The 565,384-nt window shown below is 44.0% G+C and overlaps 21 protein-coding genes, 1 long non-coding RNA gene, 2 other non-coding genes and 4 pseudogenes across 53 annotated transcripts; 20 read left to right on the top strand and 8 right to left on the bottom strand.

Annotated features, from left to right (window-relative positions):
- The first annotated feature begins 13,476 nt into the window (after positions 1-13,476).
- On the top strand, positions 13,477-14,433 carry LOC110309696 (olfactory receptor 10G2-like). The gene has a single exon (XM_021182435.1). It carries the CDS (start codon positions 13,477-13,479, stop codon positions 14,431-14,433), a length of 957 nt encoding a protein of 318 aa, XP_021038094.1.
- Positions 14,434-32,743: 18,310 nt separating this feature from the next.
- On the top strand, positions 32,744-33,685 carry LOC110309749 (olfactory receptor 10G3). The gene has a single exon (XM_021182479.1). It carries the CDS (start codon positions 32,744-32,746, stop codon positions 33,683-33,685), a length of 942 nt encoding a protein of 313 aa, XP_021038138.1.
- A 12,837-nt stretch (positions 33,686-46,522) lies between these two features.
- Positions 46,523-47,464, top strand: LOC110309777 (olfactory receptor 10G3-like). Its single transcript, XM_021182515.1, has one exon. It carries the CDS (start codon positions 46,523-46,525, stop codon positions 47,462-47,464), a length of 942 nt encoding a protein of 313 aa, XP_021038174.1.
- Positions 47,465-75,222: 27,758 nt separating this feature from the next.
- On the top strand, positions 75,223-92,424 carry Sall2 (spalt like transcription factor 2). 3 transcript variants are annotated; one of them, XM_029468687.2, is made up of 3 exons: positions 75,223-75,546; positions 87,906-90,718; positions 91,140-92,424. In XM_029468687.2, the coding sequence occupies exons 1-3, from the start codon at positions 75,474-75,476 to the stop codon at positions 91,146-91,148; spliced, it is 2,895 nt and encodes a 964-aa protein (XP_029324547.1). In that variant the 5' UTR covers positions 75,223-75,473; the 3' UTR covers positions 91,149-92,424. The 3 variants fall into 3 exon arrangements, with proteins under 3 accessions (XP_029324547.1, XP_021038015.1, XP_021038017.1); XM_021182356.2 differs by having other exon boundaries at positions 87,906-92,424; XM_021182358.2 differs by lacking the exon at positions 75,223-75,546 and adding an exon at positions 87,338-87,525 and having other exon boundaries at positions 87,906-92,424.
- Positions 92,425-98,596: 6,172 nt separating this feature from the next.
- On the top strand, positions 98,597-108,814 carry Mettl3 (methyltransferase 3, N6-adenosine-methyltransferase complex catalytic subunit). Its single transcript, XM_021181946.3, has 11 exons — positions 98,597-98,983; positions 103,303-103,520; positions 103,599-104,003; positions 104,878-105,053; positions 105,612-105,828; positions 106,039-106,226; positions 106,551-106,589; positions 106,749-106,857; positions 106,944-107,009; positions 107,329-107,441; positions 108,576-108,814. The coding sequence occupies exons 1-11, from the start codon at positions 98,884-98,886 to the stop codon at positions 108,685-108,687; spliced, it is 1,743 nt and encodes a 580-aa protein (XP_021037605.1). The 5' UTR covers positions 98,597-98,883; the 3' UTR covers positions 108,688-108,814.
- Positions 108,815-109,157: 343 nt separating this feature from the next.
- On the bottom strand, positions 109,158-124,261 carry Tox4 (TOX high mobility group box family member 4). Its single transcript, XM_021181945.3, has 9 exons — positions 124,053-124,261; positions 123,820-123,888; positions 118,042-118,284; positions 116,952-117,212; positions 116,409-116,639; positions 113,169-113,249; positions 111,451-112,194; positions 110,993-111,156; positions 109,158-110,476 (listed from the first exon to the last, which is right to left on the bottom strand). Exons 1-9 carry the CDS (start codon positions 124,056-124,058, stop codon positions 110,416-110,418), a joined length of 1,860 nt encoding a protein of 619 aa, XP_021037604.1. The 5' UTR covers positions 124,059-124,261; the 3' UTR covers positions 109,158-110,415.
- Positions 124,262-124,314: 53 nt separating this feature from the next.
- Positions 124,315-143,745, top strand: Rab2b (RAB2B, member RAS oncogene family). Its single transcript, XM_021181947.2, has 8 exons — positions 124,315-124,513; positions 124,724-124,795; positions 128,622-128,689; positions 134,636-134,718; positions 134,901-134,993; positions 139,193-139,304; positions 140,686-140,754; positions 141,668-143,745. Exons 1-8 carry the CDS (start codon positions 124,468-124,470, stop codon positions 141,773-141,775), a joined length of 651 nt encoding a protein of 216 aa, XP_021037606.1. The 5' UTR covers positions 124,315-124,467; the 3' UTR covers positions 141,776-143,745.
- Positions 143,746-146,832: 3,087 nt separating this feature from the next.
- Positions 146,833-207,918, top strand: Chd8 (chromodomain helicase DNA binding protein 8). Of its 6 annotated transcripts, none has more exons than XM_021181311.3 (38): positions 146,833-146,942; positions 167,990-169,050; positions 170,149-170,526; positions 171,275-171,660; positions 172,663-172,777; positions 177,350-177,532; positions 177,736-177,804; positions 178,352-178,407; positions 178,868-178,985; positions 180,257-180,340; positions 182,363-182,500; positions 183,733-183,854; positions 184,004-184,247; positions 185,532-185,708; positions 187,295-187,438; positions 187,608-187,863; positions 189,039-189,249; positions 189,412-189,607; positions 190,160-190,327; positions 191,039-191,218; positions 191,364-191,474; positions 192,248-192,444; positions 192,675-192,874; positions 192,955-193,135; positions 193,212-193,301; positions 193,781-193,884; positions 195,076-195,205; positions 197,592-197,667; positions 198,350-198,404; positions 198,538-198,745; positions 200,131-200,339; positions 200,429-201,145; positions 201,352-201,503; positions 201,770-202,072; positions 203,277-203,390; positions 203,572-203,751; positions 204,148-204,264; positions 206,921-207,918. In XM_021181311.3, the coding sequence occupies exons 2-38, from the start codon at positions 168,208-168,210 to the stop codon at positions 207,482-207,484; spliced, it is 7,776 nt and encodes a 2,591-aa protein (XP_021036970.1). In that variant the 5' UTR covers positions 146,833-146,942; positions 167,990-168,207; the 3' UTR covers positions 207,485-207,918. The 6 variants fall into 6 exon arrangements, with proteins under 6 accessions (XP_021036970.1, XP_029325169.1, XP_029325170.1 ...); XM_029469309.2 differs by lacking the exon at positions 146,833-146,942 and adding an exon at positions 147,032-147,518; XM_029469310.2 differs by lacking the exon at positions 146,833-146,942 and adding an exon at positions 160,065-160,114.
- On the top strand, positions 195,803-195,912 carry LOC115029284 (small nucleolar RNA U6-53/MBII-28). The gene has a single exon (XR_003834860.1). It is a non-coding gene; the product is annotated as a small nucleolar RNA U6-53/MBII-28 (small nucleolar RNA).
- A 766-nt stretch (positions 207,919-208,684) lies between the features above and the next one.
- Supt16h (SPT16 homolog, facilitates chromatin remodeling subunit) lies at positions 208,685-242,831 on the top strand. Its single transcript, XM_021182687.3, has 26 exons — positions 208,685-208,961; positions 220,419-220,511; positions 221,261-221,431; positions 222,151-222,303; positions 222,778-222,924; positions 223,286-223,437; positions 224,052-224,224; positions 224,549-224,639; positions 225,826-225,899; positions 226,027-226,139; positions 227,034-227,099; positions 227,210-227,305; positions 227,528-227,643; positions 227,740-227,893; positions 228,830-228,957; positions 230,064-230,199; positions 230,298-230,424; positions 230,612-230,730; positions 231,613-231,738; positions 232,036-232,148; positions 232,873-232,948; positions 233,396-233,565; positions 238,764-238,893; positions 239,979-240,108; positions 240,529-240,606; positions 241,466-242,831. Exons 1-26 carry the CDS (start codon positions 208,896-208,898, stop codon positions 241,609-241,611), a joined length of 3,144 nt encoding a protein of 1,047 aa, XP_021038346.1. The 5' UTR covers positions 208,685-208,895; the 3' UTR covers positions 241,612-242,831.
- On the bottom strand, positions 218,921-219,027 carry LOC115029365 (U6 spliceosomal RNA). The gene has a single exon (XR_003834916.1). It is a non-coding gene; the product is annotated as a U6 spliceosomal RNA (small nuclear RNA).
- On the bottom strand, positions 242,319-293,703 carry Rpgrip1 (RPGR interacting protein 1). The gene is made up of 24 exons (XM_021182684.3): positions 293,631-293,703; positions 291,078-291,219; positions 286,533-286,771; positions 285,405-285,504; positions 284,408-284,536; positions 279,574-279,679; positions 276,614-276,637; positions 274,802-274,948; positions 272,374-272,447; positions 269,221-269,381; positions 267,359-267,522; positions 265,761-265,904; positions 265,229-265,346; positions 260,399-260,851; positions 260,000-260,151; positions 258,358-258,700; positions 256,157-256,539; positions 255,701-255,904; positions 255,112-255,247; positions 253,331-253,446; positions 247,504-247,696; positions 244,982-245,066; positions 243,794-243,924; positions 242,319-243,156 (listed from the first exon to the last, which is right to left on the bottom strand). Exons 1-24 carry the CDS (start codon positions 293,701-293,703, stop codon positions 243,044-243,046), a joined length of 3,930 nt encoding a protein of 1,309 aa, XP_021038343.1. The 3' UTR covers positions 242,319-243,043.
- On the top strand, positions 261,817-262,541 carry LOC110309613 (mRNA turnover protein 4 homolog; annotated as a pseudogene).
- An 8,492-nt stretch (positions 293,704-302,195) lies between the features above and the next one.
- On the top strand, positions 302,196-330,577 carry Hnrnpc (heterogeneous nuclear ribonucleoprotein C). 9 transcript variants are annotated; one of them, XM_085828622.1, is made up of 10 exons: positions 302,196-302,328; positions 307,364-307,592; positions 307,871-307,896; positions 320,484-320,760; positions 322,497-322,611; positions 323,086-323,133; positions 327,849-328,009; positions 329,646-329,759; positions 329,937-330,118; positions 330,213-330,577. In XM_085828622.1, exons 4-10 carry the CDS (start codon positions 320,520-320,522, stop codon positions 330,291-330,293), a joined length of 942 nt encoding a protein of 313 aa, XP_085684748.1. In that variant the 5' UTR covers positions 302,196-302,328; positions 307,364-307,592; positions 307,871-307,896; positions 320,484-320,519; the 3' UTR covers positions 330,294-330,577. The 9 variants fall into 9 exon arrangements, with proteins under 9 accessions (XP_085684748.1, XP_021036892.1, XP_021036890.1 ...); XM_021181233.3 differs by lacking the exon at positions 307,364-307,592 and having other exon boundaries at positions 322,497-322,572; positions 329,961-330,118; XM_021181231.3 differs by lacking the exon at positions 307,364-307,592 and having other exon boundaries at positions 322,497-322,572; positions 329,958-330,118.
- A 35,730-nt stretch (positions 330,578-366,307) lies between these two features.
- Positions 366,308-367,243, top strand: LOC110309716 (olfactory receptor 5AU1). The gene has a single exon (XM_021182445.3). The coding sequence runs from the start codon at positions 366,308-366,310 to the stop codon at positions 367,241-367,243; it is 936 nt and encodes a 311-aa protein (XP_021038104.2).
- Positions 367,244-381,634: 14,391 nt separating this feature from the next.
- LOC110287841 (olfactory receptor 5AU1-like) lies at positions 381,635-382,570 on the top strand. The gene has a single exon (XM_021154357.2). The coding sequence runs from the start codon at positions 381,635-381,637 to the stop codon at positions 382,568-382,570; it is 936 nt and encodes a 311-aa protein (XP_021010016.2).
- Positions 382,571-387,162: 4,592 nt separating this feature from the next.
- On the top strand, positions 387,163-393,790 carry LOC147001838 (glyceraldehyde-3-phosphate dehydrogenase-like; annotated as a pseudogene).
- A 15,997-nt stretch (positions 393,791-409,787) lies between these two features.
- Positions 409,788-410,723, top strand: LOC147001837 (olfactory receptor 5AU1-like; annotated as a pseudogene).
- Positions 410,724-425,931: 15,208 nt separating this feature from the next.
- Znf219 (zinc finger protein 219) lies at positions 425,932-440,138 on the top strand. 7 transcript variants are annotated; one of them, XM_021181249.3, is made up of 6 exons: positions 426,913-427,157; positions 431,385-431,705; positions 436,604-436,692; positions 437,009-438,443; positions 438,725-438,856; positions 439,073-440,138. In XM_021181249.3, exons 3-6 carry the CDS (start codon positions 436,687-436,689, stop codon positions 439,678-439,680), a joined length of 2,181 nt encoding a protein of 726 aa, XP_021036908.1. In that variant the 5' UTR covers positions 426,913-427,157; positions 431,385-431,705; positions 436,604-436,686; the 3' UTR covers positions 439,681-440,138. The 7 variants fall into 7 exon arrangements, with proteins under 7 accessions (XP_021036907.1, XP_021036911.1, XP_029324781.1 ...); XM_021181248.2 differs by lacking the exons at positions 426,913-427,157; positions 431,385-431,705 and adding an exon at positions 425,932-426,126; XM_029468921.2 differs by lacking the exons at positions 426,913-427,157; positions 431,385-431,705 and adding an exon at positions 426,342-426,457.
- Positions 427,366-429,598, bottom strand: Tmem253 (transmembrane protein 253). Its single transcript, XM_021181253.3, has 6 exons — positions 429,443-429,598; positions 428,778-428,888; positions 428,628-428,684; positions 427,998-428,108; positions 427,774-427,920; positions 427,366-427,446 (listed from the first exon to the last, which is right to left on the bottom strand). Exons 1-6 carry the CDS (start codon positions 429,596-429,598, stop codon positions 427,366-427,368), a joined length of 663 nt encoding a protein of 220 aa, XP_021036912.2.
- A 455-nt stretch (positions 440,139-440,593) lies between the features above and the next one.
- On the bottom strand, positions 440,594-461,556 carry Arhgef40 (Rho guanine nucleotide exchange factor 40). The gene is made up of 25 exons (XM_029468913.2): positions 461,372-461,556; positions 458,785-458,982; positions 456,449-457,685; positions 456,172-456,339; positions 455,332-455,458; positions 454,674-454,770; positions 454,479-454,559; positions 454,238-454,354; positions 452,183-452,278; positions 451,974-452,089; positions 451,328-451,454; positions 450,170-450,292; positions 449,950-450,093; positions 448,866-449,476; positions 448,505-448,739; positions 448,121-448,207; positions 446,248-446,463; positions 445,269-445,439; positions 443,769-443,946; positions 442,454-442,558; positions 442,094-442,237; positions 441,468-441,598; positions 441,311-441,331; positions 441,175-441,221; positions 440,594-441,046 (listed from the first exon to the last, which is right to left on the bottom strand). Exons 1-24 carry the CDS (start codon positions 461,372-461,374, stop codon positions 441,180-441,182), a joined length of 4,575 nt encoding a protein of 1,524 aa, XP_029324773.1. The 5' UTR covers positions 461,375-461,556; the 3' UTR covers positions 440,594-441,046; positions 441,175-441,179.
- A 60,038-nt stretch (positions 461,557-521,594) lies between these two features.
- Rnase13 (ribonuclease A family member 13 (inactive)) lies at positions 521,595-523,707 on the top strand. 2 transcript variants are annotated; one of them, XM_085828974.1, is made up of 2 exons: positions 521,595-522,211; positions 522,454-523,707. In XM_085828974.1, exon 2 carries the CDS (start codon positions 522,459-522,461, stop codon positions 522,918-522,920), a length of 462 nt encoding a protein of 153 aa, XP_085685100.1. In that variant the 5' UTR covers positions 521,595-522,211; positions 522,454-522,458; the 3' UTR covers positions 522,921-523,707. The 2 variants fall into 2 exon arrangements, with proteins under 2 accessions (XP_085685100.1, XP_021037999.1); XM_021182340.3 differs by having other exon boundaries at positions 522,451-523,707.
- Positions 523,708-524,447: 740 nt separating this feature from the next.
- Positions 524,448-526,312, bottom strand: Tppp2 (tubulin polymerization promoting protein family member 2). Its single transcript, XM_021182392.2, has 3 exons — positions 526,111-526,312; positions 525,576-525,729; positions 524,448-524,715 (listed from the first exon to the last, which is right to left on the bottom strand). Exons 1-3 carry the CDS (start codon positions 526,281-526,283, stop codon positions 524,530-524,532), a joined length of 513 nt encoding a protein of 170 aa, XP_021038051.1. The 5' UTR covers positions 526,284-526,312; the 3' UTR covers positions 524,448-524,529.
- Positions 526,313-531,031: 4,719 nt separating this feature from the next.
- Ndrg2 (NDRG family member 2) lies at positions 531,032-539,805 on the top strand. 7 transcript variants are annotated; one of them, XM_021182506.3, is made up of 16 exons: positions 531,033-531,139; positions 533,492-533,572; positions 533,901-533,942; positions 534,253-534,358; positions 534,605-534,725; positions 534,924-534,986; positions 536,127-536,187; positions 536,406-536,492; positions 536,674-536,730; positions 536,895-536,998; positions 537,430-537,474; positions 537,772-537,823; positions 538,073-538,120; positions 538,344-538,379; positions 538,522-538,573; positions 538,780-539,805. In XM_021182506.3, the coding sequence occupies exons 2-16, from the start codon at positions 533,498-533,500 to the stop codon at positions 538,944-538,946; spliced, it is 1,116 nt and encodes a 371-aa protein (XP_021038165.1). In that variant the 5' UTR covers positions 531,033-531,139; positions 533,492-533,497; the 3' UTR covers positions 538,947-539,805. The 7 variants fall into 7 exon arrangements, with proteins under 7 accessions (XP_029324898.1, XP_021038165.1, XP_021038166.1 ...); XM_021182507.2 differs by lacking the exon at positions 531,033-531,139 and adding an exon at positions 531,593-531,740; XM_021182508.3 differs by lacking the exon at positions 531,033-531,139 and adding an exon at positions 532,671-532,748.
- A 6,635-nt stretch (positions 539,806-546,440) lies between these two features.
- LOC147001836 (U7 small nuclear RNA) lies at positions 546,441-546,497 on the top strand (annotated as a pseudogene).
- A 3,177-nt stretch (positions 546,498-549,674) lies between these two features.
- Positions 549,675-552,352, bottom strand: Slc39a2 (solute carrier family 39 member 2). Its single transcript, XM_021182586.2, has 4 exons — positions 551,697-552,352; positions 551,391-551,521; positions 551,125-551,175; positions 549,675-550,740 (listed from the first exon to the last, which is right to left on the bottom strand). The coding sequence occupies exons 1-4, from the start codon at positions 551,809-551,811 to the stop codon at positions 550,108-550,110; spliced, it is 930 nt and encodes a 309-aa protein (XP_021038245.1). The 5' UTR covers positions 551,812-552,352; the 3' UTR covers positions 549,675-550,107.
- A 1,386-nt stretch (positions 552,353-553,738) lies between these two features.
- On the bottom strand, positions 553,739-560,535 carry Mettl17 (methyltransferase like 17). Of its 2 annotated transcripts, XM_021181652.2 has the most exons (14): positions 560,379-560,534; positions 560,098-560,251; positions 559,879-560,013; positions 558,439-558,520; positions 558,094-558,175; positions 557,534-557,607; positions 556,742-556,836; positions 556,361-556,431; positions 555,942-556,049; positions 555,664-555,732; positions 554,877-554,927; positions 554,408-554,500; positions 554,057-554,241; positions 553,739-553,980 (listed from the first exon to the last, which is right to left on the bottom strand). In XM_021181652.2, exons 1-14 carry the CDS (start codon positions 560,454-560,456, stop codon positions 553,872-553,874), a joined length of 1,386 nt encoding a protein of 461 aa, XP_021037311.1. In that variant the 5' UTR covers positions 560,457-560,534; the 3' UTR covers positions 553,739-553,871. The 2 variants fall into 2 exon arrangements, with proteins under 2 accessions (XP_021037311.1, XP_021037312.1); XM_021181653.3 differs by lacking the exon at positions 554,408-554,500 and having other exon boundaries at positions 560,379-560,535.
- A 138-nt stretch (positions 560,536-560,673) lies between these two features.
- On the top strand, positions 560,674-563,245 carry LOC115029217 (uncharacterized). Its single transcript, XR_003834776.2, has 3 exons — positions 560,674-560,741; positions 562,407-562,480; positions 562,788-563,245. It is a non-coding gene; the product is annotated as an uncharacterized LOC115029217 (long non-coding RNA).
- The last annotated feature ends 2,139 nt before the right edge of the window (positions 563,246-565,384 follow it).

Genomic DNA, 565,384 nt, shown 5'->3' with positions numbered 1-565,384 from the left:
GAGGAGGAGGAGGAGGAGGAGGAGGAGGAGGAGGAAGAAGAAGAAGAAGAAGAAGAAGAAGAAGAAGAAGAAGAAGAAGAAGAAGAGGAGGAGGAGGAGGAGGAGGAGGAGGAGGAGGAGGAGGAGGAGGAAGAAGAAGAGGAAGAAGAGGAAGAAGAAGAAGAGGAAGAAGAAGAAGAAGAAGAAGAAGAAAGGAAGGAAGGAAGGAAGGAACTATTTATCACAGGTGTACTTAACCTTGGTTTTTAATTGATTCCAGATGTAGTAGTCAAGTCGACAATCAAGAATAGCCAACATAGGTAATAAATCTTGGAGAAAAGAGTAAAGAGAAAGACACCATCATTGTTTGAACTTCAATTTAGAGAAAGAATAGAATAATGAATTAAACCTCTGAACTGTAAGCCAGCCCCAATTAAATGTTTTCCTTTATAAAAGTTGCTGTGGTCCCCAACGTAGGGGAATGCTAGAGCAGTGAGGCAAGAGTGGAATAGAGAGAGAGGAAAGCATCCAAGTGAGTCCATTAGAAAACTGTTCTGCTTGTTTGAGTTGAGGTGATCTAGCAGTGGTGTAGTAACTTCGGGAAGCTTCATGGCCGGCCACAGCATCAGGGAGGTATAGCTTCTCGGAAGCCAGCACAAAAATAAACCTCGGACCAACTGGATACTGGACCCAGAAATGAACCCACACTTATGTCACTTAGTTTTTGACAAAGTTGACAAAAACAGACTATTCAGGGAAATCCTCTGTAACAAATTATGCTAGGAAATCTGGATCTCAGCATGTACAGTAACAAAGCTAAACCTGTATTTTCCGCCCTGAGCACAACTGAGGCCATGATAGAAGTACCATTCAGGACATTAAATCCAGCACATAGGCAGCATCACCTAAAAAAAAAAAAAAAAAGACCTAACTCATCAAAGCACATGGTTCTGGGAAAGTCTCTAAACATACTCATCTTGCTTGCTGGCTTCTGTAGTTCTGCTTCTGTCTGTTTTTACTAATTAAAATATGTCAACACAGGATATGGTTTTGTGCTTCAAAGCTCACCCTGAGAAAAGCTTGGGACTACATTGGAATCCTGAATAATTTCCAGTGCAGTCACCAGACTTTCTGGTTTAAACCTGTGTACACACAGTCTTCCCTGGTGGAAACCACAATACTGGGAAACTGCTCAGCAGGTGTGAGCACTTGCTTTATAGCATGAGAATCTGAGTTTGAGTCACCAACAACCACATAAGAAGCCAAGCATAGCTATGCATGTCTATAATGCCAGCACTGGTGTCAGAGACAAGCTGATCCAAGCTCGCTGGACATCCAGTCTAGCCAATAATGAGATTCCAGTTCTGTGAGAGACCCTGTCCCAAGGAAAGAGAGAGAGAGAGAGAGAGAGAGAGAGAGAGAGAGAGAGAGAGAGAGACCTGTTCTGCCTTCACAAACATGATCACAGGCACACACATCTTTATACTCATGAGCATGCCTCACGCACAAATACAACACACACGAAGACACACAAATGTATACCACTCGCATACAACATACACACATACAACACACATATCAATGCCAAATGGATCAAAATTGAAAACATAGTAAAACATTTTTAAAGCCTTTACCTGGTTTGTTTTGTTTTGTTTTGTTTTGTTTTTTAAAAAACAACAAATGCTAGCAAAAATGCAGAGAGAGGGGAACCCGTATCATTGCTGGTGGAAGTGGAGATCAGCTCGGAGGTTCCTGATGGCACTAAACATAGCACTACCATTAGGGCCTAGCTATCTTACTGTTGAATATACACCTGAAAGACTGATCCTTAATCAACCATCTCTAATTGCTGCTGTATTCACAATTTTCAGGAGATATAACTGTTGTGGATTTGGTTTGTTGCTTATATTATGTTGAGTTCCCAAATTACATGGGAATTTGCATGTCTGCAGGTAAGACTCCACAGATCCCAGTACCCAGTTGGTTTTAATTGGTAAATAAAGTTGCTGGCGTCCAGTGGATGGGCAGGGAGACAGAGGAGGGACTTTAGATTTCCCAGGCAAGGGAACCACCAGAAGAAGGATTTAGAATTGCTATGATGGGGAAGCAGGAGGATCAGGGTTGAGAGCTGCAGGAAAGAAAACATACAGCAATGTAAGAGCCAGGGAAAAGTGGCCCCAGGGGTCCCTCTCCCATTTGGGTCTGGGGTAGCAAGATGTAATAAAGATCTTAGTAGTAATTCAGGAGTATCAGAGGGGAGGTGTTAGCATGTGGAAGTTTGAGATTGGCTCAACCATTGAGCCACTTAGGGCATGTTAAAAAAATAAGTCTGTGTGTGTGTGTGCATGCGCAAACAGATGAAAATGTGTGTGTGTGTCTTTCATTCAAGAATCCACAACACTGGGATGGTAGCAAGAAGCTCAAGAAGCCACCAGTGGGGAGTTTAGAGTGGCTTAACTTACTACTACTACATATAACCAGCCTGTATCCATCAAAAGATGGATATGTGAAGGCAATGTAGTGCATACACACAATGGAATTTTGTATAGCAGTAAGGAAAAATGAAAACATGACTTTATAGGAATATGACTAAAATCAAAAATTCAGGTGACAGCAGATGCTGGCGAGGATGTGGAGAAAAAGGAACACTCCTCCATTGCTGGTGGAATTGCAAGCTTGTACAACCACTCTGGAAATCAGTCTGGCAGTTCCTCAGAAAATTAGACATAGTACTACCAGAGGATCCTGCAATACCTCTCCTGGGCATATACCCAGAATATGTTCCAACTTGTAATAAGGACACATGCTCCACTATATTTATAGCAGCCTTATTTATAATAGCCAGAAGCTGGAAAGAACCCAGATGTCCCTCAACAGAGGAATGGATACAGAAAATGTGGTACATTTACACAGTGGAGTACTACTCAGCTATTAAAAACAATAAATTTATGAAATCCTTGGGCAAATGGATGTATCAGGAGGATATCATTCTGAGTAAGGTAACCCAATCACAAAAGAACTCACATGATATGCACTCACTGATAAGTGGATATTAGCCCAGAAACTTAGAATACCCAAGATACAATTTGCAAAACACATGAAACCCAAGAAGAAGGAAGACCAAAGTGTGGATACTTCATCCCTCCTTAGAATGGGGAACAAAATACCCATGGAAGGAGTTACAAAGACAAAGTTTGGAGCTGAGACGGAAGAAAGGACCATCCAGAGACTGCCCCACTTGGAGATCCACCAAATGCAGACACTATTGCATATGCCAGCAAGTTTTTGCTGAAAGGACCCTAATATAGCTCTCTCTTGTGAGGCTATGCCATGGATGCTCACAGTCATCTATTGGATGGAACACAGGGTCCCCAATGGAGGAGCTAGAGAAAGTACCAAAGGAGCTGAAGGGGTCTGTAACCCTATAGGAGGAACAACAATATGAACTAACAAGTACCCCCCAGAGCTTATGCCTCTAGCTGCATATGTAGCAGAAGATGGCCTAGTCAGCCATCATTGGGAAGAGAGGCCCTTGGTCTTGCAAAGATTATATTCCCCAGTACAGGGGAATGCCAGGGCCAGGAAGTAGGAGTGGGTGGGTTGAGGAGCAGGGTTGGGGGGAAGGTATAGGGGACTTTCAGGATAGCATTTGAAATGTAAATGAAGAAAATATCTAATAAAAAATTGTAAAAAAAAAAAAAAAAAAAAGGAATACAAGTACAAATATGAGCAGCACTGTTCACTATCCAAGATGTTGAATTAGCCAAAATGTTCAACAGCAGAATGGATGGAGAAGTTAGGTATGAGGGATGGAGATGTGGCTCAGTTGGTAGAGCGCTTGTCTAGCATGAAGAAGGCTTTGATGCCCAGCATGGTATAAACTGTATATTGTGGGAGGCACCTCTAATACCATCACTCCCAACATGGAGACAGAAGGAGCAGTTCAAGCATATCTTCATCATAACGTAACCCTAGCTCCAGGGTACTCAGTGCCTTTTTCCAGCCTCTGTGAGCACCAAGCACTCACACAGCACGAATAGAAGTATGCAGGCCATCCTTCTTCTTGAGCTTCATGTGGTCTGTGAGTTATATAGTGAGTAAATTCTGAGGTTTTTGCCTAATATCCACCAATCAGTGAGTACATACTATGTGTGTTCTTTTGTGTCTGGTTTACCTCACTCCCGATGATATTTTCTAGTTCTATCGATTTGCCTGCAAACTTCATGAAGTTGTTGTTTTTAATAGCTGAGTAGAATACCAAAGTGTGGACACTTCAGTCCTGCTTAGAAGAGGGAACAAAATAATCACTGGAAGTAGAAGGAGGGGGGGACCTGCGAGGGAGAGGGGGAGGGAAAAAGGGGGACAGGATCCCGTGTAGAAGGAGACAGGACAGGGAGAGAGAAGTACAGGGGGTCAGGAAATTGAATAGAAATATGTACTTGTTGTGGGGGAGGGGAACCACTAGAAAGTCCCAGATGCCAGGAAAGCAAGAGGTTCCCAGGAGCCAACGGGGATGGCATTAGCTGAAATATCCAACAAAGGGGAGAGAGAACCTGTAGAGATCGTATTTGGAGTTTAGGCATACACGGCCCCCAGTTGAGGGATGGGGTCACCCATCCATCTCAAAAATATTAACACAGAATTGTTCCTGTCTAAAAGAAATGCAGGGACAAAGAGTGGAACGAAAACTGAAGGATCCAGAGACTGCCCCACCTACGGATCCATCTCATCTGCAGACACCAAACCCAGGCACTATTGCTGATGCCAAGAAGCTCTTGCTGACAGGAGCCTCGTATAGCTGTCCCCCTGAGAAGCTCTGCCAGAGCCTGACCAATACAGAAGCAGATGCTCACAGCCAACCATCAGACTTAGCATGGGGACCCCAATGGAGGAGATAGGGGAAAGACTGAAGGAGCTAAAGGGGTTTGCAACCTCATAGGAAGAACAGCATTATCAACCAACCAGACCTCCCAGAGCTCCCAGGGACTAAACCACCAACCAAAGAGTACACATGGAGAGACCCATGGCTCCAGCTGCTTATGTGGCAGAGGATGGCTTTGTTGGACATCAATGGGAGGGGAGGCCCTTAGTCCTATGGAGACTCGATGCCCCAATAGGGGAATGCTAGGGTGGTGAGGCAGGAATTTGGATGGAGAGCTTCCTGATAGAAGTAGGGGGAGGGGATGGGATAGGGGACTTTCCAATGGGAAACCAGGAAGGGGGACAACATTTGTCATGTAAATAAATAAAATAACCAATAAAAAAGAAAAAAAGATATGCAGGCAAAATACTCATATTGAAACAATAAGTAAGAGAGGGTTCATGGGAAGAGGACAGGGAAAGGAAACAAAAAGGGAAGGGAATGGGAAGAAAACAGGGCAGGGAAATGAGAGGCAGGAAAGGGAAAGGTTCATATATAATGGAGTGCTATCCAGTCACTCAAAAGAATGAGAGTGTGTTATTTGCTGCAATGTGGATGAAAGTAGAAGGTACTTTGTTAAGTCAAATAAACTACACATAGAAATATGTGTCCCTGTGCTCACTCATGGGTGAAGGCTAAAAGCATTGACTTCACAAAAGTACAACAGTGATTGCTAGAGCCTGGGAAGAAGGAGAGATACACTTAGCAGGACCCGAAACAGTAGATTGGCAACTCAACAAAGCTGCTTTATTTTTAATAAAGAGAGGGCTCAGAAGTTCTCTACACAAAACAGTGTCAGAGTTTCAGAGAGGAAAACCCTGCTCTGACTGCTACATACTGTATGCATGTATGGTATTGCCACACTATGCCATATGTAAATTGTAAAATATGTAAAATTATGCATCAGTTAAAAAAGACAGGGACTGGACAGACGGCTCAGCCAATAAGAGTACCTACTGCTCTTCCAGAGGACCAGAGTTCAGTTCCCATCACCCACATCAGGCAACTCACCACCACCTGTAACTCCATCTCTAGGGCATCCAGTACCTTTGGCCTTTGAGGTCACCACTCATCTGCACATGTCCCTACATACAGGGAAATACATGAATACACATAATTGAAAATATAAAAATAATTTTTATTACTTTCATTTTTTTTACAATCCAGTCAGTCATTACCTCCCTCCCAGTGTGCCCTCCCACAATTCCTCATCCCATTCCTCCTTCCCCTTGTCTCCATGAGGGTGTCTATTGTTTTATTTGAGATTTTTTTCTCAGTGTTTAAAGGAATGGGAAGGTGAGGAAGATACTTAATTATTGAAAATGTATAAAGATGTCAATACACTCCCAAGTAACAACAAAGAAGAGGATCATGGAAACTGTAGCTCATCCAAATTGATTATATTGCTAAAGAGCAGTATAATTGTAAAGACAATTCACTTTCTAAATGTGTAGAAATTATTCTTGCTTGCTGCCAAAACAAAGAGTAATGAGGACCTGGGAGACAGTTCTCACCTGGGAAGTGTTTGGGGTGCAACTCCCGAGAGGCAGAGGGTTTGGTTTGGTTTGGGTTTTTTTTTTTTTTTTCAAATCTCTTGATGGTATTTTTTCAATAACTAACCACGTTTAGGATAGAGAGAGAAGCTGTACTCTATAACAAGCCTTCAAGAACAGGTCTCACAAGTCTTAAGTCCGGCCATTGTCTGGCCCGGAAGGTTTTAAAGAGCTTGCTGGGAGGACACTCTGAAGGCACTTTCCTCCAGGCCACCCATTCTGGAGGAGAGAGGGCCTCCTCCAAGTCTGCACTTCTGCGGACTGCTATGTCTTCGCGGATCTGAGGGAAAGGTGTTCCTAGCACCTGAACAACTCACACTAGTACCAAATTCATTCCAGGACTTAGATTTTTTTTAACAATTTGATCAAAAATAATATTTACTTTTTTAAAAGCCTCTTCTTCCTCAGTCCACTTGAAGTTAAAACATTAGGCATATTAATTTTACATTAATTTTACATGCCTACTTATTGTTTGTCTCTTTAGAGGATGATAAAGCAGTAGATGATTCCTGGTTCAGCTTCGCCGTGCAAGCACAGTAAGAGGTAAGACCCTTAGCCCTCTCTGTCCTAGTGAGACACCTTTGGCCAGAGTGTCTTCTTTCCGAAGCCTTTCCTTAAGAATTCTCTTTTTCTTTTAACTTAGAATGCAAGGACACTGGTACAGTGATCAGATGGGAATAATGTGGCGTCTGTCTCCCCACACTGGGCATGCTCACTTCAGTCTGCCTCTTCTGCCACTCAGCTCAAGCTGCTAATGGCCTGAAAGGGCTGATGTCTGAATAATGTGGCTCTAAAAGCAGACCCGAGCCAGAACATAATTCTTCATCCCACAGCCTTAAGCAGTTCATCTATTCATACAAAAGTGTCCTATGTAAAAGCAACCTCAGTGCAGACATGTTGAAAAGCCAAGCTCAGTGCAGACATGCCAAAACAAAAACAACAGCCTACTGCCTTTCATAGATCTAATTCTGTGAAAGGCAAGAAGCATTACCACACACAGGCCTCAAAGGAACTCAGCCTCCCAGCGAAGGGTCACAGAAAACAGTCCAGCCCATGGTTAAGAGGGTCCGGCTCGCCGGGTGTGGTGGTGCACACCTTTAATCCCAGCACTCGGGAGGCAGAGGCAGGCATATTTCTGAGTTCGAGGCCAGCCTGGTCTACAAAGTGAGTTCCAGGACAGCCAGGGTTATTCAGAGAAACCCTGTCTCTAAAAAAAAAAAAAAAGAGGGTAGGGCTCCCCTTATGTGGTTTGTCCTTGCTGCTCTCATTCATTACAGTGTCAGGGATCTCTACCTTAAGCTACCATGCCATAGCCCTGACCCACATTGTTTCAAATGCCTATTGTATCAGAGATGGTGCCATCTTCCTATGTGCTTTAATTATATGCTTTTAATATTAAATGACAGCTATTATATAAGATGGCATTAAACAAACTACATATTAATTTAAAACAAGAAGTTTTAGAATATGCATTTAAGAGAAGATATGTAAATTTTTATTTATTCTTCTCTCATATATTAAGACTGAAGTTGCCTCTCCCTCCTCTCCTCCAAGACCCCACAACTCCTCTGCTCACCCCAGTTCCATTTCTCCTCCATTTCTTTTTAGTAAAGAGCAGACTTCTCAGGAATATCAACCAAATATGGTTTATCAAATTGCAATAAGACTTGGCACCTCCCCTCGTATTACAGCTGGACAAGGCACATACTCATATACTTCATTTTATATGCTTTATTTCATAGAATATACTGGTTTTATTATTTTATTTTTGTGTGTGCTATGGATGTTCATGTGTGTATGTGTATGCTGAGACTAACGTCCAATGCTGAGTGTCCTTTTCAATTGCTTTCCATGAATTTTTAATTTATTATTTTATTGGATGTGTGGGTGTTTTGCATGCATGTGTGTCTCTGCACCACATGAGTGCCTGGTACCCATGGAGACCAGAAGGGGCATTGGGTCCCCCAGAACTAAAGTTACAGATACTGGCTAGCCAGTATGTGGATGCCAAGAACCGAATTTGGGTCCTCTGGTAGAACAGCCAGTGCTCTTAACTAGTGAGCCATCTCTCCCCTCACCACATTTCATTTTGAGGCAGGGTCTTTCATTGAACCTGAGCTTGTGAATTGGCTCTACAGGCTGATCAGTGAATTCTGAGGCTCTTCCTCACCTCCACCCTACTCTCACCTCACCCAGTACTGGAGTTACAAATGTGTGCCATCTTGTCCAGCTTTAGATGGGTGCTAAGAATCTAAGCACAAGTTCTTATGCTTGTATAGACGGCGCTTTACCAACTAAACAAGTTACTTCTCCCCCAATATTTAAATATCTTAAGTGATGAATCTAAGATTGCTTTTATGCCTCAGTTTCCATAGACCAAGACTACACTGCTTCACGTGATCAATATTCATTAAAAAAAAATCAATTACTCTTGGTTTTCATTTTTCCCCTAGGTTGGCTCCCTTTTGTCTGTAAAAAACAATTAAGACTCTCTTGTAGTGGTGCATCCTGCACCATGCTTTCTACCCGCAGAACGCGTCCACTTCCAAGAACTATCTTCCCCTTACCTCCCTGGTCAAATTTCTCGGGGCTCCAGTAGCACACACCCAACTGAAATCCACCATTCTGTGCTCTCTCTGTCCAGAAAAGGAGCTTGTCTCTTGGGCCCACCCACAATAAGCACCTTCCATCCCCTTCCTACCATCCGAGATCCTCAGGGTCTGACAAGAAGGAAAAGGTAAAGGGATCGCCCTCTCAACGGAAGCGCTGGGGAAAGTGCACCAGAGTTTCCTGTCTCAGGCTGAAAAAAAAAAAAAACACATGTTTTCTTTCATGCAAGGAATAAATAACCTACATTTAAGCTCATTGTCTATGATATTTAAGCAACTGTCTTCTTCATTGTTCATAATTGTAGTATGACCAAGTTTTCGCAAAACTTTTAGAAACATTTCATTTCCTGAGGTGGCATGTGCTGAAACTGTACAATCTCTTCCTCTTCCAGTCAAACGAAGAGCCAGCCATCTTTCCACAGGAAATTAAGGCACCCTCTCCTAAAAACAAGGTGAGAGAAATCTAACTTAATCTCTTTGTGGACAATCTCTGAAATTAGCACTGCTGTGAGCCCTGTAAAGTACGATACATTCAGCATTATTAATTACTAAATGTTATTGTATACTCTAATCCTTTTTCAATAGTAGTAGTATGGATAATGAGATTTGTATTTATAAAGAAGAATGTTCTAATGGTATATCTATGGATCCACCTGTTAATGCCAGGATCTCCATATAATTAACTTTTTTGTTTGTTCATTTATTTGTTTTGGTTTTAGTTGTGGTTGTGGTTTAGACAGGGACTCTGCATTATATAGCTCTGACTGTCCTAAAACTTGCTATGTATATCAGGCTGGCTTTGAACTCCCAGAGATCCATCTGCCTCTACCTTCCAAGTACAGGCATTTAAGGCATGTGCCACCACCACTGGCTTCTAGTTAACTTCTTTTAGTTTAGTCTAGAACTTGGTGGTTCCTGATTGTGATCCCTTCAGCAATGTACATATAGATGTGAACTGTTCTCTCTGCAGGAAAGGACATTGTGTGAGATAATGGGCATATTAATTTGCTGGAATACAGTGACCATTGTGTCTCATAACATCACATTGTATAGCTGAAATTTACAAAGAAAAGAAAATCTTCATTAATAAGATGTGGCACACACTGTAAATAACTCAAAAGACTTTTTGATTGATTATTGTTTGATTGATTTTGGAAAGCAATAACAGGACATGGTGGCATATTCCTGTAGCCCCAGTTATTCCAGAGACCAAACTAGGAAGACAACTTGAGCACAGGAATTTGAGACCAACCTTGACAATATAACAAGACCACACCATCCTCTCCTAAGGCAAAGGAGACAAGGGGTGTAGCTCAATGGTAGAGTACTAGCTGGACACTTACCAAGCACTTCAAAGTTCTGGGTTCAATCCACAGCACTGCAAAAGTGAATGAAGAAAGAAAAAGAGGGTCAGGTGGTGTTGGTTGCACATGGCTTTGATCCTAGCACTTCGGAGGCAGAGACAGATGAATCTCTGAGTATACATAGTGAGTTTGGGAACAGCCAAAGCTATACAGTAAGTCCCTGTTCTCAAAAATAAAAAAATAAGTAAAAGACTATTGCCATTTCCAGTTGTTCTCTGTTTCCTGCTTGCCATTTAAGATGTAAGCTCTCAGCTTGCTGCCTGCTGCCATGCCCTCATGCTATGATGGGGATGGACTCAAACCCTCTGGAACTGTGTAAGCCCAGATAAACTCTTGCTTCTATAAATTGCCTTGGTCACAGTGTTTTATCACAACACAAGAAAAGAAATTAGTACATGTCTGAAGCATGATGAATTATAATTAAATGATAGGCCAATAAACTTTTTCTTTTTGATAGAGGTGTTCTCTATGTCATCCTGGAATTCACAATGTAGACCAGGCTGGCCAAGAACCCACATAGATCTGGCTGCCTCTGCTTCCCAAGTGCTAGGATTAAAGGTATGCGCCAAACACCCAGGGAAGGAGTTACAGAGACAAAGTTCGTAGCTGTGATGAAAGGATGGACCATTTAGAGACTGCTGTATCCAGGGATCCGTCCCATAATCAGCTTCTAAACGCTGACACCATTGCATACACTAGCAAGATTTTGCTGAAAGGACCCAAATATAGCTGTCTCTTGTGAGACGATGCCGGGGCCTAGCAAACACAGGAGCGGATGTTCACAGTCAGCTATTGGATGTATCACAGGGCTCCCAATGGAGAAGCTAGAGAAAGTACCCAAGGAGCTAAAGGGATCTGCAACCCTATAGGTGGAACAACAATATGAACTAACCAGTACCCTGGAGCTCTTGTCTCTAGCTGCATATGTATCGAAAGATGGCCTAGTCGGCCATCAATGGAAAGAGAGGCCCATTGGACTTGCAAACTTTATATGCCCCAATATAGGGGAATGCCAGGGCCAAAAGAATGGGAATGGGTGGGTAGGGAAGTGGGGGGCGCTATGGGGGACTTTTGGGATAGTATTGGAAATGTAATTGAGGAAAATATGTAATAAAAATATTAAAAAAAAAATAAAATAAAATAAAGGTATGCGCCACCATGCCTGGCAAACCCCTTTTGCCAAAATTGCTGTTGCCCGAGTGTTTTATTCACAGCAACAGCAAATGTAAGTAATTCGGGTACTAAAGGTCAGCTCCTATAAAGATCCACATAATCCAAACCAATGAACTCCTTGGGTCATTTAATAAATGAATACGATATTTCTGAGCAAACAGGAAGCTTGGACTTTTCTTACATTGAACATGGATTCACATTGCTTCAAGTACTTCTCCTACGGTCTAGTCTGTAGAAGAGGCATTAGTCACATACCTGGCCAATTGGCCAACAGATATTTCTCAATTACCTTCAATTTGCCAAGCAATAGGACAGTTGCTACAGATATATCAAAGAACAAAATAGATTTGGTCCTCGCTCTGAAGTAGATTGCAGATATAATAGAAGAAAAAAGTAAACATTTAAGCAGATGATGCCTTTAAATTGTACTGCAATAATCTTTCATAATAGGAGCTCTTATTTCTTCAAAGACTGGAGAATCTCTTGCCAAAGAGATGGCAGCTAAAGTGAATGTTGAGGGAAAAGGTGTATTATAATGGATCCATCTATTCATGGGTTCAAAAGCATGATGCCCTAAGAACCCTGAAGAAACTTAGAAATACCCAGGACCACGTCAAAGAAGTCCTGGTAGAGTCCTCATAGAAAGAGACATTGTCTTATGGTTATTATTGCTACAATGAAACACCATGACCAAAAAGCAATTGGGGAGGAAAGGGTTTATTTGGCTTACAGTTCCATATCATCATTCATCATTGAAGGAAGTCAGAACAGGAATTAAAACGGGGCAGGAACCTAGAGGCAGGAGCTGATGCAGAGACCATGGAGGTGTGCTGTTTACTTATTCGTTATGACTTGCTCAGCCTGCTTTCTTGTAAAACCCAGAACCACAAGCCTATATGGTAGACACCACCCAAATGGGCTGGGCTCATCATTGGTTAAGAAAATGTCCTTCAGGCTTGCCTACAGCCATAGCTTATGGAGACATTTCTCAGTTGAGGCTTCCTCCTCTCTGATGACTCTAGCTTATGTCAAGTTGACATAAAACTATCCAATACAGACATTTTAAAGCAATTAATCTGAAATGAATAAGACAGATGGAAATTGTGGAGTAATTGTTTCACATTTCTCCAAACCACTGAAATTCATTTCTCTGTGGTTCCTCTTTGAGGCACTAACCCATTGTATGGCATCATCTAATTATTTAGCCACTCTTCTGTTACATGGTTTCCAGTAAATTTTGTGTAGTGTTTCCCGACAATGTCTAGACATCTGAAAACAAGCAAGCCTTGGAGTGTTGTCCTGCCAAACAACTTAGATGACTGATGCTATGCTGGCTAGTTTTAACTATCAACTTGACATAATCTCAAATAACCTGAAAGAGGATTTCAATTGAGTGGTTGTCTAGATCAGGTTGGCCTGGGAAGGTCTGGAAGAGATTTTCTTGATAGTTAATTGTACAGAAATACCCAGTGTGAGAGGCACCATTCCTACAAGGCCATAAACTGTATAAAAGTACAGAAAGCTAAGCTAGCAAGCAAGCAAACCTGCAACGTGGGTGCTTTTGTTTCTCTGTACTTGACAGAGGATATAATGTTCCTAGCAACTTGGGTTCCTGCCTTGACTTTCTCCATGTGATTGACTGTAACCTGGGATTGATCATAAAGGGAAAGAAACCTTCCCACCCCACCCTCCAAGTACTTGTTTTCAGGGAATTTGACACAGCAACAGAAATTGAATTAGGCAGATGGCAAATGCTTTCCTTCAAATTATAGATGGTCTCTGTTTTACTCCTAAACTCTCATTTCCAGATATAAATATTGCCTTACCTCTTCCCTATACATTCCCCTTATCTGACTTCATGGTTCATCTTAGCAGACATGAGAAGAAACAGAAACACCTCGCTGGACGCTGTGGTGACAGATTTCCTTCTCCTGGGCTTGGCTCACCCCCCAAATCTAAGAACCTTCCTCTTCCTGGTCTTCTTCCTCATTTACATCCTGACACAGCTGGGGAACCTGCTCATCCTGCTCACTGTGTGGGCTGACCCCAAGCTGCATGCCCGCCCCATGTACATTCTTCTGGGTGTGCTCTCCTTCCTGGACATGTGGCTCTCCTCAGTCATTGTTCCTCGGATTATATTAAACTTCACTCCCGCCAGCAAGGTTATCGCATTTGGTGGTTGTGCAGCTCAGCTATATTTTTTCCACTTCCTAGGCAGCACCCAGTGCTTCCTCTACACTTTGATGGCCTATGACAGGTACCTGGCAATATGCCAACCTCTTCGATACCCTGTGCTCATGAATGGGAAGTTATGCACAATTCTAGTGGCTGGAGCTTGGGTGGCTGGCTCCATCCATGGGTCTATTCAAGCCATTCTGACCTTCCGATTGCCCTACTGTGGGCCCAAGGAAGTGGACTACTTCTTCTGTGACATTCCTGCAGTGCTGAGATTGGCCTGTGCCGATACGACTATCAATGAACTGGTGACCTTTGTGGATATTGGGGTAGTGGCTGCCAGTTGCTTCATGCTGATTCTGCTCTCCTACGCCAACATAGTTCATGCCATCCTGAAGATACGCACTGCCGATGGCAGGAAGCGTGCCTTCTCCACCTGTGGCTCCCATCTCACTGTGGTCACCGTCTACTATGTCCCCTGTATTTTCATCTACCTTCGGGCAGGTTCCAAGAGTCCCTTCGATGGAGCAGTTGCTGTATTTTACACTGTTGTCACTCCATTACTGAATCCCCTCATTTACACCCTGAGAAACCAGGAAGTGAAGTCTGCCCTGAAGAGGCTAAGAGCAGGTAGAAGGGATGTGGATGGAGAGAAGTAGCCAGGAGCTCGGGGACACACACATCATCATCACTGCTGTGTTTTCAGTTACTGTTCCTGTGACAAATATTTAATACATTGATAATATTTTAAGATGAACTGAATACTGTAGTGAGAATTTTGGCTTCTTTTTTAAAACGCAAAAATATAGTAATGTCTTTTCATCTTAATCTCATGTGTGGGATAAGGGGTTGCTTCAGACTGTCCACAGCAGCTGACTGTGATCGGCTTCATGCTCTAGCAGGGGCATTTTTTGCCAGCTGCAGATAGTTTCTGTGAGTGTGTGACATATGGAATCCTGAGGACTTCCAGAGGATATATAAATGCTAGGGGCCCTAAGAGTTGGGGAACTGTAAGCAGTTTGGTGGTTGGACACTGTTGGTTGCAGTTGGTTGAGGTTGGTTGAGGTTTGTCAAGTGTGTGAAGAGAAGAAAAGAAGAAATTAGATATCCTGACAGCAAAGATCAAACTTGCCCCCGAGGAACCCCACACATATAATAATCAGGAAGTAGTCTAACACTATCACTGCCCCCTTTCTCCTCTATCATTTTTCTCTCCTATTTAGTTTTAGGGGTTTAAAAGGGTGGAAGAAAAGGGGTATAGAAAGACAGAAGAAAGAAGAACCCGCAAAATAGCCAAAAGTCTATTACAGAATGCAACTCTACTAATATAAATCCGTCTGATGATCTATAAAAATCTCAATAATTTGCCCAAATATTACACATGTTTCTGACACATTCCTCAGAAAAACACATATCTTACACTAATGTAGATGGCAAAGCGTGAATATCTAACCGGGTTTGAGGAAAACAGTGCCTTAGGACTCCATTTTCTGCTGTCTATTCGCTACAATCTAACTCCCAAGCTCTCAGAATTCAGGGTCAATTGTACAAGTCAAGGCAGATGTGTCCTCTCTGGCATTCACTTGAGATCTCTTTAGAGCATTTGTGTATCCACCCACTGTCTTCCTCTTCCCCATGCAGTAATTCACCAAGCTCAGTCTACGCTGCCCCAGAAATGTCCCTCGGGCTCATTGTCACCATAGCACTACCAGAAGCTCTTTTCTGAGAGAACTTGCATCTTTCTTCTTCTGAATATTCACTGGCTTTCTACTTATTAAGACAAAGGTGAACCTTTTAGCATGGAATTCTAAGTCCTTTGCATCTATTTCCAACATTTTTCACCTTTCAAATCACCTCTACCTCTTCATCTCTCTCATACCCATTAATGTACCTGCCATCCCCTAAACATTCTCTGTGCTTTTCCATATCTGAGACTTTGGTTTAGTCCCATATGTGAAATATGTTTCTTCCTCCTCCATGTTGGATAGCTGATAACTTAGGCTTCACTTAAGACCTGGAGAAAATTTCTGAGTCAGAAAGAAGCTTTTCCTAATGTTCCTAGCCATAACTGCTATCTTCTTCTGTGTGCCTATATAGTTTGCTAAACTCTGAAGCAGTACTGTTCTTTAGTTAGCTTGTATGATCATTTAGGTAGGAACACTGGAGAATCGAAAGCGTGTTTTACTGCTGTTCGTGTTACAGCTTTACAGAATAACTTCCCTATACACATGTGATAGAAACACTGAGAAATAAATCTGGGAAACAAAACCCACCCAAAAGATATCTTAGGGTAACTCTAGCAGAGCAGGCGAAAGGAAGACATGTATAATGAAAGCCTGCAGATACTGAAGAAGATGTCAGAAGAGGAAAGATCCTCCATGCTCAGGAATTGCTAAGGTTACTATGGTAAAAATGGCCATCTTATCAAAAGCAATCTACAAAGTCAATGCAAACCTCATCAAAATTCCAACACAATTCTTCACAGAAATTAAGAAAAAAATTTTAACTTTACATGGAAACAAAAAAAAACTCAGAATAGCAAAAAACAATCCTGAATAATAGAAGAATGAAACAGAATGGTATTGGCATAAAAACAGACATGTTGATTAATGGAATCAAATTGAAGATCCAGACATGAACCCACACATCTGTGGACACCTACATGATTATTGATAAAGAATCCAAAAACACAAACTGAGGGAGGGGAAAGTCTTCAATAAATGGTGGTAGTCAAACTGGATGTCAGCATGTGGATGAATGCAAATAGATCCATACCTGTCACCACGCACAGAACCCAACTCCAGATGGATCAAGGACCTCAACATAAGGCTAGATACACTGAACCTGATAGAAAAAAAAAAACAAAAAACATGGGGACTAGGCTTGAAATCACTGGCACAGGACATGGAAACACTTTCTGAACAGAACACCAATAGCATAGGCACTAAGACCAACGATTAATAAAAGGGGACTCAAGAAGATAAAAATCTCCTGTAAGGTAAAGAACACCATCATACGGACAAGTGGCAGCCTATAGGATGGGAAAAGATTTTTACCAACTGTACCTGTGTTAGAACAGTAATACTCAAAGTATATAAATAATGCAGAAAGCTAGATATTAAGAAAACAAATATCCCAGTTTAAAACTGGGGTACAGATCTAAACAGAATTCTCAAGACAGGAAGCTCAGATGGCTGAGAAATACTTAAAGAAACATTCAACATCCTTAGCCATCAGGGAAATGAAAATCAAAACTGCTCTGAGATTTCATCTTATACCTGTCAAAATGGCTAAGATCAATAATACTAGTGACAGCTCATGCTGGCAAGGATGTAGAGCAAAGGAAACAACTCCTTCATTGCTGGTAGAACTGTAAATGTATACAGCTACTAAGAAAATCACTGTGGTAGTTCCTCGGTAAGATGGGAATCGATCTTCCCCAAGATCCAGCTATATACCCAAAAGATTCTTCATCCTACAATAGATATTTAGTTAACCATGTTCATTGTGCCCTATTTATAATAGCCACAAACTGGAAACAACCTAGATATCTCAACAAAAGAGTGAGTTTTTAAAAATGTGGTATGTTTATACAATGGAATACTCAGCCATTTTTTAAAAAGGGGGAGAACTCATTAAACTTTCAGGTAAATGATGGAACTAGAAAATACTGTCCTGAGTGAGGTAAACCAGGCTCAGAATTATGGTAAGTATTTGCTTCTATGTGGATATTAGCTGTTAGGTCAATAATAACAAAGCTATTATCTGAGAACCATAGAGGTTAGATATAGAGTAAAAGACTAAGTGATACAGCTAGATCTCCTTAGGAAAGGGAAATAGATTAGTCATGGGTAGAGGGTGGGGACTCTAATGGAAAGGTAAATGGGGAGGAGACAAGAAGGGAGGGATAGGGAGGGAATATGGAAGACAGCTAAAATTAAGGACCATTTGAGGGGTAGTATTTCCATACTTCCATCTAAATCAGTAGAAACCTCCTAAGACATATACATATTCATATACATATATATGAAGACAATATAAATGAAATCACTAAGTAATGGGGGAGAAAAAGACACAGCTATCAATCTCTTGTCACCAATGAAGCTTCTGGTACCAGGATTGGATTACAGCTAACTAAGTTGTTGGCCAAAAGGGTCCAGTGGGAATCATCAAATAATCCAGGCTGTGCCAAGTTACTCTCCACAAACTGATGGCAAGACCCCATTGCTAAAGACACTATTTACACAACTTATTGAACATGGGAAAAATAGAGCTGATGCCTACATAGAGCCTCCATCTCTTACTTTTAGCATCTTTGGTACAGGAAGGAAGGTGCTCTGCAAGCTACCAAAAGGGAAACATAAACACCAAGCCAGCCACGAACCCTTTATCTACAGTGGTGTTTTGCCTGCAAGATATATCAGGGCAATGGTGGCACAAAGCTCATGGGAGTAACCAACCAAGATCTAGATTTGACTTAAGGCCCACTCCATGAGATGGAACCCATATTTGACCCAGCTTGGATGATCAAAATCTTAGAACTACATATTCCAGGGACCTAAGGTAAAACCTGTAGTCTCCCTTCCCCCAGCCTGGAACCTGCTTGCTCAAGGGTGGAGTTTCCTGCTCATTCGTTCTGCCACGCCCACTGCTGGACCCTGTCGCTTTGCTGCTCAGAACCACACACGTGTTCACCCTGCTACTGGACCCCGAGTTATTTGGCGGGAAATCGGGTTCCCTTCCCCTTCCTTTATAACTGGATGTCGGTACTAGTAAAATTGGGCTTTGAACAGGATGAACTTGTCTTGGCCTCATTTCTTCTTCCTCCCCGTCTAGCTTCCTCTCTTTTCAGCTCAGAGCTGCCATCTCAGTGGAACCGTTCACGTTGCGGGCTGCTGGCCGGCCCCCAACAAAAACCAAATAATACTGGTCTACAAATAAGGGGGAAAAGGATTTAGTGATAAAAATGACTCCTAATGACATTCTGCTATACCCATAGATTAGTGCCTTTCTCAGCCATTATCAGAAAAACTTCCTCCTGCTGCAGATGGGAACAAATACAGAGACCCACAGCCAGAAAGTATGCAAAGAGTGAGAGACTTTAGAACATTCAGTCCTAAATGGTATGTCTCCATAAAATTCCTACCCTCAGGGTTAAGAAAACCCCATGGAAAAGGAGGCAGAAAGGAGCCAGAGAGGGTGGAAGACACCAAGGAAACAGTATCTTCCAAACAATAAAGGACTGACATACAGAGACTGGGCCTTCAGTGGTCTGTGTGAGATGGAGTCCCAGTACTGAGATGGGGAATGGACACAAGATATCATCCCTAAACTAGAATTATTCACAAAAAAAATTAGTTTTCTCCAAAGGAGTCTCACTGGGTATACAAACCACAATAAATATTTACCCAAAAGACTTGAAGCCACCATATTACAAAAAAACATACATCAGTGTTTATTCTAGCACAATTCACAACAGCTAAGATAGGTGTGCATGATAAAGAAACTGTGATATGTGTAAACAATGGATACACAGATACAAAAAAGGAAAGTTATGCCAAATGCAGGAAAGTAGATGAGACTAAAATCATCACATTAGAGGAATTAAACCAATCTCAGAAAGACAAAGATGTTAGCGTCTCTCCTACTGGATTCTAGACTATACAAATATACAATGTGCAAACTCATGGAGATTAAACAGCTCAGTACTGAAGGATGAATGGATCAAAGAAGAAATCAAGAAATAAATTTTGAAATTCCTGGAACTAAATGATAATGAAAAAATACACAGCAAAACCTCGGGCACACATTAAAAGCAGCAGTCTTACCAGGGAAATTTATAGCTCAAACACCTACATTTAAAACTTGTTTCAACCACCCACCCAAACCCACCAAATCTAGCTCAGACCCCACATCCAGTTCCCAACCTCATCTGGCCACCCCTGCATATGCTGTAATTTTCCTCTGTGAGTCCACCAGGACCCACCCTACCTGTCACTAACACACAGGTCCCTCCTACACTACATCAACCTGTCTACTCAGCCAGATTTCCCACATCCTTCTCCAAGGTCTAGCCTAGAAATGAATGGAACTAGAAAAGATCATATTGAGTGAGGCAACCCATAGCCAGGAAAACAAAAATCATATGTTCTCTTTCATCTAAGGCTCTTGCTTCCAAATTCTCAAGAGTAAATACATATCATGAAGTAACTAAGAAACCAAGAAAGTAAAAAGGGACCACGGTCAGTGTCCTAGTTAGGATTTTACTGCTGTGAGCAGACACCATGACCAAGGCAAGTCTCATAAAGGACAACATTTAATTGAGGTTGGCGTTCAGGTTCAGAGGTTCAGTACATTATCATCAAGGCAGGAGCATGGCAGCACCCAGGCAGGCACAGAGCAGGATGAGCTGAGAGTTCAACATCTTGTTTCAAAGGTAAACAAGATGGATGAGTGAGTGGGGGAGCACCCTCATAGAGGCAGGAAGAGGGGGGATGGAATGGAGAATTTCTGAAAGGGAGACCTGGAAAGGGGAAAACACTTGAAATGTAAATAAAGAAAATATCCAATGAAGAAGAAGAAGAAGAAGAAGAAGAAGAAGAAGAAGAAGAAGAAGAAGAAGAAGAAGAAGAAGAAGAAGAAGAAGAGGAGGAGGAGGAGGAGGAGGAGGAGGAGGAGGAGGAGGAGGAGGAGGAGGAGGAGGAGGAGGAGGAGGAGGAGGAAGAAGAGGAGGAGGAGGAGGAGGAGGAGGAAGAGGAGGAGGAGGAGGAGGAGCAGGAGGAGGAGGAGGAAGAGAAGAAGACTGGCTTCCAGGTAGCAAGGACAAAGATCTTTCTTTTTTTTCTTTTTTAGTAGATATGTTCTTTATTTACATTTCAAATGTTATCCCCTTTCCTTGCTTCCCCTCCAAAAACCCCCTATCCTTTCCGCCACCCACTCCCTCTTCCTGGCCCTGACAGTCCATTATACTGGGGTATATAACCTTCACAGGACCAAGGGCCTCTCCTCCCATTGATGACCAACTAGGCCATCCTCTGTACATGTGCAGCTAGAGCCATGAGTCCCACCATGTGTTTTCTTTGGTTGGTGGTTTAGTCCCAGTGAGCTCTGGAGATACTGGTTGGTTCATATTTTTGTTCCTTCTTTGGGGCTGCAAACCCCTTCGGCCCCTTGGGTACTTTCTCTAGCTCCTTCATTAGGGACCCTGTGCTCCATCCAATGGATGGCTGTGAGCATCCACTTTTGTATTTAGGACAAAGATCTTAAAGCCCACCTCCACAATAACACATTTTCTCCAACAAGGTCACACCTACTCCAACAAGGCCACACTTCCTCATAGTGCAACTCCCTAGGCCAAGCCTATTCAAATACCACAGTCTGGAAGGAAAACTAGGAAGACTAGGAAAACACTAGAGAGTGGGATCTGATCAAGGAAGTGGGAAAGTGGGGGCTCTGATTAGGGAGTGGAGATAAAGATAAAAATGGAGGGAGGAAGTGGGAAAGTGGGGGCTCTGATTAGGGAGTGGAGATAAAGATAAAAATGGAGGGAGGAGGGTCTACAGTGGGGATGTCTGAAAAGTCATAAGAAATCATACTATTAACTACCAATTTAAAAACTATACATGTAAGTCTGTACATACATATGCATTCATAGTTTAAATAAAATTTTATCATCTGGGCTGATAATGCTTTCTCCAAGAGCCATAGAAACCCCTATCTAACAAAAACCCCATCGCTTCTCGGCCTTTTGGCTAAGATCAAGTGTAAAAAAAACCCATCATAAGATACAAGAAGCTCTCTTGAGTTGTTGGTCAGGGATGTCCAAAAGACTTTCAAAACATTACAGACAATTGCTATTGCCCATGGTTGACCCCCAGTTGTGGAAGTTAAGTCCCTATTGCCAAAGATGCCATGCATGTTGGTTACAGGATAAGAGCCCATGCAAGGTTCCAAATGAGAGAGGAAACCAATAGTCCTACCCAACCATGATACCTACAAACTACAACAACCAGAATAACACCATAACCCTAAGGATGCAGTAGTAGTGCACATGCCTTGGCAGTAACCAAAGGGTCTCTAATTGGACTTACTACTGACTTAAGAAGAGGAAAATCATGCCTGATACTTGAAACCTAGCCAACTACACAGGAGTAGTGAAGCCATGGAATTGAGAGGAGAATCTACAACTATTTTACTAAACCATCATAATCCTTAATTGCATTCTAAATGTTTCTCCTTATACTTGGAGATTAGTTTAGTCCTTGCCCTTTATCAAGGAAACTTCTCTTTGCAACAAATGGAGACCATTACAAAAAGAAAACACAACCAATCAAAATGCAGAGTTTTGGAACCTAGTTCCAGTGGATACATGTATGAAACACTCTTATACCTGAGGCTCAGGGAATACTGTAGAGAAGGGAGAAGAAATATTGGAAGAGCCAGAGAATCAGAGAGTTTGTTGTGAGATTGAAGCTCCTAAGAATGTCAGAAGCTACACCTATAGTCTGACAAACATGAGTGCTTAAATAGCTGAACAAGGACAATAGACATGCCAAAGTGAATGAAGAAAAGACCAGAAGGCCTCAGCAAAGAATTACAGGCAGCTAAGGAACGCTGTGAGCTGGAGAAATAGTCTTTCCCATGGAGGAGCACGTCAACGGGTTATCTAAAATCCCAAACAGTTAGCCCTGAAAACATACACACAAATAGCATTGTACAGACTGACCACACTCCATGTTTAGGAATATATGTGTATATAAGTGTGTGAGTGTGTGTGAGTGTATGAGACTCTGTGTGTGTGTGTGTGTGTGTGTGTGTGTGTGTGTGTGTGTGTGTGTGTGTGATGCATTTTTGAATAGGAATGACCCTATAGGCTCATATATTTGAATGCTTGTCCGTTAGGGAATGGTGCCACCTGACAGGGATTAGGAGGTGTGGCCTTATTGGAGGAAGTGTGTCAGTGGGAGTAGGCTTTGGAGTTTCAAAACCTCGAGTAAGGCCCAGTGTCTCTCTCCTTCCTTCTGTCTGTGGATCAGGATGTAGAGCTCTTGGCTCTTCCAGCACCGTGTCTGCCTGTGGGTAGAAGATTTGAAGGAATGTGGTTTTTTTATACTTGAAAATAAATAAATAAACACAAGGAAAAGAATAAATGGACTGAACCTCTGAAACTGTAAGCAAACTTCAATTAAATGTTTCCTTTATAAGAGTTGTCATGGGGCTGGTGAGATGGCTCAGTGGGTAAGAGCATCCGACTGCTCTTCCGAAGGTCCAGAGTTCAAATCCCAGCAACCACATGGTGGCTCACAACCAGTAACGAGATCTGGTGCCCTCTTCTGGAGTGTCTGAAGACAGCTACAGTGTACTTACATATAATAAATAAATAAATCTTTAAAAAAAAAAAAAAAAAAAGAATGTTCCAGCCAGGTAGATGGTGAAAAAAAAAAAAAAAAAAAAAAAAAAAAGAGTTGTCATGGTCATGGTGTCTCTTCACAGCAGTAGACCATCGACTAAAACAGCATGTACCAGTTAATGAAAAAAAGAAGCCACAGATTTGAAAGAGAGCAGTGAGTGTTATATAAGAGAGGAAAGGAAAGAGGGAGATGATATCATTACATCATAATCTCAAAAAATAAACAATGTTTTAACCTTATAGAAGTATTTTTCAACACAAGGGACACAAAGTTGGGTGGGCAAGGAGGGGGCATGGATCTGGGAAGAGCTTTGGGAGAGAGATGAATATGATCAAAACATACTGCACAAAACTAGAACCTTGGGGCTGAAGAGATGCCTCAACATGTTAAGAGCACTGACTGCTCTTCTAGATAGGTCCTGAGTTTGCTGGAGCTAGCTGGTCAATCAACATGGAAACCACAACTGGGGGAGTAAGGATGATTATAGAAAAGACAGAAAGAAGATGCAATGACAGGTATGGGAGGGCTGCTGGTTACTACCATGCCAGCAAACAAGTGTATTTTCTCAGTGTCTTTTAAAGGCAAGCAACACAAAGCATGACCAATTCCAGGAAAATAAACAATGACCACAAACCCTTATATGGTGATTTTATGGTACACAGTATCTATGTTTGACAAAGGCTGTTTCCTTCAGGCTAAGACAGTATCTCAAGGATATATGCATAAGCAGAGGGTATTAGGAATGTCTTAGTTAAAAACTAAGCCAGGGGGCTGGAGAGATGGCTCAGCGGTTAAGAGCACTCTCTGCTCTTCCAGAGGTCCTGAGTTCAATTCCCCGCAACCACAGAAGTCAGCCTAAGTTAATTCCCAAAGTGCTCTCCACATAAATTCAATTCCCAATAACCAAACGGTGGCTCACAACCATCTGTAAAGGGATTCAAAACCCCCTTTTAGTGTATCTGAAGACAGCTATAGTGTACTCATATAAATAAAATAAATAAATCTTCAAAAAAACCCTAGAACCTCTCAAATAACTCATAAAAAAATAAATGTAAGCAGGCTAATAAATAATAAAGCAAAGAAGATACTGTATGTGTGTGAAATGTAAAAGCAAATTTGTCTAGAACAAATGAGACTAGAGAGAGAGAGAGACAGAAAGGGTTGGCCGAAGACTTGAAGAAATGTGGTATTTCTTTTTTTTTTTTTTTTTTTTTTGTAAAGAAAAAGATTTTATTCACAAACTTAAAAATCAATCTGAACATCTCATTAAAATGCAAATTTGATTCAAGAGATTTTTGTAATTGAAGATGGTGAGATTTAGGAGCTTTTTCTTTTGTATCATTTGCTCGCTTCCTTTTTAATGAGTATTCACCAAAGCTCTTTCAAAAGTCTGATCATATGAAATTTGGTAGATCCTAAAATTTCATGGTTAAGATTCAAACTTAGATATTTGATACATTTATGATAGAGTCTGTGTAATTTATTAACTAAATGAGGCACTCAACTTTCCTATGCTAAATTGCCTGAAATCTGTAGACAGTGGAATATCAAATTATATGTTACATATCAGTGGTCATCCTATAACATATAATGTATACATTTATTACCTTACACATTCATAAGTTCATTTCATAATTCACTTTAGTTCTCTACCAAAAGAGCCATCAAGATCATTTTAGTGGAACTAGAATTTTTGCACTTTTATGACACTTTATTTTAAGGAAAACTTCTAAAGATCAACTACAACCTAAATATAAGTAGGAAATAAAAAGAAAGATAATTTCTACAGGTTTGTGGTTAAACTTAAAAAAAAAAAACAGTTTAAAAGTTCACCAATGTCAGACTCTTAAAATGACCTGAATATCTATCTATACCTCAAAAATCAATAGTGATAACTAAAGTAGCGATAAGTAAAATATTTCATTTTATGATTGGAAAAGAACTTTATGAAAATAACCCAGTGTGAATGAGTCATTACTTTATTTTGCCAACTCTATCCATATGTTACCTATCATGAATAGACAGGCCATTTGTTTTGAATTATATCATACATTTAGATGGATATAGAAGCTCAACTTATCTAATTCTTGCAAAATAAGTCATATCATTTTCTCATTTGCATATAAGGAAAGCTATAACAATTAGCCTTTCTTTCTCAAAAATATAAGTTTTATGGAAGAGTTGTATAGATATATCCTGTGGTACTGGGCTCCATAACACTGTATTCTGATTTTTTTTAATTAGGTATTTTCCTCATTTACATTTTCAATGCTATCCCAAAAGTCCCCCATACCCTGCCCCCCACACCCCTACCCACCCACTCCCACTTTTTGGCCGTGGCGTTCCCCTGTACTGGGGCATATAAAGTTTGCAAGTTCAATGGGCCTCTCTTTCCAGTGATGGCCGACTAGGCTATCTTTTGATACATATGCAGCTAGAGTCAAGAGCTCTGGGGTACTGGTTAGTTCATTATGTTGTTCCACCTCTAGGGTGTGGTATTTCTTTCTTGAAGAAATGTGGGATTTATATACTTGCAAAAAAAAACTTAATAAATACATACACTTAATGAAATAAAGACAGTGAATATCACAGAGAATGCTTGAGACACTGTACATGGGGACCCAGCAAGATAGCTTACAAGGTAAAGGTATTTGCCACCAAGTCTGGCAATGCAACTCTGATCCTCAGAATCCACACTGTAGAAGAAAACCCACTCTCAAAAGTTGTCCTCTGAACTAAACATGAACACCTAAATATCTGATACACATACACATACATGTACACAAACATCAAGTAGATAGATAGATAGATAGATAGATAGATAGATAGATAGATAGATGATAGATAGATAGATAGATAGATAGATAGATAGATAGATAGATAGGTAGATAGATGATAGATAGATAGATAGATAGATAGATAGATAGATAGATAGATAGATAGATAGATGCAAAAGCATATAGATACATTTCAAATGATAGATGGATTAGAAGATCTATAACAAAGCCAGAGGTGGTGACCACAACTGTAATCCTGACACCTAGGAGGTTCCAAATTAGTTTCAAAGTAGTTAAAAATTTGTTTCAACTTTATGAGACCAAGTAGCAAAAACAAAATAAAGTATAAAATAAATATTTTAAACAGCCCGTGGACCCTGAGAGTCAGGTCTTACGTTTCTGTCTATAAAGATCAATCAAAGCACCTTAGTCATTCAAAAAAGAATGTGGTATATGGATATGCTAATAAAAAATCTTCACCTTTAACAACCATGCTCCTCTCTAATCTTCATCTTCCTTTGCCCCTTCCTCCTCCTCCTTCCTTGCCCTCCACCTACAACCATACCTCACCACGTCTTCCCCCACCCCATCCCTCTTCCCTTCTCTTCTTCCTCCAATTTCATAATTGGTTTTGTGAGCAAAAGGAAACTGCAGACATGAAGTCATCAAGTCCTGATAAGCCCCACAGACATTGTCCCACCTGGAATTACAAAACTGGAGAAAGCTAGAAAGGTAGGGAAGTCTCCCAGGAGACAGATTACAGACATGAGAGCCACCTTCTCACAAGGGTGCTGTTACGACAGTCCCACACTAAAGAGCTTACACACAAAGTGCCTCTGGGAAAAACAAACCAAAAACAGACCACAGCAGGGACCACCTTCTGTAACAGCCTCAATCTTCCCCAGTCCACAAACGCATGGGAAGAGAAGATCCACAAATAATAAATCATTCAAGTTTTAGTTTCTCAGTCTGCTACGTCTTCTCCTCACAAAGGCTTGCACTGACCCTGCTGCCGCATGTAGAGCTCTCTCCAGCAACAGAGCATGCCTTCTCTCAGACCGCAACAGGACATTCTTCCGTGGATACTGGCACCTCCTGATGAGAATCACTCACCCTTCCACACCAGCCACGGTATGAGTCCCATCTTTCAAGTCATCTGGAGGCTTGATGACTATGTCCCCAAACACAGATACAGGCAAAGACCAGGGCAGAGCCATAAGGCATGTCTCCACTCTGTCACCTCTCAGTCTGCTCTTTATTTAATTATTGCCCATAAATGTATTTCTACTCTCCAACTATCTTTCTTTCTGTCCTGTTAAATCATGTGACACTACCTCTCCAGCTGTTCATTGGCTACATCTTTTCCTCTTTCTCCCAAGCTCTTCCTCATTAACAACAACAATTCACCAACTGCCTTCAGTGTGAGCCAAGTTAGGTGAGAGTGCCTTGGTGTTTGTGGTGGTTCTAACTGTGCTGCTTCTGTGTGGTCCTTGTCAGGAAGTCACTTCCCAGCTCTACCCACAATTCCAAGGTTAGATTAAGCTAGTTGGAACCTGGTTGTTGTGTCAATGGATATTTTAAAGGGATAATCCAGACCAGTTACTAAAGGCTTTATATTCTTATCATGTTTTGCTGTTTTTTGAGACAGTGTCTCTATATGTAGCCCTGCCTGGCATGTAACTCACTTTGTAGACCAGGGTGACATTAAAGTCATAGAGATCCGCCTGCCTCTGCCTCCTGAATGCTAGGTTTAAAGGCATTCGCCACCACACGACCAGCCCTAGGGCTTTATATTCTTTTTGGAATTTGTTATTCTCTTGTCTCAGATTTCAATGCAACACTTACACATGCCTATGTATTCAATTTTTTTAAGATTTGTTTATTATTTTTATGTAAGTACACTGTAGCTGTCTTTAGACACACCAGTAGAGGGCATCAGATGTCATTACAGATGGTTGTAAGCTACCATGTGGTTGCTGGGATTTGAACTCAGGACCTTCATAAAAACAGTCAGTGCTCTTAACCACTGAGCCATCATCTCTCCAGCCCCTCTATGTATTCATTTTAATGTAGTTCATCTTTACATTATTTTTGGTTAAAAACCCTTATTGTAAAGTTCAGGAAAAGGTCAAGGAGCTAAGATTTTTAAGTAAAGTTAGGATCATTACCCCCCCCATTAAAAAAATCCTTGAAAATTAAAGGATGATACAAACATACATACAAAACATATGTAAAAATGTACCAATGGTAATTGCTAGTGAGGAGGATTCAAATGCGCCACTTCAAAGTATGTTACTTTGGAGCTGTAAATGGTGGCATGCATGTGTAATCCCACTGCTTACAAGATAGAGACACGGAAACAAGAGCTCAACGCCAGACAGGGCTACATGTGACCCTGCCTCAAAAAAAAAAATTTTTAAACAAACAATTAATGCCACTTTAGGGCAAAGATTATTTTGGGCTGAGTAATTAGAACAATTAAGACACTCCAGCTTAAGCCAAGTGGTGGTGATGCCACCCTTTCATCCCAGCAGGAAGGCAGAGACAGGTGGACCTCTGAGTTTGAGGCCAGCCTGGTCTACAGAGTGTTTTCCAAGGCTACACAGAGAAACACTGTTACAAAAAAAATGTTTTTAATTAAAAAATAAGCAAACAAAAACAAAGACACTGCAGGTATAAAATGAGCTTCCTCCTTTCTCCCTTTCTCCAAAAGCACAGCTTAAGTTTCCTCTTGTAACTGTAACACAAACTTCAGTACATGAAAAATAAACTGCGATGAATATTTTCCCACATGTGACTGTTTCTATTTCCCTAACGGAGAAGAGAAGACAGCTGACCACTGTGAGCAGCATCAGCTGCAGTCTGCAGAGGCCTTGCTACCAACGGCCCATCTCCTGTTAGCTTCCCCGTGTGCTTGTCTCCTCAGTCAGTTCCCCTAGAAGCCCAAACTCCTTTCCTTTTTCCAATCACATCCCCACGACTGCCTTTTATAAAAATGATGTGTATGTTCCAGGACCAAACCTTCCTTAGGATTTCCTTATTTTCTGTGAAGTTTCATTGTGCAGGCTAAATAAACTTGCTCCCTATTTTAAAAGGTAAATAATAACAATGAAGAAAACACTCATAACAAGATAATAGGCAGTGAAAAAGCCATGGGTAACTTTGTAGATTAGCAGAAACAAACTGACTCTTTGACCAAAGAACTTGCACAAAAGCTGCGGGCGTGGCTGGGTTGGTAGAGGAACCTGTGTGAGTTTCCAGCGCTGTCTCTACACTTGGCATGGTGGGAACACACTAGTAGTGTCAGTACAACCATGGAGGCGGAAAGATCAGACTCAGCCCATGCTTGGCCACATAATGAGGCCAAGGCCAATGTAGATTACCAGACATGCCTCAAAAAGATGCAGTTCACTACATCTGTGTTTTGTATTAAAAAGGGGTTTTGCTTTTTAATTTTATTTGGCTTACATGTGTGTGTGTGTGTGTTGTGTGTTTATGTGTGGCATATATGTGATATGTGTGTGTCATGTGTGTAATTAATATATTATGAAGGTGGAGTGTGCATGTGTGTGTGGTATGGATGTGTGTGTGTGTGTGTGTGTGTGTGATATGTGTATGTTGTATGTGGAGGGGGTGAGTGTCTCTATGTGTGTGTGGTACATTTGTGAATGGTGTATGTGTGTGTATGTGTGTATGGTGTGGTGTGTGAATGGTATGCATGTGTGTGTATGATGTGTGTATGTGTGATGTATATATGTTGTATGTGGGGGGGTGGGTGCCTCTATGTGTGTGTGGTACATGTATGAATGGTGGGGGGGGTATGGTGTGTGTGGGGTGTGTGTGTGTGTGTGTGTGTGTGTGTACATGTGGAAGGCAAAGGACACTTTAGAGGAGTCAGTCCTCTCTTTCCACCTTGTTGAGGAGGGATCTCTCTTGTTTCAGCCATACTTTGTACTCCAGGCTGGCTGTCCCAGGATCTTCTGTGCCATCCTCATGTCCCCCGCTCCCAACTCACCACATATATCCACATCTATTCTCACTTCCCATCTTGATGGGTAAGGAACGCTGAGGTTACAACTGTGCACCAACATTTCTCAACCTGGTTTCTGAGAACTGAACTCAGGTCATCAGCTCACATGAATGCCAGACCTGTTCACTGAGTCATGTTGCTACCTACATCTGTGATTTGAAAGAGGATAGTAACACCAAGTCAGACTCTGACTCTTTGGGGGTTTTTTTGTTGTTTTTGTTTTGTTTTGTTTTGTTTTGTTTTGTTTTGTTTTGTTTTGTTTTGTTTTGTTTTGTTTTGTTTTGTTTCAAGACAGGGTTTCTCTGAATAGCCCTGGCTGTCCTGGAATTCACTCTGTAGACCAGGCTGGCCTCGAACTCAGAAATCTGCCTGCCTCTGACTCTGACTCTTTGACTCTTAAACTCACTATTCAAACCAATGCTTGACTAAATTATTTTGGTTTGCTATTTGTTGATGTTCAGTAAAACAAAACACTTGTGGACAGGCAACCACAAGGCTTTATTGGAAAACACACACACACTTTGTTGGATGCCACACTCCATTATGGCTGTGAGATTTCTCTGTCATTTAACCTCTGGGGATCATGAGAACTCTACCTGGATGCACATGACATTATTCATTACACTATGACCCGTTTGTTTTTAATTAGAACATTAGCGTATTTCACTCTCTCATCTCTCCAGCCACTCCCATGTCCTCCTTAGGAAGCATAGCCTCTTGCTCTTAAATTCCTCTTACATGTATAGGAAACTTTATATGTATATAAAACTTTAGTCTGTGATTTTTGCTACCACACTCCAGTGAGGGAGAGATTGCAGTGTTGTGACTGTTTCAGTGCCAGAACTGAACTCAGCCCATTGTGTACGTTACTGTCCAGTGCTCTCCATGGGCCCCACCTCCACCCAAATGAGGCTCCAACAGTGCTTGATTTCTTTCCTTTTCTGCAGTACGAATTCCTCTCTCTCCTTGGCTCTCTATTCTCCCCTCCTTCCTCCCCCCATCTCTGTCCTTAAAGGGCATTAAATTATCTCAGAACCCTGTCTAGGGAATATTAATAAATCAAAACTACATCATAGAGGATGATTGCCCTGCAGATACCAACCTTCATGCTTAAAAATGAGTGATAACGGACATGGCCCAGAGTGAACAGGGTTGACAGAGGGACAGGGAAGTTTGCCTATTGATATTTATAATTAGCCGAAGAAGAAAGAATGACAGGGAAAGTTTGTGCCTAGAATAATGAATTTGCATCAAGTAGAAATTCAGTGTTACAAGCATTCCTCCTGTTAAAACTCCCTGTCACCCGAGGATGGGCTTAAGAAATACTGTCCTTGCTGCCTCAGTGTGGGTGGACTGAAACTCACACTGAGAATGAACTACAACTCACTAGCGATGGGAACTTTCGCAAAAGAAACTACCCTTGCTGGACAGTAGAGAACATTCTCAGCTGGGGTGTAGCTCCGTGTAGACATTTGCCTCCAGTAGACTAGGGTCTAGACTCAATTTTCAGCATTGGGATTAGAAGTGGGATTGGGGATGAGGAGGAGAAGAAAGATGATGAAAAAGAAGGAAAAGAAGAACAGGTAGAGGAGAAGAAGGAAGAAGACCAGGAGAAGAAGAAAAAGGAGGAAGAAAATAAATTCCTTGACATAAACAAGAAAATAGCATGAAAAGTAGTTTAGGGATATATGTTGAGGGGAGTAATGAATAGAATCTACTCTGAGAGAGACACACTCAGGAAGAAAATGGCAATACTCTATCAATATACCCTCACTACCACCTTCAGGAAAAGACTGAATCTGCAGCAGAGGAGGAAGTGTTCTTCAAATAAAGAGCCTGCTGACCGAGCCAGACCCAACTCCCCAGAACTCACACGGCCCGGATTAAAGTGCTGAATCAAATTGCCTTTGCCCCCATTCAAAATGAAGAAATATGCATGCAATTCCTAATATGATGTCTAATAATTAGTAAGTAGGTGACACACCATTTCAGTCATAGGAATAAGCTATCTTTCTGTAACCTGATAAACTGTTTCTTTTGGTCTGCCATTCTCTTGAGTCCTCGAGTGGAACCAAATGATTTCCTAGAGACTTATCTAGGGGAAGATATGACTGACTAAGCCTTCTCACTGTAAGCAGAGCCCCAAAAAGCTAGAAGGCCAGTGACTCCCAGACCAGAGCTGTCACCTGAGCCATCAGTGCTGAAGACCTACTAAAGAATGCATTGCAGAACTCAGGCAGAAGCATGAGTCCCGTTTGGCTCCTAGAGCCTGGAAAGTGAGCGGAGGGAGCCAGAATCTACAACTCACATCTGGAAAAGAAAGATGTTCCCTTTCTGAAGTTCAGCTGTCAGCAGATGGTTTTCTTTTCTTTTTCTCAGGTACCTCAGGCTAGCCCAAACTCACTATGTACCTAAGGAGGATCTTGAATTCCTCATCTTTCTGCCTATACCACTCAAGTGCTGGAAATAACAATATCTCTCTTGGCTTTAAAATGTTTTTAGGTTTGTTTTGTTTTTTTTTTTTTTAATAAAATTCACTACCACCATTTTGTTCATTGAAGGAGAACAAAATGGAGATGGAGATATGTCTCAGCAGTAATGTGATTGCTGTCATGAATATTACAAACAAGAAAGACAGACACACTCGTCACAGCTCCACAGAACTTTCCCATCACTCTCCTTCTTCAGTCCCCACCCTCCCCCCGCCCATCTGTGCTAACCCCTGCTTGTCTGTTCTCTAGATCTCCCAAAGATGGAAAGAGTCAACTACACAGTCTTGACTGAGTTCATCCTCACAGGGGTCCCCCACCCTCCCAGGCTGAGGACATTCCTGTTTGTGTTCTTTTTGCTGATCTACATCCTGACTCAGCTGGGGAACGCGCTCATCCTGATCACCGTTTGCGCAGACACACAGCTCCATGCGCGCCCCATGTACATCTTCCTTGGTGCACTCTCCGTCATCGACATGGGCATCTCTACCATCATCGTCCCCCGCCTCATGATGAACTTCACTCCAGGCATTAAGCCCATCCCATTTGGGGGATGTGTGGCACAGCTTTATTTCTACCACTTTCTGGGAAGTTCCCAGTGTTTCCTATACACCACTATGGCCTATGACAGGTACCTGGCCATATGCCAACCCCTGCGTTACCCAGTCCTCATGTCTGCTAAGTTGAGTACCTTGCTGGTGGCTGGAGCTTGGGTGGCTGGCTCAATCCATGGAGCAATCCAAGCCATCCTAACCTTCCGCTTGCCCTACTGTGGTCCCAATCAGGTAGATTACTTCTTCTGTGACATTCCTGCAGTGCTGAAGCTAGCCTGTGCAGATACCACAGTCAATGAGTTGGTGACCTTTGTGGACATTGGAGTGGTGGTCGCCAGTTGCTTCTCTCTGATCCTTCTTTCCTACATCTATATCATTCGGGCCATCCTGAGAATCCGCACAGCTGATGGGAGACGAAGGGCCTTCTCAACATGTGGAGCTCATGTGACTATTGTTACTGTGTATTATGTGCCCTGTGCCTTCATCTACCTGCGACCTGACAGCCACAGCATCCTGGATGGGGCGGCTGCTCTCTTCCCCACAGCCATCACACCGTTCCTCAATCCCCTCATCTACACTTTGAGGAACCAGGAGGTGAAGATGGCCTTGAGGAGAATGGTAGGAAGCCAAAGCACTAAGAGTGAGGTCTGAGCATCTCTTCTCTTCTAAGGAAGAGAAACCCAGGTTTCCACTTAGTCTTGCGTTTGGGTTTCAGCGAGGCTTCCTGTTTTTTTCTCATTGGTGGAGCCTGCCACACAGATCCACACAATGAGATGGAACATAGATGAAGGGAAAGCACAACCTCCTAGCCATTCTTAGTTTCTCCTAAGACAAACAACTCCCAGCAGCCACAGAAGTAGAAGGTAACACTCCATTACCAATCAATTATGTTGGCACATTTGGCATTCTAAAAGCACCCAATGATCTCTTGGTGTCCTGGACATCCTCAGTCAAGCTCATCTTTGATAGTCTATAGGTCCCAGTTCAATACATACCTCAACATCTAGTGTTAAGCAAGGAACTATGGATGTGTGCTGGGGTTCCTACCAGGCCTGACTTGGGATTCTCTAAGGCTACCCCAGTAGGTGAATCGGTGAAGAGAGACTCTTTCTTAATAAAGGTATAAGCCTTCTTTTGAAATAGTACTTTTTGCATTAAACAACCCAGAAAAGAAAGAGTACAATAGGGTCTTTACAAATATTAACTTTCACCAGGTGGTGATGATGCACACCTTCAATCCCAGCACTCAGGAGGTAGAAGCAGGTGGATTTCTGAGTTCAAGGCCAGGCTGGTTTACAGATTCTATTCTAAGACAACCAGAGCTACACAGAGAAACCATGTTTTAAGAAACAAGTGTGTGTAGGCTGGAGAGATGGCTCAGTGGTTAAGAGCACTGACTGTTCTTCTGAAGGTCCTGAGTTCAAATCCCAGCAACCACATGGTGGCTCACAACCATCTGTAACAAGATCTGATGCCCTCTTCTGGAGTGTCTGAAGATATACAACTACAGTGTACTTACATATAATAAATAAATAAAAAGAAAAGAAAAGAAACAAGTGTGTGTGTGTGTGTGTGTGTGTGTGTGTGTGTGTGTGTGTACTATATATGTGAGGCAAAGCCCAATGTGAAATTGTACATGGAGAGAAAACCAGGCAATGGACCAGAGCACCAGCATAACTAGTCAAAATGTCAAAATGAGCACTTCATGGTTCATGTTTGTGAGATGAGCAAGCTTTCCCTGAGCTGCCAGGGCCTAAAAGTATGAGCAAATGCCATGGGAACTTTGGTTTGGGCCCATTAACACTTGCACCTCCTTTTTGTTTCTGCTGTGTCTCTCTGCTTTGTCCTCTAGAGTTTCAACTTGGATAGTGACTCTACCCATGTGCTAGGTCTCAGTGCCTACACTGCAAACTCTCTCAGGCAAGTTTGGTTCTGTGAATGTTCATTCTTAAGCGACTCACCACTAGTTTATCTAACTCTTCACAGAGATAGAAACCCACCTTCTCCCTTAGAAGAATCTGGTCCTCAGTGTTCTCCACAGGCAATCCACCAAAGATCGGGTTCCTCTTGCCACAATATTCTTTACAAAATCTCTTAGATCTTTACTACAGTGGACAAATAATAAATTATAAAAAAGAATAAGCTTACATTTGTAGCCCGTAAGGCAAAAAAGTTTATCCAAAGAATGCAAATTATAACTCTTTTTTCTTTTTTCTAGCACATCAGCATAATTGCTATTGTCACAATTAGAACTTGGGTATCACTCATCATTTTTAGTCCTAAAATCACTGTGATTTTATAATAAATCATCATTACCAGGATCTATAAACCTATAATAAAACACACATCAAAAATGGAATGATTCTGAGCATGTAGTCAGTGCTTTGGGATGGATAGATAGATAGATAGATAGATAGATAGATAGATAGATAGATAGATAGATAGATAGATGATAGATAGATAGATAGATAGATAGATAGATAGATAGATAGATAGATAGATAGATAGTTCAATTGTACAGTATTTGTTTAATATCCTGTCAGATCTGGGTTTGACTCACCAAACCTACAAAAAGAAATCCAGAAAACACCATTTTCTGCAAAGCTTTTGTTGGTAAGAGCGAACAACGGTACACAATGAAAAGCAAAGTGAAGCTTCCTCAGAGAACCACAATTAGAACTTGGGTATAACTCATCATTTTCACTCCTGTATCATCCTACCTTGCCACTCTTATGATAAAACACCAACCAGGGATGCTTGGGAAAGAAAGGGCTTGTTTGGTTGAGAAACCTTGATTACAGTTGATCATTGAGAGAAGTCAGAATAGGATCCTGGAGCAAAAACTGAAGCAAAGGCTATCAAGGAGCACTGCTTACTGACTTTATCTCTGTGGATTGCTCAGATACTTCTTATAGCTCCCAGAACCACCACGCAGGGGTGGCACTGCACCAATAAACTGGACCCTTCTTATCAATCGCCAACCAAGAAAAATGTCCCACAGTCGCGTCTACAGGCATATGTACACAGTCGAGTCTACAGGCATATGTAATGAGACATTTTCTGCAAGTGCCGGGATTGCAGGTGTGTGCTTTAATTTCTGGCTTCTCAGTTGAGGGCCCCCCTTCCCACAAGACCCAGTTTGTATGAAGTAGACAAAAAAAAAAAAAAACTAACCAGCAAACTTTACTAAAAATAAAGTCGCAAAAAGGTATGTCTTCATCTACATAGGAACATTCTTCAGAACAGCCATAAGATGGAAGCAAAAACAACTGACCATGAATAAATGAATGAATAAACAAAATGAGGGGTGGCCATACAATGAAACACTATTCAGCCTTAAGAAGTGGCAAACTCTTCATACACAAACATATCAATAAGAAATAAACATTTTAAAATACTTTTCCCATTGACGATAGATCAAAAGACCTTAATCAAACCAGAAATAGAAGCACACACCTGTATTCCTGGCATCCGCAAAAAGGAGGCTCATTACACAGGCCTGTAGACAAGTCTATGGGACATTTCTTGACTTATGATTAATGAGGAGGGTCTAGTTTATTGTGGCAGAAAAGTTAAGGGTACAAAATGAGTTTCTACAGGGTCTAGGAATATAAACAAACAAGATAATTTTTAAAAAATAAACAAGCCAACAAACAAATAAACAAGAAAATCTTAGCTCCAGATTCACGGTCCATGAACCCTCTTTGTTTCTGATCCATCTTTGCAGGATAAGTTGCTTGTACTCTTTACCAGGCTTTACCAAGTCTACTTCCCAGTCAAAGGCAGACTAGATTCTCATATCATACACACAAACCTAAGAAAGAAACCCACATACCCAGGTCAAATTGCCATAAATTTTGCCAAGGAATTTAAAGGAGACAGGAACATTTTACTGAACTCTAAGAGAATGACAATACACACTTGAATGATGTCTGAGAAACTACAGACACATGACTAGATGAAATGATGAAGATTCCTCAGGATCTGAAAACTGAAGTTAATAAAGAGATAGAAACATTGAAGATAACATATTGGAACAATAACTTGGGAAAATTTAATCTCTCCATCAGAAAATTCAGGAGGAAATCTTAAAAGTGAACTGACTGTAGCAGAAGCTAGAATGTCCAGACTCAGACAGGGAGCAGAGCACTTACACTAAATAAGCAAACAACGCTAAAAAAACAAACAAAAATTAAAGCAGAGGAGAGAAATATGAGTAAAGTATGAAATACCATCAACAAACAAAATCTTCTAACTATAGGTATTGAAGAGGAATAAGAATCCTAGGTCCCTGGGCGGCTGTGATGCACACCTTTAATTTGAGGTCAGCCTGTTCTACAGAGCAAAATATGGGGTAGCCAAGGCTACATAGAGAAACCCTGTCTTGGAAAAAAAAAAAGTAGAGAGATGGCATACTACTAACTAAACAGTGCACCTGAAAATTCTAGAATAAAAAGAACTCATACACAAAAGGTGTAGATGATAAGACACAAACTCAGGGCTGAAATAAATACAATGGAAACAACAACGAAAAGGAACCAATGAAAGGAAGAGTTGGTGCTCTGAGAAAATCAATAAGATTGACAAACCCTTATCCAAATTAACTAAAAGACAGGGAGAGAAGATCCAAATTAACAAAATTAAGTCAAAGGGGCACATGACAGCAGACACCTAGGAAATCCAGAGAATCCTAAAGACAGTCTTTTAAAAGCTGTTCTTCACCAAACTGGTAAATCTAAAGTGAAAAAGATATCCATAAAGGTGCAGCAAATGGCACTAAAATGCTGGTGGCAACCAACTCTAATTGAAAACAGTAGAGAAACCATGCCTGGGACTGGAAGCCTAGCCAACATCCCAGGAATAATGAGACTCTGGATCTTAGAGAAGAATCCACCACCGCTGCTTTGCTAGACCAGCGTAATTCCTGCCTCGTTCTAAATCCTATCCTTATACCCCCAGGGAAGTGCAGCTACCACACTTCCTCAAAGAAGCTTCTCTCACAACACATGGAAGCCATCGCAGAGAAGTGCAACTGGACCCAGGGCTAAGATCAGTGGGTTCCTAGGAGCTCAGTCCCAGTGGATAAGATATGCAGCCCAGTTATGGATCAGGCAGCATCACAGAAAAGGGGAACAAAAAGGTTGGAAGAGCCAGAATACCAGAAAGCCTACAATGAGCCTGCCTCTCTTACAGTGGGTTGCAGAGGCAAGATCTGAATAGTATCAGTAGACATGCGAAGGCAGAGGGGAGAAGATCTCCGGGGTCCCACCCCTAGCCAAAGAACTACAGGCAGCTAATGACTGCTGACAGGGAGAATTAACATCTCCAAGGGATGAGACCCAGAGACGCTATCCAATATAAAATGGTCAGTCCTGAAACATTTACACACAAACAATGAAAATGGACTCAGCATGATGGATTATATACTTGTCCATACATATATATGTGTAACAAAGTCAAAGGAAAAGAGGCTATCAGTTTGAAAATTGGGCTGGAAGGGAACATGGGAAGGTTGAAGAAAGGAAAAGGAAGCAATCAATTTATACTTTAATTAAAATGTTTAAAATAACCAGGCAGTGGTGGCGCATGCCTTTAATCCCAGCATTTGGGAGACAGAGTCAGGTGGATTTCTGACTTCAAGGCCAGCCTGGTCTATGGAGTGAGTTCCAGGACAGCCAGGGCTATACAGAGAAACCCTGTCTCAAAAAAAAAAAAAAAAATACAAATACAAAAACAAAAACAAAAAATAAATAAAATAATTAATTAATAATTCAACAAGGCTGGGTGGTGGTGGGGCACGCCTTTAATCCCAGCACTCAGGAGGCAGAGGCAGGCGGATTTCTGAGTTCGAGGCCAGTCTGGTCTACAGAGTGAGTTCCAGGACAGCCAGGGCTACACAGAGAAACCCTGTCTCAAAAAAAAAAGAAAAAGAAAAAGAAAAAAAAAATAATAATTCAACAAGGAGCTGGAGAAATAGCTGAAGGGTTAAGAGCACGGACTGTTCTTCCAGAGGTCCCAAGTTCAATTCCCAGCAACCATGTGGTGGCTCACAACCATCTGTAATGTGATCCAGTGACCTCTTCTGGTGTGTCTGAAGACAACTACAGTATATTCACATAAATAAAATAAATGAGTAAATCTAAAAAAAAGAAAAAAAATCAACAAAAAGAAATACCTTAAATATCCTGGTGACACAAATCAGGTGTGGTGGTTTGAATGCGGATGGCCCCCACTGGCTCATGTGTTTGAATACTTGGTCCTTTTAATGGAACTGTTTAGGAAGGATTAGCAAATGTGGCCTTGACAAGGGAGATGTGAATTCTGGGGATTCAGAAGACTCACGCCATCCCTAGCTTCCTCTCTGCTTTATGGCTGGCTGTGTCTCGAGATATAAGTTGTCAGCTGCTGCCTCTGTACGAAGTCTGCCTGCCTGCTGCCATTTTCCCAGCATCATGGGATCTATTACAGCATAGGAAAGTTACCAAAAAAGGGGGGGGGGGGGGGCTGGTGAGATAGCTCAGCGGTTAAGAGCACTAACTGCTCTTCCAGAGGTCCTGAGTTCAATTCCCAGCAACCCCATGGTGGCTCACAGCCATCTGTAGTAGGATTCAATGCACTCTTCTGGTGTGTCTGAAGATAGCTACAGTGGATTCATAAACATAAAATAAATATATAAATCTTTAAAAAAGAATATTAGAGTATTCTAGGGACAGTCAGGTTTATGTTTCTTTTAGTCTATGAGAAATTTGAATTTCATAATATGTAAGTGTGACAATTAATTAATTAATTAATTAACATTCTTGAACACCTGGTAATAAATGACTTAAGTCCAGCATCTGGGAGGTGGATGAAGGTGGATCTCTGGGTTTGAGAGCAGCCTGATCTACATGGGAAGTTCCAGAACAGCCAGGGATACAAAGGAAAACCATATCTCAAAACACCACAGGCAGTTTTTTAAAAGCTATCTTGACATTTAATAACTCTGCTTCTGTCGCCTCTTCCTTTGCCTCCTCCTCCTCCTCACCTTCATCCTCATCTTCATCCTTACCATCCTCTTCTTCCTCTGCCTCATCCTCTTCATCCTCACTCTTACCCTCTGACTCATCTGCCTTATCACCTCGATCATCTTCTACCAAATCTGTTTTGAGAGGAAAAGGAAACCGCAGATTCACGAAGTCATCAAGTCCTGATAAGCCCCACAGACATTGTCCCACCTGGAATTACAAAACTGGAGAAAGCTAGAAAGGTAGGGAAGTCTCCCAGGAGACAGATTACAGACATGAGAGCCGCCTTCTCACAAGGGTGCTGTTACGACAGTCCCACACTAAAGAGCTTACACACAAAGTGCCTCTGGGAAAAACAAACCAAAAACAGACCACAGCAGGGACCGCCTTCAGTAACAGCCTCAATCTTCCCCAGTCCACAAACGCATGGGAAGAGAAGATCCACAAATAATAAATCATTCAAGTTTCAGTCTGCCTTTTCTCAGACCCCAACAGGACATTCTTCCGTGGATGCTGACACCTCCTGATAAGAATCACTCACCACACACCAGCCACGGCATGAATCCCATCTTTCTTTTTTGTTGTTGTTGTTGTTTTTTGTTTGTTGGTTTGGTTTGGTTTGGTTTGGTTTGGTTTGGTTTGGTTTGGTTTGGTTTGGTTTGGTTTGGTTTGGTTTGGTTTGGTTTGGTTTTCGAGACAGGGTTTCTCCGTATATCCCTGGCTGTCCTGGAACTCACTTTGTAGACCACGCTGACCTTGAACTCAGAAATCCTCTGCCTCTGTGCATTGAATGCCTCTGCCTCCCGAGTGCTGGGATTAAAGGCATTCGCCACCACGCCCGGCGAATCCCATCTTTCAAGTCATCTGGAGGCTTGATGACTATGTCCCCAAACACAGATACAGGCAAAGACCAGGGCAGAGCTATAAGGCATGTCTCCACTCTGTCACCTCTCAGTCTGCTCTTTATTTAATTATTGTCCATAAATGTATTTCTACTCTCCAACTATCTTTCTTTCTGTCCTGTTAAATCACGTGACACTACCTCTCCAGCTGTTCATTGGCTACATCTTTTCCTCTTTCTCCCAAGCTCTTCCTCATTAACAACAATTCACCAACTGCCTTCAGTGTGAGCCAAGTTAGGTGAGAGTGCCTTGGTGTTTGTGGTGGTTCTAACTGTGCTGCTTCTGTGTGGTCCTTGTCAAGAAGTCACTTCCCAGCTCTACCCACAATTCCAAGGTTAGATTAAGCTAGTTGGAACCTGGTTGTTGTGTCAGTGGATATTTTAAAGGAATAATCCAGACTAGTTACTCAGGGCTTCATAGTCTTTGTTTTAGATTTATTTTATTTTATGTATGAGTGTTTTCCTTGCGGGTATGGCTTTGTGCCGCATGTGTGCCTGGTGTCCAAGAAGGTCAGAGGCTTTGGGTCTCTTGGAGCCGGACTTAAGCACTATTGTGAGCTGTCATATGAGATCTGGGAATTGAAACTAGGTCCTCTGTAAGAACTGCAAGTGCTCTTAACCGCTGAGCATCTCTCCAGCCCCAAGGGATTTATATATTCTTATGCTAGTTTCGTGTATCACATTTCATTACACATTTTCTGGTTATATTTTTATATACTGATTTTATTGTGGTTCATCTTTAGATTACTTTAAAAGCCTTGTAAAATTCAGGAAACGTACAAGATTATATTATTTTTCTAAATATAAAGAAAAGAAGATGTGTTTTGAGTTGATTTTCAGAAAATGGACTTTTTTAAAGGTTTCTTCATTTAGGCCAGATGTGGTGGCACATGCCTTTAATCCCAGCCCTTCGGAAGCAGAGGCTAGTGGCAAGCTGTGAGTTCCAGTTCAGCTTGGTCTACAGAGAGAGTTTCCAGAAGCCAGGGCTACATAGAGAAACCTGTCTCAAAAGTCAAAAAAAATAAAAGATTTCTTCATTTGAGAGATTTGTGACTCAAGTTAGAAACATAGTTTGGAACTAAACAAATTGGGAATTAGATGAAAGTCACCTGCTGAAATGTGTGTGAGTCTTTTGCCTCTTTAGAAAGTATCTTATACCCTTGACACTGCGAATCTCTGGACAAATATATACTACACACATAAATGCACACACTATGTATATATGTGATATATATATGACATATATGGCATGTGTGTGTGTGTGTGTGTGTATATATACATACATACAGAACTAGGGTCTTTTCTTCCATTTTTAAGACTTTATTTTATTTTTGCCAGGCATAACAGTGCATGCCTTTAATCCCAAAACTTGGAAGGCAGAGGCAGGCAGCTCTCTGTGACTTTGAGGGCAGCCTAGTAGACATAATAAGTTCCAGTTCCAGAATAGTGTGTGTCTGTGTCTCGGTGTGTGTGTGTGTGTGTGTGTGTCTGTGGATGTGTCTGTGTCTGTCTGTGTGTATTTGTGTCTGTGTGTATGTCTATGTGTGTATATGTCTATGTATGTGTCTGTGTGTGTATCTCTGTGTGTGTATCTGTGTGTATATGTCTGTGTGTATATGTCTGTGTGTCTGTCTGTGTGTCTGTCTGTGTTCATGTGTGTGCATACAAGTGCAGTGCTGGCAGAGGCCAGAAAACATCAGATCCCTGGAACTACTGTTACATGTATTTGTGAGTCACTGAACATCATATCTGGGAACCAAACTCAAATTCTATGCAAAAGCAGTATATGCTTTTTAAAAAATATTTATTAAATTAGCTGTGGTGGCACACTCCTGGAGAGGCAGAAGCAGGCAGATCTCTGTGAGTTCAAGACCAACCTGCTCTACAAAATAAGTTCCAGGACAGCCAACACTTTGAAGAAATACCCTGTCTCAAAAATCAAACAAACAAATTAATAAATAAACATTAAAATGAAATGAAAATTAAATGAAAGTATTATTTTTACTTATGATGTATGTGGGTGCCCTCAGCGGTCAGAAGAGAACATTGAATTCTCTAAAACTAGTGTTACAACTTGTTGCGAGCTGCCCGGTATGGGTGCTAGTAACCAACCCTTGGTCCTTTGAAAGAGTAGAAGTGCTCTTGCCACTGAGCCATCGCTCCAGCTGACTCCTCTACCCCTTTGTTAAGGCAGGTTCTTACAGAGATCTACTTTGTAATGGTCTGCTATACATGGTCTACTATGTAGACCAGGCTGGCCTTCAACTCAGATGTCTGCTCGCCTCTGACTCCCAAGTACTGGACTAGAGTCATGTGCCATCACACTACCAGAAGTTGTGTTCTAATGTGCACTGTCCCCCAGATGTCAGAGCAACAGAGCCCAGAAAGGGATGAATTTAATACAAACATAATTGCTTGACACTGTAAGAATCACCCTTCTTTTTTTTTTTTACATGTTATAGTTTTTTTTTCGTTTTTTATTTTTTGATTTTTTTTACGTATTTTCATCAATTACACTTCCAATGCTATCCCAAAAGTCCCCCATACCCTCCCCCACACTCCCCTACCCCCCAACTCCCACTTTTTGGCCCTGGCATTCCCCTGTACTGGGGCATATAAAGTTTGCAAGTCCAATGGGCCTCTCTTTCCAGTGATAGCCGACTAGGCCATCTTTTGATACATATGCAGCTAGAGTCAAGAGCTCCGGGGATACTGGTTAGTTCATAATGTTGTTGCACCTACAGGGTTGCAGATCTCTATAGCTCCTTGGATACTTTCTCTAGCTCCTCCATTGGGGGCCCTGTGATCCATCCAATAGCTGACTGTGAGCATCCACTTCTGTGTTTGCTAGGCCCCGGCCTAGTCTCACAAGAGAAGCTATATCTGGGTCCTTTCGGCAAAATCTTGCTAGTGTATGCAATGGAAGAATCACCCTTCTTGACAGAAAATGGGACAGGAAAAAATAGTCCAGTTTGTTTCTTAGTATCCTACAAATGTTTGTTCAACAGTTAATACATATTAGTAAACACACATGAGCCCTGGTGAAGCCAACCCAGAAGCAGTTTATACCTTCAAGCTATTTACACCGTATCTGTGTTTTCTTTCTGTTTCTGTGATGAAACACCATGATCCAAAGCAACTTGGTGAGGCTTACAAGTTACAGACCACCACTGAGTGAAGCAAAGACAGGAGCGGAAGCAGAGGCCATGGAAGAATGCTGCTTATTGACTTGCTCCCTAAACTTGCTCAGCCTGCTTCTTCTACAACCCAGAAGCACCTGTCCAGGGGTGGCACCACCCACGGTGGGCTGGACCTCCCACATCAATCATTACTCAAGAAAATGCCTCACAGAAATGCACACAGACCAATCTAATGTGGCAATGCATCAAATAGAATTCCCTCTTTCCAGATGCCTCTAGGTTTGTCAACTTGACAAAAAAAACTAAGCAGCACATGGAGGTTTAGGGATGTAGCTGGGTTGATAGAGTACCTGACTAACATGTTGGAGGTCCTGAGTTCAGTCTCCAGCACGACAATGTATTGGCACACCCCTGCAGTCCCAGAACTATGATTCGGCAACTGCAGCTAGGGTGAGGATCCCTGCTGTCACCTGGGCAGCCTGGGGTGTTCTTTTAGGGAATTCAAATTAGGTAAAACACCATTTCTGACTTCAAGACAGAAATCATTTTTGAACGATCCAAAATGAAGCAGAGTTGAGATTTGTTTTAAATGACTATTATGGAACTAAAAATATGGCTCCATGGTTTAAAACACTTGTTTTTTTTTTTTTTTTTTTTTTTTTTTTTTTTTTGCAGAGAACCCAGATTCAGTTCCCAGGACCCATGTTGCAGGTAACAACTATCTGTAACTCCAAAGGAAGCAATGCCCTTCTCTGATCGCCAAGGGCTCCAAGTATATACACATACATGCATGCAACCAAAATACTAATGAGCATAAAGTAAATAAGTAAATGCAATCATTTAAAGGTAAACAAGGGGGCTGGCGAGATGGCTCAGTGGTTAAGAGCGCCGACTGCTCTTCCGAAGGTCCAGAGTTCAAATCCCAGCAACCACATGGTGGCTCACAACCATCCGTAACGAAATCTGATGCCCTCTTCTAGAGTGTCTGAAGATATAACTACAGTGTACTTACATATAATAAATAAATCTTTAAAAAAAATAAAGATAAACAAAAAGCCGGCCAATGGTGGCGCACTCCTTTAATCCCAGCACTCGGGAGGCAGAGGCAGGCAGATTTCTGAGTTCGAGACCAGCCTGGTCTACAAACTGAATTCCAGGACAGCCAGGGCTATACAGAGAATAGGTTAACCTTGGCACATGCCTTTCATCCCAGCACTCTAGAGGCTGACACAGGCAGATCTCTGTGAGTTTAAGGCCAGCCTGCTCCACATAGTGAACTGCAAGTCAGCTAGAAACACTGTTGTTTTTTATTTTGTTTTGTTTTTGTTTGTCTGTTTTGTTTTTAATTTTATGCATGTGAATACACTGTCAGTCTCTTCAGACTCACCAGAAAACAGTTGTGAGCCACCATATGGTTGCTGGGAATTGAGCCCTGGACTTCTAGAAGAGCAGTCGGTGCTCTTAATCTCTGAGCCATCTCTCCAGCCCCAACCCTGTTCTTTCTTAAGAAAGGAAGAAATATACACAAAACTTCACTAATCTACATTTTCTTTTGTTGCTCTTTGAGGTTGTTTATAAACTGTGTGTGTGTGTGTAACACAATGTACACTGGTGTGGAAGTCAGAGGAGAGCGTTCAGGAATCAATTCTTGCCCTTCCACCTTGGTCAGGTACTGTGCTGTATGCTGGCCGAGCAGCTTTAGGCAATTCTGTTGTGGAGTGCTGTAAACACAAATGCACAGTACTGTATCCACAGTACTGTATGCATAGTACTGTACACACAGTACTTCATCGGACTTTCAAATGTCAATTCTGGGTATTAAACTCAGGTCATCAGAATTGCATCGCTCATGCTTTAATCCAAGAAGTCATCTCACCAAACTACATCTAGGTTTTGAAACAGGATAGTAACACCAATTTAGACTCTTTGAGGACTGAGAAGAAGCCCAGAGGCTAGAAAGCAGCCTCTAATATCACTGTTTACTAAGTTATATTTGTGAAAAACGAAGTTCAGTAAAACAGAAAACTGCTGGACAGGCAAGCATGAGGAGTGGTTGGAAGGCACAGTCCAGCATTCACGGAAGAGGCTACATGTCCTGAACAATAGTCGGTCATTGGTTTACAGGTTAATGGAAGTTTCCAGTGTTCAAAGCCTCGATTACAAACTTCTAAAGGTCAAGAAAGTCAACAGTGTAGATTTTGTAGGACATAGCAACTCCCTGTGACTGCTGCATCACTTTAAAGCAGCTACAAAAGAGCATGAGTGAGCACAGCTCTATGCCAGTGAGCTTTCAGAGAGCAGAGAACACAGGTCCTCCACACTGGTCACAGCTCCACAGAACTTCCCCATCACTGCCCCAGGTTTTCACAGTCTCCTTTAGTCCCCCCAACTTGCATGTCATTTATGCTAACCCCTGATTGTCTGTTCTCTAGATCTCTCAAAGATGGAAAGAGTCAACTATACAGTCTTGACTGAGTTCATCCTCACAGGGGTCCCCCACCCTCCCAGGCTGAGGACATTCCTGTTTGTGTTCTTTTTGCTGATCTACATCCTGACTCAGCTGGGGAACATGATCATCCTAATCACTGTCTGCACCGACACGCAGCTCCATGCTCGCCCCATGTACATCTTCCTTGGTGCACTCTCTGTCATCGACATGGGCATCTCTAACATCATTGTCCCCCGCCTCATGATGAACTTCACTCCAGGCATTAAGCCCATCCCATTTGGGGGATGTGTGGCACAGCTTTATTTCTACCACTTTCTGGGCAGTACTGTATGTTATCTCTATACCACTATGGCCTATGACAGGTACCTGGCCATATGCCAACCCCTGCGTTACCCAGTCCTCATGTCTGCTAAGTTGAGTACCTTGCTGGTGGCTGGAGCTTGGGTGGCTGGCTTAATCCATGGAGCAATCCAAACCATCCTAACCTTCCGCTTGCCCTACTGTGGTCCCAATCAGGTAGATTACTTCTTCTGTGACATTCCTGCAGTGCTGAAGCTAGCCTGTGCAGATACCACAATCAATGAGTTGTTCACCTTTGTGGACATTGGAGTGGTGGTCGCCAGTTGCTTCTCTCTGATCCTTCTTTCCTACATCTATATCATTCGTGCCATCCTGAGAATCCGCACAGCTGATGGGAGACGAAGGGCCTTCTCAACATGTGGAGCTCATGTAACCATGGTTACCGTGTACTATGTGCCCTGTGCCTTCACCTACCTGCGACCTGACAGCCACGGAATCCTGGATGGGGCGGCTGCTCTCTTCCCCACAGCCATCACACCGTTCCTCAATCCCCTCATCTACACCCTGAGGAACCAGGAGGTGAAGATGGCCTTGAGGAGAATGGTAGGAGGCCAAAGCACTAAGAATGGGGGCTGAGCACCTCTCCTCTTCTGAGGAGACACCTGGGTTTCCACTTAGTCTTGCGTTTGGGTTTCAGCAAGGCTTCCTGTTTTTTTTCTCATTGGTGGAGCCTGCCACACAGATCCACACAATGAGATGGAACATAGATGAAGGGAAAGCACAACCTCCTAACCATTCTTAGTTTCTCCTCAGACAAACAACTCCCAGCGGCCATAAAAAAAAGATGTTATGTGTGCTGGCTAGATTCCGTGTCAACCTGACACAAGTTAGATTCATATGGGAAGTGGGAATTTTAACTGAAAAAAATGGCTCCATCAGACTGAGCAAGCCTATGATATATCTTCATGATAGATTGTTGATGTGGGAAGACCTAGGTCACTATGGGTGGTGCTACCCTTAGGCTCTTGTTTCTAGCTTCTATAAGAAAGCAAATTGAGGGGCTGGTGAGATGGCCCAGTGGGTAAGAGCACCCGACTGTTCTTCCAAAGGTCCAGAGTTCAAATCCCAGCAACCACATGGTGGCTCACAACCATCCGTAATGAGATCTGGTGCCCTCTTCTGGAGCGTCTGAGGACAGCTACAGTGTAGTTACATATAATAAATAAATAAATCTTTAAAAAAAAAAAGAAAGAAAGAAAGAAAGCAAATTGAGAAAAAGACAGTAAGCAGCTCCCCTCCTTGGAGTCTGCACTAGCTCTTGCCTCCAGGTTTGAGTTCCTACCCTGACATGTAACAGTATGCTAAATTAAAGCTTTCCCACTCCCAAAAGTGATTTTTGTCATAGTGTTTTACCATACCAACCAAAACCTTAACTAAGGCAGAATACGTATATTCCCAGATGACCAACATTCTAAAAGCACCCAGTGATCCTTTGGTGCCCTGGCTATCATTAGTCAAGCCCTTCTATAATAGTCTACAGTTTGCATTTCAACACACACCTCAGCATCTAGTGCTACACAAGGAACTATGGATGTTTGCTGGGTTCCTAACCAGCCTAACCTCAGACTTCCTAAGGCTACTCTAGGTAGGTGAATGGGTGAAGAGGACTCTTGCCTGATAAAAGAATAAACCTTCTCTTGAAATGATGCTTTTTTTTTTTTCAAATCAAATGACCCTTAAAAAAGAGTGCAGTGGGTTCTCTTCAAATATCTCAAGAATATATTTTCAAATGCCCAAAGGCAAAGCCCAGTGTAAAATTGTACATGGAGAGAAAACCAGGCAATGGACCAGAGCACCAGCATAACTAGTCAAAATGTCAAAACGAGCACTTCATGGTCCACGTTTGTGAGATGAGCAAGTTTTCCCTGAGCTGCCAGGGCCTAAAAGTGTGAGCAAAGGTCATGGAATCTTTGGTTTGGGCCCATTAACACCTGTACCTCCTTTTTGTTTCTGCTGTGTCTCTGCTTTGTCCTCTAGAGTTTCAACTTGGATAGTAGCTCTACCCATGTGCTAAGTCTCAGAGCCTACACTGCAAACTCTCTCAGGCAAGTTTATTCCTAGATATGTTCATACCCAAGCGACTCACCGCTAGTTTATCTAACTCTTTACAGAGACAGAAACCCACCTTCTCCCTTAGAAGAATCTGGTCTTCGGTGTTTTGCTCAGAAAATAGGCAATCCACCAAGTATCAGATCCCTCTTGCCATGATTTTCCTTATAAGCACTCTTTAATATTTACTACAGTGGATGAATAATAAATTATAAAAAATAAGCTTAAGTTTGTAGCAAGTAAAAAAAAAAAGTTTACCCAAAGAATACAAGTTATACCTCTGTTTCCTCTTTTCTGATTCATCAGTGTAATTGCTATTGTTACTGTGACTTTAACAATTAATAAATCATTACACCCAGGCAATGGTGGCACATGCCTTTAATCCCAGCACTCAGGAGCCAGAGGCAGTTGGATATCTGGGATTTTTTTTAGTTTGAGTCTAGCCTGGTCTACAGAGTGAGTAGCAAGGGCTACACAGAGAAACCCTGTCTTAAAAAACAAAACAAACAAAACAAGGCCATCGTTACAGTGACAATTTGTCAAATCATTTGTCACAGAATGACTCTGTGATTCACACACACACACCACATACACCACACACACACACACACACACACACACCACTAACCGTAAATGTAGAGAGCCAGGGGTGGTGGCTCAGACCTTCAGCCTCAGCACTAACAGAGGGTGGATGAGAAAGGAGGCATGACAGTGTGTGCTTGTGATCCTAGCACTCTGAAAGCCTAGGAAGGAGCATTGTCACAAGTCCAAGAATACCCTGGAGAGCAAAGCCCTGTTGCAGAGAGAGAGTGGGCAGAGAGAAAATAGAGATCAACAGACCAATCACATTGTATTCATGAGTGGGTTAATAGACTCATTTTACAATTCACTCATGAATTCTTGAAATTTTCCCAAATGCAAAGTGGTTTTTGTTTTTTAATCTATAGTTATGAACCTCCTGGGATAAAGCTTTCTAAATAGAGGTAAAAATTAGTTAAAGGGTCCAGGCTGGAAAAGCATTTGGTGAGTGTATTAGTTACTTTTTTGTTGCTATTTATCATAGCAAAACCAAAAGCAACTTCAGAATGTGTTCATTTGACTTACAGTTCCAGAGGATTAGAGTCCCAAATGGGAGAGAAAAGAAACTAAAAGATAACTGCCATGTAGCATTCCCTCCAAGATTAAAGCCTTTTCCATCTTGGAGGGAAGCTCCTTAAACAACATGCTCTAAAGGAGTTGACGCATTCCACCCTGCAAGAAAGCTAGTTCAGCGAAGGAAGTAAACAGGTCAAGGCTCCAGAAGTCCCTGAAACTGACTATATCTACTGAGTCCCTCATCCTGAGGGTGTATAAATCGTAAGCACTACTGTGAGACACTCTGAGACAAACTGAGTTGCTGAACCAACGAATAACATCAGAGCTAATCTGAGCTGTGTGGAAGAGGCTGCTTGTGAAGAGGCTCTGAGAGATCACTGTCGCCTTTCACATGTCGCCTGGCCTCTCTGCAACCATGGAGGAAGGATATGTGATCCCCTGAATCTTGTGTCTTTCACACCTCCAAAACCAGTCCCTTACGGAACGCAGTGCTGAAAACAGCTGCCAACCTGGGATGGACCCTGGCCCTCTGGACCACATTTGTATCAGCTTTTATATCCAGCTTATTTCTAGGATCAAGAACCACCTGGGCTCTAGTTCGCAAGCTGTAGCCTTAGCTGAGTAAAGTCCTGCCCTGAGGCCACCTCTCCCGAGGTTTCAGTGCAGAGTGAAAGATTTCTCATTCATGATGCGGACATCGTTTTTAATGTAATATTTATTAGTTCTTTGTGAATTTCACATCATGCACCCTAATCCCACTCGTTTCCAAGCCCTTCCTTGTTCACCCTCCACCCTTGTAAATCCCATTCCAAAAAAAAAAAATAAAAAATTAAAATTAAAAATAGAAACCCTTGTGTGTCACACAGTGTAAAAGTATACCCTTTTGCCCAAACATCTTTACTAGCAAATGTTCATTGCAGTGAGTCATCGGTCTGTTTTGAGGCCTCTGGCTTCTGCTGCACCATCAATACTGGACCCTCACCAAGACTTCTCTCTGAAATCCTGTCATTGCCCCTTCACGTGCTCTATCAGTTCATAGATGGGATAGATATTGGGGTGGGCCAACTCAAAGCCCTAGATCTGGACCTGGGAAGTAACTGGTCAGAGCAACACTGCCGGGTCCAGCTCGCCCGGATCTCTCCCATGCTCACACCATCAGGGAGGCCATCATGATGCTAACATCTTTTAACAAAATTTTTTTTCAGCACATTACTGCAATCTTTAGCATTCTAGTGCTCTTTTCCTCTCTATATTGCATTTTTAAATTTTCTTTCTGTACTATTTGTTACTGTTTCACTGTAGGTATGCATAAAGACACTCATACATAATGATCATTTCATTTCACAAGCTCAATGTTATGCTATGTTGAAATCACTTCCATCAAAGAAATTGGTCTAGCTGGGCAGTGCTGGCCCACGCCTTTAGTCCCAGCACTTGGGAGGCAGAGGCAGGCAGATTTCTAAGTTCAAGGCCAGCCTGGTCTACAGAGTGAGTTCCAGGACAGCCAGGGCTACACAGAGAAACCATGTCTTGAAAAAAAAAAACAAAAGAAAAAGGAAGGAAGGGAGGGAGAGAGAGAGACAAAGAGAGAGAGACAGAGACAGAGACAGAGACAGAGAGAGAAACAGAGAGAGAGAGAGGAAGGAAGGAAAGAAGGAAGGAAGGAAGGAAGGAAGGAAGGAAGGAAGGAAGGAAGGAAGGAAGGAATTCGTCTATTACTTTTTTTTTAAGCCTCAAGCAAGTTCTCAGGACAGAGGCAGAAAGCAGCCATATTCTTTACCAAAATATCACATGAATAGCTTCTATCTCCATTGCTAATAGAGTCCTTATTGTTAGACTGGAACCAAGGCTCGCCCCACTACAAGTTGGGAAACTCCTTCAGTCCCCATTCTCCAAATCCCACCCGCACTGAAAAACTCCAAACAAAGGAATGGCTCCATGAGCCCAGTTCCACATTCTTGGCAGCTGTCACAACCAACTTCCCTGATGCTGCCAGACACCCTAATCCCCACCTAAGTCCTCAGTTCTTAACCATACCTGAGCACACACTCAGCTTGTGACTGGCAAGTCATCACCCTTTGCCTACAGTCTATAAAAGTTCCCCGATGTACGACTTCCTAAGCCCCATTCTTTGGGACTTATGAACCTGCCCAGGCAGCACCTGGGGGGCGGGGGGGGGGGGGGGGAACGGAGTATCATTTTAGTACCAAAACCCTGGGGAAACTGAGCCCGTGCCTGGTGGGTTGGCTCCAGGTGCTTGGAAACTGCTCCTCTCCCTCTCTTTCCGCCTCCCTACCTGACATAATCAACTTTAAATCGCCATTTCCCAGCCACAGTTTAAGAGGTATCCGGATGCCTCTTCTGAGTCCAGGAACCCCTCGGATACCCTGCCAAGAATCACAGCTGTGCTAGGGCAAGCCAGCCCTTTCTGGAACAAAGACGGTCTGTGTTCTGGGAGCCTTGGATTCGGAGATGTCCTTTCCGGAGCTATTCCACCACCACCACCACCACCACACTTTTCTACGCCAAACTATCATGTGGAACGGATGCTGCGTCATAGTCTTCGTGTCTCCCGCACAGGCTTGGAAATTGGCAAGGCTGAGTCTAAACAGAATCCTCAGTCACCCTTGGGGTGCCTGCTACAAAATTTATCCAAGTTTGGACTGTCTCAGACTTTGATCCCAAAACGCCTTTGTTCTAAGGCCTGGCTTCAGTAACTAGTCTAAATGGCCACCAGAGGGCACTCTTAACTTTAACATTCATGATCTTGAAATTTTCTGCTGACGCATAGTGATCTGAATCCCCTTCTGTCCAGGGTTTTTGTTTGGTTTGGTTTGGTTTGGTTTGGTTTGGTTTGGTTTGGTTTGGTTTGGTTTGGTTTGGGGGGGGGGGGGAGCCACAGTCACATCCCTCCCCTCTGTGCCCAATATTCTATAGCTCAGGTCCTACTAACAAGGATGGCTGAGAAGTCCAAGGACCCAGATCCCAAACCCAAGTCCCCTCCTTTGACTGAGCCCCACCTATTCCTCTACCTTCTTCACTGAACCACATCTGTTCCAGCTGCAATAGCTGCTTTGAACCAGACTGCTAATCTAACCCTCCTAAGGTATGTACAGATCATTTGTCGGCAAATTTGATTTCAGACCCTGATTCTCCAGCCCACTGTGTCCTCTACATAGCTCTGGCTCTTGCAAACCCTGCCCCCTAACACACATACACACATTCACACACACACACACACACACACACACACACAGAGAGAGAGAGAGAGAGACTTCCTTTCAGTTTGCCCGAGCTCCAACACACACTTCTGGTAATACCTCCCCACTCCTTGTACATTGGGCCAGGTCACACCTCAGCCCCACCCACTCTACACAATCCAGCCTGCTAGCCAGGCAGGGAGGCCTCAACACTCATGTCCTGAGCACATCAGTCTCTCCATCCCTCCAGGAACTACAGTTTCCTTATGCCCATGACTGCGCCACAGCAACTGTTTCTCCCTTAGGCCCATGTAAGGCTACTACCACCACCACCCAAGGCCTCTCCACCTACTCCCATGGCTTCAAAGCAGCCCCCTCTTTCCAGCCCAACTGCCTGCCACTCCTCCTCCCTTCCTAAACCTAAATTCTCCACTCTTGATAACCAAATAAGCTACAATACAATTTATGGCCTTGTGATAGCAGCCCTTTAGCCAAGGTCCTTGCCATTCTCCCAACTTATTATATCGTTTCCGTTCTGACACTGACTTCAGCTTAAACCTAACAAACACTTTTTTTTAAAGAATTATTTATTTATTGTATGTATGTGAGTACACTGTACCAGAAAAGGGCATCCGATACCGTTATGGCTGTAAGCCACCATGTGGTTGCTAGAAATTGAACTCAGGACCTCTGGAAAAGCAATCAGTGCTCTTAATCGCTGAGCCATCTCACCAGCCAGCCTCATGCAAACACTTATTATAAACTGTTAAACATAATTAAAACATACAGCTTAATTATCGACTACCTCATAAATAATCATATTCTTTAACATGTTCATAACTATACTTGTAGACATAAGGAATTACCAAAATAAGCTTTATTTGGCCTCCTATGTCTATGTTTTATATATATGAGATTCAACCCTCTCTGTATGTGTAGATAGATAGATAGATAGATAGATAGATAGATAGATAGATAGATATAGATAAATAGATAGATAGATAGATAGATAGATAGATAGATAGATAGATAGATAGAGATATGTAACTTAGATATATAGATAGATATGTAACTTGGATTCAACTCTCATTTAAAGAAACATATATCTACTAAAAACACAAATGTTTTTTTTTTTTTTTTTGGTTTTTCGAGACAGGGTTTCTCTGTATAGCTCTGGCTGTCCTGGAACTCACTTTGTAGACCAGGCTGGCCTCGAACTCAGAAATCCACCTGCCTCTGCCTCCCGAGTGCTGGGATTAAAGGCGTGCGCCACCACCGCCCGGCTCACAAATGTTTTTAAATAACAACTATATGTCTCTCCTTCATCTTGGCTGATGACAACATCGGAATGTAAGCAGCCACATATCTTAAGATGATCACAGGATATAAAGCAACAATTATAAAACTTCTTAGTTGTAATAAACTCTGTTTATTATTGTATCTCCTTTTAGACTAAGAAAACAATAACAAGTCTTAAATGTTTTAGATTGGTGTGGATTTTTGTGTGATGGTAACATTTTATGGTAATAAAGGTCTATTCAGGGGCTGGAGAGATGGCTCAGTGGTTAAGAGCACTGACTGTTCTTCTGAAGGTCCTGAGTTCAAGTCCCAGCAACCACATGGTGGCTCACAACCATCCGTAATGAGATCTGATGCCCTCTTCTGGTGTGTCTGAAGACAGTTACAGTGTACTTAGATATAATAATAATAAATAAATCTTTTTTTAAAAGGTCTATACGAATTAATAAGAGCTATTTTAAGATATATGTCTAACTACTTATGTCTTTGCTAAATGCTCAACACACAGCTAGATAATCAAGATCTATAAACTCCTAAGGTCTAAGTTCATAGTAATATCTCTCTAGCTTTTTTTGTTTTTGTTTTTGTTTTTTGGTGGGTTTTTTTTGTTTTTGTTTGTTTGTTTGTTTGTTTGTTTGTTTGTGTTTGGTTTGGTTTGGTTTGGTTTGGTTTGGTTTGGTTTGGTTTGGTTTGGTTTTCAAGACAGGGTTTCTCTGTATAGCCCTGGCTGTCCTGGAACTCACTTTGTAGACCAGGCTGTCCTCGAACTCAGAAATCCACCTGCCTCTGCCTCCCAAGTTCTAGGATTGAAGGTGTGCGCCACCACTGCCCGGGAAGACTGTTACTTTTAAGGCTCAAACTAAACAGGGAAAAAGCTGCAGAATCCTAACCTTATATAAGCTACTAACTGCTAAGGATAATTTAAGATGCAAGAGCCGGCATGGTGGCTCACGCCTTTAATCCCAGCACTCAGGAGGCAGAGGCAGGCAGATTTCTGAGTTCGAGGCCAGCCTGGTCTACAAAGTGAGTTCCAGGACAGCCAGAGCTACAGAGAAACCCTGTCTCGAAAAAAAACAAACAAACAAACAAAAAAGATGCAAGTTAATAGTCACCTTATAAATGATCATATTCTTTAATGTGCTCAGAACTGTATTTGTAGGCATGCTAAATACTAATGTAATTAATTATAAAAATAAGCCTTATTAAGTCTCTTATATACAGTTTCAAAGTAAATAACTATAAAGACAAAGTTTGTTTATTCAAATATACTTAAGATATGGCTTAGTGGTTAAGAGCACTGTCCTTCCAGAGGTCCTGAGTTCAGTCCCCAACAACCACGTATGGTATGATCTGATGCCCTCTTCTGGCACGTAGGTGTACATGCAGATAGAGCACTCATGTACATTAAATAAATAAATAAATAAATAAATAAATAAACAAACAAACAAACAAATAAATCTTTGGAAAAAAGAAAAAGGCTTTTCATGATAGAGAGAGATCAGCTCCGATCTCTAATCCCTCCATAGAAGTCGAGCACAAAGGAGCCTCCACCTGAAGCTCCCTTTCGATGTAGAAAAGCTGCACAATGGACTATAAACTTCCCTTTTACCTCAACTGCTGACAGCACACAATCCAAACTGTGGGCATGCAGGATGCTGGAGAGTTGACTGCCCCACTTTGCCTAGACAAAGTAGGACAATCCCCACTAAGTTCCGACTCCGTCTGTCAGATTTTTCTGGGAGGGATGGCTCATCGGTTAAGAGCACTGACTGCTCTTCCAGAGGACCTGGGTTCAATTCCCAGCAACCACATAGTGGCTCACAGGCATCTGTAATGAGATCGGATGCCCTCTTCTGGTGTGTCTGAAGACAGCAACAGTGTACTCATATACATAAAATAAATAATTCTTTAAAAAAAAAAGAAGAGGAAAGAAAAGAAAAGAAAAGAAAAGAAAAGAAAAGAAAAACAGATTTCAAAGAAACTTACTATTCATTTATTTAAAAGAACCAATCACTGCTTGCTTTACCGATACCACCTATGTCTCATGGTAAATGGCCAGATAAAAGATAATCATTATATTAAAAAGATATAAAGTTTATATAAGGTCAAGATATAAAAGCTTAAGCTGTGAGGAACTAAGGAAGTTGTTTTGGGGTCTAAGAAGGTAAGGTTCGTAACCGTAAGCTATGAAGGTTGGAGGATGTGAAAGCTTAAACGGTGAAGGAAGGTGATTTAAGGTATATGAAAGAAACAAAAAGAGCTTCCGATGTCTCCCCCTCACTATGCTACTGTTGTATTAAGACTTCAAAGTTCAAAGTTTTAGCATTAATCAATGAAGTTCTGATAAGTTAGTTATTAGTCTAACTCTAGAAAAGCCTTCCACTGGACAATCCACTAATATCATATAGTCACAAGCTCAAGGCTTTAAGTGTCCTTTGGTTGTTTTCTAAGTATAAACTTAAAAGGGACTTCTCATTTGGGCTAAATTTATATGCATCCAGTCTTCTGGATAGAGAGAAGTCCCCACCCCCCTTCACAGTCTGTAGTCATACTGAAAGTCAAGATCAAGTGAACTCTTGCCCCTTTTACTCCATGGAAGGTTTGTCTTCCCTGAGCTCATCTTAAAGCCTGTTCATGCTTTGAACCCAAAATCACCTCCGGAGCCTCTACAAAGACACAAAGGTGTGAGTCCACTGCCTTCTCTACAGGGTGGGTTGCTAGACAGATTACAACGATTAATGCTAACGTCTCTCACACTTATCACTCTTTATAAACTTAAAAATATTCTTATAGGGGGCTGGAGAGATGGCTCAGTGGGTAAGAGCACCCGACTGCTCTTCCAAAGGTCAGGAGTTCAAATCCCAGCAACCACATGGTGGCTCACAACCATCCGTAACAAGATCTGACTCCCTCTTCTGGAGTGTCTGAAGACAGCTACAGTGTACTTACATATAATAAATAAATAAATCTTAAAAAAAATATTCTTATAAGCTTCAATGGCCCTGCAAAACTGGAAAGCCCTTGGCCTCGTTATGACTGATAAGGGTGGTCCCTGCATGCTCCTGTGGGGAGTTGAGGGATGCTGCTACATCAACAGTCTGGCCTGATGGAGACCAAGATGGACCACTCCAGAAACAGGGGGGAAGGACCTGAAGCCATGCAAACAGTCCTCTTCCTCTCTCTTACTCTGATGGCAGTACTCCTTTTGCCTGGCTCACCCACACTGTGGGACCAACTGTTCTCGTTTGTCTATTCTTTCTTCTAGCCCTTTGCCTTCTCCTCTTCCTCTAGGAATGGATTCCCAAAGTCTCCAGGATGGTAGTTAGCCAAATGCTCCTACACCCATACCTCCCTACGAACACTTGTCCACAAACTCCTGACTCCCCACCACCACCACCACAGGCTCTTTTCAGCAGGAAATATCCAGATGTAATGAATGTCCCTATACCCAAAGAGGGCTGGAACCCCTGCTCACCCCAACACAAGCTGGGAAACCCTATCTGCCCTCCTTCCTTCAAGGCCTCCCACACTGAAAAACTCTGGACAAAGGAATGACTCTACAAGCCTAGTTCCATTCTTTTTTTTTTAAGATTTATTTATTTATTATTTGTAAGTACACTGTAGCTGTCTTCAGACACTCCAGAAGAGGGCGCCAGATCTTGTTACGGATGGTTGTGAGTCACCATGTGGTTGCTGGGATTTGAACTCTGGACCTTCGGAAGAGCAGTCGGGTGCTCTTACCCACTGAGCCATCTCACCAGCCCGCCTAGTTCCATTCTTAGCAGCTGGGTTACCCTCTTTCCCTGATGCTGCCAGCCACCCTAATCCCTACCTAAGTGCTATTGATCGTACTTGGGCCTTCATCTACAGTCTATAAAACTTCCACACTCTAGTCCAGATGTGTAATTTCCTTAGACTGGTTCTTTTGGACTGATGAACCCGCCAGGAGCCTTACCTAATAAACCTGCCTTTATCTACTTTTAATCTGGTCGAATATGGCCTATATATCTGTGTCACCAAGGGAGATCGAGAAAAGGCCTATCATTTATCCCATCTGAGACTTCACAGTCTCAGGTCGTCTAGGGCCACATAACTCTCAGCATCATGGTTCATTCAAGGGCAAACTTCCAAACTCTTGCAAAATTTTTTTAAACATGTATTTATTATATGTAAAGTACACTGTAGCTGTCTCTCATTATTGGATGGTTGTGAGCCATCATGTGGTTGCTGGGATTTGAACTCAGGACCCTTGGAAGAGCAATCGGTGCTCTTAACCACTGAGCCATCTCTCCAGCCCACAAACTTTAAAAAAAAAAAAAAAAGTAAATAAATAAATAACATGATCAGAATCACAACAGTCAACCCACCTCTGGGACCAATTTCTGTCTTAGACACTATTAGGTCCAAATCGGGTCTCAAAAATGGTGGCTCTGGTGACAATACCCTAAACAGAAGGACTCTGGTTGGGTAAACAAAAGGATTGTCGTTGGGTAAACAAAGGCTTAAACTGAGCATTCCTCAAGGATCTCTTAAGGGTTTCTGTTTACCAGGAAAAGCACTTCTTCCCTTTCCCACCCCAATGATCAACTACCTCATATGCATATAGACATATACAAGGTCTGATCCTCAACCTCAACACAGCTCTCAGAACCACTCCAGTGAGCGAGCAACAGGCATGGAAGAACCAGTTTTTGATCAAGTCGTTGATCTTGATCCTTATCACTGGGTTTGTGCCCCACCATCACATAAAAAATAAATAAATAAAATGTGCTGACACACACCTACAATCCCAGCACCCACTAAGGTAAAGGCAGGAGGATCAGAAGTTCTAAGTCGTGGCTGGCTACATAACCAGTTTAAGGCCAGTCTGGGCTATGGAATATAAAATAACAAGAAAAAATATATAAATAAATGTCATGTCTGAAGGCAGGTATGGAGGCTCACACTTGTAATCCCAGTAATCAAGAGGGGGGAAAAATATGTTTGAGACAGCCTAGATCCTGTCTAAAATAAGGTGTGTGTATGTGTGTGTGTGTGTGTGTGTGTGTGTGTGTGTGTGTGTGTATGTTTTGAAACAGGGTCTCTCTATGAAGCTATGGATATCCTGAAACTTGCTATGTAGACTATGCTGGTATCCAACTCAGAACCACGGGCTGCCTGGCCTCCCGGCCTCTGCCTCCACAATGTCAAAATGTATGAACTAACCCATTTTTCTTTCTTTTTCTTGTCTCTTTTTTTTGGAGGGGGGGGACTGCTTTTTGTTTCTTGTTTGTTTGGAGGTCTTTTTTGTTTTTTGGGGTTTTTGGTTTTGGTTTTTGGTTTTTGTCTTTCTGTTTTTGAATCAAGGTCTCACTATGTAGCCCTGAGTAGCCTCGAAGTCATTTTGTAGATCAAGAGGACTTTAAACTGACAGAGCTCCACTTGCCTCTACCTCCCACGTGCTGAGGCTAAGGTATGTACCACCTCCCCTGGCCTTGATTTATTTATTTATTTATTTATTTATTTATTTATTTATTTATTGGTTGGTTGGTTGGTTGTTGGCTGGTTGATTGGTTGGTGGTTGGTTGGTTGGTTGGTTGGTTGTTGGTTGGTTGGTTGGTTGGTTGTTGGTTGGTTGATTGGTTGGTTGGTTGGTTGGTTTGGTTGGTTGGTTGGTTGGTTGGTTGGTTGATGGGTTTGGTTGGTTGGTTGTTGGTTTGTTGGTTGGTTTGGTTGGTTGGTTGGTTGGTTGGTTGGTTGGTTGGTTGGTTGGTTGATTGGTTGTTGGTTGGTTGGTTGGTTGGTTGATTGGTTGTTGGTTGGTTGGTTGGTTGGCTGGTTGTTGGTTGGTTGGTCGTTTGGTTAGTGGTTGGTTGGTTGGTTGGTGGTTGGTTGTTAGTTGGTTGGTTGGTTGGTTGGTTGGTTTACTGTTGTATTGTTCTCCTGAAGAATGAGCTGAGGTCCTTGCATGTATCAAGCAAGCACTCTTAGAACTGCTGAGCTAAAACCCTGTTGTGTTAGTTTGTTTGATTGAGTTTTAGAAGTACAGTTGCAGCCAGGCGTGGTGGCGCACACCTTTAATCCCAGCACTCAGGAGGCAGAGGCAGGCGGATTTCTGAGTTCGAGGCCAGCCTGGTCTACAAAGTGAGTTCCAGGACAGCCAGGGTTACACAGAGAAACCCTGTCTTGAAGGAAGAAAAAAAAAAGTACAGTTGTGGTGTGTTTTGTTTTGTCAGTGGGCAAGAGGGTCAGATGTCTTCTTTGTGGCTGAGCATCCTACAAACACGTCTCTTCTAACTTTGACCACTGGTGAGTTTCCACAGCAGTCACTGTCCACTGCACAGGGAAACTTCTCTGATGAGGTCTGAGAACTGCACTAATCTGTGAGTAAAGAGAGGAATTGAGGGCACTCTGATACTGTGACTATGTAGCAAAATAATGGAAGTGTGTTGACTCCTTAGCCCATGAGCTCCCAACCACAAGGTTCTTGGCCAAAAACCTTCTCTGCTTCTAGGATTTTATGTGTTCCTAAATGTTTTTTTTTTGGGGGGGGGGTGTTTTTTTTGGTTTTGGTTTGGTTTGGTTTTGGTTTTGGGGTTTGTTAGTTTGTTGTTTTTTGGGTTTTTTTTTTTGGTTTTGGTTTTTCGGGACAGGGTTTCTCTGTGTAGCCCTGGCTGTCCTGGAACTCACTTTGTAGACCAGGCTGGCCTCGAACTCAGAAATCCACCTGCCTCTGCCTTCTGAGTGCTGGGATTAAAGGCTTGTGCCACCACACCCAGCTGTGTTCCTAAATGTTATTGTAACATTTTTGTGGCTTTGTTTTGTTTATTTATGTCTTTATGCCATGTGTAATTTATTTTTAAGATTTATTTTGGTTTTAGATGTATATGTATGTGCCTGGGTATGTATATATGCACCGGATGAGCGTGGCAGTCCACAGAAGTCAGAAGAGACATTGGATCTCCTAGAACTGGTTACAAACCAGTCATGTGGATGCTGGGAATTGAAACTAGGTCCTCTAAGAACAGTAAGTGCTTTTAACCACCAAGCCATATTAAGAACTTAAAAGCAGGGGCTGGTGAGATGGCTCAGTGGGTAAGAGCACCTGACTGCTCTTCCGAAGGTCCAGAGTTCAAATCCCAGCAACCACATGGTGGCTCACAACCATCCGTAACGAGATCTGACGCCCTCTTCTGGAGTGTCTGAAAACAGCTACAGTGTACTTACATATAATAAATAAATCTTTAAAAAAAAAAAAAAAAAGACTGATGTTTTAAAAAAAAAAAAAAGAACTTAAAAGCAGAGGGCAGAGGCATGGTGATGCACGCCTTTAATCCTAGCACTCTGGAGGCAGAGGCAGATCTCTGAGTTTGAAGCCAGTATGGTCTACTGAGGGAGTTCCAGGAAGTGAGAGCTACACAGAGGAATCCTATCTCCAAAAAAACAACCAAAAAAGGAGAGAGAGAGAGAGAGAGAGAGAGAGAGAGAGAGAGAGAGAGAGAGAGAGAAGGTTATAAGCAAAAGTGAAGAAATTGTTCAGTGATTAAAACCATTTGCTGCTCTTGTTAAGCACCTGAGTTTGGATGTCAGCACCCACACTGGGGAGCTCATAACTGCCTGTAACTCCAGCTCCATGGAGAATCAGTGCCCAATTCTGACCTTCATAAGCACACTCATGTGCACAAACCCACACACATAAACAATTGAAAATAAAACTTATTTAAAAGCCATAATAGTATGATCTGACTGTTCAGGGCTGTGGCATTACCGCAGAGCATAAAAGCCCCAATTTCTCCTCTCAGATGGATGACTAGTTAGCAGCAGTGACAACATGAACACACACTGTAAGAACCAGCATGAGAGACTGCAGGGAGAACACTAAAACCCCGGAGAAGACTGAGACTGGCCGAGGTGGAGCAGTTAGGGAGTCAAGGACAGCTTTTAGGCAGGAGGCATTGCTGTGGGGTCGAGAGGAGTAGAGAACAGAGGGAGCAGTGAGAGACCAGGCCAGTCAATAAGAGAACAACCAAAGGAATAAGATACTGCAGGAGCTCAGGACAGTAGTTTATCTGAATGGAATGGCAATTGTGGGTCACTAGGAGGTTTAGAACCAAAGAAGTCATAGTTAGTAAAAGGTTGGTAGAGGGCTATGGACATACCTCAGTTAATAGACTACTTGCCTACCATACATGACACCATGAATTTTTGTGGGGGGCGGGGGGTGTCGAGACAGGGTTTCTCTGTGTAGCCCTGGCTGTCCTGGAACTCACTCTGTAGACCAAGCTGGCCTTGAACTCAGAAATCTGCCTGCCTCCACCTCCCAAGTGCTGGGACTACAGGTGTGCGCCACCACTGCCCGGCGACACCGATGAATTTGATTCTAGCATCATATAATATCTGATGTGGTGGCACACGCCTAGCAACATGTGGGAGGTAGAGGTGGGAGGATCTACAGTTCAAGACCAGCTTCAGCAATATGAAGTTGGAGCTACTACATAAGACCCAGTCTCAAATTAACTTATGTAGCCTGAGCTACAGAAGACCTTGTCTCGAATTAACGTATTTAAGATAAATAAAATCTGATAGAAGCACAGAGTATAGCTCGTTGACATATATGTATAAGGTCCTAAATTCAATCTGCACCCTGCACCACCAGAAGTGAAAGAAAGGGAAAAGGTTACTTGCAGGCTAGAGAAGAGTGAAGGTGTGAAAGATAGTGTGGACATAAGAATAAGAGTAAGGGGGGCTGGTGAGATGGCTCAGTCGGTAAGAGCACCCGACTGCTCTTCTGAAGGTCCAGAGTTCAAATCCCAGCAACCACATGGTGGCTCACAACCATCCGTAACAAGATCTGACTCCCTCTTCTGGAGTGTCTGAAGACAGCTACAGTGTACTTACATATAATAAATAAATCTTAAAAAAAAAATTAAAAAAAAAAAGAATAAGAGTAAGGGCCTGGGATGAGCCCCTTATTGGTTGTCCAGTCCAAAGAGGTCATCCCTGAAACCATATGCACAACCACAAAAATGGCAAGGCAGCTTGTATTTGTATATGTGTGCATCTGTGCATATACAGACGTGTGTGTGTGTGTGTGTGTGTGTGTGTGTGTATGTGTGTGTGTGTAACAATAATAATCAAAAGGAGGATGTCAGTTTGAAAATGGAGATATAGAAGCGACAGGAGGGTGAGAGGACAGAGCGAGTAGCTACAGGGAGGGAAAAGAAAGGGAAAGTAATGTAATTCTGTTTTTATTAGACATAAATAAAAGTCAGGTTGTGGTAACGCACACCCATGATCCAGCACTGGGGAGGCAGAGGCAGACAGATCTCTGTGAGTTAGAAGCCAGCCTGGTCTACAGAGCAAGTTCCAGGAAAGTCAAGGCTACACAGAGAAACCCTGTGTCGATAAATGAATGAATGAATGAATGAATGAATAAATGAATGAATGAATGAATGAATGAATGAATGAATGTTTTACAATTAAAAAAATAGATTGGAGCCGGGCGTGGTGGCGCACGCCTTTAATCCCAGCACTCGGGAGGCAGAGGTAGGCAGATTTCTGAGTTCGAGGCCAGCCTGGTCTACAGCGTGAGTTCCAGGACAGCCAAGGCTACACAGAGAAACCCTGCCTCGAAAAACCAAAAAAAAAAAAAAAAAAAAAAAAAAAAAATAGATTGGTACTGAGGCTGGTACCCTGCATGACTTAGTCTGATGCTAAGGTTATACAGCATCAAGCCCACTCAGAAGAGCTCCTGGATGTAAGGACCAGAGTGTTCATGATGGAGAAAGGATATGCAAAACAGATTTGATGCTGATCTCACTAATTCAAAATCATAATACGTGACTGTAAGAGATGTAGTCATTAGTCAGTCAACTCATCCAGGGGCCAGCAAGCTTTCAGCCCTCACGGATGAACGATTATACTTAAGAAGCTCACTTGAGCCAGGGATGGTGGCACACGCCTTTAATCCCAGCACTCGGGAGGCAGAGGCAGGCGGATTCCTGAGTTCAAGGCCAGCCTGGTCTACAAAGTGAGTTCCAGGACAGCCAGGGCTACACAGAGAAACCCTGTCTCAAAAAACCAAAAAAAAAAAAAAAAAAAAAAAAAAAGAAGAAGCTCACTTGAGACGCCGGGGCCTCATTCACTCCACTGTCAGATCAGCAGCAGGAGTACCTGTGGGGACAATCATTTTTGTCCCCTAAGACCTAAGACTTGAGGTTCCTTCCCTTGAACAGTGAGAGGGAAACCTCAGGTGAGCTAGGATATAATAATTTAATAATAATAATAATAATAATAATAATAATAATAATAAATAAAATAATTTGGGGAGATGGCAGCATTGGGTAGTGAACTCGGGTCCTCAAGCAGTCCAGGCAAGAGCTCTGTGCTGAGCTCCATCCTTGAATTTTTACTTCTTCTGCGCTATTATTCCCTCCTGAAGCGTTCTGACTTTCCAATGTGGAACATCTGTCCGGGGTCCCTTGATGTATTTGCCTGGGAAGGCTAAAAAGACAGATCCACCTTTGTCTTGTCCTAGCTCCTGTAGAAAGATTGGCCACCCGTGGCAATGGCTGTGTGGGGGTGAGGATGATGGCACTGTAACCCACTGCAAAAGAAAAATCCAGCCCTGGAGGAACCAAAGAAATTACGTCTATAAGGCATCTCCCATCTGCAAGCCTGAAAAGGCTTCTTCCGAAAGAGAGGCGGAGGGAAGGCAGACAGCTGAGCTGCATGGCTCTTGCATTAATTACACTGCATGCTTAGCAGCAAGACATTCAGTTAGGCAATTCTGATGTAATGGAGGGTACAATAGCTCAGTGTGTGCATTGGAAGCATAAGGCTCTTGGTGGGATTCCCCAAAACTTTTACATATCTCCAAAAAGATCACCCCATTTTGGGATCCGAAAAGAAATCATCAATATAAGATGGTTTACTTGTGTGTTTGTGTGTGCTTGTGTGTTAGGGTACGTGTCCATGACTGGAGGTGCCGAGGAAGCTGGAGGAGCGAAGGTTACAGCCAGATGCCCAGTGAGGGTGCTAGGAACAGAATTCAGGTGCTCTGCAAGAGCAGTGCGCCATCCTAACCTCCAAGCCATCTTGCCAGCCCTTAACACAATGTTTAAATCCTAGAATAATTTATGTCGAGAAGAACACGTTAATGTATCAGCTACCCTTTGCTAGGAGAGACTCAGAAACCTCAGATCTTTGCTTTAATTAGATCTTCTCTCTTGATGGTAGTTTGACGTTTCTACCACCAGGTGGCAATGTCCTACTGCCTTCGGTCTCCACGCTGGGTACGCTGGAGACGTCAGGTTAGTCTCTTCTAAATACACATAATAGACACTTGCTTAAAAGTGAAAACAGAATTCAGGGCAAACTTGAAAAATTGAGCAGTGGCTGCCTCTTCCTCCCTTTTTTGTTTTCTCTGTCTTTGGTTTCCATAGGAATCTGTGTTTGGCCAGCAACTTGGAATCCATTTTTGCTCCTCCTGGCAACAGTAGAAATAGCAATTATTGAAAACTAGGGAGAATGTGGTAAGTTTGAACAAGGGATGCCTACAGACACAGAAGGCATGATGGGGAGGTAGGGAGGGCTAGGCTACATAGAGAGCCATGAAAGGCAGATAATGCTCTTTAGCACTAAAAAGAAAAAGAGAGGAATCAGTTGGCTTAGGTTTTTTTGTTTTTTGGGGTTTTTTGGTTTTGTTTTTGGAGAAGGAGTTGTTTTGTTTTGTTTGCTCTCATGGACTGGCCAGTCATCAAATACTTAGTAAGTAAGAGACTCTAGATCAGGCAAAAAACAAAAACAAAAATAAAACAGTTTATGGAGTACACCGAACACCCAGCATTGACTCTGCAAATCATGTATACACACATACACACAAATAACAATTAATTTCCAAATTTAACCCTGTAAAGTCATTGTGACCTGCCTTTAATCTCTTAAGCTAGAAAGAAGTGAACTTTCTTTTCTCTGAAGATGGGAAGACCCATGAAGTTAGCTATGAAATGCAGTGAGTTTGGAAGACTGCAGGGCCCCGACCAAAGGCTTGCACTGAATTCTCTAAATCTCTGCCACAATCCTGTAAAGTAAGTGCTAATAGCAATTGGCATAGGAAGAAACTAAGACCTATAGAGGTTAAGGAAACTGTCTAGGGAAATGCAGGTGGTAAGAGGAGGTGATTTAAGTTTAAGCCAATCTGCAGAATCTTCATTGTACCCTGAGCAGACTTGGTTGTAAATAAATGTGTTACAGTTTCAGTTCCATAATTTATGGCTTGTTACTTTAGGTCAATATCTATAGCATGGTACATCTCTGTAAAGAAAAAAATGAAAATAGAGGATAGAAAAAAAAAACCTTCTGTAAATGAGGAAAATACCTAATAAAAAAAATGAAAAAAAAAATCTCTATATTCCCTTATACCCTTAAAAGCAAAAAAAAAAAAAAAAAACTTCTCTTGGGGCTGGAGAGATGGCTCAGTGGTTAAGAGCACTGATTGCTCTTCCAAAGGTCCTGAGTTCCCAGCATCAGCATGGTGACTCACAACTATCTGTAATGGAATTTGATGACCTCTTCTGGTATGCAAATGTACATGCAGGCAAAATACTCATATATATAAATAAATAAATCTTTTTAAAAAACAAAACAAAACTTCTCTTGCATAACATTCCTATTTTCTCAGGGCCTCTTCTCCATCCCCTTTTCTGTCAGACTCCTACTAATTAACACAGATACACACACAACACACACTCACAACACACACTCACAACACACACACACAACACCATTACTACTACCACCACTCAACCAAAAAAAAATGGTGGAAGTTATTAAATAAAATAGAAAAAAAAATGTCCTACTAAACATCATAGACATTTGACCTGGTCATCGAGTCTCTTCCATGTCATGTCCAGTCTTTATCCCCAGATCCACTGCCCCTCTCCCCATTTCTGTCTACTTCCCCATGTCCCTGACACCCTGTCCCAAAGTATAATCACAGCCAGGCCTGTCGGCTCACTCCAGGAATCCCAGCACCTAAGAAACTGAGCTATGAAGATTGCCACTTGGTTTGAGGCCAACCTGGGCTACACAGTGAGTTCCAGGCCAGCCTGGGTTAAAGAGTCATCTATCTCCTACAAAACAATCTTCTACCAACTGTCACTGCCTCCAGAATTTCTATGGAGTCACTGGCTCCTGGCTTGTCTTGCCTGTTGGGATACCCCAAGAAGTATTCTATCCCTGCTTACAGAGAGGGTACCCCTGGTTTCTCAAAAGTATGGATGTGAGGATCATGGAAACAGCGGCTCTCACTTATGCTTGTGCTCTGCACTGCTACAATGCTACACCCACCTGATGCTAATGGGTGACCGAGGTGGTGACTGGGAGCAGGAGATTGAACTCAGGACTGTGTATATTCAGAGCACACTGCTACAATGCTGCACCCACTGAAGCTGGTCTCCTTTGATCTTACCCAGAGACCTACAAGTGATCCAGCCCTTTCTGAGATGTCTACCTGTGTTGAGGCCCCAGGGCTGGGATACTGGGATGCAGCTGGATTCACCCCACCCCCTTTCTTTTCTCTCTTTTTCTCTCCTTTTCCTTCTTTTTTTTGGAGGGGGGTGTTTTGTTTTGTTTTGTTGGTTTTTTGTTTTGTTTGTTTTCGAGACAGAGTTTCTCTGTATAGCCCTGGCTGTCCTGGAACTCACTTTGTAGACCATAGGCTGGCCTTGAACTCAGAAATCCGCCTGCCTCTGCCTCCCAAGTGCTGGGATTAAAGGCATGTGCCACCACTGCCCAGCTTTTCCTTCTTTTCTTTCTTTCTTTCTTTCTTTCTTTCTTTCTTTCTTTCTTTCTTTCTTTCTTTCTTTCTTTTTTTTAGACAGGATCTTACTGTGTAACCCTGATTGGCCTGGAACTTACCCTGTAGACCAGGCTGACCTCAAACTCACAGACATCTTCCTGCCTCTGCCTCTCTAATCTAGGATTAAAGATGTATGCCACCATACCATGCTTCAATTTTTAAATGCTTTCATTTTTTTATAGCATGGGCATTAGGGGCTGGAGATGTAGCTCAATTGGTAGGATGTTTATATAGCATTCATGAGAACCTGGGTTCAATGCCCGGTCCCCAGTAAAATCTGGAGTGGTGGTATAATTAGTGAAATCTCACCACCCAGGAGGTAGAGCAAAAGAATTCAAGTTAAAGGTCATACTTAACTACATTTCAAGGCCGGCCTGAGATCCTGTCTCAAAACTAACAACAATAATAACTATTATTATTACTTATTTTATAAGATTGTATCAATAAAAACAACAAAGAGATGCCATCAAAAGATTGAAGTCCAGCCTTAATCCCAGCACTCAGGAGGCAGAGGCAGGCAGATCTATGAGCCAATTCTAGGCCAGCCACGGCTACATCGACTCTATCCAAAACAAAAAACAAAAAACTATAAAGTCCAATTACAAAATCAATGCATAAGGCTAGAAAAGAGGCTCAATGGTAGAGTGTTTACCATACTAATAATGAGCAAGGTTCCAGGTTCCATCTGCAGCACTAGAAATGTTTAAGGACTACACACTAGTCATCCAGTGGTGGAGGCGCACGCCTTTAATCCCAGCACTCAGAAGGCAGAAGTGGGCAGATCTCTGTGAGTTTGAGACCAGCTTGGTTTACAGAGCTAGTTCAAGGACAGCCAGGACATACAGAGAAACCCTGTCACCAAAAACAAAAGAGAAAAAACATTTTTCAGTGCTTTTACACACTTCCTAGCTGCCACCACCAAAACAAAAACCCTTTACCCATGATCCTTAAGCAACCCTAATTAAACTCACTGGGACACACACTCACACATGCAAACACACATACAGAGTCATAGATGCACAGAAACACACATACACTAATACACACACATGCATACACACTAACACATAAGCACACACACACACATACACGGTTGTAGGATTAGTCTGGAAGAGAAGGATGGAGGATCAGGAGGAAGGGGGAGCACAGGAAAGGGCTGGGGTTTTTAATTGTTATTATTGAATCATTTGAAGTGGAAAGAGCAACCCTAAATCTGGATCTTTGGGGTAAGAGACCCTCCTTCTGGGGCACACCTTCTGGTCACAGCCTGTATAAAGGCTGTGGGAAAAAGGAATGCTGGCCTTTCCCTGCTTGCCCTCACTCTCACTGGCAAATTCATTCCTTCACTGTCATTAGAGCCCACTTCTGCAGAACTAAGACCATCTGAGATACCAAGCCTCGGAAACCAAACAACAGTTGGCTTCTTGGATTGGAGAGGCAGCCATTGTCAGAATAGTCAGACCACAGGCTATAAGCCACTCTACTATATCACAAATGTGTGTGTGTGTGTATACTCATTCTATCAGCTATTTTTTCTAGAGTTCTCTGATTAGTACAGGGTATAAATATGATAAAATACATTATATACATGTATAAAAATATCATAATGAGGTTATATAAAACCTGGTATATGCTAATGAGACCATCTGTTCAACTAGTGAATGTGGATGAATAGATTTTACCAAGGACATATTAAAAATATTTGCATTTACCAGGCAGTGGTGGCGCACACCTTTGATCCCAGCACTTGGGAGGCAGAGGCAGGCGGATTTCTGAGTTCGAGGCCAGCCTGGTCTACAGAGTAAGTTCCAGGACAGCCAGGGCTATACAGAGAAACCCTGTCTTGAAAAAAAAAAAATTGCATTTAAAGTATTGACAACTAGGAATTAGATACCAGCAAGAATAGTGGCACCATTCAGGAAAGGGGCATGCTTAGGGGATACTTAAAACTTCAATCTAAAGATCAATGCCCAGCACAAAAGGAGAAGGAATTTTTTTCCGTAATTAAGTTAGTCACCAAAGGCTTCCTTTCCCAGGAGGGGTCTCTAAAATGGAATGGAAATTTTTTTGTGGTGTGTGTGTGTGTGTGTGTGTGTGTGGTTTCTTCCAGACAAGGTTTCTCTGTGTAGCTCTGGCTGTTCTGGAACTCACTTTGTAGACCAGGCTGGACTCAAACTCAGAAATCCACCTGCCTCTGCCTCCCCAGTGCTGGGAATAAAGGCGTGCACCACCACTGCTAGCCTGGATCCATTCTTATCTCTCTGTATAAAGCTCAAGTCCAAGTGGATCAAGGACCTCAACATAACACTGGACACACTAAATCTGATAGAAGAGAAAGTAGGAAATAGCCTTGAATTCATTGATATAGGAGACAATGTCCTGAACAGAACACCGATGGCTCAGGCTCCAAGAACAACAATTAATAAATGGGACCTCATGAGACTAAAAAGCTTCTGTAAGGCAAGGGACACTGTCAATAGGAAAAATGGCAGCCTACAGATTGGGACAAGTAGAATCTTCACTAATCCTACACCCAATAGAGAGCCAACATCCACAGCATATGAAGAACTCCAGAAGTTAGATGCCAACAAACCAGATGATCCAAGTGTGGCCTCTGGGAGTTTGAGTTTGAGGCCTAGCCAGAGCTACAGTTAAAAAAAAAAAAAAAAAAAAAAAGGAGGAGGAGGAGGAGGAGGGCTAATGAGACCGGAGGAAATATAAAATGGTCTGGAAACCATGGTATGGGTTCTTGGTGTTCAGATCAGCCTAGAAAAGACAAGCCCAGCAGGCAGGAATGTCTGCTTACCAAGAAGCAGCAGGGGGTTTAGTCCGTGTTGTTTCAGAAAAGAAGACTGGGGAAGAAGTGACAAATAGGCACAGTGCTCCACAAAGGAGCCAGACACACCTCATTATTATTGTGTGTGTGTGTGTGTGTGCGTGTGTGTGTGTGTGTGTGTGTGTGTCTGTGTGTCTGTGTGTGTCTGTGTGTGTGTGTGTCTGTGTGTGTGTGTGTCTGTGTGTCTCTGTGTAAGATGTATATGTGTTCTGTGTATATGTGTGCATGCATACATATAAGAGTGGATTTGTCTGGTCCATGTGTATATGATGTGAGTATTGATGTACATGTATATGTGTTTGTGTGTATGATGTGTGTGTGTGTGTGTGTGTGTGAATGAAAGTGCATATATGTGTGTATGTATGATACATGTGTGAGTGTGGGTACCACAGCATGCATGTGAAGGTGAGAGAACAACTTTTGGGAGTTATTCTGTCCCACCACAGGTTTCAGGGACTGACCTGGGATCATTAGATTTATACAGTAGATGTGTTTTACCCCATGAACTATTTTTCTGGCCCCTTCATATACATTTTAGCAAATCCAGAAACAATCTTTATACACAAATGAGGGAACTGTTTTATGCTCAATCAGTCTGACTTGGGGGAACTAGCGACCTTAACAATACTATAAGCCAGTGCTATAACTCATTAGACCAATAGACAATAAGGAAACCCAAACTGGAAATGCTGATAAATATTAGAAAATATCGTATAGAATCTCAAAACTACCAGCTTCTCATCTAGAATATCCCCCAAACCTCAGGCTGCCAGGAGGATCAAACAGTGCCAGTGGTGGAAAAAGTCTCTTTTTCCTATTGTGTATCATTTCCAGTGCCCTTGAGAACCTCTTCAGGGTCTTGGAAACTAAGTCCTTAGTTACATTTTCCAAGAATTAGATCACAGATTGAAGGAGAAAGATTGCTACACTCATGTTTTCTTGTCACAGGTCTCTTCCTTTTTTCCATTTCTATCTCTCCTTTCATTCTTTCTCTCCTGTCCTTTCTTTCCTTCTCCCTCCCTCTTTCCCCTTCCCCTCCCCTCTCCACTTCACCACACACAGAAATCCCTTTTGAAAGGGGCTTTTTTTTCCAACTCAGTGAAGTAAAGTCTTTGCCCCTTTGTGGGGAAGGCTCATTAACATTCCCTCAGCAGCATCTCTTCAAGGATTCTACTTTTGTAATTCTGAAGGGAGGTCAAGAGGCCACAATGGAGAGGTAAAAAAGAGAAAAAAAAATGTGGTAAAGAGGAGGAGGTGGAAGAATGGAGAGGAGGGGAAAGAGACCTTCCTTTCATAATAAGGCCGGCAAAAAGAGGGAAAATAGGAAAAGATGAAGATGGCCGAGACTCAAAAAAAAAGACAAATACGGGTCCCCAAGTATGCCCTTTTAGATGTCACACAGATGTCTGAGAAAAGCAGAATGCTGTGTGTCTGCTCTTCCTTTTTCTTCCTCACAAAGGGAATAAACGGTGCAAACAAGAGGAAGAGGGTAACAGGACACAGTCCATTTTATTGAAAAGCTAGAATCTTTCCTGCCTCACCTACAATGGTCCACTAAAATAATGTGTTAAAATGTGAGGAACGGGACTTCCAAAAACAGAGAGTGAGGCAGCAGCTCAGGATCTGACACTAAACATCTGGTAAAATAGCAGAGATTCTGGGAACTCCACGAACGGGGAGCAAAGAGTTGCCAAATATCTCCACAAGTGGCATCTTCCTCCTCCTCAATGCTAGCATCGCTTCTAGCACCAGCTGCCTTCTTTCTCTCTTTTAGTATTTGTCACACTAGCCCGGACTTGTTGAGACAACAGAGCTTTGCATCATCAACATAAAAGGAAAAAATAATGCTTTTCTAATTGGTGTTTCAAATGTTGTCCTGCCTGAGCCAGAAGAGAAAATGTATACATGGTTAAACAAGGGAATTCGGATATTATGACTAGAGGATGACTGGGATATTCTAGACCCAATACTACTCGCCCAGGGAAGACGCCATAATTAGAAGTTAAAGAACAAAGCCGGGCGTGGTGGCTCACACCTTTAGACCCAGCACTCTGGAGGCAGAGGCAGGCAGATTTCTGAGTTTGAGGCCAGCCTGGTCTACAAAGTGAGTTCCAGGACAGCCAGGGCTACACAGAGAAACCCTGTCTTGAAAAACAAAAAACAAAAAAACGAAGAAGAAGAAGAAGAAGAAGAAGAAGAAGAAGAAGAAGAAGAAGAAGAAGAAGAAGAAGAAGAAGAAGAAGAAGAAGAAGAAGAAGAAGGAGGAGAAGAATAGGGTAGATGACTGGAGACTTGTGGCTGAGGCTGAGTGTGGTTTATGCCGATAAATACTGTGCTCTAATGGTCAAGGCAGGAGGACTGCTGTGAGTTCCAGGCCAGCTTAGATTACAGAGTGAATTCCAAGTTAGCCTGGGCTACCGAGTAAAAGTCCTATCTCAAAACAACAACAACAACAGCAACAACAACAACAACCTGTTACTGTTTTTCTGACTAAGCATCTATATGTGTAGCTGGTGCTAACCTTAAATTTAGGATCTCCTAAATTCTTGGGTATTAGGAATGCAGGTGCGCAACAGTGTGCCCAGCTGGGTGAATTCCTCCTTTTTGTTTTTCCCCTTTGGTGATGGGGATTAAACTAAAGCCATTCACTGCGCTAGGCAAATGCTCTGCTGGTAAACTGCAGCACAGCCTACCTGCCAACTTATTAAAAAAGTCTAATTTGACATCTACAAGAAGTCTTTTACACAGAATCCTTGACTGTTATTTCCTACCTGTGAAGATATTAAAGAGGACCCACGGATTCAGCACAGCCTCCTCTCAGACTTTATTCTGAAGCGCAGAAGGAAATCATCTGCTCTCCTGTCTTCTCACAAGCATCCTAGCATCCTTTCCACTGAAAGACCTGGACAGGACCAGGAGAGATAGCTGCCCACAGTGCTATTTTAAATAAAATTTCTTTTCACACGAGCTGTCTCCTGACACTCTTTCCTGCCACCATAAAATATGCCCTGGGTTTTTGGGTTTATTTATTTATTTATTATTTATTTATTTGTGTAGTCTTGGGAAGGCTATCTAACCTCCATGCACCTTCTGGTTTCTTTGTAACTGGGATCTCCCGCACAGAGCATTCTTATAAAAACCTGCTGTGGATGTTGTATGTGGTGACACACACACCTGTAATTCTAGCGCTTAGGAGGCAGAGGCAGCCAGGTCAATGTGAATTTGAGGCCAACCTGTCTGTCTATACAGTAAGTTCCAGGCCAGCCAGACCTACAAAATGTGTGTGTGTGTGTGTGTGTGTGTGTGTGTGTGTGTGTGTGTGTGTTGTGTATGGGGAGGGGGCGCTGCTGTGGGCTGGCACAAATTGTCTCAGCCCTTGCTGATCAAGTCTGACAAACTGAGTTGGATCCCCAAAACTGGGATCCAGATGTAAGGAGAAAGCCAACTCCCCACAAAGTTGTCTTTTGATTTACACGTTCCTTCATTCATGTCGGATCAGGAATGCTCATTCACACATGAATCATGCACACATACACAGTAATAACTTTTTCATTAAAAAATTTAAAAGCTACTGAGTTAATTTCAAGAATTTTAGTACTAAAATACATCATAGAAGTGGGGATCTGTATAAATTATTAAAGCTATATCTACATGATTATTATAATGTCTATTTTTACTCAGTCTACCAATCTTTACATATTCCCATTTTCATCTGGCAATAGCTGACTTCTTGGCCTGAAAAAAATCAATATATATGAGAAAGTTTGTGTTGAAGTTTCTAACCCAGAAGCTGAGCTTCGTCAAGGCACAATTATGGAAAAATCAAAAGGCTCCAAAAGGAAGATATTGGGAGAAGAGTTGGAACAGCAATCCTTGGGCAGTCCCAGTGAGGCCGGCAGAGTCCTGGCAGGGAGGAGAGGGTTAAATCCCTTCCTCTGCAGTACAAAAGAAAAGAGTGTGCGGAAAGATTAGGATTTTTGCTTTTACAATAGGAGCTGCAGGAGCGTTGGGAAGAAGCTGAAGGGGAAAAAAGGGGGCGTCTCTCCTTTAAAGACTTGGGAGATTGAGAGAGAAAGGGAGTCGGGAAAGAGTCACACTAGTCAGTCCGTCTCTGGGACGGGAGAATTCCTCTGCTTCTCAGTGATTTGCACTGGGGGACCGATACCCGTTGGCCTCAGACTAGACAGGGTGATCGGACCAGGTCACCCCATTAAAACTCAGTGCGCAGTGAGGTGCCGTCCCTCTCATACCGCTCACTACTCGGGAATGTCTCGGCGAAAGCAACGGAGACCCCAACAGTTAATCTCGGACTGTGAAGGTCCCAGCGCATCTGAGAACGGTGGGTGCTGGGGGCAGGAGGTAGCGGGGATTGGGGAGTGGGTAGGATTCAAAGCCTGCATGGTTCAGGCCAGGGCAATGGAGGGCACCTCGGCCATGAGCCAAACCTGAGCAGGACTTGGTCACTGGGGATGTGAAGGACTCTAGACTTGAGGATGAGGAGAGGGCTCGTGCAAAGGAGATACCCCCCTTGGCTGTTGTCGGGATTCATTCTGTTTGTGTTTTCCTTGCTTTTCTCCGGATGAAATGTAGTTTTCAAACTGGCTCTGTCTCTCTACCCAAGAGTTTTCTCTCCAAGTCCTTCTTTGCTCGCTGGTCTTTGTGCCGTTGCTAAGTAACGTCCTCAGACCTGAAGACCCGTCTCTTAGGGATGGGATTTCCCCCTCTTCTTTCTGGAGAGTTGGGTTGCAAGAGAATGAATTGGATAAACGTGAAGGTTCCCCTGAGGGGGGAAGAGAATAAAGTTTCTCATTGTTGCGCTGGGCTGAGAGCAGAACTCCCAGAGGAAGAAAGCTAATGTCGGTCAGAATGCAGGCTAGCTTGGGGGTGTGCTCCTCCTTATCCGAAGGGAAACTGAAAGACAGCCCTGTAAAGGGACTCAGGTTTGTGTTTTAAGGGAGGCAAAGATGGTATTTAACGTGCGAGTTAATATAACTGTTCATATACACTATCACTGTATAAGGATCTTGCTATTTATTTTTTAGTTTCTGGGACGATCTGCTTATGTTGCCCAGACTAGCTCTATAGTCACTATACAGCCCTGGTTGGCCTGGAACTTTTGGCAATTCTCCTGTCTCAGACATCTGAACAAATGTGCACCATCATGCTAAGTTGCTGTATGTTTCTTTTAATCAACACATTTCCTCTGGGAGAAGAGAACAGGCTATGGAGCTGTAACCAAGCTGGCCTTAAACTGGTGATCCTCCAGCCTCTCTGCCTTCTGTGTGCTGTGATTACAGCCATGCCCCGGCACAACAGAATGCAAATGTCTGTGCAGTCTTAGACAACTCCAGCATGTGAAAGGCCATGATAGGAAGAGGAGGATATTAGGAACTGATTGTCCGATGCCTCGGAGACAACCGAAGACATGGTCAGCGGGAAAAAAATTATGTATCTGGATGCTTATATCCCTAAGGCTGGTGATACACACTGTCTAAGGCTGAGCCAGGAATAGGTATCTATGTCTAGATGAGTCTGAGACTCAAGACAGTTTTGGATTAAGTAGTATAGCTACATGTGTGCTCACAACATGGAAGTCAGAAAGTCCAACCCTGGGGCCAGTCTTTTGCTTAGCAAACACATGGTATGACTCAAAATATATAAAATAAGGTTATGCATAAGGGTTCTGAAGCCATATTTTCAGGATTGGTTTTTTTTTTTTTTTTTTTTTGGACAAACCCAGTTCTCCCTCTATGCTAGCTATACAAGCTTGGTTTTGCTTCTCTGTGCCTCAGTTTCCTCATCTGTTAAACAGAGATGGATGAGTACAATAGTTACCTTATTAACCTGTGTAAGCTCTTTGGGGAAATGGCCAGCATAAATGACATTTCTTAGAGACATACTTACCATAAGTACTTAGTGAGAAGGAATATTGCAGTTATCACATGTGAGGGCAGTGACCACTCGGGGACCTCAGTATGCCTTTATAACACACGCAGGGCTCTGGGGGACTGTATTTGTGGCAACTAGAATGAATTATGGACTGAACTTGTTTCCACTCTACAAAAATGACTTTAGGTCGAGTCAGTGCGGCATGCACAATGAAACCTTAACAAACAAGTTAAGTTTGGGGTAGGAACCATCTTCCCCAAGCCATTGCTTGGCTGAGATCCCACTGTGCCCATATTTAGAGGTTCTATGGTGATGGCATCCTTCCCCCATGAGACACATTAAGCCTCCTTAATGCTGCTATAGGCCGGATGTTTCTTCCTGGAGCTCTATAGGAGATTTCCCCTAGAGCCTGAGAGTTGCCTCTCAGTCCTGCTCCCCTGCTGGTTCAATTGTGGAACTGTGCTGAACGCCACCCCCAACCCCCAAGAGGCATGTTCTCCTCGCCTTCCTCCCATCTGCTCACCCATTCCCCACATTGTGGCTGAGGGAAAGTTTTCTGCACAAGTCAGAGGGTATCCAGCAGCTGCCGTGGGTGGATTCTCGAGCCTTTTAGGGTACAGTGTGACTGGGAGGGCTCTGGATACCTGGAAGTGTAGTGACGCTGCTGTAAATCCATTCCTATAGAAACCAGAAAGGCTTACACAATATGAAGCAAGAAAATTTAGGTAGATAAACTTTGCATTGGTAGGAGAGGCCAAAGGTAACATAGGGATCTGCCTTAAGCAGAAGGAAAGTGCTGACTTCAGCTCTCTGTCCATGGCAGTGGTCCTCAGCCTTCCTAATGCTGCAACCCTTTAACACAGTTCCTCACGATGTGGTGGCCCCAACCATAACATTTGTGTTGCTACTGCGTAACTGTAATTTTGCTACTGTTATGAAGCATCATGTAAGTCTCTGTTTTCTGATGGTCTTAGGCGACCCTTGTGCAAGGGTCTCTAAGAGGTCGGTCGAAACACACAGGTTGAGAAACAGTTGGTCCATGGCATATGCACGCGCACATAAATACTACTACAATAATAATAAATCATAAACAAATTTTTTGTTTTGATTTTTTTGAGATGGGGTTTCTCTGTGTAGCTTTGGCTGTCCTAGAACTTGAATCTGTAGACTTGCCTAGCCTTGATTGTTGTTGGATTTTTTTGCTTGTTTGTTTGTTTGCTTGTTTTAAAGATTTGCTCTAAGGCATAAGAGCACTGATTGCTTTACCAGAGGACCCAATTTAGATTCACAGTACCAACATGGCAGCTCACAACCATCTGTAATTCTAGTGCCAGGGTACCCATTGCCCTCTTCTGGCTTCCATGGGTACCAGGCCCAAAAGTGGTGTGTATACATAGATGCATGCAAGACACTCATAACTATAAAATAGAAATAAATACATTTTTTAAAAAATATTTATTTATTTTATGTATAAGAGTATACTGTAGCTGTCTTCAAACACACCAGAGGAGGGTATCAGATCCCTTTATAGATGGTTGTGAGCCACCATGTGGTTGCTGGGAATTGAACTCAGGACCTCTGGAAGAGCAGTCAGTGCTCTTAAACCCCTGAGCCACCTATATAGCCCAATAAATAAATATTTTTTAAAAATCTACCTTAAGAACTCCTAAAGTTCTGGGCATGGTGGTACTCTAATCCCAGTGCTGAGAAGACAGAGACAGTTCGATCTCTGTGAGACCCAGACCATCAAAGAAAAGAGAAAGAAAGAAAGAGAGAGAGAGAGAGAGAGAGAGAGAGAGAGAGAGGGAGGGAGCGAGGGAACAGAAAGAACTCCTAAGGGTTTTCATATCAGAACTCCTTGGAGATTGATTTTCTTATCTAGTCTCCTTTCATGACCTGAATAGAGGCCTGTTGGTTCTCTTCTGCAATTGATATGGCTATCTAAAACTCTCTCCTTTCTTATAAGCATGTAACATATAAATTCTTGTTCTCTCCTCGTCATAGGGGTGTCTCTAAAAGGATTGGGCTATAGTGGAGAGCTAAAGAGATTGCCTTGCATTCATGGGGAGCTCTGCCTTATCATTTACACAGAATCTACTAATAACCATGCCATCATTATGTTTCTAACCTTGCCTTCCACCCCAGAGCATGGCCCAGAGTTAGACAGGAAGGATTCGGGATGTAACTCAGGGAAAGAGCGTGTGTGAGGCCCTTGGTTTTATCTACACACAAAGCAATGATTACACTAAATAAGACCTGCCTGCCATCCGTCCTTTGCTTATCTGTAAACTTGGAGTGCATTTCTATTGTGCCTTTAAGAAACGGCCCTGAGAAACCTATTTTCCCACTTTCTTCTTGCACAGCTCCCTGATGAGAACATCAAAACCTAACAGAATACTTCCCACACATAAGTGATGAGCAGGAAAGAGTCTACTTACTCAAAAACTCGGGAGAAAGAACAAGAGTCTCTCCCCCACAGAGTCTAGATATCAGAATTAGAGGGCATAAGGGACATCACTGGAGGAAATGTTAACTGGTACATCTGGGGAATGATCAGAAGCCCAGATATTTAGTGAGGAGAAACCAGGACAGCCGCCACGCAGACCTGGAGGGAGAGAAGGGAGCTGGCAAACAGCAAGAATAGCAAAGGCAAGGAAGGCAAAAATAGGGCACCTTACACATGAGAGACAGGGCTCATCTCTCAGGCTTCTGAACCCACAGAGACTTCAGTTTTAGGTACCTGCTGCAGTGGCCGTCAGAAAGAATATATCTCTAAGTGGACAGAAAGTAATTCAGGAGTCTGTGTTGTGCGTGAAGCAGGATGATCGTGAGTTCAAGGCCAGTATGAGCAACTCTAGACTGTCAAGAAATGATGGGAGACAGCAAGAGAGACTGACTGACTTAGCCTTGGCTAGAATTTGGGATAAGGAAACAGAAAACCCACTTTTTCTTTTTCTTTCTTTCTTTTTTGTTTTTTGTTTTTCTTCATTTGTTTGTTTGTCCTTGAGACAGATTTTCTCTGTTTGTTTTGCTGTCTTGGTACTCTGTAGACCAGGCTAGCCTCAAGCTCAAAGAGATCTGCTTGTCTCTGCCTCCTAAATGCTGGGATTAAAGACATGCATCACACTGCCCTTCGCCCTCCTTTGGAGAAAACTGGGTTTTCAAATTAACTGGAGCTGGGCAGTGGTGCATGCCTTTAATCCCAGCACTTGGGAGGCAGAGGCAGGTGGATTTCTGAATTCAAGGCCAGCCTGGTCTACAGAGTGAGTTCCAGGACAGCTAGGGCTACACAGAGAAACCCTGTCCCGGAAAAAAAAAAATTAAACTAGTCTGGTGCTCAAGGATATATGATATGACCTTTTAACCCTGGACAAATTCTTTCTTTCCTAAGTTTTCAAGGAAGGGAACCCCACCCACCCCACCCACCCCACCCACCCCACCCCCCACTCCTCATTTTGTTTTGTGTTTTGGTTGCTTGGTTTTGTTTTGGTGATGGCATCACTGTAGCTCAGACTGGCTCTCTGTGAACCCCTGATCCTTCTGCCTCAGCCTCCCCAGGCCTGGGATCAGAAGCTTATGCCAACATCCATACCCATGTGGATCTCAGGTGTGGGCTGCCAGACCATAGTGCTCACCAGGGACACATGCAGGGGCTGTGCTCCACAGTTCTGTTCTTGCACTTCCTTCATTTTATTCCTTCCCACTCCTCCATCATCAGCTGCCCTACACTGACTTGTTTGTTTGTTTGTTGTTTATTCTGAGACAGGGTCTCACTCACTAAGTAGCCCTAGCTGGCCTTGAACTCACAAGAGATCTGTTTGCCTCAGTCACCTGAATGCTGAGATTAAAGGCATGTGCTACCACATCTAGCTGTCTTCATTTCATTATTTTTATTATTAATGTCTTTATTTTATTTTATGTGTATGGGTGTTTTACCTGCATATATGCCAGTGTTCTACATGTGTGCTTGGTGCTTGTAGAGGCCAGAAGAGGGGGTCAGAGGGGGTCAGATCCTGTAGAACTGGAGTTACAGTCAGTTGTGAGCTCCCCTGTGGGTGCTGGGAACCAAACCTGGGTCCTCTGCAAGAACAGCAAATGCATCCATTTAATCCCAAAACTTGGAGGCAGAGGGAGGCAGATCTCTGAGTTTGAGGCCAACCTAGGTCCACAGAGCCAGTTTCAGGATAGCCAAGGCTACTCAGAAACCTTGTCTCAAAAAAAAAAAGAAAAGAAAAGAAAAGAAAAAAGAATAAGAATAAGGCATGGTGGCACACAATTACACAGTTTTAATCTTTGCACTCAGGAGAAAAAGTTAAATGAATCTCTGTGAGTTCCAGGTAGCCTGGTATACAGAATGAGTTTCAAGCCATCCAGGGCTACAGAGAGACAAGATGAAAGGAAGAAAGGAAGAGAGGAAGAGAGACAGAGAGACAGAGTCAGAGATTCTCCTCAAATTGAAAAGAGAAAAAAAAAAAAACCAACTGGGACTTTAATTTACTATTTGTGCTCAGTGAAGGGTCAGATCTCTAAAATACCTTTGAGCTTCAAGACAGTGCTTGGATTCTACACAAATGTCTTCCTCACTTGGTACCTGGTATCTGAGTCATCTTGCCTCTCATCTACCATGTGGAACAGGCTATGGGTGCATCTGTAGGTTTCAGTATAGCAGTTTGGTTTGGCAAAGAACGACGTGTATGAGCTTAGTAGAGAAGACTGAGAAAAGAGACAGTGGTACAATCTCTAAAAAGTGATCTTGGCAACATTTACAAGTCTATTTCTATTTACCGAGGCTGCCGATGAGCAGTGATTTAATTCAGGTAGCACTTGTGAGGAATAGGGGAAGGTTTGAAGAGCATAGTCCTTGAAGCTCTATTATTGGAGTACTTGCCTCTTCTTGGGTGCTGTGGGCTGGGATTATGTATGTGCTGGACACAGAACCCAAGGCCCGTGGACTGATAATACTTTGCCACTGGACAGCAGCAGCAGCAGACCATAGTTTTAACCTCATTGATATCTGTAATGTATATCAGGGTCTTACTCTATGTAGCTCAGAAATTAAATAGTGACACAGCCAGACGCTGGAGTGACAGGCACTCATGTCCACTCTGTGTGTGTGTGTGTGTGTGTGTGTGTGTGTGTGTGTGTGTGTGTGTATACATGCATGTGTTCACTTAGGATTAAACTCAAAGCCTCAATTTGTGCTAGGTAATTGCTCTTCCACTAAAAAGCTCCTTCCCAGCCTTCAGCAGTACAATGGAATACATGTGGAACTTCATAAAACACTAATGCTTAGGCTGGAGAGATGGCTCAGCGGTTAAGAGCACTGACTGCTCTTCCAGAGGTCCCGAGTTCAAATCCCAGCAACCGCATGGTGGCTCACAACCATCTGTAATGGGATCTCTCTTCTGGTGTGTCTGAAGACAGCTATGGTGTACTCATTTAAATAAAATGAATAGATAAATAAATCTTTTAAAAAACAAACAAACAGACAGACAAAAACCTAATGCTTACTGGGCAGTGGTGTCAGACACCGTTCATCTTGAGCAGTTCTATCTCTGAGTTTGAGGCCAGTCTAGCCTACATTGCAGTCTCAGACTCAAAGTTATGTAGTAAGATTTTGTTTCAGACTAATAATAATGATGATGGTTATGGTGATGGAGATGATAATGAAGATGCTTGGATCCTGCCCTTAGGGCCTTTGAATGTATTTTAGCCTTGAGATGGGTTTTTTTGTTTGTTTGGTTTGGGGTATGTGTGTGTGTGTGTGTTGTTGTTGTTGTTTCCTTTTTCTTTCTTTCTTTCTTTCTTTTTCTTTCTTTCTTTCTTTCTTTCTTTCTTTCTTTCTTTCTTTCTTTCTTTCTTTCTTTCTTTCTTTCTTTCTTTCTTTCCTTCCTTCCTTCCTTCCTTCCTCCCTCCCTCCCTCCCTCCCTCCCTCCTTTCCTCCCTCCCTCCCTCCCTCCCTCCCTTCCTTCTTCTGTTTGTGATTGAACTCAGGGACTCCTTTTGAGTTACAGTCCCATCCCAAGACATCAGAATGTCCTAAAGCTCTAAAGGCAGTCCTAACGACAGTAAAGGCTGAGAGCCACTGTTTAGATACACCACTCTGCTGCCCAGGCCCTATGTGGTTTTGACTGTGTTCTTCCTAACCATTCTCTCCCAAGCCTGAAGCAGCTTATCGGGGTACCAGGTTTTTTGCTTATTTTTCAGATAGTGTCTTATATAGTTCAGGCTAGCCACTAACTTATGTTGAAGTCAATAAGGATACCCTTGATCTTCTGATTCAGCTGCCTCCAACTCCAAAGTGCTGGGATTACAGGTGTGTGTGCCTGGTTTATGTTGGGGATTGAAACCCAGGGGTTTGTGCTTGTGCCAGGCACTCTACCTACTGAACTAGACCCCCAGCTTCTGGACACTAGGCCTAGAAGAGAAGCTACTTGGTTTTTTGTTTGTTTGTTATTTTATTTTATTTTATTTTTTTCAGCTCTTCGTAAATTTGAACAAGCATGTGCAGGTCCACATCCATCACAGACCCCTTTCCTGCTACCTAGGTGTACCGTCACCTGCTTAGCATGTCCCTGTGTTCTGTGACTTTAGCCCTGTCTGCACGAGAATCTCGCTCTCTTTTTCAGGATAGGCACTGAGTGAATAGGGGTGCCTAGGAGTGGGTGGTTCCTCTTACAGCAGCTGCTGATACATCACCTTTCACCAGGAACTAAACTTACCTTAAAGGGTGTAGATCAAATGACACATCAGAAAGCACATTTCATTACAAAGCAAGAAAGGGGACACTGTTTCCCAGGAGAAGAAGAAAAGAAAAGGATTTCTTTTCTTGTCCAAGGACTTGACAGAGCAGCAACTGGATATCAAATGTTCAGTGCTAATTAACGAACGCTCGGTAGAAAGTCTCCATCTGATTCCCTCTCTCTGACTTGAGGGCAGGGAGGAGCCACACAGGCTCCTTTCTACAGCTTTAGGATGCGCATGGGAAACTGGACAGGAGCCAGAGTGGTGACTGCTGCTCCATTGAATTACTCTGTGGACTTGGAAAAGTCGCTTAACCTCTGTGAGCTTCAGTTTCCTTATCTGTAAAACTAAAGCACACTGTCCTTAGCTGTGTCTCGGACAAACTGAAACCCTGAACTCCATCTCCGTTTGCAAGGGTCAGGTCTTAGAAAAACAGAGTTAGCTCATCCATTTCAGTGCTCTGATTCATGAGGCTTATAAGGCTAAATCTTTTCTTCTCTCTTTTTTTTTTTTTAAAGATTTATTTTATGTAAATGAGTGCTCTATCTATATATACAACTGCATGCCGGAAGAGGGCATCAGATCCCAGGGATAGATGGTTGTGTGCCCCCATGTGGTTGCTGGGAATTGAACTCAGGACCTCTGGATGCTCTTAACCACTGAGCCATTTCTCCAGCCCTGGGATTATCCAAAGTTTTAAAACATAAGATTGTGTTATTTATTTATTTATTTATTTGACCAGGGTGGTCTCAAACTCAGAGATTCATTCACTTGCCTCTGTTTGTATTGCTGGAATTAAAGACATGCGCCACAACTGCCTGGCTATTTTCAGTTTATAAATACAGTAGCTGTTTACTTTTTTTTGTTTTGTTTTGTTTTGTTTTTTTTCGAGACAGGGTTTCTCTTCTGTGTAGCCCTGGCTGTCCTGGCACTCACTTTGTAGACCAGGCTGGCCTCGAACTCAGAAATTCGCCTGCCTCTGCCTCCCGAGTGCTGGGATTAAAGGCGTGCGCCACCACGCCCGGCCCTACTTTTTTTTTTTTTTTTTAAGACAGGGTCTCACTATATAACCCAAGATGGTCTGGAGCTCCCTACGTAGACCAGGCTGGCTTTGAACTAATTGCCTCCTGAGTGCTGGGGTCAAAGGTGTGTGCCACCACTCTCAAGTATGTACTGAAATTTTGATTAGATTGGGGCACATACTCCCCTTCCTCTAAGGCTCTTTAACCTAGACATAGGCCAGTGATGCCACTGAGAAATTAACAAGATTGGGGAGCTGAAGGATGAGGCTGGTGCTCAGTAGAAGAGCTCTTGCTCTAGCATTTGTGGGATCCTAGGTTCATCCCCACAATGTTGGGATGCAGTGGACATGGTGAATCAGGTTTATAATAATCTGAGTCCATGGGTAGTAGGAGCAGGAAGAGGCTAGCCAGGCTGTGCTATGTAGTAAGTTCGAGGCCCGCCTGGTCTACAGAGTGAGTTCCAGGACAGCCAGGGGCCACACAGAGAAACCCTGTCTCGAAAAAAAAAAAAAAAAAACAACAAGCAAAAAGATATTATTTTAGTTGTATGTGTATCTTAGGTTCTCTTATTAAAATATAAATTTCCTAATCCATAATATTTAAGAATCTTCAAATTTTAAAAAGTTCCTAATTTATATTCTCTTTTGGAGGGAAAAAGTCCCACATATGTTAATACTATGCTTCAAGCATTCCCTAGTCTAGGCATACAGCTCCGTGGTGGGTCACTTGGTACAAAGTTCCATCGCCAGCACCACAAAAACAAACGGTTTGCAATTTGTCTGCTTTCAAAATATTTTTCTGATAAAGATAGTGTCTGTAAAATATTGTCTTTTTATTAAAAGGGGGATGGAGCATATTCCGTGTAACTGGCTCCAGCTTATCAACCAGGCAAAAACAGAACTGGGAAGACTGTGATTGTAGAATTTGAGGAAGGTTGGGAGTTTACCACTAGACTCAGCTATAAAGACCATGTTTCAAAAACAAACAGTACTGAGGAAGCCATAGTTGTAGCCCTAGCATTTGGGAAGCTGAGGCAGGAAGGTTGCTGACTTCAAAGTCAACTTGGGTTACACTGAACATTTCAAAAAGAAAAAAGAAAAAAGAAAGAAAAAGAAATATGAGTTTATTTATTGCTACCACCAAAACGCAAATCCAAGACCTGAGATCACTTTTTTTTTTTTTTCCACGTAAAAATACGGGATTTTGCCGGGCAGTGGTGGCGCACGCCTTTAACCCCAGCAATTGGGAGGCAGAGGCAGGCGTTTTTCTGAGTTCGAGGTCAGCCTGGTCTACAGAGTGAGTTCCAGGACAGCCAGGGTCACACAGAGAAACCTTGTCTCAAAAAAAAAAAAAGGATTTTTAGGAAGTAGGGGACCCTTTAAATTTCAGTTCAAGGAAGAAAAAGAATGCAGAATACCTGGTCTGCGGCACCTTATCCCTATTTACTCCCTCTGAATAAAAGGCAGGGCCCGATGGAGGTGAGCAGGTGTCAGTCCTGTTTAGGAATTGAAATCCGCTTGGGGCCCGATAGGAGCTTTGGATCCTGAGCTGCAGACTGTGAAAGCCCATTCCGCATCTTCCCCATTGTTTCAGAAGGAGCTCCCCTCCCCCCAGGGTTGGAGCTGGGTGGACCTCCTTAGGCCTTTGTAAGCTAATATCTTTTTTAATTGTCCGCATTAGGGACGGGGGTGGGTTGGAAAGAGGGTACCGAACCGGAGAGGAGGGCTTTTTTAAAAGTAGGAACTCTGCATTTGGTATATGGCCCGTGTGGCCTGTGGACTAGCTTGTGTTGAGCTGTAACTCTGGGGGAAGGGCTTGGTGTTCCTCAAGAAGGGGCCCTCAAATGACTCCCTTGGGAATTCTATCTTGCAACCCATCCCCCTCCCCAAACTTCTTTTGTGAAGAGAGATGAGGGTAAGATGGGAGTAGGGGTGAAGACAAAACTTGAGATCATTCTGCGGTGTGCGAGCTGGTAAGGGGTGGGTGTTTGAGGCCGCTCCTCCCATTCTTGTCCTCCGACCTCTGAGGCGAGCTGACCACCCTTTGGAATCCACGTTTTCCGAGCTCAGCAGATCCTTTATCCAAAGAAAAATTACTGAAGCCTATCGCCTTAATCTATTGAGCGGGCAATGTTTCCCACTGTGGGCTTGAGGCTGACCCAGTGGAAGCAGCTAGGATAAAGACATCTGGGGTGGGGAGCTGGCAGAGGATAGGGCACAGTGGACCCCTAAGGTGCCTCACTGACACCTGACCCAGAGCCGGAGTAAAGCTTCCTAGACTTGCCCCCGCCCCGCCCCCTCCCCCCGCACTCTCCGCTCTCGCCTCCTCCAGCTTTCGTCTCCCTCCCTGGCAGCTTCCCCCCACAAACTCTCCTCCCCCATCTCCCCACTACCAGCTTTCGCGCTCCAGCTCCTCCCCTCCTCCGCGCCTTCTCGCTTCCCTCCCCCCCTCCGCCGCTGCTCCCTGCCCCCGCCACCGCCGATCTCCTCCGCAGTCTGGGCCGCTGGGTGCAGAGACTGCCGCAGCGCCAAAGCGGCCTCCCCAGACCGGATACCCATTGTGTCCTAACCCATCCCGCCTTCCACTTCCCACGGCCATGGCGCAGGAAACCGGGAGCAGCTCTCGACTCGGGGGACCCTGCGGGGAGCCTGCGGAGCGCGGAGGTGCGGTAGGGCCAGGCTTGGGCAGAGATGGGGGCCGAGGGAACACTCGCGTGTAAGGACTTTAAGTGGGCGGATAAAATGTGTGATTCTGCACATAGGCCCCAGGTCTCACATCCATTCTCACCCTTCCTGGGCCAGAGGAGGGGGAGGGGTAACGGAGGAGGCTCGGAGAGTGCGCGCCCTATCCCCCAACCCCCGTTTTGCTGGGTGTCCAGGAACCACGATTGTCGGATCTGGTCTGAGCGCTAGCTTCCTGCAGGGTCTGACTGTAAGCTTAAATTCCGACCCTAACCGGAGGTTCCTGGGCCGCCCGTTCTTTAGAGCCTCCGTTATCCAACACTGTGGCATTACCCACACTTTTCTCCTTGTCTTCTCCCCAGGTGATGCTAGCGAGGAAGACCACCCTCAAGTCTGTGCCAAATGCTGCGCACAATTCTCTGACCCGACCGAATTCCTCGCTCACCAGAACTCATGTTGCACTGACCCACCGGTAATGGTGATAATTGGAGGCCAGGAGAATCCCAGCAACTCTTCAGCCTCCTCTGCGCCCCGACCAGAGGGCCACAGTAGGTCCCAGGTCATGGATACAGAGCACAGCAATCCCCCAGATTCTGGGTCCTCTGGGCCCCCGGATCCCACTTGGGGGCCAGAGCGGAGGGGAGAGGAATCTTCTGGGCAATTCCTGGTCGCTGCCACAGGTACAGCGGCTGGGGGAGGTGGGGGCCTGATCTTGGCCAGTCCAAAGCTGGGAGCAACCCCATTACCTCCAGAATCCACTCCTGCACCCCCTCCTCCCCCACCTCCCCCTCCCCCTCCAGGTGTAGGCAGTGGCCACTTGAACATTCCTCTGATCTTGGAAGAGTTGCGGGTGCTGCAGCAGCGCCAGATTCACCAGATGCAGATGACTGAACAAATCTGCCGCCAGGTGCTGCTACTTGGCTCCTTGGGGCAGACCGTGGGTGCCCCTGCCAGTCCCTCAGAGCTACCTGGGACAGGGGCTACCTCTTCCACCAAGCCCCTACTGCCTCTCTTCAGTCCCATCAAGCCAGCGCAAACTGGCAAGACACTGGCATCTTCCTCTTCGTCATCCTCCCCCTCTGGAGCTGAACCGCCTAAGCAGGCTTTCTTCCACCTTTACCATCCACTGGGATCACAGCATCCCTTCTCTGTAGGAGGGGTTGGGCGGAGCCACAAACCCACCCCTGCCCCTTCCCCTGCGCTGCCAGGCAGCACGGATCAGCTGATTGCTTCACCTCATCTGGCATTCCCAGGCACCACCGGACTCCTGGCAGCTCAGTGTCTTGGGGCAGCAAGGGGCCTTGAGGCTGCTGCCTCCCCAGGGCTCCTGAAGCCAAAGAACGGAAGTGGTGAACTGGGCTATGGGGAAGTGATCAGTTCCTTGGAGAAACCCGGTGGAAGGCACAAATGCCGCTTTTGTGCAAAAGTATTCGGCAGTGACAGCGCCCTACAGATCCACCTTCGTTCCCACACTGGTGAGAGGCCCTATAAGTGCAACGTCTGTGGTAACCGTTTCACTACTCGGGGCAACCTCAAAGTACATTTTCACCGGCATCGTGAGAAGTACCCACATGTGCAAATGAATCCACATCCAGTACCGGAGCACCTAGACTACGTCATCACCAGCAGTGGGCTGCCTTATGGAATGTCTGTGCCACCAGAGAAAGCAGAAGAGGAGGCAGCCACACCAGGCGGAGGTGTTGAACGCAAACCCCTAGTGGCCTCCACCACAGCACTCAGTGCCACAGAGAGCCTGACACTGCTCTCCACTGGCACAAGCACAGCAGTGGCTCCTGGGCTCCCTACTTTCAACAAGTTTGTGCTCATGAAGGCAGTGGAACCCAAGAGTAAAGCGGATGAGAACACGCCCCCAGGGAGTGAGGGCTCTGCCATCGCTGGAGTAGCAGACAGTGGCTCAGCAACCCGGATGCAGCTAAGTAAGCTGGTGACATCACTACCGAGTTGGGCACTGCTTACTAATCACTTGAAGTCAACTGGAAGTTTCCCCTTCCCTTATGTCCTAGAACCCTTGGGGGCTTCGCCTTCTGAGACCTCAAAGCTGCAGCAGCTAGTAGAAAAGATTGACCGCCAAGGAGCTGTGGCGGTGGCGTCTACTGCCTCGGGAGCTCCCACCACTTCTGCCCCTGCACCTTCCTCCTCCGCTTCTGGACCTAACCAGTGTGTCATCTGTCTTCGGGTCCTGAGTTGCCCTCGGGCTCTACGCCTGCATTATGGCCAACATGGAGGTGAGCGGCCCTTCAAGTGTAAAGTGTGTGGCCGAGCTTTCTCCACAAGGGGCAATTTGCGCGCACATTTCGTGGGTCACAAGACCAGTCCAGCTGCCCGGGCTCAGAACTCCTGCCCCATTTGTCAGAAGAAGTTCACTAATGCTGTCACTCTGCAGCAACATGTTCGGATGCACCTGGGGGGCCAGATCCCCAACGGGGGTTCCACACTTTCTGAAGGTGGGGGAGCTGCCCAGGAAAACAGCTCTGAGCAGTCTACAGCTTCTGGACCAGGGAGTTTCCCCCAGCCGCAGTCTCAGCAGCCATCTCCAGAAGAGGAGATGTCTGAGGAAGAGGAAGAGGATGAGGAAGAGGAGGAAGATGTGACAGATGAAGATTCCCTAGCAGGAAGAGGCTCTGAGAGTGGGGGAGAGAAGGCCATATCAGTACGAGGTGACTCAGAAGAGGTATCTGGGGCAGAGGAAGAAGTAGCAACATCAGTAGCAGCACCCACCACTGTGAAGGAGATGGACAGTAATGAGAAAGCCCCTCAACACACTCTGCCGCCACCTCCGCCACCACCCGACAACCTGGATCATCCCCAACCCATGGAGCAGGGAACCAGTGATGTTTCCGGAGCCACGGAGGAAGAAGCCAAACTGGAGGCAACCTCAAGCCCGATGGCAGCCCTCACCCAAGAAGGAGAGGGCACCAGCACCCCTTTGGTGGAAGAGCTGAACTTACCGGAAGCCATGAAGAAGGATCCCGGAGAGAGCAGCGGCAGGAAGGCCTGTGAAGTGTGTGGCCAGAGCTTTCCTACCCAGACAGCTCTGGAGGAGCATCAGAAGACCCATCCCAAGGATGGGCCACTCTTCACTTGTGTCTTCTGCAGGCAGGGCTTCCTCGACCGTGCTACCCTCAAGAAGCACATGCTGTTGGCTCACCACCAGGTACCGCCCTTTGCACCCCATGGCCCTCCGAATATTGCTACTCTTTCCTTGGTCCCTGGCTGTTCCTCCTCCATCCCTTCTCCAGGGCTCTCCCCATTCCCTCGAAAAGATGACCCCACCATGCCATGAGCCTGCTTCTGTACCTGGTCCTCTATGACCCAGAGAGCAGAAACCTGAGAGGCTTCATAGAGGGACCTCCAAGATTTACTCACCCTCCTCTTGTCCTTTCTCAAGTCCTGACATAATGTTTCTAGTGGCTTCTCCTCTAGTCCCTGAGCTTGCCTATTGCCTTTGAAAGAGAATGTCCCCTTAAGAAATTCTTATCACCTTTTTGTTCTGTGTAACTAAGGAAAACAAATTCCCTAAAGCTTTTACATTCTCAAGGGGGAGCTCTCTCCTCTTCTCCCTTTCCCTTTGGCAGGTATACTAGAATCCCCACCCTTGGAGTGGCAGCCTTGGTCCAAGGGGCAGGCAATTGTCCATGGAAGACCCAGCGCTGCTCCTTGGTGATCTTGACCGAGTCACCCTGCAAGACTTTCTAGGGCCGGGACCTCCTTGAGAAGCTTGTAAGGGGTGGTAGGTTTCTTTTCTTTCTGCAACCACTACCCAGTTTTCCACTGAGCCCTGGAGTTCTGGATCTACCTGCATTGCCACTTGGGGCCTAGTACCATCATTGCTGTTAAAGCCCAGGAACTGTGTTTGACAAGGTGACTCCAGTGACATGATCCAGAGAGGCAGAGGAGAACATAGCCTCCTTCCTACTTCAGCCTCCGGAAGTTGAAGCTGTGCCCAACAAGCACACTGGAAGAAAGAAGAAACTGTAACTTCTTTCTTCTCCCCCCCTGCTCCAGAGAGTGCTGGCAATGAAGATATTCTAGCAATTGGTGACCCGCCCTAGAAGGTAGGGACAAGTGAAGGACTGGGATCCTTTTTGCAGTATGTTCCTTGACTCGCCACATTGAGGCAAAGATAGTGGCTGGTCAAGATGCCAGGACTACTCCAGCTTCCCATCATGTCCTCTCAACCAACAAGCAGGTTTCCTACGAAGAGGTCTCTCATGTGATAGTTTAGGGAGTATGAAGTTCCTAACTCTAAAGAGCCTTGTTGGTGAGGATGGTTGTTTAAGCAATGATGGGGAGTTGAGGGCTGTTGCTAAAACAGGCATTCCTGGGAATCTATTTGATGAAGAACAGGACTTGATGTAAGGGGACTTCGATGTTCAGCTCTTGTGAGTATGAACGTTTTCTTTGAGCTAATGGTGACGTGGTATGCAGAGGCACCAGGGGCCATGGAGGGGGGGGGGGGCTTCCTGTCACTAGAATGTTTTTAGTTTTAGATGACTCCCTATTTTATTCCCTCACCCCTTGTATTTCCCTTGCTGTCTTCTCAAAACCCCTTTCCTCCCCCAGTTTTGCCTGACCATGGGCCAGAGCTTATGTCTTATTTTTTTTCTAGAAGTTGAGAGACAGAGCTTCAAGTGGTTTCCCCCCGTCTCTCTGTCTTGTAGTGAGATGTAGTATTTACTCTTAACATAGGATCCTGTGGAACAGGAGTTCTGAGAAGACTGAATTTTGCTGTTAGCTGATGTCAATGACGATTCTCTAAAGTAGTGGGCTCCAGAGCTCCCTAACACAGTGAAATGTGTAAGAGCCGAGAGGGGAGATATTAGAATTTTTTTCCTTCATCATTAAAGGTGTTTTGGCCAAGTTTTTGTGTGTTTCTCCTTATTTTATGACTAAATAGCCAGATGGGGTGTGATGTTGGCAATCCCTAATGTGGAGATTCTCTTCCCACCCTTTTCTCCTGCCAAAGCTGAACATATGGTGTAAAAATACCTAACTTCCTCAGTCAGCCTCATCCCCAAACAACCTCCAGTGGATGTGACTTCACTGTGAGGGGGGAAAGGCTTTTTAAAACAGATTCTGTTTTTCAAAAGATACTTGCCCAGTGTACAGGCAATGTCTAGGTATTCCTTTAGGAATTTTTTTTTCCCTAACCACTTCCTACCAAAACACAACTTGTGTGTGTGTGTTGTTTTGTTTGAGTTTGGAGGCTGTTCATCAGTCTTTCCCAGACCTCAAGCAGCCTGCTGACAACAGTGGATCTGTAGATCAAGATGATAATACTTTATGATGTTTGAGAGCCAACATTGTAATCAGAGATGGAAAAAAGGTTCTACCAATAAAGGAAGATCTGGCTATTAAGCATGCAGACAAAGGGCTAGAGAGATGGCTCAGCAGTTAAGAGCCCTGGCTCACTGGCTGCTCTTCCAGAGGACCCAGGTTCAATTCCCAGTACCCAAGTAGTGACTCATAACTATCTGCTACCTCCATTTCCAGGAGATATGATGCCCTCTTCTGGCTTCTGTGGGTACCACGCACATATGTCATACAAATACACATTCAAGCAGACACAAACATATGAAAAAAATTTTTTTTTGTTTTGTTTTGTTTTTGTTTTTCAAGACAGGGTTTCTCTGTATAGCCCTGGCTGTCCTGGAACTCACTTTGTAGACCAGGCTGGCCTCGAACTCAGAAATCTACCTGCCTCTGCCTCCCGAGTGCTGGGATTAAAGGCATGCATCACCACACCTGGCTACGAAATAAAATAACTTTTAAAGACAATAATGCAAGCTGGGTGATGGTGGTACACGTCTTTAATTCCAGCACTGGGAAGGCACAGGCAGGTGGATCTCTTCTGAGATTGAGGCTAGCCTGGTCTATAAGTAGCAGTTCCAGGACAGCCAGAGCTATATAGAAAAACATCTTCTTGAAAAATAATAATAGGGGCTGGTGAGATGGCTCAGTGGGTAAGAGCACCCGACTGCTCTTCCAAAGGTCCGAAGTTCAAATCCCAGCAACCACATGGTGGCTTACAACCACCCGTAATGAGATCTGATGCCCTCTTCTGGTGTGTCTGAAGACAGCTACAGTGTACTTACATATAATAAATAAATAAATAAATAAATAAATAAATCTATCTTAAAAAAAAGAAAAATAATAAATTAGTAATAGTGTGAAGAAAAGAGCTAGGGGTGTAGCTCTTGGTAGATTATTTTCTTAGTATGCATGAAAGAAGTCTAAGTTATGCTGTTATGTAGTGAATTAGAACCAGCTTGGGATACATGAGAACCTCTGTGTGTGTGTGCATGTGTGTGAAGAGAGAGTGATAGGGTCTCGTTAGGTAGGTCTTACTGGCCTCAAACTCACAAAAATCCACCTGCCTCTCCCTCCCAAGTGGGTTAAAGCCTTGAGCCACAATGGCCAGCAGAGAAACTTGTCTTTTTTTTTTTTTTTTCAATTGTATGTGCATTGATGTAGGTCCTGGCGTTACATATAGTTGAAAGCCATTATGTGAATTGAACCCAGAACCTTTGGAAGAGCAGAAGAGCAGTCAGTACTCTTAACCTGAGCCACCTCCAGTGTCAAGAAATGTGTCTCTAAAATTATATATACATGTGTGTGTGTGTGTGTGTGTGTGTGTGTGTGTATGAGAGGTGGTATTTAATAAATAATTTTTTTTTGTTTTGTTTCAAATTAGGGTTTCTTTTTGTAGCCCTGGCTGTCCTGGAACTACAGGGTTGCCTCAAACTCAGATCCCCCTGAGCTCTGGGGTTGAAGGTGTGTGCCACCACCACCCAGCATTTTCCCCCTTTATAAGATCATAACATCACTAAACCTTCATGCTAAAAGAACATAACTGGCTTTAAAAGATAAAGGACGCTCTTGAAGCTCTCACCTTCCTTACTCTCATCTCTAGCCCTCCTCTCCCACCCCCACCCCCCAATGCGGCCATGGATGGTCTCCCTCTTTCTACCTTCTTTTCCCTACCTTCCTACAATAAAGCTCTAAAACCAGAAAGAAAGAAAGAAAGAAAGAAAGAAAGAAAGAAAGAAAGAAAGAAAGAAAGAGAAAGAAAGAGAGAGAGAGAGAGAGAGAAAGAAAGAAAGAGAGAGAAAAAAAGATAAAAGCACAATGTCTCAGGCTCAGATTCAGACAGGCACAGTGGCTCACCTACAGCACTGGGAAACAGGCAGGAGGGTCAAGTATCTAAAGTCATCCTTGGCTGTATATAGAGTTGATGACCAACCTGGACATACATACAAACAACAACCCAAAAAGAAATTAACAACAACAACAAAAGAACCCGGGTCCAGTTGGGTGGGGTGATAGAGGATTGCATTCCTGGTATGCAGGAGTGGGAGTCACAGGAATGGAAGGCTAGCCTTGGACCACATACACTCGGTCCTGAGACTCCAGTCTTTGGTGGTGAGGTGCTGTTCTGCTACTTCTGACAGGAGGCTCCCAGAAAGACAGAGGTGAGTAAGTGTATTCTTTACTCTGATAAGAAAACAGAACTATTTGATTCTAGATGTTCCTATCAGAGGAGTGCAGGAGGCCCTCATTAGCACATGGGAATCCTGGGAAGTTGGGGGAGTTAAGAAGGGAAAATCAGCTTTTTTTTTTAAAAAAAGATTTATTTATTTCATGTATGTGAGTATACTGTCGATGCCTTCAGACACACACCAGAAGAAGAAGAGGTCATCAGATCCCATTACAGATGGTTGTGAGGCACCCATGTGGTTGCTGGGATTTGAACTCAGGACCTCTGGAAGAGCAGTCAGTGCTCTTAACCGCTGAGCCATCCTTCTAGCCCCAGCTTTTGTTTTTAATTCCTGGCAAAGCTTTGTAAATATATGTGTGTGTGTGTGTGTGTGTGTGTGTGTGTGTGTGTGTATCGCCTCAAACTCGGATCCCCCTGAGCTCTGGGATTGAAGGTGTGTGCCACCACCACCCAGCATTTTCCCCCTTTATAAGATCATAATATCACTAAACCTTCATGCTAAAAGAATATAACTGGCTTTAAAAGATAAAAGCACAATGTCTCAGGCTCAGATTCAGACAGGCGCAGTGGCTCACCTACAGCACTGGGATGTCCTGTGAGATCCTAGAGACAACTAACAAGTCCACCATAGAACTGTTCTTAAACACAATCCACTCAGCAACCTGATGCATTTTACAAACATCTGTAAGATCCATTAAATTCCCCTTGGCATACAGATGTACTGCTTTTGAGATGCCCTGTAAGAACAGATGTCTTCAAAAGCCTGATGAAGTGACAGCCTTTGGCTATCTGACTCTCTTCTACTTTTTGGCCAAAAACAAAACAAGCACAAGAAACAAGCAAACGGGCTGGAGAGATGGCTTAGAGGTTAAGAGCACCGACTGCTCTTCCAAAGGTCCTGAGTTCAAATCCCAGCAACCACATGGTGGCTCACAACCACCTGTAATGAGATCTGACGCCCTCTTCTGGCGCATCTGAAGACAGCTACAGTGTACTTACATATAATAAATAAATAAATTAAAAAAAAAAAAAAAAGAAACAAGCAAACACTCGGGACTCTAATAAGTAGTCAGTTCCCAGAGTGTCCACTGCTCTGTCAGAGCCTCAGACCTGCATCTTTCTTCTCAAGGTCTCAGCATTTGCTTTCAGAGAATTCTACCCATGTCACCCAAATTCATCCATCCATCTTTCCTCCTTTCTTCTTTCTTTCCCTTTTTCTTCCTTCCTTCTTTGCTTTGTCTTGTTTGTTTTGTTTGTTTGTTTGTTTTTCTTCAAGACATGGTTTCTCTGTGTATCCCTGGCTGTCCTGGAACTCATTCTGTAGACCAGGCTGGCCTCGAACTCAGAAATCTGCCTGCCTCTGCCTCGCAAGTGCTGGCATCAAAGGCGTGCACCACCACTGCCCGGCTTCTTTGTCATTTCTAATCCTTTAAATACTTACCTCTGTTTAAGTGTTCTGTCCATTATAGCAGCTGAACACACGTGAAGACCCAGGATCCAAGAGAGCAAATATGGGCTGCAAATCTTGGTTCTGGAACTCAGGAAATACCACTCTTGCCACATTCTGTTAGTTTACTAAATCTAGGCAGAAGCCAGTTCACACTCAAAAGGGGAAATAAAATTAATAGGAAGTGTTTGGTTTCTGGGTACCAGAATAAGGGACTGGGGTGTATATTTTACATATCAAAGCAGACCTGGCCCCCAGGTTCTCCCAGCATCCCTCCTCCCTACCTGGCATACCCTGCCCTTCCCCCAGAGGTTCCTCCCTCTATAATCCAGACATTTTGCTCTCTCTCTCTCTCTCTCTCTCTCTCTCTCTCTCTCTCTCTCTCTCTCTCTCCCCCACTTCGACCCTGCTCTCCTCTTCCCATCTCTCCTCCTCCTCCCTTGTTCGAGAACACGTTATCTTTTTCTCTTCCCCCATCCCCTTCCATGGCCACCCCCCTGGCCCCAATCCTCGGGGATAGTGAACTCACTCAAGAGCAGATTCCCAGTAAACCTGCCTTTAATATGATCTGGTCTGGCTCTAATTGGCTCATTTATCAGGAATAACAGCAAGTATATACATCCCACATAAGATGGTGAATTATGGGAGACATTGGTCCAACTGTGGACCCAACCCCCACAGCACAGGAGGCAAAGCTGAAGCGTGGAGTGCAACATCAGCTCCTCACAATCGTGTAAACCCTCTGATTTTGCTTTGCTGCCCTGGAGATCTCTGGCATACTATGCACATATTTGCCACTTAGCTATTACCCACCACCCCCGTTTATTTATTTGAGTACACACTGTAGCTGTCTTCAGACACACCAGAGGAAGGCATTGGACCCCATTACAAATGGTTGTGAACCACTATGTGGTTGCTGGGAATTGAACTCAGGACCTCTGGAAGAGCAGACAGTGCTCTTCATTGCTGAGTCATCTCTCCAGCCCCTTAACTTTTCATTATTTAGGGACTATTTTATTAGTTTCTCAATCAAACTACTGTACATAAGACCATTCAGTGCAATAATATAAATAATTTTACTTTAGTTCTTGTTTCTGGATAGGTTTGATAGCCAGCCCAGGAGATCTACTGTTCTCTGCCTTTCCAACACTGAGATAACAAGTGCCTAGTCATGGGCTGGAGATAAAGCTTAGTGGTAAAGAGCACTATTTATCATTACAGAATTTAACTCAGGTTCAAACCCTAGCACCCACATTGTACATCACAATTGCCTGTAACTCTAGTTCTTCTACTAGAAGAACTACTCCGTCTTCTGGTCTCCAGGGGAATCGAGTGTGTGTGTGTACAAACACACATATACAAACATTCAAACACAAAAATAAACCTTTTTCTAAATTAAGCTAAAACAATGTCTGCCACCCCACACAGCTTTGCCTTAAATTTATGTGGGTTCTGGAAATCTCAGAATCTCATGCTTTCACAGCAAACACTTTACTGAGCTACCTCCCCATTTCTTGCACATTTTCTTTTTTAAAAAAAAACGAACAATTTATTATATGTATATGAGTACACTGTAGCCGTCTTCAGGCACACCAGAAAGGGCAACGGATCCCAATTACAGATGGATATGAGTAACCATGTGGTTGCTGGGAATTGAACTCAGGACCCCTGGGAGAGCAGTAAGTGCTCTTACCTGCCGAGCCATCTCTCCAGCTCATCCTGAACATTTTTAAAGAGTGCTCCCTCACGCTGAAAAAGATGGTTCCCTAATTAAGATGTTTGTCTTAGAATATGCCTGAATTCCCAGAACTCGGATATTGAGGCAGGAGGATTGTGAATTGCAGAACCACATAGTGAAACTCCACTCTCCTTTCACACACTTTGTATAAAAAGAAAGAAAGAAACAAGATAATATTTAACTTAGAAAATCTGGGGCCTTAAGGGCAGAAATCTATGATACAGTGCTTGATCGCATGTACAAGGACCAGAATATACAATCAACCAGACTAACAGTCTGTTCACTCCTTCCCGTCCATCCATCTCTCCACGCATACACCCACCCGTCAAACACACACACTTGTTCTAGTCCTGCTATTTTAAATGCGTGGTCACTAACGACTTAAAGAATCAACATGGCTGGTCTGCCAGCTACCAACATGGCAAACACAGCCTCAGCGCTCCCGGAAGCACGAGAGAGAACTGCCGTGAGGATTACGTCCGGCTGGTTCGCCAACCGGAAGTGGCTTTTCATCTTGGCTCTTTATCCGGCTGGCCTTCGGGCGTCCTCGTGAGAATTAGATGTATCTTCGTTCTAGGCTGGGGAGGTGCTAGTCCGCCGCGCCTGATTCGAGCCGAGGCCGCGCTGGGAGCTAGGATGTCGGACACGTGGAGCTCTATCCAGGCTCATAAGAAACAGCTGGACTCGCTTCGCGAGAGACTGCAGCGGCGACGGAAGCAGGACTCTGGGCACTTGGGTGAGGTGCGGGGTGGTCGGGGCGGGCCTGGGCGGGGCGAGAGACTCCTGGAGAGAAAGACAGCCCCGGGCTCTGCGCCCTTTCCGGAGCAGCCCTTTATTGGACTCCTCGATTGTTGGTTACCCCATCATTCCCGAGTAGCTGAAACGCATGCCCACCTGCGGGAAAGCTTGCAGTGCCTCCTTCCGGGCGTCGGTTTTTCAAGCGTAACACCACACCAGCATGGGTCCCCACTCCTCTCCTTGGGTCCCATTCCAGTCCTGTCTAAGCAACGTTGCGTCCGTGAAGCCTCTCAGTACCCTATTCCGAGAGCCAGCAAAACCCGTTTTGTTGCTTCTGTGCCTGTTTTACCTTAGTTGTAACGTTTGCTTTGTCACTGTCTTTTCTTTCCCATGTGGGCGGGGAGCAAGGATTGCTTCTGTATATCCCCAGTGCACGGTTTAGCAGCCACAACAAGGTCTTCACTAGGACCTTGCTGAGTGAGTAGTGCAAGTGTTTACAAACGTAGCAAGAATTTGAAAACACTTGGTTTTGGTCTTTAAACGTTTTCCCCCTCTCCCTTGTATGACAAAGTTAGAAAAATTGAAGGAACTTAAGAGTACTACCCTAATATCCTTCTCCAGCACAAGCTCAATTATTTAAGGTAAACCAGTTGCAAAGCTCTGCGAGAATACGAATCCATACCACGTGTGGCTAACCTGTCAGTGCTTTGCAGTATTCACAACTCACAACAGCAGACCTTGGTGAAATTCCGTTCATGTGCTCAATTTCTGGATCTGGATGCTCTGGGAAGTTTCTCACCGTAATTTGTAAACATTTATTGCATATCTACACTACTCGTGGGTTTCGGCAAAAAGAAGACACTGCTGTTACCTTAAAGGAGCTTAAAATCTATGTGAGAATCAAAGAAAACTAGAAGAAAAAGCAGGGAGAAAACCCCAGCATGGTGGCTCGTGCTTTTAATCCCAGCACTTTGCAGGCATAAAGAAGAGGGATATCTGTGAGTTTGAGGCCAGCCTGGTATACATAGTGAGTTCCAGGACAGCCAGAACTACCTAGAGAGACCCTGCCTCAAAACAAAACAACAAAGCCAAAAAAAAAAAAAAAAAAAAAAAAAAAGGGAAAAAGAAAGAAAGAGTCACAGCTACAGTATTATATATGTAAGCTGCTAAATGAATGGGTCCACAGTCCCTACAATGACTAAGAAATGGGGCAAGCTCAGTGGGGCCATCCTACTGGAGTTGCCAGTTAAATTTGGCCTTGATTTTGAAACTGCATTAGCCAATACAAGATTTATCAGATTACATAATTTAAAAAAGATAATAGGGCATTATGAAACACAAAGTACAAAACATAGGAAAAGGGAATAATTAGAAACCAAGATTTGAGAGTTCGAAGCCAGCATGGTGTACATAGTGAGTTCCAGGATAGCCAGAGCTACATAGTAAGACCCTATCTCAAACACACCAGGAATGAAGAACAGTAACACTTTAATCAAAAAATATAACAGGCACAGCGGTTAGATACTTTGTTTTGTTTGAAATAAACCTAATAGCAAAAAGTTTGTTTAAACATAATTGGTGTTAGGTATCATTGCATATTTCAATAAAATACCAGTTTTAACTATATTTGTAGCTTGAAAAGTAGTCTATGTTTCCACATAGAATTTCAGCTAGATTACATTAAAAAGGATGTTTCTGAGACTTTAATTAGAAGTTTGAAATCATGGAAAATACTCAAGAATTTAAGACTTATTTACTTACATTTGTTTTGGTCATGGACAGCTTTCCCAAAGTATGCTCATTAAATTGGGCTAGACAAAAAAAACCCTACAAAATCAATGTATAATAAGAATTGCCATGTCGGGTGGTGGTGGCACACACACAAATCTTAGTTTGCACTTAGGAGGCAGAGTCAAGGCTAGCCTGGTCTACAGAGCAAGTTTCAGGATGGCTGGGGCTATACAGAGAAACTTTGTCTTGAAAAACAAAACAACAACAATAAAAAAGAATTGCCTGGAGAGGCCTGGAGTTTTGATTAACAAAATAAACATTTGTAGGAATAGGATTGTATTACACAGTGCTTGGCACACAAGTTTGTTTGTTTTTTGCTTGTTTGTTTTTTATGTAAGTGTTTTGCATTCACGTAATTATGTGCCCCACATGTGTGCCCAGTACCCTTCAAAGCCAGAAGAAGTCTTTGGATCCCATGAAACTGGATTACAAATAGTTGTCAGCCACCATATATGTTCTGGGGACCAAACCCCAGGTCCTCTGTAAGAACAGCAAGCACTTTAACCATTGAGCCATCTTTTCAGCCTTGGGCACATAATTGAGTATAAATGGGGAAATGGTTAATATATGACTTAAAACCATTTCAAAATCTACCTAACAAGCTAGGCATGGCATTACATGCCTATAACCCCATCAGGAGGTTAGAAATTTTTAGGTTAGCATGGGCTAAGTAGATCCTATCTCAGACAAACAAGGCCAGGTATGATAGTTCATACCTGTAATCTCAATACTTGGGAGGCTAAGGCAGCAGAGTTTGAGGCTGTGCTGGGTTACATAGTAGGTTCCAGACCAGCCTGGACTAAATAGTAAGAGCCTGTGAAAAATCAGGCATCTCCATGACAAAGTAGTGATATAATATGACTTACAACTTACCAATATTAGGATAGTTGTGGTGGTGTCTGCCTTCAGTTCCAGCACTTGGGAGGCAAAGCGAGGCAGACCTCTGGACTACATAGTGAGTTCCAGGACAGCCAGAGCTACAAAAAACAAACAACAAACAAAAAAACCTACCTATACTTTTATAGTCCCTATCAAAAAAATCCCAATTTTTTTTTTTTTTTAAGGGGAGGGGAAAATGTCTCCCCATGTACTCTGGCTGGCCTGGAACTTACTATATACACCAAGCTGACCTCAAACTCAGAGCTAACTGCCTGCCTCTGCTTACCTGGGACTAAAAGGCAATGTACTTCTCTATGCCCGGCTGCCTTTTTAAATGTATTATTTTGAGATAGGTTTGCTAAACTGTCTAGACTTAGACATGAATTTAGCTCAAAGCTTCTGTGATCCTTCCTGCCTTAGCCTCCCAAGAAGCTAGGCTTACAGTCCTGGCTTTCACAACTTATACATTAGCCCCTTTGGCATACTTTGAGTCAAGAAAACGCTTTAACACTTAACGTTTGTTGATAGAATCTGAATTCCTATTTGAAAAGAGCTCGTGTTTCCTCATTACAGTGGCTTTTATCATCGTGCATATTTGCTCATTGAAAGTAAATTTTTGGTACTTCAAATTTATAACTTCAATAAGAAAGTTCAGGATTTGCTCCTAGTATATGCCCCTGTTTTAGTTCCCATTTATTAGAGTTGAGGGATCTCTGAATTCCAAGAGTCTAGTGTCCACCAGCACAGCCCTGCTAAAGGCAAGTATTTCTCTTACACTGTTGTAAGTGTGCTATGTAGCAATTATTACTTACATTTCTTTGTATACTTTTAGCTAAGGCCAGTTATTTTAAACCATCCAAACCTTTACTGTGCTTCCATGACCTTTCAGGTGTACAGTGGTGGAGTAAGAGCATATAGTGGGAATATGCTGGGACCATCATTTGGTGATCAGGCCTTTGGCCAAGTATTCCAAAGGGCCTGATGTTTATAAGTATGAAACATATTCTCCATGGCCAATAGCGGTGTTTCATTAACATTTCAGATCCATCCCTGGGAAACATAATCACATCCCAGGTTTTTTGTTTGTTTGTTTGATTGGTTTTTGTTTTTGTTTTGTTTTTTGTTTTCTCTTTTGGTGTTTTGAGACAGGGTGTCTCTGTGTGTAGCCCTGGCTGTCCTGGAACTCACACTGTAGACCAGGCTGGCCTCGAACTCAGAAATCCGCCTGCCTCTGCCTCCCAAGTGCTGAGATCCCAGTTTTGATTATTGAAAATACTTTCTTTTTTTTTGTAAATTGTAAGTTAAAGTATGGATGTATTGTATCATTTGAGAGGAGGAAAGGGTGGCAGAGACCTCCCTGTAAATGTGTCATGCTACATTACTTCCTTTGAAGCAGTGAGGGCAGAGAATCAGGAAAAGATTGCTACCCCAACAAAGAAATGGTGAGTAGTTCTCAGGAAAATCCAGGATTATTTTGGCAAAACAGCAAATGCTGCCGTGTGAATGAAAGGTGATTTAGTGCTAACGCTGGTCAGAGAACCTGCTTGAAGTGAAAGATGTGTGTGCTAGCAATGCTGGACAGTTGAACCCCGAGGAACGTGAACACCGACTGTACTGACCCTTTCCACTTTATTTTCTTCCTTGTAGATTTAAGGAACCCAGAAGCAGCACTGTCCCCAACCTTCCGTAGTGATAGCCCCGTGCCTACTGCCCCTACCTCTAGTGGCCCTAAACCCAGCACAACGTCTGTGGTCCCTGAACTAGCTACAGACCCTGAGTTAGAGAAGAAGTTGCTACATCACCTCTCAGATCTGGCCTTAACCTTGCCCACTGATGCTGTTTCCATCCGTCTTGCCATCTCTACGGTAATCACCTGATGAAATTGGAATTTATCCCGAGTTTGCTTTTGTTTATGGTGTCTTATGATCTTCTCCTTTCTTTAGCCAGATGCACCTGCCACTCAAGATGGGGTAGAAAGCCTTCTCCAGAAATTTGCTGCCCAGGAGTTGATTGAGGTAAAGCGAGGTCTCCTCCAAGATGATGCACATCCTACTCTTGTGACTTACGCTGACCACTCCAAGCTGTCTGCCATGATGGGGGCTGTGGCAGAAAAGAAAGGTCTTGGAGAGGTAGCAGGGACCATCGCAGGGCAGAAACGGCGTGCAGAACAGGATTTGACTACAGTGACCACCTTTGCCAGCTCTTTAGCATCTGGTCTGGCCTCTTCAGCATCAGAACCAGCTAAGGAGCCGGCTAAGAAGTCCAGGAAGCACGCTGCCTCCGATGTTGATCTGGAGATAGAAAGTCTTTTGAACCAACAGTCAACGAAAGAACAGCAGAGCAAGAAGGTAGGGACCGTGCGAACACACTCACATTCCTTAGTTACAGTTCTGATTTGCTACTGTTTGCACAAGGAGTATTTCTTAGAATTGAGACGCAGAGCAGTGTTTCTCAATGGGGACGATTTCTTCTACCATTACCTCCACCCCACGTTTGGTGGTTTCTGTGTCCAGTGTTATCACAGTATGCTGTTGGCACTCAGTAGAGAGAGGATCTGGAAGGTAGGGGCTGAAACTTTTGCTAAACATGCTACAATGTATAGTAGGCCCCTCTCCACTCCTCCTTCCCCAGATGAAACTGCCTAGTCTTAAAATATCAATAATGCCATTGAGGAGGTCCTTATTTACAGAATCTGGAAGAATTCTCAAAAGAGGATTCAGAAAACAGAAATTTAAATAAGTACTCATTTGGACCAGGTTATATAAGTTGATGAAATTATCAGTACATTGGTTCTGATGTGAACTATATTGAATTCTTACTTGTTCCCAATTTCTAGTTTAGTTTTAAAAAGTTAGTTTGGTCTTTGATGATGATAACCAGAGTTGTTCTTTACAGAACTATTGAGTAGAGTGAGCTAGCTAAGCAATAGAAGACTAGTACAGTGCCTTTCTTAGTTATCTAATCAGTCCAAATTAGCTGTTTTGAGGAGAAGTTACACTCTTTTAGGGAGGTAAGATCAGCTTACTGCTTAGTTGTAGAAACCAGACTCATTTGAATTACATTCTAAATGCTTGTGAGGAGGACTGAGCCCATTACAACTCTGCTACATTGTTCATTCATATAATTCCTCATTAGACATTAAGTGATTAGACTTATGGAGGCACTCAGTTTAAGGGCTAATTTATCTACAAACCCTTAAGACCAAGGCTACTTCTGTCACAGGTCAGTCAGGAGATCCTAGAGCTATTAAATACCACAACAGCCAAGGAACAGTCCATTGTTGAAAAGTTTCGCTCTCGAGGTCGGGCCCAGGTGCAAGAATTTTGTGACTATGGGACCAAGGAAGAGTGCATGAAAGCCAGTGACGCTGATCGGCCTTGTCGCAAGCTGCACTTCAGGTCTCTTGGGAGGGAATGAGGTGGGGAGGGTTCCGCAGGAGCAGCAGTTCCTTTGCAGCATATTCTTCCTGCCTTTGGAATGGCTACTGCATGAGAAGGAATACAGGCTCACTTGCAAGTAAAAGGAAGATTTTTCTAGCCAAGCATCTGGGTCTGAGTAACAATGAAAGTTAAAGTCTGGAAGGAAGATAGTCCTAGGAGAAGTCAGGAACCTGGGCGTAGGGCCGGTGTTTACTCTGGAGTAAGGAAGGAGTCCTTCCTGGACGATATCCTTCCCTTTAGTAAGAGAAGAAAGTCTGTATTCTGTTGTCTTTGAGACAAGGTTTCAGAGCTCCGGCTGGGCACACTGAGGATGGGCTTTCTGATTTTCAGGCTCTAGTTATCAATGCTAGGATTATAGGCCTAAGCCGCAGCCCCCAGATCAAGTCTTTAGTCAGGAGAACGAAAGTTCTTTAGTTTAACAAATCAGAAAATTGGGGAGAACAAGAAATTTTGAATTGTATGATCTACTTCTGAAGTACCATCTTGATTCTGATTCCCTTTTTTTTATTTTCCCAGACGAATTATCAATAAGCACACTGATGAGTCTTTAGGTGACTGCTCTTTCCTTAACACATGTTTCCACATGGATACCTGCAAATATGTTCACTATGAAATTGATGCTTGTGTTGATTCTGAGAGTCCTGGCAGCAAGGAGCATATGCCAAGCCAGGAGCTTGCTCTTACACAGAGTGTTGGGGGTGACTCCAGTGCAGATCGCCTCTTTCCACCTCAGGTACCTACGTGTCCTCACAGCCTGGGACAACCTATTCTAAGCTATATACTTAAACTGAGTGGGGTATCCATATATGTAGAAAAATAGGGAATAATTTAGCAATCTGGCTTACTGATGGGAGCACAATGGGATGGGAGTGCTTGAGGTAGAGGGTTTGGGACTGTGAAATCTGTGAAAGAAGGAAAGATGACCAAATATTACCTCCTGCAGTGGATCTGTTGTGATATCCGCTACCTGGACGTCAGTATCTTGGGCAAATTTGCAGTTGTGATGGCTGACCCACCTTGGGATATTCACATGGAGCTACCGTACGGGACGTTAACAGATGATGAGATGCGCAGGCTCAATATACCAGTGCTACAGGACGATGGCTTTCTTTTCCTCTGGGTCACAGGAAGGTAATATAATCCAGATATGTAGGTATGGGAAACACAGCAGAGTGAAAACTGGGTAAAGTCCTGGGTTTCTCAGGCATTCGATTAAATGTCACTTAGGATGCCTGTCCCTTCTGAGGGGTTTCATGTTTTTAGCACTAATACTTGGGATTCCTGATTTTAGAAAAATGAGGTCTTTCAGATTAGATGCTGCTGCTTCATCTTTTCTTTTTACTCTTGCCCCAATGGCAATGAATGCTTCTGTTATTTATAAAACATGTGACATTTTGAAGGAAAAAAATATGAAAACGTGGGCAGATAAATTGTTTAACCCTTCCATCTTTTTAGGGCCATGGAATTGGGCAGAGAATGTCTGAACCTCTGGGGGTAAGTAGAAATTTTGCCTTTTTTAGGAGAAATGTAACTTGAACTGTAAGAGATGCATGGTCCCTTCTCTCAGTGTTCCTGCCAATCTGCCTTTGTGTCTCGTGCTGTGCCTCAGCTGTGAAGCTGGTTAAAGTTCAAGTTCTCTCCTATGCTCCACAGTTATGAACGGGTGGATGAAATCATCTGGGTGAAGACTAATCAACTGCAGCGCATCATTAGGACGGGCAGGACGGGTCACTGGTTAAACCATGGGAAGGAACACTGCTTGGTGAGTAACAGGAGGAGGGGGAGGAGCTGCTTAAGAGACTGGAAGCTGTGCTTGTGTAAAGTAACAGTGTTCTCTGTGATGAGCAGGTTGGTGTCAAAGGAAATCCTCAAGGATTCAACCAGGGTCTGGATTGTGATGTGATTGTAGCTGAGGTATGTGTCCCCTGTGCATCTAAAGCTTTCAAACTTTCAATACAATACTCCTGTCAGTCTCCATTTTTTTTCCTCATTTGGATAACACAGACCAGACTAGAATTGCAATCTTGAGTAACTTTTTAAAAATTTATTTTTATTTCATGTGTATCAGTATTTTGCCTGCATGTATGTCTTTTTGAGGGTGTCATGAGCTGTAGGTCTTGGGAGTTGAACCCAGGTCCTCTGGAAAAGCAACCAGTGCTCATAACGTGAACCATTTCTCTATCTATTAAGCAATCTTGAATAACTTAAAGTAGCTTGAGTTTTTATTTTCTAGGTTCGTTCCACCAGTCATAAACCAGATGAAATATATGGCATGATTGAGAGACTGTCCCCTGGCACCCGCAAGATTGAGTTATTTGGACGACCACACAATGTGCAGCCCAACTGGTAACAGGCTCTTGCCTCTCTACCTCCTGCCCCCGCCCCCCCAAAAAAAAACCTTTATGGCCAAAGACAGATGTCACTGAGTTGTATACATTCTGGTAGTCTACAGATGGCTTAAGCTTTACCAGAATCTACAACATTCATTAGAACCCAAAGGGCTGTTCTTAAAGCTATTAACTGCCCAAGGATCTTCAGCTATTCTGTGGGATATATTAAATCTGCCCCCTAGTGGCTACTAAGTATTTATTTAATCTGTCAGTTTTAATGTTTGACTCCAATGGTGAGCATTTTAATTATCCAAGGATTATTCACTAGCAGTGAGTGAATGAAATAGGCCTGGCTACCATCAATTACTAATCCTTAGATAGATCCAGCTGGATCTTGGGGCATGAGACTGAAGCAGGAAGATTGCAAGCTTAAGGCCTGCCAATGCTACATAATGAATCTAATTTATTTAGAGGTCTCAAAAGGGGAGGGGGCTGGTAGTGTTAGGAGTATATATGTAAGGTGCCTAGGTTCAACTCTTAGGACCACCAAAGAAATTAAAATCCAATCAGTTTTTGTATTGACACTGCCATATTATTTGCTATGATCTTTTTAAAAGGGCCAGGCGTGGTGGCACACACCTTTAATCCTAGCACTCAGGAGGCATAGGCAGGCGGATTTCTGAGTTTGAGGCCAGCCTGGTCTACAAAGTGAGTTCCAGGACAGCCAGGGCTATACAGAGAAACCCTGTCTCGAAAACCAAACCAGGGCTGGTGAGATGGCTCAGTGGGTAAGAGCATCCGACTGCTCTTCCTAAGGTCCAGAGTTCAAATCCCAGCAACCACATGGTGGCTCACAACCATCTGTAATGAGATCTGATGCCCTCTTCTGGTGTGTCTGAAGACAGCTACAGTGTACTTACATATAAAAAAAAAAAAAAAAAAAAAACCAAACCAAAAAATTGACGTGGACATAGTTGACATAGTAGAGCACACCTTTAGCCTTAGCACTTGGGAGGCAGAGGCAAGTAGATCTCTGAGTTCAAGGTTAGCCTGGTCTACATGGAGAGTTCCAGGACAGCCTGAGATGATATTTTAAGTATTAAGCCCTTACAGGATATTTGGTTTGCCTCTTCTTTCCCCCTTGTTTTAGGATTACTCTTGGAAACCAACTGGATGGGATACACCTACTAGACCCAGATGTGGTTGCCAGGTTTAAGCAAAGGTATCCGGACGGCATCATCTCTAAACCTAAGAATTTATAGAAGCACTTCCTTACCAAGCTAAGCATTCAGAGCCATGGGCTACAGGCCACACCTTAAGAGGACTGTTTATGCAATAGTGTCCCCTACTATGTATATAAATAAATAAAAGTTTGTATTATAATTGGAATTTCTGAAGTGAAATTATGGCTTTCCACTTAGTGTATGTCCTTGTGCTACTCTTTAATTAGCGTGATTCATTATAAGTAAAAGAAGAATGTTAGCTACCTAACATGTTAGAAAAGACTACACAGGTTCATAGCGCTTAGCAATTAGTACGCTATAAACAGAGTTAATTTGAATTTTACCATGCATATGGTACTCTAAACTTGTGCTTATTCTATGTACGTTTGCTGGTTTATTAGTCTGTAGCTAATTTCTAAGAAAAACAAGGTACCTTCAATTAAAATTAGAGCTTAGAATATAAAAAATTGGCCTATGCATTATGTAAATGAATGCACATTTAAAAGATGTTTCATCAAACACAGATTCTTTACTTTGTAAAACCTCTTATTAGGGGTATTGAGTTCTGCTTCTTACATGCAACACTGGGAACCAAGAAGTCAGGTAAAGAAATACTTGTAGAGAAAAAGATACTTCTGGATGATGATGTCGTTTCCCCTCTAGCCCAGTGTGCTAAGACTGAGACAAACAGAATGTGTGTGTTTTTGTCAGGGGCAGGGAGGGGAACCTTAAGATGGGATCTCACTAGGTAACCCTAGCTAACTTCAAGCTCAGAGATCCAACCTGCCTCTTGCCTCCCAAGTTCTAGGATTAAAGGGGAGTGCCACCACACCCAGTCTGTTTTTTGAGACAAAGTCTGATGTAAGTTCAGATTGGCTTTACTCAAAAATCTTCCTGCGTCTACTTCCAAAGTATTAGGATTAAAGGCACGGGCCACCATGTTCTGTAAAACATTTACCTCATGCATCTTAGACTGTTCTTCTCAAACTCACTAGTGGGCCAAGGATGACCTTGAACTCCTGATCTTCCAGCCTGGGGTCTGAACTCAGAGCTTATTGCTAAGCCATAACCCCAGGCCTTCAAACCTTCCTCCTAATAGCACTGTGTATATTAATAATAGTTCCCTTTTAAAGGGTTATCACACATTTTATTTTAAATCAGTATTTTCATTCCTCCTTCACTTGGGATTTAAACCCAGTGCACTTTACCACTGAGCTGAAGCCCTAAGCCTCTCTTCTCCCAGAGATTTTTCTGCCGAGAACAAAGCGAAGCACTCTCCCAGTGACATTCTAGGCAAGTGGTCTGACAGTTTTACTGGTATGTTTCTTCTAATGACCCCTGTGATTTGCTCCCAGCACCCTCCCTGTGCTTGCTTAGTAAGCTGGTAATTTTGCTTACAGTTGAGAGTAAAAAGCAATTCTAAATTACAGTGAATTTGCTACATAGTCTGGCCTCTGCTGAAGAAAGAAGGGAGATGGAGGCATGAAGGACTATGGGTAAAGGTCAGGCACTACAGAAGCCCAGCTTGTGTTTAAAAAACAGGCTTTTGGCTGGGCGGTGGTGGCGCACGCCTTTAATCCCAGCACTTGGGAGGCAGAGCAGGTGGATTTCTGAGTTCCAGGCCAGCCTGGTCTACAAAATGAGTTCCAGGACAGCCAGGGCTACATAGAGAAACCCTGTCTCGAAAAACCAACAAAACAAAACAAAAAACAGGCTTTTGGCCTCGTGTTCAGCAAATGACTCTTCAAGGCTTGGAGAAGACGAAGGCTACTTCACAAACACCACAGAGTTTGGATTTCTAGAGGCCACCCAGGCCAAGAATACATCCCTAAGAGAGAAAGATACATACAAACTTATTATAGCAAAACCATACCCAAATATTTCCCTACACCTCCAAAGTTTAACGTCATCAAGTAGCCTAAAAGTCAGATGTGGTAGACTGTGCCAATCCACCTTGTAGAGGACACATATGCCCTTTCATATAGGTCATTCCCTGGGACATTTTGGTAGAAGGGCAAAGTTTTCACTTACTACTCACTCTTCTCTACACGTAGCATTTACTCTGCTACTTTCCCCCTTACCTATCCCTCACCAATTTCTTTAACACTGGTAATTGAAATCAGGACCTTACCAGTACCAGGCAAGCAGTTGTCAGTTGAGCTACATCCTCCTCTCTAAGCAATTGAACATCTAGGAGCATCTCTAATCAGATACCCACCCACCCACCCATCCACACATGTCAAGTGGCTCTGCCTAATAAGGTCATGGTCACTCCACACGGGTACAAGGCTCCCCAACAGTTTCACTTCACTATCTCTTGAGTTATAAGGACTGTTAAACTCACCTGCAGTGCTTCACCACACACTCATTGCTGCAGTACTCGTTGTCCCAGTCCTTACTGATAACAGGAGGGTTCTCACAACCAGACCTCACACATCGAGGCTGAGGTGACAGTGTCACAGGGGAGCCACTCACCAATTCAACATGCATCTGAGAAGGAGACTCCACCTTAGAACAGGGAGCAATACAAGGATGGATTAGAGTGCTACTAACTAGTCGGAACATCTGCCACACCCCTTACGTAAGGATTTTCAGAGAAAGGTGATTTCTTGTTCTCATTTATAACCAAGCTTACAGCTCTAGGAAGCAGAATGAATTCTTAATATAACTTTATAAAGTGAAGCTGACATGCAGAGGCAGGAGAATCAGGTTCAAGGCTATCTTTGGCTACATAGTGAGTCCATATGTCCTGGCCAACATAAGACCCTATCTCAAAAAACAAACAACAAAAAAAGGCTTTACCTCAGGAACTACATCTGCGATCATTTCACAGATTGTCTCAGGAGAGGTGGCCTCTACTGTGTGGGCCTCGGGGCTGCTGTTCATAGGCTGCTCAGGACTGCTTTCTACAGTTGGAGGGACCACAGTAGTCTGTATTTTCAGAGTGGGTGGAGGCACAATCTTGCTCTGCAGAGGAGGTGGCTGCTGCTGTAAGTTGATTCTAACTTTCTGAGGTGGAGGTTGCTGCATGGCCTGAAGTGGAGGGGGTTGCTGTAGAATGGTGACTTGCTGTTGAGTTGGGGGCTGAGGCATCTGTTGCAACGGAGGAGGCTGTAGTCGGGGTGGAGGCAGTTGCATGGAAGCAGCAGCAGCTGCTGCTGCCTGCAACACTGACCGGGTGACAATCTGGGCCTGCTGGCTTGGCTGAATAGTAGCTGTACTTGTTTGGCCTACCTGGAGCCCACGGGAGGTAACCACTGTGGCTGGGATAACAGTAACCATTCCTCCTTGGGACATGGTGATAGAAGAAGGCAACATCTGTTTGGTAATAATCAACTTGGTAATATTGGGCTGACCTCCAGGCCCAGAAGACGCCTGGTTTGCCACGTAAGATGAAAGCGTGGAATTCACTATGATGCAAGGGGGCAAAGCAGGAGACTCCGTTGAGGCTGGTGCTGGAGATGCTGGGTCAGCAGTAGTCACAGGAGGTGGGGAAGGAGTCTGTGACTGTGGCACAGGATCTAATTCCACTGTTTCCACAGTAGCCTAAAAACAAAGACCAAAACAAAAAGGCGACAAGTAATTTACTCTCTACTGTAGCACACATTCATTTTCATTACAGCAAAAAAAAAAAAAAGTCATAGAAAGATAAGGACTTTCTTAAGTAAACACTGGAAGTAGTGGATAAACTAAAAGACTTATTTACAGAGCTTATGATTGAAATACTGGGTGAGGAAGCTCTAAAATTTAACACTATACAATAATAGGTTATACAGGTTTATTTTTTATGTGTATGTGTATGTGTAGTATTTTTTGGGTGGGGAGGTTCAAGACAGGGTTTCTCTGTATTGCCCTGGCTGTCCTGGTATGTGTAGTATTTACCTGCACATATGTGCACCATATGTATGCTTCAGGAGGTCATAAGAGGTCACTGGATCTTAAGGAAATAGAGTTACAGATAGTCCTAAGTCAACATGTTGAGTATTGGGTACAGAATTAATATCCTTCCCAAAAACAGCAGTGCTTTTTTTTTTTTTTTAAAGATTTATTTATTTATTATATGGAAGTACACTGTAGTTGTCTTCAGACACTCCAGAAGAGGGCGCCAGATCTTGTTACGGATGGTTGTGAGCCACCATGTGGTTGCTGGGATTTGAACTCCGGACCTTTGGAAGAGCAGTCGGGTGCTCTTACCCACTGAGCCATCTCACCAGCCCAACAGCAGTGCTTTTAACTGCTGAACCAACTCTCACAGCCTTTCCACGATTTTGGTTTCCTGGCTGTGTGTGTGTGTGTGTGTGTGTGTGTGTGTGTGTGTGTGTGATTTACCTATAACGACTGGGAAAAGAAAAATGATTTAAGGCATCTATTTACAGCCTTTCCACGATTTTGGTTTCCTGGCTCTGTGTGTGTGTGTGTGTGTGTGTGTGTGTGTGTGTGTGTGTGTGTGTGTGTGTGATTTACCTATAACGATTGGGAAAAGAAAAATGATTTAAGGCATCTATTTATTGTAACCGTACCTGGCATTCCTGGTTGTCTTTATAAGCAGCTAGTGCCTTGAGATACTCTTTCTTGGCAGCCTCAGTCTTCCGCTTGTACACCTACAGGAAAGACAGTGTTTGTTTCAAATGAACCACTGGTAAGTACTGTCCATCAGAACTCAGTTCAACCACTCACAGAGGTGAACAGCTCCATGTCCACTGCCATATAAAGCATAAAACCATTTGCAAATTGTAAGATCAGTAATATACTTAGCTCAATACTGCCCAACTCAGAAAGGTTTCCCTTAGGAAATGTGTAAGTTGTCAAAGATGACCTCAAGAGTCCTTTCCTCTTGCATGTCCCTTCTGACACCAAAAGCTGAAGCCTATTTTCTTTTACTGAATCTGGGCTACCTCTGTGACTTGTTTGATCATTAGAATATAACACACTATTTAAAACACAAGAGGCAATAGATCTCTATGAATTTGCATCCAGACTGGTCTACAAAGTCAGTTCCAGGACAGCCAGGACTACACAAGAAACCTTGTCTTAAAAAACAAAGCAAACAACCCCAAAAACCACATGAAAGGCTACAAGGAATAACAACACAGCAACAAGTAACTGCCAGCTACAGCCAGCCATACTCCACCATTTGGTTAAAACAAATTCAGCTTTTTGTTTTAGGTACTGAGGACTTGCTTTGACAGAAGATACAGGCACATAGGGTAATGATAATTACAGCTATCTTCAGTTTACATGACTTGATGATTCATACCCCCACCAACACACACATTCCATAAGCTAGCCTTGAAACTCATGATCCTCTCTCTGCCTCTGCCTCATAAATGCTAAGAACCACAGTAGTATGCTTCCATGTCAGTTTCTTTTTCCTAAAGAGATGGTGTATGTGTGTCTCAGTATGTTGTTGATCCCAAATCGCTGGGGCCAAGGTGTTTTCTACCCTGCCTTCCCCTCCCCAGTATAACTGGGACTACACACACGTCATTATTACCAGTTCATTTTTTTTTAAATTCTGTTTAAATTTAGGGAGAATATATGTATATTCTATATACTCACTCTCTCTCTCTCTCTCTCTCTAGAGAGAGAGAGAACTATATATATATATATAGTTCTCTCTCTCTCTATATATATATATATAGTTCTATAACTATATATATATAGTTCTCTCTCTAAATATAATTTATAAATTTTTATATTATTTATAAATAACTATATATATATATATATATATATATATATATATAGTTTTCAACTGTACCTGAAACTTTGAGGGATAGTTTCAACATGCAACTTACCAAGAAATACCTTAACTTTACAATTAGAAAAAACATGAGGCTCGGGAAAGTTAACCTAAAAACTAAACAGTTAAAGACAAAAGAGGGATTAGGCACTATTGGATGGTACATGGAATTTCCAGGCTTTGAAAAGCTAAACTAAAGAGCTGAAGACACAAGGGATAAGCAACAATTGTTCACTGTCACATGAAATTTCAAGTTAAGGGAACAAGCCTGCCCAACCCTATCATTTAAAAGCTGTATGACCTTAACTGAGTGGGGAACCCCATAGTCCATCTTTAGACCTTTTCTTTCTTTTCTCTCTCTTGTTTTTTTTTTTTTTTTTTGAAACAGGGTTTCTCTGTGTGGCCCTGGCTGTCCTGGAACTCACTCTGTAGACCAGGCTGGCCTCGAACTCAGAAATACACCTGCCTCTGCCTCCCAAGTGCTGGGATCAAAGGAGTGGGCCCCACACCTGCCAGAATTCACCATTAGTAAAAGGAAAATGATGGTTATTTTACAGATTAGGGAAGATACAGTCTTTTTATTATGAAAGTTTATTAATGATTCTGTGTGCACATGTGTATGTTTTTTGGGTGTGCATGTAGAGGTCAGAGGACAAGTTGATTCTTCCCTGTCACCATGAAGAATGTTGGGTTCAAGGTCATCAGAAGCCTTCACCCAATGAGCACCAATTTGCAGTCCCACTTATAGTTTGGCAATGGGATTTTAGGTTAGAGATTTAGCTCAGTAGGAGAGTAAACATTTAGCAAGTATAAAGCCTTGGGTTTGCTACCCAGCACAACAACAATAACTAAATTAAAATGATTTTTTTCCCTGAAACTTCTAAGATAAAGAATATGTGAGCCAAGCAGTGGTGGCTCACACCTTGAATCCCAGCACTCAGGAGGTAGAGGCAGGTGGATCTCTGTGAGTTTGAGGCCAGCCTGGTCTACAGAGTGAGTTCCAGGATAGCCATGGCTGTTACACAGAGAATCCCTATATGGAAAGCAAATGTATTAAAACCATTAACAAAGAGCTCTATGACAGGGAAAGATGTGTGGTGATTTGAATTAAGAATGGCCCTCATGGGCTGCAGAGATGACTTAGCAGTTAAGAGCATTGACTGCTCTTCCAGAGATCCTGAGTTCAATTCCCAGCAACCACATTGTGGCTCACAGCATCTGGAATAGAGTCCGATGCTCTCTTCTGGTGTGTCTGCTGAAGACAGCGACAGTGTACTCACATACATAGAAACTCTGTCTCGAAAACAAACAAACAAACAAAAAACAAAAACAAAACAAATATATATATGTGTGTGTGTGTGTGTACATATATATATGTAAATAATTTAATAAATAAAATCTTACCCAAAAAATAAAAATAAAAAATAAAAAGGAATCTTTCCCCCTCCCTACCCCCAGCCATTTAAATGCTTAGTCACCAGAGAGTAGCACTACTTGAGGAAGATTAGTAAGTGTGGCCTTGTTAGAGGGAGTATGTCACTGGAAGTGGGCAGAGGTTCTAAAAGCCAAGCTGGGCCCAGTGTCCCTGTTTCTGCTGCCAGCAGATCTGGATGTAGCACTCTCAGCCACTTCTCTAACACCATGTCTGCCTACATGCTGCATGCTCCTTGATAAGAATGTACTAAACCTCTGAAACCATAAGCAAGCCCCAATTAACTGCTGTCTTTTACATGAATTTCCTTGTGGGCTGGAGAGACAGCTCAGTGGTATCGAGCACTGGTTGCTCTTCCAGAGGTCCTGAGTTCAATTTCCAGCAACCACATGGTGGCTCACAACCATCTGTGATGGGATCTGATGCCCTCTTCTGGCACCCAGGTGTATATGCAGATAGAACAACTCACATAAAATAATTAAATCTTAAAAAAAAAAAAAAAATGCCTTGCTCATGATGTCTCACACCAACAGAGCCCGGACTAAGGCTCTGTCCCTTTAAAAGTGTTCGCTACCCACTCTTCACCTGCTTCTGTTCTTCTCCAAGGCTGTCCCACATGGAAGCCACAATCTTCGAGACCTCCCCAAAGGTTGCGTTCGGGTTTTGTCCCTTGATGGCAGCCTGCGTATCTCGAAAGAACAATGCATACGCAGAGACTGGCTTCTGAGGTTCATTTGGGTCTTTCTTTTTTCTCTTCTTGGGAGCTTTTTGCTTTTTCCCTGTTTCCACTACCACTGTCTTCTGGGCGGGAAGTTGCTGTCAGGGAGAAAAATGGAGAGAATTAAAAGATGGCAGAAGGGAAGTACTGGGCCTGGAGAACTTTAAGAAAAGGGTTTGATAGGGGCAAACCAGGCTGGAAAGATGGCTTAGCAGTGAGGGAGGGAAAGCAGCCATAGCCGTGGCATTTAAGCTAAAACTGGAAGCAATGGTTTTGAGAGTCTTATTTGAGGATCACTGAGAACAGTGATTGAGGCAAGAGCCCAGAATCAAGTGAAGATGGACTAGCCTTTATACGACAAGCATTCTACCCTAGGGTAACAGAATTGACTTTGGCAGGGAATGCCTCACCCTCCGGAAATCATCAACACCATCCTCATGAAGTGAATTGGTAGGTGAAGGAGTAGTTGAAAGACGATCCTCAGGTGACTGGGCAGGTGGCAAGATGGTGCCACCTCCTAAACTCAAACCAAGTTGAGAACTCAGTTCTGACTGATCAATAGTGGTCAACTGGCTGTGTCCCATTAAGCCAGAAGTCATGTCTGTCATTGGTACATCAATTGTAACAGGTGGGTTGGCACTATACTGAGTTCCTATAGAATGGTCCAGGTCCTGAGAGAAGCAGAAAAACTAATCAAACACTAAATATTAAAATACCATGTCCCCTTCCTTATAAACTCCTGGGCTTCCATAGACTCCCATCATTTAAATCCTACAGAACATTAGATAATCTGTCTGCATAAAAACCATGTTAGGAGGCCAGGCATGATTACCTGCCCTGAATTCCAACACTCAGGAGATAAGAGGCAGATGGTGAAATCTCTGAGTTTGAAGCTAGCCTGATCTACCTATGTGAATTCTAAGTCAGTTAGGGCTACATAGTGAGAACCTATCTCAAAAACAGAAAAGGACAATTCGTTCCCTACAATCCGTGGGACTATACAGCATACAAGCTACACCCACTTGTATTTCTAGAATACGTTTTTAAAGTTGCAATGCATGGGCAATGAGAGCAGAGAAGCTGAAGTGCAGACAGATAGATGTCTGTCATCAAACACACGACATGGAGATGTGATACCGACAAAGTGCTGGAAACCCTAAACGTTTATGGTATCAGTCTACAATTACTATAGTTGGCCCAGCCCATTTTTTTAATAAATCACGCAATGTGACACTTATACATTAGAATTCCAGAATATGAAGGTTATTACAAAAAACAAGACCCTTTTTAAAACTATAAATAATTTTCACAAAATACTGGATATTTTACAGTTTAAAATTATTTTTTCAAGAAAATCTCATTCAGGCACAATGAAGTCTTTGTTGGTCAGTCCTTGAGGAAACAAGTACGACCCAAGTTTAGCAGGCAATAGGGACTAACTTTGTCCTCCTTAAAGCATTCCTATGAGCTTGGCAAGCCTACCACTGTGTTGCTTCTTACCATAGTCAAGCCCCCACTCAGGAGCCCTCCGCCCTGCTCCATCAAGCCATGGGTCATGCCCACAGGCATGTCCAATGTCTGGACCCCGTATTGAGCTGAAAAGCTGCCATCCTGTGAAGAGGAGGGGTCTGCCAGGTCATCAAAGTGGCCAACCACATCTGAGACAGCCAGCGAGGGATCAGAGTCCAAGGAGATAGGTGGAATTTCAAATTCCTCATCGCCCAAGCTTGGTGTATGGAATGTCTGTATGGAAAAATGGGAAAAGAATTAGTAGGAAGAGTAACAAGATTCCATAGAACTCGGTTTACAAATAAACCTCTTTTTAACCTTTAAATCTGTAGCCATGTGACATGCCTAAGAATCCAACCCCACTCACAATGGTCATTTATCTTTTCTTTTCAACCTTTACTATCTTTGTCTTAAATTATTTCTCCTGCTCTAGTCAAGTCTTTCAACACAAATAAGGAAATAGTCTATGATGCTTAATCTCCACCACAGATACTAGTTGACACCAGTTATTTCACAGTGGTTACGTCTGAATCTTTAGACCACAGAATTCGCTGTTCACCAACCAATCACACATTGTTGTTTTAGGTTCATCTGGAGCAAATCCTAAAAGATAATGCCATGGAAAACATACCTACCTCTAAAATATTTACAGTGAAGTTTCTTAGGACCTCACCATTTCAGAAATTTCAGTGTTAGTGACACAATTTTTAGGGTACATGATCTGGGGACCCAATAATAAAAAAAGAATGGATGATAACTACAAAGTTGAGGCCAGTAGCCTCACACAGCAAGACTAAAAAGTAAACCAAGGAGGAAAGATTAGTACACCATTCGGTCCTTTCTAGGTTTTGGGTTTGTTCCACACCCTACGTCCTTTTTCTCTCCTCTCTCTCCTCTTTTTTTCTTTCTTTCACTTATTTATTTATTATTATTATTTTGTTTTTGTTTTTTGAGACAAGGTTTCTTGGCTATCTCAAAACTCTTTGTACACTAGGCTGTCCTCAAACTCAGAGATCCCCCAGCCTCTGCCTCCCCAGTGCTGGAATTAAAAGCGTGTGCCATCGCACCCGGCTTCTTTTAAAGACCTTGTCTCAAATGACAAGTTTCTTGACTGCTAGGATTATAATCACACCCAACTTCACTCCTATTCCGAGCGGGGTCACTATTCACAGAACTAACAGCATATCTAAGCAAAAGTATATTTGACAGTTTCCTCGGGGCACTAAAAACCTAAGATAGAAGCATCTAGAACAAAAAGTGTTCTAAGTAATAAGCAAGAGGCTTTGTAGAAAGAGCTGTGGCTCCTCTCAGCTCAAGGCCTGGAGCAGGTTTCCCTTGTCTATAGAAATGGAGATTATGGCCTGAACAACGGTGCACACTCATCTCAGCAGCAAGAGACTGAGCCAGGAAGGTGGGTGAGTTGCAGTCCAGGCTGCCATCCCGTGAAATACCCTATCTCAAGAAAACAAAAACAAGCTGAGTGTTGTAAGCAGCACATACCTTTAGTCTAGCCTTCTAGAGGCAATGCACTTAGTCTAAATGTTCCCAGACTCTAGGCTTTGAAGGAAAAGCCAGTTTGAGGATTACGTTTATAAGAAAGGATACCAAGGAGCTAGTGAGATGGCTCACTGGGTAAGGTGCATGCTACCAAGCCTACCAACCTAAGTTCAATCCCTGGCCCCTCAAGGGAGAGGGAGAAAAGGGGGTAAAGAAAGAGAGAGAGGGGGAGAGAAGGAAGGAGGGGAAGAAGGGAGGGAGGGAGGGAGAGAGAAGAGAGGAGAGGAGGGGTGCTAGTTGTCATGGTTTGTGTGTCTGTGTGCAGGCAGAGGACTTTTTGCACACACCGCGCGCGCGCACACACACACACACATGAGAGCAAGCTCACCTGCTCGCCACCTCTCACGTTCCCTTTAGGATATGTGAACATAGTCAGTAAATAAAATAAAATGCAATTGAAAATAAAAATAAAGATTGCTTAGATACTGATTGAAGGAGAGGCAGAAGAGATGACTCAGCAGTTAAGAACATTTGCTGCTCTCGAAAAGGACACAGGCTCAGTTTTCAGCATCCACTCTGCTCACAACTATCTTTAACTCTAGCTCCAGGGATCAAATGCCTTCTGTCCTCTGCCTGCACACAGACACACAACCATGACAGCTAGCATCCCTCCTCTCCTCTCTCCTCATCTCCCTGTGCTTTCTATCCTCTTCCCTCTGTCCAGAGGTCCAATCAGAAGCTCCCACACACTAAGCAAAAACTCTAAAAATGACCTATATACCAGCCATCCAGTATTTAGAAAAACAGCTTTATCAGTGCTGGAGAGATGCCTCAGTGGTTTAGAGCATGTGCTGCTCTTCCAGAGAACCTATGTTCCATTCCCAGCACCCACATGGTGGCTCACAAACGTGTATAATGCAGACCCAGAGGAATCTCTTGCCCTCTTCTGACCTCCACAGGCACCTGACATGTGGTGCACAGACATAGATAGAAACAGGCACAACACCCATACACACACACACACAAAAAAATCTCTCCAGCCCCTATAATGATGTATTTGATATAAAGAAGTTCTTAACTTGAACACAGTCCATTTTTTCTATTAATTTATGGCTAATACTCCATAAGGGCAGCTATTTTCTTTTTGACAATAAAAAAAAAAAATAAAAAAAAATAAAAACCAAGCAAACTTGAAAAATGACTGTTCTTCAAAAAGAATTGCTTTAAAAAGATCACCTATTTTTAAGTTATCTGTGATGGCTTACAATAAGGCAGGAAACAACAAGACCCATACATTCACTAACATGAAGGTTAAAAGCCAGGCATGGTGGCATATATTTTAATCCCAGAACTCAGGAAGCAGAGGCAAATGAAGGCCAGCCTAGTCGCATAGCAAGTTTGTTGTCAGCCAAGACTACACAGTGAAATGATTCCTCTCAAACAAAACAAAGACATAAAGTTTAAAAATTCACTGAGAGGCAGGAACAAGTAGGTGCACAGGTTGTAAGTAACAAGGACAGAGTCAGGCCTAAAGGAAGCTACTGAAACGGAGGAGCTTAAAGCTTAGCTGAATGTTCCCTCCTCTCGACAGCAACATCAGGAGCCAGAACAGAACAGAAACAAAGGGCAGAAGCACGCCTTGAGAGGCCTCCCTTTTTCTGTCAATGCTGGGTCAAGGGTCCAGCACACAGTAGGCCAGTGCTTCACTACCTAGTCCCTGCATGTTTTGTTTTTTTTAAAATTTATTTATTATTATACATAAGTACACTGTAGCTGTCTTCAGACACTCCAGAAGAGGGGGGTCAGGTCTCATTAGATGGTTGTGAGTCACCATGTGGTTGCTGGGACTTGAACTCAGGACCGTCAGAAGAGCAGTCAGTGCTCTTAACTGCTGAGCCATCTCACCAGCCCCGTCCCTGCATGTTTTAAAGGGCCATCCCTCATGCAGTTAGCTTTTGATCAATGTCAGACTGGTAGGAAAAATTGAAAGCTGTATTTACCTTTTTTTTCTTTCCTTTTTTGGAGACATGGTCTCTCTATATAATTTTGGAATTTAAGATACACATGGGGTGGGGGTGGGGGGGACTGGAGAGATGGCTCAGCGGTTAAGAGCACTGACTACTCTTCCAGAGGTCCTGAGTTCAATCCCCAGCAACCACGCGGTGGCTCACAACCATCTGCAATGAGATCTGACGCCCTTTTCTTGTGTGTCTGAAGAGATCAACAGTGTACTGGAATAAATAAATAAATCTTTAAAAAAAAAAAAAGACACACAACTCTGTCTCCCAAATGTTGGAATTAAGATTAAAGATGTGTACCACTACACCCAGTCTTGTGTTTACTTTTTTTTTTTTTTCTCGTTTTTTTGAGAGAGGATTTCTCTGTGTAGCCCTGGCTGTCCTGGAACTCTGTAGACCAGGCTGGCCTTAAACTCAGAAATCCACCTGCCTCTGCCTCTGGAGTGCTGAGATTAAAGGCGTGGGCCACCACGCCCAGCCGTGTTTACTTTTAAAATGCACTTTCCTATAAATAAGGACAATGTGACTTACTGCACTCCAAACAATGAAATCAGACCATGGAGACCTTTTGGATGGAACTCGGAATAAAATCACCAAGTGCAAGACTTTGTTTCCTTCCTAATTTTGCCACTCATTTGAGTCATACCTCCCTTTGCTTAGGAGAATATTCAATAATATTAAGTTAAACAATAAATCAGCAGCCAGGAGTGCTAGAGTATGCCTTTAATCACAGGAAAGAGTTCTGTTCTGAATGGGAAGAACTCTTTACTGGAAAGGCAGAGGCAAGTGGATATCTTTGAGTTTGAGATCAGCCTGGTCTACATTGTGAGTTCCAGGACAGCCAGAGCTATGTGAGACTGTTTTTTATTTAAACAAACAAAGAAAGAAAGAAAGAAAGAAAGAAAAGAAAAAAACACCAAAAGAAACAAAAACAAAAAACTAAAAAGCAAACGCAAACTAGCAATCACTCACTGTCAATCATCTCTCAACCATAACTATGTTCCCACAGATGCTGGACGTGGTGACGCACGCCTTTAATCCCAGCACTCGGGAGGCAGAGGCAGGCGGATTTCTGAGTTCGAGGATAGCCTGGTCTACAGAGTGAGTTCCAGGACAGCCAGGGCTACACAGAGAAACTCTGCCTCGAGAAACAAAAAAAAAAAAAATAAAACAAAACAATGTTCCCACAGGATAAACCGACACAACAGCAATGGACAACTACTTTTGGTGCAAACAACCGTGCAAATGAATTCACAGCACTTTGGGAGGTAGTATATAATCCTCAAAAGATGGACCAAGGCTCAAGTTCTCAAAAAAATGGTAAAATTTCATACACTGCACCTTTGACTTTCGCTTGCCCAAGTAAGTGTTATGCTTTCTAATAGGAAAATCTGTCAACCGAAAGTTTTCCTGAATATCTTAAAGCAGTGGCTGTCAATGTTCCTAATGCTGCATGGACCCTTTATTATAGTTCCTCATATTATGGTGACCCCCAACCATAAAATTATTTTTGCTGCTATTTCTCAAATACAAGTTTGCGACTGTTATGAATCGCAAAGTATCTGTTTTCCCATGGTCTTAGGTGACCCTTGTGGAAGGCCTTAGAACATCCAACAACCATTACTTCTACTTCACGCCATCTTTAAAAAGCAAAACAAAACAAACCCTATTATTATAGTCATTTGACAACTGGAATCCAAAGGTGACATAGTCAGTCTGTGATCACTGGGTAACAGGTGCACTCTACCCCTTTTGTGTTCTCTGGCAGCTATTTCTTTCCCTCTGTCGTTCTTTAGCCAAGCAAACAGAAGCCACGTCAGTAAGATGAACCACTTTTATCACAGAAGACATTTCAAATAAAAGAGACCCCTATAGAATTCAAGGAATAACAACTGTCCGAAGTTAATCCCTGCTGGATAAACAACTTTCTTTATCTCGATTTCTTTACTGAAAAAAAAAATTTTCTTTCTTGCTGTCTCCCAAGATTGTTAGTTATTTCACCCCCAACCAAAGTACAATTCCTTTCGTTCTTCCTATTCAGAACAGAAACTCTTAAACAGGCCGTCTCTTCAACATCCTGGTTTCCTCCTGACAGCCGCTTTCGGTTCTTCCCCCCTCCACAGTCCTTAGAGGTGCTCGAAGCCTCGGCCACTGTCCCCTCCAGCTCCCGCCAGCCCCCGCGCTCACCCCCACCGTCCTTCCCCAACCGCTGCCTAGGCCCTCCGGCGCCCCAGCATCAGCAGCTTTTGCTCACCTCGGCCCCTGACAGGAAAGGGTGCGAGGGCCCAGTGATCGTCAGGTAATTGTCATTTCCTCCGGGAAACTGTAAACCAAAAGAAAGCCGCGGTGGGTAAGTGAGCGGAGCCGAGGCGTGCTGAGACCCCAGCTCTCCCGAGCCCCCCTGGCTCCTCGCTGCCCTGCATTCCCGCTTCCGCTTCCCCTAGTCGGCCGCGAACCCTCATCAGCCCTCAAAGACTCGGCACCCACCTCCATCTTCACAGCACCACTACCAGCGACTCAGCGTCTCCGCGTCCGCATCGCTCCCACCGCCCCCACTAGGTTCCGAGCGCGTCACTTCCTCAAGGAGAAAGCGTCGCTCGCCGATGATTGGACCGAGTCAGGGACGCAACCAGTCGCGATCCCAGCTGCCCGAAGGGTCGCTGTCGCCCCCTGGAGCTTGGTGGGATAATGGCATGTAGAAGAGCACGGGGTGGCCCTAGAGGCGGCGTCCGGTACAGCCGATCCAGCGAAGATTTCTGGGGGAGAGCAATAGAGACGCAGCTTGAGCTAGAAGGGCTGGAGCGGAGGCAAATAAGGAGACCCGTAGATTGAGTGGCTAGAGAGGTCGGAGGTAAGTGGCTGTAGAAATCGGGAGGACCCGGAACCCAGACGCCTCGGGACCATGACTTACGCTTATCTCTTCAAGTACATCATCATCGGAGACACAGGTAACCCTCCGACGGACCGCCTTCGGGGTTGGGGCGGGGATCCTACCTCCAAAATCGGCTTGGGGGCGGGGCGGGGTGAGCGGAGTTGCGCGGAGGGGGCGGGGCGAGGTCCGGGGGCGGGGCTCTGCCCCTGCCTTAGACCCTGTGCCCGGCTTGGGAGCCTGCGGCTTCCCGGGTGACGTGCGTCTAGTGAACACTGTTCTTTCGCAGGTGTGGGGAAGTCATGTCTCCTCCTTCAGTTTACCGACAAGCGGTTCCAGCCCGTGCACGACCTCACAATAGGTAAGCTTATCCCCTCGTTCCAGAACAGCTAAAAGCTAGCTGCCAGAACTGCTAAAGGAGAAAGTTAACAGTCTCAGTATTCTAAATAAAAAGTTACTTCTCGCTACCTTAGTCTGAAGCCATGGTATATGAAAAATGATAAAAGCTGGTAAGTGGAGGATAAATGATTGAAAGGTAACTTTAGCCGGGCGTGGTGGCGCACGCCTTTAATCCCAGCACTTGGGAGGCAGAGGCAGGCGGATTTCTGAGTTCGAGGCCAGCCTGGTCTACAAAGTGAGTTCCAGGACAGCCAGGGCTACACAGAGAAACCCTGTCTCGAAAAACCAAAAAAAAAAAAAAAAAAAAAAGAAAGGTAACTTTAGAGATGGATGTAAGATACTAGTTGCCGCAGGATTTTTTTTCTTCAAATGCAACTTGTATGTTTATGGAAAAATCCCACGGAAACGTGACTGCTTATTAAACATCTCATCAGTATTTTGTTATTAAATACCAGCTTCACATGTTTTTCAAAGTGCACACCAACATAGGATTCTTTTAAGTCTGGAGAGGTAAAAGCCAATGTACGGACATTGCAGTTCTTCCTGCACGGACACCTCCTCTAACCTCTTCACCTTCTATTCTTTTAGAAGCAAATAGCCTCAGATTCACTATATAACCCACACTGAACACAAACTCCCAGAGATCCTCCTGCATTAGACTCCCCCCGCTCCCCTCGGGACAGGGTTTCTCTGTGTAGCCCTGGATGTCCTGGAACTCACTCTGTCTACCAGGCTGGCCTCAAAAATCAGAAATCCGCCTGCCTCTGCCTCCCAAGTGCTGGGATTAAAGGCGTGGGACAGACAGCCGGGCGTGGTGGCGCACGCCTTTAATCCCAGCACTCGGGAGGCAGAGGCAGGCGGATTTCTGAGTTCGAGGCCAGCCTGGTCTACAAAGTGAGTGCCAGGACAGCCAGGGCTACACAGAGAAACCCTGTCTCGAAAAACCAAAAAAAAAATAAAGGCGTGGGACACCACTCCCAGCCTCACGGGCTTTCTTAATAAATTTGTTTTTGCGCAGAGACCGGCTTTGAACTTCCTGGGTAACCTGACCATGATTTTGACTTGATCTTCCTAAATGCTGTGATTAGATATGCACCACTATACTCAGCCTGTTTAGTTTCTTACTCATTAAAATTACATTCATATTGTTCTGAGAGAAAAAAAAATTGACAGTGATTTTTTTTTTCCAAAAAAATATCTTTTTGATTTTTGTTAAGGTAATAGGTATTCAGAACAGGTATTTCATATAGCACCTTAAAGTAAAAATATTTATATAGAGAATATGAATTCCTCATGCTGTGTACAAAATACTATTTTGAAAATAGGAAAGGGGATGAATTGTCTGCTTATGTTGCAGTGGGGTTTTTTGTTTTTTTGAAATATTGTCCTTGAAAGAGATGAATTTTGCCTTGAAATAGTAAAGTGCCAAAAGCTCTATCAGTTCGTCAGCTTCCATACTGCTTTAAGAGAGGCTATTACCAATGTACTCTGGGGATTATTGGTGATTGGAGGTATTTTGTCCTTGAAGACCTGTTCCTTAGGCAGCTTCTTTAATTGTAAGTGAAAACAGTTTTAGAATTGTAGTTTAAGAAGTGCTGCTTCATACACAGAACTAGTCAGTATTCCAAGACACGTCACGAAATGCTTTCAATGGGCTGGAGAGCTGACTCAGCAGTTAAGAGCACCGACTGCTCTCCCAAGAACAAGGGCTCAATTCCCAGCACCCATCATCCTCTGTCACTCAAGTTCCTTTGGGTTCTTCTGGCCTCCACAGGTACCAGCCACATATGTCACACATACTTAACATGCAGGCAAAACACATTTATAAAATTAAATAAGTCTTAAAAAATACTTTCAAACAATTCAGAAGTTCTTTGAGCCTGACAGTGGTGGCACATGACTTTAATCCCAGCACTCGGGAGGCAGAGAGGCAGGTGGATTTCTGAGTTTGAAGCCAGCCTGGTCTACAGAATGAGTTCCAGGACAGCCAGGGCTACACAGAGAAACCCTGTCTCGAAAAACCAAAAACCAACCAACCAACCAAGCAAACAAAGAAATTCTTTGAAAAAAATTGCAGAATTAAATATTACCTAGTCAGATTTCAGTGTAAGCTAACATTCCTAAGTATTTATTCATCTCTTTTAGTTTTATTTGTCCTAGAATTGTTATGTTCATTTTCTAGAAATTTTTTTCTATGAATTGTAGCTTTGCAGTTTATTTTATGAAAAACTTTCCTGTAGTGGCTATTTTTTTTTTTTTTTTTTGAGACAAGAGTTTTTCTGTATAGCCCTAGCTGTCCTAGAACTTGCTTTGTAGCAAGTACACATTCTTCAGATGTTATTTGCAAATCGTTACAGTAACTGCAGTGCCACTTTTGTTAAGGCTAATTCTTAAGAAGATCTAGGGCTGGTGAGATGGCTCAGTGGGTAAGAGCACCCGACTGCTCTTCCGAAGGTCCAGAGTTCAATTCCCAGCAACCACATGGTGGCTCACAACCATCTGTAACAAGATCTGGCGCCCTCTTCTGGAGTGTCTGAAGACAACTACAGTGTACTTACATATAATAAATAAATAAATCTTAAAAAAAAAAAAAAAAAAAAAAAGAAGATCTAGATAGAGTCTCCATCATTATAAGGCCTTAAAACAAATCAACTGGTTATATAATAAATCAAACTTAGTTTATTACTAGAATTTATAAAACCAGATCTAGGGAAAGAACTAACTCTGGCAACACATATGTGGGTTTTTCCCCCTCAGATCTTAAAAAAAAATTTTTTTTTGTATATATGTGTGTTTGTATTTGCACATGTGTGTACAGGTGCCTACAAGGGCTAGAGATCGTTGACCCCTCTGCAGCAGGAGTTACAGGTAGTTGTGAGCCACTGGACAAGGGTGTTGGGAATCAAACTCCGTTCTGCTCCAAGACCAAGTGCTCTCAACCACTGACCATATCTCCAGCCCCCAGGCCCCTATGGTCTTAATATAGCAAGTGTCATCCTGACTATAAAATCAAAACAGTGAGACTACGTGTATTTATTTTATCTGAATTAGCTTTGTTCCCTTATCTACATCTGAGTTATTCTTAAGTCATTATCACTTAGAATCCACTTGTTTCTTTTTCATGAAAGGGATTAAACCTAGTGAGTTATGTTCTAAGCAGTTACACTATCGCTGAGTTATACCTCTAGCTGTAGGGTAACCTCAGGCCAACCCTGAACTTGCTCTGTAAGTAATGATGACCTTGAACTTCTGATCCTAGGGCTCCTACTGCCTTTACCTCGTGAGACCTGGAATTACATCACTGCCATGCCCAGTTAAGGGGTTCTGGGGCATGGGTGTGGACGTGCACGTGCATGAGTGTGCAGGTGCCCATAGGGCCCAGAACAGGGTATTGGAGTCCTTGAAGTTGGGGTTACAGGCAGTTATGAACTATCTGATAAGGGTGTTAGAGACCCAATTCCAGTCCAAGAAGCACATACATGCTTTGCTTTAGTGCTGAGCCATCTCTCTAGTCCTGTGTCCAGTTTTATGTAGTTCTGGGGATTGAATCCAGAGCTAGGCAAGTCCTGTATCAAGTGAGCTACATGTCCAGTTTTTGGGTTTTTAATTCTAGACAAGAAACTAAAAGGAACACAAATTCAATTGGAGCAATAACCACTATTGGGCTGAATGTCAGTGAGTGACGACAAAGGACTCGTCATTATAACACTGGGGAAAAGTATGAGGCTCTAGATGGACGTGTATGTGTTCATTACAGTCATATTCATTCTCTTGACTTTCACCGACAGGTGTGGAGTTTGGAGCACGTATGGTCAACATCGATGGAAAACAAATCAAACTGCAAATCTGGGATACGGTAAGAGGGGGCAAAACAGTTTAGTACCAGACCGAGGCCCAGTTATAACCGTAAAAGCTAATGCAGCCTTGTGGAATGCTAGACACCTGTAGTTTTAAAACTGTAGGATGAGGCAAAAAGCCCAAGAAAGGTAAAGCCAAGAGGGAATACATACTGAGATATTCAGGTCAAAAACAAAGCATCATACCTTTTTTATTTGAAATGATTTGACTCTCAGGTGGAGGATGTTTAAGACCAGCCTGGTCTACAAAGTGAGTTCCAGGACAGCCCATGCTATACAGAGAAACCCAGTCTTGAAAAAACATAGCAAACTAAAAAAGACTCAACTAATACAGTAAAAAAAAAACTTATAAAAGTTTATGTAGACAAAAGTGACCATCCTCTTACATAAGGCCCTTTTCTGTGTCACATTGTTGATGTTCTGCCAGAAGAACCCACTGTTAATGATTCAGTGTGTATTCTTTCAGACTTCTGTGCACTGAAATCCCTAAAGAATAGAATTTGTCAGCCAGGCAGTGGTGGCACATGCCTTTAATCCCAGAACTGGGGAGGCAGAGGCAGACATATATCTGTGGTTTTTTTCTTCTTTTTTTTTTGTAGGCCAGATTAGCCTACAAAGTGAGTTCCAGGCCAGCCAGGCTATAGAGTAAGACCTGTCTAGATTAAGTAAAATGAATAAATAAATAGGTAGATATAGATGGATAGATAGGTAGGTAGGTAGATAGGTAGGTAGATGGGTAGATATGTAGACAGACAGATGCAAGTTAATGGTAGAGGTTTTTGTTGTTGTTGTTGCTATTGTTGTTAATTTAAATAATGTATGTATTGCCTGTATGTTTGACAGTAAGTGCATGTGACCTGGTGCAAGTGGAAGTCAGTTTTGTGCAGTGGTTCTCTTTCCATCTTTTAAAGAAAGGTTCCCAAGGACCAAGCTCAGGTTGTCAGGTTTGCATGACAAGTTCTTTGCTTACCGAGACATCTTGCCAGCCCAAGATTTTTGTCTTCATTAATATTAATATGTATAGAATTGTGACAAGAGTCGACATAGCTGTGTTGTTTATATAGTAGTTTTGATATTTTGGAGACGTTTTCTATCAGTAAATACAGATTTGACTCACTCGTTTTAACAACTGCATAGTCACGGAATGTACGTACCATATATTTATTTTAGCCGGCCTCCATTGCATTGATGGACATTAGTTTTGTTTTTAGTTTTCAACCATTGTACAGCTTCTTTAAACATTTCTAATTTATTACAATTTCATACAAATGTTTGAGAATTTCTGTGGACTATTTGCCCAGAGATGAGAACTGAAGGTAAAAGTTGTCTGTGTTGTAAATTTTAATCAATGAAGTTTGGCACGATGTAGTGAAGCTTTGCCTAATCTCAATATATTGCTTTTGTGTGCGATATTTCATGGCCATGTTGCTGGCTTTTTCTTGTTGTGCTTAAGTGCTGACATGAGCAATGGTGGGATCATGAAGAAAGTTTAGAGATGTGGCTGTATGAGTCTGTGGATAGGATCCTTAAGACCTGGATGGCAAGCCTGGTAAGGGGATGCATGCCATCCCAGCGCTCAGGAGACAGGCAGGTGGGTCCCTGCAAGTTCAGGGTCAGCCTGGTCTACATAGATTTCTAAGCCAGTCAAGACAGTGAGAGGTTTCTCAAAAAAACAAAAACAAAAAAAACCTCTGTAACCCCCCCTAAAAAAATACTAAGCAAAAAAACCCCATCAGCTACAAAAGACCAACAACAGAACCAGTATCTGACTTATAGCTGATATTTCAAACTGTGTATCTTACTCTCACGTGGGAGAAATTACAAAGCTTCATTGAATTCCATGTTCAACTTGGTGTGGTGGCTTGCCTACCCCCATGCCTTAGTGATTGTCTGTTGTGTGAGCAGACATTAGGACTAAGACTACTCTTATGAAAGAAACTTAATTAGGGGCTTCCTTACAGTTTGGGGGGTTATTCAGTGATCATCATGGCAGGAAGCAGACCGACATGACACTGGAGCTGAGAGCTTTACATCTTGATCTGCAGGCCAAAACATTCAAGCCCTAGTGACACATTTCCTCCATCAAGGCCATACCCCTAGACCTTCCCAAACAGTCCTACTTAACTGAGGCCAAGCGGTTGAACAAATGAGCCTGGGAGGGGGGCATTCTCATTCAAACAGCCCATAGGTCAGGGCTTAAAAGGCAGAGGGAGGAGCAATGTGAATTCAAGGCTGGCCTGAGCTTCACCTCGAGGCTACAGAATTGTACAAAATGAAACCAAACAAGAAAACTCCATGTTAGCTATTTGCTGCTTTAGACATTTTTTTAGCTGACGCAAGGACAAGGACGCTTGAGATTGATACGATCTTACTTAAGTTGAACTAGACAGTCTTTCCAGCCAGCACACTGGCTCCAAAGTGCTCATGAACATGGCTGACAGGAAAACATGGAGTATTTTTAAACAAAATCTCAGTGTTGTGCTTTTACCAGTGAAGAGCTCAGGGGCTCAGGGTGAAAACCTGCTTAGCTCAGAGAGGCAGGGGAAGCGTCCACGTGACCTTCTCCTCAGCCCAGGGCCCTCTGTCAAAAAACTTTCTTCAAACTGAATGTCCCTCCTTTCCACTTCCTGTGCATCTTGCTCTTCGTCCCCGACTCCCTCTTACTCTCTGTGGTTATTTCTTAATAATCCTTTGTTCACTCCCTGTCAACTGTTTAAATCTTGTTTACAATATTCACGCAGAAAGCTCTTGGATTAAAGGTGTGTGCTAAGGCTGAGCCACACCGCAACTAAAAACAGGTTTTTCCAGTAAACAACACAATTTCTTTCGGTTCATAAGGTGGTCAAATACCCTGTAACAATAGAGATTTGATGTTAAGAAGTTTCCTGGTTGTCAGCTGGAAGCCATCTTATGTCTGTCTTTCTGAATGTTATAACCACCCCCCCTCGACTTCCCACCCTTGCCTAGATTTTTTTGGGAACTATCTCACTGAGTAGCTTAGGCTGGCTAGGCAGTCTCCTTTTTTCTGTCTCAGCTTCTTAAGTACTGGGATACCAGTGTCATCTCACCCCATAAGGAGGATGGAGGAGATGTTAGAGTAGAGCAGAAAAGAACAAAAAGTAAGAAGTAAAAGCAGAATCAGGACCCCAGAAGAGCTGGGTGTGCTATGACAGAGCAGATATAAAGTTCTACAGAGTTCTTAGTGGACAAAGGTGCTTTTCAAACCTTAAACATGTTTCTAGAACTACCAGAATTACTAATTTCTAGAGATGTCCAGAATTTCTAGTAATTGTAGAACTATCAGGACCCTAACGGGCTAAGGAGTTGTATGACGCCAACAGAGGTGGGTGGGGGTGGGAGTGGGGGTGGGGGAGATAAAGTCACTGTACATTAGTCACATTTATATCCCAGTTTAGAGGTTTCTGTGCTATGACGCACTAAGGCCCTGCATTTACATTACAGCTCTGTTGTGTGCTTTTTGGTCAGTTATTGAACTTGCCCCTTTAAGCTTTTTAATTTTTCCATTCTTGAAGGAGAATAATATTAGTCTACTTTAGGGCCACTAAGAGAATTAAATGAGACAATATATGTGATTGTCTCTTATGGTTCATGATCCACTGCTAGGGGAAAAAAATTAGTTTAAAGTGTAATTGTAGAGGCTGGAGAGATGGCTCGGTGCTTATGAGCACTTGTTCCTCTTACGGAGGACCTGTGTTTGATCCCCAGGACCCATATGGTGGCTCATGACCATCCATTTCTTCAGTTCCAGGGGATCCAATGCTACCTTCTGAGTGCCTTAGGTACCAGACATACACATGGTGTTCATCAAGCATGCAGGCAAAACACTCATGCGCATGAGATAAAATTCAAACAAGCATTGTGATGTTACTGTAGTGTCGGCGCTCTTACCAGTTGGTGTTATACTATAAAAACCCATTTATGTTCCCATGTGGCTATTGTAGTTTTCCTGGCTATAGAATAAGGATGAGTTTCGTTTCCTGGGTTTTATGAGGAGAAATTACTCCAAAAATGTGAAAACTTTTCTAACAGGATGATTAAACACACAAAGTATTTTGTGGCTTTCTGTTTTGTTTTTGTTTTTGTTGTTTTGTTTTGTTTTCAGACAGGGTCTTCCTCTGTAACCCAGGCTGGTGTCAAACTTGGAGTTCTTTGGCTTCAGTGTCCTGTGTACCAGGATGCTAGATGAGTACTAGTGGTAGAAGCTGGCACCAGCATACCAGGCTGTGACTCTGTGTGTGTGTGTGTGTGTGTGTGTGTGTGTGTGTGTGTGTGTGTGTGTGTGTGAGGTGCCCACATAGGCCACAAAAGTGCATTGGATCCCATGGACCTGGAGTTACACGCATTTGTGAAGTGCCCAGTGTCGGTACTAGGGTTTGATCGTCCATCCTCTGGTAGAGCAGTAAGCACTCATAACACCTGAGCCATCTTATCAGCCCCGTGTTTTTATTTAAATAACACCCGGGGTTCCATTAAACAAAAATAAAATAAAGGAACTATTATGTTAAGAAAACAAAAGTAGAGACTAGAGAGATGGCTCAGTGGTTAAGAGCACTGACTGCTCATCCAGAGGTCCTGAGTTCAAATCCCAGCAAACACATGGTGGCTCATGACCTTCTGTAATGGGATCTGATGCCCTCTTCTGGTGTGTGTGAAGATAGCTACAATGTACTTGTATAAATAAAAAAAAAAATCTTAGCCGGGCGTGGTGGCGCACGCCTTTAATCCCAGCACTCGGGAGGCAGAGGCAGGCGGATTTCTGAGTTCGAGGCCAGCCTGGTCTACAAAGTGAGTGCCAGGACAGCCAGGGCTACACAGAGAAACCCTGTCTCGAAAAAACCAAAAAAAAAAAAAAAATCTTTAAAAAGAGAGGAAGAAAGAATAAGAGAAAGAAAGAATAAAAGAAAGAGGATCTAGTGTATGGGGGAATCAATTGCTCAGTTATACATAAAGCAATATTTTGGTTCCATCAGAAATGAGATAAGATTGTGAACAAATTTCTTTTTCATCTTTCTTTCTTTCTTTCTTTTTTTTTTTTCTTTTTCTTCTTTTGGTTTTTCAAGACAAGTTTCTCTGTGTAGTCCTGGCTCTCTTGGAACTCATTCTGTACACCAACCTGGCCTCAAACTCAGAGATGTGCCTGCCTCTGCCTCCTGAGTGCTGGGATTAAAGTGTGCACCACCACCACCTGGCTGAACAAGATTCTTTTAGGGAGAACTATTTTAGGTCCTGGACTAGAATTTCCTATTCTATTTTTTACTATTCCTTATTTTTACTTCCCACCATAGGATTTCAGCAAGGAATGTCCAGATATTCTTGCTGTTACCAGAGAAATGCCAGGGGTTCCTCAGCATAAGCTTGCTTATATCTGGTTTTCCACATTGTTGTTTTGGAATGCACCTTCCATTGGATAGGGTATTGGCATTCTGAAATAATTTTCCTTTTTTACAGATAAATAAGAATAGAAAAAATAATGTAGTGTATTTGGTATCATATTTGGGGATAAGTTTCCAGCCCTGTTTCCCATTTTAGGGGTATTGGGAAATAAATGTGTATGAAGGTTGTAGGTATCATGTTATTGGCATTGGGTGTCTGGGACCTAAGGATCATGAAGATCTAACAGTCTGATGCACCATCTCATGAGAAGTAGTAATTGACCCACTTGAACTCTCAGTCATGTTCTTACTGAAAACTAGTCTACCTGTGCTCCTCCCTGGACAGGCACTTTCTTTTCCTTAGATGAGGATGATAATGATGGTGATGATGGTGGTGGTGGTGGTGGTGGTGGTGGTGATGATTTTTTTTAATTCTAGCACAAGTTCTTTCTTTAGTTAAATTCTTTGTTTTAGGGTGGCATGTGAGCAAGTCACTTCTCTGGAAATAACCTAGTTTTACTGGGATTTTTTGTTGCCATGTTGATGGTAAAGGCTGGGCAAGAGTCCTTCCGTTCTATCACCCGTTCCTACTACAGGGGAGCAGCTGGAGCCCTGCTGGTGTATGACATCACGAGGTGAGCTGGCTGGCACGTGGGAGGGTTCTTGCTCGACTTCCCTGAAGCTGTCCTCTGCCAGGGACACGGAGTAGGGCAGCTGCTTCTTTGCACACATGTAACCGCCCTTTCTCATGCATTTGGAGCAACTGTGGCTCTTTGAACCCGGCTCCTGACCAGTATTCTAAATTGTTGTGCTGCAGACGCGAAACCTTCAACCACCTGACCTCATGGTTAGAGGACGCCCGCCAGCACTCCAGCTCCAACATGGTTATAATGCTGATTGGGAATAAGAGGTAAAGTCTGTCTTTATAAAGGCTGCTTACCAGGAGGCAGCGAACTTCCTCTGTACACACGGAGTTTCTTTTCTTTCTGTTCTGGTTTGTTTAGTTTTGGAGACCAGGTCTCTCCGAAGTAGCCTTGGAGGGCCTGGAACTCACTTTGTAGGCCAGGCTAGCCTAGAACATGCTGCCATCCTCCTGTCTCTACCTCTCAAAGGTTGGAATTGTAGACATGTGCCATCTAATTGCCACTGAATTTCTTTTTCTTTTTTCGAGACAGGGTTTCTCTGTGTAGCCTTGGCTGTCCTGGAACTCACTCTGTAGACCAGGCCAGCCTCGATCTCAAAAATCTGCCTGCCTCTGCCTCCCAAGTGCTGGGATTAAAGGCGTGCGCCATCACTGCCCGGTAACATTGAATTTCTTAACACCCACTTCCTTAATATATCAAGAAAATGTTAGTGTGGTAAGATATATATAAAATTTACAATTTTAAATACTTCCTAGAGTATTCTGTAGGCCTAAACAGAATGGTTCTGCAAACCTCACCATTATCCATCTTAACAACTTTTCATTTCCTCAGACTTTAGAACCATTGAATTCTGTCCTCTATCCTGCCCTCAGGGTCTTTCTCAGCTTCTCTCTCTCTCTCTCTCTCTCTCTCTCCCTCCCTCCTCTTTCTTGCTGTCGTTGTTTTTGGAACAGGGCCTTGTGTAGCTCAGGCTGGCCTTGGTCTCCCCACCCAGCCTCACTAGAGCACTGGGTTACAGGAGTGCACCTCCACATTCCAGCCCTTACATACTTTCCTTATAAATCCCTCATGTGAGCAGAGTTGTGTGACACTCGTGCTGTTATGAGAGCTTAGCTTACTTTATCTGGCACCGTGTCTCAGAGCGTGTCCATGTTGCAGCATGTTTTAAGACTTGCCTTTTCAGGATTGTGGTGTGCACTGTCACCACATTTCATTCTTGTCTCTATGTGGACGCTCGGGCTGCTGCCAGTTTGTAGCTACAGTGACTGATATTGTCATGAACACGGGAATAAAGCCATGTCTGTTCCGTTCTTGCCTTCGAGTTCCTTTGACTACATCAGCAGCAGGGTTACCGGATCACATGAACACTGTGTGTTTCATTTTTGAGGAACCACTGCAGTGTTTTGCACTGCAACAATAAGGACCATTGCTGCGCTCCTCCCAGCAGTTCACAAGGGCTCCACTTTACAGTTTTGGCAACACTTTGTAGTTCTAGTTTTCAGAAAAAAAAAAATGTATTTATAGGACAAAAGAAAGTCCTGGCTTAGATTTAATGCAGTGGTACATATCTGCACTGTGGGGCAGAGGTAGGAGGTTCACAAGTTTGAGACTAGCCTGGGTTATCTAGTGAGTTCTAAGCCAGATTGCCCTATATATGAAAACCCTGTCAGGGTCAGTGAGAGGGTTTGGTGAGTAGAGGGGCCTGCCACCAACCATGACAACCTGAGTTCAGTCCCTCGGCCCTGCATGATAAAAGCAGAGAACTGGCTGCCAAGGGTTGTCCTATGATCTCCACATGTACGCCATGACACAGATGACATGCATGTGTGGAGGGAGGGAGGGAGAGAGAGAAAGAGAGAGAGAGAAACACATAATTTAATCCTATCACTTGGGGGCAGAAGCAGGCAGATTTCTGAGTTTAAGGCCAGCCTGGTCTACAGAGTGAGTTCCAGGACAGCCAGGGCTACACAGAGAAACCCTGTCTAAAAAAAAAAAAAAAAAAAAAAAAAAATCAAATCATTAAGCCAGACATCACCATGTAATCCCAAGAGTTGGGAGGTGGAGGCAGATGGATCAGGGTTTTAAAGCCATCTTTGGATACATAGAGAGATGGGGGTTAGCCTGGGCTAGATGAACCCAAAACCAGGCTGGAGAGATGGCTCATGGGGTGAAGATTTCTTTATCCTCTTCCTGAGGATCTCAGTTCTGTCCCAGCATCCTTGCCAGATGAGTCACCATCGCCTGATCTCCACCCTCTTCTGGCTTCTTTGTGGGTATCCACACAAGTGGCATACATAAACAAATACATACACATACTTTTTAGAAACACCTTAAAGATGAAATAATTAGAGCTGAGTAACATAGTGTGGGTTGTTGAGATAGTTCAGTAGGTAATGGCGCTTGCTGCCAAGCTTGGTGACATAAAGTTTGACCTGGAACATATATAGTAGAGAGAACCAACCTTGCCACATGTTGCCTTTTAACCTCTACATATATGCCAAGACACACATATACTCACACAGGTAACACATACACATACAACAAACAAAACAAGTAAATAATTAATCAATAAAATGTATTGAAACTATCAGGCGGGGGGGGGGCGACTATCAGGCTTCTTTGGACACAGTCTCGGGTGTTGCAGGCTTGAACACACTAGCTGAGGGTAGCCTGGGTCTTCTAATCCTTCTGCTTTTATCTTCTAAGTGCTAGGATTATTAAGGGCAAGCTCCACACACCTGGTCCTGAGACTCTGGTCCTGAGACTGAAGCCCGTTCTTTGTGAGTGTTAGTCAAGCTGAGATTAAAGGCATGCTCCACCACACCTGGCGTGGGACATTTTAATGATTGATGGGGGAGGGCCCAGTCCTTTGTGGATGGTCCTAGGTTCTATAACACAGCAGTCTGAAGAAGCCCTGAGGAGCAAGCCAGTAAGCCTCACCCTTCCATGGCCTGTGCATGAGCTCCTGCCTCCAGGCTCCTGCCTTGTTTAAGGGGCCCTAACTTCCTTCGATGGACTGTGATGTGGAAGCTTAAGTGGGGCTGGAGAGATGATGGGTCAGCGGTTGAGAGCACTGATTGCTCTTCCTAAGGTCCTGAGTAAAACTCCCAGCAACCACATGGTGGTTCACAACCTTCTGTAAGAGATCTGATGCCCTCTTCTGGTGTCTGAAGACAGCCACAGTGTACTCATACATGAAATAAATAAATAAACCTTTCTTCCCCAAATTGCTTTTGGTCATAGTATTTCATCACAGCATAGTAACTCTGACACACTAAACACAATAAACAACAACACAATAAACAACAACACAATAAACAACAACAACTGCTGCTGCTGCTGATACACTACTTTCTTCCTCTTTCTTCTAAATGATTGAAAGGCTAGAATCTTCTGTGCAGGGGTTCCCAGTACTCAGGAGGTAGAGGCAGGTGGATCCCTGAGTGTGAAGTCAACTTAGTGTATAGTGTAAGTTCCAGGACAGCCAGGTCTATACAAAGAGACTAACTCAACAAAACAAAACAAAACAAAACACAAAAATCCCACTTGAAAATAAAAGCCAGGGAGCTGGAGAGATGGTTTAGTGGCTAAATGCACTGGCTGCTCTTCCAGAGATCCTGAGTTCAGTTTCCAGCAACCACATGGTGGCTCACAACCATCTGTAATGGGATCTGATGCCCTCTTCAGGTATGTCTAAAGAGATCGACAGTGTACTCATATATATTAAATAATTTTTTTTTTTTTTTTTTTTTGGGTTTTGGCTTTTCTAGACAAGGTTTCTCTATGTAGCCCTGGCTGTCCTGGAACTCACTCTGTAGACCAGGCTGGCATCAAACTCAGAAATCCACCTGCCCCTGCCTCCCAAGTGCTGGGATTAAAGGCATGCACCACCACTGCCTGGCTAATAAATAAGTCTTTTTTTTTTTTCTTAAGATTTATTTATTTATTATATGTAAGTACACTGTAGCTGTCTTCAGACACACCACAAGAGGGAGTCAGATCTTGTTACGGATGGTCGTGAGCCACCATGTGGTTGCTGGGATTTGAACTAAGGACCTTTGGAAGAGCAGTCGGGTGCTCTTACCTGCTGAGCCATCTCACCAGCCCCAATAAATAAGTCTTAAAAGAAAAGAAAGGGCAGGTAAATCTTATGGTTTTCACCGTTTTGTTTTGTTTTTGTAAATTCTCTTTTGTATAGCTTCACCCCAGTACCCCCTCTGTAGAGCTCTCAGTCCCCACCACCACCACTCCATCCACTCCTCTGCTTCTCTTCAGAGTGCAGGTCTCCTGTGGATATCCACTAAGCTTGCCATATCCAGCTAAAAGACTAAGACAAGAGAGTGTCATGTAGGATCTACGTTTCAAGGACCAATTGGCTGTTTTAAACTTGTGAGATCCTTTTAGAACTATGGTTACGGCCTTCTCTTGAACCTTTAAAGTTTCTTCCCTAATTAATCTCTTACAGTGATCTAGAATCTCGAAGGGATGTGAAGAGAGAGGAAGGAGAGGCCTTTGCTCGTGAGCACGGCCTTATATTCATGGAAACATCGGCCAAGACAGCCTGCAATGTTGAAGAGGTATTGTTACAGAAGTGGGGAGTGTCTCAGAGGTGACGCTGTTCCTGTCCTGCTCTGTAGAACCAAGAATGTATTGTGGTCAAAGTGAACCTCCTGAGGGAATTGTCCCATTCTCTTTCACCCCAATTCCAAGGTTTTACCTTTGCCTTGGATAAAATTAGTTGGTACATATGGATTAGACCCCACTGTTATTTACACATCACTTTACTTGGGAATCTGACAAAACTATCCTCAGTGTGATAGCAGGTGTTGACTGTATTGTCCGGCTGAGTGTGTTTGTTTGATTTGCATGGTTGCTAACAATGACCTAGGAGTATCAGCCTCTGTAACCATAGGATCCCCCCTTTCTAACGGTACTCAGTGTGTTTCATTGTGGTGGTGGGTTTGTTTCTTCACATATGGTTATGCTCTGTAGCTCAGTCGACCCCAGAACTTGCTGTGTAGGGCAAGCTGGCCTCAAACTTGCAATACTCCTGCTTTAGTCCCTGGAGTATTGGGACGGCAGGTATGCATCACCATATCTATTCAATGGCTTCTATAAGTACATTTGTAGAAATAACTTTGTGGGGGGCATGGGGAGGGGCTGTTGACACAGGGTTTCTCTGTGTAGCCCTGGCTGTCCTGGAACTCAACTCTGTAGACCAGACTGGCCTTGAACTCAGAGATCCACCTGCCTCTACCTCCCCTGTACTGAGGTTAAAGGGGTAGACCACCACCACCTGGCTGAGATTATCTTTTTTGGGTTGTTTTTTGTTGTTGCTGTTGTTGTTTTTATTATGGATTTTACTATGTAACCTTGGTTGGACTGTAGACCAGGCTGGTCTTGAACTCAGAGAGCCACTCACCTCTACCTCCCTAGTGCTGGGATTAAAGGCATGTTCCACCACCATTTCTAGCTGGAATTCTCTGTATCGCTCCCTTCTACTGTTTATTAATTATTCTCAGGTTTTATTTAGTCAGTTTGAGATAGAGTGTTTCTGGGTAGCCCTGGCTGGTCTGGAATTCACTGTGTAGACCAGGCTGGCCTCAGGCCTGTGATCTCCTTACCTCTGCCTCCTCAGTGTTGAGGTCACAGGATTGGGACTACCACATCCAGATTCTTAATTCACCTTAGGAATCCAATTAAAAATATTTGTATTTCGGGCTGGCGAGATGGCTCAGCGGGTAAGAGCACTGACTGCTCTTCTGAAGGTCCTGAGTTCAACTCCCAGCAACCACATGGTGGCTCACAACCAACCGTAATGAAATCTGACGTCTTCTTCTGGTGGGTCTGTAGACAGCAACAGTCAACAGTGTATTTAATCTATAGTAATAAATCTTTAAAAACATATCATCTCTCTATGTAAATTTAAGACTGATAAATGATTTCTGTCTCCTCCAGGCCTACATTAATACAGCCAAAGAAATATACAGGAAGATCCAGCAAGGTTTATTTGATGTCCACAATGAGGTGAGAAAAGCCTGGGGTTAGAACCGGCAGCTATTTGATAGATGTTCTCTAGAATGTCAGCGTTCCTGCCTGATGCCACACTGATCACAGGTGTTTTTTAAGTGCGGGTATCTAAGAACCCACATTACCTTCTGTTTTCTCTCAGTCTGAACCCCATACATATTGTTGAAAGAGATATGTCAGTGGTTTACAGACTTACATAATATGAGCGTTTTTTTCCTTGACCTCAGTTTTTTACTATTATAGAATGAGAGAGAGAGAGAGAGAGAGAGAGAGAGAGGATTTTTAATTTCTTAGGAGACAAAACAAAGAATCATATGCTAATTTGTTTGCCACTTCTACTCGCTTGCTTTGCTTACTCTTTAAAAAAAAGAATTTTTTTCTTATGTATGTTGTATGTGATGAGCATGTATGTGATGAGCATGTATGTGATGAGCATGTTTACATATGTGTTGGCAAAAATGTGGGTGTTCATCTGGAGGCAACAGGTGTCTTTTATCACTGTTCACCTTACACACTGAGGCAGGTTTGCTCTGGGGACTCCCTGTATCTTTGCTTCCAAGGACTGGGATTGTAGGTGAGCTGCCATGCCCGTCTGGCTCCTGTCTGGTTTCTAGGTATCTAATTGTGGTTGTCATGCTTATGTGGCAAGTATTTCCCCTGCCGAGCACCCCCTCTGTCACACCTGAATTCTATAGACAGCTATGAAATCTGTGTGCAGCAGTCACCTTGAAACAAGCCAACTCCACCCTCACCAACTGGTTCTCCTCATAACCAGTCATCTCACTCTTTCAACAGTTTGGCTAGAGGACACAATTCTTAGAATTTAACTAAAGGGTTCTCCTGTATCTCTGTCCTTCCTTCGAATTCTCTTCAGCTCTGATGCAGGAATTGCTGCCTTTCTCCTTTACAGGCAAATGGCATCAAGATTGGGCCCCAGCAGTCAATTACCTCCTCAGTAGGACCGTGCTCGCCTCAGCAGAGCGCTTCTGACATAGGGCCTGACTCTGGCTGCTGCTGAACACCAGGCCTGAGTGAGCGCTTTGTCTTTCCTCTCCAGGAGCAGCTTCAGGTCAGCCAGCGCCACGAAGGAGTTCCTCGTTGCTTAGGCTGAGACAGCCTCTTTTCAGTGTGCGATGTTTCACCCTTCCACTTAAAACATGAGGAGAAATTTGGGCCCTTTCCGACCTGTCCTCCTTTAGGGACATGAGCATTCCGCGTAGATTACGGCTCTTTCACCCTCTAGTTTCTAAAATGTTAGAATCAAAGTTGATTGTCACAGTAGTTAAAAGGCAAACAACTTGCTGTCAACATCTATTTGCTAGGTGTTATGGCACATACCCATAATTCCAGCACTCAGGACTTTTGGCAAAAGGATTGCCAGGAGTTTTGGAGTCAGTCTGGGCTACATAAGTTTCCCTAGGCCATCTGTCTAAAAAAGCCAAAAAGGAAAGAGAGAAAGGAATAAATACACATGTCTGTTCCTCACCCAATTTTTAGTAGCTAAGGTGAAGGATATTCTGATGTAACATTTAGAATTAAGGATCTGAGTAGCCTTTGGATATAGATCTATACATAGTGATTTCATTGCGTGTGTTTCCTTGCCTTGGAAACCTGCGTGTCATATGATAAGAGTTCCTATAGAAGCTGAGTGCCTCTGCACTGTCTCGTTGCCAGTTCCTTTTTATTTATTGTGTGTGTACAACCTTGCGCATCATTCCTTAGGAGCCCTGCACTTGGGCCCCACATCTCTAGAGTGCCATGCTTAGGCAAGGCTTGCTGCCTTTTTTATTGCTAGTTCTTTTCCTTAACTACAGAACGTAGAGAGCAGTGGAGTGGGTACCGGACCTGTCGCCACACACCCATACCTAAGAAAACATAAGTTGTTCATTTTGCTTAAAGGACCAGTTCTAGCATTACATTTTCTTTTACCAAATTGTTCTCTCTACTGTTACACACACACACACACACACACACACACACACACACACACACACATAGGCACACATGCGAGCCCGTGCACATGCCCTGGAGATTAAGCTAGGTTCTTAAACATGCTAGGTAAGTGCTGAACCTGAGCTGTGCCCTCAGGAGCCTTCTCTTATACTTTTTGTTTTGAGACGAGTTGCTGAGGCTGGCCTTGAACTTTCAGGCCTTAAACTTGGGATCCTGAGGCTTCAGACTCCCAGGTGGCTGTGCATTCTCTCTAACCAGCTCTATTAGAAGTTTCCTCTTAATCAAGCTAATTGGTTACTGAAATGACATATTTATCCCAACTTCTGTACCTTTGCACAAATTCTACCCTCTGATCCTCCACTACCATCATACTGACACTCTGTTCCTTTAGGAAACCCTCACTGACTGACCTAGGGAGCCCTCCGCAGTTGTTAACACAGTACTTCTTAGCATTCCTATGTTATCCATATGTATATTTATTTGTATGTGTTTCACGTTATAAATGTTTTGTAGTGAACCCAGGGTGGGTGAGGGAGAAGCATCTGTCTCACATAGGCTGTAAGCTCTCTGAGAGCAGGCCCCTGTCATCCCAGTCCATCCCACCATTCCCTTACTGTACTCTGTGCAACTCACCATCTGGAATTAAGTGACATGCTTTAAAACTTAAGACTTGAGAAGAAACAAAAGGCCTTAGAGTCATCTCTATGTAATTGTATCCTGGTTTCCCCATCTCCTTATCCTGATTTCTCATTGCTCTTCTGTCCTGCCTCACTGTAACTGTCTCCATTCTGTGCAGCCTACAGTAAGAATGCCTGCTACCAAGACTCATATACATAGGAACTTTTTTACCCGTTCCGTAGACTCTGTAACTGTCAGCCCAGTTTGCCTCTGCTGACTCCTGGCATCACCTCCTGGGACACTTGCTGTCTTTTTTACTTGTCTCATTTTCTTTCACAGCACTGAGGTCTCACCAAATTTTCTAATTTTTATTGTTAATGACCGTTTTACTATTAAATATATGCATGATCCAAGCTACTTTTATTTCATGTGTCATTTCTGATTATACCCTGAGTGTAAATGGATACCATCCTCCTAGAATATTGCATCAAAGATAATTCCTTCTTAGAATTGATTTTATTCTGAATTCTGTTCCTTATAGTAGCAGTAAAGTTAACATTGTACCATAGGAAATGAGAAGGCATCTGGGCATTGAGCTGATTATGCTTCTGGTCTTTGAATTTTAACCCGACCTCATTCCACAAAGGTTTAGTGGTTGTTGAATTTATATTCAGCCTGGTTTTGTTTTGTTTTGTTTTGTTTTAACCAGGCACAAAACTGAGTATATAATTTAGTACTTTCCATTTTTCCTTCATCCCTCCCTCTTTTCTTTTCTCTCTTCCTTTCTTTTTAAGTCTGGTGAGGTAGCTCAGGCTATCCTAGAACTCCTGATCTTCCCGTGTTAGCCTCCTGAGTACTGAATGTGCCAATGCACCCATCAATGTTATAGTTTCTGTTGAAAAGTTCTTTACTGTTCCGATTTTCCTAGCAATTCACAAGCATTAGAGAATTGGCTGAAGATAGTATTTTACCTACAGCTGTTACTCTTGGAGTGATGAATGAAAGGGAAGCATCCTGACTTTTTTTTTTTTTTTTTGGAACGTAAAAACCTAATTCTTACATCTAGTATTATATTTTATAACCTTCCATACTTGATATTTTTGTCATTCAAATTGAAAAGAAACAAAAAACTGTGGCTATAAATTCATGACCTGAGTCAAGTGATCGTGAATTAATACAGAAACATCTCCCACCCCATGTGCTGAATGGTAATTATGAGATATTTTGAGTGTGAGTTGGCTTTTGAAATCATGAACACTGAAAATCATATCATTTATAGCAACACATCAGTGTAGTTAGCAGAAACCACTGGACCAGACACTCCCCCCTCCTACAATGCTTATAGTGACTTCCTTTGTTGGTGGGTCTTATATTCTGTACCAGAAACTAACCAGAAGGATAATAGCCTCTTATTATAGAAACCATTAATAATTAAGATTATATCTCTTTGCATTTATACATAAACACATTAACAAATTTATACAGTGGTATTTAGAGCTAGGGAAGAATTTGACCAACAGATTTTGTTCAGTATAAGTCATAGCTCCTCATAAAATAGTGACACAACACCCCTCCCCTTTGGTTTTGTTGCTCTTTTCTTTCTTTCTTTCTTTCTTTCTTTCTTTCTTTCTTTCTTTTTTTTTTTTTTAAGGGCTGTCCTGGAACTCACTTTGTAGGCCAGGCTGGCCTCAAACTCAGAAATCCACCTGTCTCTGCCTTCCAAGTGCTGCAATTAAAGGCATGCGCCACCACTCCCAGCCTGCTGTTTTGTTTTTCAAGACAGGATTTCTCTGTGTAGGCCTGGCTGTCCTGGAACTTGCTTATAGAAGACCAGGCTGGCCTCGAACTCAGAGATCTACCTCCCTCTGGCTCCCTACTACTGGAATTAAAGGTGTGGACACAATTATGTTACTGCTTGAAAAATTATTTATCATTGAAATGATTCTTTAAAAAAATGTATTTTAAAGATGTTTGAGCGGTGAGAGAGAGGGATTAGGAGCTGAGCATGAACTGGTCATGCAGAGAACCAGAGTTAAGTTCCTTGCCACACATGTGGGCCGGCTCATAGTCCACTGTAACTCCAGTCCCAAGGGGAATCCACACTCTGCTCTCTGGCCCTTCCCGTGCTCATGCACATACATATACACAAAATTAAAAGTATAATAGAAAAACTGTTTTCTTTGTGTAGTCCTGACTGTCCTGGAACTAGTTCTGTAGATCAGAGCTCAGAGATCGGCCTGCATCTGCCTCCCTAAAGGCTTGCCTTGCAATAAATCTCTTTTAAAACAAATTTTGCAGATTTTGCTGTATTGCTCAAGCTTCCTTCGGTTTTTGTTTTTGTTTTTTTTTTTTTTTGGGGGGGGGGGCGTTAGTTAGAGACAGGGTTTCTCTGTGTAACTGTGGCTGTCCTGAACTCTGTAGACCAGGCTGGCCTCGAACTCAGAAATCCGCCTGCCTCTGCCTCCCGAGTGCTGGGATTAAAGGCGTGCCAGTTTTCTAATACAGGTATTTAAACAAACAACAAAAAACCCTTCTTGTATGGAAATGTAGTCGGCAGAACTTTAGAAAATGCAGGAACACCTTTCTCAGTGCAGTTTGACCTACAGTGAAATTTTGCTTCTTTCCAGAATAAATGACTCTCGTCAGTGTCCCTCTGCTAAGTCTTGTTTGCCCAGTGTGTATTCGTGCGTAGTTTGGAACTATTGGTAAATTTAAGGTCCTTTGCTTTTTAAGTGAAATTCCTCACTCCCGATATTACTAAATGACTCGGTATTTTGGGTTGCTAAAATCAGAACACCGGGCTAGGGCGTGGTAGTTCATGCCTCAAATACCATATCTCTGTGTTTAACGCCAGCCTGATATATTGAGACCCTGTCTCAAAAAAACAAAAACAAAAACAAAAAACCCTAATACTGGAAAATCTGAAACGTGCATAGATAGGCAAGTAGAATGGCTATATAACCCGTGTGGATTATGTGTTGATAATCCTGCTTGTCAAGGATCACCCTAGAAGTGGCATTCGGAAAAACTGATCGTTGGCTTCTTTGATAAACCAGCATCATTCCTACGTTTAATGGGGCTTGTTTCCAGTCACGTTCAACATTTTTCCAGAGTCCCTCCCCGTGACTGACAGGTATCCTGAGTACACGAGAGAAGGGCATGTAGGGGCTGGACCAAAACGGACCAACAGAACTCCAAAAAGGCCTGCACATTCCTATAAGTAATCGTGGGAGATCACCAAGCCAGTCGACCCAAGATGGCCTCCCGAGACAGGTAGCAGGTGCTGTCCGGGTTTGCAGCGCCCCCAGCGGCGGGGGTCAGAGGCCGGGCCTGCCAGCCCGCCGCCCGCTCCGATTTCCAAGCAGGCATATCTGCGGTTGCCTACGTACCCTTCCCAGCCTCAGGCCCTCCCAGCCTTCGGAGACTTCCTGGATGGCGCCCGGCTCCGGCCACGCCATTGGTAGATGGAGGGCGGTGGGCGGGCCCAGGCGCATGGAGGACTAGCAAGCTTGCTTGCGGCGAGGGCTGGCCGTGCTCCGCCGGAAGGCGCCTTGTTCTCCCGGACGGTGGGTTGCAACTCTTGCCCGGGGAAGGAAGCCGCAGGACTGGCTCAGGTAAGCCTGCGGCACGCGCGGCTCCACCAAGCCTCGTCGGAGCCTGGGCGGGTAGTGGGTGGGGTAACAACGTCCTCGCTGGCTCGCTTGCTCGCACCCATGCGGGTGTAGCGCCGAGCGGTGATCAGGTGCGGGATGCTCGGGGCTGAACCACTCTCCTTTGTGAGAGGCAGGCGCTGGGGACCGGACGGGCCGCGGGGCCGTGCTGGGACTGGCCGCGAGGGAGCTGCTAGGGCCAGCGTGGAGTTTTGGAGCTTGTCATGGCACTGCTGGGCGAGGCGCACATTCGAGACAGTTGCCTTTTTCTTCTTCCTCCTTTCCCAAGAAGAAAAACTCCCCTGCTCGGTTAGGTTACTCCATACGTTGGAGTCAGAAGTGTGAGGCCAGGGTTTTAGTTTGTTTTGGCTGGATTCTTTTCCCCTCTCCTCTCTTATCTTTAATGTTTTTAGTAAATGTGGGTAGGGAAGCCTGGGGTGAACGTGTTCGGATTTATTATGTACCCAATTTCTGCGGGGCTGTTGCAAAGTAGAGGTGACGAGGAAACGAACAGCTCAAGTCTTGTGTCTTCCTTGACAGGTCTGCAGAGCTCTTTGGTTTTCTGACACATTATGTAAACTCTTCACCAGAGGAGGACTGCCTCTTGGCGAATATTATTTAAAATTTGTTTTGTGTGTGTGTGTGTGTGTGTGTCTTAATTTACCTGTTTCTAGTCGGCTTGCCTTTGCTGCAGCTGTGCATACGCAGCAGCGCCTCTTTAAGGGGCAGTCCTGACGTCGTTAAAGGCTTCCTAGAAGAGGTATGTAGTGAACTAGTCTTCGCAGTGAGTGAGCAAAGTGAGCCAGAAGTCGGCTTTTAAACACTACCTAATTTTTTTTCAAACGATAGACACAGTGAGACATCTCAGACACAAGTGAGGACGTTGCTTTTGCGATTTTGCTGCATTCTGCCATCACATCGATGTCCACGGCATCTCTGTTCTGAGTTTGTTAACTCAGAGACCGGCTTAGTGCCAACTGAGGTCGTTTTTTGGGGGGGCACATCAGATTCTAGGACATGGATTTGCAATTTGAATGTTTCCCTTATGTTGTTGCTGTTGTTTCTTTTGAAAGGATGTCTGGCGTTCCTTTTGTAGATCAGGTTGGCCTCTAACTCACTGAGATCTTCCTGCCTCTGCCTGGATTAAAGGCGAGCACCTCTGGCCCCTGCTGGGATATTGTCTTTTTGATTACAGAGTGTCTTCTGCTTTAAAATATCTTTTTATGGTCACCCTGCAGATTCCACAACAAGTTGTAATCAATTTCTTAGGGCAGGAAGTGGGCAGCTTCTTTTTTTGTTAACTTGTTTTTCCTTGGGTGTCATACCCTTTAGTAATGCTGGACATTGGGGGGTGGGGGAAACCTCTGAGATGAAGGATCCCATCACAACCCCTGATTGTTTTACTTTGGTTTTTTGGAAACAGTCTCTCATAGTTCAGCTTGGCTTCCAACTCACTAATGACTTTGAAGCCTTGGTCTTTATATCTCTACCTCCCAAGTTCTCAGATTATACAAATTCACTACTACCAAAATCTTGAAAATTGAAAACATTACTTGAACTGTCTTAGTTATTCCAGCTGTTAAGATAATAAAGGTTATGATGAGAAATACAGCCGAATTCTACTTAAAAGCTGTTGCACGTCAGAGTGGTATGACAAAGACTACCAGACAAGGCAAAGGATACTACTGGTCAGTGGGGAGAGAGACACACACACAGAGACAGAGAGACACCACCCCTCTGAACCCTCCCCACACCAAATAAAAGAGAAAGAGAAAAAAGCTCACAGAAGGCTTAAAGCTGTAATCTCAGAAGAGCAGGAATAAAGGATTTGGTGGAGGAATGCATAAATTAAGTTTATGTCTTCCAAGTGTTTAATCTGTATAGCTGGCTCTTTGATTTTTGTTTTTTTTCCCCACCCCCCCACCCCCTCCCCAATTCTCAAACTGACCAGATCCTTTTAGAAGTAGATGGAGAATATATCTGCTGAGCTGATTTTGTATTGCCAGAAGCCATCCCTGTAGTATTTCCTAGGACAACCTCTTCTGCAGTGCTCCCGGATGATGGGGCATGATACCCACTGGGGACTGGGGCAGAGTTTTGTGTTAAAAATGACATTTGTGTGAAGGAGCAGTTTCTGTTAGGTAAGAGAGGGTGGTGAGAGGATTCTTTAAGGGAAACTTTTATATATGTCACCTTTGAAAAGAGAATTTGCTTAAGCAACACTGTGACTGAGGTTAATTTGAGGGTTCCTGTTATGGAAAGAATAAGCTTTAATGCTTTTATCCGTGGAAGAACTACCGCATTCAGATGAATGTTAAATGGCTTTGTGAAATCATCCACAGTCCTGAAATATTTCTCTCTTCTGAGCTTAAATTCAACCTAATACTTGGGGAAAAAACAAAAGACAAAATAAAAGCCTTTTCCCTGAAGCCTTGGGCTCAGCAGTAGAAGTCACCATATACTCTGCTTGCTTGTCATCTTGACTCTGCTCTCAGCATTTCCCATGGCCTCTCCCAGTTCTTCTATGGCCATTCTGGTGTTTACTATCTCTTTTCTTTGGCCTTTGACTCTTGAGTAGGTAGGTGTTCATGTTTCCTATGTCACTTAGTTATGTTTTGTTCCTCCAGAGTGATTTCTGCAGCATTCCTGGTCTTTTAGGGTTTTGACTACTTTTTGTCTTAATGTACCGATGTCTAGTACCCAAGAGACAGCTGTGTTTTTATGTAACAGACAGCTATTTTCTATTGCCTAAAAACTTTATCCAACTATGTACTGTGCCTTATCCAACTATCTGCTGCATTCCAGATGTGGTCCTAGATAACCTCTTCCCCTTTAACTTGACAGCTTGCCCTTTGTGTATCTATGCAATCAAATTTAGTTCTCTTTGTGTTTTCTTGCTCTACATTTAAATTTTTTCACTGCAAGAGGTGAGGGATATAACTTGGTAGAGTGGTTGCTGAGCTTATACATACAAAGCAATGGGTTAAATCCCAATAATACCTAAAATGCCCCCAAAACCTAAAAGTGAACTTCTCGTGTATTTGTCTTATGCAATATGTCTACCTCTGCATAGTTACAAATGTTTATAGTTTGGCCGGGCAGTGGTGGCGCACGCCTTTCATCCCGGCACTTGGGAGGCAGAGGCAGGCGGATTTCTGAGTTCGAGGCCATCCTGGTCTCCAGAATGAGTTCCAGGACAGCCCAGGCTACACAGAGAAACCCTGTCTCGAACATTCCCCCCCCCCCGCCCCCAACCCCAAAATAACAGAAAGGAAGAAAGAAAACCAAAATAAATAAATAAATAATGTTTATCGTTTAAACTACAGAGAGAGCGCATCAGTACCTGAGTTTTCTATTTAAGCTGTTCTGAGCAGTTCTGTAGGTAATTTCTCTTTTAATTTTTTTTTGATAATTTCATACTTGAGTACTGTATTTATGTAATTTCCATCCTTCCACTCTCCCTACTATTCTCCCCATGTTCCCTCACGTTATTGACCTCCTCCTATTTAATTATTGATACATATATGTGTATATGTATATGTATGTATGTATGTGAGTATAAACCTACTGAGTCCATTCAGTGTTGCTCTTGTGTTACATGGACTCAGGACTGACTTTGGGACTGGCTGACCCCTGAGGCTCTTTTTTTTTGTTTTGTTTTTTTTGTTTTTTTGGTTTTTTTTTGTTTTTTTGTTTTGTTTTGTTTTTCCAGACAGGGTTTCTCTGTGTGGCCCTGGCTGTCCAGTAACTCACTTTGTAGACCAGGCTGGCCTCGAACTCAGAAATCCACCTGCCTCTGCCTCCCAAGTGCTGGGATTAAACGCATGCACCACCACTGCCCGGTCCCTGAGGCTCATCTTGATTCTACCCTTTTCACCAGCCATTGATTAATTGCCTATTACTCTTCATCAAGGATTAGTAAGAGTTTTTTGAGACAAAAAAAAAAAATGTAGGTCAGTCAGGCTGGCATTGAACTCTGTTACACAGTTCTGAGACTGACTTCGAACTCCTTTCCAAATGTCCCCAAATACCAGCAAAACAGGTCTGTGCCACTGTACCCAGCTTTTCCTTTTCTTACTTTTTCCATTTGTTAATTGATCATTTCTGCTCTTCAACAGGAGCTCTGAGTTGTCTGATGTCATGTGAAGCAAAATGTTTAACTTCCAGTATCTTATCTTTAGCCTTCAGATTGTTATGCCCATTGATGGCATGTTATCTGGTTATCAAAGGTCCAGTAGGAGGGGCTTTGGAGGTAACACTTGTCTAATGTACACAAGGCCCCCAATGCCAGTCTATAGCACCACCAAAAAAATAAAAAATAAATAAAAACAGAAAACCGAGAATGGCATAGACAGCAACGTTCATCTTCAACATGAATTCATCCAGGAGCATATTCTTAGCAGTGGGGCAGGTTGGGGCTACTTAGACAGAATTCTACCCTGTACAAGTTCAGGTTAACACTATATGGTCCAACTAGTTTATTTGAAAAGATGTCCAAAAATATTTATTAGTATACATAATTACTAATAAGTTCTCTTTATTGTTGAAAGAGTAAAATGTACCTGATTTTATTTCTTCTGCTTATCTCCAGAGAAACTAGTAATGTATAGCTTCATTGGGAAATGATAGTTCGGTAGCATTCTACTGAGATTATTTCTAGAATTGTATCCTTCCCCATATATCAGCACCTAAAGTGTGAGAGTGATAAACTTTTCATCTAGTGAAATAATTCCATATTGACTTTTTTGTTCTGAGGGTCTATAACTTTCTTAAAAGAAATGGTTTAAAATGTATTTTATTATTATCTGTGTGTTTGAGACAGTCTTTCACATAGCCCTGCCTATCCTTTAAGACATGTAGGCCAGGCTGGCCTTGAACTTACAGAGAATCTACCAGCCTTTATACCCCAAATGCTGGGATTGAAAGCATGTACCACTACGCCTGGCACTTTTTTTTTAACAGATTCATTTACCTCTGTATGTGCATGTGTCTGTATTTGTATATGTACATCTTTATCGGTGCTATGCACTTAGAAAGGCCAGAAGAAGTTGCTAGAATCACAGACCTTTGCAGGAGGGCCAGCTTGTTAGGTGGGTGCTGAATCTGAACTGTGGTCCTCTTGCTTGTACAAGTGTAACCACTGAGCCACCAGCACACAAACACAACCTACCTTTTGGTTTTGTTTGGTTTTGTTTGGTTTTTTTAAGGCAGGATCTCATTCTTACGTAGGTTGGTCTGGAACCACTAAATAACCTAGGCTTGTTTTGTTTTGTTTTTGTTTTTTTAAAGATTTATTTATTTTATTGTATTTTTCTGTGCCTTCAGTGTAGTTGCAGCACTTGCATGTTGGTGCCTGTGGAAGACCAGAAGAGTGCATCAGATCTCCTGGAGCTAGAGTTACTAGTGCTTGTGAGCAGCTCATTGTTGAGTACTAGGAGTCAAATCCAGGCCCTCTGCAAGAGCAGCAAGCACCATTAACCACAGAGCCGTCTTTCCAACCCCTGTCTTGGAATTTTTAACAGTCTTCCTGCCTCAACTTCCTGAATGCTGGGATTATACACATAAGCCACCATGCTTAGTTTATAACCTATGATATTAGGTCAATCACATTCTGACAAAAGTTATATAGTTAAAATTCCTTTTAATTTTGGTATGCTTAGAGACTGAACTCATGATCTTGCTCTACCACTGAACTGCACCCTCAGCAATAGTAATTGAATTTAAAAAAATTATGTAGCCCGGCAGCAGTGGCACATGCCTTTAATCCCAGCACTGGGGAGGCAGAGACCGGAGGATCTGAGTTTGAGGCTAGCCTTGTCTACCTGGTGAGTTCTAGGACAGCCAAGGTTACACAGAGAACCCTGTCTGAGAAACAAAACAAAACAAATAATTATGTGCATGAATGTTGCCTGCATACATGTATGTACCATGTGCATGCCTGATGTCCAAGGAGGCCAAGAGGGTGTTGGATCCCTGGGACTACCTAGAGTTATGAGTGATTGTGAACTGCCTTGTGGGTACTGGGAAACAAACTTGGTCCTTTGCTTTGCAAGAGCAACCAGTGCTATTAACTGCTGAGCTGTCTTTCAGCCCCATGTAATTTAAGTCATCAACTCATTTGAGAGGGCAGACAGGCCATTGAACAGTTGTGAGTCCTTCAGGGTGTTTTGGAATTGTCTCTCTCGCTCGCTCTTTAATCCCGCTGTATATTTTGAAAATGTGGTATAGACATCTTTGAGGATTTCCCCCTGGGATGTGAGTATTTGGAAGTGTGTTGTTCCGTTAGTGATAGGATTTCTTTTTGCTTGGTTCTTTGAGAAATTAGTGATTTTTATAGCTTAGATGCTTATTTAGAGTCCAGATACTAGAATTTGGGGGATGTGTGATTTGACTAAGTAAAAGGTATAAATGAGAAGCTTTTTCTGACCGATTTGTTTTATTTTATTTTTGTGTGGTACAACATAGGAGTGAGACCCAAGGCCTTGCTTGTGCTAGGCCAGTGCTGCCTCCATGATATCATTTATTTATGAATTTTCCTTTTTTCTTGGGGTTTTGTTTTTGTTGTTTTGTAGGGAAGTGGGGGGTTTGGAGACAGGGTTACTACATAGCCCTGGCTGTCCTGGAACTTCCTGTATAGACTGGGCTGTCCTTGAACTCACAGAGATCTGAGATTGCCTCTGCCTCCTAAGTACTGATTTTTTTAAAAGAGTGCCTGGTGTGGTTAGGGATTTTTTTTAACTAGGGACTAACAAAATCCAGGAGATAAAATTTGTGTTTTTTTCTTCCTTTTCTTTTCTATACTACTTTTTTTCTTCCTGTAAAGATTTATTTTAACTTGTATGTTTGTCTGTATGTATGTTTGTCTGTATGTAGGTATGTACACAGAGTGTAAGTACCCACTGAGGTCAGGGGTGTCACAATCTTTGGGGATGGAGTTTGGAGTGGTTGTGAGCCACTTTTATGGATGCTGGGAACTAGCCTCTGTCAGAGCAGCATTTGTTCTTAACTGCTAAATCATCTCTCCAACCCCTCAATCCTCAAAAATAAAGAACTTTAAAAAAGATTCTTCCTGCTGGCACATATTGAGTCAGCTCTTTAATTACACATGGATTCTATAATGTGCAGAATATTCACCCGTCTTCTGTACTGCTAGGGAACTTTTTGTTTTTTTGTTTTTTGTTTTTTGTTTTTTGTTTTTTTTCGAGACAGGGTTTCTCTGTATAGCCCTGGCTGTCCTGGAACTCACTCTGTAGACCAGGCTGGCCTCGAGCTCAGAAATCTGCCTGCCTCTGCCTCCCAAGTGCTGGGATTAAAGGTGTGCGCCACCACTGCATGGCAAGGAATTATAATTTACCACAAATTGGTTTTGTGAAGTAAATGGAATAGTTATGCAATAGATGCTGACATATTCCTGAAGATGTAAAAAACGATGCAATGAGTTCCTCACTGGTGCCCTAGATTCTAGTGCTAGGTTTGTTGAAGGTGGTATTACTGCCCTTTCTGCATGTTAGTTCCAGAGTCCCTTCACCCTGCTTCTCCAGCGGTGAAGCCTGTTGGTATATGTATATTTTGGTTTCCCATCATTCTGCTTAGCAGATCAGCTCTGCTAAGTCTCTAATGAGTTGTTGTTGTTGTTGTTTGTTTGTTTGTTTTTTAAGACAGGGTTTCTCTGTAGCCCTGGCTGACCTGGAATCCCTCTATCGACCAGGTGGCCTAGAACTCAAGAGATCTGCTTGCCTCTGCCTCCTGAGTTCTGGGATTAAAAGCATCCCCCACTACAACCCAGTATTTTTGTATGATACAAACTTTGAGTGGTACTGATTTAAACTATTGGCTAAGGAATAAATTCCTCTCTACTAGCCTGCTATGTGCCAAACATTACATGTTATCTTATGCTCTTTAGGATTACTTTGAAATGCTCAGGTTTTAGAGCATGAAATCGAATTAAGTAAACATTTACACTTTTTCCCAGACTGAACAAATGTAAGAAAAATGGCTTATTTAAAATAGGGAAAGCTAGGTTGCATGGAACTAGAGACCAGGGCTGTTACCCAAATAGTGTAGGTCATTGTTTCCGTTGTGTGTGCACAGTAGTGGTATCAGTAGATATGTTGACCAACTTAGATTTCTCCTTTGGAACTCAGCATCATTTTTTTTCTTTTTACTTCATCATCATTATTATTATGTGAGTATTTCTATCATGTGTATATGTGTGTATGCATGTGTGTAGACAAGCTGTGGGGTCAGTTCTCTCCTTATATCTGTACAGGGGTCCCAGGAGTCAAACTCAAGTACTTGGCCTTGAGTGTCACTCTCCGTTTCCCACTGCGCATCAAACCTGCCCAGAGCATAGACTTTTTTCCTCCTATGCCCTTGAGCCAGTGGAGTGGAATCAGAATCAGCCTAAGTTTACTTTAGGACAAAGACCCTTAAGACAAGATTGCACTTGCTTTCTATCTTCAAGCTTAGGCCAACACACTAGTTTTAACTGTTTAAAAACAAACAAACAAACACACTGCAATGAGACTGACTTTAAAAAAAAAAAAATCCATGCCTTACTTTTAAGCCCTCTAGGGTCTATATCATTGTCATTCACTTTTTGCCACTGCCTTAAATTGTCACCATTTTGTCCCTAAAAGGAATCACTAAGTTCATTACTTCCAGTAGTTATTAATTATCACACCATGGAAAAGTGTGTGTGTGTGCGTGTGTGTGTGTGCGTGTGTGTGCGCTCCCCTTGTTTTTAGTTTTATGTATGTGGGGTTTGCCTACATGACTTTGCTTGTTTAGTGGCTGTGACAGAAAAAGAGTGTCGGATCCCTTGGAACTAGAGTTACAGACAGTTGTGAGCTGTCATCTGTGTTCTGGGAATTGAACATGGTTCCTCTGCAAGAGCAGCCAGGGCTCCTAAGTGCTGAGCCATCTCTCAAAAGAACTCTTATGTCTTCTTTTGCTCTATGTAAAGTGGTGTCTGCTATTGGTCCTAAAAAGTGAAGATACTTATGACTTTATGATGGCTTTTCTTGAATGTGTCTGGAGGGAAGCATATCCCTGCTCATTTGTTGTGGTTGTTCAGTAAGGGGAGTCATCGCCCTCTGCTCAGAAACCTCCCCATTACCTTTAAAGTTTCACTCACACCTTTGGCTGAAAGTTTAATATGTTCTTCACCAAAGTACACTGAATGCCCATAACCACCAAGACATCCGTTACCACTAAGACAGGTTATAAATAGTCTTTCCAGTTGAAGAACTTGCACTCTAATGGGGGAGGGAAAAACATCAAAAACTGTGTAATTGGTTATCCAATCACCACTTAAAAGGAAGACGTATTAGCTTAGGTTGCTTTTGTTTTGGGGTCTTTCTTTGTAATCTTGGTTTGCCTGGAACTCCACTTTCGACCCAGGCTGTCTGCCTCTTGAGTGCTGGGATTATAGCCATAAACCATCATGCCTGACTAAGAGAGAATTTATAGTAGGGCATATATGTAAGACACAGTATCTTAGGGCGGTTACATGCCTAAATTTGAATCTGACACAGTTTTTTAGTAGCTGTAGGATATTTAACAAATTAACAATCTCTCTGTGTCTCACTTTCCTCAAGATAGTTATTTCAGGCTTGCTAAGGGGTAGGTTTAGTTCAGTAGTAGAGCAGTCCCTGGGTTCAATTCCTTTAGTACCACGGGAAGTTGCAGGAGGGAGTAGAGAAAAGAGAACCACTTGCCACTCATCCTGAATGCTGGGATTAAAGGCGTACCCCACCATGCCCAGCTAGAACAGTTTTTCTTATACTTTGGTCCATTGCTCACATTTCTTAGATAATCTTTATACCTACCACCATTTAGAGAGTTAGGACAACTCTCTAAATCTGTCACCATGCTGGACTTTTCTGCAGCCATTGAACATCACAATTTGACATAATATATAAACAACTCATTCAGTATAGCTAAATTCTACGTCCTACTAATTTTATATGAGTATTTCTGGTCTGGGTCCTGTTATTCCCTTCCATCATATTTTAAATTACATTGCTATAATCCACACCTTACTTATCTTGTTAGGAAGGATTCAGAAAGGGAATTTATTTATTTTTATTAAATATTTATTTACTTATTATATGTGAGTACACTGTAGCTGTCTTCAGCCACACCAGAAGAGGGCGTCAGATCTCATTACGGACAGTTTTGAGCCACCATAGGTTGCTGAGAGTTGAACTCAGGACCTTTGGAAGAGCAATCAGTGCTCTTACCAGCTGAGCCATCTCGCCAGCCCCCAGAAAGGGAATTTATTGGAAGGTTATCAGATGGGTCACAAGTTAAAAAGGTTTAAAAGGGGGTCTGAAAGCAGGGGATGTATGCTCACAGGGACCAGAGACATAAATGAAGCTGATCATTCTGGCTCTGTGGATGGAGCTTTTCATCCAAGCTCTCAGGCTCAGCTACCTCACAGAAAATAACAAACTAGGAAATACCCAGGATCTACCTCTTTTGACTCTGGACTCCATAGCAGCCTTCTGACTGGCCCCATGTCTTCTGTTCTTCCATCTCTCAAATCCAGAGTTAGTAACTCAGCTTAGCTCTGTTGTGTCATTCCGATTGTTTCTGTGGGTTCCTGTTTACCTGGAAGAAATGGCTCTCTGACCCTTTCCTAGCCTTCCACTTCATCTCTGTTCGGTTTCCTGTGACTTTGCTCTGGCAGGATTGAACTACAGAATTGTGTGACACATACAGCTTTTCATTTTCATGCTTTTGTTTTGCCTCCCTTCCCACTATCTCTGCTGCTTGAATATTCCTTTCATATGGTCCACTTTAACCTATCTCTTATAATTTAAGAAACTGTTTCCTGATCTTTTTCTCCTAAATTAATTCCCTTCTTGTCTTGTCCCTGCAATGACCCCTGCTGTTGTATTACCATTTTGTGTTAGAACTGTTTATACTTACCCACTTTATTATGGTGCCTACTGTTTTACCTTCTTCCCACATATACACACTTCTAAGAGGAGTAGGGATTTTATCGTTTTGTTCCCCTCCCTCTCTCCTCTCCTTCCCTCCTGTCTTGTTTTTTGTTTGCTTAAAAAACAGGATCACTTTTTTTTTTTAAGATTTACTTATTTCATGTATGTGAGTACACTGTCACTGTCTTCAGATCCCATTACAGATGGTTGTGAGCCACCACGTGGTTGCTGAGTATTGAAATCAGAACTTCTAGGATGAGCAGTCAGTGCTCTTAACCACTGAGCCATCTCTCCAGCCCAAACAGGATCACTTTTAACTCAAGCTAACCTTGAATGCATGATCTTCTTGCCTCCACCTCTCAAGTGCTAGAATTACAGGTGTGTACCATCGTGCTGATGGATAGGTATTATTTTTGGGTACCTAATACTATTGCTTAGTAGCATACTGTCTGCTTGGTAAATGTTTAGATAACTGGGTACGGTAATCCTGAAATTATGGCTGTTATTCCAGCACTCGGGAGGCTGAGGCAAGAGAATCACCATGAGTTTGTGGCAATCTTGAGATGTAATAGTGAGTTCCAAGGCAATCTGGATTGTGTACTGTGAGGCCTTGACTCAGACAACAAGAGTTGAGGTGATGAAAGTAGAGATGGAGAATGCATTTGAATGCACGGTATTAACTAGATCCATATTGAGAAAAAAAGTAGCAAAAGTAACTTGACATTTTGACTAGCATGTAAATGTATATATCAAGTAACAGTGGAAACTAGGACAAAAAAGGCAAGGTGTGCTATTAAATTTTGTTTTGTTTTCACCTGCCTTAGCCTCCTGACTGCTGGGGTTGTAGACTTGTCTCATATATAGTTACAAGAGTGACAGGCCCGCTTTAAAAGTCCTTAAGCATGAAGTTCATTTGGTCAAATTGTGTATTAGGGAATTAATGTGGTAACAGGATGGATTAGAAGGAAGAAAGATCAATTATGAGACTTCTACATAAATAAGCAACTGCACAAAGAGAGAAGGCAGTAGAGTTAGAAGCCCCGACTTTGCTACTTAGTTTCTTAGTTGGATCCTTCAGTGGCTCAGTTTTCTCTTGTATACAAAGTGGTTGACTTATAGCGCATTGCGGGCTCTGAAGTCTGTTGTAGTACATTGCAGTAGTGTCAGTAGGAGTTGGCAGTTAATTGGATGCTAAGTACGAAGGAGGTTTCAGAGCCAAAGTGAATAGGAAGCCTTAACATTACTACAGTCTGAGTGTTCCTGGCCTGTCTAGTGGTAGGTAACACTGGGGTCTTTCAAGTTGGGCTTTTTTTTTTTTCCGGTTCTGAACCCAGGAGTACAGAAAAATAAGATTTCCGTGTTTTTGTTTTGTTTTGTTTTGTTTTTTTCGGAGTAAACCGTGGTTCTGAGTAAAGCAGCTGTTTTTTACTTTGGGAGACTTAAGCTTGTAAATCCTCACGATGGGCGCTAGTTTGCTTCAGGACACCAGGAATGGAGAGTGATGGCTAAGTCAAATGGACTGTTTGGAGAAAAAGGATAGGGGTAGGACTGGGTGTGTATTTTGGAGTACACCAAGCCAGAGAATTGTTCGAGGCACCTGAGCTAAAACTTTATGGAAGCAGAAGAGTCAGGCATGCAAGCCAGCTTCCTGGATTGTAGCACATTGTGTCTTATCTTGGAAAGGCGAAAGTCTGAGTCCCCAACAACTGTTCTTCCCGCACCCCCCAACCCCCACCCTTAGTAGTGCTTGGGCACCTTGTGCTGGGGAGTGGGAGGGAGTGACAGGGCCGCCGGAAGACAGGGGTTCCAGAGGGAGGCGGAGCTGGCCTAGTGCAGAACACCTCCCTAGAGTTCTACTCGGGTATGTGAGCGGTGTGGGTGTCAAGAATCAACCCATCAGGATTGCTCTCCTGCACCTTCGTTTTCAGGCAAGCTGCAGGCTTGGTCTTGGCCCTAGAAACCGGATAGGCCTCTCTGTGCGCTCTCAACCTAACCTGCGGGGGAAGGGAGCTGCTTCTAGTCCCGCCCTTGCGCTGTTTTGCGTTTCTGCGCCTTTGGTTGAGTGGCAGCGCATGTTAGCCAATGAGAGTGTGGGGCGGGCAAGCGCATCAAGTTAGGTTGCGTAGAAGGAGGGGAACTGGTGCTGGAGAGACAGCGAGAAGCGAACCGGCCCCACGGCCACCGCAGGTAAAGCTACCTTTGCCTCCCACCGGGGTAAGGTGCAGGGCTTTTTCACCTTCGGGGCTTGCTTGGCCTCTCAGCCTGCAGCTTGCGCCCTAAAGTTGCTGCTTCCCTGGGCATCACACCCCCACCCCCACCCCTCGTATCTTTCCGTCTTGACCATCCCCACCTCGGAGGATGCCCCCGATTGCTCCCTCGTTCAAGTGCATGTACTTAAACTCCATTTGGGGGCTCCAGTTGCCCGAAGTCTTCCGCCCGAGCCTGCCTCTGCCGTATGGGCCTTACTGGCACTAACCCCGGCAGTAAGAGCAGGTAATATACCCGGCCCCCCTTGCCACCCCCACTTCCAGTACGTTTTCCTCTTCATCAATTCTACTTCCTTCCTTTCCCTATATAAGTAACATTATTTCTACAGTTTCTCACTTGGCCTTTGAAAATACATGCTTTTAGTTTTTATGGTTGGCTATTTAGCTTTCCCTGTTTTTAACGAAGTGCTGTTACCAGCCATATTTGCCCCCAAATATTTACACCCTTAATTTAGTTATGTCTTTTCCGTCAGTTACTAGAAAACAGAAACACAGTTGCCACTCATTTGACAGACTAGTGAAAGCAGAGAAAATGGCCCAAGATCTCAGTTTATTTGAGGAACCCTGAGTGGCTCCAAGTTAATAGCTCCATTTCTTGTGTCCTTCCATCCTGATCATTCTTTGACCTCAGCTTAATAACTTCATTTGCTTTGGGTGTCTCTTGCTCGTTTATCTCTAAGGTTTGAGATTCTCTGAGTCTCACAAATGTTTCAATGGCATAGGTTTTGTTGTTTGTTTGTTTTGTGATCGCCTGCTATAAATTTATATATATATATATTTTTTAATTTTGCTGTCATGTTTATTTTATTTTCAAGGTATTTCTTGTGTAAATCAAGCTTCCCCTATCCAGCCTGTGCCTTAATAAGTAGAGTTTATTTCTGTCTCTAGCTCATCCTCCTGAAAATGATTCAATTTCCAATAAGGTTTATATTTTGAGGTAAAATACCTTTTTTTTTCTGAACCTTTGAGCACAGAGCTTAGGCATGAACAGTGCTTTCTAAACCTATATACTACAGAAAAAGTATTGCCCAATATGACATTTGTTCATTATCTTCTAAGGATGGATAGTATAGAGAAATCTGTAAATGGAGAGTTTGTATCTGTAGTTCAGTCTATATAGATGATGAAATGATTTCTTTTGTAGTGTTTCTCTTTCACTGTAACAGTAAAGTGTGATAAACACCCTTTGGGGATAATGTGAGACAGATCGCAGCCCTGAGATACTAGTGACTTTCTTCCTGCTGTTGTCTTTCTTTCTACTGACATCAGCTCCCTTGTCCATTGTTTGGGTTTTGTTTTTTTTTTTTTTTTTTTGCAGATCTTACTGGTCAAGATTTTGTCCACTTGTACTCTCAGTAATAGAAACAATAAAATATAAAACTACAAATACAGAACTGTAATGCTGTGTATACACTTAAGAACTACACTTTGACCACACCCTCCTGTGCCATACTTACACATAGTGCACATGCCTTCTACACTGTTTGTTTGCAGTCACTGTTTTGTTGAAAAGCATGAGGATGTTGGGGTAGATAATAGACTAGAATTTAAAATCTGTTGTGATAAGACCAACAAGTAATGGAAATGGGCAAGGTTGAGGCAAAACCCAAGGACCAGATAGTTGGAACCCTCTGGCTCCAGAAACATAAGAACTGTGAGGAAGGTGGTGAGCCTGGAGAAGAAGGGAACTCTAGGAAGACAACAGATACTGTTCTGCCAGTATCTGCTTTAGTCAGTGTGTGTAGATAGGTGTCCTTGGATTTCAACTGAACTTCTGTTCTTTTTCTGTTGCACTTCCAATCCCCAGGGTTTGTGTCATACAGGCTGTATACTAATTTTGATTATGGGAAGTTATTAAATATAGCCACCAAATCCTGACTTTCCTTTAGGGCACATGTGTGTGTTTCTCTTTTGGGCAGTGGAAGGGTAGGACTGTTGTCATTCCTTTTTTTGTTTGTTTGGTTGTTTGGTTTTTTTCGAGACAGGGTTTCTCTGTGTAGCCCTGGCTGTCCTGGAACTCACTCTGTAGACCAGGCTGGCCTTGAACTCAAAAATCTACCTGTCTCTGCCTCCCAAATGCTGGGGTTACAGGCATGCGCCACCACACCCAGCATGGTTTTCATTCTTAATAAGAGAAAAGCCTGATGTCACTTTATTAATCTAATAGTTGCTTTACATTAAAACCCCTAAAACATCCATTTATTTGTTTTACCAGGGTTTGAACTGTAGAAAGGAAATTCATGAAATATATATGCTTGTAAGCTAAGTTATATATTGATGCAGGCAGGATGATGTAGGCAGGATGATACACAGGTAATAAAAGACCCGGGGCAATGAATAAAGTTAGAAGTGTGGAGAGTTTGAGATGGGAGCCAGGCTTTGCTTCAGTGCAGGTTAAGAAATTGAAAAGTAAGCCGGGCGTGGTGGCCCACGCCTTTAATCCCAGCACATGGGAGGCAGAGGCAGGCAGATTTCTAAGTTCGAGGCCAGCCTGGTCTACAAAGTGAGTTCCAGGACAGCCAGGGCTATACAGAGAAACCCTGTCTCCTGTCTCAAAAAAACCTAAAAACTAAAAACTAAAAAAAAAAAAAAAAAAATTGAAAGAAATTGAAAAGTAATAATACACTATTCTGTGGGATTGTGTAGTCCCAAGGATTTGTGGTAGGGTTGTTTTTTGAGACAGTTTTGTTATATAGCCTTATCCTCAAACTCATAGCAGTCCTTCTGCCTCAATTGCAGGGTAAGCTACTACACCTGGGAATGCTTTTGAGTTCTTAAATCTAGACTGACAAGTAGCAAGCACAAATTTGCTCAGAGAGCCAGGTACGAGCTCATGCCTACAATCTTAGCACTCAGGAAGCTCAGGCAGGTGGATGGTTGTGAGTTTGTGGCCACTCTGGGCTACAAAGACCCTGGGGTTGTTTGTTTGTATTTTTATTATTTATTTATTTGTTTGTTTTTCAGGACAGGGTCTCTCAGTGTAGCTCTGGCTGTCCTGGAACTCACTCTGTAGACCAGGCTGGCCTCGAACTCAGAAATCCGCCTGCCTCTGCCTCCCAAGCACTGGGATCAAAGGCGTGCGCCACCACTGCCTGGCTGTTTTTAATTTTTAAATTAAAGCTGGGCATTGGTAGCAGATGCCTTTAGTCACAACACTTGAGAGGCAGGGGCCTGGTGTATAGAATGAGTTCCAGGACAGTTAAGGCTACACAAACAACCCTGTCTCAAACAAAAGAAAACACGGAAAGAAAAGTAACTGTCTGAAGGGAGCTCACGCCTGTGCTTTCTAGTGTGCCTGTCTTCTTTCTGCCTTAACCCTCATGCTGAAGCCTACACTTAAGCATCTCAATTTTAAACACACACACACAAGTTTGGGAAGTAAGAACCAAGAGATAATGTACTGATTTTTAAAGATTAATAAATTAATGAGTCATATGTAGGTAAAGAAGTATTTCAGAAAAAAGTGCAATTACTGTTTCCTCTTTAAAAGTACCATCTTTTTGTTGGATGACAGTGGCGCACGCCTTTAATCCAGCACTTGGGATGCAGAGGCAGGCGGATCTCTGAGTTCAAGCTCAGCCTGGTCTACAATGTGAGTTCCAGGACAGCCTTGGTACTCAGAGAAACCCTGTCTCAAAAAACCAACCAAACAAACAACCAAACAAACAAAAAAGTGCCATCTTTGGTCTAGTTTGGTAGTGCAGATCTGTAATCACAGGTCCTTTAGAGGCATGTATAGGAAGAAGACAAGTTTATGGCCTACTTAGTCTACAGAGTCAGTTCAAGGCCAGCCTATGCAACTTAGTGAGAATGTGTAAATAAAAAAGTAAAAGGAGGGCTCAGTGGGTAAGCACTCTTCCAAAGGACCTGGGTATGGTTTCCAGCTCCCACAGGGAGTCTTCACACTCCGGTTCCAGAAGATCTAATGCCCCTTCTCACCTCTACAGGCAACAGGCATGTAAAGGTGCTAGGATTACAGGCATGCACCACCACGCCCAGCCGCAGAGCTAATCTTACCTTTTTTTTTTTTTTAATTTAAATTTTTATTTTGGACCAAGCATGGTAGCATACACTTTTAATCCCAGCACTTGGGAAACAGAGACTAGGAATATTTTTGATTTTTTTAGGCCAGCCTGGTCTACACAGTGAATTTCAGGATAACCAAGGCTACAGAGAGACCTGTCTCAAAAATATGTATTTCTTTATAATGTATGTGTTTTGTTTACATGCATGTCACTGCACCTCAAAGCCATAGGTCCGGTTACCAGTGTTGCAAAGTGAAAAACAAAATTTCTTCTGGAGAAAGTAACATATGTATAATCTTAGCTCTTTGAATACTGATGCAGGGAGATTGCCATGCTCAGAGTCAGCTTAGGCAACATAGGAAGACCGTCTTATATATAATTTCCTTTTAAAGAGCTGGCTGGCATCGAACTCAGAAATCCGCCTGCCTCTGCCTCCCGAGTGCTGGGATTGAAGGCGTGCGCCATCACACCAGGCAGATATTTTCATTGTAGTAGTGACTGTCAGCATAACTACCATGTGAGTTCTTGTTATTGTTTTCGTATGATATTTAGCTACAGATATTTACTGTAATTTCTCTAATAGTGAGTAGAAGATCAAAGGTCATAGCTGGCAAAATGGGGCATAACTATCTAAAAAACACGGTGAGACATAAGGAAATGTATGAAATGATTGTATAGGTTTTTCATTAACTAAAGAAATATGCATAACTATGCTTGTTGCCATTTTGAGTAATTTGTGGACAATATTAGAAGTTGGAATGAGCTGCTGAAATAGTTTGGCCAGAGATAGGAATTGATACAGATCTTGAGACTTGAAAAGTGTTCAGTTATGCAGGCCTGGAAGAGATGCTGACCTCCACTGCATTATTTTATAAAGATAACTGAAAACCTCTTATCACAGCACTTAGAATGCTGAAGCAGGAGAGTTAGGAGTTTGAGGCAATCTTGGGATAGCCTCTCTGTCTCCCCACCCCCACACACATGTACACACTCACACACAATTGCACTAACATGCACACAGAGACTTGGAAAAGTCTTTGTCAGGTCTACATTGTGTTTATATTTCTGACTGATTTCTTATTTGATGTCTTTAGATAGCTAGAAAAAAGGATCTCTTATCAAGGAATGTTTTCCTGGATTGTCGTTGACATTATATACTCTTTTTAAAAATGCCTTAGAGTGATTATTATTATTCTGATGTGTGTGTGTGGATGTACATGCCATGGTGCATCTGTAGAAGTCATAGGACAGTTCTTTCCTTCTACTTTTAAGTGGGTTTGGGGGATTGAACTCAGGTCGCCAGCCTGTATAGGAAGTACCTTCCTTCACCCACTGATCCATCTTACCAGCTCAAGAACGAATACCCGTTTCATGTATGTGTGTATATATGTGTGTGTGTATTGCACTTACTTTCTGTGTGTGGATGTTTTGTCTCTGTGCACCATGTGCATGCCTCATGGCTACAAAGGCAAGAAGAGGGCATGGATACCCTGGAATTGGAATTACAGGTGGTTGTGAGTCTCCCTGTGGGTGCTAGAGAACTGGGTCCTCTGGAAGAGTGGTCAGTGCTCTTGTGAGCCATCTCTCTCTCCTCTTCACCTTTTTTATGTATTTGTATTATGTGGTTTTATACATTTCCTTTGTTTCCCCCTAGAATGTTCTTGAACTTAAGGCCAGTATCTACATGTCATTTATGGGGCAGTTTTTCAATATAGGAAGCTTTTAAATTCTAATACAGTGTGATATCTGTGAAAACTGAATACTTCATTCTAGTAATAAGAGCGAATATTATCATTGGATGGCTCCTATGTGTGCTGTCCTGCAGGTTTCTTGGGGGATCCACAGGGAAGTAAGACAGTTCTTACCATCAAGGACCTTTCTGTCTCTTAGGAGCTGGGTCGTAACACATTCTTCTGGAGGGTATACACCCTGCATAAGACCCATAAGTGTTCATTTTTATAAACTTAAGACAATTTTCTCACACAAGTCAGACAAGCATCTTGAGAAGATGGTAATTTCTATAACTTGCACAAAGGAATGGTTTGGGCCTTCTCAGAATATGGGTAAGAATCTCGAGTCATATGCTTTGCTTTATTTACTAAGATATAATGCTCTAGTATTTAAAGCAAGTACAAGATAGAGTCATCACAAATTGGCAGGTTAAAGAAGAGCTTTGGGGTGATGGTTTCCTTTACTGGGAAGGACGTGTGGAGTAGGGTGAAGAGGTGGAGGAGGCTATCTATGTTCCATGTATAGGTTAAAGCATTGCAGGCACACAAATTTACTGAGTGAACTGTGCCAAGCAGGGATGTAGGATATGTATAGGTAAGAGAAAAAAGTTAGGATTGAAATGTTCAGTCTCTTGCTAGAAAAAATTTTAATCTTACTGGCACAACTCTAAAATGTATAAATAACATTTCTATAAAGGTAGATTAAAGTTTCTGGATATACTGTTGTAAATTCTACTTTTTGATCCAGGTACTTCTACCTATGACTGGTAAAAATAAGCCATATATTAAGTATGTCAGAAAGGCATTGAAAAGCTGGGCATGGTGGCGCACGCCTTTGATCCCAACACTTGGGAGGCAGAGGCAGGTGGATTTTTGAGTTCAAGGCTAGCCTGGTCTACAAAGTGAGTTCCAGGACAGCCAGAGCTATACAGAGAAACACTGTCTCGAAAAACCAGAAAGAAAGAGAGAGAGAGAGAGAGAGAGAGAGAGAGAGAGAGAGAGAGAGAGAGAGAGAGAGAGGCAGGGAGGGAGGGAGGGAGGCAGGGAGGGAGGAAGGAAGGAAGGAAGAAAGGAAGGAAGGAAGGAAGGAAGGAAGGAAGGAAGGAAGGAAGGAAGGAAGGAAGGAAGGAAGGAGAGAAAGAAAGGCATTGAAAAATCTGTTAGCACAAACTGCTATATATAAATGTTTAGTGGAATACTGTTGGGGGAACTACACTGAGTTCAGCTCACATTGTGGGAGAAGCTTGGTTACAGGTGGCATATTTTTGTCAGTCATAGGTGGACGAATCTGGATCAAAAGGAGAATTTACAACAGTAGTATTTACAAAAACTTTTATCTACTTTATAGAAATATTCTTGATATATTTTAGAGTTGTACCAGTTTAACAGTGGGTAAATATAAAACTTCCTTATCATTATCTTAAAAAGATAACTGTAGAAAGAAGTGAACAAAAACAAGTTTAATGTTTTTGGGGGGGTTGGGAGAGTTTTTTGTTTTTGTTTCTTTGGCTTTTTTTTTTTTTTTTTTTTTTTTGGTTTTTCGAGACAGGGTTTCTCTGTGTAGCCCTGGCTGTCCTGGCACTCACTTTGTAGACCAGGCTGGCCTCGAACTCAGAAATCCGCCTGCCTCTGCCTCCCGAGTGCTGGGATTAAAGGCGTGCGCCACCACGCCCGGCTGTTTCTTTGGCTTTTTGAGACACTGTCTCAATTTGTAGCTCTGGCTAGCTAGCCTGAACCCTCCTGCCTCTGCCTCCCAAGTTCTGAGCTCAAAGTATGTGCACCGCACCCAACAAGCTGAATGTTTTTGATAAGTCAGAGACTTCAAGATGTGGAGATGGAAGAGCCTAAAGGGGGTTCATTTCTTCTTAATACTTAGTTTTGAGACAGAAATGTAGGTTCTCTTTTTACCATGTGTCCATCTGTAAAGTTCCTCATATTGTCCTCTTATGTCTTTAGTGCAAATGGATATTAAGGTGGTACCTTAGAAGTTGTCATTGAAGTCACCAGCTTTGCTTACTTTTCATTTATATTCCATCACAGGAGTTCCATCTTCTCCCGCTGAAGGCTTAGCTGTCTTGCTTCATGAAGTTCAGGACAATCTGACATGCACTTGTTTCTTGTCTCTTCATTTGAAGAATAGTCTTCGTTCACTGTGTACATTTTTTTTTGTTAATAGGGAAGGGGAGGGGAGAAAGAGTTCCCCCCCTCCCCTTCCCTCCCCGGAACTTCAACAAATACTTTTTATTACTCTTACCAAGATGGCAGACCCCATCATGGATCTTTTTGATGACCCAAACTTATTTGGCCTGGACTCTCTGACTGATGACAGCTTTAATCAGGTCACTCAAGACCCCATTGAAGAAGCACTTGGACTGCCAAGCTCTCTGGACTCCTTGGATCAGATGAACCAAGATGGTGGAGGTGGTGATGTGGGGAATTCATCAGCAAGTGACCTGGTTCCTCCACCAGAGGAAACAGCTTCCACTGAACTTCCCAAAGAATCCACAGCTCCAGCTCCAGAATCCCTAACCTTGCATGATTATACCACTCAGCCCACCAGCCAGGAGCAGCCAGCCCAGCCTGTCTTGCAGACATCAACACCAACATCAGGACTTTTGCAGGTCTCCAAGAGCCAGGAGATCTTGAGCCAAGGGAATCCTTTCATGGGTGTCTCTGCCACAGGTGTCTCCCCCAGTAATACTGGAGGACAAGCATCTCAGTCAGCTCCTAAGATTGTTATTCTTAAAGCTCCACCAAACTCCTCCGTCACAGGCACCCATGTGGCACAAATTCAGGCCCAAGGTATCACCAGTACAGCTCAGCCCCTAGTGGCTGGGACAGCCAACGGTGGAAAAGTCACTTTTACCAAAGTGCTGACTGGTACACCCCTTCGACCAGGTGTATCCATTGTCTCTGGTAATACAGTGTTGGCCACGAAGGTCCCTGGGAACCAGGCTGCTGTTCAGCGCATTGTCCAGCCAAGCCGACCAGTAAAACAGCTGGTCCTCCAGCCAGTAAAGGGTTCAACTCCTGCTGGGAATCCTGGGGCTGCTGGGCCCCCACTGAAGCCTGCAGTTACACTGACGTCTACACCTACCCAGGTGACTTGAATGAAACAGGGAGGTGAACTGTGCTTTCATAGAGGACCAAGGAGCAGTGAGGGAGGGGAAAGAGAGCATGGTTTATAAGAACTGCTTATGGGAAGCCTGCTTAGATCTGACTGGCAGGGTATGGCATGTTTGGGATAAAGTCTTCTAGCTCAGGCTGCTTTCAAATGCATGGGAATCTTCTCTAAATAGTGTTGGGAAAATAGGCACTAACCAACATGCCTTAGTATCTTTGCTTTTCACCAGTGAGCTTTGACAGTCACTTCCTTAATTGGTAGGTGCAGTAGTAAATGTTAATGTGCCTCTCATCTCTTATCACATGCTGCTCTGTACCTATCTGGTGCTGAATACAGTGGACAGCTCAGTCTTCAGGGAGATAGAGATATTAAGCAAAAGTTCATAGTAAATTTGTGCTATAAGTTGTCATTGAAAATAGAGGATGTTCTGAGAACATATATTTGCAATACTATAAGTGCTCTTTTATTTATTTATTTATTTATTTATTTATTTATTGAGACAGACTCTTGCAGTATAGCCCAGGCTGGCCTGGAATTCTGAATTAGGAAGGCTGACTGCAGGCTTGATGACTCCACCTTCTTACTGCTGACCCCAGAACTTGCAATCCTCCCTCTCAGCCTCCTGATACTGAGATTACACAGGTGTGCCAGTGCACCTTTGTCTCCTATTCTCAGCAGTACTCCTGTCCTCTTACTACTGTGCAGCATAGAAAGCTCTGAATAAAGGATCAGAAGAGTTGGGAGCAGTTGTAAGCATTAAGATTAATGGAACTGATGTGGAGGCATGATTCATTTTATTTTATGGATTTTTGTTCTAATTTCCAAACATTAAATGACTGTCTTAGATAGCTATCAAGTTGTGTGTGTGTTTGTGTGTGTGAGAGAGAGAGCGTGCGCCTTAATATCCACTGGGTAGAGGTTTTACAGAAAAGATGCTATAGAGACACTGGAGGGTAAAGAATAATTGATTTTCTGACATTCAGCTTTATGCGTCAAATGAAGAAACCTGGTATAAGAAGTTCTGTATATAATACGCTCTAATGTTGCTCTTGTGTGATTTCCTTTTTCACTGTAGGGTGAATCGAAACGCATCACTTTGGTCCTTCAACAGCCACAGTCCGGAGGTCCCCAAGGACATCGGCATGTTGTGTTAGGGAGTCTACCAGGCAAGATAGTGTTACAGGGCAACCAGCTAGCAGCCTTGACTCAAGCCAAGAATGCCCAGGGGCAGCCTGCCAAAGTCGTAACTATTCAGCTGCAGGTGCAGCAGCCACAACAGAAAATCCAGATTGTACCTCAGCCTCCATCATCGCAGCCACAGCCACAGCCGCAGCCGCCACCCTCAGCCCAGCCGTTGACCCTGTCCTCTGTGCAGCAGGCTCAGATAATGGGGCCAGGCCAAAACCCAGGGCAGAGACTTTCTGTACCGCTCAAGATGGTGCTGCAGCCACAGGTGAGTGACTAGAAAAGGAAAAGAAAGGGTCTTGTCACTGCCTTCAGTAACCATTGCTGCTTACTGCAGTAAATTCTAACTTCATACCTCGGAACTTCACCCATGGAAACCTTGTTTTGCTTAAATCATGCAAAGATGAAGCATTATTGTTGAATTTGAGGTGATAATTTCTGTAATATTTATCTTTAAAATGTTTGTTGTCTTTATTATGACATTGTGGGGGTCAGGTAGGGAGAATAAGCCTGAGCTGTACTCTATAGCAAGACTGTTTCCTCAAGAAAGAAAGAGGCAAGCATGGCGAGCCCTTGCCCTTAATCCTAGCCCTCAGTGGGGAGGCATAGGCAGGTGCATCTTTGAGTTTAGGCCAGTCTGATTGACATAGTGAGCTCCACGACAGCCAGAGCTTCATAATAGATAGACTCTGTCCAAAATAAGTAAATAGGTAAAAATTTAAGAAGAAAGATGATTTGAAATGCCTGATTTTTAAGGCATATGTACCTAGTTTGTGTTTTGTTTGTGTGTGTGTGTGTGTTAAACAGTATCTCATTATGTAACCCTTTGCTGGCCTGGAATTTAACTATATAGGCCAGCTTGACCTTGAGCTACTGGGCAATCAATTCTCTTTTCTCTGTGTCCCAAGTACTGGAATTACAGGCTTGTGCCCCCATATCTGGATGAGTATACCTAGCTTTATTTAGGCCATTTAAATTGCAAACATGTTGAAACTGTAGTGTCTTTGTTTTCCCAGGCTGGCTCTTCTCAGGGAGCCTCCTCTGGACTCTCTGTGGTTAAAGTTCTAAGTGCCAGTGAAGTGGCAGCCCTGTCATCACCAGCAAGCTGTGCCCCTCATACTGCAGGGAAGACTGGAATGGAGGAGAACCGCAGGCTGGAGCACCAGAAAAAGCAAGAGAAAGCAAATCGGATTGTGGCAGAGGCCATTGCTAGGGCCCGGGCCAGGGGTGAGCAAAACATCCCTCGAGTCCTGAATGAGGATGAGCTGCCTAGTGTCCGGCCAGAGGAGGAGGGTGAAAAGAAACGCAGGAAGAAGAGCAGTGGGGAAAGGCTGAAGGAGGAGAAGCCAAAGAAGAGCAAGACTGCTGCTGCCTCCAAAACGAAGGGCAAGAGTAAGCTAAAGTGAGTATTCCTGCTGCGCAGCGGGGTGCTGGGAACAGCATACTGCAGGATAGTGACTGCTCTCTGCTGCCCCGTGGGGTGCTGGAGATAGCACACTCCTGTGAGGTTATATTGGTGTGAGCTATGTATAGCAGTTACCACAGGAGCTAGGAGAGAACCTTAAGGTACAGGACAGATGAGTAGTTCAGATACCACTTTGCACATTGCTGACTTTTTCATTACTGTCATGTAGAAGATTTCTCAGTGCCCCTACCACCTCCGTATAAGAGAGCTGCTGGACACTGCTTCCCTACCCTTCAACTTCAGTCACTGTCCACTGTAGACCTCTTTCAAGGGAGTGTGGCTTGATAGGTTCTTGTTGCAATCTTAGGTTTTTTTCTTTTATTTCTTGGAGCTACTTTCTTATTAGCTCCAACATACTTTGTATGTTCTTCAAGCTGTATAGCTTTTTCCACCTTATTTAAAAAAAAAAAAAAAAAAAAAAGTTTGGGAAGGCCGGAGAGGCTCAGCAGTGAAGAATGCTGCAGCTCTTGCAGGTGTCCAGAATTCAGTTCCCAGTACCATATGGCAGCTTACAACCTATAGCTCCTATTCAGGGGATCAGACACCCTCTTCTGGCTTCTGTAGGCACCAGGCATGCAGCTGTTACACCTACATATATGGAGGCAAAAACACTTTCCACATAAAATAATGCATCTTTAAAAAAATAAATAAGGAAAAAAAAAGAATTCAGTTTCATCTCTGTTATTTGCTCCTCAGAGAAGTGTCTGTCAGGACAAGGTTATCCTTTCAGGCTAATTGCTGCCTTTTTCAGACTCTGTACTTCTTCGTAGCATTTGTACCATAGACTGGAAAGTCAAATGTTTTTATTTTCAAATAAAATATTTTAGACCCAAATATTTCTGTCTGGAAGTTTAGTATATGACACTTTAGATTACTGGTGTTTGCTTACTCATAAAATATCCTTGCTTTCATTGAAAATGGACTTGGTCTCCTCCTTAGCACCATCACTCCTGTCGTGGGCAAGAAGAGAAAGCGTAACACATCGTCTGACAACTCTGATGTGGAAGTTATGCCTGCACAGTCTCCCCGGGAGGACGAAGAGAGCAGCATCCAGGTAAAGGACCTTAAAGGGCTTAAACATTCTGGCTCTGAATATCTCAAATAAAAGTAGTCCCTATGAAAATGTCAGTACTTACTTCCCAAAGTCCTGTGTTACAGGAACTGAACACAGCATGTAAGCTCATGATGCAGTATAGGAGGCATGTGGGGTACTTTTCCTCGAGTGTGGAGCTGCTCAGCTATCCCTTTGTTCCACTTTTCCTGTGCTTGTGCTTTCTGACAAGAACTCTAGGTGGTTAGGCATAGAGTTTGGGTTGTTTTCCTTTCTGCCTTAGAAGATGAGAGACATAGAAGAAATGAAAAACCAGACCAGAAGACCCTCCGCCTTCAGTTCTCATTTGCTGCCTTATAGAGCTGTCTGTGGCTACAATTGATAACCACAGAAAGAATTAAAATTTGCTGATTAAAACTGGTGGCATTATTTAAAAGTGCTTCCCTGTTGAGTGTGACGTTCTAGGGAATCAGGACTTCTTGTCCTCCATGTTCTGGCACTTGCTAATGTATCTCACTGGTCTGAATTCACCATTAGTAAGTGGAAGTTTGGAGTAAATGAACAGAGTCTCTCTCTCTCTCTTAACTTAAAAAACAAGTTATTTTATGTATCTGGGTGTTAGCTTGCATGTATATGTGTGTGTTGTTCGAATGCCTAGTACCCTTAGAGGTCAGTAAGGGGAGTTGGGTCCCCCTGCGGTGGGGCGTTACAGAATGCATCACCATGTGGGTGCTGGGAATTGACTATAGGTCCTCTGGAAGAGCAGCGAGGGCTCTTAACTTCTGAACCATCTCTCTAGCCCCTCTCTGTTTTTTTATATTGATTAACTTACTTATTTTTAGTTTGTATGTACATGTCCATGCTCATGTGTGTGTTGAAAGAGACACTAGGAGGATGTTGAGTGTCCTTCTCTACTGTTGTCTGACCTATTCCCTTGAGATAGCATCTTTCAGTGAACCTGGACCTAGGATGACAGCCAGCAAGCCCCCTGCCCCACACCCAGCTTTTTATGTGAATATTAGGGTCTTGAATTCAGGTCCTCATGCTTACAAGAGCAGCAAGCGTTCCTACCACCGAGCTTCGTTTTCAGCCCAGATTTCTCTTTACTTGTTTATCTGTTCTTCCTTTCTTCTGGGCTTTGGGATAGGCTCTCACATTTCCCAACTCTGTGTGAAGCACAGCCGAATAGGAACTGCTGCTTCTTCCTCTACTTCCAAGTGCTAGGCATAAACTGCCCTCCTGGGTGGTTTTGCAGTCAAGTGATGTTCCTGTCTCAGGCGAGGTTCACAGGCTTATGCCATAACACCAACTCCCTTTTTAAGACGATCTTGCTTTAGTGACCATACAGGCCTCAAATTGATGATCCTTCTGCTCTACCATCCTGAGTGCCAAGATTACCATCGCCTTCTGGCCAAGGTCACCAGGCAGGCACATGGTGCTTATAATACATGTAGATAGATACTCATACACACAAAATAAAAATAAATCTTTGAAAATATTTTATTATTTTATGTGTATTGGTGTTTTGTCTGCATGTATATCTATACACCACATGTCTACAGTGCTGGTGGAAGCCAGAAGAGGTGTTGCATTCCCTAAAACTAGAATTAGAGATGGTTGTCAGCTACTATGTGAGTATAAGAAATTGAACCCAGTTCCACTAGCAGAGCAACCGGTAACCATTGAGACGTCTCTCTACAAATAAATAAATCTTTTTAAAATTCAGAACCTATAAATGGAAAGGTTGAGACATCTCTCTACAAATAAATAAATCTTTTTAAAATTCAGAACCTATAAATGGAAAGGTTGGCATTTAGTCACTTTGTGTGTCTGTGTATGGTGTAGGACATGCTGAGTGCACATATGGAGATGAAAAGACAACTCACAGGGATTGGTTCTCTCCTTTCACCATGCATGTTCAAGAATTGAACTCAGTTTGTCAGGCTTGCTTTCCAGCACCTTTATCCTCATTTCCAACCTTAAACTCTATATTGTATAGATATTATTCCTTGTTGGAGGTACAGTAATACTTTTTCCATTTTATGGATTTTTCTTTTCACCATGGTAATCATTTCCTTTGCTATGCAGAAGCTTTTTATTTGAGAAAGTCCTGAATTCTGTTCATTGCTGTAGGTATCTAGATCCTGTGCTGGTTTTGTTCCTATGACTTTGTGGTATAATTTGAAACTAGATATTGTGATAATCCCAGCATTGTTCTTTGGCTTAATTATTTCAGATACTTGGGCCTTTTGTGCATCCATATTAATTTTAAGTTAGTTTTTTTTTTTTTATTGCTGAACAAATACTGTGGTAATTTTGATGGGGATTATATTGAGCCTTAGAGTACGTTTGGAGCTGTAGCCCTTAGTTCTTTAAATCCATAAGCATGGGAACCTTTCCTTCTGGTGCTTTCTATTTCTTCTGTTTAACGTTTTCAGTTTAGAGATCCTTCACCCACTTTAGGGCTTTTGTAAATTGGATTTATTTTTTCTTGGTTTCTTTTTCAGCATAGCTGTTTATTTCTACTTATTCTCTGTAGATGGATATGCTCATCTAACTAAAAGTGTTCCATGGTCAAATTTATATATCCATTTACCAAAGTTTGTTGGTTTTGTTTGTTTGTTTGGTTGGTTGGTTGGTTGGTTTTTGGTTTTTCGAGACAGGGTTTCTCTATATAGCCCCGGCTGTCCTGGAACTCACTCTGTAGACCAGGCTGGCCTCAAACTCAGAAATCCGCCTGCTTCTGACTCCCAAGTGCTGGGATTAAAGGCTTGTGCCACCCCTGCCCTGCCCAAAGTTTGTTCTTTATAACCTATAACATTTTTATTTTCCTTCTCATGGATTATTTTATATCTTAAGATACTTAATCATGTAGATAAGCTAAACTTTTATACATGCTATCTTTTTGTTTTTTATCCTACTCTGAGTAGGAATATCATTACTAATTCATTTATTTATGTATTTATTGTATTGAGGAACTATGCCCAAGACTATATATATGTATATATATATTAGACAGATGCCCTACCACTGGGCTTTCTCTCAATCTCTAGGAGAATTGATTTTTACAAATTAGTTTTGTGCTGTGCAAGTTTGCTCAATTTCAGCATTTTTGTCATGTGACTCTTTTTTTTTTTCATTTTCTGGGGATATATTATGTTGAAAAATGTCTCCTTCCCCATTTTTGTATCATGAGCTACATGTATTAAACTACTTTAAAAATTACTTATTTAGCCACTAGAAATAATAAAATAGACCTAAATATATATCTGTAAACATATACTTAAGTAGTATATATCATAATATATTACAAATATACAAATATTATAAATGTAATTATATATATATATATATATATATAAATTTTTTTTTTTTTTTTTTTTTTTTTTTGAGACAGGGTTTCTCTGTATAGCCCTGGCTGTCCTGGAACTCACTCTGTAGGCCAGGCTGGCCTCGAACTCAAGAAATCCACCTGCCTCTGCCTCCCAAGTGCTGGGATTAAAGGCATGTGCCACCACCACCTGGCTATATATATTGTCCTCAAGCCAGGATTTCTCTGTGTAGCCCTGGCTGTCCTGGAACTCACTATGTAGACCAGGCTGACCTTGAACTCAGATTCACCTGCCTCTGCCTACAGAATCTGGGATTAGAGATGTATGCCACAATGCCCGGCTGACCTAAGATAAAGAAAACTGACTCAAAGAAATATTGTTAGCTAAACTTACAGTTTGGTGGTGCATGCCAATGAACCCAGTGCTCAGAAGACAGAGACAAGTGGATCTTGAGTTCAAGGTCACCCTGTCTTCAGAGTGAGTTTTAAGACAGACTGGGTTATGTAGAAAAAGATCCTGCCTTAAAACAACCAATAAACAAAACCAAAAAGTTAAGAAACAAAGAAAAATAGTGGTGTTAACTAAAGAAGTGACATAATAGTACATATGAAATTATATTATTTTGTCAGAACCTCAAGGGCCATTGAGATGGTTCATGAGGTAAGAGTTTGCCATGCAGGCCTGACTACCTGAGTTTCATGCCTGAACCCATAGTGGAAGAAGAGAATTGACACCTCCCCTCATTCTTCCCCAACCCCAAAGCTGTTCTCTGACACACACACTATAACAGTAGTAAGTAAATAAGATATAGGTAAGAAAGAAAACCAACTCTTTAGCTACAGACACAATGTGCCTGATGAGCTCCTCCTGCCCTGCCACAGGTGTGCATTGTAGGTAGACTCCCCCCTGCTGCCCCATGTGAACTTCTTAGAGCACCTAGCAGCCACTCCCAGGGAGGGCTCCTGCTTGCTGTCTGTGTGAACACATGACTATGTCATGGAGGTAGGAAAGAAGCTCATTACCACTGTTTGGTTTGTTTTTATGAGGATGTTGGATCTATTAGCATAAGCAAAGTTTTCCCTTTGAAAGGTTGTGTAGTGTAATAATACCAGTACATGGAGATAGAGAAAGATAAGAGGCTTGAGAGTTCGGGGCTCGCCTGGAGCACAGATACACAATTCACTGTGTCCAAAAAAGTTCTCACTTTGAGAGTTTTGAGCAATTAACTGCATGTCCTCTACAGAAGAGACGTTCAAACCGCCAAGTTAAGCGAAAAAAATATACAGAGGACCTGGATATAAAGATAACAGACGATGAAGAGGAGGAGGAGGTCGATGTAACTGGTCCAATAAAACCCGAGCCCATCCTCCCAGAACCAGTGCAAGAGCCTGATGGCGAGACTCTTCCTTCCATGCAGTTCTTTGTGGTAAGCTAACATTAACCATTTAAGAGCCTTTGCACGTGTGCGTGTGTGCGTGTGTCTGTGTGTCTGTGCCTGCATCTGCAGGCCAGGCAGTAATCCTCTTGCCTCTGTTTCAGTCTCTGGAGTGCAGGGATTACTGGTATGAACTACCACACCCAGTTTTGTTTTTTCAACAATTAGTTGATTGACGACATCTTTTGCTACAGGAGAATCCCAGTGAAGAAGATGCAGCTATTGTAGACAAAGTGCTTTCCATGCGAGTTGTGAAGAAAGAGGTGAGGCCTTTCTGTCTTCAGTGCATTCATAGTATATTTAATGTTGAATTCATATTACTTTTAAAGAACTATTTTTCCAATGATGTAGTCTCTACTAGTGAGTTACATGCCTAGTTCCTAAGCTTTATTTAATGAGTACCTTTGAGTCACAAAATATATTGCTAGTGTGTAGTTATAAGAGATGGTATAAGGGCCAGTTGATGGTGGCACATACTTTTAATCCCAGAATTAGGGAGGCAGAGGCAGGTGAATCTCTGAGTTCAAGGACAGCCAGGCCTATACAGAGAAAAACCCAGTCTCGACCCACTACCCTCAAATAAAAGACAGAGACGATATATGAAAGCTAGCTAGAGTTTTACTTCTTTGTTTTACTACTTGGTTTACAGTGCATAAAAGCGTTTTTTTCAACTCTCAGGCCTTTAGTACTAAATTAGTTCCTTGATTAATGAAATATTCAGGAAACACTAGGATGAAGTTCTCCCGTGTGTGGATGAAATTAAAAGATCTTTGATAAATATATGACTATAATTTCTGTATTTCTTCTCAGCTTCCTTCTGGACAATACACAGAGGCTGAAGAATTCTTTGTCAAGTACAAGAACTAGTAAGTTACATACAGTCAGCTGTTCACCCTAAATTTAGCAGCTCTGGAAGGGCCTCTTATGGGGACTACTGCTCCCTCTAAATCCACAGACTGTCAATGCTTTACCCTACCCCCTTATTTTATTCTTTTTATTTTTTTCCCAAGGACTAGTCTGAAATTTTCAGTGATTAAAATGACTGTTTCTTTGCAGAAAGTGGGGTGAGAACAGTTTTTAAGGCCTTAATACGCTGAACTGTAGTTTGCAACCAACAACAGATGTAGCATTACTTGAGTGCAAGTTGGAAGTGTGGGCATCTAGGTGGCTTGTATGCGCATCCAGGCTTAAGGAGCACTGGCCTCAGCGGCCTCCTGCTAAAGCACATGCTTGCCCACCTCTTGGTGGCTAAGTCTCTAGATCCCCAGGGTTAAAGTGCCAGGCTCCGGGTCTCACTGAGTGACTGGCTTTGTCCATCTACTGTAGCTCCTATCTGCACTGTGAGTGGGCAACCATCTCCCAGCTGGAGAAGGATAAGAGGATCCACCAGAAACTAAAGCGGTTCAAAACAAAAATGGCTCAGATGAGACACTTCTTTCATGAAGTAAGTAGCATAGTATTGACTAATCTTTTTTTAAAATTTTTGCTGGTTTTGTTTTTGTTTGGTTTTGGTTTGATTTGGTTTTGGTTTTGGTGAGACAACAAGGTCTCACTGTATAATCCAGGCTGTCTTCATATTTGCCTTCCTGCCCTTACAAGGGTTGGGACCAAAGTGTACACATGGCCTTCCCTTTCTTTCCTAACACACATTAATTACCAGGCTGTCAGTCTGCAAAGACACACTGGTTTATGTATAGTGTGTAGAGTTTTGTTTTCCTAGGTTTAGTTATGGTCTGTGGATTAGCTGGAATTTCAGACGTTCAGTATTGTGAGGCGGTGATGAGTCAGTTTCAGGAGGGATGATAAAGTAACCTAGTCCTCACCGGGCTCTCCTCTCTAATACTGGTCTTTAGCTATCATAGGCTCTTTAGATACAAGCAACTATCTCACTATGAGAAAACATTTGTGTGTGTGTGTGTGTTAGTTTGGTTTGTTTTTTAATGAGACAATCTTGTGTAGCCCAGGCTAAAGCACTGACTCACTCTGACCTTCAACTTCTGATCCTCTGTCCTCCAGTGTCACCTTTACCTCTGAGAGCTAGGATCATAGGCATGGCCCCACCATTTCATGTGCTGGGGCTGTAATCCAGGGCTTTCTGCATGCTGAACAAGCAAGCACTCTTGTCAACTCAGCTTCATCTCCTGTCTGAGAAATGTTTTAAATCAAATTTCTAATCTAGTATTGGTAAAAAATAGTAATAAAGGAACTTTAATTTCTTATATCTGGGGTTACTACCAAATAAACATTGAAGCTACATAAGCAAGGAAATATTATATTTAACAATTGAGTAGTTTAGTTATTTGTTTTAATTGTAGTATGTAAGCAGAAGACTGAGTGAAAACAGATGAAGAAAATGGAGGTGGCATCTGTATTAAACACTTGGGAAAGCTTCGATATGAAGCAGAGCAGAACAGTTTTGAAGTGATATCTGCTTTATGAAATATAGACAAGCTTGTATGCTTCAGGCACTGGTTCAACAGACAGAATGCGAAGAAGACCTGGAGTGCAGAACATAAATGAAGTCAGTAGCTCCTGTTAGGGAGGAGAGACTGTCTCTGGTAATAGGTGAAAAAGTAGGTTTATAGATTTTAAATGCTATAAACATACACAATTCCCATTAGTTTTTTTAACTTGTAAAGGTAAAGTAGAAAGGTATAGGTAGGTTACCAGACAGTGACTTTCCTGCCTTACTGTTTGGCGTCATCACTCACCTAGGATGAAGAGCCTTTCAATCCAGACTACGTAGAGGTGGATAGGATATTGGACGAGTCTCACAGTGTTGACAAGGATAATGGTGAGGTGAGTTGGGCGCGGAGAAACATGAAAAGCCTCTGCAGATTTCTTCTGTTTGCTTGCCAATCCTTTATTTTTCAGATATGGCCGAAAAAACCCTTGGACTGAAAAGGTATTTCTGAATTTCTTTTGTTGGATTCTTAGAAATACAATGGGAAGGCAGAGGAGTAGAGGAAGCAGAAGTGTCTGTGCCGGGAACCTTAGCGCTTCCTCGGGCTCTGAGGAAGAGCCTCCACACTAATTCCTACCTTAGCGCTTCCTCAGGTTCTGAGGAAGAGCCTCCACACAAATCCTAAATCAATGAGTAGAACACTTGCACAGGCTTCTAGCTTCTGTGTCTCCTGACCTCACCATTATTCAGCCCCCCTCATGTCTCACAGTTCCCACTATGTAAGTGTGGGCTGAGGCTACACGAGCTTAGTTTCAAGTTGTTTTTCTGGGAATTTTTCTTTGTTAAAAGTGGTTTGAGAATTACTACTACTACTTCTACAGATTGGGGGATATATTCTTTTTATTTTCAAATACTTTGAAGTCTTGTAGATTTCCTGTTTGATTCTCCAAAGAATCACACTAGATCTAATCCAAAAATGAACTCACTCATGTCTTAAATTACATTTAGACAACAAACTCTGTTTTCTTCTGAAAAGCTTAATTTTTTGCTTCAAGCCATTGCCGGCTTCACTTCACGAAGGTGTTTGGTTGTGACAGTGACTAGGAGAAGAGTAATTGTGTTCAGCTGGTCTTGTAAGCTAGGCTTCCTAGCTATGCAATTCTACCACGTGTCACTCCAACAGGATCTGTAGCATTGGCCTGTTGTCTTAAGAATAACTCAGCCTTAGTTACACCGGGCCCGTTAATATTTTCATGTCTTCAGACTCTAGTAAAGTATAGTGTATATAATGCATATTCTCCTTGTGGGTTGAGTGTGCATGGTGTTATATGTCCTGGAAGTGACTGGAGAATAGACAAATGGTTAGGGAGTTGGCTACCCTAAATTCTCACCATTTTCAGGGTCTCCGCTTTTCCTGCCTTGCCAGTCTTAGGTTCGCCGTACTCAACTTTCCAAAAGTAACTGGCCTTATGTTCAAATCCTTTAAAATGTGCAACTGGCACTGTGTTAAAAATGTTTTGGTGTTTTCACGTTACAGTTAATATTCCCAATATTTGACAGTAATAGTGTGTGTATTCATGCCCCCCCCCCAATAGGTTTGATTTTCATCTGTTTTGTATAGCTAACAGTGGAAATCAGTATATTCTTTACAAAAATAAGCTAATATGCTAGAAATATGTGATTTATACAAAAGGTTTTAGACAAGTAATAACTAAAATCATTGTAGTAAAGAAAGAACAAGCCGTTGGATCCTTTCTAGGCACTCCTTTGAACCATGCTTGTTGAGGTACTTTCACACTTAATGGTAGCTATTTGAAGAAGGAGTCTGTAAATTGATAATTAAGAGATCCCCATTGAACGCACTAAGCCTAGCACCCCACCTCCCTTTGGTTTTTTGGTTGGTTTTTTTAAGAAATGTTTTCTTTGTCTCCTTGGCTGTCCTACACCTAGCGCTGTAGACCAGGCTAACCTAAAGCTCATATCCCGTGTGCTGGGAATAATGGTATAGGCCACCACATCTGGCTATGCTTAAGATTTCTAATTGTGCTTGCTTTATATAAGCCTAATGGAAATACTATCACAAGAGTGATGGATCATCTTTTTTATTTTATTTTTGTAGTACCTGGTATCAAACCCAGAGCACTCAGCATACTGAGTCCAGTTCTCCACCCCAGCAGTGACTATCTTGAATTGCAAAAATAGGAGTGGTATTACACATACACACATCTGAGCTCCTCCTGCAGTGATGTGTAAAGACCAACCAATACTGTGGTTGGAGCTTCAGCATTTCTTCCTGGAGCCTGTGGTTGGTAGATTCAGCTGGCGTTTAGCACCTGTGGAGCTGTTACTTTGGAATCTGGTTTTGGAGTCAAGTCTTACCCTTTAATCACTGCTACTTTGACTTTCCTTTCTCCTAGCCTGTAATTTACTACCTGGTAAAATGGTGCTCTCTGCCCTATGAGGACAGTACATGGGAGCTAAAAGAGGATGTTGATGAGGGCAAGATTCGGGAATTTAAACGGATCCAGTCAAGGCATCCAGAACTGAAGAGGGTGGTAAGTACATCTGGATTTAGAAGACAAATGTAGTGTAAAGGACTGTCAAGACTTTATTTTCTTTTCCTACTTGCAGTTTTTATTGGTTTAGCTTTCTGTTATAGAAATTCTCTTAACATGTAAGAAAGGGTTGACTATAATATAATATACCAATCATTAAGGCAGAGTTAACACATGTTCGATTGTGTGTCTTATTTTAAATCAAATTACACATCACATCTAGAGCTTCAACAGGCAGAAAAGGGAAAGCAGTACATTTGTTCATACATGGTGGTCTGTACTTGAGTCCGGTTGTATTTTGTGATGTCCTCACTGTCTGCATTTAAGCTTTATAGCACTTGACTGCCTTCCAAGCTACTTGAGATGTTGAGATATTGAAAGTGCAAGGTCGGGCTGGTGAGATGGCTCAGCGGTTAGGAGCACTGACTGCTCTTCCAGAGGTCCTGAGTTCAAATCCCAGCAACCACATGGTGGTTCATAACCACCTATAATGAGATCTGAAGACAGCTACAGTGTACTTACATATAATAAATAAATAAAATCTTTTTTAAAAAAAAGTGCAAGGTCAGCCTAGACAGATGAGATACTATCTCCCAAAACAAAGCACAAAATGTCATATTTATTTGGTTCGTTTGATGTTTGGTTTTCAAGACGGTTTCTCTGTGTAACCTTTGCTATCCTAACTTACTCTGTAAACTAGGCTAGCCTCAAACCCAGAGTTCCAGTGACCTCTGCCTCCCGAGTGCTGAGATTAAAGGTGTGTGCTGTGAAAAGATTCTTCAAGGCTTAGAAACCCAGGGTCCCTCCTGCCTCATCCCTGTGAGGGCTAGGATTATAGGCATACATCACTGCACCCAATTTTCTTTAAGGACTTCATTTAAAATCTTCTTTCTTTCCCCTTTTTTAATATTTATTTTATGTGTATGTGTGATTTCTCTGCACAACAGAAGGCAGCATTGAATCCCATGTCTCTACAGTTATAAACTCTTGTGAGCTGCCATGTGAATGCTGGAATTCAATAAACTCAGAAAGTCTGGAAGAGCAGGCAGTGGGCTTCATTCCTGAACTCTCTCTCTTCAGCCCTCTAAATAGTTTAAATGTAGTTTCCTGGCATCTTCTTCAAGTATCCTGTGGGCTATCTTTCTTTAAAAAATAATATACATTCATGAACACAAACATATTTCACAAGTTATAACCCACTGCTCCACTAATTCAAAGTTTTTACTTTTTAGAATCGTCCACAGGCAAATGCCTGGAAGAAATTGGAGTTATCACATGAATATAAAAACAGAAACCAATTACGGGAATATCAGTTAGAAGGGGTCAACTGGCTCCTCTTTAATTGGTATAACAGGTAAAGAAAAAAGTGAGCTTATAGCATGTCGGCTTAGTCTGGAAATTATTTTTAGACATTTTCTCAAAATGATTTTTTTCCTTGGTAGATTTTTTTTAAAGATGATAAATTTTTGGCATATTCTTCTTCCCATTCCCCAAAATCTACAGGCAGAACTGCATCCTGGCTGATGAAATGGGATTAGGCAAAACTATTCAGTCAATTGCCTTCTTGCAGGAGGTATATAATGTAGGCATCCATGGTCCCTTTTTGGTCATTGCTCCATTGTCCACCATTACTAACTGGGAGCGAGAATTCAATACATGGACAGAGATGAACACTATTGTGTACCACGGCAGCCTGGCCAGCCGGCAGATGATCCAGCAGTATGAAATGTACTGTAAAGACTCACGGGTGAGTTGTATGCTGTGGGAACGCTATGTTTAGAAAAGTAAGGCAAGGTCCCTAGTGTTTCAGGGCCTACAGACAAATGAAAGGTGTTCACTGAGGCTCTCCATGACTTAAGGTGCTTTTTATGTAGTGGAATGAGTTGACTCTGCAGTTTCTATCCAGTAGACATTGTGAGTCACTGAACATTCTGATTTAGTATATGAGTACATTATGTAGATGAACTGCTTGTTTGCTTTGGGACAATCATCCTTGTTGTGTAGCTAGCCTGGTCAGCCTCCTGAAGGCTGCGATGATAGCCATGCACCACACCACCAGCGGATACGAGTATCTGAGACAGACTTCTAGTAACATTGCTGTCCTTTAAAGTACTTTTCAGAGAGAGAAACTTTTGTTTCCTTTTGTTTTGTTTTGTTTTGTTTTGTTTTTCAAGACAGGGTTTCTCTGTGTAGCCCTGGCTGTCCTGGAACTCACTCTATGTAGACCAGGTTGGCCTTGAACTCAGAAATCCTCCTGCATCACCACTGCCCAGCCAGAGAGATAACCGTGGAAATAACTAAATGTGCATTTGCCCTTTTTTTTAAAACAACTAAAATTATAATAGAAGATGCTTTTTCTAAGGGAAACATTTTGAATTAACCATTTTGTATTAATAGCAAATTGTATTAACTACTGTTTTGTTTCTTTTATGATTTTTCTTTTACTTCTAAACTAAATTTTCTCATATATTGTAGTTCTTTATTTTGTTGAAATTATTTGATTTTTGTTAGACTTTAGACAGAGTCCCATATTAACATACTCTGTTGCTACTACCACTTCATTTTAATTAGTTTTAGTGTTTCTGAGATAAAGGCTCAAACTTGTGCTCCTGTTGTCTTAGTCTCTTATGATAACTAGGCTACAGGAAGATACCTGGCTTGGTTTCCACACCCCACCCCCACCCACCCCACCCCCACCCCCTTTGTATGTTTCAGCATTAGTCAACATTTTGTATACCTTACTGTTAACTAAGGAGTGATCTAAGACAGATTTACAGCAGCTAAGCATACAATGGTCAATAATGTTCAGCTCCACTCAGTGAATTAGTTCTGTTATTTTCCCAGGAAGCTGAATCTGTTGAGAAAAGTGTGTATCATGTTCATTGATTTGGCACTGTTTGTTGGGAGTGACAGAAGTTGGTGGTAGTATTTCATGTTAAACTTTCTTAAACATAGCAAGGAAGTTCAGAACTCTGCAGGTGGGCATGTGTTTCGGAGGCACCTTTTCTGACTGCACTGATTCCATGATTAGGGTCGCCTCATCCCAGGTGCTTATAAGTTTGATGCCTTGATCACCACTTTTGAGATGATTTTGTCAGACTGTCCTGAGCTTCGTGAAATTGAATGGCGTTGTGTTATCATTGATGAAGCCCATAGGCTGAAGAACCGTAATTGCAAGCTACTTGATAGTCTCAAGCACATGGACCTGGTGAGTTTCCCAAGATGACTTGTAGTCACTCTGAAATGAAATCTGATTTCCCTGTGAAATGAAAATTGCTGGAACTTAGCAGAGAACAATGGAACCTTATATTAAGGGCCCTGAAGATCATGTAAACGTTTTTGGAAATGAATTGTGAATGGGTGCTTCTTAATCACAAGGAACAATGGAAATGTGCCTTAGTTACCTATCCCAGAGATTAATATCTAAAACAACAACTCTGTTTTTCATGATTCTCTGATTGGGCCATATTCATATAGTCTCTCCTAGGTGTTTGTTTGATTTGGTTTTTGGGACAGGGTTTCTCTGTGTAGCCCTGGCTGTCCTGGATCTCACTCTGTAGACCAGGCTGGCCTTGAACTCAGAAATCCACCTGCCTCTGCCTCCCCAGTGCTGGGATCACCACACCCAACCTTTCCTGGGTTATTAATGTTGCTGCACTCAGCTGTTGATACTAGTTATCCTTTCCTGGGTTATTAATGTTGCTGCACTCAGCTGTTGATACTAGTTATCCTTTCCTGGGTTATTAATGTTGCTGCACTCAGCTGTTGATACTAGTTATCCTTTCCTGGGTTATTAATGTTGCTGCACTCAGCTGTTGATACTAGTTATCCTTTCCTGGGTTATTAATGTTGCTGCACTCAGCTGTTGATACTAGTTATCCTTTCCTGGGTTATTAATGTTGCTGCACTCAGCTGTTGATACTAGTTATCCTTTCCTGGGTTATTAATGTTGCTGCACTCAGCTGTTGATACTAGTTATTCTTTCCTGGGTTATTAATGTTGCTGCACTCAGCTGTTGATACTAGTTTTTCTTTGGAGCACTTATATGTATGGCACATGGCCTCTCATCTTCTAGTGGGCCAGATTAGGTGGGCTTCTCTACAAAGTGATATCAGGCCAGATCACTTCCTCAGGTTCTGCCCATATCACTTGTGGCATCATCTGTAGTCTTCATATATTGGGAAACTATTTTTCTGTGTTTCCATATTGAAAAGGGTCAAGTGACCTTGAGCTATGAGACTCAAGGTGTATTCTTTTTGTCAGAGCTAGCCAAAAGGGAAGCCTGAATTCAAGGGGGTGAACCTTACTGCAAGAAACTATAGTTTCTTTAGTCCACTATGGAAACATTTTACGATTTCTTTGCATAGTTGGATATGGAGAGACATGAATTTAGAAATAATGTAATCTGAGTTACTAGTACTTTATCTGGCTAAAGTCAGCATTTACTTTCAATATGTTAGCTAAGGGCATTTCTTAAATGGTTTTTGTTAATAAGTAAGCAAGAAAAAGAAAACTTGAGCCAGACGTGGTTGCGCATGCCTTTAATTCCAGCACTTGGGAGGCAGAGGCAGGTGGATTTCTGAGTTCGAGGCCAGCCTGGCCTACAGAGTGAGTTCCAGGACAGCCAGGGCTATACAGAGAAACCCTGTCTCGAAACCTCCCCCATCCCCACAAAAAAAAAAGAAAAGAAAAGAAAAGAAAAGTTAAGACAGAAATCTGATCTATTACCAGTAGATAAACTAAAACTAACTGTATACTTGATGGGATTTCTGCAAATTCTCTTCTCATTTCCAGGAGCATAAAGTGTTACTCACAGGGACACCATTACAAAATACTGTAGAAGAACTATTCAGTCTACTTCATTTCTTGGAACCTTCTCAGTTCCCCTCAGAATCAGAATTCCTTAAGGATTTTGGGGATCTGAAGACCGAGGAGCAGGTAAGCCCCTGTCTGATGAGCTATGATTACCTTGTGACATTATCTGTAGTCTTGAGAGAGTGGGAAATGATTTTTTTGTGTTTCCATATATCTTATTTGTTTCTTTTTCTCTTTATGATACGATGTAAAGTGAGTGATTTTTTTTTTTCCTCTTTATAATGAACCACAGGTTCAAAAGCTTCAGGCCATTCTAAAGCCAATGATGCTGAGGAGACTCAAAGAGGATGTTGAAAAAAATTTGGCTCCCAAACAGGAAACTATTATTGAAGTAGAGCTAACCAATATCCAGAAGAAATATTACAGAGCTATTTTAGAGAAGAATTTCTCCTTCCTTTCCAAAGGGGCAGGTCATACCAATATGCCTAATCTACTGAACACAATGATGGAGTTACGCAAGTGCTGCAACCACCCATACCTCATCAATGGTGAGGGGATTTAAAGCCTTAAAAAGAGCAGTATGTTGACTAAACCCTAACTGGGAATATGGCGCAGTGGCTTAGGAAAGGATTGTGTGTGTGTGTGTGTGTAAGAGTGCTACAGCACACGTGGAGTTGAGAGGACAGCGTTGTAAGTCTGTTCTCCTCCCACTTTCCTGTGGGTTATAGGGATCAGACTCTGGTTGCCAGGTTTACACAGCAAGCACCTTTACCTATTGAGCTATCTTGCCAACCACCCTCTCTTAACACTTCTGTTTCCTTGGTTTTACATAGTCCCTCAAATTGATTTTCTATGTACAATTTCATGAGGAAGAACTCAAGTTATTCTTTGTTCTGGGTAAAATTTCTTGTACTTCATTTTGGATTTGGGGTAGGGGAACAGGTATGTTCCATTTTAGTTCTTGTCCGTGTTACTTATGTGTTCTTAAAATTCAGTTACTCAGGAAAGCCCTGCCTTAGAATGTATAGAATGTATAGAAAAGTAGGAGATTAGTTTGGATATTTCCTGCTGCACTTTTTGTAAGAAATGTTGATATTATTGTTAAAAGAAGATGGACAAGAACATTTGCTGCACAAGCATCAGGACCTGAATTTGAATTCCCAGTACCCATATGAAAAATTGGGCATGGCCGCTCACATCTTAAATGCCTCTTGGGGTAGAAATAAGAGGACTTCTGGGTGTGTTAGGAGCTGGCCTAGCTCCAGGTTGTTTCATATGAGACCCTCTGTCAGTAGAAGGTGACAAAGGATGGTAGAGCAGAACACCTGACATCCTAGTTTGACTTCCTAGTGAACTTGGGCATGCTCCTGGGCTCAAATTCACATGGGAATGCAAGTGCTGGTATGCATGCATTTGTGTCTAGAGAGGGAGGAAGGAAGGAAAGGTAAAAGATCATACTACTTAGGTGAGTATGGTGGCATACACCTTTAATCCCAGCACTCCAGAGGCAGAGGCAGGCAGATTACTGAGAGTTTTGAGGCCAGCCTGGTCTACAAAGTGAGTTCCAGGATAGCCAGGGCCACACAGAGAAACCCTGCTGTGGAAGAGGGGGACAACTAAAAAGAGATCATGAGTCTTTTGACTATTTACTTCAAGCCACTAGCTTAACTAAGACTATGTTTTTACTTATCCCCAACATTAACTTTGTCTATTTTGTTTGCAGGTGCAGAAGAGAAAATCCTGATGGAATTTCGGGAAGCTTGCCATATTATACCTCAAGATTTCCACCTGCAGGCTATGGTTCGGTCAGCTGGCAAGTTAGTTCTTATTGACAAGTTACTTCCAAAGCTTAAAGCTGGTGGCCATAAAGTTCTGATCTTCTCCCAGATGGTACGCTGTCTAGATATTTTGGAGGATTATCTGATCCAGAGGAGGTAGGAAGGAATCATTCTAAAATGTTTTGTGGTTATTATAACTTTCATAAAGTTTCAAGCATTGTTGTGGTATATCTCAGTGGTAGAATGTTTGCTTGGTACATGCAGGATCTTCTACTTAGCCACTTTTACCCCTTATGACACCCTGCCCCATTTCAACAGGTACTTATATGAACGTATTGATGGGCGAGTTAGAGGCAACCTTCGACAAGCTGCTATCGACCGCTTTAGCAAGCCTGACTCAGACCGCTTTGTCTTCTTGCTATGTACCCGTGCTGGTGGACTTGGTATTAATCTTACAGCTGCTGATACCTGTATTATCTTTGATTCAGACTGGAATCCACAGAATGACCTGCAGGTAAAGGAAATTATTCTCTTACCAACTACCTGCCTAATCCAAGAGGTTTTTTTAATAAGATCATGATCTTAGAACCCTCCTTCTTCCAAGGAAGAGGAAATTGTTGACCTAAAGGTGGCAGCGAGGTCAGGAGTCCACTAACATGGTTTAAGAACCTGTAAAGGTGATGGTGGTGTATGCCGTGGGCAGATCTCTGAGTTTAAGGCCAGCCCAGACTACAGAGCGAGTTCTAAGACTATTACACTACACGGAGAAACCCTGTCTTGAACAACAACAACAAACCTAATACTAATGTATTAGGCCTTGGAGTCTTTTGTTTGTTTCAGCTACTCAGTTCTGCTTCTTTGGCACAAAACCAGCAATGGACAACATGTAAATGAATCAGTCTGTGGTTGAAATAAATTTCATTTATAGAAAAAGATAAACATCCAAGCTAGTTTGCTGACTCTAGTCCACAAGATGTGGCAGAAATTTCTTTTTGAAATTGATTGGTTTTGAGTGTTTGAGAGTGAGACTTAATATTATATATCTCTTTGTTCTCTGTTTAACCAGGCCCAAGCACGTTGTCATCGAATTGGACAGAGCAAAGCTGTGAAGGTGTACCGACTCATCACTCGTAATTCCTATGAGAGAGAGATGTTTGATAAAGCTAGCCTCAAGTTGGGATTGGATAAAGCTGTGCTTCAGTCCATGAGTGGTCGGGATGGCAACATTACTGGAGTGAGTCTGTAGATAAGTTGCTGATGGTTCATAAGAGGAGAAAAAAAGCAATTACTTAAGAATTATTATTGGAAGCCTGGCAGTGGTGGTGCACACCTTTAATCTCAGCACTTGAGAGGCAGAGGCAGGTGGATTTCTGAGTTCGAGGCCAGCCTAGTCTACATAGTGAGTTCCAGGACAGTCAGGGCTACACAGAGAAGCCCTGTCTAAAAAAAAAAAAAAAAAAAAAAAAAGAATTATTATTGGATGTATGCTTGTGCACGTGTGAGTGAGTTCTGGAGATGGAATTCAGTCTCCAGGCTTGCATTGCAATCAGCTTCACCTGCTGAGGCATCTTGCCAGCCTAAATGCAATTTTTGCACAAAAATGTCATTACCTTGTTTAGATTATCGATAATTGTACTGATGATTATTTCTTACAGTACAATTAAATGTCAACAAGACTTTATTCTTTTTGTAAGATTTTTATCTTGGGCTGGTGAGATGGCTCAGTGGGTAAGAGCACCCGACTGCTCTTCTGAAGGTCCAGAGTTCAAATCCCAGCAACCACATGGTGGCTCACAACCATCCGCAACGAGATCTGGCGCCCTCTTCTGGAGTGTCTGAAGACAGCTACAGTGTACTTACATATAATAAATAAATCAATCTAAAAAAAAAATAAATTAAAGTCTTTAAAAAAAAAAGATTTTTATCTTTGACCTAAATTTTATAGATTCAACAGTTCTCCAAGAAAGAGATTGAAGATCTCCTAAGGAAAGGTGCATATGCGGCCATAATGGAGGAAGACGATGAGGGTTCTAAGTTTTGTGAAGAGGACATAGATCAGATCTTACTGAGACGGACCACAACCATCACTATTGAGTCTGAAGGGAAAGGGTCTACTTTTGCCAAGGTACGTTCTGTGTTAGACCCTACGTGGGCAGCCAGAGATGAAGACAGCAGTCTCCAAGACTGAAACATTTTAAAACACTTGTTAATTTCCCAGTGTGTATAAAAGCATTGTAAGCTAATTTTATTCTATATTTGTTTCTCCCTAGGCAAGCTTTGTTGCTTCTGAAAATAGGACAGATATTTCCCTAGATGATCCAAACTTTTGGCAAAAATGGGCCAAAAAGGCAGACCTAGACATGGATCTGCTGAATAGTAAGGTGAGCTTACCTTTCCTTTGAGGGGAGGTGATATAGAAGACAAAAGAACTTGCACTCTTGAGCTGTTCCAATTCTTTAATGCTAACTGAAGCTTAGGGTGCAGTATTATACGAAAAGGTTTTGGACATTTTTCTCTACCTTGGAGCCCTCTAAAAATACTTAGATGTTGTCCAGGTGATGGTGGCACACGTCTTTAATCCCAGCACCCAGGAGGCAGAGGCAGGCTAATCTCTGAGTTCCAGGACAGCCAAGGCTACACACCGAGAAACCCTGTCTGAACTTCTATGTTGTCTTATGTTATAAGACATACATATGTTATGTTCTATTGCTGTGAAGAAATACCATGACCACAGTAACTCTTATAATGGAAAGTATTTAATTGATGCTTGCTTACAGTTTCAGAGGTTTAGTCCATTATTATCATGGCCAGAAGCATGGTGGTAAGCAGGCAAACATGGTAGCTCAAGAGTTCTTCATCTGGATCCAAAGGCAGCAGGAAAAGAGAGACACTTGACCTAGCTTAAAGCTCTTAACTATCACGCTCATCACAAGTGACACATTTCCTCCAACAAGGCCACATGTCCTTATACTTTCTGATAGTGCCAGTTCTCAGTGACAAAGCATTCAAAGCTATGATCCACAGATGTCCACCGCTTTTTCTTCCTGAGCCTTATAGATTGTTTTACATTCTCTAAAAATCTGAGTACTTTGGTAACGTATTCAAGATTACGTCATATGAGCATATCATAGTTATATGTCCTTTTTCTATATAGAATAACTTAGTGATCGACACACCTCGAGTTCGGAAACAGACTCGACACTTCAGCACTTTGAAAGATGATGACCTGGTTGAGTTTTCTGATTTGGAAAGTGAAGATGATGAACGGCCACGTTCCCGAAGACATGACCGGCACCACACCTATGGGCGTACTGACTGCTTTCGGGTAGAAAAGCATCTCCTGGTATATGGGTAAGAATGCAGCTCTTTGTGAGTAGTAGGGCATGTGCATGCTGACTGACTTTCATCATGCACAACGTAGCCAAGAAGCACCACATGAAAGACACTTGGCCTGTGACGGAGCTTCTGTTTATTTTCTACTCTTGGAGGAGATGGCAATTCTGGGAGCCAGGGAAACAAATATCACTGAATTCGAATGTCCCCCAAAATATTTGTGTTGCTTGCTTTTCCTGTTTTGTTAGTTGGGGACGTTGGAGAGATATTTTGTCTCACGGACGATTTAAGCGGCGCATGACTGAAAGAGATGTGGAGACAATATGCCGTGCCATCCTTGTGTACTGTCTTCTACACTACCGTGGGGATGAAAACATCAAAAGCTTCATTTGGGACTTGATTAGCCCTGCTGAAAATGGCAAGACAAAAGAATTGCAGAATCATTCAGGTAATTATCAACTCCCACCTTTTCATCTCTCCACAGGTTATCTAGTCGTTTTCAGGTGTCAGGGTTTTTCTCAATCCAAGTCTTCCGTGTCTCCCCTTTCCCAGGTCTGTCTATCCCTGTGCCCCGTGGGCGTAAGGGGAAAAAAGTCAAGTCACAAAGTACTTTTGACATTCATAAGGCAGACTGGATTCGGAAATACAACCCTGATACTCTGTTCCAAGATGAGAGTTATAAGAAGCATTTGAAACATCAGTGTAACAAGTAAGAATGCTATTCAGATGAGTCCCCATGAAGGCTTGCTACACTGTTGCTAAGGTATCTCTGTCTCTTCCTTCAGGGTACTGTTGAGAGTCCGGATGCTGTACTACCTGAGACAGGAGGTTATTGGAGACCAAGCAGAGAAAGTGTTAGGAGGTGCCATAGCCAGGTAGTGTTCCTTTCATTATTTACTACACATTCATTCATCTGTCTGTCTGTTGTTTTGTGTTGTGGGAGGACAGGGACACGCACAGCATGCATGTGACACTCATAGGGAAAGTTGCTAGGGTAGTTTCTCTCCTGGGTGGCTTCCAGGGACTGAACGCGGGTTGTTGGTCCTGGTTGCAAAGTGCCTTTACATACTGAGCCACTTCGCCAGCCTCGCTTTGTATTTATTCGTTCTTGCATTGTGTTTCCTTCCTTACTCCAGGAGTGGCTGATTGGCTTACTTCTCTCTATACTGTCTTTGAGATATCTGATAATTAAAGTCTCTATGCCAGGCCTTTTTCCTACATTTAGCACTAGTTCGTGGAAATGTGGCAGAATCATAAGCATTTGAAGTACTGTATAAAACAAGCGACCTTTAACTGTCTTTTGAATGGCTATCACTTCTTATCTCTCACGGTGTTTACTGCCTTACACATGTAGTGAGATTGACATATGGTTCCCAGTGGTGGACCAGCTGGAGGCTCCTACAGCTTGGTGGGATACTGAGGCTGACAAGTCCCTGCTCATTGGCGTCTTTAAGCATGGTAGGCACCTTCTCCCATACTGTTTTTGTATTGAAGATGTATGATAAGCGATAATACATTTAACAAAATGTTTGTAGTGAATTCATCACCAGAAATTTTATGTTAAATAAGAAACTGGTTCTTAAATGCCTGTAGCAAACTACTTAGTTCTATAATCAAATGTTTAAGGAATTCCAGATGGACAGCTAAATCAAAGGCAGGAAGCCTTTGTCTGTCCTCAACCATGGTTACTATGTTACCTCCCTATGTATTATGGGATCTACATTAAGACTCTGCAAGTCAGAAGAAGTAATATATGTCAAGACCTGTTAATAACCATACTTAACTCCAGTGACTTTTCTTAAGGCGTGCTCAAAATGTCTCACTTGTCTAAAGGTTTAGTGGTCTGAAGTTGCAGGGAGTACTAATTTCTTAGTAGTTTTTGCCTAATTGGAAATTCCAGGCATTAAAGTCAGTGAATATTAGCTTTATCCTTTGATGTATTTGAATGTACTTCCTGAAATAAAGGTATTTATTTACCTGTTCTTGAGAAATCTAATGGGTGGTGCACACCAGCACTGGGATACAGACACAGGCAGATCTCATGTGTTCCAGGCATCTGGGGCTACATAAACTGACCCTATGACAAAAAAGAAGAAAAAGAAAGAGTGGGCATCAGTTTACTAGTAACACACAGACATTTTAAGAGAGATCACTATAAACACACTGAGTTTCTTTACTTTCAAATATATTTCTTGTTCTTCATTGGAGAGTGTGTGACACAACCCATGGGTCACTAAGCTATTAGTTTCTTCATCTCTGTACTAAGAATGATGATCTAAGCCGGGCATGGTGGCGCATGCCTTTAATTCCAGCACTCCAGACGCAGAGGCAGGCGGATTTCTGAGTTCCAGGACAGCCAGGGCTACACAGAGTAACCCTGTCTCGGAAAAAAAAAAAAATGATGATCTAAATGACTATCATTTAAATAACTATATAGACCAGTCACCTTAAAATGAGCTATTGATTAAATTATTGTCAATCACTACATGAAAGCTAAAAAGTATATACAGTACTAGTAACATTTATCCAAATTATATTTTTTATTATGAGCAAGGTAGCCCATATAATCTAATGACTCTAACAGTACATAAAAAAAGCACAGACAAAATAAATCTGACTTTCTTTAATCTATGGCCCTTGTTCTTTTAGGCTATGAGAAATACAATACCATGAGGGCAGACCCTGCCTTGTGCTTCCTAGAAAAGGCTGGCAGGCCAGATGACAAAGCCATCGCAGCAGAACATAGAGTGTTGGATAACTTCTCCGACCTGGTAGAAGGGTAAGCATGGGTTACCTTTCTTCACCTCTGTATCTGCTCTGGGTTGCTTGTTCTGATATTACATAACTCTAGCCTTGACTGATGGTAGGATTCCGTTTTGTTTTGTTTTGTTTTGTTTGTGTTTGTGGACAGGGTCTCACAGAGTTCCGGGTCTCTGGCTGTCTGTAACCTGCTTTGTAGACCAGGCTAACCTGAAACTCAGAGATTTACGTACTCTGCATCCTGAGTTCTGGGATTAAAGGCATGTGTCACTGTGCCTGGCCCATTACTAGGATTCTTACTGGTGATTGTTTCTCTGTGTGATAAATTCTTACTCAAGAATAGGGACAACGGATTAGAGTTCAGATACTGGCCTAAATCACACATTGCTATAACTGCAGGTGAAGTTGTGTGTTATTCCCAGAGGGTTTATACAGTGATCTCTGTATAGCTATGTAGTGTAGTAACTGGGAAGAGAAACTAATTCTGTTAAAAAAATAATAGACCACAGTTTTCCTAGGTTACTTATGTGGCAGAGCTTTAGACAGTTTCAGCCCTGCCTTGCCACTTCCCTATGGCATCTGACACATAAAAGTACTCATTTTGCCTGTGACTGTGTCCCGATGATGAGCTGCCATGCTAATACTGAGTCACCAGGCAGGGCAGTATTGTCCTGGTTTGGGTGCCAGTGAGTTTAACAAAACTTCTCACGTGGAGACCTGAGGGACATTGTGCAATGATGAGTTTTGTTTAAGACTAAATTTTGGCATGACCAAGACTGTTGCTCACATCTTTACTTTGGTTGGTATAGGACCAGAAAAAGAAATGTATTCATTGCAAATCATTCTGTAGCCCTCCTGCTTACAAAGCAAAGTAGAGAAAATTAATACATTTAAAGAAATATGAATAGGTATGGCAGGGTGGGGAGATGGTGTCTTAGTTGGTGTGATGAAACACCATGACCAAAAGCAACTTAGGAAAGGGTTTATTTTATTTTACACACAGTTCCATGTAATAGTTATCATCAAAAGCTCTGAAGGCAGGAACTCAAGCAGGACAAGAACCTAGAGGCAGTCCACCCAGAGTGGACTTGGCCCTCTCCCATCTTCACTACCTTAAAGAAATGCCCTACAGAGCCAGGCAGTGGTGGTGCATGCCTTTAATCCCAGCACTTGGGAGGCAGAGGCAGGCAGATTTCTGAGTTCGAGGCCAGCCTGGTCTACAGAGTGAGTTCCAGGACAACCAGAGCTATACATAGAAACCCTTTCTCAAAAAAAAAAAAAAACCAAAAAAGAAAAAAAGAAAAAGAAATGCCCTACAGGCTTGCCTACGGTCCAGTCTTATGGAGGCATTTTCTCCACTGAAGTTCCCTCGGCTCAGATGATTCTAGCTTCTGTCAAGCTGATATAAAACTAGCCAGCACAGATGACTCAGTAATTAAGAGCACTTTCTGATCTTCTGGAGGACCCAGTTTTAGTTTCCAGTACTCACATGGTAGGTCATAGTTGCCTATAGCTCCATTTTACATCCTTCCCAACAACAGGCATTCACATGGTGCACAAACATTCATTCAGGTACTCACACATACACATAGAATAATTCTTTAAGAGGGGGAGAAAGGCTGAAAAGATGACTCAGCAGTTAAAAACATTGGCTACCAGAGGACCCAGGTTCAGTTTCCAATACCTAGATGAGACCTCACAACTGTTTGTAACTCCAGTTTCAGGGGATCTGACAGTCTCACACCAATGCACATAAAATTAAATTAAAAACACATATACCATGCAAAATTAATAAATGGCAAATAGTTGAGAGGGAGGGAAAAAGTAATTAAACAATAAAAGGGGCAGTGTGTGGATTAGAGTGTTTGACTTCCTACTAGCAATGATGGCATGTACCTATAGTCCAGGTAGTCTGGAGGCTCAAATCATAAAGATTATTTGAGCCTGTCTGTTGAAGACTAGTCTTAGCAACCATTATGTAAGATTTTGTCCCAAAAAGTTAGTGTTCTTAGATGCTGAGCCTAAGAACACTAGTGGCTCTTCAAGAGGATCCAGATGCAGTTCCCAGGACCCCATGGTAACTACCATATGTAACTCCTCACATAGTAGTACACAGGCGTGTATGCAGTCAGAACACCTATCTATACACATAAAAACTTATTTTAAAAAATAGTTAAAAGTTTTGTTTGTCCAAGTCAGGCAGTTTTGATAAATACTTTGTCAATTTCTAATTATTTGTTGTTCCCTAGGAGAGGTTCTAAACATAAGTACAGTTTTGAAGCTTGCCCGCCCCCATTCTTTAAAGCATGAAACTAAAGAGTCTTCTTTGTTGGATTGGATGCTTGGCCAGATCTCCTAGTGATAGAACATAGATTATCTTTTTCTTTGTTTCTGGATACTTCTAGGATTGACTTTGATAAGGATTGTGAAGACCCTGAATATAAACCCCTCCAGGGTCCTCCGAAGGACCCAGATGATGAGGTAAGAATTTGTTTTGAGACTAGCTTTTATCTATTAATAAATCTTTTTATCATATCCCACTCTCTGTACCTTGAAGTATATTATTCTAATTATACTAATACATGTGTATATGGAAAATACATAAACTATGAGAATGTAAACTACAGGGGCTGGGGAGATGGTTCAGTGATTAAAGAGCTCTGACTGTTCTTCTAGAGGACCCAGGTTTGATTCTCAGAACCCGCATGCAGCTCATACCTGACTGTAACTACAGTTCCAGGAGATATGATGCCCTCTTCTGGTCTCCACGGGCACCAGGCACAATGTAGTGTACAGACTTACTAGCAGACAAACACCCATACACTTAAGAATAAATTCATCTTAAGACAACAAAAGAATGTAAAATATTAGTGACAAGGATTATGGTGCTGTCCGTAGGGCATGGCTAAACTGGTTTATGGAGGAGAGGGGCACTGGAAAGGTTGTCGGCAGATGTTATCTGTCGAATCCCTAAGAACTCACGGCTCAGGTTCTGCTTGTTCTGTTCTTCAGTTGCTTTCTAAGTGTTTGAGAGTTCCTTTCATTAGAAACTTTTCTTATCCCTTGGTGCCCCAGAAGGACATACAGCAGAAAGTGATTTCAGAGTGCCAACTTCTCCCCTTTCACTCCCCCTCCATCCTGTGGGGTGGATCTCCTTCTCTAGGGTGATCCCTTGATGATGATGGATGAGGAGATCTCAGTCATCGACGGAGAGGAAGGTAAATGATAGATCACACAGTGTACCTTTTAAGGGTTAGGTTGGGGGGTCATTGACTATGAAGTATGTCCTATTCTGGGATATCTAAACTCTTCTTTCTATACTTCCTTCTTCATTCTACTTTCTTCCCACAGCCCAGGTGACTCAACAGCCAGGGCATTTATTCTGGCCTCCAGGCTCCGCCCTCACAGCTAGGCTTCGCCGCCTAGTAACAGCCTATCAACGCAGCTACAAGAGAGAACAAATGAAGATGGAGGCTGCGGAACGTGGGGACCGGAGACGCCGACGATGTGAAGCGGCCTTTAAGCTCAAAGAAATCGCAAGGAGGGAAAAACAACAACGGTAAGTGGTATAGCAAGGAGTTTGTCATAAGCTATGGGTCCTGTAGTGAGAGAGCATAGGAGGGTGATTTTCTTGAAATTCTCACAGATGGAACAGGAACATGTTGACTGCCTTCATCTCTACCTAGTACTTAAGAACTTTGCTGTGGGCTAGGGATATTACAGCTCAGTGGCACACCATGGAAAGGAAGGTCTTGGGCTCAGAAATCCCTGCTACTGACATAAAAACAAAGGAAAAAAAAAAAAAAACAATTTGCTTAGGTTCAACAGCCAAGACAATATGAAGATGCCTGTGTAGATATTCTTTAAAATCTCTTTATTTGTGCCTGTGTGTGTGTGTGTGTGTGTGTGTGTGTGTGTGTGTGTGTGAGAGAGAGAGAGAGAGAGAGAGAGAGAGAGAGAGAGAGAGAGAGAGAGAGAACGCCACTTGTTTGTACTTATTCATGGAGGCCAGAGGATGGCATTAGATGCGCTGGAGCACTAGTTTCAGGCATCTGTGAGCCATGCCATGTGGTGCTGAAAACTGAATGTCGGACTTCTGCAGAGCAGCAAGCAATCTTGGTTTTTTTTTTTTTTTTTTTTTTTTGGTTTTTCGAGACAGCGTTTCTCTGTGTAGCCCTGGCTGTCCTGGAACTCACTCTAGACCAGGCTGGCCTCGAACTCAGAAATCCACCTGCCTCTGCCTCCTGAATGCTGTGATTAAAGGTGGCCCGGCTGAGCAGCAAGCAATCTTAACTGCTGAGTCAGCTCTCCAGCCCGTTTTACTTTTTTTTTTTTTTTGAGATGGTAATGTCCCAGCTGGCCTGGAACTTAACCATATAGACTAAGCTGTCTTTGAATTCAACTGCCTGCCTCTTGCTTCCCAAGTGCTGAGATTACAGGTTTGCACCACCGTGCCCAGAAAAATTTTATTATACTTGCTTTGTGTGCATGCATGCATATTTTTGACATGTGTGTCTAGTGCCCAATAAGGTCAGGAATGGCATTTCCCCCGGAACTGGCGTTATGGAGAGTTGTTTACCACCGTGTGAGTTCTGTGAACCAAACCTATGTCCTCTGCAAAAGCAACAAGTACTCTTAACCACTAAGCCAGCTCTCCAGCCCCTTATTTACTTTTTAATAAAAGAAAGAGATGGAATTAATTGTGAAAAGGATTTAGTATAGGTGTAGACACAGTGTCTGAGTCAAAGGGGATGGCAGAGGCACGATGATGAAAGTACCTGGCAGTTGGCGTGCATGTTATAAGAGAGAGCTGCCTGCTGTCCTCATTGTAAGTTTGCCTGCATCTCTCTTTTCACTTAGTAACTCAGGAATTATAAACCATCCTACAGCATAACCAGGTTTCCTGTCTTCTGATCACTGATGCTTTACCTTTCCCTGTCACAGATGGACAAGGCGTGAGCAAACTGATTTCTATCGAGTAGTATCTACCTTTGGTGTGGAGTACGACCCTGACAACATGCAGTTTCACTGGGATCGCTTCCGCACTTTTGCTCGCCTGGACAAAAAAACAGATGAAAGCCTTACCAAGTACTTCCATGGTTTTGTGGCCATGTGTCGACAAGTGTGCCGCCTTCCCCCAGCTGCTGGTGATGGTGAGATTGTAGACTCTAGGGTAAATGGGTCTGTGTTGTTAACATATCAACCTTTGGTTAATTTCTTTTTTCATCTATGTTGGTTGCAGAACCTCCAGACCCTAATCTGTTCATTGAGCCCATCACTGAAGAGAGAGCCTCGAGGACTCTCTATCGAATTGAGTTGCTTCGACGCTTACGGGAACAAGTTTTATGCCACCCCCTTTTAGAAGATCGGCTGGCATTGTGTCAGCCTCCAGGTCTTGAATTGCCCAAATGGTGGGAACCTGTCCGTCATGATGGGGAGCTCCTACGAGGAGCAGCCCGCCATGGGGTGAGCCAAACAGACTGCAACATCATGCAGGACCCAGACTTCTCTTTTCTGGCTGCCCGTATGAATTATATGCAGAACCATCAGGCAGGAGCATCAGCTGCATCCCTGTCTCGATGCTCCACTCCACTGCTGCACCAGCAGTGTACCTCACGTACTGCTTCACCATCACCCCTGCGCCCAGATGCTCCTGTTGAAAAGTCACCTGAGGAAAATGCTGTTCAGGTCCCCAATCTGGAGAGTCTGACTTTAAAGTTAGAGGATGAGGTTGTGGCTAGGAGCCGACTCACCTCACAAGACTATGAAATGCGTGTAGGCTCTTCAGATACAGCTCCTCTGTCCCGCAGTGTTCCACCAGTCAAACTGGAGGATGAGGATGATTCAGACTCTGAGCTGGACTTGAGCAAGTTGTCACCATCCTCCTCCTCTTCTTCATCCTCGTCCAGCTCCAGCTCCAGCACTGACGAGAGTGAAGACGAGAAGGAAGAGAAGTTAAGTAAGTGCATGTAACAGGTTATGGCCTCCCGATCCCCGCTCTGCTCCTTCCCTTCTGTTCTAAGTGCAGCCTCTTCAGAGAGATTTCAGTTGATAATTGATAAAATGTCAAGAGTACCTCTATTATTCATTGGGCCTACTTCACAATACCATTCCAATTTAACATTGTTCTGTTATTTTTGCCCACAAATGCTGTGTGATCTCTAGCTGCTGACCGGTCCCGCCCAAAGCTCTATGATGAAGAGAGCCTTCTGTCCCTTACTATGTCCCAAGATGGATTCCCAAATGAAGATGGAGAACAAATGACCCCTGAGTTGCTGCTACTGCAGGAAAGACAACGAGCCTCTGAATGGCCTAAGGTACCAATCTCATTTACATATGCAGAGTCCAGAAACTGACCCGTGCTACCTAAGGGGAATAAGAGATAGTGTTAATACTTTGTTTCTCCTTTGTTTAGAACTACCTATGTTTTTAAGAAGCTCTATAGTTTATTTATGGTTGTAATAGTTTTACCTCCTTTCAGTCTTTTCATTGTATCTGGTATAGCAATAATAGCATGATTATGTAGCTGAGGATGGTACAGAGTTCAGACTCTATACATCTTATGTTCTTTTTTGCCACTCAGGATCGTGTTCTGATAAACCGCATTGACCTCGTCTGCCAGGCTGTACTCTCAGGGAAATGGCCTTCTAACCGCCGAAGCCAGGAAGTGACAGCAGGAGGAATTTTGGGGCCAGGCAACCATTTATTAGACAGTCCCTCTTTGACCCCAGGAGAAGATGGGGACTCTCCAGTCCCCACGCCACGAAGTGGCAGTGCAGCTTCCATGGCGGAGGAAGAGGCATCTGCAGTCACCACAGCGGCGGCCCAGTTTACGAAACTTCGACGAGGCATGGATGAGAAAGAGTTTACGGTTCAGATCAAAGATGTAAGCTCAGCATTTAGGCAGCAACAAGTAGGGGAGGAGGTGGGGTCTGTTAGCTAGTGTCACCAATAGCACACGAAGGCCAAGGCATGTGGGTCACTGAACGCAAGGCTAGCAGTAAGTGCCATCCTATATAGTGAGACTCTCAAAAATAAAGAAGAAAAAAGAAGACTTTAATCCCAGCATGTGGGAGGCAGAAGCAGGGCATCTCTGAGTTCAAGGCCAGCCTGGTCTACAAAGAGATTTCCAGGACAGCCAAAGCTAAACCGAAACTGTCTTGGGAAAAGAAAAACTAATAATAAAAATCTTATACACATTTTGTTACCTAATTTTGAAAGTCAGAGTACACAATAATCTATTTAGGAAAATCTTTAGAGTAAAGGAAGGATGAACTCCTGAAAATTAAACTAAATGAAGCCATAGGTTATTCAATTAGGATCATAATTTTGGAGGAAAAAAAAGGCCATTTTACAAGGGTCACGCGTAAGACCACCAAAAAACAGATGTTTACATTATAATTCATAACACTAGCAAAATTTCATTTATGAAATAGCAAAACAATTTTATGGTTGGGGGGGTCACCATAACTTGTACTGTATAGGAAGGCTGAGAACCTCTGACAGACAGACAGACATGAGAGAGAAGAGAGAGAACCCACACCATAAAGTCTCACCAGCATAACTGCCAACACAGAGGGCAGCAAACAGGCATGCTGACACAGAAGAGGGACGGCTCACAAGGCCTCGACCTTAGTAAAGAACTATAGTCAACTAAAGGCTGCTGAGGAATGGAAGAAATTTTAGTCCTTTGGAGGGAGGTGTACACTGACCAGTTATCCAATAGTAAATGATCAGCCCTGAAATACATCCAAACAACATATATGCTTGTAACAACAACTAATGAAAAATGAGGCCATGAATTTGAAAGAGAAAGGAGAAGTATAAGGAAGAGTTTTGAGGGAGGAAAGGGGAGGGGGAAATGATGGTAGTATATTTATGATCTCAAAAATAAAATGTAATTTACAAAGGGAACAAAAAAACCTGTATGGAGGCTATTAGTTAAAGGCATGAAATCTTTCTAAGGAAAAGGTTTCATTCTATATCTGATTTCTGTTCTTCAGTCAGACAGCCAAAGTTCTCCAAGTCTAATCTTTACTTATTATAAGAATGTTTCATGTGATGTCTTGGGTGGTTGCTTGTCTTCTTAGGAAGAAGGATTGAAGTTAACATTCCAGAAGCATAGATTGATGGCTAATGGTGTGATGGGAGATGGACATCCACTGTTTCATAAGAAGAAGGGGAACAGGAAAAAGCTAGTAGAGGTAAGTAGTAGGGAACCAACTACCTCATGATTAAATTACCTTGTGACTAGATAAGGTCTTTTTATTATCAGTAATTGAAGGCAATTGGGAAGTTTCCTCATGACTACCATTGGCCCTGCTTCCCTCTCCTCCTCCTTCCAAACAAGTGTATGTGCTCATGGGGGTGGATTCTGGGTTGCAGCTGGAGGTGGAGTGCATGGAAGAGCCTAATCACCTTGATCTGGACCTGGAGACCCGGATCCCTGTCATCAATAAGGTGGATGGTACTTTGCTGGTGGGTGATGAGGCCCCTCGCCGGGCGGAGCTGGAGATGTGGTTACAGGGTCATCCAGAGTTTGCTGTTGATCCCCGATTTCTAGCGGTGAGTGGCAGTTCCATCCAGCAAGATTTAAAGTCTCGCGGTGTTTAAGGTGTGTGAGATCAAGAAAGCATGCTATATTTTTATACATACCACTGTTTCTGCATCTGCAAAGCCAGAATGGTAATACTCAGTCTTACTTCCTATACATATGCAAAGATTTAAAATACTGAAATATCCAGGCACTTCTTCAACTAAGTGCTTAGGAAGTCTTACTCTCAAACTATTCCAGAGATTACCCAGTTTGGAGTAATAGAACCCTTTAATAACAGTTTTCCACTCTTGATTAATCTAGCTTTATAGAAGACAGGTTTATTGTCAAACAGGAGGCAGTAATATCTCAATAATTAGTCCAGACATTGCCAATTCTCTAGGGTAACCAATTATTTTCTATTGCAGTATATGGAGGAACGTAGAAAACAGAAGTGGCAGAGATGTAAAAAAAATAATAAGGCAGAATTGAACTGTTTGGGAATGGAACCAGTACAGCCAGCGAACTCTAGAAATGGGAAAAAGGTGAGACAATAGCACTTTTATTATGCTGACTTCATATTCTCAGAGATTCAACGGTGATCAGCCCTCTAATCCTTTTGCCCTGTTTGCTTTGAGTTTCAACTTGCCAGAATACTGTTATTGGTATTTTCGAAGCATCAGGGCTTTTCCTTCTCATCTACATAACTAAAGATTTTTTTTTTTTTTAATTGGGCGTTTTGGAGTAAATACTAAAGATTGAACCCAGTACCTTAAGCTTACTAGGTAACATACTTTATCATTGAGTTACATCATCAACCAGATAATCTGAAGTTTAGTAGAAAAATTACAAGAAACCACATTTTACTTAATTTTATCAATATTTACTTTTAAGTATATGAGTGTTTGTCTTTATGTCTGTCTGTGCACCAGGTGCATGCCTGATGCTCTTAAAGGTCGGAAGAGGGTATCAGATTATGTGGGACTGGAGCAGGTGGTTGAGACTACTGAGAGTGCAACCTGGGTGTCTGGAAGAGCAGCCAGTGCTCTTAACCACTGAGCCATCTCTCTCCAGCCCCAAAAACAGATTTTTCAAGTTAATACCAATTTTAGTCAGTGACTATTTCATACCAAGCTTATAGACCATTTGGTAGGTTAGGTGTGTATTATTTCTGTTTTCTACCAAAATATAACTCTGGAAATTCCTCTTTATCATTCGTACCTTAATCTATATAGTTTGTTGGTTTGTATGTGTGTGTATGCATGTATGTATGTATGTATGTATGTATGTGATATATAGTATATGTACTATACATGATGGATACAGTTTATGATATAGTTATATACTATGTTATATATACTATATAGTAGTTTATGTTATATTGTTATAGTAATTTTAAAGTGTAAAGGAATTAACTTTGATCATGTCCATTTAGTTTAACATGTCAGTACATGGAGGTGAGGGTCAAGTGCTTGCTGATAACCTAAGCCTGACAGTCTGTTCAATCCCCAGAACACAGATAATAGTGAAAAGAGAGAACCAACTCCACAGTTGTCTGTCCTCTGACCTCCATATGTATTTCTGGTAAACTCTCATGGCCATATACATCATAAGTGTATACAATAATTAATAAGTTATATACAAGATTGTAGGACGCCACAGAAAATCATTTTATGATTAGTATAAAATTACTTTTTTAAACTTTACTTTTTTATTTTATGTTCATTGGTTATCTGACTGCACTTATATCTGTATGAAGGTGTCAGAAGTTCTGGAACTGGAATTACACACAGCTCTGAGCTGCCATGAGGATACTGGGAATTCAACCCAGGTTCTCTGGAAAAGTAGCCAGTGCTCTTAATTGTTGAGCCACCCCCACTCCCATTTTAAAAAAGAAAAAGAAAACAAAAACAAAAAGATGTTACTGTATTGTCCAGGCTAGCTCCAAACTTATAGGCTGCAGTGATTTTCCTGTTTCCTCAATGGCTGGGACTGTAGACATATGCCTCATTGGCCAGATACAATTCTTAGTTCTATAATTCTTAGCTATTAGTGTAAAACTGGTGGCAGGGATTCTAGGGCTGCATTATTACTGAGGCCTGCAAGCATCTAGGCATTGTAATCTTATTTTGAAGGTCTATGCCATAAGTGTTAAATATTTGCTTTTCCAAGTCAAAAAGGTATGTTCCATGTCAGGTGTGGATTTTAGGTCTTAGTGTATCTAGAGCTGTACATACCAATTGTTTGTGCTTGGTGTTTACTTCATCCTATTGGAGCTTGGGCCACAAAGCAAAGGTCCTAGCATAGTAGTTTCCAGTCTTATTAAATGTAATAAAAAGAGGGAAAACATTTTTAAATTCAGTAAATATATGATTTATTTTATTGTAGAGGTTTGTGTGTTTTGTCTCTCCTTTTGTTTTTGAGACAGAATCTCATTCAATAACTAACTATATAGGTGGCAATGATGGCACACAACTTTAATCCCAACACTCGGGGGCATTGGCAGGTGTATCTTGGTGACTTTGAGGCCAGCCTGCTCTGCAGAGTGAGTTCCAGGACAGCCAGGGCTACAGAGAAACCCTGTCTTGAAAAAAAAAAAAAAAAAAACAAAAAGAAAAAAAGAAAGAAGTTATCCTTGAACTCTTGGCAACTCTGCCTTGCCCTCCAAAGGCTCAGAGCATGAACCACCACACCCAAAAGATAATGTTTTTAATCAATGTGGAAAATTTTTATTAAATTTGGTGAGAAGTTTCCCATAATCTTCTAGGATATCCTAAGCTGATCTTGCTCAGCTATTATCTTGTAATACAGAGGAGAAATGTAAATAAATGTCTGTGTAGTTGTGCAGCACTTCACATAAGATCATGCCATCAAACTGTTCTCAGGCTCCAATCAAGTCAGTTTTTCTGTACATGTACTGATTCATACGCTGTCTTACTTGGACCCCTTACTAGCAAAGGAAAAGGCATTTGTAAAAAGGTTGCAGAAAAGTATGAAGCAGGGGAAAAAACCTCACATGGCTATCAATATCAAATTCTTGATTTCACCCTCAATAACACTTCCATTAACACTAATTAAGCCAAATCAGGCAAGCATTTCCAAACGAGGACACATGTGGTTTCTGAGTCAAGTCCTATCTGTCCCTTTTCTCCCTCTCCCCCAACCTCCATCTTTTTACTGTCTTTTGTTCCTACCACACAGGGTCACTATGCTGAAACTGCATTCAACCGGGTTTTACCAGGGCCTGTTGCACCAGAGAACAGCAAGAAACGGGTCCGTAGGACAAGACCAGACCTTTCTAAGATGATGGCCCTGATGCAGGGTGGAAGCACTGGGTCCCTGTCTCTGCATAACACCTTTCAACACAGCAGTAGTAACCTACAGCCTGTGTCGTCTCTGGGTCACAGCAGTACCACTTCTGCATCTCTGCCTTTTATGCCGTTTGTGATGGGTGGTGCAGCAGCACCCCCTCATGTAGACTCCAGCACCATGCTTCATCATCACCACCACCATCCCCACCCCCACCATCACCACCATCACCATCCAGGCTTGAGAACCACTGGCTACCCTTCTTCACCAGCTACTACCACCTCTGGTACTGCCTTGCGGTTACCAACACTGCAACCTGAGGACGATGACGAAGAGGAGGATGAAGATGATGATGATTTATCTCAGGGCTATGACAGCTCAGAAAGGGACTTCTCACTCATTGATGACCCTATGATGCCAGCCAACTCAGACTCCAGTGAAGATGCTGACGACTGAAGCCCCAATATAGACCCGTGATGGGTGGCTGCTGGAATCCCTTACTCTGGCCCTTGGACTTTGGAAATGTGGGAGGGGCAGGGAACAATATGGGGAAACCCAAGACTTCAGGAGGTGAAAAGAAAAAGAAAAAAACAAAAAACAAAACAAAAAACTTGTACCCAATTGCTCCCAACTTTGAGAGGATTGGGTGGGCAGGGGAACTCCTAAAAAAAAATAATAAATGACCACTTCCTCGTTTCTGGGGAAGCAAAGGAGCTTAGAGCAGCTGGTGTGCTCACCCCTCCCCAGACACCTCCATTAACCACAGACTATGTAGCGCTGGCCCTAGCCTCTGGCAGAGCCTGTTCCTGGCCAAACTGTGGATACAGCTGGAGGGTCAGGAACTGTTACCTTCCTTCCCCTTGGCATTAATAAATTTAAGTTAATCCTTTTCCATTCTTCCTATGTTCTGTTTCCTTAAACACAATATAAGTACTACTTTTTTGCTGTGTAATTTAAACATTCATTCTCCTACAGTTCAATACTGTTGCCACTAATAGAAAAGCCATTTGTAGACCTCTATAGGCATATATAATCGTGGGTTATCCCGTTTGTTTAAGTCAAGGAAATGATACAAGATAAAGAGGTAAAATATTTTGAATTGTACTCCATTCTTAAACGAGGATTAATTTCAAGAACCATATATATTTTTTTCAATTAGGATAACTATTCTTAGGGAAAGCCAGAGAATAATGTGGCTTTTCATGAAATACAGCAAGGTACGCGCTGACAAAAAGGGTGCCTTCATAACTTGGGTCTTCGCGGGGCTGGAAAGAACTACAAAGTTTGGAGCCACTCCGAGCCATTTGTTTCCTTCCACCCTACCAGAACCTTTCCTTCCTACTCTGCAGCCCACCGCGCAGCTTATTTGCGAAGGTGGGCTCCGTCCCTCTGGGGTGCAGTGTTTGGTTGAGAGTGCCTTCCCCGGGGCGGTCACTGGCCTGCCCTGGGGCAGAGGACTCACTCCTGCGCCTGGCTGCACGCGGGTCCCGCTCTTTCTGCTCCCCTCCCTCTGCCCGCCGCCCAGAGCGCCGGGAGCTGGGAAAGTGGGCGGGTCACGTGACGGGAGCCTCTGGCGCCGGAGAGAGCTTCCAGAGCCCGCGAGCCCGCGCTGCACCGCGGTCTGTTGACTTCTCCACTTTTGCGTCCTCCGTGGCCCTTCCTCCCGCCACCCTACGGAGCGAGCGGTGGGTTAGGTTTTTTTCGCTTTTTAAATCTTCGACGCTCTAGGGACCCGGAAGCGGAAGGGGATACCGGGCGGTCGGTACTTCCGGGTCACAGAGAGTGCGGGATTCCGGGCCGAGCGCGGGTGGCGGAGCTGGGACCTCGCGTGATTCTCGGAGCCCGACGGGAAGCGGCGTCCAGGGCTATGGCTGTGACTCTGGACAAAGACGCGTATTACCGGCGAGTGAAGAGACTGTACAGTAACTGGCGGGTAAGGAGCCCCGCGCCCCCGGGAGCCCCACATCCCATAATAGCCTGCTTCCCGGCGCCCTTTTCCCCCTCAGCCAGAAACCTCGGGCTCCGCCGCGCTCCCGCCTGCCCCGGCAGCGTCCGGCTCGCCGCGCCGTGCTGCGCCTGCGGGGTCCACACGCGCCTGGCCTGCCCCGCGGCCACAGCGGCCCGCCCAGGTCCCGCCACAATTACCGTTTGCGGGAAAGGGGCGCGAAAGCAGTGCCCGGGGCTCTTGGCGCTCCCCGCTCGCGGGCCCCTGCTGGAGTTGAGAAATGCTGCTCCCGCGCTCCGCTGCTTCTCGTTAGGCCCTGCGTGGGTCACAGACCCAGCGCTGGGAACCTGCGGGCTCTCCTAAGAATTAATTGATAGGACGCCTCAAAGCCGGTTTCCCATGTCGGCAGCATAGCGGGGGCACGTGTTGAGGGAAACGCTGTGGAAGTTCCAGGGCTTCTCCAAAGATTGGGCAGTTTCCCTGTTTTATAATCGTAATTTCAAACTTACTTTCTTGCTAGTTAACTTGTTAACTTCACAAGTGTTTGATTGATTTCATACTGTCTGAACGGTCTATCGTCAGGGCTCTGAACCTTGTGAGTGAGGGGAAATAGAACTGATAAAAAAGAAAGCCGAAAATGCTCTGAAAAAATACCAACTCCGGTTTCAGCTTTGTAAACTATCTTACTGATTGGTCCTCTCCATTCTTGGCTCCTGCATGTAATCTCATGATTTCTGAGGCTGAGGCAGGAAAATGACTAGTTTCCAAGCCAGCCTGTGCTTCATAGTGAGACTGTATCAATCAGCTCGTCATTTAGTAAATAAAATTGAACCTTTACTGAAGTCGGTTGTTTTTCCTGCCTCACCAGAAAAAAAGCCTATGTATCTTTTAAGCAAGATGCATTGCGTGCTGAAAATAATATAGGGTTTTTCACTTTATTGAATATTTTTTTTAGATGACTTAATGGTCTCTATCACAAAATTATATTTTTTGGTCCTGAGGACTGGTCCTACCACCTCTGTGTTTTACCATCAAGCTATATCCCTATCCAGGGAATGTTTACTGTCACTGTGTTATGATATATGCAATGCTGATAATCAAAAGCCCTCGTTTCTACAGCCAGCCCTGAAATAATAAACTTTTTTAAAGCTTTTTTTTTTTCTTTTTTTAATGCTTATGGGTATTTTGCATTCATGTCTGTTTGTGTATACCCTGCATGCATTGCCTGCGAAGGCCAGAAGAGGGCGTGGGATACCCTAGAACTGAAATTACAGAAGGTTGTTAGTTGCTGTTTAGGTCCATGTGAAACCTGGTCTTCTGGAAGGGCAACCAGTGATTTGAACCACTGGGCATTTTTCTAGCCTCTTAAAAACATATTGGTGTTTTCTCTAGTTCCAGAGTTCATCCAGCTATTTTTAACGCTGTTACAGTAACATAGCTTTTAATTATAATTTTCATAACTTATGTCCTAATCAAACACAGCATGCTTTTGAGTAGAAAGGCTTGATACATTAAACTTTCATCTGAATGTCATCCTTTGGTATTGGGATCTTGGTGAAATATTTGCATCCAATGTATGCACATGTTGTGCTATGTAAGTCATCACAATACCTACTCCAATGTCATTGATGTGTGAGTATGAGTGCCACTGCTCATGTATGGAGAGCAGAAGGCATCTTTGTAGAGTCATTTGTCTTCAAGTTATATACCTTTATTTGGGCTCAAGAGATCGAAATAGCAAGCACTTTTATCTGCTAAGCCATCTCACCAATCTGTTTTCCATCATTCCTGAAACGTTGAGTCTAATCCAGTCCTACCTTTTCTATTTTCAACATAAGAGCTGCTAAGAGTAAAATAGGTTTTCAGTGCCTGTCTTGTTTCTGCTTTGGGAAATCCTAGGTGGTAGTGACAGATTATGAAAGTGGGTTACAGGGTCGCCCTGTGGGTTTTCTACTTATGGGGTACATATTCAGAGATTTCCAGCCTATTCATCATTGTGATTTTAATCATTAAATCGATTTATTCTGCTTACTGGGGGTTGAACAAAAATCTTTCCTAAATTTTTGGCTGTTTTAAGGAGTAAGGGGTACAGAGTTCTGGTATCTCTACTAATAATTTAAGAATTATTTTAGAGCCGGGCATGTCTCGAAAAACCAAAAAATTATTTTACTAGACCTTTCTATGAACAGACCTCAGATTCCTTCATCTGCTTTTTGTCTTGAAGAATTACATGAAGTGCCAGAATTGCAGCTGTTTTCAAAAGAAATACTAACCCAATGCATTTGTTCATGTGGTTATTTGCCAGCTGTTAAGCTTGAGGTAGTGGGTAGCTGTGACCCTTCCCCCCAAAAAAGAGTCCATTGCAGTGAGAATGGGTAAGCTGTAGTATCAGGTCTTTTGTGCTGCTTCCTGCCATTTGCTGAGATTTGACTATGGCTGTCTTTTCTTTTTCAGAATTTTCTGAGAGTAAGCAGATATTTTCATAGTTTCAGATTTTTTTTTTTAAACTTAGTTCCTGCATTACTTACTTTAAGCAAAGCAGTAAGATACTTTGATTTATCTCCATCTGTCTCTGTTTTCTGTTAGGGTTTCTGGCCTTAAACTCTCAGAGGTCCGCCTCCCAGAGTGCTGGGATTAAAACAGCACTCCTGGCACCACAACAGGTTTCTCTTTGGTCTTTTATTCTGAAATTCTGTTTTATTTGTTTACTTTCTTTTACTCCTTTTCCATAGTGTTTCCTCAGCCAGGTTGCTCTGTGGGCCTGTTGAATCATGGATGTTTCAATGCTGGATTGCCTCTATTTAGCTCCCGATTTTGTTGTTTTGATTTTTATATGAATAAGTGTCTTGCACGCATGCATATTTATCTGTTCATGTGCCAACTTCATGCAGGCAGTGTTGTGTCCATGGTGGCCAAAGAGAGGCATCCGATGCTCTGGAACTCGAGATCATGCTGTTGTGAGCTACCATGAGGTTGCTAGGAACCAAACCTGGGGCCTCTTCAAAGCAGGAAGTGTTCTTGGAGGAGAGGGGAGTACAGTTTTATTGTAAAGTCTTATTGATGAGTCAGTTAAAAATAAGTAAAAGTTTATTTGTTATTCTATCATTACCAAATAGGCTTAGAGCTGGATCATGTGGCCTTTTTTCTCTTCTTGTCTCTGCTCTCATCCCTTACTAGTGGCATTCCCTGAAGCCTGCATCTGGGCTCTGCACACTCAGGTCTCAGCAGTCTTTGGAGTTTTCACCTTTTTGTGGAAAATAGGCTTAGTCTGTACACCATAGATACTCCATTTCCTGCTATAACACCGCTTTCTCTGGCCATACAAAGAATCCTTGCCCTTGTACTGTGTCACCTTGTGGGGCAAGTGCTTACTACTTCTTGTAGAAAGTCTCTGCAGGTCTTAGAAACAATTCACAGAAAGTTTTGGTACAGAGTGTGACAACCATTAAGCTGTCCTCCAGCCCCGGTCCTCTTATTTTTGTTTTGAGAACAGTTTATCCAGAAGTTTTAAAAGTGGGGTAGGTAGGAAGTAAATTTCATAAGTCGTATTTTCATGTGTGTGTGTTTTTTTTTTTAAGATTTATTTATTTTATTTTATTTTATTATATGTGAGTACACTGTAGCTGTCTTCAGACACTCCAGAAGAGGGCGTCAGATCTTGTTACGGATGGTTGTGAGCCACCATGTGGTTACTGGGATTTGCACTCAGGACCTTCGGAGAGCAGTCGGTGCTCTTAACCACTGAGCTATCTCACCAGCCCTCATGTGTTATTTTTATATCTTAAATGTGTTATTTCTACCATTCTAATAAAATCTGAGATATAATAAGGAAAAGCTCACTTTTGGGTTCATGTTCTCAGAAGTTTGAGTTTGTTGCACTTGGTCCCATTCCTTTTGGAATTATGACAAGTAAGAATACACCAAAGCCAAAATACATGACCAAAGAAACCTCTCATCTCATGGCATCCACTAAATGAGAAGGGCTCAAGGTTAAAATATTCCCTTTGGGGGTATATCTTACCTCACTTGCTTTGACTAGACCAACCTTCCAAAGAGTCGTGGAAGAAAGGGGGGGGGGTCAAGCTTTTGGCACAGAGACTTTTTTGAGATTTTAATTTCTGTGTGAGAGCATGTATATTCTGTGCCACTTGCATGCCTGGGGCCCACAAAGGTCAGAAGAGAGGGTCAGATCTTCTGAAACTGGAGTACAGATGGTTATGAACCATCAGATGGCTGTTACAATTGGACTGCATTCTCTGGACGCGCAGTCATTGCTCTTATATGCTAAGCCTTCTCTTCAGCCCACTTTGAATTAAAGAATTCAGTGGACCAATAAAATGCCTCGGTAAGTAAGAACATTCACTGACTGAGAATGACAACCTGAATTCAACCCCCAGATCTTACCATGGAGAGAGAGAATGAACTCTGAAAAGTTGCCCTCTGATCCCCACACATGTACCTTCTATGCACTGCATAATTATCGGACCAGGGAAACTGCTCAGTGAGGCACTTGCTTACAAGAGTGGCCACCTGAGCTCAGTTCCCACAAGCTGCACAAAGGAGAACTCCACAGGTTGTTTTCTGACCTCCTCACCTGTGCATTGTGTCATGCCGCGCATATACACACATAATAAATATAGAAATTAAAATCTTCAATGGAAACCTTGTCCTAGAGTACTGCTGTGGCTTACTCAAAGCCAGCCTGGATTGTCCACACTAACATTATGCAAAGGGTTGAGCAGGTTCCTCCCAAATACTTGCTGAGAGCCTTGCAGCTAAAGAAAATGATCCAAAAGGTTCAAATTGGTACCTTCAAAAAACTCACTGTTGCTGGGTGTGGTGGCGCACACCTTTAATTCCAGCACTGGGGAGGCAGAGGCAGGCAAATTTCTGAGTTCGAGGCCAGCCTGGTCTACAGAGTGAGTTCCAGGACAGCCAGGGCTACACAGAGAAATCCTGTCTCAAAAAACAAACAATAAAAAAACCCCTCACTGTTGAGGAAGCTGTGCATAATGTTTCGGTGGCCACTGAGGTGTGGGTATGGTTTCATATGGAGAGCTCATAACCAGGCAAACACGACACTGTGGATAATGTTTGAAGGCTAAACTGGGACTTACTACTTAAATACTCTTAGGCTGTGAACAGATCTATCCAGAGAAAAAAGAAAAATTTGATAGACAAAATTCCTAAGTTGAGCAGGACATGGTAGCTCATGCTTTTAATCCCAACACTTAGGAGAGGCAGATGCAGGCAGATCTTTGTGTTCAAATAGGTCCCCCTTTTCCTTTGCATTGATGGTGGTGTGGGCCCTTTTCAAATCAAACCCACCTGTGCAATGCTGGGGTTTGAGTTTCATTCCTACTTCATTGCCTGATACCCTGTCCACTAATTTTACACATTTGGGTTAAAGCTGGCATTTTACCTTTAATTTTACTTTTTATCTTTTGTCTTCTACTTCCAGGAGCTGTTTATTTAACTTATTCTTTTCATCTTTCAGTGAGTTGCTTTTTACTTGTGTTGTTTATTTCTACCAGCTCCTGCCCTTATTTATACCCATGTGTTTTTTTTTTTTAACTCTATTTTTTTTTTAAGATTTATTTATTTATTATATGTAAGTACACTGTAGTTGTCTTCAGATGTGCCAGAAGAGGGCATCAGATCTCATTACAGGTGGTTGTGAACCACCATGTGGTTGCTGGGATTTGAACTCAGGACCTTTGGAAGAGCAGTCAGTGCTCTTAACCTCTGAGCCATCTCTCCAGCCCCCTATACCCATGTGTTATTACTCACTCCTATACTCAACAACAGTTGGTGCTGGACTATAATAATGCAGGGCTGTTCATGGAGGGGAAGCTCAGCTGAAAGTCCTACACTGAGTGGCATTGTAGCTTTTATTGTGATGCAGCACACTGTTTTACATGTCTGTAGTAATATATATATATATATATATATATATATATATATATATATATATATATCCAGGCAGTGGTGATGCATGCCTTTATTTAATCCCAGCTCTTGGTTTTACATGTCTGTAGTAATATAAATAAATCAATCAATCAATCAATCCAGGCAGTGGTGATGCATGCCTTTATTTAATCCCAGCTCTTGGGAGGTAGAGGCAGTTAGATCTCTGGATTTAAGCCAGCCAAGGTCTACAGAGCCAGTTCTGGGATAACTAGGGCTACACAGAGAAAACGTGTCTCGTGTCAGTCAGTAAATCAATCAGTCAATCTATATATGCAGCTAGTTCTGTGAAGTGTAGCATGTGCAGGTCTGGCTAGTAAACGACACTTGGTGATAGGTGGTTCTGCTCCTAGCTGTGTATCTGTTGCACTGTTTCTAGTGTTGCTTTGGTGTCCCTTTTTTTCCTTTTTTTTTTTTGAGACAGGAACTCCTGGAACTCAAAACTATCCTCTTGCCTCTGTCTCCCAGAGTGTTGGGATTAGATAAGCATGTGCCACCCACCCAGTTGCTGTACTTACTTTTAAATGCTCACTGGTGCTTGGAGAGATGGCTCAGCACTGGCTGCTCTTCCATAGAACCCAGGTTGTATTTCCAACATCTGCATGACAGTTCTCAACCAACTGAAAGTCAGGTTCCAAAAGATCCCGTGCCCTCTTCTGGCCTTCTTGGGCACCAGGTGCAAGCATTGTGCAAAGGCAGAGAAGCAAGCAAAGTACCTCCCATACTCCTACTACTTCTCCTCCTCCTCCTCCTCCTCCTTCTGATGGCCCATATCTTGAGACATGGGAATGGGAGGCTAGGAGTTCAAAGTCATCCTTGATTACATATGAGATTTGAGGACACTTTGGACTGCATGAAATCCTGTCTGGAAGGAAAATCCCTGTAAAACAATGTGTTTATATACCTTATTTTATTCGTGTGGGTGTTTTGCTGGCATGCATGTCTATGTACCATGTTCACACCTAGTATCTGAGGAGCATTGGCTCCCCCAGACGTGGAGTTACAAAACAGACAGTTATGAGCTGTGGATGAACCTTGTCCTCTGGAAAAGCAACCACTATTAATAACTGAGCCATCTCTGCAGCACCATCACACTTCTTAATTATAGCAAGAGACTATGTTCAGTGTTGTGCTTGTACCATCTATATATCACCTAGTTTGGAAGAACATACTGTGATGCTCATACAATAATGATGTCACCTAGTGCTCCTTTCTCATCAGTTTTATCTCTGCTTTATTTCTTTCTCTTAAAGAAGCTTTTAATGAAAGATTTCCAGCTCTCTGTCGTGTTTGCTTCCTATAGGCATGTTTGGCATCTCTCGGGTTTTAGAGATCTAAGAAACCAAATGAAAGCCAAGTATATTTGTATATATCTCTGTTATCCAGAACTTGGGAAGCTGAGGATGGAGGGTCATGAGCCACATAGGCTACATACTAAGACTTTGTTTCAAAGAAGAAAATAAATTAGAGTCTCCACATTTGAAATAAGGTATAAAGGGACTGAACACTGAATGAGGGGAACCTCTCATCTGGAAAGGGTAGATGGGCTGGGATTATTCCATAGAAATCCACTAGATGTCAGTGTTTAAGGTTTTTGTTTTTCTGTATTCAGTAAGAACATTCAAAAGTGAGTGTTATTATCAGGCTGAAGGGTGGCTCAGCGGTTAAGAGCGCTGACTGCTTTTGTAGAGGGCCTGAGTTCAATTCCCAGCAACCACATGGTGGCTCACAACCATCTGTAATGGGATCTGATGTCATCTTCTAGAGTGTCTGAAGACAGTGACAGTGTACTTACATACATAAACAATCTTTTTTTAACAAGTGTTATTATCTGAAATTATGCAGAATTTTTACTTAACTTCCTGATAATTTAGAACATCTCTTCTTCTAGGTCTAGTATTTGAGTTGAGCATTTCCAAATACATTTAATGCTTCAACATGTGTTTTTTGTTGTTGGTGGTGGTTTTTTTGTTTTTTTGGGTTTTTGGTTTGGTTTTTTGTTGTTGTTGTTTTGGGGTTTTTTGGTTTGGTTTTGGTTTTGGGGAGGTTTTTTGAGGCAGGGTTTCTCTGTATAGCCCTGGCTGTCCTGGAGCTCACTTTGTAGACCAACCTGGCCTCGAACTCAGAAATCTGCCTGCCTCTCCCTCCCGAGTGCTGGAATTAAAGGCGTGTGCCACCACCACTTGGCTAACATGTGGTTTCAGACCCAATTCCCCTCTGTGGTACTTCTGTCTCCTGGCATTCTATGAGACCTCTTAGTATCTCTTCCCAGTGACAGAACTTGTGAGTCATTTAGTACAGGTGTAGCTAGCTCTGCTCACTTAGTCATTTACTGCTATTCTCCTTTGGGGTTAAGGGGGACTAGTAAACTCTTTAAATTATTTAAATGATACTGTATATTAGTATAAACAGGAAAGTATGTCATTTGTCAAAAAGAAAGTAATATAAATACCAACAAATTATAGCAAGTGTTAGGGTCCAGCTCAAGCATATACAATTTTTTGTTGTTGTTTTTCGAGATAGGGTTTCTCTTTCAAGATAGTGTTTAAAACCCAAGAGTAGTCCTGACTGTCCTGGAACTCACTCTGTAGACCAGGCTGGCCTCGAACACAGAAATCCGACTGCCTCTGCCTTGCCAGTGCTGGGATTAAAGGCGTGCACCACCACGCCTGGCAAGCATATGCATTTTTTATATGAACAAGATTAAGAGAAAACTGGACACTGTAACTTTTACTCTAAGTTTGAATATTTAAACTCACGGTTTCCTTTTCAACTGCACAGGTTTTTAGAACTCAGGACACTTATTTTTTGTTGGTTATATATAATGACTAATCTTGATAGCAGTAACATTAGCTTTCTGATTTGCACTGAGAGTTTTAGTAAAGGACCATTTTAGTCTTTAGTGGAGATAAATACTGGTGTAATAGTTCTTGTGAGCTAAACACTATTAAAGCACATTGCCTGGTAATTCTAAGGACACTACTTCAGAAGGTAAAGACTAGAGGTTTACAAAGTTGAGTCACATTTAGGTGGGGTGATGGTTTAAACCCAAGAGTAGTCTGGTCTTAGGAGTGTTTGTCCAGCAGCACATACTGCTTCTCTAAATACAGAGCGCACACCAGCAACTTAATACCCATTACTTGGAATTGTTAAGAGAAATTATTCGGGATGCTGAGGTAGAGTATCATGAAATTTAAGGCCAACCTTAGCTACAAGTGAAGCCTTGTCTCCAAGGAAAATAAATCACCGCTTTTAATATCCTATCTGATAAAGCTTGTCAGAAACCTTTAATCCTACCACTTGGGAGTCAGAGGCAGGCGGATCTCTAAGTTTGCAGACAGCATGGTCTACAAAGAGTTCCAGGACAGCCCAGGTTACAAAGAGGAGCCCTATCTCAAACAAACAGAACAAATGATTTCAAACTTCACAGTAAAGCTGTCCAGTGACTTCCATCTTTCATAGCTCTGCTAAAAATTGCTTGGTTTGTTAACAAAGAAGAAAATGATAGCAGAAGAATAATGCTTGCTATTCTATTATTCCTGTCTCTAAAAGTTTTTTTTTAATTGGGTATTTATTTCATTTACATTTCCAATGCTATTCCAAAAGTCCCCCACAGCTCCCCTACCCACCCACTCCCACTTCTTGGCCCTGGCATTCCCCTGTACTGAGGCATATAAAGTTTGCACAACCAATGGGCCTCTCTTTCCACTGATGGCTGACTAGGCCATCTTCTGATTCATATGCAGCTAGAGACACGAACTCCGGGGGGGTATTGGTTAGTTCATATTGTTGTTCCACCTATAGGGTTGCAGATCCCTTCAGCTCCTTGGGTACTTTCTCTAGCTCCTCCATTGGGGGCCCTGTGATCCATCTAATACCTGACTGTGAGCATCCACTTCTTTGTTTGCCAGGCCCCGGCATAGTCTCACAAGAGACAGCCATATCTGGGTCCTTTCAGCAAAATCTTACTAGTGTATGCAAAAAATATGGAATGCTTCACGAATTTGCGTGTCATCCTTGCACAGGGGCCATGCTAATCTTCTCTGTATCTTTCCAATTTTAGTATGTGTGCTACTGAAGCGAGCACTCTCCAAAAGTTTTAAGAGTGTGTATGTTAGGGCTGGTGAGATGGCTCAGTGGGTAAGAGCACCCGACTGCTCTTCCGAAGGTCCAGAGTTCAAATCCCAGCAACCACATGGTGGCTCACAACCATCCGTAACAAGATCTGGCGCCCTCTTCTGGAGTGTCTGAAGACAGCTACAGTGTACTTACATATAATAAATAAATAAATCTTTAAAAAAAAAAGAGTGTGTATGTTATACGTATGTGTGAGGCCAGAGGTTATTCTTGTATGTTATTCTTCAGGTGTTGTCCACTTTGTAAAAATGAAGTGTCAAGAGACTAGGGAGATGACTCTATAAATGCTTCAGATCCTTGGCATCCAGGTAAAAGCTAACTCCTTAGTCTGTTTCTGTATCCCAGTGCTGGAAATGGGGAGTTTAGATAGATACCCCTGGAGCTCATTGTCAGCTAGCCTAGCTGAATCAGTGAACTCCAGGTTAAGTGAGAGACCATGGCTCAAAGAATAAGGTTGTACACTTAAAACCCGAGAAGTAGAAGGACCTCTGTAAAAGACTGGTCCTCAGAGTTCCAGATTAGGAACTTTGAGAGCGGTTGAGGATGATGCTGACATCTTGACCTCTGGCCTCCACACATGCTCAGGGAAAGCTGAGTGAAATGCTGATAATACCAAACAGATGAACACAGAAAGCATGTTAAATGAAAGGAACCACACAAAAATGCTGCATACTAATATGTCCAGAGTAGGCAAATCAGTAGAAACAGATTACTGATTCAAATAGCTGGAGAGGAAGCAAAAAGATGAGATTATTGCTAATGAGTAAAAGGTTTCTTTTGGAGATGATGTTCTGCAGTTTGATGATGATAGTGGTTGCACATCCATGAATATATTACGATGGCATGATACGGAAAATGGATGGCTTTATAAAGTATCTCAGAGCTTGAAGTGTTTGTTTGTTTGTTTGTTTAGGTGACTAATAGCTGTATTGTTACTAAGCAGGCATTCATGTCAGATTACTGTTAGGAAAAATACCCTTGGCAGATATTGAAATCTGTATTTCTGTTAATGTGTGTAGAAAACAATAAGGTGCTAGAAAGATGCACTTTTTCTGCACATATCAGGACATGAGTTCTGATCCCCACCTTAAACATAAGAAGTCATCATAGAGCATTTAACTTCACCATTGGGGGACAGACAGGTGAGTTCCAAGAGCAGCTCACTGCCTGACCAGTCTAGTCAAACAGCAAATTTCTGGTTCAGTGAGAGACCCTACTTCAAAGCAGTGAGGTAGAGAGTAATAAAAGATACTCCATACCCTGTTCTGGCCTCCAGGAACACATACGCACAGCGGGGGTGGGATGTTAATTAAAATACCTTAAATTACCCTCTCTTTTCAGAAAGGAGAAGACGAGTATGCCAGTATTGATGCCATTGTTGTATCGGTGGGTGTTGATGAAGAAATTGTGTATGCCAAGTCAACTGCCTTACAGGTAAAGGCTTACAGCTTTCAGTGCTTGGGTCTGGTGCATAGCTCAGTAGTAAAAGATGTGGTTGGTATTTGAGAGGCTCGGTACTTTCTCTCCGGGGCTAGTCCGTTACTCAGTCCCATTCCCTGTGTCTGAGGCTCTCACTGGTGCTGTGTTACAAGTGAGTAGATAGTAGAGCGTCTATATCATTGCATAATTTCCATTGGATTTACCACTGAGTAGAACCTAAGGAAGAAAGGAATGAATAGAGAAAATGTATTTAATTGCATATAACAAAAAGAACCAGTGGATTGAATGAAGAATTTTCAGGAACCCAGGTTTTTTCAATTCCCTGATATTCCATTTTGCTTATGATATGAAATATCTGCTAAAACTCTGGTCATTCTTTCTATACTCTAAGCAGAAATACAGACAAATGAAGACTAGTAACATTCCTATTTTAAAATGGCTTGTGACATAGTGTATCTAAGCATAAACTTTCCCTGGACTCCCTTCACTGCCAAGGAAAAGTAAATGAAACACAAAATGTCCAGTTTTGATGTCTTTATCTATGAAATATTTTAAGCATATAAAAGCAGACGGAATGAATGCTCATGTGCACAACATTTTGCCCCCTATTATTCAGCCCCTGATCCAGGTTGGTTTATTTGTATCCACATCAAAGTTACTCCATCCCAAATCGAAAAGTTAACCTAGATATTTATATGTTTATTTGTAATACTTTAGTTACTGTTTTTTTTTTTTTCCCATAGACGTGGCTCTTTGGTTATGAACTAACTGATACAATCATGGTCTTCTGTGATGACAAAATCATCTTCATGGCCAGCAAAAAGAAGGTGGAGTTTCTGAAGCAGATTGCCAATACTAAAGGCAATGAGAATGCTAATGGAGCCCCTGCCATCACACTGCTTGTCAGAGAGAAGGTTGGGACCAATATATGTTGTTACAAATTAAGTGTTAAGCACAAGTGTCTTGGGGCGTTTAAAATGCATGAGAAAGGATTGCCAGGTATGGCAAAACACGCCTTTAATCCCAGCACTTAGGAAACAAAGGCACACAGATCTCTGAGTTCAAGGCCAGCCTGGTCTACATAGTGAAAAACATAGAGAACCTATGCTAAAGTGGGGAGAAAAGCTAGCCAGAGCAACATAGAGAACCTATGTTAAAGTGGGGAGAAAAGAAAAGTTGTAGCTCTAATTACAGAACTCTGTCTTCAGTTGGGTAGGAAAATAAGAGCTCTGGAGCTGTTAGCTTGGTGGTAATGGAGTATGAACTGTGGGCTCTGGTAAGCACTACTAATTTACTGACCATGTTCCCAGGTTGTAATTTGTTTCCATTGCAATGACTACTTAAGCACATAGCCTAGAAATCCTTACAATAACTTAGATATGCTTATTTCTCAGAATTTTTATTTGAGTTTTCTGTCTCTTCTTAAAGGAAGAGAATACCCTTGTCTTGTCTTGTCAAAATATGCAAAGAAAATGTCTGTCAGCTTTCAGTATGTGATAATCTGCCATGAAGAATTGGATAGGAGGCTCAGAGAACTCATCCTCCATGGTTTAGATTATTACTCTCTACTTATTAGATAGAAAATAGAAGTCTAATTCTTGAAGTAACATCTCCTTTTCTGTGGCAATGATAGAATGAAAGTAACAAGAGCAGCTTTGACAAAATGATTGACGCTATCAAAGAAAGCAAGAGCGGCAAGAAGATCGGAGTGTTCAGCAAAGACAAGTTCCCTGGAGAATTCATGAAGAGCTGGAGTGATTGTCTCAACAAGGAGGGCTTTGACAAAGTAAGGCTTCATCCGGAAGCAGCCCACTGAAGGGGAGAGGGGAGGTGGAGTGGGCTTCCCTTGGAGCAGAGGATTTTCATTTGGGGAAATCCATGTTCATTCATATTTCATGTCTTTTGGCTAAATAATATTCCAGTTAGTTTTCAGTCAGAAAATAAGTGCGTCAACCACATTAGACAGCTTATATTAGATAGTTAAGAAGAATCTCTTGACCAAAATATACTTTGGGGTCATCTTTTTCCCTGCCTTCCTGCCTGTCTCCCTTCAGCAATATAATTATGTCTAAAGAGATACATTTGTTTTAAGTAGTGCATTAGCTTAGTGTCTCATAGAGCACATGTTCTAAGAGAGCTACTTTAAGTGTAGACTCAGTTTGGGAAGAGCCTGAGCATTCTGAGGAGACAGTTGTACTGGTGGTTCTCAAGGTGTGTGCAGCAGCTCTGTGTGTAGTAGAAATCCATCACCTTGCTACAGGTAGACATCAGCGCTGTTGTGGCATACACCATTGCTGTGAAAGAGGATGGTGAGCTCAACCTGATGAAGAAAGCAGCCAGCATCACCTCTGAGGTCTTCAACAAGTTCTTTAAGGAAAGAGTCATGGAAATAGTGGATGCAGATGAGGTAAGGAAAGAGGGAGGCTCTTTTTAGTGGATTGATGAAGCAGCCCTGATCCTGCCTGGCTTGTTTCACTCTTTGTTTTGCTTTTTATTACCTTTGAAGTTGGTAACTGCCATCTCCTTCAAAATAAGTAAACGTGAATGTGGTTTATTGAGGCTGTTGTTTTACTCCAACATGGAAACGTGTTTTCAAAACATGGAGAGCTATGAATTCCATGTAAGCACCACATTTCCTTAGTATATTGTTATCTATGTGGTATGTACACCAAAGATTATATCAGCATGTGCTATGATTTTAGATTAAATATCATGCACTTCTGTGTACTACCCTCCAGTGAGTGTTACTGTATTCCTATGTACTCTAGAAAGTTCGGCATAGCAAATTGGCTGAGTCTGTGGAAAAGGCCATTGAAGAAAAAAAATACCTAGCTGGGGCAGATCCTTCCACTGTGGAAATGTGTTACCCTCCTATCATTCAGAGTGGTGGCAACTATAATCTCAAGTTCAGTGTGGTGAGGTAAGTGTAGAAACTACATAATATAATGACATGTTTTTTCTTTTGACTTTTTCAAAAAGTCAAAAGAGATAGAATTATTAATCTGATTTATATATAGTCTTTCTGTGTATATGTTTATTTCTTTACTTCTTACATTATAGCACTTAATAATAAATATTTTTCCAAATTATTAAATATGCTAGAAAAGGGGGGCTGAAGAGATAGCCTGGTGCTAAAGGGCTCACACTGCTACTCTCTCATGAGGACCAGAGTTGAGATACCAGCATGACCCTCATCAGGTAGCTCGCAAACACCTGTACCAGCTCCCAGGGTCAGAGGCCTCCTTCCCCTGACCTCATTGGCACATACCTGTAACTAAAATGCTTTTAAATTCTAAAAAAGTCAGGTGTGGCAAACGCTTTTTTAGCATTTGGGAGGCAGGGGCAAGTGGTTCTCTGAATTCAAGGCCAATCAGAGCTACATAAGGACTGGTTGATGCTGTACCTCAGCAGCAGAGCCCTGCTCTGTTCTTCTCTTTATAATACAGTGTTCATCTCTCCCTGATTGTGGATGTTGTGTGCCGGTGATACTTTGCTGGATTTGGTGATAAAATGCATTCTTTCTTTGGTTTCTAGTGATAAGAATCATATGCATTTTGGGGCCATTACGTGTGCCATGGGCATTCGCTTTAAATCTTACTGCTCCAACCTTGTTCGCACTCTGATGGTTGATCCCACTCAGGAAGTTCAAGAAAATTACAACTTTTTACTTCAACTTCAAGAGGAGTTGCTAAAGGAGTTAAGACATGGTAAGACTACTCAGAAAGGGTTGGAAGTCCTAGTGTTTCATAGTACCCCTTGCGGATAGAGCTTGGTGCTATCATGTGCAAAGCCTGTATGCCATCCCTAGCACTGCCAAAAGAGACTGACTTCGGTCTTCGATACCACAAAAGAAACACGTGATATATGCTTTCTTTTTAAAAACTTCAGATTTCTAATTCCTATCATGGCAGACATTCCTCCTGCTGAGAAACACAGGGACTTAGAAGGTGAAAACAGCCTGATTGCATGGTGTCATTTTGTTACTGTTTCCCTCTGAAAAATACTTAATGTCTCTTTCCTTATCTTACTAGGTGTGAAGATATGTGATGTGTATAACTCTGTCATGGATGTGGTTAAGAAGCAGAAGCCAGAATTGCTGAACAAAATTACAAAGAATCTAGGGTGTGTTACAGTGTGTATTGTGTTTCTTGACTCAAGTTTTCATGACTAGCAGCCTGTATTCTTAGACTGATTTTGGCAGTATTTGAGAGTGTTTGATTTTTGTGTTTTCCAGCAGTAACTCAAACTGTCCTCCAATTCCTGTGTAGCCCACACTGTCCTTGAATTTTCAGACCTTCCTGCCATCCTGAGTCACACAAAACTTCCCAAGTACAGAGGTTACCGGAATGTGCCGTCACATAACCTAGCCCATATTTCTATTTGTTTGGTTTTTCCACCAGTATTTTGTAGTACAAGTTGGTGTTACCAGAGAGAGAAAGATTTAGTTGCTTTCAAGTTAATAGGGATAGATTTTTCTAGACCATTATAGGAATCCAGACACTTCTCCAGGATCAAATTAGCTTGTTTACTATTAATGAATGTAGGATGTCCTGCTGTGTTTATTTTGAATTTAAAACAGTGTTTGTCAAAAAAATGTTTCATTGGAGAACTTTTTTGTTTGTTCATTTGTTTGTTTGTTTTCAAGACAAAGTTTCTCTGTGTAGCCTTGGCTGTCCTGGAACTTGCTCTGTAGACCAGGCAGACCTCCAACTTAGATATCTGCCTGCCTCTGCCTCTGCCTCCCAAGTACTGGGATTAAAGGCTTGTGCCACCACTGCCCAGCTGGGAAACTTTCTTTTTAAAGAAAAAATTTCACATTTGTTTATATACTGTGGAGGAGACTTTGGTTGCATAGTGTTGTATATGCGGAGGTCAGAGGGCAAATCATGAGGCAGTTTGTTCCCTTCTGTAGATATGCCCTTACCAGTGAACCATCTCACTGGTCCTAGAAATTAATAAGAGAGTATATTACTTTTGTGAGTGTGTGCACATGCATGCACTGTGTTTTCTTTCTGCTTGTTGTTGTTGTTGGAGGACAGGGCCTCAGTGTGCAGCCCAGATTAATCTTGTACCAATGTTCATTAATGCTCCTGCCTCAGCCTCCTGAATGCACGTATTTCAGGCATGGGCCATGCGTGACACCCTTTGTTTGTTTGTTTGTTTGTTTTCATTTCTTCTTTGCTTATAGATCATCAAAGGCAAATCACTTCCACGTATCAGCCTGCTTTATCTGAAAGTTGAAATCACATCTGGGCTGTGTTGCTGATGTTTTAACCTGCTGCTTATATTTATCTTTGTTTGTTTTTAGATTTGGGATGGGAATTGAATTCCGTGAAGGCTCTCTAGTAATCAATAGTAAAAATCAGTACAAGCTAAAGAAAGGTAACTTTTATATGCATGCAGTGAGAAAATAACTTTTTGAGTGGTTTCTTGTCATTCCTTTTCTGTTAAATTTTACTCCTCTGTACCCTTCTGTGGCAACTGACTGATCCCCATTTTATTATTCTAGGGATGGTTTTTAGCATCAACCTAGGATTTTCAGACCTGACTAACAAAGAAGGGAAAAAGCCAGAAGAGAAAACCTATGCCCTGTTCATTGGTGACACGGTGCTTGTAGATGAGGTGTGCTACTTCTTCTTAAGATTTTGGTGTCATGAACTAATCTTTGAAGTCTGATGTGAACTCTGGTACTTCCGGTTTGTTGATGGTTGCTAGGTGGGGAAGTCCATGACCTAGACTTGATAGAACAGTTAGGAATGAAGGGGCATTAGGTGTCCTTATCACTCCCATGTATTCCCTTGGAGCAGTGTTTCTCCTTGAATGTAGAACTGAAGTTTTAGTGGCAAGGCTTAGTAACAATTCCCTGGAATCCTTTTGTCTTTCTCAGAGCTGGAGTTACAGATATGCATGACTACCCAGCTCTTTTGTGGGTTCCTCTTCCCACATGGCTAGCTATCTCAACCCCAGAATTGATTCTTCTTTTCAAGTATGTGTATGTGTGGGAGTACCCATGAATGCCAAAGGCCTTTGGTCTCCAGAGCTGGAACTGCAAGTAGTTGTAGGGTTGCCCAGTATGTGTGTGCTAGGAGCTGAGCACAGGTCTTGCCTGTGTAATAGGAATGTGCACTCTAAGCCACTGAGCCACCTCTCCAACCCCAGAGCTGCTTTATAGTGATGTTAAATTGTTCCATGTTCATATTAGAAAGGTAAACACCTATGTGTATTGTCAGATCTTTAGAACTTTACAGTATCTGTATAAAGAAAGCAGTTTAGTATTCCTATATACAAATAAAGAGGCTTCTAAAAAGTAGAGGTGCCAGAGATAGGTAAGGCCAGATCTCAAGTAAAGCATTGCTCAGGTTATAGTTCCTACAGAGAAGCTAGAAGAGTGAAAATCATTTGTTCTTCTTAAAAGATTTTATCATCTAGAAAGTTTTTGATATTGCCTAGCCATATGCTAAGTTAAAAGCAAGAGTTCACTTTAAATAGGAGCTCTAAATTCTCCTTTTCTTCTAGGATGGTCCAGCCACTATTCTTACTTCTGTGAAAAAGAAAGTAAAGAATGTGGGGATTTTCCTGAAGGTGAGAAAATGATAAGTGATTGTTGCAGGAACATCAGTACAGTGAAAAAGTTAAGCGACATAGCTCTTTAAAAAAGTAAAAAGTATTTTTATTATACCTTACTCCCTTAGAATGAGGATGATGAAGAGGAGGAGGAAGAGAAAGATGAGGCAGAGGACCTTTTGGGAAGAGGCTCTAGAGCGGCATTACTTACTGAAAGAACAAGGGTAAGTTTACTGTTCACGTTTACTATGTAGCTGGATATGCTGGTGTACATCTGTAAAATCCCAGCACGAAGCAGGCTAAGGCATGAAGATGACCACTTTAAGTTCGCCTGGGACCACATATGCAAGGTTCAGGCCAACCATGGGGCATTAGGAAACTGGCAAAACACTAGTGTCCTATCATGTGCTCCCCATGTTCTGGTGACTTGATTCTCACTTTGCTAGAATGAGATGACTGCAGAAGAGAAGCGAAGAGCACATCAGAAGGAACTGGCAGCACAGCTCAACGAGGAAGCCAAGAGGAGGCTGACAGAGCAGAAAGGGGAACAGCAGATTCAGAAGTAGGAGTCCACACTGAGCAAGGCGATAGTCTAGAGATGGTGTGACTGTAGGGATTTCTCAATTGTCTTTTTGCTTTATTTTTAACCCCACTCCAGAGCTCGAAAATCTAATGTGTCCTATAAAAACCCATCTCTGATGCCTAAGGAACCACATATTCGGGAGATGAAGATCTATATTGATAAGAAATATGAGACTGTGATAATGCCTGTGTTTGGCATTGCCACACCCTTCCATATTGCCACAATCAAGGTACCAGTATTCAAGTATCCAAGGTTCTAGTGTCTGCCTAATTCTCTGCTCTTCTCTTACCTTGACCTTTCACACTCCAGTGTGCTGATTGTCTGCTTTCTCCTTTATCTCCCACTGTTGCTTTCCTTCCCTTTCAGTTTTCACTTTGTAGGAAGCTAAATTAGACTAGAAAAGGAATCCGTTTACCAGTTGGGGGGTAGGGAGTTGTTGTTGTTGTTTTGTGCTGTATATGTTGGAGGAGAGTGTGTGTGTCCCTGGGGGTATAAGATGCATGTGCCATATGTCAGTGTCTGGTGTCTTAAGTTCATAGATAGCTCGCTCGCTCTCTCTCTCTCTCTCTCTCTCTCAACCCTGTTTTTTGAGGCAGGATCTTTTATTGAGACTTGAGCCCAATAATTAGCTAGAGTGGCTGGCCACCAAGCTCTGGAAATCCCTGTGTCTGCCTACCATTAGCCCTAGGATTATAGACATACACACCTCACTTGGATTTTATGTGGGTGTTAGGGCCCCAAACTTGGGTCCTTGTGTTTGTGCAGCAAGCACTTTGCCATCTGAGCCATCTCTCTAGCCCCTATCATGTGTGTCTTTCCTTGAATTTGTAACTATTATTTAATCCTAAATTGTATTCCTGTCACAAGATACTTTTATAGCTAGGTGATTTTTTTTTTTTTTGAAACAGTTTCTTAATTATGTGAAAAACACTGCTGAATATTTCTATCTCGATTTTGGTTCAGTTTCATAGGTTCAGCTGAAGGAACAGCAAACTCTGGCCTTTTTCTTCTGCAGCTAGGAATTGAACCAGGCCCTTGCCTGCTCTAGATAAATGCCTTGCCACTGAGCTTTGTTCTTAGTCCCTCATACTCCTAACTGCTAACTTCATTTTAGCATCTTTATAATCTAGTAACAAAGCTAACTTTCCTCTCTTTCTTTGAACAGAACATAAGTATGTCTGTCGAAGGAGACTATACTTACTTGCGAATCAACTTCTATTGTCCAGGCAGTGCTCTGGGCAGGAATGAGGGCAACATCTTTCCTAACCCTGAAGCCACTTTTGTCAAGGAAATGTGAGTCCCTAGGAAACAAGTGTCTCCAACCTGTGCTAGTGGAGCAGTGACCTCACATGTCCATTCCCTGCTACATCCTTTCACAAGAACCCACTGCAAAGCCTTCCTTGGTGGCATTTGTTTAGGTTACATTGCTGACTTTGTAATGTTTTAAGTATGGATCCTAATTTATGTTTCTCATATGGCTATTTTACATTCACACTACCCATTTTGCAATCGAATCCTCAGGTAAAAAAACATGTGTGGGCCAACTGTGGCAACACACAGCATAGCTTGAAGTTCACATTTAAGAGACTGAGGCAAAAAGTTTACAAATTCAAGGCATCCTGGGATACAAAATTAATTCCAGGGAACCCTGAACTATAGCGAGAACTATCTCAAAATAGAAACAAAAAAAAGGAGAAGAAAGAAAATATGTGTTGCTTTGAATTCTCTTCCATCATGGAGTGGTATAGAATATTGGGAGATACTGCATCAAATTTGAAAAAATAAAAGTGTAGTTTCCCTACTCCAGGGAATTAGCTATTGATATTTTCCACTTAAAAGAAAAAAAAAATTTTTTTTCTGTTTTCCTAACCATTCCCATTTTTAGTGGTAGTTTTTCTTTTAAAAACATGTTAAGCCATCTGGGCATGGTAGCCCTTAGGAGGTGAAACATGAGGATTGGGAGTTCAAGGCCAGCCTTTGAACATAGCAAGGTCAAAGCCCGTTTGCATTACATACGATGTCTTTTAAAAGATAGACTTGGAGAAAATTGGTAAAGTGCTTATCATACAAGCTTGAGGACCAAAGTTCAGGTCTCCAAGACCCACATTAAAATACATAAATATAGGTGCAGTAGCTTGCATCTGTAGTCCCAGCATTGGGGAGGTAGAGACAGGGAGAGGACCCTTGGAATTTGCTAACCAGCCCATCTAGATAGATCTGAGAGAGAGCGTCTCCCAAAACGGCAAAAGTTACTAAGAAAAACATTCAGTGTTGACTTCTGGCCTCTACACAAACACATGGCACATACACACAATAGAGAAATTAAGCCACTTAAAAACTGTAATAATGGGTTTGGGTTACCTAGCCTGATAAACATCTATACAAATGTTCTTCTACAGTACATACCGAGCTTCAAATATGAAAGCACCTGGAGAGCAGACTGTACCCGCCTTAAATCTTCAGAATGCGTTCCGAATTATAAAAGAAGTGCAAAAACGTTACAAGACCAGGGAAGCTGAAGAGAAAGAAAAAGAGGTGAGTCTGAACACAACAAGGCACCTTTGTACAGACAGGTCTTTGGAGGTTGATATGAAGGCTACATGCACATGCACATACTGTTTTGTGACCCTTAGGGCATTGTTAAACAAGACTCACTGGTGATCAACCTAAATCGGAGTAATCCAAAACTGAAAGATCTGTACATTCGTCCAAACATTGCCCAGAAGAGAATGCAGGGCTCACTGGAGGCTCATGTCAATGGTATGTATGGATACCCTCTCATGTGCTGGACTGTACCTTCACAGAGTAGAACATGCTAGAGTGATGGGAGGAAGCAGAGGACAAGATGACCAGAACGAATGGGGACTTGATAAATGGTGTCTCTCTGACCTTGTTCAAGCCTAAGATGACACTGCTTAACACTTGGTGACCCTGTTGTTTGCCACAGGTTTCCGATTCACATCTGTTCGAGGAGACAAGGTGGATATTCTGTACAATAATATCAAGCATGCGCTGTTCCAGCCCTGTGATGGCGAGATGATTATTGTTTTGCACTTTCACCTCAAGGTACACACTTCTACCTAAGCTAGCATGATTCAGAGCTCTCAGCAAAAACTGAATTTTTCTCACTTATTAAATAAAATTATATTCATTAAAGAGGTTTTTAAAAACAGGATTATAAAGTACAGTAGCCTAGTGACTTTGATTACAGTTGCATACAGGAGTATGGTTAAAGTTATTTGCAGGAATCAGGGTACCTGTTAAGTGACTACACCATGAAAGGAAATGTCTCTTATCTTCCTTGGCAACCAAGATCCTCTCTCTTTCTGTGATGGGGTGTTGACAGGTATACATAGCTGCCTTGAGGTCAGGATCATATCATTGCCAGAAGACTCCTCTGCTCCATCTTTCTACTCTCCCATTATCTCTTCCTTTTCCTCTACAATGTTCTAAGCCATGGAAGGAATGATGGGATGTTCCATTGATGGCTGAGCATGCAACAGTTACTTAGTCTTAGAACTTTGACCAATCACCAGGTTCTGGACTTACTACTACTACTGCCCACTGCAAAAAAGAAGCTTCTCTGACCAGAGATCAGGACTAAGGGTCGGGTTGATGGAATCTTTTAGAAGGTGGTTTGATGGGTGTAGCATACCCATTTAACAAAACAACAGCTCGAGTTTACCCACTAGGACCTGTGATCTCCCCGTTCTTGACTAGGTTTTCAGTAGCACATGTGAATTCCCTCCTATGATATGAGCCTCAATTCCAGTCAAGTAATTGGTTACCCCAAAACAGGTTTGTCATTATAATACCAAAAGGTACATCTTACCTCTTCAGTCAAAATGTGTATCTGTTTTATGTACTTGGCTTCTTTAAGCATCTTGTCTTTATAGGTTGAATTGCCTAAATCTTGTAATATTTCTGTTCTCTCTGGATTATCATTAGAATGCTATCATGTTTGGGAAGAAGCGACACACAGATGTACAGTTCTACACAGAAGTTGGAGAGATCACTACAGATTTGGGGAAACATCAACACATGCATGACCGAGATGATCTGTATGCTGAGCAGGTCTGAAAAATTCAGAATCTTATTTTCAGAGTAGTGAGGTTGGGTTAAGAATGAGCTCAGGATTTATTTTATTTCCTAAATAGCAAGTAACGTTAGTATCTGCTCTGCTGAGCCAGTGCATTGACTTATGAATTAGGCATACATTAGAGTCATCTCCATAGTTTATGGTGTAAACCTTAAAACAGATCAAGTGTCAGAGTAAAGAGAAGTACAACTACGAAAGAGTTTTGACCTTTTTGAGGAGAAATACTATTAAGAAGTTAAATGATGACTAAATAATACTGTTTTCCTCCACAGATGGAACGAGAAATGAGACACAAACTGAAAACAGCCTTTAAAAATTTCATTGAAAAAGTAGAGGCTCTAACAAAGGAGGAGCTGGAGTTTGAAGTACCATTTAGGGATCTGGGGTAATAACACTTCTTCCACCTCGCGACTTCCAAGAGCTTTAGGAAATGGGTTATTGTTTCTTTTGTAATTTAATACCACATATACTGGGGAGGGGGGTTCCCCCTATCACTGATAACCTTTGAGATAGCCAATCAATCTTCAGGATTCTCTAGCCAGGCACACGCCATTAATCCCAACACTCAGGAGGTAGAGGCAGGCAGATCTGAGTTTAAGGCCAGTCCGCTCTACAAGATGAGTTCAGGACAGCCAAAGAAACAGAAACCCTCTCTCCAAAAACAAAAAATAAAAATAGGCTAGGGAGACACCTCTGGTAGGTCTCTGGACATCTGGCCTCAAAGGTCGCCCACACCTGTGTGTACATACTTAACATGCAGGTGAGTTTTAAGAATGGATGCATGTGGGCTGGTGAGATGGCTCAGTGGGTAAGAGCACCCAATAGCTCTTCCAAAGGTCTGGAGTTCAAATCCCAGCAACCACATGGTGGCTCACAACCATCCGTAATGATCTGACGCCCTCTTCTGGTGTGTACTTACATATAATAAATAAATAAATCTTTTTTTAAAAAAAAAAAAAAGAATGGATGCATGTATTTTACGACTCTCAAGGGTTTTCATGAGTAACTTCCTTGGCAACTGATTGACAGAGGGAAGATGCTTGTATTGTGTCAACAGTAGGCTTATGTGGTCATGTGGCTCATGTGTTTCTCTTCCTTCTCTCTCTCAGGTTTAATGGGGCTCCCTACAGGAGTACCTGCCTCCTTCAGCCCACTAGTAGTGCCCTGGTAAATGCTACAGAGTGGGTGAGTATTCTTGCCTCCTCTTACTGTTTATTTTAATTTTCTGGTCCTTTGCAGTTTTCTTCCTATCATTCTGACCCCAAGTCTGCTGAGCACATGCTCCCCTACACCCACACCTCTCTTGCTTACTCTTAGTAACACAGTTGTTAGAAGGGGAAGGAAAAGTCTTTGATCCTAATTGTTTGATGCTTGACTTAGATTTAAAATTCACTCAGCAAATGATCTTTGTAAAGCCTCTGTAGTGTCTAAAGATAGTTTCTTTGAGGATTCCCTGAGTTTATTCTCCTTGGGAGAAGCACTAAATTTCTTTGTATGTCACACTGAATTTATCTTTAAAAGCAAGAACAGAAAACAGTTTTCTTTTGTGTGGTCATTTAGATTCTGGAACTATTTGACAAGTGCTTAAAGGGAGGTGCTTACACAGTAATGATGCGGCTCCTGTTTTGACAGCCACCCTTTGTGGTGACACTCGATGAAGTGGAGCTGATCCATTTTGAGAGGGTCCAGTTTCACCTGAAGAACTTTGATATGGTCATTGTCTACAAGGATTACAGCAAGAAAGTCACGATGATCAATGCTATTCCTGTTGCCTCTCTAGACCCCATCAAGGAGTGGCTGAAGTAAGTAACCTGCCTGCCTCTTCTCCTTTTCCTTGGACTATAAAATACTATGCCTGCTACACCATGGTTTGTGCCTGTCGTCACAGCTATTCAGGTAACTGAGATAGTGACATGAGGATCTTATCTCTAATATTTTTATCCATTTATAAGTATATAATACATGTATATCCCTCTCTCATCCCTTTAATCTCCTAAACAATTGGCTTCTGCTTTGATTTAATCTGTACCTGCATACTTTATGTGACTATATAAATCTAGGAACCAGAAATGTGAGAAAACATATAATATTTCTCTTTCATATTATCTCCAGTTTCATTCAAATTTATGTATCTCACTTAGTTCTTATCCATTCCTGTATACCTGGGTTGGTTCCATAGCTTAGCTACTATGAATAGTGCTCCAGTAAACACTGACTTGGTGATTTATCTGACGACAGTAAGATGAAATGATCACTATGGTTTTGATATTCACTTCTCTGATGACCAGTGAAACTGAAAACTTTTTCATATTTTCATTAACAATTATATTTCCTTTTTTGTGAATCTGTGTGCCTGTGTTTGTGTGTGTACCATGTGTGCAAGAACCCATGGAAGAAAAGGGATAGATGTTGGGAACTGAACCCAGGTCTGCTACAAGAGCAGTAAGCACTTTCAGCCTCTAAGCCATCTCTTCAGCCTGAAATATTCTCAATGTATTTATTTGTGGGGACAGGGTGAGCAGCATCTTGCTGGAACTAACATTTAAAATCAGCTCTTTCCTTCTACATGTGGATTCAAGGGATCAACCTCAGGCCTGGAGGCAAGTACCCTTGCCTGCTGAGTCATCTCACTGGGGTTCTATTGAGTTAATCTTGAATTTCTAATCCTGCCTCTACCTCTTGAGTGCTGGGATTGCCTGGTATGTGTCCTCATAGAGTTTTTGCAGTGTTGGGGATAAGACCTAGGGTTCTGAATGTTAGGCAAGCACTGTAGCAACAGAGCCGCATCCCAGCCTACTATTGTTCATCAGCCCAGTTACTGTTGGTCTGCTTGATACCTTGTTAGGTTTTGAGGTATTGTAGTTTCTTATTTTTATTTTATTTATTTTTATGTATGGGTGTTTTGCCTGTGCACTGCTTGTAAGTGTGGTGCCCACACAGGCCAGAAGATGTCACCTTATCCCTTGGAACTGTATTTACAGCTGCTTTCAAATACCCATGTGGGTGCTGGGAATTAAACCAAGTCCTCTGGAAGAGCAGCTTTCAGCCATTTCTTTGTCTTTACTCTAGATAGTAATCCTCTGTCAGATAACTGGCAAAGATTTTCCTCCTAGGCTCTCTTTACTCAACTAGCTTGCTGTTTAGCTTTTTAATTTTGAGGTCCTGTGGATCATTTTGTTTGGCCGGGGGGGGGGGGGGGGCGTATATGTTGAAAATGAGAAGGATCTAGTTTCATTCTTTAACAAGTGAATAGTTTTTAAGACTTATTTGTATTATTTTTATTTCGTGAGTGTGTGTGTGTGTGTGTGTGTGTGTGTGTAGAGTTATGTGCACATGAATGCCAGTGCCCACAGAGGTCAGAGATTCCAGACCCTTGTAGCTAGGAATTGAACTCAGTTTCTCTGGGAGAGCAGTGTGTGCTCTTTAATCACTGAGCCTTCTCTCCCACCCTAAATATTCTTTCTTTCTTTTTTTTTTTTTTTTTTTTCGAGACAGGGTTTTCTCTGTGTAGCCCCTGATATCCTGGAACTCACTCTGTAGACCAGGCTGGCCTCGAACTCAGAAATCCGCCTGTCTCTGCCTCCCAAGTGCTGGGATTAAAGGTGTATGCCACCACGCCCGGCTCTCTATTTTTGTAATGCTCTTTGTTAACTAAAGAAGCTTGTATATTTTTGCCATTTTTATCAAAAATCATGTTTTTGCTCTATGTCTGAATCTTCTATTCTGTTTCATCGTTCTGTGGTCTGTTTTGTGTAAGTACCACGCTAGTTTTGTTACTATGCAGCTTTTGGGTTAGCCCTACTCATTTAGTAGTGTGAAGACTTATTCCATTCTTACCAAATACAATATAGGCAAATATTTTTGAATATCCCGTATTTATTAAGACTTGCCTTTTGTTCTAATATATGATATAAAGGAAATTCCATGACTGCTAAGAAGACTGTGTGCCCTGCTTGGGTGAAGTGTTCTATAGATGAATGTTAAGCCATTTGATCTACAATGTCATTTAAATCATATGTTTCTCTGGGTTTTGTTTTGTTTGGGGGGGGGGTTGTTTTATTTTGTTATTCCCCCAAAGATGAAGTTTCTTTGTGTGGCCCTGGAAGTCCTGGAACTCACTCTATAGATCAGGCTATCCTTAAATTTACATAGTTCCTCCATCTGTCTCCTGAGTGGTAGGATTAAAGGTCTGCATCATCACTACTTGTTTTATTTAAAATTTTTTCATTTGAGTTTATTTTTGTTTTGTATGTATAAATGTTTTGCTTGCATGTCCACCATGTGAGGTCTTAGATGTTTTTGTTTTTTGTGTGTGTGTGTCTGTGTGTGTGTGACACAGAGACAGAGAATGACCTGTCTCTTGATATGTGGGGTTTTTACGTCATCCATGAACACTGGGTTTGAGTTCATGAGTGACTTTATATCTAATATGTTTAGTATGCCTGTGTTTGTTATTGTCATGTCCTCCTTCAATCAGTATGCAGTAACCATCTTTATCTCTTTTGGCCTGTTTTGGTTTTAAGTCTGTCCTGTCAACGTATTACAGCAGTAACACCTGCTTGTCCATTTGCTTGGAAACCTTTTCTATCCTCCCATCATGACATAGCATCTATCTTTTATGGTGAGATCTATTTATTTTGACTGATTGGGTTTGGGTTTTAGGAGGGGTTTTGTTTGTGGATATTTTTCACAGCTTGTATTTTATTCAGCTAGCAGTCTCATTACACACGGTTCAAGAACTCAAGAGAAAAACTGATGTTAAAGATTGTTATTGAGCCGGGCATGGTGGCGCATGCCTTTAATCCCAGCACTCGGGAGACAGAGGCAGGCGGATTTCTGAATTCGAGGACAGCCTGGTCTACAAAGTGAGTTCCAGGACAGCCAGGGCTACACAGAGAAACCCTGTCTCGAAAAACCAAAAAAAAAAAAAAAAAAAGATTGTTATTGGGCTGGAGAGATGGCTCAGCAGTTAAGACACCAACTGCTCTTCCAGAGGTCCTGAGTTCAATTCCCAGCAACCACATGGTGGCTCACAACCATCTGTAATGAGATCTGATGTACTCTCTTCTGGTGTGTCTGAAGACAGTAACAGTGTACTCACATACATAAAATAAATAAACCTTAAAAAAAAAAAAAAGATTGTTATAGGTCTTCAAACATCACAGCCCATGATGCCATGTTTGCCTAAAATCTCTCTAATATAAAACCACTTTCACACCTCAGTGGCTCCCAAACCACTTAGCATAACATCCATAACTGTGAGCTATTTGAAGCTACCAGTTTTAGCACTGTGAGGTTTTTCTTCACTCTCTAAATAACTACAGGGAGTTGAGCAGAGGTTAAGGGAAAGCAGCTCAACCTTGGTATAGTATCAAAATGTGACTAATATTCATGTTGACAGAAAAAGAAGAGGGCAGTGTATTTCAAAAAGGGAATGGGAGGGGCCATGGAGGTCAGGGATGGTAAGGTCATACAGTCAGATACATTCCTAGCTCTTAGAGGCTGAAATTCAGAGATTCCTAAAGCCTGTGAAAAGAAATGTTGGAGTGGAGAGATCATGGTGGTATAGAGTATGAAAGCAGTCTAGTGTATTTCTTGATTTCCTGTATTCTGCCTTGAGGGCCCCAGGTAGAGCTGAGGCAGATTTAAAATAAACCTTTGTTTTCATCTTCCAAAGAACCTAGAGTACATTCATGCTCTTTTGATCAGTTGTCTAAAACCTGTTCTTCCCTTTGGCTCTGTAGTTGCTTCAATATGGAAAGGACTGAAGTCCTTGCTTATCTTACTACTAAAAGGACAGTCTTATAAACGTGTGCAGAAGACCTATGTTAATTATTAAATTTTTATATATACATACATATAGGGGTGTGTGTGTATATTATAACTATTTTTGCAGAATTTCTTACTGTATAGATGAGAAACTTTAATTACATAGGAATTTTAGAAATTATTAAAGTTATGAGCTTGCAGAGGACCCAGGTTAATTATTAAAATTTAGAAAGTAGAAATTTTAGTGTAAGCAGGTACTGCCAGTCGGTCTCAGGCAGAACATGATTGTTAGTGATTTACTTTATCTTCTAGTCACTTTTTCACTTTTCATTTTGCTTTTTTTCTTTTATTTTATTTCTCGCTTTTTTAGATTTATTTAATTTCCTGAGTATGAGTGTTTTGCCTTGGGTGAATGTAAATTCACCACCTGTGTGTCTGGTGCCCACAGTGTTTAAAAGAGAGACTGAGATCCCCTGGAACCAGAACTGCAGGTGTTTGTGAGCCACCATGTGGGTAATGGTAACTGAGCCTAGGTCCCCTACAAGAGCTCATAGCTACTGAGCCATCTCTCTAGTCCCTCCTTCCCTTTCTCTTCTCAGTCATCCACTCTAACTCAACAACCCACAACACAAGTTAGTAAGTCATTTATGAAGTGAAGGCATTTTACATACTTAGAAAGACATGCCCTTGTCTTCAGGTAGAGCCTTTCAAATAAGCAGGGTAGGGAAACAGTGGGGAGTGTTGGGCAGAGCCAGGGGAATCTGCCCTTGTTCCTTCCTTACAGGCGAATGAATGAAGAGTATCTCAGAACTGGTGATAAATTAAGATGGTTTCAGTGAGGGATGAGGGATCCTAGGTGAGTCATACAGAGACAAAGAATAGGCTCACTGGTGCTGAAGAGGGAGAAGGGATGAAAATTGATTGTTTTTTGGTTTTTCGAGACAGGGTTTCTCTGTGTAGCCTTGGCTGTCCTGGAACTCAACTTTGTAGACCAGGCTGGCCTCGAACTCAGACATCCACCTGCCTCTGCCTCCTGAGTGCTGGGATTAAAGGCGAGCACCACCACGCCAGGGAAAATTGTTTGAGGGACGAAGCTTGTGTGGAGTGTGGTGCTTTTCTGGCATTATTCAAATAGCCATTTAGGGCATGCCCAGTGCAAGCTAACATTGATGGCGGTTTACATTGTCAGAAAATACAGAAGTTTGATTCGGATTTTGTAATGTCATTTTAGTTCCTGTGACCTAAAGTACACAGAAGGAGTTCAGTCTCTCAACTGGACTAAAATCATGAAGACCATTGTTGATGACCCCGAAGGCTTCTTTGAACAAGGTGGTTGGTCTTTCCTGGAACCTGAGGGTGAGGTGCGTGCATGAATGTGGGGTTTCTTTTCTATATAGGTATGCAGCGCGGTGCCTAATGTCATTTAGGCACTCTGGAGAATGACATCAATATGTAGCACATAAAGGACCTGACCAGGAGAGAAGCTAAAGCACTTAGTGCGCTTGTTTCTCTGGGTTAGTTTTACAGGTAATGATGGGTTTGTTGGGGGTTGGTAGTAAGAGTTTCTTACTGTTTGGAGGTGATGGGACTGAGTCATTACAAAAATACTTTGTAAAGTAGTCCTCCTAGGGTTGAAGAGATGACTCAGTACTGCCTGGTCCTCCAGAAGACCTGAGTTCAACTCCTAGGACCCACATGGCAGCTCACAACTATTATACTACATACAGTTCAAGAGGATTTGAAGCCTCTTCTATTTCCTGCAGCACTGCCACACCTGGTGCACGGCCAGCCATACATTCAGGCAAAACACCCAAACAAAAAATAAAAAGAAATGAACCTTTAGTGGCTGAAGAGATGACTCAGCAGTTAAAAGAGTACTGACCAGTGTTCCAGAAGACCCACATGGCATCTCACAGCTGTGTGATTCTAGGAACTAGCACCCTCACACAGACACACATGCATGCAGGCAAAACACTATGCACGGGGATACAAAACCTTTAAAACACAAGTATATAAAAAGTCAGCAGGTTCTGTAACGTACTCCTTTAGTCACATCATTCAGGAGGTGGAACCAAGCCGATCTCTGTAAGTTCAAGACCAGCCTGGTCTATGTAGCCAGTGCCAAGCCAGGACTACACAGTGAGTGTCTCAAAAAAAGGAAAAAATTTTAAACTTTTAAAAATTAGAGCTTCTACCTTGGTATAATGCATTGATACAAAGTGTGTTTATTTCATTAATTTCCACAGACAAAAAGAGAGAATTGGCTGTTCCACACTCTAATAAGTATACCTTATTAAAGCGTAACTTTAAGACAAATCCTATTGGTCATTCAACTTTCTGGGTTTTATATATGAAATGCTAGTACCAAGTACATTGAATTAATCTGTTAGTAATGCTAATATGAGAAAAGTAGTGAGCAGGTCTTAAGCTGTCTGTACTTCCCCAGGGGAGTGACGCTGAGGACGGAGATTCGGAGTCTGAAATTGAAGATGAGACTTTCAATCCTTCTGAAGATGACTATGAAGAGGAAGAAGAGGACAGCGATGAAGATTATTCCTCAGAAGCTGAAGAATCAGGTTAGAGACTATTTGTTGGACTGGAGAGATGGCTCAGTGTATAACAGCACTTAATGTTCCTGATTCTCAACTTGAATTCTCTGCATGTATGTAAAAAGCCAGCCAAGCTTGCTAGTAACAGCATTAGGATATGCCAAAATCAGGGCTAGAGACAGAAGGGCCATGGGGATTCACGGGCCACCAGCCTAGCCAATTTAAAAAACATATCTTCAGGCCCACTTGAGGGGCATCAAACATCCTCAGGCCTCCACATGCACGGGCCAATGCTCCTGTACACATAGGAAATACATTTTAAAGGAGAAAAAACAGATTGTGGTTTCCTAGTCTAATATCATTCCTGGAGACTACTTTTAAAAAAGGAAAATATTCTACATTCTATTGTATTTCTGCATGACTAATGTACAATCAATATTTTTCCAGACTATTCTAAGGAATCTCTGGGAAGTGAAGAAGAAAGCGGGAAGGACTGGGATGAGCTAGAAGAAGAAGCGCGAAAAGGTTATTTGAAAAATTTGTCTTGTTTCAAGTGACTTATTTTTTCATTTATTTATCTGTGAATTTCTAACAGTTCTTTGTGTTAAGGTTTAATGTTGGAGGCCAATGAGAGTTGGAAAGAACACTATGAAACTGTTTGAGGCATGGTTGGGGAGATGCTCAGTTATTAAGTGATTGCCATTCAAGCTTAAAGTCTGTGTTTGTGTCTCTAGAGCCCTCACATAAAAACTGGGCACAGCATTGCGTGCCTGCCTGTAAGTCCTGTGCTGCTGGGGGATCTTTGCATGGCCAATCTAACTGTATCAGTGGATCCAAGTTCAGGCCAAACCCTGTCTCAGAAGGTGGAGAGCAGTTGAGCTCATTTCAGGCTATGCTCTGTGTGTTCCCCCAACACACACACACAATATATATATATATATACATGTACCTGTGACTTAGGTTTTTTTCATATATATATATATGTATATATAAACCAAAGAAGAGGGAAGATCTAGAATGTGTCTGTAGGCTACAGGTGGGCTTGATTCCATCGCTTCAAGCTTTTCCTGTGTACCAATATGACCAGGTAGCCTTTTTGTTTTTGTTTTGTTTTTTGAGACAGGGTTTCTCTGTGTAGCCCTGGCTGTCCTGGAACTCACTTTGTAGACCAGGCTGGCCTCAAACTCAGAAATCCGCCTGCCTCTGCCTCCCGAGTACTGGGAGTACTGGGATTAAAGGCGTGCGCCACACCACGCGGGCCCTGGTAGCCTTTCTATTCTCCTCGTAACTAAGCTTGTCTAGGTCAGGTAACTGACACATTAGCTCATGCTGTCCATCAACAATAGGTATCTTAAGCTAATGAATCACTCTGCCTTCTGCTTAGCGGACCGAGAAAGCCGTTATGAGGAGGAAGAAGAACAGAGCCGAAGTATGAGCCGGAAGAGGAAGGCATCTGTACATAGTTCAGGCCGTGGCTCTAACCGTGGTTCCAGACACAGCTCTGCACCCCCGAAGAAAAAGAGAAAGTAACATGAACCTTGGGTCCTGTGCTCCATTCTTTATGCAGACAACTCCTAAATGACATAGAAACTGTTTTCCTTTTGGTTTCGTTGAAGTTTTGCCGTTTGTGTTTATGGGTTTAGGGGCCATTTGTGCGGACCAAGCTACTCGGGGAATTCCAGGCCCACCAGGACATGTGCCAGTGGCCCCGATCAGATGGCTGGCAAGGGAGGCGGTGTTGAAGGGCAGGAGGCTCCTCCCACTGTTGATCCCATTGGCTCTTCTGACAACTTACCTTTGGTGTCTCAAAGCTGAGTTCCCAAGACAGTGAGAGAAGCTGACCACTAACCATTTCTAGGATTATTTTTTCTTTACTTTATTATTCCTGTTTTGAGACAGTCTTGCTATGCAGCCATGGCTTACCTTGAAGTCACTGTAAGCCAGGCTAGCCTCAAATGTGTGATCCTCTTGCTCTGCCTCCCAAGTGCTAAGGCTACAGGCTTGGGTCACTGTACTTAGACGAAGCATAGTTCTGGCCCAGAGTCAGTCCTCAGTCTGTCCCTTTATCAGTTCCAGATCTGTTGTTCTCAAGAACTTCCTTGGGCTCTGCTGATGACTGTGACTTGGCTGAGCTAAAGGCAGAGGGGGCTGGTGTCTGGTCTTCAGTGGTTCTGGTTTCTTGCCTCATGCACATTCTGGGGTGTTTTTGCTGCATCAGAAGACAAACACTGGCACTCGTGGCTGTTTTTTTTTTTTCCTCCTTACAAGTCCATATGTGGTGCAGTGCTCAAACACAAATTACCATTGTCTCTTGTGATACATCTAAGGAAGAATGGTCATGCTTCGTATACTACAGGTGAAATCTAGAGGGAGGCTTACAGGAGTCAACATGAATCTCAAAGAGTAAGTCATGTCTTGCCTAGAATATCTTGACAAGAAGAGAAGCGGAAAGAAGGCCACACCCACAAGGCTGGGCACTGCTGCTCTTCCCTTTACTTTCTCTGCAGTGTCCTATGTTGGTTGCTTCTGATGATCAGCTTTGAAATACTGGGGGACTCTATCTTGCCGTCCTCCCCTGCAGGTTCTCTGCATCCACCTGTCCCACTTCGCCGCCTCTGTTCTGTGACTTTATGAGAAGGGGCTTCTCAGATTTTATGTTTGTTTGTTTGTTTGTTTTCTCTCCTTAGCAGTAGGACTTGATATTTTGAATTTTGGAAGAACTAAAAGATAAATAAACTGGGATTTTTTTGTTTGTTTTGTTTTTTTTGTAAACTTGTCTTTTATGACCATTTCTTTGCAGTTTCTAAAGTCAAGTTCACTGATGGTTGTAAGCCACGTCATTAGTTTGAAAAACAGATAGCAAGATAGCACAGGAGACCAGGTTTATGGCATAGCATGTTATTTTATAAGACACTTTGACTGTGATTCCCTCATATCGTAGAGTGGAGTAGAACTTGTACTTTCATGAAAACAGATCTTCAGTCATCTCCTTATAAATGCCATGGAGGGCAGCGGCTGCTTGAAGGGAAACCTTCAGCCTTCCAATTTGGATGGCCTGGTTTCTAGGGCTCACAACTGTGGACAAGGGTAAAGAGACAATTAGGCACCAGCAGTGTTCCATTTGTTTGTGAGGGTCTCATTCTGGCCATGGCTGACCCATAACTCACTGTAGACCAGGCTGGCCTACTCAAACTCAGAGATCCTGCTTCTGCCTCCCAAGCTCTGGGACTAAAGGCATGTGCTGACACCACCCGCTGTTTACGATCTTTCATCTGCTTGGTGTTTGTCATATTGGAGCTACCCTCCATTACAGTATGGTGCACACACATGAAGAAAAGGGTAAGGGGGAAACTGAAGGAGCATGTAAGCCAGAATAGAAAAGAATTAAAATGATTGCTAGGGCTGTCAGATGGCTCTGTGGGTGAAGATACTTGCCAACAAGCTGAGGTTGTCACTCCGCAGAATCTACATAATGAAAGGCAAGAAGAAACTAACTCCTAAGGGTTGTCACACCCTGACATTTCTATATGTGCATACATTACCTCAAATCTAGACAAGCCTAAATATGGTCCAGAATGAAATACATAAAGCTGCCTGAAAGGCTTCAGAGGCATTTGTCCCATCAGCTTCACAGATAATCGTCAGCATGTCACACAAGCGGGCTATTTTCTCTATGGCTAAGTAGAACTAAGTATAAAATTGTATTACTCACTCTCTAGTTCTTGCTCTAGAATATCTTTTCCAGATTGAAATATCTGCCACAGTTCAAGGTATGCATAGCCTATATCTTGACATTCTTTTTTTTCTTCATCCAAAGGATCACTTACCACTGTAAACTTTAAACTGAAAACAGATAAAAATGAATCCATTTAGCTCAGCACTGAAAACTCAAGCACTGGAAGGGGTCTAAGAAAACAATATTCTCTACAGAGTAGATCGACATTCACTCTTGGTAGCCTCAGCACTGTGAGAAAAGATGCTGATTCCAGTCCACATCTACAGAAACCAGGTTGCTGGCATTATTGTGAGTTAGAGACTAAGTGCTGTGTGGGTAATGTGTGTCACTGGTACAAGAACAAAGTAACATTGCTTCTTTTTTTTTTTTTTTTTTTGGTTTTTTCGAGACAGGGTTTCTCTGTATAGCCCTGGCTGTCCTGGAACTCACTTTGTAGACCAGGCTGGCCTCGAACACAGAAATCCACCTGCCTCTGCCTCCCAAGTGCTGGGATTAAAGGCGTGTGCCACCACACCCAACCCTACAAAGTAACATTGCAAACCTACAAACTTTTAAAGAAGTTGGGATTCCAGCTCTGACAGTGCTGTCTACTTCACCACACTGGTAATACACCACCACAATAGGCTAAATCAACTGAGATCTAACATTACACAGATTGCCTCTAGACGAGAGAAAGGAAAGCAGTGGTTTTTAAGAAGCCAAAAGAAAGCCAGGCAGTGGTGGCTTGTGCCTTTAATCCCAGCACTTGGGAAGCAGAGGCAGGTGGATTTCTGGGTTCCAGGACAGCCAGGGCTACACAGAGAATCACCTTGTCTTGGGGGGAGGGGGGAGCCAAAAGGACTGGAGAGATGGCTCAGCAGTTAAGACACCAACTGCTCTTCCAGAGGTCCTGAGTTCAATTCCCAGCAATCACATGTTGGCTCACTACCATCTGTAATGGGATACAAATATTCTGTCTGCACTATGTACAACTCTGGTAGGATTCAAGTTACTGCTGTTGCCCACAGTCCCTGCCACAAGTATAACAGGCACTAAGATACATGAAGTTGACTCAAGTAGATGGGAGATTCACCAAAAGAAAAGTTATTAAAATAGCATAAGTACTCAAACTTTTTAGATCATGTCTGACTATCTGCATTGTCAATATGAAAAGCAGAGACTTACCATCCCTCATCAGAATCTTGAGCATGTAGCATGGCAAACAAAAACTGCCTTCGGCTTTGGTGCTCCACAGGGTCCAGATCTATCACTGTATGAAACAAAAGCACAGAAAGCTGATGTGGCAGTAGCTCAGTGGTAGTGTTTGCTTGGTGTACAGGAAGTTCGGTCCTCAGAATTACCAGGAAATTGACAAGGCTACTCTTGTTATTTGCATTCAGGGCTCCCTTGACTGTATACTGATACACTGATACAAAGTAGACATTTTTTTTTTTTTTGTGATTATGCTGATGAACATGTCTGGGAAAATACTAAAATACCTATAGTTAATGTATCTTTTTTTTCACAATTTTTTTATTATGTATTTTCCTCAATTACATTTCCAATGCTATCCCAAAAGTCCCCCATACTCCCACCCCCCCACTTCCCTACCCACCCATTCCCATTCTTTTGGCCCTGGCATTCCCCTGTATTGGGGCATATAGAGTTTGCAAGTCCAGTGGGCCTCTCTTTCCAGTGATGGCCGACTAGGCCATCTTTCGATACATATGCAGCTAGAGACAAGAGCTCCTGGGTACTGGTTAGTTCATCATGTTGTTCCCCCTATAGGGTTGCAGATCCCTTTAACTCCTTGGGTACTTTCTCTAGCTTCTCCATTGGGAGCCCTGTGATACATCCAATAGCTGACTGTGAGCATCCACTTCTGTGTTTGCTAGGCCCCGGCATCGTCTCACAAGAGACAGCTATATCTGGGTCAAAGTAGACATTCTTCTTTGGGTTGGTTTTTTGTTTTGTTCTGGGGTTTTCAAGACAGGGTTTCTGTGTAGCCCTGGCTGTCCTGGAGCTCACTCTAGGCCAGGCTGGCCTCGAACTCAGAAATCTGCCTGCTTCTGCCTCCCGAGTGCTCCCGAGGCATGCGCCACCACGCCCAGGAGGTGTACAAGCTGGCTTCCCGGTTTTATGAGGTTTTACTGAAAATAGCTAAAATAGAACTGGCTGTAGTGGTGCAAGCCTTTAATCCTAGCAAGTGTGAAGCAGAGCCAGACATAACTGGTAGTGAATTCCAGGACAGCCAAGGCTACAGGTTCAATTTCCAGCACCCACGTGGTGGCTAACTTCATTTCCAAGGGGGTCAGACACTCCTGACGCACTCCATGCGTGTGATGTACAGACATACATGTCGGAAAACTACCCATGTATGTGAAATAAAACATTTTTAAAAGAAAATAGCTAAAAGTATCTGTGACTGCCTGCCTCTGTGTGTGTGTGTGTGTGTGTGTGTGTATTGGAGTATGTATCAAATAGGGAAGAAAAATATTTCATGCCTGGATTTCTCCAAAAATATTTACTTCCAGTATCTCTTTCTGAGAAAGATAAAGCTACTAAAAACATCTATTAAAATAAACCAAGAAGGGGGAGGGGAGCAGGAGAGATGGCTCAGTGGTTAAGAGCACGGGCTGCTCTTCCAGAACTGCTGAGTTCAATTCTCAGCAACTACATGGTGCCTCACAACCATCTGTAATGGGATCTGATGCCCTCTTCTGGTGTCTGAAGACAGCAACAGTGTACTCATATACATAAAAAATAAATCTTTAAAAAGAAAGAAAGAAAAGGGGCTAGTGAGATGGCTCAGCGGTTAAGAGCACTGACTGTTCTTCCAGAGGTCCTGAGTTCAAATCCCAGCAACCACATGGTGGCTCAAAGCTACCTGTAATGAGATCTGACACCTTCTGGTGTCTGAAGACAGCTAGAGTGTACTTATGTATAATAATAAATAAATCTGAAAAAAAAAAAAAACAAGCCAGGTGTGAAGGCCTATGCCTTTAATCCTAGCACTCTAAAGGCAGAGGCAGGAAGATGATGTCAGGGGAAGAGAAAATGAAGGAAGTGAAGGTACTTAGCATTGCAAGAGTTAATATTTACATATTTTAGAATAACATGAAATAAAAATTTGGTTCAATTGTGTGGGAGTGAAGTGAGGTGAGTGTAGAGTCAGATGGCTTAAAACTTTTATCCAGCCGGGCGTGGTGGCACCTTTAATTCTAGCACTTGGGACGGAGAGGCAGGCGGATTTCTGAGTTCAAGGCCAGCATGGTCTACAGATACAGTGAGTTCCAGGACAGCCAGGGCTACACAGAGAAACCGTGTCTCAGAAAAAGAAAAAAGAAAAAACAAAACTTTCATCCAAGATAGGAACATCTACAATTAGTGAGTCGCAGAATTACAGTGGAAACATTTGGACAAATGAGTACATTTTTTAAAATAACTGAAAAAAGTTAAGCCCTTGACAGAATTCAGTTATGGGGTAGGGACAGAAAGAGTGATTTGTAAAGAAACTAAAACAAATGACTGCTTAGATAAATTCTATGTTTTAGACTTGATATTTTTAAACTATATGCTAATACCACTTAGGTAAATATGATAACTAGAGGAAGTGGTTGTGAGTACTCGATTGGTGGTGAGTAGATCTGATCCCGACTAACGGTCTGCTTGCCTCCCCTGCCCACTCACCGTGAAGGAGAGCTCACCCTTGCTAAAGTGGAAGTGGATTTCTTCGCCTGCCCTTGGTTTCCTCAGGGACATCGGAGTCTCTGTCTCCGATAGAGGCAGATCACAGAATTTGTACTCCACATATACCTGCTGGATAGTCTCATCAGACATGACGTCAGCCTCAGGGCAGAAGGCCAGTGAGACGATTTCAATGCACATCTTCTCTGAATCCTGAAATGGAAACATTGATTTCCTAAAGGCATAGGAGACTGCAGTGTTCACACAATGCTCTAGAGATGCATTATGGTGCACTCTAGCAAAGTGTTCACCGACAATTTGCAGGCTAACTGGTTACCAACACATGGCTTGACTGAATGGCCACAGAGTCACTGAGAAAATTGTAAGGAGAATCCAGTCCGTCTTCTACTCAGTCTCTTACCAGGCCAGCCTTCCCTGCAAACAATGAAGAAACTAGGAGTGGTGGTTCACTGAGGAAAAGCCTGTGCCCCATCTATCACCTGACCGTCCTGGTACGTGAAAAACTGTCAACAGTCCCAAGGGCTTCAGCTTGGCTCAGACCCTGCTGTATGAAGCCAACCTTACTTCAGTTGCTGTCTGCCCATCCATCTGAACCTGTCATCTACCCATCTGCCTGTCCTTCTCCTCATTCCTGCAGTTCAACAGTGCAGCCTGACTCTACAAGCAGTGCACATCCAAAGACCTCTAGCGGTACTGCCATCTTGTGACTACAGAGGCTCTATTTGCATCTGAAATTACACTCTTTAAAGCAATGTGCAATGTGTGATTTGAGAATTGATGTCGGGCTGGAGAGATGGCTCAGTGGTTAAGAGCACTGACTGCTCTTCCAGAGGTCCTGAGTTCAAATCCTAGCAACTACATGGTGTCTCACAACCATCTGTAATGAAATGCGCCCTCTTCTGGTGTGTCTGAAGACAGCTACAGTGTACTTATATATAGTAAATAAATCTTTTTTTAAAAAAAAGATAATTGATGTCAATAATCATCACTGAAATAAAAGAACCTGTGCTTGCCAGGTAACGGTAGTGCACACCTCTCATCCCAGCACTCGGGAGGCAGAGGGAGGTGGACGTTTGTGAATTTGAGGGCTGATCCACAGAGACCCTGTCTCAAAACAAAAAACAAATCGATAAATCTGAAAGTGTGAAAACACAAATGTGTTCATCTATGCTTCTGACGGCACATTCATGACAGCCAACAAGACACAAGAGAACAGAGTGGAATGGGAAGGACTGGCAGGGCAGGCAGAGTGCAGGGCACGAAGGAAAGTAAGGTTTGTCTCCTGAAAGTGTATGTATAGGAGAGTTCTGGGCACAGCATACAATACAGGCAAGGCTGTTTGTTTGCATTACCTAGGATTCAGTGGAGGGCCTTTTGCTTGCTAGGCAAACTTTCTACCACCGAACTACAACCCCAGGCCTGTTTGTTCTTGCAGTGTTCCTAACTCGACCCAGGGAGTGCATGGATGCAGCTGGTGCTCAGCCACTGTACTATTTCCCCCAACACTTTCTTTATGGGTATGGGTATGTGTAGGGTATTTTTGCCATATGTATGTATGTATTTTTGTATATTGGGTACTGCCCATGTGTGTGTGCAGTACCCAATATCTCCAATGTCCCAGTCTTCTCCTTATCCAGTCTGATACTTCTTATATTGCATTTCATAAACCTATGTTTGTTTTTTTTGTTTTTTGGTTTTTTTGGGTTTTTTTTTGGTTTGGTTTTGGTTTTGGTTTTTCAAGACAGAGTTTCTCTGTGTAGCCCTGGCTGTCCTGGAACTCAGTTTGTAGACCAAACTGGCCTCTAACTCAGAAATCTGACTGCCTCTGCCTCCCTAAACTTGTGTTCTTAACAACAACCCCCACCCCCAGCAATGGTCGTATGGGTCAATGAGGTGACTCAGCAGGTAAAGGAAGATGCTTGCTGCCAGGCCTGGTGACCTGAGTTCAATCCCTACGACATATGTGGTGGAGAAAGAGTTCCCTAACCCAGGTTGTATTCTGACGTCCACACACATGTAGTAGCATGCACACTCATGTGTGCACACAATAAATAAGTAAATGTAATTTACATTTTTCACATATGTACACATCTACCCAGTCTTGTACTCAAATCACTTGTTTGACCTCCTTACCTTTAGCATAAAGATTATCATTTCCTTTTAGCCCAGGCTACCCTTGAACTTATGTTGTGAGGATGACCTTGATCCTTCTGCCTCCATCTTTCAAGTGCAAGGATCACAGGCATGCACCACCACCAGGGCCTCATATATTCTGGATAAGGAGTCTATCAACTAAGGTACCCCCTCCATTTCTCTTTAAATGTTTACTGCCTGTTTCCTCTGGCCTTGCTCCTAACCGTCCTCCTCCTCCCCGTCTTGCATCCAGTTGGGAAAATGGTGAAAGGTTTATGAAAAGAAGTGTTGAAGGACTAGGAGTTAGCAGATCTTTAACAGACAGGCAGCTAGGGAAATGAGCCACAGTTAGCTAGTAAAAATGCCAAACTTCCAAGTTCTTTTGCATCCTTGTGATCTGAGTAAAAAACCTAGCAGCAAGGCAATAGAACTTGGCAGCTTCACTCACATTCTGGATTTAGAGCCAAGAAGAGTACAGGAAAGGGGCTGTGGAATCTTGCACTATGGCTAAAGAGAGATGCTGAGGCCAGGCATGTGTCAGGGGAGTCCCTGCATCAAGGCCATTGTGTGACAATTTCAAAGCGAAGCCTGGGTTCTCCTGGAGACCCCAAAATGCCACAGCCATAGAACACCTGAGCCAGGAAGAGCTGCAGACAAGGTATAAAGCCAGCACAAGGGAAAGGTGTTACCATCAACAAAACTGGAAAGACTGAGAGATGTGGGGAGCTCTCTAATCAGCCCTTTGATATCAGGCATAGAAATACAAAATTTAGAATCTGCCCTGCTAGGCTTGTCTTGTTTTGGTCCAGTATTTCCTTACTGAACCTCCTTCCCTCCCTTCTGTAATGACAATATGTACACTGTGCCATTGCATGCTGGAAGTATGTAATTTAATGTTTACTTTTATAGGGGGGCATAGTTAGACATTGCCTTGAGTCTCATTAGAGACCTTGGACTTTGAAACAGTGTTGAGTCATTATAGACTATGGGGACTTTTGAAGTTGGACTAAATGCACCTATGATATGGCTTACAAGCCTATGGGGACCAGGGAGTGGAATGTGGTGGTTTGAATGATAATGGCCCCCATAAGCTCATAGGTTTGAATGCTTGGTCCCCAGTTTGGGAATGTTTAGGAAGTATAGCCTTATTGGAGGAGGGGTGTCACTGGAAGTGGACTTTGAGGTTTCAAAAGCCTATGCCAGGACCAGTCTTGGTCTCTTTCCCTGCCTGCAACATGTAGCTTGGGTTGTGGGCTCTCAGCTACTTCTCCAGTGCTATGTATACCAGCCTGCTACCATGCTCCCCACCTAATGTTCATGGAGCCTGCTACCATGTTCCCCACCTAATGTTCATGGAGCCTGCTACCATGCTCCCCACCTAATGTTCATGGACCAACCCTCTGAAACTATAAGCAAGTCCCCATTAAATTCTTCTGTTTCTTTTTAAAGCCCAGCAGCTTAAAATAAAGGCCTTATAAGTTTTTTTCCCACTAGTAGGCCCTCTCTGCTGATAGACCAGAAGGCAGGTTCTGGGATGGATTGGGACATACTTAGCTCAAATTTGTGGACCAGTCTTCCAGAGGTCCAGAGTTCACTTCCCAGCAACTACATGGTGGTTCACAACTACCTATAATAAGATCTGATGCCCTCTTCTGACATGCAGACAGAACACTGTATACATAATAACTAAATGAATCTTAAAAGAAAAAAAACCAACAACTGTGGACCTATCAGCCTCCCTGTATTTGTTCAAACTAACCCAAAATTAAGAGAGGAAGATCAAGAAAATGACCCACAGACATGCCCACAGGCCAGATTTGCAGGTGACTCTATTGTAAGTCTGACAAAACTTAACTGATACAGGGACCAAACCACCAAGTGTGCATAGCTCATGCCTGCAATCTCAGAACTCAGAAGGCGTAGGCCAGACTCCACAAGTTTGAAACAAGCCCAGGCTCCAGGGTAAGCTCCTGTCTCGAACAAAATAAAACAAGGGAAGGGAGTAAGCCTGACTTAAGAATTATTCACTTGTGCTGGAGAGATGGCTCAGCGGTTAAGAGCACTGACTGCTCTTTCAGAGGTCTTGAGTTCAATTTCCTGCAACTACATGGTGGCTCACAACCACCTGTAATGGGATCCGATGCCCTCTTCTGGTGTGTCTGAAGACAGCAACAGTGTACTCACATACAATAAATAAATAAATAAATAAATAAATAAATAAATAAATAAATAAATAAATAAATCAAGAAAAGAGTCACTCACTAAGAAGAGCCTTCCATAATCACTTGTAAAACAGAATGAGCAACTGCAAGGGTCCCTTCCCTGTGAGGTAATTAATAACAGGACTTGGCACGCACAAAAACACCATCAACATCACCTGGTAGAATTCTGTCTAAATCAAAGGTCATGTGTTACTCTGATTGAATACTGATCATCTTTAAGAGGAAGGAAAGAAGGCCAGGCATTGTGACACACGTTTAATACCAGCACTCGAGCTCAAGAGGCAGAGGCAGGAGGATCGCTGTGAGTTCCCAGGTGAGCCTGGACTACATAGTGAGACTGTCTTAAGGCAACTCTTTTTTTTTTTTCTTTTTTTCTTTCTTTTTAGATTTCGCATATGAGGACACTGTATTATGAGTCTTCATGTGGTTGTTGGGAACTGATTTTAGGACCTCTGTTCGCTCTGGCCCAAAGATTTATTTATTTATTATGCCTAAGTACACTGTAGCTGTCTTCAGATGCACCAGAAGAGGGTGTCAGATCTCATTATGGGTGGTTGTGAGCCACCATGTGGTTGCTGGGATTTGAACACAGGACCTTCAGAAGATCAGTCAGTGCTCTTACCCGCCGAGCCATCTCGCCAACCTGGCACCTCTTATAAGAAGAGAGCGCACTTAATTTAACTGGAGGCTTGCTTTCCGTTGTTTCAGAGGACTAGTCTATTAACATAATGGCAGAACATAGCAGTATTGTACACTCTACCTCTCCATCAGATAGTGTGGCAGCCACATTGCGCTGGAGAAGTAGCTGAGAGCTACATCCTGATCCACAAACAAAGACAGACAGACAGACAGACAGTCAGATGACAAACAAACAACAAGGCCAGGGATGGGCTTTAGACATCTCAAGAGTTTACCCCTCCCAGGACACACTTCCTCCAGCAAGGCCACACTTCCTAATCCTTGTAATCCTTTCAAACAGTTCCACTCCCTGGTAACCAAGCATTCAAATATAAGAGCCTATGGGGGCCATGCGTATTCAAACCACAACAGAGAACCTGTCAAAACAGAGAGGGGAGGGGTGGGAGGTCAAAAAGACCTGCAGAAACTAAGACATTCCTCTCAGCTATCCCACAAAGAATTTCTTCCCTTTTTACAATCTCCATCTCCTACAGTAAGTGTGTTCACCTGAAAAAAAACGGCCCCCACCGCGCTGGGTATTACCAAATCCACAGTGACAGACATGAGTGGCAAGGGATCCAAATAGGGAAGAGAAGCACTGAGCTCAGTTTTCATTTGCATCAAACTAAAGAACCACTTTCATCGCCATGGCAACAGACCTCCATCCTCACTGATGCTCTTTTCATCTAACTTGCATCTCTCAACAGCCTTCTTGAATCTCACATGTGTGGGCACTAGGCCCTTTCTTGCTAGTTCCCCTGCTCTAACAGGTAGGGATATGCCCGTTACTTACGGCTTTAGGAAACGTCTGAGCCTGGGGTGTCACTATGATGTCATCGCTGTCGGTAGTCTGTGTTTCACTGACTTCAGAAGCTTGTTCACAGGATTCCTGCTCTGCTAGGGAGAAGGCTGAAACACACAATGCTTTCAAAACAGGTTCTCCACCATGCCACTGGAAAGAGCTGGAGCCCACAGCACTTCCGCTGTCTGAGCACTGTTATCTCAGACTCGAACGATATGTTTCAAAGGTTCACTTATTCAGAAGTCTGTCATCACAGGGTACATTTCAGTGGAGGGGAAGGAGAAAAGGATGAACAGGAAAAAAAAGAGAGATGAAGACAGTAGAGGGAGAGAGGGAGATGGAGGGGGAGAGGCAAGGAAGGGGGAGAGAGAGAAGAGAGGGAGGGAGACAACGGAGAGGGAGGAGAGAGGGAAGGAGAGAGAGGAGGGAGTAAAAGGAAAGTATGGGCTGGAGAGACAGTTTATTAAGAATACTGGCTCCTATTCCTGGATACCTGAGTTCAGTTCCCAGCACTGACAGGGTGTCTCTCAACCACCTATAACTCCAACTCCAGGGGGAAACTAACACCCTCTTTTAATCTTTGTGGGCACCACGTGTCATGTGGTACACAGACATACGTGCAGACTAAACATGCATACCCATAAAATAACATTTAGAAAATAAAACTTTATATAAAAATGAAAGAAAGTAGGCAGGCAGGCTAATCTCCTTAGGGGGCTTGAAGAAAACTAGGCGAAGGCAAAGTAAGCATTGCAATGTGTGGTGGCCACATCCCCGAGACACCTTCCAACACTATTCCCATCCTGGGCTCCTCTCACAATGTGGCTACCACATCCTTCTGATGGAGTGGTAGATAGAGGGTATGTGCCCCTCTGCTGAGAAACATCTTGTAACTCCTTCAACTGAAAATGTGGTGGAGACATAGACATGGTGGCACATGACTGTAATCCCAGCCCTTGGGAGGTGAAGGCAGAAAAACTGGGAGTTCAGGGTTATCCTCAGCTACTTAATGAGTTCAAGGGCAATGGGGGCTATGTGGGGCCCTCCCTTTTAAAAAATGTACACTCATGTTAATTGTCAAGTGGCAGAATCTTTAGTTGCCTGAGGGATGGACATCTGGTCTTGTCCCTGGGAGATTATCCCAATTAATTAGTGTAGGAAGCCTTCTTCTGCCTCTAGTGTTTTAAGTTTTGTTTTTTGCTTTTTGTTTGTTTGTTGTTTGTTTGTTTGTTGAGACAGGATCTCACTATGTAATCCTGGTTGGACTGGAACTCACAGAAAGCCACTAGCCTTTGCCTCCTGAGTGAGGCTATTAAAGGTATGCTCTCTCAAGGCCAACAAGGGATGCAGCGGGGCAGGGGGGTGGGTTATGTTAAGTGTGAATGGTAACATTCATTGAGCTGGGGAATCCCGCTTTAAAACGTTATCCCTCCTAACTTTTTGTTCTGATAGAGACAGGGTTTCTCTATTTAGTCCTGGCTGTCCTAGTACTCCCTCTGTAGACCAGGCTGACCACTAACTCACAGAAATCCTCCTGCCTCTGCCTACAAAGTGCTTGGATTAAAGGTGTGTGCCACTACCACCCAGGCCCTGATAACCCTCTGTAAGTCTGGCTCCAGGGGGTTCAATGAGGATTCACATGCTCATATCCACTTGCAGGCAGATACAGACAGACACACACTGGCACATAATTAAAAGTATAAAATCAAATATTATAAAAAGAAAGTAATTTCAATGATGAAATAGATACACTACATCTTAAAAGACCATACCATTTCTAGGATGTGAGGGATGCTCCTGTCTCAGTGCTGAACGGGGTGATGGCGGTTCCTTTCTCTTGTCCTGAGCTTTTAAACCACCATCCTCGGCCTTCTTGAGCCCTGAGAACTTCCACTCCGTGTAATGCGTCTGCATCAGAGTGAGAGCAGTCAACACTATGTGAGCAGTGAGATCTTACATTTCTTTTTTTTTTTTTGGTTTTTCGAGACAGGATTTCTCTGTATAGCTCTGGCTGTCCTGGAACTCACTTTGTAGACCAGGCTGGCCTCGAACTCAGAAATCCGCCTGCCTCTACCTCCCGAGTGCTGGGATTAAAGGCGTGTGCCACCACGCCCGGCTGAGATCTTACATTTCTTTGTGAGCTTTGAAAAGTCAGTCCCTTTTAAACAAATGCAGAACATATGTGTTACTCGTGTTCTGAGCCTAAGTTAATAGTGTGCATAGTATTAATGAGCTGGTTACACTGATATGACAGTCATCTGGGGCTTTAAAAATGCAATGTGGAAGCAGCTCTGGGGTCCTGGTGCCCCTCCCCTCTGATGGCCACAGATGTTTGACTCTCCAGGGTCTCTGGGGTCCCACCTGCTGTGTGTTTCCATTCAAGATGTTACAGCTCAGATATTCCATTCTGTTCTTGCCTTGGACACCTGGTTTTTTGCTGTGTTTTCTTCGTGAGTAGCTTGCGACCTGACGCTCTCTTTCCTTCTTTTCTGCTATTACAGAAGGTTTTCTCTTCTCTGGGTACTGGCCAGGCTCTATGGGAATCTCTGTAGATGCTATTTGGTCCTGAACAGACGAGCCAGAGAGAGATAGCCTTAAACAGTGACAGCTCAACCTCTGAGCTTTCCTTCCGTCCTATTCCTGCTCCTCTACATGGTGGAGCCCGAGGTTCTGCTCCAGCAGGAGCTTCTAGGTTATCTCTGGTTATACACACTACCCACAGAAGGAATTTCCTCTATTCCATCCCTGAGGCTATCCTCTCCGATGGGCTTCAGAGAATATTTAAGGCCCCCTATTCAGGGAGTTCTGGAGAGTTACCTGGGGAAGAAAGGGGACCCATTCTTCCGTGAATGAGGCCTCCAGGACATCTTTGTTCTCTTCCTCCTCTTCCTCTTCCTCCTCATCTTCCTCCTCCTCCTTCTCCTCTTCCTCCTCCTTCTCATCTTCCTCCACCTTCTCTTCCTCCTCCTCCTCCTCTTCCTTGACCTCTTCTTCCTCTTCCTCTTCTTCCTCTTCTTCCTCCTCCACCTCTTCCTCCTTTACCTCCTCCTCTCCCCCTTCCTCCTCCTTCTCTTCACCCTCCAGCTTCTCAGCTTCTGGCATCTGGAAGCCCTCTGGGGCTAGGTAGTGAGACTTCCAGTCTAGTTGCACTTTGATGGATCCATTGGACTTCTCCCCAGAGTCTGTGAGATTGAAATCACCTGAGAGACACAGAGAAACTGGTCAAACCTGGTCTCATGAGATAGGCTACTAAGAAGTTATGAGCATCTTTTCTATTTCTCCCCATTTACAACTCAATTACATTTGTTAGTAATTTATTAAAATATATCAAACTTCATGACACATAAAAAAAATTAAAACAATATAGTGAGATCCATTTCTCACTATACTGACAGGAGACAGGCATTTCTGCCTCAGAAGAGATGATCAAAGGCTGTAACCATGATGAGGTTAACTAAACACTATGCTATGGCTGTCCCCAGAAAACCATCACCTATGCAAGTGGTACCAAGAGAAACAGCACAGTGACGTTTGTAGTTCTAATTAGCAGGTGGCTTGCCTCTCCTCTCAGGCACAAGTGTCAAATATTGGTTTTGGGGGGTATTTTTTGTTTTTTGCTTTTTTGAGACAGGGTTTCTCTGTATGGCCCTGGCTGTCCTGGAACTCACTTTGTAGACCAGGCTGGCCTCGAACTCAGAAATCTGCCTGCCTCTGCCTCCCGAGTGCTGGGATTAAAGGCGTGTGCCACCACGCCTGGCTTCAAATATTGTTTTGGCTTTTTTTTTTTTTTTTTAAGAACTGCAATACTGGCCAGAGAGAGAGGCCTTAGGTATTTCCAAAGATGCTCAGAATCTTATTAACTATGGTTGACACTGCCTATCCTGACTACACTGCCTAACCAAAGTTTGGGAATCACTGCCTCCCTCTCTCCAGGCAGAAGCCAGACTAAGCCTCTGCTCCATGTCCCCCACAACCATGAGTAAGCAAAGAGGGAAGGTAGAGTGGAGCACAGCTCCCGAGGGCTGAAGTCTGCCTGTGTCCGGCTGCCACAGTCATCCCTGATGTCTTAAAAGCAATGAGATTATGTTATGTTCTGCTCAGATCTCTGCTCGTGAACTAAGAAACAGTCTTTAAACAAAAACAAGTGTTGGGAAGCAGGGAAGGGGTCTTTTTGTTCGGCTTTCGTTTTTGCTTTTTTTGTGTGAGACAAGGTCTTATGATACAGCCGGAGGTAGCCTGGAACACACTATGTAGACCAGGCCTCCCAAGTGTTGGGATTAGAGGCAGAAGACACTGTGCCCACTCCAAGTCTATAGCGTAAGGTTTTCAGAGATAGAGGTATAGAATTCTGGAATTCAGTTGAAGCTCCTTGAGATGTTGGCTATGGAGCTGAAGCCCTTGTTTTCACATGAGCGAAGCGGCTATAAATCTTTTGTTCTGTTGCTCTTGACAGCACCCCAAAGTCTTCTCAGATTTCAGGAGAGACTTTTTTTTTTTTTTTTTTTTTTTTTTTTTTTTAAAGATTTATTTATTTATTACATGTAAGTACACTGTAGCTGTCTTCAGACACCCCAGAAGAGGGCGCCAGATCTCGTTACGGATGGTTATGAGCCACCATGTGGTTGCTGGGATTAGAACTCTGGACCTTCGGAAGAGCAGTCGGGTGCTCTTACCCACTGAGCCATCTCTCCAGCCCCAGGAGAGACTTTTTGTGGCTGACATGTTTCAGCGGTAACAGGTTCTTGCCATGCAAGTTTAGGAACCTGAACTCAATCTGAATTCTCCAGAACTCACTGAACAGTGGGAAGAAACAGCTGACGCTACAAAGCTGACCTCTAACCTCCACGTGCGTGTGATAGCATGTTCACTCACAGACTCACAACACTCATATGCATACATAATCAATGCATAATAATATTTTTAAGTGAAGGAATGACTGTTCCAAGCAAGTAAACAAAGAAAAGTTGGTAAGGACAGAGAGATGATGCAGGAAGAGGGCCGGGGGGTGCAACGCCCACCTTTGATAGATTTGTTTTGTGCAAGAGGCAGCAAGGGCACCTGGGCTCGGCCAAGATAGGAGCCAGGCTCTGGGTCTTCATCATCAAAAACATAGACAGACAGAGCTTCCCGCCTCAGATACTGGTCCAGGTCAGAGGTCACAAGCACTGGAAACAGAGCCTGGTCTTTAAAGTATGGGTTGCTGCTGGCCGGAATGATGGTGGTGTCATGATCAGGAAAGGTGAAGAAGCGGTACATGACATACGGACTGGGCTGCCTTCCCAGCTGTCGACTCCGGAGGCCGCAGCACCTGGTGATCTCAACCCGAAGCTCATTCTGAGGCGCCCAGGTTTCGGATCTGAACTGGAAAGATCATGGTCTTGGACTAAGATCAAGGGCAGCCTGAGGTATTGTTCTAAGTGAAGCCCACTTAGGTGAGAGGAACCGTGACCTGGAACCTGCTCTGCCAGGTCATGAGGGTGCCTAACGACCATCATCTGCCTGCCCCTGGCTCTGGTAGCTGTTGGAGGGAGATGTTCATCCCCAGGCTTTGACCCCTACACAATTCCTACAGCATGATAGAGAATGGTGCCAGCTTTGACCCCAGCTCCCTCACGGTAGAAGAGAAATAACTCCTGTGCATCCTCTGACCTCCACATGCATAGCATGGCATGTACCAACACAATAAATAAATAAATCTGTGTTAAGTTTATTCATTTTAATTGAATATTAGATTTTTTTTAAAAAAAAGATTTATTTATTTAATATGTCTTCAGAAGTCTGTCTGCATGTATGTCTGCAGGCCAGAAGGGGGCACCAGATCTCATTACAGATGGTTGTGAGCCACCATGTAGTTGTTGGGAACTGAACTCTGGAAGAGCGGCCAGTGAGCTCTCTTAAGCTCGGAGCCATTTCTCCAGCCCTAGATTTTTGTTTTGTAAAAAGCCAGTGAAATTGTAGCAGTGGGAATAGCTAAGCCAACACTTGAGGGTGGAAAAAGAGATGAGCAAACTGGAAGAACTCAGCAGGTGTTCCCAGTGGGACAGACAGTGGTGTGAGCAAGCGAGCACCGATGCTGTAAATGCTCACTCGTACGAGGCTATGGTTAGAATGAAAAGAAAGTTAATGGCCCCACATTTCCAACTTTGGTAAAAACAGACACACAGGTACAGGAAGCACGGCGGGAGGGAGCTGCCTGGCCAGACAGCTAGAAGCACAGTGACTAGCAGGGCTTGACTAGCAAGGGTGGAGTGGAGCTTAGTCTGTTGGAACAGAATCTGAGTTCCCTATTGGGGAATTGCAACAGACCGGCCCAACTCCAGTATCTGAAGGCAGAGGCCCCCATGGACCACCTGCTCCCGCCCCCCCTCCCCATGCCAATCACTGACTGTAATAAAAATTTCAATTAAAAAAAAAGAGGAAAAGCTGATTTGTTCACAACAAAGAAAAGACCCTGACCCAGGACATGATTTCATCTCGTCTCGAGTTTAAGCACAGGCAGAGTCTGGACTGGCTTCGCTGTCTCACATTCGAGGGGTGCTCATAGGGAACAGGAGGATGAGCCCCCGTGAGGGCTTCTGTCATAGGGAATGGGAGAGCGAGCCCCTGCAAGGGCTGCTGGCTGATGTCCTTCTAAGATACACGAGTCCTTCCTTCTCTCACCTCATTGCTCTGGGCCTTCCGAGCTCCAAGCACACTGACTGACAGGTAGGCCTGGGCTTTCTTTCGCTTATTGCATGCCTGGAGGCTGGGTTTTAGGGGCAAGCACAGCCTCATCCAGTACTCTAACACCCCCAAGTCTTCTCCACCAGCTCCTGAATAGCAAAAGATATGAAAGGCATAGAAAATAGTGTGCGGTAAAAGTCAAGTCTAGAACAGAGGAAGCCTGGATGGTGAAATACCCGAAATCCTAGCACTTGAGAGGCTGAAGCAGGGAGGCTGCCATGAGTCCAGGGAGGGCAGGATGGAAAATGGAAATTGCCAGAAAGCAGTTCCAGGTTTTGGCTGTTTATTTTCCAAAGCTCCTAGTCCTAAGAACCACAAGAAGCCGAAAGCACTTACCAGCGAGTGTGGCCAACCCGTGGACTCTCTCCACAGTCCCTAGCACCTTGTCAAGTGAGATCCATCCAGTAGCAAGGACATGGTGTTCACTAGCCATGGCCTGATGGAGATCAAGCCGTACTGAAGTTCCTTGAAGGTAGTGCAGGAGGAGGTAGTCTGCCTGCACTACATATTGGGAGGTGAAGTCATAGAGAGGCTGGGGCCCAGTAGAGAGTGGGGTGCAGTGAGTTTCAAAATCATAGAAGGAATAAGTGCAGAAAGTGGTAGGTTGGGTGTTGCCAGCCTGTGCGAGGGCAGCAGGGGTCAGGAAGGCCTGGTGGACGTGCAGCTCAAAAAGATTCTCGCTTGGATGCAGCAGAGACATGTCCACTTCATCCTCGCCTCTGTGGGCTGCCAGGGGCTCCAGACACAGTGACGGTGGCCGAGTGCCATACGCGACGTCTTTGAGCTGCTCTACAGGGGAAAAAACACTGCCTATCCATGAAAAGGTTGAGAGCTATCCTACTGGGGAGAAAAGGATAAACGGAAAGAAAATACACTGTGGAAGTCCAAGCTAAGTTTATTTCAAGAAGCCACATGATTCAAGAAGGAGAGCATCGCAATGCCAGTCAGAAGGGTTGAATTCTGAAGGCCCAATGGCTACTGCCTGTACTGTGGGAAGGGCCAAGTGAGGAGCTGCAAGCCGAACACCACACTCAGGAGATGCGAACCATCCATCACACAGATGACACTGAAGCAGATCAAGGTCCTGAGAATTTAGGTTACTCTAGAAGGGAGGCACTAGAAACATAAAATGTGTCCCAAAAGATGGCTATGCTGTCCTCAGAGAGTTAGAAAGTGGCAGGCGGTGTCTATCATGTTATCCAGGAGAGGCTGCCTGGAGAGGCCAGCTCAGTTACAAGAGGGGGCTTATGTGCCCTCAACCCTATGTGCTGCTCAGACATTGGGTTCATTTGAAGAGAGCAAGAAATCCACTTTGAATCAAAGGGTAATGACTTGAAAGGTAAGAAAGAAAGCTTGAGAGGAAAGAGGGTGAAAGTGCTGTCCATGGAATGCAAGACATGGGGACAGAAACCCGGTCCTCTGCAAGAGCAACAACTGCTTTTAACCCTGAGTCATCTCGCTAGCACCCCTCAGGCTAGGAAGAGGAGAGGCTGTCAAGATGAAGAAGTAAATAAGTGTGCCGGCTGCCAAGCCTAAGGACCTGAGATTGGGTCTGCAGAGCCTGCATATGGGAGGGAAGAACCAGTTCCTGTAGGTTCCCTCTAACCTCACAACCACGTGTGCCCCTTCTGACTGACTCTGTCTATCTGTCTGTCTTCCTCACACACACACACACACACACATACATACATACACACACACACACACACACACACACACACACACACAGAAAGACAAGACAGTGAGAGAATGTCTCTGTGGCCAACACGAGAAAGAGCAAGCTAAAGGACATCCGGAATGCCCTGAAGCACAGCTGGATGTTTTTTGGCAAACACAAGGTGATGGTGGTAGCCTTGGGTCAAAGCCCATCTGACTAATAGAAAGACGTCGGGTCAGCAGGGAGTTGAGAGGTGAAGGAGGGCTCCTTTTTACCAACTGAACAAGGAAGGAGGTGAAAGAGTGGTTCCCACAGGGAACAAAGCGACTCTAACTTCGAGCCTGGATCCAGGGCCCCTGCAGCAGTTCCCTCACTCCATGGAGCCACAGCTGAGGCAGCTGGGGCTGCCCACTGCCCTCAAGAAAGGTGTGTCTGGCCGGGCGTGGTGGCGCACGCCTTTAATCCCAGCACTCGGGAGGCAGAGACAGGCGGATTTCTGAGTTCGAGGCCAGCCTGGTCTACAAAGTGAGTTCCAGGATAGCCAGGGCTACACAGAGAAACCCTGTCTCGAAAAACCAAAAAAAAAAGAAAAAAAAAGAAAAAAAGAAAGGTGTGTCTGACTATGAAGTATGCAAAAAGGGTGACAAGCTGACCCCAGAGCAGGCCCGTGTCCTGAGGCTGTTTGGGTATGAGATGGCTGAATTCAAAGTGACCAAATACACGTGGGATACCCAGTCGGGAAGATTGCAGCAGATGGACGATGGCCTGCCCAACAGTGCACCTGAGTCTGAGGGAGAGTCTGAGGAGGAGGATGACAGCTGACTCTGAGAGCCAGGACTAAGGCTTTCCAGCAAGTTCTTCGTCTCTGCTGGATCCCCTCCAGGACTGCTGTCACCACTCTAAAGGGACAGCTATTTATTTTGCTAGGGACAAAGACAAGGGAAGGTGCTAGGGAATGACTTTGTTTCTATAAAGAATAAAATTGTGTCTGCGGAATGTTCCCACAGGGGAGTGGGGAATGGTAATGAATGTCTGTACTCTTAGTACTCCGGAAAGAAACAGGCAGGAGAATTACAATTTTGAGGCCAGCCTGGACTGCATAAAAAGAGCTCAGAAAACAGTGGCCGGGGCAGGGGAACACAGGAGAAATGACAGGGCAGGGAGGAGGCTCAGTGTGGTTCACACCTGTAATCTCAGCACTTGGAAGGCTGAAGCAAGTCAATCTCTGTGAGTTCAAGGCTACCCTGATTTACACAGTGAGTTCAAGGACAGCCAGAGGGGGGAAAAATAATACAAGAAAAAAATGTAACACAGAAATTGACTAGTTGATTAATATTTTCCTTTTTTGTTGTTTTGTTTTGTATTTGTTTGTTTTAGACAGAGTCTCATTGTGTTTGCTGGCCTTGAACTCATAGAGATCTGTGTGCCCCTGCCTCCAAGTTCTGGAGATTAAAGGCAAAGTGCAACCTCACCCAGCTAATTGATGTTTTCTTCAGTTATAAGATTTGATCTAGGGGCTGGTGAGATGGCTCAGTGGGTAAGAGCACCCGACTGCTCTTCCGAAGGTCCAGAGTTCAAATCCCAGCAACCACATGGTGGCTCACAACCATCTGTAACGAGATCTGGTGCCCTCTCCTGGAGTGTCTGAAGACAGCTACAGTGTACTTACATATAATAAATAAATAAGTCTAAAAAAAAAAAAAAAAAAAAAAGATTTGATCTAGCCAAGCAGCCAATCTGCCTCTGCACTCCAGAGGCAGATTTAGGTAGATCTCTGTGAGTTCAAGGCCAGCCTGGTCTATAGATCAAGTTCCAGGTCAGCCAGGGCTACACAGAAGAATCTAAATAAATAGATGGATAGATAGATAGATAGATAGATAGATAGATAGATAGATAGATAGATAGATAAATAAGACATGACTTAATGCAATCTGTTTAAATTGGCATTAACCACACAAAGCTAATAGTCTTACATATAAGGAAGCACAAATCAGAGATACTATTAAATCATGGGGGAAAGGTAGAGGTAGGACTAGGCAATTCTGAGAAGAAATAATGTGGGCTGCGGAGATGGCTCAGCGATTAAGGAGCACTAGCTGCTCTTCCAGAGGTCCTCAGTTCAATTCCAGCAACCACGTGGTGATTGATTCACACAACCTATAAGGAAGTCTGATGTTCTCCTTTGCAGGCATATACATACAAATGGCACATTCACATAAATAATCTTAAACAAATAATAAAATCTTAAAAAACAAAAAAACAGTACAGCCAAGTGGTATGCATGGGAAAGCTGTTCAGCTTTGGCAGGAATCTGCACAGAAAGTGAAAGCAAATGAACCCTCAGAGGTAGGTAAGGGTGCTTACCCTGAAAGAGACCTTGAGTCTAAGCCATGAGGATTCAGTGCAAGGGAGGACTGCCTGTTTATTTGGCTGTGCTCACGAGGGAACCTGCTCATTACTGAGTCTTTTCCCAGAAAGGAGCACCGCTTCACTGCAGCTCCATGTGCAGCTCCACGTGTGCTGATGTCAGTGCCCTGCCTTCTGCTTTAAATCTCAGACTGTGGTTGAGTTTGGTTAGGGTGAGTCGTCTCTCTCCCGAGTGCATAGTGAGGAAGCCTACTTCTTCTTTTTATTTATTTATTTATTTATTTATTTATTATATGTAAGTACACTGTAGCTGTCTTCAGACACTCCAGAAGAGGGAGTCAGATCTCATTAAGGATGGTTGTGAGCCACCATGTGGTTGCAGGGATTTGAACTCCAGACCTTCGGAAGAGCAGTCGGGTGCTCTTACCCACTGAGCCATCTCACCAGCCCGGAAGCCTACTTCTTTTTTTTTTTTTTTTTGAGACAGGGTTTCTCTGTATAGCCCTGGCTGTCCTGGAACTCACTTTGTAGACCAGGCTGGCCTCGAACTCAGAAATCCGCCTGCCTCTGCCTCCCGAGTGCTGGGATTAAAGGCCTGCGCCACCACGGAAGCCTACTTCTTAAACTCAAGGTTGAGAGTGGATCCTGTTCTGTAGTGACCATCTGAAATAGGAAGACCCCGAACAGGAAGCACACTGGCAACGCCTGCCCTGCCTCTGCCTACATCCTTACATCTCAACAAAGATTATAGAGAGAGATCTCAGGAAAAGATGAGAGGAAATGCGTGACAAGGGTGCATTACCTGGCAAGACCTGCCGTAGGCTAATACGCACAGATTCACAAAATGACAGAGGAAAGGAGAGATTCACCAGCCTTGGGGCCAGTCACCCTCAATGACACTCTTCCAACCACCCGGAAGCACAGCTGCCCTGTGGAAATTCTCCAGAAAAAAAAAATCAGAGATTTGCATTGGGCAGAAGAGGAAATGAAGTTACAAACCAACCATGATGTGAGAGAGGATGAGAGCAGAAAGAGAGAAAGTCAGGAGGATTGGGTCGCTGTTAGTCATGTGACATCGCCCAAGATGGAAACAAAGTTCTAAGACTTGCCAGATGTTGGAAGGCCGTGGCTTCTTAAAATACCTTCCAGCTGCTTGATGCGGCTGTTCTTGAAGTCTAGGAGGTGATTCAGCCTCTCCAGTTTCTCTTCATGGTCCCTGTTTTCCCTGTCAGCTTTTGTCAGCGTTGCCTCCAGCTCCTCCTGAAACAAAATAAGAACTTTCCTCTCTGTGTCGCAGAACCCAAGAGCCCTGACTCTAAAAACTGGACCTCGCTGGAATAGGAGATTGATGCGACCTCCTCAGCAGGGCAGGTTCCGCCCAGGAAGGAAGCTCAGGCTTTCTAAGACCCTTCACTCGTGGCTGCACCCGTGGCACCTTGGGTAATTGCGTCCCTAGGACTTTGGGGGGAAATGAACCCGGAAGTTTGGCACTTGCCGTTTTATGAGCTCCCCCTTAGCTGACTTCTGGGGCCAGGTGCCTGGGCATGTGTGAGTGAGTCCCGAGGCGCCTCCATAGGAAGCTCGTTGCTAACCACCAACCCCGACCCCAAGCCATGCTTGCTCCCGGGTGTGTGTGAGTCTCAGCCACCCAGCTTCCTGGCCCATGCCCTGCACCTGATAACACATGTTGATTTTGCGCTGCAGAAGGAGCATGTCTCTGGTTTTTTCCAGTTCCAGTGTGGTCTCTGCATGTGACACTTGCAGCTCGCTTAGCACCTGGGATAAGTCATTCTTGTCTTGAGCTTTTGGTTCACTGGACTGGACAGTGGAAAAACATTGGTAAAAGCGGTTGGTGAGAGTTGTAAAACGCCAGCAACAATGTCTTTTCCAGAACGCACAAGATTTGTGCCACTTCACAAGGGCCCTCTTCCCCACACTGCCCAGCCCCCAGTCAGTGTGTCACTGCAGAGTGGTGACAGTTTTCAAATGACAGTTTGGAGGCTAGCAGGATGGCTCAAACTTGAGCTGAGCAAGCTTGGTGACCCGAGTTCAGTCTCTGAAACCCACATAGAAGTGTTGGGAGAAAAATAACTCCACAAAGGTATCCTCTGACCCCCACAAAGGTACCTCGTGTGTGTGGCACATGCACCCACCCACAAAATTGTAATGAATAAAAGCAAAATGGCAGTTTGCCCTTCAGGTGATCATTCCAAATTCACACCTAAAGACTGTAGGGACAGGAGAGACGGCTCAGTGGTTAAGAGCACTGGCTGCTTCTTCAGAAAACCCAGATATAATTCCTAGAACCCATGTGGCAGCACCCAATTGTCTAGAACTCTAGTTTCAGGGGACTCAGTGTCCTCTTCTGACCTTCATGGGCACTGCACACATGTGAGACACACACATACATGCAAGCAAAGCACTCATATGCATAAAAAATAATAAATAAGTAAATCTTTAAAAACTAAACAAAGGGACCGGAGAGATGGGTCATTGATTAAGAGCACCTATTACTCTTGGAGGACCCAGGTTTGGTTCCCTGCACACACGTGGTAGTTCACAACCATCCGTAACTCCAGTCCTAGAAAAATCTAATGTCCTCTTCTGGCTGCCATGGGCTCCAAGGACACACATGACATGCAGACATGCATGCAGACACAATACTCTCATATTAAATAAATACATCTTCTTAAAAAACATTTTCTACAAATACAACTTTTTTTGTTAAAGTATATGAGTGCTCTATTGCATGTATACCTGCATGCCAGAAGAGGGACTCAGATTCCATTACAGATGGTTATGAGCCATCATGTGATCATTGGGAATTGAACTCAGGACCTCTGGAAGAGAAGAGTAGTCAGTGCTCTTAACAGCTGAGCCATCTCTCTCTCCAGTGCCAGTAAATACAACTTTTAAATTTTTTTATTTCATATGCATCAGTATTTTGCTTGCATGTATGTCAGATTCCTTGGAGATGGAATTACAGATAGTTGCTAGCCTGCTATGTTTGTGCTGGGAATTGAACTTGGGTCCCCTGGAAGAGCACTCAGTGCTCTTAACTGTTGAAGCATCTCCCCAGCCCTCCTTTTAAAAACTTTTAATGAAAACTTATGAGCTCTAAGCACGGGGTACTGGGTGGGGCTCACTAAACCCTGCCTGTCAGCTGGCTCAGCACTTTTTAAATCCCTTTCTCAATCAGGACAGAGTGTTGCTCCTGTAGTTTTCCCCTGGGGGTTTCTGCCAGAAACCTCTCAGCAGAGTAACTACTTTACCTCTCTCTGATCTGTCTGTGGGAGTAAAGTGGGCTGAGCATCCAGTTCAGACAGCTCTTCTGGAGATGAGGGTTCAGTGGCGGTTGATTGAAGGTTCTCTTCTTCCTGTTCATGCTGGTAAGGGATGTTGGTGTCTTGAAACTTCAGCTTTCCATCTTGAGCTGCTGAAAAAGAAATCCGGGGAAATGAATCCAGTTAATGGCAACCATAGTCAGCGTTGAGCCAAGTGTGAAATAACAGCTGGCTGGACAGCTTCATTTTGTACCGAAAAAGCAGTTTCCTCTTGCTGAGACAAAAGGGCCCCTGGCCCGCTGACCCAGTCAGTGGACATTGTGCTTCTAAGGTAAGATCAGAGGAGAGAAGAGCACCCAAGGAATTGTGGGATGGAGAGGGAAACACAAACAATAGGACCGTCACGTGGCTGCCTGGGACTGGCCAGTGGTATGTTTTAGGGCAGGTGGAATGGGGTCAGGTGATCATGCAGATAATGAACCCAAGGGTCTTACACATTCAAAAGCACTCTACCAATGGAATGAAATCCCCCCACCAAATATTACAGTTTTGATAGAACCACCCAAGCCAGTTTCTCACCAACTTGACTCCATTGTGACTTCTAGCCATTAAGTTCTCGGTAGCCCCCATCTCCATACCCACCCTGACTGGGAATTATGTGTATGTCTCAGGGAAGGAAGGCTATTGCTGTCCAGGGTGCAGAGATATCAGAGACGTTACACCAGATCTCTTCTGATCTTACAAGACTTAGTTCACATGTATAGCACAGTGCTTGGCTTCCTTACTGTGTGGCTCTTGCTGCTTTGCTTTGTTTGAGACAGACAGAGTCTCACTACATAGCCCAGGCTAGCTTCAAATTTTCAGTCCTTCTGCTACGTCCTGGGGGGAGAAGGCAGGGGATCCTACTGTCTTGTTTTTCTTCTCCTACAGAATCTACTAGAATCTAAAGGACAATGTAAATGCCTATATAACAGGATCTATGACAGGGTGAAGAGAATAATCTTCTTGATAATGTTTAAAAATCAAATAACTCTCTTCTCCCGTGACTTAAGAGTCTAGACAGGTTAAGCTGGGTGCAATGGTGCGTGGATGACTGTAATTTATATGGAATGGTGGTGTATATACAAGTGTAATCGACACGGAATGTGGAGGCAAAAAGACTGAGTATCCAATATTCAAGGTCAGGTTCAGCCACACTGACATCTTGTAAAAACCAAAAAAAAAAAAAAACAGAAACCAATGAAGAGCAATAATCCACTTCTCAATTTTTTGACCTCAGGTGGGAAAAAAAAAACTCAGTTTTTTCCACTCATCTCAGAAATGACTGAATTTTTAAAAATAGAGAAATTCATTTTCCGTGTGTGTGTGTGTGTGTGTGTGTGTGTGTGTGCATGTGCACACACACTCATGTGTGTATTTTGAAACAGAATCTCATTACATAGTCCTGGCTGTCCTGGAACTCATTATGTAGACCAGGCTAGCCTTGAACTCACAGAGATCCTCCTGCCTTTGCCTCCCAAGTACTAGGACTAAAGGTGTGTGCTACCACGTTGGGTGAGAAATTTATTTTAGCACAATCGATAAAGTAAATATTTTAAAAAAACCAATAAATTGAAAATTGATATAGCTCCAAACAGGAAGAACTGTATGGGGAAAGGCATACATATGAGGAAGATAGGCTACATGCTTTCCTGGCTAAATCAGACCTAATTGCCCATGTTCAATTCTCGTTATCAATGACCCCAAAATACAGGGTCAGTGGAGACTGGAGAAGTAGAGGCCCAAGTTCCTGTCTCCCAAACCAGATGGATGGCACTGCACATGAGAACACTCCTTCAGACTTGACCCACCTTTGTTGGTTGCTTGAAGCAAGACTTTGGTCTCCTCCAGTGCAGCGCCCCTTTGGTCCAGCAGTGGACAGGCTTGCGGTGAAAGCTGCTCCCCTGTGAGCTCCGTGCTCCAGTGGGGCTGATGACTGCTGTCCAGAGGCTGATGACTGCTATCCAGCATGCTGAAAACCCCAGGCGCGATGTCAGATGGATCCTCAAAGGAGTAGGATCCGGCATCTTTGTTACACAATTTCAGCATCTCTGGGACCTAGCTGATAATTCCTTTCTCCACATGTTTTTTTTTCCTGCCCAGGCTTTATTTGTAACTGTCACTTGCTAACTGCTTTGGAACTTTTGGGTGGCATTGAGGAGTTACTCAGTGTCTGCTTAAGTCTTGAGGGTTCCACTACACTAGCACCTTAATCATGCATTTCTCAAGGAACGTCTCCCATGCGATGGCTTCCTTAGGCCAGGGCCTGCGTATTAGGACATGCCCAGACCTCCTGAGTTAGAACTGAGAATCAAGAGCTTTCTTTTCTCACCTTGTCCCCTTATATCCCTTTGCCAGTGGCTACTTTAGAGAACTTTAAACTACCAGCTATACCCAAGAATAAAAACAAGCTTTTTAACACCTACAACTCCATCCCATGGTATTTAGCTGTTAGACCTGCCTTGAGTGTAAAACACACAAGACCAGGTCTTAGTCATTTATACAAATGGAATGACATTGACATTAAAAGATTCCTGACCAAGAGCAGTAGTGGTGGCACACACCTTTAACTCCAGCACTTGGGAGACAGAGGTAGGTAGATCTCTGAGTTTGAGGCCAGACTCAAACTCTACAAAGTGAATTCCAGGACAACCACAGCTGCACTGAGAAACCCTGCCTCAAAAAACTTAAAATACCCGGGCAGTGGTGGCGCACACCTTTAATCCCAGCACTTGGGAGACAGAGGCAGGCGAATTTCTGAGTTTGAAGCCAGCCTGGTCTACAGAGTGAGTTCCAAGTTCCAGGACAGCCAGGACAATAATAACAATAAAAATGAAAAACTTCCTGGCCAGGAGTGGTGGCCCATGCCTTTAGTGACAACACCAGGAAGCAGAGGCAGGTAGATTTCTGTGAGTTTTAGGCTGACCTGGTCTACTACAGAGGGAGGCCCTATCTAAAAAACAAACAAAACTAACAAAAATACCTGTTGAGGTTGGGGTGGGTAGTAAGCTGGCACAGTAGGTATGGGTTCCTGCTGCCAAGCCTGACAACCTGAGTTCAAGTCCCAGGTACCACATGATGGAAGGACAGAACTGACTCCTGCACGCTGTCCTGTGACCTCCACTGAACACAGCGGCATGTGCCCCTCCTGATAAGTAAATGTAAAAAGACTAAAAGAGGTGAGTGAGAACTACCCCTCTACAGCTGCCAGAACTCAGAGGAAGTCTTATCCCTAAAGATGAATGACTGGCATTTAAAAAGTATCTTAAGGGCTGGTGAGATGGCTCAGTGGGTAAGAGCACCCGACTGCTCTTCCGAAGGTCCAGAGTTCAAATCCCAGCAACCACATGGTGGCTCACAACCATCCGTAACGAGATCTGGCGCCCTCTTCTGGAGTGTCTGAAGACAGCTACAGTGTGCTTATGTATAATAAATAAATAAATCTTTAAAAAAAAAAAAAAAAAAAAAAAAAAAAAAGTATCTTAAAACAAAAAACAAAAGAGAAACAAACAAAAACCCTGGGTCCTGTAGAGCCAGCTCAATGGTTAAGAGCACCTGCTTTTCTCCAAGGAGACCCAGGTTCTATTCTAAGCCTGCAGATGCCCTTTATCACTCCAGCTCAAGGAAGCCAAAGCTCTCTTTTGACTTCTGTAGGCACCAGACACACACATCATATAAAAATACACATGCAGATAAAATACTCATGCACATTTTTTTTAAAAAAAGTAAATTTAGCCGGGCGTGGTGGCGCACGCCTTTAATCCCAGCACTCGGGAGGCAGAGGCAGGCGGATTTCTGAGTTCGAGGCCAGCCTGGTCTACAGAGTGAGTTCCAGGACAGCCAGGGCTACACAGAGAAACCCTGTCTCGAAAAACCAAAAAAAAAAAAAAAAAAAAAAAAAAGTAAATTTAAGACAAATTTTAAAGAAAAGAAAAAACTGTTTCTGAGCCAGGTGGTGACAGTACACGCCTTTAATCCCAGAATTTGGGAGGCAGAGGCAGGAGAATCTCTGAGTTCTAGGCCAGCCTGGTCTACAGACCGAGTTCTAGGACAGGGGACACACAGAGGAAATTCTCTGTAAAACAAACAAACAAACAAACAAACAAACAAAACAGCAACAACAACAAAAACCCACAAGTGTTTCTGAATAAATGGCATATAAAAACTACTGGGTTACCTAATTATTAAGATTTTTTTTCAGTCAGGTGTCAGTGGCACATGACTTTAATCCTAATCCTCACACTGGGAGGCAAAGGCAGGTGAGTTTGAGATCATTCTGAACTACATAGTGAATTCCAGGACAGCCTAGTCTACATAGAGAGACCTCGTTTCAAAAAAAAAAACAACAACAAGTTTCTTAGGGGGCTGAGGATATAACTATAGAGCTCTCGCCTAGCGTGAACAAGGTCCCTGAGTTTAGTCCTCAGAAATGTGTGGATCAAACCTGGAATTCCAACACCCTGGAGGTGGAAGCAAGAAGAGAAGTTCAAGGTCATTCTTGGCTACACTGTGAGGAAGACACCAGACACACATGCAGACAACACACCCATACACATAAAATAAAAAATAAGTAAAAAAAGAAAGAAAGAAAGAAAGAAAAGTGATAAAAGACCTAGAATGAAGGTGAAGGTGCCCTTACCTTCACGTAGTGTCAGCTGTTATCAAACACACAAGCAGGGCAAAGCTAGTACTACTGTGTACAATTTGCCTTTCCTTTGAACTTTATTGTTATCTTTTTTTTGTTTTGTTTTGTTCTTTGAGACAGATTTTCTCTATTTAAAGCCCTGGCTGGAACTTACACTATAGACCGGACTGGCCCTGTGGCCTCCATTTTTGCCTGCCTTTACCTCCAGAATTTGGAATAAAGGTGTGTGCCAGCATGCCTGGTCAATGTGTTTTAAACCTGGAAGGTTCCATAGTTCTTTTGTAGAGAACGATGCTCTGGGACCAGACACTGTACTCACTTCTCTAAGAGTCTGTCATAACTGTCACTCAGCAGTTTCCGTTCCTTTTCCAAATCTTCAACTCTGACCTGAAACTAAGAAAGACAGAATGTTTGAGACCACTCTGGTCTTGCTTCCCATCACAGATTAGAGCCTGGGCGTAGGCTTTTCTATACTGGTTCTACAAGGTTTCATTTGAAGGATTTGTGGGCAGTGGTGTGCACATCTTTAATCCCAGCATAGAGGCAGGTGAATCTCTGAGGTCAAGGCCAGCCTGGTCTACAGAGCAAGTTTCAGGGTTACACAAGTAAAACGCTGTCTCAAAAAAAAGAACAAAAAAAAAAAAACCATAGAAGCAAGGAAAGAAAGGGAGGAGAGAGAGAGAGAGAGAGAGAGAGAGAGAGAGAGAGAGAGAGAGAGAAAGGAGGGAGGGGAGGAAGGGAAGGAAGAAAGGAAAGAAAGAGTAAAGAAGAAAGGAAAGAAAAAAGGTCAACAAAACCAAAAACAAACAAAAAAGATCAGAACCAATTGGAAGTGAAAGTGGGAACTTTTATTAAAATTAATGAAAACTTTTTGAGCAAGCTTTCGTCATGTCTATGTTCCTGCCACCAGGGAAGTGACAATGAACTATAAAAGATAAAGGTGGTTAGTGGTATGCTCAGAAGATAAGGGCAACTGCCACCAAGCCTGATGACTTGAGTTTGATCCTCTGAACCTACATGATAGAAATGGGGGGAAAAATGTCCCTCAGTCATTGTCCTATGACTGCCACCCTTGAGCTTCGGTCTGTGTGTTTGTGCATACAGATACACAATAGATAAAAAATGTAAGGGGAGGGCTGGAGAGATGGCTCAGCAGGTAAGAGCACTGTCTGCTCTTTCCAAGGTCATGAGTTCAAATCCCAGCAACCACATGCTGGCTCACAACCACCTGTAATGAGATCTGATGCCCTCTTCTGGTGTCTGAAGACAGCTACAGTGCACTTATAATAAATCTTTGAGGGACTGAGTGAACGGGGTTGACAGGAGTGAGCAGGGCAGGCTGGAGTGAGTGAGGTCCTACAAAATTCAATTCCCAACAACCACATGAAGGCTCACAACCATCTGTATAGCTACAGTGAACTCATACACTAATAAATTAAAAAAAAAATGTAAGGAGAAAGAAACAGCCAGTCCTGGTGGTGCACATGATTAACCTCAGCCTCAGCCTCAGGCAGATCTGTGAGTTCCAGGCCACCCTGGTCTACATGGAGTGCATTCTAGACTAGCCAGAGCTACACAGTGAGACCCTGTCCCAGGAAAAAACAAAAGAGAGAAAAAAATACTGGAGAAAGACAAAAGAGCAGACAAGTGTATATCCTCAGATGCTGCAATTGTCTTAGCTACATGGTTTAGCCACCTTGGAGGCTCACTGCCCATATGTGAGAATATTATCAGGGCTGCAAAGACAGGCTAGAGACTAAGAACACTGGCTGCTGTTCCCAAGGATCTGGGTTGGATTCCCAGCACCCACATGATGGCTCACAAACATCTGTAACTCCACTTCCAGGGGATCTAATGCCTTCTGACCTCAGCAGAGACACTGGACACTAAAATCATGCATAGACAAAATACCAATAGGTGTAAAATAAATGTTTTTCATGGAGTAGCCATATTGTTGCTAAGATGTTCATTTTTAACATCTCGAAGTTGGAATACAACAGTTTTTAATTAAAAAAAAAAAGTGCCAGGACTAGAGAGATGGCTCAGCAGTTCAGAGCACTGGCTGCTCCTTTAGAGGACCAGGATTCAAGTTCCAGCAACTACATGGTCACACACAACTGTATATAACTCTAGTTCCAGGGGATAGGCACATGTTTTTGTTTTTTCTCTTTTTTTTTTCTTTTTTTTTCTTTCTTTTGGTTTTTCGAGACAGGGTTTCTCCATATAGCTCTGCTGGCTGTCCTGGAACTCACTTTGTAGACCAGGCTGGCCTCGAACTCAGAAATCCGCCTGCCTCTGCCTCCCAAGTGCTGGGATCAAAGGCGTGCACCACCACTGTCTGGCGGGATAGGCACATGTAAGGAGGCAAAATGCCCATACATAAAATAACCTCTATTTTAAAATGACCTTATTTATTTATTTATTTATTTATTTATTTATTGGGTTGTTTTATCATATAATCGAAGCTGGTCTCAAACTTACTATACATGCTGAGGTTACAGGTGTATGTTATGTTAACACACGTTTTGCCATGGTTACAGGTGCATGTTAGTACGTGTTTTGCTTTGAGTCAGGGTTTCACCAAGATGGACTGAATTCAGAGACCTGTGCATGGCAGCATGCCTGCTTTATGCAATGTTGTGGATCAGAGCCTGCCTTAGGTGTGCACGGTAAGTACTCCATACTGAGCCTCACCTGAGCCTGGACTACGATACAGTTGATAGTGTCTTCTCAGTACTATTATTTACCTCCTTCAGAGTTATCTGCAAGATAGACACATCTCCCAGCTGAGTCCTCAAGCTCACAGCCTTCTTGCTCTCTTCACTCAGCTCTGCCTTGAGCTCATTCACTTGACTGAGGAAGGCATTATGGGCTGTATCCAATATTCCCTGATTCTGCAGACAAAAGGAAATTCTTCTAAGAATGATCACATGACTCAGGAGGTGTGGTCTCCACACAGCAGCAACTCCGGTATTCTTAGATGGAGGCCACACAGAATGACCGTGTGGTGGTTTGACTAAGAATGCCCTTGTATGCTCATATATTTCAATGCTTGGTCATCAGGGAGTGGCACAACTTGAGAAGGATTAGGAGGTGTGGCCTTGTTGAAGTGGGAGTGGGCTTTGGGTTTAGAAGCCAAGGCAGGCCCAGTGACTCTCTTTCTTTTTCCTGATGCCTGGGCATCTGTATGTAGAACTCTCAACTGCCTCTCCAGCACCATACCTGGCTCTGTGCTACCATTCTCCCCACCATGATCACAATGGACAACCACGATGACAATGGACTAACTCTCTGAAACTGTATGTAAGCCCCAGTTAAATGATTTCTTTTATAAGAGCTGCTTTGCCCATGAGTCTCTTCACAGCAATAGAATACTAATTAAGCCAGACCTTGAGGATAATGAACAACACAGTACCCGGCCCCTGTAAAGTGAACCTTCTCCTTGAGGATAATGAACAACACAGTACCCGGCCCCTGTAAAGTGAACCTTCTTTGTTTTTTTTTTCCTCCTTAGCATTTCTCTGCAAGTATGGTTTTCCTTTTAGGGAGAACTTTCTTTCCATTCTGAACTTATCGCTGGAGCTATAATTTTTTTTCCAAGACCTGGTTAGTCCCTGATTCTAAATTAGGTGCCATTTTCAAAAGCTGGCATTATTTTCCAAGCTATTTGGGTGATTTTTATAGTGATACTATTTCTCCTCTTGCCCCTGGGGAGAAACCAGCTCTAGAAGTTGTGTGCCGTTTTCTGAGGCTGCTTCTGTCTAGGCACAGCTGAGCTCCTTGGAGACCCTCAGTCACAGGCACTTACGCACTTTTGTATGCACCGCTCACAGTAGGTAGGGTCAAAGACTGAAGAAGATCAGATGAAGAGCAGCCGCAGGACACCCTGTTGCCTTATACATCTCACAAGAATTGACTCCTGGGGGCTGGAGAGATGGCTCAGTGGTTAAGAGCACTAACTGCTCTTCCAAAGGTCCTGAGTTCAAGTCCCAGCAACCACATGGTGGCTCACAACCATCCGTAATGAGATCTGATGCCCTCTTCTGGTGTGTCTGAAGACATTTACAGTGTATTTACATATAATAAATAAATCTTTAAAAAAGAAAAAAAGAATTGACTCCTGGGAATTTCTGAGTAAATGTTATAGTTTGCCATGGTGATAAACTGAAAAAAAAAAATACCACTTAACTTAGGACTTGTATTTTGATTTCGCTGAAAACAATACAATAAATATCATTTATTATAGTGATAGCATAATTCATCTTATTAGAAACAATATGACTTAATAACCAATTTAATTGCCTTAATTCTGCTGTCATATAACCCACAGATGTACACAGATTTCTTTGGATTTGATAGCTTTGATTACTAAGAAATAGAATCAAAGAAGCTATATTAATTTCCTTCTGATGCTGGAAGTGGTGGCATGTGCCTTCAATCCCAGCACTCAGGAGGCAGAAGCAGAGAGATCTCTGAGTTTGAGACCAGCTTGCTGTACAGAGTGAGAGATCCTGGATCCTGTCTCAAGCAACCACCACCACCACCACCACAAAAATTACCTTTTGAAGCAAGTCTTCGTATGCCTGGAAGAAATGAGTAAGCATTATTTCACCAGTTCATCAATTTCATGAGCTATTTGACATCTCTGTAAGATATACATAGTCCAGTGCGGCATTCCACACCTTTAAACCCAGCACTCAGGAGGCAGAAGCAGGAGGATCTCTTCGAGTCTTAGTCAAGCCTAGAAACATAACAAGTTCCAAGCTAGCCAGGGCTGCAGGGAGACCTTATCTCAGAGAGAGGAAAAGAAACGCTGCGTTATGTAGGCCTCAGCCGAGTAGCCACGTCCTGGAAGGCGCAGACGCCACTGTGTCCACTCACCCCGAGCAGGAACCTAGAAGCCCACTTCTCCGCTGCCCTCACTCGCTCCTTTGGGGACAGGGTCCATTTTTTTTTTTTTTTTTTTTTATGTCTGGGACTTAAAATCCCTTTTTCTGCAGGCTTCTGTCCACCTGGGTCCTTGGTTCCCCTGCCCGGGGATCAGTAAGAGTTCTGTGTCTACAATCTGTTATCTGCTGTTCCAGCCTTTAATCTGTGCTCCTGACTTCTACGATTTTCTTTTTAGATTTAGTGATTTTATGTGTATACGTGTTTTGCCTGCATGAATGTATATGCATTACATATGTACCTGTTCCTGCAGAGGTCAGAAGAGGGCATCACATCTCCTGGACCTGGCATTAGAGACAGTTGTGAGCCCCTATGTGGGTGCCAGGACGGAACCTGGATCCCATGCAACAACAAGTGCTTCCGACCTTTGTGCCATCTCTTCAGCCCCTTTCCTAGCTTTGGTTGGTCTGTTTGTTTTGATTTTTTTTTTTTTTAAGGCAGGCTCTCACCCCGCCAGGTTGGCCACGGACCTGCTATGTAATTGATGATTGCCTTGAGATATTGCGATTCTAGAGACATCTGAAGATTTCAGGACACGATATAAAAACTCTCCTACTTTAGCCACCTGGGACTAGTAACTATTGGTACTTTGTAGCCCTTTCCCTAAAGAAATTCTTTATCTACCAAGATGTGTTTCAATTCTCATGCTTTTAAAAGCCTGTGAGATCTTTTGGGGGGGAGGAAGTTGATTTTATAATAAGATTATGCAAACTCCCTCCCCTGCTGCCACTGTCTATGGGCTGAAGCCCAAATTCCTACCATGGGCTCTAGGACCTAAGACTTCAGTGTGTCGACATTCACCTTCCTAGGAACTTTTTCTTTTCTTGCATTCCTGGTACTGCAAGATACTCTCCTGATATTTCAGAATTCAGCTCATGAACTTCCTCTTTGATGAGTCCGATTTAAAAGGTTTTTAAATTTTAATTTCTACTGCATGTGTACATGGGTGTTTTGCCAGCACGTGTGTCTGTGCACCACCACATGCCTAGTGCTTGCGGAGGCTGGATCCCTGGAACTGGAGTTACTGATGGTTGTGAGTGTCCACGTGAACTACTGGGAATTAAATATGGTGCCTCTAGGAGAGCAACTGATGCTCTTAACCACTGAGCCATCTCTCCAACCCCCTTTATGAATCTTCTTCTGCTTTTACATCTGTCTCTGGGGACCTGACCACTCCTTTTCTTTTCCTCCCGTTCCTCATGTAGAGTTGTTCTATGAACTTGCTGCAATCTCACTCCCGCAATGGCCTTAGAGACTAGAGCTGTGTCACTCTTCAGTGTGATCTTTAACTTGACTTAAATAAACAAGCAAACACCGGGGGCTGGAAAGAGACACTTTTGCCAGTAGGATCTTTATCTTGGTGCTTTGCGCAGTTTTGATACTCTGTACATACTGGCTCAATAAACAGACAGTGCTGAGTCTCACTTAGACCTCGACACCACATTTCCACCATCCTCACAGTGGCATCTAACCTGGTAAAGGGGAGAGCTATGGTTCTAGCCTGAATCAACCCCTGCTGTGGTGGTTTGAATTATGCTTGGCCCCGGGGAGTGGCACTATAGAGAGTGTGGCTTTGTTGGAGGAAGTGTGTCACGGTGGGGGAAGGCTTTGAGACCTAGTCACTTGGGAGCCATCCTTCTGTTTGCCTTCGGAGCAAGATGGAGAACTCTCAGTTCCTCCAGAGCCAAACCTTTTCTGGACACTGCCATGCTCCCTGCCATGATGATAGTTGACTGAACCTCAGAACCTGTAAGCCAGCACCAATTAAAGGTTGTCCTTTGTAAGAGTTGCTTTGGTCACGGGGTCTGTTCACAACAGTAAGACACTAACTAAAATACCTACTCTACCTCTTCATCTTTTTACACCTTGACCCAGTTACTTATCTTCTTTGGGGTGTTATTCCCTCAGTGCTGTTAGGACCTCGGCCAGCGCTGTGTTACAGGGCACTGTAAGCACCCAGGACCAGGTCCTCAGAATATAGGAAGTGCTCATCAAAGGCCTGACTCCATCCATGATGATTACAGAATTACATTCTGATCCCTTGGCTTGAGGCCTTACCTGACACAGATTAACTCTGCCAAATTCCATCTTACCAGGCCAGGGCCTGAGCCTTCTCCATAACAGAAATGGTGAACAATACTGAGAAAGCAATAGACTCGCAAGGCTTGGGTTGAATACCCTCTGTAAATTATATGACCTGAGGCAAGTACCTTAGTGTCCTTGAGTTGAAAGATCACATAGGTAAAAGAGAAAACAAAAACCATCCCGGTGTGGTGGGCACACTGGCAATCCAGCATTTGAGGTGTGGGCAAAGAAAGGATTGTGTAAGTTTGAGGCCAGCCTGAGCTACACGGTGAGTTTCAGTCGGCCTACTTTACAGAATCAAAGCCCAACACAAAGGAGGGGTGGATACAAAGTGGAGGAAGAGGAGGAAGAAGGAGGGAAAGGGATGGGCTCATTTTTTAAGTGACATCGCTGCCCTTTTTGAAGGGCTTGAGTTTCGGGCCTCATGCATGAACCCGTCCGTGGGCTTTCCCCTCTCTAAGAAGCACAGCTGGTTACAACAAGTCACCTCTTGAACTCGTGTCAGCTGGGCTTCTGTGGCTGCCAGGGAGGTATTCCTCTCGTGTAAGAGCTTCTTAAGGCGAATCAGCTCCACGTTCTCCTTAATGGAAACTCTGCAGATAGAAGACACTAACTGTCCCATCTGGGGCCATCTGGGACCTTCTGCTGTTACCCATTCTGTCTCCCATAACATATCAGAAGTAGGAAGTCTGCAAAATATCCCTTCTCCTGTTGTTAACTGTGACAGCAGAGACCTGAAGACCACCAACCTTAAACCTTGACTTCTAAGAAAAAATAGGAACTGTTTTTTTTTTTTTTTTAATTACGGCTCTTAAAATTTCTCAGAAGTCTTACAGAATCCAACTGAATATATGCCTTATTTCCTTAGAACCGTAAATATAGCCACAATGGAAAGCTATTACTATTTCCCAACCTATGGGATGATGTTTCCAGGTATTTGATCTAATTTACATTTTTGAGACAATATCTCTAGATAGACCAAGCTGGCCTTTTAAAAAAATGATTTAGTGGGGATGGTGGCATATATTTTTAATCCTAAGTCTCATACTTGAGAGGCAGAGGCAGGCAGATCTCTGAGTTGGAGGCCAGCCTGGTCTACAAATAGATTTCTGGGTCATCCAGGGCTACACAGAGAAATCCTGTCTTGAAAAGCAAAAACAAGCCGGGTGTGGTGGCTCACGCCTTTAATCCCAGCACTTGGGAGGCAGAGGCAGGTGGATTTCTGAGTTCGGGGACAGCCTGGTCTACAAAGTGAGTTCCAGGGCTATACAGAGAAACCCTGTCTCGAAAAACAAAAACAAAAAGAAAAGAAAAGCAAAAACAAAACAAAGCATAACAAATTACTTGATGGCACACAACTTTAATCTCAGCACTTTGGAGGAAGAGGCAGGCCGATCTTTGTGAGTTCGAAGCCAGCCTAGTCTGCAAAGCAAGTTCCAAGGCAGCCAGAGCTACTTAGCTACTTAGTAAAGCCCTGTCTCAAAAATAAATAAATAAAGGTTTAAAATATTTTTAGGAAGGATTTAGGCTCATTCTGTCTCAGTGACTCTCATTCCTAGCTAGTTATGAATGAGATCTTTAAAATTACACTGATATTTAGAGACTCCACCTCCAAGTAATTAAATATGGGGCTTAAATGTTCAGTGTTTAAGGATCTCCACAGGTTTGGGTTTGCAGTTCATTGGGTAGAGACAAGGACTTCCAAGCATGTAAGAGGTCCCAGGTTTGGTCCCTGGCACTGTGTAAACCAGATGCAGTGGTGAATGGCTGTAATCCCAGTGCTTGGCAGGTAGAAGCAAGAGGATCAAAGGTTCAAGGTCACCCTTTGCACCACAGTGAGTTTGGACCAGCCTGAGTTACATGAAACCCTGTCTCAAAAAAGCAAAATAAAATAAAAATTCACTGGACTGTCTGTTACCCAGCCTAAGGTAGCAGGGATGGGTGAAGGAGGGCTGCTATCAAGTAATGGAAACCTGGTAGAATTCTAAATGCATATGTTTAAGAGAAAAGAGCTGTATTTGTATAGTTTCAGCTATTCAGCTATACAATACTTTGGGGGGAAAGGCAAAACTGTATACAGAGAAAACAGAAGATCATCAGCGATTGGGAAAGGAGACATAGACAGGCAGAGCACAGGTATTTTTAGTACAGTGGATATGATGTGATATAGAATGCAGATCCATGTAGTTACACACTCGCCCAAACTCCGAGTGTGCACAACAGCAAGGATGAATGTTAACATCAGCTCTTGCCTCTGCCTTAATGTTTGTTCATTTTTTAATTTGTTTTCTCTATTTTTCCTTGGCCTGCCTGGAATGCCCTCGTCTAGGCTGGCCTTGCACTCACTGAGATGCACCTGCATCTGCATCCCAAGTCCTGGGATTAAAGGTGTGCACCCCCCAGTTCTGGCTGTTAGCTCATTTTTGTGATAAAGACACCACACTTCTAGTTCAGTGGTAAAGAGTACTTTCTGCTCTTGGAAGGTCAGAGTCCCAGGGTAAATCAGCAGTAAATCCTAATTCCAAGGGATAGGGCGCCCTCTTCTGGCCTCTTTAGGCACCAGGCAGACAGTCTCTGCAGGCAAAAATTCATTTGTATACATACAAAAACATGATACATTTTTGAAAAAATAAAAACCTGAAGAGTTGACTTGGCAGTTAAGTCACTTGTTGCTCTTGCAGAGGGCTGGGATTCAATTCCTAGCATCCACATGCTGGCTCCAACCCCATCTTCTGACCTCCCCAGACACCAGGCACTCACACAGTACTTGCAAGCAAAACATTCAGACAGGTAAAATGAAAATAACCTGAAAAGTCTGTAGACAGGAGAATATGATAGTCCCTATTCAATTTTGCTATGAAACCGAACAACTAAACAGTGCAGTCTACTTGTCTGTGTGTGTGTGCGCATGTGCGCAAGGGCGCGTGTGTACATTCATGCTCGCACTCATTCTCACACACAGGCATGTAGAAGCCAGAGTTTGATGTTGGTATCTTCCTCCACTTTATATGATGAGACAAGGTCTCTCACAGAGAATCTGGCTAGGCAGTGAGCTCCAGAGAGTCCCCTGTGTCCTGTGTGCTGACATTGGAGGAACATGCTGCTGCCTCACCCAAGTTTTCCGTGGCTGCTGAGGTTCCTAACCCCAGTCCTCAGGCTTGCATGACAAGCAGTTTACTGACTGGGCTAATCTCCCTAGAGTCTTTTAATTTTTTTTTTCTTTGCCAGGTGTGGTGTGTCTTGCCTTTGGTTCCAGCAACATCCCACATAAACACACACACACACACACACACACACACACACACACACACATACACACACACACCCAGCCATCTGTTCTACTCTTGAGCTAAATCCTCAACTCTTGGACCAGCAGGTAAAGGCACTTTTGCCACAGAAGTTGCACAGCTTAATTTCGACTTTTGGAACTTACAGTGGAATAAAAGCAGCAGCCCCAGAAGGTTGTCTTCTGACATGCACACACACGTGTACACCTATACACCCCCCGACACACACACACATCATACACACAATAGTAATAAAAGTTAAATAAAATCGTTTGTAAAGGTGGGACAGACTTGTGCAGGGTTTCCTTCCTTCATTCCTTTTGCCTTTCAGCTTTAGGACAGTCAGGTTTAAAGGGGAAATGCTTCAGGGCAGACAAGCTGCAAATCTCAGCAGCTCCTCAAAGGAGAGGCATGGCAGAGGGAAGGGAGAATGCCATGTTAACTCAAGTTCCAGGGCATCCAACTTCCTTTTCTGGTCTCCATGGGCACTGGGCACACCTGTAGCACACAGACAAACATGCAGGCAAAATACTCATATACATAAAATATAGATAAATAAGTAACGATGGCAGTGGAGGTCACCCACGTGGTGGGGAGGAGGCCTTAGAGAAAGAATGAAGCCTGATATGTCAGGGCAAACAAGCTTCAAAAACTCATAGATAGGAGAGAAGAGAAGGCTTTGACCTATAAGAAACTGCGCTGAGATGGGGAATTGGGAAGGAAAAAATTAGATTATCCCATTAAAGGGATAAGTATTCTATCCATCTCTTTCTATATTTTATCAATTCTTTAAAAATTTCTGGCCAGGCAGGGGTGGCACATGACTTTAATCCCATGACTCAAAAGGCAGAGGCTGGGGGATCTCTGAGTTTGAGGTCTACTGATTGAGTTCCAGACAGCCAGGGCTACAGGGAGAAATTCACTTCTTCTCTTCCCCCTCCCCTTTCTTGAGAGGACTGTGTCTCACTGTGTCAGCCTGGGATTCTCCTTGTAGACCAGGCTGGCCTCCAACAGAGGCCCACCTGAGTGTGCCTCTTGAGTGCCGGGATAATCTACAGACACCGTAACCGGAACACCTAGCTCACCTACTTCTTTATAGGCAGGGGGTTTTGTTTTGGGGATGTTTTGTTTAGTTTTGGGGACAGGGTTTCTCTGTGTAGCTCTGGCTGTCCTGGAACTCACTCTGTAGACCAGGCTTCATACTCACAGATCCGCCTGCTGGAATTAAAAGCATGCGCAATCACCAACCACCACTGCTCTCTTAATTTTCTAGGTACGCCTAGTGTAAAAGTAACTTTTATTTGCCTGATGTAATTGTCACCCTGGAGGTTTACTACCTCAGTCTACTAACCTAGGCCTAGTGCCAAAAGCTTCCAGCCTCCGTACAATCTAATCTAGGTCTCTAGAATGTTTTCAGCTTCTGAGACTTGCTGCTGAATAAACTCACCCTTTCTTCTTTCTGATCTCTGGCTAGCTAGTCAACTCAGCTGTTCTGACTCAAACTCCTCTCCATGATAACCGATCCAATCTGGTTTCTCCCAGATTCTCCTGAACTGCTCAAACCATCTGTCAATCTGTTCTGATCTTCTCGCTCTTCACCCGGTCTCGTTCTGTCTTCATCTGTGTCTAGTCTAGCTTGTTTTCTTTGCACCCTGCCCCTGTAAAAGGACCACTCCCTCTCCCCGTCCTCCCTCTCCCATTCCCTTCTATCCCCCCTCCCCATCTGTACTGCCCCTTAAGAAACTTCCCTTTCCTTTCCTCTCCTCCCGAGAGTTGGGCAGATCCTAGTTTGTCAAATGTTTCTCTGATTCGTTACTTTGTCTGCCACTCAATTAGACATCACTTTTAAACCTGGGTGCTTCCTTGAACAAAGTAACTTTACCTTCATTTGGGGGATTAATGGGGTGTACTAAGGGCGGGTCTGTATTTAAGACACAAGGAAATCTTTTTTTCCTCAGAAGTGAAGAAACGTGGAGCTAGAAGCCTTGCCTTTTCTGTTCAGTATGGTTTGAAGCACAAAATGTTAGCTCTCACCGAAGCTCTGCAGCCTTCTGAGTGCACTCCTGTGAGCTTCTCTGTTCAGGCTTTTCAACTTTGGATGTTTTCTCAGGAGATCTGAGGATCTCTTCCACATGTGTAGAGTCAGTAGTCATGATGTGAGTACTGTTAGGCATACAAAGTCCAACGAAATTAGCCCAAATCAGGAACTGGCGGATAAAAACTATCTTGTTATAACTGAGGAAGAGTAGAGGGAAAAGCAGAAACTTCTTAGAGGGTTTAGAACTCATCCAGTCACTTACAAGAAAATGTTAGTTAGAAAGGTTAGCTGGGCAGTGCACACCTTTTATCCCAGTGCTTGAGGGGCAGAGGCATTAGGATCTCTGTGAGTTCAAGGCCAGCCTGGTCTACAAAGCAAGTTCCAGGGCAGTCAGGGCAAATCAGAGAAACCCTGCCCCCCCCAAAAAAAGTTTATCTTACAAAATATAGCCTTCAATGTCAGATAAAAATAAAAAGAAAGGAGAATACTTTGTCATGAAAAGGACTTTCAAGTTGGACGTGGTGGCGCACGCCTTTAATCCCAGCACTCCGGAGGCAGAGGCAGGTGGATTTCTGAGTTTGAGGCCACCCTGGTCTACAGAGTGAGTTCCAGGACAGCCAGGGCTACACAGAGAAACCCTGTCTTGAAAAACCAAAAAAAAAAAAAAAAAAAAAAAAAAAAAAGACTTTTAATTATCATTCAAAGGATGGAGAAATGCTTGTTTCACGAATATAAATATGAATACAAATGTAAGATTTGACAGGAACTTACTTACTCACAGAGATCCACCTGTCTGTGCTGGGACTAAGGGAATGCCCTTCCCCTTGGCTCTTGTTTTGTATTTTTAAACAAGGACTTTGCAATTTTGACTTAGAGCTGCCTTTCCTCTTCTCTGATTATTACAGAAATCAGCAATACCCACTGATTCTTAAGTGATATATTCCCAACAAAAGCTTTGTGGGTAACAACATGGGACCCACCCGAGGTACTCACAGCTGGCTGGGCTCCCTGGTTATTTCGATTCTGGTGTTCTTGTCCATCACATAGTCTTTAAATGCAGGAGGGGCTGTATGGCTGCGCCTGTCATTTGGCCCTGAAAAGTTTAGGCAGGGGAAAAAAAAAAAGTGAAATGTAGCCATGGTATCTTTCAGAACACCACATGCTGAAGCCAGGACACCAAGTGCTGGTCACAGAGAGCCTTGAGACTTGGAGGAAATCCTTATGTGACAATTAGCCACAGAGGCACTTCCTTATTTTTACATAAGATCACAACTGCAAATATCTTCAGCCCAAAATACTGACTCGGTGAGTGGTACAAATGGGAAGAAAAAGGAGGCTCGCTGGTCCAAGCCAGGGCCTGTGTGTTCGCCTAACCTGGTACAGCCATGCTCAAAGGTATTCCTTTATTTCATTTTGGTCGGCTGGTTGCCTGGATTTTTTTTCCCCCCGAGACAGGGTTTCTCTGTGTAGCTGTGGCTGTCCTGGAACTGGATATGTAGACCACAGTAAGAGTCACAGAAACACTCTAGCATCTGCCTCTGGAATGCTGGGATTAAAGAATAAACCGCCATGGCCTGGAGTCCGGATTTGTTTAATGTTCACTTTTTTTTTTAATTATTAACATATAACATGGCGGGTTCTGCAGTTGTACACATGGACCTCTTTGTGCATCCTCCTCTGCCTCGCCCATGCCGTTCCCTGATGGTTCCCTTCTTTCCCGCAGACGATCTTCCCTTTTGAGCCCTTATCGCTGTTACCCTCTTTTTACTCCCTCTCCCCTCCGGGTCTGGTTTTTTTTTTTTTTTCTTCTTTTTTTAGTTATTATTATTATTGTTTGTTTGTTTGTTTAGTTCTGTTTACTTTGCTGGTCTCAGAGATTTACCTACCGTCTCAAACATATTAAGCAAGCCCTCTGACACTGAGCTGCCTACTCGCAGTGAATTCAGAAATTTGGACCCGACTTCCGCACACGAGAGTTGGGGGATGGGGAAGGATTTTAGGAAAGTGGAAAGGTGAGAAAACAAAGGGGAACTGTGACTGGCGCTTCAGTCCCCTCCCCACTCCCGGGAGAGGGCGTGATTCCAGCTTCACTCAGCTTGGGTTTCTGCTGTAGAGACGCACCAGATGTGTGGGGCAGTCTGCGTCCCGCGTGGACTCGAGGCTGTGCTCCGCCTACCGCGGTCGAGGGACACAGGCGCTGCACATGCGCTTTCCTCCCGGGAACTGGGGCACGCGGGGGCGCCGAGGGGCTCGGGGACGCTGAGACCCACGGCCGCCTGCGCCTCTCTGGCTCCTGGAGCACAGCAAGTGTCCGTAGGTCCGGTTGGGTAGTTGTGGATCGCTGCACGTTCGTCCTTCGCCTGTAGCAAAACAAGCTACATGGGGTTTCCCCACACACCAACTCATGCCTAAGGCTTGATTCTAGTTGGGCCTAGCCCCCAGCGTTGATGTCTTAGCTAGGCTTACTGTCGCTATGTATTTGACTTATATTTTCACATTGTAGTCCATCATTGAAGGAAGCCAGGACAAAAACTCAAACAGGGTGGTAACCTGGAGCAGCCGTACAGGCCGTAGAAGGATACTGCTTAAGGCTTGTTCAGCCTGCTTGTTCAGTCAGTACAGGAAGGACTAGCACCACCCGCAATAGGCTGGGCCCTCTCCCGTCAATCACTAAGAAATGCCTTCTAGCTGGATCTTTTTGTTTGTTTGTCTTTTTATTTTATTGCTGCTGTTTTCGTTTTGTTTTGCAAGTCAGGATTTCTGTGTAGCCCAGACTACTCTCACCCCCCCCCCCCCCGCGTCCTAGAAATCCCAGGCTTTCTCCAGCTACCACCAGCTTTTTTCTCCCAAGGCTACACATCACCCAAATGAATGGTCTGCCCTGAGCTCTCTCACCAAGTCCATTCTACTTTTTCTCTTTGTTCTGGGCTCTTCCAGATGCCTCTAAGTATGTTCTCTCTCTTATCTCTCATTCACAATACACCGCCTTGCCCTGCTCCTCCCCCACAAATGGAGTGGCCTTTTCAGCGGATTTGTCTCTTCTTTTCTTTCTTTCCTTCTTTTTTTTTTGGTTTTGTTGCTTTGAGCCAGGGTTTCTCTGTGTAGCCCTGGCTATCCCGGAACTCTTTCTGTAGACCAGGCTGGCCTCCAGCTCTCCCTGTATTCCTCAGTCCCTATCTGTTACAGTGTCCCTCTGGTTGGCACACCTGCCCCTTACCCTTAACTCTCCAGTCCAGGGTCTGGGCTACCCTTCCCCCAGCTGCTCTTCCGGATATAATCCAGCGATTTGGGCTACACCAGTCCTTTTAAAAACCTCTTTGTTCTCTTGGTCAGGTTCTAGTCCCAGGCCCCAGCTCCTTACTTGCTCCCCCTGTCCCTCTCTCCTCAAATGGCCCAGCTTAGTCTGGCCATGTTCTCTCTGGAGCCTTGGAGACTGCCGTTCCTCTTCTCTCACACTTGTCTACAGTAAACCCTCTCCACTATCGCTAGGAACAGTCATGTCCTTCTTTTCATTCTTTTTTATTCAGTGCTGAATTAAGATTAATGCCCTAAACTAAGATTAATCTCTGAGTTAGGCTTGGTAATACTGGCCTTTACTCCCAGCACTGGATTTAACTGTGGCCCAGTCCTGTAGTTATTTAGGGAACATTACCTTGTGAGGAAAAGCAAGCCCACTGGAGTGTGATGTCTGCTTGTAATCCCAACCTTGGGGACGAGATACTTCAAGTTTCAGCCCAGCCAGGTTACAGAATATAACCCTGTCTCCAAAAAAAAAAAAAAAAAACCAACCAACCAACCAACCAAACACACACACACACACACACAAAGGGGCTGGGTACCTGGGTGGGGGGGGGGGTTGGACACCAGAGAGAAGGCTCTGCAGTTAGGAGCACTGGCTGCTCTTCCAGAGGACCCAGGTTTAATTCCCAGCACCCACACAGCAGCTTACAACTGTCTGTAAATAACTCCAGTTACAGGGGATCTGACACTTCCACATCAATGCATATAAAAGGGGGAGGGGAGGCTGGTTATCCTGGAACACTCTTTTGTTATCAGCGCTCAGGAGCCAGAGCCAAGTAGAACTCTGTGTTCAAGGCCAGCATGGTCTACATAGAGCAGCAGTTCTCAACCCGTGAATCTCCATAGATACTTACATTAAAATTTATAACAGTAGCAAAACAAACAAACAAAACAAAAAAGCCAGGCAGAGGGAGCACATGCCTTTAATCCCAGGCAGAGGCAGGCAGATTTCTAAGTTTGGTCTACAGAGTTAGTTCCAGGACAGCCATGGCTACACAAAAAAACAAACAAACAAAAAACAGTAGCAAAACTACAGTTATGAAGTTGCAGTGAAAATAATGTTATGGTTGAAGGTCACCATGATATGAGGAACTGTATTAAAGGGTCGAAGCATTAGGAAGGTTGAGAACCACTGATATAAAGGGTTCCAGGCTGGGCTGGAGAGATGGCAGTTAAGAGCATTAACTGCTCTTCCAGAGGTCCTGAGTTCAATTCCCAGCAACCACAAGGTGGCTCACAACCATCTGTAATGGGATTAGATGTCCTCATCTGGTGTGTCTGAAAATAGATAGCTACAGGGTATTCACATACATAAAATCAAGCATAATAATAATTCTAAAAAGGGTTCTAGACCAGCTAAAGGTACATAATACGACCCTGCTGCTAAATGTTTGTCGATCTTTTTTTTAGACAGGGTTTCTCTGTATAGCCCTGGCTGTCCTGAAACTCACTCTGTAGACCAGGCTGGCCTTGAACTCAGAAATCCGCCTGCCTCTGCCTCCCCAGTGCTGGGATTAAAGGCACGCGCCACCATGCCCGGCCGTTTGTCGATTTTTTTTAAGGCTGGAGAGATGGCTCAGCAGTTAAGAATGGTTGCTGCTCTTGCAAAGGACTAGAGCACCCCCACTGGACAGCTCACCACCTGTAGTAGCCAGGGGTTCCCACAACCTCTTCTGGCCTTTGAGGGCACCTCCATGCATACACACAGACACATGCACATTAATAAAAAATAAAATAAATCTTTTGGGGGGGGGGTTTCGAGACAGGGCTTCTCTTAAAAAGAAAACAAAAACAAAATAAGTAAAAAATTTAAAAATCCCTGTTAGGGGGAACAACTGCAACTTATTTATCAGTCCCAGGTTCACCTTTGCTCTAACGCCCCCTTAGCCAGGTGCTACTGCTGCGATAACTGAGTGTAGAATTAGTCCTTCACTGTGGCAGCACCAAATTTAGAGCAAACTCCTACTCTCTTACACTCTCCCTTAACGACCTAAGCAAAGTGCAGAGACTCCCGTGCACACTTACTGAGTTGCCTTGATCCCCCTTGTGGTATGCATTTTCTCTGTGCTCTGTCCCTCTCAGCTGTAACAAATAATACATTCAACTAGCTCAGCTCCACATACGAGCAGGTGGTGGTCCACGCCTATAATCCTAGCACTCCGGAGACAGAGACAAGCTGATCTCTATGAGTTTGAGACCAGCCTGGTCAACATAATAAGTTTCAGGCCATCCAAAGCCACATATCAAGGCCCTGGCTCAAAAGAACAAAACAAAACAACAACAGCAAAACAGATCACCTGCACCTATGTTACTAATGTTGGCCTTGGCTCCAAGGCCCTGAAGTCTTGAAGATAGACTTCAGAGTGCTCATCTTTCTCTGTGTGTATCTTCCTTCACCCCATCTCTGAATCCTGCCTTGGTGCACCCAGAGATCCACCTTTGAAAACCCGTAGCCTAAGATCACTTATGTATGTATACGGAAGATTTTTTTTTTTTTTTTTTTTTTGAGACAGGGTTTCTCTGTATAGCCCTGGCTGTCCTGGAACTCACTTTGTAGACCAGGCTGGCCTTGAACTCAGAAATCCGCCTGCCTCTGCCTCCCTAGTGCTGGGATTAAAGGTGTGCACCACCACGCCCGGCCGGGAGATTTTGGAGTTAAGGGCTTTAGCTCTGCCACTTGCTACATGTGATCATAGGCAACTTATGTAGGCTCCCCAGGTCTCCTTCTCCTCCTGTCTTCACACTAGTAAATGAGTTAGCAGATTTAATAGTAAATCAGTACGTCCATGTACAGAATATGCAACACGCCTTTATGTATGATCTTTACTTTTCAAAGGAGAAATCCCTTTTCAGATTTGTGCCTATCCCTTGTTCGGCCAAGATTCACTCTGTCTCCATCCCCTCTCTTGCAGCCAAGCAGGACCCTGACTTGTCTCTTGCTTTTTTACTGATACGCTAATCACAGGTTACTTGGGTTGCTCTGTGATCTCTGGTCAATTGTGAGGTATATGGTAGAAAATCAATAAAGCAATAGTGTTTGCAAAAATATTTTGGAGGAAAAAGAAAGGGGCTAGAGGGGCTGGAGAGATGGCTCAATTGTTAAGAGCACTGACTGCTTTTCCAGAGGTCCTGAGTTCAATTCCCAGCAACCACATGGTGGCCCACAACCATCTGTAATGAGATCTGGTGCTCTTTTCTGGTGTGTCTGAAGATAGCTACAATGTACTCATATATATATAATAAATAAATATATTTTTTAGGCCTGACATCCTTGATGTTTGAGTCACTTTTGGTATATGCAACTAAGCAACACAATCCTTTCAATTTAGCATGGAGCCAATGTGAAATTTTAAGAATTCCGGGTACCTTCTGTTTTTATCTCGTTGCTTTGGAGAAGGTTCCTTCACCAATGTGGGCTCTTCATGGAGGTGAAAGCGTCTGCAGTTCAGCTCCTTCTGGTTCATCCTGCCCAAGTGCGGCTGGGCCTTTACATTCTTACCCAAAGTCCCTGAAGAGAGTAATCAGAGAATAGTCTTACTTGTTTATTTATTTTATCTCATTTGTTTTTAAAGAGTCTCGGACCTGGTATGATTGCAGAAGCATTTAATTCCAGCACTCAGGATGCAGAGGCAGGCAGAGCTGTGAGTCTGAGGCCATCTTTGGTCTACCGAGTGAGTTCCAGGGCAGCCAGGGCTACACAGAGAAACCCTGTCTTGAAAAAGAATTGGTGCACCGTGTCTTTAATCCAGCACTCAGGAGACAGAGGCAAGAAGATTTCTGTGGGTTCAAGGCCAACCTAGTCTAGGTCAGGCCAACGAGGGTAACACCTTGAGGCCCTATCAACATATAAAAGAAGCTAGTGGGCAGGAAGGCTTCCACGCCCTTTCCTGGCAGGCTACATACAACAGACACTGCATGCTTGAAAGAGCTCCCCATACGCATAGAGCCACCAGGAGCTTTGATGGTTGGTTTGTTTGTTTTTTGAGACAGGGTTTCTCTGTGTAGTTCTGGCTGTCCAGGAACTCTGTAGACCAGGCTAGCCTTGAACTCAGAAATCCACCTGCCTCTGTCTCGTAAGTGCTGGGACTAAAGGCATGCACCACCACTACCCAGCTAAAATCTTTATTATTAGAATTTCAGCCAGGCAATGGTGGCACACACCTTTAATCTCAGTACTTGGGAGACAGAGGCAGGTGGATTTCTGAGTTCAAGGCCAGCCTGGTTTACAGAGTAAGTTCCAGGACAGCCAGGGCTATACAGAGAAACCCTGTCTCAAAAACCACACACACACACAAAATAATTTCAGGGGCACTCTGAGTGTCTCAGACTATACATCCATCTCGTCTTTTTCAGGTTTCCCTTGAACCAGAGGCCAGTGCACACAGGACTATAGGATGACAGGACTTGGTTGGTTTAATTTTTCAAATAAAATTGTTTAAGTTTGAAAAGAAAAAACTAAAAAGCCAGCAACTTCAATGGCTGAGAAGATGTCTCAGTCTGGAAAGGCCTTGTCTCACAATCTGAGAATCTGAGTGTAGACCTCAAGAATCCACGCGGAAAGGTCAGATGTGGTGGCATGTGCCTGTGACCCCAACAGTGGCAAACTGGGTGGCCAAGACAAGGGGCTACCTGGAAATTCACAGGCAAGCTATCTAGGTTACAGAGTCAAGTCCTGAGCCAATAAGTGACCCTGTCTCAAAGCAAAAGTTGGAAGGTGTCAACCACCCAGACTGGTCTTTGACCTCTAGTATGTACTCCCTCACATACAGATGTGCACACAATATGCACACATGGAATCAGAATAAAATATTAGGAATATCTAATGTGAGAGCTAGAGAGACGGCTCAGTGGTTAAGAGCACTGACTGCTCTTCCAGAGGTCCTGAGTTCAATTCCCAGCAACCACATGGTGGCTCACAACCATCTATAATGGGATCTGATGCCTTCTTCTGATATGTCTGAAGACAGCTACAGTGTACTCACATACATTAAATAAATAATTTTTTTTAAAGAAAGAATATCTAATGTGGAGGGTTGAGTAGGAATGGCTCCCATAGACTCCTGTGTTTGAATGCTTGGCCCATGGAGACTGGACTGGCCCTATTAAAAGGTGTGGTCTTATTGGAGGAAGTGTGTCAGTGGGGGCGGGGTTGGGGGGGTTATATGCTCAAGTGCACATAGGGTGGTACATAGTCTCCTGCTGCCTGTGGATCATGATGTAGAACTCTCAGCTTCTTCTCCAGCACCGTGTCTGCCTGCATGCCACAATGTTTCCTGCCATGACATTAACTGACTAAACCTCTGACTGTAAGCCAGCCCCAACGAAATATTCTCCTTTAGAAGAATCACAATGGGGGCTGGTGAGATGGCTCAGTGGGTAAGAGCACCCGACTGCTCTTCTGAAGGTCCAGAGTTCAAATCCCAGCAACCACATGGTGGCTCACAACCATCTGCAACGAGATCTGGCGCCCTCTTCTGGAGTGTCTGAAGACAGCTACAGTGTACTTACATATAATAAATAAATAAAAAAAAAAAAAAAAAGAAGAATCACAATGGTCATGGTGTCTCCTCACAGACATAAAACCCTAAGGCATCTAAGAAGGCTCAGAGGTGGCTCAGTGGTTAAGAGTACTTACTGTCCCTGCAGAGGACTCGGTTCAGTTCCCAGCACCTACACGGTGGCTTACAACCATCCATAACTCCTGTTGGAGGAGATCTGAGCTTCACAGCGCTGCAGGCATGTGACGCATCTGCACACTCGTGTATACACATACACATACAATTAAGTAATATTTAAATAAAAGGAAAATTTAAGAAAAGGGCTGAAAGAAAACAGTCACCACTGTGAGGACTGTCATGGCAGACAAGGAATTCTCTCAATCAGTGAAGGCGTCCATAGCTAGGCACTGGATTTACCTACCTTTCAACAGAGGACTCGAATCTGTGTCTCTAACTGGCAGATCCTCTGGCATATAATCTAGAAGATGCTGCATCACCTCAATGATCAGGCTGTAAGAGAGCCCAGAAGACATTGAGTAAAGGAAAAGTCTTCATGAAATTATAACTGTGAACTGGACCGTCGTCTACTGCAGGAGCTCCCTAAATTGCAGTAGGAATTCCCCAGGACTTTGTGATAGCATTTGACACATCATACTTATACTTGTGGTGGTGTAGACACATAGAAGGTCATGCACTCAGTAATGACATGGCCTGGAACTCACTTCTCTTTGCCTCCCACATACTGGGGTTAAAGGATTGCACCGATAGACTCAGCTTTTATAGTTTGTGAAATATAGCGTGTCTATGCCCTGAGTGAGTGCCCCTTTGGGAACACAAGAGTGAAGATGGCTGCCTTGCTTGGGTTTGGAGGAAATCTAGAAAGAAGCACCTCCTTGTTCTTATGAGAGGCAGGATGATAAGCTTCAGGCCAGTTCCAGTTACATAGTTAGACACTGTTTTAAAAAGAATGATAAGTAAGCTGGGAATGGTGGCATAAGCTTTAATCCCAGCACTCAGCTGGGAGATAAAGGCAAACTGATTTCTATGAGTATTAGGCCAGTCTGGTCTACATACTGAGCTCCAGGACAGTCCCTGTCTATCTAAAAAACCAAACAGTAGCAGCAGCAGCAGCAACAACAACGACAACAATAAAAACCACCACCACCAACAGAGAAAGTCAAGAATCCCTCTCTTTTGAACAAATGAGCAATAGAGGCAAGAGTGTGGCACTGGCAGGTTGTGACTTTTCCCCTGTTATTGGTAAGTTGGGGAGAGTGCAGAAGAGCCTGGGTATGATGGCATAGGCCTGTCAGGAGGACACAGGAGGATAACCACAAATTCTGGGCTAACTTGGTCTACATAGTGAAGTCCAGGCTAGACAGGGGTCTACTGGAGACCCATCTCGAAAGGTGAAAAACAATTCATAATGGGTATAGAAGAGACAAAGGTGTAGGGAGGTATTGCTTTTGTTCAGTAAGGGTGGAGGTCCCGGAGGTGGAGGACGGGTTTGGGACACCAAATCTTTGACAAGGAGTTGGTTATGGGATAGACCTAAGAAAGTAAGAGGATTAAAGATGACTTGGTGGCTAGTAATAAGAGGACAAAATGAATACACTTATTTTGCTCTTCTCAAAAGCATCAAGGTAAAAAAATGAGAGATTATAAATATTCATTAGACATAAACTTACAGTCCTGGCTCCTTCCAGAGAGTTCTGTGCAGTTCTTTCCCCTGGATACCCTGCTGTCTCTAATACTGCTTCCAATCCTCTCTGTCTCCTGCTGGCCCCAGGAGACACTAATCCAGGCCTTTTAGCTGTTAACTCTTTGTAGCTCTGTTTCTAGCTTTCTTCCTAGAGAAGACTGTACTTTTCCCTCATCGCATGCTGAACTTGGAGAGACAGCAGATATAGCATCAACCCAGGACCTTCTCCACTAACGCTGAACCTGGGAAATACATGATTGGCTGAAGGTTCACAAAAATGAGTTCGTATTGGGGGAAAATGGCATTTCCATGAGTTGTTAAAGGACCAGGTGTGGGATCCCTTGCCTGTAATCCCAGGACTCTGGCTGAGGCAGGAGCAGTGAGTCTCTAGCTAGCTGGGCCTACATAGCTATTATCTTAAACAAACAAACAAACAAGGCCAGGCGGTGGTGGTGCACACCTTTTTTTTTTTTTTTTTTTTTTTTTGGTTTTTCGAGACAGGGTTTCTCTGTGTAGCCCTGGCTGTCCTGGAGCTCACTTTGTAGACCAGGCTGGCCTCGAACTCAGAAATCTGCCTGCCTCTGCCTCCCGAGTGCTGGGATTAAAGGCGTGCGCCACCACGCCCGGCAAGTGGTGCACACCTTTAATCCTAGCACTTGGGAAGCAGAGGCTGCTGAAGCTCTATGAGTTTGAGACCAGCCTGATCTACAAAATGAGTTCCAGGACAGCCAGGGCTGTTGCACAGAGACAGTTTCTCTAAAAACAAAAACCAGTCACTGGAAGGCCAAGACAATGGGAAAGGACTTCTAAGGAGTTCTGAGCTCTTTTTTTTTTTTTTTTTTTTTTTTTTTTTTTTTTTTTTTTTTTTTTTTTTTTGGTTTTTCGAGACAGGGTTTCTCTGTATAGCCCTGGCTGTCCTGGAACTCACTTTGTAGACCAGGCTGTCCTGGAACTCAGAAATCCGCCTGCCTCTGCCTCCCAAGTGCTGGGATTATCTGAGCTCTAAAAAGGAATAAGGCCTGACTTAATCCGCGGCACCCAGAGCCTTCTCAAGTGAAGATGAATCCGATCGTTTACTATTTTCCCATGAGAGTTTAAGGCAGCCTCTTCTGCCATCTCTCTGGCTTGGTTTGGTTTTGATTTTCACGACAAGGTTTCTCTGTGTAGCCCTTGACATCCTGGACCAGGCTGGCTTCAAACTCAGAGATCTGCCTGTTTCTGTTTTCTTTTTCTTTTTTCTTTTTTTAAAGATTTATTTATTTATTATATATGTAAGTACACTGTAGCTGTCTTCAGACACACTCCAGAGGAGGGCGCCAGATCTCGTTACGGATGGTTGTGAGCCACCATGCGGTTGCTGGGATTTGAACTCTGGACCTTTGGAAGAGCAGTCGGGTGCTCTTACCCACTGAGCCATCTCACCAGCCCCGCCTCTGTTTTCTAAATGCTGGGATTAGAAGTGTGCTCCACCATCCCCTGTTGCTTGTTGTTGAGACTTGGTTTTACTGTGCCACCCTGGCTGCGTAGGAACGCAAGTAAAAACTTGGTTTTACTGTGCCACCCTGGCTGCCTCAGTAAAGGAGCCTGAGCAAACTCACAGAGAATCCAAGTGTGGGATTAACGGTGTGTATAAGACCTGGGTATGTTTTTTCCTTTCCCTTTTTTTTTTTTTTAAGATTTATTTATTTATTTTATGCTTGTGCGTACACTATAGCTGTCTTCAGACACACCAGAAGATGGCATCAGAACTCATTACAGATGGTTGTGAGCCACCACGTGGTTTCTGGGATTTGAACTCAGGACCTCTGGAAGAGCAGCCAGTGCTCTTAACCCCTGAGCCATCTCTCCAGCCCCCTTCCTTTCCTTTTCTTTCTTTCCTTTGAATTAGAGTTTCTCTACATAGTCCTGGCTATCCTAGAACTAACTATGAGACCTTGTCTCAAATAAATAAATAAATAAATAAATAAATAAAATAAAAAAGAAAAGCTTCTGTGTGTGAATTTTACAATGGCAGGCTATAATTATATATATATTTTTAAAGATTTGTTCATTTATATTGTAACTGTCTTCAGACACACCAGAAAAGGGTGTCAGATCTCATTACAGATAGTTATGAGCCACCATGAGGTTGCTGGGATTTGAACTCAGGACCTCTGGAAGCAATCAGTGCTCTTAACCACTGAGACGTCTCTCCAGCGCTTATACTTTTATATTTTTATAATTAATTTTAATATATAATTATATATTAATATGATAGGTAAATAATCAATTTATATAATTAAATTTATATTTCAGAGCTATAATTTTATATTTTATATTTACTCCCTGTAAGTTTTTGTATTTTTTAAAATATTCTTTCTTTATTTATTTATTTTGGTTTTTCGAGACAGGGTTTCTTTTTTTTTTTGGTTTTTTGAGACAGGGTTTCTCTGTGTAACCCTGGCTGTCCTGGAACTCACTCTGTAGACCAGGCTGGCCTCGAACTCAGATATCCACCTGCCTCTGCCTCCCAAGTGTTGGGATTAAAGGCGTATGCCACCACACCAGGCTTAAAATATTTTTTAAATAACATTTAGATGCTTGCTCAAAAGTCATTCTCTACTATCCTAAGAAAACACTAATGACATGTAAATTCTATCAACTAAAAAGCACTTTGGACAAAGCCTAGTTCAAGAAAAATTGTCGGGGCTGGAGAGATGGCTCAGTGGTTAAGAAAGCTTACTGCTTTTCTGAAGGTCCTGAGTTCAAATCCCGGCAACCACATGGTGGCTCACAACCATCTGTAATGATCTGACGCCCTCTTCTGGTGTGTCTGAAGACAGGGACAGTGTACTTATCTATAATAATAAATAAATCTTTAAAAAAAAAAAGAAAAATTGCCAGAGGATGAACTCTCAGACTTCAGAGCCAGAACAGATGGTGACTGTGTTAAAGGAGGATTAATTTATAAGAAGCTGGATTTAGGTCATTGCTGGGATGAAAGAGAGCAAAGGAGACAGAAGAAAGAGAAAAAAGCTTTTAGCATAAAGGAAACAAAAATATAGCTGGGGAGATGGCTCAGTGGTAAAGTGTTTGATACACACCAGCATGAGGACCAGAGTCCATTCAGAATTCACATAAAAGCCTGGTGCCAAAAACCAACCCAACCTAGCCCAACCCTGGTGCCATGGTGTGTATCATAACCACAGCGCTGATGTAGAAAAAAATTTTTTTCTTTCTCCCACTAGATAGGGTTTCTCTGTGTAACTTTGGTTATCCTGGAACTCACTCTGTAGTCCAGGCTGGCCTACATCTCACAGAGATTCACCTACCTCTGTGTCCTGATTGCTGGGATTAAAGGCACTTGCCACCACCCTTCTAAAAAAGGTTTTTAAATTAAAAATAGCTAGCTTTAGCTGGTGTGGTGGCCCACTCCTTTAATCCCACCTTGGAAAAAGTACAAGAGAATCTCTGAGTTAGAGGATAGCCTAGCCTACAGAATTCCAGGAAAACCTGTCTCAAAAAAAAAAACAAAAAAACAAAAAAACAAAAATGAATGAATGAATGAATGAGACTAGCCTTTCAAAAGCCACAAATTCCATAAATCTCCCTCACTTTGTAAAATTTGGGGGCAAATCTTTTAATCTCCCCCACCTAGTAAATTTTTTTTTTGTTTTTTGTTTTTTTGGTTTTTTTGAGTCAGGGTTTCTCTGTATAGCCTTGGCTGTCCTGGAACTCACTTTGTAGACCAGGCTGACCTCGAACTCAGAAATCCGCTTGCCTCTGCCTCCCGAGTGCTGGGATTAAAGGTGTGCGCCACCAAGCCCGGCTTGGAAATCATTTTTAAAAAAGATTTATTATTATAAACAAGTATGCTGTAGCAGGGCATTTGATCTCATTACAGATGGTTGTGAGCCACCATGTGGTTGCTGGGACTTGAACTGAGGACCTACAGAAGAGCAGTCAGTGCTTTTACCGGCCAAACCATCTCACCAGCCCATAAATCATTTGTTTACACACCCATCTTCCCTCCTTTGTATTTCTGGAACCTGATGGCCTAAAGCCATCTTGTTCTTCCTTTCCTTCATGTCATTTTCCCCAAGTCTTTTAGAATCTGCCCAGTCTTGAAACACAGCCCACGGGAAAGACACAGTCACCACCTGTGTCAGAGGCGGGAGGATCACTGTGAGTTGGATGCCAGCCCGGTCTACTTATAGGCTGCATAGTGCAACCCTGCCAAATAAATAGCATTAAAACAAAGCGAACTTCCTGCTTGCTAGTCCGGTTTGGATTGGGGTGCACCTCCCCCACCAAAACAAACTCCTTTACAGAACTGCTTTGCCTCTGGTTAGGAGCTCGGTCAGAGGAGATTCTTGCTTGTTTGTTTCTAACACCAGGGAAGTAAAAACAGAAGGATCCTGGGGTTCAATGGCCAGCAAGCCTAACCAAATCTTAACTGGGCTCCCATTTCATGCAGTCAGGTGGTACGCCTTTAAATCTCAGCGGTAGGAGACTGAGACAGGTGGATCTCTGTGAGTTGGAGGCCAGCCTTGGCTATAGAGCAAGTTCCAGGACAGTCAGGGCTACCCAGAGAAACCCTGTCTTGGAAAAACAATAAACAACCGTAACAAAGCTCATCCCAAGAAGGGCTCAGTGCCACACTGGAATTCTGAACACCCAGTGTAGTCACCAGCTGCCTAATAAAGAATTTGTCCTGGCTTAAACTCATGTTTGAACAGTCTTGTCTGACTCTCTGACAGCTTTGGCTATCTTGGATAAGGCTGGTCTTGAACTCAAAGATCTGCCTGCCCTTTCTCCAATGCTGGGATGAAAGGCCTGCGCCACTACACCTAGCTTTGTGTTTTGCTTTAATAAAAATGCTAATAATGCTAATAATAGATTTAGGGCCACTGGGTTGGCTCAGTGGTAGAGGTTCCTGCAGTCAAACTTGCTGACCCTAGTTCAATCCTTAGGGCTCACTTGTTGTAAAGGGTGAAACAATTAGCACAGGTTTTCTTTTGTTTACTAGTGTGCCTTCCAAAATAAACAACTAGCCAGGCGGTGGTGGCGCACCCCTTTAATCCCAGCACTTGGGAGGCAGAGGCAGGCGGATTTCTGAGTTCGAGGCCATCCTGGTCTACAGAGTGAGTTCCAGGACAGCCAGGGCTACACAGAGAAACCCTGTCTCGAAAAAACCAAAAACCAAAAAGCAAAGCAAACCAAACCAAACAAAACAAAACAAAAAAACCAAAATAAACAACTAAACGTAAAATAGGAGCTGGGGAAGGTGGCCCAAGGCTTTGATCCCAGTACTTAGAGGCAGACAGATCTCTAATTCAAGGTCAGCCTACAAAGTGAGTTCCGGGACAGTCAGGAGGGCTACACAGAGAAACCCAGTCTGGGAAAAGAAAAGAAGAAAAAAGAAAAGAGAAAAATAAGCCCGGTGCGGTGGCACTCGTCTTTAATCCCAGCACTCAGGAGGCAGAGGCATGTGGATTTCTGAGTTCAAGGCCAGTCTGGTCTACAAAGTGAGTTCCAGGACAGCCAGGGCTATACAGAGAAACCCTGTCTTATATGGGCGGAATAGAGAGAGAGAGAGAGAAAAAAAAAAAAAAATAGAAGCTTTCCCTAACAGCAACACACAGATTTCCACTCTTTCTCTATTTGTCTCTTTGTTGTACTGAGGATTGGACTAAGCACCTTGGGTGTGTTAAGCAAACTCCCTATCACTGAGCCTAGCATTTGTCTTGTTTAATTTGTAAAAAAGTCTTGTGCATGTGTGTTTTGTCTGCAGGTGTGTGTATGATGTGTGTGCCTGGTGCCCAGAGGCCAGAGGAGGGTGTTGGCTGGAGTTGAACTGGAGTTATACGATGAGCCCTTTTGTGGGTGTTGTAAAATCGAACCTCTGTCTTTTGGAAGAGCAGCAGTTGTTAACTGCTAAGCCATCTTTCTGGCTCCCCAGTTATCAGCCTGTCTGTCAATCTACCTACCTACTTATATTTATTGTTTTTTTCAAGATAGAGTTTCACTCTATAGCTCTAGCTGTCCTGAAACTTGACCAGACTGGCTTGCACTTGAAACACCACCTAGCCCCAACTTTTCTTTTTAAAAATAAAAACGATGTAAAATTGGGAATACAAAAACTCAGACTGGTTCACATAAAATAAATCTTTTAAAAATGACACAGGCTGGGCTGGAGAGATGGCTCAGAGGTTAAGAGCACTGACTGCTCTTTCAAAGGTCCTGATGGTAACCACATGGTGGCTCACAACCATCTGTAGTGGGATCTGATGCCCTCTCTGGTGTGTCTGAAGACAGTTACAGTGTACTCATATAAAAAAAGTAAATAAATTTTTTTCTTAAAAGAAAAGAAAAAGAAAATGGCAAAGGTTTAAAGATCTAAAGAAGATCTAAAAGATTTTTTAAAAAAATCAGGAAAAATTTCTGGGATACAATCTCCTTTTCTCCGTAGGCTATATACATTTCGGTGTATTTAATGTTCCTACAGTATAACCAGAGCTTTAGTGGCAGACCAAACCGGAGGGGATTAAGTTGTCTATTCTAGGAAGTGGGAAATTGAGGTGGCTGGCCATTAGGTTTGCAGATTGTGTGAAGGCTTGGGACAAGGAAGCGGGTTTATAGGAGGACAGGTAATTGCTCCTGCAGGAGAGAACTACAGAACCCAGTTGGTTTGGAGGGGGAGCTGTTCGCTGAGAAGGCCACGTCCTCCCAACAGCATATAGAATCTGGCAGTAAGAAGGGATCTGAATCTGATAATAACTGCAGAGCTAGTAGGCGGCCTAGAGGTAACTCTTCTCGCTTCTCCGAAGCTTGTTTGCGCTTCCCTTTTTCTAGGCCTGGGGCTAGGGCAGGCCCTTTGCACCCGCTACCGGACTCCACCCAGGCTCTCCCACCCCCGCGCCGGGGAAATGCGGTGATCTGGCCGGACCTGGGAACTCTCGGAAGCACTGATAGGACGATGCGGCCGTCAGTCAGATCCGCCGGATACCCGGATGAGAAGCTGTGCGCGATACAAAGGCGAAAATTCCACCCAGCTTTCCGTCTGGTACAGTGACCAATAACCATCCGTCAGTCACTAAGTGGCATGAAGCTGAACCAATTACTAACTAGCCTCTGTTACGCATGTGGAAATTCTCGCAATTAGCCCAACCCACCTCGGATTATGATTGGACAGAATTGTGAGGAGCGGTAGCGTTCTCTAATTAGGAGCGGGAGCGAGAAAAGTCACAGCCAATAGGAACGCCTCCAGGAGCGAGGCGGGGGCTGGACTTTCGCCTCGGCGGCAGAGGAGCTCGGGGGCCATTTTGTGAGGAGACGGAGAGCGAACGGTTGTGTGGTTCCTCGCTGTTGTAGCTCCGGCGTCTCGGCGTAGACTCCCAGTAGGAGAGGCGGTCTCTTCTCTCTCTCCTTCCTCTTGGTAAGCGAAGGGGGCGAGTGCAGGGGAGGCCCTGGGCTGCTGGGCCCCGCCAGGGGATGTAAGGGGGAAACCGGCCTCGCGGCAGAAGCCGAGGCCGCGTTTGTTCCCGTGCGGTGGGGACTTGGGTCTCAGGCGGGAGGCAACAGGGCCTCGGCTAGCTGGCGCGGAGTCAACCTAGTGACCTCCAGGGCACGGTGCGTACGAAAATACCCTGTCTGCGCGCTCGGGTTTAACGGCTACTTTGATTTTTTTTTCGCCCATCAGGGATTCCAAGGGGGGACCAAGAAAGCGAAGAACGAAATGCTTGTTGTTGATGTAATTGTCGGGGATGTCTTACCGATTCCATTATCACTTCGGAAGATAGATGCCGGGTGGGGGTAGGGGAGCGATAACATGGTGGTGTCCGACTGGAAGCTTCTAAATTCCAGGCCGGCTATATGGCATCTGAACGGCGTTTTAACAATAGGTTGAGTAATCATTACTTTTTTCCTCTAGGGGTAAAATGGTTAAAAGTCGGAGTGCTTGTGTTTGTAAAGGGAAGTGCGGAAGATTAATTTTAATTGGAATAATTACAGTTCACTTTTTATCTGCAGGTTACAAATCATAAGTTAGTGGAACTTTGCTTGAGGTAGGTACTACTGTCATAGAGAGAATTGAGACAGACTTAAAAGCGGTTGACAGGATCATACTAGACAGGTCAAGTATTTTCACTGAGTTTCTAGGTGGCGCACGCCTTTAATCCCAGCACTTGGGAGGCAGAGACAGGCGGATCTCTTTGAGTTCTAGGCCAGCCCGGTCTACAGAGAGAGAGTTCTAGGACTGCCCAGGATACACAGGGAAACTCTGTTTCCAAAAAAAAGGAAAAAGGCCTATTTGGGAGGGGGGGCTTTCACTGATGTTAGCAGAAAAATTTCAAGCTGGACTTGGGAACAATAATTAAAAGGCACAGCAAGGGTTTACAGCTACCCCAGTACTAGTCCTCTCCCTCTAAAACTCAAAAATGCAGTTTACAGTTATGTATGATAGTGCAGGCCAGTAATCTTTGCGTTGTGGAGGCTCTGAGACGGGACCCCTTACCCATTGCAAGGCAGCCCAGGACTACATAGTAAAACCGTGCTTAAAAACAAATTAGTTTCTCTCTTGTAGGTGTTGAGTTCTTTTTAATGTAGCCTAGTGGTAGTGTTTAGTATTCAGGGGACCTGGATTCAATCCCTGGTACTAAGAGTGTGGGGTTTTTGTGTCATTAATTTACTTGGGAGTTATTAGGTAAACTTATTATAAAATTGGTATTTCACTGTGTATGATGGCACAGTCTTTAATCTCAGCACTAGAAAAGCAGATAACTGAATTCAAGGCCAGCCTGGTGTAGAGTTCCAGGACAGCCAGGGGTACACAGAAAACAATTGGGGTTTAAGTCACAAAAAAATGGTACTAATTTTAGTTAAACTATACAAATTTTACTTTAAAGCATACTTCATAGAATGCAAATGGCCTAATCTTGTAATTTGAGCACTTGGGAGATAGAGGTAGGAAGAGTTTGAGGCCATCCTTGGTCCAGCTTGGGGTATTGACCCTCTCTAAAGGAAAAAACAGCTTCCTACATGTCTTTTTTGTTTGTTGTTTTTTTTCCCTCCCCCCTAGAAAGGGTTTCTCTGTAGCCTTGGCTGTTCTGGAACTCATTCTGTAGACCAGGCTGGCCTCGAACTTAGAAATCTGCCTGCCTCTGCCTCCCAAATGCTGGGATTTGGCTCTTCTCTTTCTTTTTTTCTTTCTTTCTTTTTGACTTATTATTGAGTACACTGTAGCTGTCTTCAGACTCACCAAAAGAGGGCATCAGATCCTATTACAGATGGTTGTGAGTCACCATGTGGTTGCTGGGAATTGAACTCAGGACCTTTGGAAGAGCAATCAGCGCTCTTAACTGCTGAGCCATCTTTCTAGTGTTTTGTTTTTTTGTGACATGGTTTCTCTGTAATAGTCCTGGCTTTCCTGCACTCACTCCCTTTGTAGATCAGGCTGGCCATGAACTGAGACCCATCTGCCTCTGCCTAAGAGTGATGGGATTAAAGATGTGTGCCTTTATAAAGTAGAGTAGATAAAGGGTAGAGAGTTTTGCCCTGATGAAGGGTGAAAAGTAGGTAAGAGGAAGTCATCCATTAAAAATAGTGTTATAAATAAACGTCAGCCGTTATGCAAGAAGGTTATTGGTGGTGGTAGTTAAGGTATACCTGACATTAAGTGTTAGAAATGTAGGCCAGGCTTGGTAGGGCACCTTCAGTCTTGCAGAGCATATGGATATCTTGCAGTTGAGACCAAATTCAAATGATAGCATTGACAACAGAGGAAGCTGTTAGATTTGCAAGGTTTGGATCTTCTCATTTGCCATGGTCAAGCCATTTTCAGAAATGCTTGGTAGTAACTATTTCTTCTGTAGAGAAACATGTTTGCAATTTGATCTCTAGATGGATTGGCTTGTGATCTTGTTATGAATGGGAGTGGGTTGTTCAAGCAAGTAAGGAATATATTCCCAAATAATTTGTTACAATCTTACAGATGATATTAAATGCTAAGTGTAAGTTACTAACTAGGGAGTATAACAATTGAAAAATCTTGGCTGAGTAAAAACTATCTTATAAATATCCAGTAAATTAGGCTGCTGGATTTGTTTTGAACTGTAAAGCAAACTAGACTACCTAATTTATACGGAAAATTTGAATTCTCATTTAACATGACTCATTGTTGAAAGTAGTTGACAAAATACACAAAAAAGTCCCACCTCATCCCCACTGTTTCCTGCTCTTACTGGTGAAGTATACCCTAGTAAGGGAGTGTACTTTCTTGGGAGGCAGGGACAGGCAGGGGCAAGCAGATGTCTGAGCTGGAGGCTAGCATGGCCTAAATAGCTAGTTATAGGCCAGCCAGTGTTAACAGATGAGATCTCATCTTAAAAGGAAAAAAAAACCTAGTCATTGCTATTGACTTCCTTAAAAACAGTATGACAACCAGCGGTCACCTAAGTTTATTGGTATTTGTTCTTAGCATTATTTACACACCTCATAACTATTTTCATTGGAAGGGTTATGGTTTTGTATGAACTAGATTTACTGAAGAATTGACTGGTGAAAATTTTCTTGGTGTTTATTACTGTTTTTGAAAAGCTACATTGAGTATTGGTTCCCACTATCAGTTTAAAAAAAGACTGCTGGGCTCTGGACTACCAGTTTCCAGTTGAGTCATATGGTTCTCTAGAGTTTACATTTTTAATAAGTACCAGGTGATGTTTCTTGTTTTGACTCATTTTTGAGTGTCCTTTTAGAAGAGCTCATCCAGACAAACCTTAATGAGAGTATGGCCTAGAAATACTTAAATTTTATTTTCTCTGTGTATGACTGCATGTATTGTATGTGCACTGTGTGCTTGTCTGCTGGAGATGTAAGGGATAAAGAAAACATAGGACCCCCTGGAACTAGAATTAGGTGTGAGCTAGCATCTGAGTGCTGGAATTAGAACCTCTGAGAGCAGTGCTCTTATCTGCTGAACCTTCTTTCCAGCTCCTATATATATGTTCTTTATGTAGTGAAAGACATTGTGCTTTTAAAAAAAGTAGCAGCAGCTCATTAGTTTGATAACATAGGTGAGATTACTTGTTGACATAAAACAGGTAATGCTTTCTTTTTACATTGCTGCTTTTTTGTTTTGGTTTTTGGCTTTTTCCAGACAGGGTCTCATACAGCTTGGTGCTCTGGCTGATCTTGGAATTCACTATGTAGAGCAGGCTGGCCTCCCAACCCAGATCCTCCACCTTCCTCTGCCTTCCTAATGTTGGGACTAAAGGAGTGTAAAATTATGCACAGCTGCTTTTTAAGCCTATGAATGTCTTGTATGTGTACTAAGGATTTCTTTCTTTTTCTTTCTTTTTTTAATCTATCAGGCTAACATCCTGAAGATTTTGGTACTGGGTTCAGGGTAGAAGTACCAGATAGAATTTTTCTTTTCTAAAATACAGACAACTTTCAAATATAAATGTTCTACCTAGAAACTTACTCTATAATTTTTCTATTTATATAATGCTTGTTTACTTGAAATTGATACTTTGTCTTAATAGTTACAGTACTTGTTCTGTTTGTAGTCTTCTTGGTATTTTTAAATAAGGGTCTGCTTGATAAAAACTGATAAAGTGATCAGTTTAAAAATTTCAACAAGAAATTTGTAATGGGAAATTAAGGCCTCATGTCTTAATGAAATGAAATACAACCAAGTCTTGCTTATTTACACAATGAATAGATACTAAACTGCATCTCTTTTTAGCTGATGAAACAATCAGTTTGTGTCATGTACATTGTTTCAGTTTTTCATTATGTGTCAGATTTTTCATACATTGGAATTAGTTAGGTACACTAGGTGAGCTAAAAATGGGACACATCCATAAGGGCACAATTTTTATTACCTGTTTCATGACATAAACTGTTCATGGACACTTCCTCCATTTCTATGGTTTTCACTGTCAGTGATGATGAATAAAAGGGCTGGCTCCTTTTTAAGAACATCTTTCACTCTGGCTGTAGAACCTTATCAAAGTCTTACAGTCTTCACTCTTTGGTTTTGAGAATAGATGAGTCCCTTTTAGTGTATGTCTTCATGGTAGACCATTCATTCACCTTTAGCCTTTATTAGTCATAGGAAAAAAATACATGGCCTTAGGTTTTGAAACCCATTAATCTGTTATTCACTTCATCTCCATTTGTTGGCCTGGTTTTTCTGTATTTTTGTTGCCCAAACTGCTGATTACGAAGTGAACATACAATATCAGTCCCCTTAAAGGGGATACAGACTTTAGTTAACTTCAGCCACCTACTGATGCTGGTGAATCGTAAAAACAGTCACTATAAAAGTGATTCTCTAAAGGCTCTCTCCCTCCCAGTGAAATGTTAATGCTTTACCAAAATGTGTTAGATGCAACAGACAGTTTTCTGTCTTGGGTTTAGGGCACATTTCTGAGGAACTATGACTCAATCTGTCCCTTCTCCTTTCACAGGGCAGCAAGGCGAACCCCATCCTTACTCACTGGAGCTCAGCTTTGATTTTTAACTTCCCTTCCCCACCTTTCCAGAACACACACATTCCCATTTCAAAATTGATTTTATAAAGACATTTTAAATATACTGATGCAACTTGGTGTGCACTACGGCAAACATACAGGTGTTTTTTTAAAAATTATTTCCAAAAAACAACAAAACAAAACAAACGGGACCTGGATTTAAGATGTAATTTTTAAAATTTCTATTTCTATTTTTTTCTGCAGCAGTTGGGTTAGAGGAGGAGCCTTTTAGCCTCATAAACTGACCTCTCTACTTCCTCGTGTATTTTTAAGATTAACTGATGATGTGGAAAGGGCTTTGCTTGTCTGCTATTGAGAACATTACCCTTGCGGTTTTTGTGGAAACTGCTTTTGGAAAAGAAAAGAATTGAACTTTACTGACTTGACATTTTTAGACCTCCCGTTTTTCTAATCTGGGCTATTTTTATTTTTGTTTTTTTACAGTGAGATTTTTTTGATCTTCAGCTACAGTAAGTTATTACAATTTTTTTTTTACATTTTTCCTGACTTTCGCTGGTTTCCTTTTTATTGTTGTTACTTACTAGTTATTATTATTACTATACTTATAATGGTGATGATGATGATGATAATGATGATTTTTAAACGGATTAAAGTGGAGTTTTTCTGAATGTTAACTTTCTTCAGCCTCCTGATTGACTTTGGAGTTTTCCATCTTGGGAGAGAAAGTGAAGGTGTTAGCATTTTTAAGTAGCTTGATCACATAAACCCTTTCTCTCCCAACCCCACCCTTGCCCCCAACCCCTTCCCCACACTGGAAATAATTTTACTGGCTGTTAAGTCTTTGACCTTATTTTTCCTGATCTTTAACTTAACTGTTTTAGAGCATCTCTGGACGTCTGTATTTTTAATTTTTTTTTATTTTTATTTTTTTTCTTTTTAATCTTTCATTTGTTAGATTTTTAAACTGTGCTGCAATAAAATGTGTGTGGTACTATTTAACACCTATAATGGTGATGGCATTTTCCCAAAAAGCCATCTTCCTACTGTTTCCCTTGAAATCCCATCCTGCTTTTCCTGTACACTACCCCTCACAAACCACAAGCCACAGCAACATGGATGCCCAGTCTGGAGCAGCAACAGCCAGGATGACCTGGAGCCAGGGGGGCCTTCGGAACAGATGTATACCCTTCCTGGGTGATGGTAAGAGGTGTGAGGTCCACTTGGTTTCATTGCGAAGACTAGGAAATAGACTCATTTATATTTAGTTGATGTATAGGTAGAGCTGTGGAAATGAAGTGCCTCCTTTTAGACAATTGTTTCTCAGGTTATCTTTGAGCTGTTTAGAGTAATCTTTGGGATCTGGGTATAAAGCTTAGTTGACAAGGGCATAGTTTGCATAAGGACCCTGTGCTTTGATTCATGGTACTCCATAAACTGGCCAGGTGACACCTAGGATCCATGCAGTAGTATAAGAAGTTCAAGGACTTCCTTAGGTTTTATATAGTTTGAGGCCAGCCTGAAATATATGGATTTTGCTTATATGTAATCTTTGTACAGATTCAGATTATATTTATTTTAAAGCACAAGTTTTAAGATAAATACTTGAATGCCTATAATGACAGCACTCCTAAGTTGAAAAGGAGTTAGAGGCTAGTGTGGTGCCACTCTGGAAAAAACAAAAATTACATTGATCCAACCTTAAGAAATACAGTAATACCAATAGCATCAATCCTGTCTCACACAAATATTTTTATGAATTTAAGAAAAAGGTAAGCCTTTTAAAGTTTAAAATAGGAAGACCTGTTTAATTTCTATAGCTACATGAACTGAGATTGTCCAGCAATGACTTGAACCCCAGTTAACTATTACTTGAGTGTAACACAAGTTCATTCTTGAGTAGTATAAAAGAATACATCTGGGATAATGCAGTGGTTAAGAGGGCATAGGTAGCTGGAGTTAAGGATATTACTGTTTTTTGATTTTTCAAGACAGGATTTCTCTGTGTAGCCCTGGCTGTCCTGGAACTCACTCTGTAGACCAGGCTGGCCTTGAACTCAGAAATTCGCCTGCCTCTGCCTCCCAAGTGCTGGGATTAAAGGCATGTGCCACCACTGCCCGGCTAGAGTTATTCTTTTCTTTTTCTTTTCTTTTTTTTTTTTTTTTTTTTTTTGGGTTTTTGAGACAGGGTTTCTCTGTATAGCCCTGGCTTCCTGGAACTCACTTTGTAGACCAGGCTGGCCTGGAACTCAGAAATCCGCCTGTCTCTGCCTCCCGAGTGCTGGGATTAAAGGTGTGTGCTACCATGCACGGCTTAGAGTTATTCTTAATAAGTTTTCAATCTAGATAGAGTCCTGTGACATTTGGGTATATCATATGCCTTCTCATGCTTGAACAAAAAGTAAATTCTAGGTCAAATGATGGTGCTTTCCATGAAAACTTTTACCTCTCATTGTATGTTGTGTTGCAGCTGCTCATAGGGCCAGTTTGATTCCTTCATCTACAAGTTTTTTTTTTTTTTTTTTTAAGGTTATGCTTTTCTTGTTTTGGGGATCAAGTATCTGTCAGGAGAATCTCAGACTACTCATTGGTGACAGATGGAGTGAGAAATGATACTATATAAGATTTATGTACAGCTCTATAGAAGATAGCAGTAGTAGGTGCATTATCAGAAGGCCACTGACACTTTTTTTTTTAGGCATTGCCATTTTTTTAAAGATTTATTTATATGAGTACACTGTAGCTGTCCTTAGACACACCAGAAGAGGGCATCAGATCTCATTACGGGTGGTTGTGAGCCACTATGTGGTTGCTGGGAATTGAACTTGGTACCTCAAGCCCTGGCTGTCCTAGAACTCACTTTGTAGACCAGGCTGGCCTCGTACTCATTTTCATTTTTAGAAGTTAAATTGGGTTTTTACAATGTATGTCTGTTAATTTGTACATGCTTGGTGCCCTCTAGGACCAAAAGTAGGCTTTAGGTCCCCCTTGAACTGGCATTTAGAATTGTTGTGTGAGTGCTGGATATTGAACCTGCATTCTTTGGAGGGGTTTGTACCTGCAGAGCTCTAGCCCCCAAAGCAATCACTTTTTAAAATTAATTTTTGAAGAGAAAGAAAATAATGGTTGAGGTCTGTGTGACTAAATATATTGGTTTATTTTTCTCTTCCCATCTCACTTGACATTTATCATTTAAACCAGTGGTTCTCAACCTTCCTAATGAAACCTTTTAATAGGGTTTCATGTTGTGGTCAGCCCCAACCATAAAAGTACTTTGTTGTTACTTCATAACTAATTTTGCTACTGCTATGAATCATACTAGAAATTTCAGATATGTGATTCCCTGGGGGAATCTCAACCCTCAGATTGAGAAACAAAAACCTAAGCCAGTGTGAAGCTATTCAACTTTGCTTTCAGGTTGTTGCTGTTTCTTTAACTATTGGAGTTGTGTTTGACTCTCAGTCTGTTCTTACTTAGTTCTCATTCCATGAGCTGTTCCAGACCTATGATTTTTGTATATTATCTGAAATGATTGTCATTAAATTTATATAACAGTATGGACGATTTGTATCTATTCAGTAACCTATATGGTAGATTTGCTGAACCAACTTCAAGCAGGGTTAACTCATTCCTGATGCAGAGCCGAAATTGCCATCTTGTTTTCCAAGGCCAGCCTGGTGGCCTTCAATGTGATGATACCTAATGTTTTAGAAAAGGAAAAAAATAATTATTTTAAAGACAAACTGTATCTAGGCAAGTATATTTTAAGCAAAACTTTCCTAGTACTCTTAGTTCTTTTGATGCATTTTTTTTCTAAGTTAATCTTTCAATGTTTTTATATTAACATTAAAAGCTGTTGGCTAAAATTAGGCCTAAGAAGACTTAACTGAGCCGGGCGTGGTGGCGCACACCTTTAATCCCAGCACTCGGGAGGCAGAGGCAGGTGGATTTCTGAGTTCGAGGACAGTCAGGGCTACACAGAGAGAAACCCTGTCTCAAAAAAAAAAAAGTGCAGCAGTGTCAGGAAGTAGTTCAAGGATATCTTGAGCTGTATAGAGTTCAGAATGAGGCCTATTTTCAAAAAGTTTTAAAAATGGGTTAGTTACAATTTTTGAAACTTCCTGGGCTCTTTTGATTTTCAAGACAAGTTTTCTCTGTAGCCCTGGCTGTCCTGGAATTTCTTTTGAAGACCAGGCTGGCCTCAAACTCAGACCTACCTGCCTCTGCTCATTAGTGCTGGGATTAAAGGAATGGGCCACTCTAGTGGATTCTTATTTCAACACTAAAGTGATACCCTGATCTCCCCCACATGCACCTTTTTTCCCCCATTTATTTGTTATATGTAAGTATACTATAGCTGTCTTCAGATACTCCAGAAGAGGAGTGTCAGATCTAGTTACAGATGGTTGTGATCCACCATGGGATTTGAACTTAGGAGCTTCAGAACAGCAGTGCTCTTAACCACTGAGCCATCTCTCCAGCCCTCCCAAAAAAACAGTGCTTAGCTCCAGTCCTGTTAATGGTCACACTATGGTCCTGGCTAGCCTGGAAATCAGGCCAGATTCAGATCTATCTGCTTTTGGAATGCTTATGATGAAAGGTGTGTCACCACTCATATGGATACTTGACATTTTACCTTGGTAAAAAAGGCAAGGGGCTGGAAAGCTGCCTCAGCAGATAATAACTATTGTTCTTTTTGTAGAATATCTTAGTTCAATTCTGAATATTAACATGATGTTTCCAAAGCAGCTAAAACTCTAGTTCAAGGGCATTTGATACTTTCTTGTTGGCCTAGGCACTCAAGTGGTATTCATACATGCAGGCAAAGCACTCAGAATACAGACCTAAAAAACAAAACCAAAAACAACTGGCAAAATTGTACTTCAGCATCTTGACTTTTTTTTATTCATTGTAGGTTTCTCAGTTTTTGTATACTTATATTCAGTGGCTACCATGTCAGTGATATCACTTACTTATTTCATATTTTTTTATTCATTTTATTAAAAGAATTCAAACATTCTATGTGTGTGTATGCATTTGCTCCTGTGCTTGAGTCCAGAAGAAGAGTACACTGGATCTGTTGGAGCTAGAGTTACTCGTGTTTGAGACTTATATGGGTGTCGCCATCTGACCTTTTAAAATAAGACCATTTATTCTTGCAGAAGATTTCGCTTCAATTCCCAGTAATCCCATTGTGGCTAATAATCACAATTACAGTTTAGAGAATCTAATACTCTTTTTTTTTTTTTTTTTTTTAATTTATTTTGTGTATCAGTACACTGCAGCTGTCTTCAGACACACACTAGAAGAGGGCATCAGATCCCATTACAGATGGTTGTGAGCCACCATGTGGTTGCTGGGAATTGAACTAAGGACCTCTGAAGAGCATTCAGTGCTCTTACCCATTAGCCATCTCTCCAGCCTGAGTCTTCCTTTTTCTGGCATCTGGACATTAACTGGTTGGACATACATAGTGGCATATCTTTATCCCCTGCATATTTGGCAGAGGCAGGTAGATCTCAATTTCAGGCCAGCCTTGTCCATAGTTTTGCTTGTCTTTGTAAACTTACATATACTTCTAGTTTCCTATTTCAAATTGACTGGCTTGAGGGTAGAGGTAGCTCAAATCCTAGTACCCACTTGGCAGCTCACAACTGTTTGTAACTTTAAGTTCCAGGATCCCACACCTTCAACACCAATGCATAATTTATTTTTTTTCCAAGACAGGGTTTCTCTGTATAGCCCTGGCTGGCCTCAAACTTAGAAATCCGCTTGCCTCTGCCTCTCAAGTGCTAGGATTAAAGGCGTGTGCCACCACTGCCGAGCCATAATTTTTAAAAAGGACTTAGTAACAAATTTAAGCTTTTCTGACCAGTTCTGGCTGATATTTTACAATATGAAGTATAGTTTAAGCAAAATATACTCTTTCGTACTCTTAATAAAGCAGTATAGTTTGAAGATACATTTCTTTCTTTTTTTTTTTTGTTTTTTTGTTTTGTTTTGTTTTTTTGTTTTTTTGGAGACAGGGTTTCTCTGTGTAGCCCTGGCTTCTTGGAACTCACTTTTGTAGACCAGGCTGGCAAATCCGCCTGCCTCTGTCTCCCGAGTGCTGGGATTAAAGGAGTGTGCCACCACGTTGTTGTTTTGTTGTTGTTGTTTATTTTGTTTTGTTTTGTTTTAAAGATTTAATTATTTGTAAGTACACTGTAGCTGTCCTCAGACACTCCAGAAGAGAGAGTCAGATCTCTTTATGAATGGTTGTGAGCCACCATGTGGTTGCTGGGATTTGAACTCCAGACCTTCAGAAGAGCAGTCGGGTGCTCTTACCAGCACCCATTTCACCAGCCCCACATTTGTTTCTTTTTGGTTTTTCGAGACAGGGTTTCTCTGTATAGCCCTGGCTGTCCTGGAACTCACTCTGTAGACCAGGCTGGCCTCGAACTCAGAAATCCGCCTGCCTCTGCCTCCCGAGTGCTGGGATTAAAGGCGTGCGCCACCACGCCCGGCCACATTTGTTTCTTAAATTAATCTTTTTAACTATAAAAACCTTTGTATTAAAAGCTGGTGACAATTTCTTTACATTGTAAAGAAAACTTGTTGCTGTTGTCCTTGAGGATTGTATATACCAGAGTTAGAATTTAAATGTTAAATGTCTTATTGCCAGGTATGGAGCCTGAGGCAGGAGGATTGTTGGTAAATTCAAGCCCAGTCTGGGCTATATTCCCCCCAAATAATTATATTTTGGGCATTGATTGCACATCTTCATTTATACCTTCAAAACCCACACTGATATAGTCATGTAATCACAGAATTAGGGGAAAATGAAACAGAAGGATTGTAAGGGAAGAGCAGGCTCTTAACCACTGAGCTATCTCTCTAGCCCTTTAAATTTCTTAATAAATTTATTTAGGTAGGTTTATGTATGCCACATGTGCTTTTAGAGGTCAGCATAAGGTGTTAGATCCCCTGTAGCTGGACTTCTAGGCATTGTAACTGCCTGATTTGTGTTCTGGGAATTGAACTCAGGTCCTCCAGAAGAATAAGTGCTGATTGAGCCCTGGCTTTGTCTTTTACTTGTATGAATCCTGTGATTATAGGCATGTGCTACCATTCCTACTTCTATTTTTTTTAAAGTTTACTTTTATTTTATGTACGTATGCATGTGTACTTGGTAACTGGTAACTGAAAGCCCCAAGAGGGAGTTGGATTAATTGCAACTAGACTTGCAGACTACCATATGGGTTCTGGAAATCAAACCCAGATCTTCTGAAGAGCAGCCAGTGCTCTTAACAGCTATCCTCCCAGCCTCAACAGTTGTTGATTGGTAATAGCTATAAATACATTTAAAGGCCGATTTTGCAGATCGCGGTAGGTAATAATTTACTACTTTCCTTTACCTCTCCTGTCTTCAGATAGGAAGAACTGAGGGTCTTAAGTAGCATGCTCAACAAGTGTTGATCATTGATATCCTGCCATTAGCTCTGTAGACGGTGCTGGCCTCAAACTCAGAGGTACTCTTGCTTCTGCCTGTCAGTGCAGTGGGATCAGATGTGCTCACCATCACACCTGACCTAAAAATGGTGTGTGTGTGTGTGTGTGTATACACATATATATTTTATGGCTATTAAATGTTACAGACCTTTAAGCAATTTACTGTTTCAAACAAAACCTAATAAGACCTTTAAAACGGTTTAGCTAATTAACATGTGAAACCACCTCCCCTTTGCTTTAACCTCCATAAAAGATTTTTATTAACTTCAGATAAAAGCTTAGTGGTGGGGGCTGGAGAGATAGCTCCTTGGTTGGGAGCAGTGACTGCTCTTCTGAAGGTCCTGAGTTCAAATCTCAGCAACCCCATGGTGGCTTACAACCATCCATAATGAGATATCGTCTTCTGGGGTGCCTGAACACAGCTACAGTGTACTTGCATATAATAAATAAAAATTTTTTTTAAAAAGCGTATTGGTGGAATATATGCTTAGTATGTACAAGGTTCTAGTTGCAAGGTGTAACCTTAATGTTGTGAATCTATAGGAACTGAAATTGTATTGGTTTACCCAGTAACAGACATACCAACTCTCTTTCCTCAGTTACTCATTCTGCTAACCCAGATTGCCTCATTCAATCTTCCTGCTTCACATACCTCATTGTAATTTATACCTGTGAGACATTGCAGCTATTTTATTTTATGTTTATTTTAAACAGTATCCTCCCCTCCTCCCTTCTCCATCTTGCTTTGAGCCCTAAACTGTCCTTTCGTACATAGCTGTCCTGGAAATAACTGTGTAATCCATGCTGTTTTCAGATTCCCAGAGATTTTGCTTCCTTAAAAAAGCCTTGGTCAGTCACACCCAGCCCAAACTTGTGTTTTGAAACTAGGTTGGTTGTATTAAAATTATAAAAAAGAAAGAAAAAGGACATGATTGATTGTTTTTATTCTAGATAAAAGAGGATAGTACAGAATCTGACCATTAGATGGGTCATGTAAGTGAGAGAGAGGGCTACACAGAGAAACCCTGTCTCAAAAAACCAAAAAAAAAGCCGGGCGTGGTGGCGCACGCCTTTAATCCCAGCACTCGGGAGGCAGAGGCAGGTGGATTTCTGAGTTCGAGGCCAGCCTGGTCTACAAAGTGAGTTCCAGGACAGCCAGGACTACACAGAGAAACCCTGTCTCAAAAAACCAAAAAAAAAAAAAAAAAAAAAAGTGAGAGAGAGGGCAGAAGAGTAAAGGATAGAAAAGGCCCAGGTAAACAATGGCTGGAGTATGTAGGGAAAGGCAGCTTGGGGAGGATCTTCTCTGCTTCTGGGTGGGAAAAGTTTAGGGTAGTGAATGGCCAGCCACAGCTGTACCAGGTCAGAACTAAGGAATGCAGTGAGAATTTCTTGGTTAGAAATAGGCACCTAGTTTGAGACTCTATAAGAGAGAGGAATTTAAAAAAAAGTTACTTTCTCCATTAATGTATAATGTCCAGTAAACTGTTTCCGATGTTTAGGTGGTGGTTTTGTCAAGCTAAGTCAGAGTAAGACTTTTTTTTAGTAACATTTAGAACTATATTCTTTCTTATGCCTGGCAAAAAAAGACTTCATAATGTATTTTATGTTTTGTGTGTGTTTAGCTGGCCTTGAACTCAGGTCGGTCTGCTTCTGCCTCCCAGGTGTTGGGATTAAAGGTGTGCTCCATCACTGCCAGTATTGCTTAGTGCCATGTTAAAGCTGGTATTTCTTTTAAAAATTTGTGGTTGTGAATGCAGGTTTCTGCTTAGGCCAGAAGATCAGTTGACTCCCTGGAGCTGAAAACTGAACTTTGATCATGGAAAAGCAGCATATACTTTTTTTTTTTTTTAAGATTTATTTATTTATTATATGTAAGTACACTGTAGCTGTCTTCAGACACTCCAGAAGAGGGCGCCAGATCTCGTTACCAATGGTTGTGAGCCACCATGTGGTTGCTGGGAGTTGAACTCTGGACCTTCGGAAGAGCAGTCGGGTGCTCTTACCCACTGAGCCATCTCACCAGCCCCAGCATATACTTTTTAATTACTGTTTTTATGTTTGTTTTTTGAGATAGAGATTCTCTGTGTAGACCAGGTTGGACTCAATCAAATTTACAGATCAACCTTCCCCTGCTTCCTGAGTGCTAAGACTAAAGCCATGTGCCACCATTGCTCTTCCCATTGTAACATTTTATTTTTATTTTTATTTTTTTTTGGTTTTTCGAGACAGGGTTTCTCTGTGTAGTCCTGGCTGTCCTGGAACTCACTCTGTAGACCAGGCTGGCCTCGAACTCAGAAATCCGCCTGCCTCTGCCTCCCAAGTGCTGGGATTAAAGGCCACCACGCCCGGCCATTGTAACATTTTAAAGATGACTAGTGTATCCCCTCTTCTTTCTCTTTAACATGTGACCTTGGGTATCTCTGGAGATCCAAACAACCCTCTACCTCTGGGATTAAAGATGTATGTTAACATAGGCCAATAATTTAGGCTTGTGTTTAACAAAACTAAACTTGATCTTCTGGCCTCTAATAGAGTAAAGGTTCATAGACAACATACAAGGAAAACAGCCCGAAAGTGATGCAAGTCAATGGGGAATGTTCAACAAAAGAAATTTAAGGACATCAGAACAAAATAAGTGAAATATTAATTCAGATTGATGGCTGCCAGTAAATGAAATTGCTTATAATCAAGAGTCTTGAAAAAACAGGAAGATGTGAAAAAGACTTAAATACATTTTCTTTATAAAATTAATTTATTGATGCAAAATTAGTGTCACTCATTGAGGCTTTGGGGTTTGCGGGGGATCTAGATTTGATTTCCAGCACCCATACATAATCCCAGTTACAGGGAAATTGTATGAATTTTCTGACCTCAGGTAGTGGCACAAAGGAGAGTGTAAAACAAACATACATACATACATGCATGCATACTGATAAAACTATTAAAATATTTCCAAAGGAAAGAAATTACCATTTTTTGAGGACAAAATTGGCCTGCATAGAATTATATAGCAGCCAGGCCAATAATTGAGGTTTGTGTCATTCTCATATGACATTAGATAGTAAAGGAGTTTTTTCTCTATGTAATATAGGCTAGTTTAGGTTGTAAGGGTAATCTAACTCAAATTGCCTAATGTGGCTTGACATGCTAAGCAATGCTGATTGCCATAAGTGATTTCTATCACTAATGACTGACCTATGTGATCAAAGCAGAGAATTGTATTAAATGCCAAATAGAAAGAGACTTGTATTTTTTGTATTTCATCGCATATATTACTACATATATAAACTGAAAATGTAGATAATGCTGACCTTGAATTGTCATACTCATGTGCCACCTGAGTGTTGGTATTTAAGGCTTGTCTCAACAACCACACTCTATACCTAGGAAGATTTATATATATATATATTTTTTTTTCTTTGTTTTTTCCCCGAGACAGGGTTTTTCTGTATAGTCCTGGCTGTCTTGGAACTCACTTTGTAGACCAGGCTGGCCTGGAAGAAATCCGCCTGTCTCTGCCTCCCAAGTGCTGGGATTAAAGGTGTGTGCCACCACCTCCCAGCATACCTAGGAAGACATTTTTACTATTTCTTTTTTTTTTTTTTTTTTTTTGTTTTTGTTTTTCGAGACAGGGTTTCTCTGTGTAGCCCGGGCTGTCCTGGAACTCACTTTGTAGACCAGGCTGGCCTCGAACTCAGAAATCCGCCTGCCTTTGCCTCCCGAGTGCTGGGATTAAAGGCGTGCGCCACCACGCCCGGCCATTTTTACTATTTAATTGTTGGGACTTTGGAAAATACATGAAAAGTGGACATTAAACATTAAACTGGATATTGAAGATAGAGTTAACTCTGAAGGTTATTTCTCCCAATCCCCTGGAATATACTTTGTAGCACAGGCTAAGATCAGGTTGAAAAATATTCTTTCACCCTCGCTACCACCCCTCCTGAAAAGTTGAACCTACCTTTTTTTTTTTTTGGTTTTTCGAGACAGGGTTTCTCTGTGTAGCCCTGGCTGTCCTGGCACTCACTTTGTAGACCAGGCTGGCCTCGAACTCAGAAATCCGCCTGCCTCTGCCTCCCGAGTGCTGGGATTAAAGGCGTGCGCCACCACGCCCGGCCATTTTTACTATTTAATTGTTGGGACTTTGGAAAATACATGAAAAGTGGACATTAAACATTAAACTGGATATTGAAGATAGAGTTAACTCTGAAGGTTATTTCTCCCAATCCCCTGGAATATACTTTGTAGCACAGGCTAAGATCAGGTTGAAAAATATTCTTTCACCCTCGCTACCACCCCTCCTGAAAAGTTGAACCTACCTTTTTTTTTTTTTTGGTTTTTCGAGACAGGGTTTCTCTGTGTAGCCCTGGCTGTCCTGGCACTCACTTTGTAGACCAGGCTGGCCTCGAACTCAGAAATCCGCCTGCCTCTGCCTCCCGAGTGCTGGGATTAAAGGCGTGCGCCACCACGCCCGGCTGAACCTACCTTTTTTGTTTGGTTTTTTTTTTTTTTTTTTTTTTTTTTTTGAGACTGGGTTTCTCTGTATAGCCCTGGCTGTCCTGAAACTCACTTTGTAGACCAGGCTGGCCTCGAACTCAGAAATCCACCTGCCTCTGCCACTGCAGGGATTAAAGGTGTGTGCCACCATGCCGGGCTTGAGCATACCTTTATTTTAGGGGTGGAGGTAGTGCTTTTAAGACATGAGCACTACTTAGAGCACTACCTACACTAGAGTGTAGCCTGAAATCTTTTGAAAACGCTACTGAATTAGTCCCTGACAATTTTAATAGCAATGGGCTACATCTGTGTTCTTTGAAACATACAGAAAAACATCCACTGAGAATTAGTTTGTCATTAGGAAAGATATTAGACCCAAATTAAAGATTCTTTAGTTCTTTTCAAAAGGATAGGGGTCTATAAATTACTATTATGAAAGGACATCAGTGGGTATTCTGTCAAACCAACTCCATTTTCATCTTAAGAGTTTTTGGTTTTACATAGTCTTTAGAGTGAGAACTCTGGTTCAAACATAAAATTCCAGGATCCTAAGTATTCAGAATTCCAGTATTCAGGCCAGCTTGGCTAGACTGGAGCTCTCTTGAAGAAACCAAAACTTAAGAAAGTTGTACTTTCTTAGTGTTCTATGTCGTGCTGGCTGGTTTATCATCATCACCATCCAATTTTAATATTCTAGATGTAAAAATTGGTTTTAGAATATTTGTACTCTATGGATAGATGGCTTTATACTTTGTAGCATATGCTAAGTCCAAGTGAATATCTTGACTAGTTGGAAATATTTGCGTTTGTATATTGAGTATAGTTGAAAGATGAAGAATATTTCAGGGTAGAATTTGGGGTTGGTCTATTTTGAGAAAACATTAGACTTTATTTAATATTTTAAAATTAACTATAGTATTCTAACAACCAGGAAGACCAAAAAGGCTGAAAAGGTAGTTAAAAGTTTTAAGGAATTAGAATTCGGAATTAAAAAAAAATAAAGAAACTCTTGAGTAGTCACAGTGGTTCAAATAAAATAACTTATACCATTAATAACTTATAACCATTAATAACTTCTGTTAATCTGAATGCTTCTCTTTCATTCCAGTTTTCAGCTTTGTGAGAAACCTCATCATCAAAGGAGATGGCTAGCAATGTTACCAACAAGACGGATCCTCGATCCATGAATTCCCGTGTATTCATTGGGAATCTCAACACTCTGGTGGTCAAGAAGTCTGATGTGGAGGCCATCTTTTCAAAGTATGGCAAAATTGTGGGCTGCTCTGTGCATAAAGGCTTTGCCTTTGTCCAGTATGTTAATGAAAGAAATGCCCGAGCTGCTGTAGCTGGCGAGGATGGCAGAATGATTGCTGGCCAGGTTTTAGGTGAGTATTTTTGTTTGTTTGTTTTTTTAAGTTAAAGATCCTAAATATTGGGTTTTATTTATGGCATTTTGTGCATATATATCAAAAGTTTGAAATACTCAGTCCTCACACACTAGTAAGTAGTTATTTCTTAGTTCTTAATTCTATATTTATTTGTACACAATAAAATGGTGAAATTTATGCCTCTTTGTTGAAGAAATTTTTAGGTTTTCCTCTTTGTATTGGCTTTTTTCCTTTTAATTTAGCATGTTCCTTTTTATCCTTTTAGCAAGTTTTTGTAGTTCTGGCAGATGTAGTATAGTACTACTTTCTAGAAATGAGGAAGTGAGAAATTTTTTTTTAAATCTTTTATTTAGAATGGCATAATGTCTGTGGGTAAGGCACTTGATGTCAAGCCTAAAACCTGAGTTCAATATTTGGACCCCACAATGTTGAAGAGAAGAAATAACAACTATAGGTTTTACTGTGGCCTCCATGTGCATATTTTGGCTGGTGTACAAATCATTTTGTTTCACAAATTCTGTACAGTGTCTTGGTATTATCCACCCCAAATGTATGTAGTTGTATATATTTTCCTTTACTTGCTTTATAAAAATGTGTTCCTTGGGCATATTAGAGTTATTTTGCCACAGATCTCAGTTGTAGCCCTTTTATGTGTTTCAGTCAATGCTTTATAGGATAAAAATTTTCAAGCAACACATACACAGAATCACTAACACTGTTAAATGCTTTGCTTCTATTAGTTTCCCACAAGTTCACTTAATCCCGAAACATTATGTGTATGGGTTAAGACAGGTTTTCTTAAAAAAAAAAAAAAAAAAGAAGCCGGGCGTGGTGGCGCACGCCTTTAATCCCAGCACTCAGGAGGCAGAGGCAGGCGGATTTCTGAGTTCGAGGCCAGCCTAGTCTACAAAGTGAGTGCCAGGACAGCCAGGGCTACACAGAGAAACTCTGTCTCGAAACCCCCCCCCGCCCCCCAAAAAAAGACAGGTTTTCTAGCCCTTGCTGTTCTGAAACTTACTATGTTGACTACACTGGCTTCAAGCTCCAATTGTGTTGCAATTAAAGTGTGTGCCATCATTTCTGGTCCAAGTTTGTCTTTTAAAGCAAGTTTGAATGTATTAAAACTACATAAAACTTTCCCTGTTTACAGCTTCTCTGGTTGCTGGTCTTGTTAGGTCTGTCTGTCCTTGAACTTGGCCTGCTTCTGCTGGGAATAAAATGTATAGCCTCTGGAACTTGAACCTTTTAATATTCTCTGGGTTATTTTCATGCTATTTGGGCCTAATACAATCTAAGGAAAAAATTAGTTTGTAATATTTATGTAATCTTTATCTCCATACCGAAATACAAATGCTGACCAGTTCCACTGCTGGAGTTAGGACATTTTTGAATCTGACAGTCCAAAAAGGAAAGGCTAGCTCTGTAAAGCTTAACCTTTTCAAAGTGAGAAGGAAAGTTAATATTACTAAGATTAATCATTAGATAACAAAAGGCCTAGGTTTGCTTTGCTGGGGAGTGAAAATAAATACATACATACATATATACATATATGCATGTGGATTTTGGTTTTGGGCTTCAGAGACATTACAGATGGTTTTGAGCCACCATGTGGTGCTGGGAATTGAACTCAGGACCTCTGGAAGAGCAGTCAGTACTCTTAACTGCTGAGCCATCTCTCCAGCCTGGTTTTGTTTCTTTTAACTCCTATTGGGCTTTGTTTTCCTTTTTTCCAGATATTAACCTGGCTGCAGAGCCAAAAGTGAACCGAGGAAAAGCAGGTGTGAAACGATCTGCAGCGGAGATGTACGGGTCAGTACCAGAACACCCTTCTCCGTCCCCTCTACTCAGGTCCGGAACTTTATTATTTATAACTGCATTGTGTCCATCAGTGGGCATCTTCTCTGTGTTTTCTGGATGTGGGGAGGGTTAATGCAATGTGCTTTCTATGTGCAAAAGTGTAATTCTTATTAACTTGTGTTAGCATACATCCCTTTTGGCTCTGTTTTTTGTTGTTTAGGAATAATTCTATGTGTGTGTATAGTACAAAATGAGAAATTTGTTAGTTTCAAGGAAGCTAGAAAGTAAGGGCATTGTGGTGTAACAACTATTGTATTGTTTCTTCACTGTTGCTAAATTAATCACTGCATGTCCAGTGGTCTAAGATTACATGGAGGGCAAATGATTTGTTTGAATGAATGGGGATTATTTGTTGCTAATCTTACTGATCTATTTGTTGTGGTTTGTTTGGCCTGTTTTCACCCCACCTGCCTGTTGAAATAACAACAGCAGCTCCAAAATAATCTTTTGAAATTTATCTTTCAGTTCCTCATTTGACTTGGACTATGACTTTCAACGGGATTATTATGACAGGTATGTATGAGGTTTCTCATATGTGTTCATGATAGTTAGAAAGCCAAGCACTGACTTTTTAAAGTAATACTGCTTTTTTTTTTTTCTCAAGACAAGGTTTCTCTGTATAGCCCTGGCTGTCCTGGAACTCACTTTGTAGATCAGGCTGGCCTAGAACTCAGAAATCCACCTGCCTCTGCTTCCTGAGTGCTGGGATTAAAGGCTTGCGCCACCACGCCCAGCTTCCCTTTGTAGCACTTGTAGACTTAGAACTTCATAGGGTATGCTGGCCCTCCATTAACTCTTGTCTCTTACAAGTTTTACAGCTATAGCCATACCACCACCTTGGCTGGTAGAATTTTCTAACTTTTTTTTTTTTTTTTTTTTTTTTTGGTTTTTCGGGACAGGGTTTCTCTGTGTAGCCCTGGCTGTCCTGGCACTCACTTTGTAGACCAGGCTGGCCTCGAACTCAGAAATCCGCCTGCCTCTGCCTCCCGAGTGCTGGGATTAAAGGCGTGCGCCACCACGCCCGGCAATTTTCTAACTTTTAATGCATGTGTTTTCTTTATCAAGTTAAAAAACATAATACTTCAGATACTAAGTATATTGATAGTATTTTCTAGAGGTTAGTTTAGAAGAATAAGTAATGAAATTATTTCCCTAGGAGATACTGCATATTGTTTGTCTTTCACAAACATTTTAAATATTTTGTTTTGTTTTGTTTTTTGTTTTTCCAAGATAGGATTTCTCTATGACAGTCCTGCCTGTACTGGAACTAACATTACAAATAAGGCCTGCCTCTAACTCCTGCCTCAGCTTCCTGAGTGCTGGGATTAAAGGAGTGTGCCACCATGTCTTTTACTCTGACCATATAAGTGAGGAAACATTGGGGGATATAATTAGCAGTAAGAGACTTAGTAATTGGGGCTGAAAGAATTACCTAGTTAGGACTCAGGAGTCTTGGCAGAAATTGTGGTCAGTCAAGAACTTAGTTATATAGAGTTAAGTCCACCCTTGGATCTAGATGCCACTTAGTATGTGGTTTGGGTGCCACTATTTGTGTACAGGATGCAAAGTCCTGTAACCAAGACAAGAATCATTTGAATCTCATTCACTAGTGAAATTCTAACTTCTCTGTTAGTCAGGCTTCTTTGTAGTTTACCTAATCTCCTTAAAGTGAACAGTATATATGAAAGACCTCTTGATCTGGCTGAATGAATGGTCATTAATGCTTTTAACATTTCATCTAATGTACTGTTTGTGATTTCCTGGCTTTTGTTTTTAGAGAGGATCGCTAACTCTAGCTGGCCTTGAACTCACTTAGGTTGCCTGGGGGATTTAAGGGTAGCACTGCCCAGCTCTTTTTATTTGAAAAACAATGGCAAGCTTGCAAGTCTTAGGGATTGAGATAAAAACATCCTGAATTCAGGTACTAGGAAGATTCTGAGACTTTGCCCCAACCCTAAATTGGACCTCTGACAAAAGAACACTAATATTCTTGAAAAGATCTCAAAGGACAGTGAGACATACATAAGTAATGCTAGTTGTTTTTTTTTTTTTTTCTTTATAGATTTATTGTGGGCTGGACAGATGGCTCAGTGGTTAAGAGCATTGGCTGCTCTTCCAAAGGTCCTGAATTCATTTCCCAGCGAACACATGGTGGCTCACATCCATCTTTTGGTGTGTCTGAAAACAGCTACTTTGCACTCATAAATACAATAAGTAAATCTTTTAAAATGCATATTAGTGCTCCATCTGCATGTATGCCTGAATGCCAGAAGGGGGCATCAGGTCCCAGTACAGATGGTTGTGAACCACCATGTAGTTGCCAGGAATTGAACTCAGAACCTCTGAAAGAACATTTGGTGCTCTTAACCCCTGAGCCATCTCTCCAATAATGCTAAATTATTTAGTGCTTGGGCTAAGGTAAAAAGCCAGGATGTGATCGTGAAATTTGTGGTCTACACTAGCCTATATTATTTTTGTCTTGGAAGCCTTTCAGGGAGACTAAAAATTTTTCTTCCCATTAAATATATCATTGATGTCTGTTAACATTTTCTTCCATAGCCTTTCATGTTTAACCTTCTTAAAAAATTGAGAAAAATAGATTCAGATGAAGGACTCCATAAGTCATATAATTGGCACAATTGCTTTTGCATATATTGGGAGACTTCTCTTTGTAGTATAGATGTTTTAGTCTAAACCATGGTACTTTTTGAAAACAATAATGACCTTGTTTGTGTTTTGTTGCTCCTGGCTTCGGCAGTCTCATGTAGCCCGGGTCTGCCTAAGATCCTCCTTGCCTCAGTCTCTTGAGTGTGGGGTTACAGGGTTTACCACTACACCTGACTTTTGTAGTTTTTTTCAAAGACTGTGTACCGTTCTTAGCATTACTTGGTGAGATGGTTTGTGTTAAGTTCCTGTGACTGCTGAAGCCACATAAATGAGAGGTGGTTCCTCTAAAACTGTGCATCCTTCTGTAGCACCGCAGAGCTCCAGCCCTCGATTGAACACTTTAAACTCTAATCTAGATTACTTCATTAACTATAACTGAGTAGAGCCGGGCGTGGTGGCGCACGCCTTTAATCCCAGCACTCGGGAGGCAGAGGCAGGCGGATTTCTGAGTTCGAGGCCAGCCTGGTCTACAAAGTGAGTTCCAGGACAGCCAGAGCTACACAGAGAAACCCTGTCTCGAAAAACCACAAAAAAAAAAAAAAAAAAAAAAAAAAAACAAAACAAAAAACAAAACAAAAAAAAAAAACAAACAAACAAAAAAAAAACTATAACTGAGTATTGATTAAACTATCACTTAGCAAGAAATACACAGATACTCTTAATTTTTAAAATCGACAAATTTAAATTCCAATTTACACTTAATTTGTATATGTAGAACTCAAAAACCTAAATATGCATTTGAGATGTTACTTAATGATGTTATTTGTAAAAACTTGTAATTCAGATCATCGGAATTGTTTGAAAATACCTGGGCAAAAACGATACTAGTATATTAGCATGTAATACCAGCAATCAAAGAGCTGAGGCAGGAAAATAGCAAACTGAGGCACAGAAACAGACTAAAGCAAAAAAAAAAAAATAGTTGAAGAGACTCTTGATCAGTTTCTAAAGTCTAGCAAACTTACAGCACATACTGGATCTAAAACATTACTGTTTCTACAGAAAGAGAAGTTAATATTTTCTTGGCTTGTTCGCACTAAAGTGCTTATATGGAAAGATAGTTAATAGAATGTTTGGGGGGTTTTCTGATCATACGCTGCTGGTTGACCTATATTAGAAGAGTATTTAAGTGTATGTGGGCTGGCAAATTTAGGAAATGAAAACATGATTTTCAGATAAGAAATTAGGCAGTTTCAGTCTCTGCCTAGGATAGTTGAGATTAAGAGTGGGTAGCATAGTTTTTATAACTTCTGGATCTGTTTTTGTTCATTTCTGTTCAGTTTTTTGGTTGGGGGTGTTAGGGGGAGCAAAGTGCTGGCTGTCCTGAGACTCAAGTAAAAACCTAATTCATAGTGTAATAAGACCTTTCCTAGTGTTTTCAGCTTGTGACTCAAAAGAAGTAGCTAGCAAACTCTTCCTTGACCCACAGAAATCAGTGACACTGAAAGGGGAACAAAATTGGTTAAATATAGTAGAGCTGGAGAAAGTAATGTGTTAACACTAAAATTTTTCAATTTTACAAAAATAAATTCAAAACAAAACTTTTTAAAATTAACTTACCTTGGTTCCTCCAAGATGGCTCAGCAGGTAAAAGGTGACTGCCACCAAGTATGATGGGTCATATTTACTTCCCAGGGTTCCATTCATGCCCCTAGACGCATACCTAAACAAATATGTAATAAGATGGTAGAACTCTTATTTTTAGAGTGGGAGTAGTGTCAGGTCGCCCTTTGGATTTCTTATCACACAAATTGAGGTCAACAAGCTTGGTTGGCAGCAAGCATCTTTATATACAGCTGTCTCATCCTATGATTGCTTTGTTTTATTTAATTTTTAAAGTAGGTGAAAAAACTCAATGGTGGTGGCTCCTCTTTATCACTAGTAGCAGTGAACTTGAATAAAATCAGAACACCTGTTTGTTGTAGTTGACTTTATGTGAATTGTTTAAGTATAAGGTAAAAGCAATTCATTCTAACTTACTTACATTCTCTTAAAATTTCCTTAACCTGGAAACAGTCCTTTTTTTTTTTTTTTTTTCGAGACAGGGTTTCTCTGTTTAGCCCTGGCTGTCCTGGAACTCACTTTGTAGACCAGGCTGGCCTGGAACTCAGAAATCCACCTGCCTCTGCCTCCCGAGTGCTGGGATTAAAGGCGTGCGCCACCATGCCCGGCAACAGTCCATTTTTTAAAAGTCTAGTCAAGCCTATCATTTACTGTATGTGTGAGGGGCGCCTCTTTCCTCTTGCAGCATTTTTCATCAAATTGAGTTTTGAATAACATCAAAAGGAAAAGAAGGGACTAAAACCAGTAATCCTGTTGTTATGCTCTGGTTGTATCTTGAGTTAATCTTTCTTTTGTCTTTTTTTTTTCTTTTGGTTTTTTGAGACAGGGTTTCTCTGTGTGGCCCTGGTTGTCCTGGAACTCACTCTGTAGACGAGGCTGGCCTCGAACTCAGAAATCAGCCTGTCTCTGCCTCCCAAGTGTTGGTATTAAAGGCGTGCGCCACCATGCCTGGCTTGAGTTAAATTTACACTTTGAAGAATTATTTCTTTAACCCACAGGATGTACAGTTACCCAGCACGGGTTCCTCCTCCTCCTCCTATTGCTCGAGCTGTGGTGCCTTCCAAACGTCAGCGTGTTTCAGGGAACACCTCACGAAGGGGCAAAAGTGGATTCAATTCGAAGAGTGGACAACGGGGATCTTCTTCTAAGTCTGGAAAATGTATGTTGTCTTTGTTTGTTTGCTGTTTTTTATGCAGCACACTCCACCTCCCAGGTAGTGCTTTTTTCCCTGGCATTTGTGTGTAAGGGGTGGGGGCCAGTGTTGAGTCCAGGAGTCCAGAGAGGGTGTTGATTCTTCTGAAGATGTAGTTGCCAGTGTGAGATAATCTGATTTGGGTGTTGAGAACTGAACTTCCCTGAGAACTTCTGCAAGTATAAACTAGCAAACTCAACCACTTAGCTACTTATTCTTCCTGTGGTTGAGAAACTACTAACTAGCATTGGCATAACTAGAGTGTAAACTTGAATCTGGGTGATGTCCAGTTAGTAAAGTTCATGCTTCAAGGGTAAGGACCTTGCTTTGTATCCCAAGCATTCCGATAAAGCAGAGCATCTTAGATGTCTTAACTTCTCTTAGGCTGACACACACACAACCCTGCACCTGCCTGCCACCTAACCTTGCAAAGTCAGTGAGCTCCCACCCACTTCACTGAAAGATCCGTTCTCAAAAATTGGAGGTGGATCCAGAGTAGTAATGGATTTTAATCCCTCCATTAGGGAGGCAGGGACACAGATCAACACTCTTTGTTTGTTCGAGACAGGGGTTCTCTGTGTAGCTCTGGCTGTCCTGGAACTCACTTTGTAGACCAGAAATGTGCCTGCCTCTGCCTGGGAGTGCTGGGGTTAAAGGCATGCGCCATCACTCTTTTAAAGATTTTATTTATTATATGTAAGAACACTGCAGCTGTCTTCAGACATTCCAGAAGAGGGAGTCAGGTCTTGTTACAGATGGTTGTGAGCCTCCCTGTGGTTGCTGGGATTTGAACTCAGGACTTTCAGAAGAGCAGTCAGTGCTCTTAACCGCTGAGCCATCTCCAGCCTAACACTGTTCTTAATCTCTTAAAACACCTCCTATATCCTGTAATAGAGAGCAAGATGACACTTGGCATTGGTCTCAGTTTACCCAAAAAATACAAACCAGGAAAGGGGGAGAAAGAATGTTGTTTAAGGATTGTAGTCTGAGTTCTATACTTAATAGCTTGGTTAATTTTATAAATGTTTATGTTGAACTAAATTTAGCTAGGGCATACTTTTGGTTGTCAGTTTTCTATATTGATCGACATAATTGAAGTATGTCAGCAAACTATTGAAAGCTGAGAAAGTAAATAAAGCAGTTGCAGTTTCTTAGTTGAAATTCTCAGCTTAAGTTTTTTGTTTTGTTTCTTTTTGAAACAGAAGTAAAGCTGGGCTAATCTCAGTGCTCCTAAGGAGAAATGGGGGTGTAGACAGGAGACTGAAAGCCTGTCCTCTGCCTTCCTTGTATCTGAACACTTTCATGAACATGGGCACATACACAAAGATACAAGTTAGAAGTTGCTATAAAATAGAATATTTTTTGGTCAGGAAAATACATGTTTAGGTTTAAGTGAATCTAAATCTTATTTTTAAATCATTTGCTGACTAAAGATTACTAGTTACTATTGTAGTTGGTGCCTCTGTATTTCTTTCAGCTTTTTGAATTGTTAACTAGAAAAACATTTCTTCTGAGAACTGAAAGGCCCAGCACCTAGAAAGAACACTTTGAGTAGCTGGTAGATGGTGCTTTAGTCTAGTCTAACATTGCAGTTCTGTTACAGTGAAAGGTGATGACCTTCAGGCCATTAAAAAGGAGCTGACTCAGATAAAACAAAAAGTGGATTCTCTTCTGGAAAGCCTGGAAAAAATTGAAAAAGAACAAAGCAAGCAAGCAGGTAATAGTCTTTAAATCATTCTAATTGAATTTGGGTTATTTTCCTAAGGTGGTTTAATGTATATGCAAATTGGGCTGTTTGGGAGGGGCATTAGTTTATTTGGAAAACTTTACTTTTGTTCTTTGATGATTAATGGGAATTGTCTATATCCTGTGGGCAACACTTGCCCCTGGACAGACTTGTCCTTCTCATCCCCAGTAGAGATGAAGAATGAAAAGTCTGAAGAAGAGCAGAGCAGCGCCTCTGTGAAGAAAGATGAGACTAATGTGAAGATGGAGTCTGAGGCAGGTGCAGATGACTCTGCTGAGGAGGGTGACCTGCTGGATGATGATGATAATGAAGATCGGGGGGATGACCAGGTGATTACCTTTGGAAAAAAGAAAGTTGGGAGGACTGGGGTCCTGGGATGAGAAGAATACCTCTAACTTTATCTTATTTGTGTCTTTCTCACAGCTGGAGTTGAAGGATGATGAAAAAGAGCCTGAGGAAGGAGAAGATGACAGAGACAGCGCTAATGGGGAGGATGACTCTTAAGCACATAGTGGAGCTTAGAAATCTTATCCCATTATTCATTTACCTAGGCGCTTGTGAGAGATGAAAGTAACAGCGGGTCATCTCCCCTGGGGTCTTCTGCACATTCTCACTGTTGTCCCGCCTTACCCTTCCTGTGTTCATTAATTCATGATTGCCCTGCGCCTAGTTACAGTTCCACTTCCTTTGATGCTCCGTAGTAATTTCGTTAAGTCTCACCTGTAAGTTTTGCTTTAATTTTGATACCTCTTTGACTTAACAATAAAAAGTTGTATGGTTTTTATCAACTGTCTCCAAAATAATCTCTTGTTATGCAGGGAGTACAGTTCTTCTATTCATGACTTCAGTAGTTGCTTCCCTAACTGCCCAGGCATCTCGTTTACTTGTAACCCCAAGAGCAGCTTTGCATTAGAGGTGTGTGTTTTCCCTCACATGAGTGGGACTGTTACAACACGAATGTAACCATGTATTTTTGTGAATGGGAGTTGGCATGTCAAATGCATCTTACAGGAAAATAGTGTAATAGTCTTAATATTTGTTTTCTAAAGTTATACCATGGGTTATTTTTGTGAACAGCCTGATGTTTGCGATCTTTTTCTCAAAAATAAACAGTTCCTTATTAAACCAGGAATTTGAAGGAAAGAAAAAAAATATTTTTTTTTGTTTTTCGAGACAGGGTTTTTCTGTATAGGCCTGGCTGTCCTGGAACCCACTTTGTAGACCAGGCTGGCCTTGAACTCAGAGATCTGCCTGCCTCTGCCTCCCCCGTGCTGGGATTAAAGCCGTGCGCCACCACGCCCTGCTGGAAAGAAAGTTTTTTAATTACATTTTTTTTTAATAGCAGCCTCCACAAATCGTTAGGTTGTATAAATACAATTTTCTTGAGTTACCATCATGCATACCAATATATATGAATAAAAGTCATTTTGAGACCATTGTTAACTTTAAATATTTTTGACACGGAGTGCTTGAATGTTTCAGTTATTGATTAAAACCAGGTTTCTTTATTGCATTCTCAACCTGTGCCTCAAAAGTTTCAAAATAGGAAAGCATTTGTCTTTCCCGTTTTATATAGCATTTGCCTTCCTAAGAACTGAGACTATGAGAGTTAAAATTACCCATGTGAAGTACTCTTTCTTTTACCCCTTTTCTTGATTTGTTTGAGTCAGCTTGGAACATTTTGCTGTGTAAGACCTAACATAAGGCTAAAGGTATAAACAGGTTTGGGGGCTTGTTTATTTATTTTTGTATAGCAGGCTATAAAAATCTTTTATGCACACAGACTTTCTATTTCTCAAAAAGATCCTGTTCTGTATATCTAGCATACAGTTGCAAGTTGATGCTTTCATACTATGCATTGTAGGCAGAAGTTCCTTTTCTATGTAACCGATGATAAAGCTGAGTAGAGGCTGATCTCGGGGCCACCCTTGGCTCCAGTGTGCAAATATAAAAATGGCTTTTATTGTGACCCCCTCTGCCCCCTCCCCCAATCTTGATATTGTCTTGGGTTTTTGAGGAATTGGCTAGATATCAGAGGTTAAAGATGCTAATAAATAAAACCTGTTTAAATATGCTGTTAGAAGCTGGTGTGTACAAAATGCTGGAGTGGGTTCAATTAGTTCAGAATTGGGTACTTTCTGGTACTGGGTATTGTATTTATTCACGTGACACCCCCCCCCCCAAAAAAAAAAGCAGTTGGGAAATTTGAGAATAAAGACTGTGGTTCTGCCCCTTATCATAGTTGGTATATGCATCAGCAAGAGACTCAGGAGCCTGTGTCTTCATATGAACACAGTGCCAGCATGTGGCTAAAAGAGGTGCCATCCCTGGCCCTCCGTCAAACTGCTGTTGCTGGTTTATTTTGGAAACTATTTAGAACCTATTGGTTAAGGATATTTTACTGGTGGTATTGAAATAAGTTAATACTAAAACTTGTCAAGTTAAAATGTTGACAGGTTTATTCCACTATGAGAATATCTTAGTTGTGAGAGTTTGCTCATTTCTAGTTTTTTAAAAAAGATTGGGGTGAATTTTTTTTTTTTTTTTTTTTTTTTTGGTTTTCCGAGACAGGGTTTCTCTGTGTAGCCTTGGCTGTCCTGGAACTCACTCTGTAGACCAGGCTGGCCTTGAACTCAGAAATCCGCCTGCCTCTGCTTCCCGAGTGAGTACAAGCTAGCTGTCCACAGACACACCAGAAGATGGCATCAGATCTGATGGGGCTGCTGGGATTTGAACTCAGAATGTCACTGCTCCCAACCAGTGAGCCATGTCTCTAGGCTTCGTTTCTAGTTGTTACAGAGAATTAGAAAATAATGTAGAGGGCTGGAGAGGATGGCTCAACGGTTAAGAGCACTGACTGCCCAGCCGGGCGTGGTGGCGCACGCCTTTAATCCCAGCACTCGGGAGGCAGAGGCAGGCGGATTTCTGAGTTCGAGGCCAGCCTGGTCTACAAAGTGAGTTCCAGGACAGCCAGGGCTATACAGAGAAACCCTGTCTCGAAAAACCAAAAAAAAAAAAAAAAAAAGAGCACTGACTGCCCTGTCCTGAGAGCAATTCCCAGCAACCATGTGGTGGCTCATGACCATCTGTAATAGGATCGGATGCCCTCTTCTGGTGTGTGTGAAGACAGAAACAGTGCACTTATAAAATAATCTTTATTTTAAAAAAAAGGTTATCAGGATTATCAGCCTTAAAAAGGGGAAATGACCTTTGAACTCAGTGACCATTTTCCAAATATTCCAGGGAATAGCCACATTTTTCTCCAGCACAGGATTACAGTATTTCGTAGACCTCACAGCTTTAGAAGTACATTACTGGGAAATACCTGTTTTAAAAGCTAAAGTTTGGGGCTGGTGAGTGGGTAAGAGCACTGACTGTTCTGAAGGTCCTGAGTTCAAATCCCAGCAATCACATGGTAGCTCACAACCACCTGTAATGAGATCTGAAGATAGCTATAGTTTACATATAATCTTTTAAAAAGCTAAAGCTTATATTTTAGTACAGTTTATTTTTCAGGAATATAAGAGCAGTATCTCCTACCTAGCCATTCCCAAATCTTTACTTTTCAGTTTCTGCTGGTCCCTGATTCCAAGATAGCCTTGAGTTTTCTGGGGTTTTTATGGGTAACCAAGAAGGTTCCACAGGTAAAAGTATTTGTCCTGTGAGCCCCTGGTCTGAGTTTGATTCCTGGGATACTTATACAAAGGTGCAAGGAGAGCTCTCACCTCATGTGCACTTTGGCATATGCACTCATCCACATATCTCACACAAAAGTATGCGTATTTAAAGTAACAGAATAGCACCTTAAAATTTACACAAGCCATAAGTGAGACACACACACACACACATTGTGTATATATGAAATGCATAGGAGACGGACAGCCAGGGCTACACAGAAACCCTGTTTCTTGGGTGTTGGGAAGGTTTAAATGTTCCCATCAAAGCTTAGGAATCTGCCGGCATCATAGTGCAGGCGCCATAGCCCAGCGTTATCCCATGGCCATGGACCTCAACAAGGGCCACAAGGTAACAACAGCAAGCCGCGCCTCACCAAGCACACCAAGTTCTTGTGCTTGATGATCTGGAGTGTGCATGATCCGGAAGGTGTGTAGCTTCGCGCCCAACAAGCGACAACTCCAGTTGCTCAAAGTGTCCAAGGACAAGTGCGCACTCAAGTTTATTGAGAGTGGGCAGTGGTGGCACACACATTTAATCCCAGCACTTGGGAGGCAGATTTCTGAGTTCGAGGCCAGTCTGGTCTACAGAGTGAGTGCCAGGACAGCCAGGGCTACACGGAGAAACCCTGTCTCCAAAAACAAAGGGTGGACATGCACACCCACGCCAAGAGAAAGCCGGAAGAGTTGAGCAACGGGCTGGCACGAGGAAAGCGGCAGCTAAAAAGGATTGATGAACCCTCTCAGACTGTATGGCAAGACCTGCGGAGTCCTTTTGCCTAACTTCTGTTCTCAGGCACCTATGAACTATTAATTCCTCTGCTAAGTCCTTCCCTTGTCCTAGGGGCCTGTAAACCACAGAGTCCTTTTCCCTGTATCTCCATGGGTCTTGAGAAACCACATTCTATCTGCAAGATAGGACGTGCAGCCAGGGAGTCTACACGTCTGCCAATCATTTTTCTTGCTGGCCTATCAGACTCCAGTATCACCTCCTCACTGGTGCTTCCAAACCCTTGTTTCTCCCATTTTTCTTAGAACTTTTGGCAATTCTCAGTTCTCCTCTTGATCAATAGTTTGTGTTTAGCATTTTCAGAATATTTTTAACACAATTCATGCACGATATGGTTACACAGCCTCTCTTAATTATGTAGGCAAAAAACAATGGCTAAGATCAATGCAATGTGGTCTCATATCTGTCTGGCAACATAGGCCAGAATGTTTGCTTTGATCTGTGATAAGTGTAGTGTATCTACTGTACAGAGCCTTCTAAATATCTGAATCATTTTCTCTCCATCTTTTGCCATCACTGCTGTCAAAGCTAGAACGATCTTGCTTCTGGTATGTTTTAACAGTCCTCTGTCTACTCACAGGAACTTGGAACCTTTGTAATCACATGTTCAGACAATACCCATATCAGTCTTTTCAAAACATAACCATGGAAGTTTTCGATTTAAAACCATTTCGAACCAGGCATGGTGGCTCATGCCTTTAATCTCAGCACTGGGGAGGCCAAGGCAGGTGGATAGCTGAGAGTTCTAGGCCAGCCTGGTTGACAAAGGAACAAAGGACAGCCAGGGCTGTTATGAAGAGAGACCCTGTCTCAGAAAAACAAGCAAACGAACAAAAAACCAAAAAACCCCAAAAATTTCTGGCTCCATTTTAGGGTAATGACAAAACAACCCGCATGGCCAAGATGGGTGGGTCCTGTCTGTCCTGCCTCTACTCAGTGCTCCTCGCCTTTCCCTGTTCTCTACACTTCACTCCTTTTTTCTTTCTTCTCCCATGCTCCCCTTCTTCCTGCCTCACCTTTTCCCTAATCCATAGCATCATGTTTCCTGTACATCCTTTCCCACTCCCGCCACCCTGTTTCACCGCTCCTGCCGGTCTCCTCCTCCATGTCCTGTTGTGAGGCAGTGGTTTTCCAGGAGTGTATCTGTTTGCTCTCGTTACAGCCAGACCAAGTTTATGAGTGTTTGACTAATGGTTTGTTTGGTTTTTTTCCCTCTGCCTAAGAATAAAACTCAGAACAGAGGCCACATCTATTACTGTTCATTAATGTATCCCCAGGGCCTAGCAGTGAATGGGAAAGGGAGAGGGAATCATGGGAAAGTCGGCCTGGGTGAGGTGGTCTTGGAAACAGCAGAAATACAGAGGAAGCCTTAAGAACTGAGCACACCTAGAGAAGTGTGTATAGGTGAATTTCACCATACTTCACAGTCTTAGTACCGGCTTCACGTGCCTCATGCCAAGGATGACAAGAAAGGGTATTGACTATGAAAGGGTTGCTGTGTCTATTGCACCTAACCTGTCAGAACCTTAGGCTCACTCTTCTCTGAGGCAGCTTTAAAACTAAAATATACCTATGTGCTATAAAATTGGCACATCTTAAAAACACAGCTTGAGTGAGCATGGCTGTTTAAATCCCCTTCCAGTAGGGAAGTGAGACATTGCCAGTAGAAAACCCCCTCATGCTGCAATCTTGCCATTGATGATTAATTTCGTCAGCCTTCCATTGAGTTGCTACTTTTCTGACTGCCACCATCTGGTTTTGCACATCTCTAAGCCGTATGTAAATAAAATTGCATTAAAGTCTGGACTTCCCTTGAAAGAGAGAGAAACCTTAGTTTAGTCGTTGGGGGGATATGATTCCAAGATGGCAGAGAGGAAAGCCATGTGGCAGGAGTGAAAACAAGGACGAGGATGCGCCTCTGAGAGGATGAGGATGCATGTCTGCGAGGATGATGATGGTCTGAAAGGATGAGGATGTGCCTCTTCGAGGATGAGGATGCGCCTCTGTGAGGATGAGGATGTGCTTCTGGGCATCCTGGGGACCACCTGGAAGCAAAGGCATGGGGAGCTGCATCGCTTTTCACTGATTCCTGTCCCTGCTGATTGAAAGGTACCCATGGAAGGCCAACGTCCCTGATGCTCTTATCTGTTACTGGAAGGCATTTCCATTGTTTTCCATTTAGTGTAACATTGCTTAGGAACATCCTAACACATACCTGTGAGGACACATTAAATCTCGGATGGTCATATGCTTGGGAAAACTGCTGAGCTAATAAGACATGAATACACTTCACTTTTGGATAATGCTAGATGGAGCAAACTTTGCTTTAAAAGAGATTTTTTGATGTATATGTGTATTTGTGTATGCATATGCCAGAAGAGGACTTTGGATTCACTGAAGCTGGTGCTAAAGGCAGTTGTGAGCAGGTTAAAGTGGGTGCTGGAACTCAACTTCTATCCCCTGTGAGAGTAGTGTGTGCTACTAAAGGCTGGGCCAACTTTCCTTCCTGAACCTTTGTTTTCTAGAAGATACATTTTTATCTTAGAATAATGATGGATTTACAGAGAGGTTGGGAAGATGGTATAGAAAGTTTCTTATAAATCAGGGATGTGGGTGGTACACCTGTAAATCCCAGCACTCGGGGCAAAGCGGGAGAGGGGCAGGGGGAGGAACAGACAAGCAGATCTCTGAGTTTGAGGTCAGCCTGGTCTACATAGTAAATTCCAGAACAGCCAGGGCTGCACAGAGAAACCCTGTCTTGGGAAACAAAATAACAAATGGAGAAAATGGAGGAGGAGGAGTGGGAGGAAGAGGAAGAAGGAGGAAAGGAGGAAGAAGAGATAAGAAGGCAGAGATATGGAGGAGGAGAAGGAGGATGAGGGGCGAGGTGAAGGGGAGGAGGAGAAATGAGGAGGAGAAGGAGAGGAGGAGGAGGAGGAGGAAGGAGAGGGAGGTGGAGAAGAAGAAGAAGAAGAAGAAGAAGAAGAAGAAGAAGAAGAAGAAGAAGAAGAAGAAGAAGAAGAAGAAGAAGAAGAATTATTCCTTATATGTCTTCTGTCCCACTTCTTCTAGTACTAATATCTGAATGCTAAGTGATAAAGTGGTCCAAATAGTGAAATCGGTCCTTCATCTTTGCAACTCCAGATCTTAGCTAGGTTCTATCAGCTTTTACAGGCATTCATGAGTGTATGTGAATGTTTTACAGGTACAGTAGAGGTCTGTGTGCTAGTCCCACAGTCAGCATTGGGAATATTGTAGTGTCATAAGAAATGTACACATTCCATGTAGTCACACAAACTCCACTTCGGCACTATAAATTCTGGAAACCGGGACTGGAGAGATGGCTCAGCAGTTAAGAGCACTGACTGCTCTTCCAGAGGTCCTGAGTTCAATTCCCAGCAACCACATGGTGGGTCACAACCATCTGTAATGAGAGCTGATGCCCTCTTCTGGTGTGTCTAAATATGGCTAAGGTGTACTCATATATAATAAATAAATAAATCTAAAAACAAACAAACAAACAAACAAACAAACAAACAAAACAACTTCTGGAAACCATCAAGCATGTTTTCATCATGGTCCTTTGGCTGTTTGAAAAAGCTATACAAATGGGGCTATGTACTCTTCCAAAGGTGGCTTCTCTGTGCCCCCCAGCCTTGTACCCTTGAATTTCAAGTTGTTACATGTCTCAGTGGTTTGTTGCATTGGGCTGTCTGATGGCTAATCTTGGTTGTCAACTTGACTACTTGTGCAGTCAACTAAAACCCAAACTCTTGGTCCTCTGTGACGGATTGTCTTAGGATATTTAAATCAGGAAGCTCAACCCTAAATTTACACTTGGTGGATGCCATCCTGAAATGGCCCAGAGGAAACTTTCTGCCTGTTTACCTCACTCTCCCTCACACCTTTCTCTACTCTCTTGCTGTGGCTGGTATTCAACACAACCTCGTGAGGAGGATTCCATCGTGGACTGAAGACCAGCAGCTCTCAAGGGCTCCAGCAGCAGATTGGGACAGCTGAGACAGCCAGCTTCCTAGATTTAACTATCAGGTTCTCAGCCTTTCCATTGTGAGCTAGCCGTTGTTGGGCTATGTTCTGTAAGCCAGTCTAAGGTATTCATTCTGTCTGCTCTGTTCCTTTAGAGAGCCCTGACTAGGACAGGCTGCTGTTAATGTATTTAAGCATCTATTAAATTAAAGGCTGATCCAGACTTTGACCTTGCTGCCACTAAGAAGGAGATTACCTAGGGTGGAGCCTTCCGACCTAGATGGCTCTATTGTTCTGTCATCTGCTGCTTCTCTCCTCCAAAACCCTGCTACCTGCTGAGAGGCCCCTGAGATATTCCAGAGGCACATCCTATCCTGCATGTCACCTGCAGGCTGGCTCCAGACACCAAGAATGGACTGGCAGGAGTGGGGGTGGGTGGGATGGGGGGATGGGCCTTCCCCCTTTATAAGCACAGTTTCTGAGTAAAATCACGGGCCTTGATCGGCACGTTGTCTTGGCTTCATTATCTTTTCTCGCCATCTAAGTCTCTTTCAGCCCCAGCCTGCCTCCCAGGTGTACCCTGTTCATGTAGGCCACGGGCCAGCTTACAACACTTACACATTCATGCACTTATTCCATAGGTCACTGCTATGAAGACTTACAACTTTTCATGGTTGTGAGTCCTGTTTCTCTGGGGTAAACGTTGAGTGTGGTTGGCTGGTGGCACAGCAAGTATATGAGAAGCAGCCAAACAGTCTTCCAAAGTTGTTTTATCATTTTATATTCCTCCCAATAATTTAGAGACCTGGTTGTTCAGTGGGTAAAGGCATCTGCCACCAAGCCTGAAGGCCAGAACTGACATAGGGGAAGGAGAGAACCAACCAGCTCCAGCAAGTTGTCTTCTGATCTCTGTATCCGTGAGGCAGGCAGATTTCTGAGTTCGAGGCCAGCTTGGTCTACAGAGTGAGTTCCAGGACAGCCAGGGCTACACAGAGAAACCCTGTCTCAAAACAACAACAACAACAACAACAACAACAACAACAACAACAAAAAAAAAAAAGAAAGGAAGGAAGGAAGGAAGGAAGAAAGAAAGAAAGAAAGAAAGAAAGAAAGAAAGAAAGAAATAGGGAAAACATTTCTAAAATTTATATGGAAGCAAAATGACTTCAAATAGGGGGCTGGTGAGATGGCTCAGTGGGTAAGAGCACCCGATTGCTCTTCTGAAAGTCCAGAGTTCAAATCCCAGCAACCACATGGTGGCTCACAACCATCTGTAATGAGATCTGATGCCCTCTTCTGGTGTGTCTGAAGACAGCTACAGTGTACTTACATATAATAAATAAATAAATCTTTAAAAAAAATGACTTCAAATGACCAAAGCAAGCCTGAGCCAAATGACATCACAACCTTGTAAGGAGCCGCCCTCACATTTGCCATTACAAGATGGCGCTGATGGCACTGACACCCGTGTTCTAAGTAGTAAACAAGCAAGCTGCGCATGTGCCGGGGTAGCTTTCCACGCCATGTACTCTGCCCTTCCCGTGGCGACAACTCCGGCCGATGGGCTGCAGCCAATCAGGGAGCGACACGTCCGAGGCGGAGGACAGTCCTCCATAAAAGGGACGGTTTCCGCCATTCTCTCTCTCTCTCTCTCTCTCTCTCTGGCTCTCTCTCTGGCTCTCTTCTCCACTGGCTCCTGATGGGGTAAGCAATAAAGCTTGTGCTGCAGAAGATTCCGGTTGCCCTGAGCGTGTTCTTACCAGGGGGAACAAAAGCTCGCAATAAATGGCGCCGAAACCCGGGAGCTACTGCATCACGGGGAAGGAGCGGTTAATGAAGTGTTCCTGGAAAACAGACTGTTGAGAAGGATCCAGTGTGGATTCAGAACTCTTCAGCTGGGGAACTGTGGTAATGAAGTGTTCCCGCAAAACAGACTGTTGAGAAGGATCCGGCATGGGTTCAGAACTCTTCAGCTGGGGAACGGAGCGGAACCAGAACTGTGGGGATGGGACGCGAGTTACAGCTTTACAAGGTATGTCTGGTCTTGAACTTTCTCTAGTGTTAAAAGCCCTTTTATTTCTTTTCACATGTCAACAAGTGGTTAAGGCAGGGTGGAGAATTCTGGACAAAATTCAAGACAGTCTATCAGAAGTAAAGCGGGGAAAGAGAGCAGGAGCAAAGAGGAAACATGGTGCACCAAATAAGTACACAGGCCTTTCCACGGGTCTTGAACCCGAGGAAAAGTTAATGTCAGGGAAGAATACCTGGGGAGAGATTAGAAGGAAAGAGGAGAAAAAACAAAGGAAAAAAGAAAAGTCAATGTCAGGGAAAAATACCTGGGGAGAGATTAGAAGGAAAGAGGAGAAAAGAGATGAGTTTAAAGAGCCAGTTCTTAGTAGCTGTGAATCAGATAAAGAAATAAGCCCTTCTGAGGAAACAGACTTGGAGGAGGGAGCAGCTCGTTATGAGAGAGAAATGTGAGCTTATAGGTCAAGAAAAAAAGCCAAAAGCGGCTGGCAAAGGCCAGCTTGCTGCTCGGCCTCAGGGCAGTCAGCTTCAAGGTCATAGTGCACCTCCGCCCTATGCGGAGCCCCCGCCCTGCATAGTGCGTCAGCCCTGCGCAGAGAGGCAGTGTGCGGACTCGTTCATTTCAAGAGAGGAACAAAGGAAGATACAACAGGCATTTCCGGTCTTTGAAGGAGCCGAGGGTGGGCGTGTTCATGCTCCGGTAGAGTACAGGCTTGCCGGCATGGCACTAACTCCTGCCGACTGGCAAATGATTGCAAAAGCCACTCTCCCCAGTATGGGCAAATATACGGAATGGAGAGTTCTATGGCAAGAGGCTGCACAAACGCAGACCCGAGCAAACGCTGCTGCTTTGACTCCAGAGCAGAGAGATTGGACTTTTGACAGGTTCAAACCTTGGCAGCCACATCCAATGATTGGGCAGTTTTAGTTACCTCCTTTTCAGGACAAATAGATAACCATTATCCAAAACATCCAATTTTACAGTTTGCCCAAAATCAATCTGTTGTGTTTCCACAAATAACAGTAAGAAACCCACTTAAAAATGGGGTTGTGGTATATACTGATGGATCAAAAACTGGCATAGGTGCCTATGTGGCTAATAGTAAAGTAGTATCCAAACAATATAATGAAAATTCACCTCAAGTGGTAAAATGTTTAGTGGTTTTAGAAGTTTTAAAAACCTTTTTAGAACCCCTCAATTTTTTAGAAGTGGCTGGAGTGACTAAGCCTTCCAGTAAAATTGCCAATATTTTTCAGTAGATACAATTAGTTTTGTTTGCCTCTCCTTTAATTGGAGAAAAGGCCTCACATGTGATTCAACATTGCCTCGAGGCATGGAGTGCTTGGGGAAAACCCAAACTACTTAAGACTGATAATGGACCAGCTTATACATCTCAAAAATTCCAACAGTTCTGCCGTCAGATGGACGTAACCCACCTGACTGGACTTCCATACAACCCCCAAGGACAGGGTATTATTGAGCGGGCGCACCGCACCCTCAAATCCTATCTAATAAAACAGAAAGGGGGAGTCGAGGAGGCTCTACCCCGAGTACCAAGAGTGTCTGTGTCTACAGCACTTTTTACACTCAATTTTTTAAATCTTGATGCTCATGGCCATAAGGCGGCTGAACGCCATTGTTCAGAGCCAGATAGGCCCAATGAGATGGTTAAATGGAAAGATGTTTTAAGTAACAAATGGAAAGGACCGGATCCTATTTTGATAAGATCCAGGGGAGCTGTTTGTGTTTTTCCACAGAATGAAGACAACCCATTTTGGATACCAGAAAGACTCACCCGAAAAATCCAGACTGACCAAGGGAATACTGATGTCCCTCGTCTTGGTGATGTCCAGTGCGATAACAACAAAGGGAGAGCAGCATTGGGAGATACAGAATTGGATGGCTAAATTTGAACAGACCCTTCAAAAATTGAGACTTGCCCCACGCACTTGGACCTGTCCCTGACCTAAGGACTATCTTTTCAACATTTTCCTTCTTTAAAGAATGGGTGGGGGGTAGAATTATTTGGAGCTGTTCTTTGCTGTAGATTAGTGTTGCTTCTCTGATTGGTCTGTAAGCTTAAGGCCCAAACTAGGAGAGACAAGGTGGTTATTTCCCAGGCGCTTGCAGCACTAGAACATGGTGTTTCCCCTGATATATGGTTATCTATGCTTAAGCAATAGGTCGCTGGCCACTCAGCTCTTGCACCCCACGAGGCTAGTCTCATTGCACGGGATAGAGTGAGTGTGCTTCAGCAGCCCGAGAGAGTTGCACGGCTAAGCACTGCAGTAGAAGGGCTCTACGGCATCTATGAGCCTATTCTAGGGAGACATGTCATCTTTCAAGAAGGTTGAGTGTCCAAGTGTCCTTCCCCCAGGAAAAACGACACGGGAGTGGACCAAGACCCCTTCTGGTGATGAGCCTGGGAGGAGGTTTTGTGTAAAGCCCCTATTTTGCACACTGGGGATTTGACCTCTATCTCCACTCTCATTAGAATGGGTGGCCTATTGCTCTTAAATAAAAGAAAAGGGGGAGATGTAAGGAGCCGCCCTCACATTTGCCATTACAAGATGGCGCTGATGGCACTGACACCCGTGTTCTAAGTAGTAAACAAGCAAGCTGCGCATGTGCTGGGGTAGCTTTCCACGCCATGTGCTCTGCCCTTCCCGTGACGACAACTCCGGCCGATGGGCTGCAGCCAATCAGGGAGCGACACTTTCGAGGCGGAGGACAGTCCTCCATAAAAGGGACGGTTTCCGCCATTCTCTCTCTCTCTCTCTCTGGCTCTCTCTCTGACTCTCTTCTCCACTAGCTCCTGATGGGGTAAGCAATAAAGCTTGTGCTGCAGAAGATTCCGGCTGCCCTGAGCGTGTTCTTACCAGGGGGAACAAAAGCTCGCAATACAACCTGATGTCAAAAAAGTATGGAGACATAGTATCCAAAGCAGAAGGGCACAACACCAGAAATGTAAATCAATAAGTTAGAGTGCTACACCAACCTAACTGTTGATAACAGTGTCATATTGGAGAAAAGACACCTATAAGAAACCTTCCTGGGGAAACTGGTTACTCACCCACAGGAGATGAAAACTACGGTCCTGTCTCTCAATATGTATAAAAATCAATTCAAGTAAGAAAACATGAGACTAGAAACTCTGAAGTTTGTAGAAAAGAGCATAGAAATAACACATTCAGATTTGGACATTGAGTCAAGTAACATGGCAAGATGGCTTGCCACCAAGCCTGGTGCCTTGAGTTTCAGATCCCAGAAACACAGTAGAAGGAGAGAGAGAAAAAAAAAACTGTCCATCCCAATTTTTCCTCAACTTTTATACCATATATATATATTTCATTAAAATATCTTCTATAATTATCATTTTTTATATCGAAGGGCCCAGTTTAACATTACAAACTCCATTTTGCTTTCAGACTCTATTTTACAATTAAACTTGCCCTTTGAATGGACTCAGCTACTAGCAAAACCCCAACTTGTTCCAGGAGCCATGCCACCCTGGTAACAATCACAATTCCTCTAGGCAAATAGCCACTCCACTCCTAACAAGCACCAATCAGTCCTTAAGGAGAATGTACCTAATGTCTAAACCATTGTTCACACCATAAGCTAGCAACCATTGTTCACACCAAGATAAAATCATTACTAGCCAGAAGAAGTGCCCCATGCAAATGTCAACCAATTATGTAACTGCCAAGTTGAGCAGTCCCTCACCCTGCTACCATGATAAATAAGCAATGCTTGTACCAGCCCAGTACCTTCCACACATTCCACTGTGCTCGAGTGGTTGGAGGGTCTGAGTTCGAGCTTGAATAAGGACTCTTTGCTTTTGCATATGAGTTTGACTCCTGGTGGTCTGTGAAGACCTCAGAATTTGGGCATAACAAATGTGTGTGTGTGTAACACACACACACACACACACAATTTTGATTAATAAATCAAGAGGAGGTGGCAGGGGAGAGGCTGGTAGGAGTGAAGGGAAAAGAAACTGTGGCCGGGATGTAATATATGAGAGAAGAATAAAAAAAACAGTGAATAGGGGCTGGAGAGATGGCTTAGTGGTTAAGAGCACCAACTGCTCTTCCAAAGGTCCTGAGTTCAAATCCCAGCAACCACATGGTGGCTCACAACCATCCGTAACAAGATCTGACACCCTCTTCTGGAGTGTCTGAAGACAGCTACAGTGTACTTAGATATAATAAATAAATAAATCTTTAAAAAATAACAGTGAATAGGCACATGCATACTGTGCATAAGCTTACCCACTCTTTCTTGTATACACAGACAAATGCTCACAAACGTTCACACACACACAGCAACAGCAAAACACATGTGCACACACACAAAGACAAACAGCCATATAGACATATGCTGATGTACATACACACAAAGTCAAGTACACAGACTATCTGAGGAGCAGAGAGGGAACTGGCCACTCTGGTTTCCTCAGTAAGAGGTTCCTAAGCCAGGCACGATGGCTCCTGCTTATCATAGCAGTTAAGCTGGGCATCACCCTAAGTTACTCTACTTACAAGCAGCCTTTGACTCCATCTGCTCCCGGGTGAGCAAGTGGACAGTACCTGACACTACCCATAAAGCACAGAGTGACAAATGACTTCTTCCTGGGAACAGAAAGAAGCCTACCCTATAAATTTAGTAGGGTGAATTGAGACTACTGGGCACATGAACATAATAAAATCATGTCATGGAGTTCTGGAGAGACCATTCAGTAGTTAGAAACACCTTTTGTGACCCTAGTTTGATTCCCAGCACCTCGGTGACACCTGACAACCATTTATAATTCCAACTCTGACCTTCATGGGCACCAGGCGTAGACATAGTAGACAGCATAGGCAAAACATTCATGCATATTAACTGAACTAAATAAATATTTAATAAAAATTATAACACTGGGCATGCCCTTAATCCCAGTCCTCTGGAGGTAGAGGCAGGAGAATCTCTGTGAGTTCCAGGGTAGCTTGGTCTACAGTGTGAATTCCAGTACAAGAACAGCCAAGGCTACACAGAGAAACTGTGTCTTGAAACACACACACACACACACACACACATATATATATACATATGTAAATAAAATATCAGAAAAACTTAGCCATAGAAAGGACATGCCAGATCACAGAAAGGGTGTGTCTCCCTCCCTCACCTGGACCCAGAAAGTGATGGATACCTACCACTAAGACAACATCCCATACTGAGCTGTTATTTGATACCTAGTGTGTTCGTCAAGGACCAACAGAGAACTCCTGGCATACTCATACTCAACTGCCATCTGTTTACCCATCTGCTCTCCTGTTTGGACCTGAGCCCACTGCTCTGCTCCAATGGTTCTAGCCTCTTACCTTGCAGAGGGACTCACTCATGAGCCTTTGTTCTCCACCTTGCCTCTCAGCCTGAATGGCAGCTTCTTTCCTGAGGTTGGTTTGGGTTTGTTATCTTATCAATATGGAGGCTAGTGCATTTCTATCAGCCCAGTTCTGAAAGCTCTTGAGTGCTGCTCTAACCTCACTAGCCTGTATTAGTTCTGTAACTCAGGTGTATGCATAGAGAGATTCACTGTGTGCTGTGTGATGTGATATTAATGCTAGTAATTAAGATTAGAATAAAATCAGATTGCCGATGTAGGTGGGCCTTTGAAATACTTTCCTTTGTGAACTTACTGTTAGGTAATGAATTCTGATATTGTGGATAGATAGATAGATGTGTTTATCTATGTTTCTGGCATACTGTGTTCACAATGCCTGTCAGCAGCACATAAGAGGTGGAAGCAGGAAGATTAGAATTTCAAAGCCAGTTTGACTAGGTTGCAAGTTCAAAGCCAGCCTGGGCTACATGAGACTAAGTCTTAAAACAACAACCCAAAAGAGGTTCCTAACGGGGCAGGGCTTTGCTAGCATGCATGTCCTCCTTTCCACAGCAGAGCTGAGTTATGTAAGGAAAAAACTGGCAGAGTTTCAGAAAATCGTGATCAGAGCTAGAATGAAACAATAAAAATGTATCCTGCTCCTTCCCAGACTTGATGTAATGATAGTCGTGGCTCCTTGCTGTTATGTCAGACACAAAGACACCAAGACCCTAGATGAGAAAGACCATGGCTGTGAGGCTCATGGGAAGTGAGCAGAACATCTCTTACCTGTCTAACTGAGGGGAGTCTCAGTGTGCGCTCTCTGACCCAGTGTAATTAAATATTAGGTGCTCTGTCTGCTCTTTTTGTTTCTTGTTAGTGTGTTCATGGTAACTGTCATTTCAATTGATACATAGGCTGTTTAGATTACAATCTTTCCTTCTCAGGTCTCTGAGAGGTTTGAGGACTAGACTAGTGAAAGAAGGGACTTTTTAACCCTTCTTTTATCTAAAGGAGGTCACCTTAGGTGACTGCTTCCAGTGGTCAACCACCTGGGTCTCATGCTGAATAACTGGATAGGAAAAGGTGTAAAGTTTCAAATTTATGTAAGGTCTTCGGGGTATGAAAGCTTCTAAGAAAGTGAGGTCTAGGAAGGGGATTTGAGGTCGGGAAATGCAAGTTATGAAGGTTGGAGGATGTGAGAAAAGCCTTCAATGGTGATGGGAGAGTGAGTCAAGGGACATGGGAGGAAGGAAAGCGCTTCACACACACACACACACACACACACACACACACACACACACCCCTCCCCCACTGTGCTACTGCTGTATTGAGACTTCAAAGTTCAGAGCTTTAACAATGAACAGTGGTAATACTAGCATATCTGAAAATTATCTTTTTATAAATTTAAAAGGATTCTTATAAGTTTCAGGGAATCCACTCAAATCCACCTCTCATAGGTCAGACGGACTCCAAATAAGTACTGTCAATCAGGAGCCTGTTTGGGGGGGTGGGGGGAGGAGGGTATAGGGAACTTTTAGAATAGCATTTGAAATGTAAATAAAGGAAATATCTACATAATACTACCAGAGGATCCAGCAATACCTCTCCTGGGCATATATCCAGAAGATGTTCCAACCAGTAAGAAGGACACATGCTCCACTATGTTCATAGCAGCCTTATTTATAAGAGCCAGAAGCTGGAAAGAACCCAGATGCCCCTCAACAGAGGAATGGATACAGAAAATGTGGTACATTTACACAATGGAGTACTACTCAGCTATTAAAAGGAATGAATTTATGAAATTCTTATGCAAATGGATGGACCTGGAGGGCATCATCCTGAGTGAGGTAACACAATCACAAAGGAACTCACACAATATGTACTCACTGATAAGTGGATATTAGCCCCAAAACTTAGGATACCCAAGATATAAGATACAGTTTGTTAAATGCATGAAACTCAAGAAGAACGAAGACCAAAGTGTGGACACTGTGCCCCTTCTTAGAATTGGGAACAAAACACCCATGGAAAGAGTTACAGAGATAAAGTTTGGAGCTGTGACGAAAGGATGGACCATCTAAAGACTGCCATATCCAGGGATCCATCCCATAATTAGCCTCTAAACGCTGACACCATTACATACACTAGCAAGATTTTGCTGAAAGGACCCAGATATAGCTGTCTCTTGGTAGGCTATGCCAGGGCCTAGCAAACACAGAAGTGGATGCTCACAGTCAGCTATTGGATGGATCACAGGGCCCCCAATGGAGGAGCTAGAGAAAGTACCCAAGGAGCTAAAGGGATCTGCAACCCTATAGGTGGAACAACATTATGAACTAACCAGTACCACAGAGCTCTTGACTCTAGCTGCATATGTATCAAAAGATGGCCTAGTCGGCCATCACTGGAAAGAGAGGCCCATTGGACTTGCAAACTTTATATGCCCCAGTACAGGGGAACGCCAGGGCCAAAAAGTGGGAGTGGGTGGGTAGGGGAGTGGGGTGGGGGAGTGTATTGGGGACTTTTTGGATAGCATTGGAAATGTAAATGAGGAAAATACCTAATTTAAAAAAAAGAAAATATCTAATAAAAAAAAGAGCCTGTTTCCTCCCCCTCCCCCCCCCCGCCCCCGTCCCACCTACCTATTTCTGAGGGTGGGATCTATCCCCCTTTCTCCAATCCTGAGACACCTACCACCCACCACCTCCAACTACCAAGACCATGGCTCTAAAAGTTTCAAATGTACACCCAAGAAAAAAAAGTTTTTTCTCCTTAAACTCTTTAACTTTATTTTCTGCCCCTAATATATATATCTGTTACAGCATCCCGCCAAGTCCAGGTGTTTCCTGGAACCTGTATCCAGGACAGTTTCTAACTGGCTACCCACAGGTGCTTTAAATGAGCCTTCATGCCACTAGCCCCAGGTGGTCCTACAACCTGGACAGCAAGTGAAACAGCCTGCTCTTCCCAGACTTGGCCAGCATTCCATCTTTTTGCCATAACAATGCCCAAATGTCAGCAGGAAGTAGTCATAGCCGATTATATCACCCTATTCGTTTATTACCAGCAAAAGGCTGGAATGTTGGGATTCAGACCTGAAACAGAGCTGGGGTGCGTATTTAACCTACCCAATTGCATCTGCCTCCAGGTTCTCCCAGCATCCCTCAGTCCCTACCTGGCACACCCTACTCTCCACCCTGAACTTTGCAGCCCAGGGGCTGGGCTTCCCCTTGCCCAGAAGATCCTTCCTGTAGAATCCAGACATTTTGGCCTCTTCCCTCTCTTCCCGCCACTCTGTATTTTCTCTTTCCCTGTGTGTACACTCTCTTTTTCTTTTTCTTTTTCTCTTTCCCCTCCACTCTGTCTCTCTCCCCATGGTGACTTCTCTGGCCTCCTTCCTTGAGGCCAGTGTGTCTGCCCTAGAGCTGCTTCCCAATAAACCTGTGTTTATATAGTTTAATCTGGTTTGAATTGGCTCATTTCACCAGCAGAGAATAGCTAATCAGTAATTACTGAGTGGATGTAATTGTTCACAAATCATTTTGTTTGTCTGATAGCCTGTGTCTATAGCTATTGCTGTTTTGGTGTGTGTGTGTGTGTGTGTGTGTGTGTATTAGCATCCCTTAGACTATACCACAGAGGCCTTTTCTTCCCAGTCAGTCTTTTTTTTTTTTTCCATTTCTGTGGCACTTCTAAGAAAACACGTTAGTTAAGGTTATCTAAAGCCATTCTTAGCTAAAATCAAACTGATTTGGGTCTAAGAAAAAGGTATTCAAAAGACTTTAGTATGTTTGTTTGTATTTTGAGACAGGGTTGGGTTTCTTTTTGGCTGATCTGTAGACTAGTCTGGCCTCAAACTCATTGGAATCAACCTGTGCCTCCCAACTGATGGGATGCACCACCCCTGTCTGGCTCAAAACACTTTTATTTGAGGAGAGAGAGAGAGAGAGAGGGAGAGGGAGAGGGAGAGAGAGAGAACTCATGAATGTCATTGCATATGTAGGGAGGTCAGAGGGCAGGCTTATTGCATTAGTTCTCTCTTTCTACTTTAATGTGTGTTCTAGGGTTCAAACTCAAGTCACCAGGCTTGCATGGCAAGTGCATTTACCCACTGCAACATCTTGCTATCTCCAAAACTTAATTTTATTTATTTATTTATTTATTTATTTATTTGAGATAGGCTATCACACTGTATCTTAGCCTAACTTGGAATGTACAGAGTAGCGCCTTAAACTCCCATCCTCCTGCATTAGCCCTCCAAGTGTTAAGATTACAGGCATGTCATGTGCCTGGCTAAAGGAGACAACGTAAAATCCAAGGAGGGATGAGTGTAGTAATGTATACAGGAAACAAGAAGATAGAATAGAGTTTCGTTGTTGTTATTATTTTCTTTTTCTTTCTTTCTTTCTTTTTTTTTTTTTTTTTTTGGTTTTTCGAGACAGGGTTTCTCTGTGTAGCCCTGGCTGTCCTGGAACTCACTTTGTAGACCAGGCTGGCCTCGAACTCAGAAATCCGCCTGCCTCTGCCTCCCGAGTGCTGGGTTTAAAGGCGTGCGCCACCACGTTGTTTTGTGTTTTTGAGACAGGGTTTCTCTGTGTAACAGTCCTGGCTGTCCTATGGACCAGGCTGGCCTCTGAAGAGGTCAGCTCAGCCATGAGAAAATTCCATGGGATCCACCCCCCCCTCCCCACAAGAGACAGGTCAGAGAGCACTTAGGCCAGAAGGGAGATGTTGAGTAAACCCCTCCTACCTTATTCCCTAAAGACCAATCAGTTTAAAGGGTGCACTGTTCTGCCAATTATATTGTGCCTAGTTGCTGGAAACCATATAAAAACTCGCTGAATGGGCTGCTGGGGTCGCTGCCTCTCCTTCCGGTCTGGGACAACCTCAGTGCCCTGGACCAATAAATTCCTCTTGGTTTTTGCATCAATTCCAGTTCTTGTGGTTCACTCAGGGGGTCCCCAGTAAGCTAAGGTTTGCCAGAGTCTTACACCACAAACACACAGAATCCGCCCGACTCTGCCTTCTGAGTGCTGAGGTCAAAGGCGTGCGGCAACATCTTCCTGCTCCACTCGGCTTTCTTTCACTAGCTTTTCCTTCTATGTGGAGGACAAAACCTTGCTTGGCTGTGGCCTTGCTTGACTTCCAAGAATAAGAAAACAAGTGACTTCCCACACTTACAGGACATTTGAGAGATTCCCCACAGTCCTCTGGGACCTGGTTGACTTTGTAGGACATGGTAGCAGGGGTGTAGAGTTATTTCTCACTAGGAAGGTATATTATTTCTACAATACACTGTTAGCTTACAGGTGATTCCACTTGGCTCTTCGAAGGACCCTAGCAATGGCTTACATCATCACTTGCGGCCGAGGGCAGGCGTGCCAGGGGTGAGCTGTGTATAAGAGGAGCACCTGCCGACTCAGTGGCACACCTTGGCATGGGCCTGCTGGGTATTCCTTCACCAAGTTATAGTTCATAATGAAAGACCCACAACGTGAGGACTCCCCCACATTCTGACTCAGGAGAGGCGACACCCCAAATCACTCACAAGAAACGGTCTTGTTGCAAACTGCAAGAGGACTTTTTATTTCAAGAGCGTTCTCAGGCCCACAGTCATGCACCATGCAGGGGTAGAGGACCCTGGCACCCTGAGTAGCTGGGTAAGGGGGTAAAGGAAGAAAGCACAACTCAAGGGGGTGGGAAGGGAATTGTTGGAAAATACCAAAAATACCAGTTAAGAGTCACAAGGAGGGCTGGCAAGATGGCTCAGTGGTTAAGAGTGCCGACTGCTCTTCAGAAGGTTCCGAGTTCAAATCCCAGCAACCACATGGTGGCTCACAATCATCCCTAACAAAATCTGATGCCCTCTTCTGGAGTATCTGAGGACAGCTACAGTGTACTTACATAATAAATAAATAAATCTTAAAAAAAAAAAAGAGTCACAAGGAAGTGCAAAGTCACAAGTGTCACAAGGAATACCTGGTAATTGTGCGGGTTATTTCTCAAGACAGTTTCTAAGCACCCCTAACAATAGCACATTTGCATAGCTGGTTCCAGCAATGGACAGGGTGGGTCAGGGTGATTTTCTTTGAATGAACAGTCCTTGAATCCAGGAAGCAGGTTGGTGGAGGAATGTCCTGTTTTATGAATAGCATACCTTGGAGCATTGAGTCACAGAGGTCACATTCTCAAAGGCCTAGAATTTTGCTTTTACGTTATACTTTTTCAATAACACTCTGGCTCTCTCATTTCCATGATCCCATTATGTTGCTGTAAATCTCCTCCCAAATATGCCTGGCAATAAAAACACAACACAGTTAATATGATTACATGCAGTGCACCTAGAGCTTATGAGACCCCTTAGAACTTGCAGTTTCTCTAGACCATGTGCTTCTGCTCCAGTTTTCTCTTTCTTCCTCCTCCTCCATGTCCTCTCCCTCTTCCATTTTCTCCTTCTCCTCTCCCTCCACCTTCCCTTTTACCTGCCCAATCATCAGCTGTTCTCTATTTTACAAATTAATGTGAGAAGCAGGTTTACAGGAAATCACCTGAGTGCTGACTCATTCCTTGTTCACAACCACTCACTGGAGAATGGAATTAACATCAAATATAATTAGCCCCGTGCCTATTCACAAAACCATTAGGCATTCAGGAAAGTGAAAAATCAAAAAGGGGAAAAAAAAATGGGGGTGGAGAGATGGCTCAGTGGTTAAGAGCACTGACTGCTCTTCTGAAGGTCCTGAGTTCAAACCCTAGCAACCACATGGTGGCTCACAACCATTCGTAATGAGATCTGACTCCCTCTTCTGGAGAGTCTGAAGATAGCTACAGTATACTTATATATAATAAATAAATAAATCTTAAAAAATGTTTAAAAAAAAGGCAGAACATGCCTGACTCCATTAAAAAAAAATAGGGAAGAAGTTGGAGACATGTGATTGAATGCTTGTGGTGCTTGTGTTAGGGTCGGGCAAAAGGCTCGGTGGCACTGTTAAGTTTTGCCATTTTGAATAATGCAGTGTGGTTGCAATTACCAAGATGCCAATAAATGCACACTGTTGTTACCATTCTGATGTCACTAACCAAGATAGAGGTCAAGCCATGTGGTTGTTGCCAGTTTGATGACATCACTAACCAACGGTGGCCAATTCATATCCCTGTTTCCATCCTGATAAGGTCATTAGCCAAGATGGCAGCAAAGCAACGTGATTATTTTTTGGTAGTGATAGGCTCAGCTGCGTGATAAAATGAGCCCATCCACCGTCAGCACACAAGTTCTCTTGGGATCTCTGCATCCCTACAGAGGGCATGAGGTCCTCACAAACATACTGAAACTAGGAATGCTAAACACACTGGGCTGTCTCTGTAGCTGAAGGGATGTATACCTGTTTCTGCAGGGAAAGCTGGGAATGCATGCAGTTCCAGGCTGGTGATCTATGCTCTCTGTAGGGCCAGGCCACATGATTCACTCAGACTATTATGTTTATTTCAGACTCTCCCTCCCCTGACCTTTATTCCGAGTATTGTTGCTCAGTTAATAGAACCCATTCTTTTTTTTTTTTTTTTTTTTTGGTTTTTCGAGACAGGGTTTCTCTGTGTAGTCCTGGCTGTCCTGGAACTCACTCTGTAGACCAGGCTGGCCTCGAACTCAGAAATCCACCTGCCTCTGCCTCCCAAGTGCTGGGATTAAAGGCGTGCGCCACCACGCCCGGCAATAGAACCCATTCTTAAGGAAGAGGTCACATGTATTTTGCAAAAGAGTTTTGATGTAGTCATGCCTTGATCTTTATTATACCTGCCATTGGGATACTTTCCCTCAAAGTTGTACTGTGCCTAAATATGCCTGAAATAAACTGCCCGGGGCCAGACTTCAGAAGTTTGAACCACCACTGCCGAAGTCATGGGTTTTTTTGTTTTTTGTTTTTAAAGATTTATTTATAACAATATGAACTAACCAGTATCCCTAGAGATCCCAGGGACTAAATCATCAACCAAAGAGTACACATGGTGGGACTCATGTCTCCAGCTGACTATGTAGCAGAGGATGGCCTTGTCGGTCGTCAATGGGAGGAGAGGCTCTTGGTCCTGTGAAGGCTTGATGCCCCAGTGTAGGGGAATGCCAGGGCCAGGAAGCGGGTGTGGGTGGGTTGGTGATCAGCTCACAGTGCTCAAGATCATTATGCAAACTGCTCAGCTGAGGCAGGGACCTGAATCCTGAGCCCCTCTGGGGTAAAAGAATAGAAATGCTCCTTTCACAGGTACCTGGATTCTGTTTTTGTTTTTGTTTTTCAAGACAGGGTTTCTCTGTATAGCCCTGGATGTCCTGGAACTCACTTTGTAGACCAGGCTGGCCTTGAACTCAGAAATCCGCCTGCCTCTGCCTCCCAAGTGCTGGGATTAAAGGTGTGCGCCATCATGCCTGGTGGATACCTAGATTCTGATGAAGCTCAACTTCAACTTCAACTCCACCACCACGGTCACTGTTGGGTCTCAATAGTTTCAGTGTTTAAAGCATTTTTGTTGTTGTTGTTGTTTTTCATTTATTTATTTATTTATTTATTTATTTATTTAGTGTGCTGTGTGGGTGTGTCACAGTACATATATAAGGCTCAAGGACAACACGTGAGAATCAGTTGTCTTCTTCCATAGTTTGGGGCCCCAGGGACTGCCCCACGCTGCCTCAGGTCTGCAGGCTTGGCAGCAAGTCTTCTCCATGAACTATTTGCTGGCCTACCACACAGGATTTTGACTCTTTTAAACACCTGCCTCCTCTCTCAGGACAACCTCCATCATTCCCTGATCTGGAATACAAAATGAGAGACAGACACCGGATCCTCCTCAGAAGCCCAGGCTGGAGGGCAGGCAGAGCTTGGGTATCTCCCTGATGTAGAACACCCATGGGCTGCCCTGGAACATACCACCTCATCTTGGGCCTCAAGAAATTCTGATACAGTGACTTTGATGAAAACTGGAGCAGTTACAGTTTGGCTACTCCCCATAATCTGTATTTAATCTCAGTTTTCAGATTTCAACCAATGTTGTTTTATGGTCCAGTTGAAAGGCCAAGAATTTTGGTGTAACGTATTACCATTTTGTGCTATAAAATCTTTTCCTAGAATATCCTGAAGATTTCACCTAAAAGTTGTCAATAATTGCATGTTGTGGACGTTTCGCAAACATGCTATTTGGTTTTCTCAGATCTGAGCCTTATGGGTATGTTACACTGACACCGACACAGCTACAAGGACAGATCAGATTATGCATTCTTGGTGTGTGGGACAGTCCTCTTCCTGATAAGTGGCCTGTCACCTCATGAATTTCTAATTTTCATTCAGTATGTTCTGCCAGTGTGTATGTTTTCAAACACACACACTATCATCCACCCATGTTGCCAAGTTGTGTTGCTATGGTGACTATGGAGCAGCTGCTTTGGTAAGAAACCCTTCCACTCTTTCCTTTGTTGACAATCAGCTTGTGCCTACAGAGAAACCAGCCCTTGGTGGAGTCTGGGCTATTCCTGGCTGTTTCTTTACCAAGGTTTAAGGCAGATAAACGGCTTCCCATTCTAAGAATTCTGAGAGGACCATTGATTTGTGCCTCTTTGCTTTATTTTTTATTTCTTTTCTGGCAACCTCAGTCATTTGGGGGAAATAGTTGGGAGGGTTTGCCTGAGTCTGTTTTTACATATGTGTATATAAACATTTACACACATGTAAAACCTTTAAAGCATCATGTGTGCACAGTTGACAAAAACATGCATGGCTTTTCAACAAACATTTCCCAACCTGCTGTTTCAGTTGGTGAGTTGTTTGGGGTAGACTTAAGACTTTAATTTGCTAATTACCTAAAATGCTGCCCTTTTTCTTTTCCCTGGCTGTTGTCAGGGCCCAGGGAGCGCAACCCAAGAAGCTCTCATAGATCTACCTTCCACCCCCTAGCCCCCCACCCCTAGTTCCCTCACCCCACCCCTCCAACACACACGGTGGAACCCTGAAGTGCCATGGGAGCAGCCCCTACAATAACATGTGAACAGAGCAGACACAGGGAGGATGGCTCGCCCCTGAGAGTTCAAACAACAATGTCTTTGAAGTGGGCTCCCCCTCCTGGTGCACAGTGGGACTTCTGAGATGGAACTAAATAACGGGGAGCAGGTTTTCTGTGCATTCTGTGAGTCCCATGACTTTAGTCGTGCATATGGCTTTTGTTACTGTAAAACAAACAGAAACTAAACAGACAAAAACCAGAGGGAGGAATGTTCAATGCACATGAAGAGATAAGAGTAATGCTGTGGCATTGTAATTGCTGCAGCTGTGACTGGGAAAACTCAGTCAGAGGGCAGTGGGTAAAGGGGTCAGGAAATGGTCTTCAGTGATGGTGAATACTCACCCCTGGTTTGAGGATTGCATTGCCTAAGAAACTGTGAAAGACTCAAGGAGATACAAGACTCATTGTTGGCATTCCTTGTAGGCTCTGCCAAACAGTTACCTGGCAACAGCTAGGTAGGCATGGCTTGCTATAAAAGGGACTGTTTGGAGCCTCTGATCTCTCTCTCTCTCTCTCTCTCTCTCTCTCTCTCTTTGCATCTCTGTCTCTCTGTCTGTCTATCTCTCTCTCTCTCTGTGTCTTTCTGTCTCTACTCCCTTCTAAACTCCCCTCTCCATGTCCTAAATAAACTCTATTCTATACTATTCTATATGGTATATGGTATATGGTATATGGTATATGGTATATGGTATATAGTATATAGTATATGCTATACTAGGCATCCCTTCTCCTGAGGCTGTTACCTCAGGGGAAGGGATGCCTCAGCATGCGCCTGCCAAGATACCCCTCCCACTGCACCATATCTCATTCTACAAAAAAAATCCTTGGTCTTTTAGAAAACACAACAACAACAACAACAACAACAACAAAAAGACAAAAAAGAAACAAAACCATCTAGACCCTATGAGATGACAATGCACAATATCTCATATCCCAACAAATTATTAGGCATGTAAAGAGACAGGAAAATTTGACCCATAAAAAGGTTAGTGAAGCATGAGGCAAGCCAGAACAGACATGTTCAAGTTAGCTCAGAAGCACATGAAAGCAGCTGTTCTCAGTAAAGGAAAGGTACAAAAACTGAGCAAAGAAACGGAAACCAATAAAAACGGATGCAATCAAAATCTAGATATGAAAATGACAGGTCCAAGTGAAAATATGCATTAAACAGTCGCAGACTAGATACTGCAAAAGAAAAGATTAGTGCAATTGGAAGCGTAGCAATAAAATGTACCTGCAGAGAAACCCCAAAAGATCTAAACAAGTAGGTAGGGAAAAATGGTGTTGGTTTCAGACTGGGGCAAGGGCCTGAGGTCCTTATTTTATGTACTGAAGCTGACCTGGCCTCCAGGTTCTCCCAGCATCCCCCAGTCCCTACCTGGCACATCCTGACCCCAACCCTGAACTTTCCAACCCAAGGGCTGAGTTGCTTCCCCCCCCCCCCCCAGGCTCCTCCCTGCATAATCCAGACATTTTTGATTTCTCTGCCCCCCTTTCCTTCTCTCTCTGCACACATTTTCTCTTTCTCTTCCCCCTCCCTTCTGTCTCTCTTTCCATGGTGACTTCCCTGTCCTTCCTTGGGGCCAGTGAATTCACCCGCCCAAGATCAGTTTCCAATATATATATTTGAATTGGCTCATTTCATTGGCGGAGAAATAACTTATTTAATGGAACATTATTTTCTTTGTTGTTCAGACAGCTCAACGTACAGGTAACTGTGATTCCTAAGACACACAGAGAAGCATGAAAGTGTTTAAATGAGGTGTATCTTAAGCATTTCAAAACATATTAACATAATACACCCACGATTTAATAAGTATAACAAACCCCAAGTGCAAGAAACCTGAAGAGATCCACACAGGTCATATCAAACTGTTCAAAACAGGCCGCTGCGAAGCAGCTAGAGAAAGTAGCTTGTTACTAGAGAAAGTAGCTTGTTACGTAACGGAGAGACAAAGACAATAGCTAACTTCTCTCTGGGAGCAGAGCCAGCGAGAAGACAATGGAGCCACACACACCAAAGGCGAAAAGCTGCCCCCAAAATTCTAAACTTAACTTGATAACACCTTTCAAAAATATAACATGGTGTTTTCTGACATTCAGTATGGAGATAATTCGCCACTAGTAGATTGCCCCTATAACAAATGTTAAAGAAGTCATTCAGAGAGGAAATGAAAACATTGAAGGGATTAAAAATACTGAAATGTTAGTAGTCTGGGTCATTGTAAAAGGTTATTCTCCTAGATTTAAAAATCTCTTTAAAGCAAATTGATTTAAAATTGTAATTTAGAAATAATAGCAATGTATTGTGGGATTTAAGGCACAGGTGCTACGCTCTCCGGTCGAGTCAGCTGGACAAGCCGAGAGGCTTAAAAGTCACTCATGAGGCAAAAGAGTTTCAAGGAAGCTCTCCTCCTGGAGTCTAGTGTTCCCTACTCATACAGTAATTTTTCACTCCTGCGTTCCATTCCCGAGTTAGTCTAGTATATGGATCCACGTGCCCTCCTTCAATATTTTCCTATCATAAGTGCCTTTTAAGATTGAATTCTGACATAGCTAAAGCCGCCCGCCAGTGTTCCAACAGTCCTAGTTCGTCCTTAGCAAGACCTTGGGCTTGGAATTCAGTACTGCCCCTGGTATTACACTATCTCTTTGAGTAAAAGTTAGGTCACTGCCCTTCACAGGAATCTACCATCACCTAGGAAGAAAGAAGTTTCTGACCGTAGGGGAAACCAGAATAGATGCTTAGAATTATAGCTGAGTTACACCTATTTACAGGAATTTACAATGGTTTAGGAAGCAGATCGGGCTGTGGTTTTAGAGTATTGCATTATTTATGAAATGGTTAGCTAGAACGGAACTCCCTAGTTAGAACCATGACTGGGGTGTGAAAGCCCTTGCCCTAGGAGTGAAAAGTTCTCACACCTGGCTTCTAAGACTATAGCTGACCTTAGATAGGGCTGACTTTGTCTCAATTATTTTATTGCCCAGTTCCTTCCGATCTTTGCGTTTTCATTCCTCTGTTCTGTGTAAGAATCATTAAGCATCCGGTTACCTCATTTGTACCTTGCGGGTATGTCACCCAACTTCTTTATTGTCTTCTGTATAAAAAGTCTGATGCTCGAGTTGTAAAATTACATTCAGATTCTACACACAACCTCTCCTGTGTGCATCTGTTTGTTATTCATCCACGCTTTGCCCACCCTCATCGAGAGACCCCGTTCCACGCAGACACAGGGACCCAGAGGGTCTGCGGCACACAGGGAAAAATATATCTGTAACAACAACATAGACTGGAAGCAGAGAGGCAAAAGCCCACTGCTGGAGAACCCTAAGCCATATGAAGGATGTATCAATGAGGTTGGACTGGAATGGTACAGATGCATACTCTGAACTGCAAATAAAGCAACAAAAGACACAAAGCTACAGACACAAAGCCAGAAGAGAATATAAAATTTAACAAGAAGCAACAATCCAAAAGAAGAAGAAGGAGAAGAAGAAGAAGACGGAGAAGGAGGAGGAGGAGGACGAGGAGGAGGAGAACAACAACAACAAAAAAAACAACAACAAGAACAAGAAGAAGGAGGAGGAGGAGAAGGAGGAGGAGAAGAAGAAGAAGAGGAAGAGGAAGAGGAGGAACGAGTAGAAGAGGAGAAGAACAAGAACAGGGAGACAAAGAAGAAAAGAAGAAGGAGGAAACAAAGGAGGAGGAGGAGAAGAAGAAGAGGAGAAGAAGAAGAAGAAGAAGAAGAAGAAGAAGAAGAAGAAGAAGAAGAAGAAGAAGAAGAAGAAGAAGAAGAAGAAGAATTGGAGGAGGAGGTGGGAGAACAAGAACAAGAAGAACAAGAAGAAGAGGAAGAGGAGGAACAAGAAGAAGAGGAGAAGAACAAGAACAGGGAGACAAAGAAGAAAAGAAGAAGGAGAAGACAAAGGAGGAGGAGAAGGAGGAGAACAAGATGAGGAAGAGGAAGAGGAGGAACAAGAAGAAGAGGAGAAGAAGAACAAGAACAGGGAGACAGCCGGGCGTGGTGGCGCACTTGGGAGGCAGAGGCAGGCGGATTTCTGAGTTCGAGGCCAGCCTGGTCTACAAAGTGAGTTCCAGGACAGCCAAGGCTATACAGAGAAACCCTGTCTCGAAAAACCAAAAAAAAAAAAAAAAAAAAAAAGAACAGGGAGACAAAGAAGAAAAGAAGAAGGAGAAAAAGGAGGAAGAGGAGGAAGAGGAGGAGGTTAAACGGGAAACACAGCATGATCACAAACTCAAATCCAAGTATGTCAAGTAAGAACTGGCTGTATGGGCTGGGAGGGGGGACGACATAGCTCAGTAGTTAAGAGCACTAGTTACTCTCCCAGAAGTCCCAGGTTCAGTTCCCAGCACCCACATAGTGCCTCAAAACTGCTTTCCCTTCTGAACTCCTCAGGCACCAGGCACACATGTTGTGCACAGACATACATGCAGATAAAACACCCACACACATAAAAAGATCCTGTGGGGATTATTTCCATTACTGAATGACTCTGAGTCACTGATAACGCACCTGTGTCATTTAAGGAAAGAAAACAAAAAGCACTTCTGCTTGGAGTAGTTTAATCGAGAGTGAGCCTAGATTTAAATTCTGCTCTTCACGCTTCCCATGTCTTATGTCCTGTATGTCTGTTGCATGACTTTGTGTCTGTGTCTGTGTGATTTTGTGAGTGTCCATGTGTCTGACTGTGAGTGATGTGACTGCCTGTCCCTCAAAAGGCTTTGATCTGTATGTATTGAATAGCACAAAAAGCACCAAGTGGGGAAGGAAACCCTTAACAGAGTTTGGCAAGGGTTTAAGTTGCTGGCTCCAATGGATTCCACTAGAAAAGATAACAGAGATCATTGTTTATCAACCAGTATCCATAAATGGATGTTTTCAGCCTGTATAGTAGATTTTAGCAAGTTACTTTCAGTCTCCAAGTTTGCTCCTCTCAGCAAATGATGCACATGCAGTGTTCTGGGTCAGGGCATGGGCAAGGACATCACTTACAATTGCAGCTATGCATCAGCTCAGATTGTAGAGACCACACAGGAAAGCCAAGGATGTAAGGTTGGCCATTACACTGTTCTCTTTAAGTCAGATTAAACAGTTCAAGTACTCAGTAGGGTAGACATCTCAAGTGACTTCAAGGTGGCTGTGAGGTCCAGCAAAAGTTTCAGTCTCTTAAGATGTCAGAGACACTTTCAGAATATCTCATTGCCAGAAGAGCCAGAGGTTCATTTTCCACCAGAAATACAGTTTCATTATAAATATGAAACAATCCAACAAACAGTGAGTGGATTTTAAAAGTCATGGAGCATTAACACTAGCCAAAACTAAACCTATTGTGACTTTAGTATCTGACAAAGTACTGCTCAATCAAAAATTATCAGCATTGGGTAGGGATGGCATAGGCCTTTAATCCCAGGGCTCCAAGGCAGAGGCAGGCAGATCTCTGAGTTTGAGGCCAGCCTGGTCTACTGAGAAAATTCCAGGACAGCCAGGGCTGTATAGAGAAACCCTGTCTTAAAAAACAAACAAACAGAAAGCACTTTTAAAAAATATATTTTTATTTTAATTATATTTATATAATATATATTATATGTATAATATATATTTTTTAAAAATATATTTTTAATTATATTTATAGTTTTATTATACATATATATAATATATAAAATATAATATATAAAATATAATATATTAAATATAATATAAATATAATTAAACATATACATATTTTAATTATATTTATATTTACATTATATTTAATTATATTTATTTTAATTATGTATATGTTCATGACTATGAGTGCAAGTATCCATGGGGACTGGAGGCATCAGGTGCCCCTGGAGCTGGCTACTTTGTTCCTCTGCAAGAGAACCATGTGTTTTTAACCTCTGAAATGCCTCTATGGGCCCAGCAGGCACTTTTGGCTCTAGATTTCTTAGTTTATCCAGAGGGAAGATGATCACACTGTAGTAATGAAACTTCAGAATACAGTAGATAAAAACGGACATGAATCAGTGATTGCCAGGGCTGGTGACACATGTCTTTAACCCTAACATTTAGGAGGCAAAGTCAAGCTGTTCTCTATGAGTTTGAGGTTAGCCTGGTCTACATAGTGCATTCCAGACCAGCCAGGGGTAAGCAGTGAGGCACTGTATCAAAAGAAAAACACCCATTATTATAGAAATCTCAACATGCTACCTTTCAATGACCAACGGAAGAAGGGGAGTGTGAAGACTGAGTCGATGTGTTCTGTTTAAACCATGTTATCAACTAACTTGAGCTAACTGACATTTGTAAAGTACTCCACAACAAAGGGGAATATATTCTTCTCAAATGGACATGAGACAGCCACTATCATAGGCTGTATTTTACTCAATGAATTCAGAAACATTCAAGCCATATAAAGAATTTTCCCTGACCAGGTGCTACTAAATTGGAAAACAATAACCAAAGGTCTCTAGAAAATCCCCAACCATGTAGAAACTAAGTAGTTAGCTCTAACTTGTACTATTCATACAACCATGAAGGACAGGAAGTTTGTGTTGATCTAATTTAAAGCAGGGTGTATACTGGATATTTGTCCTAGAAGGAAAACCTATTTTTCTGTGACAAAGTAGACAAGATAGTCACCTGTAGCTATACCTTTAGATAGGTAAACGTTTCTTTGAAGTAGTGATCCACAAGTTTCCAGGGATCTGGTGGGGTTCATTCCCTCAACCCCAGGTTCTCAGTCACCTGACTCCTCGGGGGCAGAGACTCTGATAGATAACAAACACTTTAATGGGTCTTTGTGGGATCAATTATTCCTCTTTCTACTTGCCTCCTAAAATCACATCATGAACACTTCTTCCCCATTGTGAGCTGCCCAGAGGGAAAGATGGCTCTGGGGAGTCTCTTGCCCATGAAAGACTGGTGGTGAAGGTTCACAGGGAATGGGGGCTGCCTCACTCCTTACTCCATGAGGTCCCCAGATTTACTCAATGAACACAGAGTCTGCCTCTGTTTTCATTGTTCTTTCTTGGAAGGCTCATGCTCAGAGCTTCAGAGCAAAAGCAGTGCCATCAAGTCATGTGCAAGACTTGGCTTACAGAACATCTCATCTGGTGTTTGATGACCACAAGGTAGACCAGCTGTATGAGAATTGTTATCTACTGGCGTATCTTCAGGAGGGAAGAGACCATTCAGGAGAGCCATTCTACTGCTATCAGGACATGGAGAATTCTACCAGGTTATGAAAGGATGTGTGGTTAGGAAGGTCTGTGTTCTCATGTAAACAGCTCGTAGCTCAGTGCTCCATAAAGTTCAAAGGTCACCAGTTGTAAAATCATCAGACTTTCTGGTTCATCTATAGACCTATTGGATCAGATTCCCTGCAGTTGAAACCTGGTATCTTTTGTGATCCTTTGTGGAGGGTCACCATTGCTTAAGGATCTTAAAGGTCACTGGCTGCAATGTCCTTCATATATCCTTTCACTTTTTGGTCCTCAGGGGAAAATTGAGGAATGAAGTATGGATAAGGATCCTTCCAATTCCTCCATCTACTAGGTACTCCACCTCTACCCTTTCTTTTCCTTTTTTTGTTTTACGTGTATTGATGTTCTGCCCCACTGTTTATCTACGCACCACTTTTTTTTTTTTTTTTTTTTTTTTTTTTGGTTTTTCGAGACAGGGTTTCTCTGTGTAGCCCTGGCTGTCCTGGAGCTCACTTTGTATAGACCAGGCTGGCCTCGAACTCAGAAATCCGCCTGCCTCTGCCTCCCGAGTGCTGGGATTAAAGGCGTGCGCCACCACGCCCGGCTACGCACCACTTTTTTGTGTCCAGGGAAGCCAGAAAAGGGCACTGGATCCCCTAGAACTGGAGTTACAGATGGTTGTAAGCTACTGTATAGAGTCTGGGAATCTAGCCTGGGTCCTCTGGAGGAGCAGCTAGTGCCACAGAGCCATCTCTCCAGCTTCTCCTTCTTTTAAAAAAATAAAACTTGGGGGTTGGAGTAATGACTCAGTGATTAAGAGCACTGGCTGCTCTTCCAAAGGACCAAGGTTCAATTCCCAGCTCTTGCATGGCAGCTCATACCTGCCTGCAACTCCAGTTCCAGAGGATCCGATAACACCCTCATAAATAAATAAATAAACAAACAAATAAATAAATAAATATATCAATGCACATAAAATGAAAATAAACATTAAAAAAAATGAAATTCATTTTGGGTTTTCTTCTTCAAAGATGCAAACTGCCTTCTACAGGATGTTTTAAAAACATGTCAGATTTCAACTTCTCTATAGTATGTTGTTTTTTTTGTTTTTTTTTTTTTGTTTTTTGCCTAATTCGTTGTATTCTGGAGGATTTTAAATTTAGTGCAGATTGGAGAAAAGTGGTAAGGAAAAAATAGGAGAGGGAGAAGGAGAGAGGGAGGGGGAGAAGAACATCTGCCACAGTGGAGGGTCCCCTTTATCTGCACTATCCCAGGCATTGGGCAAGTTCCTAGTTTTGATTTGTTTTGTTTTCTGGTTCTGTCTATTTCTCTAATCAGAAGAATGCTACAGGTCTCTTACTTGAACTAAAACAGGTTTCTGAGCAAAGAAGACGCCCAGCTGGAAGCCAAGCAAACCTACTCTGCTCCTAGACACCCGCTGTGGACTTTGCTGCAGTTCCTGTAAGTTATTTCCAGCCTGGAATTCCACAGTTCTTTGTGTGAAGTCCTGTGATTTGTCTTTGAGTTAAGATGACTTTTGACCCCAGTAGGGTTGATACCATTAGCGGCTCAACTCTAGAACCCCATGCTCTTTAGTCTTCTGCAGAGTTCATTATAAAGCAGCCACCACTGGGCTCAGGTAGCTTAGTGCTACATCCCAGTGACTTGAAGTGAGTGAAGACACACTGTGCTTCACCTTCTCCAGATGTGTCCAGGTCTGCTCTCCATTTTTAGTGAATGTAATCTTTGGGCATTACCCAATGAAGTCTTCTAGGATGATGCCGAAGATGATGGTGCAGCATGTGTTTCTGTCTGACTGCATGCCATTTTTGTACATGGAAGTCATTGAGGGCATTGAAACCTCTGAATCTAGAGTTACAGGTGGTTGTGATCTGTTGAAATGGGTTCTCAGAACCAAACCCACATCCCCTGGATCTCAGCAGTCTTAAACACTGAGCCATCTTTCCAGGCCCCCAAAATGCTTCTCTTATTATCATGTGCAGCCCTCCCTTGACAAACATGGTCTTTTTGTTACATAACCACAGCTGAGTTCAGTTACCTATTTAGCTAGAATATTTTGCCTGGGTAGAATCTAGATCCTGGAAATTCAGGCAGTGGGATTAGCCAACATCTTGGTATACTCAGTACAGCTCTGGACTGAATCACCCAACACCTTTCACAGCTGCATTCCTTACTCCCTGAGAGAGAAGGAGAAGAGCTCATACTGGCTGTGTTTGTCCTATCTAGTCATGCTTGCTGGTATTAGTCTGCAAAACTGAGTCCTTAACAAAGCACTGGGTACTGAAACCACTCTAGGATGCAGAGGTAATTGCAGACCATGAGGTCAGAGGAGCAGATAGAGCAGCAATAGGGTGATGTTTACAAGACACACTCTCTAAATAGGAAAGACATTTTTACAGACTTCAGCCTTAGAGGGGGCTTGATCTTGTCTACCAGTAGCTCCCTGACTCAGGATGGTTTTGTCTACTGAAAATGATGGATACTTTCATAAACATGGGTGGGTGTGTTCCCTTGTTGAATGACGCCCCTAGTCCACAATGTCAGTTTGCTCATTACACCAGTCCCATCCCTCTATATCCTCAGCTACCATCGTCTTTACAAACAGCAGTAACTAGAGTCAGATTATGTTGTTCCTATAGGGGTGCATTTCAACCTGAGCCAATGAACCTCCTTCAGCTTCCCTGGAAGCCTGTTTAGTTCACTGCTGCTAGGCGGTTCCTAGCTATACCACCGGGTGGTAGGTTTTGTGTTACAGTTTGTTATTGTTTTATCTCACCTTCTCCATGTGTTTCTATGGTAGGTCTGTCTGCCCTGCGAATACGGCCATTGCAAGCATCCCTTGAATCTTCTCAGTGTGCCGCTCTGTGTTCAAGTGATTTGTGTCTCACTTACTGAGTCATCATGATATTTTAAGTTAACTGCTGTTCTTACTCTATAGATAAGAAAACTGAAACCCAGAGACGTTAGGTCCATCCCACTGTCGACACACTTGGTTAGCAATGAAGCCCTGCTCATTTTGTGCCTGCACAGAACATATTGCACATAGCATATGAGCTCCCTTCCTGCCACCAGGCACTCCACACTTGCTTAGGGAGGGAACAGAGTCATGTATACAGAAAACTAAATGTGGATTCACAGAGTCTCATCACTTGGAATCTTTATGATCTCCAAGAGATTTCATAGAGATGTTATAGTTCCCATTGCTTCTCAAGTAGTGCTTACCGATCAAACGACCAATCAAGAAGAGAAGGTCTTCTCCCATGACAGTCCTACCTACAAAGCTCTTCAAAGATTCTAGTCTCAGAAAGGCTTGAGCAAAAAAACTTGAGTCCCCAAGTGTTCAGTCTCCCATCTGTAGTCTGTCTGTGCCCCAGAGGTGAAAAAACATGGAAAGAACTAACCTGAGTCACGAGATGGAGTTTGAACTCTTGGGCCTCACCAGTGACCCCCAGCTCCAGAAGCTGCTCTTTGTTGTGTTCCTGGTCATGTACGCCATCACTGTGCTGGGGAACCTGGTCATGTTCTTTCTCATCCATGTGAGTACCACCCTTCACACGCCTATGTACTCTCTCCTCAAGAGCCTTTCACTCCTGGATTTCTGCTATTCTTCTACAGTGGTTCCCCAGACCCTGATGAACTTCTTGGTTGAGAGAAAAATAATCTCTTACTATGGCTGCATGGTTCAAATGTTCTTTTATGCAGGCTTCGCCACCAGTGAGTGCTATCTCATCGCCGCAATGGCCTATGACCGCTATGTTGCTGTCTGCAGTCCTCTCCTCTATCAGACCATAGTGTCACCCAATGTCTGTGCCTCTCTGATCGGGGGCTCCCATGGAGCAGGATTTCTCAATTCTCTTATCCATACAAGCTGCATCTTCAGTCTGAACTTCTGTGGTGCTCATGTGGTCACTCATTTCTTCTGTGACGGACCGCCCATTCTGTCCCTGTCTTGTGTGGACACTTCGCTGTGTGAGATCTTGCTCTTCATCTTTGCGGGCTTCAACCTTTTGAGCTGTACTCTCACCATCTTGGTCTCCTATTTACTAATTTTCATTGCCATCCTACAAATGCGTTCAAACCAGGGCAGATTCAAGGCATTCTCCACCTGCTCTTCCCACCTCACTGCTGTGTGCTTCTTTTTTGGCACAACACTTTTTATGTACCTGCGCCCTAAGTCCAGCTACTCCTTGACCCAGGACCGCATAGTTGCTGTGATCTACACAGTGGTAATCCCAATGCTGAACCCCTTAATCTACTCTTTGAGAAACAAGGATGTGAAGGAGGCTCTAAGGAGGGTTTGGGGCTGGAAATCAATGGGATGACATCTTAGTTACAGTTTCCATTGCTGTGAAGAGACTCTATGACTAAGGCAACTCTTATAAGGGACAACATTTAACTGGGGCTGGCTTACAGGTTCTGAGGTTCAGTCCATTCTTATCAAGGTGGAAGTATGGCAGCATCCAGGCAGACATGGTTCGGGCTGAGCTGAGAGTTCTACATCTTGTTTCGAAAGCAAGCAGGAGAGGCTTCTAGGTAGCTAGGAGAAGGGTCTTAAAGTGACATACTTCCTCCAAAAATCCCACACCTACAAGGTCAGACCTCCTAATAGTGAAGCTCCCTGGGCCAAAGATATTCAAACCACCACAGATGATCTTCTTGACTCGTGTCTTTACAAAGGAAAGAGAGCTGCATTTTCTGGGGTGTTGTCCTTAAGCTTGCTCCCAAGCTCAGCCTGTGAATCACACTCTGGTCTGGAGGTGCTTTTGCAACTATCCATAAAAGAACTGTTGGTTTCACAGAGACCATGAGTCCAGAAAGTTCTGCTCTTGCTTAATTGCATTCACTGGTCAAGACTAATTATGGCTTTGATCTAACACTTTATCCACTATTGAAATTTGTGAATAATTTATTTTCCTATTAGAAACAAACACTTTTATTAAGGTTGTTTCCTGGTAGGCAGAGTTTCTCATACTTTTAATTCCTGTACTTGGAAGGAGGATCAAGTTCAAAGGCAGCCTCAGCTACACGGTGAGACCCTGATGCAATGTGGTCGTCATTAAATTAAGCAAAATAAGTGAGACAAAGAAAAACAAATGCTACATGTCTTCTTTCATCCATAGATTCCATATTTTATGTAGATATGTCAAATCACACACACACACACACACACACAAGGGAGGAGGACATGAAGCTAGAAGCAAGATGTTGGGAAATGAACAGGAACATAGAAGGGGAAATGGAAAGAAGAGGGTGGAGAATGAATTTGGTCAAAACATATGATATGCTTGTAACACAATTATATATATATATATATATATATATATATATATATATCTATATCACTGACTAAAAGGAATATAAGCACATAAAATTTATGTAAAATATTCAGAAGTCCTTGAGTAGCCACGTCTTTGGCTCCTGTCTTCTCATGTGAACTCTGCCCCCTGTTGGGAGCTATTAAGACAACACAATTGTCCTGATCTCTGAATTGGGCCTCTCCCCCCGCGAGAAGTAAAGGGGGTCAAAAGCGGGCCATCATCGCACCTCTCTGAGAACAACCACAGAATGTTCCAGCCCTAAGTCAGTGCCAGATGTCCTGACCACAAGATTTACCCGGATACCACCAAGTTCCTGCTTCCTTGTGTAACTGCCAAAAGAAAAATTTCCATTGCCCCACCCCTCCTGCTGGGAAGTACTTGTACTTCCCCCTTTGCTTGTGCATTTCCACTGCCCCACCCATCCTTCTGAAAAGTACTTCCCCTTTTGCTTGTGCATTTAAGCCTTGAGCCTTGCTGAATACAGTGACACCTGGATGCCACTCAGACTGCTTCCGTGTCCTTCTTGCACTTGGTGTCTGTCTTTCTCTCCCCCCATTTGGTTCTTAGAAGAAGGTCCCCTCGAGACTCTTGAATAACTGGACCTGCTGGACAGGTCAGCCCCCCATCAACCTCAGGCTCTCTCTCTCTCTCTTTTTTTTTTTTTTGGTTTTTCGAGACAGGGTTTCTCTGTGTAGTCCTGGCTGTCCTGGCACTCACTTTGTAGACCAGGTTGGCCTCGAACTCAGAAATCCGCCTGCCTCTGCCTCCCGAGTGCTGGGATTAAAGGCGTGCGCCACCACGCCCGGCCCTCAGGCTCTCTTGATATTGAGCATCATGCCTTCAATTAGGCTGCAGAGTTCTAATGAAAAAATGTTTGAAGATGATCAAAGGAGCTTGGCCACTAATCTGTGACCATCCAGACTGCGTTGGAAGGTTTGGAAATCGATGTCTTAAGGACATTGCTATGCCACCAGCTCACTCTAACAGATGCCAATGAAGCAATATTTCAAAAGGTAATTCAAGTGTGGGTGTGGTGGTGCACATACAAGTTTTCTCAATTGAGAGGTGGAGGAAGACAAACGAATAGGAGTTCAAGGTCCACCTCACCTACATAAGCAGGTTAAAGGCAGCTGGGGCTTTTCTTGAAATAAAACGGAATAGAACTGAGCAGACCGTTCCGTGGTGTATCTGCCACAAAGATGGCCCAGAGGTTGGTGAGGAGAATGGAAAGTGGACTGGTGATCTGTCCCATGTGAACCCAGCCATACATGAAATTTTAGCAAGTGACATTTTTTTAAAGTTTCTCTGTCTGCAAACTATGTGCACATCAAAGGTTTGCTTGACATGGCATGCATGATGGATACTGCTACCAAGAGCATGGGGGCAGTCTCCTGCGATTTATAGAATCCCTTGAAATAAAATGACCTTACTGGGGAGGAGGAAGCTGGTGTGCAGGGTGCTGCACTGTGCCATCGTTCAAACACCAGCTGGCTTATAACTGTCAGACACTGCAATGGTGTAGCTGCAGTACAGCTGAGCAGTATGTGTGTGTGTGTGTTCGCAGGTATGCACATGTGTGTGCACATGCATGGGACCTTGTGTGCCATAGCACCCTTTTATGAGAGTTTATTCCTCTACCATGTGGGCCCAGGGTTCATACTCTTATCTGCTGAACCATTTCACTGTCTCCCTCCTACCCCCAGGGTGTGTATGTGTGTGTGTTGTGTGCATTTCAGGTTTCTTTTATGGGTATGAGCTCCTGATGTCAGAAGCAAACGTCAGATCCCTTGGAACCAGAGTTGCAGCTGGTTATGAGCCACCATATGGGTGCTGAGAATAAACCAGAGTCCAGGAAGAGCAAGTGCTCTTCCCTGATGAGCCAGCTCTCCAGCCCTGTCTTGTTTTTGGGTCAAGTCCTATTACATATTCCCAACTAACCTCAAAATCATAATCCCCTTGACTCAGCATACCAACTGTTAGGATCACACATCCACCAGGACTAGTTCTGGAGTCAGACTCTCCTAACTGGATCTGAGGCTTTCCCCTCCCCACTCCCTCAATTTAGCCTTTTTGAATTTAAACATGCTACCTGCAGATTCAGTTACTACACAGTTTGTGATTTGGGTTGAAGAAGTACAACTAGAACATTTGTTAGATTCTCAGTTTAAAAGTCATTTCCAGGGCTAGAGAGATGGCTCAGAGGTTAAGAGCACTGACTGTTCTTCCAGAGGTCCTGCGTTCAATTCCCAGCAAACGCATGGTGGCTCACAACCATCTGTAATGGGATCCGATGCCCTCTTCTGGTGTGTCTGAAGACAGCTACAGTGTACTCATATACATAAAATAAATAAATCTTTTTGTAAAAGTCACTCAGTTATTGTTAACCTGTATGACTTGGAATCCTTCTGAGGCAGAGGGATTCCAGCTTTATAGGTCTATTATCTATCTCTAGGGATGCATTACTTTTATTTACTTACGTATGGTGGGTTGGGCACACATGCCTTGGTGTGCATGTGGTAGTAGAGGACAACCTGCAGAAGTTGGTTCTTTCTTTTCACCACATGGGTTCTGGAGAACAAACCAAGGTTGGGCAACTTGTTGGCACACGCCTTTAATCCCAGCACTTGGGAGGCAGAGGCAGTTGAACCCCTGTGAGTTTGAGGCCAACTCCAGTCTACATAGTGAGTTCCAGGATGTCCAGGCTGTCTAGTAAGGCCCTGTCACTATATAGAGAGTTAAGTCAGCTAACATGGGCAAGGCACTTAGGCCAAGTTCTGGCAGCAAATTCTTGGTAACGTGCTGTTCTTATTGGACCTGATACCACCAAGTTCCTGCTTCCCCGTGTAGTTGCCAAAAGAAAAATTTCTGCTGCCCCATTCCTCCTGCTGAGAAGTACTTCCCCTTTTGCTCGTGCATTTAAGCCTTGAGCCTTGCTGAATTCAGAGACACCTTGATGCTACTCAGACTGCTTCTGTGTCGTTCTTGCACTTGGTGTCCGTCTTTCTCTCTCCCCATTTGGCTCTTAGGAGAAGGTCCCCTTGAGACCCTCTAATAACTGGACCTGCTGGACGGGTCTAGTGGCACCCGACGTTGGGCACGAGGTACGACCACCCTCTGGACAACGGATTCATGAGGTACTGCGTAGACAGTGAGACGGTTCCCTGCCACTTTGCTCGATTGTTGCAGACGTTGAGAGGTAAGCCTGGGCATAAAATTGTTGTCCTATTCACCATGGGGAAGGTTCTTTCTGTCCAAGGAGTCAGTTTTTATTTAAGAGATGAAGGGGTCTCTTAAGGAGAGAGGGATAAGAGTTAAGAAAAAGGATTTAATAAATTTTTTTGTTTTGTGGACGAAAGATGTCCGTGGCTGATACTGAGTGATCCTGATACACACCCTTTAACCTGGAATAAAGTAGGCAAAGAAATCACTAGTTTAATAAAACAAGGAGAAGATGTCCCTGAGTCCTTTTTTAGCTATTGGGGAATCGTGAGAGATCTCCTTAAACAGGCAGAAGAGGGTGGAGAAGGCTCCTGCCTCTTAGCCCTTACTGAAGATTTTTTAGAAAACTCCCATTCTGTAAAAGTGAAACCAAACCGCCATGCCTCTGGCATCTGGGCCATTGTTGATAATTGACGACCCTATTCCTAAAGATTCCCTCCCTACTCCCCTCGCTCCCCAGGCTAGGTCTGCCTCAGGAGAAAAGAGTGCTCTTCAGCCCTCAACAAACCCCAAGAGAATTTATCGGATTTTATATAAAGAATTGTCAAATGACCCCCTTGATCCCTCCTCTGAGGCGGAACTTGATGAAGAGGCTTTCAATTATGAACGGAACCGCAATGGTCCGGACCGGTGCCTATGTTGCCATGGATCCCTTTAAACACCACCCCCTCCTTACTTGCCCCCCCCCCCATTCCCCCTACTGCTCATCCCATATCGCTGGTTTCTCCGTCCGTTCAGCGATTACTTCAAACTAAGAGAGAGCTTCAGACTCAGATCACCAATCTTAAAGATGTTCTAGGACTTCAAAAAGAGCTACAAGACCTCAGTCTAGAGACTCAGAATCTACAAAGGGCCCCCATGGGGAACCTTCAAGGTCCCATCTCAAAATATCCTCAAACTGGCCGCAAAGGTCCCTCTCAGAAACAAGGGAATAAAAAATTGGCTTTTCCTGTCCTTACTCGAGCTCAAGCCTATCAGGCTGCTCCAGGTCATGAGGCTCCTCTGATAAAGATCAGGGGGAACCAGAGAGTGATGATGAGGAGGATCAAGCAAACTCTGATTCCGATGAGGGTGGCATGTCCCCCGATGAAGGGTTGGACACCAACAGCCAACCAGTCTACAAAAAGCTAAAACTGAGACATGCAAAAGATCTTCATTCAGCAGTCAAAAATTATGGGGTTAATGCCCTGTTAACAGTATCTATATTAGAAGGTTTAGCAGGAGAAGGCTACTTGATACCCAATGAGTGGAATAAAGTTGTTTAGTCTGTCCTCACTAGAGGCCAATATTTAACTTGGGAGTCAGAGTTTATGGACAGAGGAGAAAATTTGGCTGCAAATAATAGAATCCTACTAGTAACAGCCTTCTGGACTGCCGATAAAATCGCGGTAAAGGCAATTTCGTTGCAGACAAAAAACAATTAGGGCTCTCCCCTGGTGTCCTCACCCAGACAGCACAGGTGGCCCAGGGAGCTTGTCGAGCTGTCCCTGCTGCAGGGGCGCTAACTACACCATTAACCAAGATTATACAAGGGCTCCAAGAGTCTTATGCGCAGTGCGTTGCCAGATTGCAGGAAGAGGCTGCAAGAATTTTTGGGACCTGAGGAAAATGAGGGTCTGCTGGTCTGACAACTTGCTCTTGAAAACGCCAATTCAGCATGTAGGGCTGCCCTGAGAGGTAAAACAAAGAGTTTAGATCCTCTTGGGATTATGTCACAGTTAAACGACTTTACCCCTATTCCAAAGTCACCTCCCCTGGAAAACAACCCCTTAATAGCTATTGTTCCCCCAATTCTTCTGTACAAGGGTGGTGCAACCCATTACAAATTGGCTTTACAACAGCCACAAGGACTGCTGACTGGACCAAGAGAGGATTCTCTTGGGGGTTGCACATATATAAAGAGGGCACAGATTGGGGATTGACATTAAAGATTAAACTACAAAAGGAAATCCCCAACAAATATAAAGCATCTATAGGACCTAACCCCCAATTACATCACCCTAATTCCCCAAACAATCCCAGACTTCCAGGTACCCGCCCCCCCTGTTCCTGCCCCAGGGCGTGCTATGTTTCAGCCCACTCTCCCTGCGGGGGGGCCCCCCTCTTCCACTGATTTAGAGCAGCCCCAATGGCCAGGTTAATAGACTTAGAATTTTGTTGAGAAAACACATCTGCTGCTTTAGCCTTGCTGGATAAGACACAAAGAGATAATGCGTCAGAATTTGAAGATTGTTGGATGTGCTTTTCTGCTTCCCCGCCCTTTTATGAGGGCATAGCCTTATTTGGAAATTTTACCCTGATTTCAGATGCTAGGCAGCTTCCCTTCAAGTCAGTTTGGCTTACCTTGACAGAACTCCCTGGGATAGGAAGTTGTGTGATGGGCCCAGGCATGCTTCTGGAGCGGCCCTTGCTAGAGAGTTGCAATAACACGTTTAGAGTAAATAAAAATAGGTTTTCTTATCTTCTTGCCCCAAATGATACCTTTTTGGCATGTTCCACTGGCCTTACACAGTATATTATTTTACAAGATTTTATAAATAATAGAGATTATTGTGTCTTGGTTCGGCTTTTCCCAAATTTTACTATTCATGAGTCAGATGACTTATTAAAGTTTTGGGACCGAGGTGCCCCCTTGCCATCCCACCAAAAAAAGGGAGCTTATCTCGGCAGTGACTCTTGCAGTCCTTCTTGGCTTGGGTGCTGCCAGGACCGGGACTGGAATTGCAGCCCTTATGTTGTCTCAACAGAATACGCGCAATTACCACCTGCTCAATGAGGCTATCAGCCAAGATTTAGAGAATATAAAAAGGGGCCTAGATAATCCTTGGTCTCCCTCTCAGAAGTCGCCCTTCAAAACAGAAGGGCATTAGATTTGCTCTTTCTACAACAAGGAGGCTTATGCGCTGCACTTAAGGAAGAATGCTGCGTATATGTTGATAAAACTGGATTAGTTAAGGATAGCATTACCAAGGTTACTGCCAGTTTAGAAAAAAGAAAAAGAGAGAGAGAACAACAAGAGTCATGGTACCAAAATTGGTTTTTGACCTTGTTGCCCTCCCTTTTGGGGCTCCTATTGGGACTCCTATTATTGATTTCCTTCGGTCCTTGGGCATTTCAAAAATTGACCCAATTTGTTAAATCTCAAATTGATGCATCTCTTTTAAGCACATCTGTTTCAGTTCATTACCATTGACTGGACGTTGGTGATAACAAGCAGGTTACTGGAGAAGAGTCAGATGTGGATGCTGCTTCATCACCCTCTTCTCGGGGAGAGAGACTCAATTTCCATAAAATGCTTAAGTAAGATCATTCCCCTCCCCCTAAATTTGGCCATTGGTCTCATGCCACGAATCATTTATAGATCGCCGTAGTCTGTGCTTCTGACATGGTAATATACATTCTCACCACATTGGAAACTAAACAGTCATGCCAGGCTAGACACATTGAAAAATTTGAACTTGAAGCTGTCGCCCGTGAGAGTTGTAAGGCTAAGCACTACACAGAGATTAGTCTGGAAGCTGTTAGATAGTCTCTGAGAGGTATGTCTGATTGCATGAAGGTTGAGTGCCCTAGGGTCCTGCCCCAGGAAAAACGGCACGGGAGCAGGTCAGGGTTACTCTGGGTAAAAATCTGTGGGCCTGAGTCAATCCTGTACATGGCCCCTAACATTGCACACTGGGGATCAGACCTCTACCTCTACCCACGGAGCTTGCTTCATTCCTAAATCCCTTGGCTGGCCCAGGTTATACCCAACAGACTGGAACAGTTAATTCAAGCCTCATAGATGACTTGTCCTTGTGTCCTTTGTGGTTTTAGAGAATCACCCAGTGAGCAAACAGACGTTTAGGCAGTTGTTAAAAACGTGGCTACAAATTTATTATACAATATGCCTTTATAAAAATATTAAAACGGGGGAGATGTTGGGAGCTATTAAGACAACTCTATCGTCTTCATCTCCGAATTGGGCCTCTCCCCCCTGAGAAGAAAAGGGGGTCAAAGCGGGCCTCCGATGCAGCGTTCCGAGAACAACTACAGAATGTTCCAGCTCTAAGTCAGCGCCAGATGTCCTGACCACAAGATATACCCTGATACCACCAAGTTCCTGCTTCCCGTGTAGTTGCCAAAAGAAAAATTTCTGCTGCCCCATTTCTCCTGCTGAGAAGTACTTCCCCTTTTGCTTGTGCATTTCCATTGCCCCATCCCTCCTGCTGAGAAGTACTTCCCCTTTTGCTTGTGCATTTAAGCCTTGAGCCTTGCTGAATATAGAGACACCTTGATGCTACTCAGACTGCTTCTGTGTCGTTCTTGCACTTGGTGTCTGTCTTTCTCTCCCCCGATTTGGTTCTTCAGAGAAGGTCCCCTCGAGACCCTCGAATAACTGGACCTGCTGGACGGGTCACACCCACACACATAAAAAGATCCTCTGGGGATTATTTCCATTACTGAATGACTCTGAGTCACTGATAATGCACCTGTGTCACATTAAGGAAAGAAAAAAAAAGCACTTCTGCTTGGAGTAGTTTAATCGAGAGTGAGCCTAGATTTAAATTCTGCTCTTCACACTTCCCATGTCTTATGTCCTGTATGTCTGTTGCATGACTTTGTGTCTGCGTCTGTGTGATTGTGTGCATACAGACACACATACAATCTGTGTGTGGTATGAGCTGTGTGTCTGTCTGTGAGTGATGCAACTGCCTGTCCCTCACAAAAGGCTTTGATCTGTATGTATTGAATAGCACAAAAAACACCACGTGGGGAAGGAAACCCTTACAGAAATCCTTAACAGAGTGTGACAAGGGATCACTGGCTCCAATGGATTCCACTTGACCTGATAACAGAGATCGTTGTTTATCAACCAGTATCCATAAATGGATATTTTCAGCCTGTATGGTAGATTTTTGGAAGTTACTTTCAATCTCCAAGTTTGCTCCTCTCAGCAAATGATGCACATGCAGTGTTCTGGGTCAGGGCATGGGCAAGGACATCACTTACATTTGCAGATATGCATCAGCTCAGATTGTAGAGACCACACAGGAAAGCCAAGGGTAAGGTTGGTCTTTACACTGTTCTCTTTAAGTCAGATTAAACAGTTCAAGTACTCAGTAGGGTAGACATCTCAAGTGACTTCAAGGTGGCTGTGAGGTCCAGCAAAAGTTTCAGTCTCTTAAGATGTCAGAGATACTTTCAGATTATCTCATTGCCAGAAGAGCCAGAGGTTCATGTTCCACCAGAAATACAGTTTCATTATAAATGTGAAACAGTCCAACAAACAGTGAGTGGATTTTAAAAGTCATGGAGCATTAACACTAGCCAAAACTAAACCTATTGTGACTTTAGTATCTGACAAAGTACTGCTCAATCAAAAATTATCAGCATTGGGTAGGGATGGCATAGGCCTTTAAAACCAGGGCTCCAAGGCAGAGGCAGGCAGATCTCTGAGTTCGAGGCCAGCCTGGTCTACTGAGAAAATTCCAGGACAGCCAGGGCTGTATAGAGAAACCCTGTCTTAAACAAACAAACAAACTAACAACCAACAGAAAACACTTTTTAAAAGTAATTTTTAAATTTAAGTTATGTATATATTCATGACTATGAGTGCAGGTATGCATGGGGACCGGAGGCATCAGTTGCCCCTGGAGCTGGCTACTTTGGTCCTCTGCAAGAGAACCATGTGTTTTTAACCTCTGAAATGCCTCTATGGGCCCAGCAGGCACTTTTGGCTCTAGATTTCTTAGTTTATCCAGAGGGAAGATGATCACACTGTAGTAATGGAACTTCAGAATACAGTAGATAAACACTGAAATAAATCCATGATGGCCATGGCTGGTGACACATGTCTTTAATCCTAACATTTAGGAGGCAAAGTCAAGCTGTTTTCTATGAGTTTGAGATTAACCTGGTCTACATAGTGCATTCAGGTCCAGCCAGCGCTACACAGTGAGGCACGGTCTCAAAGGGAAACATCCAATATTATAGAAATCTCAACATGCTACCTTTCAATGAACAACGTAAGAAGGGGAGTGTGAAGACTGAGTCCATGTGTTCTGTTTAAACCATGTTATTAACCAACTTGAGCTAACTGACATTTGTAAAGTACTCCACAACAAAGGGGAATATATTCTTCTCAAATGGACATGAGATAGCCACTATCATAGGCTGTATTTTACTCAATGAACTCAGAAACATTCAAGCCATATAAAGTATTTCCCCTGACCAGGTGCTACTACATTGAAAAACAATAACCAAAGGTCTCTAGAAAATCCCCAACCATGTAGAAACTAAGTAGTTAGCTCTAACTTGTACTATTCATACAACCATGAAGGACAGGAAGTTTGTGTTGATCTAATTTAAAGCAGGGTGTATACTGGATATTTGTCCTAGAAGGAAAACCTATTTTTCTGTGACAAAGTAAACACAGATAGTCACCTGTTGCTCTACCTTTAGATAGGTAAAGCATTTCTTTGAAGTAATGATCCACAAGTTTCCAGGGATCTGGTGGGGTTCATTCCCTCAACCCCAGTTTCCAGTTGCCTGACTCCTCGGGGGCAGAGACTCTGATAGATAACAAACACTTTAATGGGTCTTTGTGGGACCAATTATTCTCCTTTCTCACTTGCCTCCTAAAATCACATCATGAACACTTCTTCCCCATTGTGAGCTGCCCAGAGGGAAAGATGGCTCTGGGGAGTCTCTTGCCCATGAAAGACTGGTGGTGAGGGTTCGCAGGGAATGGGGTCTGCCTCACTCCTTACTCCATGAGGTCCCCAGATTTACTCAATGGACACAGAGTCTGCCTCTGTTTTCATTGTTCTTTCTTGGAAGGCTCATGCTCAGAGCTCCAGAGCAAAAGTAGTGGCATCAAGTCATGTGCTAGGACTTGGCTTAGAGAACATCTCATCTGTTGTTTGATGACCAAAAGGTAGACCAGGTGTCTGAGAATTGTTACCTACTGGCGTATCTTCAGGAGGGAAGAGACCGTTCAGGAGAGCCCTTCTACTGCTATCAGGACATGGAGAATTCTAGTAGGTTACGAAAGGATGTGTGGTTAGGAAGGTCTGTGTCCTCATGTAAACAGTTTGTGGCTTAGTGCTCCATAAAGTTCAAAGGTCACCAGTTGTAAAATCATCAGACTTTCTGGTTCATCTATAGACCTATTGGATCAGATTCTCTGCAGTTGAAACCTGGTATCTGACATATAGTAAGGCTATCTAGTGATCCTTTGTGGAGGGTCACCATTGCATAAGGATCTTAAAGGTCACTGGCTGCAATGTCCTTCATATATCCTTTCACTTTTTGGTCCTCAGGGGAAACTTGAGGAATCAGGTATGAATAAGGATCCTTCCAATTCCTCCATCTACTAGGTACTCCACCTCTACCCTTTCTTTTCCTTTTTTTGTTTTACGTGTATGGATGTTCTGCCCCACTGTATATCTATGCACCACTCTTGTGTATAGGGAAGCCATGAAAGGGCAATGGATCTCCTAGAACTGGAGTTACAGATGGTTGTAAGCTACTGTATAGAGTCTGGGAATCTAGCCTGGGTCCTCTGGAAGAGCAGCTAGTGCCATGGAGCCATCTCTCCAGCCCCTCCTCCTTCTTTTAAAAAAATAAAACTTGGGGGCTGGAGTAATGACTCAATGATTAAGAGCACTGGCTGCTCTTCCAAAGGACCAAGGGTCAATTCCCAGCTCTTGCATGGCAGCTCACACCTGCCTGCAACTCCAGTTCCAGAGGATCCAACAACACCCTCATAAATAAATATATATATATATCAATGCACATAAAATGAAAATAAACATTAAAAAGTAAAATTCACTTTGGGTTTTCTTCTTCCAAGTTGCAAACTGCCTTCTACAGGATATTTAAAAACATGTCAGATTTCAAATTCTTATAATATGGTTTTTTTTCCTAATTTGTTGTATTCTGAAGGACTTTAAATTTAATGCAGATTGGAGAAAAGTTGTAAGCAATAAAAGAGGAGAGGGAGAAAAAAAGGGAGAGGGGGAGGAGAACACCTGATATAGTGGAGGGTCCCCTTTATCTGCACTATCCCAGGCATTGGGCAAGTTCCTAGTTTTGATTTGTTTTGTTTTCTGGTTCTGTCTATTTCTCTAATCAGAAGAATGCTACAGGTCTCTTACTTGAACTAAAACATGTTTCTGAGGAAAGAAGACGCCCAGCTGGAAGCCAAGCAAACCTACTCTGCTCCTAGACACACACTGTGGACTTTGCTGCAGTTCCTGTAAGTTATTTCCAGCCTGGAATTCCACAGTTCTTTGTGTGAAGTCCTGTGATTTGTCTTTGAGTTAAGATGACTTTTGACGCCAATAGGGTTGGCACCATGAGCGGCTCAACTCTAGAACCCGACGCTCTTTCGTCTTCTGCAGAGTTCTTTATAAAGCAGCTACCACTGGGCTCAGGTAGCTTAGTGCTACATCCCAGTGACTTGAAGTTAGTCAAGACACACTGTGCTTCACCTGCTCCAGATGTGTCCAGGTCTGCTCTCCATTTTGAGTGAATGTTATCTTTGAGCATCACCCAAAGAAGTCTTCTAGGATGATGGTGAAGATGATGGTGCAGCATATGTTTTTGTCTGACTGCATGCCATTTTTGTACATGCAAGTCAGCTAGGGCATTGAATCCCTTAAATCTAGAGTTACAGGTAGTTTTGACCTGTCTGAAATGGGTTCTTAGAACCAAGCCCACATCCCCTGGAACTCAGCACTCTTAAACACTGAGCCATCTTTCCAGGCCCCCAAAATTCTCCTCTTATCATGTGCAGCCCTCCCTTGATGAACATGGTCTTTTTGTTACTTACCCATAGCTGAGTTCAGTTATCTATTTAGTTAGAATATTCTGCCTGGGTAGATTCAAGACCTGGAATATTTGGCAGTGGGATTAGCCAACATCTTGGTATACTCGGTACACTCTGGACTGAATCACCCAACACCTTTCACATTTGCATTGCTTACTCCCTGAGAGATAAGGAGAAGAGCTCATACTGGATGTTTTTGTCCTATCTAGTCATGCTTGCTGGCATTAGTCTGCAAAACTGAGTCCTTAAGAACACACTGGGTACTCAAACCACTCTAGGATGCTGAGGTAATTGCAGACCATGAGGTCAGAGGAGCAGATAGAGCAGCAATAGGGTGATGTTTACAAGACACACTCTCTAAATAGGAAAGACATTTTTACAGACTTCAGTCTTACAGGAGGCCTGGTGTTGTCTACCAATAGCTCCCTGACTCAGGATGGTTTTGTCTACTGAAAATGATGGGTACTTTCATAAACATGGGTGGGTGTGTTCCCTTGTTGAATGACGCCCCTAGTCCACAATGTCAGTTTGCTCATTACACCAGTTCCATCCCTCTATATCCTCAGCTACCATCGTCTTTACAAACAGCAGAGTCAGATTATGCTTTTCTCATAGGGGTGCATTTCAACCTGAGCCAATGAACCTCCTTCAGCTTCCCTGGAAGCCTGTTTACTTCACTGCTGCTAGGCGGTTCCTAGCTATACCACTGCGTGGTAGGTTTTGTGTTACAGTTTGTTATTGTTTTATCTCACCATCTCCATGTGTTTCTATGGTAGGTCTGTCTGCCCTGTGAGAACGGCCTTCCCAAGCATCCCTTGAATCTTCTCAGTGTGCCGCTCTGTGTTCAAGTGATTTGTGTCTCACTTACTGAGTCATCATGATATTTTAAGTTAACTGCTGTTCTTACTCTACAGATAAGAAAACTGAAATCCACAGATGTTAGGTCCATCCCACAGGTGACACACTTGGTTAGCGATGAAGCCCTGCTCATTTTGTGCCTACACAGATCATATTGCACATAGCATATGAGCTCCCTTCCTGCCACCAGGCACTCCACACTTGCTTAGGGAGGGAACAGAGTCATGTAGACAGAAAACTAAATGTGGATTCACAGAGTCTCATCACTTGGAATCTTTATGATCTCCAAGAGATTTCATAGAGATGTTATAGTTCCCATTGCTTCTCAAGTAGTGCTTACCGATCAACTGACCAATCAAGAAGAGAAGGTCTTCTCCCATGACAGTCCTACCTACAAAGCTCTTCAAAAGACTCTAGTCTCAGAAATGCTTGAGCAAACAAATACTTGAGTCTCCAAGTGTTCAGTCTCCTGTCTGTAGTCTGCGCCTCAGAGGTGAACAAACATGGAAAGAACTAACCTGAGTCACGAGATGGAGTTTGAACTCTTGGGCCTCACCAGTGACCCCCAGCTCCAGAAGCTACTCTTTGTCGTGTTCCTGGTCATGTACACCATCACTGTGCTGGGGAACCTGGTCATGTTCTTTCTCATCCATGTGAGTACCACCCTGCACACGCCTATGTACTCTCTCCTCAAGAGCCTTTCACTCTTGGATTTCTGCTATTCTTCTACAGTGGTTCCCCAGACCCTGATGAACTTCTTGGTTGAGAGAAAAGTAATCTCTTACTTTGGCTGCATGGTTCAGATGTTCTTTTATGCGGGCTTCGCCACCAGTGAGTGCTATCTCATCGCCGCAATGGCATATGACCGCTATGTTGCTGTCTGCAGTCCTCTCCTCTACCCGACCATAGTGTCTCCCAGTGTTTGTGTCTCTCTGATCGGGGGCTCCTACGGAGCCGGGTTTCTCAATTCTCTTATCCATACAAGCTGCATCTTCAGTCTGAACTTCTGTGGTGCTCATGTGGTCATTCATTTCTTCTGTGACGGACCGCCCATTCTGTCCCTGTCCTGCGTGGACACTTCGCTGTGTGAGATCTTGGTCTTCATTTTTGTGGGCTTCAACCTTTTGAGCTGTACTCTCACCATCTTGATCTCCTACTTACTAATTTTCATCGCCATTCTACAAATGCCTTCAAACCAGGGCAGGTTCAAGGCATTCTCCACCTGCTCTTCCCACCTCACTGCTGTGTGCTTCTTTTTTGGCACAACACTTTTTATGTACCTGCGCCCTAAGTCCAGCTATTCCTTGACCCAGGACCGCATAGTTGCCGTGATCTACACAGTGGTAATCCCAATGCTGAACCCCTTAATCTACTCTTTGAGAAACAAGGATGTGAAGGAGGCTCTAAGGAGGGTTTGGGGCTGGAAATCATTGGGATGACATCTTAGTTACAGTTTCCATTGCTGTGAAGAGACTCTATGACTAAGGCAACTCTTATAAGGGACAACATTTAACTGGGGCTGGCTTACAGGTTCTGAGGTTCAGTCCATTCTTATCAAGGTGGAAGTATGGCAGCATCCAGGCAGACATGGTTCGGGCTGAGCTGAGAGTTCTACATCTTGTTTCGAAAGCAAGCAGGAGAGGCTTCTAGGTAGCTAGGAGAAGGGTCTTAAAGTGACATACTTCCTCCAAAAATCCCACACCTACAAGGTCAGACCTCCTAATAGTGAAGCTCCCTGGGCCAAAGATATTCAAACCACCACAGATGATCTTCTTGACTCGTGTCTTTACAAAGGAAAGAGAGCTGCATTTTCTGGGGTGCTGTCCTTAAGCTTGCTCCCAAGCTCAGCCTGTGAATCACACTCTGGTCTGGAGGTGCTTTTGCAACTATCCATAAAAGAACTGTTGGTTTCACAGAGACCATGAGTCCAGAAAGATCTTCTGCTCTTGCTTAGTTGCATTTACTGGTCAAGTCTAATTATGGCTTTGATTTAACATTTTACCCACAATTTGAAATTTGTGAATAATTTATTTTCCTATTAGAAACAGACACTTTTATTAAGGTTGTTTCCTGGTAGGCAGAGTGTCTCATACTTTTAATCCCTGCACTTGGAAGGAGTATCAAGTTCAAAGGCAGCCTCAGCTACATGGTGAGTGTCTGATGCAATGTGGTCATAATTAAATTAAGCAAAATATGTGAGACAAAGATAAACAAATATTACATGCCTTCTTTCATCCATAGATTCCAGATTTTATGTAGATATGTCAAATCTCTCTCTCTCTCTCACACACACACACATACACACACACACACACACACACACACACACACACACACGAGGAGGTCATGAAGATAGGAGCAAGATGTTGGGAAATGAACTGGTACAGAAGAAGGGGATACGGAAAGAAGAGGGTGGAGAATGAATTTGGTCAAAACACATGATATGCTTGTAACACAATTATATATATATATATCACTTACTAAAATGAATATAAGCAAATAAAATTTATGTAAAATATTCAGAAGCCCTTGAGTAGCCACGTCTTTGGCTCATGTCTTCTCATGTGAACTCTGCCCCCTGTTGGGAGCTATTAAGACAACACAATTGTCCTGATCTCTGAATTGGGCCTCTCCCCCCGTGAGAAGAAAAGGGGGTCAAAAGCGGGCCATCGTCGTACTTCTCTGAGAACAACCACAGAATGTTCCAGCCCTAAGTCAGTGCCAGATGTCCTGACCACAAGATGTACCCGGATACCACCAAGTTCCTGCTTCCCTGTGTAACTGCCAAAAGAAAAATTTCCATTGCCCCACCCCTCCTGCTGGGAAGTACTTGTACTTCCCCCTTTGCTTGTGCATTTCCACTGCCCCACCCATCCTTCTGAAAAGTACTTCCCCTTTTGCTTGTGCATTTAAGCCTTGAGCCTTGCTGAATACAGTGACACCTGGATGCCACTCAGACTGCTTCCGTGTCGTTCTTGCACCTGGTGTCTGTCTTTCTCTCTCCCCATTTGGTTCTTAGGAGAAGGTCCACTCAAGACTCTTGAATAACTGGACCTGCTGGACAGGTCAGCCCCCCATCAACCTCAGGCTCTCTTGAGATTGAACATCATGCCTTTAATTAGGCTGCAGAGTTCTAATGAAGAAATGTTTGAAGATGATCAAAGGAGCTTGGCCAAAAATCTGTGACCATCCAGACTGCGTTGGAAGGTTTGGGAATCGATGTTTTAAGGACATTGCTATGCCACCAGCTCACTCTAACAGATGCCAATGAAGCAATATTTCAAAAGGTAATTCAAGTGTAGGTGTGTTGGTGCACATACAAGTTTTCTCAATTGAGAGGTGGAGGAAGACAAACGAATAGGAGTTCAAGGTCCACCTCACCTACATAAGCAGGTTAAGGGCAGCTGGGGCTTTTCTTAAAATAAAATGGAACAAAACTGAGCAGACTGTTCTGTGGTCTATCTGTCACAAAGATGGCCCAGAGGATGTTGAGGAGAAAGGAAAGTGGACTAGTGATCTGCCCCATGTGAAACCAGCAATGCATAAAATTTTAGCAAGCGACATTTTTTTTTTTTTTAAGTTTCTCTGTCTGCAAACTATGTGCACATCAAAGGTTTGCTTGACATGGCTTGCAAGATGGATACTGCTACCAAGAGCTTGGGGGCAGTCTCTTGAGATTTACAGAATCCCTTAAAATAAAATGACCTTACTGGAGAGAGGGAAGCTGGTGTGCAGGGTGCTGCACTGTGCCATCATTCAAACACCAGCTGGCTTATAACTGTCAAACAATGTGATGGTGCAGCTGCAGTTCAGCTGCATAGTATGTGTGTGTGTGTTCGCACGTATGCACTTGTGTGTGCACATGCATGGGACCTTGTGTGCCATAGCACCCTTGTATGAGAGTTTATTCCTTTACCATGCGGGCCCAGGGTTCATACTCTTATCTGCTGAACCATTTCACTGCCTCCCTCCTCCTCCCAGGGTGTGTGTTTATGTGTGTGTGTTTGTGTGTGTGTTGTGTGCATTTCAGGTTTCTTTTATGGGTATGAGCTCCTGATGTCAGAAGCAAACGTCAGATCCCTTTGAACCAGAGTTGCAGCTGGTTATGAGCCACCATATGGGTGCTGAGAATAAACCAGAGTCCAGGAAGAGCAAGTGCTCTTCCCTGATGCAGCAGGTCTCCAGCCCTGTCTTGTTTTTGGGTCAAGTCCTATTACATATCCCCAACTAACCTCAAAATCATAATCCCCTTGACTCAGCATACCAACTGTTAGGATCACACATCCACCAGGACTAGTTCTGGAGTCAGACTCTCTAATTGGATCTGAGGCCTTCCCATCCCCACTCCCTCAATTTAGCCTTTTTGAATTTAAACATGCTACCTGCAGATTCAGTTACTACACAGTTTGTGATTTGGGTTGAAGAAGTACAACTAGAACATTTGTTAGATTCTCAGTTTAAAAGTCATTTCCAGGGCTAGAGAGATGGCTCAGAGGTTAAGAGCACTGACTGTTCTTCCAGAGGTCCTGCGTTCAATTCCCAGCAACCGCATGGTGGCTCACAACCATCTGTAATGGGATCTGATGCCCTCTTCTGGTGTGTCTGAAGACAGCTACAGTGTACTCATATACATAAAAGAAATAATCTTTTTGTAAAAGTCACTCAGTTATTGTTAACCTGTATGACTTGGAATCCTTCTGAGGCAGAGGGATTCCAGCTTTATAGGTCTATTATCTATCTCTAGGGATGCATTACTTTTATTTACTTACGTATGGTGGGTTGGGCACACATGCCTTGGTGTGCATGTGGTGGTAGAGGACAACCTGCAGAAGTTGGTTCTTTCTTTTCACCACATGGGTTCTGGAGAACAAACCAAGGTTGGGCAACTTGGTGGCACACGCCTTTAATCCCAGCACTTGGGAGGCAGAGGCAGATGAACCCCTGTGAGTTTGAGGCCAACTCTGGTCTACATAGTGAGTTCCATGATGTCCAGGCTGTCTAGTAAGGCCCTGTCACTATATAGAGAGTTAAGTCAGCTAACATGGGCAAGGCACTTAGGCCAAATTCCGGCAGTAAATTCTTGGTAACATGCTGTTCTTATTGGACCTGATGCTGATTTTTTTTTTTTTTTAAGACAGGGTTTTTGTGTATAGCCCCAGCTGTCCCGGAACTCACTTTGTAGACCAGGCTGGCTTCGAACTCAGAAATCCACCTGCCTCTGCCTCCTGAGTGCTGGGATTAAAGGCGTGTGTGTGCCACCACACCCGGCGTCTGATGCTGACTTTTTAAATAAAATTCCTTTTCTTTCCTTTAAAAATGTTTTTATTTATTCCTTGAGAACTTCATACATACTTTGTCCATATTTATCCCTCTCCCAACTCCTCTTAGATACTCTCTAAATGCCTTTTCTTTCTAATTAATTTTTTAAGTTAGCCTACAAAGTAGTGGGTTCCATCATGTAAATGAAAAGAAAGTGGACTGAAGAGTTGGTTTGAGTTACAGCACCCTCATGGTGGCTCAGAACCATTTGTAATTACAGTTCCTGGGGGTCTGACACCTTCTTCTTGTCACCTTGGGCACAACGCACACATGTTGTGCACAGACATACATGCAGGTAAAACACCCATGTTGAGAGCTATTAAGACAACTCTATTGTCTTGATCTCCGAATTTGGCCTCTCCCCCCGAGAAGAAAAGGGGGTCAAAACGGGCCACCTGGACCTGCTGGGTGGGTCAAGTGGCGCCCGATGTGGGGCACAAGGTCCGACCACCCTATGGACAATGGATTCAAGAGGTACTGCGTAGACAGTGAGACAGTTCCCAGCCACTTCGCTCGAGTGTCACGGACATCGATAGTTAAGCCTTGGCATAAAATGTTGTCCCATTCATCATGGGGAAGGTTCTGTCCAAAGAGACAGTTTTTATTCAAGAGATGAAGGGGTCTGTTAAGGAGAGAGGGATAAGAGTTAAGAAAAAGGATTTAGGCTCTCTCCTCCTCCCTGTTCCAGAGACAGCCGCATCTTCTTGTGCAGTGCCAGTCTCTACCCGTAGACAAAATGGTGAAGGTCGGTGTGAACGGATTTGGCCATATTGGGCAACTGGTCACCAGGGCTGCCATCTGCTCTCCACATGGCAAAGTGGAGATTGTTGCCATCAACGACCACTTCATTGACCTCAACTACATGATCTACTGTGGTCTCCCTTTCCCCAGCATGGAACCTGCTTGCTCAAGGGTGGAGCTTACTGCTCATTCGTCCTGCCACGCCTACTGCTGGACCGTGTAGCTTTGCTGCTTGGAGCCACTGGACCCCGAGTTACTTGGCGGGAAATCGGTTTCCCTCCCCCTTCCTTTATAACTGAGTGTCTGAAAAAAGTAAAATTGAGCTTTGATCAGAATGCTGTCTTAGCTGCAATTCTTTCTCTCGCCTCCTAGCCCCTCTTCTCTTCCAGGTTTCCAAAATGCCTTTCCAGGCTAGAACCCAGGCTGTGATCTGCTGGCCGGACACAACATTTGGCGAACCAACGCAGGACTGAGAAACGGCAAAGGATTTTTGGAAGAGACACTGCTGGTTTGGAGCTCCATGGAATAATTAAAGGATAAAGGAAATTCATACCGGAGAAGGTATGGGCTAAGCTGAGACAGCGTTAAACCCGAGCGCTGGTTCACTTAGGTTCAGCAGTGAAGGTTAAGAGGAGCTGGGCACAGGCAGTAGGCCGTGGCTCACAAAAGCTACATTGTTAGGCGTGAGAAAGGAAAGGGTTTATTAGAAGGAAATTAATAATCAGGCGGATTGCTGCAGTTATAAAAACTGCATCATGAGGAAGAAAATTGTCCCAAAAAGCAGAGAGAAATTTCAGGAGTGCCTTACTTCGTTCTCTCTGGGCCTTATAGCAGGAGTACTCTGTCCCCTTTTTGTGTCTTGTTTAATGTCTGGTGCACCAATCTGTTCTCGTGTTCAATTCATGTATGTTCGTGTCCAGTCTGTATGAATGAATGTTCTATGTTTTATGTTGGATAATAAAGATGGTATAAAAAACTTTATCTGCAAAGCCGAGAGCTGCCACGTGTTTCAGCCAGAAACCAGACACGTGGCAGGAGGGACCCTGCTGGAAAAACTATTCATTTTAGGAAAAAGCAGCGAGTGCACAGCCTCTTAGTTTCAGAGTAAAAAGTCTGATAAATGGTTCATGATTAATGTGTTTGACAATGGTAAAGTGCTTTTTTATTCTATGATTGTAGCTACAAAAAATTAATATTCTCTGATTGGTCTAAAATTAACTGCTTCATTTGGTTCTTTTTTATTGAAAATGTGCTCTACATGTTTTCACATTCAGCTCATAAGTTGTTGGTTAAGATTAATAATTGTTACATTGCTACAGATGGTTAATGTTAAATTTGATAACTCAAGTTTAGAGTCCTTCCGACATGTGGCCTAAGGCAGCCCAAGAGGCTGGGTCTCTAAAGATATTTCTAGTTTAGATAGCAATTAATGTGGTTCCTATTCTAAATAGTAAAATTTAAGATAAGATTTAAAGCAATGCCTCTTTATTAAAGCGTTAAAGCTTGCTTTAACAGGTATTCATAGGTATTAATTGACATCCAAACTTCGTAATATGATAATAATGCTTCTAATATTGATTTTAAAGATGATAAATTGTTTTAAACGTAGGTTTTGCTTTCCCAAAGTTGTAGGTATTATCCTAACCTTGCACAAAAAACTTAAAAATTATGGTTAAAACTGCCATTGTTCTATTGACTGCAGCTTGCAGTTTGATTGCAAATTTAAGATTGATGCTCAGATTAAAAAGTATTTTACGTTTGAGTCAATACAGGGCTCTGGGCAGCCCCAGAGAGGCTTGTGGCCTTTCTTTTGTTTTGCAAACAATGCCTGAAAAAGTTTTTCCCTGTGTTCAAGAAAATTTCTTTTTAACAGTGTTACAGATCTATTCAGATGTTTAGAATAATGCTTAAATTCAAAGATTTTTGCTTCTAGTAAACTGGTAATCACTAGAAAATTTTGCCTCTAGGTATGGCTAATATAGCTTTACATTATGTAAGAAAAATTTTTATTGTTTCTGCTTCTATACAAGAAGCCAAAAGTTTTGATCTTTCAGTATATATTGTTTCCTAAGTGAAAAGTATTTTATTAACTAATGCTTCTCAAGGGAAGTTTACCTTAAATCCTTGCTCTCACCCAAAAGATTCAGAGACAATATCCTTTTATTACTTAGTGTTTTAGTTTACTACAAAAGGTTTTACAAAAAATAAAGAAAGCTTTTATAATTGTTGTTAATTGGTAATTAAAAATTAGTTGTGCCCAAGACAATTCCTTGGCCAGAAAAAACATTATTGTAAAGTCATTTTTCTAATCCTCCCAGCCAATCGTTGGCCCACGTGGGCCCAACTAGCTGCTGTGGGGCAGAGTCTTAAGACACACGGTTGCCCCTATTCCAGCACAAATAATCTAGTTGTGTGCTGTGGATGGTGTTTTAAAATGCTGAACAATCAAACCTTAATTGTATATTAATAGTCAATGCTATATCTCTGAGCTCATAATTACTTAAAATTGTTAGTCCCTCAGATACTATTAATTCTCAAATTTACAATTGCTTATACATATTTCTAGTTAATAAATAAATAAATTATGCACGTGTGACTCTTAATAACTTTTCAAGCTTTCTAGTTATAACCGTTCCTTAAGAAAAATGATTGAGAGTGCAGTTAGTCACTGCCCCTTTACAGCCAAGTATTTAAAATGTTTTGTCCAACAAGTTATTAATTCAAAAGGTTAGATATTGTGAAATTTTAAACTTTAACTCCTTAAAAGACAAAAGAGAGAAATTGTATCCCCATATATACTATTTAGTGCATTTCCATGCACACTATTTAAAACATACCTTTATTTTCAAAATTTGAGACTAAAATGTCAAATTTAATAAATGCCTTTTAGTATCTTAAAAGGATCTACTTATTGGCTCATAGATTGATCCTAAAACAGCTACCTTATTAGGAAAAGGAAAAACAGGTTCTCTCCACAGAATGCTACAGAAGCATATTAGTAATTCGTGTGCCGAGCTGACAGGTAAGTTAACTCAGTGTCCTGATTAAAAGGACTAAAAAATTAAATTCATGTCTTAGATCCATTCTTGCTTGTCATTTTTCCAGTTTAGACTAGCTTCTAGCCTTTTAACTTTATGACAGTAGTTCATCAGAGACTGTATATTCAGACTTAGTAAAATTAGTCATTTAATAGAGTCATAATGATTTTTCTCTTTTCTTCAGTGTGACCAGCCATTCTAACTCAATCTTAGACTGGTCTAATATTCAGTCCAATTATTAGAGATTCCTATATTCTAAATTACCTAGCAAAGTTAATTCAGAGCATATCCCCCAAGGTCACCAAAGGCTCATCTTGCCTTATTTGTCCTAAACTTTTTGCAAACTGATATTAAAGGTCAGTCTGCAGTGGATCGCCACTGGCATCCAGTTACTTCTAATTCTTATCCATTGGTAAAATGGAAGGACCCCCTGACTAACGAATGGAAGGGTCCAGATTCGGTTCTAATCTGGGGAAGGGGCTCGGTTTCTGTTTTTTCAAGAGATAAAGATAGAGCACAGTGGCTGCCAGAGAGATTAATTAGTTAGATGAAAGCACATTCCAAATCTTCTTATAAGTATCACCTTGAGGACTAAAATTCCTCTTTTGCTTAAAATTCAGCTGGAAACTGAAGCTCCCAGAAAAGCTGTTTTCCTGCTACTCTCTGAGCCAGCTCCCCCACAGGAGGCCGGAGACTAGCCTTAGCCTTACAATTTGCAACTGAATAAAGTACCTGGACTTCCCCAAAAAGAAAATTTACATTACTACTTTCTCATTGTCTAGATCTCTTTCTTTTTTCAAGCAGGTCAATCTACATTCTCCAGCCGGACCTGCAGGTGTACCTTCCCTGCCCCCAAGAGCACACAGGTGGCTACTGTTATCTTCCTTTCAAGGACATTCCAGCACCTGGCTTTCAGTCTGAGATAGAATTTAGATTTACCAAGAGAGCTAGGGAAGTAGAAATTTCAAATATTTACAGAAATTAGTTCTTATTTTGATAGAGATGGGCTTAGTCCCATAGCTGGCCTCTGGCTTTTCACCCTTGCTGTTACTGCAAGGTGTCCTTAGTTCCTCAGGCTATGGGAATAACAGGGATGAGGAGGAAAGACTTCCAGCTCCTATTTTAGCCGTAATTCGTGGTGTTACTAATGACATAATTCTTGTCTAGGTCTTGCTAAATCTGAGGTTGACAAGTCTTCTTTAGAGACTGCGCAGGACTCAGAATTGCGCATACTGGTTCGTGATCATACGAATACAGTATGGCTACCGCTTGGCGAAGGAGATTACTGCGGGGGAAGGTCCAGCTTGACCTTTTCTGAGTTCCCTGTGCAACACACCTGGTTTGAAAGAGGTTGGTATCTGATTCCAGCTAAAAACCAAAAATACCTAAGGCCTCCCCTCCCCAAAAGATACCAAGAGCCACAGATGTGGGTCGTGATAACACCCACAAGAGGAATCGGGTCAATGTCCACCCAAGCCAAGGTTAAAGGCCCACTCATCTACAGACAAGAAAATCATTTGATCACCTCAGTTAAGCGTTGCCTTATTAAACTTAATTAATAGGGGGAAGAGAGGTTGGAGACCATACTGTCGAAAGGGCAAGCCCTTCACTGCCTCCCACCCAAATAAAAAAGCCAATTGGCCTTGTACTAAGGAGCCGGTCTTACCCCTTCTCCCTGTTTCCCCGCCTGTCATCCAAAATTGTGGAGGAATATCAACTCAGTGTTATTCTTTTTTTTTTTTTTTAAAGATTTATTTATTTATTATACATGAGTACACTGTAGCTGTCTTCAGACACTCCAGAAGAGGGCGCCAGATCTCGTTGCGGATGGTTGTGAGCCACCATGTGGTTGCTGGGATTTGAACTCTGGACCTTCGGAAGAGCAGTCGGGTGCTCTTACCCACTGAGCCATCTCACCAGCCCCTCAGTGTTATTCTTAATAAAGCGTATTTCAAATTTGTTCAGTCAAACTTAGCCAGGGTTCCAACGCCCTACTTAAAATGCAACCAGGAAGTTACCTATTCAGCACTAATTAGCATTATAAAGTCAGAGCCTACAGCTCAGTGCTATTCTGTTAGTGGATTACTAGGATAATCAGGACAGTCTTAGCCAGATACAGTTTACCATTAGAAAAGTTAGGGAATCCCACGGAAACAGGGTTTTTTTCTTTAGCCCTAAGAACTCAGGCAGAACTATTGAGCATAGATAATTTTTCTGCCTCAGGCCAGCCTTTTCTTTTTTTAATTTTTGTTAACAAATGGGAGGAGATGTGGTGTCCCTTTCCCCAGCATGGAACCTGCTTGCTCAAGGGTGGAGCTTCCTGCTCATTCATCCTGCCACGCCTACTGCTGGACCGTGTAGCTTTGCTGCTTGGAGCCACTGGACCCCGAGTTACTTGGCGGGAAATCGGGTTCCCTCCCCCTTCCTTTATAACTGAGTGTCTGAAAAAAGTAAAATTGAGCTTTGATCAGAATGTTGTCTTAGCTGCAATTCTTTCTCTCGCCGCCTAGCCCCTCTTCTCTTCCAGGTTTCCAAAATACATTTCCAGGCTAGAACCCAGGCTGTGATCTGCTGGCCGGACACAACAGTCTACATGTTCCAGTATGACTCCACCCACGGCAAATTCAACGGCACAGTCAAGGCCGAGAATGGAAAGCTTGTCATCAACGGGAAGCCCATCACCATCTTCCAGGAGTGAGACCCCGCTAACATCAAATGGGGTGAGGCTGCTGCTGAGTATGTCGTGGAGTCTACTGGTGTCTTCATCACCTTGGAGAAGGCCGGGGCCCACTTGAAGGGTGGAGCCAAAAGGGTCATCATCTCCGCCCCTTCTGCTGATGCCCCCATGTTTGTGATGGGTGTGAACCACGAGAAATATGACAACTCACTCAAGATTGTCAGCAATGCATCCTGCACCACCAACTGCTTAGCCCCCCTGGCCAAGGTCATCCATGACAACTTTGACAATTTGGAAGGGCTCATGACAACAGTCCATGCCATCACTGCCACCCCGAAGACTGTGGATGGCCCCTCTGGAAAGCTGTGGTGTGATGGTCGTGGGGCTGCCCAGAACATCATCCCTGCATCCACTGGTGCTGCCAAGGCTGTGGGCAAAGTCATCCCAGAGCTGAACGGGAAGCTCACTGGCATGGCCTTTCATGTTCCTACCTCCAATGTGTCCGTCGTGGAGCTGACGTGCCGCCTGGAGAAACCTTCCAAGTATGATGACAAGAAGGCAGTGAAGCAGGCATCTGAGGGCCCACTGAAGGGCATCTTGGGCTACACTGAGGACCAGGTTGTCTCCTGCAACTTCAACAGCAACTTCCATTCTTCCACCTTTGATGCTGGGGCTGGCATTGTTCTCAATGACAACTTTGTCAAGCTCATTTCCTAGTATGACAATGAATATGGCTACAGCAACAGGGTGGTGGACCTCATGGCCTACATGGCCTTCAAGGAGTAAGAAACCCTGGACCACCCACCCCAGCAAGGACACTGAGAGCAAGAGAGAGGCCCTCGGTTGCTGAGGAGTCGCTATCCCAACTTGGACCCCACTACTGAGCATCTCCCTCACAATTTCCATCCCAGACCCCCATAATAACAGGAGGGGCCTAGGGAGCCCTCACTACTCTCTTGAATACCATCAATAAAGTTTGCTGCACCACAAAAAAAAAAAGGATTTAATAAATTTTTTTTGTCTTGTGGACAAAGATGTCCATGGCTGATACTGAGTGATCCTGATACACACCCTTTAACCTGGAATAAAGTAGGCAAAGAAATCAATAGTTTAATAAAACAAGGAGAAGATGTCCCTGAGTCCTTTTTTAGCTATTGGGGAATCGTGAGAGATCTCCTTAAACAGGCAGAAGAGGGCGGAGAAGGCGCCTGCCTCTTAGCCCTTACTGAAGATTTTTTAGAAAACTCCCATTCTGTAAAAGTGAAACCAAACCGCCATGCCTCTGGCATCTCTGCTGTCATCGATAATTTATTCCTAAAGATTCCCTCCCTACTCCCCTCGCTCCCCAGGCTAGGTCTGCCTCAGGAGAAAAGAGTACTCTTCAGCCCTCAACAAACCCCAAGTGAATTTATCTGATTTTATATAAAGAATTGTCAAATGACCCCCTTGATCCCTCCTCTGAGGAGAAACTTGATGAAGAGGCTTTCAATTATGAACGGGACCGCAATGGTCCGACCCGGTGCCTATGTTGCCATGGATCCCTTTAAACACCACCCCCTCCTTACTTGCCCCCCCCATTCCCCCTACTGCTCATCCCATATCGCTGGTTTCTCCGTCAGTTCAGCGATTACTTCAAACTAAGAGAGAGCTTCAGACTCAGATCACCAATCTTAAAGATGTTCTAGGACTTCAAAAAGAGCTACAAGACCTCAGTCTAGAGACTCAGAGTCTACAAAGGGCCCTCATGGGGAACCTTCAAGGTCCCATCTCAAAAAGTCCTCAAACTGGCCGCAAAGGTCCCTCTCAGAAACAAGGGAATAAAAAATTGGCTTTTCCTGTCCTTACTCGAGCTCAAGCCCGTCAGGCTGCTCCAGGTCATGAGGACCCCCCCACTGGCTCCTCTGATAAAGATTAGGGGGAACCAGAGAGTGATGAGGAGGAGGATTAAGCAAACTCTGATTCTGATAAGGGTGGCATGTCCCCCGACGAAGGGTTGGACACCAACAGCCAACCAGTCTACAAAAAGCTAAAACTGAGACATGTAAAAGATGTTCACTCAGCAGTCAAAAATTATGGGGTTAATGCCCCGTTCACAGTATCTATATTAGAAGGTTTAGCAGGAGAAGGCTACTTGATACCCAATGAATGGAATAAAGTTGTTCAGTCTGTCCTCACTAGAGGCCAATATTTAACTTGGGAGTCAGAGTTTATGGACAGAGGAGAAAATTTGGCTGCAAATAATAGAAAGAATCCTACTAGTAAGACAGCCTTCTGGACTGCCAATAAAATCTGCGGTAAAGGCAATTTCGCTGCAGACAAAAAACAATTAGGGCTCTCCCCTGGTGTCCTCACCCAGACGGCACAGGTGGCCCTGGGAGCTTGGCGGATGGTCCCTGCTGCAGGGGCGCTAACTACACCCCCAACCAAGATTATACAAGGGCCCCAAGAGTCCTATGCACAGTTCGTTGCCAGATTGCAGGAAGCAGCTGAAAGAATTTTTGGGACCTGAGGAGAATGAAGGTCTGTTGGTCTGACAACTTGCTCTTGAAAGCGCCAATTCAGCATGTAGGGCTGCCCTGAGAGGTAAAACCAAGAGTTTAGATATAAATGGTCTGATCAAGCTTTGTAATGAGGTAGATGTGTTTTCTCAACAAAATTCTAAGTCTATTAACCTGACCATTGGGGCTGCTCTAACTCCAGCTCCAAGATTGGTGTCGAGCCCCATTGGCCCGAGTTAAAAGTAGACATCTGTGTCCTCTCATTGGGTGCATGTGGTCTCCCTTTCCCCCACCTGCTTGAACCTGCTTGCTCAAGGGTGGAGCTTCCTGCTCATTCGTCCTGCCACGCCTACTGCTGGACCCTGCCTTTGCTGCTTGGAGGAGGCACACACGTGTTCGTCCTGCTACTGGACCCTGAGTTACTTGGCGGGAAATTGGGTTCCCTCCCCCTTCCTTTATAACTGAGTGTCTGGAAATAGTAAAATTGAGCTTTGATCAGAATCTTGTCTTAGCTTCATTCCCTTCTCTCGCCGCCTAGCCCCTCTTCTCTTCCAGGTTTCCAAAATGCCTTTCCAGGCTAGAACCCAGGCTGTGATCTGCTGGCCGGACACAACATTTGGCGAACCAACGCAGGACTGAGAAACGGCAAAGGATTTTTGGAAGAGACACTGCTGGTTTGGAGCTCCATGGAATAATTAAAGGATAAAGGAAATTCATACCGGAGAAGGTATGGGCTAAGCCGAGACAGACAGCGTTAAGCCCGAGCACTGGTTCACTTAGGTTCAGCAGTGAAGCTTAAGAGGAGCTAGGCACAGGCGGTAGGCCGTGGCTGGAAAAAGCTACATTGTTAGGTGTGAGAAAGGAAAGGGTTTATTAAAAGGAAATTAATACAGGCGGATTGCCGCAGTTATAAAAACTGTATCATGAGGGAGGAAATTGTCCCAAATAGCAGGAGTACTCTGCCCCATTTTGTGTCTTGTTTAATGTCTGGTGCACCAATCTGTTCTCGTATTCATGTATGTTCGTGTCCAGTCTGTATGAATGAATGTTCTATGTTTTATGTTGGATAATAAAGATGGTATAAAAAAAAAAAACTTTATCTGCAAAGCCAAGAGCTGCCACGTGTTTCAGCCAGAAACCAGACACGTGGCAGGAGGGACCCTGGTGGAAAAAATGTTTGTTTTAAGAAAAAGCAGCGAGTGCACAGCTTCTTAGTTTCGAATCTGATAAATGGTTCATAATTAATGTGTTTGACAATGGTAAAGTGTTTTTTTATTCTATGATTGTAGCTACAAAAATTAATATTCTGATTGGTCTAAAATTAACTGCTTCATTTGGTTCTTTTTTTATTGAAAATGTGTTCTGCATGTTTTCGCATTCAGCTCATAAGTTGTTGGTTAAGATTAATAATTGTTACATTGCTACAGATGGTTAATGTAAAATTTGATAACTCAAGTTTAGAGTCCTTCCGACACGTGGCCTAAGGCACCCCTAGAGGCTGGGTCTCTAAAGATATTTCTAGTTTAGATAATGATTAATGTGGTTCCTAGCCTAAATAGTAAAATTTAAGATAAGATTTAACGCAAGGCCTCTTTATTAAAGCATTAAAGCTTGCTTTAATAGGTATTCATTGGTATTAATTGACATCCAAACTTCGTAATATGATAGTAATGCTTCTAATATTAATTTTAAAGGTGATAAATTGTTTTAAACGTAGGTTTTGCTTTCCCAAAGTTATAGGTATTATCCTAACCCTGCACAAAAAACTTAAAAATTATGGTTAAAACTGCCATTGTTCCATTGACTGCAGCTTGCAGTTTGATTGCAAATTTAAGATTAATGCTCACGCCAGGCGTGGTGGTGCACGCCTTTAATCCCAGCACTCGGGAGGCAGAGGCAGGCGGATTTGTGAGTTCGAGGCCAGCCTGGTCTACAAAGTGAGCTCCAGGACAGCCAGAGCTATAAAGAGAAACCCTGTCTCGAAAAAAAACAAAAAAAAACAAACAAACAAAAAAAAGATTAATGCTCAGATTAAAAAGTATTTTACCTTTGAGTCAATACAGGGCTCTGGACAGCCCCAGAGGGGCTTGTAGACCTTCTTTTGTTTTGCAAACAATGCCTGAAAAGGTTTTTCCCTGTGATCAAGAAGAAAATTTCTTTTTAACAGTGTTACAGATCTATTCAGATGTTTAAAATAATGCTTAAATTCAAAGATTTTTGCTTCTAGTAAACTGGTAATCACTAGAAAATTTTGCCTCTACGTATGGCTAATATAGCTTTACATTATGTAAGAAAAATGTTTATTGTTTCTGCTTCTTTACAAGAAGCCAAAAGTTTTGATCTTTCAGTATATATTGTTTCCTAAGTGAAAAGTATTTTATTAACTAATGCTTCTCAAGGGAAGTTTACCTTAAATCCTTGCTCTCACCCAAAAGATTCAGAGACAGTATCCTTTTATTACTTAGTTTTTTAGTTTACTACAAAAGGTTTTCCAAAAAATAAAGAAAGCTTTTATAATTGTTGTTAATTGGCAATTAAAAATTAGTTGTGCCCAAGACAATTCTTTGGCCAGAAAAAACATTATTGTAAAGTCATTTTTCTCATCCTCCCAACCGATCGTTGGCCCACGTGGGCCCAACTAGCTGCTGTGGGGCAAAGTCTTAAGACACACAGTTGCCCCTGTTCCCAGCACAAATAATCTGGTTGTGTGCTGTAGATGGTGTTTTAAAATGCTGAACAATCAAACCTTAATTTATATATTAGTAGTCAATGCTATATCTCTGAGCTCATAATTACTTAAAATTGTTCGTCCCTCAGATACTATTAATTCTCAAATTTACAATTGCTTATACATATTTCTAGTTAATAAATAAATAAATTATGCACGTGTGACTCTTAATAACTTTTCAAGCTTTCTAGTTATAACCGTTCCTTAAGAAAAATGATTGAGAGTGCAGTTAGTCACTGCCCCTTTACAGCCAAGTATTTAAAATGTTTTGTCCAACAAGTTATTAATTCAAAAGGTTAGATATTGTGAAATTTTAAACTTTAACCTCTTAAAAGACAAAAGAGAGAAATTGTATCCCCATATATACTATTTAGTGCATTTCCATGCACACTATTTAAAACATACCTTTATTTTCAAAATTTGAGACTAAAATGTCAAATTTAATAAATGCCTTTTAGTATCTTAAAAGGATCTACTTATTGGCTTATAGATTGATCCTAAAACAGCTACCTTATTAGGAAAGGGAAAAACAGGTTCTCTCCACAGAATGCTACAGAAGCATATTAGTAATTCGTGTGCCGAGCCAACAGGTAAGTTAACTCAGTGTCCTGATTAAAAGGACTAAAAAAGTAAATTCATGTTTTGGATCCATCCTTGCTTGTCATTTTTCCAGTTTAGACTAGCTTCTAGCCTTTTAACTTTATGGCAATAGTTCATCAAAGACTGTATATTCAGACTTAGTAAAATTAGTCATTTAATAGAGTCATACTGATTTTTCACTTTTCTTCAGTGTGACCAGCCATTCTAACTCAATCTTAGACTGGTCTAATATTCAGTTCAATTATTAGAGATTCCTATATTCTAAATTACCTAGCAAAGTTAATTCAAAGCATTTCCCCCAAGGTCACCAAAGGCTCATCTTGCCTTATTTGTCCTAAACTTTTTGCAAACTGATATTAAAGGTCAGTCTGCAGCGGATCGCCACTGACATCCAGTTACTTCTAATTCTTATTGATTAATAAAATAAAAAGACCCCCTAACTACGAATGAAAGGATCCGGTTCTAATCTGGGAAAGGGGCTCGGTTTGTGTTTTTTCAAGAGATAAAGATAGAGCACGGTGGGGTGGCTACCAGAGAAATTAATTAGTCAGATGAACACACATTCCAAATCTTCTTATAAGTATCACCTTGAGGACTAAAATTCCTCTTTTGCTTAAAATTCAGCTGGAAACTGAAGCTCCCAGAAAAGCTGTTTTCCTGCTACTCTCTGAGCCGGCTCCCCCACCAGAGGCCGGAGACTATCCTTAGCTTTAAAATTTGCAACTGAATAAAGTACCTTGACTTCTCCAAAAAGAAAATTTGCATTGCTACTCTCTCATTGTCTAGATCTCTTTTTTTCAAGTAGGTCAATCTACGTTCTCCAGCCAGACCTGCAGGCGTGCCCCCAAGAGCACACAGGTGGATACTATTCTATTATCTTCCTTCCAAGGACATTCCAACACGTGGTTTTCAGTCTGAGATAGAATTTAGATTTACCAAGAGAGCTAGGGAACTAGAAATTTCATATATTTACAGAGATTAGTTCTTATTTTGATAGAGATGGGCTTAGTCCCTTAGCTGGCCTCTGGCTTTTCACCCTTGCTGTTACTGCAAGGTGTCCTTAGTTCCTCAGGCTATTGGGAATAACAGGGATGAGGAAAAAAGACTTCCAGCTCCTATTTTAACCACAATTAGTGGTGTTACTAATGACATAATTCTTGTCTAGGCCTTGCTAAATCTGAGGTTGACAAGTCTCCACTAGAGACCACACAGGACTCAGACCTGCACTACTGATTCGTAATCAGACGAATACAGTATGGGTACCGCTTGGCGCAGGAGATTACTGCGGAGGGAAGGTCCAGCTTGACCGTTTCTGAGTTCCCTGTGCGACACACCTGATTTGAAGGAGGTTGGTATCCGATTCCAGCTAAAAACCAAAAATACCTAAGGCTCTGCCTCCCCTCCCCAAAAGATACCAAGAGCCACAGATGTGGGTTGTTATAATGCCCATGGGAGGAATCGGGTCAATGTCCACCCAAGTCAAGGTTAAAGGCCCACTCATCTACGGATGAGAAAATCATTTGATCACCTCAATTAAGCGTTGCCTATTTAAACTTAATTAATAGGGGGGAGAGAGGTTGGAGACCGTACTGTCGAAAGGGCAAGCCCTTCACTGCCTCCCACCCAAATAATAAAGCCAACTGGCCTTGTACTAAAGAGCTGGTCTTACCCCTTCTCCCTGTTTCCCTGCCTGTCATCCAAAATTGCGGAGGAATATCAACTCAGTGTTATTCTTAATAAAGCATATTTCAAATTTGTTTAGTCAAACTTAGCCAGGGTTCCAACGCCCTACTTAAAATGCAACCAGGAAGTTACCTATTCAGCACTAATTAGCATTATAAAGTCAGAGCCTATTCTGTTAGTGGTTTACTAGGATAATAAGGACAGTCTTAGCCAGATACAGTTTACCATTAGAAAAGTTAGGGAATCCCACGGAAACAGGTTTTTTCTTTAGCCCTAAGAACTCAGACAGAACTATTGCACATAGATAATTTTTCTGCCTCAGGCCAGCCTTTTCTTTTTTTTAATTTTTTTGTTAACTAATGGGAGGATATGTGGTCTCCCTTTCCCCCACCTGCTTGAACCTGCTTGCTCAAGGGTGGAGCTTCCTGCTCATTCGTCCTGCCATGCCTACTGCTGGACCCTGCCTTTGCTGCTTGGAGGAGGCACACACGTGTTCATCCTGCTACTGGACCCTGAGTTACTTGGCGGGAAATTGGGTTCCCTCCCCCTTCCTTTATAACTGAGTGTCTGGAAATAGTAAAATTGAGCTTTGATCAGAATCTTGTCTTAGCTTCATTCCCTTCTCTCGCCGCCTAGCCCCTCTTCTCTTCCAGGTTTCCAAAATGCCTTTCCAGGCTAGAACCCAGGCTGCGATCTGCTGGCCGGACACAACAGGTGCAGATGCCGCCTGGGGCAACCCTGATTATTATATGCCTCAATTAACAGCAGTTAACACAGGTGATAAAAAGATTGATCCAGGTTGCAGCACTGATATACATCGTGCTGCCCTGGCCTTACACACTGGAGGTATATATGTCTGTCCGGGAACTCATCGAGATAGATCTCTAAATTATAAATGTGGCTATGAAAATGATTTTTATTGCGCATCTTGGGGCTGTGAAACCACTGGGGATACCTATTGGACCCCATCTTCCTCTTGGGATTATGTCACAGTTAAACGACTTTACCCCTATTCCAAAGTCACCTCCCCTGGAAAACAACTCCTTAATAGCTATTGTTCCCCCAATTCTTCTCTACAAGGTGGTGCAACCCATTACAAATTGGCTTTACAACAGCCACAAGGACTGCTGACTGGACCAAGAGAGGATTCTCTTGGGGGTTGCACATATATAAAGAGGGCACAGATTGGGGATTGACATTAAAGATTAAACTACAAAAGGAAATCCCCAACATATATAAAGCATCTATAGGACCTAACCCCCAATTACATCACCCTAATTCCCCAAACAGTCCCAGACTTCCAGGTACCCGCCCCCTGTTCCTGCCCCAGGGCATGCTACTACCCTATTGCAGCCCACTCTCCCTGTGGGGAGGCCCCCCTCTTACACTGATTTACTGTGGTCTATATTGAATGCTTCTGCTTTAGCCTTGCTGGATAAGACACAAAGAGATAATGCGTCAGAATTTGAAGATTGTTGGATGTGCTTTTCTGCTTCCCCGCCCTTTTATGAGGGCATAGCCTTATTTGGAAATTTTACCCTGCTTTCAGATGCTAGGCAGCTTCCCTTCAAGTCAGTTTGGCTTACTTTGACAGAACTCTCTGGGTTGGAAGTTGTGTGATGGGCCCAGGTATGCTTCTGGAGCGGCCCTTGCTAGAGAGTTGCAATAACACGTTTAGAGTAAATAAAAATAGGTTTTCTTATCTTCTTGCCCCAAATGATACCTTTTTGGCATGTTCCACGGGCCTTACACGGTACATTATTGTACAAGATTTTATAAATAATAGAGATTATTGTGTCTTGGTTCGGCTTTTCCCAAATTTTACTATTCATGAGTCAGATGACTTATTAAAGTTTTGGGACCGAGGTGCCCCCTTGCCATCCCACCAAAAAAAGGGAGCTTATCTCGGTGGTGACTCTTGCAGTCCTTCTTGGCATGGGTGCTGCCGGGACCGGGACTGGAATTGCAGCCCTTATGTTGTCTCAACAGAATACGCGCAATTACCACCTGCTCAATGAGGCTATCAGCCAAGATTTAGAGAATATAAAAAGGGGCCTAGATGATCCTTGGTCTCCCTCTCAGAAGTCGCCCTTCAAAACAGAAGGGCATTAGATTTGCTCTTTCTACAACAAGGAGGCTTATGCGCTGCACTTAAGGAAGAATGCTGCATATATGTTGATAAAACTGGATTAGTTAACGATAGTATTGCCAAGGTTACTGCCAGTTTAGAAAAAAGAAAAAGAGAGAGAGAACAACAAGAGTCATGGTACCAAAATTGGTTTTTGACCTTGTTGCCCTCCCTTTTGGGGCTCCTATTGGGACTCCTATTATTGATTTCCTTTGGTCCTTGGGCATTTCAAAAATTGACCCAATTTGTTAAATCTCAAATTGATGCATCTCTTTCAATCGCATCTGTTTCAGTTCATTACCATTGGCTGGACGTTGGCGATAACAAGCAGGTTACTGGAGAAGAGTCAGATGTGGATGCTGCTTCATCACCCTCGTCTCGGGGAGAGAGACTCAATTTCCATAAAATGCTTAAGTAAGATCATTCCCCTCCCCCTAAATTCGGCCATCAGTCTCATGCCACGAATCATTTATAGATTGCCGTAGTCTGTGCTTCTGACATGGTAATATACATTCTCACCACATTGGAAACTAAACAGTCATGCCAGGCTAGACACATTGAAAAATTGTAACTTGAAGCTGTCGCCCGTGAGAGTTGTAAGGCTAAGCACTACACAGAGATTAGTCTGGAAGCTGTTAGATAGTCTCTGAGAGGTATGTCTGATTGCATGAAGGTTGAGTGCCCTAGGGTCCTTTCTCCGGGAAAAATGGCATGGAAGCAGGTCAGGGTTACTATGGATAAAAATCTGTGGGCCTAAGAGTCAGTCCTGTACATGGCCCCTAACAATGCACACTGGGGATCAGACCTCTACCTCTACCCACGGAGCTTGCTTCGTTCCTAAATCCCTTGGCTGGCCCAGGTTATACCCAACAGACTGGAACCGTTAATTCAAGCCTCATAGATGACTTGTCCTTGTGTCCTTTGTGGTTTTAGAGAATCACCCAGTGAGCAAACAGACGTTTAGGCGGTCGTTAAAAACATGGCTACAAATTTATTATACAATATGCCTTTATAAAAATATTAAAACGGGGGAGATGTTGGGACATATTAAGGCAACTCCATTGTCTTGATCTCCAATTGGGGCTCTCTCCCCAAGAAGAAAAGGGGATCAAAAGCGGGCCACCGACGCAGCGTTCTGAGAACAGCCACAGAATGTTCCAGCCCTAAGTCAGCGCCAGATGTCCTGACCACAAGATGTACCCTGATACCACCAAGTTCCTGCTTCCCCTGCAGTTGCAACAAGAAAAATTTCTGCTGCCCCATCCCTCCTGCTGAGAAGTACTTCCCCTTTTGCTTGTGCATTTAAGCCTTGAGCCTTGCTGAATACACAGACACCTTGATGCTACTCAGACTGCTTCCATGTCGTTCTTGCACTTGGTGTCCATCTTTCTCTCCTCCCATTTTGTTCTTAGAAGGTCCCCTCACGACCCTTGAAAAACTGGACCTGCTGGACGGGTCACACCCACACACATAAAAGATTCTCTGGGGATTATTTCCCCAGACTCTGAGTCACTGATAACGCACCTGTGTGACATTAAGGAAAGAAAAAAAAAAGCAATTCTGCTTGGAGTAGTTTAATCGAGAGTGAGCCTAGATTTAAATTCTGCACTTCATGCTTCTCATGTCTTATGTCCTGTCTGTCTGTTGCATGACTTTGTGTCTGAGTCTGTGTGATTGTGTGCGTACAGACACACATACAATCTGTGTGTGGTATGAGCTGTGTGTCTATGTGTCTGTCTGTGAGTGATGCGACTGCCTGTCCCTCACAAAAGGCTTTGATTTGAATGTATTGAATAGCACAAAAAGCACCGTGTGGGGAAGGAAACCCTTACAGAAATCCTTAACAGAGTGTGACAAGGGATCACTGGCTCCAATGGATTCCACTTGACCAGATAACAGAGATCATTGTTTATCAACTAGTATCCATAAATGGATGTTTTCAGCCTGTATGGTAGATTTTAGGACGTTACTTTCAGTCTCCGAGTTTGCTGCTCTCAGCAAATGATGAACTTTCAGTGATGAACTTGCAAATGATAAACTCTGGGTCAGGGTTGGGCAAGGACATCACTTACAATTGCAGCTATGCATCAGCTCAGATTGTAGAGACCACACAGGAAAGCCAAGGATGTAAGGTTGGCCATTACACTGTTCTCTTTAAGTCAGATTAGACAGTTCAAGTACTCAGTAGGGTAGACATCTCAAGTGACTTCAAGGTGGCTGTGAGGTCCAGCAAAAGTTTCAGTCTCTTAAGATGTCAGAGACACTTTCAGAATATCTCATTGCCAGACAAGCCAGAGGTTCATTTTCCACCAGAAATACAGTTTCATTATAAATATGAAACAGTCCAACAAACAGTGAGTGGATTTTAAAAGTCATGGAGCATTAATACTAGCCAAAACTAAACCTATTGTGACTTTAGTATCTGACAAAGTACTGCTCAATCAAAAATTATCAGCATTGGGTAGGGGTGGCACAGGCCTTTAAAACCAGGGCTCCAGAGACAGAGGCAGGCAGATCTCTGAGTTCGAGGCCAGCCTGGTCTACTGAGAAAAGTCCAGGACAGCCAGGCCTGTATAGAGAAACCCTGTCTTAAACAAAACAAACAAACAAACAAACAGAAAGCACTTTTTAAAAATAATTTTTAAATTTTAATTATGTATATGTTCATGATTATGAGTGCAGGTATCCATGGGGCCCAGAGGTGTCAGGTGCCCCTGGAGCTGGCTACTTTGGTCCTCTGCAAGAGAACCATGTGTTTTTAACCTCTGAAATGTCTCTATGGGCCCAGCAGGCACTTTTGGCTCTAGATTTCTTAGTTTATCCAGAGGGAAGATGATCACACTGTAGTAATGAAACTTCAGAATACAGTAGATAAAAACGGACATGAATCCATGTTGGCCAGGGCTGGTGACACATGTCTTTAACCCTAACATTTAGGAGGCAAGGTCAAGCTGTTTTCTATGAATTTGAGATTAGCCTGGTCTACATAGTGCATTAAGGTCCAGCAAGGGCTGCACAGTGAGGCACTATATCAAAAGAAAAACATCCAATATTATAGAAATCTCAACATGCTACCTTTAATGACCAATAGAAGAAGGGGAGTGTGAAGACTGAGTGGAAGTGTTTTGTTTAAACCATGTTATCAACCAACTTGAGCTATTTGACATTTGTAAAGTACTTCACAACAAAGGGGAATATTCTTCTCATATGGACATGAAACAGCCACTATCATAGGCTGTATTTTACTCTATGAATTCAGAAACATTCAAGCCATATAATGTATTTTCCCTGACCAGGTGCTACTACATTGAAAAACAATAACCAAAGGTCTCTAGAAAATTCCCAAACATGTAGAAACTAAGAAGTTAGCTCTAAGTTGTACTATTCATACAACCATGAAGGACAGGAAGTTTGTGTTGATCTAATTTAAAGCAGGGTGTATACTGGATATTTGTCCTAGAAGGAAAGCCTATTTTTTCTGTGACAAAGTAAACACAGATAGTCACCCGTAGCTCTACTTTTAGATAGGTGAAGCATTTCTTTGAAGTAATGATTCACAAGTTTCCAGGGATCTGGTGGGGTTCATTCCCTCAACCCCAGTTTCTCAGTCACCTGACTCCTCGGGGGCAGAGACTCTGATAGATAACAAACACTTTAATGGGTCTTTGTGGGACCAATTATTCCCCTTTGTCACTTGCTTCCTAAAATCAAATCATGAACACTTCTTCCCCATTGTGAGCTGCCCAGAGGGAAAGATGGCTCTGGGGAGTCTCTTGCCCATGAAAGACTGGTGGTGAGGGTTCACGGGGAAGGGGGCTGCCTCACTCCTTACTCCATGAGGTCCCCAGTCTTAGTCAATGGACACAGAGTCTGCCTCTGTTTTCATTGTTCTTTCTTGGAAGGCTCGTGCTCAGAGCTCCAGAGCAAAAGCAGTGCCATCAAATCATGTGCAAGACTTGGCTTACAGAACATCTCATCTGGTGTTTGATGACCACGAGGTAGAACAGCTATCTGAGAATTGTTACCTACTGGCGTATCTTCAGGAGGGAAGAGACCATTCAGGAGAGCCATTCTACTGCTAACAGGACATGGAGAATTCTACCAGGTTATGAAAGGATGTGTGGTTAGGAAGGACTGTGTCCTCATGTAAACAGCTCATGGCTTAATGCTCCATAAAGTTCAAAGGTTACCTGTTGTAAAATCATCAGACTTTCTGGTTCATCTATAGACCAATTGTTTCAGATTCCCTGCAGTTGAAACCTGGTATCTGACATATAGTAAGGCTATCTAGTGACCCTTTGTGGAGGGTCACCATTGCTTAAGGATCTTAAAGGTCACTGGCTGCAATGTCATTCATATATCCTTTCACTTTTTGGTCCTAAGGGGAAACTTGAGGAATCAGGTATGGATAAGGATCCTTCAAATTCCTTCATCTACTAGGTACTCTACCTCTACCCTTCCTTTTCCTTTTTTTTTTTACGTGTATGGATGTTCTGCCCCACTGTATATCTACACACCACTTTTGTGTCCAGGGAAGCCAGAAAAGGGCACTGGATCTCCTAGAACTGGAGTTACAGATGGTTGTAAGCTACTGTATAGAGTCTGGGAATCCAGCCTGGGTCCTCTGGAAGAGCAGCTAGTGCCACGGAGCCATCTCTCCAGCCCCTCCTCCTTCTTTTAAAAAAATAAAACTTGGGTGTTGGAGAAATGACTCAGTGATTAAGAGCACTGGCTGCTCTTCCAAAGGACCAAGGTTCAATATATATATATATATATATATATATATATATATATATATATATGTATATATATATATATATCAATCAATGCACATAAAATGAAAATAAACATTAAAAAATGAAATTAACTTTGGGTTTTCTTCTTCAAAGATGCAAACTGCCTTCTACAGGATATTTAAAAAACATGTCAGATTTCAATATAATATGGTTTTTTTTGTTTTTTTTTTTTTGCCTAATTCGATGTATTCTGGAGGATTTTAAATTTAGTGCAGATTGGAGAAAAGTGGTAAGCAAAAAATAGGAGAGGGAGAAGGAGAGGGGGAGGGGGAGGAGAACACCTGCCACAGTAGAGGGTCCCCTTTATCTGCACTATCCCAGGCATTGGGTAAGTTCCTAGTTTTGATTTGTTTTGTTTTCTGGTTCTGTCTATTTCTCTAATGAATGAGAGGAATGCTACAGGTCTCTTACTTGAACTAAAACAGGTTTCTGAGGAAAGAAGACGCCCAGCTGGAAGCCAAGCAAACCTACTCTGCTCCTAGACACCCGCTGTGGACTTTGCTGCAGTTCCTGTAAGTTATTTCCAGCCTGGAATTCCACAGTTCTTTGTGTGAAGTCCTGTGATTTGTCTTTGAGTTAAGATGACTTTTGACCCCAATAGGGTTGGCACCATTAGCGGCTCAACTCTAGAACCCCACGCTCTTTAGTCTTCTGCAGAGTTCTTTATAAAGCAGCTACCACTGGGCTCAGGTAGCTTAGTGCTACATCCCAGTGACTTGAAGTGAGTGAAGACACACTGTGCTTCACCTTCTCCAAATGTGTCCAGGTCTGCTCTCCATTTTTAGTGAATGTTATCTTTGGACATTACCCAATGAAGTCTTCTAGGATGATGATGAAGATGATGGTGCAGCATGTGTTTCTGTCTGACTTCTTGCCATTTTTGTACATGGAATTCAACAAGGGCATTGCATCCTCTGAATCTAGAGTTACAGGTGGTTGTGATCTGTCTGAAATGGGTTCTTAGAACCAAGCCCACATCCCCTGGAACTCAGCTCTCTTAAACACTGAGCCATCTTTCCAGGCCCTCAAAATGCTTCTCTTATTATCATGTGCAGCCCTCCCTTGACAAACATGGTCTTTTTGTTACTTACCCATAGCTGAGTTCAGTTACGTATTTAGCTAGAATATTCTGCCTGGGTAGATTCAAGATCGTGGAAAATATGGCAGTGGGTTTAGCCAACATCTTGGTATACTCGGTACAACTCTCGACTGAATCACCCAACACCTTTCACAGTTGCATTGCATACGCCCAGAGAGACAAGGAGAAGAGCTCATACTGGATGTTTTTGTCCTATCTAGTCATGCCTGCTGGCTTGAGTCTGCAAAACTGAGCCTTTAACAAAGCACTGGGTACTCAAACCACTCTAGGATGCAAATGTAATTCCAGACCATGAGGTCAGAGGAGCGGATAGAGCAGCAATAGGGTGATGTTTACAAGACACACTCTCTAAATAGGAAAGACATTTTTTACAGACTTTAGCCTTAGAGGGGGCCTGACAGTAGCTCCCTGACTCAGGATGGTTTTGTCTACTGAAAATGATGGGTACTTTCATAAACATGGGTGGGTGTGTTCCCTTGTTGAATGACGCCCCTAGTCCACAATGTCAATTTGCTCATTACACCACTCCCATCCCTCTATATCCTCAGATACCATTGTCTTTACAAACAGTAGTAACTAGAGTCAGATTATGCTGTTCCCATAGGGGTGCATTTCAACCTGAGCCAATGAACCTCCTTCAGCTTCCCTGGAAGCCTGCTTAGTTCCCTGCTGCTAGGCGGTTCCTAGCTATAACACTGGGTGGTAGGTTTTGTGTTACAATTATTGTTTTATCTCACCTTCTCCATGTGTTTCTATGGTAGGTCTGTCTGCCCTGTGAGAACGGCCTTCACTAGCATCCCTTGAATCTTCTCAGTGTGCCGCTCTGTGTTCAAGTGATTTGTGTCTCACTTACTGAGTCATCATGATATTTTAAGTTAACTGCTGTTCTTACTGTACAGATAAGAAAACTGAAATCCAGAGACGTTAGGTCCATCCCACAGTCGACACACTTGGTTAGCGATGAAGCCCTGCTCATTTTGTGCCTGCACAGAACATATTGCACATAGCATATGAGCTCCCTTCCTGCCACCAGGCACTCCACACTTGCTTAGGGAGGGAACAGAGTCATGTAGACAGAAAACTAAATGTGGATTCACAGAGTCTCATCACTTGGAATCTTTATGATCTCCAAGAGATTTCATAGAGATGTTATAGTTCCCATTGCTTCTCAAGTAGTGCTTACCGATCAACTGACCAATCAAGAAGAGAAGGTCTTCTCCCATGACAGTCCTACCTACAAAGCTCTTCAAAAGTGTCTAGTCTCAGAAATGCTTGAGCAAACAAACACTCGAGTCCCCAAGTGTTCAGATCCCGTCTGTAGTCTGTCTGTGCCCCAGAGGTGAACAAACATGGAAAGAACTAACCTGAGCCACGAGATGGAGTTTGAACTCTTGGGCCTCACCAGTGACCCCCAGCTCCAGAAGCTGCTCTTTGTGGTGTTCCTGGTCATGTACACCATCACTGTGCTGGGGAACCTGGTCATGTTCTTTCTCATCCATGTGAGTACCACCCTGCACACGCCCATGTATTCTCTCCTCAAGAGCCTTTCACTCCTGGATTTCTGCTATTCTTCTACAGTGGTTCCCCAGACCCTGATGAACTTCTTGGTTGAGAGAAAAGTAATCTCTTACTTTGGCTGCATCGTTCAGATGTTCTTTTATGTGGGCTTCGCCACCAGTGAGTGCTATCTCATCGCCGCAATGGCCTATGACCGCTATGTTGCTGTCTGCAGTCCTCTCCTCTATCAGACCATAGTGTCACCCAATGTCTGTGCCTCTCTGATCGGGGGCTCCTATGGAGCAGGATTTCTCAATTCTCTTATCCATACAAGCTGCATCTTCAGTCTGAACTTCTGTGGTGCTCATGTGGTCACTCATTTCTTCTGTGACGGACCGCCCATTCTGTCCCTGTCCTGCGTGGACACTTTGCCGTGAGAGATCTTGCTCTTCATTTTTGTGGGATTCAACCTTTCAAGCTGTATTCTCACCATCTTGATTTCCTACTTACTAATTTTCATTGCCATCCTACAAATACGTTCTAACCAGGGCAGGTTGAAGGCGTTCTCCACTTGCACTTCCCACCTCACTGCTGTGTGCTTCTTTTTTGGCACAACACTTTTTATGTACCTGCGCCCTAAGTCCAGCTACTCCTTGACCCAGGACCGCATAGTTGCTGTGATCTACACAGTGGTGACCCCAATGCTGAACCCCTTAATCTACTCTTTGAGAAACAAGGATGTGAAGGAGGCTCTAAGGAGGGTTTGGGGCTGGAAATCAATGGGATGACATCTTAGTTACAGTTTCCATTGCTGTGAAGAGACTCTATGACTAAGGCAACTCTTATAAGGGACAACATTTAACTGGGGCTGGCTTACAGGTTCAGAGGTTCAGTCCATTTTTATCAAGGTGGAAGTATGGCAGCGTCCAGGCAGACATGGTTTGGGCAAAGCTGAGAGTTCTACATCTTGTTTTGAAAGCAAGCAGGAGAGGCTTCCAGGCAGCTAGGAGAAAGGTCTTAAAGTGACATACTTCCTCCAACAAACCCATACCTACTCTAATGAGGTCAGACCTCCTAATAGTGAAGCTTCCTGGGACAAAAATATTCAAACCACCGCAAATGATCTTCTTGACTCGTGTCTTTACAAAGGAAAGAGAGCTGCATCTTCTGGGGTGCTGTCCCTAAGAGTGCTCCCAAGCTCAGCCTGTGAATCACACCCTCTGGTCTGAAGGTGCTTTTGCAACTATCCATAAAAGAACTGTTGTTTTCACCGAGACCATGAGTCCAGAAAGATCTTCTGCTCCTGCTTAATTGCATTCACTGGTCAAGACTAATTATGGCTTTTATCTAACACTTTATCCACAATTTGAAATTCATGAATAATTTATTTTCCTATTAGAAACAGATAGTTTTATTAAGGTTGTCTCCTGGTAGGCAGAGTATCTCATACTTTTAATCCCTGCACTTGGAAGGAGGATCAAGTTCAAAGGCAGCCTCAGCTACATGGTGAGACCCTGATGCAATGTGGTCGTCATTAAATTAAGGAAAATAAGTGAGACAAAGTAAAACAAATGTTACATGCCTTCTTTCATCCATAGATTCCAAATTTTATGTAGATATGTCAAATCACACACACACACAGACACACACGGGAGGAGGACATGAAGATAGAAGCAAGATGTTGGGAAATGAACAGGAACATAGAAGGGGAAACGTAAAGATGGTGGAGAATGAATATGGTTAAAACACATGATATACGTGTAACAAAATTATATATATACCACTTACTACAATGAATATAAGCAAATAAAATTTATGTAAAATATTCAGAAGTCCTTGAGTAGCGGCGTCTTTGGCTCCTGTCTTCACATGTGAACTCTGCCCCACATCAACCTCAGGCTCTCTTGAGATTGAGCATCATGCCTTCAATTAGGCTGCAGAGTTCTAATGAAGAAATGTTTGAAGATGATCAAAGGAGCTTGACCAACAATCTGTGACCATCCAGACTGCGTTGGAAGGTTTGGGAATCGATGTTTAAGGACATTGCTATGCCACCAGCTCACTCTAACAGATGCCAATGAAGCAATATTTCAAAAGGTATTTCAGTGGGTGTGGTGGTGCACATACAAGTTTTCTCAGTTGAGAGGTGGAGGAAGACGAATAGGAGTTCAAGGTCCACCTCACCTACATAAGGAGTTTAAAGGCAGCTGGGGCTTTTCTTAAAATAAAATGGAACAGAACCGAGCAAACTGTTCCGTGGTCTATCTGTCACAAAGATGGCCCAGAGGATGTTGAGGAGAAAGGAAAGTGGACTGGTGATCTGCCCCATGTGAACCCAGCAATGCATGACATTTTAGCAAGCTACATTATTCAAGTTTCTCTGACTGCAAGCTATGTGCACATCAAAGGTTTGCTTGACATGGCATGCATGATGGATACTGCTACCAAGAGCATGGGGGCGGTCTCTTGAGATTTACAGAATCCCTTAAAATAAAATGACCTTACTGGAGAGAGGGAAGCTGGTGTGCAGGGTGCTGCACTGTGCCATCATTCAAACACCAGCTGGCTTATAACTGTCAGACAATGCGATGGTGCAGCTGCAGTTCAGCTGCGCAGTATGTGTGTGTGTGTTCCCACGTATGCACATGTGTGTGCACATGCATGGGACCTTGTGTGACATAGCACCCTTTTATGAGAGTTTATTCCTCTACCATGTGGAGCCAGGGTTCATACTCTTATCTGCTGAACCATTTCACTGCCTCCCTCCTACTCCCATGGTGTGTGTATTTGTGTGTGTGTTTGTGTGTGTGTTGTGTGCATTTCAGGTTTCTTTTATGGGTATGAGCTCCTGATGTCAGAAGCAAACGTCAGATCCCTTGGAACCAGAGTTGCAGCTGGTTATGAGCCACCATATGGGTGCTGAGAATAAACCAGAGTCCAGGAAGAGCAAGTGCTCTTCCCTGATGAGCCAGGTCTCCAGCCCCGTCTTGTTTTTGGGTCAAGTCCTATTACATATCCCCAACTAACCTCAAAATCATAATCCCCTTGACTCAGCATACCAACTCTTAGGATCACACATCCACCAGGACTAGTTCTGGAGTCAGACTCTCCTAACTGGATCTGAGGCCTTCCCCTCCCCACTCCCTCAATTTAGCCTTTTTGAATTTAAACATGCTACCTGCAGATTCAGTTACTACACAGTTTGTGATTTGGGTTGAAGAAGTACAACTAGAACATTTGTTAGATTCTCAGTTTAAAAGTCATTTCCAGGGCTAGAGAGATGACTCTGAGGTTAAGAGCACTGACTGATGTGGAGAAAGAGGAACACTCCTCCATTGTTGGTGGGATTGCAAGCTTGTACAACCACTCTGGAAATCAGTCTGGCGGTTCCTCAGAAAATTGGGCATAGTACTACTGGAGGATCCAGCAATACCTCTCCTGGGCATATATCCAGAAGATGTCCCAACCGGTAAAAAGGACACATCCTCCACTATGTTCATAGCAGCCCTATTTATAATAGCCAGAAGCTGGAAAGAACCCAGATGTCCCTCAACAGAGGAATGGATACAGAAATTATGGTACATTTACACAATGGAGTACTACTCAGCTATTAAAAAGAATGAATTTATGAAATTCCTAGCCAAATGGATGGACCTGGAGGGCATCATCTTGAGTGAAGTAACACAATCACAAAAGAACTCACACAATATGTATTCATTGATAAGTGGATATTAGCCCAAAACTTAGGATACCCAAGATATAAGATAAAATTTGATAAACGCATGAAACTCAAGAAGAATGAAGACCAAAGTGTGGACACTGTGCACCTTCTTAGAATTGGGAACAAAACACCCAGGGAAGGAATTACAGAGACAAAGTTCGTAGCTGTGATGAAAGGATGGACCATTTAGAGACTGCCGTATCCAGGGATCCATCCCATAATCAGCTTCTAAACGCTGACACCATTGCATACACTAGCAAGATTTTGCTGAAAGGACCCAAATATAGCTGTCTCTTGTGAGACGATGCCGGGGCCTAGCAAACACAGGAGTGGATGTTCACAGTCAGCTATTGGATGTATCACAGGGCTCCCAATGGAGAAGCTAGAGAAAGTACCCAAGGAGCTAAAGGGATCTGCAACCCTATTGTTGGAACAACATGATGTACTAACCAGAACCCCGGAGCTCTTGTCTCTAGCTGCATATGTATCGAAAGATGGCCTAGTCGGCCATCAATGGAAAGAGAGGCCCATTGGACTTGCAAACTTTATATGCCCCAATATAGGGGAATGCCAGGGCCAAAAGAATGGGAATGGGTGGGTAGGGAAGTGGGGGGCGCTATGGGGGACTTTTGGGATAGCATTGGAAATGTAATTGAGGAAAATATGTAATAAAAATATTAAAAATCAAAAAAAAAAAAAAAGAGCACTGACTGTTCTTCCAGAGGTCCTGCGTTCAATTCCCAGCAACCGCATGGTGGCTCACGACCATCTGTAATGGGATCCAATGCCCTCTTCTGGTGTGTCTACAGTGTACTCATATACATAAAATAAATAATCTTTTTGTAAAAGTCACTCAGTTATTTTTAACCTGTATGACTTGGAATCCTTCTGAGGCAGAGGGATTCCAGCTTTATAGGTCTATTATCTATCTCTAGGGATGCATTACTTTTATTTACTTATGTATGGTGGGTTGGGCACACATGCCTTGGTGTGCATGTGGTGGTAGAGGACAACCTGCAGAAGTTGGTTCTTTCTTTTCACCACATGGGTTCTGGAGAACAAACCAAGGTTGGGCAACTTGGTGGCACACGCCTTTAATCCCAGCACGTGGGAGGCAGAGGCAGATGAACCCCTGTGAGTTTGAGGCCAACTCTGGTCTGCATAGTGAGTTCCATGATGTCCAGGCTGTCTAGTAAGGCCCTGTCACTATATAGAGAGTTAAGTCAGCTAACATGGGCAAGGCACTTAGGCCAAATTCCGGCAGCAAATTCTTGGTAACGTGCTGTTCTTATTGGACCTGATGCTGATTTTTTTCTTTTTTCAAGGTAGGGTTTCTCTGTATAGCCCTGGCTGTCCTGGAACTCACTTTGTAGACCAGGCTGGCCTCGAACTCAGAAATCCACCTGCCTCTGCCTCCTGAGTGCTGGGATTAAAGGCATGCGTGCGCCACCACACCCGGTGTCTGATGCTGACTTTTTAAATAAAATTCCTTTTATTTCCTTTAAAAATGTTTTTATTTATTCCTTGAGAACTTCATACATACTTTGTCCATATTTATCCCTCTCCCAACTCCTCCTAGATCCTCTCTAAATGCCTTTTCTTTCTAATTAATTTTTTAAGTTAGCCTACAAAGTAGTGGGTTCCATCATGCAAATGAAAAGAAAGTGGACTGAAGAGTTGGTTTGAGTTACAGCACCCTCATGGTGGCTCAGAAGCATTTTTAATTACAGTTCCTGGGGGTCTGACACCTTCTTCTTGTCACCTTGGACACCAGGCACACATGTGGTTCACAGACATACATTTGAGCAAAGTGTTCATACACATAAAATAAATAAATCTTTTTTTTTTCATTTGGGAAAAAAAATCTAAGGACCTAGAATATTTCAAGGAACTATGGAGAACACAATTTTATTTCCAACACTACATGATTTCAAAATTTACTGTAAAGCCACAGTAACTGAGTTAATGTCCTATCACTGTAAAGACTGTAAAATAAACCAGACCTTTTGATATATACTTTTTTTCTCCTTTTTCCTCCCCTCGTTCCTCTTTATTTTCCCCCTCTTCTTAAAACAAGGCCTATGAATTCCTGGCTGGCCTGGGATTAACTATGTAGACTACACTGGTTTTGATCTCATAGAGATCTGCCTGCCTCAGATCTTTAAAAATAAATTTATATATGTATATGCAAATCAACAGAACAGAGCCCAGAAACAGCCCCCCAAATATGTAGACTCATAATTTTACACACAGTTATCAAAGTAATTCATTTTGGGTTGATTTATGCCTGTAATCCCAGGACTCCAGCTTCTGGAGGATTGTGAGTTCCTGGCCAGTCTAGGTAACATAATAAGACCCCATTTCAAATAATAATAATAATAATACTTTGATTTACACATCCCATAATGTAAAAACAGTTATTGACAGATCTCAGTTTTAACTGTAAGCCTAAACTATAAACATCTCCGGCTTACAGATTATTGCTTTTTTTTTCTTTTTGACTTCTGCAGCGTTAGTGTTCTCTCTGAACTATTAATACTTTGCTAAAGTCAATCTGTTCTTAGCATTTTATTCAGGATTGGTAGAATCAGTGTGTTATCTATTCATTCATCTCATCTCTTGCTTCCTTCCGTGTGTGTGTGTGTGTGTGTGCACATGCATGTGTGTGCAGTGCTTGTGTATGCGTGCGTGTGTGTCTGTGTATGCCTTTGCTTGCTTGCATAGGAGATTGATGAATGTGCCGAAGTGCACTGCACAACCTCTTCTGCAGGCTCTATGTCATGGTTTAGAGGTTTTAAAAACAGAGTCCAAAGACCCTTCAGTGGTGAGGATTTTTATGTATGTATGTATGTATGTATGTATGTATGTATGTATGTATGTATGTATATATGTATGTGAGTATACTGTTGCTGTCTTCAGACAAACCAGAAGAGAGCACTAGATCCCATTACAGATGGTTGTGAGCCACTATGTGGTTTCTGGGATTTGAACTCAGGATCTCTGGAAGAGCAATCAGTGCTTTTAAGCACTGAGTCATCTCTCCAGCCCCTTTATTGAATTTTTTATTTGCATTTCATCTTGTTGAATTTTAATTCTTTTGATGCAGAAAGAATTAAATGAAAACTATTTGCTTGCTTATTTTGAGACACAGACTCAGTATGTTGGCAGGCTGGTCATGAACTAACTCTAGGACCTCTTATATTAGCCTCCCCAGAGCTTGGATTACAGCCTGTGACAGCATGAAGATTTTAGTGTGGAATCTCCAATGTTCACCACCACCGCTATCCTTAGTAAGCTCTCATCCACACCCAGATTTCATAGTTTATCAATACCTCTTGTATCTTGTGGTTTTGATTTTTTAAATTTAAATATCTAGAACTTTTTAGTGCAGGATTTTTGTTGTTGTTGTTGTTGTTTTGAGGCAGGGTTTTTCTGTGTAGCCCTGGCTGTCCTGGAAATCACTTTGTAGACCAGGCTGGCTTCAAACTCAGAAATCTGCCTGCCTCTGCCTCCTGAGTGCTGGGATTAAAGGCGTGCGCCACCACGCCCGGCATTAGTGCAGGAATTTTGTAAGAGCCTCAGCTTATTTGATTTATACCTAGTTATCTGGCTATTCCCACATTACTTATTACTTTTTAAAAATGAACTTATCATTAACTAGTAGGAAATAGTTCCATTAACTGTATCAGAGCTCCCTGTTGGATTCTGGCCTCTTTCTTTCTCTCTCTCTCTCTCTCCTTCCTTCCTTCCTCTCTGTCTCTCTGTTTCTGTCTCTGTCTCTTTCTTTCTTTTTCAGTTTTTGAGACAGGGTCTCACTCTGTAACTTTGTCTGGCCTAGAACTTGCTATGTAGACCACACTGGTCTTAAGAGTTAAGAGATCTCTCTTTGTATAGGCTTGCTGATCCTGGAACTTGCTCATATAGATAGATATATTTTGTTTGATTTTGGTGAACTAGAGAGTCATTTGAGAGGAAACCTCAGTTGAGAAAATGTCCAAATAATATCAGTCTGTAGGCAAAACTGGGGGCATCATCTTGATGAACAATTATGTAGGAGGGTCCAGATGGTGGTGGATGGAGCCACCCCTAGAAAGGCAGTCCTGGGTTGCATAAGAAAGCAGGCAGAGGAAGGCACGGGGAGCAAACCTGGGAGCAGCATTCTTCCATGAGCTCTGCTTCAGTTCCTGCCTCCAAGTTCCAGGTTCCTGCCTTGAGTTCCTGCCCTAACTTGCTTTCTAAGACACTGTTATAGGGTTGCTTTGTTTGACTCATTTGTGTTCGACTGACTAACTGTTGAGAAGAAGGTACTGTTAGGAAACTGGGAGCTGGTAACATTCACTCTAGCGAGGCTCTCCTGTTCTGATGCAGTCAGCTGCTGCTAGAAGGTTCTTTCTCCCCTGGTGTCACTATTACCAATGCTTAGGTATATTCTTCATAATGGAATTTTACACAAGAGTTTTTATTTGTTTTCTTTTGTAAGACAGAGTCTCTTCCTTCCTTCCTGGCTGTCCTTGAACTCACTATATATAGACCAGGCTGGCCTCAAACTCACAGACATCTACTGCCTCTTCCTCCCGAGTCTGGCATTAAAGGTGTGCACCACTATGCCTGACCACCTAAGCTATATGTCTTCTACAATTCTGAGTTTGTTTTACTGTAATAAAATACCAATGCCAAGTAACTTATATATAACAGAGATTCATTTCTCATTGTTCTGGAAGCTGAAGGACAAGGCAGAAGCAAAGAGAAGGTACATATGGCTGCAGAGACAGCTCAGGGGTTAAGCATGCACATGGAGCCCCTCTGATACCCTTTGTAAATTGTTCCAGGGAATCAGATGCCCCCTTCTGGCCTCTTTGGGCAACAGGCACACACATGTACACACACACACACACACATACACACACACACACACACACAGAGAGAGAGAGAGAGACAGACAGACAGACAGACAGACAGACAGACAGACAGACAGAGAGCGCATTCATATAAGCACAGCATTATCGTCATTCTTAGTTATCCTCCAGAATGTGACAGTAAGACCCTATTGCTGAAAGTACCACATACTGGAGTCCTTGTAGAGAAATCAAGCTTGTACTTGAAGCTTTATTGCTCCGGGGTAGCTTTCACAGCATCAGAAGGTGCTATCACCTACTGGAGGAGGAAAGCAATCCTCAGTCATACCCAGACGTGAGCCTTATACAGTAAAGTCTGGCCTGGCAAAACATACTCACTGATGTCATAGTGGCATGAACATCAGGAGAGTAACCATCCACTTTCTGATCAGATTTACCTACTCCATAAGATGAAACCCATACGTGGCACCACTATAAGGGCCAAGAACCCATGGCTAGACAGATGATAGGCCTTAGTCTACTATTATTATACAAAGTGTTTAACTGACTCCTAATGACCTATCATTGCCCCTATAGATGAATGCATCTCTCATCTGAGAAGCTTCTACTTTCAGTACCCAGTGATCAATGCGGAGATGCACAGTGGTCAAGGTGCAGAACTGAGAGACTGCAGTCTCCTCAGCCCTAAATGGAACATGTATACCTCACTGCCTCCTCTCAAGGTGCAGGGATCATTGCAGAAGAGAGGGCAGAGGGTGTGTAAGAGCCAGAGTTGGTATACAATTACAAGGGAACATTATCTTCTCAATCCAGTGGGGCAGCTGTACACATAAACACTCAGTGGGTGTGCAAACCCAAACTAAAACAAATCCCAGCATGAAAAGAGGTAGTTGGGCACACATACCACTCTAGCTAGGGGGCTATTAGCAATTATTAGCTGCTGGGAGAGGGAGGGATAGTTTTTTCTAAGCATATAGCCTCTGGTAAGTTGATCACTGTCCAGTAAAAGACCACACATGCAAGAATATTTGGCCTGCCCAAATTGGTCTTGATGGGTAAAGAAAGAAAGAGGATACAAATGTAGGTGGATAGTGAAGTGGGTGGGTTGGGGAAGCAGGATGAATGTCATCAAAACAGGTGTGGCACTCTCAAAGAATAAAAATAAGAAGTGCAAGGTAAGTCAGGCATGGTGGTGCCCGCCTTTAGTACAGTACCACTATGCAGGTGCTGCGGATCAAACCTAGGTTCTCTGGAAGGGCATCAGGTCTTCTGAGTCACTGAGCCATCTCTCCATCCTTCTGGCCTTGAACTCTTAAAGGTTCATGCCTTTAATCCCAGCAGTCAGGAGGCAGAAGCAGGTAGATCTCTGATCTAGCCTGGTCTACAGAGAGGGTTCTAGGATAGTCAGTGCTATGCAGAGAAACTGTGTCTCCCATAAAACTGAAACTAAATAAAAAATAAAAATAAAGGGTAAAGATAGTACCATCAAGCCAGTGTGAGCTATTCACAAAGTTCCTGTCTCAAAATAAACACACAGTTCTTTCTTTCAGTCAGCACATAAGCGATAATTTTCATAAAATGTGGTTTAGAGCTATATATTGAACAACAAGGAGACTTGAGTAACATAATCATGGTGGTACAAGAGGCCAAGGTAGCTTCCCAAAGAGAATGAGGGCTGAACAGATGGAACTTTGAAGGCTAGAAAACAGCAACTGCTAACTGGCTAGAACTGGATACAACAGCTTGAGTAAGACTTAAAAGTAAACATATATGCAAAGTGAGAATTTTTGAGTCAGCTATTTTGACATGATTTGACTTCCCACCAGTAATTTGTTTTAACATCTCAGTAACATATGCAACAAACAGTCCTGACCCTCCCTCAGCCCGTGGCAAAGTCATTGCCATCGTCATCATCATCACTGGGCCAATCAAAAGAGGGGGCTGAGGTAGGGGTACTTGGTGTGTGTGTGTGTATACTTTTTTAACATTTTAATTTTATTTTTAATTTTGTGTCCATTTGTGTGTTTGGGTGAGTGGTAAGGGCAGAAGCCTACAGAAACCACAAGAGATTGCTAGATCCCTTGGAGCTGGAGATATAGGCAGTAGCAGTGAGCTACTATGTGGGTGTTGGGAGCTAAACAGGGGTGCTCTGTGAGGGAATTACATGCTTTTAACCACTGAGTTATCTCTCTAGCACCCAAATCAATTAAAAAAATGATTTAAGGTTCTACATTAATGCTACCTTCTTCAAGTCACCAGATTGTGACGTGCAAGGAAAGGGACATGAGAGACAACAACGGAAGTTAGGTGGGAGCCAGATTACAAAAGGCAGTGCCCCATTTTAAAAGGTTGAACTTGATCTTTTGGATGAGAGAGGGGACTAAGGGGCTTTTAAGCATGGTCACACTTATTTGGTGACACAAAAGCATAGAAACTGGTTCAGAATTTGTAATGCTGCTGGAGAGAAAAGGACAGCTTCAACAGCAAGAGGAAAATGCTACAAAATACGGTTGTGCTCGGCTATTGTAAATGAAAGCACAGGGTGTAACACTGAGCTGTGCAACTAAGCTGCCACTCATCTTAAGGGAAAAAAAAAAAAAAACTTAGGAGGAGGGACTGGAGGGATGGCTCAGCGTTAGAGTCCTACATGGAGGACAGAATGGTTGGTAACTCCAGTTCCAGGAAAGCAGTGCTATCTTCCAGCCTCTAAGTGCAGCAGGTGGGCTTGCAGTAGAGATACATATATGTAGACAAAACCCACCCACACACATAAATCTTAAACAGGAGGGGGCAGGAGAGCTGGAGAGTGGTTTTTCACTAGCTGCTCTTCTAGAGGACCCAGGTTCAATTCCCAACACCCAAATGGTAGCTCTGTACTGTCTGTAACTCCAGTTCCAGGGAACCTGATTCTCTTTCCTGCCCTCTATGTGCATTTCAGTCATGAGGTGTACTTTCAAACATGCACACAAGATGTTCATACACAAAAACAACCTTGAAAGAGGCAAAGGAGAGACAGCAACAATGCAAGGGGAGAAGGGCAGACATCTGGACGAGCCTTTGCTGTCCTAGGTCTCCTGTTGGTCTCTTAAATACAAGAATCTTGACAATGTTCACATCTTCCTTATGTCCATCTAGGACATTGCATTTCAAGGCAGGGAGGAGTGATTTTGATCCTTTGAGGGCTAGCCAGCAAAGTTTGAAAAACATACTTGGTTGTCATAGTAGTAGGGAGGTCAAGTAGATATTGGTCAGTAATGAAGGGCAGGACAGAGCAGTCTTCCACAACAAAAAACGGTATGATCCAAATACCAAAAATGTCAAGATGAGTGTGGTCGGTTGAATAGGTCTGGCGCCCATAGACACATGTGTTTGAAGGCTTGGGCATAGGAAGTGGCACTATTAGGAGGTGCTACCTTATTGGAGGAGGTGTAACCTTGTTAGAGGAAGTTTGTCACTGTGGAAGTGGGGCTTTGTGGTCTTAAATGCTCAAGCTATGCCCAGTGTGAAATACAAAAATCTAGTCTCCTTCTGCTGCCTTCAGATCAAGATGTAGAACTCTCAGCTCTTTCTCCAGTACCATGTTTATCTGGATGCTACCATGCTTCCCACCATGATGATAATGGATTAAACCTCTGCATCCACAAGCCAGCCCCAATTACATGTTTTCTTCTATAAGAGTTGTCTTGGCCATGGTGTTTCTTCACAGCAATGAAACCCTAATGAATGAGAAGAAACTCTGTTTTTGGAATGCCAGCCATCTTACATTACAGTCTTGCCTGGGCTCAGTCATTCAGATTAGAGAGCATGAGTGTATCAACTAAAAATTATCGAACTGGAGAGACAACTCAGCAGCTAAGAGCAGTTGTTGCTCTCTCAGAGGAGCTGGCTTCAGTTCTATTACCACAAGCATCCACACAGTAGTTCACAAACATCCATAATTCCAGTTCCAAGGGATCCGAAGGATTCTTCTGACCTCAGGCACCAGGCACACGCACAGTACTCATACATACACTCAGGAAAAAACAGTCATACACATAAAATAAATTTTAAAATGAAAAAATATATCACCTATAATATACATGTATTGATGTACATATGTATGCATTATAAATGTATATGTATATACTACAAGAGGCTGGAGAGATTAAAAGTACTTGCTGCTCTTACAGAAGATCTGAGACAGACAGGTGGATTTCTGTGAGTTTGACGCCAGCTTGACCTATATACAGACTTCTAGGTCAGCCAGTATTACATAGTGGGACCACATCTTGAAAAAAATGACTCACTACATGTGATGGTGCACACTTGTAATTCCAGCACTCAGGAGACAGAGACTGGATGATCACTGTAAACTTGAGGACAACCTGGTCTTCAGATTAAGTTTTGGGCCAGCCACTGGCTTTTTAAACTACAGATGTTATACGAATATTGTGATAACGAAAAATAGCACCAACTGAAAATGCTTTCCCACCTTCAGAAACAATCACCCTGCAGTCCAGTTTAGGGCAGTCTCCTAGTCCTCTGGTGGTAGACCTTAATCACGCGTTTGCAGACCCCTTTCTATTAACTGGTACTATGGACCACACCACTGCCATCCTGCTCAGCGCATCAACTGGATATGGAATCTGCAGTAGTTGGGCCAGTCCAGATAGAGGTCATGGTAGAGCAACAGTAAGCAGGCCTTAGACAAGAAAATGGCACCAGACACTACACGGCAGGCCCATGGCGTCCAGACACCACACGGATTATCTCTCACTAAGATGAGGAGAATCGTACTTCTAGGCGAATTAACTAGGCCAAACAGGCAGGTCCACCTTCTGTTGTTGCTGGGCTCCTGGCCAGGAATGTATAACAGACTGGAGGCCCAGTGGAGTCTGATGCCTCCTGTCCCGCCCTGGACAGCCAGGTCAGGTTTCCCGGATGCTCAATGACGCATGCGATGGGGGGCGGGGATGGGGAGGTCTGGTGAGGCTTCACAAAGTGGAGAGGAGATTCTTTGCTCTAACCAAGCTACTTTCTAGTGCCATTTCTAGAAGGAAGACTTTTGTGATACCTCAACCCGGACAACGAGAGGCCACGAGGTGGCAGCAGAGGACTCAGCCTGAAACTTAAACTCCGAGCCAAAAAAGCAGGTCGAGAAACGGAAGAGAATTCACTTGGGAGATATCGTCAGTTGTAGTCAAAGTCAGAATAAATGACTGAATTTCAAAGAAACGAGAGTAATATTCATCAGAATGGGGTTTCCCCGCCCCAACTCTCACAGGCTTAAGTTGCAAAGGAAGTCGCCCAACTTGAACTGTCTCTTCTAAGAGAATAGAAGGGGTCGTGACCTTTAAAAAGTGACGTCAGCAGGAGCCTTGTCACAATCTCTTTTTTGTTAAGTTCTAATTGAAATAAAATGGGTGACCTCCATAGAGGCTGCCAGATTGGTGCAGAATGGGTCAGATGGCGTGGTCACTAGGAGCATGGTAGCAATGCAGAATTCTAGAGCAGCCAGGGACTCTGGCCCAGTCAGGGTGGCAAGGGTAGTCATGAGAAACAGCGAAGACTCCCTTTTGGCTTGTAGCAGGCCAAAGGTAACGGCCAGAGGAGGAGCCTCGTAGCAATCTCCTGATTTATATGCTAATGTACCTGCCTTACCACATTCCCTTACCAACCCCACTCCCAGCTGACCATCAAAACTCTCTTCCGGTATTGCAAAATATCTCCCCCGCCCCAGGCAAACTGACCCTTTCCTGGAAAGCAATGTCTAGAGGGGTAGTTTCAAGTTTAACCCCTCCAACACAGGTGTGTTTCACAAGAGCTACAGAAACCGTACTGTACATCCCAAACCCCCAATTCTTCTAGTTGTTTTCTGGTTTTTCAAAACAATTGAGTTTTCCTGTGTAGCCCCAGTGGTCCTAGAGCTAGCTCTGTAGACCAGACTGGCCTTGAACTCACAGTGATCCTCCTGCCTCTGCCTTCTGAGAGCCAGGATTCAACCCAAAATTTTGCCATCTATTTGCATAATGCAGAACTTGACACTTCAGTCTACTGAACTATAGGCTGAATCTGACCCTTGAATAAAATTTTTTTTCATTATTAATACTTTTAAAATAAGAGTGTTCTAAATTTCTGACTTCTATTCAAATCCGGAAACCATGGCACTACCGGAGCCAGAGCTGCCCATGGCAGTCGCTGGTGGAGTTGAGGACGGACACCCATTTAGCAGTGTGTACTGTTGAGTTCCCAGCAGTTCTTACTTCACAGGCGATCTAGTTCACTCACTTACACCATTATCTGCCTTCTTAGACAACTTATTTTCCATCATTTTAGAGTACTTTTGCATGACTATTTTAGCCATATGACTCTGTAAGATAATCAGAAGAAACATGGTGTAATGGCCATGCAAATGAAGTGTAGTTCAGACAGATTTTATGCGCTCAAGCAACAGAACCAGAATCTAGATCTCCTGACGCCTGGTCTTGTTTTTCTCCCACTAAGAATTTCACATGGAAGCTCACTGAACTAAACAAGGAGAAATAGGCATGGTTGCTAGTAGACAAATTCCAACTGCGGAGCCATTCAAGGTTCACCACAGATGTCTAACCTTTTCCTTGTTTATTCCCCCTCATATTCTATATTATCTTCCCCACGAAACTGAGTGAGGCTTTACAACTTAATTTGGCCAACCAATTGTGATGGAAGTTAGCATGTATCCATTTGGGGAGCAGCACTGCAGAATTCATAAACAATTCTTCACACTTAGTTCCCGATGTAGCGCGGGAGGCAATCTTATGGTGACACAGTAGGGTCCTTCATACAGTGAGGCTCGGTCAAGCATGGTGGGTGGCACATGCCTTTAACTCCAGCACTCACGGGCATGTGGATCAAGGTCTACATGGCAAGTTCCAGGCAGGCAAATATACACGTGAGACCCTGCCTTTTAGAAAAGAAAAGGAAAAAAAAAAAATTGAGCCTCCGGCATCTTAGGATCTTAATAATTTACAATGAACAAAGGCCCTTGTCGGTTATTCTGGACACAAAGTAATGAGAAATAAAACCAGAGGTTTTGGCCCTGAGTGTTCAGCATTGTTAAGAGACCCATTTATACGGTCCTAGAGTTTCTCTTAAGATGCAGAATGCAATATCCAGGTTTCCGATTACCGCGGTAAAAGCTGGAAGACAGCTAATTGCTGTTTTCTCTCTATAGTTTCTTTGGCCACTACGTCCTGACTTTGAAGAAAAATATTCTTTTCTCAGAGCCCTTCACACATGAGCCCTTCACTATCCCTGCAGTTTGATTGGGGGAAGAGAAGACATGGAGGAGGCCCAGATTGCGTTCTCTCCATTCCAGAGCCTGATCCCAGATCTGTCTCCACCCACTAATACTCACACGTAACTTTGTCATAGGGCGACTATTACCACTCCCAAGGTGTCACAAACAGAAAGGATCTGCAGCTGGCGCCACTGCAATGTCAAGGCAAGCCAGCCAGGCTGCGCTCTAGCCTCACTGGTACCTGGGCTTGCCTGAGCCCGGAGAAGCAGCATTCTCTAGGGAAAAGAAGCCTTCTCAAGTGGGAACAAAAATGAATGTGAGGCGAACACCCATCCCGGGCACTATGTGAATTTGGGGTGAGTTCTCTTAGGCCTAGTCAATCTCTACTTTTTAGCAGCTACTAAGCTGCCCCCCCCCCCCCCGTGCTATTGGGATCCACTGTTTTCCTGGGCTTTCCCCGCTCCCCCAAACCAACCGAGTCTATCATCTTTGTACACTTGCAGAGGTCATAAGTGGTGTGGGCACAGTACAAAGAGAGCTTCAGCGACCATACCGCTGCAGGGATCAAAGGCCCGCCGGGGGCGGCCGAAAGGCTGAGCCTGCGCAGTCCTGCTCCCGCCTTGGAAAGGGTGGCGGCCACGCGGGCTCGGTCCACCAGCGTGCTCGCTAGAGGCGGGAAAGTCTTAGGTCGGTACCCCCGCCTGCCCAGCCAGCCTGTCCTCTCCAGCTCCCGGCCCGGGGGGGAGGGGGCGAGGAGGGCCGGCGCCTCTGACTCATCATCTCCAACCCCCTTCTCGCGCGCGCTCCAAGTCTCAGGACTTTGAACCTGGGCACTCGCGCGAGGGGCGCGGCGGCAGCACCTGGGGAAGCGCGGCTTGGCCCGGCGCCGACCCCCAGCCTTTGCCAGCCTTTACCGGCAGCTGCGGGCACGAGGGCTAGAGACCCGCAGCAGGTGGCGGTGAGCTGGCCGCGGTGGCGGCGCCTCGGTGCGCGACGGCCCTCCCGGCGCCTCCCCGCACGCGGGGCCAGTGGTCGCGTCCGAGGAAAACTCGGCTAGGCCTTGCTCCCAGCGCCTGGCGTCACTCAGCAGATGCACAGCGCCCCCGCCGCCGAGGGAAGGCTCTTTATTTTGCAGTAGGTCACGGGGTAGCGGGGCATCCTGGGATTTGTAGTCTCGGGTGAATTAGGCAGGACCCGGATCCAAGGGAGACCTGGAGCACAACCGACGCGGATTCTGGGTTGGCTGCTGCAGCAACCGGGCTTGGAGTGGATGGGATTGTGAAAGGTGAACAGTGAGAGGAGGCAGATGTGAAATGAAGCTGGATGGAGAGGCAGGGAGGAAGAAGGCGAAGAATGCAAGGGAGGAAGCTGCTTGACGAGGCGTGAGGTGAGGGAGGTCTCTAGTCCAGAAATTATCTCCCTCTAGTGGGGAAGAGAAGAGAAATGGGCCTGGGATGAGGGGAAATTGAGAGCACTCTGGGCTTCAAGCACATTCTGGGGGAAGTCCAGTTATAGTCCAAGGGAGGTGCAAGACGCAGAAGTGCCTGGAGATGCCCCCCTTGGCGTAGGGGGACAGTGGCACCTGTCTTGCCCACTCACTCATCCGTCCTATTTCCTGTGCTAGCCACCACGGGACCATTCTCCAAACCAGAAACCTCCTCCATCTCAGAGAGGCCCTGAAAACAGATGCGAGCAAATTTTGGGGTCAACAAAAGGGAAACCCCGGGTAGAAGCAACCCCCTTCCAGTTTTTCCAGTCTTTCCAATAGTACATTATGGCAGCTTCCTAACGTTTATGCACGCGTGTAGCTCCAGTCATTAAATACCCAATTCTTCCACAAACATCATTAGGGAACTAACGTCCAATGCCAGAAAGCCAATCAATTTCAGCCCTTCACTCCCCTACGGCCCTACTATGTGCTCTTAAGCACACAGATAAGGACAGCCAGATTAAAAGTTAGCTGGAAGCTGGCTGCTTCATGCTTTCCTCCCTGTACCCCCTACCTCCTGTAGCTCCCGGTACTGCAGCCTTGACCTCTTGAAGTATCCAGGCTTCCTCTGGCTCAGCAAGAACAGGGCATATGTGGAGACCAGCACTCCCGCTAGGGTGAAGGCTTCCGCGCTCAGCTCCAGCACCAGCAACCCTGTCGACTGCAGGTCGCAGGGTGAGGATGCTTTTGTGGGTACACCCCGTTTTATTCTGCCCTTCCACCTTCATTTACCAGTACCTGGGAGGAGTCCGTAGAGGCAGTTCCCAAGGCTGTCTTCATCACCTCTATCACCACCGCAATGAAGCCCAAGATCAGGTTGAAGGTGTTGGATATCATCATGGCCCGCACCTACCAGTGAGCCAGCTCAGCCCTGACCAGCTTGGGAGACTCATTGCAAACTCAAACTCCACCTACGACCTAGCTGAAAACAAAACTCAGGCCCAGGACTAGTGGAGGCCTGTAATCCCTGACACTTGGGAGGCTGAGGCAGGAGGATCAAAAGGTCAAGACCTGATTGAGCTACAGGATATGTTCAAGACCATCCTGAGTAACTTATGGGGGTGGGGGCTGAGGCTTTAGCCCAGGGCTAGTGTTTGCCTATTGTGCATGTGTTTCTGGGTCCAGTCACACACACACACACACACACACACACACACACACACACACACACACACACCAAACAAGCAACTAACAAATGTCTGCTTCTATTTCCCTACCTTCAAACAGGATGGTTAGCTTTCTGCCATTCTTACTTAATTGCTCCAGTCAGGGACAGACAGCTGAGAGGATAAATCCCTCTTTTGGTTGAGGGGTGTGTGTGTGTGTGCACTGAGAGAATGGGAGGAGGCCTATATTCTCTTCTCTCACCTTCCAGATACAAGGTGCTCTTCGGAGTTCAAGGGTGATAATGCCCGTGAGGAGGCCCTAAATGGTTAGAAGGGCAAACTGTGAACTCTAGCTTTGTTAGAGAGGTCCCAACCCCAATCTTCCTCTCACGATCCCTATGGTGGGTCTTACCGAGGCTCCGGGCCAAAGTGGCAGTGCTGTGACCAGGTGACAGGCAGAGGTCAAGCAGGAAACTGAGATAGTAAAGGGGACCATAGCTATTGCCAGCCACACTTGGCTCACCTGGAAGCCAGACAGGGCAGTTAAGAGGGGACTCTCGGGGACTCTTCCCTCTGCACAGTGTTTTCCTCGTTTAGATATCATTAGTTAGGATAAATGCATAGTAAAGTACCCGTGTGAAGGCAGTTTAAAAAGTGAGATTCTTTTTTTTTTTTTTTGGTTTTTCGAGTCAGGGCTTCTCTGTGTAGCCCTGGCTATCCTGGAACTTTGTAGACCAGGCTGGACTCGAACTCAGAAATCCACCTGCCTCTGCCTCCCAAGTGCTGGGATTAAAGGCGTGTGCCATCACGCCCGGCTAAAAAGTGAGATCAAAAACGAGATGCCACTTTTTTCTGTCTCATTTTATAGTTCACTTACCTTCATGTTTTCCCCCAAAGGTAAAGGCAGCTACTTGGAAATGAAGGGTTTTGCTTTGTTAATTTGTACATTTCTTTCTTTCCCCCACCCCCAGTCCCCAGCACAGTTTCTGGTGCTACATGGTTTGTGCTCACTGAACATGAGTGGAATTGAACTGTGTACAGTCAGCTAAAACCTGAAGCGGGGCAACCTGGCCTCACCGCCAGCACCAGTAGGCATCCACTTTGCTTGTGTCTTGCCCAGTGCTGTAGCTTTTCCAGGCGAACGCTGGGTCTCTCCTGTCTTGGCTGATTAGCATTTTGATCCATTGCTTGCTTGACTGTAAGAGTGGTATTTCCTAGGCTGCAAAAATTCATTATGGGGCTTTTCAGGAAATGAGAACACACACCATCTCTTTCATTGACCCCTCTGCCCACTCCTAATTCAGGGTTGAGGCCCAGAAACCTTACACCTACCTACTCTGAAGCGGTCACTCCAATGGGTTGCAACTCCGCTGGGTCACAGAACTCCTGAGGGGCCTGGTAGCTCAGAGCAGACAGTCTTTTCCTGGCACATAATCTGTCAGAGAGCTGAGGTGTGGTGGGGCAAAGGTCACTATGAGGGCCTAAAGATTCAGGGAGTGGCCTTCCTAGACAGGAGCCTCAGCTCACTCCACTGGCCGGCCACCCAGCCTGCCTCAGTAGTCCCCCTTTATTGCCCTCTTTCTGCCCTTCCTCAGGGTTCACTTACTTCATCGCTATGGACAAAATCATCCTAGACCTCAGTCTCCCCTTATTTCCATTCAGTCTTTGTTCTTTGACTTCCTCCTCAAATTACTCATTCTGCCCTAGTGAGATCCTGTGTTACTGTCTGGATTGCTCCTCTGGGAACCCTGTTCCCAGACCAGTTTTCAGCCCCGCTCCCCTGGCTTCTCTGGGCAGTTTCTTTTCCTCACTTTTTTTCTAAGTGTGATACTAGGGATCCATCCCAGGGCTTTGACTAGTTGATTAAAGGGAGGGAAAGCCTTGTACACTGGGGATTGTTTCTGACCCAGAGAAGACCCGGTTCCTAGGTGCTGGTCTGGAAAAGGATACTATACCTACAATATTTTTGCATTACAAAGGGTCTCCAAAGGCCTGGGCTAGAATCTCAGTTCTGTCACCTTTTCAGGACGGTGACCTTGGCTACATTATTGTGACATTATTTTTACCTAATTGAACTCCACTTCATTCCCTGATAATCAGAACTAACAACAATCTCCCCCCTCCCCCAAAGGGAAGTTGATTCCAGGGTGGGTAGGGCGCCATTAAAGGTGCTGAGAAGGTCATATACAGTTGTGATTGCTGTACATATTGCCACAGGGCTTGCCCAGAAGCTAAGGTGAGAACATTTATTTCCACATTTAAGAAAGAGAGCCAGCTGGCCTGAATGTATATACCTTACCGAGCAAATACAGGAAAGAGCCTGAGGTCTCGAGATGCTACTCCCTGTGCCTGGGTCCCTGGTCTATCTGGCTGACCTCAGTCAAGTTGCTTAATCTGTTTCCTTATCTGTAAAAAGGAAATGAACAATACCAATCTCAAGGGGTTGCCTTGAGCATGAAGAGAAAATGCATAGGAATTAGCTTAGCCCCGGTACACACCACAGAAGGAGGTGGCTATTATTTATAACCACCATAAATAAAAGAAACTGAGCCAGAAGATCCCAGGGAGCGGAGGCCCAGGAGGAAGGGAAGAAAACTAGCTTTCCTCATGAGCCACTTCTGCCCTACTCACTGCCGAGCCAACACCACTGGAGCACTGTATCCATGCTGATTTCCTGGGCACCGGGGACCCAAGTTTAAAGGGAACCAGACAAATTGTGCCTAGTTCCTCTCTTTTTAATCACCAAGCGAGTCGATTTTATTTAATGGCAAGGTTGAGATAGAGGCCTTATGATGTCCCTGAATTTGCAGGTCAGTGGAAGGAGAGAACCTACTTTTTCTGTAAATGGAGCTTATATGAGAGAGGATTACTGGAAAGATCTCATGCTGCTAAATACGTGAACAATCATCGAGTAAATATTGACTAAATCTGAGTATGCCACTTAGGAGTGTGCAACTACTGTTTGGGTTATAATCGTGCCGAGAGAAAGTAACACATCCCCTTCTCTGCATACCCCCAGTGTCGAGCACAGCGCCGGGTGCTTGGTAAGCACTCAGTAAATATTGTTGCATTGAAGAGCCATTAAAGTGTCTTAAAGAACGGAAAATAGAATTCGTGAAGCAGGAGCGAGAAGTGTTTATCAAGAACGGCAAAGGCGGAAGAGTAACTTTAATAATGTTTCTTGTACGGCAGACATTAACTATCTCTATAATCGCCCCTCCTCCTCTCCCAAAAGAGAGACAAATTGTAAGGGAGAGGCTTTGAGATAAAACCCCAGGAAGAACTTCCCAAGCCTGTGCATGTTGGGGCAGAAGCAGCGGCAGAGCCAACTCCTTCCCTGGTATGTCCGGGTCTAGGGTGGGAGGGGCAGCCTGCTTGGAGGCTGGGGGAAGGACAAGATGACCTTTCACAATCTCCTCCAGTCCCCTCGAGGAACGGTCTGCGCGCCCCACCCCCGCCCCCTCCTCCTCGCGCGACGCCCCGGGCCCCCCCAAGGCCCGCACCCCCTGGCGGCCGCCTCTTGCCGCTCCGGGGGTCCCCCGGCCCCGGAGCCCGAGCGCGCTGCCGGCCGCGCCGCCCCCCGCATGCTAATGGCCGGGCCGCCTCCCGCCGCACACAATGCGGGCCGGGCCGGGGGCGGAGGGCCGGGGAGGGGCGGGGGCCGGGCCGGGGGCGGGGGGGCCGGGGCCCGGCGCATCTCCCCCGGCCCCACGTAACGCTGACGCCCGCGCCGCCGGCCCGCCGCCGCCGCCGCCCGCGCCGCCGCCCGCCCGCCGGGGCTCGTGAGTAGCCGCTCCCCCCGCGCCCCCCCGCCGCCGCCCTCCCCGCCCCTCCCGGAGGGGGCGCGCGCGGAGCAGGTGCAGGGGGCGGGGGCGGGGGAGGGGCGCCGCGCGGCCCCGGCAAACTTCGCCCGCCGCTTCGGGGGGCGGGGTGGGGGCGGCGGGGCCGGCGTGAGAGTTGGGGTGGGGGGTCCGAGGAGGGGGCCAGGTGGGGGAGCCGGGAGCCCCGCACGGAGGGGAGGGCCGCGGCGCGGGGCGGGGGCGCGCGGCTTTGTAGGGACCGTGAGGCCGGGCGCCGCGGCCTGGGGTGCAGGGGGCCTGGGGGTGCGCGGTGGGAGAGCCGTGAGCACAGTGGAGGTGCGCCCCGGCCCAGGTGCAGCGGGTGGGGGTGGGGGGGGAAGGACCCCTAACTCTCGGGGACCGGCAGGGCACGGGGCGGGGGAGGGGAGAGGATGGGGGTGCTTCTCTCTGTGTCCCAAACAAAGTGTCACAAAGAGCTCGGCCGGCGGCAGCCGCGGAGGCGGCTGTAACTCCGCTTTTGTTCTCCTGGCCCGGGGTAGCTGAGCTCTGGCCTCCCTATCTCCCAACCCTGCCCCCATTCTCCTCCTGGATTATTTTCCACGGGTGGAGTGTGAGGTGTGCTGGTGGAGTCTCTCGTGTGAGATCACAGGTCCTGCTCTGCTTGCGTACCAGTTTTTGAGAGGGGTATTTTCCCAGATCATCTCCTACCCACCTCTCAGCCTGAGAACTGAGGCTCATACAGGCACTAACACTGACTTTTTAGGGCCAGCTCTAGTTAAAGAGACTTAAGGCTGTATACATGTCCTCTTTACCCCCCAATCCCAGGCTCCTCAGAACTTTCAGAATGGGGTCAAGTTAGGACATGCTAGAACATGGGTCTAGGATAAGATGGTGTGTGTGTATGTGTGTGTGTATATTGTACCTCCCTCTCACCTCTTCATAGTTAATATGGGAGCCAATGACTGACATTTCATGCTGTTCCCCCCCCCCACCTCCCCCCAGTCCTTTCCCCAAGAACTCATATTAAAAGGTGTCCAGGTTCAGTGTAATGTGGATTTGAAACAGCTCTCAGAGCATCCAGGTTCAGAGAGCCATGGAGAGACCTTACAAGTGAGTTGTTCTCTTGTGTGTGTTCTCCAGGCGGTCTTGACTTTGGACTATCTAATAAGCCCCCTTTCCATTTTCTCTCATCTAGCACTGGGGTTCATATTTGTTAGCTGATTTAGGAGAGGGGAGATTGCCAACGAGAGGGGGAAAGAAATCATATGTTGGGGATGACCAGAGACAGAGGCCTAATTACTTACTACTAGGCCCCAGAGACTCTGATCTTTTTTACTGAATACTTGACCTTAAAAATCTTCGAATCACAAGATTTGGGGTGGGAGGGGCAGCTTTCTTGGTCCTTTATTTGGTGAATTCTTCCGTACGTCTTTTCACCATCCAGTCATCCTCGGTAGGATTTGCACTTACCACTTCTGCATCGGCTCTCCCAGTCTGTGAAAGTAATTGGCCTGTTGCTTTGGAAATATTTCTAATTTGTAACACTGGTCCTGCATCCCTGCAAAATACAAACAGGAACAAGATAACCCCTGATTCCCACTGTGTGTGGAAAGTAGGTCAGTACCACTCTCTGGCCAAGGCTCAGAGGTGGTGTTTAAGCCTTGAGTATAGAAAAATGTGAGGATTGTCCACAGACAATACATGTCTGACTTAGGTTCCAAACCAGGTCACAGACTCTGTCTCTGTTGGATCTCCCTTATTGAGAGCAATTTATGAGCTCTGGTGCCCGAGACCTGGTTTGATGTAGAAATGACGGAAGCCATCTTGACTGGGCCTAGGAGGTCTCGGTGGATTTTTACTGATTTTAGGCCACCTTCTGGGGAACTTCCCCTGAGGAGAAATTCATCTTCCATTTGTACCTTCTAATGTGTCTCTGCTTTCCATCCTGGAAACTGCTACATGCGGAAGTGTGTGTGTGTGGGGGGCTCTTGTTCTGGTGAGGAAGACTTGTCTTTTTTTTCTCTTCTTTTTGCCTCAGATATTAGACCATTTTCCTAGGACACATTTTTGCTTAGTGTTTTACAGGCAATTTTAGAGACCCTAGAATCTTCTCAGAATCAAAATATGTGCCCATAGGTTAGTCAGCTATGACCATGCAGTATTCACACACACACCCCTCCCAGCCATCTGCTTCCTCTGAATATACCAGATTGGCTGTACACCAGGATGTTCCGGGAATCCCCAGGAAAGCAACAGAATGTGATGGACTCCAATACGATGCCTCAGTAACTCATTCCAGGATGTACAAACTGTAACTGTTATGACATTCTGTATAGCTAATTAAAATTTTTCTAGGTGTGCGTATTTTCTATTTTCAATGACATCGAAAAGGCCGCAGTAATTCTTCTGTTAGATACCCCTCCATGGTTTCTCTGAAACCCCTGCATAGGTTCCAAATATGAATGTGAATATATATATGTATGTATGTATGTATATATATATCCACTAGTTTCTGTGTCCTCTTTCTGATTCTAAAATGGCCAGTGTGGCCTCTCTAGCACTTCCTAGCTCTATCTGTGGTACTGAGGTAGCCAGAGGGCCATCTCTAGTAGCCCACTGCACTCTCCATGGTACTGAAGGAGTGGCCATTTGTTTTAGCATCTCTTGGGGGCCAGAAGAGTCCTGAGACTTAAAACCACACAACTTTCAAGTTGGCAGGGACTACAAATGTAAATTCAGTACAACTCGTTTCACAGAAGGTGAACCGAGAGGATAACTGATTACTGGAGGCTGTAAGGCCTAGGCTTGCAGGAGCCTCTACTCCTTAGTTCTGTTCTAACTCCTTTATGCAATTGTCAGTGAGCCTGATAAGGCTGTTGGTCCCAGTAACAGCCTCATTTGGAGGACCATAGGCCAGGAAAGGAGGCCTGAGTTGGGACCCATAGAAACACACACATTAAGCGGCATTGGTTTTCTACTGATGTTTGAGTAGGACATCTTGCTTATTTTGGCTCTCAAAAGTCAGATTCCACACGGGACAAGGGTTTGCCCCTTCATAAAGTCTTGCCACTCTCCACTAAATGTTGAAAATTTAAAAAGCTTTGGACCCCCAGTGTTTTCTTTGCTGATAGGTAGGGCTGACTCCTGGCCCAGTTCTCTTCAAACCTGTAAGTAAAGTAATGCTTGGGTCCTCTCTCTTTTTCTTAGTAACCCATTTCAGTTTCATGAGTCTCATTGTAAGGAAGTTCTTTATTGAGTATTATGTTTGAGGTTTAAAAAAAGAAGCTAGGCCCAAGTTCATCTAGCCTGAGCAAGATACAATTCTATATGGAAGGAGGAAGGTAGATTGGATGACTTCTGGTCATCCACTGAAGCCTAAATTCCATGACCTTGTCAGCAGTTAAATAGCAGGAAAACCTCCCGTTGCCATCCTCTTCCTCAACTCTGTCCTTCCCAGCCCTGTGCTACACTTGTCACGGGTAGGGAATTTTAGATGGAGAATTTTAACCCCTTCCTGCTCAGAGCTTGTGTGGATCCCCTATCTGTGCAGATGGCAAGGCCCCGCCCCCCATCCCTCACTCCAGCCTCTTGAGCTCAGAGCCAGTGTAATCCTCCTCTTGTGTGAGGAAGCCTCTCCCCTGCAGAGAGGAGGAAAGCCCGCTTCGGAGCAGCTCTGGACAAAGGGGCTGAGATGCCCCGTCAAACCACAGGCTCCAAGGTTTGAAACGGGGTGAAACCTAAATGGGATTTGCAGTTTTTAAACCCCTTCCCTAGACTGGTAGTGCCCCTTAACTTCCAGGCCTCCCCCAACTCTCTTCATTCCCTCTGTAGCTGGCTCTCCCTTCACGCCCCTCCCCCTCTGTCTCCAGACTCTGCTGCTGGGAGGTGTTTCTCTCCCATGCATGAATGAGTCTCTGTAATGAATGGAAATGAATGGATCAGGAATCCAGGAAGGGGGAGGGGGAGGAGGAAAGACCAGAAGACTGGGTGCCGGCAGAAGCAAGGAGGAGGGACCTGGAGGGATTCTGGCTGGCTGGCCCTGGGTCTGAGAGGAGCTAGTACCATTTGGAAAACAGGAGTATGGCTAGCCCTCCACATTTGTTTATCCAGGGGCACAGCCCAACGCGAGTGGAAGAGGGGTATACTATGATGGCCTCCCACATTGTGTGTGTGTGTGTGTGTGTGTGTGTGTGTGTGTGTGGTGATGGCGGTTCTGGACTAGGTGTTTAAAACATCATTTGGGGGAGGAAGTCTGTATCATACAAGTTGGCAGATGAAGAGATGCAAGTTTTGAGGACAGCAAATAAAAAGCCTGGAATACCCCAAGATCACAGTAGGAAGAAGGGATGGGTTTTAAGGATACAGGCTGCTAAGTGGGGTGACTCTACTGCCAAAAGCCAGGGCTCATCTTTCCTCCAACCGCTCTGTCTTGTTTTAGCACCTCCGCACCTGTTGCCTTCATTAGCAGCTTTTCTTCTTCCTCCTTCCAATCCTCAGAACCAAAGAATGTGAAGGGGGTCCATGGAGGTGAGTGAAGTTCTGTCCTTGACCTGCAAAGTACCTTCAGCGGGACACCCTCTCTTGCCTCCTTTTTTTTTTTTTTGTTTCTTTGTTTCTTAAACTTCGTATTATAGTAGCATACGTTATTAACTTGGCCCGTGTCTAACTTCCACTCATCCCACAATTTCTGGAGGTGAGACGTATCAGTGTACCTAGGTTAGGTCCCAATCTCCCAACCTCCATACACACTCTTCTTACTGCTGTTCTTCGTGCCTTTGCATTTTTCTACATTCTACAGGGTGGTCTTTTCCACCCTGTCCTCTACGTGCATCTTTCCCCACAGGGCTCACGTCCCCGCATCCTGGTCGGCCACCTAGAGCCTTCCCCACCAGCCTTCGACGGCGAGCTGGATCTGCAGCGCTACTCCAACGGACCAGGTGTCAGCGGGACTCCAGGACCCGGCTCGCCTGGGATGGGAGCAGTGGGCTGGTCTGAGACTCGTGCAGGCGAACGGCGCTTCCCTTGTCCTGTGTGCGGAAAGCGCTTCCGATTCAATTCCATCTTGGCTTTGCACCTGAGAGCCCACCCGGGCGCCCAAGCCTTCCAGTGCCCACATTGCGGCCACCGCGCAGCGCAGCGGGCTCTGCTGCGCTCACACCTCCGAACGCACCAGCCGGAGCGTCCACGCAGCCCTGCTGCACGGCTGTTGCTGGAGTTGGAGGAACGCGCCCTGCTTCGCGAAGCCCGACTCGGGAGAGCCAGAAGCTCAGGCGGAATGCAGTCCAGCCCTGCCGCAGAGGGCCTGGCTCGCCCTCAGGTCCCTTCCTCATCTGCCTTCCGTTGCCCTTTCTGCAAAGGCAAGTTTCGCACCTCAGCGGAGCGGGAACGCCACCTGCATATCCTGCACAGGCCCTGGAAGTGCAGCTTGTGCAGTTTTGGCTCCAGCCAGGAGGAGGAGTTGCTGCACCACAGTCTGACGGTCCACGGGGCTTCCGAGCGCCCCCTGGCGGCTACATCTACGCCTGAACCCCAGCCTCCACCCCAGCAAGAACCCAGATCTGCCCTTGAGCCTGAGCCTGAGCCTGAACCTAGGCCAGAGCCTGACCGGGAGGCAAACCCTGCCCCAACTCCTGCACCTCCGGAGGAGCCCCCTGCGCCACCTGAGTTCCGTTGCCAGGTGTGCGGCCAGAGCTTTACACAGTCCTGGTTTCTCAAGGGTCACATGCGCAAGCACAAGGCCTCCTTTGATCATGCGTGCCCCGTATGTGGTCGCTGCTTCAAGGAGCCCTGGTTCCTTAAGAACCACATGAAGGTGCACACCAGCAAGCTGGGTCCTTTGCGTGCTCCAGGCCCTGGCTCTGCACCTGCCAGGGCCCCTCAGCCTCCCGACCTGAGCCTACTGGCATACGAGCCACTGGGCCCTGCACTCCTCCTGGCCCCAGCACCCGCTCCGGCTGAGCGCCGAGAGCCCCCAAGCCTCTTAGGCTACCTGAGTGTACGAGCTGGGGAAGTACGACCCAATGGTGAGGGTGCTGACCCTGGAGGTGGCCGAAGCTATGGAGGGTTCCGCCCACTGCCTTCAGCTCTTCCCAACCGGGCTCGGCGACACCGTACAGAGGAACCAGAAGAGGAAGAAGAAGTGGTGGAGACTGAAGAGGAGAGCTGGGCCCGAGGCAGGTCGCTGGGCTCTCTGACTTCCCTGCACCCCAACCCAGGTGAGGGGTCAGGACAGCCTGCACCTGCCGCAGGGACCCAGGCGAGATCCACGGCCACCCAAGGTATGTACACACTATTTTCTCGGGGGTTGTGGCATTTGGTTCTCGAAACTTTGTCCAACACGCCTTTTCAGAAGACCTGCTCTGATTTCTCCTGGGCTTCTGTCCCCGTACTCCCTTTTTCTTACTGGAAGTTTTGTGGTTTCCCAAGGGTATTAACTCTTTAACAAATCTATGTTCCCCCAAACCTCTTTCCTTTTGAGCCCAAAGGGATGGTGGGTATAATGGATACCTGGTTGGGACAAGGCAGCGAGACCCTGTATCTTCCTTTTAACGTGTTGCAGAAGAAAACGGGCTGCTGGTTGGAGGGACACGATCTGAAGCAGGCCGTGGGGCCACTGGCAAGGACTGCCCCTTCTGTGGAAAATCTTTCCGCTCGGCGCATCACCTAAAAGTGCATCTTCGTGTGCATACAGGTGAGGGAGGCTTTCTGCATAGGGGAGGGTCTAGGAGGAAGAAAGGTCAGAGCAGCCAGAAGGCTGGAGGTCCTGCTGGCCACCCTTCAGATCGGAAAGATCGTCTAAATCACCTCGCAGGGAGTCAGCGTTCGCTCCTTGGGATGAAGTTTGTAAATTGAGCAAAATACATGTGGGTGTGTGAGTGGTAGTGATCCCGTGACCTACTCTTCCCAGGTGAGCGTCCCTACAAGTGTCCACACTGCGACTATGCAGGTACCCAGTCGGGCTCGCTCAAGTATCACCTTCAGCGTCACCACCGAGAGCAGAGGAGCAGTGCAGGTCCTGGGCCTCCCCCAGAACCCCCGCCACCTTCCCAGCGGGGCTCACTGCAGCCGCAGTCAGGAGCCAAGCCAACTCAGGCCTCAGCCACCTGGGTAGAGGGCACTGCAAGTACCCGGCCTCCTTCGAGCAGCACCGGACCAGGGTCCCGTAGGAAGCCTGCTAGCCCTGGGAGGACCCTGCGAAACGGGCGAGGCGGTGAAGCCGAACCCCTGGACCTGTCCCTACGGGCGGGCCCGGGAGGTGAGGCCGGGGCAGGGGGTGCCCTTCACCGCTGCCTCTTCTGCCCCTTTGCCACTGGAGCTCCTGAGCTAATGGCCTTGCATCTGCAAGTACACCACAGCCGTCGTGCTCGGGGCCGCCGGCAGCCCCGAGCCGACACGTCTCCAACCTATGTCCGGGCACCATCAGGAGAGACCCCTCCCAGTCCTCCACTAGAAGAGGAGGGCAGCCCAGGGCTGTCTAGATCTGGAGAGGCAGGTCTTGGGGGTCAAGAACGGTAGGGAGCCCTCTTAGGAGTGATTAGCTTAGTAAGCTTACCCCGCAGGAGCGGGGAAGTGCTAGAGGTAGTTGGGTAGAGCAGCCAGCAGGGAGCAGTGTGGGACCCGTATCCCAGCCCAAGGTGGACCAAGAGGTAAAGTGGGCAGTGGGTGAAGGAGAGTGGGCAAGCAGCACCCACCCAGCCCAGAGGAGTCACAGTGCCTTAGAAGTGGCAGAGGTGAGGGTCAAAGAACGGGGTCCTAGGGCTGGTAGAGGATGTGTTCCTGTTAAGGAGCCGCTCTGCCAGTTCCTGCTGGTCCATAGGCATGAGAGTTTATTTTTGTATAAGGGGTGGGGGTGGGGGGCACTGTACCCTTCTAGCCCTATCAGGGGCCCTTGTAGACGTTGCTATTTTTGGTACGATTCCTGTCATCCCTGTTGAAGAGTCATGTCTCCAATAAACAGGTGTCTTGAGGCACAAGGCCCTGTGTGTGTCTGCCTGTGTTTCACTCCTCCTGGGCACTTCATTATCAGCGAGGTCGATAAGGATGCCAACCTTTGATTCAGTAACTCTGGATGAGGCCCTACTAAAGCTAGCGTTTGTAATAAATAGCCGCGGCCTCTCTTGCACTGAGGCCCGAGGACATCATAGATAAGTGCTGCATTGTGCTGGACCCATCCGACCATCTCAGGCCTCAAGAAGTGGGTGCAGAATGGAGGAGGGACTTCGGAGTTCAGTGAGTTTCCCAGAGCCTGAGGGGGAGGCATTCTCCCACACTCACAGAGCGTCAGTGTTGGGCCAGCAAGGGGAGGAAGGAACAGCTACTTTCTGACCTTGGTTTTATCTTCCGAGTCCTACTTAGTGGTTATAGGGAAGTAATGAAGTCAGTTCAACCACCTTAATCCAGAGGCCTGCGCTAGCTCCCCAGAGTCACAGTGAGAGTAAATATATTTAATGTAACAACAGTATAGCAACAGTAATTACATATGAAGTCCGCAGTGCCCACCCCGTCTCCTTCGGTGGCTTACAGCATATTTCTCGTGATCCCCCAGAATGCAATTCCATTCGACCTGGCAGAGATGAATCTTCTGGGGGAGTTGGGATGAGAAGAGTTAGCAGTGTCCCGGGGGTGTGCAGTAGCACAGCAAGGGGACATTTCCCTGCCCTCGGAGCATAAAGGCAATTGAACAGGGCCACTCCGGTTCCTGCAGTGAAAAGGCACCAAGCAGGGGAGAGCTAGACAGCGGTGGCAGGGGAAGCTCTGGTCCCCGCCCGCCTCTCTGTCCAGGAAGCAGAGGGAGGGAATCGAGAGCTTAGGTCCTCCATTATGTCCCATTGGCATCCCAGCCAAAAATGTGCTGAGAAGGGCCTGCCGATCTGGATCTTCTCTGGAAGCCAGGAGAGAAGAGGGAGATGGGTTGGGAGAAGCAAGAAGCTGGCTTCCAAGCACCCGAGGTCAGGAAGGAAGGTCCTTAGAATAGGGGATGTGGGGAAAAAAAAAAGGGTGTTGACTCACCTAGCTCACAGAGGCGTGGTGGGGTCACTCAGGGCTCGGGAATGACTCTGAGGACACAGAAATTGCAGTGTGTTTAGATATGGTCTCTATTGTATGTGTCTCTCCCCGCTCCTCAAGATTGTTTTTGATCTCTGACCTTGATGCCTCTCAGCCAGGCCTAGGGGAGAGGAGAAAGGCAGACTGGATAACAAATCCAATCTGAGCATCAGCTGTGAGTTTAATATCTGCTTCCTCTACTCAAGTGATCAGAAAACGGCCATCCAAACAGAGACCGCCTGTTCCCAGGGACTCACCTGCCGGGAGAGCCCTAAGATCCCTCCACTGGTCAGAGCGGGAGTACTGCTCCCAGGGTTGGGGGGCTGCAGGCTGGGGCTGTTTCGTGGTCCTGGGGACACATCTCCAGAAGAGTCAAGTGTTTCTGAGGCTGGAGGGGAAGCTAGGGTGAGAATAGGCATAAAACCCTTCCATATTACCTTAACCAAGCTCCTCTGGCAAGGAAGAAAAAGCTCCATAGCAACAGGAAGCTGTGAGTCACCATAGCAATCCAGTTGCAAGAGAACCCCCCTACCAAGAGGCAGGAAATTGTCAGCAGCATCATTAGAGCAACCAGGGAAGAAGCGACAGGAAACTAAGAATTGCCGCGGTGAACCAGGAGGCTACAACAGGAAGCTGAGGCAGTTTCCATAGAAACTCAAGGAGCGCTAGAGAGAAAGGTACAGAAGAAGTGCTTCTTAGCAAAAGGCTGCTGTAAGCATCTCCCTAGCAACCAGATGGAAGGCTCTTTTAGCAATGGGGAAGCTGTATGTAGTTGTCATGGCAACCGGGCTACTTGGCTAGAAAAAGGAATTGCTCAGCAATAGGCAGCCTGAACATCACCATGACCCAGCGGTTGGGGGCCACCCCTTGAGAGGTGCCTCACCCAGGGAAATCTGCTTGACGTCCAGATCCCAGGCCTCCTCCTCGACGCGGGCCGGCAGGGAGCAGGCTCCCGGTGAGAGGCCGGGAAGGGACGGGCCAGCATGTTCAAAGGATGACACGGCTACGGAGGCCCGGGTGCGGGCGGCTGCAGAGAGTGGGGGAGTTGGGGTGGTGGGGTGCTGGTGTGGAAAAGTCCTCCTGGCTCCATGGAACAGCTCACAGAGGGCTTCCCAGGGAACCCCACGTTTTGGGAAGAGGTGCCCATTCAGCACCTCAGTATCCTTCCTGACAGCTCCCCATTGTTTTTGTATCAAGGTCTGACTGCTGGGAACACCCCCGTCCCCAGCTCCCTGGACCTCACCTCTTCCAGTGAGCAGGGCACTCAGTGTCCGTTCCCCAAGGGCTTTAATGTCCAGGAAAGGTTTATTCCCGATGCCCATGGAAACCATCTGCTGCACTCGGAGTTCTAGGGAACAGAGACCCCGTTTGTTACTTTCTCTTGGCTCTCCTGCCTCACTGTTAGCACAACCCTCTTCACCCTCCGGTCTCTTTCCCAACTCTCACCACACCTCGCTTCTTTCTTTTGCTGTCTCCCCTTTCTTGGCTATCAAGGCATGGACTGTGATAGTAACCTTTCACCTCTTCTAAATATACATCTGCTCTCTCCCATATGTTTCATCCTGCTCATTTGGCCTCCTAGCCACCTGATGTGTGTGTGTGCGTGTGTGTGTGTGTGTGTGTGTGTGTGTGTGTTTCATGGCTGACCCTCTCAGTCATTTTGGTAGTACGTGCCAGGATGGCTGTCTAGCAAGCTTCTGGAGGCAATCCCTGTCGTAGCCGCCCGTCTCTGCAGGAAGGATGAGCTTTCAGATGTCCCTGTTACTTACTACATTTGCAGCACTGACATTTATGTGGGCTCTGGGGATTTGAACACAGATCTTCATACTTGCATGACAAGTACTTTTACCCAATGAGCCCCCTTCCTGGCCCCCGACTTTGTAAGTAACCCTCGGCTTCCCCGTATCACGGACAGTAAGAGCAGTTGTGTTCTTGCACACCTTTGTGGTTTATAAAGAGCTTCCATGCGTATCAACCTGCTCGGTCCTTCTTATCACTTTAAGCTGATAAAAGTGCTACGCATTTTTCAGATGAATAGAACAGAGAATTCAGAGAATCACAACAACAACAACAACAAAAAAAACCCAAATTGAAACCCAGTACTAACCAACAACAAAGAAACGATAATTAGTCCAGGTCACACAGCAAGCAAGGAACAGCAGTTCTTAGGCCTCAGTCCACTGGGCAGTTCTGCACCTCTTGTTCCTCGGAACTTTCTCGCTTTCTCTTTCCTCATAGCTAATTTCTGTCTTAGTAATATCTTTTAAACCAAGCTTTGAATCTGCTCCCTCTCTCTTTGGGTTTTAAAGACAGAGTTTCTTTGTGTAGCTCAGGCTGTCCTGGAACTCATTCTGTAGAGCAGGCTGGCACGGAACACAGAGGTTCACGTGCCTCTGCCTCCCCAGTGTTGGGATTACCACCACCGGGCTGAATCTTTTCTTAAGGCGTCTTTTCTACCTCCTATATATACAGTTTCCCAAGCCATCTCCACACTCTCCAGGAAAACTTCTCCTGTAACTCTGATTGCAAGCAGAACATCCCTGTGGCCTGCCCGTTACCCTTGTTGTGGGCTGCCTGTCTCCACAGCAGCTGGGCAATAGAACTTGTCCACTTGAGTTTGGTCTCTGGTGAAGTAGCCTGCAACGTGTATGCTTCTCTTGCACGCCGTCGCCGAAACCATAGTTCGAAACAGAGTCCACTGTCCCCGATGTTTTCTGTCAGCCCCATGTCAGCGGTCTGAGGAAGGGCAAAAGAGACTGGATTGTGAGGATGGAGGTGTCCCTCATTAGGTGGCTCTATACTGGCAAGTGCTATGTTTAGCTTGGTCGATATTCAGTACACATTTGTTCAACAGTTGTCGGGTAGCAGGCACGCTACACTGCTTAGCAGGCCTAATATACAGAAGGGAAAGTAAGGCTCACCCAGAGACGGGAAGCAACATTTTCCAGAGTGAAGTATTAGCATGTCTGTGCTGTTCCAAACACAGACCTTTGTCTCTGTCCTACTGCTTAAGAGGTGGAACTAATACAAGGATCTTGGGAACCTTTTATCATTCCATCTCCTTTTTTTCCCCACTTTATTCTTTTTTTTCCTTTTTTAATATTTTTATTAGGTATTTTCCTCATTTACATTTCCAATGCTATCCCAAAAGTCCCCCATACCATCCCCCCCCACTCCCCTACCCACCCACTCCCACTTTTTGGCCCTGGCGTTCCCCTGTACTGGGGCATATAAAGTTTGCATGACCAATGGGCCTCTCTTTCCAGTGATGGCCGACTAGGCCATCTTTTGATAATTCCATCTCCTTTTATCATTCCATCTGGCCTGATCCAGGACCTTGGGTTGCTATGGATATTTATATTTGGCTAGATGCTTGAAGCAGCACCTGCCTCTTGAGTTCTATTTAGTTCAGTGTGAAATTAAGAGGTGTGCTGTCCTTTTTCTTCATATAGCAGGGACCAACTCAAAAGATGTGCATATATATATATATATATCCCGACAGGGTTTCTCTGTGTAGCCCTGGCTGTCCTGGAACTCACTCTGTAGACCAGGCTGGCCTCAGACTAAGATCTGCCTCCCAAATGCTGGGATTAAAGGTGTGCACCACTGCCACCCAGCAGACAGGTGTGTTCTTAATTGAAAGGTCTTTTTCCATTCAGTTTTTTTTTTTTTTTTTTTTTTTTTGGGTTTTTCGAGACAGGGTTTCTCCGTATAGCCCTGGCTGTCCTGGAACTCACTTTGTAGACCAGGCTGGTCTTGAACTCAGAAATCCGCCTGCCTCTGCCTCCCTAGTGCTGGGATTAAAGGCGTGCGCCACCACCGCCCCCGGCCTTCATTCAATTTTAAAATGCCTCCTTAGTCTTCTGCATGAAGAACCCAAAGGGGTTCACCAACAACAGGGGATTTCTTTCACTTGCTAGCACACTAAAAGCGATGACTAAAAGGTGAAACTTATTTTAGGTGATGAAGATTCTGAATTTGGTTTGAGGTTGAACTTCTAGAGCATTCCTAGTTCTCAGGAAGAACATAGCTCAGTACCCCCACTCCACGTAGTATACCTTGAAAGCCTGCTTGTAAACGAAGGTCTCGGATCCTCCTTCAGATCCCTTGAGCTTGCTGAATAAGAGCAGGTCCTCAAACAGAAAGACGTGGCGGAGGCACTTTTTCCGGCCACAGATGACAGTGAAAGGGTCCCGATGCAAGAGCTGTCCCTGTTCCTTTAGATCTATCTGGAGAGAGAAGGAAAGGCCAGTCTAGGAGGTCTTTGTGTGACGTTATGGGACAGAAGGGATTTAGAGGGAAAGGGGTCTAATGGCCTGGCTGTTGGCATGGTCAGGAAGTCAGGAAGGACCTCTGGACCCTATCCACTGTCTCTCATGCACACATGTCTACCAGCACAAAGATAAAGAGATGCACTGCAGAGTTGGTACCCAGCCAGCCATGGGGGGAGTCTGTGCACACTGCAGATGTAAGAAGAGAACCAGCCAAGAACACGGGGAGGTCCATCTAGAGCAGTGGTTCTCAACCTTCTAATGCTCCTACCCTTTAACACAGTTCCTCATGTAGTGGTGACCGCTCCACCCCCCCAACAATAAAATTATTTTTGTTTCTTCCTATCTGTAATTTTGCAATGGTTATATACATCATAATGTAAATATCTGTCTTTTCTGATGGTCTTACGTAACCCCTTTCTGACCCCCCAAAGGGTCGAGACCTACAGGTTGAGAACTGCTGATCTAGAGGAAGCTCTGGATTTGGAATCTGGAAAGAGATGAGGCCGAGGAAAAAGCATGGTAGGCTAGAGAAAGAGAGCAGACAGGGAATGAGAAGAATTGGATGGAACAGAAGAGCGCTTGCAGATGGAGGGAGAGCAGAGGATGTTGGACAGAACTTGTTATTTATAGATGAGGCAACAAAGGGCTAGACAGAGCCTAGGGCCACGGACCTCTGCTCCGGTGCTATGGTCACCAGCCCACACTTTCTATGGCTACAGAGTTACACAGTTTGTGCAAACAGAACTGGAGCCCAGAACCTTACCTCACAGCCTCGAACAGCTTCCACAGCGAGCAGATCTCTGCCTCGGGCCTCTTGTTCCTGGAGCAACTGTACAGCAGCCCTGAGGGCCTGGCGTTCAGAGCTTAGCTCAGGCCCGGCTTCCCTCAGGAGCTCCTCTAGGAGCTGTCCATACCGAGCCAGCTGCTCCAGTGGCTGCTGCAGGGCCCGGGGCAAGCAAGGGCTGCTCTCCATGGAACCCTAGGGTGAAACCATAGCAGGGCATGAGAATGGGGGTTGGGGCTGGTAGGAGCCAACGTCTAGGGACAAGAATGTGAGAGGCTGGGTGGCTGGGTACAGGCTTCGAGAAACAGAGGACCAAATACTTTTAAAGGTGAAGAAAGGGCCCTGCAAGACTCAGTGGGTAAAGGTGCTTTCTAGTAAGCCTGATAACCTGAGTTTCATTCCCAAGATCCACATTTTGGAAAGAATTGATCTCCACATGGGCACCATAGTGCATATATCTATATCTATATATCTATATCTATATATCTATATGAACACACATACATATATATGAATACATATATGTATATATGTGTGTGCATATGCATATATATGTATGTACATGTGTGTGGGTGTGTGCACATGTGTATGCACATGCTCCAATAATAAAAATTTGTTTAAAAAAAGGTTTTTTTCCTTTTCCTTTTCCTTTTCTTTTTTGAGTAAAGAGAAAGAAAAGTAGAGGTAAGTGAGACAGCTCAGAACCTAAAGGAACTTGTCACCAAGCATGGGAATCAAGTTCCATCCCTGGGACCCAGGTAGTGGAAAGAGAACCAACTCCTGTGAATTGTCCTGTGACTTCCCACACATGACTGTGCTGGAGGAGAACCCAGCTCATAGCAGTGCAAGCCCCCTGGCTTTCACAGTCATTTTCACATCCTTTCATACAGAATCCTCTGCTCCTTATGTTCCCAGCTGGACACAGTGCACACTGCCCTTGCTTATCACCTGTAGACACAAACAGGCCTAGAGGCTGAAGAGAGGGCTCAGCAGTTAAGAGCACTTACTGCTCTTGCAGAGGACCTGGTTCAGTTCCCAGCACCCACACAATGGCTCACAAGTATCTGTAACTCCAGTTTCAGGTGATCTGATCTCTTCTGGCCTCCTTGTGCACTAGGCTCAGTCATAACACACATACATACCTGCAGGCGAATAGTCACACACATAAAATTAAAAACAAATAAATCTTAAATCAAAGCAACGAACCAACCAACCAACCAACCAACCACCCAAAACCACAACACAACAAAACAAAAACCAAGAGACCCAAGGAATCAAGAGTTTTGCCCAGATTCCTTCCAGTGGGGGAATCTGGGTAAGAGCTCAGCCTCTTCTGTCTCTCAGTGCAATACTAGGAGACCCTCCTGAATGTAAATGAGGAAAATACCTAATAAAAAGTATTAAAAAAAAAAAAGGAGACCCTCCTGGTTCCCAGACAGCAGTCTGGAGGTTATTGGAGATTCCTGGAGAATGTTCCTGGGTACATCCATGAAAGATTGTTTTCCCTGAGAGTTCACAGTGGGGTGAGTTCTTAGGTCTTTCTGGTCCTTTCTCCTAAAAACATTTTCTCATTCTAACTTATTTTGTGTGTGTGTGTGTGTGTGTGTGTGTGCTTGAGTGTATGCGTGCACATGTCTATGCATGCATATGTGTGCACGTGTGCGTGTGTGTGTGTGTGTGTGTGTGTGTGTGCGTGCAGTGAGTCAGAAGACAACTAACTGGCAAGAATCAGTTCTATCATTTTCGGAGGTTGCTTCTGGGATGGGTCTGGATTGTTGGTCGTGGCGGCTGTGTCCTTACCTACTAAGCTATCCTGTCAACCCACTTTCCTAGGAGTTGAAGGAAAGTTTACCTTGACCGAGGGGGTGAGCGCAGCCAGACCACTCTCCAGTTTATGCCTGTGCTTCACGAACTGTGCATAGAGGTTGAACTGATCCCCCTGTGCCGGTAAGGAAGAGATAGGGAATGACCCCGGCTGGTGAGAGATCTAAATGCCTTCGCCCATCCCCACGAACCCAGGAGGGATAAGCAGAAGGCACTCCACCTGCCAAGGATTAGAAAGGCTCTTTGAAGAGACAGTGACACCCACACAACACTTGAGAACAAGTACCAAGGTGAGGCACAGGGCCCCCGGGACTTCTCAAGTGGGAGAGGGTAGGGGGCAGCAGCAGTTGCGGGATGGTGGATAGGGCAGAACATGGGAAGGAAGAAGACTTGGAATTGGTGGACTGCTCACATGGCGAAGGAAGCAGGCCCCAATGCGCAGGGGGTGGGCGGCGCAGCCCTGAAGCTCTTGTAGAAAGTGTGTCCCGTGGAAGCTGCGAAGCCTCTCTCGGACACTCAGGGCTGCAGCCCAGGTGCATCGAAGCTCAGGCGTTAGCTCAGGCCCAGGCGGCGGCACTGGCTCATTCAGGGTGGTTACGTACTCCTGCTCACAGGCAATCAGTTCAGACACTAGACGCTGTTGGGCGCTGTGAGTACAACCAGAGTAGCAGAGGTGTCACTCTGGTATGGGAAGGAGTCACTACCGTCCCCTCCCCCAACAGTATATTGTCCTTTCTGCTTGCTTATTAGACACAATTGGTCTGAACTCTCACCTGATGCTTCGTTTGCGTTCCATTCGAGGGGTACCTATTCCCCAGGGTCCATCTGGCCCTCCAGCCCGGCCCAATAGTACGTGTTCTCGGGGCGAACATGTCCTGTCTACCACTTCAGTACTGGTGACCTCCAGTCCTCGGATTAGCACAGCCCTTGGGAGTCTTCCATCTGTTTCTGGAGCTAGCTCAAGGCCTTCTTCCTCATAATCCTCCCCACATGGGGTCAGAGAGCAATGTGATGGGGCTGCCCGTGGCCCAGGGCTGCTGGGAAGCAGCAGGGAACTGAGGCTGGGTGAAGGGCTATGGGCTCCGTGCTGGGCCCCTGCGCTGCTGGCACTGTCTGCCCGACGTCGTCGGTGGCTTCTAGGACTGGCTTCCTCTCCCAGCTGCTGCTGAATCCTTCTTTCCAGCTCCTGGCAGCGTGCCCGACATCGGCCCCACTCTCGAAGGGCTGCGGGGCTGCCCAAGTCCAGGGCCAGGGCTCGCATCTCTTGGAAGGTGCCTGCACTGGGCTCTGGTGCCCTCCGCAGGGCTAGGGCTGCCAGCAGAGCTTCACGACCAGGCCCAGCTCCTGCCAGCCGAGCAGAGCCCTCATCTACCCATTCGTGTGCCTACAAAAGCGGAACAGGTTGGAGCTAGAGAAAAAAGGTGAGGACACACCCACTCCCAATCACAAATTCCATTCCCAATGGATTCCCGGGGAGCATAACTAAGCCTTTTCACATAGCGCCTCACTAGCTTTCACAGCAGATGTGTGCAGATGTGTAATGTCTACAGAGGACCTTTCTGAGGGCTCAGGTCATTCAGCCTGGGCATGCTAACTTTTTTTTTTAAGATTTATTTTTATGAATACAGTGTTCTGCCTGCACGTATGCCCGCAGCCCAGAAGAGGGCAGTAGATCTTATTAAAGATTGGTGAGCCACCATGTGGTTGTTGGGAATTGAACTCGGGACCTCTGGAAGAGCAGCCAGTGGTCTTAACCACTGAGCCATCTCTCCAGCCCCAAGGTACCACTGTTCACAACGGCCTGACCAGCCGCTCCAGGCTGAGAGAAAAATGAGCTCAGAAGGGCGCTGCCCTCACCTGCTGGAAGAAGCGCTGTAGCCGGAGGGCCCGGTGGAGGCCGCTCTCAACCTGCTCCAGCCGTTGTTCAAAGATGTCTAGAACTTTCTGGGAGGTAAGGTCCTCCTCCAGAGCCAAAGCTTCCCGGGCTTGGACTAGGCGCTCCTGGAGAGAGGGGTCTGTGTTCAGACTTGAGTTTTTCCCAGTGACACCTCCGCCCCCATCTCCTCTCTGTCCTTACCTGCACCTCCGTGCTAAAAGCCCTGAATCGAAGTTCTGTCTCTTGCAAGACTGACAGTGAGTTCCCAGGCATGGCGAAGCTTGCCAGCTGCTCTTCCCCTGGGCCAGACAGCCACTGCAACACCTGAGGAGGGTAGAAGAAGTCTGTGAAGTGTGTGTATGTGTGTGTGTCTGTGGGGTGGCCAGGCTAAGGTCCACTCAGCTGCCATCACCCCAATGCAAAGGCCCTCCATCATCTTTGTCTCACTGGTGCTGTGGGATTGATAACAATGAATGATAAGTGCTTCCACAGGATTAAATGAAAGAGTGGGTACGCCATCTTTGGTAAAGTGCCGTATGAAACAGAGCTGGCAGGGGACACAGGTTAGTGTGCCAGGGCAAGGCCGGGACGAGGAGTCAGATAAACTGATAGGAATGAGAGGCAGGAGGGTGCAAGTTACTCAGACAGAGGACCAAGAGGAACTGCACAGCCTCTGAGCCCTGCTGAGTAGCGGGCAGGAGACCTAGGCACCCAGCCTGCAGCTTAGGAGGTGGTCTGAATGTGTGTGTGAGTGTGTGTGTGTGTGTATGTGGGTGGGTGTCCAGTTCTTCTTTCATACGGAGAGCTAGATGGAACCTCCTACTTGCTCTGAAACGTTTGACTAATTTTTTTTCCCTCTGAAGCAGGTCTGGAAGCCGGGGTGGAGCAGTTGGAGAGTGAGAAGCCTCAGTACGTTCCTCAAGGCCGGTGCCAGCGACAGCCACTTCCGAGGTCTATGCTGAAATCACTTCTCCTCCTGCCCACCCGTGTGTTGTCCTAACTGTGTACCAATGGGCTACTTACTCAGCAGTAGCGTCTCGTGCCTGGTAGAGCTAAATCTCAAAGCTAAGTAAGCATTTTAAACTCCAAATTCTATTCTTAAAATATGTTTTTAAACGGGTGGAGACAGGTAATCAATAGAGACAGCCCCCCACCCCCCAGCAGAAGCTGAGAGGCAGTTTCTCCAAAACACAAAGCCCTGGCTCCCCTTTAGCATGGACTTTGGGATGAGCCTTCTCACTCTAGGAGCGGGAAGAGGGAAGCTGGAAGGACACTGTCCACGCTTAGTATTAACAGAGATGCTAATAAGCAGAGGCTAGGCTCCCAGGCTGAGCAAGGGTAATGGGGGGGTCTCTTCACCTGCTGGACTTGGCGCAGGCGCTGCCGTTGTTCTTGCTGCTGCACTCGCAGGTTGGACAGACGCACAAGTTGGTGAATGGCCTCATCTACCTCCTGGTATAGCTCAGCTGGGCCTGGGCCCTCTAGCCTGGGGAAAGAGAGGTGACATTGAGTCTCTGCCCTGGCCAGTTTTACCTTTGTACCCTCAGGGATGCAACCATCAGAGGTGTTGTGGCACTGGAATTAGACTTGTACTGTAACTTCTCTTGCTGAGTTAGCCTGGCTGAAATATTTAGCATCTCTCATCCTCCGCGTCCTCATTTCTAATCATAATTAGCACACGGGGATATTGTGGAGGTTATGAGTGTAAAGGCACCGCATCTTGTCCAGATAAACGTAGAGTAAGAATTATCTGTTGCGGGGCTGGAGAGATGGCTCAGTGGTTAAGAGCACTGACTGCTCTTCCAGACATCCTGAGTTCAAATCCCAGAAAACACATGGTGGCTCACAACCATCTACAATAGGATCCGATGCCCTCTTCTGGTGTGTCTGAAGACAGCTACAGTGTATTTGTATATATTAAATAAATAATATTTAAAAAAAGATTATCTGTCGCTTAAGGTTTAAGATGCCTCTCTGCTGTCTCCCTCCCACTTGCCTCTCTTACTTGCTGCTGTGGGTGGAGCGCAGGCGCATCAGGATGGCTCCTCCGTTCCTCTGTAGTGCTGTCAGCCGAGGATCTGCCAGCACCTTTTGCAGAGGCTCAGGCATTCCCACGGCCTCCTTGGGACAACGAAACATTTTGAGTTCCACTAGAGAGTTCCTACCCCAGTCCTATCCTTTTCACCTCTGCCATTATTCCATGTCATTTCATACCTCTTCTTTGGGTTCTGCTGTTCCCTCTAGCTCCTCAATGGCCTGCTGTACAGAGGTCAACACGCCTTGGCACAAGGTGCATAGCCTTGCCACTTCCTGAAACCCACATACAGAGATAGAGTTAAGGGATGGGGCGTAGGATAAGAAATAAGATGGGTGTGGTGGCACAGGTCTTTACTCCCAGAAGTCAGAAGACAGAGGCGGTGGATCTCTGAATTTGATGCTAGCCTGGTCTACAAAGTGAGGTCCAGAACAGCCAGGGCTATAAAGAAAGACCCTGTTTTAAAAACAAAGAAATAAAGAAGAAAGAAAATGGAAGCAAGCAAGCAAGCCAGCCAGCCAGCTAGCCACAGGATGGAGATGGGAGTCTTGGAGAGTTTTGTGGATATAATGCTAGGTTTAGTTACTGACTTTGTTGCTTTCAAGTTATATAATATTGAGTAAGCTTACAAACCCCAAACCTCATTTTACTCAATAGTAAAGTTAGAATAAAAGTAGATTTTATAAAATTTAAGGAAATGATATTGGCCTGGCACCAAGCATGGCTGTAGCGGCACAGCTTAGTGGGTGAGTTTCCTTTGCCTATCTCTGGTCTTTAAGTCCCATCTCCCCTTCATCTGCTTTCCCTGTGGTACACAACCATGCTAAGAAACCCTGTTTGCATTCATCTGTGATTGTGTTGATTCTTCTCTCAGAGAAACTCACAACACTTAGATTCATAGGAGCATGAAGGTAACCGATGGAAGCTACATAGAGACCATGCACAACTGGTACATCAGTTGGTGGTAAAAGATCCTGCACTTTGTGCATACTGGTGTAGGAAGCAGGTACAGAAAGGGGCACCATCTCCAGAAGTGAGGGAAAGTGACTTGCCAGGCCACATGGAACCGATTTTTCTACTCTCAGAACTCTCTAGAGACCCACGTAACTATCACAAACACCTCTACCTGTTTTATGATATCTTAGCATCTCCCACTAGCAAGCATACATTACTTAATGTCAAGTTAAGAATTTGACATACTTGGGGGACAGGGAGCTGGAGAGATGGCTCAGTGCTTAAGAGCATGTATTGCTCCATCAGAGTATCCACATTGGACTCCCAGCACTCACAACTGCCTGTAACTCCAGATTCAGGGGTTCTGATGCCTCTGGCCTCTAAGGACACCCATACACATGGCATTTACTCACATAGATACACAGACACATGTATGTATGTATGTATGTATGTATGTATATTCATGCTTAAAAGTAAAATAAATCTTTAAAAATGTTTAAAAAGATTTTAAAAATTTGGGTGGTAGCTGGAAAGATGTTTCACAGGTTAAGAGTCCTTGTGCCGGGTGGTGGTGGCGGTGCACGCTTTTAATACCAGCACTTGGGAGGCAGAGGCAGGCGGATTTCTGAGTTTGAGGCCAGCCTGGTCTACAAAGTGAGTTCCAGGACAGCCAGGTCTACACAGAGAAACCCTGTCTAAAAAGAAGAAGGGGTGGTTGTGGTAAGAGCACTGTTGCTCTTTTTTTTTTTTTTTTTTTTTTTTTTTTTTTTTTTGGTTTTCCAAGACAGGGTTTCTCTGTGTAGCTCTGGCTGTCCTGGAACTCACTCTGTAGACCAGGCTGGCCTTGAACTCAGAAATCCGCCTGTCTCTGCCTCCCAAGTGCTGGGATTAAAGGCGTGTGCCACCACGCCCGGCAGCACTGTTGCTCTTGAAGAGGACTGGGGTTCAGTTCCCAGCCCCACATGTTGTTGACTTAAAATCTTCTGTAGTTCCAGGGAATCTGTTGCCCTCTTCTGACTTCCAGGGCAACAGACAAAAGTACATACATACATGCAGAAAAACATGCATACACATAAAATAAATGGAAAAAAAAAAGAATTTAACAACCCCCTCCCACCTTCTCAGTGGTTCACAGTTCACGAGTCAGAACTCTTTTTCCGAACTGAATACACTGCTTCTTTCCCAACCCCACAGTTATGTTTGTCTCTGTCTTTTCTCCTTCACTGCCCTTAGCTGGGTCTTTTCCAGCTCCCTGGATCCTAGGTGCTGAAGGAGTTTACCTGATGTATCTCTGCCCAGTGGTTGGGGGAGAGGTCCCTGTGACCTCCTAAGTCCCACTGCAGCTCCTCTGGCTTGGCCACTCTTTTCAGATCCTTCTCTGACAGCAACTCAGCTCCCTGTAGACATAAAAAACTGGAGTTTTCTGCACAGGCCCCTGGTGATTCAGACCAATCTGGGAGATCAACAAGCCTTCCCTCCCCTCTCCATTACTAATGGGGAACTACGTGGAAGACAACCAACCTGAAATCCACAGAGTTCAGCTGGAGGGTCTTCATGAATGAGGATCACCAGCCGCTGAATGAGCGGAGGCTCGCCTGAGTCCTGAGGGCAAAGAAGAATGTCCCTACCCTTTGGACAGTTGCATGACCTGGAATGGCTGCCACTGGGGAAAAGCGAGGCTCGAAGGGGACAAGCCTGTCTCAAGTAGTTGATTACCTGAAGCTGACTCAAGGCAGGAAGAAGTGCTGGAGGCAGTGGGGGTGCCTTGCGAAGGTCAAGGAGGATGGTCAGCCCCAGTAACTGCAGATCAGGCCTGTGGAGGCAAGGATAGCCAAAAGTGTGTGTGTGTGTGTGTGTGTGTGCATAGTGGGGAGACAACAAAGAGAGACCAAAGAAGAATACAGATCTTCTGGCTTAGTGCTAACAGTATTCGCAAGTTAGTATTACCATATTTGGGGAGCAATGCGCAAACGGTCAATGCCTGGGTCACGTGCCCCATATGCAACCTAACCATCCAGAGCCTACGTTGACATAGCTATCGGGTCAGAGAGGGCTTCGAACCCTATGTGCTATAATGGTATACATTCAAGGCTATAGCATTTGTCAATAGGTACTCAGTGTACACAAAGCGTTTGTTGGGTGAACAGATCTGTGCACTGGTAACCTGGGTGCTGTCGTAAAGTACAGAGAGAGTCAGCAGGGTTGACTTTGAAGATCATGAAAGATACCCTAAATGCCAGAAGTGAAAGTTCAAGGTCAACGGCTTGAACACCCGAGGGCTGAAATAGCAGGCCAGTAGTATCTTGTGACAGGAAGCAGGTCCTCCCTGACTCTCCCCATTAATGCCCAGAGTAGTGAAGTCTACGATGCTTACCTAAGCAGTGAGTGGAGGTAACGGAGAGCAGTGCTCAGTGTCTCTTGGGAGGGTGAGGACTCCTCAGGAAGGCACGGAGGTGGAGGCGTGATCGTCAGCAGAGCTCGTCCAGTCTGATCTACCCCTCCTGAAGACAGAAAGTGGCCAGGCTGTCCTGGCTGGGGTCAATCTTTGACTAACCCCCTTCCACCTTCCCTCCCTCTCAAATCCACTTCAACTGCCTCACTTTCCCAAAGCCCCTTCCCACCTACCCTGTGCGTGTCTAACATGTCCTTGTTTGTGCGTGTGTGCACATGTATGCACATATATAGAGGTCAGAGGTCAATCTGAGGTGTTTTTTTCAATCACCCCCACCCCCTTTTTTGTTTTTTTTGTGGGGGTTGGTTTTTTTTTTTTTTTTTTTTTTTAGACAGGATTCTACTGTGCAGCTTTGGCTGTCCTGGAACTCACTCTGTAGACTATGCTGGTCTCAAACTCAGAGATCTGCCTGCCTCTACTTCCTGAGTGTTGGGATTAAAGATGTTTACTCCTCCCCCCCCCAACCCCCCTACTGCTGGGCTATCAACTTTTAATTAATTAATTAATTAATTAATTTGTAGACATGGTCTCTCACTGGACCTGGAGAAGCTCTGGTTCAGCTAGACTGGCCGACCAAAGAGTCCAAGACATCCACCTGTCTCAACCTTCCCTTTCTTTCCATGGATGGGGTTACACATCCATACTATACCAGCTCTTACATAGATGCTAGGGATCCAAGCTCAGTCCTCACGCTTTCGAAGCAGGCACTTTGCTGACTGAGCCATCTCCCCAGCCCCTTTTATTCACTAGATGCTCACTGACCAGTCAGAATGAAGAATCCAGATGCCATCAAGTCCCAAGCTACAACTGGGTCATCCAAAACAGAAACTGGGGGAGTTTCTTCTGGGAGGCTGTCTCCTTTTACATCCTGCACAGTCTCCAGGGGCTGTGTTGGGGGCTCAGATGGGAACCACTCTGGACCTGTGGATCCTGTGCAGACAGATGTAGAATTACTCTATTGTGTTCCCAGTCTCCTCTAGTCCCCTCCCTAGGCCCAGCCTGCCTTGGCTCTTGGCCCTGGACCCCATTGCCATCTCACCTGCCGTACACTGCGGGGTCAACTCCTCTTTCTCACTCTCTCTGACCTCCTCTTCTGGAGGCTCATAGTCTTCTGGGGGTGCAGGCTCTCTTTCATCTGCTGGCTTGAGTTCCTCTTTTGATTCAGACTCTTGCTTCCCAGAATCCTCTTTCTCCTTAACCAGGCTGCATTCTGCAGGTTCCTGTTCACTGGGTGAGGGCAGACTGACAAGGACTTCCTGCTGTCTAGTCTCTTCTTTGTCCCTGGGGCTGACTGAGGTACTCTCCCCTCCCCGGCTTCCAGCGCCTCTGCCCGCAGCTCGCTTCTTTCTTCTGTTTCCTTTGCCAGTTCTTCGAGGGGTACCAGGTGGTCCTTCAGCCCCCTGGCCCACTCCTCCCACAGCCTCCCCTGACAAGAGGAAGGATTCAGGGGCTTCCCCTAAAGCCTCTGCCGGGGGCTCAGATGCCTGGAGGGCGGTGGCATCTGGGTCTGCCTCAGCCCCTGAAGGTGAGTCCGAAGAGGCCCCGGTGCTACTTCCCTCACCAGGCGGCCGTGTCCCATCCTGATCCCGAGATCCCAGGCCTTTCTGATTCATCCACGCCCTGTGTCTCCGGTGCCGGCCCTTCCCTCCAGTGCTCTTACGGGCGGGTACTGTGCGGGTCCGGGAGAGACCTGAGGCCTCAGCATCTACGGGGCTTCCCCTCACAGGTAGTGTCACCTCCAACAGCTCCACATATTCACCCTCGGGACCTTCTGCGGGAGCATTGTGTCCATCCCCAGGACTCCGGGTACCAAGTACTTCCTCAGGGAGTGGAGAGCTAGGAAGACCTGGAGGTCCAGAGGGCAGTTCTGGAGGCAATGTACTTGGTTGATGTCCCACCATGAGGCCCTCTTTGTGCACAAATCTTGGGCAGACGAGCTCAGCCCAGGGCAGCCGCTGGATCCCGGAGGGTGCGGACAGAAGGCAGGTGCTGAGGCGCCCTGTTGGCCGGTCCTTGTTAATGCCTTGTAGCCACTCAGGTGTAAAGAGGTAGGCACAGGCTTCACTGGGCACTGGGAGCTCCTGTACCCGTCCACCTCCTGGGGCCAGACATTTCAGTGCCAGCCGGGGTGCCTGGGCTGCTGAAGGCACTACCTGCAGGTAGAAGTCTCCAGGGCGCAGCAGCTGCCAGGGAAGGGCCGCTAGCTGCACTACCACCTGCTCATGCAAGCAGAGTGGCCAGCCCTCGTGGAAGAAGAGGAATCCACTATACTGGGCCTGGAGAGAGAAGTAAGAGGCTATACTCAAGGGCTCTGCTGAAGAAACCAACAGGAGGGGGCTGTGAGAACGACTAGGCAGGACTGGCCTTATGTTGGATGGGTTAAAATCCCTGGGTGGGGATGTGTGTGGAGAGATGGCTCAGCAGTTAAGAGCACTGACTGCTCTTCTGAGTTCAAATCCCAGCAACCACATAGTGGCTCATAACCATCTGTAATGAGATCTGGAGCCCTCTTCTGGTGTGTTTGAAGACAGCTACAGTGTACTTAGATATAATAATAAATAAATCCTTGGGCCAGGTGGCCAGAGCAAGTGGGGCTGATTCAATTCCCAGCAACCACATGATGGCTCACAACCATGTATAGCTACAGTGTACTCATATACATATTTATTTATTATACGTAAGTACACTGTAGCTGTCTTCAGACACCCCAGAAGAGGGTGTCAGATCTCATTATAGATGGTTTTGAGCCACCATGTGTGTTTGCTAGGAAATGAACTCAGGACCCTTAGGAAGAGCAGTCTGTACTCTTAACTGCTGTGTATCTCACCAACCCCAGTAAATAAATCTTTAAAACAAAACAAAACAAAACAAAAACCCTAGGGGACAGGGAAAAGGGCCATGTGGCAGAAGAGAGACCCCCCCAAACTGTTGCTGCTTTGGTGGAAGAAGCTTTCCTAGAAAGCCAGTTGTCTATGTGGGAAGGGAAGGACCCAGTCATCACAGAGATCTGCACAACATATGCCACTGTCTTGGAGGAATCAAAGACAGTTACGCTAGTCTTTATATCTACAGAAATGGAGAATCTTTTCTCAGAGGCGTGTGAGTCTGAGGGAGTGTTTTAAGATACTCACGAGGAGGCATTATTTGAAACTTGTCCTGGAAAAGTCAGGGTCTCTTAAGGGGAGTCAATATGTGTTAAGAGTCAACTTAAAGGAAAATGAATGTCCTTGCAGATTATTAGTATTTGAGTAGTCACAATCATGGGAGGTCAGGCAAATGAGACCTAAAGGCTCCTGGGGAGAACGGTTATTGGTAAGACTGTGTCTCTAAGCAGGAGGAAATTAGCCTGGCAGAAGAGGGTTGATGGCCACTCACACAGGCTTCCTGCTGGACCTTGGCAAGCAGGTGTTTAGCAGGTACCAGGAAGTCCAGCGTGTACCTCAGCGCATCCTCCTGGTACGTCCTCTCCACCACCTGGAACACCTGGCCCAACAGGGTTGGGGCTGTGGCTTCAAAGGGCGGGTACAAGGCAGCGAGCGTGCTCTGCACACAGTCCTCCACTGGTTCAGGCTCCTGGTAGAGACAATACCGAGCTATAGACATCTAGACTTTCTAAGCATGGCTCCTTGGGAGTTGGCCAGTCTGCAGATAGCTATGTCTCATATCATATGTGCACAGTGAGTATTCAGAAAATGCTGGCTGAATGAGCCCAGGAATAGGAGGGGCCTGGCCAGTCAGCACACACAGGCTTACTATGGCTTCACATTTAAGCTCTGAGACTTTGGCTTTAGTGATCCAGGGAGAACTTGTTATAGATGACTCTGGTCAGGATTGTTCCAGGCACTTGTGAATTGAGGTGACTGCATCCCGGGAGAAAAGAGATAGGCTGGGCCACTGAACCCATCTGATGCTTAAGAATTCTCGGAGGGTGGGTGGGGGGGGTAATGGGGTTTCTACACAGCCATTTTGCCAATGGAATCTCCCAAGCTCACCATCCAGATACCTTTATTGTAAGTGGAGGTTTGCCCACTCACAAACTACTGCATCCTAGAGATGGTTGGTTGATAGGTGGGAAGAAAGAAGATGAGAAGACTGTGGCTATCTATCTCAGGCCTTTATAGCATCCCTTTCTTTCATTCCCAGAACCTGTGGGATTGGCCACAATGAATCGGGTGGAGCCATTTGAAAGAAGATAAAGACATACCCAAAATTCTTGGAGAAGAGAGGAGGTGGTCTGATGCTATGTATTCCAGTTTTTTTTTTTTTTTTCTTTTTCTGGTTCCAGAGGGTTCTGTCTGATAACCTGTCTTAAAGACTAAGTCGTGTCCCGTAGTGACCAACTCCCTAAGCGAATCATTCATTGGGCTACGTTTCTTCACTCACTTCCTAAACAACAACTCTGGGGCCTACTTCTTTGCATGTCCATATCTCTCTCAAGATGGCTTTTTAAGTTCCGTTTATCAGATGTCTTTGCTGTAAATGAGGAAAGTATTTTGCAGTATTTATCTCTCTACCTCTCTTGGCATTTATTAGCTCTCTACCCATTGCAGACGGTTCTGCTTCCACCCCAAGACAAAAACTACTTATTTTACTCTGAAATCTCTCCAGCCAGAGTTGCTTAATCCCGGCTGTTTGGGAAGATTAGGGTATTCAGACACCCCAGAGACCAGCATTCTGTGTTATCAGAGCCCAAACTTGGCTCCAAGGTGTGGGCGAGCAGACAGACCCTCAGTGTTCTCAGGACCGTGTACGTGGGTGGGAAGAAGGGTAGGGGTGAGGTTGGGTGGGCCCGAGCTCTGAAGTTAGGATCCGGGGAGCTACTGCTTGAGCAGCGAAGCAGCTGCAACCCATTAGGGGCGGTGAGCTCATGGCTGAACAAGAGTCGCAGCCACAGGAAACGGCCTCGGCAGGAGGGGAGGAGGGGTCTGGAGCAGGCGGAGGTGGGCAGGAGCCCAAGACACCAGGCCTCTCTGGTCGGCTGGGACCAAACGACGGGCGAGACTGAGTCAGCGCTCACTGGCCTAGTTCCTGTCTTGCTCCAACCCTCTGAGCAGGGTGATGCTTCCCAGACTCTCCGTAGACATTGCCCTGGCAGGGCCTCTCCCCCTCCTCCACTCTGCAATGAGCATTATAGGCTGCACCGGCCTGAGCAGTGGGCGCCCTCGCTGTAGTACTTCATAGTACTTCTGGCCGGAAAGTTCCGGGCTTAGTGTTCACTCCCGGTTGACATGGGCTTCTGGTACCCTAAGCTGCTGCTCTCCGAGCCTCTACTCTACAGGATTCCATCCAGATCCCTCCCTGCAGCGACAGTGCTCTGAGGCAGGCTTCAGTTCCCTGCAGCTGCGTGAACCTCGGGGAACTTTGTCCCAAAAACTATGGTTTTGGCTCTGGCAACGTCACGCCCATTGGTACTGCGGAACACCCCCTACCCACCCCCAAACAGCCCCCTTTCTGTGAGGGAATTTCCCTTTGGACATGCCCTTTGGCCCTGGCCCAGCCACAGCTGTGGCTAGTCCCTCAGGGCCGGATGGGTGGGCCCATCTCACCGGGTTTGGGGACAGGGATGGAAAATGGTGGTTCCAGGCAGGTCAGTTCTCATGACCCAGGACAGTGCCCTTTCCAGGGCTGCCGCCAGACCAACTCGCAGAGGGTCTCCAGGAGTGAAAAACTGAGATAGGGAGGGGGAGGGAAAACTCAGCAAAAGAAGACTGGAGGTGGGATATGTGCAAAGACCATCGAAGGATGGGGAGGTGGCACAGAAGAAAGAAAGGGTCACGGCAATACTCGGTAGGGACTGAGCAGGCAGCAGGACCGCAGGTCGAAGAAAAGAAGGGGGGATGGGAGGGTGGAGAGTCTCCGAAGCGCCGAGCAGCGCTAAGCGGGCACAGGAGGCACGGGGCTGGGGGTCCGGAGCGGGCTGCGCGAAGGCCGAGGGGATACCCGGGTGCTTCGCGGGACTCACCATGGCTCGGCGTCGGGAGGTGTCCCACTCTCGGGCGGGCGGGGCGGGTGAGCCACCGCCTCCCTCCGGGCGCTCAGTCTCGCCGGGTCTAGCTGCAGGACAACTCGCGCGGCGACCGCGGCTCTCCCCGCTCGCTCGGCAGCCCAGGCCGCGGGGGCCCCGCCAGGGAGGGCCGAGACGGCCGCCTGCACCGCCCCGCCCAGCCCGGGACCCCAGCCGAGAAGCCCCCCCAACCCTGGCCACAAGCCTCGCCTCCGCTCCCCTGGCTGTCTGCGGCCAGCCCGCCCCGCCCCCTCCGAGAACCGCCCAGCTGAGGACGCCCCGGGTTTCCCGCGCCTTCTTCGCTCTGCGGGATCAGTGCAGCCTCAGCTCGGGACCCTGCGGGGGACCCGCCTAGGTCCCAGGTTGCCCGGCGGCCAAAAGCCTTCTTCCATCTCTAGGGTCCATGACACATCTCCGGTCCGTGGCAGGGCTTGGCAAGGTCCTGGGGCCCAGGTCGATCCACAGCCTTTGGTTCCCTTTAGGTAGAGCTGAAGGCCGGGAAATTAGGGTATTCCCCCAAGCCTTGGGCGTTTGCCCGCCCTTCTTCCCCTTCCACCTTCTTGGGTCTCAAGGCTCCATGCGACTACAATGGGCTCCTGTGTGCAGCCTGGGGAGGGCGGGGGATAAGGGGAATTACGAAGTAAAGGCTTGGCATGTGGGGTGGGGGCTATGTGTCACGGCTGAGAGGCCAGGGCTCCGGAATCAGGATCCCTCTGTAGGGTCTGGGGGCGTTTGCGGAGTTGCCCCACGCTGCCTTTGCCTTTTTCTGTACCTTATACCCCTGTTGCTCTGCCGTTAGAGAAGGGGAAGCAACAGTTCCCGGATTAGACCCCACGCTTTAGTACTGATGTCATCTTTCCTTCTTGTTGCAGGGCGATAGTGGCCCATATGCTAGGGCTTTGGGCAGTGACTATTATCTTACACTTCAGACAAAAGGGGCTAGGCTCCTTTTTTTTTTTTTTTTTTTTTTTTTTTTTTTTTTTGCCTCACCCCGTTTACCTCACCTACAAACCTGAGTATCACTTCTACATGGAAAGTGAAAGCCGGGCGGGGTCTCTCAAAAAGGCTTGAGGAACTTCAGCACATTAAGGGGTTGCCCTGCCTGTCTCTGAGTCACAGACTGGTCCAAAAGGTGGACATTTGGGAGGCGATCTGAAAGGTACTCATTTCCCAGAGAGGTCATGAAGGTGTCGGCATTGCAGTTAGAGGGTAAAGTTTATTTAGAAGACGTGTGGTACTGGATTCAGTCATGAGGCTTGGAGCAGGAGGAGAGGAAAGGGCCTCCGTGACAGGCTCTTTTCATCTTAGGATGCTACATTCTGCCCCTTTTCCTGTGGGTCTGGAGAAGGGAGAAACTTAATTCATGGGGATGAGATGAGCCCTCTGGTTCATAGGGTTAAAAAAAGAATCTCAAACAGGGAAAACCCTGTGATCAACCGGCAAGAACTGTGGAGCTATTTCCAACCTTCCAGTTAAGGTAGACTCTTCAGTCTCCTTGTCATTAATGACCAGAAGTCAAGAGAGTGAGATTTTACTACCCCCTGGTGTCTGCCTGGTAAATACTGCCCAGCAGCAGACTGTAGAGGCCTTCTAGGGAAGTTTTGTTTTTGTTTTTGTTTTTGTTTTTTTTTTTCAGAGGATTTTCTGTAAACCTTATTCATCAAATCTAGTTCACCCATTCTCTGTCTGGAACGATTGAACCTTCCCTTATTGGAACTTAAGATTCCTTATGCTCAAATCATTTGGTAGAATCCAGGAACACCCATAGCTAGGCAGTGGGATATAAACATATATCATGGAAAAAAAAAAGATCCATTCAAAAGCTTTGAACTGGTGGCGTGAAGGAGTTTGGGTTTAGGTTCTGAGATATAAGTTATCCCTTCCTACCATGAGTTTCAGTACATGGTGTGTGCTTACAGTGGTTAATAGCCCTTTCTCCGTAGGGAACTCTTGCTTACCAGTGTGCATACAATGCAGTCTGAGTTGGTGTGTGCTCTTTGGTAGGTGATGTGAAGGGATCAGCATAAAGCAGAGATAGAGAAGATACCAGGCTAACAGGCCCTCTCCTGCATCACAGATACTTTTAAATGTGGTTTAAAAATTAAAAAAATATATATTTTTATTTATTTATTTATATTAGATATTTTCTTTATATACATTTCAAATGCTATCCCGAAAGTTCCCTATACCTTCCCTCGGCCCTGCTCCCCTACCCACCCACTCCTGCTTCTTGGCCCTGGCATTCCCCTGTACTGGGGCATATAAAGTTTGCAATACCAAGGGGCCTCTCTTCCCAGTGATGGCTGACTAGGCCATCTTCTGCTACATATGCAGCTAGAGATATGAGCTCTGGGGGTACTGGTTAGTTCATATTGTTGTTCCACCTATAGGGTTGCAGACCCCTTCAGCTCCTTGGGTGCTTTCTCTAGTTTCTCCATTGGGGGTCCTGTGTTCCATCTTATAGATGACTGTGAGCATCCACTTCTGTGGTTTATATATTTCCAGTTCTTTCGAACCTAGCAAATTCCTACATATTTCATAGAAGAAGACATTTCATTTTATTGAAATGATGTAGCTTTGAATATACTGTACAGTACTGGGGAAAGCCAGGGCTTGTGTCCTGCTGTCTGGCTCCACATTTTCACTCGTAACCAAGTTGTAAGTTATAGTACTTTAGCTGTCAAAGTACATACAAGAACTTTATCATACCACCTTTTCTACCACCTCACTGTCCCATTAATATATTAATGTTGCTTTTGTAATAGTGCTGAGTGTCTAAAAGTGGTAAATGTGTCTCTGTGGACCAAAGGAGAAAGAAAGTCCACTTCTATCTAGATTTGGTATAGAATAATAGTTAAATCAATTCCTAAGAAGTGTTCTGTATGGTGGCAATGGAGAAGCTGTACATGGAGCTACCCTAATATGGGGGGAAGGCAGAAGAAACAGCTGTGTGTGTAATGTGTACTGCCTAGGTAATGAGCTGCAACATACCAGCCATGCATAGAGGGTTGGTACTTTGGGCTGCCCACTAATCCTTAGCCACCTGAGGAGAAGCTGTGGTAAGGGTCCTGCTTCAGTTCTGTACCTCAGTCAAGAGAAAATTGGAGGACCATAAAGGGGAGTTTTAGGATCAGATATGAAGGGATGTGTTCTTGTTCGCAGCACTTTCCAAGGAAACTGGGTATCAAAAGTTAGTTGTTTTAGGATAAGAATAAATAAATATTGCATTGGCTCTATTTGGTGTGATTTTTCCATTTTCCATTACTTTTTGATTGATAACATTTCTTTAAAAGTTTATAACTCGGGGGCTGGAGAGATGGCTCAGCAGTTAAGAACATTGATTGCTCTTCCGAAGAAGGTCCTGAGTTCAATTCCCACATGGTGACTCACAGCCATCTGTAATGCAATATTCTGGAGTGTTTGAAGATGGCTACAATGTACTCATATACAAGTAAATAAAGTTAAAAGGAAGCTTATAACTTGTGGGGCTGGAGAGATGGCTCAAGGGTTAAGGGCACTCAGACCCGGACTCAATTCCCAGAATTCACACAGTGGCTCACAACTGTCTGTAACTGTAGTTCTAGGGGATGTTAACCTCTTCTGACTAGAGCAGGCACCAGACATAAGCATAGTATACACACACACACACACACACACACACACACACACACACACACACACAAATAAAGGTAAGAAAAAAAATAATAATAATCAGGAGGGTAAGAATGTAACTCAGTGGTAGAATACTTGCCTAGCATGCACAAAGCCCTGAATTTTATCCCCAGTTTGATAGAGAATAATTAAGTAAAAATCTAAGTCTGTTCTTGGCAACCCCCTCCAACGGTTCCAAGTGTAGTTGGTAACTTGTTTGCAACCTCGCCACCCTCTTCTCTTTAGGGAATTTGAATTATTTTAATTTTTTATTTGTTCAAAGGAAAGTATATAACATGACTCGTAAAAATTTACTCTTTATTTTGATCTATTCCTATGTGGTGTATTTTACAAACTGGAATTACTGGTTCAAACAGTAGGAATCATTTTATAGGTCATGGTGATGGTTCATCGTGGTTGTCACCTTGACCCAATGTGGGACCAACTAAGACACACTCCTGCCAGGGCTATTCTTCATCAGATTATTTAAACAGAGAGCCCTGCTCTAGATGTGGGTGGCACCTCATAATGCCAGCCCAGGTAAACCGATGTAGAAGAGGGAGACTGCTTTTTGCATGTTTGCTTTCACTTCCATCCTGTTGCTGTGGTACCCCTTTGGTCATGTTAGAACCATCTTCAAGCTTCCAACATAGACTGAAGACCAGCTCTACAGGAATCTCTGGGGTCCTCAGTGCCAGACTGGAAAAGCTGAGACTTTGACGCCTCTGTGACTGAGCAGCTCTGGGATTCTCATCTTCTCCAGTGTGGGACAACCATTGCTGGACTACGAGGATCGTGTCCTGTAAGTCATATCCCCTTGGAATATGTGTACTCATTCTAGCGAGTCTCTTCTTCTACAGAACCCTGCCTTACTGCCAGATAAGGCAACATTTGGAGGTCAGGAGTCATGAGAACTCTTCAAATATTAAAAAGTTGGCTGTGAGGTACAAGACTTATTCTGAGTGGCTCAAAGTGGTAGTGCATCCGTGAATTGTTCCATTTAAGGGAGCTATTAACATTTAGAAATGCCAGAAACGGCACAGTAGCTCCTTAAGTGGTAATTTCCCCTCAATGAACACTTTTAAGCACAGTGAAAGAATTTTTAGAGAAACTGTATCATAAGCTTTCCAGGTTTGTGATCTGTGTATTTTTCTTGTCTGAGTCTTCTGTTCCAAAATTAAATTCTGTTTTATTTGTTTGTCTGTTTGTTTGTTTATTTTAATGTACACTGTGTACTTATTTTTTATAAGTACACTGACGCTATCTTCAGACACACCAGAAGAGGGCATCTGATCCCATTACAGATGGTTGTGAGCCACCATGTAGTTGCTGGGAATTGAACTCAGGACCTCTGGAAGAGCAATCAGTGCTTTTAACTGCTGAGCCATCTCTCCAGCCCCAAGAATACGTTTTGTTAAAGGAACACATATTAAAGTAGAAAATGTGGCTAGGCATGGGGACAAATACCTTTAATCCCAGCACTAGGGAGGCAGAGGCAGGCAAATCTCTGTGAGTTCAAGGCCAGCCTGGTCTACAGAATTTGAGGCCAGGTAAATAGACCACTGGTGGTAGCAGCATCCCTGAGCCTTCACTGCAAACTAGAGTATGACTTTCCTGGGCAGGCAATCTGGAGACTAGAACATTATGAATCAATGCACCCCCATCTTCAGAACTGCCAAACAGATAGGTTCAAGTTTACTTTAGTTCCTTTTTTATCTTTTTCTTTCTCTTCCGTGACAGAGTCTAGTTTCTGAATACATAGCTCCGAATGGTTTCCAAATCATGGTCCTGCCTCTACTTCCAAAGAAAGTCTTGGAGTTATAGGAGTGTCTAGCTGTACATGGTAAAGATGGGAGAAGGCATTTATTCCTCTGAGGATGCTAGTTTGCTGCTATTTGTTTGAGACAGAATGTCATTCTGTGTCCCTGTCTGCTTGGTTGTCACTGTATAATCTAGGATAGCCGTAGGCTTGTGGCAGTCTTCCTGCTTCAACTCCCCAAACACTGGGATCCTCCAGTTCCCCGAGATTGCCTTTTTCTGTGTTAATTACCTTTCTCCAAAGTCTGTCTCTATTACTTTTCTATTGCTGTGACAAAACACTATGACCAAGGCAAATTTTAAGAGAAAACAGTCAGTCTGGAGCCTTGAGCTTCCAGAATGTTCAAATCCATGACTGTCATGCAGGGAGTATGGCATTGGGTAAGCACAACACTAGATCAGTAGCTGAAAGCTTACATGTGATCCACATGCATGAGATGGGTGAGGGCAATTAGGAATGCGGAGGGCTATGACACACCTCTTCCAATAAGGCTACATCCCCAATCCTTCTCAAACAGTTCCACCAACTGGAAACCAAGCATGCAAGTATATGAGCCTATGGGGAGCCTTGCTTATTCAAACCACCACAAGGTCTCTGCCGTGTTGAGCTTACTCACCAGACCTTTATTATAAGGCTCTTTTATTATAGTATATTAATTATTATATTTATACTACATATAATTGTGCATTATTTTATTATTATATAAGATATATTATAATTATTCTATTCTATTTATTATTATAAAGCTGTATCATGCTGTCAGTTGCTCCAAAGCCAACACTAGCACCTAAGTAGTCAATTTCAAGGTACTATTACTGTTGTGTAGTCTCTCCTCCCCCAGCCTAAAACCCAAACCTGTGATCTGCTGGCCGGACACAACACTGTTGATGTTTTTTTTTTCTGTCAAAAGGCATTTGCATTTCCAATGAGAGTCTGAACCTTAAGGAACCTGTAGTTGGTAGAATATTACACACTTAATTTCATTAATATAAATTTACACACACAGAGAGAGAGAGAGAGAGAGAGAGAGAGAGAGAGCTAGCTCTGGGTAGACTTTCTAATTTATAGAAAGAATTGCTTGCTTAATAATCTGTTGTGGTTTTGTCTGTTTCTGCCACCAACAAAACCTCAAATTTGGTAGGGGTATATATAGCTCAGTGGGTAGAGTGTTTGCCTGTTTGTGAATTTCATTCTCAGCATCACATAAAGCCACATACACTTAGAAAGTTGAGGCAGGATTGCCTGATGTTTAAGTTCATCATTAGGTACAAAGTTCAAGCTTACAGACCTGTAAAACAAAAAAACAACTTTAATTTGGCCAAGGAGAAAAAGCTCTTATTGAGGATGGCATCACCATCAGAGGCTGAGTTCTAATTTTTCTTGGAGTGATTTTTGTTTGGTTTTGTTTTGTTTTACTTCTATCACTACCACCAGAGTCCTCAAGGAAGGCCTGATTCCTTTTCCCAACTCTTCCAGGAGTCAATTGGAGACTTATCTTTGACCCAAAATAACTCACCAGAGGCAGCACAGAGGAGAAAGCAGAGTTCTTAGGGCAAGCCAGGCTTCACTTCTGGTCTCATCATTATCCACAGTATGCCCTTGAGTTTCAGCTGTTGCTCCTGTACCACCAGTGGTGGCCCTCCTGTCTTAATCAGTGAAGAAACATCACGATCATGGCAACTCTTATAAAGGAAAGCATTCGACCGGGGATGGCTTACAGTTTCAGAGATTTAGTCCATTGCTCGTGGTGGGAAGCACGGTAGCACAGGGAGATGTTGTGCTAGAGAAGGAGCTGAGAGAGTTCTACATCTGGATTGGCAGGCAGCAGGAGGAGAGGGTGATGCTCTGGGGCCTGGCTTGAGCTTCTGAAACCTCAAAGCCCACCCCAGTGATACACTTCCTCCAGTCAGGCTACACCCACTTCAACAAGGCCATCTGTCCTAATCCTTTCAAATAATGCCACTCCCTATGGGAGCTATTTTTCATTCCAATTACCCTACCTCCCTTCTAAAGTGTCTAGAGAAAACAAGAACTGTAAGAATAGAGAATACAGTCAGCAGAGCCAACTGTAGAGTACAGCTGAAAACAACTCATGAAATGGGCTGATCGTCTGAGGTTTTGTTTGTTTGTTTGTGTTTGTGTTTGAAGACAGGGTTTCTCTCTGTAGCCCTGGATGTCCTAGAACTCACTCTGTGGACCAGGCTAGCCTTTAACTTGAAGAGATACATCTGCCTCTGCCTCCCAAGTGCTGGGATTAAAGGTGTACACCACTACCTATCAGTTTTGTGAGTTCTTAAAATGTCCCTTTTTAAGGATGGAAGAACAGGTTTTTCATCTTTCCCATTGGAAACACAATACTGTGTGTTTAACATTCCTGTTTTCTCTGGAGATCTGTGGGTACAAGGACCTTTCTGCTGTGCTTCCAACACAAACAACAGAAAACATTTAAAATGTCCTTTTTTTTTGCATAGCAAAGACTATTCAGAGATCTACTTGAGAAGAAGAAGAAGAAGAAGAAGAAGAAGAAGAAGAAGAAGAAGAAGAAGAAGAAGAAGAAGAAGAAGAAGAAGAAGAAGATCCTCTGAGTCTTGGAGATGCTTCAGCAGGTAAAGTGCCTATTCCCAAGCCTGATGACAGTGTTCTATCACCAGGACTCACATGATGAAAGGAGGAGATAGATGGCCACTGCTTTCCTCTGAGCTCTTCATACATTCTATGGCACACATGTACACATGCACCCTTACAATCAATAAATAAAATGCAAGGAAAGCTTTATTTTAAAAACTGTATGTTCTTAGATCTCAGTGAAACAGCTCAATGAGCAAAGGCTTTTGCTGCCAAACCTAATAACTTGAGTTTAATTCCCATAGCACACCCATACGGGGGTTGGGGAGGAGAGAGAGAGAGAGAGAGAGAGAGAGAGAGAGAGAGAGAGAGAGAGAGAGAGAGAGTTGAATGCTGCCAGTTGCCCTCTGACCTTCACACCAGTCTCATAGCACGTATGTAGACACATGCATATACAAAATAAGTAAATAAATGTGAAAAATTACTTCAAGACATAAATGAAGGCAAGTTTAAAACACACTGGTGGGACAGCAGAGAGACAGGCACAGAGAGATGGCAGAAGCTTTCCTGTAAGCCCAAGATATATCTGATGGCATTCGTAGCTTTTGGGTTGGTAGACTTAAGTCATCTGCTAAGTTAATAGATTCCAAAAGGTTTCTATCTATTGAGTCCTAAGGTGTTAGTTCTAACACAGAGGTGGGCAAGAAATGCTGTTCCAGAAGGCTAGGACTAGCCTAAGATAAGGTAATTAGCTTCTTTTGTTTTTTATTTTTTAAAGATTTATTTATTATTATATCTAAGTACACTGTAGCTGTCTTCAGACACACCAGAAGAGGGCGTCAGATCTTTTTTTAAAATATTTTTTATTAGGTATTTTCCTCATTTACATTTCCAATGCTATCCCAAAAGTCCCCCATACCCTCCCCCCGACTCCCCTACCCACCCACTCCTACTTTTTGGCCCTGGCGTTCTCCTGTACTGGGGCATATAAAGTTTGCAAGTCCAATGGGCCTCTCTTTCCAGTGATGGCCGACTAGGCCATCTTTTGATACATATGCAGCTAGAGTCAAGAGCTCCGGGGTACTGGTTAGTTCATAATGTTGTTCCACCTATAGGGTTGCAGATCCCTTTAGCTCCTTGGGTACTTTCTCTAGCTCCTCCATTGGGGGCCCTGTGATCCATCCAATAGCTGACTGTGAGCATCCACTTCTGTGTTTGCTAGGCCCTGGCATAGTCTCACAAGAGACAGCTATATCTGGGTCCTTTCAGCAAAATCTTGCTAGTGTATGCAATGGTGTCAGCGTTTGGAAGCTGATTATGTTATTACGGATGGTTGTGAGCCACCATGTGGTTGCTGGGCCTTTCTGAAGTGCAGTCAGTGCTCTTACCCGCTCAGCCATCTCTCTCGCCAGCTCCAGGTAATTAGCTTCTAAAGCTATAAAATTACAGTATCTCCATAGTAATGAAATTGTAACCAATCAGTCTCTGCAGACATGGTTTCATTTCAAGAAGTTGTGTTCACAGCCAGACGCAGCTTTTTCCAGGAATTTTTGTTCATGGTTCCCTCTGTTGGCCAATCATCAAGCTTTCATATGGGGGCCACACATTATTTATTAAATACTTTAAGGTCCCCCATAGCTAGGAAGCTCGTTCCTAGGGTCTGAGGTGCATAAGGCTGTGTAGGGACAGGAAGTCATTCTTCAGGAGAGAGGAATAGCTGGCAAAGACCACTATGAAAGAAACTCCTGAATCAGCAAAACTACTGGCCATCATGATCTGGATCTGTTCTTTCTTTCTTTCTTCCTTCCTTCCTTTCTTTCTTTCTTTCTTTCTTTCTTTCTTTCTTTCTTTCTTTCTTTCTTTCTTTCTTTCTTTTTCTTTCTTCCTTCCTTCCTTTCTTCCTTCCTTTCTTTCTTTCTTTCTTTCTTTCTTTCTTTCTTTCTTTCTTTCTTTCTTTCTTTCTTTCTTTCTTTCCATTCTTTGTATCTGCCATAACAGTTACTTGTAACATAGATTGCTATACCTAAAATTAAGAAATTAAGAATATAGTTTGTCCTATTGGAGTAAAGATTACAGATGAAAGAAACATATCTAGGGCTGGAGAGATGGCTCAGTGGTTAAGAGCACTGACTGCTCTTCCAGAGGTCCTGAGTTCAATTCTCAGCATCCACACGGTGGCTCACAACTATCTGTAATGGGATCCGATGCCCTCTTTGGGTGTGTCTGAAGAAAACAATGGTGTACTCATATACATAAAATAAATACATTTAAAAGACACATCTAAAATAACCGCAATTTACATATTTTAAATAAATTTAATGATATAGTTCCTCCTTATATATAACTATTTGTATTTGATGGACTAATTTATATTTTATATTTAAACAGTTGGAAATGAAGGAGTCTCTGAAGAACCATCTCTCTTTTTAAAAATACAAGTGTTGCTTAATTTTTTTATTCCCTGCCAATTATACTATAGGATATTTTAGATACTAATTATATCAAGAAACATAAATACTTAATGTCATCATGGATGTTGTTGTTATTAGATTTTGATATCTGTTGTAAACTCTAGATGAGAAGAATTAACCCAAATCTTTAGCTAGAGTAAATGGAGTTAAATTTACTTTAAAAACAAGATATTTTTTGGTTTTATCCAAATTATACTGAGTAAGAGAATATGAATGTGTGTGTGTTTATAAAGAAGATAAAAAACTTGAATATTTCAAATATTAATTTGAATAATGTTGACATTTATGGTAAGCAAAGCATCATAACAAAAGGGTATGACCAAGTGAAAGGACACAATATTTTCATTTGTAACTTGTTAAAACCAAGATTAATATTATTTTATTTTGTGCAGTGGCGGCGCATGTCTTTAACTTCAGTACTTTGGAGGCAGGGGCTGGCAATGAGTTTGAAACCATCCTAGTCTACACAGTGAGTTCCAGGACAGCCAGAATTGCATGGAGAAACTTTTGCTTAAAAAAATTATCATTGAAAAAATTATCATTTAAAAATATATGAGGTAGATTACTAGATATCATAAATAATTCTTAAAGTCCATCACAAGAATATTTAATAGACATAAGCAGTGAGAGGAACATTTGTTTATTTGAGGAACTTGATTGTTGGTGGTGTTGGCGATGATCATGGGCCAGCATTCATCAAGTCCGAACGAGTGTGCTCTCAGATGATGGAAGGAAACTCACACCTCCTGGGAGCGAGTTAGACACACCTGGACCTGGAGACAATCCTCATCTTTAAATCGGAGTGACGTCACTCATGTGATGTTTTCCTTTCTTTTAGTGAAATCATCTGGTTTTTATCTTTTGAAGAAGACTGTGTAACTAATTTTGAACTTATAATTAAAGGTCTTTTACAATACCATGTGTTGTTTATCTAGAAGACAAATCTTTATAAACAGATTTTAATATTTTTCCATGAAAACATATTTTGTAATCACTATTTAATTTAGTGACAAGGTCTAAGTAAGCATATTGCCTGTCACTTTTGCTACCCTGCCTAAGCTCTAGGAATGGGCTGTGCTACCAGCCCCCACCCAGATTCTCTTGAATCTGAGGATAAAAAACACAAACACACATGTTACTCAATTTCAACTTGTATTATAGACACAATTGCTGGGTGCTACTTATTTCCCTCCTGGAGAAATGTGCCCTTTGTCGATACTCTTAGCTTCACACCTCTCCACCTGCCCTCAAATTTAGTTGCTCAGTTACATTGAGTAACATGTGGCCACTTCACCCGAGACCTCACATGGCTGCTTGCTTGGCTTTTCTCTCTCTGAAGCCTGGTGAATGCTCCCCTCTTCCCTCTCCTGAGTCTGTCTCCTGCCTCCCAGGGACCCAGAAGTCCTGGCTATTCCTTCCACCCAACAATTAGCCTATGGCTTCTTTACTGATTGATTGATCAAGAACCAATTGGAGAACAGGACCTTAGCACCAAAACTACCCCTATACCAGCATCGCTAAGCAGATTTAAAAAAAAAAATGGTTAAAGCAATACTGACAACCCAAAAGCAAATGCTTTGTTCAATAGGAAAACATAAATTAAAAAAAAAACCCAATCATGGATTTAAATGTCTATTTAGTAAAAGGATACTAAGAACAGGTCAATACTTAATAAAATATTGTAAGAAGCTGGACAGTAGAGATGCACCCCTTTAATCCCAGCACTCAGGAGGCAGAGGCAGGAGATCTCTGAGTCTGAGGCCAGTCTGGTTTACAAAATAAGTTCAAGGACAGCTAGGACTACACAGAGAAACTCTGTCTCAAAAAACCAAACAACAACAACAACAACACAACAACAACAACAACAACAACAACAAACTGCAGAAAAGTAAGCATTAATTTTATGTAAGGGCACAGAATTAACCTTAAAAATTTTTATAACCAACAGGCAGTGGTAACATACCCCTTTAATCCCAGCACTTGAAAGACAGAGTCAGGTGGATCTCTGTGAGTTTGAGGTTAGCCTGGTCTATAGAGCAAGTTCCAGAACAGGTAGGGCTACACAGAGAAACTCTGTCTCAAAAAAGTATAATCTTTAGAGTAATTTAGCTTAGTTATAACCATATATTTTTTTAAAAGATTTATTTATTTATTATATGTAAGTACACTGTAGCTGTCTTCAGACACACCAGAAGAGGGAGTCAGATCTCGTTACCGATGGTTGTGAGCCACCATGTGGTTGCTGGGATTTGAACTCCAGACCTTCGGAAGAGCAGTCCGGTGCTCTTACCCACTGAGCCATCTCACCAGCCCCTATAACCATATTTTTAACATTTAGAACACACTTTAATCTTAACATTGTTATTGTCAATACAAAATTAAAGAAACAATTTTAACGAGGTAAAAATGAAAGCTCAGAAGGCTCTATCTAAGCCACAAAAATATATGTATCTTAGATATCTAATATTAAACATAATAGAGTATATTAGTAATTTGTTTTTTTGACCAAATTTAAATTAAATACTTGATAAAGGTTTAAGTTAACATAACAGGTACCTTGAAATGGTTCTTTGTTTAGAAAAAGCATTTACTTTTTATTTGTGTTTATGGGGCATCCAAAGTAGGATTAAAAACATCCAAAAAAGGTTAAAGTTTACATGTATGATGAGGAGCATGATGATGACGATGATGATGACGACGATGATGATGATTTTGGTTTTTTTACGATAAGGTTTCTCTTTGTCCAGTCTTGGCTATCCTGGACCTTGCTTTGTAGTCTAGGTTGGCCTTGAACTCACAGAGAGCTTCTCCCTCCTGATTGCTTGTATTAAAGGCATGCGCCATCACAACCCACCATGTTATTATTTTATTTATTTATAGCTAAAAAAATAAATAATTTAAAATGTATCATTACAGTGTAACACACTAAGATGATCTGTAAAACACAAAGATACCTGTGTAAGCCTCAAAGTAGGTTTTCAAAATGACAATGTAAAAATGCTTAGGATAAAAAAAATTTTTTAGGATTTTCTCCTACATAGTCCTGGCTAAATTAAAGATCTTGAAAAACTTGATAGATTGCTTTTAAAGAAGTACTAATGGTCAAAAACATCCTTAAAATGTTTGTATTTATACAGATACATTTTAAAAACATATACATCTAAAACAGACATGAGCTGCCCTCTTTATTTTTGGAGTAAAGAGTTTAGTATCTCAGAAAGGGCAGTTATCTACTAGGAAAAACATAGTGTTCAGTAGGAATGATCTTGTCTAAAGTTCTTCGATAGGGAGCATGCTATAGAACTTAGTTGGGATAAAGATCAAGGAGATAAGATATTGACCAGGGGGCTAGAGAGATGGCTCCGAAGTTAGGAGCACTCACTGCTCTTCCAGAGGTCATGAGGTCAATTCCCAGCAACCACATGGTGGCTCACAACCATCTGTAATGGGATCTGATGCCCTCTTCTGGTGTGTCTGAAGACAGCGACAGTGTGCGCATATACATAAAATAAATAAATATATCTTTAAAAGAAGAGAGAGAGACAGATTGACCAGAATTACATGATAACGTATATCTTGTCCTTAAAAGCAGACTTAAATTTTGTAAATTTAAGAACTCAAGTAAATTGCCTCGAAGAAAGATTTAGGACCACTACCTGTCTGTATTTGCTTTACCTATGTGGTCACATTTATTAGGTTATTTGTCTTTTATTATAACTTCACTTGTTAAAATTTTAATTTCACTCTGAGCCAAAATGAAGTGGAGCCAAGTTAACAACTTTAGTTTACACAAGCACTCACTTCTGAGCCAATTTGGCAGTAAGTACATTATGTAAAAATAAAACACAACCACATGCAGACAGAAAGTTTATATACACAATCATGCACAAGATATATTTTAATGATTTGTTTTTATTTTATGTGCATTGATGTTTTGCCTGAATGTCTGTCTGTCTGAGGGTGTCAGATCCCCTGCAACTGGAACCAGAGACAGTTCTGAGTCCTGGGAATTGAATCCAAGATTCTCTGGAAGAACAGCCAGTGCTCTTAATTACTGAACCATCTCTCTAGCCCAAGACCTCATTTATTTTAATAAAGCAAGACCTTGTTAGGATTATAAATATATACATTCATACATACATACACATATAAAGTATATATATATGCACACATACATATAAACAAATAGATATATAAATATAGATGTTTATATACATATGTGTGCATATATACAAACAAGCAAATACACACACACACACACACACACACACACGTGTATATGTTTGCTTGTTTGTTTGTTTTTTGTAGCTTTAGCTGACCTGGAACTTACTCTGTAGACCAGGCTAACCTAGAACTCACAGAGACCCACCTGCCTCTGCCTCCCAAGTGCTGGTATTAAAGGCGTGCGCCAGCAAAGCCTGGCCAAGGATTATGTGTTTTATAATCCTCATTATGAAAAGGAAAGATGTAGGCGTTGGTCTGGCGCTGCTTGTATGCAAACGCTAAATTCTGTACCCTATGATCCATTTGCTCAGGAGGATCCTCAAGTCTACCAGTCTTTGTTGGGTGACATTGCACTCCAACTTAAATCTATTAGTTAAATAAAACCAGTGACAGCCAATTAGTGGGGGGATTAGAGAGAGGTGGAGTTTGAGTTACTGAGATGCGGGTTGCATGTAGGAGAGGAAGGAAAGAGAAGAGGAGGCCTCCATGAGTCGTGATGGACTGGCAGCATGTGCCAGAGTGAAATGGCTCCCCAGGATGCCAGACTGCTGGAGCAGAAACAACCCAGAGAATTCAAACAGCAAGTATTAAGGGAGCAGAGGTGAGGTAGTAGCTAGACTAGCATTAGAGATTTAGATTAGGGGTAGAACCCCAGTAATTGCACATAGTAATTAAGAAATAAATATCATAGTTTGAGTCTCATTCATTTGAAGCTAGACAGGGATAAGCACAATTCATAATAATTCTCCAAGAGAGAGCATTGACATGTTCAGCAAACATATCTATTAATTTATGTATGCGCCAACATGAATTTAAAAAGGTTTATATTTAACAGTTTTATATTAGGAGTATTTTGAAGAAATCATATGAATTTTATAATTGTTTGTTTGTTTGTTTGTTTATTTATTTATGTTTTTTTTGAGACAGGGTTTCTCTGTAGCCCTGGCTGTCCTGGAACTCACTTTGTAGACCAGGCTGTCCTCGAACTCAGAAATCCGCCTGCCTCTGCCTCCTAAGTGCTGGGATTAAAGGCGTGTGCCACCACGCCCGGCGGCATGTATTATATTTATATATATTATATAAAAGAGAATCTGTTTTGGAATGAAATCTTATTAAAAAAATCTATGAATATAATACTGAAGGTTTATAAAACATTCAATGTTCCCAAATATGTTGTTTTTGCAGGTTCTGGGTACCAGTAAGGTGAGCAAGTGAGTGGTGGAGAGGAGGAAGAAAGAGAGAAGTTGAGTGCTGTGTGTACAGTGAAGGGAACTGGAGACATGAGGGTAGTGAGGAGGAGCCAGTGTGAGGAGCCTGTGATGCCACCTGGGACGGTGTCTGGATTCACAGTGATGCAGCAGTGGTGTGTGTGTGTGTGTGTGTGTGTGTATGTGTAGATGTCTATGGCCATGTTATTACCAAAGGCCATGCAGATATCCCTGGTCTGGGCTGCTGCCTGGAGCCATGTTGATGTCTGAGGGATGTGCAGAGCAAGTTCCACCCCTTACTGGTTGTGGCATGCAGGTGAGCTGCCCCACCCCCACCCCCGCCCCCAACATGGCTCTGGCAGTGAGCATGGGAGAGCTGGCAGACTGACCAACTCAGCTACCACCCAGGTCCAAATCCAGGGCTTTGAGTTGGCCCAACCCAACATCTACCGCATCTACAAACTGCTAGAGCACATGAAGGGTCCGGTCCTGCATATCCAAAGCTGCAAGATCTCCACTATACAGGGCAACAACAGGGTGTCCCAGAGGGGTCCCAGTGAGGATCCAGTATTGGTAGTATAGCCAGAGGCCTCAAACCAGACCAATGATTCACTGCAATGAACATTTGCAAGAAAAGCTGTTTAGACAAAAGCTTGGTATGTGTGATACATACCAAGACACACCACATCTTTCACAGGGAAAGATTTTGCTTTGTTTGTTTGTTTTCTTTTGGTGAGGAGATTTCTTTTGGGTGGAGGGTGGATATGGAGGAGATGGGGAGATGAATGGGATTGGGGTACCCCCTCAAGCCTATTTTTAGGGTCCTGAAGTAGTATGTATGTATGTATGTATGAATGAATGAATGTATATATGTATGTATGTATATGTATGTATAATATGAAACTCACAAAGAATTAATAAAAAGTTTAAAAATGATTTTAAAAAGAGAACTTATGTGACCAGAGTTTATTAAAACCAAACCAAACCAAAAACCTTTGATACAAATAACATAAGAAAACAACCAAAAATATACTAACACAACTATTATAGACACATGTCACAGTTATATGACATTAGGTTCACTCAGTTGAGGCAAAAAAAAGGAGTAAGTTTACTGCATTTCTTTAAGACAGGGGAAAGGCTTGGTAACACAAAAGATCATAGGTGAAGTTTGTCATATATACTTAAGGTTCTCTCTCTCTCTCTCTCTCTCTCTCTCTCTCTCTCTCTCTCCACCCCTTTGCTGAAGGGGGTGTTTTCTAATTGTGTCTCAGACTGCTGGTGGTCACAACTTGTGTCAAGACAGGTGAGGCCACCTAACCACAGCAATCAAATTAAAAGAGCAAACTTAAAAGTGGAAAGCAGAAAAGGCAGATGTATTTAATGTAGTCACATGGGAAAGAGGGACAGAGATCCTGCAAACCCCTCAAGCCTATCTTTAGGGTCCTGAAGTAGTATGCATCCATGTATGTATGTATGTATGTGTGTATGTATGTATGTATGTATTATGTATAGGTATGTACACACACACACACTTACACACATATACACACACATACACACACACTCACACAGCCAAGGGTATGCACATCTAAGCAGTCTTGGTCAAGGTACTGCTATGCCCACCACTGACTCCTCTTCATTCCCCAGGTTTTAGTTTCATCCCATAAGGTTGTTTGACAAGTTATTCAAACTGAAATCTCTTTCAGAGAGACAAATTCCAGTTCTGCCAGGAGTTCTTTTCCTTTCAAGGCATGAGATTTCCATCAAAACTCCTATATCCTTAGGACCCATTCTTGCAACTGTCTGGTGATTAGACTGAGAGACATAAGTGTCTGTTTAGAGTTTCTTTTTATCTACCAGACCCACTACATGAGAGGAATCAAGTTTTCAGAGATGTTCCCCCCAAAAAGCCACATGTTATTACATAAGTCCTAGAAGCAGAGTATGCATGGGTCTAGGGAATGTCCACTTTGATGTTAGCTCACTCAAATATTTAGTGGGTTTCTTGTGAGAAAAACAGAAGCAAAGGAACACCAGAGCCTATGTTTAATAGGATGGCTCAGCCAAATGACAGACGGGGAAACTCCCCAAGATGCTTGAAGATGTTGTCAGTGAAAACCCTCAGGAATGTTGGCCACAGAGGCGACACAGACATGGCTTAATTTGATTGTCATTAACCTGAATTCCCCTAAGCTGTAAGGACCTCCCAGGGGTACAAACAGGGGTGGGGAGACTGGGGTGGGGCGGTTGGACTGAAATTTTTGGCTTTAAGGCTGAAAGAAAGCTTAGGGCTGGTTTGTATAATAAGCATGAGAGTTAAAAGAAAAAGCTGCTCAAAGAGAAACTAAAAAATCGGAGATAAAGAAGCCAGGCCAGAGAAGAGGGAGTTACTTTAGAATTTACCTGTGATTGTGATAAAAAGATTTATTGTTCTTTTTTTTTTTTTTTTAAGATTGGTGTATTATTTATTATGTATACAGCATTCTGCCTGCATGTCTGTCTGAAGGCCAGAAGAGGGCTCCAGATCTCATTACAGATGGTTATGAGCCACCATGTGGTTGCTGGGAATTGAACTAGGAACCTCTGGAAGAGCAACCAGAGCTCTTAACCTCTGAGCCATCTCTCCAGCCCAATAAAAAGACTTATTAATTCATCGTTTTAGCACCCATTTTAGCTCACGGGTACAGATTTTTCTTTGAAGAGCTCTTTATTATTAATGGGGGGGGGCTTGTTTGGTTGGTTTTTGAGCAGAGTTCTCTGTTAACGGTTCTTGTTGTCCTGGAACTCGCTCTGTAGACCATGCTGGACTTAAACTCATAGAGATCCTCCTACCTCTGTCTCTGGAGTGCAGGGATTAAAAGTGTGCACCCTCACCTCCTGGCACTCTTTATTATTGTTGTTGTTGTTGTTATTATGAGTTACCATTTCTATTGTTTTATTTCCAGATCATCTCACATTTTAGTTAAGGCAGCTTGCTTTTGTGTGTGTGTGTGTGTGTGTGTGTGTGTGTGTGTGTGTGTGCTTTAACTTCATTGTCTAGGACTTAGTTAAGTGTACAATATAAAGCAGTTTGGAGGTAGGAAATGTTTCTCTTCATCTTTCTTTTTTTTTTCTTTCTTTTTTTTAAATATATTTTTTATTACGTATTTTCCTCAATTACATTTCCAATGCTATCCCAAAAGTCCCCCATACCCTACCCCCCACTTCCCTACCCATCCATTCCCATTTTTTTGGCCCTGGCGTTCCCCTGTACTGGGGCATATAAAGTTTGCATGTCCAATGGGCCTCTCTTTCCAGTGATGGCCGACTAGGCCATCTTTTGATACATATGCAGCTAGAGTCAAGAGCTCCGGGGTACTGGTTAGTTCATAATGTTGTTCCACCTATAGGGTTGCAGATCCCTTTAGCTCCTTGGGTATTTTCTCTAGCTCCTCCATTGGGAGCCCTGTGATCCATCCAATAGCTGACTGTGAGCATCCACTTCTGTGTTTGCTAGGCCCCAGCATAGTCTCTCTCTTCATCTTTCTAAATACTTGGAAGTTAGTAGTTATCATTATATAAATTCAGCTAAAATACCTGATGGCAGTTTATTTCCAAACATTTCCTTCTTTTGGAAAACTTGTTCCCCATATATACATATACATAAACACATATACATATACAAATACAAACACATATACATGCATACATATACACACATCAACATACATATACACACTTCCATATATACATACACATATATAGACACATACAAACACATACACACACACACACACACACACACACACACACACACACCACACATGAATCAACTCAGCGTGTCCTCTGAGACCACATTTTCCAACTGGGTCTTGGGGTTATCTTGTATCTCACTCAAATGTGAAGGGGTTTAAGACACTGGGTGAACCGACTCAAGTGAGTCTTCCTGGGGTTAGTCAGTAAAGTTCCTTCTGACCAGGGATCCGGGTTTGTTGGGTTGCTCCCCCCAGACCCCTCCACACTTTGTGTGGGAGGGAACAAGTGCCTCTTTTCTTCAGTGCCTTTATCATCAGGAGAAACAAGTGCCTCTTGTCTTATCACCAGGCACTCACAAAATTCCTAAGCTAAAGTCTTTGGTGAGGTCACCGGAGAAGCAGCAGAAAGACGGAGGATCATGCATTTGAGGAGGAGTGTCAGGAGACAAGAGCCAAATGATAATAAATCAAAACTTTTCAAAGACAATGAAACCCAAGGCAAATAAAACAAAAACCAAAATGCACTCAAAGTTCTAGAAGCGAACAAAATACTGAAAACAAGCTAGACAGTCGGAATCCAGAATCCCGTTAGAGGTCCAAAAGCAAGGAAAGAAATCAAACCCAATGTCTAGGCCAAAATGCTTTCAGGGCAAACAAATTAGACACTCTAAACCAAATACTTTGAAAACAGACCAAAAAGGTGTTTAACAAAGGATTCTTGTTAACCAACTCAGAATAAACAAAATGGATCATGGACCAACCAACTTAAGGAAGGTCCAGAGCCCTGAACAGAACTCACCAATAGTAGGACTGAGCAGGTAACCTCAGTGGGCCCTGCCTGGGCTCCTTCTATGCAGCTGTTCTTCCGGTGGAAAGTGGATCATTCTCAAAGTCCTGTGTTGTGATGTCACCGCTGTTGATGCAAATCCCACAACTTTCATTTTAAAGGGAATAAGGGATGGTTTATTCTGGAGAGCCAGTCTGAGTAAGCACAGCCCAGGAACACAGATGTTCCAGCAAGTGTTCTTAACTGTTGAGCCGTTTTTCCAACGTCTATTTTCAAGTGTATTTATTTTATTTTGAATGTAAGTATTGGTCTGCATGTATGCTAATGTACCACAGGCACATGGTGCCTACAGAAGCCAGAAGATAGCAGCAGATGCCCTGAAACTGCAGTTGCAGACAGTTGTGAGTAGTCTTGTTGGTACTGGTACCTGAATCTGGGTCCTTTGTAAGGATAGAAAGTGGTCTTAACCACTGAGTCACCTCTTCAGCTTCTAATTTGTTTTTAAATATTTATTACTGTATGTATGCAGTATTTTTATCTGCTCTGCACAGGTGTGGAAGTAAGAGGACAATTTTGGAAAATCAGCTTTTACCTTCTACCTTACTGAGACAAGTTTTTTTTTTCCCCTTTCTTTTTAAATTTGTTTTTATTTTTATATTCATTGGTATTTTACCTGCATGTCTGTCTGTCTAAAGGTGTCAGAAGTCCTGGAACTGGTGTGAGTTGCCACGTGGGTGCTGGGAACTGAACCTGGGTCCTCTGGAAGAGCAGCTAGCCATCTCTCCAGCCTCCCCCCCCCCCACAAGACAAGTTTTCTGATTGTGTCTGAAGTCTCAACATGTACTCCAAGCTAGTTGGCTATGGTGGTTTGAAGTAAGAATGGCCCCCAAAGGCTCATACGCTTAGTTACCAGGGAGTGGAACTGTTTGAAAGGATTAGAAGGATTAAACGGTGTGACCTTGTTAGAGGAAGAAATATGTGACTGGAAATGGTCTTTGAAGTTTCAAAAGCCCATACCAAGCCCAGTCTCTCTCCTCTCTCTCTCTCTCTTTCCTCTCTCTTTCCCTCTCCCTCTCCATCTCCCTCTCCCTCTCTCTCTCCTCTCTTCTCTCTCCTCTCTCTTCTCTCTCTCTCTCTCTCTCTCTCTCCTTCTCCCTCTGCCCCACCCCCACCCCCACTCTTCCTGCGGATCAGGATATTGTTCTCATCTTACTGTTCTAGTGCCATTCATTCCGGGATGCTCACAGTTGTGAGGATAATGGGTTAAACCTCGGAAACAGTAAGCAAGTCCCCAATTGAATGTTTTCTTTTTATGAGTCATTGTGTTTCTCTACAGCAATGGAACAGTGACTAAGACAGGAAGCTTTAGAGAAAGAGTGAGCAAGTCCAAAGTACCAGGAAAAGCACAGCTGGGCTCTGGCCAGCATCTGAAAGACAGAGAGAAAGAGAAAAGGCGACATCTTTTTTACTCGGAACTCAGAAAGATGAGCAGATCTAACAGGACCTCATGGTGGACAGTGAACAAGCACACCCGAGGTGGGAATTCTGGGAAGGAAAAGTGCATTAGTTCACTACAGGGCCAAATATTCCTCCTACCTCCTTATCATTAAGGTGGATCTACCTTTCTGAGGGCTGGTCCCTTAGCCCGATGATTGCCCTGCCCACCTCTTAACTCTTAAAGGAGAAGACAATGCCATGCCTCCACCCAGAGGTAGACCCCATTTTTAGTGTAGTGTTTCCCACTCTGAAGGCGCAACCATAAAAATCCTTCAGGATGTGGGCTGACATTGGAGAATAGGTGTAGCCAGTCTCTACCACGTAAGTCTGGAGATCTAGTCCCCGAAATTCTTCACCATAGATTAATGATGTGACTGACATTTTGGTTCATACCCTCACATCTATCTTTCAGGCAATAATGCTCATTTAGGGGTGATTTAAAAAAAAACCCAAAGCTCCCCTTTGACATTCCTGACCTCCAGCCAGGCAGGATCCAGGAGAGTTTCGGTTTGTGGCTAAGGATTTAAATGGTGGCCCCCATCTCTAAACTGTTCAGTTTCTAGCTGATGTCCTTATCAGTTTCCCTTATCTGAAGAGGCATCTCTGCCATTTAGGAAATAGAAGCAATGATGGAATCTGGCTTCTTCCTGCTGGGTGGGGTCATTGGGTATAGCAGTTAAATCAGTAACCCTCTGTATAACAGCTAGGTGTAGGGAGGACAGGAAGACTTTAACTGGTGACAGAGATGTAAGGGATGAGTAAGGCACAGAAGGAGTCAGGAGGAGGTAACACTGAAGCTCTTTGAACAATTGAAATGATGGGAGCAGTCATGGCTAACTAGACAGCTTAACATTAGATCTAGGCTGACACCAGAAACCAGAACAAAGGATATTTTAAATTGTCTAGATTAAACTCCATAATAATCTCTCTTTGTTTAGTTACTGTTCATTTGTTTGTTTGTTTGTTTGTTGAAATAGGATTTCACAAATATAGTTATGGCTGTCCTGAAACTTTCTCTGTAGTCCAAGCTGGCCCTGAACTCACAGAAATCTGTCTCCATTTGCCACCTAAATGCTGGGATTACTGGTGTGTGCCACTACTCCTAGTGGATTAGAATTGTTGTGCTGCTTCTCTGGTTTTTTTCCCCTTTGGCTTCCAAGGCTCTGAGGGAGAGTGATGAACCCAGAATCTGATTTCAGGTTCTTTAACAGCTCTTGGGATGCCTAGAATCACAACGTGAGGTCCCCAGAGAGAGAGGCCAGGATGTTATGTGTTTCTTCACTGCATGTTCTAGCTACATGGATAGTTGCTCAAGAAATAAACAAACAGAAAAGAATGAGTTGGCAAGTATGTGGCCCAAATTAGGACCTTGAGAGACTAATGATTATGTTTCTACCAACTGAGCCAGAGAAGTTCTCATGAGCTGAGACATTCATAGACTATTGTTATTGGTGTGTGTGTGTGCATTCCACAGTGTATGTGTGTGTGTATGTGTGTGAGCATACACATTTCATAGTGTGAAAGCCCGAGGACAACTTTGTGTAATTTCTTTTTCCCTACCTTTACCTGGGCTCTGGAGACTGAATTCACTTTTACTTGCTGGGCCATCTTGGCTGCCTTTATGAGCTTAGTTCTTACTATTTCCATCAGAAATCACTTGAGGGCACTGAGGGGTTTAGAAACAATAAGAAGATAGATATATATGCCCAACTCTAAGGGATCTGGATTGGAAGAAAAACTTTGGGAATAAGTGGCAGTTAAATCCATGGCTGCTTCACGAGGCACCAAGGAAGAGGGCTGTGTGAGCAAGGAGATTTAAGAACAGAACAGTAACGCACAGTGATGGGGTGGCTTGGATGAGAACAACTCCCCCACCCCACCCCCCCACCCCTGTAGGCTCATTGATTTGAATGCTTTGCCACCAGACAGAGCACTGCTTGAAATGATAAGAAGGCGTGGCCTTGTTGGAGGAAGTATGTCACTGGGAGTGGGCTTTGAGGTTTCAGAAGCCCAAGCCAAGCCCAGTGCTTCTCTCTCTGCTGCCTGCAGACCTGGATGTAGAACTCTCTGCTACTTCCCCAGCACCTTGTTTGCTTGCATGCTGCCACGTTCCCCACTCTGGTGAAAATGGACTAAGTCTCTGAAACTGTAGACAAGCCCCAGAGAAATGCTTTCTCTTTTAAGAGTTGTTATGGCCATAGTGTCTCTTCACAGCAATAGAAAACTAAGACAGTCAGTCAGGAGCAGAAGTCTTTTATTTCAGCAAAAGCAGCATATATGCCTTTGTCTGGTGCAGCAGGTCTGAAACTGAGCTCCCTTCGACAATCCACCTGCCGGGGGTTCCTCCGAGCTCTCCAGCTACAGTCTTCCCAGCTACAGTCCTCCCAGCTACAGTCCTCCCAAGGCCCCAGTTTAGTTGCATCTGTACTTTACATCCCAAAATTTCTTAAACTAATCTTTCCATATAACCTGGAGTGAATAATGTATAATATATAACATATAAAATATAACATGTAACGTGTAATGTGTAACATGCAACATAATATGTAACACGGAACATGTAATATATAATATAATCCTTCTTAGATTTAAAGTGCCTGAATTTAGTGTCACAAAGTACCAAACACTAAAAAAGCAAAGGAGGTCACACTGGAGGACTAAAGAAAGAGAAAGATACCTTGCCCCACATCACTGGGAGTGTGTAAGGAATTGATAGTGTATGAAGTTGGGTTTGCAGGAGGGAAATGCTTTTATAATAATAAGCATTGGTAAAGAACCAAAGGCAGAAACTAGCAGTGGTGTGGAGCCGCAGATGTGGGAAGGCTCCAGGTATCAGAGGACTTTGTGCAAATGCAGCCAATCACCCTTCTGTTGTAGAGGGTCACAGGCCACAATATGCCCTGCCTGGGTACTTCCTTGAGATGAGTTCGCACACAGTTGGGGACATGTGTTCTTGACTTTGGTGGCAGTTCTTCTGGCCATTCTTGCAGGTTATGCCAGTGTCTTTGTGGTTTTACATTTCTGTGTGTGTGCTTGTGACCATGGTCATGTTACATGGTTGAGGGTTAGACTATATGTGCCGAGGGTTAAATCATTGAGAGGAGGTCAAATGATCAAGGTAACTTATAAAAGAAAGGGTTTAATGGGGTTTATCGTTTCAGGGGCTCAAGTCCATGGTGGCAGAGTGAAGGCAGGGTGGCAAAAACAGCTGAGAGCTCATATCTTGATCTCAAAGTGTGTGTGTGTGTGTGGGGAGGGATGGACAGAGAGAGAGGGAGAGGGACACAGAGACACAGACATAGAGACACAGAGACAGATCTTAAATATGCCCAAGTCACTGGGATTCCCAGTTTCTTTCTTTGTTTTTGGATGTGACGTTTCTGAGGTACTGGTCTCTCTGCCCCAAGGTGGCACCTGTGTCACTAACAGATCTCACTCACCTCTTCCTAGCAGGAATCTTTCCCTACACAGCAGGCAGATGCCAGGAACATCAGGGAGCAGTTTTTTTTTAACTTATTATTTTCTTTTCAGGAGGTCCTTTCTGTCTTGCAGACCCCCAGCCGAGCCTCTCCCGTCAGGATGAGAAGATCCCCAAGTGAATCCTCACTATCAGGTTTCAGAGTGAGGTAGTGGCAGTGTCTGGGGATTTGAACATTTCCCAAGGATCAAGATGACTGACTCCAGACTTTGTAAACTCTGAGTCCAGTTAAGTTGCAAACATGCTTCCTCTCAAGCAGGTGCTTGCAGCTAGCCAGCACCCCCCCCCTCACCCCCCACCCCCCCGCCCAGGAGTTTCGTCTTATGTGTATTTTGATTCCAGTCATTCGTCTTCATCCTTTCGACTGCCACAGTTTAGGGCAGTTCCATCCATTAAGGACTAAAGTTTGCTATCTTTGTTTTATCCATTAAATGTGAACATGCCCCACTGTGGTGGTCTAGAGTTGACTACTAGGTATTCTCTCAATGGCCAAAGTATGGCACTTGCCCTGTGATCCCAGCATTTGGGAGGCGCCGGCAAGATGACCAGAAACTGAAGATCATCCTCGTTTGAGAAAGCCAGATTCACTGAATAGGTGGAAAGACACTTGAGGATAATTCCCCATGCCGCTTTTGGATCTCTACAGGCACATATACCATGTGTACATGCATACACCCACCTGCACATAGGCACACATGCATCCCTCACACATGAAAATGGGAGGACATTATGTTTGTCTGGTTCCAAATTTCTTCTTATGGTGCTTCACCATATTAATTTTTTAGTCCATTGATCTTTTGTGCAGAGAGTCTCCCCATGGGCAGCAGCCTCGAAGCTGGGTTACATCAGATCATAAGTTAAATGAACATTACTCCCTCCAGCTATTATGGTCTTGAGACCGACCAAGCACAGTGTATGTGTCTATCAATCTATTTGTTGTTAGCCACCCTGCTGTAGGTTGTTCTCTACACCGTCTTGATGTTTCCCGAAATAACGACTCTGAGACTCAAATATATTTACAAATACCTAGGCCGTCTAGCCAGGTATGTTCCCCGACTAGCTCATATGTTAATAACCTGTTTATTCTAATCTAAGTTCTGCCCCTGACTGGTCACCTCTGCTCAGGCTCCATATGTCTGTCTTCCTTCAGGTCCTCAGGGCCATTCCTCCAGTGTTTCTCTCTATCCCCGCATCCTTTCTTCCTACCAGAACTCCTCCCTTCTATTTCCTGATTCAGCTATAGGCCAATCAGCTTTATTTGACAGGTGATGCTTTCATTGAGACATAAGAGATTCCTTCTACACCATCCTACTGAAGACCAAAATTCACTTACCTTGTCGCATCCTCAACATGTGGGGAGTTGAACAACATATAAAGCAATGGGATTGTGTGTAACAGCCAGTGCAGTCACATTGCTAAATTCATCTGCTGTTCAGGCCACACTGTGACAGAATCAAATGATGCTTTACATCATTTAGGGACCAATTCTTATTTTTGTTTGTTTATTTTTAAGAAATGTATTTATATGGTTGTTTTGCCTGGTAATATGTCTGTGCATCACATACAGGCCAGGTGCTCACCAAAGCCAGAAGAAGGTGTCAGATTCACTGGAAATGGAGTTATAGACAATTGTAAGCTGCCATGTGGATGCTAGAGATTGAACCCCAACCTTTTGGAAGAGGAGCTAGTGCTCTTAAGCAGTGAGTAATCCCCCTCCCCCTCCCACCAATTCTTATTGATTTTGTTTTTATGTATTACTGGACAGAGCGCACATTTCAATTTAAATTCCTCCCTGAGATGAGCAAGATGCAAATTTGAAACAGTGAGGTGGTAATAACACTGACCAGACAATGACAGTCCTAAATTCTGGCAACTCAAACACAAAAGCTGTATGGTGCCAGGAGTCCAGTTAATCTTAACTCCTGAAGGACTGGAGGTCTACTCTTTATTGTTCCTAGCAACATTTTTGGGATGGTTGTCTCTGTTTTTGGGATGGTTGTCTCTGTTTTTGGGATGGTTGTCTCTGGCAGCAGGACCGCTACTCTCTGTTCTGTTACCTAACTCAGTCTTTCTCAAAAAACTGGTTCCACTCTTCTTCTTCTTCTTCTTCTTCTTCTTCTTCTTCTTCTTCTTCTTCTTCTTCTTCTTCTTCTTCTTCTTCTTCTTCTTCTTCTTCTTCTTCTTCTTCTTCTTCTTCTTCTTCTTCTCCTTCTCCTTCTCCTTCTCCTCCTCCTCCTCCTTCTTCTTCTCCTCCTCCTCCTTCTCCTTCTCTTCTCCTTTTCTCCTCTTCTCTCCTCCTCCTCCTCTTCCTCCTCTTCCTCCTTTTTTCTCTTTTTTCTTCTTCCACCTCTGCCTTTCCCCTCCTCTTCCTCCTTTTCCTCTTCCTTTCTTTCTCTTCCTCCTCTTTTTTCTTTTTACAATACTTGCAGATGAAAATATTAGTTGTCTTTGGCTTTTTCCTTGGCTTCTCCCTTTTACAGCTAATATACTGAACATCCAGTGTGTCCAAGCAGAGGCAGGGGCAGTGCTACACTTGGCTGTTAGTTTTGCTGACTCCTTTCCCTTTCTGCCTCTGGTTTGGACGGTTATTACCACTGTGTGTCTCCTTGCCCACCTTCTCTCCTGAGTCTTATGGATCATATATTGTTTATTTGAGCTTGGTACGATGTTTGTTTCCCTACAACTTTTTTAGTTAGAAAATCCCCAGTCATTCTCCTGTGTCCTGACATTTGTTTTCCCTTGTTTGGTATCAAACTTCTTTTTTTGCCTACTAGTCCACTACACCAGGGGTCTCTCACTTTCTTCCACATGTGAACTATTCAAACGAAGTTTATTCTATAGGGCTGTGTTTCTTGTTTTCTACAAGACAGCTTGTCTTTGAACTAGCTGTCCCCCCTTTCCCTGCCTTGCTGGCTCACAGGGGCATAGTCACCACGTGTTGATCTCAGTGACACACACACACACACACACACACACACACACACACACACACACACAGAGTTTCAGTTCTCTTTTCTTCTTTTTTTTTTTTCTTCCCTGAGATAAAGTCTCCCTCCAAGGCCTCAGATGGCCTGAACACCACTCTGAGCTAAGCCCAGGCTAGCCTCCAACTCCCAGAAATTCTCCTCCCAAGAGCTGAGATGAGTCTTAAACTACTTTACCCAGCTCAGCTGAAAAATTTCTTTTCTTTTCTTTTCTTTCTTTCTTTTTTTTGTTTTTTTTTGTTTTTTGTTTTTCGAGACAGGGTTTCTCTGTGTAGCCCTGGCTGTCCTGGAACTCACTCTGTAGACCAGGATGGCCTCGAACTCAGAAATCCGCCTGCCTCTGCCTCCCGAGTGCTGGGATTAAAGGCGTGCACCACCACACCCGGCTGAATAATTTCTAAAATGCCCCTAGGTTTAAAGAAAAAAGTGAAAGTGCTGGCAACCATAAGGAAGAGTAAGAAGAGGGCAAGTGTGAGACCATGACTTGCTTGAAAGACAAGGAATGGAAAACAAGCAGCTATGACCCAAGACAAGGCGGTACGTGAGGTCACCACAAGCTGGCTCAAGCTCCCAGCATGCTCTTCAACTTCTGATCTTCCCTACTGAGGACTGGGATTTTGGTGGTTTTTATATGATGCTGGGGGAAAAACCCAGTAGTTCATGCATGCTAAACACTCTCCCAGCTGAGCTACATCCCTTGTTTTTTTCTGGATACTTCATGTAGGTGGGATATGATAAAACCCTGATTGAGCTGGGTATGGTAGTGCACACTTTCAATCCCAGATACTGGGAGGCAGAGGCAAGTGGAGTTTAATGGGTTCAAGACCAGCCTGGTCTACATACTGAGTGCTAGAATAGCCAGGGCCACACAGTAAGACTCTGTTTCAAACCAAAAGAAAAACAAACAAACAAGCAAACACAGCAACAAAAAAGAACTCCGTAATTCTTTGCTGGTTACTAACCTGAACAATAGCATGCCCCTTGAGGCTAGCCTACTAAATACTAGAGCCACCCAGGAGGAGTTTTCTGTTTTTAAGAATTAAAATCTTTCCTGGTGGTGGTGGTGGTGGGTAGTGGTGGTGGTAGCAGTGGCTACGGATGTGGTGGCTGCATTGCGTGCATGCCTTTAATCCCAGAACTTGGGATACAGAGGCAGGAGGATCTCTGTGATTTTGAGGTCAGTCTGGACTACAGAGAGAGTTCCAGAACAGCCAGGGCTACACAAAGAAACCTTGTTTCAAAACAAACAATCAAATGAAAAATTAAATTCTTTTATTTTATTACATGTGCATGCCCCAGTGTGCGTGAGAGGGTGTACCACCAAAAACAACTGTGGGAGTCTCATCTCTCTTTTCACACCCAATTCGGGTTCCAGGGATTCAACTCCAGTCCTTAAGCTTGATAGTAGCCAGGCACCTTTACCCCCCTGAATCATTTAAATTTAAAATGATTTAATAATAATTAAATATAATAATTTATATTTAATTAAATATAATAATTTGGGGATCTAATTCAGGAACTTGCACATGTTAGACAAGTAACTCTGTTACTGAGTTAGCTATATGCTCAGCTCAAAAGAAATCTCTTAAGGCATTGTTTTCATGGAAAATAAAAGTGCATTGTGATGGTTTGTATATGATTGGACCAGGGAGTGGCACTATTAGGTGGTGTGATCCTGTTGGAGTAGGTGTGTCATTGTGGGCATGGTATAATACCCTCACCTTAGCTGCCTGGAACCACCTGTATGAACTTGGGCATGTGTCTAAGACATCTGTGCCTTACTTCTCTGGCATGAACGTCTTACCTCTACATGCATTCCCACACACGTAAACATGCTTGCACATCACCCCACAAGTCTCTAAAAATTTTAACAACATAATGTTTCTATGTTTCGAACTAGTATTTCACTGTAGCCTAGTGTGGCTTTCAATTTATGGTGATTCTACTGGGACTGGGATGGCAGGCATGCTCAACAAAGTCTTTGATGTCCTCCTTCCTCCAATTAGATGTATCCTTCCAACACTGATAAATTAACTTACCTGGGGGAATTAAGATCTTTTTAAAAGCAGGTATTTTTAAGCCCACTGAACAAGATGTTTTAGCTACAGTGATACAAAATTGCATAATAAGATAAGCATGTTGTCTACCTTGTTCCTTAAGTGGTTTTTTGAAAAATTGTAATGGTTTTCTCCTAAGTAAGGCACGGTGAGGCATGCCTGTAAGCCTAGCACTTTGGAAATAAAATCAGGAAGTTCTACGCCAACTCAAGCTACAGGAGACCCTGGCTCAAAAGAATTTTGTTGTTGTGGATGTATTTGAAATTATTCAGCAAATTCCCTGTTAAACATGTAAGATCCTTGCCAGTGTAAAACACATCTGGGTAATTTATGGATTTCATAGTGTATTAGTTAGGGTTTTACTGCTGTGAACAGACACTATGACCAAGGCAAGTCTTATAAAAAAAACAACATTTAATTGGGGCTGGCTTACAGGTTCAGAGGTTCAGTCCATTATCATCAAGGTGGGAGCATGGCAGTATCCAGGCAGGCATGGCGCAGGAGGAGCTGAGAGTTCTATGTCTTCATCCAAAGGCTGCTAGTGGAAGACTGACTTCCAGGCAACTAGGGTGAGGATCTTATACCCACACCCACAGTGACACACCCATTCCAACTAGGTCACACCTATTCCAACAAGGCCACACCTTCAGATGGTGCCACTCCCTGGACCAAGGATATACAAACCATCACACATAGTGTCTCTAATAAATACTTAAGAATGAAAATAAGAGCCATCTTGGTTCCCGGATCCCACCGAGACTAGTCTGCGCAGGTGAAGAGTGTGGACTACAGAAGCTAACAGCTTCTGGGACAGGTGGAAGCCACACAGCTTCTGAGGCAGACCCCATTTCAGGCTCCAGACATCCGGGCACCTTCCCTGCCAGAGGAGAGGTGTTTGCCCCACCCGGGAGGGCTTTGCCAGAGCACCTGGGGGAGCCATCTTGGTTCCCAGATCCCTCTGAGACTAGTCTGTGCAGGTGAGAGTGTGTACTACAGAAGCTAACAGCTTCTGGGATAGGCCCTGTTTTGGGCCTTCATCATCTGCCAGGAGGCAGGTATGAACGCCAGATATCTGTGCACCTTCCCTGAAAGAGGAGAGCTTGCCTGCAGACAGTGCTCTAACCACTGAAACTCAGGAGAGAGCTAGTCTCCCAGGTCTTCTGATAGAGGGTAACAGAATCACCAGAGGAACAATCTCTAAACAGAGACAACTATAACAACTAACTCCAGAGATTACCACATGGCAAAAGGTAAACATAAGAATCTTACTAACAGAAACCAAGACCACTCCCCATCATCAGAACCCAACACTCCCATTTCGCCCAGTCCAGGGCACCCCAACACACCTGAAATGCTAGACCCGGATTTAAAAGCATATCTCATGATGATGGTAGAGGACATCAAGAAGGACTTTAATAACTCACTTAAAGAAATACAGGAGAACACTGCTAAAGAGTTACAAGTCCTTAAAGAAAAACAGGAAAACACACCAAACAGGTAGAAGTCCTTAAAGAAAAACAGGAAAACACATCCAAACAGATGATGGAAATGAACAAAACCATACTAGACCTAAAAAGGGAAGTAGACACAATAAAGAAAACTCAAAGTGAGGAAACACTGGAGATAGAAACCCTAGGAAAGAAATCTGGAACCATAGATGCAAGCATTAGCAACAGAATACAAGAGATGGAAGAGAGAATCTCAGGTGCAGAAGATTCCATAGAGAACATCGGCACAACAATCAAAGAAAATGGAAAATGCAAAAAGATCCTAACTCAAAACATCCAGGGAATCCAGGACACAATGAGAAGACCAAACCTACGGATAATAGGAGTAGATGAGAATGAAGATTTTCAACTTAAAGGGCCAGCAAATATTTTAAACAAAATTATAGAAGAAAACTTCCCAAACCTAAAGAAAGACATGCCCATGAACATACAAGAAGCCTACAGAACTCCAAATAGACTGAACCAGAAAAGAAATTCCTCGGGACACATAATAATCAGAACAACAAATGCACTAAATAAAGACCAAATATTAAAAGCAGCAAGGGCAAAAGGTCTAGAAACATAAAAGGGCAGGCATATTAGAATTACTCCAGATTTCTCACCAGAGACTATGAAAGCCAGAAGATCCTGGACAGATGTTATACAGACACTAAGAGAACACAAATGCCAGCCCAGGCTACTATACCCAGCTAAACTCTCAATTACCATAGATGGAGAAACCAAAGTATTCCATGACAAAACCAAATTCACACAATATCTTTCCATGAATCCAGCCCTTCAAAGGATAATAACAGAAAAAATCAATACAAGGATGGCAACTACGCTCTAGGAAAAGCAAGAAAGTAACCCTTTAAAAAACCTAAAAGAAGACAGCCACAAGAACAGAATGCCAAGTCTAACAACAAAAATAATAGGAAGCAACAACTACTTTTCCTTAATATCTCCTAATATCAATGGGCTCAAATCCCCAATAAAAAGACATAGACTAACAGACTGGATACCCAAACAGGACCCAACATTTTGCTGCTTACACGAAACCCATCTCAGGGAAAAAGACAGACACTACCTTAGAATGAAAGGCTGGAAAACAATTTTCCAAGCAAATGTTCTGAAGAAACAAGCTGGAGTAACTATTCTAATATCTAATAAAATCGACTTCCAACCCAAAGTTATCAAAAACAAAAAAACAAAACAAAACAAAACAAAACAAAACAAAACAAAACAAAAACAAGGAGGGGCACTTCATATTCATCAAAGGTAAAATCTTCCAAGAGGAACTCTCAATTCTGAATATCTATGCTCCAAATGCAAGGGCAGCCACATTCATTAAAGAAACTTTAGTAAAGCTCAAAGCACACATTGCACCTTACACAATAATAGTGGGAGACTTCAACACACCACTTTCATCAATGGACAGATCGTGGAAACAGAAACTAAACAGGGACACAGTGAAACTAGCAGAAGTTATGAAACAAATGGCTTTAACAGATATCTACAGAACATTTATCCTAAAACAAAAGGATATACCTTCTTCTCAGCACCTCATGGTACCTTCTTCAAAACTGACCATATAATTCTTCACAAAACAGGCCTCAACAGATATAAAATATTGAAATTGTCCCATGCATCCTATCAGATCACCAGGGACTAAGGCTGATCTTCAATAACAACATAAATAATAGAAAGCCAATATTCACGTGGAAATTGAACAACACTCTCCTCAATGATACCTTGGTCAAGGAGGGAATAAAGAAAGAAATTAAAGACTTTTTAGAGTTTAATGAAATGAAGCCACAACATACCCAAACTTATGGGACACAATGAAAGCATTTCTAAGAGGAAAACTCATAGCTCTGGGTGCTTCCAAAAAGAAACTAGAGAGAGCACACACTAGAAGCTTGACAACACACCTAAAAGCTCTAGAACAAAAGGAATCAAATTCAGCCAAGAAGAGTAGATGGCAGGAAATAATCAAACTCAGGGGTGAAATCAACCAAGTGGAAACAAGAAGAACTATTCAAAGAATCAACCAAAAGGAGCCGGTTCTTTGAGAAAATCAACAAGATAGATAAACCCTTAGCCAGACTCACTAGAGGGCACAGGGACAGCATCCTAATTAACAAAATCAGAAATGAAAAGGGAGACATAACAACAGATCCAGAAGAAATCCAAAACACCATGAGATCCTTCTACAAAAGGCTATACTCAACAAAACTGGAAAACCTGGATGAAATGAACAAATTTCTAGACAGATACTAGGTACCAAAGTTAAATCAGGATCAGGTTAATGATCTAAACAGTCCTATATTCCCTAAAGAAATAGAAGCAGTCATTAATAGTCTCCAAACCAAAAAAGTCCAGGGCCAGATGGGTTTAGTGCAGAGTTTTATCAGACCTTCAAAGAAGATCTAATCCCAGTTCTTCACAAACTATTCCACAAAATAGAAACAGAAGGTACTCTACCCAACTCATTCTATGAAGCCACAATTACTCTGATACCTAAACCGCAAAAAGACCCAACAAAGATAGAGAACTTCAGACCAATTTCCCTTTTGAATATCGATGCATAAATACTCAATAAAATTCTTGCTAATCGAATCCAAGAACACATCAAAACAATCATCCATACTGACCAAGTAGGTTTCATTCCAGGGATGCAGGGATGGTTTAATATTCAGAAATTCATCAAAGTAATCCATTATATAAACAAACTCAAAGACAAAAACCACATGATCATCTCGTTAGAGGCTGAGAAAGCATTTGACAAAATCCAACACGCATTCATGGTAAAAGTCTTGGAAAGATCAGAAATTGGAGGTCTATATCTAAACATGATGAAAGCAATCTACAGAAAAAAAAAGTAGCCAATGTCAAAGTAAATGGTGAGAAGCTGGAAGCAATCCCACTAAAATCAGGGACTAGACAAGGCTGCCCACTTTCTCCCTATGTATTCAACATTGTACTTGAAGTCCTAGCCAGAGCAATTCGACCACAAAAGGAGATCTAGTGGATACACATCGGAAAGGAAGAAGTCAAAATATCACTTTTTGCAGATGACATGATAGTATATATAAGTGACCCTAAAAATTCAACCAGGGAATTCCTAAACCTGATAAACAGATTCAATGAAGTAGCTGGATATAAAATTAACGCAAACAAGTCAATGGCCTTTCTCTACACAAAGGATAAAAAGGCTGAGAAAGAAATTAGGGAAACAACACCCTTTTCAATAGTCACAAATAATATAAAGGGCAATCTCCAAATTTATCTGGAATAACAAAAAACCTAGGATAGCAAAAACTCTTCTCAAGGATAAAAGAACCTCTGGGGGAATCACCATGCCTGACCTAAAGCTTTACTACAGAGCAATTGTGATAAAAACTGCATGGTACTGGTATAGCGACAGACAAGTAGACCAATGGAATAGAATCGAAGACCCAGAAATGAACCCACACACCTATTTTCACTTGATCTTTGACAAGGGAGCTGAACCCATCCAGTGGAAAAAAGACAGCATTTTCAACAAATGGTGCTGGCACAACTGGTGGTTATCATGTAGAAGAATGTGAATTGATCCATTCCTATCTCCTTGTACTAAGATCAAATCTAAGTGGATAAAGGAGCTCCACATAAAACCAGAGACACTGAAACTTATAGAGGAGAAAGTGGGGAAAAGCCTCGAAGATATGGGCACAGGGGAAAAATTCCTGAATAGAACAGCAATGGCTTGTGCTGTAAGATCAAGAATCGACAAATGGGACCTCATAAAATTGCAAAGCTTCTGTAAGGCAAAAGACAATGTCAGTAAGACAAAAAGGCCACCAACAGATTGGGAAAGGATCTTTACCTATCCTAAATCAGATAGGGGACTAATATCCAATATATATAAAGAACTCAAGAAGGTGGACTACAGAAAATCAAATAACCCCATTAAACAATGGGGCTCAGAGCTAAACAAAGAATTCTAACCCAAGGAATACCAAAGGGCTGAGAAGCACCTGAAAAAATGTTCAACATCTTTAATCATCAGGGAAATGCAAATTAAAACAACCCTGAGATTCCACCTCACACCAGTCAGAATGGCTAAGATCAAAAATTCAGGTGACAGCAGATGCTGGCGAGGATGTGAAGAAAGAGGAACACTTCTCCACTGTTGGTGGGATTGCAAGCTTGTACAACCACTCTGGAAATCAGTCTGTTGGTTCCTCAGAAAATTGGACATAGTACTACCAGAGGATCCCGCAATACCTCTCCTGGGCATATATCCAGAAGATGTTCCAACCGGTAAGAAGGACACATGCTCCACTATGTTCATAGCAGCCTTATTTATAATAGCCAGAAGCTGGAAAGAACCCAGATGCTCCTCAACAGAGGAATAGATACAGAAAATGTGGTACATTTACACAATGGAGTACTACTCAGCTATTAAAAAGAATGAATTTATGAAATTCCTAGGCAAATGGATGGACCTGGAGGGCATCATCCTGAGTGAGTTAACACAATCACAAAATAACTCACACAATATGTACTCACTGATAAGTGGATATTAGCCCAGGAACTTAGAATACCCAAGATACAAGATACAATGTGCAAAACACATGAAACTCAAGAAGAATGAAGACCAAAGTGTGGACACTTTGCCCCTTCTTAGAATTGAGAACAAAATACCCATGGAAGGAGTTACAGAGAAAGTTTGGAGCTGAGACGAAAGGATGGACCATCTAGAGACTGCCATACCCGGGGATCCATCCCATAATCAGCCTCCAAACGATGACACCATTGCATACACTAGCAAGATTTTGCTGAAAAGACTCTGATATAGCTGTCTCTTGTGAGGCTATGCCGGGGCCTAGCAAACACAGAAGTGGATGCTCACAGTTAGCTATTGGATAGATCATAGGGCCCCCAATGGAGGAGCTAGAGAAAGTACCCAAGGAGCTAAAGGGATCTGCATCCCTATAGATGGAACAACAATATGAACTAACCAGTACCCCCTGGAGTTGGTGTCTCTACCTGCATATGTATCAGAAGATGGCTTAGTCGACCATCAGTGGAAAGAGAGGCCCATTGGTCTTGCAAACTTTATATGCCTCAGTACAGGGGAACACCATTGCCAAGAAGTGGGAGTGGGTGGGTATGGGAGTAGGGCGGGGGAGGGTATGGGGGACTTTTGGGATAGCATTGGAAATGTAATGAAGAAAATGCCTAATTTAAAAAAAGAGTGAAAATAAAAGTTCTTTTTTTGTCTGACCTTGAAGCTTACTTTACCTGGGAGGCTTTTTAAAAAAGATCTACTTTTTATTTTACATGCATATTTCTGAGTGTCTTGTCTGCATGTGTGTATGTGTACCACATGTGCATCTGCCAACTGAAGAGGTTGGAAGAGGTGCCAGATGCCCTGGAAGTGGAGTTACAGAGGGTTGTGAGCTGCCACCTGGGTGATAGAACTGAACCCAGGTCCTCTGCTAGAGCAGCCGGGGGCTTAACCTCTGAGCCATCTCTCCAGCTCCATGGGATCCCCTTTGGCAATAGAGGATGAGCCTTTGTTCTTCTGCCATAGAAGTCATTGGAGCTCTCAGATTTGACTACTCAGCATCTGATACAATAGCTATCAACATTGATACCTCTCAGGCTTTCCCAGAAGGCTAATCACTGTTTGAAGCACTTTGTATCAGTCACGTTGAGTTCACAGGATACTGGATATCTTAGGATGTCCTGGGTTAGAGCATATTCCTATCACAACAGACATTTTTTCTTTCTTCTTCTACAAACTGTGAACTTCCAGCAGGGTGTCAACCTGGAGGTTTTCTAATGTTTCTGTGTCTCCATGGATATCCAAAGCTTATTGAATAGGATAGCCTCATTGCTAGGAATGTTACCTCACTCAAGCTTCAGTATTAAGTTTATTTATTTACTTGGTTCAACTTTTGTTCCTTGGATCTGGGTATAAATTATCCTGAAAGCCACATGCGGTGCCTGGACAGTTCTCCCCTGGATTTCCTTCTCCTTCTGTCCCCTCAGCAATAGAAATCTTGGGGGGACAGAAACCCAGTGTCTTTCTCTAACTTTCAATTCCCCACTCTTCATTCTGTAACTTTCAAGTAGTAATGCCTCAGGTTTCCATAGCCTGGGCTTTGGCCTTAATTATTATCAGCTTCGACCTTATCATTGGCGTTTGGAAAGCTGAATGACCAAGTGCCTATCCCATTATCCTGGCATTCCGAAATGTACTGTGATTAAGACCTTAAGAAGAAATGGGCCCCTGTCAAGCCCAAGTTGCCAGGAAGGAGAATCAAGCGATTCCTTGCATTTTACTGATTAAAAAAAAAAGGCATTTCCAAGCAGTGGTGCACGTCCCCAGTGTGTCTTTGAGAGAGGAGTTTCCTTATGAACTTATAAATGTTGAAAATGCAGCCTGTCATGATGGCTCATGTCTGTAATCCCAGAATTTGGTAGGCTGAGATAAGATTGCCAGGGGTTCCAGGCCAGCCTGAACTACATACAGAGCAAGACCCTCAAACAAACAAAAATCAATTAGATTCTATCAGCCATAGAAGTATACATGAGTATTTATTTATTTATTTTTAAAGATTTATTTATTATTATACATAAGTACACTGTAGCTGCCTTCAGACGCACCAGAAGAGGGCGTCAGATCTCTTTATGGGTGATTGTGAGCCACCATGTGGTTGCTGGGACTTGAACTCAGGACCTTCAGAAGAGCAGTCAGTGCTCTTACCCACTGAGCCATCTCATCAGCCCCAGTATTTATTGTAAAAAGTTTAATAATTAATAGCTTGAAAAGCTTAAAATGGAATTTATAAAATAATTATGAACATTTTCCCACATAGTTAAAAACAGGAAAATTAACTGAAGGTAAGATAAATATTAAGAAGGTGAGTGTGGTGATTCACACCTGTAATTCCAGCACTCAGGAGAGCATAAGCAAGCAGATCTCTGAGTTTAAGGCCAGCCTGGTCTACAGAGATAGTTCCAGGACAGCCAGGGCTACACGGAAAGACCCTGTGTGGGGGTAGAAGTAGATATAAATCTTAAGTCCACAGTTTCCACACAGTAAACCTATTTAGACATCAATAGAGCTTCACTATCCTCTCAGAAGGTACCCACACTCTTTCCTAGTTTTTATCCCCCAAGTCATCTGTCAACACAAATTTCTTAAAAACTGTTCAGTGGTGGTGCACGCCTTTAATCCCAGCACTTGGGAGGCATCTGGAACTCACTGTGAAGTCCAAGCTAGCCTTGGCCTTTCGGCTGCTTCTCCTGCTGTGTCTGACTCTGAGTACTGGGATTAAAGGAATGAGCTACTCTACTCCTTGGTTTTTGTTTTATTTTGGGGGGACAGGGTTTCTCTGTGTAGCCCTGGCTGTCCTGGAACTCTGTAGACGAGGCTGACCCTCTGCCTCTGCCTCTGCCTCTGCCTCTGCCTCTGCCTCTGCCTCTGCCTCTGCCTCTGCCTCTGCCTCTGCCTCTGCCTCTGCCTCTGCCTCTGCCTCTGCCTCTGCCTCTGCCTCTGCCTCTGCCTCTGCCTCTGCCTCTGCCTCTGCCTCTGCCTCTGCCTCTGCCTCTGCCTCTGCCTCTGCCTCTGCCTCTGCCTCTGCCTCTGCCTCTGCCTCTGCCTCTGCCTCTGCCTCTGCCTCTGCCTCTGCCTCTGCCTCTGCCTCTGCCTCTGCCTCTGCCTCTGCCTCTGCCTCTGCCTCTGCCTCTGCCTCTGCCTCTGCCTCTGCCTCTGCCTCTGCCTCTGCCTCTGCCTCCAGAGTGCTGGGACTAAAGGTATGTACCATCACTATCTGGCAAAACGCCTTAGTTTTAAACTCTACTTATCTGGTCTTTTAGAAAACAGAAACAAAAGCAACTGGAAATTTGCTTCATTTTGGGAAGAAACACTAAAGGTGTAATGTAGAAACTTATGTTCTCATGCTAATTGTGTTAACCCCCTCCCCCCCCCAAAAACAAAACAAAACAAAACCCTGTTTGCATAGTCCCGCAGTCAGGCTAAAGAAAGCCTGCCCCAAGTTGGCTCTGACAGGGAAGTAAAGTTGCCAATGGCCGCTGGCTGGGCAGGGAGACAGAGGCGAGACTTTTAGAATACCAGGGCAAGAAACGCAGGAGGCAGAAGGAGCAGAATTACCATGATGGGGAAGAAGAGAGATCAGACATAAGAGCCCCCGGACATGTAAGAATCCAGGAATGTGGCACCAGGGACCACTCCCCTGATTGAGTCTGGGGTAGGAGAGATGAAATATAGATTTTAAAAAGGTGTTAACTCAGGAATATCGGAGGGGGAAAGTGGGTTAGCCACAGGGAGCTAGGGCGAAACCCAGCCGTTGAGTTAGAAAGGCATATTAAAAACTAGCGCGAGCGTATGTGTTTCATTCGCGAATCCAGAGCTCTTGGGTGGGTGCAGAGCCACGCGTGCACCTGCCAGGAGCGTAGAGCAGACTCTAAATATTTACCTCTACAGTGTAATTTTAGTCACTTCAAGTTTTTGTAGGGAAGATGTTTATCTCCAAAACTCCAACAGCCATCAGAACTCACCAGTGGCGGGGCAGAAATGGCTAAGCCTGACGACCTGAGTTCAATAATCTCTGGTTCACACACACCTTGGCAGAGGGGAGAGTAGGGAGCGCTACTGCAACTTGACTTCTGACCTCCACATGTACACGTGTGGCATGCCCATATCACTCTGCTCGAGAAGCTTCTAAAACACTTCACAAATAAAAATTACAAAGAATCGTGAAAAAAAATAGACTCACATGCCTCTAAGTGTTTGCCTTCCCACGCATCTCAGTTAAAAACCGTTTATTTAGAATAGAGTTGGCTGGGGAAATGTCTCTAACTCAGCGGGAGAATGCTTGCCTAATAGGGATGAGTCTCTAGGTTCAGTTCCCAGGACTGAACGCATGGACACACACACATAAATAAAGAAAGGCATAAATGCCAAGTATGGCGACCATAGGAGAGTTACAATATTAAGATTTTTGGTAAAAGTTTGTAATTTTTGACTATTCTCTTAGTCACAATATGATGGCAGTGTTCTGTCCTTGAGAAGTAGTGATTTTGCTCTGTCGTTTGGGGTTGGGACAGCGCGTGTCTACTTTCCAGCCTCGTAAGAGCTAACTCATCTACTTACCAGCCACATCCTGTCTGAGTTGTCACTTTCCCTGTTGCAGCTTCCTCTTTAACACTTTTGCTTGTCTCTCTCTCTCCAGACAGTAACCCGGGATTGAACCCAGGTTCTCACACATCCTCAGGGCATCCGGCCCCTACTCTTCCCCTCTGTCCTCTCAAGTGTTTCATTCAACAAGACCGTGCCTGAAGTATGCCTCTGAGCAACCCAGGAGAGCCACAGGTGCAGAACAGTTTCCCCGGAAACTTGGTGGGGGCTCTTACCGTGATATGTGGCGCCCCTCTACCATTCGCCAGCATCTGGTGCCTTTTGGTACCTGGAGCTGGCTGGAGCCTCCTAAATTTTATAATTTTGTTTCTTTTTCTTGTTTGATTTTGTTTTGTTTTGAGAGCGATTTTCGCTGTGTAACCCTAGCTGTCCAAGAACTTACTCCGTAGACCAGTCTGGTCTCAGACTTGGAGATCCACCTGCCTCTGCCTCTCGCGTGCCGGGATTAAAGCTACGTACGTACCCAGCCTTTAATTTTTATTTCTAAAATTTCCTACAATCATGTTTGTAGTTAGGATTGTTCTTATTTTTGCTTTAAGGAATTGACCTGCTGAAAGGTACAGGAACAGTGTTCAAGGTCACTAAACAACTGAGCCAGGAGCCAGGATTATGAAATTCTGCCTGGCTCCAAAGCTCAAAAGCTAGGGGTACGCTATGGGGGTGGGAGTAGAGTAAACCACTCAGCGATGGGGGCTGGGAAGGTCTCCTGGGCAAGGGGCTCGGGGCACTTCGGGACTGAGACAAAGGAAGAGAGAAGGCATGGCAAGGGTCAGATAATTGCCCAAGACTCTCCAGCTCTGCCCCGATAGAGGGAGAAATAATGCCTACAGTTCAGGCGACAGGGAGATGATATGCTCCTGCCTCAAACCCCCAGGCTCAGGCAAACTGCTATTGTAGAGAAGCAAGGGAGAGCGGACACAAGGAAGGAAGCTCTGTCAGCTTCGCCCAGTCTGTTTCTGACAAGCAGGCTGTGGGCCACGGAAGTTCCTTAGGGTCAAGGGAAATGTGATCTGGAGAAGTGTAATGAAACTGGGACACACCCCTCAGCCCTCAGGCCTTAAGTGGATCCAGCAACAGCCAGCCTGGTGGAGTTGGTAGCAGGCTACAAAGAGGGAGGGTCCGCGAGGAAAGGGAAAAAGAATGAATTAAGAGCCCAACATACCTCATAATCAGTTTCTTGGCTACAAAGGTAGCAGTGGCCAGCACAGGGTACCCAGTTCTACGCAACTCTCAGAATCCATTTCATGAGTGACCTTTTACCTACTTCCCCAATCTGTAATGTTTTTCTTTCTTGCCCAACTGGTACGGTGGCACAGTAATTAAAGACACCCATTTTCTTTCTTTTTTTTTTTTTTTTTAAAGATTTATTTATTTATTATATGTAAGTACACTGTAGCTGTCTTCAGACACTCCAGAAGAGGGCGCCAGATCTCGTTACGGATGGTTGTGAGCCACCATGTGGTTGCTGGGATTTGAACTCTGGACCTTCGGAAGAGCAGTCGGGTGCTCTTACCCACTGAGCCATCTCACCAGCCCAAGACACCCATTTTCACAGCAAGGTTCTGCCAATTAGACAAGCTCTATTTAAACTATGACTTTTCCCCCATAGTTTTTGCTATTTATTTTTATTTCATGTGTATTATGGTCTTGCCTGCATGTATGTCTGTGTGAAGGTGTTGGATCCTCTGAAATTGGAGTTACAGACAGGTGTGAGCCACCATGTGGGTGCTGGGAAATTGAACCTGGGTCTTCTGGAAGGACAGTCAGTGCTCTTAACCACTGAGCCATCTCTCCAGCCCTAAATTATGCTTCTGATATATGTTTCCTCATCTATAAAAGAGACAAGGGAACCCTGTCAAATTCATATTCACAGGTAGTAGGTGATTTGTCTGCATGGCTCATGCAAGGCATGAAGTGCTGGATAAATATGTGGAATTTCTTTGTCTTCTCTCCTCTCAGCTGTCTGTCCCCAGAAGTCACCTCACCAGGTCAGAGTTCTGACTTAGGAACGGAAACAGCACTGCTTATGAATTGCACACACACCCTTCTCCATCTCTTCCTGCCACTTGTCATATTTTGATGAGACAGAGCAGGGGAGAGATGGTCAAAGGCATAAAGCAGGAAGCCTGTCCCGGGGGTCCTGTGCTTCTCTCTCTTGGAGATAAGCTCCTGGCTCTCTACACTGGCAGTTTGCCTGGGCCTGAGGGGTTGAGGTAGGGGCTTGTCAAAAAATCTCCTGTCACCTGGACAGATGAAGGCATTATTTCTCCCTGTAGAGTAGAATTGGACAGTTCTGGGAAATGATCTGAACATAAACAAACAAACAACAAAACAGAACAAAATAAAAAACAAAAATAAAGACACTCTTTTTTTTTTTTTCTTTTGGTTTTTCGAGTCAGGGTTTCTTTGTAGCCCAGTTGTCCTGGAACTCACTTTGTAGACCAGGCTGGCCTCGAACTCAGAAATCTGCCTGCCTCTGCCTCCCAAGTGCTGGGATTAAAGGCGTGAGCCTCCACTGCCTGGCAAGACACTCTTCTTGAAGATTGGGTCACCAAAGTGTCAGCCCCAACTCCTCTCTGAAGAGCTTGAGGCAGATAGGACCCGCGAGATGAGGGGGAGAGAAGGTACCCGGGGGAAAGGGGACACAGTAGAGTCAGGGAGTGGGTTTAGGACTTGGACAAAGAGTAAGAATTCTGGAAACCTAGAGAATTTGATCCAAGTGCACAGAACCAGCCGGGATTCTCCAGAGTTTCTTCTTGAGGAGGGTAAGATGCACTCAGATGACGCCTGTAGTTTGTGAACTTCCCTGAGGAGAGTTCACACATGGTCAGGGGCAGGTGCTCTTGACTTGGTGGTAGCTCTCCTGGCCATTCTTGCAGGCCACGTCCAGGATCTGGCAGGACTGAAGCACAAAGATGTTAGGGTTTTTACAGTGGTGTGTGTGTGTGTGTGTGTGTGTGTGTGTGTGTGTGTGTGTGTGTGTATGCACGCATGTGTGTGTGTGTGTACTTGTTGATGTGATCCATGGTTGAGTTGCATGCTTGAGGGCTGAGCTGCATGTTCTCAGTTAAATTCTGAGATGAGGTCATATGACTAGGCTCAGTACTGACTGGGACTTCAGCTACCTACAGTGTCTGGAGGAGGAGACAGAATCATATTCTGCTTGGTACTATCTCCCTGAAAGGAGGGTATCTTAGGGTTTTACTTCTGTGGACAGACACCATGACTAAGGCAACTCTTATAAAGGACAATATTTAATTAAGGCTGGTTTAAAGGTTCAGAGGTTCAGTCCATTATCATCAAGACAGGAGCATGGCAGCGTCCAGGTAGTCAGGGTGCAGGATGAGCTGAGAGTTCTACATCTTCATCTGAAGGTTGCTAGGAGAATATTGGCTTCCAGGCAGCTAAGATGAGAGTCTTAAAGCCCACGCCCACAGTGACACACCTACTCCAATAGGCCACACCTACTCCAATAGGCCACACCCTCTAATAGTGCCACTCCCTAGACCGAGCAAATACAAACCATCACAGGAGGAGTCGGGATTGAGGCTGAGGCTGCTTGGGAAGAGAACAGAGACTGCTCAGTCAAGGCACTACTTTCCTGTGCTTTGTTCTAGCTAACCAACCAGCCTTCTTACTGCATGTCTCTTATTTTTGGCCACTGTTTTAACTTACCACTACCCAGGTACTCACGGCTACCGTGATACCATCCACTAATCAGTATCCTGACCTTATACCCCTTGCATAATTCTGTTACCTTTTGCTCTTGGCCCTGTCTCCTTGGGTCCCCATTTCCTTGTGTAGGGAATGGAGGAAGCCCTGAGAGAATGAAGTCCCAAGTGCATGGATATTGTTGACACGGTCATGACCTGATGACAAAAGCCCCAGTGTCTCAGCCACATGGGAGTGACAAAGCTTTCTCTGCATGAGGTTCAGAGTGATGGCAAAGCCTTCCCTAGGTGATCTAAGTAGGACATGTGCCAAAACTGGCAACTGCAGCTTCCCACTTCCGAATGTTTACACTTTGAGACTGGTAACCTAAGAAGACCAGCTACTGGATCTAACTAACCTGTCTGTGGTGGTTTAAATGGGACTGCCTCCCTCTACACTCACATGTTTGAATACTTGATTGCAAGTTGGCGGAACTATTTTGGAAGGACTACAAGGAGTGACCTTGTTGGAGGAGGAGCGTTGCTGAGAGGAGACTCTGAAGCTTCAAAAAACCTATGGCATTTCCTGTTCTCTCTCTCTCTCTCTCTCTCTCTCTCTCTCTCTCTCTCTCTCTCTCTCTCTCTCTCTCTCTCTCTCCCCCTCCTATTTGCAGATCAAAGTATGAGCTCTCAGCCATTCTTGCAGCCATACCTTTGTTCTGCCAACATGGACTCTAACCCTCTGAAATGGTAAGCCCAGTAAAATGTTTTCTTTTATCAGCTGCCTTGGTTTTGGTGTCATATTAATAGAAAAATGACTCACACAGAAGCTAGTAGCAGGAAAGGAGTGCTGCTGTGACAGGCCTGACCATGTGGTTGTTTGGATGAATGTGGAAGGTTGGTACTTATGAGTATAAAACAGTTGAGTGTGTAAGCAGAACTTACACACTCAGCCTCGGAGGAGCTTGGAAGATGGTAGTGCTAAGAGCATGGGCTGTGGAGGGACAAACTTAAGAAGTTTCCACAGTGGTACAATTTAGGAACTGGGAGAGAGACCATCTTTGTGATATTTTGGCAAAGAATGTACACACTTTTTGCCCTTGTCCTAAGAACTTGCCTGAGGCTAAATTGAAAAGTAATGGATGAAATTCTTTGGTAGGGGATGCTTCAGGACAATCTAATAATCGCTCTAGTGTGTCACTATTAGTAATCACTCTCGTGCAGTTCTGCCATGAAAATTAGCAAGCAGGGGAAGCAGAAATACCAAACGTACAGTATGAGGAGAAAGAGCACCAGGAAGTTAATATTGGAACCAAGGCTTGTGTGGAAAGAGAGGCCTGAAGAAAAATGGAGAAGGAACCGAGTCCTCTGGGCAAGACCCCATGGAGCTAAGCTTCCAACCTGTAAAATACAAAAGGTCTAAGGAATTTCCTGCTTTAAACAAAACAAACCCAAGAACAAATCAAAGCTTATGCAAATGTGATTCCAGGAGGGGGCCAGGCTCCAACCCAAGTGGGCAGCCACACTTGGCAGCTTCACTCTTGTGGTTCTGGCTTTGGTCACAAAGAATAGTAAGGGGTTGTAAAATATTCCTCTGCTTTTACAGAGAGCTGTCGAGGCACATGGCAGGGGCATTGAGTGAATCTGTGAGAGTGAAACCTGGATTTTGTTAATGACCCTGACGTTGGAGATGTCTGATCCCATCTGTGAGAACTGCAGACAGGGAGTGGAACCAGCCCAAAAGAGAGTCATGTGTTGCAGGAAACAAGGCTGGAAGGATAGAATGATCTAAGCTGTTTGATTCTAGATGGAGAGCTGCAGGATTTGGAATTTTCTTTGCTGGGTTTCTGTCTTGCTTTGGCTCAGTATTTCCTCATTGTACCCCTATCTTATTACCATTTTAGAATGGTCATGTATATTCTATGACATTGTATATTGGAAGCATGTAATTTGATTTTTGATTTTACAAAGGGTTACAAATGAGAGATTCCTTGAGTCTCAGAAGAAACTTTCAACTTTTAAACTGTGTTGAGAGTCAGCAAATGTATGGGGAGTTTTGAAATTGGACTAAATGAGTTTCACATCACAACATAGCCATGAGCCGAGGTGGCCAGGGAATGGACTGTGTTAGTTTAAATGGGAATCGCCTCCATAAGCTCAAGTATTTGAATACTTGGGTCATTTTTTTAAGATTATTTTTTAATTTTATGTACATGTTCATTCTATTTCTATGTATACCTGCATGCCAGAAGAAGGCATCAGATCACACTATAAATGGTTGTGAGCCACCATGTGGGTGCTGGGAATTGAACTCAGGACTTCTGGAAGAGCAGACAGTATTCTTAACCACTGAGCCATTTCTTCAGCTTAGAGCCAAGGCTTGTGCTGAAAGAGTTTGAAAAGGTCAAAGAGAAGGCTGTTTGGGAAGGATTAGGAGGTGTGGCCTTGTTGGAGTAGGTGTGGCCTTGTTGGAACAGGTGTGTCACTGGGAGTGATCTTTAAGGTCTCAAAAGGCTATGCTGGGCCCAGTGTCTTTCTCACTGCCTGCTGCCTGTGGATCAGAATGTAAACCTCTCAGTCTCTGCTCTAGAGCTATGGCTACCTGCTTCCCACCATAATGGTCATGGACTAACCTGAAATCTGTAAGCAAGCTCCTGATGAAATGCTTTCTTTTACAAGAGTTATCTTGGTCATGGTGACTGTCTTAGTCAGGGTTTCTATTCCTGCACAAACATTATGACCAAGAAGCAAGTTGGGGAGGAAAGGGTTTATTCGGCTTACACTTCCACAATGCTGTTCATCACCAAAGGAAGTCAGGACTGGAGTTCAAGCAGGTCAGGAAGCAGGAGCTGATGCAGAGGCCATGGAGGGATGTTCTTTACTGGCTTGCTTCCCCTGGCTCACTCAGCCTGCTCTCTTATAGAACTCAAGACTACCAGCCCAGAGATGGTCCCACCCACAAGGAGCCTTTCCCCCTTGATCACTAATTGAGAAAATGCCCTACAGTTGGATCTCATGGAGGCATTTCCTCAACTGAAGCTCCCTTCTCTGTAGTAACTCCAGCTGTGTCAAGTTGACACAAAACTAGCCAGTACAGTGACAAAGATAGAAGTTGGTATCTGGGGCTGGGGTATTCCTGTGACAGGCCTGACCATGCTGCTGTTTGGAGAAATGTGGAAGAATTCAGGAGTTTAGGACACTTTGAGTGAGGTTTGATGGGCAATCCATGGAGGAACATGGAAGACAGTAATGTGGAGGGTGACTTGGACTGTGGAGGCTCAGCTTGAGAAGTTTCAGGAGGGCAAGAATATTAGTCAGTGGCCTACAGACTATTCTTGTGGTATTTTGGTAAAGAACATGACTACTTTCTGACCCTGTCAAAAAAATGTTGGAGGGCAAATTGAAGAGATTTGTATGAACGTCATTGGCAGAAGAGATTTCAAGACAACCTAGTACTGACCATGGATTAGAATCACCTCTCTGGGCCACCATGCAGGGACTCTCCTGCCACATACCTGGTTTTGTCAGCTTTCCTTAACTGAGGAGGAAGATGCCGCTCCTTTTCTGTATCTTTGTTGACTCTAAGCCCAAAACCATATGGCCAAGTTGTCTATTTCTTCTGGCTGGCTGGATCAGAATAGCATGGTTATCAGTGATCATTCTTATTTTAATATACAATGAAAAAGGGCAAGCCGGGCAAAAGGAAATACCAGACACAGTATTGAGGAGAAAAGAGGCATCCAAGGCTTGTGCTGAAAGAGATGAGAACTTTAAAGAAAGACCTGATTCAAAATGGAATAAACAGGACAAGACACCACCCAGACAATCCTGCAACCTGTGAAAGGAGTAAACCTTAGGGATTTCCTAAGCCTAGAAACCAGTGAGAGCTCACGCAAATGAAAGTCAAGAAGGGGGTCAAGTTCCAACCCCAACAGCCAGAAGAACAGCTTGGTCATGTGGCTCGCTCTCTGGATTTAAAGGCAACAGAAATACAGGAAAGCAGTTGTAACACCTTCCTCTACAGTTAAGGAAAGATGACGAAGCCAGGCATGTGGCAAGGGAGTCCCTGTACAGTGACCCAGAGAGGCCATTTCATGAAGCTGTGACGTGAAACCTGGGTTGCTTTGGAGACCCCAAAATGTTGGAGATGCCAGAGCCGTGAGATACCTGCCAGGGAGAGCTGCATTCAGGGTATGGGACCAGCTCATGAGAGAGAAGTGTGCTGCAGTCAACAAAGTTGTGGGGAGTGGGAGACTGAACAAGCCATCTAAGACAGAATTTGGACTTTGCCTTGTGGGTTTCAGTTTCACATTGGTCCACTATTTCACTACGGTGACCTCTTTCTGTGACCTCTTTTTTTCCTATTTGGAATGGTGATGTATATTCTGTGCCATAGTGTGTATGTTGGCAGTATGTGATCTGCTTTTTATTTTATGAGGGTTAAGAAATTGCTTTAAGACTCAAAAGAGACTTTTTTTTTGAGCAGTGTTGAGACTGAAAGACTATATGACTTTTGGACTTGGACTAAATGCATTTTGTGTTGTGATACAAGGCTCTGGGGCCAGGCAGTGAAATGGGAATGGCCACCATGGGCTCATGTGTTTGAATGCTTGGTTCCCAGTTAGTGGACTTGTTTGGGAAGGATGAGCAGACGTGGCTGTGCTTGAGTAGGTGTGGCCTTGTTGGAGAAAGTGTGGCCTTGTTGGAGTAGGTGTGGCCTTGTTGGAGTAGGTGTGGCCTTGTTGGAGTAGGTGTGGCCTTGTTGGAGTAGGTGTGGCCTTGTTGGAGTAGGTGTGGCCTTGTTGGAGTAGGTGTGCTACTGAGGGCGGGCTTTGACGTTTCAAAAGTCTGTCCCAGGTCCAGTATCTATGAACTGTTTACAGATTAGGGTATAAAGTCCTCAGCTACTGGGTCAGACATGGTGGTGCAATCCTTTAATCCCAACACTGGGGAGGCAGAGGCAAGTGGCTTTCTGTGAGTTTGGGCCAGTCTGGTCTACATAGTTCCAGGACAGTCAGAGCTATGTAGAAAGACCCTGGTTTAAAAAAAAGAAATCCCACAGCTACTGCTTTAGTGTCATGCCTGTTTGCTTCCCACCATGATGGCCACAGACTAACCCTTCAAAACTGTAACCAAACAATTTCCTAATGAAATGCTTTCCTTCATAAGAGTTATCTTGAGCTGGGCAGTGGTGGCGCACACCTTTAATTCCAGCACTTGGGAGGCAGAGGCAGGCGGATTTCTGAGTTCGAGGCCAGCCTGGTCTACAGAGTGGGTTCCAGGACAGCCGTGGCTATACAGAGAAACCCTGTCTCAAAAAACAAAACCAAACAAAACCAAACAAACAAAAAAAACCAAACAAGAGTTATCTTGGTCACAGTGTCTCTTCACAGCCATTGAAGAGTAACTAAGATAATGGCCTTGTTATAGGAGATATGTCACTAGGCTCTGGGGTTTCAAAAAGCACACACTGTTCCCTGTTAACTCATGTTCTCTCTGCCTCCTGCTTTTGGATCAAGATGTGAGCTCTCAACCGTTCCTGTTGTCAGGCCTTCACTCTGACATCATGCACTTTAATTCTCTGAAACAGCAAGCCTAATTAAATGCTTTTTAAAATAATAATAATAATAATAATAATAATAATAAGCTGCCTTGGTCATTGTGTTTTATCACAGTAACAGAAAAGTGACTTAAGACACTCTCTTTCTGTGCTGTGCGTAGACATGTGCTGGGGTTCGGTGTTGCTGCAGTAGTTGATGTGATTCCATTGGAGCACACACAGCCCGCCTGAGCCCAGACTTCAGGATGTGTCTCTGTCCTTTCTCCATTCTCTCACCTTCCTGTGTCAGGATGAGACACCCTCAAACTCCCTATGTCCTAGGTCTGTGTTTCACCTCCCCATCTCTAGATTGTCTTTCCTTTTTCCTCTCTCCAACATCACTGTCCTCTCTTCTATACTCCCCTGCTCACAAGAGTGTCCTTATGCCCTAAAGCTGTCCCTCCTTTGTCCATCTTATTGCTGACATAGCCCATCTGGTCAGAACCAGCCCTTCTCTGTCTTCTCCTTGCTGGCCTCCATGTCTTTCTGTTCTTGTGCCTTGTCTGGTTCAGGGACCTGGGGATGCACTCACCTTAGCTGGACCCGAAGTCCTCTGAGGACCTTTGCATATGGCCTAATTCTTTAGAGGCAGGCATGGGCTATGCTTCATGTGACTTGGGGGAAGCTGGGGTGGGGGTGGGGGCAGCCTGTGTATCAGGAAATGAACCAGCCTCATGCCTCTCTACTTACGTGTGACAAGTAAGCGGATGCCTATGGAGCTAATGGGCCTGCCTAAACACAGTCAGCAATAAGGAATCTTTAATCCTCACATTCAAGACTATACTGTAGTTGGCCCCTGGCCACATGGTTTTAGTGACTCTTATTAAGACATCTGACACAGGTGTCAATTCAACTGAATTTCAGAGAGAAATGACATTAATCTTCTACAAGGACTTCTAGCTTATTATCTGGAGAAGAGCTAATCACTGTGCTGTTAAGGATTGCTTTTTTTTTTTTTTCTGACTTGTGGTACAGACAGAGTAGTCCAGGAAGTTAGCTCGCACAACTTCATGTCGTCCAGGTATGTATCAAGCAGGACTTGTCTCCTGGAGGACTTGGAGGAAGCAAGGGACAAGGATGAACCGTCAGTCACCGCGCCCAGTGCCTTCTGCAGTGGCTCAGCTAGTCTAAGATTCATTTCTCCAAGTTTCCTTAGTTCCGGGTACTGATCAAGGCCACTTCCTTTCCCAAGACATGGCACCTAGTCCCTCCCGGTTCTTCTCTGGCCTTCTCTGTTTTATAGAAAGTTGCAGAGCTTAAACATTACCCAAGTGTTTACATTTGAAATGCTATCACCGTCTGGCCTCGGCCCTTCCTTCGTTTTATATTTCCTGCTTCGGTGGTGGGTACAGCTTGTGTCTGTGCTGCTTTGGGAGCTCCTGAGAGCTTGAAATGGGGTGCTCAGAGGCAAGAAGCACCTCTAGCAGGATAGGAACACCCAGAAAAGAGGTGAATGCTATTTTATGTTTTCAGGGTTCATATTTAAACAAGTGATCTCAAAATCTTAGGGTCAGGTCTGTTCCCCCCACCACCCCCTGCCATCCAATCCCTCAACACAATGAACACATTATAAAAAAGCAGCTATATTGGGTACAATATGTATTAATGAATAAGACAAATATCCCAATCTTTACAGAGCTCGCCTTACACTGGGGAAAGAATGAAAGCACATATAATTTTGCTCAAAGTGATAATTGCTGGGGAATAAAAAAGGTAGAACACGGGCTGGTGAGATGGCTCAGCGGTTAAGAGTGCCGATTGCTCTTCCAAAGGTCCTGAGTTCAAATCCCAGCAACTACATGGTGGCTCACAACCATCTGTAATGAAATCTGATGCCCTCTTCTGGAGTGTCTGAAGACAGCTACAGTGTACTTACATATAATAAATAAATAAATAAATAAATAAATAAATAAATAAATAAATAAATAAAATTTAAAAAAGGTAGAACAGGATAGGGTGGGCAGAGATTTTTGAATAGGTGACTTTAGGGTAGAGACATAAGGATGAGAGGGTAAACTCGTGCTTGTCTAGATGTTCCCAGCCGAGAGAACAGCACTGTAGCACCGTTAAGGGACAGAGCCCTGGGGTGCTGGTGGAGAATGGCAAGGTGGGCTGCCCAATTGGAGTGTGTGCACAGGGCATTCAGAGAACCACACAGCAGAAACCTGAGGAACCAGGAGAAGAGCTGCGTCTTCACTCTGAGGAGTCAAGGGCCTGTTAAAAAGGTCATCTAACCCACGTGCATTACAGCTGTGGTCAAATCACACAAGCCATGTTAATTATGAAGTTTGTGTTTTGGTCCAGAAGTTAGAATTTAAAAAAAAAAACATATACTTTATTTTTATATGTTTGGGATATTTAAAAAAATACGCATCCTTGGCAAACGTCATGCATGAATACAGTGTGTTTCGCTCATGTCCACCCTTCGTCCACCTCCTTACAGAAGCTGGGGTTTTGAGCAAAGGCATGGAGTATGTGTTTCGAGAGGTCTTTGGTAGACAGCACAGCTGTGGGCAAAAATGGATTTCTGTCAGAACAAGTGGTGTTGGAGAAGAAGGCCACTAGGTGGCAAAACAGCACTAGGGACAAGTTCACACAGGCCTCTCTCTCCTCGGGGTGTTTTCCCTGGAGAGGTTTGGCTCTGAGGAACACTGCTTTCTTCTTTGTTAAGGTGTCAGAGTGTCTGGAGGGAGTAGTCTACTAAGTTGCTATAAATTCACAGGCACACACACACACACACACACACACACACACACACGTAGACTGCTTATTTTATTTATTTATTGAGAAAGAGGGAAGGGGAAAGAGAGGGAGAAAGAGAAGCAGAGGGAGAGAGGGGGAGAAGGAGAAAGAGAGAAACGAGGTGATGTGGTCAGAGGACAAGTTGTTGCAGTCTGTATTGTCATTCCGCCCTGCTGTGTGGGCAGTGGGGACTGAACTCAGATTGCCTTGCTTGGTGACAAATGCCTTTACCCACTGAGTCATCTTCTCAGCCCCAGAACCCATGTTTTAAAGTAGGCAGTGGACCAAATTCATATCAGCTCAGTGCAGCCTTGCCCTTGGAAGTGCAAGTTAGGGTGAGAGGAGGGGGCAGGGGGCTGAAAGCTCATTAAAATTCTTAGGGTCCTTTTGAGGAATTCGAATTCTGCCAAAGTGTGATGCTTCCAAGCCATGACCCGAGGTGTGGTTTTCCTGTCGTTATTAAAGCTATTTGCTCCTAACTCGACTACTCTGGGCTTTCCAGAAGCTGCCTGCCTACTGCGTGCAAATGAGATAAACAAAGCTCTGCCAGTCTCTCCTGTCAAAGGGAAAAGAAGCAGAGCTTCAGGTTTGTACACAAAAATTGAAACAGGAAAGTTGACACCTACATCTATACAATTCAGGTTGAAACCTTTGCCTCTGTTATTTGATTGCATTGGCCTAAATTGTCCAACTTGCCGGATCGGCTTCAGTTTGCACTTGCTAGAACAATTTTGACATTTTGCGTCGTCCATGGCCCTAGTGGCAAAAGGAGGAAAAACTGAAAGAGGACAGACAGCCTTTGGGAAGGAAAGACTGCGGAGCAGAAAACCGGTGGAGCAGAAGACGGAGGAAAGCACAAGTTCTGACTTCCTTGTTTCCTCTATCACTAGTCATTGCTGTTGGCCCAACTTTCTTCCCTGCTGTCCGTCCGTCTGTCCGTCCGTCTGTCCGTGTGTGTGTGTGTGTGTGTGTGCGCGCGCGCGCGTGTGCGCGTGCATGTGCTTGTGTGTATATTGTTAAAGTTGGGGTGGGTGTTGTGAAAATTCCGCCAGTGCCAGGTGGATCCCTGCCTGTGTTCCCCCCAGCACAACAGCTGCTTCTTCTTCCAGCCTGCAGTGGGAGGGAGCAAGGGGGTGGAGAGAGAGGCTAGGCCTGGATTGGTGCCTACCCTTCAGAGCCAAGCCTTTCTTCCGGAGTTCCACACAGCCTCTAGATACCAATGGGAAGCCCATGGGAGAGTGTTTCCCTCCAGACTAGAGCCGATCCAAGTTCTGTCAGCCTAATGTAGATCTTGGATAAATAAGGGTAATAGGCTCATTTTTATATTTGGAGAAAGTGAAACACTGCGAAGTTGGGGTCAGCTGTGGGACTCTCTTCAGGTCTTTGAATTCCCATGACCTTTCCTGGAACAGCTGTGAGTTTGGAGGAGGCAGCCCTGACCAAAGGTTAGAATCCTTGGCTCCCAGACCTTTAGACAAGTCAGGACATAGGAGAGAGGGACCTGGTCTTAGGGTCAGCGGCTTACCAGGTAGATCTGTGTTCTAAACTCTTTCCAGCACCACACTCCTTACTTATAACCAGAATAAGTTCCTTAGCCCATACTCAGGCCTACCACCATCGATCGGGCAAACCTGCCTCTTAACTTTGTTTCTGACTTTTCTCCCACTCAGTGTCTCAGCCACAGGCAGACATGATTTTCATAATATTTTTTTCATGCCACTTAACTTCTGACTGCCCAGTGAGACTGGTCCCAGGGTCCCCAGGCTGGCTTAGAACTTGCTATGTAGCTGAGGATGGCCCTTGAACTCCTGATTCTCCTGCTTCCGCCACCCTAGGACTGGGATGGCAGGTGTGTCCCACCACAACCACTGCTCAGGATCAAGCCTCGGACTTTGCCTTCTAGGGGAAAACTCTACCAACAGGGCTCTATCTTTAACTGGCAGAGATGACATCTTAATCATCTCTGCATCCCTATACTATTTTCTGCCTTCAAGAAATATGATTTTGGGGATGGGTGAGGGGCTAGAGATGGCTCAGTGGCTAAGAGCACTTGCTACTCTTCTAGAGTTTAGTTCTTAGCACCCATGTCAGAGAGCTAACAACTGTCTATAACTCTAGCTCCACGGGCTCCTCAACCTCTGGCCTCCAAGAGGACCTGTGCACATGTGTACATACCTACATGCACACACACACACACACACCTGTACATAATTTAAACAAAGTATGTATAGATAAACCTAAAAAGAAAGAAAGAAATTATGTCTGGCACGGGGCACCTGCCTTTCACACTAGCACTTGGAAGGCAGAGGCAGGTAGATTTCTGTGAGTTTGATGCCAGCCTGGTTTACATCGCAAGTTCCAGTACAGCCAGAGAGCTACATGATAGAGAGAGGATATCTCAAAGGATCAATGATGATGATGATGATAATAATAATAATATTTCCCTCTAACTTAGACGGAAAGTCATCAGAAGACTAGATTTATCCGTCAACAATAGTTCTTTTGTTTGTTTTTGTTTGTTTGTTTGTTTGTTTTTCAAGACAGGGCTTCTCTTTGTAGTCCTGGCTGACCTGGAACTCACTCTGTAGACCAGGCTGGCCTCGAACTCAGAAATCCGCCTGCCTCTGCCTCCTTAGTGCTGGGATTAAAGGCGTGCGCCACCACGCCCGGCTCAACAATAGTTCTTTTGTACCTTGCATAAAACAGCAGAATGCTGTGAACATACATAAGCCCAGAGTGTGCTACAGTGTAGATCTAGCACTCGGGAGGCTGGGGCAGCGGGACAGAGCCTCCAAACAATACAGGTCATTGCCACTGCTGCTAGTTACTCACTAGAACTTGGAGGTAAGAACTAGTTGCTGAAGGTATCGCATGCTTGCATCAGAGGACATGCAGAAATCAAGCCGGTACTGATCTGCAAGAGCTATTCCTATTGGCTAGCTCGTATAGTACTGGAAAGTGCTACAAAGCCTGCTGGGAGAAGAGACATCATTAGCAGGCTTACCCAGCAGTGGTCCCTACGAGCGGCAAGAATGAACAGCCTGGCAGGCTATGCCCATCGGTGCAACAATGACCTGAATGTTACGGGTATAATCAACAGCTTTTTGATTGTATTTAAGGCCTGCTCTGTATTTAAGGATGGTGGAACTCATGCCTGGTACTGTGAACCTGACTAAGAACCCATGGCTGGCGGGGTCATAGACCTTAGGAGAGAACTTACTACTGCTTTTGCTAATTGGACAGAACAAGCTGCCTTCCCAAACATGCATCTCCATACCCATAGTAAACTTCATGTGGCTCTCGGATCTCATCAGAGATCTTCCCTTTGCAGTGAATGATGGGTAATACAGACTCTCAACTCGTCCAAGTGCAAGGGATAAGTGAGGGTGAGAAGCTCAGCCCTACATCCCTCATCTATATCACAGCCTCCTCCCTGCAAGGCTCAGGGAACATCATATGGGTGTATTATAATAAGGGTATATTATAATATGGGTATATTGCAAGAGCCAGAGGCCAGGGAGGACTGCTGTAAAACACAGTCTTCTGCATGGGACAGGCCTGTTGCTCTCAGGAACTCACAGCAGCTATGGTTGCCCCCACAAAAGCAAGTCAACCAAACTTCCAGCATGGACGGAGAATAGAGTTCTGAAGACCCAACCCTTACTGCCCATCCCTTACTGAAGAGCTACTGCCAGTTGCTGGGAGGAGAGTCGATTTTCTTCGGGGGTGTAGTCCCTGGTAGAGTACCCACATTCCTAGTTGTCCCTACACCTATGCATGAATGGTACTCAAGTTTTGTTTTTGGTTGTTGTTGTTGTTGTTGTTGTTTTTAGGACATGATGTTGCAATAGGAGCAAAGCAAGTGCAAGCATAGTCTGGGAGAGTTGGAAGGGAGACAGGGGTGAGGATGGTCTAAATACATGTATGAAATTGAGAGGACTGGGTTAGCCAGAGCCGGGCTGACTCCATGACAGGTTGCAAACTGGCAGTTTGGAGACTAGATCTCAGTTTCCATTTCCCAGAAATGAGAACCTGGATCCAGGAACCCATGGTCTGCCAACCACAGCTGTGGGCAGCCAATCCGAGGACACCTTGTCATTCAGCCTAAAGTAAGAACAGGTAGCTAACATGAGTAAGCAACCCCCCAGGGAAGTCTCCAGAGCCTGACCAATTGTAGAATTCCTCAGACCCCTAGAGGTAGAACTAACCAATCAATGTAAAAGGGCACGCGCCCCTCCCTAAAACTCCCCTAACTGACAATGCGAGTCCACCAGGGGTCTCCATTCCCAGATGGGGAGACCCCTGCATGCAGAAAATTCAGCTAAATAAACACTCTTTGCTTTTACATACTATTTGTGTCTGGGATATCATTCTCCAGTGATTCTTGAACCCTAACAAAATCTTCAAAGAATAAATTAAAATGTATTGTAAAAACATTCTGTCATAGTATTGTCACCGGAAGGTTTGTGGAGATGAATCTCAGACAGAGGCTGAGTTTAGAGGAGACTCTGGATTGGTGGCACAGGGATGTGGATTTGTCATCCGGTCTGCGTAGGGAATAAATGCAGCTCTAAAGATGACAAGTGAGTTAATGTAGCATCTAGGAAAGGCGTAGACAGCTTCCCATCTGCATGCCACTTAATAACTAGAATCATCTCTAGATGAGACCAGAGCCAGTGAGGGACCCCTTCCCTCTCTAACGTGCTTTTAGGTTTGGGGTTTTGTGTGCACATGTGAGTGGTAAGCAGATGGAGGGACTACACCTGTGGGATGGAAAGGGCCATAAGAAGCTCCAACCGTAGCCTGGAGGGACTAGGGGTGAGGGGGAAGACTGAAACAGGCATCCTACACTTTGTGGGTTGATGTCCTCAAAGCACAGATTCCATCAGCTAGGCCAGGGCACCATCCTGCAGCCTGAAGGACAGCCTCTTGTACCTGTGGGTCTGAATTCGTCATTTTTCTGAATTGCGCACAGTCCTCAGGGCCGGTCTTCTAAGCAGAGACTTTGGTAATGAGACTTCAGGACTGTCCTCATACAAACTAGATATGGATAGGGCAAGAGGGCAAGGGGAAGCACCGGAGAGACAGCAGAGGGCATGGTATGGGATGCAGTACAAGGTGGGAAGCTGGCAGGAGTAGAAATGTACAGACCCAGACAATAGCAAAACCATGACAGTCTCATGCCCTTAGGACATGTTGGCTGGATGATATATTGTTGCAAAGGATTAAACAAAACGAAACTATTATTATTAATGTGGACAAGTATTTGCTGACATGAATGTATGTATATATCACCTGCATGCCTCGTGCCCACAGAGTCCAGAAAAGTGTATCAGATCCCCTGGAACTGGAGTTACAGGTGGTTGTGAACCACCATGTGAGTGCTGAGAACTGAACTGAGTCCTCTGGAAGAGCAGCCGGTCTTTGTAACCACTGAGCCGTCTCTCCTGCCCTGTGGGAACTAATTTCCTTTTCGGTAGTTGAATGAAAGATAACGGAGACTTAGCAGAGTTGAGTGTGTGGTGTCCAGTTAAGAGAGAGGCTGAGCTGGCAAAGAAATATGCAAGAGAGGGACTGATTTGGGGAGAGTTTTTAAAAAGATTCCAAGGGCTGCATGACTTAGGGACTCAGTGCATACTGGGTAGTCACCTCCCGTTAGGCCCTGGGCGAACACTTGTGATTTGCATGGTAATGAGTCCTAGTACCACTATGAGGAATAATGTACTATCTCCATGAGCAGATGAGGCAGAAGCCTGGAAAACTCAGTGACAGGGCATGCCATAGAAAACCAAGACTCAAGCCTTGACTCTTACCATCATGCCTTGTGGGAGATGATTAGGGCGATGGAGGTGCCTATCACAGAAAACTGAGGAAGCAGGCATACAACCATGATGGTTAGTGCTCAAGTCAACATAGTAGAATCTAGAATCACCTGGGAGATAAGATTCTGTGCGTGCCTTTGGGGCATGATCCTAATGGCAATAATTGAGGTGGGAAAACCCAGTCGCTGTTTCCTGGCTGGGACCCAGGACTGTATGGATGGAGAAGAGGAGCTGAGCAGCAACGTGTGTTCATTCATTCTGCTTCCTAACTGCAAATGTGACCAGCAGCTTCAGCATCCTGCTGCCTTAGCTTGCCCACCCTGATGGGCTCTCCTCGATATGTGAACCAGAACAAACCCTTTTCTCTTAAAGTTGCTCCTGTCAAAGCTTTTTAGCACAGCGGCAGGAAAATAAAGGCAAAGACACAAAAGAATTGAGTCTGAGGAGAAGAGATTTAATTTGGGGCTCTTGTTTGTGTAGCCAGAAAGAACCAATCCAGAGGAGGCTGCAAATGAGAGACCACAGAGAGAATACCAATGTCTCCTGAGACAACTCCTTCCTGTGAGCTCCACAGTGAACCCCAGAGCACCTAGGGGTCTGGCTTCTGACTCCTGCTTCTGCTGATGAAGGTGAAAAGGTTCTAAGAGCATCCCAGGGGGGTGGGCAGGGTGATCCATAGCTGTTTTTGGCACTCAAGAGGCCGAAGACAGACTGATAAGCAGTTTGAGGCCAGCCTGGCATACACACTGAGAGCCTGTCACAAATAAGGCCCCTAAATGTGTAAATGTGGAGAATGCCCTTCTCCCACATGGAGAATGCCCACATGGCTGCAGGGCTTGGCGGCGGGTGGTGGTGGTGGGGTGGTGGTGTCAAAGGTTAGAGCTGGCAAGTTCCTTGAAACTTGTTTGTGTTGACTTTGATGAAGATCCAGATATTTGATAAAAAAAGCTGAGTATCTTAGCCCTTTCCTCAGCAGGACAAACCACCACACACACCACCAACCTGTACCAAGAATCTGATCAGGCCAGGTGGGTCACATTCTCTCAAGAGCCAGAACCAGCTTGTTGGGGCTGCAGAGGCAGCGTGCAGAGATTCCTAGCAGTGCTCTGAACTGACAGGCCCTGAGTCAAGGGTGCAAGGTGTTGGCACGCTCAGCTGGGCACTGGTGAGGGGCACTGTGGGAAGTCCTGGAGGTTCTTTGTTCTCGGGCTGCCACCTTGGTGGGCGGTGCTGATGGGCAGAGCCCTGGGGCTTATAAGCGGGATGAGACCTTGGTGAACCCTCCATCAAAGGTAAACACTTTGTTCTTCATACAAAAGAACGGTTCTTTCCTCCCACGGTGCTAAAAGCAGGACCTGTAAGCCAGAGCAAACATCAAAGAAGGTCCCAGGAACTTTGGGATTTCTGGCCAGGAGGTTGGATCTAAATGTCCTGAGGATACCCACATGGAGACCAGACAGTATCTCTTTCCTCCTACCCACCTACCCAGACAGCACAGTGCTCCTCAAATCCAGGGAACACTCCCTCCTCCCAGTCCCATCTTTATCCAGAAATCTTTTCAGTCTCAACCCACCTCTAGGCTGTAAGTGGTGTTAGGCAAGACACATCCCTGCCTCCCACTCCCTTCCCTGGACTGTCTTCAAGTTTCTTCCTGCTGAGCTGTCAGAGACTACTAAGACAGCCTGTTCTCCACTCCTTCTGTGGCTACCATAAGGAGTGCCGGGAAACAGGGAGCAATCAGAAGCACCTTTCCCCAAGGATCAGCTGGACCTGTGAATCTGTGCTGCACAGCCCAAGGCCTGGGTGAGACAGTCTTCGGTGGTGAACCATAGGAGGAGGGTTGGCTGTAGATGGCTGCTCTGAGGGGTGACCTTGAACAAGTGCTTTGTCTTCTTGGAGTGACAGAATCTGTAAGGTACTACTGAGCAGTTCTTAGAGGCGAGGGGAGGCACACAAGGGAAGCTGGAGAAGACTGGAGACTCTGGGAAGGGTGGGCAGGTCTCGTTAGCCCAATGTGCCTCTAATTACTTTAACCCTGCCAGCAGAAGGCATGGCACCAAATGTGGCCTGGCTGCTTGTCCTCCCGTTTGTCTTCCGGCCAACTCTGGTGACAGGCATCACAATTCAGACGGCCATCAAGAACTTCCGAACCTTACACGTTGACTACCCCATGGTTAACTACCCCAAGGGATTCCACGGATACTGTAATGGCCTCATGGCCTACGTGAGAGGCAAACTGCAGGACTGGTACTGCCCTAAGATCCACTATGTGGTCCACGCCCCCTTGGAAGACATCCAGAAGTTCTGCAAATACAGCGAGAGCTTCTGTGAAAACTACAACGAGTACTGCACCCTCACTCAGAACTCCTTCCCCATTACAGTCTGCACCCTGGCCCATCAACAGGCACCAACCAGCTGTAGCTACAACAGCACCCTGACCAACCAAAGGCTATACTTGCTCTGCTCCCGCAAGCACGATGCTGAGCCTATAGGTATCATTGGGATCTACTAGGGACTTAGTTCCCAAACTAGTCCCACCTACTACAGGCCTCTACATGCCACACTAAGGCCCGTTCCCAAACTCTGAGTCTGTCTGCAAGTCTTCCTCTTGACATCTGAAGCAGAACCCCGCCCTCCTTCAGGCTCTTTCGCCTTCTCATTGCCCCCACCATGAGCCTTCCTCTCCCAGCGACAGTGAAACCCACCCAAGAAGCAGACTGTGTCCAGCTGGCAGTGCTCATGTATCTGCTGGGTCAGATCCCAACTCCTGGAGGGAGGCCCAGGCCCCAGATCACACCATGGCAACAGGCACCCAGCTCCAGTATCTCTCCCTAGGCCTGTTTTTAGTGTCAGCCAGTCCTCCACCCCCACCATACCTCCAGCAACCCCAAGTTCCCTTCCAATTCCTGCCACGCTCCGGCAATAAGAACCTCAGGCCCGTTTGCCTCCCTTCCTCACAGCCCCCAGTCTCCAGCCTGTACTAATCTGTGATTTCCCCTTTCCCTTCATATTATCCAGCCTTCTCACCTCCTCCCACCATGGAGCCTAGTGCTGTTTTCCCCTGACTTTCCCAACCAACGTTAGCCATGCTGCCTGCCTGTTTCCAACCACTGTCCTCCATCTCTCTCACCTTGGCCCACCACAATTTCAAATGATCTTTCCTGTCCTTTCCCAGGTCCCTTGGTTCCTCTGAACCCCCTTATCTCTGTTTCACTCAGGTGACAGGGGAAGAGGCAGTCCCAACCCCAGTCATGTTCTGTGTAAAAACCACTGTGGGAAACTGGGCAGGAGGGGCATGAGCCCCTTTCTAGATTGACTTCTTGTGAATCTGTACTCATTTCAAAATAAAAAGTTAAAAACACATTCAAACTCAATTATGATTGAATTCCCTTCCCTGCTTTGGGTGTCCTGGTGATCTGACTGTCTTAGCAGTCGGAAATGTCTTCTGCTCTGTGGGCATGAGGGTGGAGGTGGGGTGGGTGAAAGACTTTAATGGCAGCACCTGAGAGGCAGAGGCAGGCAGATCTCTGGGAGTTCAAGGCTAGCCTGATCTAGTGTTCCAGGCCAGCCAGGACTGCACAGTGAAACTCCTGTTTCAAAAAGCAACCGACTAGAAAGATTCTATCTTTCCCTAGCCTGAAAGTACATTTTTGATTTGTGGTAGGTGTCAGGCTTTCCTTCCTGGCTTCTATTTATCTCCCAACAAAACTTGGATTCTAACAGATGAGGAAGTTGGGAGACACGTTCACTCAAGATCATAAATGATTATCTGGGTCATGGTATGTCAAATCAAGAACTGTGACTCCCCTTTGGGGAGGTAGAAAGGCACTCCTGTGTGAACACAGTAAGTAAATATTTCTTCTTCGGCATCTGATTTAACTCTTATCTCCAAATGTATTCTTCAGTCCTGGTCTCAGGAGCAGTTGCTAAGGAGACTACTACCCTATGGCTGGTATGCATGAGGCTTTCTCTTCTCCCTTTCTCTACCTGTGGCCAATCTGGTCCTCATACTCATGAGATGGAGCTCGCTCAGTGCTGCACACACATCGTTTATTATTTCCTAGATTTCATGGTGTTAAAAACATGGGGTCAGGAAACTAGCAGGCAAAGATGGCTCCTCTCTACTGGTTTTTCTTGTCATAGGTGCCAGCCCCCTTGTAGCCACTCACGTAGCCTGAGTTGTCAGTGGTCTCTTCCCGACCTTCAATACCTTTTCCCTTACCACTCTCATCAAAGCGCTCCTTGTGAGTTCCGGTGTACTTACTGGTGTCTGTCAACCGGTCTACTCCACCCACCGTCGTCGATTTCTGTAAGCCAGAGGGTGAGTTTGAAGCCCTCCTTTCCCCTGGGTGGGTGGGTGAGGGGGGCTCACCACCCTCCCTTACATATGGTCTTAGAGCCTTAGAACATGCTGAGAGCGCTTGTTCTGCCTCTGGCACAGTGCTGCTTCCCGAGGCCCAGACACAGCTGTGGGAAAGCTGCATTTTTCCCTATCCAGAGAGATCATTCTGACTGGCAGAGGGCCTCAGTCCCAAGCCTCACCCACAATGTGCAGAGTTGAGAGCACTGTTTCTACAGTTTAGGAAGGAGAAGGGTGAGAGGCTGGAGGTCTGAGATTAAACCTTAATACGTGTAGGAAGAGGACTGGGGAAGCAGGCACCAAGTCCTCCAACGTTAGTGCCTAAAGCCACAGAAGGCTGAGGTATCTAGACCATAAGACTTGAGAACGAGTCTAAATTCTACTAGTGAAACCGCTATTCTATGGCTAAGGATGTAGCTGGGTGCTCCAACTGCACTGGGAGCAAATGTCTCTCTCCAGGTCACAGATCTCTTATCTCTGGAACAACTCCAAGGGCTCTAAAGTCTTCCAGCACAGGCAGTGTACCACAGGCTATCCGCCCTATCTCCTGAGTTAGATTAGGGGCATAGAAGCAGAGAGGGGACGAGAGCAGAAGAGTCTAGGGAAGAAGCAGGGTTCTGGGCTTGAGATGAACATTCTCACTGAGGTCAGTGTGGTGGCATACACCTAGAACCCCAGCCCTTGGGAGACAGAAGAACCAAGACATTCGGTTCAAAACCAGCCTGGATCACACAACCAGTTCAGAAAGCAAGGAAGGAAGGAAGGAAGGAAGGAAAAGATCAGACAAAAAGCAAGAGCACTACTCACAGTGACACCAGTGGTGGCAGGATCTTTGCCTTCCATGAGTTTAAAAACATCTTCCAAAGCCTCATCTGGGTTCTTCCCCTTGAAGCGCTTTTGGCCCAGCTCCTTCATTGCCTCTTTAAACTGTTGAAAGTTGATGGTTCTGGCATTCTTGGCCCTGGCCAGTCAGACAGAAATCCAGTAACTGTGGAGTGTGAAGTCATCACCTCCCAACATCTACCTTTTTTCTTAGTCGGGAATGGTCTATTTTATCCTGCCAATGAATGTTGAGAATAGGGACTGGGACAGTTCCCAGCACCTGACAGATGCTCCTATAAATCTCCCATCTTTAGAACTATGCCAGGCAGTGCCAGGCTGGTGGTGCACGCCTTTAGTGCCTGTACTCAGGAGACAGAGGCTGGTGGGTCTTGGTGAGTTCTAGGTCAGCCTGGTCTACAGAGTTTCAGGATAGACAAGGCTATACAGAGAAACTGTCTCAACAAAACAAAACAAAAGCCCTGTGACCTTTTCACTTCAGCCCCCACCTCTGGCCCCTTACTTCACTTTGCTGAACACAATGTCCACATCTGTGGAGGTCACTGCCTTGCCATCCATGATATCACAGTCTTTACAGAGTTTGGAGAAGTTCTTGTTGGTAATTTCCTTGCCGCTGCTGGATGATTCTCCAAAGACAGCGAATCGATGGAATGTTCTTTCTGCTTCTGAGGCCATGGTCAATTGCTGGGGGGTGGGGGGGAGGAGGGAGGGGGGAGAGGGAGGGGGAGGAGCAGTAGGGAATGGGGCTGGGGAGTGAGGGAGGATGAGATGATGGAAGGGTAAGGAGCACTGTAAACTACAGCAGCACCGGGGACAATTGCTCTCTTCCTTGTCACTCTTCTGTCCCCCCCCCCCCACCTTTCCACCCACCACTGCAGCTATAATGTGAGCTTTCCCTTCCAGTACTGTGTCAAGCTTAAACTCCTATGCATTATGAATCCCCCTTTCTGGCCACTTTCATATACCTGGGAGCCCTGCCGGTGTCTGTGCCTTTGTATACAAGTGTGTACAGCTAGGTGGGAGTCATATGACTGGGGAGAAGGCGTGGCCACAGGGAGACAAAAAAGGGTGAAGAAGGCAAAAAAGAAACACTGTGATGTCACAGTGTTATATGACATCACTTCTGGCTCTGGCTTGGCCTCTCTACTGTCTTCCCTTACAGCATCAGAAGCAGAGATCCACCAATTTCTCCTCTTGGGGGAGTGGTCCAGCCACGGCTTTGAAATTAGCAAGAACTTCAAGCTGTGTAGAGATTGTGGAATCATGGATAGCAAGACACAGTCTTTGAGTTGAGTAAACTGCCAGTCTGGTGGCACCTTTCAGATGATGAACACCCCCACACACACTCCAATCACTTTTTCCCCATTTACCAATCTTACGGCTTCTGGTCTCACTAGGCCCTTGCATGGTCAAGCTCTCTTGGCCTATAAATCTCATTCCTGAAATCTCACCTTTTTACCCTCACAAAACCTCACCGTGACTCCTCCAAATCCCACTTCTTAATACTACCCTGTTGGGAGAGAGAATTTTAGTATGTACATTTTGGGGAGACCCAACCACTGAAGTGTTTGGGGTTGAGGAGAACAGGCTGTCTTGAGTTGGACACTGCCCTCCTGTCTGATCAACCAGCCCAGGTGGCTACCAGAGAGAGAATCCCTCTGGCTGTGGAAAACCAACCACAGCAGGGGATTTTAAAGAGCTTCTACTGTTGACTCAATAGGGGAAAAGCAGAGGACCTGGAGTTTAACAGAGCCACATAAAGTAGAGTAAAATGCGTTAGAGTAAGTCTCAAACTCTGAAAATCCCCTGGAGACGATTCTGAGAAGCTCCAAATGTCCCTTAATGGTTTCTGTCTGTACAAAAGCCCTCTAAGAGAAATGAGCTTCAGGGATCCCACATCAGAGACTGTTACCTTTCTAGTCTTAGCTATGTAATCAGGTCCTTATTCCTATGAGCAGTTTGTAATGTTATGAATTCGTTCCTGCTGGGCGGTGGTGGAGCACACCTTAACTCTCAGCACTCGGGAGTCAGAGGCAGGTAGATCTCTGAGTTCAAGGCCAGCCTGGTCTATAGACTTCAGTTTCAGGACAGCCAGGGATACAGAGGAATCCTGTTTCAAACAAAACAAAACAAAACAAAACAAAACAAAACAAAACCAAAACCAAAACCAAAACAAAACAAAAACAACCCTTTCCATTCCTATTCTCGCATCTATTCAAGTCTTGATCCGATTTATTCATTTTAATGTGTACAGGTGTGTTGCTGGCATCCATGTCTGCGCATTGTGTGTGGGTCTGGTGCTCATGGAGGCCAGAAGAGAAGTGTCAAGAAAGCATCAGATCCCCTGGGACCAGAGTTACAGTAGAGAACTGCCACGTGGGTGCTGGGAATGGAACCCCCCAGGTTCTCTGGAAGAGCAGTTAGGCTTTCTAACCACTAAGCTCTCTCTCCAGGCCCAAGTCTTTTGTACTTCATATCTCTACGATTACCTGAGGTGAGGGCTCTTCAGTTTTTCTAGGTTCACTTCTTTTTCCTCCTTTCTATTCCACAGACCAGCTCAGTTACCCTTCCCCCATTCGTGTAACGCTCCCCAACCAAGACTTCCTATCTATCCACTATTCCTGTTGGAGAACAGCCTATAGTACCTAACTACAGTGACACATGCCTATAATCACAGAATTGTGTGGACCAAGAAGGAAGATGAGGAGTTCAAGGCCAGCCTTAGATACATGGCCAGTTTGAGGAATACTTGATATCCTGACTCACAGAATGACTATGCTATGACTCAAGAATAGTTGGAACTGGAGAGACGGCTCTGTGATTAAGAATATGTAATGCTCTTGCAGAGGACCTGGGTTTGACTCCTAGTACCTACACCAGGCAGCTAACAGCTGCCAGTGACTTCAGATCCGGGGAGATCTGATGTCTCTGGCCGTCATGAGCATTGCTCTCACACTCAGACGCATAAATAAAAATAAAACATCTTTTCAAAATAAAAAGTATAATCTATGGTTCTTACTGCCAAATCTTTCTGCCTAGCATTCAGGGACACAACTTGGACCCAGTCTGTCTCACCAAGTGCCTCTCAATAATAACATTGCTCTTAGCTGGGGCCCTAATGGCATAACAGTTGTACATTCAGAAGGTTACCTGGTGGAAAAAGAATGGACGCTGGAGGGGAATGGATCTGATGGAGAGTCACGCCCTAGTGTGTGATCAGCTGGGGGGCCATGGGCAACCCATTAATGTTCCTGGGTTTCAGTTTCCACATCTGTATAGTTAGAGACAATGGTAGATTTGGGGGTCACACATACTTCCCACTCTTCAACTCTTCCAAGGAGTTTTTGCATTTCTGCGTATACTTTCTCATCTGCTCTCTGCCGAGATGAAACACCCCTTCTTTCCTACTCAAATATTCCACTTCTCATCTGGGCGGTTTTACCCTAGAAACAAAACTCCTTTCCTCTGAATTACAGAAACATGTGGCTGTTAGCCTGCAGTCTCTAGTCTCCAGGGGTGGGGCTACAGAACTATTGCTAGGGGCCGTGAAATCTTTCAGTTAAAACAAGATTGAGTGTGAATGCTAAATAATGTGCTTTGCAAATGCATATATGATGGCTAGAGTACCCTAAACATTACCTTTAAGTATTTCTGGATTTCCAATTTGTGCTTTCTTCTTCAGGGGTTATTAAAACCATCCCGGGGAAGTGAAAAGCGCTCCTCTCCCACTGGAGAGCGGTGGAGGCTGCTACCTCTATACACTGGAGGCTGTTCTCTATACACTGATCTTATAGATTATTTTCCCTGGCCTTTTCTATATTTATATGCTTCTTCAATCCCTGGATCACAAACTGTCCAAAAACATATCCCTTCTTTGACTTTCGTCCATCCAGTGGTTTGTACACTGAAGGTGCTTGAAGCATAGTTCGAAACTGCTTTTGACTTCGAGAAAGTCGGTTAGATATTGTCCGTGTTGGCATACTCGTACTCGGGTTAGTCTTGAACCTGTCCAGTGAAGAACAATGAGGCAGAGGCAGTTTTGTGTGTGTGTGTGTATGTGTGTGTCCTCAGGACCTGCCTAGAGAGCCCCTAGGTCTAGGAAGTAAACAGATCTCAGTGGAAATTTCCCACTTCCCCAAGCCCCTGTGTCTGCCCGTTATCAGGTTCCCCCTGAGTCATCCTGACCCAGAGACGGATTTAGATGCTGGAACCTTCCAGTCTCTCCCTCCCCCTCTCTAAGTATGTCTACTTTAGACACATGAAGCCTGCAGGCTGAAGTGCTCAGTCCAGGTTCTCCTACTTTCAACAAGCCACGGGGGCTGTTGAGAGCTTTTTTTTTTTTTTTTTTTTTTTAATCTTACTCATATGCAGCTCTGCTCTTGAAGTCCAGCAAACTTCTCATTCAGATCATTAAACCTGCACCTAGGGGCTAGGCAGAAAGCTAGGATGCCAGGTTTCTGTGCCAGTTTCTAGGGCAATTCTTATGAAGGGAGCAGGAGAAAAGAACATAGGAAAACTTGGGGTTCTGTTTGGGGGATTTAGGAAGCTCTTAGGTCTAGGGTTTTTATTTTATTTTATTTTATTTTTTCTTTTCTAAAGCTGGGTTTGAGTCTACCCAGGTCTCCTCCTCCTCCCTCTTGGCCTCTCCTCTTTTCCAACAAACCTGCCAAGTGGGGATGAAAGGGGCATTGATGTTCCTTGGGGAGGGGGGTTGTGCGTGGTGAGGGTAGTTCCCAGGCAGGGGGAGGGCAATCTGGGGGTCTTGGGGGGAGCAGTCTGCTCTGGTGTTGCAGTTGGCAGCTCCGGTTCCATTGGACATTGTTTTCAACTGGCCTGGCGCCCAGCCCCCTAAATGGCAAGTCTGGAACTAGGCTGAAGGGGGATGGGGCAGGGTTGATTCTGGGAGCAGGGGTGCGAGAACGAGGGCAAGTGGGGAAATACAATCTGGTTGCTTAACACAACTTCCAATCCCCACAGCCCATCAACCGTTCCACTTCAGCAAGCTTTCTTTAAAGAGCACAGGGAGGACGTGTCTCAGATGTGAATCTTGTGGAAGTCTAGGATAGGATGGCAAACCCACCAGGCACCGAGGGTCCAGCCCAGGAGACAGCAGCTCAGGAGGCATCTGCAGCAGGGTACTGCCACTCAGCTTTTCAGAGCTGACCTCGCCCTCCTTTTCGGGGTTGGACTAGGAGGGGTTAGCGCCTCAGCCACAGGGTCTCTTGGGTCTCAGCCCAGGACATCCAGTCCTCCTCAAACCCTTTACTCCACCCTTGCGGAGTTAGCTCCGCCTCCGCGCCTGTTTACACAGGAGTCAGAGCCCTTGGGGGGGTCCCCAGCCCCTCCTCTACCCGCCCCCCTCGTTGGGGCCTTGACCCGGGAGTCGCTGTTGGCCATCATCTTTCCCCTCCTTCGTTCATCCTCTATTTATAGCGGCCCCCAGCATTTCCCGCCCCCCCCCCCAACTCCCTGCTTGTTGTCCAACTTCTCACGGAGCAGCAGGAGAGCAAGCGGCGGACTCGGCTGAGGAGGTACCAGCACCCCAATTGTTCGGAATTCCTATGCCCTCGACGCCCCGTCTCCAGACACGCTGGCACCACTACCCATACCTGCCCCGACACCGGGTCTGAGCGGTGGCCCTCGCCCACCTCCCCCTTCCTTGATCTAGCTCTCTGCTTCCGGGCGGGCGGAGCTGAAATCGTGGGACGTGGGCACCTTGGGTTGGTCTCCCCACTTTATCCGTCGCTGCCACTCAGTCTGGGGGGCTAGGAAGAGAGACAAAAGTGTGTCTGGCAGAGCCAGGTCACAGTAGGGGCGCCGTTGATGTGGGCGTGGGGACCATTTGGGGGCTTAAGGGATCCCCCAAGCGCACCCCACTTCACACGGCTTAGGGTTTATGGGGAGCACTCAGAGAGCCTATGAGCATCACCTCTGTGTGCTCCCAAGCCGCACCCTCTCGCCCCTCCCCTGGTAGCCCAGGCGAGTTACGGGGCGTGTTTATGGGGGGTCGGGGCGGATCTGCAGGGAGATGGCCCGGGGGCGGGCCCAGGGCGGGTCTGTGGGGAGCCAGAGCTAGGGCGGACCTAAGTCAAAGGCAAGTGAAGGTGGCAGCGACCGAGGCGGCTGCAGCAGGTAGGGGGAGGGGCAAGCGCGCCTCTGGGCTGGCCAGGCGCGGGCCCAGAGGGTGGGCATCGTGGTTCTGGTCTCCGGGTTGTAGTTCGGGGGAAGGGGCTGGCTTAGCGAGGCGCTCCGCTGCTGCGCACAAAGGCAGAAGCGCTGCAAAGTGCAGGGCGTGTTTGGGGCGCTCTTGAGATGATGTACAGGGTCCTGGGCGCTACGTGCCCGCCGTGAGAGGGTGTTGGTTCGGACGAGGAACGGCAGCGAGAAACTCATAGGGGTCAGGTTTCGTGTTCTGGGAGCGGCCAGTCAAGTCCTAACCATCTTTTCCCGGCTGGCACATGGCTGGCAGTCCGGGGAAGTGCGGAGGTTACGGGCCGCCCTATCCCCCCCTCTCCTTTCTCCACCCGACCTACAATTACACTGGGTGGAGGGGAGAGATGAAGGCTTGAAGCTTGTTTGTTTTTAAATGGTGAAGGAAAAGGTCATGCTGTACTACCTACATATCAACTGAGAACCGTCAAAACCGAGTAGTAACTAACTGGACAAGGTCACCTAGTAGTGGCACTTGGGTAGGACCCAGGGGTTTTGACACAGTCATGCTCTATCGCCATGTCAGCTCTCCGTTCTCTTCATAGACTACCCAGCCTGGACCTGCTTGTTTTGCCCCGCAGGCCCCTCCAGCTTGTATTGATTGGAACCTAGAGAGGACGCGTTCTCTGGACTCAGGGGAGATTAGAAGGGGTTAGTGACCCTGGAATCCTGGGTCTTGGCTCTGGCCTTATGTCCCTAAAAGACCCAGGTCCGTCTCCCATGTCATTCACCTTGTTCCTGTGTTTTCTCAGACCCTAGAGTCAGGACTAAGAACCCTGACCTCCACGCTCACCGTATCCAACCAATAGGAGCTCAGTAAATTGACCCCACCCACCTCATGCTGCTGGCTTTCTTTCTTTTCTTCTCTTCTTTTTTTTTTTTCAAGTCTGCACAGGTGCTCTGCTGCTCTCTAGATCTACCAGTGTTGGTGTACGCTCATTTGTGTACTAGAGAGAGAGAGAGAGAGAGAGAGAGAGAGAGAGAGAGAGAGAGAGAGAGAGAGAGAAAGAGAGAAAGAGAGAGAGAGGATGGTTGGATTGGATATCTAGGTCCCTCTGTTGAGTGCTTGCCGATAGTCTTTTTTAGCCCCTCAAGATCCTGACATTGGAGCTATAGTTGAAGGTCATGGTCAGTTGTGAACCCTTACTACTCTAGCCCAGTCAGTGAGCTACGACAGGTAGTGTGGGGCGTCCCCTAAAAATAGCTTAAGAAACTGGAGCCACATTGCTTCCCCACCCTTGGTGTCTCCCTCCAGGGGCGGAGAGGGAGGAGCATTGTGAGGTGCTAGGTGAGAATGTTGGGGTTGAGGGGCAGCCATGGGGCCGGTGGTCTGAAGAGATGTGCTGTCCTGTTTGGTATTTCCCTGGAAGTGGGGCAGGGGAGCCAGAAAAGCTCTTTGGTGTGTCTTGGCGTTTTCAGTTCTGGTGTTGCTCTGCACCTTGCATTGCGTTGGACTGAGAGTACAGAGGCTGAGCTGCCTCCCTCCAGGGCTTATTGTTTTGTTTTGTTGTCTTTGAGACAGGGTTTCTCTGTCCTGGCTGTCCTGCAGCTCTCTCTGTAGACCAGGCTGACCTCGAATTCAAGAGATCCACCTGCCTCTGCCTCCTTAGTATTGGGATCAAAGGTGTGAGCCACCACTGTCTGACTGGTTTACTGTTTTTGTATCCTGCCAGGCCACCATGGCAGAACTTCAGGAGGTGCAGATCACCGAGGAGAAGCCGCTGTTGCCAGGACAAACACCCGAGACTGCCAAGGTTTATAGAGACTCTCTGACTTCCCTGCCTCGGTCCCATGCTCTGAATATCCCCCTTGCCTCCCCACCTCCCCAGGCCCGTGGCTCTCATTCTAATATACACCCCTCTCCACCCATCTCCTCCCATCTCTCGGCCTAGACACTGTAAAAGGGAGCCCACCAGACCTTGTCCCGTCACTACACTAACCTTCATCCTCTTCTGTCTTGTTTTTTGTCCCTCTTTCTGTATTTGGTGTCTGTTGGTCTCTCTTTACCTACCTCTTTGTGTCCGTCTCTCCATTTGCTGTGTGTCTCTGTCCGTGTGTGTATGTCTGTGTGTGTCTCTCCAGGAGGCCGAGTTAGCTGCCCGCATCCTCCTGGACCAGGGTCAGGTAACCATGGGGGACTGTGCTAGGGTGGGAGGAGAAGCTCTTCTGCCCCCCCCCCCAATTGAGAGGGCCCCAATCTGGCCCTATGCACTCCCCCCCCCCATTTATCCTCTCTTCCCTTCTTTTTTCTATTTGAATTCCTTAATCTCTGGTCTTTCATGATTTTTCTACCCTCAGATCCAATTCCACTGTCATATTTCCCTAAAGACCCATTAATCCTGTTTTCAACAGATGGTTCACTTAATTTTTGCCTTTCCCTCTTTGAAAAACTCTCAGTATATTTCTCCCCTGATGGGAAGCTCTTTTCTTACAGACTCACTCTGTGGAGACACCTTATGGCTCGGTCACTTTTACTGTGTATGGCACCCCCAAACCCAAACGCCCGGCGATATTCACCTACCACGATGTAGGCCTCAACTGTAAGACCTTCATTTCTTCTCCTGCCTCTTTCTGGGAAGAGCCATGGGAGGAGAAAGCCCAATGTGTGTGTGTGTTTTGGGGAGGGGGGCATAGCAAGTATGGTCAGGCCGGGAGCCCAGTGGTGGCACATCAGAAAGAGATTCTCCTCTAGTGTGGTGGCATCAGAGCCAGAGGGTGGGTTCTGACGCGAGGATGCTTTTTCCTTCTGATTTTGTGGTTGGGTGGGGAATGTGGGTTCTCTTTAGATAAGTCTTGCTTCCAGCCACTGTTTCGGTTCGGGGATATGCAAGAAATCATACAGAACTTCGTGCGGGTCCATGTGGATGCCCCTGGGATGGAAGAGGGGGCGCCTGTGTTTCCTCTGGGGTAAGAATTAGGTCCTTACTAAGCAGGGGTGTGTGTGTGTGTGTGTTGGTGTGTATGTTGGGGTTTGTGTGTGAGCAAGGTAGTGCACAAGTGCAGTGTACCAGGAGGCATAGAAGACTCTGGCAGAGGACGCAGAGGTTGCTCCAGGGGAGAGGTATATGAATACAGACTGGTGACTAGTATTTTTCTCTTTTCCAGGTATCAGTACCCATCTCTGGACCAGCTTGCTGACATGATTCCTTGCATCCTGCAGTACTTAAAGTGAGAGGCTTCAGGAGTCCTTCAAACTTTCCCTTTCAGCATAAGGAAGCCCCCAGAGTGTGGTCACCATGGTTCCTGGTCTGATTTTGGTCTCAGTCTATCTTCCCCGTCTATGGATTTTTCACCTGGATTGTTAGGAAGGGCAGCGGGCTTGGGCTACTGCCTGGAACGAATGATCAGAGGAATCTTACTACTGATAGGGAGGAAGAGAAGGAAAGGGTTTGTCCTTGGCCCTGTCTTAGGCTTAGGGGAAGCTTCTCTGATCTGGAAGTTAGGCAAGAGGAGGTACGTGTGACCTCATCCCTGAGGAACTAGACAGACCTGTCTCGGTCCCCATTCCTGTCTCCCGTGATCACATTTGGTATACCAGGAGACAGGTGTGCTAGACAGTGGGAGAAGAAAGATAAGCCCCACAAGGACCTCTGGCATGCGAAGGGAAATGCTGATTCTTGGGCGTTTTCTCTTTCTCAGATTTATTTATTTTTATTTGATGTCTGCTGCGTGCATGTATGGGCACCGCACATATGTCTGGTGACCATAAGGGCCAGAAGAGGGCATTGTAACCTCTGGACCTTGCATAATAGAAGGCTGAGAGCCACCAAGGAGGTGTTGGGAACCCCACCTGGGTCCTCTGTGAAAGAAGCAGGTGCTCTTGACTACTGAGCCATCTTGCCAGCCCCTGGTTCCTGGGATCTTTTCTGGGTTTAGCTTTTCCTGGGCACCATGGCTCTCAGCAACTCTGGTTTTCTTCCTTTCTTGCCTCCTCCATTCTCCCAAATGACTAACAGCACACCTGTTTCATACGTTGCTTTAAGGTCCATAATTCCAGTTCCTCTGTAGAACCAGGTCTCAGAACAAGTTAAACTCGTTTCAGAGAGTTGAGAATTGATAAACTCTGTGTGTAGGAAGAGATGTCTTTTCAAGACACCAGTTCTCCAAGAGGTAGCTGAGGATAGACTTCAGGCATCTACACCAAGTATCAGGCATTCTTGGTGCCTTTTTTCACATCCCCCAAAGGAAAGTCCTTTGCTGTCCTCTTCTGTGGCTGTGACCTCAGGAAGGATGACGAGTTTGAAGAGATTGGGCTGTGACAACTTTTTGGCCGCTAGAGCCTGTGACATACACGTTTACTTTTTACAGTTTCTCTACAATAATTGGAGTTGGTGTTGGAGCTGGAGCCTACGTTCTGTCGAGATATGCTGTAAGGAGCAAAAACTGCTAGATGAGGGAATGGTGGGCCCCCCACGTTAGATAGAATATTGCCGGAATGGTCCGCGTTCCTGCCATTCCAGGATTCTGGAAGCAGATAGGGAGCAGGGTAGAGAGTAGGCCGTATAGGAATCTGGGGGGATAGGTGGGGCTCAGGGACACGGGGACAAAGGCGTGGCCGTTTCTGAGCTCCTTTCTGTTATCCCTTAGCTGAACCATCCGGACACAGTTGAAGGTCTTGTTCTCATCAACATTGATCCCAATGCCAAGGGCTGGATGGACTGGGCAGCCCACAAGGTTTGCAGGGCTGTGTGTGCTGACATCTAGGGTGGGGACTCTCCTTGGATGACACGACCAGTGTAACTGAATAGATCTGGACCTTCAGAGAGGGCATAGTAGGGCACAAAAATGAAGTTGGGTTGTTTCGCCTGGGTCTCTCTCTCCACAATATCCCGAATTTGTTCGCCTGTCTTTGTAGTTAACCGGCCTTACGTCTTCCATTCCGGACATGATTCTTGGACATCTTTTCAGCCAGGTAAATGGTTGTAGGAGGCAGGAGAAGTAGAGGTGACCAGCACCAGCGGGGGGTTGAATGCGTTGGGGTGACTTCCTGAGTTGGCACAGGATCTGACGTGTTAGATTGTTCCCATCATTGCCGGCTCCTCTTTCCAACCCTGGTTCATCTCTTCTGTGCTTTAGGAAGAGCTTTCTGGAAATTCGGAATTGATACAAAAGTACAGGAGTATCATCCAACACGCACCCAACCTGGAGAACATCGAGCTGTACTGGAACAGCTACAACAAGTGAGTGGGTTGTGTGCGTGTGGAGAGAGGGTCGTGAGCAGTGTGCGCTGCAGGCAGGGCGAGCTCCTCGGCTTCAGGACAGGAGGAAGGGCAGCTCTCATTCTTGGGCCCTTCCTGTCCCTTAGCTGCCTCTGACGAGAGATCTAGGGCACAGGTGATTATAGGTGGTGTGCTCTTGGACCGTGCCTGCCATTTTTATGGTGTCCCCTCCTCCCTTTTTAACCGCTTTGGGGATCAAACCTGGTACCTTATAGATGCTCACTCAGCAGGTAGTCTACCACCAAGTTGTAACCCCAGCCCTTGGTATTTTTCTCTTAATTGCCAATAGTTGCTGACTATAAATAAGGGAGATAGCTTCCTGTGGAGGAGGTAGCTTATCTAGGTAGACAGCAGTGCCTGTCAAAAACAACTTCTCTTTGAACCCCCTGCAGCCGCCGAGACCTGAACTTTGAGCGAGGTGGTGAGACGACTCTCAAGTAAGACGTTGGTAGATGCATGTGGCTTTGTCCTGTCTCTGCCCTGCCCCTTGGTACCAACATCCCTTAACCTTTGTGGAGAAGTTACCAGTCTCCCTGTTCCATTCTGTGTAACAAGTTGTCTTCCTCCTTTGGGGCTTCCCTCTCCATCCGATCCTCCTGCTGAGTCAGCAGGAGAAAGGCAACTGGTCCCTCCTCCTCCTCCTCGGAGGCAGACACTTGTTTAGCTGCTTTTCTGGGAAGTGTCGGTGAGAGAGTACAAGGCTCACGGTCTTCTCCCTGACCCCGTACCCCTAGGTGCCCCGTGATGCTGGTGGTTGGAGACCAAGCACCTCATGAAGATGCCGTGGTCAGTGGTGGCTTTCGGGGTAGTGAGGGAATGTTGGGGTCTTGTCGACACTGGGTTCACCCAAGCTGTGGACCTTGCCAAGCTGCAAACTCGAAAACTCTGGGGCAGGAGGAGCAACTCTGGGACCTTAGGAATTTGACTTGGGTTAAGATGTAATTGGGTAGGGGCTGACAAAAGGGAAAAGATTGGGGTCCCTTGGAGGGCTGTGGAGAGAGCGACGTGATTCATTCAGTCTTCTACCTATTCCAGGTGGAATGTAACTCAAAGCTGGACCCCACACAGACCTCGTTCCTCAAGGTTAGTGGGCCTTTTAAGCCTCACTTGCTCCCTGCTCCCCAGTCCAGGAGCATACATACTCTAAATTCCAGTGTCTAATCCCTGTGGGTTCATTATGGTCAAGGGAGAGAAGAACAAAGGGGCTGAGTGAGGGACCTGGGAGGAGAGAGCCCCTTTCCCCCCAGCATGGATCGTCTGATATCTCCATGTATCCTTCTTCCCTGGGTGTTTCCTTCCTGAGCAGATGGCCGACTCTGGAGGTCAGCCACAGCTGACTCAGGTGAGTACCCTGCAGATCTTGGGATGAGGAAATGGGACGGGTTATTAGGGTCATTGAGTTGTGCCCTTTGCCATTGCTGTGACTTTCAAGATATCTAACCATCTCTTTCTCTCTCTTCTCTTTCCTTGTAATGTGCCCACAGCCCGGCAAGCTGACAGAGGCTTTCAAGTACTTCCTGCAAGGCATGGGCTACAGTGAGTATTGGGACAGAGGGTATGAGGAAAGGGTTCCCACTGTGAGGGTAGACCTGTTTTAGGCTAATTCTTGGACTCACCGTCTTACAAGGCAGGCTCGCTGATTCACTGGCCGCAGCTCTTGTCTTCACCTAGGCCCCACTAGAAGTTACCAGCTGTCTTCCCCACTCATCTCTGATGGCTTGCTTATCATTGTGTGTCTACAGTGGCCTCCTCCTGCATGACTCGCCTATCTCGGTCTCGCACAGCATCTCTGACCAGTGCAGCATCCATCGATGGCAGCCGGTCCCGATCCCGCACCCTGTCGCAGAGTAGCGAGTCTGGGACTCTCCCTTCTGGACCCCCAGGGCACACCATGGAAGTCTCCTGTTGAATGACCCTCATTGCCTTGGTGTGGATCCCAGCCCTCACCTCCTGCAGCACTAACTTAAGGGGTGTTATCAGGGCACTGGGCCAGAGTAAGCAAGGAAAATGGGCAGATTGTGCAGGGAGATGACCTTGATCTTTAATTGCTACCCTAACCTTGACCTTTAACCTGTGATATCCTCTAGCTCCTAGGTGAGGTGTCCTAATATCTCTTAGAGATCCGGGCCCCCTAAATTACCCCCTCCTCCATTTTGGTGTTGAGAAGGCTTGTATGTTCTTTCCCTGACCTAGGTTCTATAGATGAGGAACAATGAGCTGTTCTAGCTGACATGGGGCCTCCATCACTCCCCCTCTTTAGCCCATATTTGCAAGGGTAGGAGAGAGAGTGTGTGTGTGTGTGTGTGTGTTGTGTGTGTGTGTAGGGTTGATGGTGAGAGATGGGGAGCTCCTTCCCCAAAGCTGACAGTGGCTTTGCCTTGATGTGTCAGGCCTCTCTGAAGGCAATAGTCCCAAATGAATGTTTATCAGGAGAAGGTTTGCTGGTGGGTCAGCGATCCTTAATGTGATAGAAATATCCAGCATGTAAAAAGAAAGGATGGGAGATGGTGGCCCGTGAAGAACAGTGGTAAACACATTGAAGCTGGGGTAGAAGGGAGGGGCCCGGGTCCTTTGGCCGCACTAACTTGGATAGCTGTCAGTGTGCACCTAAAGTGGGACTAAGGGAAAGAGCTTAGGTCCGACTGCTTGGGGCTTGGCATCAGGGTGGGAAGAGCTACCTCAGGCTCTGACCATACTGTGATGTGTAGAGCGTCACCTCCTGTCTCACACAACTTCTGCTGTGACAATAAACTATAGAGGAAACTGAACAGCATTGTTAATCCGGGTCTGAATGCGCCTGTACCCTGCCCCTTGCTTACCTTTCCTTGTTCCTCTGAAAGCACCTGGGATGGCTTGTGGGGTATAAAAGCTGCACAGAGTGTGTCCACGGGAGCCAAGAAAGTGGTGTCATTCTTTTTATTAATAGCATTTTTAAGCTTGGGAAAGAGGAGCTGTTGTAGGTCTTAGAAGATCTTATCGTTAGTGGGTCATCGAGACAGACTATAGGATTTCAGAGATGTCATCAATATCATGTCCTTTAAGAAAACCGACTGAGGGGCTGGAGAGATGGTTCAGCGGTTAAGAGCACTGACTGCTCTTCTAGTGGTCCTGAGTTCAGTTCCCAGCAACCACATGATGATGGAATCTGACGCCCTCTTCTGGAGTCTGAAGACAGCTACAATGTATTTCTTTATTATATGTAAGTACATTGTAACTGTCTTCAGACCTGCCAGAAGAGGGCATCAGATCTCTTTAAGGATGGTTGTGAGCCACCATGTTACCTTTGCATTGCCTAGAGTACATTTTAGATGGATCATTCAGTAAGAGAGTAAACTCCGACACAGAGTGCTACCTACTAGAGTGCTGCTTATAAGTTCATCCTATTTGTGATTCAAGAAGGTCACAGTCAAAGGGACTTCTTTTTAGGATTTTACTCACTGATGGATTCCAGGGGACCTGGGAGCAAAACGATGGTTCTGTAAGAGGCCGTTAAGCAATTATGAGTAACAACCATGGGGATTCAGATGTTTTGTAGTGGTCGCAGGTTCCTTCTTGGACTCTTGAGGCAAAAGGAGGGGCTAGGGAGATGGCTCAGCATGTACAGTCCTTGTGCCACCATGACGACCCTGTGTTCTGATCCCTAGCATACACTGAAAAAAAAAAAATCTGGGTTTGATTGTGCACCTATAATCCCGTGGCTGGGAAGCAGAGACAGGAGGACCCGGGGGGCTCACTAGTGGGCCAGCCTAGCCCATCAGTGGATACCATTTTCAGTTGGGACCTAGTATTGAGAGAACATTCTTCCTGAGGGTGTGGGACTAAGCACTTAGTGCACTAAGCACTCTCCTCATGATGCCCCAATTACAAAGCAAAGCTCAGCTCTATCAGAGTTCACCCTGGGGAGCCACCGAGCTCATTAAGCTTTCATAGAGATTATGGGTAACTTTAAGGCAGGTACCCTGGAAGGTCTGTACCCAGCCTAGGTGGTGACTGCCCGTTTGCTATTCAGGTGGAGCTCCCGTCTAGTGTTCCCTGGGCTGTAGACTGTAGACTGCTCCTCCCCAGGACTCCAAGGCCTCATGGAATTTGGGCACAAAGGGTTGAGTTCTCAGGTGAGGATCCTGTGACCCTGCTTCTTGCCTACGTGTCAATATGTCCAGCTGTGCTGACCTTTTACAAGCAGGAGTGACAATGGTGGCTGTTTGATTTAGAGGGTTGTGCTGGATGACGCCCAGTCTCAAAAAATTAGGCGTAGAGTGATGGAGGAATCAATCCAAAGTCCACCTCTGCCTTCACACGTAGGTGTACAGACATAAACACGTAGGCACAAATATGAAGGAGAAAGCACTTTATGAGTTATGTAGATAGAATATTGTTTGCGATCATTAAAGCTTGCTTTATGGAAATCCCAACTGTAGCATTTCTTCAATGGCAGTGAGTGGAAAACTGGGCCCCTTGACATCAAGTGTTCACATTCCAACACGGTAGTGAGCCACTATTGAGTCCTTGTTGCTGAGGCTTTTCTTTCTGGTGCTGGGGATTGGACCCAGGACCTTGTGCATGCCAGGCCAGTGCTCTCCTACTGAGCTGCAGCCTTACCCCTAAGCCTATTTCCATGTTGTAGGCCAGTGTCAGAAGAGGGCGTTAGTGGGTTAGAGTTAGCTGCTGGACTGGATGGGTGTTGGGTCAGACAACAAAGATTGCTGAAATGCCACAGGGAAGGAATGCAAAGCATGTAATCACTGGGGTCATTTAGCCCAACGTAAGGAAAAAGTGAAGACCTAAGACCTCAACCAGCCTTTACTGGTATAGCTGCTGTTGTGTATTGTGGAAGGGAAGATGGATCTTTGCTTGGTATCTGCTCTACAAAGGTAGTACTGTTAGCAGAGTGATTTTCACATTCCACTTAAGTGTACATGTATGTGCATACAACTATAGGTGTTTCTGCTCCAGAATCTAAGGCAGGTAAAGAGGTGTTTTGCAGGAACTTGGGGGAGGACATTTGCTGTCTCTGGTTGACCCTAGTTTTTGGATCTACATAGTCTAGTTCACCTGTGGAGTCACAGCGCCCCCCTGTGGTCATCCCCAGTCTTACAACCCTATTGTTCATAGTTGAACATAAGGCAGCCCTGAAACCAAGACCTGCTTTGAATCTTGTTAAGGAATGTGAGTGTCTTCCAGACATTAGGGACAGGTGAGGTAAGAGACAGCTCAAGAGAACGAGAAATCAGAACAGAGTGAAAAAGGACCTTACAGTTTCAGTTTGAAGCTCTTATGAGTTTCATAATGACATTTTGGCCTGCCCAACATATATATCGCCACTTATGTGACAATAGACCTACAGTATTCTCTTAAAGACGCCAATGGTTTCTTGGGTTGTGTAGCACATTCTCCAGTGTTTGCTCAACGACAAAAACATTACTGAATATATGTTTCTCAGAACATATCCTTGTCTTTAAGCAATATATAATTGTACAGAACAGTGACCTTACAGTAGGCAGAAGTGAAACCAAGATCAGAAGAAAGGTTAGAGTGGAAACAGCACCATTGAAAGGTAAGTCAGGAGTAACCTGAAAAGAGGAACGGATTCTGACCCGAGGCTCAGGTTCAGCAAGGATATATGGTGCCCAGAGCAATTTAACTCTCCCTCATGATGTTGAATTCATAGAAAATATAGGGTATACTCTGATAGGACCAGGTAGAGTCACTACGAAATCAAAACCAGAAACCAAAACTAAAACCAAACCAAACCAAAACCAACCAATCAACCAACCAAACAAAAAAATTACCAAAAAAAAAAAAAAAACCCAACCCAAATCAAACAAAACCCCAAGCCATCTTTTATATAGGCTGGGAATTTGTAAGCATCCCTCCCCACAGATTGCATTTGAGGCATAATCTATTTTTGCTTCCTCTTTGCTAGTGCAATGGGCATCTCCTCAGGTTGCCGAGGGTGTCTCTGCTCCCACCCCAGCTCTCTAAGCTTTAGCATTGTTCTTTTTTTTTATTATTACGTATTTTCCTCAATTACATTTCCAATGCTATCCCAAAAGTCCCCCATACCCCCCCCCACTTCCCTACCCACCCATTCCCATTCTTTTGGCCCTGGCATTCCCCTGTATTGGGGCATATAAAGTTTGCAAGTCCAATGGGCCTCTCTTTCCAGTGATGGCCGACTAGGCCATCTTTCGATACATATGCAGCTAGAGACAAGAGCTCCGGGGTTCTGGTTAGTACATCATGTTGTTCCAACTATAGGGATGCAGATCCCTTTAGCTCCTTGGGTACTTTCTCTAGCTTCTCCATTGGGAGCCCTGTGATACATCCAATAGCTGACTGTGAGCATCCACTCCTGTGTTTGCTAGGCCCCGGCATCGTCTCACAAGAGACAGCTATATCTGGGTCCTTTCAGCAAAATCTTGCTAGTGTATGCAATGGTGTCAGCGTTTGGAAGCTGATTATGGGATGGATCCCTGGATATGGCAGCATAGTTCTTTATATCCAAAAACTGTTGTGAGGGAGGCAAGACACTCCACAGCTTCTTCAGGGAAGGACCGAGAGGCACAGGTTACCCCAGCAGAGTGAGTCTGGGGCTTTAACTCAACCCTCTCTTTGGTCCTGGGGATCAAACTCAGTTCTTCCTCACAGTAAGCAAGGAGCCGTCAAATGCTGATCTTTGCCTGAAGACCTCTTCTGTCTGCTCCAGTAAAGTCTCTGAACTCTAGTTTCTCTTGCATTCCTCACAAACTGTTTTCCTGTAACTGCAACATAGAAACCAAACCACACCACATCAGTCCCTCAGCCTTAAAGCAGAGGCAGGAAAGGTCCAGAAGGGTTACTTCAGACAACGCTGCGGACTGGCCTCAGTTGGCCCCCCTCAATCCGCGGGAGAAATCAGGGTCCTGGTACAGGTGGACAGGGAATCGGTGAAAAAGAGACAAACAGACCCAAGGGAGTGTTGTATCTGAATGTAATTTGTCAAAGTGAGCATCAGTCTTACACATTACAGACAACAAAGGAGTTAAGTGATCCATTAAGGCCATCCAGGGTGCATTGAAGTTATCTGATGCAAAATGACTTTTACAACAAAGCAGAGGAATGCATACTAAAAGCTAACAGGAACCAACTGGGATAAAACCAGTGTTAACAACTGGGATCAAAAACAGCCCCACTGCCGGGCTGGTGGCACACGCCTTTAATCCCAGCACTCATGAGGCAGAGACAGGCAGATTTATGAATTCAAGACCAGTCTGGTCTAAAAAGTGAGCTCCCGGACAGCCAGGGCTATACAGAGAAACCCTGTCTCAAAAAACCAAAACCAAAAACAAACAAACAAACAAAAAAACCAAAACCAAAAAAACAAAAAAATCAGCCCCACCTAAGGTCAGCTTTATCTTAGAAGCCAGGGGCAAGGGCTTCATGCCCTTGCTACAGTTCCAAGTCTAGTCTATTGTATAGTCCACCTTCCCCCTATGCCCTAGGAAATTCCTGTGTATGGAGTGACTCTGCTACTGTTTTAAGTATACTATGTAGACTAGCTCTGAGATTATTAGCTCTATTCTAGTGAACTGTAATGCCTGGTTACTTTCACTGTCTCTTACAATACTAGAAGTAATTCTAAATGTTACTGAATAGGTAAGATTCTCACTGAATTCCAAGCCCAGGGTCGGCTCAAGCACTGCCTAGGACATTGGAACACTGGTGGAGGCTATTCTAACTTAGCTATATGTCAAAATCAATCCTTAGAGGCTCTTATAATAAAACAATATTGAGGGAAAGCACACAGATCCGTTCACCGACTAAAGCAAGGACAGATTTGGGGCATTCGTTTTACAGGATGCCACGGTTCCAGGAGACTAAGTTTCCGTGAACTTTTTGCCTCAGGACTGTGTCCAGGATTTTGGGCCTGTCACAAGAGTCACTACTGGAGTGGGTGTGGCAAGACAACAGCTTATTGGTAGCTGAAATAGGAAGCTGGCTTCTTGAAGGTTGGTTGGAAGCCTAATTCTTCTTCTTCTTCTTCTTCTTCTTCTTCTTCTTCTTCTTCTTCTTCTTCTTCTTCTTCTTCTTCTTCTTCTTCTTCTTCTTCTTCTTCTTCTTCTTCTTCTTCTTCTTCTTCTTCTCTTCCTCCTCCTCCTCCTCCTCCTTTTTTCCAAGACAGGGTTTCTCTGTATAGCCCTGGATGTCCTGGAACTCACTTTGTAGATCAGGCTGGCCTCGAACTCAGAAATCTGCCTGCCTCTGTCTCCCAAGTGCTGGGATTAAAGCATGTGCCACCACTACCCTGTGGGAAGCCTAATTCTTGATTTTCTTCTTAAGCATATATTCTGGTATGACCTTGGTAGGGACAGAATGACTGGTTCCTGCTGCTGGGGCAGGGCCAGCAGGCATGGGCCTGGGCCTCCAAGGGTGTTGATGGCTGCTGTGGGTGTAAGGCTTGTTTATATAATAGTGTACATATTTTCACGTTCATCCGAGGAATGATCTCCCTGTGAATGTTAAAGAGTCCATGAAAATCAGAGACAGCATGCGTCCAGGAGGCAAAGGTGTGGCTGTCTCAGCAAAATGGTAAGCACTGGGACCTTCAGGACAGCCCTTAAGGCTGTGGAAAAGAGCTTTAAAAATATGAGTTTGAAAATATATAATTTCTCAGCTATGCAAAAATATAAGGATGCAATGGGGCTTCACAGATCCAAAGGAACAGAGAGGCAGCTACACTATGAGCCAGCTTTTCAGGAAGACACAAAGACAGGCAGATACAAATGCAAGCTGATTCTTGAGTTCAAGCTCAGCCTGGGACAGCGAATTTAGGTCATGGTAGGAATGGTGATTCCAGGCTGGGGTCCCAGCTAGCTACTGTATTGTCTGTGCTTGTGCTTGCTGTCTCTTCCTAAGAATCAAGGGGATAAGCCAGGCAGTGGTGGCGCATGCCTTTAATCCCAGCACTTGGGAGGCAGAGGCAGGCAGATTTCTGAGTTCGAAGCCAGATTGCTCTACAGAGTGAGTTCCAGGACAACCAGGGCCACACAGAGAAACCCTGTCTTGAAAAACAAATAGACAGACATACAGACAGACAAAGAGTCAAGGGGCTAAGGTCATGGAATGCTGAATCATGGGATGGTCAAAAGGGAACCTGGAATAAATAACTGGATTGATGTGTACATAAAAAACTGGCTTTTGGTCTGCATCAGATAAGGAAGCAGAAAGTTATAGCAGTTCTTTTTAAAGAAATTTTCTCTAGTGAGCTGTCTGGAGATCTCTGGAGAGCGAACACAGCTCTTCAAGGATTTTTTTTTTTTTTTTTAAAAACAGGATTTCTGAAATCCCAAGAATTACTTAGAGAGGTGACATAATTCTTTTAGAATATTTTCTAGCAGCTATCCAGAAAAGGCTGTCTGAATGGCAAACACAGCTCTTTTAGATTTTTCTCTGGCTTTCTGATCTTGATCGGAAAACCCAAGAATTACTTTTAGACTTTTCCTAACAGGATTTCTGACTTGGTTGGAAGATCCAAGCATTTCTTATAGTAGCTTTTCTGACTTTGGTCAAAAAAACCCCATGAGTTACCCAGAGAGCTTTTAGAATTTTTAATAGCAGAGGGGACTGTATTAAGCAGAAAGAACATAGGCCCCCAACTTGGACCAACAAATTGACTTCAAGTGGTTTGTTTTAGTCGCTCCCAGACACCCCTTCTCTCAGAACCCCTCTCCAAGCTGAGGCTGGTCCTTGACAATATACAAAATATTTGAGGGAGTGGCCGTGAGAGGTGTCAGGCATAAACTACAGTTCCTGGAAATCTGTTCACACACAGCATTCTGTGAGGCTGATTGACTGATTAGAACTTAAGTGACTGTGAAGAAGTTGGAATGTTGCAGGTCTGGTGCTTAATTACAGTTTACCTTAGGCTATCTTTAGCCCCCTCCCCCAAATAGCCCGTCCAGTTACTCATCTTGACATCTTTCTGACTATCAGGTAAAATCTTGTGGGATGATTTAATAGACCATTAGCGCTCACTAACCCTGAATGTCAACTGGGTTAAGAATGTCATCAGACAGCACCTGAGGCCTTTGAAGTTTTGATTTATGACTCTGTCCCGTTCCTATTGAAACACACTGATCCCTGGTCTGGTTTTGCACACCTCTAATCCCAGCACTTGGAAGGCACAGGCAGGTGGATCTCTATGAGTTTAAGCTCAGCCCAGTCTACACAGTGAGTTCCAGGATAGCCAAGGCTACATATAGAGTCTCTTGAGTCAAAACAAAAGCCAAAACAAACCATCAGCCAGCCCAACCAATCCAAAAGCAGCAACAAACTTCACGCAGATGTCAGCATGGTGGAACATGGAATGTGGGGTAACCTCAATCTTTTTCTGGGCCACAGCCACTCCTATGTGGCCCCAGAGAAAACTCCCTCTGTATTTTACGCCATCACAGGAAGACGTGAAAATTGCCACACACACACACACACACACACACACACACACACACACACTCCTAATAATTGCACTAGCCTGGATCACCTCTCCTTTTTTTGTTTTTAAGACTCATTGTTTTTCCTAGTCATCTTCCATTACAGTCTTCCTATGGCCATCACGCAGAGGTGCAGCCATCCCACTCCTTTCCCATCATGGCTCTTATGCTGCTTCTGTTCCCAGGGTTGCTTTTCTCTGTGCCTTCTGAGAGCACCTAGTCCTTCTTCTGCTCCAGACACTCTTTGCCTGGTGTTCTCCAGGTGGACCCACCCTCTAGCTTTATGTCTGTTCTTGATTCAATATTCCCCAAACTAAACACATGTCTGGTCCTGGTTGGTAAGAATTTGGGGAAAAGGCAGGGAATAGATATGGGGAGGGAAAGAAAGTATTGGCAGCTTTTGGAGAGGAGGCCAAAGGGGAATCCAGAATTTGTGGGATGGCACAAAGCGTTCAGGACTCATCAGAGGGTTGAGATAACAGACTCTACCTCCCCTGTCTCCAATGCTGATGGCACCCGCGATCCAGAGACATGGAGAGAGCCATAGCAGGCTAGGGCACTTCCCGTCGGGTTCCTCTCTTAGGCACATTCCTGTGATAGGTATAGTTCTCAAGCTTTCATACAACATATCCTGCCAGAGTTCTGGCAAGATCATTTTAAGGTAAACATGGCAGGGAATAGATGACATGCAGGACAGATCTGTGTCCCTGGAGGTTGACCAGTCTATAGAGCACTACATTTTTTTTTTTTTTTCCTGAGACAGGGTTTCTCTGTGTATCCCTGACTGTCCTGGAACTCACTCTGTAGACCAGGCTGGCCTTGAATTCAGAAATCCTCCTGCCTCTGCCTCCCAAGTGCTGAGATCAAAGGCGTGTGCCACCATGCCCAGACAGCATTACATTTCTATCCTCAGGCTTCTGTTTGGTTTTACTTAATAAGACATTATTAGCAAATCAGAGCAGGAAAAATAAGATTATTCTAGCACCTTCCTGGTTGGGTCTCTGTAGATCAAGGACACCACTCTCGGGGCTGGTCCTTTCTAGTTTCTACTAACAGCATGCTTATTACTCAGCTCAGGGCATTGCATGCTTCTTGCTTTGTCTAAACCCTGCCCACACACATCTTACTGAATATCCTCCCATTCAGTTTCCTCAATTATGCCCTACACTCTCTGCTCTAATCTGGGATTCTAACACATATGGACGTTTGGGAGAGAAAGCACAAGGAGGAAGAGACTATACGGAGCTTTTTATACAGCGATAGGAGGCCCCACTGGCTGAGAGATCAAGTTCTTTAACTTTTCTGGATGCAGGTTTTCTTAGGTTACTATGGGGATAATGTCACTGCTGGAGTTGTGCCAGGGAGGCAGTCTGTGTACAAACAGCAGCACAGCACCTGTCACATCACAGGTGTTCCCTGCCCGTGCCATTGGCACACACCAGGTTCTCCTGAGCACCTTACTCTGTGCAACTCATGCTGAGCACACAACAACGGGACTGTATTTCACAGAAAATATCCCCCCCCTTCTCCCTCCCATCATTGTCTACTCATTTGCTTTTTCCTTGATCCCTGGTTGTGTGGAGACTGGATTTAGCTTTCTTAGTTTTTCAGGAGGGGAACACAGAGGAAAGAAGATTGAGACATGAATGACTTCAGGAGAGTTTTTTCATGCTAAGGCTATTTGGGCTATCACATTGAAAAATCACAAGAAAGGGCAAACTGGTGAGGGCAAACCAACTGCAGAGCCCAGTTTATCCTTCCCTAACTCTTCACTAAGTGTGAGATCCTCCAGCCAGGTGAGGGCCGAGGAGTCTGTCAGGGGTAACTGCCTTCTGCACTATCTTTAGTAGCAGTTGGTCAGGGAGACAGAAGGAAAGTCACTAGGTGGTCACACCTCAGATAATCACACTAGGTATTTATCTGGCGCCGGTCCCCTTCTGCAAACACCGGTTTTTAATCCTTTAGCCTGTGGCAGCCAGAACGAGAGAAGCTCAGAGGATAGCAGTAGTATCCCAGAGGGAGGCTACACAAGACTCAGTGTGAAAATAGGAACTTGGTGGGGCTGACAACAGGAACTGAGAGTGGGGTAAGGTAATTAGCGAAGGAAAAATATTTATCTCCTGGTTTCTGTTTCTAAACATCCATCTTCCTCTAAATGCTGGTCTGTTTCTCAGCTATCATGGGTAAGGGAATAAGGGGTTGTTGATGTTTATAGCAGTCTATGATTTTGGGGGGTGGGAATGGCCTATAGCCACTAAAATGACTACTGGTCCCAATTCCACCCCACCCACTTTTCCTCTATCAGAGGCAGAATTGCAACGAGGTTGAAGGGAACAGGTAAAATGGGACTTTTATTACACATAATAACAAATCTGGAGTGATGGTCTTGATACCAATTTTCCAGTTAAATAGGCATGCAAACAAAACATTCTTCCTAAGTCCTGAGCAAGGACGGGATCTCACGTGTATGAAATCTGAGTCAGTCCGTGTCTAGTAAGTGTTTAGTCTCACTGAAAATAATGTCTGAGGACTAAAGTTATTGAGGGAGTGTCCTTAGAAGAAGTTATCCTAGGTAGGTCTATTAGAGCAGTGAGGAATATCTCAGGCCCATAAAGCAATAAGGGCCATGAAGGCAAACCCAGCAGCCACACAGCCATACTTGGCCAGAGGGGCCTCAGGACAAGCCAGCTCCCGGGGCAAAATTTCTAGGAAGGTGACATATAAAAATGTGCCAGCTGCTATGCCCTCTAATACAGCTTGGGCTAATCCCTGTGTTTGTCCTGAGGCTCCTCCAGCCACGGTCAGCCCTAGGGCTAGGCCCACAGGAGACATGAGAGCTAGTGACAGTATGCAGAACGTGGCCCATCGTGGTCCAGTGCTGATCTTCCCCAGCCTCAGGCCCACACTGAACACCACAAGCCCCTTATGAGCCAGCACAGCGACACAGAGCTGTATGGTGGCTGCCACTGTGGCCTGTAGTCCCACAGCCAGGCCTTCGAACACGGAATGAAAGGACAGAGAGAGCAGAAGGACCAGGGCGCGCAGGGGACCCCGTGAGGGTGAGGGTACCGCTGGATGCTTGTGGAATCCAAAGGCATGAGTCCCTCCCCATTCCTCCTCCTGTACTGTCGATCCTCCAGCAGCCCCGTGACAGCACTGCAATGCCAGCGACTCCAAAAGGAAGACAAAGAAAAAGCCCAGGGAGATGACGAGCTCTCCATAGGGATACTCCACCTAGGAACACAGAGAGGGACCATAAGCCAGGAAGGGAAGGAGACATAGAGTGGACCCGGGACCACATGGTACAAGGACCAAAAGGGGCGGAGCCCGAGAGGAGACGCGTGGAGGAGAGAGACCCAGAGGGGCTGAGGGACAAACGCCGCTTGGATTAGAAATAAAGGAAAATAATGTGACCTCTGTCAGAGGGTCCAGGGTAGGAAGGATGGAGTGATGCAAGAGCTGTTTCTGAGGGCCCACAAAGATTAGTTAGGCACTATCTTTCTTGACATTATTTGAAGTGAGAGTAGAGAGTCCTGGTATTCCTCACATATCAAAAGGGGCACGAAAAGTCCCAGGTTCTCCTCGCTCTCCAGACAGGGGCTAATGGTAGATACTTACGTAACTAGAAGCAGCATCACGAGAAGAATTTCCCTTACTTCCTGTACTATTCTAGGAAGGCAGAAACAGAAATTAGACTGAGTCTGAGGCAGCTCTAGTTCTTGTCCTGCCCTTTCAGCCAACATGCTTTCCTCAGATGCTCACCCCCCCTCCACCCCCCCCCCCTCCCCGCACGCTTCTACTCAACAGGTGCTGTCCCACCGGTGCGGTGCGCTGCACTCAGAGCTTTCCCGATGGCCCTGCCACTGGATTTCTTGGCTACCCACCTGTACCACGAATTTCTGAATTTCTGACTCAATTCCCTCCAGGGCTTCAGCAGTCATATGCATCAACCCTGCTCCCAAGAAGACACCTGCAGAGGTGCAGCCCAGGAGGCTGAGGACCCTGTGGTGATGACCTAATAAAAAAAGCAGAGGTTACTCTCCAGTTAGCAGTGAGGTAAGTGGGAATGAATGAAGAGCAACAGACGGCACTCAACATCTGTGGGGTGGGGTGGGAGAGAGCAGAGCCAGATGCTAGGAAAGGTCTGAGATAAGGCGGTATGAGGGACAGAGTCAGAGTCGGGGCTGTACCTGTAGCTGCATCCATCTGGAACCATTTCACGTAGATGGGAGTAAGGCCACAGCCCAGTGTAAGAACCAGAAGAGCAAGCAGGCAGCCAATTTTTACTCCTAGTAGTACCTCCATTTTTGGGGTGTAGGGTAAGCAGAGACCTCAGAAAGGCAAAAGCAGTCAGGAGCAGTTGAACTGGTCAAAGTGGAGTATTCCCTCTCGTGAATTTCAGGACTGCTGATAACCTTCTTGTCCCTGGACTGTCTGGGTTTACACAGCCCTCACCTGCATAGCTGACGAGGGCTCAGCCCCAGTCACCAACCCTCCCACTATCTGGAGGCTCCTCCCCTGCCTCACACCTTCCTGAGCTTCCAAACCAGAAACTCCAGACTCCCTGCCAGGTCCAGCTCAGAGAAGTTTTCTCTTCAATGCTGTGACTAATCCAAGCTCTCTGAGGACTCTTAGTTCATGTCTGGGGTTGATCTAACCTCAAGTGGAACAACCTACGGTAGTTACGTCCCAGCTAATTTATGTGTGAGGCAATTTGGTCCTGCCACAGTCAGGACATTTAATATAAGCCTTCCACACGCTCTACCTACACTCTACCCTATCCTAAGTCTTACAGGTTGCTGCGCTGATACTTGAACTGAACCCTTTCAGAGAGGATTTGGGGCCACCTGAGGGTAAAGGGGGTGGAGTTGCTACTCTTCTGTGTGAATTAGCAAGTGATGAGAGTCCCCTTTCCTCTAATTCCAGAAAAATAGCTCCAGGCATGGAAATTCCCTGGGAGTGCTTTCTCTCTGTTTCTGTCTGTCTGTCTGTCTGTCTCTCTCTCTCTCTCGTGTGTGTGTGTGTGTGTGTGTGTGTGTGTGTGTGTGTTATTCCTAGTGTTACAACATGTATACTGTCACTTTTTTTTTCTTTTTGATGCAGGGTCTCACTGTATAGCCCTGGCCAGCCTGGAACTATGTAGATCAGGCTAGTCTTGATAAACTCAAGAGACTTACCTGCCTCTGCTTCTCGAGAGCCTTGGTACACTATGCCCCACCTGTCACTCCTGTTTCTGTGAAGAAGCCCCCCCCCCCCCGAGAAATCAGTCAATTGTTTTTTCTCTTTAAGTTTAAACACTTCTTTTTTTTTAATCTTTAAAGTTTAAGGAAACCCACAAACTTCAAACAAAACAAGGTCAGGCAGAACACTTTCATTGTTTGGGTCAAGGCAAGCTGTGCCGTCCCAGTGGCCATCTAGTACTGTAATTATCAACTGTTAACCTTGTCATTTTCATTGTACAGGGCAATTTATAGGCTTGACGTGCAGAACCTCAGAGTGCTGAACCTGAATGGTCTACCAGATGTCTATCAGTGCCAAGAACTCGAAAAACCTTGACCTTTAACAAAGCCTGTGGTGTGATCTTATCAGCTTGCCCCCAGCCCTCTTCTGTGTCCGGGTCCCCTTCCCTGACAGCTGGGAATTAGGCTTGCTGTGTGAAGGCAGACTTGAGGTGCCCTTGCATTTCTGGTGGGCATCCTCCTGTTTTGGGGGGGTTAACATTTCCTGTTGCGAATTGGGGTTGTTCTAGAATGGAAACAGGAAACGGAAACAAACCAAATAAACAGAAGTGTCCTGACTAGATTAACTTTGAGGGAAGCCAGGTGTGGTGGCGCATGCCTTTAATCCCAGCACTCGGGAGGCAGAGGCAGGCGAATTTCTGAGTTCGAGGCCAGCCTGGTCTACAGAGTGAGTTCCAGGACAGCCAGGGCTACACAGAGAAACCCTGTCTCGAAAAACAAACAAACAACAAACAAAAAACTTTGAGGGAAATACAGGCAAAGAAGTCAGCTAACTGCGAGTTCCCTCTTAGAGGCCCACAATGACCACTGGTTGAGACCTGCCGTGCCCCTTCTCACAGGGCCAGCGGTGTCTTTCCCCACCATCCTCCATGTTGTTCAAGGAAGTGTCTCTGCAGCAGTGAGACCTCTCCACACTGAGACTGCACTTTCTTCAGTACAGACAGGCCAGGACGACCGGCCCTGTGTCTTTAAGCAGTCATAACATCCACCTCTGTTCTTTACAAACATTTATTATTAAAATTTCAAACAAGCACAAGCACGGGGTACCAGAGCCCTCTTCCTGGATACCAGGTAGCTTTGCCCTTGGCAGGTGTGATGGAAAGGAACACTTGTTATACATCCTTGTCAATTCTCAGGGGGCTCTTCATCAGGGGACGAAGGAGGAAACTCGGATGGAGCGATCACAGGTAAAAGGTCTCCCCAGGAGCTAACACGGGCACAGCGGTACAAATCCCTGCGGCACGAGAGAGAGGCATTAGATGAGCTGCAGGTTCTTGCTACATTTACTCTGGTGGTCATATCTCCTATACCTGCCGTGCCGACGGGCTGTCACCACAGCGTGCTGCATGTGCCCGTCTGGACAACAGAGGTGGCAATGCACATGGCGAGGCCGTTTAAGGACGGGCTGCGTGATTCGGGGCCAGCGGTTAGCTTCCTTTGGAGACCCCCTGGCAAGGATTAGCATAGAGAATATTTCCTCCTTTGGTTTCTTATTCTAGAAGAAGAACACAGGGGCTGTTCAGAGGGAACAAACCTTCTTACCTCCCTTCCCTGAACACGCCCGAAGTCCTTTCTCACACTATAAATCACAGAGCTCCAGCTTATTCTGGTTTCCTGGGTTAGGCTGTGTCACCTTATTACAACACTCTGAGGATACATACCCAGCTAAAGGGGATTGGATGATAAGCCTGGGAGAAGCTACAGGCCAGGGACTTGGAGGCATTCAGCTGAGGACAGGGAAGTTCATGGGGACACTGCAAATACACACAAGATCCATTAATAATTTAACTGGGGCTGGGGAGAAGGCACGTCTGGTACAAGTGCTTGTTGCAAAAGCCTAAAAGCCTGGCTTTGACCCCTCAAAATTCCATAGAGGAAGGAGAGAACAGACTCCTGAAAGCTGTCTAACCCTCACACTGCTCATACGCACCCACATACACCTCATGCACACAACAAAAAGTAAAATAGATTTAGAGTCAAGAAGGGTCAGGAGGAAGGGAGCACGGGAGCACGGGTGGGAAAGCAGAGGGAGCACGGGAGGAGGCGGCCGAGTGGCTCTGCTTCACTCTCTTGCTCTGCTACATGGAAGCTCAGCTCTGAGAGGTGGGAAGATGAGGAAGTGGTACTTACTGGGGCAAAGACAAAGCTAGGTCGAAGGTCCAAAGGTGACTTCTCTTTTTCCTGAAATCAAGGAAATACAGCCGACCCTGTGGGATCCATGCTCATAACCCAACCTCTACAGCTGGCGACCTGAAGATGCCTCACGGTCGTTCAAATATTGACCCACCACGTTCATGGAGGTAAGCTGGCCCGCACACCTGTGCTCTCCCATCGGCAACCTCCACTCAAAAAAAAAAAAAACCTCTCACTCTGGCACAATTAAATTTAGGATTCTAGTCGGGCAGTGGTGGTGCATGCCTTTAATCCCAGCACTTGGGAGGCAGAGGCAGGTGGATTTCTGAGTTCGAGGCCAGCCTGGTCTACAGAGCGAGTTCCAGGACAGCCAGGGCTATACAGAGAAACCCTGTCTCGAAAAACCAAAAAAAAAAATTTAGGATTCTATATTGGCTCACACTGTTCCCCTAAGACAAGGTTCTTGGCTCAGCAACACCTTCAATCAGGAGTCAGCAAAGTAGTTTTTTAATCGACCAAGGAGCTAGCAACACCTGTTTCTAAGGTACTCAGCTCTGCCTTCAGCTGGGTGAAAGCTATCATACTCATGAATATGCATAGCTCCTAGGGCAGCAGGCGCTGGGTTGGATTTGACCTAGAAACCCTCATTTGCCAAGCACTTTGCTGTATCATGACTTTGGCTCATTCTCGAGTCATCTCTGGAAGTGTGTGACAGTCACCAGCTCCCAAGGGAGTAAGAGTCATTTATGACAGAGGGGTGAGAACTGAGCACATGGGACCTTACCCCGAGGACCAGGTTCCTGGCATCCATAAGAAGTCGGTGCCCAGCTTTGGTTCCGTTCTCCACCAATACCTGTTTAAAGAAAATAAGCAGGCACTCTGCATCCCAGGAAACAGTTGTCAGTGGCTCGGCAGAGGGGAGTGGGCATGGTGTGAGGGGGGATGGATACCCTGAGGAAGCACCCAGACATCTATAGAGGAGAAAGACACTAGACGGTAAGAGGAAAAGGCACAGAAGCACAAAGATGCTTTAAAATAGGCAGTGAAAGGATTTCAACTCACCAGAAAATGGCTTGTCTTCCGCCACAAGTTCTGAATGACCTCAATGCGATCAGCCCTGCTGGGTAGTTCACTGAGGGCGTAGGCTGATACCACCACATCAAACTGGACCTGAGCACCAAGACAAGGGACACACAACAGACCTGACATCTCCCTATCCAAAAGTACAACAAAGTCCTGGCCTCTAAATCCTCCTGACCCCAGTATCTGATTACGTAACCCATGCTGGACTCAAACTCACAGTAATCCTCCTGCCTTAGCTCCTGAGTGCTGAGATTATAGGTGTGCACTGTGATGCCTAGTTTTAAATGTCTTCTATTGCTTCTTTTATCTTCTAACACAAAAATGATGGATTTCACGGCTGAGGCCATTGCTGTCTTGTGTGCCACATTGTATCTGAGAACAGCCTACTTGCAACTTGCCTTGGGTGACACAGGTAGAAACTGTCTGAAAAAGACACCTGGGATACAGGGCTTCCCTGCTTCTGAACCACCTATGGAAGAAAGATGCGGAAGCCGAGAGTGAACATGAACTTTACAGTCACAAGTTTATACTCAATTAAGAAGCGTGCCTTGGGTGTTGACACTGGCTGAGAGGTGCAGGGCTGTAAGGGAGTACTAAAGAATGACATCATCCAACCACAGTGACCTGCAGACATCCACAAAGGATGCTAGCACCATTCCACTACAATAATGGAAGGAGGCCAGATTATCTTACTTTACAGTTTTCTCCTCTACGTCCCAATCAAACACTTTCCTATCTCCCCGAACTTTGGAAAGTCCTGGGTCACAGCTCGCTCTCACCCTTCAGGAGCTTCTCGGCCAAACCCAACATGGCAGCTGAACTGTCCACACACATGTATTCACGGAGGCTCTGGCCCCAAGTACTGTGGGCAGCCCTGAGATGGCGAGAGGAAAAACACCAATTGTCATGACAAACAGTCATTCCTCCGAGAGTCTCACTTGCCCTCAATGCTACCCCTGGGGAATCAGGGTGTCACATTAAAACCGATAATCTAACAGTATGACTTTATTTCCTTAGTGTATTTTACAACTTCTGAAATAAAAGGCAGATGATTAAAAAACTTCTGATTATATATATATGTAAAAAGCCTATTCCCTTCATTAAATTGCTTTCTCTTTTAATCTAAGTCCTGGGCCTTTTTCCAGTGCTCCTTCTTTAAATCTGACCTTAACCCAAATGCCTTCTTCTGCTTTGCCTAATCTGCGGGCTGCAGCATCTTAGGCCCTACTTTCTTGATCTCTAGTATCCAAGTTTCTTGATACTGAGGTGGTATAGGAAATCTGATTCTCAAGGGCAGTAGTTCTCAGCCTTCCTGATGCTTCCACCCTTTAATACAGTTCCTCACATTGTGCTGATCCCCAACCACAACGTTATTTTCATTGCTACTTCATAACTGTAACTTTGCTACTGTTAGGAATGGCAACGGAAATATCTGATATGGGGGATATCTGTTATGGGACTCCCCCCATGGAAGGGTAGTTTGTCCTACCAAAGGGGTTACGACCCACAGGTTGAGAACTACTGCTCTAGTGTTAGAATTGACATGGCTAAGGGTTAACAAAGTTACTTACCAGGCAACAGAACCAGTGCCAGACCCAAAGTCCATTAACGTTTGTGGCCGAAACTCTGGGATTCGAGCCTGGATCTGAAGGAGATACAGAACACCCCAGAGAAAGCTAGGTCAGCAGTGAGGGCTTTAGTGAGTATTAGGGGACTCTGACAGAGGTGAGAGGTGAACGCACTTGTGAGATTCAATAGGAAATACTTCCAGGGGGCTGGAGAGATGGCTCGCAGGTTAAGAGCACTGACTGCTTTCAGAGGTCCTGAGTTCAATTCCCAGCTACCACATGGTGGCTCACAACCATCTGTAATGGGGTCGGATGCTCTCTTCTGGGGTGTCTGAAGACAGCAACAGTGTACTCACATACAGTAAATGAATTAAAAAAATACTTTCAGATAGGAAACATCTCAGTGATTCTAACCTTTCTTAGGCCACAGGATTGTTTTCAAAGGATAAATAAAACCACTAGTGTGCGCATAACATCCCAAGACCTCCCACCACAGAAGGCTAATTTACAGAAAACAAAACCAATGACAAAGGGGGCTGGGTTGGATGCTGAGAGACTCTCACCTCATGGAACGCCCTGAAAACTGCAGCAAAACCACCATCCAATCTTGCTGCCATATAGATCAGACTCAGCTCTTCACTGTAGCTGTCAAACAACAACAACAACAACAACAACAACAACAAAAAACTATCAGAGACTCACTCCCCACTCCCCTTAGGAAATAACCTAGCCCCAGTTACCCTCTAAAGTTTATGAAACAAAAAATCTGGAAAGGATTCTTCTGGTTAGTCCTTCCACTTTCTAGTACAGAAGACTTCAGGTGGCTTTCTCAAACGCAAAGCTGACTGTCTCTTCAGCTCTCCTCACGTGTAACATGCCTTCTTTGTACCCTTTCTGGAAGTCCGTACCTGAGTTCCTGCCAATGGTAGGTAGTTTTGCGCAGGGCATGCAGTACTGCCTCACGAAGTTTCTCCTCTGTGGGAGCTGAGTCTAGGGTGAGAAGAACTGGAGGTGAGGACTTCGGAGAACTGCTTGGACCCCGTGAAATACACGCCTCCCAGCCTTTCCCATTCCCGTCTGAGAAAATGCTCAAAGTCCGAGAAAGGTCAAAACTTCAGGAAAGAGGGATAAGACTGATGACCGCCACCATCACCAGAGTATATCCAACACTATCTTGTCTGTATATTATCTACCTAATAGTATCTAGACTATTAGGATAGCAGTTTAGTCAACTTAACCCATCCAAGTTTTGCGTCATAGTAAGCAGAAGCCTGATAAAAATGATTTTTTTTAAAATATTTACTTCTTGTGTGCATATAGGTCTGAGTCAGCTCTCACCTTCACCCATTTGGTAGAAGGTCATCAGGTTTGGTGGTGAGTGCTTTTTTACTCTGTACCATCTCTCCTGTCCATGTGATAAAAATAAAAGCTAGGATAAGGGCACCTTTATAGACTTTTTCACTCTCTGACACTTAGGAGTGAGACATCTTCAATATTACCATAGAAAGGGGCTTGAAAATCCAAGTCTCCGGACTGTCTGGAGCTCTGTACCACTGGGCAAATTTCTACAAACACCTACTGTAGTGGCTTGAATGACAATGGCCCCATTTGCTCCCCAATGGCTCATCCGCTGGAATGCTTTGGTCACCAGGGAGTAGCACTATGAGAAAGGATTAGGAGGTGGGCTTTGAGGTTTCAAAAGTCCCTGCGAAGCCCAGAGTCTCTTTCTGTTCCTGCAGTTCCCGATGCAGAACTCTCAGCTATTTCTTCAGCACCATGTCTGCCTGCATGCTGTCATGCTGACAACAGACTAACCCTCTGAAACTGTAAGCCAGCCCCAGTTAAAAGCTCTCTTTTCTGAGAGTTGCCGTGATTATGGTGTCTCTTCAACAACAGAACACTAAGACACTGCTCTGAACCAGGAACTGTGGCAAGTGCAGGGAATACAAGATTAATAAAAGGCAAATTTACAATATGAAGTTCATAGTCTTAAAAATAATCTGAAATGTAATCATTTTCTATCCAAGGTGGGTTTTCGTACTTACTGAACTGCCATACGGCCTTTACTTACGTGAATCAAAATAAAGTCATTATCTCTTTGACTTGCAGCGGTGGAGGGGAAAAAAAAATTAAAAAAACCCCAAAGACCTAAACTTCTGACCTTTACACAATCTCCAAGGGCAACCTCTGGCCCAAACTCCCTTCTTAGTAGGGCATCATCTAGTAGGGCTGTTACTACAGCATCAAATGAGAAACGGCAGCATTTATCTGAGAGATTTAAATTATTCTTTGTTCCTAATTTCTCATTGACATTTCAATCTGGTTTGCTTTTTAGTTTTATGCCCTACCTTGTTTTTCCAGGAATTTTTTCTCAAGATACGCAGCCCGTCTTTGCAACTCCTCCGGCTCTACAGGTAAATGTCGGCTCCAGAGATAGTTGGTGAGTGCTTGCACTTGTTTCTCTATACTGCGCATGGGTGTCTCTGTGGTCACAGATGGAAAGGGTCATCGCTACGTGCTGGCCTCCTTTGGTTTTATCTGGCTTTCCCCTTCCCGCAGTTTCTCACCAAAAAGCATTAACTGTGCGGCGTCAGCCAGTGCTTGCGGCAGCTGGACGTGCGGAAGATGCAGGATGCCGGGATGCTTACGATGGGGCTTCTTCCCCAGGAAATCGGACCCGTTGTCTACCTGGGACACACCGGGCACAAGGGCGGCGTACGCCTGCAGACAGCGAAAGAAACAGAATGGTTGCAGGTGCTTGCTGCCCGAGGCATCGCCGAGGTCGCTCCTCCTCCGAGAGATGTCTCTGGAAACCCAGTTCTCCGCCAGCAGAGGAAGATGCACTTACTCGGGACTGGGGTCCTCGAAGGCTGTGGCACGATCTGCAGAACAGCAGCAGAAATCTCGGTGTCCTGGCGGTGGCCATGGCTTCAGGACACACCGGAAACGGAAGTACACATGCCTGTGACCCTCAGCCCAAGCAGCTAAGAGCATCTTCCGTGGAACTTCGACCCGGACGGTATCAACTAATGAGAAGAGGGAGTATTTGCTAGCAGCCAATAAGCGACCTTATGCACGTTTCTGCGACGGAGGCCGTACGTGGGAGGGGCTTAGCCTCCAGAAGGGGCGTGGTCTCAATGCTGCGCGTGGCTAGGGGCGAGACCAACCCGGCTTGGGCGTGTTTTGTGATGGGAAGGGAGCAGTCTCACGGGTTAGTGGGGGGCTAGTGGGGTAGGAGGGAGAGGGGTTGGGGGAGTAGGGAAATGGGGGCGGAAGGGAAATGGGGTGGAGGGGGTAAGCAGTCTCACTGGGGTGGGGAGATAGAAGAGGGCTTGGGGGGCGGTAGGGTGTGGGAGTTGGGAGGGTAGAGGCGGGGGCAGGGTGGGCAGGGATGGGCGGGGGTGGGGTGGGGACCAGTGCTGCAGTGGCTGACTCAAGGGCGGGGGCGGGGGCAGGAGTGGGGCCGAGAGTGGGGTAGGCAGGTGAAAAGGAAAGTGTGGACTTTCTTTGTTTTCATTTGGTGCTGTAGAATTCTGAACCTTGGCTAGTTTCCCTTTGTGAGACCGGACAAGACCATAACAAAAGATTTAGGCAGCCAACGATGAGCGCTAATAACTATTACAGTTTGCAAATTAATAAATATAAAACTTAATTAGCTTACTTTCCCCCCCCCCCACATTTGTTGTCTGCGAGTATGCTCCAGGTTTTCTATCAAGAGCTTCCCACGTAGTACACCGAATTCCCGCCATCTTATTTCCACAAACATCTGTTGCTAACTTAATTTTCCACGTGGTTAATTTACCCAAGTTCATGAATATAATAGGTGATAGCTGAATTAAGTGCTAGGGAGTCGAAAGTCAGAGTTACATTTTTAAACAACGCACCGTACTGGGTATTGTTGGTCCTTGAAATGCAAATGGAGAATTTTATGCTAAATGTTCGAAGGGTTAATCAGTGTGTGTGTGTGTGTGTGTGTGTGAAACAACAACAACAACAAAAAACCCCAAAACTTGGGGCTGGAGAGATGGCTCAGCAGATAATTGCACTGACTGCTCTTCTAGAGGTCCTGAGTTCAAATCCTCGCAACCACATGGTGGTTCACAACCATCTATCTGAAGGGGATCTGATGCCCTCTTCTGGCCTGTGGATGTATATGCAACAGAGCGCTCATACATTAAAAAGACTCATGGACCTGTAAATTCTTGGGTCCCGGCAGCAGTACTTTACCCAGCTGTGGTTTCGTCTTTAGCCTCTTGGGGGCAGAAGTTAGCTAACAGGACGAAGAAGTGTACTCTACACTCTTCATTCAGTTCAATTAGAAAAGTTACAGGACCATATATGGGCATCTGTGTTAGCTTCACACACACACACACACACACACACACACACACACACAGCCCTGGCTGGCTGGCCTGGAACTCAGTATGTAGATCCACCAACCTCAGTCACTCACGTGGTTAGTTTGAAGGCCCGTGCCATCAGTGCCCAGCCTATACTTTGCAGTTTTTATACTTTATTATTAGTTTTCATGTTAAATTACTGGCTTGTGCTGAAACAATAAATTATCACTGCCACTTACAGATCTACCCTGATAGATTGATTGGGTTGATTTTGTTGTTGTTGTTATGGGCAGGTGTCAGAACATAGGATATGTATAATCTTCTGGGGTCTGGCATTTGGTGGTCAGATTCTGGAGCAGTGACAGTTGATGCCTTTAAAGCCTTGTTATAATGATTAAATGTGATAATGTCTGGATCAAAGTAAACCTTCAACAAACTTATGTTACTATTTTTATATGTACTTTGGCAATTTGAAGAGACATGACTTTATATTTAAATTGTTATACTTCATCCATATCATTAAAAAAAAAAAACAGGCATGAAAGAACAACAGTTTGGATGCCACATGAGACTGAACGCTGAGGAATGGGATGAAATCAGAGACTTGATGGTTAGTGAAGGACATTCCTTTGTTCCCTGTTAAACAGGTAATAGAGATGTGCCTTCCTTTTTTCTGCTAATGGCCTAATAGACATCCTTCCCTTTCATTGGGAATGTAACATCTCAAGACCTGACTGTGGTGGTTTGAATGAGACGGAGCCTCACAGGTGGTTTGAATTCTTTGATCCCAGTTGGTGGAACTTTGGGAAGGATTGGGAGGTGTGGCTTTGTTGTAGGAAGTGTGTCACTAGGGGTGGGCTTTGAGGTTTCAGAACTCTGGACTCATTCTCATTGTGCTTCCTGCCTTCTGCTTGCAGTTCCAGATGTGAGCTCTCAGCTGTTCCCGATACTCTGCTGCTCCAAAAGCATTGACTCTAATCATTTGGAATCATTGGCCCCCAATTAAACATTTTCTCGTATAAATTGCTAGTCATGGCAATTTACACAGCAACAGAACAGTAACTAATACACTGACTTAGACCTAATTTTTTTTTTTTTGAGACAGAATTTTACAACGTATCTCATGTTGGTTTTCAACTCACAGTCATGCCTCTGTCTCTGGGGTTCTGGGGTTCTAGGCAATGCTACTGTGGTCTATTTTGTTTTTGATTATTTTGAGACAAGGCTTTACTATGTAATGTTGTAGATGTTTAAAAATCTCAAATTGGAGATTTTGGTCATTTAGTTCCCAGATAAAAGACGCTCAACCTTTATATTTATTATATAAATTAATAAGCCTTAATCAGCACTAGAGCTGGGCAGACATCTACTCTCTCTGCTAGAATTTACTTCCCCATCAATATCCTGAGTTATGACTTGTCATGTTTCATCTGGGCAGCTCTTAGTTCCAACTGGCCAGCCCTCGTGGCTATGTTTTCATGATTCACCAACCTCGTTGCATTTTCTCCTCTCTTCACCTTCTTCTCCCCTCTTGGTTCTCCTCCATCCCCAAGCTTGGGAAACAAAAGCCCTATCTCTCTTCTGTCCAGCTAATAGGCTGTTGGCATCTTTATTTAACCAATAGTTTTAAATTAAAGAGCAAGGTCACATTTTATGTGTGGATTCTCTTGTCCCTGGGGGCAACCAGGTCTTGGATGCCAGTATTCAGCGTTACAATACGTAGCAAAAGACCAAACCTCAACAATGTAGGTCTGGCTGGTCTGGAACTTGGTATGTAGACCAGGCTGGCCTCGAACTTACAGAGATCCATGTGACTCTGGCTCTCAAGTACTGGAGTTAAAGGTATGAGCTCTCATGCCTGGTATTGTCACTCTGTTCTTAGTTCCAAGTTTTGTTTAGCATAACTAAATACAATGAAACCCTGCACTGTCCTCCTCCTCCTCATGGATCAGAATGTCCATCAGACATAGGCTTTCTAGATTGCACTGAACAGTTAGTATTGACATGCTGGAGACTGATCACTTTCTGTTCTTGTGCTCAATGTGGGTGGAGCGATAGATATATTTATTGCTCAGCAGGCCCAAGTGCCTACTGTTCGTCACCAGGATCTACAGAGGGCAGCTCAAAACAACCATTGATAACTCCAGCTTTGGGGGGGTGGGGGCAGTGCTTTCTTATATGCTCTGAAAGTACCTACATGCATGTCCCATATTCACCTATGGACACCCACTCAGATTTAAAAAATATTGAAAAACATCTTGGCAAGATAAGATAAAAATCTAGATCTAACCTACCTGATTAGGTTGCCTCCCCCACCCAGCCCTTAAAAAAAAAAACAAAAAACATGAGTAAGCTCATTTCGTATCCAATCTGTGAAGTCTGCCATGCTAAGAATTGTTTCTACATTTAAACCAAACACGAGTGTGGAAAAACTAGATAGTATTGAATAACACCAGTAAGTATTTTTTCAAAAAGCATAATAATCTTATAATTCCAGCATTTTGGAGATTGAGGCAGGAAACTAAGTTTGAGACTACTTCAGGTTACATAGTGAGACTATGTCTTCAAAACCCAGCGTATCTGGGAATGTAACCACTGGGAGAATGTCCAGCGTGCATGAAGTCCCGGGTTTGATTCCCAGCACCTGCATCTCTCACGTGGGAGGCAGGAGGAGGAGGATCAGAAGTGCATGGAGTCCCGGGTTTGATTCCCAGCACCTGCATCTCTCACGTGGGAGGCAGGAGGAGGAGGATCAGAAGTGCATGGAGTCCCGGGTTTGATTCCCAGCACCTGCATCTCTCACGTGGGAGGCAGGAGGAGGAGGATCAGAAGTGCCAAGGTCTTAGTTTCTTTTCCTGTTCTTCTGAGATATTCTGACAAAGCAACCGTAGCAAGGAAAGATTTCCTTTAGCTTGCAGCTCTTTTTGTTTGTTTGTTTTGGTGACAGGGTCTCTTTATGTAGCTCTGGATATCCTGTAACTTACAGAGGTTGGAATGACAGGCACTTTAATTTTGGTTGTGAACCTAGCCTTTTATGGCCCAGTCATCTCTCTCTAGCCCTAAAGGCAACTTCTTTTTTTCTCTTTTAGAGTTATTTATTATTATATCTAAGTACACTGTAGCTGACTTCAGATGCACCAGAAGAGGGCGTCAGATCTCATTACAGATGGTTGTGAGCCATCATGTGGTTGCTGGGATTTGAACTCAGGACCTTCAGAAGAAGCAGTTGGTGCTTTTAACCACTGAGCCATCTCTCCAGCCCCCTAAAGGCAACTTAATGACTGAGTTTTCATATTAAGAAAATGGAACCTGCTGTGTAGAGCTTGACTACCCAGGCGCTATAGCAGATATAGATTATGTACTGCCTATTGTAGGGTTTTTCTTTTTTTTCCAACTTGACAGAATGTGACACAAACCAGGATCACTTTATAAGAGGGAACCTCAGCTGAAAAAAAAATGCCTCTTGTAGAGCGCCAAGGCTGGGGGAGTATTTCTTGATTAATAATGGATGTAC

Source organism: Mus caroli, unplaced genomic scaffold (genome assembly GCF_978045245.1).
Source record: "Mus caroli unplaced genomic scaffold, Mus_caroli_1 scaffold_12, whole genome shotgun sequence".
Classification (NCBI taxonomy): Eukaryota; Metazoa; Chordata; class Mammalia; order Rodentia; family Muridae; genus Mus; species Mus caroli.
This window is presented reverse-complemented; position numbering and strand designations above follow the sequence as displayed.

Coding starts and splice junctions, on each gene's coding strand:
- Rnase13 (XM_085828974.1), top strand. CDS start 522,459: ATGGCACCAAATGTGGCCTGGCTGCTTGTCCTCCCGTTTGTCTTCCGG.
- Hnrnpc (XM_021181222.3), top strand. CDS start 320,520: ATGGCTAGCAATGTTACCAACAAGACGGATCCTCGATCCATGAATTCC. Junction 322,612..323,085: donor TCTCCGTCCCCTCTACTCAG/GTCCGGAACTTT, acceptor TTTATCTTTCAG/TTCCTCATTTGACTTGGACT. Junction 328,010..329,645: donor TTCTTCTAAGTCTGGAAAAT/GTATGTTGTCTT, acceptor GTTCTGTTACAG/TGAAAGGTGATGACCTTCAG.
- Tppp2 (XM_021182392.2), bottom strand. CDS start 526,283: ATGGCCTCAGAAGCAGAAAGAACATTCCATCGATTCGCTGTCTTTGGA. Junction 525,730..526,110: donor ATTGTGTTCAGCAAAGTGAA/GTAAGGGGCCAG, acceptor CTGACTGGCCAG/GGCCAAGAATGCCAGAACCA. Junction 524,716..525,575: donor CTGCCACCACTGGTGTCACT/GTGAGTAGTGCT, acceptor TCTGGCTTACAG/AAATCGACGACGGTGGGTGG.
- Mettl17 (XM_021181652.2), bottom strand. CDS start 560,456: ATGGCCACCGCCAGGACACCGAGATTTCTGCTGCTGTTCTGCAGATCG. Junction 560,014..560,097: donor CGCACAGTTAATGCTTTTTG/GTGAGAAACTGC, acceptor CTGTGACCACAG/AGACACCCATGCGCAGTATA. Junction 555,733..555,941: donor GGAAGACAAGCCATTTTCTG/GTGAGTTGAAAT, acceptor TTCTTTAAACAG/GTATTGGTGGAGAACGGAAC.
- Supt16h (XM_021182687.3), top strand. CDS start 208,896: ATGGCTGTGACTCTGGACAAAGACGCGTATTACCGGCGAGTGAAGAGA. Junction 240,109..240,528: donor CTCAGAAGCTGAAGAATCAG/GTTAGAGACTAT, acceptor ATATTTTTCCAG/ACTATTCTAAGGAATCTCTG. Junction 240,607..241,465: donor AGAAGAAGAAGCGCGAAAAG/GTTATTTGAAAA, acceptor CCTTCTGCTTAG/CGGACCGAGAAAGCCGTTAT.
- Slc39a2 (XM_021182586.2), bottom strand. CDS start 551,811: ATGGAGGTACTACTAGGAGTAAAAATTGGCTGCCTGCTTGCTCTTCTG. Junction 551,176..551,390: donor TTCAGAAATTCGTGGTACAG/GTGGGTAGCCAA, acceptor CTGCCTTCCTAG/AATAGTACAGGAAGTAAGGG. Junction 550,741..551,124: donor GTGATGCTGCTTCTAGTTAC/GTAAGTATCTAC, acceptor CTGTGTTCCTAG/GTGGAGTATCCCTATGGAGA.
- Ndrg2 (XM_021182506.3), top strand. CDS start 533,498: ATGGCAGAACTTCAGGAGGTGCAGATCACCGAGGAGAAGCCGCTGTTG. Junction 538,121..538,343: donor CACAGACCTCGTTCCTCAAG/GTTAGTGGGCCT, acceptor CTTCCTGAGCAG/ATGGCCGACTCTGGAGGTCA. Junction 538,574..538,779: donor CCTGCAAGGCATGGGCTACA/GTGAGTATTGGG, acceptor GTGTGTCTACAG/TGGCCTCCTCCTGCATGACT.
- Rpgrip1 (XM_021182684.3), bottom strand. CDS start 293,703: ATGCAGCATCTTCTAGATTATATGCCAGAGGATCTGCCAGTTAGAGAC. Junction 253,447..255,111: donor TCCCTCACATCCTAGAAATG/GTATGGTCTTTT, acceptor TGTGTGTTTCAG/CCTTCTCCCTAGCAGAGCAG. Junction 243,157..243,793: donor TCTAGAGCAAGAACTAGAGA/GTGAGTAATACA, acceptor CCTTGTCCACAG/TTGTGAGCCCTAGAAACCAG.
- Chd8 (XM_029469309.2), top strand. CDS start 147,395: ATGTGGGTAGGGAAGCCTGGGGTGAACGTGTTCGGATTTATTATGTAC. Junction 177,805..178,351: donor TGCGAGTTGTGAAGAAAGAG/GTGAGGCCTTTC, acceptor ATTTCTTCTCAG/CTTCCTTCTGGACAATACAC. Junction 178,408..178,867: donor TTTGTCAAGTACAAGAACTA/GTAAGTTACATA, acceptor CATCTACTGTAG/CTCCTATCTGCACTGTGAGT.
- LOC110309749 (XM_021182479.1), top strand. CDS start 32,744: ATGGAAAGAGTCAACTACACAGTCTTGACTGAGTTCATCCTCACAGGG.
- Mettl3 (XM_021181946.3), top strand. CDS start 98,884: ATGTCGGACACGTGGAGCTCTATCCAGGCTCATAAGAAACAGCTGGAC. Junction 98,984..103,302: donor GCAGGACTCTGGGCACTTGG/GTGAGGTGCGGG, acceptor TCTTCCTTGTAG/ATTTAAGGAACCCAGAAGCA. Junction 106,858..106,943: donor ATGGGAAGGAACACTGCTTG/GTGAGTAACAGG, acceptor TGTGATGAGCAG/GTTGGTGTCAAAGGAAATCC.
- Tox4 (XM_021181945.3), bottom strand. Junction 118,285..123,819: donor CTTTCCTGTCAGGGGCCGAG/GTGAGCAAAAGC, acceptor TTTTCCATACAG/ACATTCCATACACCAAGCTT. Junction 112,195..113,168: donor AAGACAACCAGGAATGCCAG/GTACGGTTACAA, acceptor CTTTGTTTTTAG/GCTACTGTGGAAACAGTGGA.
- LOC110309716 (XM_021182445.3), top strand. CDS start 366,308: ATGGAAAGAACTAACCTGAGTCACGAGATGGAGTTTGAACTCTTGGGC.
- Arhgef40 (XM_029468913.2), bottom strand. Junction 448,740..448,865: donor GAACGCAAACGAAGCATCAG/GTGAGAGTTCAG, acceptor TTGTACTCACAG/CGCCCAACAGCGTCTAGTGT. Junction 442,559..443,768: donor ACAGGCAGCCCACAACAAGG/GTAACGGGCAGG, acceptor TCTGTTCCCTAG/AACTCCGAGTGCAGCAGATG.
- Tmem253 (XM_021181253.3), bottom strand. CDS start 429,598: ATGAATTTTTGCAGCCTAGGAAATACCACTCTTACAGTCAAGCAAGCA. Junction 428,889..429,442: donor GATGCCTACTGGTGCTGGCG/GTGAGGCCAGGT, acceptor TCTGGCTTCCAG/GTGAGCCAAGTGTGGCTGGC. Junction 427,447..427,773: donor AGTACCGGGAGCTACAGGAG/GTAGGGGGTACA, acceptor ATCTGTTTTCAG/GGCCTCTCTGAGATGGAGGA.
- Rab2b (XM_021181947.2), top strand. CDS start 124,468: ATGACTTACGCTTATCTCTTCAAGTACATCATCATCGGAGACACAG. Junction 128,690..134,635: donor AACTGCAAATCTGGGATACG/GTAAGAGGGGGC, acceptor TTGATGGTAAAG/GCTGGGCAAGAGTCCTTCCG. Junction 134,719..134,900: donor CTGGTGTATGACATCACGAG/GTGAGCTGGCTG, acceptor GTTGTGCTGCAG/ACGCGAAACCTTCAACCACC.
- Sall2 (XM_021182356.2), top strand. CDS start 75,474: ATGTCTCGGCGAAAGCAACGGAGACCCCAACAGTTAATCTCGGACTGT. Junction 75,547..87,905: donor TCCCAGCGCATCTGAGAACG/GTGGGTGCTGGG, acceptor TCTTCTCCCCAG/GTGATGCTAGCGAGGAAGAC.
- LOC110309696 (XM_021182435.1), top strand. CDS start 13,477: ATGAGAAGAAACAGAAACACCTCGCTGGACGCTGTGGTGACAGATTTC.
- LOC110309777 (XM_021182515.1), top strand. CDS start 46,523: ATGGAAAGAGTCAACTATACAGTCTTGACTGAGTTCATCCTCACAGGG.
- Znf219 (XM_021181248.2), top strand. Junction 438,444..438,724: donor GAGATCCACGGCCACCCAAG/GTATGTACACAC, acceptor AACGTGTTGCAG/AAGAAAACGGGCTGCTGGTT. Junction 438,857..439,072: donor GCATCTTCGTGTGCATACAG/GTGAGGGAGGCT, acceptor TACTCTTCCCAG/GTGAGCGTCCCTACAAGTGT.
- LOC110287841 (XM_021154357.2), top strand. CDS start 381,635: ATGGAAAGAACTAACCTGAGTCACGAGATGGAGTTTGAACTCTTGGGC.